This window comes from Lissotriton helveticus, chromosome 5_1 (assembly GCF_964261635.1).
Source record: "Lissotriton helveticus chromosome 5_1, aLisHel1.1, whole genome shotgun sequence".
NCBI lineage: Eukaryota > Metazoa > Chordata > Amphibia > Caudata > Salamandridae > Lissotriton > Lissotriton helveticus.
This window is the reverse complement of record NC_136065.1, coordinates 1,554,529,951-1,555,106,666: the sequence shown is the minus strand read 5'-3', so window position 1 is coordinate 1,555,106,666 and position 576,716 is coordinate 1,554,529,951. Positions and strand designations below refer to the sequence as shown.

Sequence of the window (576,716 nt, the reverse complement as noted above, 5' to 3'; positions counted from 1 at the left end):
TACATCTGCAAATCCAAATACCGGTCGGTAACGGCCGAAATAGGCCGTTACCGACCGGTATTTGGCCTCCTACATCTGGCCCTAGGAGTGTACCCAACTAAAGATTTAACCCCAAAATGGAAACACACCTGGCTTTCAACAGACTGCCGCCTTTGCGGACAAGGCGACGAATCAGTGCTCCACTTACTTTGTATTTGTCCGGCATTATCATCTAAACGGAAAAAACTGCTGCGGCCGTTAATGAAAAAAGAGCAGATAAGGACCTGCAGATCCGCAATAATAAAATGTTTAGGAGGGTCAACAGTGCAATTGGCATGTAAATCATTAAAGTTTTTAAGTCTAGCTGCAAAAGCGCTAGAAAAGAAAGACACGGAACTTGATCTTGAAAAAGCTTAGACAATCACCTCGAAGCAAATATAAGAATAAGAATCAGATACCTCAAGCTAGAATAACTTCTATAAGACTAAAGGCACCAATTGTACTGTTTGCTTTGTTTTATTGATCAAAATGTTTTAAATGGAAAGTTTATTAATTAATTTGTATTTATTCATGAATTTTAAGTCACAAGTGTTTACGTGTTTTAGCGGTTAACCGCTCTTTTTATGATTGAAACCAAATCAAATAAAGTAAATTTAAAATTGAAATTGATAAAGGTTTAAGGAAGGTAGAGCAAAAGTATGTGTTACAAAGGAATTTGACCTACCCCATTAGCCAAAAACTCATAGACTTTCAATGCCACTTTGGATGAAGTTCAGGTGTTTACTCCCAGAGAATATGTGGGACAATCAGTGGTAATCAGCGAATTTTAAAGTATGTTAGTGTATTTTAAAGACCACGTGAAGAGGGAATTCGAAGGTAATTTCCTGCAGAGTTTTCTATGAGTATAGCATTTAGCATTTAGCATTTTTCAGAATGTTAATTCGGCCACGTAAAAATGGTCAAAACCTGATATCTTTTAAAACGGAGTTAAAGCTCCCCTTTCTCGTTCTCTTAACTTATTTTTCTGTGCTCTCTCTTTCGCCATCGAATCCCTCTATCTTTTCCTCTAATGCAGCTATATCTCCTCTCTGCCTATCTCTTTTTCACCTCTTCCACACTCATGTTTCCCCTCAAATCTATTCCCTTTTGTGTCTTACCTTTTGTCTCTTACCCTCTCTTCTCCCCTCTCTCCTTCTCTCTGTCAGCCTTTCACTGTCTATTCTCTCCCACTAGTTTCAACACTTTAGGGCATATGTACAAGGGAAGTGGCGGAGAGAGGCATTAGCCTTCCTGGCTTAACGCCTCACTCCGCCACTTCAGAAATGCAGGGCTGCACCCTATTTACAAGAATGTGGTGCAGCCCTGCGTTTACCCCTGTGCTGGCGCTACACTTTACAGCCTAGGACCAACGCAGGCACCTTTCCACCGTAGTGAAAGGGTGCCTGTGTTGAGGGGAATATTGCTTATGTGCAGAAAGGTCCTCCTTCCTGCACATAAACAGTCTTTAAATACCGCTTTGTAACTTCTATGTGTGCTGTGTAAGGCAGCACACACAGAATTTGCAAAACAGCATTTTTTTAAATGATTGTTTATGTGCAGGAAGGGGAACCTTCCTGCACATAAACAATAATTGCCCTTTTGCTGTTTTCATGTGTGCTGCAAAATGCGCCAGAGTAAGACCAGGTTTTCCCTGGTCTTAATTCTGACTCCTATTTATGCCTCCCTTGTAAATAGGAGGCAGCATCCGAATCAATGGGTGATGCGGTGGAACGCCCACTGCAACATCCATTGCCTCCACTTTCACGCTAAGCATAGTGTGAAAGGGGGCCTTATTTAGAAGGCAGTGTTAAACCACGTTGAGTGGCTTAACCCTGCATTGTAAATAAGGCAAAGCCCCTATCGCCATAACAGTGACGTCGTGATGGTGATAGGGGCGTGTGCATATGCCCCTTTGTCTTTCTCCACTTTGTTATCTGCTCTCATCGCTTCCCTGCCTATACCTCCTTCCCTTTCTTCACCTCTTCTTCTTCCCTTTATTCACTTTCTCTGAAGCTCATTTCTTGATTCCTTTCATTCCTTTAGTTAGTCCCCCTTCCAGTTGTCAAAGTGGGGGTGAGAGGCTTATGAGAGGCACGAAGTGCCCATTCTTTTTTAATTTTAGAATTAAAAAGACAACTGTTCCAGGCCGGGTAAATCCGAGAGTTGAAATGTTTCAGCAGAAGAGTAAGGCAGGGAGCCTTCTATGCTGTTAAACCGAGGGAGGGGCAGACCGCTAAATAAGCCTTCTTGCAAGGATGCCTGCTTGCCTGAAAGAAATGTAAATGTACCCAACTGGTCAATCTGCAAATGTAAAGGGTGTTTGGAAGCCGGTATTGGCTCAAATTGATGGAATCACTTGAAGCTTCCTGATGTCACACATTTATTCTTTTTGAGAAGTATTGTAAGGGAGCTGCCGGCTAAGCTGTGAAGTGGGTGCTTTTAAAAGACAGGTATACAAAAATGTGCTTCCTGATGACACATTTATTCTTTTTGAAAGGTACTGTAAGAGAGCTATCAGCTAAGCTGCGAAGTGTGAGCTTTTAACGGACAGTTATAAAAAAAAGAATTGTACTAGGTACAGTCTGGTTACTATAAAAATATTTTTTGCACACTTTGTAGCAGCCTATTTTATACTGTGCGTGATGCTATTTCAAAATAATGACTTGCACAGTGCTTTCTCTCACTGACTGGAACGTTGTAGCATAAAAAAGTAACTATTCTTCACAGCACTAACAGGGATTCAATTCTGTGATTCTGTGGTGCAGTGCATTAACTAATAGAGGTTTCATTATGTACTATAGTGAATTTCCCACCGAGTGACATAACTTGCATTTCATTTTCATTTAAGCTGTCTGTGAAAGACCGAAAAAAGTTACAATATTTAGTTTTTAGGCAGCCTTTGACAATGCCCCACGCTCACTCACCTACCCCCATTGCACTCAGCATCACAGTACCCATACTTGTTTGTAATGCATTTCAACCCCTGCCCCCTTTTACCCTCCTTTCTTTCTCCGTCCTCTTTCTTCTCTTCCCACTTGTAACTAGACCTTGACGATATGCCACTGACAGGCGATCTCCCTATCTGACCTTTCGGTCTCATGGTCTCTCACACTTGCATCTCACTGTACAGCTCACCTCTCCTCCTCTCTCTTCCTGAAGTATTATCTTTTTAATGTTTTATGTTTAGCAAGCTTGAGTGATTTAGCAATATGAGGCAGAGCAAATGATGGGGAAAGAATCACAGGGTAATGTTTGGAAAGGGCATATAGTGTCGATTTATCCACAAGGGGTGCATTTTTTATCCTATAGGTAGTCTTAGCTCAGCGATGGGCCCAGGCGTGCAGCATACCTGTATCAGCACTCTGGCAGCCCTGCAGTGAGCTCCCCCTGCTGCCAGTGGAGAGGCACAGCAGCACCGCTGAGACACGTGCTTGAAGCCAGGGCGCCCCCTGCTGGAAAGAGGTTGTGGGATTCCATTTAGATGGCTCACCTATGAGATCTGCTTGTTTCATTACAAAAAAAAAACTAACAATAAGTGAATCAGTCCAGCTGGAAAGCGTCTCTACTTTCCCACTGAAAATCAATAGTGCAGTACAGCACCCGTGCAGTGAATTAATTGCCTATACCTCTCTAGTACAGCAGTCCTACCTAGAATTGTTCGTACTCTTCCAATAAAGGCATCGTAGCCATGCCGGCAAGTGTACAGTTTGATTAAGAAGTAGGTCAGCCCTGCTGTGAAATGCTGGTCCTCGTGTCTACTACAAACACGGGGGAGCTGCTTTTGTGTGCTTTCGCTCGCTTACTGAAATATATAAAGACATTGCTAGGGCGTGCTGTTGGTGCATGTGCATAATATGCATTGCAGCCCCGCTGAGAAAAGAGCGACACTGTTCCCATGCAAAGCAGCCCTGCTGAAAAGTGTGTGGCTGCGCCTTTAGCAGCTGAGAGTCCAATTAAAAGTACCTCAGCTCTGTTGAAAAGTGGAAGGGTAGGTCAGGTCACCTGCGATTCAAATTTGGAATATGCTGGTTTTATGCACATCTCTGGCGCAGACATATTGACCTTTCAAACTACCTCACCAGCATCGGAACATAGGTTTAAAGATGAATCCATAATCCTGCATCATACGCACAACCCTCACGAACCAGGATAGTTCATTCACAAGGAAATGGATGAATCTCCCCATTAGCCAATGGACTACAGCTCTCAATGCCACCAGAGCTCAAAGTGACTCCAACCCTGAGATGGCAAATAATAATTTCAATTTATTGATCCAAAGCTCACTGGACACTATACTTCCTAAAAACCCCTCTCATAAGAGATTCAAGCAAAATTCAGCACCTTGGTTTTCTCCTAAATCAAGGGCGCTTAAACAGACATGCATGTGGCTCGACACCTCTCTCTGCTTTAATCACCAAGCCACTAAGCTCTCGGCCACTTGTTTTGGCCTAATGAGAATGTTAATAAAGATCCTCCCCCTGCTTCCTTTCCAGGCGAGGAGGATTATGGTGCAAGCCCTCATACTATCTCGCTTGGACTACGGGAACGCATTGTATCACTGCCCTCCTCAGTCCACAATTCAGAGACTTCAAGTTATCCAGAATTGTGTGACTCGTCAACTGCTCCTGATTCCTCGAAGACAATCAGCAAAACCTGCCCTGAGGAACCTTCACTGGCTCCCAATTCGGTCCAGAATACACTTCAAGGCCATGTGCCTGGCCCACAGAGCCTTGTTCACCCCCTATCAACCTTCTAGGATAGTGTTTCCCGAACTGGGGTCCGTGACACATTCCCAGGGGGTCCGCAGGCAGCAGTTTTAAAAGCACTGCAAAGTTCCTTGTAGAATTAGCAGTTTTCGAGCAACAATAAACGTGTCAAGATAACGCCAGTTATTAATGGAGAGAGATTAGAGTTTTGTCCAGTGGCAGATTTGAATTATCTAATATAGCACTGAGGGTTAATATGCCTGCTGCAAAGAAGGTGTACCATGCATTTAAAAAAATAGTATTTTATGTGCATAGGTCAGTGGGTTACTGCTTTTGTTACACATATTCTTTTGTTACTCTGCAGCTCATAAGAGACAATCATAATCTAGCACAGTGACCTATAAACGGTCATCAAAGAGCTGCTTACACACTGCATGGTACAAGTTGGTAACTTATGTTTTTTCCCAGTCTTTCATTATCCTGTTGCTGTTAAAGGAGTTTATTTGGGTGGAAATACATTTTTATTGTTAGTCAATGATAACCACTGTTTTGTTCTGAATGCTGAGTTTGTGCTTTTCCAGACCATGCACTCTTTACAAAAGCCTACCAGTATGAATTACTTGAATCCTACATTTTGTAGTCTCCTTTACCTTATGTAACATTTTCTCTACGCTGATTTACAAGTATGATTCATTGTCTCTATATGTGTGTGATGTAAAGTGCTCTGAGATCCTACAATCGTATGAGAGATGCTATAAAACATATGAAATACATGAGACAGTTGTGCTATGGAGAAATGAGAGGCACTGTTGAAGGGTGATAATAAGGGAATCATTAAAGGACCCCAACAAACATTGTTGTATCCTGGTGCAAAGTAAGATCATCATTTACTATTCTTTAAAAGCTAATACAATTCAATATATATTGATAAATGTGTTGTAGAATGCACCATTGTATCGTAAATGTTCTTGTGGGGGGGAGGGAGCCTCCCAAAGCCCCCTTTGTAGTGGTCAAGCTCACTCACTGCACTTGGTGTGCAATTTATGGGGACTGGTCTGAAAACGTTTGCCAGGGCTGCTTTGGGTTTCCACTCTGGCCCTGGCAGGAGCCTTGTACTGCGAAATAAAACTAACCACTTAAAAGATAATCACGAAAATGCTGCACCAACCTTCCCAATAAAATGTTCTGTTTTTTGCAAACTCTTTCAATATAAAATACTAAAATCCTTAGTAATTCGGGTACTTGTTTTGTGTGCACGTGTGTTTATATTTTTTCGAATATTAAATCATACAAATTGCTGGGGGTCCCTGGCTTCAATGGTGAGTCAATGGGGGTCCTCAGGAGTCAAAGGTTTGGGAACCACTGTGCTAGATAACTAAACACTTATAAGGTCCCAAAGGCAAGACCTATTGGCTATGCCAATGCTTGTTATTTTTCTGGGTATTGATAGGCTGTGTAAGACCTTTCATTAATTCTTACTGTTTTGCTGTATTGATCACGTATACAATACTTTGTATGATAGCTTATTGTAATTGGATATTGTCACAGTTCCTGAGTTATTGTGGATATTGAGTGTTGGTATAAGATTTTCTATTATAGTTTGTATTTTCTGAATATTGGTTGGGTTTCTGAGACTGTTTATCAGTATGCTGTTTCTGGAAATAGATGAGGGCATGCTGTATTCATGTATTTTCTGTTTTTGCCATATTAGTAGAGTGCATGGCAGCTTCTGTTAATAGATTATTGGTCCTGAATATTGATAGAGTGCCTGTGAATTTTAATTTAGGGGTTACTGTTTCTGAGTATTGATTATGTACTGATAGTTTGTTTCTGTATGGGGAGACTGGGACATTGTACTAAAAGAATATTATTGCTTCGTTCCTTACAGGCCTGTTCCTTCATGGAATCCTTAGATCACGTGACACCAGACCAGATTGGGCCAGACCTGCCTTGGTATTCACTGGGAGGGAATCAATGTAAAAGGCCAGCTCAGGGCCATGTCATTTTTTAATTGTTACTGTTGTGGAATTTTGAATGCATAGAACCAACCACTCACGTACAAAAGTTTTCTCCTTAAGCCACTGACTGTAGTAAAACTGGGAGTGGGGAATCCGAGCAAGGGCATGTTCACCCACGTCTTCTAGGTGCTATATCTGATGCTGTTTCATACTGAAGTAATGGATTTTACCCAGGATTACTAGTAAGGCCCCCACAGTGTGGGTGGCCCCCTCGACACAGTACCCTAGCACTAAGTGCTCCAGAGTCCAGGGGGTGGGGGGGGTTATTGGGCGCTTCAAGTTTAGTGACGCCACTGCCCATGAATACTTCTGTAGCCTGCTCGTGCAATACCAGGAGACAGGGCCCCCTGCAAGAAGGAAGCGGGGGGAAAGTGGGGAAGGACGGGCTGTGTGTGTGGCCACCGAGCCCACAGTTGTGAGGCTCCCAAGAAGCAGAACTTTAGATCGTCGTTAAAACATAACAGGAAGACAGACTCACGAACATGTGCGACGCAGGTCTCGGAAGTGAAAGAGAGATTGCGGAACTGTGGTGATAAAATCCCCCTAACCAGGCCCAGGGTGTTTTGTTTTACAAAAGGATCAGTGTCAGTGGATATGGTTGCTCATGGCAACACAAGGGAGCTCCCCCTCCGGGGGTTGGGGGTGCCGCCGAGCTCTTTGCCAGGGCTGGTTTTCGACCGATTTTGTTACAGGGCCGATGCTGCAAAAACGGCCCTGCAACAAAATCGGCCCCCAGAGGCCCAAAACCGTCCCCCGCCCGTGCGGCGCACCGGGGGATTGCCCGGTGCCTGCTACGGCCAGTCCGGGCCTGCTAATCAATCAATCAGTCAGGGGCTTGTAAAGCTCTACTACTCACCTGTGATGGTTTCAAGGCGCAAGGGGTGGCAGTCTTTGCGATAAAGACTGCGGGAGGGGAGATATATAGGCTGTATGACACTCGCAGACTCAAAACAAACAGAGCAGAAACGGGGAGCTGAAGGTGGTAGTGCAAAATTTGGTTTTGCCTAGGGTGCTATTTACAAAAAGTCAACCTCATGTGTTAGTATGCTTGTCGGGGTAGTTGTAGGCTAGGCTTATTCTAGTATTGCAATGGTTGCGATTAGGAGCTGTTGTGGAGAAGCGTGGCTCAGTGGTTAGAAGCGGCAGACCCGGAAGCTGAGATCGGCCGTGGACCAGGGTTCGATTCCCCGCCTCGGCGGGTCTCGGGCTCAAAAATTCCACGGACTCGACAATTCTCGCTCCGGTGCCTACTCAACTCACGGGGTCACTCTGCGACTCTGGGCAATAGCTTGCTTAATCTCCACTACGGCCCCTCGCGGCGGGATGCCTGGCTTTCACCTTGTGGATGCCCTGCCGGGGTATCTCACAGGGGAATACCAGGACGGGTTCCCTAAGCAAGCGCTTAGATACCGGGTCGGTGATTTGCGCTATATAAATACATGTACATTTACATTTACATTTGTATTAAAGCAACCTTTCACACAGTTCTTAGTAGCGTAACTCGAAATAACTCACTTTCCCCACCACAGGATGTGATGGTAGGGGGCAGAGACTCCAACATCACAAATATTCATATGGCTGGGGCTGAAAGGGGCCCCTGGAGATTGGGGTGGGGGGCTGTCCCTCTGGAGCTGCGTTTCGCCCTGACACTCTGTGGCTCACTGTGCCGTTTCGCTTGGGCGCTGTGCGCACATGGGTGACAACCCTCGGATTCACATAAAGTTGACCAGCCCCCCTTCATAACAAGAGTGTGGCCTGGAGGGCCTGCGCCCTTCCCCGCCGGGCTGAGAGCCAAAACCCGGGGGTCAACACTGTGGAACAGCGAAGATATCAGCGATATTTCGAGAAGGGCCTGGGTCAAGGGGCTTGTTCAGGGAGGGGCGGGGCAAGGGACATGCAAGAGCACATAAGCTTCTCTAAAAAACACCCACTACTTAGAGACTCAGTCTCAAACTCAGTTTCAAACTCAGCAATTGCGCACACTGTAAGCAAAAAGGAAGACGGCCACCACTGAGACAGACACACAAACTACTGCAGAAACACCTACACAAACAGACACAGCACATGCACAGACACATTCCTGATCTCACCGCATGACTTGGCCCGAGATGACAGGGACACTCCCTTGGCTCGCAGCCGACACAGTGCCAGGCAGCGACAGATGCCACCGCGAAGCAGCGGTGCACAACTGGGGAGCGAACTGGTTCCGAGACAAGAGGCTAGAGAAGTCCAAAGAGAGCGCACTGAAAGGGGGACGACAGAGCGAGAAGGGAGCAAAAGAAGGGGAAAAGAGAAACGAGAGAGGGGAAACGCACGCGGGCAACTGAGTGTTATGGCTCAGGCGACCATGTTAATGTGGCAACCCAAGGGCACCACATGGTGCTCCATTTGCAAAAGCAGCAAATAAACACAACAACAAGCGCGGGAGCTCAGAGGGAGACAGGCGGGCAGGGAGGGGAGGGAGAAAGCTGAGTAGAGAGGGAGAAAAGCATAAGGTGCGCATGACGGCCACAAAAGTGTAAGTCCTCCAGCGCCCAGCACCAACCCCTCAGTCACAATGAGTCCTGCTTTAGGGGTCTCATATATGAAACAAGAAAGACAATTGCGGGAGCTCGGAGGCCCGCACAGAGGGAGACAGGCGGGTGGGGAGGGGAGGGAGTGAGCTGAGGGTCTGTTTCCCTTGTGTGAGCGACCAATGGCACCATCTGTTTGCAAATTAATTAAATTCAGATGGTTTCAAAGCTCGCTCCCTCAAGGGAATCGCCAAACGTGCATGCGTTGCCATTCAAAGCAATGCAATGTGTTCACGTTTTTGCCTGCAAAACTGAATCGATTTCTAAAGGTCTCCTCCTAGGCAGCGAATGCGCGCTGCATAGGCGAGACCTAAAAAAGACAAAAAAGTGAATTAATACTATCATAAAATATGACGCATTAGTCAGCATAAATTACCTTGTCATGACTCATAATTTGGTTAACACTACCACATAATGGTCCAGATGTACAACCCTTTATTGAGGCCGCAAACGGGAGATACTCCTGTTTGCGTCCGCAAAAAAGGGTAATGGCATGTAAAAATTCTATTTTACGAGGCACTGACTCGCAAAATAGCATTTGCGTCTCTCGCTATTAGGAAGGGTGTCCCTTCCTAATAGCGAAGCGGTACAAAAGGGGGTGGTGATGGATGGAGCATCTGAACCAATCAAACACTCACACCCAGTCAAAAGATCTGGGTTTAATCCATCACCATTCTTTAGCCCACTCTGCCACCCCAGTTCAGACAAGGCCATATGCAAATCAGTCTGACCCTGTGCCTCATGGGAACAGTCCAGCCCGAACTGCCAAGCCATGCCTTCGCCTGGACCGGAAAAAAGCTTCCTATGACCGGTTTCTGGCATTTCAGCCGTCTTCAGCCAGGCTTGCTTGAATCCAGTGGCAAAATGAAGCAAGGGACTCACGTCTGAGCATACCCTGCCAACTTATGGCAAACAAAGCAGTAAAAAAGGGGGTGGTGATGGATGGAGCATCTGAACCAATCAAACACTCACACCCAGTCAAAAGATCTGGGTTTAATCCATCACCGTTCTTTAGCCCACTCTGCCACCCCAGTTCAGACATGGCCATATGCAAATCAGTTTGACCCTGTTGTGGTAAATAAAATATTACCCTATCATAATTTCTAGGCATAAACATGCATCATGCATTAAATGAGAGGCAGAGTCCGTGGTGTCCGTTTCAAAAGGGCTTTATTCCAATAACTCGAGTTAAGGGAGAATCTGTTCCATCACCACTAAGGTTCAGGAAGGGTCTTCTAAACATTTATTTACAGAGTACATATTTATAGTACAATCTTGTACATAGGGAGGAGCGCTCGAGGCAGAGCAAGAGAGAAAAGAAAAGAGCATGTGGGCGTGCATGAGGGTGTACACTTGATGAGTCATAGGTGAGTCATAGGTGGGTGGATACATGGAGGGGGTTGCATGGCAGGCTGGAACTTTGCCCTACTTGTGCGCGCAACTTGATCATGACGTGCAACTGATGTGTAACTGGGGGGAGCTGACATTCAGTCTAGTAGGGAGGCCTTCAGTGTCAGGGCGACCAGCACGTCTGGTACTATCTGATATCTTGAGTCGGGAATGTATTATCTGAAGCAAAGGTTGCTCATCACTAAAAGACAGAAAGGGCATATATTTCTTCGTTCATTGCATGGGGGCTGTGAGCTTTCTACAGATGCAAGTACTGTAATTTCATTTAAACAGAGACAGAGAGGCTCGGCCCTATCTCTGCAGACGGGTTCTGTTTACCTTCTTCACCGGGCAGGAATGTGATTCTGTACAACAAGCAGATAACTATTTTGCAAAACACTGTCTTGGCACCCCTTGCTGGGCTTCTTTCAGCTGAGCCAGAAGTATGCAAGGTCAGGGATACGTAACAGTAGCTTTCAGAGTGTCTGAGCCATGAAAAACCCTTAATTCAGAGACGGGCTCAGGCTGAGCCACAAAATGGGTTCATCGTGATTTATTTAAAAGTGCACAATGCAAATACATGGGCCATAAATGCTAATTTAATATTTCTTACATGGGAGACTTGATGACTGGCATCCTAATGCAGGACGTAAATGCAGAGGCCTTGTGATTCAGGCCACCACGGGAGAATGCATGCATGACATGCACATACATGAAACATAGGGTACACGCAGGGGACATATTGGTCAGGCAAAATTTCATTTTCCTCATTCCCTCCTTGTCCCCTACTTTTACCCTCAGGACACATCTATATTCATGAGACCGTATAGTTGATCATACAGCATCATTTGTTCATCTTTAATCCTTTGTTCTGAAGAACAACAAGTCTCATGGCAGACTGCTCCTGGGTCAAATTCGCCAGGGCAGATGCAGTCACATTCACTACTGCTTCCAGAGTTCTTGTTAACCTGCGTATCAGTTTACTGTTTTGGACAGGACCTATGAAGAAAAAGAATCCTTTGTTGAAATCTGTATATTGCTCCCAAGCTGTTTCAGTCTGATCTATCCCTGAGGCATCGGTCTCTCTCCTTTGTCTAACATGTTCTAGTCGGGAATCTCGATGGTAATTGGATGGGGCCAGAAAGACGGGTGGCAGCAGGAACGCTATATAACATGTCCCACCCCAGTCTGAAGGCAGATGTACATAGGCTGTCTGACCGCAAATGAAATAGGTATGGCGTGATGCTCTGAAAGAAGACTGTCCTTTATCATTAAACTCTACTACGGCTTTACACTCACTGTGTCCCATATGTACTGAACCTTTCTTTCTAACACATAAATCTCCTTTTGCTGGTAGGACTGAAATAAACGGTGGACCTATATTTTGCATGGGCTGAGCGTTCAGCATTACAAAACTAACAGATTTATTTCCTTGCTCGTACTCTTCATTTTCTAACTCTGTTCCTTTCCTTTGGGGAAATCCGTCTTTATCTGGAAAACATGCTTCATTCATTACTTTATTCAGGTTTCCATATATCCAGCCATCTTGATAAACTATGGTCTTTTTATCTAGAGAGGTCATTAAGGCAAACCATGCTCCACACGAACCATTGTGGGAGAACGGTAAAGGAAAGAAGGGCAGAACTCCCTTCGTCTTTTGATAAGGTGGGAGTTGGCCACATACCCAGCAATCAGTCGCATTGCTGGTCTGATGAGAATGGTGTAACATTCGAATGAAAGTATTGTTACGCAGAGCAAGACGATATGACAGTTCATGAAGTGGCAGTTCACTGAATGTATGCTCTATGGTGTTATTACGGGATGAGTGCATATGTGAGGCAAAAGGAGGAAAGAAAACATGTAGTATTAAACTAACACAGATGATAACAATGCACAGAAAAAATAAAATAATCAAAGAAACTATACATCTACTGCGTAATAACTTGCAGTACTTTTCTCTCATCTTGCTTTTCTTACTATTCTCGTATGTGATCTTATACATGTCAGAAATCTAGTCTAACCGATTCACCACCGAGTGGACTTAGACAATTAAACTTCGTCTGACTTACTAGATCGTAACTTAGACCTATATTCTTGCTGTGGAGTCTTTTCTAGCAAAGGCGGCGCAAGCGGCGCAAAGTCTTTAATGTCTTTATTCTTTTTAAAAGTTCCAGATTGTCCAAAGTATCTTTTGCAGTGTTGAGCGTGAAGCCATCCCTTGCGTCCTTCCACTTTAATCGCGGTCCTTGTGGTCAGTAACACCAACTTCGGCGTCTTCCAACGTGGCTCAAGGGGGCTTGAACGATCAAAGTTCCTCACAAACACGAAATCTCCAGGGACTATGGCGTGTTCCTTGACCTGGGTGTTGTCAGGGAAGGCGGCAGCAACCTGTGAACGACAAGAGAGTAGTGCAGACATCAAGGAAGCCAGGTAATCTGTCAGCATGTTACTGTCAACATCAGTTATTTTTTTAGGCATAGGCGTACCCCACATATTTGGTGGTCTACCGAAGACTACTTCATACGGGGATAGGCCTGTTCTGGAATGAGCTACCATGCGCATGTAAAAGAGGGCAACCGGCAAGGCTACCATCCAATCCACGCCTTTGTCTGCACAAATCTTTGCAAGTTTCGTCTTGATTGTCTGATTATGTCTTTCTACAAGGCCTGCTGCTTCAGGGTGTGGTACACAATGGAACTTCCAATTATATCCTAACAGAAGAGACACTTGTTTCATTAATTCAGAGGAAAATGGCTGGCCATTGTCTGAGTAGATGACATGGGGCAATCCATATCTGGGGAAGAACTCACGCACCAATTGCCTGGCAGTTGTCACAGCAGTATAATCTGGAACTGGATACGCTTCTGTCCATCTAGATAGTGCACACACAACTACCAAGACATACTTGTAACCTCTACATCTGTTCATTTGGATATAATCCATCTGGAGGACCTCAAAAGGGTGGTCAGGAGGATGAAATCCGCCTTGTTCCACCGGAATGCCTTTACCTGGATTGAATTGGCAACAGATCATACATGTTCGTACTTTCTGTTTCGCTGCTGCACGCAGGTGCTTGTTAAACCAGATATGCTGTAAGCTGTCTATCATTGCCTTTTCTCCCAAGTGTGCTGGACTATGTGTTGTGTTTATAATTACTTGTACCATGGAATCTGGAAGAAACCATGTGCCTTTTCCCTTAGTCATCCAACCTTGGTCAGTCTGGACCCCTCCTTGTTCAGTCCATTTCTTTATTTCATCTGTAGTGGCATGTGTCTGTATGTCGAGTACATCTTGAGAAGGATCCCTGACTGTCATGCTTTTTGTCAGTAATGGTACCTCTGTCCTTGTCGTGTCTGTTGGTGTCTGGGCTGTAAGTTTAGCAGTTCGGTCTGCCAGGTCATTACCCTGGGAAATGATGTCTGTAACTTTGGTGTGTGCTTTGCATTTCAGGATAGCTATGGCTATAGGTAAATGTATTGCTTCCAACAGGGCTTGAATAAGCGGGCCGTGCTGAATCTTGGCTCCATGAGAGGTCAAGAAACCTCTCTCCCTCCATAGTACTCCGAAATCATGAACTACGCCAAAGGCATATTGTGAATCGGTATAAATGTTCACTCTTAAGTGCTTAGCTCTTATGCAGGCTTGTGTCAGAGCGATGAGCTCTGCTGCTTGTGCTGACAGTGTGTCTATTCTTTGTGTCTCTATGACTTCAGTAGCAGTGGTCACGGCATATGCTGCTACTAACTCTCCTGCACTCGTTCTCATGCATGATCCATCTACATAGAGTGTTAGGTCAGGGTCTGGAAGTGCAATGTCTGTCAGGTCTTGTCTTGGTTTCGTCACTATATTCATTACTTCCACACAGTCATGTGGTGGTGCATTTACTGTACTTGAGGGCAAAAGTGTAGCAGGGTTTAGAATATTACATCTTCTGATCTCTATGTGTGGTTGAAATAATGTCAGTTCATATCCTGTCAGTCTCGCTACAGTCAAATGTTGTGTCTGTGTCCTGTTTAAGAGAACTTCTACTGAATGTGGTACCTGTACTGTCAGAGGGTGCCCCAGCACTATCGAGTCACTTTGTCTTATGGCTAGGGCTGTTGCTGCAACCGATTTCAGGCACGCAGGCAGAGCCTGGGCCACTGGGTCTAGTGTACTAGAAAAATAAGCACAAGGCTTGTGTTTTCCTGCTTGATCTTGTGTGAGGACAGATAACGCTGTTCCATCCCGTTCAGTTACGAAAAGCATAAAAGGTTTCATGTAACATGGAGTGGCTAAAACTGGCGCTTGACATAATGCTCTTTTTAATTCCTCAAATGCCAAGGTATGTTCTTGTGTCCAAGGGAGGACAGTCGAAGTGGCTGCCTCCTGTGTAGTTAACTGTATGAGTGGTTTGGCTAGATAGGCATACTGGGGAATCCATTGCCTACAGTATGAAGTGAGGCCAATGAATGCACATACCTCCTTCTGTGTCTTGGGCTGTGAAAGACTAGCAATTAACTGAATACGTTCTTGTGTTAGCTGTCTACCATCCTTGGACAGCAAGTGTCCAAGGTACACCACTTGCTGTTCACAGAACTGTAACTTCGAAGGGGACACTTTGTGCCCCTTGTCAGCCAGAAAGTGTAAAACTATCAGTGATGCATTCGCGCATTCTGGTTCTGATCGTGCTGTAATTAGGATGTCATCTACGTACTGGAGTAGAGCAGTGTTGGGAGGCATGCTAATACTGTCCAGCTGTCTTTTTAGTGCTTGACTGTAAATGCTAGGGCTTTCTGTAAAACCTTGAGGAGCTCTTGTAAATACAAAGCTACGACCTTTTAAACTAAATCCGAACAGATATTGGCTGTCAGGATGAATGGGTACACTAAAGAAAGCGTTCTTTAAGTCTATGACAGTGAAGAACGTGGCCTCAGAATCAATGGCAGTCAGTAATGAAGAAATGTCTGGAACCACTGGATATTGTGGTACTACACATTTATTCAATTCTCGTAGGTCAACAACTAGTCGGTACACTGGCAGTACACTAGGATCAGATCGCTTAAGTACAGGAATGACAGGTGAGTTACATACATTCGAGTCGGTCTCTACAACTACCCCTCGTGAAATGAGCTCGTCAACTATCTTCAATAAGGCTACTTCGGCATCAGGTGGTAACTTGTATTGTCTAATACGTGGGAGTACTACTCCTTCCTTGATAGTGACATGGTGTGGGGTTATATTCATGTACCCCACATCAGTTGGTCCTTGTGCCCATAGGTGCTGTGGCACGTTCTGGAGTCTGTGGTCAAAATCAGTTAGCACATAATGTCCCTTAAAATCACGTAAGAACAGTCGCACTCCCTCTGGAGAACAACAGATAACTGCTCCTAGTTCTTTTAATGTCTTCATACCAAGTAAGTTTTCTGGACATGATTTAGTAAGTAGCAAGTCTGTAGTACGTGACAGTGGACCAACCCCTAGGGAGACTGGTTTCGATACTTCATTAACAATAGGCTTTCCTGAAAATCCCAGGGAAACATTCTGTGAGCCCGAGAGAGGTGCCCCTGGAACCTCGTCATGGCTGATGGTAGTTCTGCTCGCCCCTGTGTCAATCAGAAATTTTCGGTCTTGTCCTAATACACGACTATGTACATACGGACCCTCTTGATCTACAGGAACCTCAATAAGGGGCAAGCCAACTTCCCTCTCGAGGCTGTTTCATGAGAACTGTTGATATTCTGGATAGTCTGACTGTGTGTACTGATACATTTGTGGTGTTGCATGAACAGGCGGTGGTGGAGGTGGAAAAGTCGCTACTGTCTGTTGTGTGTTCTGTTGGGTGCTATTCTGTCTAGGAGTGTATTGTCGTTCCTTTGTCTTGCCTGTAGCTATATTGTGTTTCAGGACAGTACATTCATTTACATAGTGACCTGGTTGTTTGCAATAATTACAGTTCCCCTTAACATGTGTCGTGTTATTTCTGTTCTTATTTGCTGGTATCGTCTGGGCAACCAGCACCTTCATTTTTGTCTCTTTCATGCGTCTCTTTTCCTGATCCTGCTCTTCTCTAATTCTGTTCTGGTGATATTGTAGCATCTGTAACATTTGTGAAGGGCTGTTTGCTTGCCAAGTACTCTCAACCTTCAGTACTCTATTCTTGATCTGGGGTAAGGAATTCTCTACTAATTTGCTCACAAAAAGATGTGGATATGATTCGCTACCAGGCTTAAGGCCACTATTAATAGTAAAACACTTCTCAAACCTAGAATAGAAATCACTTGTGTCCTCTTCCTGTTTCTGTTTACAGGCCGAAATAGCATCCCAGTCTTCCTTTTTAGTAATCAATAGTCTTGGCAAAACCTGTATTAGGAGTTCAGGCAGTTCCTTAGCTTTTTCCCCTAGACCAACCCCCGGGGCCCTGCCTTTTTCTTCTGTTTCCAATGCATCCCAACTTAACTTTTTCTCGCCTACTTCCCAGTCTTTTTTCTTAAGCTTTTCATAAATCCCTGCAGGCAATAGTACTTTCAATAACTTCAGAATGTCAGCGTACGTATAATCTCCTATGCGGAGGATGTCCTTTAATTCTCGGTGAAACCCTCCCGGGTCTTTATCATGGCAAGGCAGCATCTTTTTCATTTCTAGTATTTCTAATTTCGTTAAGGGGGTGTAAACATACACCCGTTGCAACACATTGTCCGCATCTTTGACGGGATGTACCTCTCGTAAGGGGTTCTGTCTGTCTACGTGTAAGTTATTTCTGCCGTGGTGTGAGGTTGGAAGCATGCATGTGGTCAAAAAATTTATGTACTTATGTCGCTGATCCAGGATAACATTAACTAATTCAGTACCTAGGCCTGTCCATCTGTCTAGAAGCAAGTCGTCTAATAATTTATACAATTTACCGGGATCGGAATATTGACTCTCATACAACGTTATTAAATGTTGGACCATGTAAATACCAGCCAAACGCTGTTCGTTCGGTGGAAGGCTCAAGAAAGTCTGAGCCACTGTATCACTGCTATATATATTAGAATTAGACACCCACTGGGTGGCTGACCGGGCTAATTCAATTTCGTGTGAGGTGGGAGGCTCTCACTCCCTATCCGTTTTTTCAGGGCTTGTTCAGTAGCTTGGAACAGATTTTCAAGGGAATATCTTTCTTTTATAGCTGACCCCTGTTTACGGTAGTCGAGGCACTTGGGCCTGTCAAACCGTCGTGCATTACCTACATAATTCATTTTGTCTTCTACCTCTTCTGTTGATGACTCACCCTTCTCGTCAGACCCTGTTCTGTGTATGGCCAATATTTCCTTTTGTATTTTCTTGTACATGCTCTCTGTCTGTCCCTGTTTATCATGTCGACCGGCATCTATGTGGTCACTCCATTCTATCAAACCAGATCTTACATCTCCGTCACCTCCGTCTTGTTCCCTGATCAGGCAATTAATAATAAAACGTAGGATATAATTCTTAACCCCTACCTTTCTGTGTTGCATGGCTTGTACTATACAATCGGGTTCCTCCCCCGTTCTAATGAAACGGTACATTTTATCTAGGTGCTCTTTCATGTCTGGTAAGTTTTCCAAATATGCGACAGCTTGTCTCAGTCTTAGTGAAATCTCAAGCATTGGACCCTTTCCTGGTTCTGGATCATATATACAATGTGGAATTGCTACATCTACAGTAGGCACCCCTCCTCCTACTGCCCCTGGCACTACATCATCTTTCCCGAGTTGCTGGAGCTGCTCCGCTGGTGGAGGCGGAGGAAAATCTGCATTTGCATAGTCTGGTAGGGGCTCGTCTAGATACGAGGAAATGAACGCCTCAGATGCTGTTGGCTTTATTCTACGTACTCTATATTGTACAGGTGGTGGCGTTCGCGACCTACTGGGTGTTTCTGAGGTGGTCACTCTAGCTAGTTCTTCTGAGAGGACGGGATAAATACCAGTAACGACTGCATTTCTTTCTCTATCAGCCTGTTCTGTTTTGACCCGTTCCCCCTCCTCCCGCAGTTCTTTTTCTTTGGCTTTTTCCCCTGCTAGTTTAGTTCTCTCTGCCTTGTTCAATTCTTTCTCTGTTCTCCTATGTGACTCTTTGTGCCATAACTCAATGGCATCTTTCTGAGAGGGTCTTGACTTCTTTTTCCATAGCGCTTCCTCTACTCTCATAATGCATTCAGAATCCCATGTCCCCGAGACAGGCCATCTATATTTCTCCTCCAGATCTTTCGTGTAATCTACCCATAAGTCTAAAAACAAAATGGCGTCTAGCCCGTGCTTATTATACATAAAATGACCAGGTGTGTCTCTAGGCGGGATGCTAACTAACTCTTCTAGTATACCTTTCCTGGTCCCTATCTGACGTAATTTCGAAAACAGTGGCATGTTGAAACCAACACAATGGAAATACAATGCACACAGAATAGACTGAAACAATCAACAATCATTCACACTACAACATTAAAACACTGAAACAGATACAGTCTAACCTGATACATGGAATAAAACACATACTTGAAAACAGTTAACTTTATGCACTGGAATACAGTACAACCATACCGGTCCCAAAAATGAGACACGTCTTTACCGTGCCCACGTTTTACCGTGGACCCGTCTTTACCGTGCCCACGTTTTACCGTGGACCCGTCTTTACCGTGCCCACGTTTTACCGTGGACCCGTCTTTACCATGCCCACGTTTTACCGTGGACCCGTCTTTACCGTGCTCACGTATAACGTGAACCCGTCTTGAACTTTATGCATTCCCCATAGTGGTACTCACCGGGAAGCAGAACTTGAAGGCCTCGGAAACTTGATACTACGCATGCGCCTTGGAACAGGTGGGCCTTCAGAAACCTCGGACCTTGCTCTCTCACGGGTTGGGCTCTGGTTGGGATGATCCGCAATCCTCACCGCCTAGTGTGGACGCCTGGTCGCAGTCCGTCTCCTCCGTGGGCCTGAGGGAGTAAGCAGGAAGTCCCGCTGCGTGTACACTTCGAAGTCCGTCACGGCTGTAGAAGGGGGCAAAGGCTGGACCTACGTCGCCGGCGCGTGGGGAAAGGGATTGTCCCTATTTGGGCGCCAGATTATTGTGGTAAATAAAATATTACCCTATCATAATTTCTAGGCATAAACATGCATCATGCATTAAATGAGAGGCAGAGTCCGTGGTGTCCGTTTCAAAAGGGCTTTATTCCAATAACTCGAGTTAAGGGAGAATCTGTTCCATCACCACTAAGGTTCAGGAAGGGTCTTCTAAACATTTATTTACAGAGTACATATTTATAGTACAATCTTGTACATAGGGAGGAGCGCTCGAGGCAGAGCAAGAGAGAAAAGAAGATAAGAGCATGTGGGCGTGCATGAGGGTGTACACTTGATGAGTCATAGGTGAGTCATAGGTGGGTGGATACATGGAGGGGGTTGCATGGCAGGCTGGAACTTTGCCCTACTTGTGCGCGCAACTTGATCATGACGTGCAACTGACGTGTAACTGGGGGGAGCTGACATTCAGTCTAGTAGGGAGGCCTTCAGTGTCAGGGCGACCAGCACGTCTGGTACTATCTGATATCTTGAGTCGGGGATGTATTATTTGAAGCAAAGGTTGCTCATCACTAAAAGACAGAAAGGGCATATATTTCTTCGTTCATTGCATGGGGGCTGTGAGCTTTCTACAGATGCAAGTACTGTAATTTCATTTAAACAGAGACAGAGAGGCTCGGCCCTATCTCTGCAGACGGGTTCTGTTTACCTTCTTCACCGGGCAGGAATGTGATTCTGTACAACAAGCAGATAACTATTTTGCAAAACACTGTCTTGGCACCCCTTGCTGGGCTTCTTTCAGCTGAGCCAGAAGTATGCAAGGTCAGGGATACGTAACTGTAGCTTTCAGAGTGTCTGAGCCATGAAAAACCCTTAATTCAGAGACGGGCTCAGGCTGAGCCACAAAATGGGTTCATCGTGATTTATTTAAAAGTGCACAATGCAAATACATGGGCCATAAATGCTAACTTAATATTTCTTACATGGGAGACTTGATGACTGGCATCCTAATGCAGGACGTAAATGCAGAGGCCTTGTGATTCAGGCCACCACGGGAGAATGCATGCATGACATGCACATACATGAAACATAGGGTACACGCAGGGGACATATTGGTCAGGCAAAATTTCATTTTCCTCACTGTGCCTCATGGGAACAGTCCAGCCCGAACTGCCAAGCCATGCCTTCCCTGGACCGGAAACAAGCTTCCTAGGACCTGTTTCTGGCATTTCAGCCATCTTCAGCCAGGCTTGCTTGAATCCAGTGGCAATGTGAAGCAAGGGACTCACGTCTGAGCATACCCTGCCAACTTATGGCGAACAAAGCGGTACAAAAGGGGGTGGTGATGGATGGAGCATCTGAACCAATCAAACACTCACACCCAATCAAAAGATCTGGGTTTAATCCATCACCGTTCTTTAGCCCACTCTGCCACCCCAGTTCAGACATAGCCATATGCAAATCAGTCTGACCCTGTGCCTCATGGGAACAGTCCAGCCCGAACTACCAAGCCATGCCTTCCCTGGACCGGAAACAAGCGTCCTAGGACCGGTTTCTGGCATTTCAGCCGTCTTCAGCCAGGCTTGCTTGAATCCAGTGGCAAAGTGAAGCAAGGGACTCACGTCTGAGCATACCCTGCCAACTTATGGCGAACAAAGAGGTACAAAAGGGGGTGGTGATGGATGGAGCATTTGAATCAATCAAACACTCACACCCAGTCAAAAGATCTGGGTTTAATCCATCACCGTTCTTTAGCCCACTCTGCCAGTTTTTGTACAGTGCAAATCCTGAAGGCATGCATTTCAAGATCCTCCTATAAGTGATGTTGGAGAAAAAGGAGGGGTATTGAAATGAAACAATTTCTTAGGATCACACATTTTGGTCAAGTGGAGAAGCTGGGGTTGATCCCATGTCTTTTGGCTCCACTTTATGCAATTCAACTCAGCCACTATACGTAAATACTTTGCTTCCTATACACCAACTTTACATCTCCTTCCCAGCGCCTTGGCCCTTCCGAACCACCAGCCTTCTTGCATCGGAGAGGTACTCGTTCACATCACATACAAAACTTTTTGTCCCATGGAAAAATGTTTCGGGTAGCCATGCAATACAGAGTCATTGACCTCCTAGGCCCGGATGAGGTGGCGAGGGTCGGGAAAGTAGCAAGGACTGCAAGTCTCGAAGGACTGCAAGGACCCTTTGCAAGAGGTCAGCAGCTGCAGCGACTTAGACCGCCACGGGCCCTGGAGGTGAGCCAGGGGCATAGGGTGGATGCCGTCACCTGTCCCTGGACATGTTCCAAGTAGCACTGATTCTGGCTAAATAAAGCAAAAAACGGGCAGGGATCATTCGAGACCTTCAAATTCCTCACCCCTTCCCCTCATTCCCGTCAGTGGCCCCGCGAAAGACGCACACAGGTATTTGTGTGCCTTCTCTGTTCATTACAACGGGGCAGAATCCCTCTCGTCCAATTAAGGTCCTTTTTCTGGGGAGGCGTGGCAACGGGTTTGGGGCACTCGGACACCGCCCCAGAAACTACAAGGATGGAACATGGATGAGCTGCGCCAAACATGGTCACACAGGCACGTGGCAGCTGCAGGAGTGCACCTGTACGCTCCAATGCAGCCCTGCCCCAATATTACTTTTAATAATTTGTGCAGCAGTTGGGGCTAAGGCTACCTGTGACGTGGTGCCTTTAAAAAATACACACCCACATGGGCTGAGGTAGGCAGTTTGATCACAGAAATCACTGATGTGGGCAGTTTGGTCGATCATGCCATATCTCATGTGACACGCCGACTGCATGCTCATTGCGCGTGGTGTCCGTTTCACAAGGTGCAACCCTCGTAGGTGGGGGTGTACCCGTAGAAGTGCCTCATTCTACCTCATGTGGCTCTACTGAATTTGCTGAGGGTAATGAATTTGCGCCTGTGTGTGTGGATGGACTGGTCTGGTGTAACCTGTATCATTGTGCACCGGACATTGTGCTTTATTTCCAAGGAGGTGCGGAATTGCATCTCTTCGCTGTTCGTGATGAGAATTGCCTGGCAGAACCCATCTCAAGGTGCACTGGTCATTGTGCCTTCTTTCCAGGGATGTTCGGAATATGCACATCCTGTTTGAAAAATGAAGTGTCTGGTAAGACGCATACCAACGCGCCTCAAGTGCTGCCCCCAGATTGCCTGGGCATGACCCGAATCATTGTGTACCGAATTGGGCACTTCATCCTATCGAGAGGCTTTCCTGTGTTACTCCCCGTTCATTGGTTGTTTCCTTGTTGACCCTCATTGAGGCGGACCAACTGTCCTCAGCTCACTTGGCACCTCCCAAAGACTTCTTGGCACCAGGTAGAAGTGAGAGAGATTGATTAGGTTCAAGCAATGCTTCCGAGACAGTTCGGATGTAGGTCAAGAGACTGCATGACTCCTTTGTGTTATGAGACCTCTGTGGGTGAACTGTTCGAGTGGCTCCTAACTTTCCCTTGTTTACGTCTACCTTTTAATTAAAACTGCTGCATATTCCCACCTGCTTCCCGAGGACCCAGACTAAGTCTGACTTCGGGCCAGAGTCCAGGAGGTGGGGTTGGTTATCTTCGATATGTGGGTAGAGGATTATTGGGGTGAACTAGAGGGTGGAGGGAGGCTCGGGCCACGGAGTCTGCAGAAGGTGAACCATTGACCTGCTGAGTACCAGTGGTACCGCATTAGAGTGCTGAGTGCATATGTGTGTAAAAGCATTCCGTACGGACTGGCTGATACCTGTAGCACTGTGTAGCATTGCAGATTGAGTGTGTGTGAAGTGGAGTGATCATATGCAGACTGCCTGTGATTCATGACACTGGCTGACAGTACTGTGGTGCTGCTAAAAAGTTTTCTACTTTTGTGCATGTACATATTGTTAATGTCATGAACTGCATAAGGGTTCTCTATCTCTCGATTGGACTGGGATGGGTTAGATTAGGAATTGTCCACAGTGCGCGTACTATTGATATCATAGCAATACAAGTGGGCCTAGAACTGCTAGTAATATTTCCGATTATGTTTTATGCCTTAAAGTATATAATGTTATAAGGATTGAATAGGTGTGTTAAAGATAAAACATTTTTAAATACATTCTTTGTAACGCTCTGTATTTATTGTGTGTGGCTGCTGTAACACATTGCCTCTGATATAAGCCTGACTGCTCAGTGCCAAGCTACCCAAGGATGAGCACAGGTAGTACTGTCGTGTAATCACCTGCCTTTGATGGGAGCAGTAGGTTCTGCCTAGCTGGGGGCATCCCTTCAATCCAACCAAACACTGCCAGTTCCAACAGCAAGAGGCTCTCATCCTGACCGTCTGACCTGACTAAAGGCAAGAGTGAGCCTGGAGCTGGGCGTTGAGCTGTCCTCCAGGAGTGGAAAGAGGCCTCTAGCTGCCATTTGTCAGTAACACTTGGAAGCTTTTATTGACTGTCCATACAGAACCAATTGTGAGTGGAATAGTTACTTTGAAGCTCTATATCTTTGAAGTGACTGGTTTCGTGTTTATTGTTTTGGTCTTATTTAAATTATAAAATACTTTTTAATGTTACTAAATTGTTCTGGGAGCTTTACCAAGTGATTTTTTTAAATTTAGATTTGAGTGTTGTGTTGGTGCGACTGGTCCTTAATGCGCATCATCTGGATTAGTCTCCTGTTTCGGTTCTGCACTACAACAGGGTATATGAGGCTGGCCAGAAAAGCAATGTTTTCGTGACAAACAGTTCGTTTTGCAAGGTGGTTGGAGAATTTGACCAACCAAGCAACTGGGCTTCCCACACCAGCCAATGTCAATTACTTCTGTGAAGAGTACCGACATATTTCAGGGATGATATTGATGGAAGACCAATTGCAGCTTGATTGCAGTTAATAAGCAAAGATAGAGCTAATATGTAGTGCTTTAGTATAACTTGCATGACATAGAACCATGTTAGACAGTTTAATATTCTTTATAAGAGCATCATTAAAGTTCCACAGTAAATTGACCATTTTGGTTCAATGAAATGTTCAGAATCCTATCTTTACGTAGAGTAATAAAGCAAGCTCTTGCCACCTCAGTTTTCTTTACTATGGTTTCCTTGTGTGCCAATCTTTTTGTCAAGTTGATATCCAGTAGTGGTTTGTCATTACCAAAAAGCATGGTTTGAAGTTACATCATTATCTATTTTTTCATGACTTTATTTAAACTGTTCCATACAATTTTTTAATATGTAACCGCAAAGTACAGTTGTGGATTCTAACTAGGGTGCACCATCAACACAAGATAGGGAGGATCCTAGCACTGGTAAGTGCCATGAAATGTAACTATACCAAGGTGGTTTTATTTATTGGGAGTGGCCTGGGCTCTTAAATTAATTTCCCTAAATCTACCCTCAATTTAATGAAATTGTATCTATGGTCCTCTCTTCATCCCACTGGATGGTAACACCCGTATGTGTCGACAATTTACCCTTTGTTGATACCTGTACAGTAGAACTGCAACCTGACTACCAGAGTTAAATAAACGACCTACACAAATAAAGAATAAATTAGTATTTAGCATGAATAAGGAGACATCATTCACCAAGTCTCAAAATGCAATGATATGAATGAGATCTATTTGGTCCACTGCCATGTGTTTAATGTGCATCAGAAGCTTATAGTCTGGTGTGATCGGAGGCATTGGGCCATCCACAAACGCAAATTCCTCTTCCAAAAGTGGAATTTCTATTAAGGGTGGGTGGAATATTCCATTCCGCCTGTGGAATTGGGGGAATTTTGGCAACTCCGTGTTACTCTTGTAATGCAGAGTTTTGGCGAAATTTCACCTATTGCAGTGTGCTGGAATTTTTTCTCGCACATAACGGCAGAACAGTAAGTTAGCTAGCACAGGGGAGATTTGGCGTCCCCTAACACGATTAGGAGATACAACAAGATTTTTTTATTGTGGGTGGTCAGAATGCTGCCGCTCGAGTAGAAAACGTACTGGAGCTGTAGCAAAATCAATTCGAGTAGCTGCTCCCTCAAGCGGACCGCGTGATGCTCTTCACATTGATTTTTCATCCGGAAATGCGCTGCTGGCGTTAAATCACAGCACAATGTGCTTATTTCTGCCTGTTAGCGGAACTCTGTGGAATCTCATGGATTTTTTATGTAACTCTGTAGAGTCAAATTTCGTGAGTTCTGCCCACAGCTAATTTCTATTTACGTTTTTCAAAGAAGTTTTTTTTCCTAAATGAAAGAGCTTTGTTGATTGTGTTACAGCCATGTTTCCTCGAACTATTTTTCACATCTGAGTTTCATGAAGGACCTCGGTCCCATATTATGAAAGATCCCTCTCTTTTAATACTGGACCTGGATATCTTTTCAATATCTGGGCTGTTATATAGCCACCAGGAGGGAAAAGTAATTTGCAGTAGTCATTTGTGGTGAAATCTTAATATAATGTATACCAGCATTTCAATGTATACCATAGTTTTCAACACATTTCCATGCAGCCCAGCGTTTTACATCCATTATCCGGGCAGTCATACTGGAAGAACGAAAGGCGAGAAACTTTTAGTTGCAACACTCCCAGCTTGATTTTTTTATTTTGTCTCTAGAAGTTCCAGTTTGTTTACACCTGAAAGTTATAGATTCCTGAGAACAACCAAAATGCCAGCTCTTAGAGTGCTACCAAGCAGAATTCTGCACTCAACCTGGCAAGGAGCACTCTTTCATCCCTAGGGCATCTGGCTATGGAGTGACTGCCTGATTGGTGGTTACTTACATGGTCAGAAGATCTGAGTTTAAATGTACCCCTCAAAGAGAGGTCTCACCAACTGAGGTTATTAAAAGGTATATAGTCCCCCCATCCAGAGACGGGTTCTTCCTTTTCGCCGGAGTGCTGTAGTGCAGCAAGGTGTCACCTTGCTTTTTTCAAGTTCTATTGACCTCTTACTTTACCCACTGTGGTGGCTATTTGTGGCACACCAGCTGAATATTACCAGCAAGAGTGTTTCAAGCCACACCTTTGTATACACTCACCTCATCAATGCTCATCAAGTTTTGATCCCCTCCACTCAACCTCCTCCCCTCGGTTCTCTGTGATCGCATCCACAGCTTAAAGCTTTGGGATGCAAATTTAGAATTGAAATACAAACGAGGAAAGGAGAACCATAGCATGGCGCTGTTGTGAAGAGCTCCAAAGTTTAAACTGTTACCCCTAACAATGTTTATAACGCTTCCAAAATGCAAATTTAGGGGCCACTGTTTCAAATTTTTAACAAAGTATACATTATGTTGGAAGAGTTAAGCTTTAAATAGATTGAACCTCAAATTCCATTTAGTAAGAGCCAGCCAACATGAGAATCCCAATGAAGCCACTTCCTCTAGTCTGTAGGTGGATAGACATTAGAAAAAGATTTCTGATAAATACATCCACTTTAGTTATTGAAGATTATCATGCATTCAGAATCGCATATTAAACCAATTTGACTTATACTTGATTATTTCAGAAACTATTTCTTCATATCATGATTAATTCTCAGATAACAAACCTAATGTGTGTTACTTATGCTCATCACGCCTGCTTCTAATCATATTTTATCATTCAAACCACGTATGACATATGAGCTCTTATTGTTATAATTACTCTATTAAAATCATGAAATCATACTGGATAATTTCAAAATCAGTATTAATCACCATATTACCGACATTCAACACACATGGCCCCACTGCAAATTGATTTAAAGCCTGTGATAATGAGAGAAGTGTCTGTGCTAACTACATGCACAGAGCGAGGCTTCTCTTTTAACTAGGCCGCGCATCAGAAGTAACAAAGAGCGGTTTGTCTTTCCCTTATATATTTTGGTTGTTCAGGAAAAAAACCGTAAATGTTCAATAATTTACCCTCTGTTTTCAGACCCAGCTTCTACAAGAACGAGAATATCCAGTGGTATAGAATACAATGGGGCATATGCATCAACAATCGGTAATACATGTCGGTAATAGCGAAAAATAAGGAATCGCTATTAAGGACATGCAAACCGCGATGCATCAAACTAATCGGTTAAAAATTACCGAATCGGTAATAATCGCTATTAAATTGCGAAAGTACGACAGCGAGAGTAGCAAATACCGAGTTAGCTAATACCGATTCGGTATTAGTGAATCCGGTATTTGCGAATTCGGTAATAGCGAAAACGGGAAATTTACGCGACGCCTCGGAAGCAGGCCGATGTCATCACAACCAGGAAGTAGGACAGCCACGCTGCATTCAGTGTTCGGAGTAGCACAGAGGAGGAGGCAGAGCACAGGAGCTGAGGACCCTGACAGAACCAGTAGCAACCAGGACAAGGCAAGCAGGACAAGATGGAAAAGGAGGCCCCCCAGCAGGGAAAGGACACACCCCGAAAGCGAAAACGCAAGTTTTTTGATAAGGAGCTGGAAATCCTAATAGAGTGTGTGACCAGCAACAATGACCGACTGTTTGGGAAGTTGTCGCTGAAGGTGCCAGAGGCAGAAAAACGAAAGATGTGGCTGCGCATCAAGGACAAGGTAAATGCCTGTGGAGTCACCCACCGCAGCATCGACGACTTAAAAAAACGCTGGTATGACCTGCGTAAGAGGGCCAAGGAGAAGATAGCGCAGAGGGTCATGGATGCTGCTGGCACAGGAGGGGGCACATCCAATGTGACGCCTAACACAGCCCTGGAGGATCTAGTGGAGTCCACCATAGAACCGGAAGCTGTTGTGGGGGTCACACGTCTGGACACCTATGGTGCTGCGGAAGGAGGACAAGGTAAGAAGCATGGCAGTGTAACAATGCAGCGTGTACTAAGTCCCTGCCCAATCCCCCATGCCAGACCCAGTGCACATGTAGCGTTGCCCTAAACATATACCCTCACCACTGTTTGCACCATGGGAGTTGTAGGCAATACATGAATGGGTGCATGCCAGAGCCCAGAGATGAATACAGCAGCAAAGGGCCAAATGTCAGTCAGAAAAAGTAATTTATTGTGAGGTGGCACAGCTATTGTCACATACTATACCATGATAATAACTATGCACTGTTTCACACACAGATGCATCCCCCATCGATTCTGACGACAGTGCCCCCCTCGTCATCTCAGAGACGCTAGTGTTGTCAGATGCGGAGTGCTCACAGGGAGCTGAAGCCATGTCCTCCCCTTCACCACCACGGCGGACAACACCTCCACCATCCGTGCAGTCCAAGACACCACCACCACCACCACCATCCTCGCGGTCCAAGACACCACCACCACCACCACCATCCTCGCGGTCCAAGACACCACCACCACCACCACCATCCTCGCGGTCCAAGACACCACCACCACCACCACCAATGCGGGCCACTCCGCAGAGCCGCAGAGCAGATGTTCCTCCCTGCCCGTGATGGAGTCGGATCACAGTTCAGCACACCCAAATGTTCCACGCCAGGCTGTCGTCACTCCAACCAGCCAAACTGCAGCACGACAGCGCATCAGGCAGAGGGCTGTGCCCCCGGGTCGGGCTGCTGCAAGACCAGTCGATCTGTCCGAAGGGTACGGAGTTGTGGAGATCCGGATGCTGCGTGTCCAGCGCCTGCAGGGGAGACACATGGGTGCCATGAAACTCTCCATGACCAAACTTTGCAACAAACTAGGCAACATGATTGACGCTGTGCGTGAGCACATCACTGCCGTAGCTGCCGGCAACAATGAAATCAAGCTTTGCCTGCAAGAACTGACACGTGCCGTAGTCGCAGGCCAACAGAGTGAGCGCCGGCGTCACAGGCAGATCATGCTGGCAGTGAATACAACTAACAAGGCCATTAATAAGCTGTGCAACAGCACGGCTGTGCTGTCCCGCAGGTCTGTGTCCCTGCAAGTGGACCTAGGTCATTATTGTGGGGATGTGGCAAAGGCCCTTGAGAGGGTGACCACTGCAGTGGAGCAACTGCAGCCTGGGTCAGCCAGTGTCAGCAGTCTGGGAGCGGAAGAGGGGAGTGAGGCAGCCTCCAGTGTCAGCAGCGTCTCCCTGTCGGAGACCAGCGGGAGGAGGCGCAGTGGCCGCAATGCAACTGCCACTGACTCCCATCGTGTAGAAGCCGAGGAGTCACAGGACAAGAGACTGGGGGTACATGGCAAACGGAAGTGAACATGTGGCAAAGTCACACTGTCCTTGGTGACGTAACCATGGCCAGACTAAAGTGCCGCACGCATCACCCGTTCTGAGAAGGGACAATTTTAGTTTGACTTTAACTGCAGCAGCAGCATGTTTGTGTTACGTATTTCTGCACCAGTCAGGTGTCCATGCCCATTAAACCCTTGCAAATCTGATCCTGTTGTCAAGTCACTCTCTTACCTGTCTCAGAAATGATTCCGTGTGATGTATGTCCGCCTCCTTTGCCCTTCAGCTGTGTTGGGCACATGCGCCTGTCGGTGTTGGGGGGGGGGGGTTGCTGTGCACGTAGTTCATCCTCTCCGTCCACCTCTATGGGTATCCCCCTGCGTGTGGCGATGTTGTGCAGGATGGCACACACAGCAATGATCTGGCAGCAGGTCACTGGGTCGTACTGCAAGGCACCTACAGTCTTGTGCAGTATTCGGAAGCGGCTCTTGAGGATGCCGAATGTACGCTCAACCACATTCCTTGTGCTGATGTGTGCTCTGTTGTAGCGCTGCTCTTGCGGTGTAGCTAGGTTGAGATAGGGAGTGAGGAGATATTCACGCAATGCGTATGCGCTGTCACCTGCAGGATGGGGAGAGAATGGTAATCAGCATGAATGAAAATATACATGTGGGGATGGAGTGGATGGAGAGTACGATGATGCATCTATATGTACCTAGCAGGTGTCCCTCTCCGAATTCACCGTTGATCAGGTGCCTGTGGAGGCCACAGTGACGGAATATGTAGGCGTCGTGTGTGCTTCCGGGGAATTGGGCTACAAGGTCCGTAATGATGTACTTGGCATTGCACACCACCTGCACATTGATAGAATGATATGACTTCCGGTTGCGGAATATGTATTCGGTGGCTGATGGAGGACAGATGGGGACATGCGTGCAGTCAACACACCCTATGACATGGGGGAATTGTGCCACCTGGTAGAATTCCCGTTTGGTGCGGGTCAGCTGCAGGGGGGTTGTGGGGAAGGTGATGTGGCGATTTATTAATGTCAGCATGGCCTCTAGGAACCGGTGGAAGAAGCGTGATAAAGCACTTTGCGACACGCCTCCAGTCTAATCTATTACCCCCTGGAAGCTTCCAGACGCAAGCAGGTGCAGGCAGCATAGGACCTGCACATGGGCTGGTATGGCGTTGGTCCTACGGGTCTCGTGCTGCAGTAATGGTTCCAGGTCTGCTATTAGGCGCATTATCATGGCACGGTTGAGTCTATACTTGTCGAACACCTGTTCCTCTGTCTGCCCCAGCAAAGTGTTGCGCACCCTGAAGATCCTGTCCTGTATCATCCTCCTGCGCTGGGCCTGGGTGTTGATCCTCCTCCTCCTAGCAAGCACGTAGAGGGCAGCCATTTTGGTTGACATGTGGGGTTTCCCAGGGCATTTATGAAGGGTTACTGATTGTCAGCACCTGCTGATGGGGTTAGAATTTTTTTTTCTGTCCTTCAGTTAACTTTACCTCCTGATTGTGATTCCCCTTATTTTTCTCATGCTAAATAGCGATTTTAGGGATTTTCGGTATTAGCGACTTTTCATGCATACCATTGCGATTCGTTAATAGCGATTCGGTATTTCCGAAGTCAGCTTTGGGGTTCGGTAATTCCGATTGTCTGTTTAGCGATTCTGTAATTTACCGCGGGGGATTTCAGCGATTCTTTATTTTTTTCCGATTTATTGTTTGATGCATAGCATTTTCTGGTTTTGCGTTCGGTATCGGCCTGTTTTACCGATTCGGTGTTTTACCGGGAGGTATTTTCGTTGATGCATCTGCCAGTATATATATTAGTAGTAAGAACACAGTAAGTAGCACAATCATCAGTGAATATTACCTTTTAAAACGATTTTCCGCACTAAGGGCTAGATGTAGGTAATAGCAAATTACCGAATGGTAAATACCGAATTTTACCGATTCGGTATTTACTAATCGGTAATTGCTATGTAGGTAAAAAAATCGGTAAAAATACCGAATCGGTAAGATTCGGTAATTACCGATTCGGTAATTACCGAATCAGTATTTGCCATTGATTCCTATGGGCCTTGAAGCCCATAGGAATCAATAGCAAATACAGATTCGGTAATTACCGAATCGGTAAAAATACCGAATTTCCAAGGGGGACAGGGTGTCACTTTGACACCCTGTTGCACCCCTGTTTCTGGCTTGTGTGCCATGTGACACACATACATGCCCTTAGGGCATGTATGTGTGTCACATGGCATGTACACAGAAATTCGTAATTTACCACCCAATAGTTTTGGGTGGTAAATAACGAATTTCTAAGGGCCTGTGGCACTGTAAACTGTGCCACCTACATATTGAATTACAGAATCGGTAAATTTACTGATTCGGTATTTTACCGAATCGGTAAATTTACCGATTTGGTAAACATACCGATTCTGTAATTTTCTAGCCCCCTACATTACAAAACCCAAATACCGGTCGGTAACGGCCTAAATCGGCCGTTACCGACTGGTATTTGGGCTTCTACATCTGGCCCTAAAAGCTCTAAGGTTTCAAACTGCAGAACTTCCGTACGATCTCTATTTTCTTGGAAAGCTGCTATGATATCTTTGTGTTTGATGTACATAATGGTGCAATCATTACTCACTTAAAGCTTGCATAGTGCGTATAAAGGCTTTCAACTGTATTGCGATTGCCGTAAGTTAACTTTTTAGATTTTCATTGGAAAAATATTTGTAGTAATATTTTTACCATGTTGTTCTAAAGTGACTCCTGATGTTCTATTCTTATCGTGGTGGTCCACTCTGAACCGCCATTTTGGCTAGCGTAAACTTCCACCATGCAGTGATACCAGGAAGTGATTCATTTCTACCTTACTAATACTTCCTCGAAATGAAGTCACATGGTAAGAAGCATCAGTCTCAAGGGGGGTCTTATTTAACCTATGTCAGTTTAAAGTCTTTACTTTCTAAATGAATCAATGTTTACACTTCTTTTTTCCCTGTCTGTGCTTCCTATTTAGATTAAACTAATACTCAAGAAACATGAATCGAAATTCCCAATGGAGAGGGATATGGGGCAGGGACAGATCTCCTTTCAAATCAAAGGACAGTGTAATATGAGGACCATTGCAGCCACAGCTGTCTATTCTTAATAGTTAACTAAATATTTGCACAAAAAAAAGCATATTTAGTCGCCCAAAAGTCGACCACTCAAGGAAGCACTTTAGCCAGTATTTTAAATGAAAATACAGGTCTGCCGGTACTCACTATTCACAGAACTGATCTGCTCTTGTGAAGTGCCGGTACTCTCCCATTATATATATTGCTAAGAAGTGCATGTACTCTCAAATGAAAGAAGTGCCGGAGCTCGGTACCTGCCCATTTAAAGCACTGACTGTAGCCATAGCGTAGGAGAGATTTATACAAGGTTTTCCCATGAATTTAATTACTAATGCTACTCAGAAAAAATATATAACAGAAGTTGATGCTTGAAATTAAGTATATAATTTGACTCCAAGGGCCACATTTTTTAAACTAAAGAATTGAGGGGCATATTATCAAGGACCGGTGTTAAAATTATCGCCGTTTTTTCGGCAGGAAATGCCGATAAAACGGCGGTAATGGGCTTGATAATACTCCCTTGTTAATTCCCATAGAAGCCCATGTTAACACAAGAACATGGGCTTCTATGGGAATTAACAAGGGCGTATTATCAAGCCCATTATCGCCGTTTTATCGGCAGTTTCCTGCTGATAAAACAGGGATAATTTTAACACCGGTCCTTGATAATATGCCCCTAAGCGCCTTTTTATGAGCAGCTCCAGTCCTCAGCAGTAATAGAAAATATAACAGAACATACTAGGCAGATTTCGTATACTGAGAAATATCTCTAAAATTCTAACTGTGCCATTTGTTCGCAATCTCAGGATAGCTCTGCAGTTCAAAGCATGGCCAATTTTAATAATCCGAGAGAAAACTCTAATGAATTATGCAGAAACCTGGAAGGTGAGTGCACAAGCAACATCTACCCTGCTGTGTCAGCTATCTTCTAACCTAAGGATTATCCTTAGGGGAACTGTACAACCTGAGGGATAGCCCTGCTGTTTTAAGCAAGAATTGGGTAATACCTCTAATTTGTGAGGAACCTCTTCATTCTTAGGCTGTCAGATAATTGCAAGGCTACACATCCAAGACGTGAGTAACTAACCTGACAGATTGCAAAACTGAGTGAGGCCAGAGGTGGTGCACTTTGTAGAACCGGATGATGGTCCGGCTACCTGAGGTTGGAAAGGAGCAGGTCAGCGTAACCAGAGGGATAACCTTGCTAATGGTAAGCACTGAGAGATCTCTGTAGAATTGTGCACTGAAACAGGAGTCTGTGAGCTCTTTAAAGCCTGAGCAATTGCACTGCTGTGTGAGGCTGGAGTCCCTCAGTTATATGTAACATGAGGGATAGTCCTGATGCCTGAGAAAAGGCGATAGTAAACAAAAAATAGGATGACCCAGTATCCCTAGGAACCCGGGTAGATATATAACTCACAAGAACTGTATTTCCCTCAGAAGAAGCAAACTGCCTTTAATTTCTAGGTACAAAATAATATACACTTAAATGGAAAGGAAAAACACAATTTTCAAACTTCATTTCGTTTAGTAAATACCCATAGATTTTGAATGCAGAAGCCCATGGGCGTCCGCAGAAATGTTTCCAGGAGGGGCACATTTTTAACTTCATCACCATCCCCCTTGCACCCTCCTCGCCCTCCCCCTTGCACCCTTCTCGCCCTCCCCCTGGCACCCTTCTCTCCCTCCCACTTGTACCCTACTCCACCTCCGCCTTGCACCCTTTTCTACCTTGCACCATTCTCCCCCTTTTTTTTACCATTCTCCCCTCTGCCTTGCACCATTCTCCCCTCTGCCTTGCACCCTTCTCCCCGTCCGCCTTGCACCCTTCTCCCCCTCTGCCTTGCACCCTTCTCCCCTTCTACCCCTTCTACCTTGCCCCCTTCTCCGCCTTGCACCCTTCTCCCACACTGCCTTGCACCCTTCTCCCCCTCTGCCTTGCACCCTTCTCCCCCTCCGCCTTGCACCCTTCTCCCCCACTGCCTTGCACCCTTCTCCCCCACCGCCTTGCAGCCTTCTCACCTCCGCCTTGCACCCATCTTCCCCTCTGCCTTGCACCCTTCTCCCGCTCTGCCTTGCACCCTTCTCCCCTCTGCCTTACACCCTCCTCCCCTCTGCCTTGCACCCTTCTCCCCTCTGCCTTGCACCCTTCTCCCCTCTGCCTTGCACCCTTCTCCCCTCTGCCTTGCACCCTTCTCCCCCTCTGCCTTGCACCCTTCTCCCGCTCTGCCTTGCACCCTTCTCCCCTCTGCCTTACACCCTTCTCCCCTCTGCCTTGCACCCTTCTCCCCTCTGCCTTGCACCCCTCGCCCTCTGCCTTGCACCCTTCTCCCCTCTGTCTTGCACCCTTCGCCCCCTCTGCCTTGCACCCTTCTCCCCCTTCTACCTTGCCCCCTTCTCCGCCTTGCACCCTTCTCCCACGCTGCCTTGCACACTTCTCCCCCTCCGCCTTGCACCCTTCCCCCCCTCCGCTTTGCACCCTTCTCCCCCACTGCCTTGCACCCTTCTCCCCCACCGCCTTGCACCCTTCTCACCTCCGCCTTGCACCCTTCTCACCTCCGCCTTGCACCCTTCTCCCCCTCTGCCTTGCACCCTTATCCCCTCTGCCTTGCACCCTTCTCGCCCTCTGCCTTGCACCCTTCTCCCCTCTGCCTTGCACCCTTCGCCCCCTCCGCCTTGCACCCTTCTCCACCTTGAACCCATATCCCCCTTTGCCTTGCACCCTGCTCTGCCTTGCACCCTTCCCCCCTCGCCCCCTTCTCCCCTCTGCCTTACACCCTTCTCGCCCTCCCCTTGCACCATTCTCCCCCTTGCCCTTGCACCCTTCTCCCCCTGCTGCTTGTACCCTACTCCACCTCCGCCTTGCACCCTTTTCTACCTTGCACCATTATCCCCTCTGCCTTGCACTATTCTCCCCTTTGCCGTGCACCCTTCTTGCCCTCCCCTTCTCCCCTCCCCCTTCTCCCCCTCCCCTTTGTACCCTTCCCCACCTCCACCCTTTTCTACATTGCACCCTTCTCCCCTCTACCAAGCACCATTCTCCCCTCTGCCTTGCACCATTCTCCCCTCCGACTTGCTCCCTTCTCTACCTTACACACTTCTCCCCTCCGCCTTGCATCCTTCTCCCCTCTGCCTTACACCCTTCTCCCACTCCGACTTGCACCCTTTTTGCCCTCTCCCTAGCACTCTTTTCCCCTCTTCCTTGCACCCTTCTTACCCTCTGCCTTGCACCCTTCTCCCCTCTGCCTTGCACCCTTCTCCCCTCTGCCTTGCACCCTTCTCACCCTCCCTCTTGCACCCTTCTCACCCTCTGCCTTGCACCCTTCTCCCCTCTGCCTTGCACCCTTCTACCTCTGCCTTGCACCCTTCTTGCCCTCTGCCTTGCACCCTTCTCGCCCTCCACCTTGCACTCTTCTCCCCTCTGCCTTGAACCCTTCTCGCCCTCCACCTTGCACCCTTCTCCCCTGTGCCTTGCATCCTTCTCCCCTCCGCCTTGCACCCTTCTCCCCTGTCTTGCACCCTTCTCCCCTCTGCCTTGCACTCTTCTCCCCCTTGCACCTTCCCCCCACCGACTTGCATCCTTCTCTACCTTGCACCATTCTCCCCGCTGCCTTGCACCATTCTCCCCTCTGCCTTGCACCCTTCTCCCCTCTGCATTGCACCCTTCTCGCCCTCTGCCTTGCACCCTTCTCCCCTCTGCCTTGCACCCTCCTCACCCTCTGCCTTGCACCCTCCTCGCCCTCTGCCTTGCACCCTTCTCCCCCTCTGCTTTGCACCCTTCCCACCCAATGGTGGGGGCTGCCACCTGGAACAGTGGCACCATTTCAAAAGCATGATGCACTAGGGCCCTGACCGGGCCCACATGGGACGCCCTGGCGATCCAGGGGGGTCGGGGGGCAAGTGACCCCCCCTTGACCCCCCTGCGGACACCCATGGTGACAAGCCTGTGTAATATCAGGACATATACCTCTTATGCAGACAATGACAATATTTAAACAACAAAATTTGCACAGACATGTTTTGACAAAAACATAGTAGGTGCTCCTTGCGAACGGCACAGTGTTTAGTGAATGGTGCAAAATAGTGAGCACTGTTTCATAAACCAAAATATAGAGTTGACTTGAAAATGCTGAAATTTCACAAGGAGCATCTACTATGTTTTTTCCAAAATTTGTCCGTGCAGATTTTGTCGGTTAAATATTGCCATTATCTGTATTAAAAGGTATAACCCTAAAATATTACACAGGCTTTATTCAAAATACATGGGTGTTTACTATACAAATTGAAGTTTGAAATTTTTTATTTTTTTTCATTTAAGCGTATATTCTTTGTTACCTAGGAAGTAAAGACGATTTACTTCTCCTGGGGGAATCACTGTTCTCGTGAATTAATGAGACAAGGCGATGATTGACAAGTGTAGAATGAACCTGGAGCCTGTGTGATCTCTGTAACCAGTAGTAGTCCTGCTGCCTGAGGTCATAGGCTGACACGTGTGTAACCTGAGTGATACCCTTCCTACCTGATGTCAGCGACTCGAGTTATGTGTAATCTGACAGATACCATCAAAAGGCCGAGGCGTCCCAATTAAAAAATGGATATCTGAAAGTATATCCGAGTTCGGTATTGCTACTATGAATATGTAACTATGAACAGCATGCCCATAAACTAGGCGGGAAAGGCAAAGGTGTCACAGGACAAGGGGGATAAAAGTGACTTAGATGTATGTCGGGCTCACACAATAATATCTAGGGTAAATTGCAACACAGAATATTTCCAGCTATACACATATACAGGGCATATAGTAACACATCTATGGTAAAACTTTTGTATCAATAAGATGTTTATTTTTATAATTATAAAAAGACAATTCACAAAATCGGTATCATTCATGTATACAATTTTAAAAAAGTCAGTATGAAAGACAAGTTTAATATAAACAATTATTAATCATGTTAAAAACATTTGTGGCTTTTATCCATCATAAATTAAAAAATTTCTAAGAATCACAAAAGGTCGACGCGGCGTTTCGGTATTTTTCTTTGAACACCTTCTTCAGGACTGATTCTTATTCCAGAAAAGTAAAAGTGGCTCTGCTGGAGGGTGCTGACTATCCAAGTGAGAAAGAATCACCATCTGCCGTCATCAATTAACAGGTGTGATATCTCTTTTTAAGTTGGGTATTTAACCAATTTTCATTACTTCGCCATCTATATTGATGTGCGGACTTCAGGCCGTACGTCTGGACCTGGTGGTCTGTATTGTTCGTATTGGATATTGCTGCCAGGAGGAGCCACCGTAATGATTATAAATTCCACGGTTCTCTACCGAAAAATCAATAGAGAATCTCCCGCCGCTGTTCTCTTTATCTTCTTTTAGGCTGTTTGAAAAGCAGCGTGCAACAGAATCACTGGACTTAAGAATGGTCCTGTGACTTTTCAGTTGCCGCAACTGAACCGGAGGTGACGGGAGTGACGGGCTGCCAGGAGAAAGGAGCAGGGAGGCCGACTATAACCCAAAAGAGGACTACACAGTCACAGGACCATTCTTAAGTCCAGTGATTCTGTTGCACGCTGCTTTTCAAACAGCCTAAAAGAAGATAAAGAGAACAGCGGCGGGAGATTCTCTATTGATTTTTCGGTAGAGAACCGTGGAATTTATAATCATTACGGTGGCTCCTCCTGGCAGCAATATCCAATACGAACAATACAGACCACCAGGTCCAGACGTACGGCCTGAAGTCCGCACATCAATATAGATGGCGAAGTAATGAAAATTGGTTAAATACCCAACTTAAAAAGAGATATCACACCTGTTAATTGATGACGGCAGATGGTGATTCTTTCTCACTTGGATAGTCAGCACCCTCCAGCAGAGCCACTTTTACTTTTCTGGAATAAGAATCAGTCCTGAAGAAGGTGTTCAAAGAAAAATACCGAAACGCCGCGTCGACCTTTTGTGATTCTTAGAAATTTTTTAATTTATGATGGATAAAAGCCACAAATGTTTTTAACATGATTAATAATTGTTTATATTAAACTTGTCTTTCATACTGACTTTTTTAAAATTGTATACATGAATGATACCGATTTTGTGAATTGTCTTTTTATAATTATAAAAATAAACATCTTATTGATACAAAAGTTTTACCATAGATGTGTTACTATATGCCCTGTATATGTGTATAGCTGGAAATATTCTGTGTTGCAATTTACCCTAGATATTATTGTGTGAGCCCGACATACATCTAAGTCACTTTTATCCCCCTTGTCCTGTGACACCTTTGCCTTTCCCGCCTAGTTTATGGGCATGCTGTTCATAGTTACATATTCATAGTAGCAATACCGAACTCGGATATACTTTCAGATATCCATTTTTTAATTGGGACGCCTCGGCCTTTTGATGGTAACTTCTTCCCCCCAGTCCCTTACAAGTCTGTGTGGGGTCCTCCTATTTTTGTTTATAATCTGACAGATAGCCCTACTGTCTGTGACGTTAGGTTGCGAGATTTGTATAACTTGAGGGATAGCCCTGCTACCTGTGGCGTTAGGTTGCGAGATCTGCGATGTATGGGAGATAACCCTGCTGCCCGAGGCATCACTCAGCAAGGTTTGTATAATATGAGGGATAGCCCTGCTCTCTAAAGGCATTAGGCTTCGAGCTGTAAAGGCTGAGAGACGACCACTCTCGATGAAGGTTGCAGCACCATGGCTTCCGCTTGGATGGCCTCCATTCTTACCATGCACACGGCAGTACAGAGCTCCCTTTCTGTGTGAGCTAATTTCGAGAGCTGTCTGTAACTCCTCGGACTCGTGTTTACCAGCCAGGCCCGGCGCTGCTTCCTGCTCCCAGCCTGCAGCGGGTGTTTTGATCTCGGCCGCTGCGCGCGGCGTACGTCGGGGTGAAGCTCGGGCACGCTGCTGCGCATTTCACAGCGTGCGCTGTCCCCTCCACCGGGCGAAGACGAGGCTGGGGCGCGTCACGCGCCGGCTCCGCGCGGGAGAGGCGCGTGCCCCCTGACTGGAGAGCGCTCGCCCGTCCGCCCACGGCGCCAGCTGCGGAGCGCGAGATCGCCTTTATTTGGTAGCCTGGTGCCTTGAAAGTGGGCGTAATCTGTGATTTAACGCCCCTTTCGGCTCAGCCCAGTGGAACCTGCTGGGAACCTCAGACCAAAAGAAATATATCTTCACTTAAAATGTATTTATTATAATACTGGCGTTCAGAGCTGCCACTGCGTGCTGCACAGTTGCAGATTTGAGAAGGAAGGCAACATTTCAGCAGCCGCCTACACTGATTTCTCGGTCCCATTCTACAGTGACGACGGGTTGGCTCCTCTGCTTCTACTTCTCTGTGTCTAACGGCGGAGCAGGCTGGCACAAAGGCGCGGGCACAGCATGGTAACAGCTCAGATCCGGCTCAGGATAGCAGCCATCGACACTCTATGTCCTGGTCTCTGGCCAATCCGCAGTGGCTCCGTGGCCTTCTTCCAGTCCCCAGTAGACAGCTGTCCACTTCACTCGCCGCCCAGAGCCAACAATGCAGCTAATTTGAAGAAGTGGCGGGGGCATCCACTGAGGCCCATTCGATGGATACATTGGGGAACCACAGAAAGGCATATTTCAGCCTTCACAGGTAAGGGACATTTTACTTTTTGCTTTGTATAGAAACAATAAAATACATCTTGTTTTTCTGTTCCCTCCTTTAGCCCCTATCAGGCGGCTTTAGACCATCGCGAAAAGCTGACGGAAAGCACCTTGAACTCCCGTCCTTCAAAAGGGAACCACTGATGACACAATTCTTCTCATGAAGCGCAACCAGAATTTGGAATTCACTACCTCATAATTTGCGCAAAACTACCACGCTGACGACTTTTATAACAGACTAGAAAGCCCGTCTCTTCCAACTGTATATTAAGTAAAACACTGTAATCAACTCTTTGTACAGACCTCTATACTACCTCAACCTATATACAACTGTATAGTTTAGTTTAAAGCCTGAGCAATTGCACTGCTGTGTGAGGCTGGAGTCCCTCAGTTATATGTAACATGAGGGATAGTCCTGATGCCTGAGAAAAGGCGATAGTAAACAAAAAATAGGATGACCCAGTATCCCTAGGAACCCGGGTAGATATATAACTCACAAGAACTGTATTTCCCTCAGAAGAAGCAAACTGCCTTTAATTTCTAGGTACAAAATAATATACACTTAAATGGAAAGGAAAAACACAATTTTCAAACTTCATTTCGTTTAGTAAATACCCATAGATTTTGAATGCAGAAGCCCATGGGCGTCCGCAGAAATGTTTCCAGGAGGGGCACATTTTTAACTTCATCACCATCCCCCTTGCACCCTCCTCGCCCTCCCCCTTGCACCCTTCTCGCCCTCCCCCTGGCACCCTTCTCTCCCTCCCACTTGTACCCTTCTCCACCTCCGCCTTGCACCCTTTTCTACCTTGCACCATTCTCCCCCTTTTTTTTACCATTCTCCCCTCTGCCTTGCACCATTCTCCCCTCTGCCTTGCACCCTTCTCCCCGTCCGCCTTGCACCCTTCTCCCCCTCTGCCTTGCACCCTTCTCCCCTTCTACCCCTTCTACCTTGCCCCCTTCTCCGCCTTGCACCCTTCTCCCACACTGCCTTGCACCCTTCTCCCCCTCCGCCTTGCACCCTTCTCCCCCTCCGCCTTGCACCCTTCTCCCCCACTGCCTTGCTCCCTTCTCCCCCACCGCCTTGCACCCTTCTCACCTCCGCCTTGCACCCATCTTCCCCTCTGCCTTGCACCCTTCTCCCGCTCTGCCTTGCACCCTTCTCCCCTCTGCCTTACACCCTCCTCCCCTCTGCCTTGCACCCTTCTCCCCTCTGCCTTGCACCCTTCTCCCCTCTGCCTTGCACCCTTCTCCCCTCTGCCTTGCACCCTTCTCCCCCTCTGCCTTGCACCCTTCTCCCGCTCTGCCTTGCACCCTTCTCCCCTCTGCCTTACACCCTTCTCCCCTCTGCCTTGCACCCTTCTTCCCTCTGCCTTGCACCCCTCGCCCTCTGCCTTGCACCCTTCTCCCCTCTGTCTTGCACCCTTCGCCCCCTCTGCCTTGCACCCTTCTCCCCCTTCTACCTTGCCCCCTTCTCCGCCTTGCACCCTTCTCCCACGCTGCCTTGCACACTTCTCCCCCTCCGCCTTGCACCCTTCCCCCCCTCCGCTTTGCACCCTTCTCCCCCACTGCCTTGCACCCTTCTCCCCCACCGCCTTGCACCCTTCTCACCTCCGCCTTGCACCCTTCTCACCTCCGCCTTGCACCCTTCTCCCCCTCTGCCTTGCACCCTTATCCCCTCTGCCTTGCACCCTTCTCGCCCTCTGCCTTGCACCCTTCTCCCCTCTGCCTTGCACCCTTCGCCCCCTCCGCCTTGCACCCTTCTCCACCTTGAACCCATATCCCCCTTTGCCTTGCACCCTGCTCTGCCTTGCACCCTTCCCCCCTCGCCCCCTTCTCCCCTCTGCCTTACACCCTTCTCGCCCTCCCCTTGCACCATTCTCCCCCTTGCCCTTGCACCCTTCTCCCCCTGCTGCTTGTACCCTACTCCACCTCCGCCTTGCACCCTTTTCTACCTTGCACCATTATCCCCTCTGCCTTGCACTATTCTCCCCTTTGCCGTGCACCCTTCTTGCCCTCCCCTTCTCCCCTCCCCCTTCTCCCCCTCCCCTTTGTACCCTTCCCCACCTCCACCCTTTTCTACATTGCACCCTTCTCCCCTCTACCAAGCACCATTCTCCCCTCTGCCTTGCACCATTCTCCCCTCCGACTTGCTCCCTTCTCTACCTTACACACTTCTCCCCTCCGCCTTGCATCCTTCTCCCCTCTGCCTTACACCCTTCTCCCACTCCGACTTGCACCCTTTTTGCCCTCTCCCTAGCACTCTTTTCCCCTCTTCCTTGCACCCTTCTTACCCTCTGCCTTGCACCCTTCTCCCCTCTGCCTTGCACCCTTCTCCCCTCTGCCTTGCACCCTTCTCACCCTCCCTCTTGCACCCTTCTCACCCTCTGCCTTGCACCCTTCTCCCCTCTGCCTTGCACCCTTCTACCTCTGCCTTGCACCCTTCTTGCCCTCTGCCTTGCACCCTTCTCGCCCTCCACCTTGCACTCTTCTCCCCTCTGCCTTGAACCCTTCTCGCCCTCCACCTTGCACCCTTCTCTCCTGTGCCTTGCATCCTTCTCCCCTCCGCCTTGCACCCTTCTCCCCTGTCTTGCACCCTTCTCCCCTCTGCCTTGCACTCTTCTCCCCCTTGCACCTTCCCCCCACCGACTTGCATCCTTCTCTACCTTGCACCATTCTCCCCGCTGCCTTGCACCATTCTCCCCTCTGCCTTGCACCCTTCTCCCCTCTGCATTGCACCCTTCTCGCCCTCTGCCTTGCACCCTTCTCCCCTCTGCCTTGCACCCTCCTCACCCTCTGCCTTGCACCCTCCTCGCCCTCTGCCTTGCACCCTTCTCCCCCTCTGCTTTGCACCCTTCCCACCCAATGGTGGGGGCTGCCACCTGGAACAGTGGCACCATTTCAAAAGCATGATGCACTAGGGCCCTGACCGGGCCCACATGGGACGCCCTGGCGATCCAGGGGGGTCGGGGGGCAAGTGACCCCCCCTTGACCCCCCTGCGGACACCCATGGTGACAAGCCTGTGTAATATCAGGACATATACCTCTTATGCAGACAATGACAATATTTAAACAACAAAATTTGCACAGACATGTTTTGACAAAAACATAGTAGGTGCTCCTTGCGAACGGCACAGTGTTTAGTGAATGGTGCAAAATAGTGAGCACTGTTTCATAAACCAAAATATAGAGTTGACTTGAAAATGCTGAAATTTCACAAGGAGCATCTACTATGTTTTTTCCAAAATTTGTCCGTGCAGATTTTGTCGGTTAAATATTGCCATTATCTGTATTAAAAGGTATAACCCTAAAATATTACACAGGCTTTATTCAAAATACATGGGTGTTTACTATACAAATTGAAGTTTGAAATTTTTTTTTTTTGTTTTCATTTAAGCGTATATTCTTTGTTACCTAGGAAGTAAAGACGATTTACTTCTCCTGGGGGAATCACTGTTCTCGTGAATTAATGAGACAAGGCGATGATTGACAAGTGTAGAATGAACCTGGAGCCTGTGTGATCTCTGTAACCAGTAGTAGTCCTGCTGCCTGAGGTCATAGGCTGACACGTGTGTAACCTGAGTGATACCCTTCCTACCTGATGTCAGCGACTCGAGTTATGTGTAATCTGACAGATAGCCCTACTGTCTGTGACGTTAGGTTGCGAGATTTGTATAACTTGAGGGATAGCCCTGCTACCTGTGGCGTTAGGTTGCGAGATCTGCGATGTATGGGAGATAACCCTGCTGCCCGAGGCATCACTCAGCAAGGTTTGTATAATATGAGGGATAGCCCTGCTCTCTAAAGGCATTAGGCTTCGAGCTGTAAAGGCTGAGAGACGACCACTCTCGATGAAGGTTGCAGCACCATGGCTTCCGCTTGGATGGCCTCCATTCTTACCATGCACACGGCAGTACAGAGCTCCCTTTCTGTGTGAGCTAATTTCGAGAGCTGTCTGTAACTCCTCGGACTCGTGTTTACCAGCCAGGCCCGGCGCTGCTTCCTGCTCCCAGCCTGCAGCGGGTGTTTTGATCTCGGCCGCTGCGCGCGGCGTACGTCGGGGTGAAGCTCGGGCACGCTGCTGCGCATTTCACAGCGTGCGCTGTCCCCTCCACCGGGCGAAGACGAGGCTGGGGCGCGTCACGCGCCGGCTCCGCGCGGGAGAGGCGCGTGCCCCCTGACTGGAGAGCGCTCGCCCGTCCGCCCACGGCGCCAGCTGCGGAGCGCGAGATCGCCTTTAATTGGTAGCCTGGTGCCTTGAAAGTGGGCGTAATCTGTGATTTAACGCCCCTTTCGGCTCAGCCCAGTGGAACCTGCTGGGAACCTCAGACCAAAAGAAATATATCTTCACTTAAAATGTATTTATTATAATACTGGCGTTCAGAGCTGCCACTGCGTGCTGCACAGTTGCAGATTTGAGAAGGAAGGCAACATTTCAGCAGCCGCCTACACTGATTTCTCGGTCCCATTCTACAGTGACGACGGGTTGGCTCCTCTGCTTCTACTTCTCTGTGTCTAACGGCGGAGCAGGCTGGCACAAAGGCGCGGGCACAGCATGGTAACAGCTCAGATCCGGCTCAGGATAGCAGCCATCGACACTCTATGTCCTGGTCTCTGGCCAATCCGCAGTGGCTCCGTGGCCTTCTTCCAGTCCCCAGTAGACAGCTGTCCACTTCACTCGCCGCCCAGAGCCAACAATGCAGCTAATTTGAAGAAGTGGCGGGGGCATCCACTGAGGCCCATTCGATGGATACATTGGGGAACCACAGAAAGGCATATTTCAGCCTTCACAGGTAAGGGACATTTTACTTTTTGCTTTGTATAGAAACAATAAAATACATCTTGTTTTTCTGTTCCCTCCTTTAGCCCCTATCAGGCGGCTTTAGACCATCGCGAAAAGCTGACGGAAAGCACCTTGAACTCCCGTCCTTCAAAAGGGAACCACTGATGACACAATTCTTCTCATGAAGCGCAACCAGAATTTGGAATTCACTACCTCATAATTTGCGCAAAACTACCACGCTGACGACTTTTATAACAGACTAGAAAGCCCGTCTCTTCCAACTGTATATTAAGTAAAACACTGTAATCAACTCTTTGTACAGACCTCTATACTACCTCAACCTATATACAACTGTATAGTTTAGTTTAAAGCCTGAGCAATTGCACTGCTGTGTGAGGCTGGAGTCCCTCAGTTATATGTAACATGAGGGATAGTCCTGATGCCTGAGAAAAGGCGATAGTAAACAAAAAATAGGATGACCCAGTATCCCTAGGAACCCGGGTAGATATATAACTCACAAGAACTGTATTTCCCTCAGAAGAAGCAAACTGCCTTTAATTTCTAGGTACAAAATAATATACACTTAAATGGAAAGGAAAAACACAATTTTCAAACTTCATTTCGTTTAGTAAATACCCATAGATTTTGAATGCAGAAGCCCATGGGCGTCCGCAGAAATGTTTCCAGGAGGGGCACATTTTTAACTTCATCACCATCCCCCTTGCACCCTCCTCGCCCTCCCCCTTGCACCCTTCTCGCCCTCCCCCTGGCACCCTTCTCTCCCTCCCACTTGTACCCTACTCCACCTCCGCCTTGCACCCTTTTCTACCTTGCACCATTCTCCCCCTTTTTTTTACCATTCTCCCCTCTGCCTTGCACCATTCTCCCCTCTGCCTTGCACCCTTCTCCCCGTCCGCCTTGCACCCTTCTCCCCCTCTGCCTTGCACCCTTCTCCCCTTCTACCCCTTCTACCTTGCCCCCTTCTCCGCCTTGCACCCTTCTCCCACACTGCCTTGCACCCTTCTCCCCCTCCGCCTTGCACCCTTCTCCCCCTCCGCCTTGCACCCTTCTCCCCCACTGCCTTGCTCCCTTCTCCCCCACCGCCTTGCACCCTTCTCACCTCCGCCTTGCACCCATCTTCCCCTCTGCCTTGCACCCTTCTCCCGCTCTGCCTTGCACCCTTCTCCCCTCTGCCTTACACCCTCCTCCCCTCTGCCTTGCACCCTTCTCCCCTCTGCCTTGCACCCTTCTCCCCTCTGCCTTGCACCCTTCTCCCCTCTGCCTTGCACCCTTCTCCCCCTCTGCCTTGCACCCTTCTCCCGCTCTGCCTTGCACCCTTCTCCCCTCTGCCTTACACCCTTCTCCCCTCTGCCTTGCACCCTTCTTCCCTCTGCCTTGCACCCCTCGCCCTCTGCCTTGCACCCTTCTCCCCTCTGTCTTGCACCCTTCGCCCCCTCTGCCTTGCACCCTTCTCCCCCTTCTACCTTGCCCCCTTCTCCGCCTTGCACCCTTCTCCCACGCTGCCTTGCACACTTCTCCCCCTCCGCCTTGCACCCTTCCCCCCCTCCGCTTTGCACCCTTCTCCCCCACTGCCTTGCACCCTTCTCCCCCACCGCCTTGCACCCTTCTCACCTCCGCCTTGCACCCTTCTCACCTCCGCCTTGCACCCTTCTCCCCCTCTGCCTTGCACCCTTATCCCCTCTGCCTTGCACCCTTCTCGCCCTCTGCCTTGCACCCTTCTCCCCTCTGCCTTGCACCCTTCGCCCCCTCCGCCTTGCACCCTTCTCCACCTTGAACCCATATCCCCCTTTGCCTTGCACCCTGCTCTGCCTTGCACCCTTCCCCCCTCGCCCCCTTCTCCCCTCTGCCTTACACCCTTCTCGCCCTCCCCTTGCACCATTCTCCCCCTTGCCCTTGCACCCTTCTCCCCCTGCTGCTTGTACCCTACTCCACCTCCGCCTTGCACCCTTTTCTACCTTGCACCATTATCCCCTCTGCCTTGCACTATTCTCCCCTTTGCCGTGCACCCTTCTTGCCCTCCCCTTCTCCCCTCCCCCTTCTCCCCCTCCCCTTTGTACCCTTCCCCACCTCCACCCTTTTCTACATTGCACCCTTCTCCCCTCTACCAAGCACCATTCTCCCCTCTGCCTTGCACCATTCTCCCCTCCGACTTGCTCCCTTCTCTACCTTACACACTTCTCCCCTCCGCCTTGCATCCTTCTCCCCTCTGCCTTACACCCTTCTCCCACTCCGACTTGCACCCTTTTTGCCCTCTCCCTAGCACTCTTTTCCCCTCTTCCTTGCACCCTTCTTACCCTCTGCCTTGCACCCTTCTCCCCTCTGCCTTGCACCCTTCTCCCCTCTGCCTTGCACCCTTCTCACCCTCCCTCTTGCACCCTTCTCACCCTCTGCCTTGCACCCTTCTCCCCTCTGCCTTGCACCCTTCTACCTCTGCCTTGCACCCTTCTTGCCCTCTGCCTTGCACCCTTCTCGCCCTCCACCTTGCACTCTTCTCCCCTCTGCCTTGAACCCTTCTCGCCCTCCACCTTGCACCCTTCTCCCCTGTGCCTTGCATCCTTCTCCCCTCCGCCTTGCACCCTTCTCCCCTGTCTTGCACCCTTCTCCCCTCTGCCTTGCACTCTTCTCCCCCTTGCACCTTCCCCCCACCGACTTGCATCCTTCTCTACCTTGCACCATTCTCCCCGCTGCCTTGCACCATTCTCCCCTCTGCCTTGCACCCTTCTCCCCTCTGCATTGCACCCTTCTCGCCCTCTGCCTTGCACCCTTCTCCCCTCTGCCTTGCACCCTCCTCACCCTCTGCCTTGCACCCTCCTCGCCCTCTGCCTTGCACCCTTCTCCCCCTCTGCTTTGCACCCTTCCCACCCAATGGTGGGGGCTGCCACCTGGAACAGTGGCACCATTTCAAAAGCATGATGCACTAGGGCCCTGACCGGGCCCACATGGGACGCCCTGGCGATCCAGGGGGGTCGGGGGGCAAGTGACCCCCCCTTGACCCCCCTGCGGACACCCATGGTGACAAGCCTGTGTAATATCAGGACATATACCTCTTATGCAGACAATGACAATATTTAAACAACAAAATTTGCACAGACATGTTTTGACAAAAACATAGTAGGTGCTCCTTGCGAACGGCACAGTGTTTAGTGAATGGTGCAAAATAGTGAGCACTGTTTCATAAACCAAAATATAGAGTTGACTTGAAAATGCTGAAATTTCACAAGGAGCATCTACTATGTTTTTTCCAAAATTTGTCCGTGCAGATTTTGTCGGTTAAATATTGCCATTATCTGTATTAAAAGGTATAACCCTAAAATATTACACAGGCTTTATTCAAAATACATGGGTGTTTACTATACAAATTGAAGTTTGAAATTTTTTTTTTTTGTTTTCATTTAAGCGTATATTCTTTGTTACCTAGGAAGTAAAGACGATTTACTTCTCCTGGGGGAATCACTGTTCTCGTGAATTAATGAGACAAGGCGATGATTGACAAGTGTAGAATGAACCTGGAGCCTGTGTGATCTCTGTAACCAGTAGTAGTCCTGCTGCCTGAGGTCATAGGCTGACACGTGTGTAACCTGAGTGATACCCTTCCTACCTGATGTCAGCGACTCGAGTTATGTGTAATCTGACAGATAGCCCTACTGTCTGTGACGTTAGGTTGCGAGATTTGTATAACTTGAGGGATAGCCCTGCTACCTGTGGCGTTAGGTTGCGAGATCTGCGATGTATGGGAGATAACCCTGCTGCCCGAGGCATCACTCAGCAAGGTTTGTATAATATGAGGGATAGCCCTGCTCTCTAAAGGCATTAGGCTTCGAGCTGTAAAGGCTGAGAGACGACCACTCTCGATGAAGGTTGCAGCACCATGGCTTCCGCTTGGATGGCCTCCATTCTTACCATGCACACGGCAGTACAGAGCTCCCTTTCTGTGTGAGCTAATTTCGAGAGCTGTCTGTAACTCCTCGGACTCGTGTTTACCAGCCAGGCCCGGCGCTGCTTCCTGCTCCCAGCCTGCAGCGGGTGTTTTGATCTCGGCCGCTGCGCGCGGCGTACGTCGGGGTGAAGCTCGGGCACGCTGCTGCGCATTTCACAGCGTGCGCTGTCCCCTCCACCGGGCGAAGACGAGGCTGGGGCGCGTCACGCGCCGGCTCCGCGCGGGAGAGGCGCGTGCCCCCTGACTGGAGAGCGCTCGCCCGTCCGCCCACGGCGCCAGCTGCGGAGCGCGAGATCGCCTTTAATTGGTAGCCTGGTGCCTTGAAAGTGGGCGTAATCTGTGATTTAACGCCCCTTTCGGCTCAGCCCAGTGGAACCTGCTGGGAACCTCAGACCAAAAGAAATATATTGTTGTAAATATTACAGTACAGATGACAGGATACTTCTGGTTGGTTATAAGTAGATTTAATGTGAGACACAGCTGAGTACAATCCTCGCCAGCTGACCAGACCACACCAACTGACACTCATGGAATTCTCCAGGTAGAAGTCAGAACATACATAGGCATTGTGGTAGAGAGGGAACAAGAAAACACAAAGAAAGGACTAAGACAAAAGACAAGCATATTACATGAAGAATCAATGTACAACACATCTCCCTCCTTTATAGAAAAGAAAAGAAATAAAGGAAAACAAAGATTACAATACAAGAGACTGCAACGACAACCACAAAGACAACAGAGTATTCAGAGACACAGGATGAAAAGAGAAGAGTGAGATGAAACAAGACACTCTATCAAGACATGGGTACCACACTAGAAATCCGAAATATCATTACACTCCATCCCCCTCCCTTAGAGAAACCAAAACAAGGTTTAAAAGAGAGAAAATCTATCCAACAAGGAAGGAAGCTCACGCCCACAACCTCCCCAAACACCATAGGGTAAAGACCCTATTAACCAAAGGTAGGCATAAACATAGACCTTTGGGAGAGACACAACATACCTCAGGATAGATAACCTGGGAACTAATATAGGTATTTATCACTCACCAACACCACACCCTTCATTGTAGGCTACACCGCATGACAGCACAGGATGGTTAACCTGGAGATTGACTAACTTCCAATACTATCTCTCCAAAGAAGGGTACAACACAGAGTTCAAACCCTGAAACCAAACCTACAGCATGCCCTACAAAGGGTATACCATGGGTACCAACAGGCCCCACACCCTCCCCAAAGAAGGGTACACCAATGGGTAAAAACACCGCCATAGGAAAGTACAACAACAACAAAATTCAATACACTTTCCTCGCTAACCCCAATAACACAGGGTTCGCACCCTGGAACTTATACACCAACATCCAACATGACCTACATATGGTATACCATGGGTACTAACTGGCCCCACACCCTTCCAAAGAAGGGTACACCATTGGGTAAAATGCACCGCCATGTGAAAGTAGAGCCACAAAACACTTAGCACACTGACCCCCAAGACGCATGTTTTACATAGGGTATACCAAGGGAACCAACAGGCCCCACACCCTCCCCAAGGGAGGGTACACCATTGGGTAAAATGCACCGCCATAGGAAAGTAGAGCCACACCAGCTCTTAAAACACATTCCACACTGACCCCCAAAACACTCAAAAGGATTCTACATAGGGTATACCGTGGGTGCCAACAGGCCCCACACCCTCCCCAAAAGAGGGTACACTATTGGGTAAAAGACACCGCCATGGGAAAGTAGAAGTAGAGCCACACCAGCTCTCAAAACACATTCCACACTGACCCCCGAAACACTCACAAAAGACAAGCATATTACATGAAGAATCAATGTACAACATATATCTTCACTTAAAATGTATTTATTATAATACTGGCGTTCAGAGCTGCCACTGCGTGCTGCACAGTTGCAGATTTGAGAAGGAAGGCAACATTTCAGCAGCCGCCTACACTGATTTCTCGGTCCCATTCTACAGTGACGACGGGTTGGCTCCTCTGCTTCTACTTCTCTGTGTCTAACGGCGGAGCAGGCTGGCACAAAGGCGCGGGCACAGCATGGTAACAGCTCAGATCCGGCTCAGGATAGCAGCCATCGACACTCTATGTCCTGGTCTCTGGCCAATCCGCAGTGGCTCCGTGGCCTTCTTCCAGTCCCCAGTAGACAGCTGTCCACTTCACTCGCCGCCCAGAGCCAACAATGCAGCTAATTTGAAGAAGTGGCGGGGGCATCCACTGAGGCCCATTCGATGGATACATTGGGGAACCACAGAAAGGCATATTTCAGCCTTCACAGGTAAGGGACATTTTACTTTTTGCTTTGTATAGAAACAATAAAATACATCTTGTTTTTCTGTTCCCTCCTTTAGCCCCTATCAGGCGGCTTTAGACCATCGCGAAATGCTGACGGAAAGCACCTTGAACTCCCGTCCTTCAAAAGGGAACCACTGATGACACAATTCTTCTCATGAAGCGCAACCAGAATTTGGAATTCACTACCTCATAATTTGCGCAAAACTACCACGCTGACGACTTTTATAACAGACTAGAAAGCCCGTCTCTTCCAACTGTATATTAAGTAAAACACTGTAATCAACTCTTTGTACAGACCTCTATACTACCTCAACCTATATACAACTGTATAGTACTCCAACCTTTTTTACGGCCATATATGCCTTTTTTACACTCTGTATACTACCTCAACCTTCTTACGGCTTTCGTACATTCTGTTTTATGAAATGATCTACCTTGCTGTACTTTCAACCTTTGTTATTACTTATAGCTGTATTGTGTATCTTAAACCATCTGTAACTTCCATGTAACAGAATATTTCTCCTGTAAAGCACTCTAGCAGTTTTGGGTACTGTCTGCCCTATATAAATATGCATACATAAATAGCCTCTGCAGCCAGAAGTTCTTTGTGCCATCTGCAACCCCGGCAGTAGGCCCAGGTTAGCGGGACCCGTGCTGGATGAGTAGCTGTTTCTTGAAGCAAGGACTGCTGCAGAGTAGGGGGCCCTCCACTCTCTCTTCAGACAGCAGCCCTGTGACCAGGCCGGATATAGCTTTAGCGGGCCCATCTGGTCTTGGAGGCAGTGTCCATGATGTGCCTAAAATCAGTACCTATAGATATACCCTACCTACACAGTCTTTTGTCCTCTAAATTTCTACTGCAGCTCTAAAGCAAGACATTTGTAAATGTACTGAATCTGATGTGAAACTGTTTCCTTTGCCATCCTGTAGTGCTATGTAGGCAGTAGCGTAGCAACGGGGGGAGAGGGGGAGATGTGGCTGCCTTCCCCCTGTAACCTGCCGTATCAGGGTGGCAATCACCAGCACCCCCTGCAGACGTCACGCGGTGGCAATGATAATCAAAGGATTCCCCAGCGTCCCCACCCACTCTTCAATGCGGCCCGGGGCGGCAAACGAAGGCCCGCCACTGTGTGTGGGCTATCGACACAAACAACAATGTGCTGGAAGGGATGTCTCTGAGTCAATCATAGCCAATAGTGATTGTTTGGGGATGCATTCCAGACCATTATTTTCTTCCACTATATCACGCCTGGAAGAGACTTGCAATGTGGAAATGAGCCTTGGTCCTGCTCCAGGGCAAACACAGTTGACAAGAAAACTGACCTTTTCTGATCAGTTAATATAAGGGAGCTTTTACCCACATCTAAAGCAAGCATTTCAACTGCTTCAGTGTGAAAATGAACTTAGCATTTACCTATCAAAATACCTATGGTAGAATACAGTGAAAGAGTCTCCTATCACAGTAATAATCTAGCTCCTAATCTGGTGCACACACAGTCTCCGAGATAACTGGGTCTCCCTTTGGGAGCATTGGCCTGAGATAACAGGCTTCCCCCCCCAAAAACTAGCCCAGTGGGAATGCAAACGGCACCAACACCTCTTGAATCAAGAAACCACTCTGTAAAGATTCCATAGCAATTTATTTACAGTGAAAATATTTTATGATTATACTAAGGGCCTGATTTATATGTTGGCAGTAAGCATACTCCTTCGCAACAGTGATGGAGTATGCGCACAGCTAACATAGTAGTCAGCCCACTGCATTTAGAAGTGAGTGGACCATAGTTTTGCCACAGTGGAGACTTCTCCATCTCTTCCGTGGCCAGACTTCTCCGACAGCCTGATGCAGTTACAGCTGTTGGAGAATTGGGTATATGTTTGCATGCCCAATTTGGATGGGCTTGCATATAGCTGTTTTTTACTGCCCGTCACCACCAGGAAATCCCTGGTATGAGGGGGCAGGAGAAAACAAAAAATGCCCCCCTCACCATGGGCATTACTCCCAGGGCGAGAGGATCATGTTTTTTATTTTATTTTCAAAAACCCACTTCTGGATTTTGTTTTTCAAAGTTAAAAAGCTTTGGAAACCTTGCCGTATAGCAAATTTCCAATATATTCACAGGAACCGCCTTGACAGTGGTTCCTTTGAATGCTGGAAATGTCTGTCTAGCTGATGGACATTTTATAATTTGGCAGTCAGGACCTTTGCCTGGGCGAGTGAGTAAATTACTATTTCACCTTGGCGGAGGATGGCACGACTGGCCAAATTATAAATCTGACCCTAACACTAAAATGATGTTATTAATCTGTTACTTCCAAGGTATTGATTTAAAAAAAAAAGTTCCACTTTTCACTACTACTCCTACAGCATGAAAATGAAAATTCTCTGTGTGCCAACCACAATTAGCCTCTGGAGGACATTTATTTTCTAGGAGCAAAGTACAGTTTCAAAATCCAGTCTTTTGCTTGCAGCTTCAGGGGATCAGAAGGGGCTGGATGAGAGTCAGTTGACTTGCATTAGCAGTTGACAGTTTTTAAACCACACAGAGTTCTTTTGGGGTTTTCCTTGCTTGTGTCTCCAAAGCAGGCTGGGTCTTTGAGCTCTTGGTGTCTACCCAAAACCAGTGGATGCCATCCCCACTCTTCTAAGAAAAGGTTTGGTTATCTGACCACTTGTCAAGATGCAAGTTCAGTTCTTGGTGTTCACACTCCAAACCCTCCCTCAATCTTTCCACGTAGGAAGCTGGCTCTTTATATAGTGTACCAAAATGAGGTACACTGTGAAAAGAGTCCAGGCAAACCCAATTGGTTTACAGAGGCACAAATGATATCCCAAATGCTCTCTTTTGTGGTAGTGTGGTGAGCAGGTAGATGTATCAGAGGTCAGTGCTAAGCATTTGTTGTACTCACAGAGGCAATAAATGAGACACACTCTCAAGAATAAACCAGAGACCAATATATAAAAATAATTTGCATTTTTATATGAATTTTTATACCAAGAACTTCAATATCAAGTAAGCACTTTTTAAAATAGTGAATATTGCAGGTGAGTAAAACAGTTACTTAAGTGCACCTTTACGCACATTGCTTTCCTATGGAAGAAAAGGCATAGATAGCATACAGGTATTAACAGTCAACTTCTGGGGGTCTCCTTTGGGGTTTAGGTTAGTAGGGGACCAAGATGCAAAGTACTACCTGCAGTTACTCATTACCTGCCCTGGGGCGTCCGGATACAGATGTGCTGGTTGCGTTGGTAGCTGTGCGCATTACTCTGGTAGAGGAAAAAAGGGCCACCTAGAAACTTTGGGGGGACTTTGGGGACACGACTGGGGGATCCCAACAAGAGGCTTGGGTCATAAGGGTCCAGGGGATAAAGGAGCACAGTCGGTTTGCCGGTACCCAGGCTGGGGGACTCGGGCGCTGAGCAAAGAGGTCAGCTGGGCTCTGTGCATCCTGGAGCCTTGATGGTCATCGGTCTTGCTGGTTGAGGGAGAGAAATCAGGACAGCTGGGCCACTCTTGAAGTGGGTCTCTGCGATGCTGACGTCCCCCAACAGCTGCTTGGTGTCGTTGGAGTCCGGATTGGACTCTCAGTGTCTTTGTTTGCTGGAAGGGGTCTGATACCCCAGGTATTGGTATTCTGCGGACTTCCGGTTGCCCCTGGAGTCTTCTCACTTGGTAGGGGAGGCAGATCTGACCTCCAGGAGCACATGTCCCTCTTCCTCGGGCCTGCAGCATTGGGCTGACCAGTAAGCTGCAACTCATTGAACCGGACTCTGCTTGTCTGCAGACTGCAGCGGAGTAGCTCTTCTACTCCAAGGGTGACTGCTGGCAATTTGCAAAGCGTTGGCAGTGCCTCTTAGTTCTTGGAAGCTGGTCAGATGCAGGAAGAGTCCCTGGTCATGATTGTCGGGGCTTGGTACAGGCAGGCAGGCTTTGGCACCAAAGTCCACAGCCAGTCTCCTGTTCTTGCATATCTTGCGTCTCTTCACTGTCCTCTCTTCTTGATCCGTCACATCTGAGTTCCTGGCATCAGTGTTGTCACCTAAATACTCACATTAGGGGCATTAAAGGAAGTGACAGGTAGTAGCCAGTGGGCTACTTACCTTTACGGTGTGTACACCCTCTTTATAACCACTCCCTGTGGGAAGGAGGCATAACCCTGACCCAGGGAACCTAATTCCGGCAAAACTAAGATGGTGGAATTCTAAAAGTTGTGATCACTTCAGGTAGACCACCTTAGGGGTGGTACTAGCCGGAGAGAGGGACATGCATCCTGACTAGCTATTTGTGTCGCCAAATGTGCCTGGGTGGGGGGTGGCATTTCTCCTTTCTGGTGAAACCATGGGTCACATTTCAAAGGCGGCAGAGGCCTGTGAAGCCTCCTGCCTTGATAAACTGATCACTTAACTACCCTGCTTGGAGGAGCTGACAGCACCGCCAGCCGTAAAAAGGGACTGTTTCTGCTCTCAGAGAGCGCAGGCTCTCACCTGATGGGGTCAGAAACCTGTCTGTGGGGGTAGGTGGTCTACACTAGTCAGCCAGCAAGCTAGTAGTCAGTAGGTTTTCAGGGGCGTCTTTAAGCTGCCCTCTGGGTGCACGGATTAATAAATCTATCACTGGAATCAGTGTGGGTTTATTAATACGAGATGTTTGATACCAAACATCTCTGGTTTCAGTGAAGCGTTCATGTTGCTGAGTACTTGTAAAGACCAGTGTCCAGCAACTGTACTTAAACGGCTTCCCTGTTCATTTAAGAATCAACTTACCCATTACAGTGGCATTTCTTCCTATGCAGATATGTCCAAACATGTAGCATAGTGCACTATTCCTTAGAGCTGTAAGGCCTGTTGTCGGGGTGACTTACCTATACTGCATTTTGTGTCTTCAGGCATGGTACACTGGGTGTGCCATGTTGTATCTTCACTTTTCTCTGCACCATGGCACCCAGCCTGCAAGCAGTTTTCATTCTGGTCCTGAGGGGTCTCTTGGGGTGGCGCAATACCTGCTGCATCCCATAGGGCCCCTCTTTAGTACTGCATGCCCTAGGTACCAGGGGTACCATTGACGAGGGACTTATAGATAGTGCTAAAGGTATTGCCAATTAGGGAACAATTGTACAATCTTACGGAAGGAAATTTGGCATAGGGGCCCTGGATAACAGGAACCCAGGGCACTTCTGTCAAAATTGCATCAGATACTAGGCAAAAAGTTGGGGTGACCATGTCAAAAAGGGGCACTTTCCTACAGTCCACAGCAAGTGGAATCTAGCTTTGTCTTTCACGTCTAAGTTTTTTAAAGAATCTTCAGGAAGATTTGAAGAAACCTTCCTTCCTCATGCCTTTTCAGTCCCCTGAGGCAAAACAGTGGACCAGCTGCCTGATCCTCTTTGAGCTTCACATGCATGTCTTAGTTTGGGCTGCCAATAGCCCTCTCCCACACAATTTACAGGTTTCTTCTGGCTGGTCTGCGCCTATCATGTCCACAAGGACCTTATGTGCAAGCAATATTCATGACACATGTAGATTCCAGGTGTCTTCTGGACTGTTCAATGCCAGATACTGTTAGTTGTATTAATCTCAGCAGCATTGAAGGGATGTCCCCTCACTGCCTCTACACCCTGGCTCCTGCACCCACGTTACTGCAGTTTGCTTGTTTACAACCCACATGCTTCAAAGTGATTGAGTACTACTAAGCCCTTCAAAATGTCACATCCTTTTGCCCATCCTAACTGTTAGGAAAGAACACACCCACTAATGACTTCTTTTCATTCAACACATCCCCTATTAAAGCAGCGCTGGTCTCATCAAACTGGTTTGCTGATCTATGATCCCAGACCCCTGCCGGGAAGAATACCAGCTCGAGACCATAAGGTGAATTCAGGAGGATTTATTCAAGAAGCCAGGACTTGACCACCAACACCTCACTCAGGGCCACCCAACACTGTTAGAACTCCCAAGGGCAACCATTCTTCATTCCAAAGTCCACATAGAGAAAGTATTGAGAACAAGATCCCACTGACCCCTAGAGGATCGGACATGAAGGTTGTCCTGACGTCATCGATGCCACTTCAAGTCTTGCTGAAGTCACTGACTATTCACATTTTTAAAGGCAACACCTTGGAGCCCACAGGAGACAACCACTTCCACAGCTCCATCCTACAGGTCGCGCTGTCAGGTCTTTCTAGGGCAAGGCTGCCTCACAATAAGGAGCAGGCAAGCTGTGTCCATGAAAAACTAAATATAATGCACTTCCATTCAATCACCAGCATCTCGTAGGATGAGCTTTTCAGTCTTTCTTTGTGTTTTGGAACACATGCACTAAGAAACTGGTTGGTCATGCCCAATGAATAGAGCCAAAATACTACCAGTCCATGTCTAGAAGGTGGAATTTATTACAATCTATATGATAACAAATGTGAAATCCCTGCAAGAGCATTTAACACCTATTTAATGACTGAGTTCATTTATTATTCAAAACTGCAACACGTTTTTAGGGCCATATGCTCGAAGGCAGGACTGGAGATTGTTGTTATTCGGGATAATTAGGATGTTATTATATGCATGTATGCATACATTAATTAATGGAACCTATTTGTAAACATTAGTGTGCAATATATTGTTATTGTTAAATTCATGTCTGCATACCTTTGGTTCATGTTACTGTTGATCAGCCACTTTTCACTGTTGTTGTGTGGTGTTCAGGCTGATCTTCAGCATCAAGCCTCCATTCTCCAGCCCCGTCTTTTTTCCAATCTACTATAACTCAGCCTCTCTGCTGAGTAGCACCAATACAAAGCTCCCCACACAGACAACAATATCACTAGGAGCAGCAGGAGTGCGAGATTCACTTTCACACAGAACAGTTATACAAACAGCAGCAGTGCAAGCTTCGCACACATAAAATACATAAAATATAGGTACAACTTTAACAATAATAATGGAAGCTACACACTAAGAACAAGCACAGCTCGAACAGCAGACATGCAAGCTTCACTAACACACAGAAAAGGTAGAGCTTGATTACAACAATGCTAACTTCACATATATACACACACAAATACACAAAGACAGTTACAGCTTGAACAGCAGCAATGCAAGCTTCACTAACACATGGAACAGGTACAGCTTGAATACGACAATGCTAACTTCACATATACCCACACATGAATACACAAAGAACAGGTACAGCATTAACAGAAGCAATGCAAGCTTTGGGCAAACGGAACAGGTATAGCATGCACAGCAACAGAGGGGGGCTTCCTCACACAGAGCACAGTATAATTGTGCACAGGAGGAGTTCAATCTTCTCTCATAAAAGCACAGGTAAAGCTGGAGCAGCACAGGACATATTTCACTTACACACGAAACAGATACAGCATCAGAGGCAGCAGTGCAAGCTTCATTTATACACAGTAGGCACAGCACATACTTGTGACTGCTCACATTTACAGCAGCAACATCATAGGTAGCAGGGGTGCAAGCTTCACTCTCAAAGGGAAAAGGTACAGCTTGAACAGCTGGAGGGCTTGTTCACTGCTGAGTGGTTCAGTGCAGTTAAAAGCAACTGCACATGTTGTGTACGGTAAGGACAGTAACATACGTTTCAGGCATCGAGGATTGCAGTTTATGTGTACTGAACAGCTCGCCTCACTACTGCCCCCGCAAGAAATGCCTTTGTTAGGTCTTTTGCTAAATGTTGAATGGACGACGACTCTCAGTGCTGCAGATTTCTTATATCTGTGAGTGATGCCTCTCTGCATCAGAGCTCCTGGTGTCAGGTGTGCCACCTAAGTACTCAATTTAGGGGCGTTACAGAGAGTGCCACACCAATTGGGAGATCACACCCACCTACCTGTTCACACCAGCAGACAAACATGACACGGAAGGGGTGTACCTTTTCACCCTATAAGGGCATGCTATTTGGTATAGCTCCACTGAGACAAAGCACGCAGGATTGAACTGGGAGCGGAGAAGATAATTTCTCCTAGCCATCCCCCAGAACAAACTTAGGTTACTACTTTAATAAATTCACAAACTACTAAAAATACCAGATGAGACAATCTTTGTGCATATTGTCACAGACCCTTAGCAGTATTTTCCCAAATTATCTAACTTCCTGAATATTTATGTTGGGAGCATTTGGATACCACATTGCAGCCACTTTTATAGTTCTGCAGTGCTTTTGAAATCTGCGTGTCACTCATGGTTCTGGATTTGCGTTTACCTAAGGCAAGGAGGAGTGCTGTATTGGGTTTGGTGCCTTTTACAATGTTTGTAGGTGAATCATATGGGACAGGTGCTGCTCAGTCCTGTTGTGAATCTGTGTCATGCATTGTGTTATGCTATGTGTATTTGTAAATCACACAATTACCCGCAAGGATATTTTGGCGCTGCATAGCCCTGCCTATGTAAGGTTGGTTAATTCAAAAGCTATGTCTTGCGCTTTTGCAGAAATCAAGAAGAGGATGTGATGTGGAGTTGGAGGTCTTTTCACACCTTAGGAGCGATATAAGAGAACTTCCATCCTCCAGATCTGGTTCGTTGTATTCCTGGGATGTGTCCGAGTCCTGTGGAGCGGAGGTGTATGGGTGGTTGGTCGAAGGTGAGGCAACTGTTTAGTTAGGTGGGGCCTACATTTTGTAGTGCCCTCAATGTGTGTGTGAGGAGTTGGAATGCGCGTGTTTGTGAATCGTTAGCCAGAGGAGCTCACTGAGTTGTGGTGTGATGTGATAGATTGAGGATGAGTTTAGCTGCAGAGTTCTGGGTGGTTTGTAGTGTTCTGGAGTGTTGCTTGGTGGAGCGTGTTCCCATTGTCCACTTTGATGGTGACTAGGGTGTGAGTGATGGGTTTTCTGTTTTTGCTCTGGAGCCATTTAAAGATCTTTCTCAGCATCTCCAGGGTGTGGAAGAAGGATGCAGTGAAGGTGTTGACTTGTGCTGTCGTGTCCGGTTTGCTGTCTGTGATTATTCGAAGGTTCCAGGTGTGGGTGCTAGGTGTGGGTCTGAGTTCGACTGGCCACAAGTTGGAGTCCCATGGAGAGGTGTTCTTGCTGAAGATCACTACTTCTGTTGTGTCGGTGTTGAGCTTGAGAAAATTGGCTTCTATCCATTCAGTAAACTGGTCTTGCATGCAGGGAACTTATTTCTTCTTACTTTCTTTCCTAAACTTTATTTAATTATTTTCAAATAATCATAAAATCAAGAAACACAACACATCATGTGTAAAAAAAAGAATAAAACAATCATAAGTAAAATAGAACAGTTGCAGATATATTGTAAAAGTTAATTAGATTGCTTTAGCATATTGCATTTTTCAGGAACCACTCACATAATATCAAACAGTTGGATAAGATAACATTCCAAGGAAGTAAAGGGCTGGTTTACACTGATAAAACCATACATTTTGAGAATAGGTAATAAATATCAACATTTAAAATGTTATAAAGAATGTACAAACAAAGATAAAATGAGTCAGCATCTGGGGAAAGGTTTCATTGCATATATATATATTATTCTTGTTTTCTGCAGTATTAAAAAACGTGTTTCTGGTTAGCCAGTGAAACACCTGGCTTTTGAGTTTGGAGGCTGATTCCACAATGAATACAAGTAAGGGTGGAATGTTAGACGTAACTACCATTTATGGGCAGCATTCAGGGGGGGAGGGTGGAGGTTAAGGCATGACCGGGTAATTTTGTCTCCTTGTGGGGATGCCCCTGCATTCTCAATTTCAGTACTGTGTATTAATGGCTGTAGGGCCCTTGTCTGCATGGGTAGTGGGCCTGGATTTTGAACAGCACAAGTGTTCTCATTGCCAATGCCCTTCGACTGTCTTTTTCTTTTAGCTGAGGGACCCGCTTTATTATGTGTGATGAATCTGAATCAATTACATCCCCTCATCAGGGTGTACTGCACAAGGCGGCAACTTCCCCAGTTGGTACTTTACAAGTGGTCATGGATTGATCACTCAGGAAGGTCCAAGGATAGTCGTCTTTCAGCCAGGTCAATATCCCTAGAGATGACTCCGACTGCCCTGGCAAAAAAATGGTGTTCGTGGTTCCATTGGTCTTGTTAGAGATTTTAGCTTTTGCCCCAGCCCAGGCACTTTCCTTTTTCCCATTATCACTATGGGATGGTCTGGTGGACAGCAAACAGCCCACATAATATGCCCAGTGATACAGTTATGATATTAAACAGGGCAGAGCCACAAATAAACAATAACAGCACACAAGCATACACTAACCGAAAGCTAATACTTTTTTGGTAGGACCATAGTATGTCAACAATCCATCAGATTTGCTCTGACTTGAAGCCAAGAGAAGTGGCGCAGCCCAGCCTCTTTCAGACAATGATGGGTCAAGCCGGTCCTGTCTTGGCCCGGTCTTTTCCCAGGCACAGCCCAACCTGCCCACACTGCAGGCGATGATAGTGTGCTTAAAAGCACTGCAGGCCCAGCTTCCGAGGCAACAAACAGCAGCATCGTAAGTTGGGCCTTGATGTCCTGGCGACTCTCTTTCTTGATGTGCATCCTGCACTGCAGAAGATGATAGTGAGCTTAAAAGCACTGCTAGCCCCACCTCCTAGAAAGTAAACAGCATCAATGCAATCTGGGCTTTGAAGTCCCGGTTCCTTTCCTCCTCAATGTGGGTTCTGAACGTATTTCTTGTGTTGGGGGTTTTGTTCGAAAGGGCATGAGTTGCATGTCATTGACATAGGAGAGAATGTTGAAGTGATGTGCGCAGATGGCATTGGCCAGAGAGATGAAGTATGCATTGAAAAGGTGGTGCTGAGCGATGAACCTTGAGGCACTCTGCAGATGAGTTTGCAGGCTTCCGAGGAATAAGGTACCAGGCTGACATTTTGTGTTCTATCCAAAGAGAAGGGCGAGTCCTTGGATGGCAATCTCTTGCAGGCGCCGATGATGGGAAGTGACACCATGTCAAATGCTGCACAGAGGTCCAGGAGAATAAGGGCTGTCTTGTGTCCTTTGTTAAAGATCATGCAGATGTCATCTGTGGTGGTGATGAGTGCTGTTTCTGTACTGTGGTTGGGCCTGAACGCGGACGTTGTGGTGTCATGGAGCTGGTGGTTGCTTAAGTGGTCTTTGAGCATCACTCGGTTAGTGATTACTGGCCATATGTTCTAACACATTTTCCCATAAACTCAGAATGGGGAAAACCCTTTCGCATATAAGGCCCTATGTGTCTGGAAATGCATGCTAGTCCAACAGCACTCATTAGGTAGAGACTGTGAAATGTTTAGTTTCCCCTAGATGTATAGGAACGTCAACAGTTCCCACACCCCTTAGGGAAATCATCCCTGGAATGAAAGTGATCTTCCCACTGAAGGCATGTTATCATTTGTGGTGCGTGCAGATACATGTTTGCATTGGGAGTTGGTGACAAATGCTTATGAATTAGGTCTGACAGCACTCTATAGCACACACTGAGTGAACATTATGGCGCTGAATTAGGGTGCGTCAAACTGCTTGATTTTTTTGCCATGAACATCATATTTATCTTTCACTTAATTGGTGCTGCATCCACACAGTAAGATGACTCACAGATTTACTCATCGTCAGACCTTTCGTTCTATCGAGGTCATAGTAAGCAGGTGCAAATAGAGGCATTAATTGCTAACCCTGACTCAAAGTGCTAGGGATGCAAGGGTAAGATGTCTAACCCTGGCACAGGGTGCTAGGGATATAGGGGAAAATATCCATGCAGAGGTAAGACTGTTAGCCTTTACATAGGAGATACAGGGGAATGTATCCCTGATACAGGGTGCTGAGGAGATAGAGGCAAGACTTCTTCCCCTGACACAGGGTGATAGGGATTCAGGTGTAAGACTTCTATTCCTGACATAGGATGCCAGGGATTCACAGGTAAACAAAGACTTCATAGAAACCTTTGCTGACCTGTGTTCATACCAGTTACAGAACAAAACAGTCATCACAGAAGCCAGAACATAATTTCCAGAAGGAGGTAATTGCTTTGTAAAGGAAATTACCCGTTTAATCTTTGGGCAAACAATATACAGCAAAAACAAAAGTCTCTGTCGATAACGTGTTTGAGTTATGACCCCAAACAGGCAAGGTAACACTGCAGAAAAAGCATCCTGGGAAACAGCAGACTAAAGTTATCCCACAAGTGTCATGTTATTCAATGGACAGTCTTTGTTGCTAGCACAGTGTGCAGGCAAGCATACGTGAGGGCTGATCCGAATTCCGGGCAAAGGTGTACTGTGGTGTTTGAACACATCCTTCAGGAAAGGCGGGAACTGCGCTAGAATGGACTCCCACCAGGTGTTTCAGGCACATGCCAGGAGCGTGGGGGTGGAGGTGAGGCCATGATGTAGTCAACTAGACTGGATCCTCTTTCGTATCTGATTTAATTCTGTTTTTATGCGGTTGTCTCTGTGAAGCATGACGTGTTCACTTCCACAAGTTCTCCTCGGGTCCATCTTGAATTTAAATGTAGACCCACGAACAGGCAAGGAGCAGGCAGCAGGGCAGGAATGGTGGGCAGCTTCAGGGGACCTCTTCCGGACCAACAGAATACAAAGTAGGACTCTCAAGTTCTCCGGGACGAAGCTTTAGAGACCACACACAGAGCAGTCACTGACACTGCTATCCCGTAAACAGGACCCTTAAGAGGTGCAGACTGCAGGGCTCTGGGTACTGTTGCAGTACCAATGTCACTGAGCCCCATAATGAAAACCTCCGAGTAAGTCTATTTCTTGGCACACTTTGGGGCATAGGTACAAGCCCCTATCGCCATCACAACGTCAACGGACGCTGTGGTGGAGATAAAGGCTGCACCTGATGTACAAGGCAGCGTTAAGCCACTTAACGTGGATTAACGCTGCCTTGTACATAAGGCACCCTTTCACGCTATGGTTAGCGTGAAAGGGGCATGCAGTGGGTGTTGTGGTGGGCGTTCCACCGCAACGCCCATTTTGTTTGATGCTGCCCCCTATGTACAAGGGGGGCGTACATAGGAGGTAGTGCCAAAATTAAGACCAGGAAAACCCTGGTCTTATGTTGGCTAAACAAGTAGAAATGCATTACTTCTCCTCGTTTTTGCTTTTTCCATGTATGCCACACTTTGAAAAAGCAAAATGCCATGGTTTGTTTATGTACAGGAAGTTGTCCTTTCCTGTACATAAACAAACCTTTAAAAAATGCAATTCTGTCACTTTCATGTGTGATGCATGAAGCAGCACACATGAAAGTGACAGAATTGTATTTTAGGATTGTTTATGTGCAGGAAGGGACACCTTCCTACACATGAACAATCCTCCCCTGAACGTGACGCAAACTTAGGGCCATCGCTGGGGGAAACGCAAGGCTGCACCACGTTCTTGTAAATATGGTGCAGCCTTGCGTTTCAGAAGTGGTGGAGCGTGTCGTTAAGCCTAGGAGGCTAATGACACGCTCTGCCACATCCTTGTACATATCCCCATTTGTTTGCCAGGTTTTTTTTCTCTTTCTGCAGAATTTGGCTCCAGACAAGGCAACTCATTCTGTTAACTCACTCCCTCTGCAAAAGAAAAGATAACCATAATACTCTGGGGCTCGTGAGTGGCCTCTTAAGGATACAATTCGTAAGTGTATCAAAGAAATAGAACCCCTTTACAGGGCTAGCTGGCACTGTAAGGTTTGGTTGAGGTTGCTTAGCCATTCCACAATTCACAAGGTGTCCATCATGGCGACAAGGTCAGTTCGGTGCTCATATTCCTGGATGATCCGTGGGGTGCCCGATAGGCCTCGCTGTGACAGTAGTTAACATTGTCCCCAAATCCATTTTATATCATTTTGTGCCACAGACTAGACAGCTACTGCTGCATTGCAAGGTGATACACACCTGAGACAAGAGTACTGGATGCACCGAGGCCAAGCAAAAGCAGAAGGGTTCTGAGCCTCGTATTCAGAAATATTTTGTCCCCTGCCACAGGATTAGAGAGTAGTGGTTAGACCCATTTATAATGTCACCTGCCCAAGAAGGAGGCGTTTCCACCTGCAATGGTCTCTCCTTTGGGTCTGGACACTGTGAATAGAGCTGGCCAGAGTGTTATATCCACTTGACCCTGTCTTCAAAATGTAAAAGCCTGCCAGGATAGTACAAATCCGTTCCCATTATTTTCAAACTCGCTTTCATCCAGTTCGCCCTCCTAAGCCTTCTTTTTTCCTTCTGATGCTCCCTCTGGTCAGAAAGGTCAGATTGATGGATGCGACCTTTCCTTTGAAGGAACAAAACCCTGAGATGCTCTTGCTCTGCCACACTGTTTGTTGAGTGACCATTGGGCATTTATAAAAGCTCTCAAGACCTGGCTCTTCCCTGTGGATTACATTTTAGAACCACTGCAGTGACCCTATCCTATTGTGCTTAGGACTTACAGTTTGGTATTTTAGAAATCTTTCATTCATTCATTCATTCTTTTTTGGTAATTCTCTGCCCAGACAAAAATCTAAATGTAATAGAATCAAGATGCAGGACCAAGTGTCCCCTCACGATTAACTCCTACTATTGAACAATGGCACTTACTCTCTTTCTTATGACCCCTCAAAATTCACCCCCATACGTCCACATTCCTCTCTACAGTTGCCTCAGTCAGCTCGTTTTGTCTTTTCTGTCTGTTGTGAAAGGTAATGACTTATACTTACGCTTCCAAAGCACTCCAATGGCACCTGGGCTAGGTAGGGACTATGAAAGGGTTAAATAAATAAAGAGTTCCAAAAACAGGACATGTTGGTGTAATGCCTGATGTACAAATGTAGCACACTCCCTCCCGTTCCCTTTCCAAGTGCTGATCATGGCTCTGTGTTTCTCTGATGATCCCCTGGACCACCATTACAGCGTGGAGCACACTAGCACCACAGAACGACAGGACACACTGTGCTGTTACCAAAGGACTCCTACTGATCCGCAAAGCACTAACACCCTTCCTCAAAGCCTCCATCGACTCAGCCACATTACCAAACACTTGGAAACATGCCACCATCACGCCCCTGCTCAAGAAACCAGTTGCTGACCCAGCCACGCTTTACAACTGCAGACCCATCTCCCTCCTACCATACCCAGCAAAGTTCTTCGGTCAACTAATGAACAATGCCTCACCAATCACCTCAGCAACCACCAGCTCCTCGATGCTATGCAGTCCGGATTCAGGCCGGAACACAGTACAGAAACAGAGCTTATCGCCGACACAGATGACATCTGCATGATCCTTGACATAGGAGACATGGCAGCCCTCATTCTCCTGGACTGCTTTGCAGAATTTGACTCGGTCTCACACCCTATCCTCATCAGGGCGCCTGGATGAGGTGGGCATCCAAGGATCTGCTCTCTACTAGCTCTGCTCCTTCTTAATGGATAGAACACAAGCTGTCAGCCTCTCACCTTCCTTCTTGAAAGTCCACAAATTCATCTGCAGAGTGTCTCAAGGTTCATCGCTCATCCCCACCCTCTTCAACGCATATATGATCCCTCTTACCAACATCAATCGTGCACAAAATATCAACACCCTCGCCCACGCTGACAAAACACAACTCATACTCTTACTCTCAGACAAGATCCCCACCATAAGGAACAAGTTCACGACCTGCATTACCAAAGTCGCTAACTGGATGAAAGCCAACTGTCTCAGGCTCAACACCTAGAAGACCGAAGTAGTGAACTACGGCAAGAACACCTCACTATGGGACTCCAACTGGTGGCTAGCTGAACTCGACTGACCCCCATACCGAGCACTCACACCAGGAACCTCAGAATAATCAACAACAAACTGGACATGAATGCATAAGTCATTGCATCCTGCTTCCACACCCTCAAGATGCTGAGGTAGATCTTCAGATGGCTCCAAACTATCCAGAACTTGGCAGCCAGATTCATTTTCAACCTCCCACACAGAACTCACACCACACCTTAGGGAGCTCCCATGGCACCAATTACACAAATATGCTAATTTCAAACCTGTTACACACATTCAAGGCATAACACAACTTAGGCACCACCTAGTTGAACAGTTGCATCTCCGCCCACCAACCATCCACACACCTCCTCTCAACAGAACTCCTACTCGCACACACCCCACACATACACAGAACCAGATGAGGAGGACGGGCATTATTTTACATCGCTCCTAAAGTGTGGAACTGCATCCCAATCCACATCATAGCCTTCTCCTCTCTGCTTGAATTCCACAAGAGACTGAAGACCTGGCTTTTCAATTATCCAACCTACCATTGCCAGGACTAGGCTTACACACCTGCTCAGTGCCAGGATACCCTTGCGGGTGACAGTGTGGATTAAAAATACACATAACCTAACATAACAACCAAAGTGACTGCGTGATTATAGGTAGTTTTGCCCTATTGCATTTACCGCATATGTTCCATTATGATACTAAGTATTGTAGATCAGTGCATTATTAGTTTACTACTCCCAGTTCATGAAAGTGCTCAGCTCAGGCCTTCCATTGAAGTTGATATGCTGGTCTGCATTCCAGTTTCTTCCCTACTCTCCTTTTGCAACAACTCTAGTGTACGAGACCCAAAGAATGTAGGAACTGGCAACCTCGAAAAGCATTTTGACCTATCAGAAGGGTTACACTGATAAAGGCAGGAACATCTCTGAGTGGATCCTAGATTCTTGGCTACCTGCCACCACAACAGGCACTCAAAGTTAATGCTGACTTGGATAAAACACCTCTATGTTGAGAGAGTTCATTGACGTTGGGTGCATGCTGGAGATCACTGCATCTGTCTGGCCTCCTTCAAGAGCACAAAAAAGAGGATTTGTACCGAGTCAGTTATCTTGGTTTTAGTGTTTGTACCGTGCAGACTAAGACGGCTCATACAGAGATCTGCATCAGAGGAAAATGGGTACTTAGACAGGATGCTGGCTCTTCCTGCCTCCTTGAAGGCAAAAGGCCAGATGACATCATGGGTGGGTCCAAAGGTATGTGGAGACATTCAACACGTAAACGGAGTCTGTGAAACGAGAACAGCTCCTCATCTCTACTGCATGACACCAGAACATGTGCCACCTGCAGGCAGACATATTCTCTGCTCCCAAGGATGAGAAGGCCGCCTGCCTCCCAAGGATGGAGAAGGCGTGTCCGAGAGCAGCACCATGGTGATGGGCAGGATTCAGACTGTTGCCTCTCCTGCCTTTTGAGGTATCAACAACACCCCTCCTGCCCTAACACCCCAAGCTCCCCAGTGCTGCCTGATCTGGTTTCCATCCTTTCTGGCCCTCTGCCCACATCCAGAGAGGAAACACAAGATTTTACTCCAGAAAAGGGCTCCAACGCCAGTTTAGTGAAATGCACTGAGAACAGGTATGCGTGCAGTGGAAACTCATGACGGTAGATGCATTTTTCTCCTGTATTTATGTACTGAATGTGCCAATAAACAGCAAGAAAGAAGAAATATTCTGGTCTGTGAACGTAAATATGTGCAATTTGCATCACTAAACCCGTAAGGATCGCTTGCACAGGTGGTCCTGAATCACAAATTCGATCTAACCTCGTATTGGAGGAACCGGGCTGTCCATAGTGGAGTACAGGTTTCACACAAGAATCTCTTATATCTGATCACGTGGAGCAAAGACACAGAAGAATGCGGTAATGTCTAATTTGCAGCAAACTCATGTATGTAAATGTTTTTCAGGGAATGTTCCACTGCTCCCAAGGCAACTCACTCCTAGAAAAAAAGAATGCATGTATACATACCTACAGCACATGTCAACCCAAACGTGGGTACAAAAGCGCGCGCAGTTCGCATGAGCAGTAAATAACGAATTTTTTTTCCAATTGTGTTCAATTGTGTGCCAAGAGGAGACACCGCTTTGGCTGGGAGACTGACTGGGCCCCCAAGAAGGCTCCTGCGACTTCCGGAAATGGGACATTATTATGATATAGGCGGGATCCCACATGGATCTTTTGTCAACCTCAGAGGTGAATACGAGCTACGCATCTCCCAGTCCAACATGTTTTTGCAACTGTGGAGCATGCTAGCCTCATTAAGTGGTCGTGCAGCTGTGGAGGATGGGCTACATGTCCGGCCCGGGGTGCCCCTGCTGTTCTGCAGGCACAGGGACCTTCTTTCATATGATCTGGGAATGCTTTGAGGTCACACAATACTGGGAACGAATCAGCAGGGAGCTGAATCTGGCCCTGTTCAGGCAGGTGCTCCTCATCCCTAAACTGGCATTGCTGGGACTGGTCGAAGAGGAGGGCGGCCCCCAGGAAGAACGACTGCTGCTGGGAATTGAATGCATGGTGGCCAAGCACTTCATAGCCAACAGGTGGATCTCTAGGGAGGCCCCGTCCATTCAGGACCGGGTAAGGGGCATGCACCAATGTGCTCCATGGAACTAGAGGTGTACCAGGCAAGAGGCTGCCCATGCCCACACAAACATCATAAGAATTGCGCGGTGTGGCAGGCAACGGAGTCCAATCTAACTCAAACCTAGGGTCTTTTGAGGAAAACAGATCCATCAACGGAGGAGACCAGGGGTTGCAGCTGCAATTTATCCCTGGCCCTCACTTCATACAATTCAAGTGGTGCATGGGGGGAGAGGGGTGAGTGGGGCACACAGGGAAGTGCTACAAATGGGAGGAATAAAGTGTTTGGCTTTCTGCTCTGTAGGGGTGGGCTATATTGTGACTGGGATGATGTGGTCGCTCCATAGGCAAGTTTAGAATGGAGCCTCACCTATAGAGGAAGGAGGCAGATGTGAGCAGTGCTTAATTTGAGCCGGTGGTTTCCGGTGCACGGCACCAGCACTTAATTGTCAACACTGGTGCTTGTGACAGTCTGCCACAAGGTGGCGCTGACTGACTAATTTAGAGATGACCAAAACAGTCAATTCATTTAATATACATAAAAATGACCATTACCTGCCGCCCAAGCCATTTCTATAGCTTTGGGAGCCTGGAATAGTCCAAATTATCACACTTGTAGGATTGTGATGGTTAGTAGTTGTGTTGTTACTATCATTGGCAACATGGCAGGGCAATGCGTGATGCAAGCTGCAGTGGCGTCCCGATGAAAGCCCTGGCACTTATTTTATTTACAAATTAAGCAATGGATGTGAGACTTACCCATTGTCGAAAGCAGTAGTTTTGCAAGAGCTCAGGGACAAGAAAATGCCTTACCCTATGCTCTGAAAGAAGTGTAAAACTGCTCCCCTTCCCCTCCAAGACCAGATCTGTCCATCCCCACTCTGTCATTGGCAATGCTCTTGCAAGGCTCAGCCAGTGAGGAGAGTTAATGGGGACCTAAGTGGGAATGCGAGTGTTGCAGTAGTGCTGGATTGATTTTCAGAGTGGGTGTGCTGCTATCAATTTTACATCACTCAAGTCATAAGGACTGTGAAAAAATATAAGCGTCACACAAAGAACAAATGTAGCAAATGAGTCACACCTATTCAGCAGGAGAGTGATAAGGGTGGTATGTAATTGGTGCTGCATTTTGGAGCACACTGTCGCAAATACATTATTAAAGAATGGTGTGGAAGCACACTGTCAAATACAGTCAGTACATTTTACCAATGAAAATGTGTGAAAATTGGGTTTTAGCGAATATTCATTATTTGTGCATCTCAAAAGTGTCTCAATTTGTTTTGATCCTATTAAAAACTTTATTTCCATCATACATCAGCAATACAAAAAATGTGCTTCATTTGTGCTTGCCTAAATGCCAATATATGTTGGAATATTTGTACAGTTCATTCACAATGAATGAAAATTTTACTGTGTTAGAAAATGACAGCCTACCTTCTTTCTTTTCACACTCTCTGTACCCCAGCAAGATTGTCAGATTACAAAATCCTCTCACTTTCCTGTCAGAGAAAGTAAAGGAAACACTAATTCCCACGTTAAAATAGGCACAAATTTGTCACAAGACATTTGACATGTGTTTTTGAATGCACTGCCAATATAAAAAGATATATACAAAATGTAAAGGTGTCTTTATTGTTAATTCACGATCTGAAGTTCAGCAGGGTTAATTTGTGGGTGCTGCTGCACCCCCTGCACTCCTACTTCCAGAGGATATGGAGTGGTGGCCTTCTCCCCAACAGCAGCCTCCGGATAGTCCCCTCTCTCAGTCTGTATACTGGCATATGTGGTGTTGCACCACAGCAGACCACATGGCACTCGGACACTCTTGGTGCTGTTCCCTTGTGTTGTGGCCTCCCCAACCCCAGGTCCCAGGATTGCTTTTTATTCATCTTTATTCATTTCACCCAGACCCAACCAACTCTTTTTTAATAACGTGGAGCCCACGTTTCCCCCACTTAGAGTGGGATTGCGTATATACAACGCTACGTTCCTCCCAACATATAGAGATCCCAAAACTACTATAATAGACCAACAAATAATTACTAAGGCAGCCCACCATCACATCCTAATTCAAAGTATCAGTGTATGATAGAAGGCACAGGGTGAGCTCTAAGGCTATACCAAGAATGATTCACTTGAGACAGGACCCTCGGAGACCCCCACACTTCTTGGAGGAGACCCTGACCACACCGCCTCTTGCTGATGCAGGAAGGAAACTAGTCCAGGCTCATGGTCCTCTGCCTCCAGCACATCAAGGATCGGGCTGCCACCTTCGGGGCATGATGAATTTCTAGACTGGGTTGGTGAGCAGTAGTTACTTGGGGGGATATCTACAATAAAAGTCAGAGCGTAGTGTGACTCCAAATTTGGCAACGCCCACTCCAACATTTTCAAAACACAGGGATGCACTGTATTTATAAAAATATCCCTAAAAAAGCTGCCAGTGCAGGCACCCTTGTGCCCTGGTGCAAGGGTGCCTGTGCTGCATGGGCGATTGTTTCTGTACAGGAATGGCACCTTCCTGCACACAAACAATCTTTAAAGGTGATTTACTGTTTCTATGTGTGCTGCATAATCTAACACACATAGAAAGAGCAAAATACGAGAAGAAATGAATATTTTCTCCTTGTATAGCCATCCTAAGACCAGGTTTTACCTGCCCTTATTTTTTTGCTCTGCCTCATCCTTGTAAATATGGGGCAGCGTCAAAAAGCAATGAGTGTGGTGGTGCAACGCCCACTGCAACACCCATTGCCCAACCCTTTGCCGCAGGCGACTGCTGCTTAAAGGGGCATATTTACAAGGTGGCATTAGGCCCCCTTGTAAATATGGGGTATGGAGCAATGCCACTGGAGCATCAGAAAAAGTGATGCTCCAGTGGCGTTAGGTGCTTGTAAATTTGCCCTTAAGTGTCAATCCCACTCCAGTGGGGACCGATTGGTCCATCTCTCTGAACCTTTTGAAGAACAAGACAATTCTCATAACTTCTTCACTCCCTCGCCATGGTGGTACCATCATGCCATGAACTCCCAATACTTGTCACAGGGACAGCTCAAATGGAGGTCAAAATTTACTGCTGGGATGGCAATCCCACACCAACAACTTGTCATTTACTTTCATGTCAGCAACCTGCGATCTTCGACCCTGAGCGGCCATAGAGTTTCTATTGTTCCTCTTTTGCAAAACTTGCTGTGCATCCAGTGGGGCCGAGATCTAACTCGGATGATGCAGAATGACATCTGCAACAATTTGATCCATGCAGATTTGGTTCAGGTGTATTGGCAGGCCCTTTACCACATGAAGGGTCTGCCGATACACCAATACAGGAGTAAAGGGCTGGGTTAGGTACTGGTGTTTGGAATGGGCAAATCTCTATAACTTTAGAAAGAGTTCACATTAATATCCACCTTTACATTCGCTTGCGTCCTCCCGAGAGTTATCTTCCTTTGAGTGATATTAATTGACCAAAGGCCACCTCCTGCCCCTGGAATGGGGGTTAATTTTCAGTCTTGAGTTCCTGCAACAGATCATGTGTGCCTTGTATCTTCTCCATCTAGGAGACTACCTTGTCAGCAGACATGTTTCTCCGAGCCTCAACTTCCAGATACTTAGAATAGTCATCCACCACAACCAGCATGTACCGGCGATCAGGAAGGCTGCCAAAATCAGTTCCAGCTTGAACCCAGAGAGCACCAGCGACATTATATGTGATGACTGGTGCTGGTGGATGGTGGTTCCCTGCTGCCTGGCACAGTGCACATGTTTTGATCATCATCTCTACTAGCTCGTCCAGTTGAGGAAACCGGACTCCTAGTCTGGCATTTTGGCACTGTCACTGAAGGACTTCCATGACTACTGCCAGCTCCTGTCACAAGTTGGCTCACATTGCAGAGAGATGCTAATACTTGTTGTTCTAGAAACTGATGCAAGGCATGCATCTTCAGAACTGCTAAGTTTCCAGACCTGACAACCATCACAGCCATCTGCAGTCATCTTCCTCAGTTGCTTTCAGAATCTCTGTCAGTAATATTGGCAGCAGCCTGGATCTCTCAACCAATTTTGAACGTAATCCTCTATCTCTCGCACACTGGTTTCTTCCTCCTGGGCAGCAGTCCTCAGATGTCTGGACAAACAGTCTGCAGATTCTAAGATTTTGGCTTGAACTCCACTACAAATAAGTACTCCTGCAGCTGCAACACTCATGTCTCGATCTAGGGAGGGAGCTTTGATGATGTCCCTGGAAAAGTTGAATTAACCATTTGATGTCAGGGTGTTCCACAAACAAGTAGCCATATAGATATAGATTGAAGTGTCTGCACCCCCAATGTATTGATGGGATATAAATTCGATACGTGTATGATATTGGCCTAATATATACAATATAACCTTATAACCATACATCAGTATTACCTCATTTGTGTTGTACTCCCATAGATGAGAATGATATACTCTGATATCGCTTAAACCTATTGACATGACCGAAACCACGTTGTTTCGTTTCTCTGTCTCAAGTACGGCTTCCCCGAAACCACGTGATTAAGCTCTCTGCATGAAACCACAATGGCTGGCTTGGCCGTCTGCTTCATTTGCAAGTCTGTAGCTCAGGGATACCCAAGGTCACACCTGCCCTTCCTGTGGGATGCGCACATTCTAGCAGAGCCCGTTCCTGTACTCCCCGGGCTACAGATAGACAGGGAGGCACTTCACTGACATGCCCCCGGAATAGCTTAGGCCTAGGCTGCAAGCAAATCAATTGTGCCTTATATGGGTATTCCTCTTGGCTCACTGACAAGTTGTATCTTTCCTTGTATTGTGTCATTGTGGGATGTATGAAATGTACATACGCTTTATATCTTATGAATGTAGTCAGTCTCCTGTGCGCACCTCTGTGGGTCGAGTAGACCGAGGCTCCCCTGGCAGGGCTTGTATTTGTGGAATAAACGATTGAACCTTCTCCATTGCCGACTGAATTCTTGTTAATGCTATTGGTATATGGGCTATTGGTGAGTATGGTCCATTAGTATTTATTTTGAATCCTTCAGTTGGCGACTCCGCCGGGACTCCGCGTTGGGGTCGTCCCCTCCAGTAAACAGGAGTAAAGGGACAAGGAGGAGTTCTGGCCGAGTGGGTGGACGGAAAGAGGATGCTGATTTGAAACACCCGTTTGTGGTACGAAAACAAGCAACTCCACTCTCGAGCCCAGTATCCCTCCCAGCTGCTGAAGACCCCACGCTGGAGTCCTACGGGCTTAACCCGAGAGAAGAACAGACTGTGTCGGTCTGTCTAGGTGTCGGCAGTGGAGAAATTCGCAATCGACCTGAGTGCACCAGGTGAGTGATTTGTCTTGGTTGGATTGGATACGGAACACTTGGAGGAAGTGTTTCCTTTTGATGACGGTTAACTGTTTCTGTTGGTGGCCGGGGAAGCCGGATCACAAGGGAATTTGAGGGTCTGACGTTGCGGCACGGTGGCTGTTCAGACAGATACCTCACAGACTTGTTTTGGTGAAAACTTGAGATTATACTCGGTGCCTTAGCGGTGTACGGCGTTACTCGCTTGGCCGAATCCTCTTCGGGAAAGCCCTGGGAGCAACCGGGTAAGCCAGGGTTCTGGAGCTAAAAACCCAGATGCCCGGCCCAACCAGAACAGGACCATGGGATGGCCTGTAAGAGGGTTCGTGGTTCGCCTGCCAAGTGATCTCAGAGCATGGCGATCCAACTTATATCGCTGTGGGAACAGTGCTTTGAGGAAGGACTTCCTCATCAAATACTGCGCGATATATGAGATCGAGCTCATAAATTTCATTTGCAATCCGATGAAGTATATCAAAATGTGACGACACTTCTGCATTATCGAGGGCGGATGCTTCGAAAGAGTGCAGATTGGGGGGCGCAGCATCCCATGAGAGAAGTACATCCCCTCTTTTTCCCTGAAGTACCTGAATTGAAAGACGCTAATAATGTTGTAACTCGGGCTAGAGTAGATGCGAGGCTGCAGGAACAATGGGTTTATACCCCTTGGAAACGAAGCGAGGTACTCACCATAAAAGCCAACTCCCTGACCCTCGTAAAAATCCTACTGCCTACTATAAGGAATTAACCGAAGCAGCTAATTCCGCTATCATGACCATTGCTGATATCGAGTTGTTTTTTGGTCTCCTGATTCCGGTCGATATCTGGAGACAGATACATGATACGGATCACGTTCCCGAATTAGGGGGAACGTGGGACCAGTTAAAGAATTGGGACAAAGAACGGAAACCGGGGGAGAAACCCAGAGATGAAGTCTTAACGGTACCAGATAAAATTATTACACTTATGAAGACTCTTCTCCCACCTAGGAAAGTTGATTGGGACAAATTAACGGCTTGTAAACAAAAGAAAGATGAGAGTGTGTCAGATTTCTTCACTAGATTTGAGAAAGTTTTTATAGATTTTAGTGGGCAGGACTTGTCAACAGAAGGGGGAATACCGTTGTTTGTAAATAGGTTTGTTACTAATTTGCTCCCAGAAGTAATGTCCCGCCTACAGACGGCCGAGAGCACATGGACTACCGCCACCCCATCTGTAATTCTCAGCATGGCGCAGTGTTATGAGCATCGAGAGAATGAGAGTAAGGAAAAATCGGAGAGAAAAACTAAGGACTTGAAGACTAGGGTGTTATTACAGCAAGTTAGTAGAGGACAAAGTACGGAACGGGGATCATGTGGTTCGTTCCGTGCAGTGGCTGGACGAGGTCGAGGTGGCCCTCCGAACATTGGCATAAACCAATGTTCGTACTGTAAGCAGGAAGGACATTGGAGGGCGGATTGCCCTCTGTTGCTGGCACGGAACGGTCCTAGTAGAGGACGGGGAAGAGGTCGAGGAAATGTCGACCGAAATAGCATGAAAAGGGACGAAATGCAACATGATGGTTCTAGAAAAAATTATTTTGATGATCCCCAAAACAGGCAGTATTATAATGAGAATTACAGGGATGATGGATGCGAAGAACAGGATTATGCATGAGACAGTCAAGGACAGAGCGGGGGCCATATTACAGTACCAATTGACCAGGAGGGACCTTATGTAGATGGGGAACTGTTGGGCACATCGGGAAAGTTCTTAGTGGATACTGGGGCAATGAATAGTTCAGTTGCCCATACACTGGTCCCAGGGGCTGCTCTGTCTGGCCAACATAACGTATCAGTAGGATTCTCTGGAATACCAGTGGTGAGCCCCGTTTCAAAACCCTTGCCTTTCACTATAGGCCCTATTTCCGTGCATACACCTTTTCTTTTGACCTCTAATTGTGGGGAAAATCTTTTAGGTTTGGACATATTGAAGAAATTGCATGCCAGAATTTACTGTTCCCCGGATGATGTCTACTTAACCATGCAGAAACCATCCGCGGAAACCGCCCAATATTTTGTTCAGAATGAAGCTCTTCCTTCTGAGGTCTCTACCATCCCCCGGACACTGTGGGCTACAGGAGACACCGATGTTGGCCTGTTAAGAATAGCCCCGTGCCAATAACCATAAAACCTAATGCACAGCTGCCACGCATTCCTCAGTATAAGATTTCACCAGAAGGTGAGCAGGCCTTGTTACAGATCATTCGCGACCTCATCAAAAGAGGTGTGGTGGAAGAAACAGCTGCTAATGTTTGTAACAGCCCGATTTTGCCGATTTTGAAAAAGGCACCAGTTGATGGTACCCCTGATTATAAAAACACATATCGTTTTGTGATTGACCTCCGAGAGGTCAACAAGATAGTGGTCCCACAGTACCCAGTGGTGCCAGACATTACTGCTATTTTAACCATGATTCCCCCAACGACGAAATATTTTGCAGTCATAGACATCAAGAATGCTTTCTTTAGCATCCCAATACATCCTGATAGTAGGCATATTTTCGGATTCTCAGTCGCTGGCCGAAGCTTTAAGTTTACACGTGCACCCCAAGGCTATACAGAAAACCCTAGTATATATAGCCAAGCTTTAAAAGCAGTTCTTGATGAGTTAATTTTGCCTGCAGGGAATGCGATCAATCAGTACGTAGATGACATTCTGGTGGCCTCAGATATGGAAGATGGTTGTAAAGAGGCCACCGTTAAATTGTTAAAACATTTGGCTAAAAAAGGAAATAAAGTGGCCCTTTCCAAATTTCAATATTGTCGACAGGAACTGTCGAAAGCGGGGAGACGATTGACTCCAGAGCGAATATCTGTAATTACTAATATGTCTGTACCTCGTACTCAACGTGATGTTCGTGCTTTTCTTGGCATAACCTCTTACTGTCGCCAATGGATTCCTAACTATTCACTCCTCTCTAAACCCTTGTTTTATTTGACTACCAAAGAAGTGCATGAACCCCTACCCTGGACGGATGAATGTCAGGAAGCCTTTGACTCTTTGAAATCTGCTCTATGTTCTGCACCTGTCTTGGGTACCCCGGATTACCGGAAGCCTTTTTCACTTTATGTGCACGAGGTGGACGGTTGTTCGCTTTCAGTATTAAAACAGGATTTTGGCGGTAAACAAAGACCTTGTGCCTTCTTTTCATCAGACTTGGATATTGTAGCACGAGGCCTTCCCAGTTGTCTGTGGGCCACCGCTGCAGTGGTGATGGCCATCCGGCAATCGGAAGGTATAGTCCTGAATACGGATCTCACAGTCATGGTACCGCATGCTGTAGATATCCTTCTGAATAGAACCAAGACTCAGCACCTTACGAGTGCTCGATTGACAGGGTACGAGCTAACATTATTTGCACCCCATATCACGATAAAAAGGTGTGCTACTTTGAACCCAGCCACAATATTACCTCTCCCTTCAAAGGATAGCAGAGACGATGTTCATGATTGCATCTTTAGAACTGAAGAAGAAACAAAGGGACGTGCAGATCTCTCCGACACCCCTTTATTAGAACCCCACGGAGAACTGTATGTAGATGGTTCTTGCTTTAAATTATCTGATGGTACCACAACAGCTGCATATGCTATTACAACCTTAAGAACGGTGGTGGAAACTGCACGGATTTCCCATCACTCAGCTCAAGCAGCTGAACTAATAGCCTTGTTACGAGCGTGTGAGTTGAGTAAAGGGCTGAGGGTAAATATTTTTACAGACAGCCAGTACGCCTTCGGCGTTGCCCATAGCTTTGGGAGGCTGTGGAGGGAGAGGGGTTTCTTTACAACACATGGCCAGAAAATTCAGCATGGTCCCTTAGTTGATCGATTATTGTTTGCCTTGACATTACCAGAGAAATTAGCCATCATTAAATGTAGTGCTCACAAGAAGGTTGTGGATTCCACTGGAAATGGAAATGCCTTTGCCGACGCAGTGGCTAAGGAAACGGCCCAAACAAAAATGACTCCTATGTTTCCTAACACTTCCGCTCGTTGGGTGGCGGAAATGTCCTTGTTTGATAATACTATTGACAGTGTTAAAGAACTACAGAAAGAGGCCACTATAGACGAAGTAGAGAGATTGCAGCAGGAGGTAGGAAAACTAGATAAAAATTAATGTTGGATAGACCGATCTGAAAAACAGCGATGGTTACTTCCTAATGCATTGGTCTATGCTGTAGTGACTATGGCCCATGGAACCGCCCACATAGGTGCAAAAGGTATTTGTGCTGTTTTGGACCCAGTCTGGAATAACCCACTTATTCCCAAAACTGCGGCACATGTGGTTAAATACTGCCCTGTGTATCTACGGTACAACCCTGGGGAAGAGAGTCTGTTTTGAGTGGGAACTTTGCACCACCGACTCTGCCGTTTGAAGTAATACAAATTGATTACATTCAAATGGACAGAGTAAATAATCTAAAATATGTGTTGGTGATGGTTTGTGCTTTCAGTAAATGGGTTGAAGCCTACCCCACTAAAGAAGCCACTGCTGTAACAACAGCCAAAGCCCTGATTAAGGAATATTTCCCCAGATATTGTTGGCCCCGGATTATTTGGTCTGATAACGGGACACATTTTAATTCCTTGTTGGTTCATAGTGTCTGCGATGGGTTACAGATAAAACAAAAGTTTCATGCAGCCAGACATCCCCAGTCGGCTGATTTGGTTGAAAAATATAACGGCACGTTAAAGCCGAAAATGGCTAAGATCTGTGCCAGTACTGGATTGAAGTGGCCCGATGCACTTCCATTAGCATTATTGTCAATAAGAACAACTCCCCACACCAGAACCGGTCTATCACCTTATGAGGTTATTTTCGGCCGTCCTGCTAATGTGTGGGGAGTCCCGAGACCCCGATCCTTTAGGGATATTGATTACCCATTAATGACAGATTACTTGTATGCTTTGACTAAAGATATGCGTTCTATTCATCAACAGGTATCGAACACATTGCAGCCGCTACCAGAGGGTCCTGGACATCGACTGGAGCCAGGGCAGTGGGTCCTTGTGAAGAACTATCAGAAGAAATCAAGTTTGGAACCGGAGTGGTCCGAACCCTACCAGATTATCTTGGCCACGAGGACGGTGGTTAAGGTGCATGGAAGAAAGCATTGGATACATATTAGTCACCTGAAGTGCCTGCCGTTGCCTTTGCCCTTTGATTTACAAAACAGCATTGGAGTCTCGAGCCAAGAAGTAGAACGGCTGAGAGGTTTTGTGCCCTTTTCGGATGCCCATGAAAAGGGGCAACAAAAAGAGGTGTTGCCCCCAAGTGAAGGGGCAGCGGCTCAACCAGCAGAGGCTGCTGTCCCCAGGGCATCACCGGTTTCGAATGCATCAGATGCCCTTGCAGCGGAATTGTTTTCTGATCAGGAGCAACCTGGCCATTGTAAATACGACCTGCGGCCCCGAAAACAGCGCGGTACCCCAGCTTCAAATGGTAGGAGTTAGAAAAAGACTTGAGTTGAGGAATATCGAATAGAGTTACTGGGGTACTGAGCGAGACACTGGACTGAACCCGTTGGTTGAGAGCTTGGAACACTGTGATAAATAGCTCTGTTCAGAAAGAAAGACTAAGTTAAGGGCCGCAGTCGTTCCACTGGAGAATAAGTTGTTTTCCTTTTGATGGATGATACGAGTCTGCCTGTGAGGCTCTAAACGGACACAGGGAGAAGATCCCTTGGCGGGAAGAAGAACCCCTCTGGTGGTGTGTGTGCTTTGTGGATATAAGATTAGATTTTGGACTTTTAGAGAGAGACCGAGTTACATTTTGGACTTTTAGAAAGTATGTTTCCTTTTGCTCGATTTGCTATGGAAGACGAGAGACCACTTGCCCCTCAACGATATATTGATAATATGCAATTATTTTCCGGATGGCCCACCAGAGTGAAGGTGGCATTCGTTGCTTTTATTACAATAATCACTGTAATTATGATGTGTGTATTTGTGTATCTAGAATTTCAGCATCCTGTACAGAAATTGTTAGGAACTACCCCTGCCCTGGAGGAGCATCTCTTTTACTCTTTACCTCCGCATAAGGCCAGACATAGAGAAACTTATGCTAAAAACATTTTTATTGAAATGTTGCATCAAACTCACAGTACGACAAATAGAACCAATTGCTGGGTTTGTGGATTACTTCCCTCTGTAATGCACCAACATGAATTGTTTGTTTCCTTACCAATGTCCCATTTGGCTAGCTGCGAAGCCTGGTTCCAATTATTGTCATTAATGTATTCCCATTATGTAGCCAATCCTAAAATATATACGGAAAAGGATTATGAGGCCATTTTGAAGTATATAGAGCAGCACCAGGGATTTGATGCTGAAGGTAATGGAGGAGAAGGATCCTTAGATCCAAATGCATGTATGAATGTATACACTGAATATAAAAATATATCCTGGTTAGCAGATGAAATGCAGGATTTTGAACTCTTCAATTCCACCATATACTTTCAGCATTTGAAAGAGCGAAACGTCACCGATGACAAGGCCTTGCCTATTCCCATCATAAATACTACTTCCCCCTTTTGTCTATTCAAAGACGAGGCCATGTTAAGGTAGGAAGTAGTAAGTGTAATTATACTTATACCCTGCAAACTTACAGTACCCCCCCGTGATTACTCCTCCTAATGTGTATCTTGTATGCGGTGAAAATGCATATACTTGGCTTCCCAGGGGATGGGCTGGGCGATGTTACCTTTCATTTCTGTTCCTGCCGGTTTACATCGCCCCATCTGACTATCATAAAACCCACCAACTAGTTAAAAGGGAGATCGAATCTAATCGGACTATTAGAAGCTTTGATACTGATGGTACTGATCAAACAGATACCTCTTTGTAACAGTTTGAGGATTTCGCCAAAGGCCTCACTCCGTTTTGGGGGCCAATTTTTAATAGCCGTAGTATTAGACGCCTGTCCAGGATAGTGGAGAATGTAGTGAAGACCTCGACTGAGATTTTGACCAATCTTACTGTCGAGCTTCAGGCGACGAGACTTGTTTCGCTTCAGAACCGGATGGTTCTTGACGTCATCCTCACCGATAGGGGAGGAGCCTGCCGCGTGATTGGCAGCTCCTGCTGTGTATATATTCCAGACTCAGCCCCGACCATTCACCTGGCAATTCAGAAATTGCACCGGTTGGCTAGTGAAGCCCATGTCGATAATGGTACCTGGTCCCTTAGTGGGTGGTTCTGGGGTCTTCTGACTACCTGGGGTTGGAAAATATTCATGATACTGGCTGGAGTGTTTGGAATAATATTTACTTGTTGTCTATGCTTACAATGTAGCCCAGCTTGTTGCTCTTTCTGTGCAGCACGAATAACATCCGCTTTAAGCTTTTCTCGTCAGGCTAAAGTTGAAAAACAAATGATTCAGAAGGAGGTTTCGGATCTTATGCAGATTGATGAAGGAGTGTTTGTAGAATAAATCTAGTTATATTGACTATAGTAGGCCAAAAGGGCCGTCTGATGGGATATAAATTCGATACGTGTATGATATTGGCCTAATATATACAATATAACCTTATAACCATACATCAGTATTACCTCATTTGTGTTGTACTCCCATAGATGAGAATGATTTACTCTGATATCGCTTAAACCTATTGACATGACCGAAACCACATTGTTTCGTTTCGCTGTCTCAAGTACGGTTTCCCCGAAACCACGTGATTAAGCTCTCTGCATGAAACCACAATGTCTGGCTTGGCCGTCTGCTTCATTTGCAAGTCTGTAACTCAGGGATACCCAAGGTCACACCTGCCCTTCCTGTGGGATGCGCACATTCTAGCAGAGCCCGTTCCTGTACTCCCTGGGCTACAGATAGACAGGGAGGCACTTCACTGACCTGCCCCCGGAATAGCTTAGGCCTAGGCTGCAAGCAAATCAATTCTGCCTTATATGGGTATTCCTCTTGGCTCACTGACAAGTTGTATCTTTCCTTGTAAGGTGTCATTGTGGGATGCATGAAACGTATATATGCTTTGTATCTTATGCATGTAGTCAGTCTCCTCTGCGCACCTCTGTGGGTCGTGTAGACCAAGGCTCCCCTGGCAGGGCTTGTATTTGTGGAATAAACGATTGAACCTTTTCCATTGCCGACTGAATTCTTGTTAATGCTATTGGTATATGGGCTATTGGTGAGTATGGTCCATTAGTATTTATTTTGAATCCTTCAGTATGTTTATGGCCTCTCTCTCAATTTTGTGAATACCTTTGCTCGAGGGGGGTGAGTGCTATGCTGCCACATGCTACAGGGACCTCACTCTTTGCAGACTTGTCTTTGGGATAGTACTGACCCAACCCTATTGGGATAGTGTCCAATGAGACTTTTTTCTTCATGGACAAATCAAAATATAGCACGGTGGTTTCAGCAGATAGTTCTTCCTTAGTTTTCTGGAATGCCAAGTCATGGGCTTCACCTGAAGACCATAAGTTCGATGATTTTGTGGGCTCTCGGAGAGGTCTGTGTGATGTCAGGATTTTTATGAGTAGCCCGCAATAGTTGACAATCCCTAAAAAGGTCCTCACTTTGGTCACAGAGGATGGGGAAGGGGCCAACTTGATGCCAGTCACCATGACAGGTTGGGGCTCACCTGTTCTGCTGAGAAGTGATAGTCAAAAAGGCTAACATGCTATTTTCTAGTCTTTCGCTAGGGGCCTGGCTGCCCCCACCCAGCCTGATTTTCGTTCTGCTTTCCTCTGCTATCTGGTACCTTATTGTTTATTCTGATGTCAATTCTCCACTGATTTTACATTTCTCCATGAGCTTGAGCACTATCCCCGCCCCGGGCGGGTGCTGCTGTCTGTGGGAGAACAAGGAAGCCCCTCGACTGGATCAGCACTGGAGGCCTGTGTGCAATGGGGACTTGGGTGGGAGGGTGGGCTTAGCCCTACACCCCTGGGCTTTTTGGGCCGGTGGTGTGGTCTGGGAGCCGGAGTAGTAGTTATTGGTAGGCATGCATGAGCGCAAGGTTTTGCGGGATAATGGCTTATAGTGTGGGAAGTGTTTGCCTCCTTTACAGGATTACGGCTAGCAAGCTGAGTACGTGGGTTGTCGATGCCCTGCTTAGTCTTGAGGCAAAGAGGAGATCGGATCTACTGATGCTCAGTATCCTGGACCAGGCTTGGGTCACGCAGAGAGCGTGGCCACAGTACACATGCATGGGCAGAGGGGAGGTGGCAGGGGGTGGCTACGGAAGTTATTGCCGTCCCCCCCCCAAGAAGATGAAACAAGCATTTGTAATGCAATCGGTCTCGCATTTTTGAAAGTTAGAGCTAAGAGTGTTGTAAATGACAACGTTTTTAACTTTTGTTTTTTGTTTGCAAGCATTTAACACTGTTGTGCCATACCCTGATCAATGAAACTCATTTTGTAGAAGACGCATGTATGTGTGCTCTGATGACCTTCTTGCACAGATAAGCACTTTCTCTGACCACTTCTACAGACTAAGAAAAAAGCTTACATAAGCACTGCGTTTAATCAGAGAGTTGTATTTACTGATTTCATTTATGTTAGTTCTGGTGGGTAGTGTGCATTCCTATCTATATTAACTTAAATGCCGCTTAGCATAAAATGCATTTCTGTGCAAAGCGCATTTAAAGTGCAGTTCACCACCCCAAATATTTAATTGTGCTGACTGGGGAGGGAGTGGGCATACGGTTATGCAACTGTTTGAAATGCATATCGTGGGAGTAGGGGGTGAGTCACTTATGCAGCACAATTTATATCTCCATCAGCCTGGCAGCATTCTAGCTTCAGGGGGCAGGTGGTAAAGTATGCAGATCTGGAATGTATTAAGCAGCAGAGACTAAAGCGCTTTGTGTTTTGGAACTGCGAGTATGTTGGTCATGGCTTGTGTTAGTGCACACCACAAATCCCCTAAAAGCATGCATACTGTGCAGTACCAGAAACATTTGACACCAAATGCGGATGCCGTGTGTGGGTGTGTTAATAGTGTTAGAAAACCCTGACAAAGTTAGACAAATGCCATCAATGGGAGGACAAAAGAGATGTGAGGACCAGTCCTCAAAGAGTGTTAGGTATTTTTGAACAGGTGTATCAGAAATGAAAAGTGCAGACATATTTACTTTGCCCCACTGTAGAACCTATCCTGGTATCAAGGCACATGTGGAGCTAGAACAGTAGATACACACTGCATTACACTCAATGGCTTGTCCGCATGTATAGTGTGTGTTTATGTGCATGCATATTTTGAGTCTGGTTGGACCAAGCCAGCCCTCACTTCGCCTAGTACTTCTGCCAGCAGTATGTGCTCAGTGAGCTTTCTTCGCAGTGGATTTCACCAATATATACAAGCATCCAAAATCGACTAGAGACGCACCTGACTGAGCGAATATGACCCTGTTAACTAAACCTATATTGATTATGGATAGATAATATGGTGGTAGGGAAGCACTGGGTATTTTAAAACGATTGTAAATAACACAAAAAAATATGTTTTGTATTTCCTTTTTTTATATAGCGCTGACTTTCCCTGATGAGGTGCGGAAATCTACTGTTGGCACATAATCTCGGATGGCTTGATGAAGAATAAAGTCCATTTTGCAAAAAAACAGCGCAACAATAATCTAAGTGCAGGTACTCATTAAAATAGAGGCGTGGCAAGTGGGCGGGGCTAAGGGCATGATATGCCTACCTTTCATGAGTACCAGTACTCTCCTCACAGTAAAGAAATGCAGAACTTATAGTGATAAAAATAGGAAGTGCTGTTACTCAGTACCTGTGAGTGCTGGCCCATTTAAAGCACTGCCACTGCCCTTTTTCCCATGACCAGTCTCTTCCAGTCTCTTTCTGGTTCTGTGTTTTTACATCCACATGTCCTCTTCACTCGCGTTTCATCTTTACCCAGCCTCTAACCTTCTCTCGCTAGTTCTGCCCCTCCTACTCCCACTTCTCGCTTACTCTCTACACAAGTTTCTTACATTTTCTCACTACTTGCCTCCTGTTCTCCCCTCCATGCTGTACTAATCCCCAAAGTCTGCCACCTGTTCTGTTCTATTTCATTTTTTTTTGTGTTAGTATATATATATATATATATATATATATATATATATATATATATATAAACAAACAACCATTCCCGGCTGTTCCTCGTCTCTTGCCACGGCGAGCCTGTGTGGGTGCCGGACACCCTTAATATACACAAACCGTTTTCTCCCGTTATGAAGAAATTCACAGGCTGCTTTTGATGCTTTAAGTGAATTTATTTAGAGGCACGAAATCAGCAGCTCCCTACCGACGCGTTTCGCCACTGAAGCTTGGTCACGGTAAAAGTGATCAATGCAAAGTGCTATTTACATATCAAACTGGTATACATGGAAAGAGGACTTACATCAGTCATTACCGACCAGTTTATGGTCGCCATCTTGGAGTGGTGTCAAATCATAAATACAAGGAAGGTCACAATATACCTTTTCAAATAAATTTCAAACAAATAAATTCTAGCACTCAGTAGGCTGATACTTTGTATAAGTTCATAAATGAAATTAATTCAGTCTCGCCCAAGTGGGCTGCCATGTAGAAATAGTGCATAGTGTATAACAAAATTAATATGCATGTTAATACATTTTCAACATAAATCTTGCCCCTCTGGGCTAGCATTATGCACATGTCCATAAACAAACTTATTCATGTATTTCATGGGTCTTGCCCCAGTGGGCTATAAAGTTGTGACTGTCCTTGTTCAAAAAGATTTCTAAAGTCCTCCGGATAATTGTGGTCCAGTGTTCCTATGTAAGAAGAAAACGTGTGTTTTGAAATCCGATATGCCAACCTTATATACATATTAAAAAAATGATTAAATGAGATATCAAAACCAGTTACATTTACATGTCATCACAGATGGACTGCCAGTTCTTCACTGCAATTCATCCCAGTGGGATGTAGTGTCTCAAAGTCAATAATGAATTTAGATTCCAAAATTTTCAACTGGCGCAGTCTATCACCCCCTCTTACATTCTCTTTGACTGCATCGAGTACCACATATTTCAATAAGTTGTCATTTTGGTTGTGGTATGTCTTAAAATGACGAGCAACAGGGTACTGTTTGTTGTTATTCCTAATGGCTCGTTTGTGCTCCTATATGCTGATCTTAGCCCTGTGCTTGGTGCTCCCAATGTAGAATTTCCCACAGGGACAAATAAGACAATACACACAATATTCGGTATTACAGTCAAAGCGGCCCATGATGGTAAATAATCTCGAACTATTGGGTACTTGTACTTTTTTGCAATTGGAGCTACCTTTACAGGCTTTACATTTCATACAGCACTCAAAACCAGCCACTCTTTTGTTTTGTATTTCTTTTTTAGATGAAATCATATTTTTACTGAGCTCATCTTTCAAGGATTTCCCTTTGCGGAAAGTAATCTGTGGATGTTCCATTACATGTTTGCTCAGAAAAGTATCTGTGGTTAGAATTGGCCAGTTTTTCATCAATATTTTTCTCACCCTATATGCCTGACCTGAATATGTAGTGATGAACCTTACTGTCTCTTCTTCCTCATTCACTAATTTTTGTTTAGGAACTAGCAGGTCTGTTCTTACTACCTTGTCTACTCTAGCAACAGCTTGTTTGATAGTTTTTTCAGAGTATCCTCTTTCTTTAAACCTATCTATCATCAGATGTTTTTCAGTTTCAAAATCAGTACTGCTGCTGTTATTCCTTTTTGCTCTTAACAGTTCCCCATAGGGGATACTTTGGATGAGGCTATAAGGATGAGCACTGGTGGCAAATAGTAAACTATTTCCCGCAGTTTCTTTTCTGTGGAGGCTAGTAGTTAATTTGTTATTTTTAACCTCTACTTGAGTATCAAGAAAGATGACTTTCTCCTTGCTGATCTGGGATGTTAATTTGATATTTATTTCATTGTTATTGAGATTGGCGATATATCTCTTAGCACTTATTTCATCTCCTTTCCAGATGCAGAAGACATCATCTATAAAACGGGTCCAGAGTATCACCCTCTCCCCCTGGTCACCCTGGCTACTGGACACCTGCTCCTCCCACCAGCCCATGAATAAATTCGCGTAGCTGGGGGCGAAGCAGGTGCCCATAGCCGTCCCTTGTGTTTGCCTGTACAGTTGGTCATTGAAATAACCATGGATGTGACCAGCCTATATACATCTATTAGGCATGAAACTGGCATTCAAGCAATTAGGCATTTCCTGAGAGCTAGATCAATCAACACTTTAGCACATAGTGAAATGCTAGTCGATATGACACATTATTGCCTAACAAACAACTTTTTTTATTTCAATGACCAACTGTACAGGCAAACACAAGGGACGGCGATGGGCACCTGCTTCGCCCCCAGCTACGCGAATTTATTCATGGCTGGTGGGAGGAGCAGGTGTCCAGTAGCCAGGGTGACCGGGGGAGAGGGTGATACTCTGGACCCGTTTTATAGATGATGTCTTCTGCATCTGGAAAGGAGATGAAATAAGTGCTAAGAGATATATCGCCAATCTCAATAACAATGAAATAAATATCAAATTAACATCCCAGATCAACAAGGAGAAAGTCATTTTTCTTGATACTCAAGTAGAGGTTAAAAATAACAAATTAACTACTAGCCTCCACAGAAAAGAAACTGCGGGAAATAGTTTACTATTTGCCACCAGTGCTCATCCTTATAGCCTCATCCAAAGTATCCCCTATGGGGAACTGTTAAGAGCAAAAAGGAATAACAGCAGCAGTACTGATTTTGAAACTGAAAAACATCTGATGATAGATAGGTTTAAAGAAAGAGGATACTCTGAAAAAACTATCAAACAAGCTGTTGCTAGAGTAGACAAGGTAGTAAGAACAGACCTGCTGGTTCCTAAACAAAAAGTAGTGAATGAGGAAGAAGAGACAGTAAGGTTCATCACTACATATTCAGGTCAGGCATATAGGGTGAGAAAAATATTGATGAAAAACTGGCCAATTCTAACCACAGATACTTTTCTGAGCAAACATGTAATGGAACATCCACAGATTACTTTCCGCAAAGGGAAATCCTTGAAAGATGAGCTCAGTAAAAATATGATTTCATCTAAAAAAGAAATACAAAACAAAAGCGTGGCTGGTTTTGAGTGCTGTATGAAATGTAAAGCCTGTAAAGGTAGCTCCAATTGCAAAAAAGTACAAGTACCCAATAGTTCGAGATTATTTACCATCATGGGCCGCTTTGACTGTAATACCGAATATTGTGTGTATTGTCTTATTTGTCCCTGTGGGAAATTCTACATTGGGAGCACCAAGCACAGGGCTAAGATCCGGATATTGGAGCACAAACGAGCCATTAGGAATAACAACGAACAGTACCCTGTTGCTCGTCATTTTAAGACATACCACAACCAAAATGACAACTTATTGAAATATGTGGTACTCGATGCAGTCAAAGAGAATGTAAGAGGGGGTGATAGACTGCGCCAGTTGAGAATTTTGGAATCTAAATCCATTATTGACTTTGAGACACTACATCCCACTGGGATGAATTGCAGTGAAGAACTGGCAGTCCATCTGTGATGACATGTAAATGTAACTGGTTTTGATATCTCATTTCATCATTTTTTTAATATGTATATAAGTTTGGCATATCGGATTTTAAAACACACGTTTTCTTCTTACATAGGAACACTGGACCACAATTATCCGGAGGACTTTAGAAATCTTTTTGAACAAGGACAGTCACAACTTTATAGCCCACTGGGGCAAGACCCATGAAATACATGAATAAGTTTGTTTATGGACATGTACATAATGCTAGCCCAGAGGGGCAAGATTTATGTTGAAAATGTATTAACATGCATATTAATTTTGTTATACACTATGCACTATTTCCACATGGCAGCCCACTTGGGCGAGACTGAATTAATTTCATTTATGAACTTATACAAAGTATCAGCCTACTTAGTGCTAGAATTTATTTGTTCGACATTTATTTGAAAAGGTATATTGTGACCTTCCTTGTATTTATGATTTGACACCACTCCAAGATGGCGACCATAAACTGGTCGGTAATGACTGATGTAAGTCCTCTTTCCATGTATACCATTTTGATATGTAAATAGCACTTTGCATTGATCACTTTTACCGTGACCAAGCCTTAGTGGCGAAACGCGTCGGTAGGGAGCAGCTGATTTCGTGCCTCTAAATAAATTCACTTAAAGCATCAAAAGCAGCCTGTGAATTTCTTCATAACGGGAGAAAACGGTTTGTGTATATATATATATATATATATATATATATATATATATATATATATATATATATACACACACACACATATATATATACATACATATATAAAAATAATGAAATATAACTGAACAAAATATATATCTATATATATATATATATATATATATATAAGTTAACAAGAAATGTACCAGAGTATTGACTTTACACAAATGTGTGTTAAAATACAATTTCTAAGCCCATTTATGATTTCAGAACTCAACAAACATCTGCCATTTTTATCTGACAAAGTGGCAATCCTAACTTCACCTTTCACCTCGTTTCTTTACATTCCTCCCTCCCCTTCCTTCTATGTTCATCTTGTCTTTCCTCAAACCAAATACATCACCAATTGTCATGGGAGCTCATTCCTGGAGAGCTGCAGGTTCTCTGCTATTCATTGCCCCAAGGGCAGGGCTAACTTCACACCCATGAACCCATTACCCAGGGCAGTCGCTGTTAGCAGGTAAATGCAGCTATTAGTGTTGGAGGGGCACACAAAGGGAAGCAGCTCATGTGCTGAACAAACAAAATGAAAGGAAAACAGGCTTAGAGGAAGGTGGAGAACTGCCTTGATCTGCCATAGCCTCAATGAGACTGGATTACTGACTGGAGGCCCCAGCTCATTTCATGCACCTGATGGAGGGGTGGGCGAACTTTTACCCAAATGGTCGCTGCACACCTGATTGACAGCGCAGGATCTGTCTACAGACCCTGTCCTGTTAATCACAGCGTGACACAAGTACTCTGAAACCCCTGCAGTTTGGAGACATTCAAATGGGCGCTGCTGGATTCTTCAGCAGCATCTCTGCGAAAGGCTACTTCATGGCTCGGTTAATTACAAGCTCCATGGAAGCAGAGCAGCCTCTGCCCTGCACTGGAGGAGAAACCTAACCTGAGCCTGCTGTTGATCAGGGTACCGGTACTCTCCCTGGCTACAGAGAAGTGCCGGTACTGACGGCAAACAAACTCAGAAGTGCCGGTACTCAGTACCGGTGAGTACCGACCCATTTAAAGCACTGATATGTGGTAAAAATGGTCTAAGCAGGAAGGGGTTTCTTGTATTCCTTGGGGAACGTGACATTTTGAACCTGATTGATCCTGCTGGAACAGGACCAAGGCTGTGTCTGGTTTCAGCTGCAGTGATGTAGTGAGAAAGGAGGATGTTGCCAGCATGACACCACTTTGCAAGTGTATGCAATGCCGAGCAAGTCAGTGCCACGTGCTGTGGAGGTAATCAGCGCCCCAGTGTTATTTCTGGCTCACGACATGTAGGTGGAGGTGACTAGGGGTTGTGGAGAGAGCAGTGAAAAGAGAGTCGAACAGTAGGAGAGGATGGGGGTTCAGGCACAGTAGCTGAGAATTGGTGGCAGAGTCAGAGTAGGTGGGGCAAACACTTCAAATCCAGCCGCGGCCCGTGCAGGCAAGAGCGGTGGAACCCAGTGGGGGAGGTTTTCGACTGATGACAAAGGAAAATAAATTATTTAATTTTCCCTTGTTATTGTCCGTCAAAAATCCTCACACCCGGCCCACCGCTCTTACCTACACGGGCCGTAGCTGTTGAAAACCGCTGTGTAAAGCAAAATAACAATGGAGAATGGTGGGGAGAGGTAAGGGTCACACAGTGGTAGACAAAAGAATTACACGGAATGAGAGAGGGTAGAAAAACGAGCTGGCAAGTTCAGTTGAAAGGTAGAGAAAGGGCAGGTGAAGAAAATTGTGAGAGGGACAGGAGAAGAAAGATGCAAATGGAACCAGTACCAGTGCTACTATGGCAGAACCAGGGCTACCGGGTCCATTTCAGCCATGTATAGACTGTGCATCTGTGAACTACTTCCAGGCACCCTACCACCCTAGATCTGCATCTCCTGTGTTAAGGGATTGCCCTGTTCCTGTTACAAAATGATGAAGCATTCATTTGCATAAAGTGAAGGAATGCGCAACCAGTGCACACCATGGCCAGACCATCATGAACGCATTGCAGCAGAAGCACTCCCATGGCACAACAAGAAAATTAGATAGACTTCTTCAAACCTTTGAAACAACACTTCAGTTTTTCCCCTGCGCCAATTAAAAGTGGTGGATTTGAAAAAAGTAAATAAAAAGATAACCAATATCCAAGTTGACAAGGGCTTGAAAACTACTAATACATTAACTGAATGCTGTGAGAGAAGAAACAGCGAGAAACTTATAAAAAACAAGTGGGCAGGGGAGCTGTGGTGCACCAGGAGGCATATGGGAACTGGGGAGAGACGTGCAAGGAGGGTGAAGAGTATGAAGATGAAGCGCAGTGGGCGCAGTGTTGGTGAAAGCAAACACGACTCACTCCTCCTGCAGCGACCAGCATGCTGCACCCATGGCTGTATCAAAGAACAACACGTAATGAAATCCTTCCCCAAGGTCCTGATGACAACTGCAATAGTGAAGTCCTATTGTCGCATTGGATTACGAGGTGTTTGCTGGCAAAGCTGCCTGCTCTCCCCCACAGCCTCTTATGCCTGCTCAAATGCATTACGGTCTATGAAGTGGAAATAGAGTATGAACTGAAGCGCTTGTAAGAAATGTTATCTCCTATGCAGCGTCACGGTGAAGTCAGACCCAGGGCGGGTTGAGGAAGCGGCACAGCATGTTGTGCCTGCAACAGCAGCTACAATAAAGTCGTTAAGAAAATAATGCTCACAAACTGGAAATAAAACATACAGAGTAAAAACACTTCACTGGAGCAGTCCTCATAGAAGGTTACAACAGGAGAAAAGGAGGTACTAAGGAGGGACGACTAAACAAATTAACCAATGAAAAAAAAGCATTTCCAAAAGACACTCAAAGGAGCCAATAAAATACATGGGTGGAAAATGGGTGGAGCTTAAAACCCATATTCTGAATACACCACTTCTCAGAGAGTGCAGGCGCTGCCTAAGTGAGACCTAAAAATGTATGAGGGCCCAGGGAATACTGCTGAGGAGCAGGAAGCGTCCCTGCCAGGTCAGCCCTTCAAAGATGAAAAGCTGCACCGGACGGCGCTGCTTAGGTGAAATGCGAGGCGGCTGATGTTTCTGAGCGGGCACGAGTCTGGGGCTGCAAGGCAGCAGTGCTGAGTTACCTTCTTTGCAAGGGGACCGCACCCACAGTGATCGGGGAGCCTGTTCCTGCCGCCGCAGGGCACGCCGATGTAGCAAGGTCTTTCAAGGACTGGCAAGCATGCTGGCCAGTGGCGGCTCCTTCTCTAAGGTGGAGGAGCATCGCTCCACTGCTATTTAAGCAGTGCACAAAAGAAAAAGATAATAACAAAACGTTATTATCATGTTATTTTTCTATGCGTTGTCTATGGTGCCTAGCGGTGTGAGGGAGGGGAGGCTGAGCATGACGTGGGACTGCCATTCAATCGATAGGGAAGGAGCTTGTGCCTGCCTCAAGGGCCAGTCTGTTGATTTCACAGTGGAGTTATCTTGTGATGTTTGAAGTCGAGATGCTTCGCAAATTCCGCGAACTCATGGCCATTGAACGGGGGCCCGTTATCGGATTTGACCCTTGCGGGAACACCCCATGCTGCAAAGATGTCATCCAGTACGGGAATGACGGCTGTTGCTCTGGTGGACGCTATCATGTGTGCGAAGGGGAATCTTGAATATTCATCCATGACGACCATGATGTACTGTCCTGATTGGAGTGGTCCAAAGAAGTCAACCGCTACTTGCTTCCACACCTCATCTGGCAATTCAGACATTTGAAGAGGTGCTGGGGGTTCTTCACGGCTCACTAGTTGGCACGTCATACAGTCTTTTAGAGTTGTCTCCACCATGGAGTCAAGAGAGGGGAACCAGACTCGTTCTCTCAGAGTCTTCTTCGTGGCGTTCAGGCCCCTGTGGCCTTCATGGGCTAGATTGATGATGCCTTGGCGCAGGTCGTGAGGAATTACGATCCTTCCCCCTCGCAAAAGAAGTCCAGTGTCACTGATGGACAGTTCCTCATGAACACGATAAAACGCTGTGAGGTCGTGTAAGGGAGGATCCGATCCAGGCGCAGTGTTCATGGCGTGTCGCCAAGAGTTATTGCGAACGTGGGTCATGACCGTTTGAATCAGCGGGTCAGAGGCAGATGCATTCTGGATGGATTCCAGGGGAACTGCAGGGGGACACGCAGCATCAATGACGAAGTGGATGTAGTCGTCCGCTAGAGAGTCAGGTTTCGTGACAATCGGCAAGGGATGCCGGGACATATAGTCCGCAGGGTTTTCAGCTTTGCCTGGTTTGTGGACAATTGTGTACACATAGTCTTGGAGTCTCAGACCCCATCGTTCGATGCGAGGTGGCATCTTTGCATTGGGATTGCCAAAGATTGTGAGTAGGGCTTGATGATCAGTAATGATGGTAAAGTGTTTCCCATACACGAACAGGTGAAAGTGTTCGCACGCCCACACTACAGCTAGGCTTTCCTTCTCCGGCTGGGAGTACGCCCTCTCCGTGTCCGTGAGGCTACGGCTCGCGTAGGCAACGATGTGTCGCTGGTCAGAGTGTTCACGGTATTGGGCTAGAATGGCACCCAAACCCACCGGACTGGCGTCGACGGTGATTTCTGTTCTTTTATTTGTATCAAAATATGCCAGGTTGACGGCAGACCCAACAGCTTGTTTTATTTCCGTGAAGGCTTTGGTGCATGCTCGTGACCACTCGAAGGGTTGTCCTTGACGTGTCAGTTCTCGGAGCGGGTAGCTGATGGTAGCGTAGTCACGAATATATCGCGCGCAGTAGCTTGCCATCCCCAGGAAGGAGCGGAGGTCGCTTACGTCCTGGGGTGTCGGAGTGTCAGCAAGTGCGGCTACCTTGTCGGGGTCAGGCGTCATGCCTTCACTGGAGAAGGTATGTCCATAGAATTTGAGGGTGTTTTTGTGGAATTCGCACTTGTTCGCATTCAGTGTCAGGTTGGCCTGCAGCAGTGCATGGCACACTCTATCCAGCGCTGTATCATGTTCAACTTGGTCTTTTCCGAAGACTAGCAGGTCGTCGCTGTAGTTGAAGGAATTCGGGATCCCTTGTATGACCTTCCTGATGGCTTCTTGGAAGATTTTGGCGGCAGATGAAATGCCGAAATTCAGGCGCTTGTATCGGAATAGGCCTTGATGCGTGGTGAAAGTTGTGATATAACGTGACTGTTCATGGAGCTCTAGTTGGTGGTAACCTTTGTTCAGGTCGAGTTTGGAGAATATTGTGGCCCCGTTCAGTTTTGTGATCATATCACTGATGTGCGGCCCTGGGTGGCGCTCGCGTTCGATGGCGGTGTTGGGCGCTCTCATGTCCACACACAGCCGGACTTTGTTGTCTTGTCCTTTCTTCGGGACCACCACCACCGGTGATACCCATGGGGTGGGTCCGGACGTGCGCTCTATGATGTCGAATTGTAACAGGTCTTGTAGTTCATCATCAACGGCTTGTTGCAGGTGGAAGGGCACTTTCCGGTGATGCTGGGCAACAGGTGTGATGTTCTCATTGATGTGGAGCTTTACTTTGAAGTGGGTCAGCTTGCCCAGTCCTTTGAATAATTTCGGGAACTTTGCCACGATGTCAGGGGCATCTTCCGTCATGTACAACAGTTCCACCAGCTTCAGTCGTTCCGCCGTTGGCAGACTGAGCAAGCAGTCGGCGAAGTCGGGTCCTTCCACGACGTGAACATATGCTGGAATTTTTCTATTCTTGAAGGTCAGTGTGGTATGGAATCGCCCAAGGCAAGGCAGAGGTTTCCGGCACATCCACGTGAAGATGCGGACTGCCACTGGCTCTAGTTTGGGTCGGTTCTTCATTTTCTGGTACTCCAGTGCACATATGTAGTTCAACGAGGCACCTGAGTCCAGGACAAATTTCGCTGGATGCTTTCCTATCAGAATGTCTAGCTTCGGATATCGTTTGAGTCGGTCCGGGTCGGCCACCATGCATATATATTCGTCACTGTCCTGCATCGTTGTGGATGAGTCAAACACTCTGCAGACATATTCATCACTGTCTTGTGACACTGTGGTGAGTGCCGATGAGCTGTTGGATGAGGAACGGTGCGCCTGGCGTGATCTCGTTGAGTGATGACGAGAGCGAGGCGTGCTTGTGGATCGACTGTGCCGTTGGTAGGAGTATGTCGAGCGGGTGCTGGATCCTGAGGAGTCTGATGAGTGACTTTCTTTTCTCGTCACGGCTCGGGCATGGTGCCGGGTGCTAGCTCGTGGAGTGGGTGACCTTCGGGTAGATTGTCTGGCTTGGCAAGCTATCTCAAAATGATTGTCCTTACCGCACCGGTGACATCGTTGACCAATGGCCGGGCACTGCCCTGAGTGGGGGTAATCTTGGCCACATCGATAACAGGCAGGTGCAGGTTTAGTGTGTTTTGTCTGTCGCGAGTCTCGCCGGGGTGATGATCTCCGGGGGCTGCGGTGGTGCTTGCCTGTTCTATGTGCACTCGACCTTGGGCGGTTGCTTGTACGCGATTGTATTCGAAAAACCTGCTCTTTATGGTCTTTGTCTTTGTGTTCAGGCTTGTGTGTTTCCATCCTTTTGGCATGATCTTCTGCCTGGTCGTTAATCCTTGTAAGTTCTTCGATTTGCTCCAGTGTGTAGGATTTCTTTAGGAGGCGTCTGCGTAGTGATTCTGAACGGCAGCCGTCGATGATGCGGAGCCGTAGTGCATCTTCCGTCTTGAAATTTTCGAAGTCGCAGTGACGCGTCATCCTCTTGATGCGTGTGATGAAATCGCCCATGCACTCCCCTTTTTCTTGAGACGCTAGGTTGAACACATAGCGCTCGTAGTCGACATTGCGCTTGTGTAGGAATCGCCGATCAAGGGCAGCCTTCACTTCATCATACGTGGCCGTGGCGACATTGGGCATTTCTTTGATTATTTGTGCTATTTCTTGGCCAGCAAGATTTCGCAGCGCAACCAGTTTGCGCTTAGAGTCCTGTACAAGGGACCCTTCCATGTAGTCTTCAAAGTCCTCACTCCAGGTTTTCCAAGCAGGCCCCATGGTGTTGCCAGGCATCAGCACCAGTGGCTGCGGTTGTCGCATGAAGGGCGCTCCTATGGACGCAACTTGAGGCACCATCGTCGTGTTGGGTTGCGTGGGTGCGCCTCCAGTTGAGGACGTGCTTTGAGCATCAGTGTCCGACATGGTTAGCCTGTATTCTGTTACAGTAGCTTGTAATTCCTTTTTTGCTGAGTGTTGGCAGTCTTTGCTTGTTTCTGCACTCCTTGCGTTAACTTGTGGTTATTATTATCTTATTCTGCTGTTGGAGGCAGTCTTTGGGCTGGTTGCAGCTTTATTAGGCTTGAGTGTGAGGTTAGAGGCGAAGTTCCCGCTTATTTTCCCATTCACAGTCCTCGCCTGACTCTAAGATGGCCGCCGCGATGGAAGCGTGGGTTTACTGGGGGCTGGCGCCTGACTTCAAGATGGCCGCCATGTTCTCCGGCCCCGGCAGCCTCTGACACGTGCACAGGCCGCGCTTTCACTTCTTTAGCGGCCGCATACGCTGCGGGACTCACCCTCGTGGTCCTCCGGCCTCGGCGGTGATGGAGCACTCGCGCTCACCTTGCTGCCGCTCTGCAGGGCTCTTCGCGTCTTCGGCGGGGGTGGAGCACTCGCGCTCGCCTCACCGTCACTCTGCCGGGCTCCTCACTTCTTCTGCGGCTGGGCGCTGTCGCGCGAGCACTTTCTTGTGTGCTCTCTTTCACTCCGCTCCAGTGGTGAGCCAGGATGGCGCTGTAGGCGTCGGTCCGTTTCGCGCTCTTTTCTTGTGGAGCGGCGCTTCTGGAGCTGCTGGCTTGTCGTTTGGGGCCGTTCCTTGGCTGGGCTGCGCGACGTTGTGTGTGGGATCAACTCATCCCACCCTCGTCGCCATTGTCACGCCTGTGCCCGCCCAAATCAAACACAGCACACAGAGCTCGGCTGAGGGTAACCTTCTTTATTCCCTGCCAGGAAGCTACTGGCTTACAGGCTACTCGCTCCTCCTTTTCCTGTATGTCCATTTCCTGTTCCTCATTGCCTGACCTGTCTCTCTGGGAGGTCAGGCATAACGACGTGACAGCATGGTTGCTGGTCAGGCCCATGTGGGGAGGTGGCAAGGGGTGCTCTGGCGAGGGATACTTTTGGAGGAGGGAGGGGTTACGATGGGGAGGGCAATTGGGAGCCTGTTGGTAGTGGTGTGAGGAGGGGGGCACTCAACTTCTAGGGGGTAGGAGTGCAGTGCTACTGGGGGGAGTGAGAGTGTGCTCAGTGATGCTGGGTGGGGCATGGGCAGTGGCCCACGTCCTTCACGGATGAGGGAGCCCCCTTCTGGCCCCAGAGGCATTGGGGGGGAAGGCCGGTAGTTATGGGTGCCAGATGAGGAGGCAGGGTGCACTGGTAAGGCCACAGGGCAGGTTAGTTAGCTGACCAGATAGGCCAGGCAGGTGATTGTAGAAAGGGCATTGGTGTCGTGCTCTTACAGCCAGGAGAGTTTTGTATGACTCAAAAACTCCACTCTGAAGACAGTGCTCGTGCCAGTGCGGGCAACTCTGGGACAGCGAGGGACCTGACAAGAAGTGGAAGAAGAAAGCTTAACACGGCCCACCCCCTGCACACAAGGATTTCTTTGAGAAATGTTATGATGTTCAGTTTGGTGATGGTGGTGTGGATAGTGGCGTGGTGGCAGGTACAAATGTCAGTGGATGTGGTGCTTATGAGTGTTGCTGGGAAGAAACTGAGTTAGATTATGAGGAGAAAGACTTTGGGGAAGGGGAGCTGTGCTTCCGGAATCGGAGTGGTGGAGTGCATCTCATGACTCGTGTCATGGACGATGACTAGCTAATGGTGTGTTTCAGGCAAATAAGATGCCATGTGTTTCAGGCAAAGAAGAAGCTTGAGATGAAGAAAGAAGTGTCCTTACAAACTGATAAAGCCGTGGCATCAGGGCACCAGGTTTTGGAACAGCCCACTACTTTGAAGCCCTGTAAAGCAGGTGTGTCACAAAGGGTTTATCAGTCAGTGGGGGTGGGGACTGGGGGGGGGTGAGAATAATGGGGTGCGGCTTATGTAGGGTAAGTATGTGCAGGACCAGGGAACAGGTGTAGAGGATGGTGGCAAATGTGGGGCAAAATCTGAGAAAGGAGATAACTCTGATGATATGGTCAATTTAGTGAAATTACGAAAGGCCAACGGAAAGTAGGGATGCCAAACACAAGAAAATCTCTTACATGGGGATTACCAAGTGGCTTGGTGCACATTTTATGGCGGCCACGAAGTAACGGATATGGTATTGGCAATACATGGAGATGTTTAAGCTTTTTTGTAAGGAGGTCAGGGCTGAGGAGGCTTCCATGGAAGAAGAGTAGGAGCTGACTAGGTATCCAAGGGTACCAGTGAACACAGAGAACTGGACGGCAGCGTACTTGATATATGCTAACGTATGTTGCGAGAAATTCCCAGAGAGATACGTGCCACTAACTAAACACCTGGATGAAGTGAGAATGTCCCAGATAACCTTTAAGGGTTGGGTTTGGGCACAGTATGATGAGGAAGTTAGGGCACGAGTGGCATACGACGCTGATGGAGTGTGGGTCAATTGGACAATGAATTGTTCCTGTGGATAATAAATTGTTCCTGCAGACAATGATGCCAGCTTGACCAGCTCAGATGACCTATGCAGCTAGGGGCTGACTGGTGATATACAAGCCCTTTCAGTACATGCCCACCCCGGGAGTGGGCTCAGGGGGTTGAGGACAGGCATCCACCACAGGGCGTGCTGGCCCTATAACAAAGGCACATGTAATAGGGAATACTGCATTTTCGGCATAAATGCTCCAAGTGCAGCAGAAATGTAGCCCTCAAGGGGGTCCTGGGGCTTTGGGGGAAAAAGGAGGCAGTTGCATGCCAACAGTGAAAGCGGCAGAGGCTGGGAAGGGCAGATTATGTGGAAAGGTTCATACGCCAGCTAAGTGGGGAAGGTTTAGATACTGGCTGTTGATTTGATTTGATTTGATTTGATTTTGGGTTTTATAGAGCGCATAGCTACCCTAGGGCATCCCAGCGCTAGTGACCACTGTCCTGTGGGGTGAGGAGACAGGATGGAGGACTCAGGGGAAGAGTAGGGTCTTTAGTTGTTTCCTGAACCTGAGGTGATTGTGTTCTTGCCTCAGGGAGAGAGGAAGGGCATTCCATAGTCTGGGGGCATTGTACGAGAACAGGCGACCGCCTGTTCTGGACTTCCTGATTCTTGGAACGTTTGCAAGGGAAAGGGAGTTTGATCTTAATTGTCTACTCGACTGTTGTTTTGTTACAAGTGGCCTCAGGATGGAAGGGCCTTCGTTGTGCATAATTCTATGGGCTATGCACAGGGATTTAAAGTTGACCCGTTCCTTAACTGGAAGCCAGTGCAAGCTTCTAAGGGCTGGTTTGGCCGAGCTCCTTGCGGCGGTTCCTGTGAGGATTCTGGCGGCCGCATTTTGTGCACATTGAAGTCTGTGGACTACAGAGGCTGGGGCCCCCAGATAAAGGACATTACCGTAGTCCAATCTGGAGTTCACCAGCCCCTGCATTAGGAGCTTCCTGGAATGAAGGGGGAGTAGATGTAGAATTTTTCGAGCCATCTTTATAAGGCCGAAGCAGGTTCCCGCGGTTTTCCGAGCTTGAGTCCTAAAACTGAGCTCCTGGTCCAGCCATATCCCAAGGCTCTTTACTTCGGGCTTAGGGGATGGCGGGGTTCCCATGCATGGTGGCCAGGGGAGGGGAGTGGGGATTTTCTTAGGGTTTCCCAGGAGGAGTATTTCTGATTTCTCCCCATTCAGTTTTAATCGGGAATCGCACATCCATTGGTGAACCTTTTCCAGACAACTGGATAGATTGGGGAGAGCGTTGTCAGACTGGTTGAGGGAGACGACGAGCTGGGTGTCGTCAGCATACATTATTGATTTAATGCCAAAAGGCTTGACAACATCCTCGAGAGGTTCCATGTACACATTAAAAAGTGTGGGGCTCAGGGAGGATCCCTGGGGCACCCCACACTTGAGTGCTTGAGCCTTGGAGGTGGAATGCCCATCTGCTACTTGAAACGACCTGCCTTCAAGGAAGGATGAAATCCAGGCTAATGCGGAGTCCTCCACTCCTATCAGCCCAAGACGGTGAACAAGGGTTGCGTGGTCCACCGTGTCGAAGGCGGCACTCAGGTCGAGGAGGATCACTGCCACTGATCCTCCTACGTCCAGTATGCCCCTGGCTTCTTCGACTACGGCTAACAGTGCGGTGTCGGTCCCTTGTCCTGGTCTGAAACCTGTCTGGGACTGGCGGAGAAGGTGATTGGTTTCTAAGAACTCAGAGAGATGTTGGTTTGCAATGCGCTCGGCGATTTTACTAATAGCCGGAAGCAGTGAGATCGGTCTAAAATTAGATGGGTCTGTGGGGTCTAGATGCGGTTTCTTTATGAGAGCCTTGACTGTGTTTTTTTTCCAGTTTGCCGGGACTGAGCCGTTCTTGAAGGAGGCGTTGATCAGGTTGGTGAGAGGAGGGGCTATGGTGGAAGCAACTAGCTTTAGTTTACTAATCGGGGCTGGATCTGATGGAGCGCCGCTTTTGACTTTATGTAGGATGTTAAGAAATGTTTCGATGGTGATTTGAGGGAAGGAGGATAGCCTCGGGGTGTCTTGGCGGGGGAAAGGGTTGGGGCTTCCTAATGTGATCGTGGGAGGCGGGAGGGAAGTCAGGATTTTTTCGATTTTTTGAGAGAAAAATTCGGCCATCTGATTACATTTTGCGCCGTCCAGGTCTGGTGGTGATGGTGGGTCCTGAATTTTGGTGAGGAGTTTAACTATCCTGTAGGTCTCTTTTGCGGAATTTGCCGCTGAGGCTATTTGCTCTTCGAAATAGGAGGCCTGGGCTGATTTAAGAGCGTTTTTATAGAGCCTGATATGGATTTCAGCTTCAGACGGATCTGGGTCTACTGTAGGTAGAGTGGAGGACAGAGAACGTTCCCAAAGGATTATGTCTAGTTTTTTCCATGGGCGTGATGGGGCCTGTGGGCGAGGAATATCTACCATCTTCCCTGGAAGTTGGAGTTTAAAAGGAACCAAGAAGTGGTCTGACCAGAGAAGGGGCAGGGGAGTTTGAGCAGCAAGTTTGGAGAGATTAGAGAAAACGGGATCCAGTAAATGTCCTTTCGTATGAGTGGGATCGTTACTGAGAAGTTGTAGGTTAAGGGAAATTAGGTCGGTTTTTAAATCTGCGGCGGGTTTATTGTCTTGATCATCGAAGTGGAGATTTAAGTCGCCGAGGATTGTAAAGTTGGGAGTCACACAGGCGAGAGAGGAGATAGCATCCATAAGTGAGTTTATGAAGCGCCCTACCTGACCAGGGGGGCGGTAGATTAGGACCCCTGATAGTGTGGTAGATGGTGGCAGATGTAAAGAAAAGAGAACATTTTCGCAATCTAGGATGGGACTGTCTTTAAACTGACAAACAAGGCTATCTCGATAGATAATCGCAATTCCACCTCCGGTACCCGTCGGTCTGTTGAGGGTTTTAATGAGGTACCCGGGAGGTAGAGCTTGGACAATATCCGGGTTGGAACTCGTGGATAGCCAGGTTTCCGTTAAGAACAGAACGTCAATGTCCGACTCTGTTAATAATAGGTTAATTTCTGTCTGGTGCTTTGGGAGTGACCTGCAGTTCAGCAGGGCCATCTCCAAACAAGCTGGTTCGGGAGGGTGAGAGGGCGTAAACCTGAAGGCGCAGTTCGGACACCTAGGATGCTCGTTTTCCGGGCTGATAGGTCCGATGCATCTAGTGTTTAACGGTACTCTGAGTTGGTGCAGAGCTTCCCGTGAGTATTTAATACGGGGGGTTTCGGGGCCGGCCAGGAGTTTAGGCTCTGGGCTCGGTCTGGCACGGACGGGCGCAGACGGGCTTGCCTTAGGCGCGCCTTCGGCGCGCAACCGGCGCTCCCGCTGCGCTCGTCCGCTGCGCTTCCTGTGCATGCACATGTTTATAGGAAGTGGAAGTGGGCGTGGCCTAAATGGGCGTGCCGGCGCGCACGCCTCTACTGATGGCGGCCGCTGTTTGGCAAAGAGCGCGAACAGCCTTCAGATCGGCTGTGCGCTAAGGATTTGGTGTCAGGAGCGCGTCAACACAGGGAGGGGTGAGTGAGCAGTAAACAAGTAAAATGCAATTTTTTTTTTAGATCAAAAGTGCAAGTAATACAGTTTTTCAAAAGCAAGTTTTAAAATCAAAGTGCTAATTTCAGTTAGAAGAGTACCTCCAGCTCCCGGCTATTTTGCCTCAGGACTGGGTGAAGGGTCAGTCAAGCGCTGGATAAAGCGGTGTATTTATAGCGCTGTCAGGGGGCGTGGCTTGAGTTGGCGTGGCCTAAATGGGCGTGCCGGCGCGCACGCCTCTACTGATGGCGGCCGCTGTTTGGCAAAGAGCGCGAACAGCCTTCAGATCGGCTGTGCGCTAAGGATTTGGTGTCAGGAGCGCGTCAACACAGGGAGGGGTGAGTGAGCAGTAAACAAGTAAAATGCAATTTTTTTTTTAGATCAAAAGTGCAAGTAATACAGTTTTTCAAAAGCAAGTTTTAAAATCAAAGTGCTAATTTCAGTTAGAAGAGTACCTCCAGCTCCCGGCTATTTTGCCTCAGGACTGGGTGAAGGGTCAGTCAAGCGCTGGATAAAGCGGTGTATTTATAGCGCTGTCAGGGGGCGTGGCTTGATTGGGCGTGGCCTAAATGGGCGTGCCGACGCGCACGCCTCTACTGATGGCGGCCGCTGTTTGGCAAAGAGCGCGAACAGCCTTCAGATCGGCTGTGCGCTAAGGATTTGGTGTCAGGAGCGCGTCAACACAGGGAGGGGTGAGTGAGCAGTAAACAAGTAAAATGCAATTTTTTTTTTAGATCAAAAGTGCAAGTAATACAGTTTTTCAAAAGCAAGTTTTAAAATCAAAGTGCTAATTTCAGTTAGAAGAGTACCTCCAGCTCCCGGCTATTTTGCCTCAGGACTGGGTGAAGGGTCAGTCAAGCGCTGGATAAAGCGGTGTATTTATAGCGCTGTCAGGGGGCGTGGCTTGAGTGGGCGTGGCCTAAATGGGCGTGCCGGCGCGCACGCCTCTACTGATGGCGGCCGCTGTTTGGCAAAGAGCGCGAACAGCCTTCAGATCGGCTGTGCGCTAAGGATTTGGTGTCAGGAGCGCGTCAACACAGGGAGGGGTGAGTGAGCAGTAAACAAGTAAAATGCAATTTTTTTTTTAGATCAAAAGTGCAAGTAATACAGTTTTTCAAAAGCAAGTTTTAAAATCAAAGTGCTAATTTCAGTTAGAAGAGTACCTCCAGCTCCCGGCTATTTTGCCTCAGGACTGGGTGAAGGGTCAGTCAAGCGCTGGATAAAGCGGTGTATTTATAGCGCTGTCAGGGGGCGTGGCTTGAGTGGGCGTGGCCTAAATGGGCGTGCCGGCGCGCACGCCTCTACTGATGGCGGCCGCTGTTTGGCAAAGAGCGCGAACAGCCTTCAGATCGGCTGTGCGCTAAGGATTTGGTGTCAGGAGCGCGTCAACACAGGGAGGGGTGAGTGAGCAGTAAACAAGTAAAATGCAATTTTTTTTTAGATCAAAAGTGCAAGTAATACAGTTTTTCAAAAGCAAGTTTTAAAATCAAAGTGCTAATTTCAGTTAGAAGAGTACCTCCAGCTCCCGGCTATTTTGCCTCAGGACTGGGTGAAGGGTCAGTCAAGCGCTGGATAAAGCGGTGTATTTATAGCGCTGTCAGGGGGCGTGGCTTGAGTGGGCATGGCCTAAATGGGCGTGCCGGCGCGCACGCCTCTACTGATGGCGGCCGCTGTTTGGCAAAGAGCGCGAACAGCCTTCAGATCGGCTGTGTGCTAAGGATTTGGTGTCAGGAGCGCGTCAACACAGGGAGGGGTGAGTGAGCAGTAAACAAGTAAAATGCAATTTGTTTTTAGATCAAAAGTGCAAGTAATACAGTTTTTCAAAAGCAAGTTTTAAAATCAAAGTGCTAATTTCAGTTAGAAGAGTACCTCCAGCTCCCGGCTATTTTGCCTCAGGACTGGGTGAAGGGTCAGGAAGGGTCAGGAAGGGTCAGGTTGCAGGATGATACACTGTGAATGCAGAATTATTATTTGAAGGTTTTGGAAATGGTTTCAAGTTGGGCTATAAAGGCCCGTGTGTGCACCACTGGGCTGAGAATTTGCATTCTGTCTAGGGGCATGAGCACCTGGTGTGGTGAAAATTGATGAAAGAGGTGAGCGAAGGTCGAATGCCTGGCCCTGTTGTTAATTGCCCATTGACAGATTTGATAATATCCCCAACTGGAGTTGGGCCCAAAAAGAAGCCTGGGGAGTTTAGTGATCCAGCACCTTTCATGGCCCGAAGCGAGCTTGGTAAATGATTTCATACCAGAGGAAATTAGTAGAGTGCATTATGCATCAGTGGACTCTGCAATTGCTTTGATACGACGGTTCAGATCTCGTGCCATGATGGCTAAGTGCGATCTTAAATCTGCATTCCAGTTGTTGCCGGTTCATCTGGATAGCTTTGGGCTGCTTTCTGGATGTATGTTTGTTGACAAAGCTTTGCCAATGGTTGTTCTGTTTCCTGTTCATTTTTTAAAGCTTTTAATATGTTTTTGCACAATTTGTTTCATATGGTTACTAGTTCTTAATGAATGACTCATTACTTGGATGATTTTTTCATGAGGGTTCGCCCGATTCTAGGGAATGTGCTGATCTGTTGAGGTTTCAGGAGTTGATGCAAGTTTTGGGGGTTCCTATGGCCCTGGAGAAGACTTGCGGTGTGGAGTTGGATTAGGTGAGAATGGAAGTACGGCTACTTTTGGAGAAAAAGGAGAGACTGTTGTCCTTGATAAGTGAAATGTCAGCCAAAGAGAAAGCGCAGGTTAAGGTGATTCAGGTCTTGTTAGGGCATCTTAATTTTGCTTGCAGAGCAGTCAGTGCTGGTCGTACCTTTTCCAGAGGGATGGGTTTGAACTTGTCAAGGGATTCCCTCCAGTCACTACTGGATCCATATGTAAGCGGAGTGAAGGTGGATCACATGATTTGGCAGATATTTTTTAAGTATTTTGTTGGGGTCCCAATGGCTGGAATGCGGGAAGAAGCGTTTGTGCCTGAATGCCACCATTAGGGCACATCATATTGCTGGTGTGGTTGACCGCATTGCCCATGCCCTCTTTCGTTCCCAGAGGCAGAGATTCCGTGGGCTAGAGCCTTAGGAGGATGAGAGGAAGACGCCTATGCCGGGCCAACTGAGGAACGTTGGAGGGATCCGTGTCAGAATTGATGCGATGAGTTTATGGACAGGAATGGATGGAGTTCATGGTGCCTGGTGCTAAACAGAGGACCTTGGAGGATGGACAGGAGTTGCAATGGGCAGATGTGGTGAAGTTCATTATGCTCTTGATAGAGAGGAGTTTGTCAGCGGTGACACAAGCTGGCAGGTTTGTCCCTTTTTTTGGCAATTATGTTGTGGGGATGAACCATCGGCAGTTGAATTGGGGAGGACAATTTTGGAGGGCTGCGCTACTGAGAGGGGGCAGAGGGAACAGATACGGCGGCTGGTGACTCTAGATCTTGAAAAGGTTGGTGGCCGTTCTCCCACAGGTCTGTCAAGAGGAGCAGGAGTGTAGCCTGTTTTTGATGTTGATGATGTGACTGTTTTTTGGGCATTTTGAGTGGAGGAGTTGATGGGGTCCAAGAGCAAAAAGGGTGTCACATTGAAGCGAGTACGGGTTTTGCACGGGGAAGAGCGCATATGGCTACAACGATCCAATACAGATCAGAAAGTTTGGGGGAACAGTGTAACACTTAGGTGCTACCCAGACAAGTGGATCTGCCCACTCCACTGGTGGAAACATGCTTGGGAGCAGAGCCCCCAGAGAGTGACGTTTTCAGACATGCAACAGGGATTAGAGTGCTTCAGGCTCAGGGTTTTGGGTGTGTTGAGGGAAGAATTGAAAGTGTTGGGTTTGCCAGGGGAGGAATATGGTACTAATTCCTTTAGAGCAGGGATTCTAGTTGAGGCTGAGATGCTTTGCTGGCAAGAACAGAACATTGGAAGGGGAAGATGGTCATCTGAGTGCTACAAATGGTACGAGGGGAGGTCTGTCATGGTAGGATGGTTATTAATGGTTACTTTTCTGGTTGTCAAAGGGTGCATTGCAGGGCCGGGGAGAGCGCACATCGATGTATGAATTTGTAACCACTCCTTTGTGAAATGGGCCAAACGTAATGCTTCCAAGAAGTTTGGCAGCAATTGGGATTTGACAACTTGAAAATCCAGTTAAATGGTTTGGCAAGAGTGGAATGTGATGGGTGGAGCTTTTGCCTAAGTTGGAGCAGTTGCAAAATAATTTTCATTGCGCTGATGTTCTGGTACTTCACTTAGGGGAGAACGTTTTGGTGAGGATGATGTGTCTGACCCTGACTAAATATGTTAAGGACGATTTGCATGGGATTAATGAAATGAAATGAAATGAAATGAAAAGTAAATTTGTAGAGCGCGGTTGCTGCCCAGAGGCGTCCAAGCGCTAGAGAGCAGAATAGAAATTGCTTGACAGAGGTACCTTGCAGAAGTTAATGAGGGGCGTTAAACAAAAAGGTCTTCAGCTGTTTTTGCAAGGAGGAGAGGTTGGGGTTGGATCTGAGGTGAAGGGGCAGTGAGTTCCAGATCTTGGAAGCATTGTAGGTAAACGTCCTGCCGCCAGCTTTTGCCTTTTTTATTCTGGGAACTATAGCCATACAGGCCTGGCTAGAGCGGAGGTTTCTGCTGGGTAGATACTGTTTTACTAGGTCCCGGGCAATCATTGGTCCTGTGTCCCAAAAGGCCTGATGGGCAATACACATAGCCTTAAAGATGACTCTTTGTCGTACTGGTAGCCAGTGCAGGCTGTTCAGACCAGGTTTGGCTGATTGTCTGCGTGGTAGCTGTAACAGTGTGCGAGCCGCACAATTCTGCACTATCTGTAGTCTACGCAGGATGTATTCCGGGGCGCCAAGGTATAGGATATTATTGAAGTCTAAACAGGACTGTATCAGACCTTGGATGGCCACCTACTTTGCCTCCATAGGCAAAAGAGGAAGGACTTTCTTTAGCATCCTAAGAAGTCCGAAGCAGGTAGCCGAACGTTTTGTGGCCTGGGTGTTAAACGAGAGGGTCTTGTCCAGCCACACCCCAAGGCTCTTAATATTGTCCTTGGGTACTGGGGGGGCACCTAGGCAAGGAGGCCACAGGGAGTTGAAAAAGGTGGGGTTTGAGGGGCCCAGGGGCATCAGCTCCATTTTATCCCCATTGAGCTTAAGGGACGAGGAGGTCATCCAGCCCTTTACCTCCTCTAAGCACTTTATTAGCCCACCTGACGACGGCCGATCGGCCTCCTGTGCCAAGGAGACCACCAGCTGGGTGTCGTCCGCGTAAGAAATAATCTTAACCCCAAATGGGCGAACAACCTCAGCCAGTGGTCTCATATAGATGTTGAAAAGCGCAGTGCTTAAGGAGGAGCCTTGTGGGACTCCGCACCTCAAAGGCTTGCTCATGGACACTGTATCTCCATCAAAAACTTGGAAGGATCTGTCACTCAAGAAGGATTTGAGCCATAGCCAAGCTCCATCCACTATTCCGACACTCGAGAGGCGGCGCAGCAAGGTGTCATGGCTGACCGTATCGAATGCCGCACTAAGGTCAAGGAGGATCACTGCCACTGACCCTCCCTGATCTAGGATTTTTCTGGTTTCCTCCGTGACTGCTAGAAGGGCAGTCTCTGTACCGTGTCTGGGTCTAAAACCCGTCTGGGTGGCATCTAACAGCTGGTTGTTCTCGAGAAAATTCACCTGCTGGAGATTGATGTATCTCTCAAGGATTTTGCTCACCCAGGGGAGCAGAGAAATCGGCCGGTAGTTGCTAAAGTCAGAGGGGTCCAGATTGTTTTTTTTTAGCAGAGCTCGGACCATGGCCCGCTTCCAAGCGGTAGGGACAGTGCCAGAGATGATGGATGCGTTCAGGAGGTCCATGATAGTTGGTAGAGTGACCTGTGATGCCAACATCATGACTTCTGGAGGTGCTGGATTGCATGGAGACCCAGATTTTACCTTGCGAGCAATGGAAACCAGAGATTCAAGATCTAGTTGAGGGAAGTGGTCCAGTGTTAGCAAGGGTCCTGATGGAGTGTCCCCCAGATTTATTTGATCCTGAGCTATGGGAACACTTGCTATAGAGGGGAAAGATGAGTAGATGTTGTTAACTTTCTGATGGAAAAATTCTGCCAGGTCATTACAGTGGGCTGTTGTTTTGTCCTCATGCAAACTAGGAGAGGGGAGTTTTGTGAGTTTTTTCAGTATTCGAAAAATTTCCTTAGGCTTGGACTTGGCTTGTATAATTTTATCGGAGAAATAAACAGATTGGGCAGATTTAACCTCGGTTTTGTAAATTTTAATTGCCTCTCGGTATCAGGTTTTTTCCTCCAATGAGTAATCTAGACGCCATCGTCTTTCTATTTTCCTGCATTGGCGTTTCTTTTCCCTAAGAGCCTCTGAGTACCAGGGGGCAGTTTTTTGGGAACGTTTCAACGTTATTTTACTCAGGGGGAGAGTGGCTTCAAGGGATTGTGTGATCCAGTCTTCATATTCCTGGTTGGCCAAACATGGATCCTTATTATAGGAGGGTTGGTCATATTAAGAGGATGTGGGCAGGGAAAATGAATGTATGGGCATCATTAGTACCAAGCAGAGATTGAAGTGGTGCTTCAAGGCCTGATGCTGTTGACAGAGCAAGGATGAAGTGTGATCTGGACATGAGACGTTTGTGCAGGGGCTAATGTGCACGGATGATCGGCTATGAGGACATCAAGTACGAGGAGGTGCTAATCTTTAGGAACAACAGGGTCCATTTTGTGTAAGGATTTATATTTAGTTGCAGTTAAAATGGTTTTCGCTGACTTGTTGAGGGAGCCAGCCTGCGTTTCCAAGGGTGCGGGGGATAGAAAAACTCTCGGGAGGTTTTTCTGGTGGTGAGTAGTTGAACAGGGTTTAAAGTTATTTCAAGGAATATTGGGCAGGTTAAGACCCAGTTGAGCAATCCAGAAGGGAGGGGGCAGAGAGGGGCAATCGGAAAGGAAAGAGGAAGGAAATGTTTGGAGGACATGCAAGAGTTTGGGTTGGGTGAAATTTTGGAGTGAGGAGAGATTGGAGAGTTTGTGTTTGGCATTGGTGTGTGAGGGGTCCTTTAGGGGAGGTGGATGGCTAGTTGTCAAACTGTTTAGTGAGGCCGTGTTTAAATAGTTTGTATGGCCAGATGCAAGGGTTTTGCAAAAATAAATTTGCACTTGTCTCATTAAAGTGGCGTTTTCCACACAAAATGATGGCTCGTGTAGTTTGTCTGGATGCGCCGTCTAGCCCAATGAGCCTTGTGGCGGCCAAGAGCCCGCACTCCATGCAGAGTTGCCGCATGATGCCCTCGTTCTGCTGCACACCACTAAGCTCCCTAGCTTTGGGCATTGCAGCTGGGATCACTCTTCTCGTTCCTGGAAGCACCGGGCTCTCATGCCCCTACTCTGCTAATGCATGCCACCAGCATGTGGGCGGTTCCTTCTTGACTGTAGGGCTTCAGTGCGTATGGGGCATGGGCCAGGCACCTCAGCTGCTAATTCCGTGTTGGTGCAGTGCATGAGACAACATAATATTTGGCCACTTTTGGTGCCAATGCGTGGTGCACTCCCAGTCCACAGGCCCCAGGGCTTTTTATTACCTTTGATCCACGTCACATGGACCCAGCCAACTCCTTCTTAGTAACGGGGAGCCCATGTTTTCCCCCACTCCCGTTGGTACTTCCCCCTAGGTTGTGCATGCACACTACAGCATACAGGCCTCACCACGCGAGAGAGGGATTTACTAGTCTTGCCCTGGTGGAAGCCTAGTACATTATAGGGTGAGGAGGGCAGGCCACGAGTGGGTCTCCACCCCTACTGATACCAAAGGCTGTACATTGGTACAGTCTATTATTTTGCTGAATGAATACAGCGCCTCAAAGCCCTGATGAAATTATAAAGCACTCAGGGCCTTCTTTACACATTTTTCGGTATTGGGCAGCGCCACAAGCCTTCCTGCTGGGCTGCCCTACATCAAAACAAAATGGCAGGAATGTGTCCTACCTATGAGATACGGCACATTCCATCCCTTTTCTACTGCGCTGGTGCACAAATGGCTGTGTAGTGCCAATGCAGGCACCCTTGCACCGTGGTGCAAGGGTGCCTGCCTTAGAATCAGGTTGTTTTTGTGGGGGGAAAGGACAGGTTTCTTCACAAAAACAACCCGTACGCCACCCCTGGGGAAGAGTTGGCTTTTGATGCATTCCGGGTATTCCAGCATGTTGTAAATCTGGTAATGTGTCAAATGCCATGGGTGACAAGTGGAAACGCCCATTGTAACGCCCATGGCATGCCTCCCCATCGCAGTGTGAGGCAACGCAGCTACTTGCGCTGCATTGCCTCACACTATATCTACGAGGCCATGAAAAACCACAAGGGTGACTTTACTTGGCCTTATGGGTAAGCCCAGTGCGCTGCAGCAAGGTCATAAAAGCACTGGACTTGTAAAGAAGCACCTCAGTGTTTCCATGTTCGATGGTATAGAAGCGTTAACAAGGCACAAGTTGAAACCAATTCACTTGTAAGTGGGAAGGGGATTGTGGAATTAAGTATTTTTATGTGTGTGTCTTGAGATAAGGAACTGGCCTCTGTATGTGTATGAAAAGTCTGGTCTTTGAATTCATGTGTCTGCTTGTTTGGGTGAGAATGAGTGATATACATGTCTGCCTTTGAGGGAGTATCCCTGTCATAATTGTGGCATTTGCAGATGTGGTCCTCAGTCCATTAGTGAAAGTTTGTGCTCCAAAGTAAGGAGTATATTTTTGCAATGCTCATATATCGAAAGAGCAGTAATTTAAGTGAACTGACCTTCTCTCGTGCACACAGTCAGTAAGACGCTTGTGTTAGCCAAATACTGTTTTTTTCATTTGGTAATTCATTATTGAACTTTGCAATTCCTTCATATATTTTAGATAAGCGCTGCTTTCACATTATTCTCCCATAGTTTTGATCTTATTGATTGCCTTTATTTTATTTATATTAATTTCTTGGACATTTTCACTTTGGCTTACACGTTCCCAGGCTCCAAGTCCAATCTCTTTTTTTGCTCATTGTTGGAAAGTTCTCAGTTGAGCTTTCTCAAGGTCGGTCACCATTGTCTTTGCTTTCATTTCATAAATATGTGCTGTTAGACTCAGTCATCTTTGTCAATTTAATGTAGAAAAGAAACTAAGGGGGTTGTTTTGAGAGTGAGGTCCATGAGACCGCCAGGTCCGCGGCGTCCATCGTGTCTGCCTTCCAATAGAAGACCACTTGCCATTCCTAAACCTACTCACTAAGTCAGAATTTTGTTAAAAGTTTTGTCAAAGGGGCTTACACCAGTGCGCCCTAACAGGCCGGGTTGTATCTTCCAGCTTGTGGGGGTCATTTTTTTGTATGTTGTTTGGGGCAGCCTGGGCCACTAGGATTTCATTGACAGTCCTGAACGGGAATGACTGTTCTAAATAGGGTGGGCCTTCTGACATGCAGGAGGGGTATCTGCCAATTATTTTTGTGGTGGATGAGCAGCATCCACCTAACCGAATGAGGATATGAATTACTATCATGTTCACCATGGATCTGAAATTTCTACTTAGGATTTTTTACATCTGAATGGCCTTTATGACTTGTTATGCAATTGTACGGTTACTTGAAAAAATGTCTGGTCAGTAGACCATTTGTCAGCAGGAAAGTAGCTTCCAGCTATCCCTGTAGGGAGGAAGAACACACAATTACAAAATCAACAGGATTTAAACTCTGGGATAATAAGGTCTATCAAAATAATGTGAAGGAATTTGATTTAAAAAAAAATATAGAAACATAAAAAACAACTTCTGTATGCTGCTTCTGGCATAATGCTGGATCTTTTATATCATGGCCCTTGGCTCAATCCGGGCATCCTAGAAATATTTTGGGATTGCGCTGCCATTATAACAGCCCCTTGATGTACAGGAGGCACTAGGATATTTTGAGCATTAGTGCCATTATTTTGACTACCACATGGACAACTCAGGAATAGTGATGTTCCAGAAATGTTTAATTAATCCTTTGATTATTCTGGTGTTTCTTGACATGGTGGTGGTTCCATGTGGCATAAATATGATTCTAGCATAGTGTGGACATTCTAGCATAATGATAGCAGTTGTTGTCCCTGACATTATTTTGCCATCCATCTCATATTGTGGCCTTCCTTACTATTATGGGGGCAACTTCCAGCATACTGCAGGCATCCTTGCCACTATGGAGACCATTCCTGGCAGAATGCATGTTTTCTTGGGTGTAACTTTGGCTATCTCTGGTGTAATAATAGCTATCTTTTGTATAGTGGTGGTTATTCCTGGCATATGGTGACCGTGTCATATAGTAGCCTTCCTTGCTATCTAGCGGGCATCCCTAGGATAACGGTGGCGGTTTCAGGCATATTGGTTCCTATACTTGATATAAAGTTGGTCCTGTTGTAGTGCTTGGCAAGTACTGGTGCAAGGTGGCAATACTTGGCTCCTGGTGGAAATCCCTCGGATTAGGTAGGCATCCCTAACATCTGACATAAAAGAGCACAGCTAAAATATTTCCATGTAGGGAAATTGTGCAAGTGAGTATGTGATGAAAATGATATTCTGGTATTTGGGGATCAACATCATATATTTACTAAAAACAAAAGCTGGTATTTTCAAGCAAACTTGATTATTTACAGTCAACACCATACATTTTGAGGAGAAGGAGTGACTGAGTTAATTTACCCAAAAATAGAAGTGTGTATTTTGGAGCAAAATGTGTGAATCCCCGCAATGACAATTCTCATGGGCCTGATTCACAAAGGGCCTCGGCACACGTGGGGGAGTCTCCACACTAGGGCAGAAGAGGTTCCCCCCTGAGTGTTGAGACTCCCCCATGACTGTGGGGTCTCCACCACAAGTGCGAAGGCTCATGGTAAATCAGGTCCTGTGTATATCTGTATTTATAAAAGAGCAAACTGATGTTTGGGAACACTACGACTACCTTTATATATACTACATTTAAAGTTGACATCTGAGTGAACATTATTCATGCTGGGTTGTGTACAAATATCTTACTTCATGCCACAGGGCAGTTGGTGCTATTGCTATTATTTTGTAGCTCATGTGGCAGTACTTCACTATATATATATATTTATTCACTGTAAAAACCAAAGATTAAAGTGATGTGATAGGTGACAATGTCAGTTGGCACTCTACATTTTTAATTAAAAAAAATCTATTCATCAGTTGCAGTTAACTAAAGTAACTATAGCAGGAGCACTAAAGTAACTATAACTCACGTCCTGTCATGCACAGTGTTGTCATCAATTATGTCATTTCAGATGTCAGCAGTGATTTTATCAATGATGGCATAAAACATGTCATGAGTGATGTACTATGTCAGGGACTAGACAATGCATGGCGAGGGCACAATAAAAGTTTCTTCAGGGCTTGAGTTATTAGAATATACATAATTTTTTAACCTTAATTTCTCAAAAGCTAGGGAATGGATTTACACATCACAAAGAGCACGCTTTCTGGACCAAAATCTAGCTTTCTGCCAAATATGGTGTAATTCTGCTCAGCTATTTTTGCGGTATCACTGTTCGATTTTCCTATGGACAAATGCATGGAGAACACGTTTTGGGACCCAGCTATTCTCGGCCCCCGATTGACGTATCACCGCCAAACTCAGGAAGGAGCTGAGGTGGTTGAGACTTTTTTGGGAAAGTTTCATGAAGAGTCATCAAATGATGCCAAAGCTATAGGCATGCCAAAAAATACGGGTCATATTAGCATATTAGCAAGAACCTTGTTAAAATGATCGCCGTTTTAGCCGTTCTAGAACTCCAATAGAAGCCCAGGTTAGATGTGCAGGACATCTAACCTGGGCTTCTTTTGGAATTCTATAACGCATATTAGCAAGCCCATTATCGCCGTTTTAGTGGCAGTTTCCTGCCGCTAAAACGGCGATCATTTTAACGAGGTTCTTGCTAATATGCCCCTGAATTGCCTATGGAAAAATGATCGTAACTATAAGTACTCAGTGGTGACCGCCACTGGGTAATACTACTGCTCCTTATGCTATTCTTAATACTGCTGCAATCTGAGGCTGGCACTTTTAAGAGTGGTCGAATCCAAGGAGGTGTAAATCTACTGCCACAGCCTGTAAGTTATCTGGTACATAAGCGGTAGCTATATTGTCTGTGCTTGGGAGATAGGTTTAATCTAAGGGATAGCTCACCTAAACATAGCCAGAAATTGCAAGATCTTTGTACATTTCTTTTTTCTCAATCTGCTTTTTCCAAAAATGTTAATAACCATATTTGGAAAAGGAAGAGAATAAAATAAAGAATGTGAACAAGGGTAAGGTGACCGCTCAGCCCTCCACAGGGCTTGGTCGCCCCACTCACTGCTGCCGCTCCTGCCTGCCTTTGCCGCCTCCTGCCTGCAGATTCCTTCGCTCGCTGCCCGCTGCTCCTGGGAATTTCCCGCTGCTCCTGGGAATTTCCCGCTGCCCGCTGCTTCTTGGAATTTCCCGCCGCTGCCTCCCTGCGGCCCCGCCCCCCTGTGATTCCATTCGCCGCCCCGCTCCCGCCACCCAGCTGCTCCTCCCTCCCGGCTCCTTACTTAAGGGGACCACAGAGTGTGACCGCTCAGCCCTCCACAGGGCTTGGTCGCCCCACTCACTGCTGCCGCTCCTGCCTGCCTTTGCCGCCTCCTGCCTGCAGATTCCTTCGCTCGCTGCCCGCTGCTCCTGGGAATTTCCCGCTGCTCCTGTGAATTTCCCGCTGCCCGCTGCTTCTTGGAATTTCCCGCCGCTGCCTCCCTGCGGCCCCGCCCCCCTGTGATTCCATTCGCCGCCCGCTCCCGCCACCCAGCTGCTCCTCCCTCCCAGCTCCTTACTTATGACGCCCCCAGGGCGACCGCGCAGCGGACGCGCGCAGCGGGAGTGCCAATTGAGCGCCGAAGGTGCGCCAAAGGTAAGCCCGTCTGCGCCCGTCCGCACCTGGCCCGCGCCCAGCGCCAGGACCCCTGGCCCTCCCCGCCGAGGCAAGATGACCCGACTGACCTACGACGCCGCCACTCTCAACGCACTCAATGCCGGCCGGACCCACGCCTGCTGCCGAGCCACCCCGAGACGCACCCACGGACCCTTCACCTGCTGCACCTGCAAGTTCACCTGCCTGCGAACCTGCCCCGCACCCGCCAAGACAAACACCAGCAGCAACCACCTCAAGTGCATCCTGATCAACACCCGCTCCGTCCACAGACACGCCGTGGAACTCTGGAACCTCCTCGACGCTACATCACCTCACGGAAACCTGGATGAACGCCTCCTCTGCACCCGACATCGCCATCGCCATCCCGGACGGGTACAAGATCATCAGGAGGGACCGCATCAACCAGACCGGAGGTGGCATCGCCATGGTCCACAGGAACACCATCCGCATCACGACCGACGCCAACGACTCCTTCGCCGCAGCCGAACATCTCCACTTCCAGATTCACACCGACCCTAAGACGACCCTCAGAGGCACCCTCGTCTACAGACCCCCGGGACCACGCACACAATTCAGCGAAGACATCACAGACTTCATCAGCCCGCACGCCCTCCCCTCCACTGACTACATCCTCCTCGGGGACCTCAACTTCCACCTGGAGAACAACAAGGACCGCAACACCACTGCCCTGCTGGAAAACCTCGCCAACCTCGGACTCAAGCAACTGGTCAACACCCCCACCCACTACGCCGGCCACACGCTTGATCCCGTCTTCTCTTCCAGCAAGTACATCACCTTCAGCCACGCCACCGGACTCCACTGGACCGACCACAGCTGCGTCCACTTCAGCTTCAAAAGATCCACGACCCACCACCACCCGCAACAGGTACCTCACAGGAATTGGAACAAGATCACCGCAGACCAGCTCACCACCTCCCTCAGCCAGAGCCCACCCGCCAACACAACGGACCCCAACGAAGCAGCCCGCAACTTCACACAGTGGCTGACCGCCTGCGCCGACGACCTCGCGCCACTAAAGAACCCTCCCAGCAGACCCAGAAGCAAGAAGGCATCCTGGTTCACCGATGACCTCAAGGACTCCAAGAAGACCTGCCGCACCCTCGAGAAAGCCTGGCTCCTCGACCGGACCACCGACAACATGACCGCCCTCAAACACGCTACCAGCAAGCACCACCAGCTCATCCGCACCACCAAGAAGAAATCCCTGAAGGAACGACTGGACAACAACGCCCACGACAGCAAAGAGCTCTTCACTATCGTCAAGGAGTTCTCCAACCCCAGCACCGGCACCAACGACATCACTCCGTCACAAGACCTCTGCGACTCCCTCGCCTCGTTCTTCCACCGCAAGATCGCCGACATCCACAACAGCTTCGGCGCCCCACCCACGCACCCAACCGTCGAACTAACGCCCCCCCACCGCCACCCTTCGCACCTGGACCACGGTGACCACCAAAGACACAGCCCGCACGATGAATACCATCCACTCCGGATCACCGACCGACCCCTGCCCACACCATGTCTTCAACAAGGCCGACTCCACCATCGCACCCCAACTCCGGAACATCATCAACGCCTCCTTCAACACCGCCACCTTCCTGGAGAGCTGGAAGCACGCCGAGATCAGCGCCCTCCTGAAGAAACCTACAGCGGACCCCACCGATCTCAAAAACTTCCGCCCCATCTCGCTCCTCCCTTTTCCTGCTAAAGTCATCGAGAAGATCGTCAACAGACAGCTGACCGCCTTCCTCAAGACGAATGGATCCCTCGACCCCTCGCAGTCCGGCTTCAGAGCCAACCACAGCACCGAGACCGCCCTCATCGCAGCCACCGACGACATCCGGACCCTGCTCGACAAGGGGGAAACAGTGGCCCTCATCCTCCTGGACCTCTCCGCTGCGTTCGGCACGGTCTGCCCCGCACCCTAGTCCAGCGCCTCAGCAACATTGGTATCCCAGAGAAGGCACTGGAGTGGATCATCTCGTTCCTCGCCGGAAGAACAGAAAGAGTCCGCCTCCCCCCGTTTCGCTCCGAGGCCACCGAAGTCATCTGCGGCGTCCCGCAAGGATCTTCACTCAGCCCCACCCTCTTCAACATCTACATGAAACCTCTCGCAGCCATCGCACGCCAGCACAACCTCAACATCATCTCTTACGCCGACGACACCCAGCTGATCATCTCCCTCACCAGAGACCCCGACACCGCCAGAACCTGCCTACACGAAGGGATGAAAGACGTCGCCGAGTGGATGAAGGACAGCCGCCTGAAACTGAACTCGGACAAGACGGAAGTCCTCATCCTGGGATCTTCGCCCTCCGCCTGGGACGACTCCTGGTGGCCCCCAGCCCTGGGCACCGCACCCAAGCCAACCGACCACGCACGCAACCTGGGCTTCATCCTGGACCCCTCCCTCTCGATGACCAGACAAGTCAACGCCGTCTCCTCATCGTGCTTCAACACCCTGCGTATGCTTCGCAAGATCTTCCGCTGGATCCCGACCGAAACCAGGAAGAGTGTCACCCAGGCACTCGTCACCAGCCGACTGGACTACGGAAACGCCCTCTACGCCGGAACCACAGCCAAGCTACAGAAAAGACTCCAGCGCATCCAGAACGCCTCCGCCCGACTCATCCTGGATGTCCCCCAACGCAGCCACATCTCCAGCCACCTGAGGAACCAGCACTGGCTCCCTGTCGACAAGAGGATCACGTTCCGGCTCCTCACCCACGCACACAAGTCTCTCCACGACCTGGGCCCCAAGTACCTCAACGACCGCCTGACCTTCTACACGCCCACCCGCCAGCTACGGTCCACCAGCCTCGCCCTCGCAGCCGTACCACGCATCCGAAGAGCCACCGCCGGAGGAAGATCCTTCTCTTACCTGGCTGCCAAGACTTGGAACTCCCTCCCCATCCACCTTCGGCTGACCCAGGACCATCTCGCCTTCAGGAAACAACTCAAGACCTGGCTGTTCGAGCAGTAGCATACCCCTCCCCCCAAGCGCCTTGAGACCCTCCCGGGTGAGTAGTGCGCTATACAAATGGCATGATTGATTGATTGATTGATTAAGGTAGAAGTGAAAAACACACAGACATGAGGCCAGAAACACAGAGACACACACGTTTACAGACTAGTTGAAGGATATTGTTAAACCTTGTCACCAAGTTTTAGGGAAGTTGTTCTGAAATAAAATCCCTCTTTTGCCACATTGTATTCATCTACTGTTTGGGATGCTCCCCCGCAACACCCAGGTGGTGGGTTGAGCCTGCTTGCACACCATGAAAGTGTGCTTGTGCTACAGAACTGCGTGTAAACCCTGCAACCTTTTAGCAAATGTTTGAAAATATTGTTGTAAAATACACCATTTGGACTCATTGTGCACCCTTTGATTCACTGGGAAAAGTCATGCTTGCTTTGCTCTGTGCAAGGTGGGCTGACTGTTTGCTCTCCACCACTTTCATAGATCACCAGCAGTCACTGGATTTGTATATGCAGTGGCAACGGAGGTCTCATCACAGCACACTTTTTCCTGTCAGACTTAGGTGTTAGTTAGTTTAGCTCAGTCAGTACGGTGGCCAGGGTACAGAATTAGGCGTCTTATTCAAGGCTGGAGTTTTATACGGGTGGTAGGACACAGGTAGAGGAGATTTTGGGGTTGGCTTCAATAGATGTAAACCACTTCTGAAGGTCAGTCCCAATTTTGCAGGTGTGGACACTGATGTCCAGATTGGGTAAATTGGGAGGTGTGGTACCAGGTTATAGATGACAGAATATTCTGATAGAATTATTGCGTCTTAAATATTGACTATGTCCTGTTATAGTTAATATAAAAAAAATCTATACCCAGTGGGATGATATCTGTAGAAACGATATTCAGACAGTATTTCCATACATAATACACTGACATACAACCAAGCCAGGATAATAGTTCATATCTGTTCCAAGAGTTGAGCAGCAGACCACATGTTCTTACCAGTGGGACTTTGCTCTAGCGCTTGTGTATATCTGTGAGTGTACCAGCGAGAGACAACAGGCTCGAGAGTTTCAAAAAGGCTATTGACAAATTCTCAGAAAATAAATGCTTGCTGTTAAGGTTTTTTACACATACATTCACTGGCCAACAAAATTAGCATGTTGTTATCAGACAGCGGACAACCGAAGTTAAAATTGCAACTGCATTGATAGAAAGGATTTTATTTGGAAACTGTGAAATGTACATACCAGGGTGTAGTCCCTAACTGAGCATTTTCTTCCACCATTCTTCTTTCTCTTCACATGTGCAGTCTATACATTTTTAAAACAATGTTTTCCTTTTAAAAGAAAAGCATACTGTATGCATGTGTCCATGGAAATTGAGAAACTGAGCACAATACAAATAATAATAAAATACCACTTCAAATCATACTGTGTGCTAATGACTACATCTGGCCCGAGATTGGGAGGCTTCCAGTATAAGCGGCTCCCAATTCCTACCTGCCATTGACACTGCAGCACGCCAACAGATTCCTTCCGTTAATGATGCCAAATGGCCGAGTCTCATCCTGGTGGACTGAACGCCTTACCAGGTATATGTAGTTTTGTCTAAGTACTCTGAAGCTTTTGCCCAGAACATAGATGTTTACAATTTTCCCAGGATGCAGCCAGGACTCGTCCTTTGCAGGCCAGTTGGAGATTTAGAAATATCCTATATGTTTTTCTCTAAGTCTCCATATCACTCCTAAGTTTCTCCGGTGCTCCTACTTTATCTGGCCACACCTCGCTTTGCTGGCAAGAGAAACCATTGTCTTTTTCAGTTAGAGCTCTTTCTCCAGCTTGACTATGGGTCTTAGTTCAAACCTTAGAGTGTGTCCCAGTTATCACCATCACTGGGAATCCTAACTGTGTGAAGCTGGGAAAAATCGCCTAGCACACATCTATTGTTGCAGTTAAATAAATTTCTATGACTGTAGACTTATAGCGCTATTATAGTTCCCTAAAATGGCCAAGATCCTGATAAGCTTTCCTATGTCAGGATTCTCCAGTTCGTAGGAATCAGGTTTCACAGATTACCACTATTTCCTCTAGATGAAAGTTATAATTTCATACCTTTTCTCAATAATTGTAATTTTTATGGATCTCTAACTCAGTAAAGTCTTCAATTGATAAATTGTTAGCCTGTGTTATAGTCTAATCATTTCAAATATTGTACTATCCCTGAATATAATTAAAAAACGAATATAAAGCTGTGCAGATCAATTCTGACTCCTCATTTTCAATATTCTCTTAAGAGATCCACTGACCGCATTTCAGAAGGATTCAAGCTCCCTCATGTCTCTCATCCCCTGGTTTGAAATATAATTTTGTCTATTCCTTTGAAATTTTAAATACATGATTTCTAGAGTTCGATGGTACAAATATGTGGAGTTGGGTATATTTTACTGTCTATTTTTCCCCCAGATATTGTGTCCTATTGATATTCTGGTGCCAATAGTCAGGGTGCACCTCTCAGAAACTACTGAGACAAAATAATGTTTAATTACCACTTGTGGCTTTAGTACTGTGGAAATATGGAACAGAAGTAGCAAAATTAAAGGTGTCTGTGTGGACCCGGTGTATTTATTTAGTTCACTCACACATATTCACACAATCACCATCTGTTCTTTATTCCTAGATCTTCCTGGACCAGGTGAATTATTCACAATTCGGCAGCACTTATGCATACACATAATCTTTTAACTTTTTTCGCTGTACTTTCTGGTATCGATGTCTGTGGAATACTTCACTGGAAATTAAATGTTTTAGTTTAAAAAAATGGCATTGATTCTCAACCTGACAAACTATTCGCCTGAAAAACAGATCTTCTGACTGTTTGATCCAAATTAGTGTGACACCATGGATAGCATAAGCTGCAGAACTCCAGTAAAAGAGATGGCAGAGCTGAGACTGGTCCAACTCAGCACAGCTGGGGAGATGGCACTGTCTTAGTTTGGCTTGCTCATGGCACATTGTGCGATGTCATCATCTATGTTGATACAAACACCATGTCATATTACCTAACGCAACACAATTGCACAAGTGGACGAGGGACACAAAGGTATTCTTCTAGTGGGCAAGTCCAACATGAGGAGTAGTGACTAGAGAGTTTATGTCAGGGGCATCAAATCCGCACCCACTGTCACTGTAATGAAATTAAGAATTTGGTGGTTCCCATCCCAGGTGATGTGGCTTGCAGGAAAGTCTGACGGTTTGTGAATAGGTAGTGGCCGTGTAAATGCCTGCAGCTAAGAAGCAAGCTGAACTCTTGACTGAGCCTGCCCTAGGGTCCAATGGCCTTTCAGAGGTACTGGCTCATCAAAAAATCTCCACATTTTCATTTCATTTAGGCCTGCCCCCCTCTCCATGTCATCCTTCTTTGCAATTAGGAAAGTGAATATAGGAAAGTATAGATTAACTATTCCTAATTTTTCATCTACGTGTTTTAGAGATTGCCACGGTGTGTGTGTGTGCATATATATATATATATATATATATATATATATATATATATATATATATATATACACACACACTCAAACCTAGACTTACTTACCTGCCAATATTTTATTTTTTATATTTTGTCCCCGATAGAGTGTCCCATTCATGTTTTTTGATGGGACACGGTCCATCTTTGTAATTAGGGAGAAGGAATAATTGCTTATCATCTGACCAGTTTCTACTCCCAAATTGTATATGGGAAATCACTAACATAGAAACCAATTTGAAATTGCCACTGGGTCTGTACATATTATCAAAGCCGAGTCATATTAGGGAATTATCATTGTTGCTGGCTTGAAGGATCTCTTGTGGGATATTGGTGGTGCAATCTGTGGGCATGCCTGGAGTTTGAATATCCATGCTTACGGATAAATAATAACAAATTCTCCAGCATGGAATCTATTTAGACTGAGAAGACTGGGATTTTTCCGAGCTGTCGGACAGTACAAAATCTTTTATTGAAAATCTGAAACTGATGCTTAGCTCGGGGACAACTGATACAGATAAGGAACTCCCTCATTTCATGGTAATATCTAGTCACGTTTGCAAAGGATTCTAGCAGCACTAGCTTGCTTTTAAGAGTTCGGATTTAATAACACTGCAGCTCTAGTAAAAACTTGTGTTTTAACAGAAAGTATTTAGAAGGCTGAAACAAGTGTTCAGAGCACTTCCGGGAACTTCTACTTCCCTTAGAGGAACGTCCAATGGGTGTCCGCTGATGAGAGGGAGCCAGCCAGTTTCACCCTTCCATTCTAGGCTGCATCAACAGGAGTCTGATTTCTGCCACTAGGAGGCTTTTCATTGGCCAGGGCCCATGACGTCTTGTGTGAATGCAGCATGGGATTTGTGGTTCTGCCCTCCTTTGAAAACTACAGAGAACAAGGCTTTGCGACGAATTTCGAATTGGAGGAGTCAGTGATTGTTATCACAAATCAAGCTGTCGACTCTGAAAATCCAGCTTCCGGTCACTATCCTGTGTTCCTAATAAAGTTGTTACAGAATCCATTCTATCTTGTTCAGAGTTCGGCTGCGCTTGCCTTTCAAAGTCCTAAGAGCAATGCTGTTCCGAACACTCCAGGCTTTGATACCTTTTAGTTAACAAACTGGAAAATAAAACGCAGCAAGGGTACAAAGCATTATCGTTCACAGCCTCACACACTTCGGGTGGCAGCTGTGCAATGGTCATGGACCAACAGATATGCCTGGCGACAGTGAGATAAGCCTTTTAATCACAGGCCAAATGCTATTCATACTTCACCATGTCAGATGTGCATTGATTCAAAACCCAAAGAGCAACATGTGAGGTTTTCGCTGAGCTAAAAAGAAACTTTGAATCCTGACCGCAGCGCCATGGCCTTCTGGAGAAGGAGAGTCTGTGAATGGAAAGTTGGTGCATTTGAAAGGAAGGGGAAAGAAGCCAGAAGTGTTTGGATTTGTGGAATGGGCCGTCACAGCATTTCACTGTTCGATGCACATAAAGCAGCTGTGAGGATTTCTGAAAAAACACCTTCCTTTTGCAAAGGTGCACAGTAGATAAACCGGGCAAACCCTGAGCAGATCAATGCATGAGAACACGACCCAGGGACTCCCACTCCACCAGCACTCCCTGACTCCATGGGAAAGTAGAAACGACATAAGAACATGTTATGCCATTTGTTAGGCCTATACAAATCCAGCCACCCAAAATATATGCAGGCCCTGGAATCAAATTGCTGAAGGTAGGAACTGTTTGTGGAAATTTCGGGGGTTTGTTGGCCACACCAGCAGCTGCTCTGCCGAGGGTTGTCTCTGCATTTGTGTGGGTAGGTATTTGTGTGTAAGCCTTCCTCGAAGAGCAGTGACCACTGGAGGCCCGGATCTTGCTCTCTCTGCTGGTGTCTGTCCTCCTCCCCAGTGCCTTGTGCAGGGGCGTCAATTAGGCAGCTGTGACACTACCTTAGCTACCACTGGTGTCAGAGCCATGATAGCTAACAAAAGTAAACATTGCCCTGACAGGTGTGTTTTTCCAATATTTGCCCTATAGCTCCTCTAAAGGGACAAGGATCCCAATGAGGGACTAAGCATGGGGAAATCTTGCGATGTCATGAGTCATCAAAGGTAGTGTGATGTCACTTCCACTGTCCCTTGCAATTGATTAAACTGATGTCAATGGCACTGTGATCTTTGTTGCTGTGAAGAAGCCCTTTAATCTTTGGGAGTAAACATATCAATCAGCTGTATGAGGCCAGGAGTTATTTTCCATGTTCATCACCACTCCACTTACTTCAACCCCGTTCTTCAAGCATGGCACCAAGGCCTCGGCGGACTAGTCCTTCGTGAAGAGCTATGGTAGGCACTGCCCTGTTTTGAAAAGACAATCAAGTTTCCACCACTGTGCCCAGGTGAGAAGAAACCAAGGAGTCTGCGATTTTTACACCTAAAGAAAAACAGCTGATTGATTGGTTTAGATGAAGCTAAAGATGGCAATGATGTAGCGGCCAAAGGATGGTGTGGGTTTCCATGCACCTCTTTCTTTCTCTCTACCTCTTTTCCCTTACCTCTGGAAAGCTGCAGGTTGAATCAAGTTATTTTTCCTACAGTCCAGGACATGTGTCTCTGAACCATGACAGGATACTAGCCATACCTTTTCCACCTTTCACCAGACACACAACAACTGCATCTCACCTCCCTCCCATGTTGGGCAGGAGACCTGAGTGTCTGCGTTAAAGGCAAAATGATCTCGTCTGGTAGCTGTGGGTGATTGAATATTTCTACAACTCGCACAGAACCTAGCTGTTTCCATGATACCAGGGCAACATCATCTAATAAGCCCCTTTCTAAAACTGAGCTTGGCTGATTGTGCGTGGACGTGAGATTTTAATTTACTATTCAAAATTCAGGCTGGCAAGAACGTTGCATTATGAATTCATTGTTAGAAGAAAATCAAACAAAGAAACAAACTCAACTGTCCAATAACAGTGATTCGGGAACACAAGAGTCAAATTCACCAGGTCAGAGGAGGTGAAGGTAGAGCTAGCGCTGGCCCAGCAGGTTCCATTTCAGAATTGGACATCCATACCAGTTTGTGCATCAGAATTAGGATCTAATGTCCTCAATTTCCAGAGTAGCTCTGTTAGACTACCACCCTCTGTCCTACTGTAGTTTTTCTGTGGGTCCATGGGCGAAGAAAGTGTGGGACAACCAGGGCGGAGACAGACTGGTCCAGTTCTCCTGGCCTCCATAACTGTTTTTATTTTTCATATTTTATTTGGTAAAAAAATAAGCTTCTCTCATGGGCCACACTTTATCCTTCTCTGTCCCAGCACTATCCTTTAGTCTTGGTCTCACCCAGCTTCTACAATTCTCTCTCTTCCTTCAACTTTTCGCAAAGAGCTCACAAGTCCAGTAGTGTCTCTGGCCCCCGAGTGGTTACCATCTTAGCCCCGTTTGTGTCGGGTTCCCAGAGTTGTACAAATGGAGGATAAATCACACGGACGGATGTTGCTGGACCCCACGGCATATAGCTTGGAACACAATCTGCGATGTTTGACTGACAGCCTTTGGGGGAGCTGACGCAGCAGTACCCGCGGAGACCGACTGTTACCAGTAGTGTGCAGAGGACCAGGGTGGCCAAAGCCCACAGCTTGATCTCCAGAGACCCCATTTTACCTTCTGGATCTCTAGTTCTGGCACTCACGCATGCCACTTGAGTAGGGGCGCCAAGGAATGCCATGTGTAGGCAGGCCTGGTAGTTCATGCCTGCTTGCAGCCGGGTGATATTATGGGCATAGAGTCCAGCAGGTAGTCTGGCTGTTTCCATATTCGACCCTGTAGATAGGGCAGCCCAGGTAAGGTTGGATGATATGGCATTGATGTAAGGTCTCCAAGTGAGTAGAATGTGGTGCGCCTCGACCTCCCTTACTTGTAACTGGACACGCTCCCCACCTGCCGGAGACCAGCTATTAACGGAGATGTGCACGCTTTTGCTATCTGTGCCCAAGAGATTGTGTGCAAGGCAGGTGTATAGACCAGCTTCCCGCATGGTGGCATCTCGAATCTCTAGGGTGCCCTCAGGGTGCACTCGGCACCTCCCTTCCCCAGTACCAGCAAGCAGCTTCGTCCCTGTTGGAGTGACCCAGTAGATCTCTGGCTCCGGTTCGGCTAGGGCCCGGCAATGGAGTGAAACAGTCTCCCCACTGGTCACCATCAGATGGGAGGAGAAACTGGTGCTTGAAATAAGCGGGAGACATCGATCAGCCATGTCCCTAAATGGCACTTCCCTGATGTGCCTAGTCTTTAAGGCGGGAGGCTCGGTGCAGAGCGTGGATTGAGGCTCGATGAAGCGGATGCGGTTCTCTGTCGTGTTGATCCAGCGAATGACACAGTCACAGCGGATTGGATTTCCGTGCAGGCTGATTTCTTGCAGACTAGGCAAGGATTCCACTGTCTGCTTGTGCAGGGCACTCAATGCATTATTGTTCAACATGAGAGTCTCCATCTGGGGCAGATGGTGGAAGGCGCCGGGGTGGATAAAAGACAGCTTGGGGTTGTTTGTCACCTCAAGCTTTGTGAGCTCAGGGAGGTTGGTCAAGGCAAATCTGTCCAGAGAAACCAGCTCATCCATGTTGTTCAGGCCAAGTTCTTTCAAGTGCAGCATGTTGACAAAGTCACTCTGCTGTATTCGCTGCAGAGGATTCTTGTTCAGATCCAAGAACTTCAAGCCTGGCACCTGCTGCAGTGCTCGCTTAGGGACATTGGCAAGTTTGTTGTCATAGAAAGAGAGACTTTCTAAGCTCTTCAGACCCTCCAGGGCATAATCTGAGATGCCTCGCAGGTTCATTCCAGCCAGAACCAAGCTCTTCAAGTTGGACAGGGGTCTGAAATTCAAATCTAAAATGGCATCCACCTTGTTGCCCCCAATCATGAGGATCTCGAGGCTGGGCAGCTCCTGGAACCAGCGGCTGTCCACTGCTCTCAAGAGGTTGGAGTTCAGGTGAAGGCGCAGGAGGTTACTGAGGCCTGCGAAGGCCAAAGGCGAGATACGGCACAGCTGGTTGTGGTTCAGGTAGAGCTCTTGGAGGTTGCCCAGGCTGGAGAAGCTGTGGTCAGGGAGGTAGGAGAGCTGGTTCTCCTCCAGGTGCAGGCTGAGCAACTGAGGCAGACTCTTCACCTCAAAGTCCGTCAGGTCAGAGAAGCTGTTTTGGGAGAGGTCCAGCTCAGTCAGGTTCACCAAATAGCTCAGCTCGCTCTGCTCCACCCTGGCAATGTTGTTACTTTGCAGAAGCAGGGTCTGCGTCCCCCCTGGAAGGTCTGTAGGGATTGCAGAAATGAACAGGTCGTTGCAGTCAACAGTATTGGCCTCGCGGTAGACCGATCTTGGAGTATACCAGGGTCTTATTTGACAAACACATTGAGCTGGACACTTGACCTTCCAAGGAACCACTGGGAGGGCCATGGCAGTGGCCCCCCAGCTCAGGAGCGAAAGCACAGTAAGCAGTCTCATTTTTACACAAGGCAGCTGGCTTCTTGACATGACAGAAGCTCCAGAATCAGAGGTGGTGGCTCCAAGGGTTGGCATTGATGTCCATGTCAGTGAAGTCTGCGTTGAGTTGCTTGATGAGTTTCTTTCGGGGGGTTTTCACTGAGTAGTAGAGGTCATAGTCGTTGCAGACCCATCGTGTCATTGTTTCTCTCAGCACAGTGAGCTCCGTACCTCGACCAGTTCTTATGCCTCATCGCAGCTTCTCATCCCTCCATCATGACATTATCCTCTTGTTCTGCAGGCTGGTCCTGAAACAGAAAGAGAGTTGTTACTAATCTTCATATGAGATTCGGTAAAGCAAAGTAAAACTGTGTGAAATTATTTCTTTGTCTCATATGTTGCTACCAGAGCTCTCAATAGTCAAGTGCCTGGTAGAGCTTGTGGGACTCAAATTAAGGTTCTTGCTTTGCCTCTTAAGAAACCGTAATGCCATTTCGCACAGTGTAAATTTTTATATATTTATTGAGATTGATTTAATTTTTGTATATAGTGTGAACCTACCACAGATGGACATTTTAGCGCCTTACAAGGATGCAACTGAACATTATTTAAGCAAATGGACGGCTAAACAATGTACACAGATGAAGCGACTGCGTCTATTAAACGTCTGAGAATCATAGGCATGCTGAAGAAAGTTTTAATCCAAGAAAATGCTAAGGACAGCCTTCCAGAGATGAGGGTGGTAGTACATGCTTCAGCAAGACTAGGCATTAGATGTAAACTTTAGTTCCATGCAGGATGATGCAGTGCTGTATACGGCAGAGTCACAATGGCGTAGAAGAAGGTGGTAGATGACTACGAGTCATGGAGGATTGAGAGGAGGTAATCAAGAATTTGAGGTAAGGCAAGAAACGGTAAGCAAGGTAAGGGGAGATACCGAGAAAAGAGTGTCCAGAGGAAACAGACTTGGTAGTCCTATGTAGAGGTCTGAAAAGACACAGGGCCCTAATTATGGCCAAGTCACGTAATGCAGCACAGCAAATCACTTTGCTGAACTGCACGGCTGGGAAGGGGCAGGAATGTGCCATATTTAAGAAAAATCTGGCACATTCCTGACTTTTCCCCCGCGCTGGTGCCCTTTTGGCTGCCTAGCACCAATGCAGGCACCCGTGCACTATGCTGCAAGGGTGCCTGCGTTGTGAGGAGGCCTTGTTTTTATGCAGGATGGGGCACCTTCCCGCACAAAAACAAATCCCTGAGGGGTTTTATTTCTTCTATGCGTGCTGCAGAATACAGCACACATAGAAAGAGGAAAAAACAAGGAGAAATAATGATATTTCTCCTTGTTATGCCTCACCTTGGGAGGTATGGGTTTTTGATGAATTACCAGGTCTGCTGCTCTGGTAAATCTGGGAATGCATCAAAATCCATGCATGTTGCTTGGGAACATCCACTCAATGCCCATGTAAATGCCTCCCTGGCGCAGTGTAATGCAACTTAGCGATTAGTGCAGGTGTGCATTACTTGAAATTTATGAAGCCACTCCAGGCCACACATGACGGCCCTGCGTGGCATCATTAATCTCATTTTTAAGTTGCGTCACTCTTGCACCACGTTGCGTGGTGCAAGAGCTACGCAAAGGGCCTCTCAAATATGCCCCATAGTGCATATTCAAGGTACCAGAGACTTAATGAAGGTGATGTTTTCTGTTTTGTTTTAGGAGCAGGGGTTCTTCAAACTGTTTTTACAGAACGTGAGTAAGAGGTCCTGCATGATATATCTGGGAATGCTGTTCCATACTTTGGCTACTTATCCTAAGACTGACTGAGAAAAGGTTCAGGACATAACATAAAACCGGGTTTTAAGGCTGAGAGTGCATTAGCTAAAGACTCTTCTGCCACCCACTGAAAATGTAAGCTTTTTTCAGGCAGTTGAATGTGTTTATCAAAAATAACGAAGTTGAACCTGGCTTTGTAACCGATTCACGGATTGTTCTTTAAAGGCTTTTGCAAGCATAATTGCTATGATGGGCTTAATCGCCCTTTAGGTGCTCTGTCAACAGGTAAAACCACCTGTGTTCACAGTGCTCTGTGCAGAACCAAGCTTCAAGTTGAACAGGGATCTGATATTCAAATCTAAAATGGTGTCCACCTTGTTGCCCCCAATCATGAGGATCTCCAAGCAGGGCAGCCCCTGGAACCAGCGGCCGTTCACTGCTTTCAAGAGGATGGAGTTCTTAGAACAGGATGTCATTGTCTGCCATCCATCGCAGTGGCAGACGCTGCAGTGACTGATAGACATATATGCCCATATTTAAAAAAAAATCATGCAGCACAACGCAGCAAGCCACCTTGCTGTGCTAAGGGATAGGGCAAGAATGCATCATATTTAACATTATACCATGCATTCCTGTCCTTTCCTGGCACTGGTGCACCTCTGGCTGTTCAGCCCCATCGCAAGCAGCCTTGTGTCATGGTGCAAGGGTGCCTGTGTTGTAGGCAGGATTGTTTTTGTGTAGGAAGGGACACTTTCCCGCACCAAAACAATCCCGAGAGGCAGTTTTCTCATTAGAGAAAAAGACAAGGAGAAATAAAGATATTTCTCCTCGTTAAGCCTTACCTTGGGAGGCGTAGCATTTTTACACATTCCCAGGACAACAACTAATGGTAAATCTGTGAATGCTCCAAAATGTATGGGTGAATGTGTGGGAACACCCACGCTCCACCCACGGAATGCATCCCTGGGACAGAGTAACGCAAGGCAGCGATCTGCGCTGCTTGCGTTACTCTAGATATATCAAGCCATGCAGGGCCACGCAAGATGGCCTTGTGTGGTTGATAAATCTCGCTTAGGTTTTGCATTGTCCTTGCACCCACTTGCATGGGGCACGGGCGACGCAAAACCTTCATAGATCTGACCCATAATCTCAAAGCATTTTCCAAATCTACTCATGCCATACTGTGACTGGCCACTAAGTGACACTGTCACACCATGTCTGCTTAGTTCATCCAGGACCTCAGTCAATGCCATAGTTAATTCTTTAGCGTCTGGTGAGAGACCGCTCATTCTTTGTCTCGAGAGTGCTGATGACATCAATACAAGGCAGTGGTATGTTGAGGATGGTTACAGCGCACTACTAACTTTACATTATGTCGTTGGTGATGAGGGTGTACAATTAGTTACTATAGCCATTTTCTACTCCACAATTTCACACGCATGGAATAATGGCATATCCCTGTGCCTACTGTGTGTTTCAAAGACCAATCATTTTGAGCTCATGTACATCAATATAGTGCAATCCAAATGTGTTGTCAACACTTGTTTACATACTAATTAAACAAAATGTGTTTGACAACCCAGGGGCAGATTTATGATAACTGGCGCATCCCCAGGGATGCGCCAGTTATTTTGCGCCGCTGCTCCGCCACCCATGGTGCGCCGCATTTACAATGCGGCGCACCATGGGGCAAAAACGGCACAGATGCGTCACGCATCTGTGCCGTAAAGGTGGCGCATTGCTGGAGTTGTGTCGCAAGCGCGACGCAGCTCCAGCAAGGCTCGGGGGTGCCACATCTTTACAATGCTGCGTCCAGACCTACGCCTGCTTCAAGCAAGCGCAGGCTTTTGACGCAGCATTGGCCTGAAAGTGACTGAGTGAAATCTTATAGATTTCACTCAGCCACTTTTGCGAGGCGCACCTGCCCCGGAACGCCTACCCTGCGCCGGAACGCCCACAAGTGGCGCAGGGCTTTACAATGTGACGCATCTGCCTAGATGCGTCACGTTGTAAATGGGTCGTAGGGATGCGCCACGTTTTCGCCGCAGTTGCGTGACGCAAACGTGGTGCATTCCCAACATAAATCTGCCCCCCAGTTTTCGCGCACACTAAAGCTAAAATAAAGACAATTGAAAGTATTAAAACCTAGGTTTACGTGAACCTTTATTAATGAACAAATACATAAGAAAAATTCTCCTCTCCAGAGAAGCTGTTAAAGTGTGAAATCTCTCCAGGCATAGACAAGAAACCTACAACACCACCTCGAATTTATGAATGCAATGAAGACATGGCTGCTACCAAAGTGATTCTTCTGCGAGGGGACAGTACCACTTGCAATTACAAGGGGGTCGATGGCAGAACTCAGTCACAACTACATAAAAAATTGGAATGCATCGCACTAAGGATGGTAGGCACAGCCACAACAAGCACATCTAGCTCTCACTTTTCTTTACTCCACTTGGTGTAAAAGTGCAGCTTCTCATCTGGAGCAGCCCCTGCATACACAACACCAAAACGCATGGCACAAGCTCTCTCACACTTCCTTCACATCCATACCAGGCTGTATAACCCCCCGGGGGGCAAATTTGTGGGGTTAACCTGGCATTATGAGTAACCCTAAATTTGGAGTGGCGCGAAAAACCTATGTCCATAAACTCAGATTTGGGGCTATTTAAAAAATGGTCAGCTTTTCATCAAACTCATTTTTTTCATTAAATATTTCCTTTTGGGAGGAGCTACGTCAGCAAACGAGATGGCTGCTCAGACTCCCGGCTTCGCCGACCTCCGTATCCCGCCGCAATATCCTGTACATTATCCTGATTTTACGCCTAGCCTCTGTGTACATGAACTGTTCCGCACTTCGATAGTGAAATCCGGGAACTTTTATCGGCTGGTTTGACGAAGTTACATCGAGTTGAAGATTGTGGCCTACTCCAGCGGTGAAGCCAGGGCCTCGAGTACTTTTACAGCCGGGCTGCAGTGCAACAACATCGGCCGGGAGACCCAGGCTGGGTCCGGTCAATCGGAGTGGAGGCTTTGTTTAAGCCCGATTTTGGCGGCGATCGTTTCTATTGCTCAGTATCGATGGCTGAGGTCAATATTGGCAGAAATTAGGGCGTTTCATTCACATGTGGATGTCTTATTGTGCAAATTGGACGCGCGCCTATCTGAGATGCTCCTGGTGGAACCAGACCCAGCCTTACTGTTGGAACAGCAATCTGCAGCCGTTCAAACCGCAGCCATTTTGACTCCGTGCGAGAACCCCGTGAGGAAGCAAGTATTGAAACCATCGGATGGTGCTCTGGAGGAACGTGTTCCCGAGGTCGTCAGTGTATTGCCGAACCTTCCACCACTATCGACTTTGGAGGTATCGAAAGGCGTTCCCCTCCCGGAGACTTTTGTTCTTGACTTTCCATTTATTTTGTGGTCGTCTTCTCCTTTCTTGGTGACTTTACGACTCCTGAGCAAGATACATTGGGACTGTCCATCTAGGAGGGAGAGTTCTTCTGCGTCTGAAGTTCTTGTGGACTCATTGCCTACGAGTCGCCATAGATTGATTCTTGATGACTCCCTTCTCCTCTATTACTCCTTTGTGTGCCTTTGGGTTTCGCTGGGGGGGGGGGGTTCGTGTGCTGATTCGGAAGGGCCAAGGTTAAGATCAACTAGGTCGGGACGGGTTGGAGTGGCTTTTTTGGGTATTCGACCTGCAACTGTTTGACCTAAAAGGCTGGGCGGTGTATAACGGTGCCCCCTAATTTCTTCTATAAGTGTTGTCATACGTTGGTCTTTTAGTGATAGGGGGTGTCTGTTTCTGGCGGGGGGACTAAAGGGGCTGGGAGCCCAAACGGATAAGCCCTCCTCCATTATTTTTCCTACTTTTAGGGTTTTAGTTATTAGGGGCGACAGGCACGCTGCTAGTGGGGTTAGGCTGTAGCCATTTGCAGGGGTGCAGGGTGGGGGGTTGGAAAAGGGTTTTTTATTTTGCCTTTTTTTATTTCTATGGCCTTTTTCTTTCCTTCCCTTTCTCTTCCTTAAAGGATCAGTATAGCTTGTGAATCATTCGGATTCTTATCGTGTACTTGTATTTAGTGCTTATGCTCTTTATGATATCCTGATTCCCGGGTGGGCAGGCCCTGAGAACTGGCGCTCAACATTGAATGTATATTGTATTGTCTTTTGCATCGATCCATATGCTTTGGCGCCAATGTTCCATTATAGCGGTTCGTACGTGCATATCCTGTCTCTTGCCCTGTCCCCCGTATTCTTCTGTTTGATTGTATGGCACCTGATCCTTTCTTACATAATATAAAATGTAACCTCTGTCTCATCCTGAGATTCAGTTGTGCATTCTAATACAAGTTCTATCCTGAATCGCTGCCGGACCTCAGGGTTGTCGGTTGATGAGCTGTGTCGTACTGTGATATAGGGGGTCTTAATTTTGTTTAGCAGCCGGCCCCTGCGGTAGTAGGCCCATGCTTGTATTTTTATTGAATGCTACAATAAAGGTTTTTCAAAAAAATAAATAAATAAATAAAAAATATATATTTCCTTTTGTAGTAAAGTGAAGTCAGAAAAAAATGAAAAATCATTGTAAGCATTGTGTAGTTGATCGCTCTGGGTGTCGCCGACAAAAACTATATATGGATGTGATAGGATATTTTTTGTAGATTGGCTTTCAGTGCAAAAGTTTACAAAATCAAACTCTGTCACATATCTCCTGTTTACTACATATTAGGTCTGACGTTAGCTGTATATTTTAATTTTACTAAAATTATCGATATATTTATAATATACTTACATATGCAGGCTTTCAGCCAGCACTCTTCATCCATTGGTCTATCGTGTTTTTCAGATTTTCCTTCTGCCCACTACAGCTAACAGTGTGGGGCAAAGAGTCAGCCTGCTTTAGCCATTGGCAAAATTCACTATGAGTGACAGCATTATGCTCTTTCACAGGGAACACTTGATGTCATTTTTAGAAGAATAAAAACACGGTCTTGCATAGCACCTTTTTCCTATTTTCTTTAAAAAAAATTTTGCCACATTTTGGCTATTTTCCCAGGCTCCTATGGGGAAGCCAACAAACCCCCAGTACCTTAACAATCCCCAATATGTGGGGAAAGATTAAGCTAATTTGCCCTGGATACTGTTTGAGGGAAAGAATGTATGAAGGATTACGTACTAATTATGGCGAATATCAAAACAAGCATTGGCAAAGTCAATAAGTCTGTGCAGTTAAAACTATTGGCTTTTCCAATGCCTTTCTGGTTTAGATAGTTGACACAATTGTGCGTCCCTCTAAAATGGCCATCTTGAAACTTTGGACATCACTACACCAGAATGCCAGCTGTAGCGGAATTTGAATATTATTTTTATAGCAATCTTTCCTTAACATTATGTCCCATATTTATTGAGCCCTACCAAAGCAACTTGCTTGCCTCTGTTTGGCTTAGTAAATGCAGAATAAAGCAAGGTGGAGCAAATCACTGTCTTGTGGTACCCTGCATTGAGAAGGCATTTTCCCAGACTTACAGAGACTTGTAAACCTGGGAATGCAGCAAATTAGTACACCTTTCCAACAGAGGCATAAGGAGGAGAAACATTTGTATTTCTCCTCATTTTTCCCTCTTTCCACATGTTCCGCAATCTGTAGAACACGTAGAAAGAGGAAAACTCCTCAAAGGACTGTTTTTGTGCAGGAAAGTGTCCCTTCCTGCATAATACAATCCTGCTGGTAACGCAGGCACCCTTGCACCATGATGCAAGGGTGCCTGCGTTGGCACTAGGCAGCACTCAGTGCACCTGTGCAGGGAGAGAGCAGGAATGCATCCTGTCTTAGTAGCAGTGGCAGCTCCTCGAGTGAGTACTGCAGGGTGGCGGGCGGGGGAGGGGCAGGGTGGGGGGGTAGTAAACTCCGGCATATGGCCGGAGTCAAGTAAATAAATAATAAATAAACCGAATTACATTGCATGCGCCTCATCGCCATTCGCTCCGCCGCACCGCCTTGCAGCACTCCCTCGAGGAGCCGCCACAGCTTAGTAGATGTGGCAGATTTCTGCTCTCTCCCTGTCACGCAGCGCAGCAAGTTGTCTTGCTGTGTTGCATGACTTCTTCGTAAATCTGCCCTTCTGTCACATGATCTTTGACGCTGTTACCATCACAAATACTAAAAACGCCATATGAATATGTGATGTAACAATGCGATCAAAATGATCGTGGTATGTTACATCGCAGTTTTTACAACGCAAGTCGTTACAACGACTTGCGCTGGAGGGCGCTGGACTTAGGAATAGTAATATTTACTATTCCAACACCAGTCTACGTACAGTAGGGAAGGTGTTGGAATAGTAAATCTTACTATTCCTTAGGTTAGAGCGCCATCCAGCGCAAGTCGATGTAATGACTTGCATTGCAACAGCTGCATTGGAACTGCATCGAGGTGTACTCACCGCGAGGTAAAGGATGTTTTCCCTCCATATCAGGTGCATGACTAATATAGTAACAATAACTATTAACACAGATATGTGGTGTTTTAACTAGGCTCATTCCACAACATATGAGGGGCTCAGTCCTTATGCGTCCTCGCACAGTCGGCTGCCTAACAGAGTCATATGCAACTGCAGCATAAATTGATGCTCGAGCTCTCCTTGCCTCAACTTCCAGCAACACTGTACATGCCAGAACGCAACTGCATATTATGGAATTCTTAAGATAAACTCATACGAAACCATGCAAGCCTTGTTCTATCAACATAAAAAATTGTCAACTTTTGAAAGCCAAAAGTCGTACAGAATAGATAATTTAACAAAAGCACATATGTTATGCATTATGTTATACAGCACCACATTCTAAATAGGCTGCTCAGGGGTTCACTGCAAACCCCCAGCTCCAATGCCTCATCTACAGTGAGGGGCATATATGATGTCTTCATCACACTCGGCAATAGTATTAGCTTACCTACCTACTATCATTGTTAACTTGAATTTCTTTTTTAAGCCATACATTTGCAAAATGATGCTCAGGTCACATACAGGTATCCAATTGGTTGTTAACCAAATGGACAATGATAGGATGATTGCCGGTTTGGTGGGTGCAGTGGTGGCTGGTAAGTTTAGGGGGGGGTGGATGGGACACAGCTGCAGCCAGCTCTGCCACAGAGGTCCCAGGGTGGGATGGGGTCAGTGAGACTGCTGACCCCATCCCAATCTGTGATGAAGTGTCACTGATTCACACTCGACCCTAGGCGCTTCAGGGCTTAAAACTGAAGCGCCCAGGTGCGGGGCAATCAGTGACACTACCCCTCCTCACTGAGGGGAGGGCCTCAGGGACCTTTGCTGAGCTGAGAAGGCCACATCCACAGGAGCTGTAACTTCCTCAGCCCTGCCAAGTTCAGCTCCGGCAGCCAGGAGCCTCTGAATTTAGTGCATGTCTGGCTCCTGGTTGCCTGACTTGAAAATGAACAGTGTCTGTCAGGCTGACCTTTGTTCAGCATGATAGACACTGTTCGTGAGGGGCAAAAGGTGGAGGGGCATGGCCCCTCAACTCCAATGGACTTGCCACGTCTGGGTGGGTGTGTCTCTAGGTCTTGGTCACCCATGATGGGAATTAATTTATTTATTTTGCAGTTTTTTATACAGTGTGAACTTGACCCAAAGATATCAGAGCACTTTACATTAGCACCAGTTGCATTACAGATGGACACATTCATTTTTTTACGCACGGAGAGATTAAGTGATTTGCCCAGAACCACAGGATGCTTGAGCCTCCCGCCAGACTTGAACCTGGTTCCCCAGCTTCAAAGACGGGTGCTCTATCCGTTAAGCCACTACTGGAATGAGTGTAGGGGAATCATGAGCTACATTTTTGGCGCTGGACATCTGCAAAATAATGTGGGTGTCATCAGCATACATCACAGTTTCTGCCCCAGGAGAAGATATAAGAATTAACCACTATGGAGACCTTTCTCACACAAAACAGATACAATATGTACAGCATGCTGAGCATCCCGACCTCAGAAAATAGGTACCGTACAGGAACTAATCATGTCGGACCTCCCTCACGAACAATTAACAATTCAGGCAGTAGTGATGGGGTAAGGCATGGCAAATTGCTAGTAAGAAGCCTGTAATATGTCATACCTTCAAGCACTCTTTGCTTTGTATCAAGCGCTAGCTTGCATGCTATGACTTTTAACTGCATGCTTATTGCTATAAATTCAAAGCTACAAGTCCTGAAATACAAAGCACTTTTGGATAAAAGATCAGGACTGGCTGAAGTTGTCACACAGGACCTTGAAAAAGTCATTGAGTACAACGAAACACGTGTCGGCTGTTGTTTGAATTATATTGCACACAATATGGAATAAAAATAAATGGAATAATTGTTTCTTTGTACTAACTTAATGACTATTGTAGTTCATTTTATGGAAACTGAACTGTTACATTGACAAACCTCTTACAACCCAATTTGATGGTGCCCTGGATATTCTTTATGTACACATGACACATCACACTTCCACCAACCCTCCAGACACCTGCGCTCTGCCTCCCTCTACCTCGCGCACACACTCCGCATCCGCCAAAGCAACAGTGGAGGACGCTCCTTCTCCTATCTCGCCGCCAAGTCCTGGAACGACCTTCCCTTCCACCCCCGAACCTCCCCCTCCCTGCTGGAATTCACGAAAGGACTCAAGACCTGGATGCCCAAATGATCGCTTCCAAAGCAGCACAGCTCCCACCCACCCCTCCCGGGTGATTAGCCGTGCTTTATAAGTCTGGATTGATTGATTGATTTAACATGTTTGTAATGCGGCTGGCACCAACCTTGATATTTAAGAACTGAAGAACGCATCAAGAACAAGAACTTGTTCACGAAATGTAGTCATCTATCAAAGATACTCACTCCCAGCAGCACAGCTCAGAACGTTAATGTACACACTTCTTGAGATCTGTGGTAAATAATCCTTGAATTTCATTTATTTTATTATATTGACCTTAATACACCGGATGGACGAAAAGTTGTCTCGGGCCCAGGTAAGTTATTTGGTGAACAAATTATCTTCCTACAGTTGCCTCTAAGAGAGGTCTGTTCACAGGCACTGCTTGCAGCTCTATTTCCTGGGTCAGAGATGGGAAGTCAATAAGCAGCATGATGCTGCTTGGAGCTAAGACCTACAAAGCAGTCAGCACAAACACTACACCTTGGAGGTTAAATTATATACACACAGGGTGCTAAACTCTCCCCCCCCCCCCATTTAATGTCACTGTTGCACTATCCATGCCATGGACAATGCCTTTTTCTTACAACCCCAATGTCTGCTTCCTGTAGAACTTCAGCCAATACATTACACTCACTAGCCGGTAGAATAGGATAGGATAATAGGATAGGATAATATTTATAAAGCGCACTTATACCTGAGGGTGTCAAGGTGCTGAACGAATGGGGAGGAGAAAGAAATGCCTACATCCAGCTAAGAAGCAAATAGCCAGGTTTTCAGAAGTTTCCTAAAGACCGGACAAGAGTCCACCTTGAAGCTGGTGGGGGCAAGGAAATCCAGAGTTAGGTGGCTGCCACAGAAAATGAGCGACCGCCCCATCTTGACTTGTGAATTTTAGGAGAAAACAGTTTTTTCTGTGAGGAAGATCTCAAAGTTCTCCCCGGACTGTACCATTGAAACATGTTTTTAAAATGTGATGAGCCTTTGCTATGCATAGCCTTAAATACCATATTCAGGACCTTGAAGGAAATGCGCTTCCTGATGGGGAGCCAGTGCAAGGTTCGAATCCCTTCCCTGGCTGACTGATTCTTCAGGATGCTAAGAATCCGCTGCGTTCTATGCCACCTGAATCTTGTTCAGGGATACTGCGTTGATGTTAACCCGTTTACCACGGCCGTTATTTCGGCGCATTGCGGGCGTTCTAAGGAGTGGGCGGGGCCGCGTCAGCCGTTGGCCGTTCGCAGCGCCAGCCAGGTAGTGCTCGCGACAGCCAACGGCCGACGGGAGCACGGAAGGGGTTAAGGTACAGAGGTAGGTGTCAACGTTGGGTTTGTCTGCAGTCTTTCTTCCCAATGGTCCTTACGTCTCTGCTCATGTCCCAGTACAGGGCAGGCCCACCACACGAGTCTAGTTCTGGTTCAGTGTAGTTGCTGTTGGTTCCAACAGAGAGAAGGGTCTTGCTTCTATCCACTACTCCCTGCCTGTTCCACCCTTTAATGCTAGCAGGGCTGAGAGAGACCATCACACAGGCTCTTTAGGCTTGAGCTCGAGAGGGCTTTTATCAGCAACAGACACCTGCTCCTTCTTCTGGGGCTGGCTTGTGTATGCTTGATAACATGCAAACATGCAGTATTTACAGCCATAATCCGCAATAATGAAAAGCACACGTGCAAAACACAGAACCCCCACCCCGACACGGTGATAGGGAACAAACACTCACGCTCGGCCCCGCTCCGTATCTGACTCGCCATCACCGACAGCCAGAGGCCTGCTGAATTATTAAAAAAGGGCAGCGCAGGAACCTTTGAATTACACATTAGAAAAGGCCCAAGCTACGACAAATCTAATGAACACGTGGCGAGCCGTGGCCGAGGCTGAAAAGCAGGTGTTGTACAGGCCAGGAGAGAGGATTCAGGGCCAAACACGAATTGATAAAGTTAAAGGTCACCTCTGCATCCAAATCATCTCCAGTGGGTTCACCACCTTGCTTCCTTCGGTTGCTGTCTCCTTCGGTCCCACCTCCAGCTGGAAGATGTCCTCAGAGTTGGACTGGGACTAAATAAAAGTGCCCCTCCCAGCCCCATTAGCGACCCAGAAAGCCAAAACAAGTGGCCCACTTTTCAAATCGGGCCAGTTTTGAACTTGTAAAGACAGGCTTTATGGGTATGTTGCAACCTATGGGAGATTGGATGGGTGCGTGTTTGCTGCAGGCAATGCTTGTTCATGAATCGGGGAAATCAACAGGAAAACCCGGACCAGCCACAAACTGCTGAAAAACAGCCCACACACGGATCTGTCAGACCAGTTCATGGGACACTGCCTGACTGCCCTATAGGCCAGTCCGACCGTGGATGCCCTACAAGTGATTCATAAAACACTCCTATAACTTTAGTCATGTCAATCCTGTCAAAAAAAGCCTCCTGGCTTAGCCTAGAGCAGAGGTCTTCAAACTTTTGTAGGTTGAGCCCCCCCAGCTGAATTTTTTTAGATGTTGGGCCCCCCCACCACCTGACAGAAATTTCTGGACTCGACCGCCACGCGCACATTCCGGGCATATTCAGCGAATACCATTCAATACATAAAGAGTTTTTAGTAAACTGCAGGTTTGTGAGTGGGTGGGTGTGGTGAAATGACAGAGGCTTATTACACAGCTCAAAACACCACTTGTTTTCTAGGGCTGCCTGAATGATCAATGACTGATAATAAAAGGGAGCAAAGATAAAAAAGTCACATTACAAATGAATCGACAAAAAGAAGGGGGACCGGGAGCTCGTTAACATTACAAATGAATACATACTTATTTATAACTATATTTAGCAATTTGCAAGCTGTTTAAACACATGGCTGACTGGCATTTTGCGCACCTGCCTGTGTAATTTTAAAAGAAACTTTCAGCGACGTTTTAAGGATTTTGTGGCCTGTGGGCCAAATGTATTTTTGGGGCCCCTGTTCAGACCAGCTTTGATTTTATGATCCAATCTCAGCTCTTTCATGCCTTCTTTGGTCAAATACTAAATGTGTGTACATCGGATATTCAGGGATAGTGATGTGTGTTTTCAGTATGTAACAACAGCAATTCACTACTATTATTGCAAATAATCTGTCACACCCTTCTATTTTTCATATGTGAGGTCATGTATTGATCTAAAATAAACTTTTTATATGGATGTCGCATGATGCATAAACACATTTTGTCTGCAAAATGTATGTAATAGACTTATACACATTGAAATTGAATGATTGAAAAACGCTATTTACAACATTGTGTTTTAAAATGATTCAAGGTCCCCCGCATCCCTCCCCCACACACACACTCCCACCCCCTTTGAAAGGCTGGGGCCCTGGGCCAGAGCCTACTTTTTGGTTTTTTACTGAGTTTTATATAGCGCGAACTTGACCTGAATCAGGTATCAGAGCGCTTTACATAGCACCAGTTGCATTACATGAGGACATATTCATTTTCTTTGTTAGGCACAGGGAGAATAAGTGATTTGCCCAGAATCACAGGATTTTCAGCTTCAATGCCGAGACTCGAACTCTGGAAACTTTGTCTCCGTTCTGGGAAGAGCTAACTCTCCCAGGAGGGGGTTAATTCATAGAGCTGAAATGCTTCAGCTGCAGTGGGAGGCGAGGGGTCTCCTCTGCTAAAACCGAAAGCGTGTCTGTTTGTTTGCTTTCATTTTTAGCAGAGGAGACTCCTTGCCTCACACTTTAGCTGAAGCTAACAGCTCCGTAAATTAACCCCCTCCTGGGAGAGTTACCCAGACAAAAGGACGGGCACCTCCTGTCCCATCGATCTCCCCTCCCTCCCCCTTCCACATACCGGAGTCCTCTAAGAAGATTTGCTTGGAGGGAACAAAGGGCAGATTGCAGTGGAGGACGCGCCCCCCCTGGGAAGGTGTCGCGCCCCCAGATTGAAGAACACTGGCAGAGACTAAAGCTGCATTTGTCATCACTGCCTAAGGCCTCCACTCAGTGCTTTAAATGGACAAAAATAAGTGCAGGCACTCATCAAAAGGAGGGATAGACTGGGGTGGAGTTTGGGGCGGGCATAAGGGAGGTGCTAAAAGTGGAACAAGGGGCGGGGCTACATTTTTGACATTTTCAAGCTTTTTATGCAAGAAATCTGCATTGTTAGAATACCAGATGTATCTCTCCATTCGTTTTTAGGTCTCGCCTGTCGATGCGCATGCGCATCGAGCAAGCGAGACTATAGGGGCTCATCTACTCTTTATCTAACTTGCAAGGAATCGTGGCGATTCCTTGCAGTGCCCGTGACTTTTAAGCTCAATGCGCATGCGCATTGAGCTTAAAAGCGCGTGCACAGCCGCCCGCATTCCTCCGACACCTTTGAAGTGAAGCTTAGCTTCACTTCAAAGGCCCGGCTTCCACGGCCGCCAGGCCACATCAAAGGCTTCCCCAGCACTGCCCCGCCCATCAATCACCCTCCCACTGCCACCCCCCTCCCTCTCCATATGGTGCGCTCTGCCTCAGGCCTCTGAGCCGTCCCTACGCTCCCCGCCCACCCCCATCCTTTTCTCCCACCTCATGTAATAGATGCCATGCCGATGCTGGTGACGCCCCCTCACCGAGGCCTAAGATACAAATTGCACCGAGGCTTAAGATACAAATTGCACCACCATCCCTTCTAAGCGCGCACTAGGGCCACTTATTGCACTAAAAGTCTTCAGATGAATTTAACACCAACCACTTCGCCCCAATTGTTAGATTACAACTGATTGGCAATGGGAGTATCAGAGCACCAGCCTCCGTCACTTGCGTTATCGACCGACACAACAGTAGAGATAATCAAGTGCTTTGGCCCAAACCCAACATGCTGAACGACCCAGCCAAACTCGACCCCCAAAAACGGGTTTACCCCTATTTCATTGGTGTGCCAAACCTGATGGCTTCACTAGCAACGTCACCATGCAGGAATGAAGTGATTTCCCCAGATTTGCAAGATGTTGCGCGCCCCCGTCACAATATTACCACTAACCGGTTAGCCATGTGGTATCAGAGCCCCTCGCACGAGCTCCAGTACGTTACACAACGGCACACCAACATTGTGGAATTAAGTGATTTGCCCAGAGTCGCACAATGTCGAGCATTCCCGCCGAAATTCAAACCCTGCTCCTCAGCAACCCTGACGACCGCTACAGCTGAAGGCCCTACTGTCCGCCTTTCGGACCTTTGCAAACGACTACCTCTGTGCTCTGTCTACACCAATCTCGAACTGCCTAGTTCTTGCTGCCTGCAGTTGTTACCACCAATTAGCATAAACACCAGTTTTCAGCCTATCAATATTTTCGCTACGTCAGGGTTCCCTCCCCTTCCATTCACAGTCGCAAGATAGAGCTTCCTAAGCAATATTTAAGTAACGTGCAGCATTCTCAAGAAACGCAAGCAGCTGTGAGGAAATCTTGCCAATTTATGAAATAAAGTGCACCAGTGCCCCGGCTAGGTGGCTGCACTATGTGCAAGCCAGTCACCGTCTGCTGGAAACACAGACAGAACTGAAGTGTCCACCCCGATTCAGTAAGACATTCACTAAGACATCTGGTTCTCCCGGCACCCAACCTGCCTGTCACGTGGCTGCACTCTGGCCAGCCCCGTCCCTGCATTGCCTTGCCAGTTTAATATTGATGAACCACTCCCTAGTTCAATCTCTGCATACCTTGTAATCCTGGCACTGACCACAAAACGTAAGAACAGCTGGCCACCCCTGAACCACTCCTAGGAAAACCAATATGACATCGTAGTGAATTGTAAATGCGCTGCCCTAATCACACCGATCCCCGATCAACAAGACCCACATAGCTGCGTCTTCTCGGGGCCCCCCCGGTACAGTTAAAGGTGGATTCACAATACACGGTCAATGGGAAAAACGCCGCCATAATGACACGATCCACCGTTCGGTCTACCAGAACCTACATAGCTGCGTCCCCTCAAGAGTGCTAAGGCTTTCTTCGTGGTATTGGCGCAACGCAAACAACTCAGAAGGTGGAGTCATTATACTAAAAGGAAACCGCACAGGCTTTCTGTATACTGTGACTGTGGGAGAATTAGTTAATGTTCCTGCGTTTGAGTTAGAGCTTTTAGATTTGTTTATGGCTTTTTTTCTTTGTAATTCTTTAGCATTGCCTACAGGAAACAAAAATGCTAAAGATTTAAAAAAAAAAACCATAAACAATTCTAAAAGCACTAACTCTAATGCTGCGAGACCTATTGCATTTCCAATGCTTGTTTACACTAATAACTATTTATATAGCACTTACCAATCAGTGTTTATTACTACACAAAGTAATCCTTTTTCAGCAACCTCAAACAATTAAAAGATTTAGGAAAAACCAGTAAGATTCTATATATATATGCCTTGTTGTTCAATTAAGGTCCTTGCTGCAGCGGCACAATTAACTAAGATATATGCCGAGGATGTTAACTTGTGAGCTACAGGGAAGACAAGGATCTATGCAACAAAAGTAGCAACCCACTTAGCTATCTACATAAATAAAAAAATACAAAATCTCTGATCTACATGTTGCAAGCTATGCTTTCCAGCAGGCAAAATGACCCTCTATGCAATTTTATGGTGAGTGAATTACCCACCAGAGTTATTCATTTTATTGCTACTCATGGTGTCCCAATATTACTTACTCAAGAGAAAGACCCCAGCTTCCTGTTTCTTAGGCATATTGAAAATACCCACCGCAGGCAATAATATTTCTTTTAATGGAAAAATGCTTGTACGAGTTTTGCAGATGCACACTATCAAGTATTTTTCACTTTTACATAGTGCTCAACATCTTGTCTTGTGATAAATGTACTGGCGAATTTGTGTTAAAAAGTCTAATGGCAGCAGTTTATAGCAAATTCTGCTACAGGGGGCGTCATTGCAGCCCTGTGTTACCATGAACAATACCTTTCACACCTTCCCCCATTAGGTTTTACAGCCGCCTGTCTACGCCCGCTGTGTAAGAACAAAGGATAAACTAACCTCCGTGAAGCCACACCTCTGCTCTGATGACTTCCAGAGTAAAACATGCAGATCTGTGTACCGGTGACAAGAGCGGCTGTCTTTTGGCCCACCCCAGGCTTCCATCGTGACTAAAAGTTGAAAGTGCTGCCGATGTGATCGATGATCGAGTGACATCTGCTTCAAAGCCTCGTGAGTACTGGTACTCTCCTTGTTCAAGGAAAAGTGCCGGTACTCAATGGTGGAAAATGAAAAAGTGCCGGTACTGCCGGTGGAGTGGTGCGGCTCACTGGTTAGAGGCGGCAGACCTGAGAGCAGAGAACGTGCTGGGACCAGGGTTCGATTCCCGACGTGGCAGGGTCTTGGACCAGGATCAGCGGACTCGATAATTCTCGCCTCGGTGCCTACTCTATCCGGGGACCACACTCGGTAACTCTGGGCATTAAGCTTGCCTCATCTCCACAACGGCCCCCCACAAACGCCAGGGATGCCTGGTTTCACCTTGGAGACCCCCAGGAGGGACTATCTCACAGGGAAAGCCAGGATGGGTTCCCCAGCGGTCTATAGCGCTACGAGGCCTGCGGTGCGGGTAGCAGTGCGCTTTACAAGACACACTTTACCTTACTCAGTACCAGTGAGTACCGGCCCATTTAAAGCACTGTCTCCACTGACACCGGGTCCCCCCACAAAAAGCGAGTCTTGGTGACCCAAACACGGCCTATCCCCTCAGTCCTGACAAGTGGAGGTACTGTTCTCAGACCATGGGCAGCCCGGCTACTCCCAGGTCTCACCTGGCCCTGTTTGTGCACTATGGAGCACTCCAACACATCCCACATCTGCATATGTCTATAAGTGAGTATTTGATTCCTTAAAACACCAGAGTTGGTGGTCAAATGTAAACCGCAGATTCACTCCCATGGCTTGAAATTATTAAAATAAGGGTAAAAAACGAGAGTTACACATATTTTTGCCATTTTGTCACCCCCCTCAGTGATGACACTTGAGGCGACCCTCACCCACCGCACCCCTCTTCCTACGTCACTGAGGGCAGGCACATGCCATTCTGCAGATCTCCCAGGTTCCTCATAGGCCGCTCAACCCCTGCTGCTGGAGAAAAGTTACGGGTTGGCCCCGTGTGACTGCGCCTCTTAGCCTCCTCCAGCAGAGGCGCTTCCTGGGTTTCGAGGCAGAGCTTCCTGGTAAGATCTGCTTCAGTTTTTGCCCACCAAGGTCTCCTTCCCCCATGTGAATGAACCCAAAGTTCAGAAGTCTGCCTTCCTCCCACAGCGAGGCCAGGACGATCCCTCCTTTGAATATTCATTTCCTACAGGAGCCTCTCTTTCCACAGGCCTCAGATGATCATATGTCTAGGAAGCCTCCCACAGCGCTCTCGCGGATGCTATGAAGTTATGGCCGACAGCACATTCTTGGCTAGAGCGACGCTCCCAGGGAGCGGTCTGACTGTGAGCCCAGGAAGCAGAAACTTATCAAACCCCGGAGGTGGAATCACTGCACGTGCAAGAGGCAGTCAGACAGTGCTGGAGGCATTGCCAGTGGAGGAGGCAGTCAGTGCTGGAGGCAGTCTGTGCCGGTGGCAGTCAGTGCTGGAGCCAGTCAGTATTGGAGGCAGTCAGTGCTGGAGGCAGTCAGTGCTGGAGGCAGTCAGGGCTGAAGGCATTGCCAGTGGAGGAGGCAGTCAGTGCTGGAGGCAGTCAGTGCTGGAGGCAGTCAGTGGAGGAGGCAGTCAGTGCTGGAGGCAGTCAGTGCTGGAGGCAGTCAGTGCGTGCTGGAGGCAGTCAGTGCTGGAGGCAGTCAGTGCGTGCTGGAGGCAGTCAGTGCTGGAGGCAGTCAGTTCTGGAAGCAGTCAGTGCTGGAGGCAGTCAGTGGAGGAGGCAGTCAGTGCTGGAGGCAGTCAGTGCTGGAGGCAGTCGGTGCTGGAGTGAAGCCCGTCTCTACAGATGCAACAAACCTGTACCCCCCAAGCAAAAGGCAATATCCTTCGACCTCGACAACAGAAAATATGCAATTCAAATGGAAATCTGGAGATCCCCCAGGCTCCATCAGCTGAGAAACGAGGGATGTGACCTCTACATCAAGGCAGAATGGGGCTTTGCGGGGGGTGGCCGACCGGAGGGAGGCTCGCCCCCCCCGGGAGGTTTTGGGGCCCTGGGAGAGGGGAGGGTGGGATGACTGGGAGGAGACTGGGCCAGGCTGTTTTGGGCTGGTTGGGCTGGTTGGGCTGTCTTTGGGCGGTATTTGGGCTGGGTTTGGGCTCCTTGGGCTTGTGGGGGTACTTAACCGGCCATGTCAGGTCACTGTCCACCATTTTAGGGACAGTGACACGGCAGCCGGTGGTTAGGCAGGGGCAATTTTGGTTCGGCAGGTGTGCTTTGGCTGAGGAATGGCCTCTCTCGGTTTTATTGGACTTGCTTCGCGGGGTTGCTCGCTCCTCCCCCCCCCTCCTGCCCCCTCGCTCTTGTCACCCGGGTTTGAGCTGCTCCGGTATTTGGCATGGGGCCGGGCGCTCCTGCTCCGTCGGGAGCAGACTGCGGGGAGCGCGCGCCACGCTCCGGGCCACCCATCGGTGGGTCAATGGTCTATGGCCGAGCCTCCTGCGGGAGGCGGGAGCGGGGGGATATCCTCCGTGACTGACAGACGGGCCCCTGCGCGATCAATCACGTCCCCGGGTGAGTGTCGGAGATACCACACAGGGGAGGTGGGGAGGGGGGGACGGGGGGTCTGTTCAGGCGCGTAGCCTCCGGCTGGATGGACCTGGGGCATGAGGGTCCGGTTAAGGCCCCCTGCGGCGCGCTGCCAGTGGCGCCGCGGTGGTGGTGATCGCATGTGGCGAGCCTACACGGACACGCCCGATGGGGTGGGTGGTTGTTGGCGGCGAGGGGAAGAGGCGATGGGGGCAGGGGGGACAACATCAGGCAGAAGCGTAAGGGCGCGTATGAGGCGGTGTGGCGTTCATGGGGGGGGAGCGGGGGGCCAGAAGCGTGCATACAGTGGGGCGGAGGGGATGGGGGGACAGGGGGGGGGGAATTTGGAGCGCATACTGCAGAAGGGGCGGGGGAAGGGGGGGCTGCAAGGGGTACGTACTGGAAAGGAGGTGGGCGAAGGGGGGTTGGCTGGCGGGGTGGACAACGCGCTGGGGCTGGGGGTGGGAGAGACAGGGAGCTGGGGGGGGGTTTCCCAGGGGTTGGATCTGGAATGGGGGGAGCTGGGGGTGCGGGAGTGGGTGGGGGGGCGGTGGTTTCGGGTCGGGTGGGGCGCACTGCGGGGGTGTGGGGCTTGCAGGGGGGGTTGGGGAAGGTGGGGGGCGGGGAGGAGTGGGGGGTCCAAGGGTGGCTGGGGTGGGTTGCCAGCGAGGCGGGGGGGGTTTTCACGGCGTGGGGACGGGGCGCGCTGAGGGGGTAGAGGGTAGGGGTGGCGAGTAATCCCGGCATGCTGGACTTCCCCCCCACTTTTTTCTTAGCAGGAACGGTTGGCTGGGTGCTCGGGTGAGCAGCATGCGGCTCCGACCCACCGAGTGGATGGGCCGGCTCAGCCTTGTACGGGCAGTCGCGCTCCAACGTGGGACCACTAACGAATGAGTGTTAGATGGCGGGAGGATAGTTTCCCGCCAGCCCCACCCCGAAGGGTCTCGACGGCCGCCGGGAGATGGGGATGGAGTGTTGGTCGACATTAATCTGAGTGGGTGTTGTGGTTTTCCGTGTGCTGCATTGTTATCGGATGATAAACTGAGTTTTGTTTTAGGGAGGAGGTGGGGATTAGCGAGTGGATACTGTGGGAAGACGGTGGGGTAAGTGAGAGTTTGGAGTCGCAGAGGAGGGGGGATGCGGGTGGGGTTGGGGGTGAGGAGTAATGATGTTGGAAGTGTCTTACAGGTACGCCCCCGGCGGGCAGCGCCGAGAGTGACGGCCCCCCCAGCGAAACTGGTTGGGCGGCGGGTTCCCGTGCGGACGCCAGCCTTGACGCCAGGTAAGGATGGTGGTAGAGCGGGGAGTGGCTTGGGCACGCCTCATGGAGGCCAGGTGTTGGTGGTAGGGATGCACGGGGGAGGTTTGGTGCAGCTGGTAGAGGGCAGGTTGTGCAAGGTGTCGGGAGGTACAGTCAAGGAGGAGGGGGGGTGGTTACAGCATTGGCAACTGCCGGGACGGAGGGGGTTGGGGCAGGCGTGCCCGGGGGGCACCTGTCCGGTGGAATCCGTGTGAGGAGGCGGCCGATTATAGTCGGGGTGTTAGAGGTATTTTATTTATGCTGCTTAGTGCCTCGGGTGGTTTGCAAAGCTTGTGCGCTATATCGTTTCGGCCGCTCTACGCCCCTCGGCAATGGGAAATTGTAGCCCAACAGAAAGGTTATGCACTGTGGAGGTTTGTGGTTTTAAAAATGTGGACACCCTAGTGTTCTGGTACGCGGTGCGGGGCACCATAGTCTGGGATGTCAGGTGTTTGAGGCCCTGACGGTGTCCGATGTCTCTTGGTAACTTCTCTAATGATGACAGTGTGGCTTTGGACCTCTCTTGCTGCTTCAGGCTTAGCTTTGTGTGGTGGGAATGGCTGACGGACACTATCACGATCTCCCTCTGTTTACGGCCTCCTTCACAGTTAAGACTTCTGAAGCATTCCCGCTTAGTCAATAGGAAGCACGACCCGTGCGGGCACCCTGGGGCCGAAGGAGGGATAGACCACCTCTGCGGTACATTTTGGGTCCACATTAGCGCCCTGGTTCTACGAAGCTGTTTGTTTCTAAAAATAAATAAATAAATAAATAAATAATTGAATAAATAAAGAAACTGAGCGCTATACCGCGACACTATTGTCCCCCAGGAGAGTGACTTTACTAGTCGGTCTTTCCCGCTCAGCAGTGTCCAACCTGGTCAAGTGAATCACTTAATAGAATACACGTCATCTACAACTGCAGACTTATACCCGGCACTGAGGGTAATGTGAGCCTTGGGTTAAGGCCCTCAGCGTTTCTCTTTTAGGGGCTGCAGCATATGATTAATTTGATGCTGACCTGCAGCCTGTGAACGCGCGCAGAGGCAATTTTGTTTTCCTAACTGCTGGAAGTGTAAAGTTTAAATAGAGTTAATTACATTTTGTTGTGAATTGCAAAACATGACATATAATGCCTTTCCTTTCACAGTCTATGTCCCCAGCTAGATTGTCACATAATTCACGTTACTTTTCTTTCTCTGACTACAATTTGAGGGAAGTTTGGTTTGTAAACAACAATATCCATTCAAAATCAGCAATTTGGCAAAAGACCTAACCTGACACTGTACCAGTGCCTTTGAAGCTCTGTAAATGTGACAAGATAAATGCAGAATTTAAGGACATCTTTATATTATGCCGACCCAACAATAAACTCTCCTGACCCATCAGTGGGTCGCGAACCAAAGTTTGGGACTCACTGGCTTACACGAACTTCGAATGTAGATTGTAGTTATGTCTTTCACTGCCCTGTGTGCATAGGGTATATGTATTTATTTTGTGCTTAGACCAGTTTTCCCTAACGCGTGCTGTTTTTTGCAATATTTATTCCGCGTATGGGTTCCTGCCGGTACATCCGGTGGGGCGCCAGTGCTGGGGGGTTTCAGTTCGACGGTTTTGTCGTGTGGTCAACGCGCTTTTAATGGGGTGCTCAGTTTCATGTGCGTCGTGCGAACGGTTCAGTTCCGTCCTGAAGTGTTTTTTTTCCTGGCGCACAGGCTCAGAGGGAGTGACGCATTACCTGGATGATTTCTTCCTGGTGGGTTGGACCGGTTCGACGGACTGCCGGAGGCAGCTGGACGGTTACGGACCTCATGGGCTACCGGGGGGTCTCCTTGGTGCCGGAGAAGAATCATGACCCAGCACGGTGCGGTCCTTTCTTGATATAGAGCTCGACTCAGCGGACATGGAAGCACGCCTACCGGGCGGTGGTGGTGACACTGGCGGGAGACACGGGGCCAGGCGGACGGTGACGGGGGTGGTGCAGGGGCTAGTGGGGCCACTTGACTTTCGCGTGCCGCGGGGTGCGGGCGGAGCGGACGGTCGCCTGCGACTGGGGCTGGCGTTGTTGGGGTTTTGAGCTTTCGCCACGTTTAGGTACGCCGGACAGCTGGAATGAATGAACACTTGTTGCGCATGTGCTTGGTTTCCTGGGGGGCTTCAATGGGAGCAAACACAGAGGATACAGTGGTAGCTCACAGGGGCTACGAGTGCTTGGCAGGAAATGAGGGACGTCACGAGGTGCCCAGAGGCGGCGAGAGGCGGCGGTTTCGGCCTTTACTGGGCGGGGCAATGGTGCGCAGCGCGGGGGCCGGCTCACTGGCAGGCGGGGGGGGAGTAGTGCCTTTTCGGAGTGTGCCCTTTGGTAGGGGCGTTACGGTATGGGCGCAGGAAGTGGCGCACCCGCGGGTAGTGTTCCGGGTGTTCAAGGTGGTGGGGGTGCAGGTGGTGCACGGGCTGTCGACGGGGTTGTCGCAGGTGCAGTTGTTGCGCGTTTGCCTTTTGGCGTGCTGGAGACATGACATACGGTTTCGGGCCCGGCATGTACCGGGGGTGGACAATGAGGTTGCGGACGCTTGGTTGGGTGCATCGTGGTGGAGGTTCCGTGGGCTAGCCATGGCGGCGGACGAGGTCGGAACGCCGGTGCCAGATGGGGGAGTCAACTCGTGGGGGGGAGGGCACGGGGGATGTGGAAGTGCTGGACGGTGGAGGGACCGGTGAGAGGACGGCGGCTCAAGGTGGTGGGTCCTGCGGCACGCCCTACGTTGGAGGGGTGAGGACCCATAAGAGTCAGGACGCAATTATGTCAGGATGAGGGGGGTAGGCATGAAGTGACAAAAAAAAAAAAAAAAAAAAAATGTGTTGCCCGCTGCTTACATGTGTGTCTTTGCAGGTGCGGTGACGGGGGCCAAAAGATGCAGTGGCTATGAGCGCGTCCATGGTGGGCCGTTCTTGGTTCAGGAATCTCAATTTGGAGTTCATCAACCAGTTGTGTATTGGTTATTGGCGGGGTACGGGGGGTAGGTGCTGGAACCAGTTGGTGCCGGCATTGTGCAAGGTTGGGCGGGGCGAGTTGCCCTGCAGTGCTGGTCATCCTTTGTTAAAAGTGCACAGGGAGCTGAAGGGGGCAGGCACAGGACCCTCAATTTGGAGCAAATTGGCCAGTTGTTACGTGTCTGTGGCGGGGAACGGGGGGTAGGCGCTGGTACGAGTATTGCCGGCATGGAACAAAGTTGTGCGGGGGGGGGAATTTTGCCCAGCTGGTGGTCAACCTTTTTTAAGAAAGAATGGAGGGGGTGGTAGAGGACAGGGACAAGGACTGAAATTTGTAGCTGTTCGAGCAGTTGTGGGCGTCAATGGTAGGTACGGGGGTAGGCGCTGGCACGAGTGAGTACCAGCATTGAACGAGGTGTGCGGGGGGGAGTTTGCCCTGCTGTGCTGGTCATGCATCTGGGGGGGGGCGGATTTGGTACAGTGTCAGATGATAGCTCTGGTGAAACAGTTGGCATGGGACTGACGGGAGATGTGGGAGCAGGGGGCAGGGTGCTAGGTCCTTTGGCGGAGGTTGTCCCTAGGCATGGCTGGAGGGGGCAGAGGGGGCGGTGGCCCTTGACAGGACAAGAAGGACGATTGGTAGAGAAAGGGGGAGGTTCATGAGATGTAAATTTTTGGGGTAGGCTGGAACACCCGGAGTTGGGATATGGCGCAGTGGTTTTTCTTTAAGGAGGCCGGTGTCCAGTGGTCACGGTATGTGCTGAAGTTATATGGTGAGCTGACGAGGGCAGCGGACTTGGCTATGGGGTGCGTAGGTATCTGAGGGGGCGGGTCCTAAGGGGGGATCAAAAGCCATAGTGGGCTTTCGAGTGGCGCTTTTTCCTAGTCTAGGGGGGAAGGGGTCAGGATATGAGGACTGAGGTGTTCCTGGACTAAGGGGGGGGAGAGTTTACATATGACAAGTATATAACAGTTAGCCAGGCATGGTGCAGTTTGCAATTATGTGTATGTTGTTCTTCGGGGGGAACCATTTTAGGGGTGGGGGGTTGTCAGGTAATGCATATTTAGTTAGGCCTAGTTTTGTACGGCACAGGCCAAGGGCTTTTGGCATTGTTAGGGTGCACCTACTTCCAATACAGCGGCCTTTGTCACACCTTAAATTGGTCTCCGGTTGGTTTGTACCCCCCCCCCTCTCCTGATGGGCCCCAAACTCACACATACACACCCTTCAGCTTCAAAGCAAAGTAAAACACATTTAAATCTAAAAGCGCACAGGGATTCCACACAGAGGTGTCCGAGAGCCAGCGAGCACCGCACCCTGTGCGGGGCCTGCAGCTGGTATGATGCAGCTAATACACTTTGGGTGTGGCTAAGTTTAGGGGTAGTTGATATCAAACAACATTTGTGAAATAGTGAGAACCGGAGAGTTTCCTCACTAACTGTCGGTAGAGCACTTTTCACATTTTACTGCGGCCTTCTGCTAAGATTTGGGGTATTTTAAGCACACCACTTCCGGTGAAAGTTCCAGAATACACCAGAGGAAGAAAGGCACAAAATTCAACTTGGGGTGCTAACGGGCTTTAATCAATGAATGCACCACAGTTATCGCCGTGTAATGCAATTGGTGTGCAGGGTTCTCGTCCACCGACACATTTCACCCAACTTGTAATTTCTGCAAACCCTGTCAGGCTCCATATTTGGTAAATCATTCCTTAATGATTTTATTCTTAGAATCGTTCCTAAGTGTCCCAGGCCCTTCCTTCATACCTGCTCCCTTTGTGCTCCTTTGAAGCTCCTGATCCATTTGGGTTTGATCCTACAGTTCTATCCTCTCTTTAATCTTTGATATCCTTGCAGACTTTAAGCACCTTGATAAACCCTTCTTCACTAGGGAGACAATCTGATTCAAACGTGATCTCCTGCTACTAAACCACACCTGGTCAACTACACTTGTTCTACAATCATGCTAAGTTTTATAAAACTATTACGCCTTATTTCACTTGGGTGCGATTTCTCACTTGGCAGCTCTCACACACAAGACCTCTGATCCAAGCAGGAAGCAGCTTGGAACATGGGACCCTGTACTTCGACATTACAGCCAAAGACAATTAGGGAGGATGTGGCCTAGCGGCTAGAGCGGTTGACGTCGGACCCGGGTTCGAGTCTCGGTAAGTACGCTCAACATCCTGTGATGATTCTATCTCCCCGTTCCTAACAAAATGCCTCTGTCTGTCTGTAACGTAACTGGTGCACATGGTAAGCGCTCTGATGCCTTCGGATCGAGTTTGCGCTATATAAACCTCAAAAAGAGTTTCTTTCAATACTTAGATAAAGAGCTTTACCAGTCCAGGACACTGCTGGTAATACTGAAATGTTCTCCTGTGGTTTATCCCATAGCATCCGAGAAACTCATTCATCTTCTCTGAAATCCTATGTACCCCAATAGCTGGTATACCGCTGCAGGAAGCCTTCCATCATAGCTATCTCATACAAGAACTACTTAACACTATTTTTGTTTTTGTGCGGCACCCACATGGCCCCTGAGTAGGAATCAACCACAGGAGTACACTTCCTAGCCTACTCTATCGTTTTACCCTGCCTATAACCACTTACTACTAACTACTAAGATCATTGTAGATATTCAGGTGGTTTACCTAAGCCTTCTATCACTGGTTTCCTGTCTACTTACTAAAAGTTTTTGTAATCAAATTGGTGAGAGAGAAGCTAGGATCCATTGAGCTTCCATATTAGTTGTCAATTAATCAGGGGAGAATGGATCACTTGTCCTGTTTTTATCAGGGTCTGGGGTTCTTACCATCTAAAAAACCTTAATTCACGTATTACTCGTAGTAGCAGTATATCTTGGTTGTCAGCTTTGTTTCTTACGTGAAAAGCATCATCAGTGGGTCTTATCTGTGCATTCCTCCACCCTGAGGGAGACCAACTGGATATTTGCAGTAGTGATCAGGGATGGTGATCAGGAGTGGTGAGGGTGAGAGTGGAATGAATTTAAAATTGCCTCCTTGCCACTGGTTCAAATGTATTTAGTCAGGGGTGGGTAAAGATTAAAAAGGATTATGGTGTGTGAATAGAAGGGCTAATGATCTATAGCATCTGTGTCAAGAAATGGGTGGTCAAGCGGTTGACATGTTTCAGCCCTATAGGTGCCCGGTTGGTTGGGAGGGCTTTCTTCAGGACCAGATTGGCAAGTCACTATTGCGTGTCCTGCATAGGTAAGTAATTGCACTTACCCTTTCTTCTTAGGGCGTCAAGAAGTGCGCTGTTGTGTTATGGCTCAGTTGTACCTTAACTGAGGGTCCGATAGCTTCCTCTGAGGGCGTGCGGAGCGAGCGTACTGCTACAGTAAGAAGTCTTGCTTGCTGCTTGTGTCATCTCCGTCTGACGTGCTCTGGTGTTCATTCCACAATGTACTTTGTATGCAAATGCCAATGCTCTTGAGGAACCCATTTATCCTGCTTCGATGAAGCAGTGCAGGGGCTTGTGTCTATATCATGCTGTCCCGTTACGTGCTGAGGCGATGCTGCATAGAATAGTCTTGTGGGACTCTGCTGAGGCAGTGCAGGGGCTTGTGTCTATCTCATGCTGTCCCGGTACGTGCTAGGGGATGCTGCATAGACTTGTGTCTACATGCTGAGGGCGTTCTGTGTAGTTGGACTTGTTCTGCTCCGATGATGCAGTGTAGGGGATTGTGCCTATATGACAAACCTATAGGTACATGCCCTAAGAGTCTGATCTGGTAGGCGCCTGAGTGCAGGCTCCTCCAGACATGCCCTGGGGAGAAAGAGACAGGAGGGAGTGGGGAGAAGAAGTGGCAGACCGAGTGATCCTGTTGTTTACCTTACAAAGAGTAGCCCTAAAGGTAGGCGCACTGGGGTTTACCGCAACCATTCCTCCGGGCAGTCTCCTTCTGAAGTTCATGACCTTGTGATCCTCGTCCAGAGAAGCACAGTGAACCTCACCATGACTGTAAACGCAATAAACACAAGGGGTTCCGGCTAGCAGAGGCCACTGGATTTCATTTACACAGGGTGCATGTACGCTCCTGGGTACATGCTACAGACTTGTAAAGGCTGTGGTGATTACCCCTCAAGACAAGCACGTGAGCAGCTCAGTTGAGGTATTACCACGTGACAGGGTGCATCAAGGGTATCCACGAGCACCAAAGTGGACTTTGAGGAGCATTTCAGAGCATCTCCCAGACAAAGCCAACGTGGGAAATGCAGGGGAACTTGAGGGACGAAGGGAAACGAGGCAGGGATGGGTCAGCTGGTTATTCTTACTGTGCGGTTTCCTGCTCACACTCAGTAATTGTTTACTATGTCTCTTAAGGTCAAGAATGAAACGCATCCCGCTTTCTTGTGTCCACTTCATTTGCACTCAATCCGTATGCGCTAGCAACAGTTGCCATGGTGAAGTTATCCCTCAGTGAAATGTAGCCTGGCTCGTGCTTTTCAGATGTGTTCCTTGATTTGCGTAAATACTTTCTCGATCTCCACGTACAACAGTGCACCCGCTTAATTAACCGCATTAATCTCGTAGTAATATTTTGCTAAGCCTAGGATGAACTTTAGCTAGTCCCTGTTTTCTGGACGCAAGCAGCATGGACAGACTCCACCGACCTCCTATGATGGACTCTTGCTAGCAGCCTCAGCCATGAGCCTACATGTGTGCTGTTCTGAAAGCAGACGCTGTTCTTCAAACACTTGAACAGTGTACGCCCATGCACACGCACACACACACTGTTATTTCATGTTGAAAATAGACGTCTCACTCAGTGGCTTGACATAGTCTGCGATCAGTCTGTTGTGCTACAAAAGTGCCGGACAGAGCAGAATCCTTAGTAAGTGGTACCCAGCCTCAGGCTTTATCAAAGGCGTCACCTGATGGGATTGCTCCTGAGGGGCAATGCTATGATTACGTACGGTAATCCCCATTACTCTTAGTCCTACTCGTCCTCGACCCAGTCATCACTCAGGAGGTATTCCACACGACAGGAAACAAAACAGGAAACGCTTTCTGACTCCACCCACCCTCCTGTCAGGTGCTATAATACACCTCACCACCAGAAGCAAATCCTGATGTACCAAGCACCAAAGGCCTGGAAAGGGAGGGCGGGCGGGTCGTATGACTGGGTCGAGGACGAGTAGGACTAAGAGTAATGGGGATTACCGTACGTAATCATAGCATTACCTCTACGTCCTCGACCCAGTCATCACTCATGAGGCATACCAAAGCAACCCCACAAAGGCCTTTGGCACACCACAAACAGAAACAGAACAGACACCAAGGAGTGCAGCAAGACACAGTTTATTAACAAACAGAAATAAACAGAATCAAACAGATGGGGGGATCCCCACAGCTTGCAACACACCAGAACCAAAATTAGGGCGGCTAGACAGAGCACAATTCAAGCGATAATGTCGCACAAAAGTGGACTCGGACGCCCAGGTACCCGCCCTACAGATCTCCTCAAGGGGAACCCCATGGAAAGCAGCCCAGGAAGCAGACACACCCCTGGTAGATCTCGCCTGAACCCCAGACGGGCAAGGCAAACCAGAGCCCTGGTAAGCCAACAAGATCACACCCTTGATCCAGCGACCCAAAGTAAGACGAAGAGGGAGTCAGAAGACCGAAACCCAGCAGAACGATCAACATAAACAGACAACGCCCTCCTCACATTCAAAGAATGTAGCAAGACATCAGAAGGAGAGGAAGGAGAAGGACAGAGAGAAGGAAGAACCAACTCCTGGGAGGAATGGAAACGGGAACAAATCTTAGGCATAAAACCGGGGTCCAAGGAAAGGACCACAGCGTCGTCCAGAAACCTCAAAAAGGGGGGAGAACAACGCAAAGCCGTAAGCTCACCCAACCTCCGAGCAGATGTAACAGCCACCAAAAAAGCAACTTTGAAAGACAGGAATTTCAACTCCACGGAATCCAAAGGCTCAAAGGGAGGGGACTGCAAGGCACCCAGAACCAAAGAGAGATCCCAAGGAGGAACCGGAGAGCGGACAGAAGGAGCAGAAAGAGAGAAACTCCGAAACAGACGGGAAACCAACAACCTGTCCGAAGGAAGAAGAGAAGCCGGATCACGAAAGGCCCGAATAGCAGCCCACTGACCCTTCAAAGTGGACAAAGCATAGTGTTTTTGAAAACCATCCAAAAAAAATGCAGAATAGAAGAAACATCACAAGAGGTAGGAGACAGCTCCAGGGCAACACACCAAGAAGAAAAAGAAGCCCAGTGTTTCGAATAGGAGGACAGAGTGGACTTCCGACGAGACGCCTGCATCACAGTGATGAGGTGGTCGGGCAGACCCCGGACTCCAAGAGACAACCGTTCAACCTCCAGACCGCCAAGGTGAGAGGAACCAACAGGGAGGGAGACGGGGAACACAGTGGAGAGGGGTAGCGGGGCAGGATCCACGGAGGGCCCACCGCCAGACCCAGAAGCAGAGGAAACCAGGAGCGGCGAGGCCAATAAGGGAGAACAGCCACCACCTGAGCCACCACCCGTCGAACCTTCAGTAAGAAAGCAGGGATCAGAGGAAAGGGGGGAAACGCATAGAGGAACCAAGGAGGCCAAAGGACAGACAAGGCATCCACCCCCCAAGCCCCTGACTCCGGGGTCCTGGAACAGAAAGGGGAAGCAAGGCATCGGACCGGGAGGCAAACAGGTCCAGAACCGGAATCCCGAATCTCCGGCAGAGCAACCGGAAAATCCGAGGGGCCAGACACAGGGAGAGAGAGGACGGGAACTTCCGACTCAAGGAATCGGCAACCACGTTGTCCACACCCCGAATGTGTACAGCAGAGAGAGCCACCAGATGACACTCGGCCCAACTCGCAATCGCACACGCCACCAAGTTCAGGGAGAGGCAGCGGGTACTGCCCTGGTGGTTGATGTAGGCCACAGTCACAGTGTTGTCCGACCTCACCAACACGTTGCACCCCAGAAGATGATCCTTGAGAAGGCGAAGAGCCCTCTCCACCGCAGACAGCTCCCTCCAATTGGAAGAGCGGTGCGACTCCGAAGGAAGCCAACGTGCCTGCACCGACCAACGGCCCAGAGTCGCACCCCAACCGAAAGCGCTGGCATCCGTTGTTAACACCAAGGGGGTCGGAGGATGGAACCACATGCCCCGCGACAGATTCGAAGAGTCCAGCCACCACTGGAGAGCAGACACCAACTCTGGAGTCACAGGCACAGGAATCGAGAAGTCCTGGACAGGAAAGGGGACCCAACTCTGAACATGCCACAACAGAGGCCGAAGATGAGCCCTGGCCCAGGGCACCGTGAACACCGTGGCAGACATGTGGCCCTGAACCACCAGCCACTGCAGCAGAGGAGCCGAATCCCGGGAAAGCAACCTCCTCAACAGCAACTGAAGACGCAGAATCCTGGACTCCGGGAGAAAAACCATGCCCAGAACTGAGTCGAACACGGCCCCAATGAAAGTTCTCCGAGTGGCAGGCTCCAGGTGACTCTTTGGCAGATTGACCAGGAACCCATGATCCTCAAGCGTACGCATGGTCAAGGAAAGGTGGCGAGACATGACCTCTGGAGATGGAGCCTGCAGCAGCCAGTCGTCCAAGTAAGGAAAAACGGACACCCCCAGGAGATGGAGATGAGCCACCAAGGGAGCCGCCACCTTGGTGAACACCCTGGGGGCGGACCGGAGACCAAAGGGGAGGACGCAAAACTGCCAGTGACGACCCTCCAGGCAGAAGCGCAGGTACTGCTGATCCATCAACGCCATCGGAACATGAAGGTACGCATCTTGGAGATCCAGAGAGGTGAACACCCAGCCCTCCTGGATCAATGGGATCACCCTCTGCAAAGTATCCATTTTGAAAGTGATCTTCCGCACAAACAAGTTCAGGGCCCGAAGATTGATGACAACACGGAAACCCCCCGTGATCTTCGGGACCACAAAGACAACCGAATAAGTCCCCAGTCCACGTTCCAGGGGGGGGACCGGGACAATCGCCAGTTTGTCGAACAGAACCTGAACACCCTCCAACAACCCCAGACGGCGAGACGGGTCCGAAGGCAAGGGGGTCACCACAACACCCGAGGGAGGCGGAGGAGACAGGAACTCTATCCGGTAACCCCTGGACACAACATCCAGTACCCACTGGTCGGAGGTCGTCAACAACCAAGCAGGGAGGAACAGCCGCAGTCTCCCACCAACCGCGGGTCGACCACCAGCGAGATCGGGCACTGGAGCGGCGTAGTCAGGAACGAGGAGCGCCAGACCCACCATCCGGCTGGGGCTTCTTCTGGAACCTCCGAGGAAAGGACCCACGAGCACCACGCTGGCCCTTAAACGAGGACTGCTGAAACCTGGAAGGCTTGCGAAAGGACCTGGCATTCGAAAAGGAGGAACCCTTATGAGAAGGGGCAGGACGGAAGGACAAAGAATGCTTCCTCTCCTTGAAGACTTTATGGAGCTTGTCCTCCAGGGCTTCCCCAAAAAGAAGAGTACCTGAAAACGGCAACCGCAAGGCCATAGAACGCTGCGCCGCATCCGTCTTCCAACCCCGCAGCAGTAAGTTCCGACGGGCAGCCACAGAGGAACCACAAGACAGAGCAGAGGCCCGGACCGAGTCAAAGGCAATGTCCGAAAGGAACTCCGACTGACGTTCCATAGACTCCAGCAACTCCGGACAAGTGCCCCCCTCCTACATAGTAGAAAACAAAGTCTTGAAGTCAGCCAACAAAGACTGTGCCACATAAGCACCATAAACACCCGACCGAAGAGCCAGGTGAGAGCCAGCATAGGACTTCTTCAGAGCAGAGTCTATCTTCTTATCAACTCCATCCTTCAGGATATTATCATCAGCCATGGAAGGCCGACCCACCAGGGAAGCAACAATAGAGTCCACCTGCACCGAATCAGGCAGGGCAACCTCCAAATCCTGCAAAGGATACAGTTTAGACATGAACCTGGGCAAAGAAATATGGTCCGGGTCTTTCCACTCCTTAAGAAGGACATCCATAACAAAGGGGTGGACGGGCATGGAAGAAGACACAGGCCTCCGAAACTGCGGCAGAACAGCATCCTGGGAGGTACTGGGCACAGAGACCTCAGGGAAACCCATATTCTCCCGAACATGACCAAGAATATCAGGTAACAGTTCCCTTGAAATGTACTTTCCCTGCAGATCCACCGCACCCAAAGCGGACTCATCAGAGGCGCACGGCTAGGTGCAGGCCCCACCAATCACAACACTGCCTTTGCAGCGTTGTGATTGGCCTAGGGGAGGGTAGGGAGGCTGCCTGCTTCCTGTTCAGCAGGAGAGCAGGAAAATGGGACCTGGCCAGGAGCCGCGACGTTGCAGGACCCCGGGAAGGTATGTTTATTTATTTTTTTATTAAACACCCCCCGTCCACACCCCACTGCGTGACCCTATCACCCGCCCCCACCCACGAGTCATGTCAGCCACGACTGGATTCGAGTGGCTCAATTAACCTCTATTACGTAATCTGCTACACCACTACTCAACACTTCCATCAAGGTGACAAGCATGCAGTTTGCGTGGTTGCCTTTTGGCCGGGTATTCTCCTTTACTACAGTGCCTAGCAGTGGCGGCTGGTGACATTTGAAAGTGGTGAGATGTAAAAGTTGGGTAGAACTTTTATGTTGTGAGCAAAGCTAGGAAGCTTAATGAACAAAGGTGGGGTCCAGGATGGGTGCTCCTCCAGAGAAAAAAATGAAAAAAGATTGGTAAATAGTACATTTTAAAGCAAATTAATTTAGTGATAAAGCAAGCCTTATAAAGCAGTGAGAACATTCTGTCTTGAAATATTGAACACATTAAAAACTGCTTGCCCTTTATCTTGCTACATTAATTTGTTTAACATTTACTGTAATGAGCAAATTGTACAAGGCAACAACTTCAGCCTTTTATAGTGTGTGTTTGCCCAGTGTCTTGCACTGCATACAGCAACAACTTTGGATGAAAATGTTCTAACCAGGCTTCCGGAAGGACCCACAGCTGCTTACTACAATCAGTCATATAGAAATATGTGAAGACAGGTCTTTTTGTGGGATGAAAAATGTGAGGGCTATATAAAGAGACCAAGGAAAATACATTTCTGTGATTCCCATAGTGTGCCATCCAACCAGTATATTGGTTTCTCTCTGAGATGTAATTGCATTCAGATATATAACACAACAACTGACCTACACCTCAAACCTATCAGTAAAATTGAACTGTGCAGAGCAGGTGAAATGAAGGGCTGTAAGATGTCAGGCTTTTTTTCTTGCACAACACTGAAATAACTAATATGTAAATTGTGCAAACATTTCAAATATATTTAACTAGTTATGAAGAAACTTTTTTGTAATTCTATGTTGAAAAACATATTTTTATAGGATCAAAACAAATTAGAACACTTCACTTGGTAATGTGCAAATTTTAAATATTTTTGCTAAAACCCAATTTCCAATCGTTCTTTATTAGCTATTATCAGTAAAACTACATGTTATTGGGAAATACTTGGGGCCTTTTCAATGGAAAATATTCTATCTGTAAATAACAGTGCATTACCACATCAGGCTCTAGTAATATATTTATGAAAAGTGAGTTTTTAAACATGAACTGGGAATTATTACTGCTCCTGCCCAGATGACAAAGATATTAGTGAACTAAGAGGCAAGCTTCATTCTTAATATACATGGAACAAATGTTTAGTCTAATATATAAAAAAAAATTGTACAGCAGAAATAGTGAACTTGCATATTTGAAGGTGCTTTCTTTTTTTACAATGAAGAACTGAGATAACCCCCTGAGCACGTAGGCAATAAAACTGAAATGAGCCGATCGGTTCCTTTAAGTTTCGGTTTCAGTGAAACAATCCAAACAGCCTCAGGAGCTGGGGAAGCCCATCCCTAGCTGTTTTGGACTGAAAGAAATCCCTCTAGTGCCCACACCAGAGGAATTGAGATAATAAATAAAGAATAAAGAGGTCTAGAGAAGAGCAGCCAGCACGGAGCGTTTTAAATAGGAGGTTTTAGCTACTTGATACTTTTAACTATTTGCACTGTGCTTTGCTAATTGGAGGGGACACGGGTAGGTGTCTGACACAGGGCCACAGTTCTGGGGCATTGAAACTGTGTTATTGTACATCGAGCCTACCTGCCCTTCGCCGTATCCCGGTCACTTCTCCCCGGCCCACCGCAGCTTGAAGTGCTGTTTGTGTGGAGGGAGCGCAGGGTGACGGGTGCGGTTATGTCAACTTCCGGTGGCACAGGCCACGCCGCCATTTTGGTTGGCGCTCTAGTCTCTGCCGCGGCTGCCATAAAAACAGCAGATGGAGCCGACGCGCAGCCAGTCTGCACCCAACTGCTGAACTACTGAACCTATTATCCTACTTACCATCCTGTAACTAAGCTTAATAAACTTCTTATCTACAACCTACCTCATGGCTACCTCTTGACGACTTCTTTTGGATAACATTAATGGCGGTAATTTGGAGAAAATAACCTGCATGGTGTGAAAGATTGCCTGTACCTGAAACTACTTAAGAACCTGAGGTGAAGAAACTTGATATTTAAAAGAAGAACGCCCAGGTAGCCCCACCAGTGTCCTTCCCACCAGACAATCCACCACCAGGGTTTAATCTGTCAACCACAAAGGCTAGCAAACCTTCAAACATCTTTCTACCAGGGTGTGATTCTGGCTTCAACAAAGACTGGCACACCACCAAACAACCCACTGCCTGGGCACAAACTAATGTGACGTAGAGTGGGGCAGCAACTTCATCATCCAAGTACTATGAAATTCATGCTATTGATGGCACATTTGTGGAGTTGTTTGCAATATACAGTGGCAGCTGAGAATTGCTGTGCAAGATTGGATCCTTATGTCCTTCTACGTTGAAGTTGCATGAATCTGCTAGAGTAACTGGGAGCTCACAGTGGGTACTTTATCTGAACTTTATCTGAGCTTCTTGTAGAGCCACTGCTCCTGTACACGAAGGTGTGAGCTGGAAGTTATTGTGGCACGTATATTCTCAAATGCTGAGTGTCCTTGGAAATACGTTCTTTTTTTTCAAGCATAAGCCAGCACAAAGCCGGCGGGAGCTCTTACAAGCCAGTTATTACCATTTGAATTTTACCTGCTGTGCTGTGGAGCAGCGAGACGAAAAGAAGGCTGTGTGAAGCCCGCGTGTGGTTATCTGCTGGAGTGCGAGATGTCCTACGACACTGGGCTGCCCTGTGACGTTGTAGAAGCACGCACTTGCACTCAACGTACACCCCTGCATGCCGCAATCTTTGCTGCCCGAGGTTGCGCTTCAGCTAGAAGTACAGCAAGTACCAGAAGCGGCTGGGGAGAAGAATATTCCTTAGCAGTGTTGTCGCATTGAAGTCACGAATCGAACGTTGTTCAGTCACAGCTAAACAGAGTTTTCACATTGGGTGCGGCGTGCTTCTCCGTACACTATGCTACAACGTCAGAGGGACATTGGTGACCTACTCCTACACAAATTGGAGGAGTGAAGCTCTGTGACAATCGGGACCTGCTTAACTGCGAGTGGGTGTTGGAGTACTTCAGCAGTCATTGGCGGCAGATTATCCCACTTTGGGGACTGCCAACTGAAGCAGGGTTTATTTCTGTCTCCATTTTTGTTCCTGATAATGGAAAGAGTAAAGCTGATGTTGTTCCATTGCTATTTCTGTGGTGTGTCGGGTGAGATATCACTCACCAATGTTGCATCAAAGATAAGACGGAACAACTATATTGATAACTGTTTAATGTTTTTCACTTCCCTTGTGAGGTACGTAGCATGCATACAAGTTTTAATTTGCTGTGCTGAGTTGTTAGTTTTTTTCCTTTCTCATCTTTTCAAGTCACATGTTGTGCTGATTAACTATCAATATGCTAATGTGTGCCATGCATGCTACACGCTCGCTATTATGTAGTTATGCGCCTTGTTCAATTTTGCTGCTCTGGGTGATATACACCGTACTCAAATTTGCTGAGTTTGCTGCCATGTATGCCATGTTCTATCTTATGCCGTGTGCTATTGCGTGGAGTGCTTAGTTCTCTAACTTGTACGCCTTATTTCTACTGGGTGTGGTTCTGCCTATGTTGTGCTGATCTAGTGAGGCTATCATTAATCTCTAACCAATGTGTATTTTGCGATGTTTGGTTGTCTGGTTTTATAAAGTGTGGGGCTTTGCCTTTGTTGAATTCTGGTGTGTTGAGGGTTGTGTACCCTGTACTATGTTTTACCTAGGGGTGTGTTTAAGGTTTGTCTACCCTGTACGTTTGTTGTACCTAGGGGTATGTTGAGGGGGGTTGTGTACCCTGTACTTTTGTTTTACCTAGGGGTGCGTTGAAAGGTTGTGTACCTTGATCTTTTGTTTTACCTAGGGGTGTGTTGAGGGGTTGTGTACCCTGTACTTTTGTTTTATCTAAGGGCGCGTTGAAAGGTTGTGTACCTTGTGCTTTTGTTTTACCTAGGGTTGCGTTGAGGGGTCGTGTACCCTGTACTTTTGTTTTACCTTGGGGTGCATCAAAAGGTCGTGTACCTTTCGCCTGAGACTTCTGGTTCTGTCAGGTGTGCTATGTGTGATGTGCAGAAGGCGGGGAGTGATGAGCGATTACACCTCAGTTGTGTCCTCTATTCTCCCAGCCCTGCATAATATTACAGTGGTGTAATGTCAATGTATTTGGCATGCATAAGGGAAGGAGCTTTGTTGTAACTTGTACTATTGCTTTACATACTCTTCCTTAGCTATCTGTTCCCTGCTGCTCAGCCAGTATGAATGTGGTGTGTGTGTGGAATGTTGGAATGCCTGATGAGGTAGTGGAATGATGGAGTGCCCCGTAGAGCTGAGAGAGAGACAGTTGGAGTGTGTGGGCTGAGCAGCAAGGATGCTGCTCCTGGTGGGGCTCAACTGCTGAACTACTGAACCTATTACCCTACTTACCATCCTGTTACTCAGCTTAATAAACCTCTTATCTACAACCTACTTCATGGCTACCTTTGGACTTCTTTTGGACTACTTCATGTTACTTCCTCTCAGAATTAAAACAACATGGCAATACCAAAACAAGATTCCCTCTTTCACAGAAGGCAATCTTCAAATTCTTCAGAACAGATCCAAAATTGCAGAGTTGTAAAAGCTTGCATTGCTCAAAGGTCATGTAGTGTTAAGGTATGAGAATATATAGGTTACAGTCAGATGACAGGAACAGGCATTTAACTCACTAAAAGCATGCATAGGTGGATGAGTGAATGAATGTGCAAGTTCTGACACTCAGACAAGCCCGCTGCTGTCACTCCAACACTTGTTTTTATTGATTCTATGTTTACCATGTATTGAGAAATTGCAGTTAGCCACTGTTATTTGGAAAAGCCTCACCAGAGTCGAACTAACTATGTAATAGACAGGAACATAGGTGTCAACCTCTTTAAAAAGGTTCAAACAGCAAAAGGTTTTGGATGTGCTTGCATCAGCCAGTGTGTAATCTCAGCCTCAGTGCTGCACCTGTTCAAAATATTGAGGGCCACCAGTGGTTCACAGGCACTGAAACATTTCTTTACCCCCTAAAAGGACAATCCCTAAGTGGGGGCAAGAGAGGCGAAGGTCCCACAGATGACAGCTTTTTGGGAGCAAGAAATCCTTCATGCATCCCATGAATGCTCTACTCATAACATCAATGAGAAAATCTTGATGGTGAAAAGTGTGTAGGAGATGTTGGAGTTACTAGCAAGATGAATTTAAAGAGTGGTGCGGGTACTGGAATGGAGTAAAATGGCTGTAGTGCTGAGGTCTCGCACTGCTGAAATCGCTTTAGACATAAGAGAGGTGCAAACCTTTATGACTAAGTGGTAGATGCTATGCTAAAACTGTATTAGAAGCTAGAGATCCTGGCCAGACAGAGGAGGAGCACCTATACCGGTTGCTGGGTGCTCCAGCAGAGGTCTTGGCACAGTTGATGCAGGTCAGGGTGAAAGCAGTGACCCTAGAACTGTTGGCTGTTCTTCCTGGTGAGGTGGAGGGGCTTTTGAAACAGGTTTATAGACTTCTATCTCCAGCAAAGGAATAAAATAGGAGATTGTGCAGCACTGTGATGATGGTACTTTCCATGACAGAAGGGTAGGACGGATGCTCTGCAGAGCCAGCCAATGTAAAAAGGTGAACACGGGAGATAAAAGACTGTTGCTTTTCCACCCAGTGGTTTTTGGCTATAAAGAAGAAATGGACAAGAAGGAACTAGTGGCTTTGTGAGTCAGCCTACTATACTAAAGGTGGATTTTAATGCAAAGTGCTATGTGTGTTCACACATTGAGCCTATGAAGGCGTTCCTCTGTGGTCTGGATAATGGTTAAGGGCAGAGAATAGTTGACTGGTGCTGATACATGGGATCCTGGGGCGCGAGACAACTGGACACCTTTGAATGACAGGCCTGTATGTAGCTCCCTCAGAGATTCCTGTGGTCTCTCTGCTTTCCCTTAAGGACCATAGTGAATATTATCAGCAATTTTATACTGAGACATTTTGCTTATTTTAAATGGGTGTCATTTGGCTTTAGCTATCTGAGGTTCATAACACCGGACCTGCGGCAATGTATGTGTTTTCAATTTGTGTTCTGTGATTACCGAAGAAATACAGTTGAACCTAAAAAAGACTGCAGGATACACCTGACTTGCCATGAAGACATTAGATAAAACTGTTGTGTTACCTTTTCAGTGGGTAGAGTTGGGCTTCCCTTGATATATCAAGTACCTCAGGTATTGAGCACGTACTAGTTTGGTGCACCATGCTGAGAGAGCCTCAGATCCTTTAACCCTCAGGAGGATAACTCCCCAGTGATGGCTTGGTGGCAGGAAGTTTGTGTCTGCTCGGTGATCCCAAAACTTTCCCACAAAGAAATGTAAGAAAAATTAAAAAAATTTCAGCTAAATTTAAGGTTTGCAGGGAATTCTGGGTAGGAAAACGTTGGGGGATCCATGCAAGTCACCCCTCCCTATTCTCCCCCGGGTGTCTAGTTTTCAGAAATGTGTGAGATTGGTAGGTTTCCCTAGATGGCCGCCGAGCCTGGGACCAAAAACTAAGCCCGGGTGGGTAACTACACTCCGCCAGCATAGTTTACGCAGTTTTGCCTATTCTGCATTCTTTTACGAATGCGGAGTTCAGGCAAAACTACGACTCCGTGGCGGAACGTAGTTAGCCGGCCCCTCCACCCTCCCAAAGTAATTAAAAGTAATTAAAAAGGCACTTATGTGACGTGGCTGCATCCTCCTCGCCATGGCTGCTCTCCTGCCTCCTCCTTGCCGTACTTCTTCAGTGATAACCTCTACGTAGTACGTCTTGCAAAGGCGCATGCGCACATGCAAAACGTACAACGTAGGGATTATCAGAGAAGAGGGACGGTGAGGAGGAAGCAGGAGAGTGGCCATGGCAAGGAGGAAGCAGCCACGGGGCAGGTAAGTGTTTTTTAATTACTTTTAATTACCTTGGGAGGGTGGAGGGGCCGGCTAACTAAGTACCACTGAGTTGTTTTCCAACTCCCTGGAACTTTGTGTAGAGGCACTACGCCTGCTCTGCCCAGGGTTTCCAAAAACACATGTGTCCCTCCTTGCAAAACCAAGTTTTTTTGTGATAGATAATTTTGATGTCTTCACAATAGGCTTTGGGCCCTTTCCTGCTGTGGGTACTTGGTCCACCCACACAAGCGAGGAACTATTTTTATCAGGAGACCTGGTGGAACGCTGGGTGGTAGGAAATCTGTGTTAACCCGGTGATCCCAAAACTTTCCCACTCAGAAATGTGTGAAAAATTTGATTTATTTTAGCTAAATTTGAGGTTTGCAAAGGATTTTGGGTAGGAAAATGTTGGGGGATCCACGCAAGTAAAACCTCCCAGGACTCCCCCGGGTGTTGAGTTTTCAGAAAATATCTGGGATTGGTAGGTTTCCCTAGATGGCTGCCGAGCCTGGGATCAAAAACACAGGTGACTCCCTCGCAAAACAAGGTCTTTTTGTAATCGATAATTCTGAAGTCTCCACAGTATGTTTTGGGCCGTTTCCTGTCACGGGCACTATGCTGACCCACACAAGCGAGGTACCATTTTTATTGGGGAGACTTGAGGGACTGCGGGGTGGGTGGAAGTTTGTGGCTCCCCACAGATTCCAGAACTTTCCATCACAGAAATGTGAGGAAAATATGTTCTTTTAACAACGTTTGAGGTTTGCAAGGGATTCTGCGTAACATAACCTAGTGAGAGTCACACAGTCACCTCAACCTGGATTTCCCTGGGTGTCTAGTTAAAAAAAATATATAGGTTTACTAGGTTTCCCTAGGTGCACGCTGAACTCGGGTTCAAAATCTACAGCTAGATACATTGTGAAAAAAGTGTCAGTTTTCACTGGAAAAATGTGATGTGTTCACGTTGTCCAGTACACAATGAAAAACCATTGCAAGACGCAGCTCAGTTATTGGCTCTGAGAACCTAAGGTTCTTGGTGAACCTAAAAGTCCTATATATCCCCACAACCAGAAGGTATATTGCTTTTGAAAATCTGCCAAACTAGGAAGAAGTTACAAATGGAAATATTGTTTTTTTCAAACTCAATTTCAATATTTTTTTATTTCAATTGTTAGGGCCTTATTTATGAGGCCTTGCAACACGTTTGTGCCACGTTGCATCACTTTTTATGATTCACCGGCAGCATAAACAATGTGCCACGCTGTGCCCGATTTACAAGGTGACACATCTAGGCAGATGCGTTACTTTGGAAAGCCCTGTGCTACATTTTACCTACGTCAGGCATAACGTATGCAGGGTAGGCGTTACCCCCGCAAAAAGCCACATAGAAGTGGCTCTGTGGAATCTATCAGATTTCACTGCAGCACTTCTAGGACGCCACTGCGTCAAAATCTTACACCTGCCTCACAGCAGGTATAAGACTGATGCAGGCACATTTTACCATGAGACTTGCCCATGTTTTTTTTTTTTTTTTATATATATAAAATTCTTTATTCGGCTTATTCACAAAAGAAAAACCATAAAAGATACAGTTAAAAATACACATTACATTTTTACATGGATAAGAAAGTTTCAATAAAATTCATACAAAGAGCTAATAAAATAGAAGAGAATTAATTACAAAGAGGTTTCATCAAAAAATTAGCTCAGGATATCATTTGTGAGGGCTATTATAAGTTTTTCCTGTGCTTCATGATACATTTTAGAAAATTGCTCACAAAATAACAGACGTTTTCAGTTTCCATCATTTGGAGTCTAAGAAAGGCGGGCCTGCATTGTCTCAGTCCCCAGCTCCTCAGTATTGGTAATAACCAGATTTTTCTATGCGGTTGATGAAATTTGCAAAGCATAATCACATGTAGATTGGATTGTATTGACACGTCATCGCACGGACAAGGTGGGAGAGTAGTTTCCCAACAGTTTTTCAATGGAAACGTAACCAATCTAAAAAAAGTGTTTAGCCTAAATCTAGTTATTAGCATTCTCTCATATGTTGATAATTGAAGTGACAGATACGGATGAATGCCATGAGTTATTTGTATCATGTTTGCATGGACTACTGCCGTTTTTAGCGATTCAGATGCCAGTCTTAGAGACTCCAAGTGTCTTAGTGCGAATTGTTTGAGGTCTCTCTTCGAGATATCCATTATAGATTCTGGTTCTAGGAAGTAGTTCTCTAACCCTAGATATTTGAAGAAATCTCTTATATATGTAAGCCATTTTACTTTGGAGGATTTATCGAGGGCCATCGAATCTGCAATGATGGACCGGGTCAGCGCGTTTTTATCTGATGTCCAAATGCGCCGCCACAGCATCAGTGGTTCGGTTTTAATTAGATCCTCTATGTATGGTATTCCTAATTCCAGGTGCATAGCATAGGTAGAGGTACCTTTCTGGGTGGCCAGGAGAAATCTAAGGAAAACATTTTCAGCTTTCTGGATGGAGCTAGTGTCTGTGTGTCCCCAGACTCCCGCACCATATAGGGCGATAGCCTGGCATTTAGCATTATAAATTTTCAATAGCTCTATTTGGGGGCTTTTTTCCTTATCTCTGAGAAAAGCTCGTCAGAGCAGCTATTGATCTCTTAAGGAGATGACCCCTTGTAACTACTGCTGGCTTCCATGTCAGTTGATCATCTATCATGATGCCCAGGTAGGGGTATTGGGGGGTAACCTCCAGCTTTTGGTTTGTAGTGTAGCTCCTATTTTCCCAATAGGCTCTGCGCATTGGAATAGTACCTACAATAGTAAAGGCCTAGACCAGACGTTAACTAGGTCTACTACTGTCGATACTAGACTTAATTTTTGGGTTTGCCAGCTAAGCTCAGAGTTCGCTAGAAACTTTCTCGAATGTTCAAGGAAGGATTAACTCCCCTGATTAGACAAGAAGGGATTTAGTTTCTGACAACCATAGAACATGACAACTTTGCTCTCCCCTAATCAAGAGTCAATCTCAAGAGTCGTGTGAGCACAAGGCAATTATTTTACTCAGTCAGTACGTGCATTCTTAGTCTCATCAGAATGTAGAGAAAAGGAAGAGACGGGCGTGTTCAATAAAAAGGTGTTATTTATTGATCAGTCTCTTTTCTCATACATGAGAAATGGATCGATATTATTGCAATACTTATAGTTAAGTTAATGTTAATGTTAATGTGCTGGACTTGTAAAGCGCACAGCTGCCCGTAAGCGTCCCGGCGCTTGCTTAGGGAACCCGTCCTGGTATTCCCCTGTGAGAAACCCCGGCAGGGTGTCCACAAGGTGAAAGCCAGGCATCCTGCCGCGAGGGGCCGTAGTGGAGATTAAGCAAGCTATTGCCCAGAGTCGCAGAGTGTGACCCCGTGAGTTGAGTAGGCACCAGAGCGAGAATTGTCGAGTCCGTGGAATTTTGAGCCCGAGACCCACCGAGGTGGGGAATTGAACCCTGGTCCACGGTCGATCTCAGCTTCCGGGTCTGCCGCCTCTAACAACTGAGCCACGCTTCTCCAAGTGCATACATTAGAAGCAATAGTATAAAATAATACTGTAAAAACATTGATATGGTTTCTGAGCCATATGATGTTTTAAAATGATTAAAATATATTTACATACACATATACATTTGACTAAACGTACTCAACTGGTGTTTTTAAATACGCCTACCCCGTGTACCTGACCTAAGTCTAATGCGTGGGCGGGAATAGAAAGTTACAGTTTAAGTTAAGTTTGTTTTTGCCAAGTGAATAACTAAAGAATTCTCTAGGAGGGGTTATTCAGTTCTGTACCTGGAATTTAGGATGAATGAGGAATGGTATCTCTTTCTCTGCTCTCGATATTCCAGGCTGCCTGCGAGGGCTACCCAGAAGCGCCGGTGCTGGGTCTCTCGGCTTGAGATAGCAGCGCGTCTCTCAGCGCGTCAGGAAGGCGGGGCTGCTGCCTGCGGGGTCTGCTTCTGCTCTCGGCTTCGGCAAGTATGGCTGCTCCGTCTTGTCACCACGCGTGTGTTTGCATAGGGCAAGGTCGGCAATATTTATACCTTAAAGGTGCCGAGATTGACGTAAGGATGGACATAGATACGTCAATAAAGATTTCATACGACTTGCTCGTTAGCACATTCTTTACTAAAGTTCTCTGTGAAATCAAAACAATGGCCGCACGGATTTTCCAGGTTGTCATAGGTTTGATTTGTTATGAGAACGTCGTATGCCTTATCAGGGGCTGGAGGAATGTCGCTTGTCTAATTAGATCTCAAGCGTTATGACCTAATCAGATAACACGTTCCTGTGCCGTAGTGTGACTGCGTCAGATAACGGTATCTGCATCATGGGGGATTTCTTGCCTCATGGGCTGACTGTTAGTTAACTAGCTAGGTAGTTTAACCAGAATAGGGTCAGGAATAGGGGGATCGATTCAGAACCTATAGAAATACACGACACCCACTCCACGCTAACTATGGTCATATCTACTAATCTATGCATAGTATAACATAGTACAACATACTATAGAGTATAGTGTATACCTTACCACCCCAAAATACATAAATGCATTTTGAAATTTTCAAATATACTGAAAAATTGCAGTCATATATATTGTATGCACTTAAGCTATGAATTAAATGCAAAAGTAAACACGCATTGTTATGCATTATTGCTTTTTAGTATATGAGAAATACACATGAAATGGCTCTTAATATAGCTATACAGAAAGGAAGGTCGAGACCATTTCATCACATAATAAAATATTTGTGAACATACCAGCGGGCAGCTAAAGTCTATATAAAGTATCTAAAATAGAAATCTTAGTTCTCTAGGAATAGTTTCTTACTTTAAGCAGAAGATCAGTGTCCCGGGGAAAAAATATATAGAAAAATATTTTAAGGGCTTGCTGAAAAAAGTTGCTGTCCGTGAACTGGATTGTAATTGTTCATGTGACTTTATTTTTAAAGGTTGAAGGCCGAATTCAGGGAACGCCGTGTGCGAGTTTACTCAAAAGTCTCTATTTCTGTTCTGGAGAGAACATCATATCATTCAGGCTTTCGAAAAAACTGTCAACAGCTTCATGGGAAAGTTCCACTAAGTCGGAAATAGGGGTAACCATGCATTCGTGCGCATGATTGTCTGCATTGACATTCTGATTCGCATTGCTGACAGAAGGTCGTACCTGTTCGATGCTGCTTTCATCTCGAACTTCACTACCCTTCAATCGTAGTGGTGAAGATTCCAGGAATGCCGTCATCAGAATTGGCAGCCTTTGAGGGCAGCACAGTGCGTGAACCTTGGTAGGAACCAACAGTGTATCTGCATCCACCGGCGCATCCGATTGTAGCGTCAGACAGGTGTCTAACACGCATTCTTCTCCGCATAGCAGACACCTTAGTACAGGTAAAACACACCTTTGCCACATTGGTCGAAATGATAGAAACCAAGTCATGTTTAGGTCTCTAAGCCGGGAGAGTCCCAGGATTTTTGATATCCGGTCCCGGTATCCAATGGCTAGGATCGTATCTTCCATTGTCGCGAGAGTTTGATCTGTGACATGGGTTGCCATATCGAAAAATAAGGACTAGGAATAGGATTCCTGCAATTAGTCCCAGGATCAGGGGAAGTCCGCCAAAAATCGAATGGACGAAATCTGGAAAAATACCCAGTATGGCTTTGAATGGTGTTAATGCCATCGAAAATACTGTCTTAAATACCTTTGAGACCCCAGTGGTATCAGAAATATTTAAGATTTCGCTCAGGATTTCCGCGAAATGTACGGGGGAATTAGTTGATAATAATGTATGTATCTCTGCAGTCGTCCTTGCGACTTGTAGATCATACGTTTCTTTAGATGACGTGAGCCTTGTAGGCGTCTGAAGAAGCACTGTTTTCATTCTGCTTAAAGTGTCTATTCGAATAGAAGTAATTTTCAAACCGGGCCATGCCCTTGCCTCCCTGTCTGGTAAGGAGCTGGGGAACAAAGAACGTCCACAGCACTTGACCTTCGCCGTCGTAGTGACGAGATAAGGAGTCCCGGGCATAAGACTACAACATCTGCGGTCTACAATAAGAATGTAACTCCCATTATAGAGTCTTTGAAAGAATGGTTCTATTTCAGTTGCAGGTGCGCCTTGCTGGTGACATGAAAGGTTGTATGAATTCCCTTCACAGGCTCCGTGCAAACTAATACCGTTACACAGAAGCGTGCCGCTTAGTGACATAGCACAATTGTTGCCACTAAGAAACACTTTCTGTCCTTTGTTACTGACACATGCATGTGAATAGGGCAGGTTCCAAGTTGTTTTAAGGTACCCCTTTCCCAATTTCTCGTACATGCCAGCCTGTATATATTTTTGGCAGTATTGAAACCTGAAGGTTGAGATTGGAATATTTATGATTCCGTGGATTATCCATTCACTGACAGGTCGTTCTGACATTGTCATTGGTAATCTTTCTAGTTTTTCAATGCTCAAGATTGTATAATCAGCACCCTTTTGCGCCATACCGATTTGTCTATCAGTAAGGTTAAAGATTTGGAATAGTGACGTTGTGTTGATTAAACGCCAAGGCACATAGCCTGAACGCAGATTTTGTAACGTCCAGCCAAGCTGTACAATAGAACGCAATTGTGACTGACCATGTTGTAATAACAGTAAGTCTTGCGATAATATATCGATTGCTGAAGACACAATGCTGTCCAATGAAAATATTCTGGAGGACAGAGTCATTAACCCATTGTCCACTACAGAAAGTGATTTTTCCAAATTAATACGGTCAATTTCCCGTATTCTTTCTGCTGTCTCAATTTGAGTAACCTTCCAGGCCTCATTGTATGCTGCATATACAGAGGCTGCTATGAAACGCTTTTGACGCTGTTTGCGTGGTCCCATTATGAAATCACGCAAGTCAGCACCATCAGTAAGTAAAGTTATGTGTTGCTTAATTTCAGGCAGTGTGGAAGTCTGTAGCCATTGAAGGCATAATTTGCCCACACTGTAGGTTGTTATTATCCCTGGGTGATGTCTTTGGGGATATCTAGGGTCTGGCCTGGTCATTTTGAAACCCTGTGTTTTATTCAGGAATCTATCTTGACAGTTATTTGTATCTGTGGGCCAGATCAACCATTGTTTCCAATCAGGATGTGTTCTGTTTTGGTTAAGTATATGGCTTATGTCTATTTCTTCATCTGTATCAGAGTTATTGCTAAACATTGTTGGCTTTGGAATAGACGGGTTATTTAAATCTTTGATTTTGGCTAAGCCAAGACAGGTGGTTTGTTGAACAGTGTCATTTAAAAATATCATTTGTTCTGGGATCATGCAGGCTCTAAACAAAGCTTCTAAACCCTGTACTTGCCATTCTTTTGTACCCCAAACACTTTTCAAATCAACATTTTTGTCCCAATAATCAAATCCAAAAGTATTCATTTTTTCAAAGAATGAATCTGAATATATCAATTTTGTGTTGGTTATCATGGTTTTCATCCCTGTCTTGTTTGACAATTTATAATAAAATGTTTCAGCATTACTAGTGTTAAAACCTTGAAAGTATGAATATTTGTCATAAACGGTTCTAGAGCTCCCTTTTGGAGGTGTAGCACAATGTTCCCATTGATTATAATTTAAAACCTTTCTAGGTTGTGCAGATTTATGCAGGAAATGGTTACCATAATGGTTATAGCAATACATACTATGATAATTTGTAGAACCTTGCAAATAATCATGTTTTGTAAATTTAGCAGACATTACTAAGTCAGACATCATATTGTTTATACTTTCAAAGTCCCAATCATCAGCAAATGAGTTTGGTTTTGCAAAGTCACTCAAGGAGATCTTGATTTGGTGTGGATATTTCAGGATCTCGACCGGACCATAAATTTCATAGTCAGTGTTGTCCCAGGCTACCCCACCAGGTATTGGAATTGCTGTGAAGTTGGCTGAAGAAAGTTCTGAAGAAAGTTCTCGTTTCTCGACGTGTGAAGATGTGTGTGGTTTGAGGACCAAGTTGATGTTCTGACTTGCTGTGTCCATTTTAGCATATTTTCCCTCAATGAAGCGTCCCAAGGTAAATACCATGATGAGCCAAAGTATGAGGATAAATGCACCAAAACCCACCCAAAATTCAATCCATGGAGAAATCAGATATGTTTCTTTCAGTTGTTTTAAAAGTTCCTTAGCTTTGTCTTTAAAGGATTTTGATGATGGCTGTGTCTTTGATTCACTGAAGCCGTCAAAGGAATCATCGAAGTTGATGAAGTACCCGGATGCAGTTCTGTCAATTGTTCCAATTGCTTCAGGATTTTTGTTCCTTGCATTTTCACTTGGTACTTCAGTATAGATTGGTGTGTCTCTGCTAAATGTCTTTATTTGGGTTTTCAGAGGTCTGAGTTCTATTGCATTGTTGCATAGTCCTTGTTGTTCTTCTGTAGGCGTTTCGAATGTGATGAGCCTCTTTGTTAGGACCTCTGTACTGGTAGCAAACCTTGGTGTTCTGCTACTTATTGGGAGTCCACTTGGCCTACCGTTTGTTATCGGCCACATGTTGTGGTTTTACCAGGTCGATGGATACAACTCGGTTCTCCTTTTTTCCAGCAAGTGGCGGTAGTACAACTGATCTTGTCCCGTTGACAGACAAGACAGGAACTGCTTTTCTGTAAGAAGGCCCAAATTCCTTCTTTACCGCGATCTTCTCCCTGACTAGATCCCCGACTTTTGGAATCCAGACAGGTCTTGCTGGGACAGGTGGTGATTCTTCAGTGGTTGTTGGCTGTTGTTTCAACTGTATGTTGCTCAGGTCTTTTCTTGTTTTGTTTAAGTCCTGCAAAATAGCCAAACGGTCTTTGACATCAAAGCTTTTTTCTATTACCACTGAAGTCTGACTATCAAGGTCAGAGATCAACATCCTAGTTCCGAATAATAATTCGTACGGACTGAATCCCTTCAGAGAATTTCTTGGCAAGTTATTTAGACTACGTTGGACACTTATTAGATGTTTGACCCACCCAGCTCCCGAACCTAATATCCTTTCCATTATAGATTGCTTTCTGCCTTGGTTTTTTCTTTACACCATCCCATACCCTCAGGAAGGAAGTGAGAAGATTCCCGCTGGGCTGTGCTCATTTGGCCATGTTTCCCCCCCAGGCTGGATTGCCTGAGTGAAAACAATGGTCGAACGTAGCATGCTCTTAGCGTATATGCCATTTAGACTCGCAAATCTTGTGTAACAGTCCGGACGTCAGCCGAGTGCTGTGGATCTACATTATAAGTGGAACTAGCCTGTGTATGTTAATCGCAAGCCATTCTTTTTGTTGGTAATATTATCTGCCTTGATACGACGAGGTATTAAACTGCTTCTCTCCCCACTGCGATCTCTGTTGCAGTTTGGGCAGTTTTTTACAAACATGGTGTAGTGCAGGCTCATGCCTGGCCACCAGTACCGTGATTGTAATTCTTCCAGAGAATCTTTTAATTTAAGGTGTCTGTGACCCTCGCCCATGTGTGCGTCTGCGATTAACAAGTTTCTCCTGTCCATGTTTGGAATCACTCTATCCCCCACTCCAGGGATTCGAGCAAAAGGGACGGAGTTTGCATCGATTATGTATGTATAATTGAGTGGATAGTTGATCGGTAACGCTGAGCAGTCGCCTTTTGATGACGTTTTCACCGCCAGCAATGTTTCGCCGTCAATGTATTTTAATGTACGCTTTTTTCGATCTACGGGAGCCGGTTTACTGGCTGCCGCTGCGGCTGTTTCAGCCAATGAATTCCCTACAACGTGAACGCCATCACGCTGTTGACTCAGTGAGTGTGTCACGTGAGTCTTTGGTAGTTCTTTTTTCAAAAGAGCTACTTGTTCCCAGAGTAGTTTCTGCTTTATTGGTGCATCTGTGTCATCTTTGTAACCGTTCTGAATCCATGTCTGCAAATCCTTGTTATATGCTTTGACGCAGTAATATGAATCTGACACTATAAGTGTCGGGAATTCGCGATCCGCATTATCTAGCGCCATTTTCAAAGCTAATATTTCAGTTTGTTGTTCTGAATTTGTTTCTACTGAGTGTGTCTTTGTTAATAGAGGTCTTAGTTTACCTCCGCGCCACACTTCTTTTGTAATCTCACATGTGGGATTGTATGCATGTTCTCCCCAAACGGAGGGTTGCGCATGTCCGTCTGTATAGATTACACAGGCGTAATGTCGTAGAGGCAGAATGTCGATTGGCAGAGGATACGTCTTTTCATATTTTAGATTTTTTAATTCTTCTAGTTCTGGATCAAAGTAGTAGTATACTTTGTCCGTTGTGATTGAATTCACCCATTGTATCCATTCCGGATTCAATGTTGTTGTTGGTAAATTACACGGTGTTGTTAGTGCCTCAAAGGCTGATTCTGCTGTTCTGACTGTGATATGTCTACCGTCAGCTATGTCTTTTTCTCTAGCTATTGCGGTTTGAACTGCACGAATGATTTTCCCTGTATTACTGAATTTCTGTTCAGCTTCTGTGTACAAGTGTGATTTGAATGCAATTGGTACCTTTTCTCCCTCATTAGAGGTCAGGTATGTGAATCCGCATCTCCCTGGGATGACTCGGATCACAAGGTTGCGTGTATTATCACGGGTTTCTAATTTTGTCTTAATTAGCATGTCTGTTTGTAAGGATCTCAAAATTTCTGTGTGTGTTTGAGTCCAACTGGATCTTTCAAAGTCTGGTTTAATTAGATCGTAAAGGGGTTTCACCCTTTCTGCGTAATTTGCAATGTATGTTCTTCCGAAATTTAGGAAGCCTAAAATTGACTGTAGGTTTTTTAGTGTTTTAGGAGCTTGGATAACGGCACATTTCTCTAGGAAATTGTCTGCCAGGCTTTTACCTTCACTTGATAGCTCATATCCTAAGAATAGGACCGTCAGATGGGCAATTCTGGACTTTTTGAAGTTGAATTTGTAACCCTCTGCAGCGAAACCAAGTATTATGGTGTTCACCCTTTTCAAGTGAGTCTCCAAGTCATCATCTGTTAAGTAAATGTCATCAACATAAGATAATGCTTCATCATCATATAGTTGTAGTAATTCTGTTACTCTCGCTGAGAATACCCCCGGGCTGTTCTTGTACCCCTGGGCTAACCGACAGAATTGTTTTTGAGTGCCATTTACTGAGAATGCAGTTAAATATCTGCTCTCTGGTGCTATGTTTTGACAAAAGAATCCGTTGGAGATGTCCAAGGTAGTTTTGTATTTTTTGCGCACTATGTTATTCATTAGTGCAGCACTGTGTGAGTTTTGCACTGCAAAAGTTTTGCAACATGTGTTAAGGTGTCGGTAATCCAAAACTAGGCGATATGAATTGTCTGGTTTGGAGACCGGAAACAAAGGATTGTTCATTTGTGAGGTGCAAGTTTCAATCACCCCCTGGTATTCTAGCTGATCTAGTATTTCATTTACTTGTTTTTTAGCTTCTTGCTTAATTGGGTACTGCCTTTGTGCAGTTGGTTGTGATTTTAACTGGATTTTGTGAGGAGGAGAATCCTCATCCCATCCTACATGATTTTTATATAAAGCAGGTGCTAAGGCCACTGCCCACTTTCTAGCAAGTGTATATTTTTTATGAATCGGCATTTGATTCGAGAAGGCAGGCATAATTACTTCTTCGCCATGAGGGCACTCCCTGACAAACTCTGGTGGCCAGTCTTTTTCAGCTAGAAGGATGTCATAGCCCTTGGAGAGGTTATCCCAAAATAGTCCCCTTATTTTCCTAGTCTTATCTCCCTCTATACGTAATGTTATCTCGTATATTTTGTGGGGCTTGCTAACTCTGGTATCTGCAGTTTCCACTTGAAGGTATTCATTCGTGTCCACTGTCTCCAGATGATTCATAAGGACTTTGCGAGCTATGCTCACCTCTGCTGCGCTGTCTAGCATTGTCTGAGCCCACTCTCCGTTTTTCAGTTGTGTCCTCAGTATTCTCGGCATTGTTAACTACCTTGATACTGGCTACCTTCTTTTTTGGAAATTGTAATTTCTTTTTCAGTTGAGCAGGTTCCTTGTCTTTGGACTTGGCGTGCTCTTCTGATCGTTCTCTTCTTTCCGATTTCTGCGAGGAATTCTGAAAAGATTGAGAGGGACGTGTATCAATGTCTTGATATCTATCAGGTTTTTTAATATTATCCCTATTTCTAAGGTTATATCTATTCCCAGAGGGGTCACTCTGTGGTGACCTCTGTCTTTGGTTTGGAGATTTCTCTCTTCGCCTCGGAGACCTTCCTCTGGACTGGAATTTCTTTTCTTTAGGATTGGATTGTTTGTTTCCATCCCAGTTCTTTTTTGGTGAATTATTATTATTAAAAAATATTTTTTCTGGACTTGTAGTCAGTTGCGGTTTTACTGGTATTCCACCTAGACTATCTCTGCCTAGTTCTTCATAGGATTTTTCTATGATTCTGGCAATTTCAGCTGGTTGGTCTGCTATATCTGTCTCTTTTAACCTCTGGCGGATCGCCACGTTTGCTGCTTCACCTTTTATGTTGGCTAATAATATAGCCGAGACCTGCTTGAAGTCTTTTAGTAATTTCATACCAAGAGTTAAAGCAGGTTCTGGACCGTATTCATCTTGAATTTGTTTTAGCACATCTGGTATTACCGAAATGGATGGAACACCGTGCGTTTTTGTGTAGATGGAAGCAAAGACTGTACCCCAAGTGTCACAGTCCTCAATGTGTGGTGCGATTCCCATTGGGAGACATATAGTCAGAATCCTGTGTTTTTCCAGCGGGGTGGTGTCAGGAAACACCGCCTCTATTTGGGTGATTTTCTGTGCCAACCAGAATGGTATTTGTTCCCGTTTAGCTGGAACTTTACCTAGGCAGGATTGGATGTTCTGTGGTGTAATTTTATTTGTGTTCCCCTGGTGAGGGGTCAGCTGTGGAAGTTTAATCGCTGGCTGAATTGTTGAAGTCCGCATTACATACTGAACTAATTGTCTATGAATTTTTAGTAGTTGTTTTAGCTGTATTAACAGCTCTGCTGCAGGCATTTTTTCGATGTCTGGATGTGGTGTGTATCCGGCTAAGACCGGCCACGTTGCTCCTGGTCTTCCTAAAGGACCGAGCCTTGTAATGTGATTGTTATGTTTTAGGGCGCCATCAAATAAGAGCAAATGCTCTTGGAATTTGAGTGGTACTTCCACCTCCTCGAAAGGAGTGTAAATGTCAGGAGGTTCCTCTACTTTGTAATAGTGGAAGTACTTTGTTACAGCATTTGCTGCTGGAAAATGTATCCATGTATAGTATACCTCTGTCTGCCGATATTCGTGTGCCTCAATTACGAATATGACTGTGCCACCTCTAGGTGTCAGTCCATTTTCTATAAGTTTTAAGGTTATAGATCTCCTTTTGGCGACCTGGATGAGTATTATATCCGGGTCTGCTGTTTGCATGGTAGCATCAGCATCTGCTATTTCAGTAGCTAATCTAATTGCCTCTCTTTCATCATCACTCTCTGCCATTTTACAGACAGGATGGTATTATGTTTGTTTGCAGATCAGGTTTCTTATGGAAACAGAGATTAGATGCACAATATTCTGGAACTGTTTTATCCTTCAACGTTGACTAGACCAAGAACCATACATAGGAGTTCCCTCCTGCGAGGTTTTGGAGGATATAATAACCTTTCACCCACTCCAGACGTCTTTGGAGTATTTGGGAAAAGGGGTCTGAGTGAGAAAGCACGACTGAGTTACTCTAAATGTCTTACGTTAGTTTTATCGCCCTTTCCAAATGCGTTGGGCGCCATGTAGTGTAGCTCCTATTTTCCCAATAGGCTCTGCGCATTGGAATAGTACCTACAATAGTAAAGGCCTAGACCAGACGTTAACTAGGTCTACTACTGTCGATACTAGACTTAATTTTTGGGTTTGCCAGCTAAGCTCAGAGTTCGCTAGAAACTTTCTCGAATGTTCAAGGAAGGATTAACTCCCCTGATTAGACAAGAAGGGATTTAGTTTCTGACAACCATAGAACATGACAACTTTGCTCTCCCCTAATCAAGAGTCAATCTCAAGAGTCGTGTGAGCACAAGGCAATTATTTTACTCAGTCAGTACGTGCATTCTTAGTCTCATCAGAATGTAGAGAAAAGGAAGAGACGGGCGTGTTCAATAAAAAGGTGTTATTTATTGATCAGTCTCTTTTCTCATACATGAGAAATGGATCAATATTATTGCAATACTTATAGTTAAGTAAAGTGCATACATTAGAAGCAATAGTATAAAATAATACTGTAAAAACATTGATATGGTTTCTGAGCCATATGATGTTTTAAAATGATTAAAATATATTTACATACACATATACATTTGACTAAACGTACTCAACTGGTGTTTCTAAATACGCCTACCCCGTGTACCTGACCTAAGTCTAATGCGTGGGCGGGAATAGAAAGTTACAGTTTAAGTTAAGTTTGTTTTTGCCAAGTGAATAACTAAAGAATTCTCTAGGAGGGGTTATTCAGTTCTGTACCTGGAATTTAGGATGAATGAGGAATGGTATCTCTTTCTCTGCTCTCGATATTCCAGGCTGCCTGCGAGGGCTACCCAGAAGCGCCGGTGCTGGGTCTCTCGGCTTGAGATAGCAGCGCGTCTCTCAGCGCGTCAGGAAGGCGGGGCTGCTGCCTGCGGGGTCTGCTTCTGCTCTCGGCTTCGGCAAGTATGGCTGCTCCGTCTTGTCACCACGCGTGTGTTTGCATAGGGCAAGGTCGGCAATATTTATACCTTAAAGGTGCCGAGATTGACGTAAGGATGGACATAGATACGTCAATAAAGATGTCATACGACTTGCTCGTTAGCACATTCTTTACTAAAGTTCTCTGTGAAATCAAAACAATGGCCGCACGGATTTTCCAGGTTGTCATAGGTTTGATTTGTTATGAGAACGTCGTATGCCTTATCAGGGGCTGGAGGAATGTCGCTTGTCTATTAGATCTCAAGCGTTATGACCTAATCAGATAACACGTTCCTGTGCCGTAGTGTGACTGCGTCAGATAACGGTATCTGCATCATGGGGGATTTCTTGCCTCATGGGCTGACTGTTAGTTAACTAGCTAGGTAGTTTAACCAGAATAGGGTCAGGAATAGGGGGATCGATTCAGAACCTATAGAAATACACGACAGGTTCTCGAGGTAAATGGCCTTTGTTCTTTTTTTCCCCCTGCCTGCTGTCATGACAAAAGTTTTCTTCACATTCACCCGCAAATCCAGGTTGCCCATGAAGGTCGTATACCTATTCAATGAGAGCTGGAGCTCGCGTGGTGTGCGAGCCAGAATGACGGCGTCATCCGCGTAGAGCAGGGCGGGAATCAGGCGCTGATTTATACGTGGGAGATCCTGAGCCCCCCTCAACATCTCCCCCTCCAGGCAGTTAGTATAGAGTGAGAAGAGGAAGGGGGCCAGGACACATCCCTGCCTGACTCCACGCCCTACGCTAAACGGGGCCGTCAACTCGCCTCTCAGGCCAAAACGCACTCTGGCCGTTGCACCGGAATAAAGTTCCCTCAAAAAATCCAGAAGAGATGGTTCTATTCCCAATTGGCGTAGGACCGTCCACAGTTTTGCGTGCGACACGCAGTCAAACGCTGCAGACAGGTCGACAAAGACCATGTAGATCTTCGTTGCCTTGGCCTGTATGTATTTTCCCATTATTAGAGTGAGATTGAGGGCCTGCTCCACTGTTCCAAAACCTTCACGGAACCCAAACTGGATATCAGAAATAATGCCTCGCTCCTCGGTCCACTGCTGGAGACGCTCTAGGATAACTCTCCCCACTACCTTCCCGAGCGAGTCCAGCAGGGAGATGGGACGATAGCACTTCACATCTTGGCGGTCCCCTTTTTTAAAGATGGGGACCATGATTGACTTGGTCCAGGAACTTAAGAGTCCCTCATTCGTTGCCGCTATGCACACTCTTGTTATGATGGGGGCCCAGAGATATAAGTTATTTTTAAAGAAGTCCACTGGGACCCCGTCAGGGCCTGGACTTGCCCATGTGTAATGACCCATTGCTGGAGTTGCACCACTTTTGCGACACACTCCATCAATGCCTACAGAAATACTGACGTATCTGTAACTTCTTACGACATGGAGTGCCGCACATTAAATACGGCACATCCATCGTGTCACAAGGAGGGCGCAGTGAAAACTATTGCATTGCTGTTTTCACGTAGCGATGCACCAATTTTCAAAAATGAGGCCATTAGTTTCTATAGAAAAACCTTGAAGGATCTACGCAAATGGCCACTTGCTGAATTTACATTTTTTTCTACATCAGAAATGTATAGTTCTCTGGGATCCATTATTGCTTTTACACCCATTTCTACCACCAACTGGAAGGAGGTTGAAAGCACAAAAAAATAGGAAAAATAGGCTTGCCCCTGTAAAATTTCAAAACTGTCTAGAAATGTTTGGTTTTCTGAACAAAGTATGCCTGTTCCTGAAAGCTGGAAAATTATGCTTTCTTCTGCAGCAATTGTTTCCCATTTCCCCCCCCATAAAACATAGGTGCATTTTGACGAATTTCTTTGTCCCCTCCGGGGGAATCCACAAACCCTGGGTACCTTTAGAATCCTTGACATGTTGGAAGAAAAGGACACACATTTGGCATCTATACCTTATGTGGACAAAAAGTTACAGTGGCCTAAGTGCAAACTACCCCAAATAGCAAAAAAAAAGGCTTAGCACTAGGGGGAAAAGGCCTAACAGCGAAGGGGTTAAAGGACCATAATGTTGTTCCATGTATGACAACAATAAAGGCATGTATAGAAAGTATAAGATAAATGAGTTCCTCTTGGATCACTAATGAAATTGTAACAAGGGCAGAAGGGGGAAAGAATACGACATCTATCCAGGAGCTGAAATGCACAATGTCTAATCAAGAAACCAGGTTTTAATCCCCTCTTCCAAGCTTAGCCAACCATTGTGACCCTAGACAATTACTTTTCTCAACTTTTTCTCCTTTTCCATGATCACCACAGTTCAGAGCACCTTGAAATAGTTTAAGATGCATACTTTACAACAACATCTCTTGTGTATGGTTAAATAGACCAGAATATTGCTCCATCTGTAAATATAAAATATTTATATAGGAGGAAACAAGACAACGGACTTAAACTTGTCAAAGCAGAAAGGGTGTAGTTCACAAATTTTAATAGAGAACGTTCGGAGCAGATATCTAAGTGCTAAAGTAATTTAAGGAGCTAAAATTAAACAGTCCAAAATATATTTTTTAAGGGCAAGTTTGTAAAACAGCTAAAAATAATGTGCCTGCCATCAACATTTGCAGAAGAATGAGAGGTCTAGGCTGAGCCAAGAGGTGTTCGCTTAAGCCTCCGCAGCATTCCTTATCCAGGCTCGATGCAGCACAGATGGTGCTATGGAGAATTATGGGAGCCAGCAGGGAACCTCACTACCACTGCCCTACAGCTGCTTGTAGTGATGCAGGAGATGCTTTGGTGTTGGGTGCATAGTTTGTGATCTCCCGCCCTATGGACTCCCGCTGCCGACACCCAACGAGTTGCTAGCGTGGCTTGGCAGCATGGACATGGTATGCTTCATATTGCAGGTTGTGATTACTCGCCCTGGAACACTTGCTGCACACTGACAATCTCGCCAATAGCTCGTTATGGGGCCTGCCCCATTGCCCTTCCCCCTTCTGATGCTGGTGCTATGAAGACGTTTGATGTGAGATGCTTAATGCCTGGGGAAGACGCATGAGCTCAAAAGGGAGGTATACTAACACCTAAACATGTTGAGGGAAAAGAGAAGTAGGATCCGTTGATCGTCCCATCGGTTTTTAATCATGTGGTAGGGAGACACCAGTAAAAAACATTTCTAATTCACATACAGAACATGTTCATATAGATTTGACAGCAATAGGAGACTGTACAACCAGTGGACACCAGTGCTCTTAAATGCTTCCCAGTTCAAGATATAGCACCCACCCAAAAAGTATACCACATTAGATAGGTAAACATTTATCATCCTTTATGAGTACATGAAATTATTGGCATTTCTATATAACAGGTTTGGTTAGTTCTTGCAGGAGTCTTATATGTTCTTGTGTGTCAGTTTATTAAATTATACAAAATTAACGTCTCTCACTCACTCTCTAGTGTGTTGGCTACCTGTATTTTACCTTTCCTGTATGTGTGTCTTTGCATGCTGGGGTTTTGTTTCCCATGATGAGACTGTTAAAAACAAAACTACAAGCCCGACAATTCAAAATGCTGTTGTCAGGAAAAAAAAAAATGTAGCTATCCTATGTCATAGTGCCAATGCCCATGGTTGTGAAATGCAAATTACAATTTAGTTCCTGGCTTTCTGCCTCTTTTGCTTGTAGGTAAAGGGTTAAACAGCCCAATTGGTGAATGGGCTAATATTAACAATTGATGGAAAACTAAGTTGGCAAAAGGACCTATTTAACAACAACAATGCAAGCAGCAGCATGTTAAAGGTGTCTAGAGACACAGAGAAAAAAGAATAATAATGACCTTTCACACCCCTTTTCTCTAGCCCATCTTCAGGGTTTGTATTTGGGGGATTTATGTGGCCTGCACAAAACACCGCTGTAATGCACCCTGCCGCAAACAAGTGGTGCAAATGTTGTAGGTACCGCCCTGCGAGGGCCGCCAGAGCTACACTCTCTACAATCTTCGCATTGGCCATCTGTATGGATAACTGACTCATCAGGGACTGCCAAACATGACTCTTGTGTGGGACAAGGTTCCGCCCCCTGCACAGCATACTTATGGCAGGGCGGCCAGTACCGTGTGGATGAGGCAACTTGCTCCCATTGGCCTGAGTCCCTCTTGTTCTCCTACGCTCACCTCTTCCCGCCCACACCCAGAGGCGTTTTAAGGCATGGGCAAAGTGGGCTGTGGCCCAGGGCCCCATGCTCACAGGCGGCCCCCTGATAGAGCCAGCTCTGTTCTGCAGACAATCTTGCCCTGATGACCTTGAAAAATTCTTAAACAAATTGTATAAATACTGTTTCCTTTTAATTTATTTTTAATGTCAGTGATGTGTGAGAGTCTATTACTGACATTTTGCAACGAAATCTTGTTTATATTTCATGCTACATCCATAAAAAAGTTTCTTTTAGATTAAAACAGGACCTCACGTTTGAGAAATGGGAGTGAGTCACAGAGTTTATTTTCAGTAATATTTGTGATCTGCTGCTGTGTTACAACATTGAAAACACGTCACTATCCCCGAGTATAAGATGAAAAGACTTTAGAATTTGGACGAATGTGCACTGTCAATGACATGGTCAAAGAGGGTGTGAAAGAGTTGAAATGGGACAATAAATTAAAATCTGTTCATAACAGGGGCCCCCAAAATACGTTTGGCCCAGGGTCCCAAAAAACCTTAAGATGTCCCTGCCCACACCCACACCCACCTCTCGTGCCGCACTGATGGACTGCAACTCTAGATATGCTGCAGTCAACTCAGTCCTTCTTCACTCAAACACCTCTCCAGTTGTCCTCTGCCTCTCACTCAAGAGAGGGTCACAGGGAGATTCCCACCATCAGCTCAATCGGGTTCCGCACACATGTGCGCCAACTTTTGTAGCCCTGAGAAGGTTGAGGCTGCCACCACTCATCTGCTGCTGACGGACAACTAATAGCCGAGGTTCAGTAAATGTTCCTTCACCAGGACACACTGTATAGGCCACAACAGACATTCCAACACCTGCGGGGGCAAGATCTGGGGAAGACACCTGGTCAGGACAGACCCACAGCCATCTAGGATCGCAGCCAGCACCCCCTCCCCCAGCAGTATTATTTAACATTTACCATCATAATAGGTCAAAAATTTAGAACACAAGCTATTTAAGGCCTTCTTCCCGCAAGATGTCCTGCTAGATATCTTGCCTTCATAATTCAACTACATCAGGATGATTCTGTGGCAGAGAGCCACAGCCAGTGTTCTGCCTAGCTCTAATAAAGTAATTCCAGCTTCACAGCAAAAGAACCAGTCCTCCATAAACGTCATATTTTGACCAAGATCTGGCCCTGTTGCACAAGCTCGGAAAAGTAACACATCCTGCCTGAGTCTTACAGAATTCTGTCTTCTGTAGATCATCTGGCAGCCTCTCCTGCAGTGTAGGCACATCCCATAAGTCTCAACAATATGGTCACCTCGAAAAACACAGGTTTCTCCCTTGCAAAGGCATGCAGCGCTTTAGTTCTAAAATGACCCCCAAGTGGCATTTATCGCTCACTCTCATTTTGTTCAGTTCTAGGTTTTTCCACACCGAAAAGCTCCTGGGCCTCTGTCTGACACCATCCCTGCTTCAAATTGGTAATTATCAAGCAAGCATCTGACTGACTGACTAGATATTTATAAAGCGCACTAATGCCGAGGTGTCTTGGCACAGAGATAAAGTACAGGCTGGTGCAGCTTGACCGGTTAGCATTGAGAGTAAAGCCATGTTTCGATTTGCTTCCTGAAAAGTGTTCTGCTTGGTTGAAGTCGGAGTGGTATCGGAAGTGAATTCCACAATTTAAGTGTGAAAATTGCTTTCCCCCCACCTCACTCTATTTATCTTGGGGCATAGCACCAGTCCAGTGTTTGAGGATCTAAGACAGCATGATGGCTTGTAGCAGGGGAATAGAGCTTGTAGATCATAAGCCCCTCCTCCGTGAATGGCTTTGTGGACTATGTACAAAGCCTTAAAGTCCACCCGCCGTTTAACTGGAAGCCAGCGTAATTGCTTTACACCGGCAGATGTGGAGTGGTGCTTTGGAAGATTAAGTTAAACTTTTACGGCCGCGTTTTGTAAAGATTGGAGTTTTGGAAAGCTGGACTACACCAGCTCCTGGGTATAAAGCATTGCAATAGTCCAACCTTGACAGCACTAAAGCTCCGACCACCGTTTTCATCATTGAGAAAGGGATAAAGGGTAGAATTTTCCAGAGGACCTTCAAGGTGAAAAAACAGGCTGAAGACACCTGGTTTATCTGTGGGGCAAGAGTGATGTCTTTGTCTATCAAGACGCCCAGATTTCTGGCTTTGGGTGTCGGCACCGGGCAAGTCCCTGCTTCAGGGGGCCACCATAGTTGGCTCCAAACAGATGCTTTTGTGCCAAACTCTACAACCTCGGTTTTACCCAGGTTTAATTTTAGAAAGCTGCGGTTCATCCAGATCATCAATTCTGTGATGAAGGTTTGAAAACGTTCCGCCGTTGCGTCTACGCTGTGTGTCACAGACACCACTAACTGTGTGTCGTCAGTGTAGGACACAAGCGAGAAACCGTGATTCTTTATTAGTCTGGCTAAGGGAGTCACATAAATGTTGAACATGGTAGGGGACAGAGCCGAGCCCTGAGGGACTCCACCAGGAAGACTGAACAAGTGTGACTTAAGTCCATTCCAGTGGATTAACTGTTCCCTAGCTGACAGGAATGATGATAGTAGGGTTAGGGCCTTTCCGCTGATGCCGACCTCCTGCAGCCTTTGTATTAACACTTTGTGATTTACAGTATTGAAGGCTGCTGTGAGGTCAAGCAGGATAAGGACCGCCCACCCATCCCCATCCATCGATTTATGAACTTCCTCTGTCGCCCGTATCAGGGCAGACTCAGTGGAATACTGAGCTCTGAAGCTGTGTTGAGTGGAATCTAGTATGTTGTGATGATCTAGGTATGATGTTAGTTCAGCATTCATAGCTTTCTCCAGAACCTTGGACGGCAGAAGAAGACAGGAGATGGGGCGATAGTTTTTAGTCTCTACAGGATCAAGCGTGGGCTTTTTCAATATAGGTCTTCTACAAGCCCTTTTCCAGTCAGATGGAAAAATTCCGGAACTTGTGATGTGGTTTAGCAATGGCGTCAGAGAGACAGTAATCTCCTCTGCAGCCAGATGTAAAATACGAGGGGGGCAAGGGTCAAGTTGGGACCCGGATTTAGTTTGAAGCAGTAGGTCTTGAACCTTTACTTTCTCTAGCGCAGAAAACTGAGTGAAGCTTCCTTGTGGTGCCTTCTCTAAATGTTCCCCATGCAGGTGTGCAGGCTTTATCCATTGTTAGATCGATGTATGTTTCAGACAGGCTCATAGTAGAGAAGGAAGCATTAAAGTTGGAGTAGATTTGATCTACTTTTGCCTGAAAGCTAAGGGCTAAAGAGTCACAAAATGCTTGCGTCACTGTGTTTAAATGGTTTCCAGACGGAGCAGCAAGTTTGGACACCACCTGAAACAGTTGTTTGGTGGAGTCCTGTGCGGATTCTATTTCCTGTGTAAAATAGTTGCTTTTTTCCTTTATTAGGAGGCTTTTGTAGATGGCCAGCGCTCGTTTATAGCGTGTTTACCCTTGGCTGTCAAAATGCAGACGCCAGCATCTCTCTTGTCACCTACAATGCTGTTTCTCAAGCCCCAGAGCCTTGGAAAACCATGGTGCGGATGAAGTTTTCCTATTTTTTGAAACTGTCTTTTAAGGAACCAGTTTAGACAAAGTGTCTTGAAGCCAATCCGTATAACTCATGGCAGCCTTCTCTGAGTACTGAGAACATTCTGGTTGGGTATCAGTTAACTGCTGTATAAGGAAAGCACGGTCTAGGCTATTCCAGGATCTAAACTGTTTGGAAGGTCCAGGCCTTGTGTGAGAGGGTTGACATTTCAATAAATAAACATTGAATAAAATGGCGTGGTGATCAGACAGGGCCAGTGGAAGGGCCTCCTTTAAAATAATCTGCTCATTGTTAGTGAAAAGGCTGTATAAAATGAACGGCGCCACCCGAACCTAGAGGCGTGGCGCCCTTAGTGGCATCCGGGGGCAGAGCCAGCAGGGATGTCTTCAAGGCGGTAACCAACCAGGACAGGGAAGAGCTAGCACACGTCATCAGGGAGGCAGGGCCGACCTTCCCTCCCCCGAGGGTACAAAGCCCCGGGGGAGGCTGAACTAACCCTCTTTGTCCTCTCCCAACAGCTCCGGCGGCAGCAGACCAGCAAAAGAATTACCCACCCACCCATCCCTACAACAAGGAAGAGAACGGCGGGGTCCCAGGCAAGAAAAGGGTGTGGACTTCCCCTTTTGGTATGGACTGGCTGCCCATGGAAAAGGGCAAGCAGTCGTTGTGGGACTCTGGGCTGGTGGGAGAGGGGGGACTGACCTGCTGGTGGTCCTGACTACTCCTGCCCTACCCGTGATGACGGGGTGTCGGTTTATAAACATTGGAGGGGGTATACCCCGGTATGTTTGTCACAAGTAGTGGCAGATTATTTACCTGCGGCTCTGTTGACCGGAGGGCGGTCAACTTAAGGAGAGCAGGCTATCTTGGTTGTGGCCTGCTGGCACAGCCTGAAGGACAAGCAAAAAAGGCCCCTGGGAGAGCGGGGTGTAAATATAATGACAATCTATAACTTTGAGATTATTTAATAATGTTGTGTGGATAAGCAAGTAATTTTAAAGATTTACCTTAAACCCTAATCAAGATGAATAAAGGATTAATGACACTGCTTGAAGTTTAATAAATAAAAGACTACGCGGTGAACGACAACAACCTGTTTCATGTCTTTTATGGGAAGGGGGCGACTTGCACCCGGTAGGCACACTATGTGTCCGACAACATAAGTAGGTGAGTTGACTTTTTGAGAGAGCCCTAAAAATCCTAGTGCTTCAATAAGAAATGCTGAGTCCCTGCCATCCATACCACCTAAATGAAAGTTGAAGTCCCCCAATATAGTGAAACTTGTTTCACATGCGGAGGTGTCTATTATGTTTCCAACCATAGATAGAAAGCCTCCCCTGGGACAAGGAGGGCGATAAAGGAGTATGCCTTTAAGTGACTTATGCTCTGAGAGTGCTATGTTGAAGCTACGTGACTCACAAACAGTTGTAGGGAGCATCTCCCCTTTCACTGTTATGGTGTCCCAATAGATAAGTGCCAACCCTCCCCCTCTTTTCTTTGGTCTATGCAGCCTTAAAACTGAGAAACCGGTGGGGGTGGCTATACAGAAATCAGGGCCTGCCGAAGGGTCAGCCCACATCTCTGTTATAAATCGGAGATCAAGTTGTTGCTTGTCTAACAGCTCGGCTATTTCATATTTGTGCCTAGGAAGGGAGCGATCATTAATAAGGGCAGCCTGAACTCTATCGGATCCATTACTTTCATCAATAGGAATGCCACTAATTGTAGGATATGTACTATCAAGCAGAGCAGAGTCTAGTACTTCCAACGAGAAGCCACAGTTGGAGCATTCAGTTTGGCCCTCTTAGGGAGGTCCACTAGGTTGAAGCACGAACAAACATGCTGAGAGACCTTATTGAGCTGTTCGAGAGCAAGTAGTTCCTTACCAGTGTAGACCGACATATGCTGCTTCTTTTTGCTGGTAAACGGAGCAGATGTCCTGTCGCTAGGCGCGATCCGGCTGCGGATGGGTGCAGACGGGCTTGCCTTTGGTGCGACAGCGGCGCGCTATACTGCAATTTAAATACCCCTCCAGGGCAGGGGCGTGTGAGGACACTGAGCCAGACCGCACGGAAAAAGAGGGGCAACGAAAAAAGGAGGTTTAACTGGGGTCCAGAAACCTCTACAGGGTTCGCATCTCCCCTGCGAGCACTGTATACTGGTAAAGGAAAGAATAATTAAAATATTAGTGACAAATGGTTAAAACATAAAAGTTTTAAAACGGAAGCCTAGCTTCCTTTAAGATGGCGACTGCAGCGGGAGCCAGGCACCTCCCAAAATGGTCCAAAGAGCCTACAAGGAAAACAACAGCAGGGCTATCAGTCCGGACTCAGGAGGAGCTGTGCGGACGCGCTATACTGCAATTTAAATCGGCCTCCAGGTCAGGGGGCATGTCAGGACGCAGTGCCGGAGCGCGGGAATAATAAGAGGGGCAACGAAAAAAGGAGTGGTGGGTAGCTACCATATTACTTTTCTACCTAATTTTGTACAGTCTGTGGCGGGGTACTAGGTGTGTTTACAAAATGGATGTGCTCCTAATTCACCATAGGTTTGTAGAGGTGTGGAACACATTATAAATCTTTCTACTGAAAAGTAAATCTTTGTGCAGGTGAAAGCTGACAGGTTCTGTCCAGTATGTTCCACACACATTTTTTGGTACTGCAGAAAAGGTTTACAGTAGGACAAAGATTTTATGTACTACTTAGTAAGTATTGTAAGCAGCCTTGAGTTATTATACATAATCATCTCAGCATGACAATTTCTACTTAACATAGAGGACTGTGTGCACCAGGTACTAACCTAAGTGCATGGGCTTGTTTCACTTCAGAAGATGGGCTATCTGTAAAGTTTTCACCCCAGCATGAAGGCTGTATGTAACGATCTTTAGCACCTTCAGACCCTGGTTATTTTAAGTGAATAGTCACTCTTTGGACAAGTTTTGCACTCTTAGTAGATACTTTTTAATACTGTGTGGTGTAGTACTCATGAGTGTTTCAATGTCTACAAACAGTGTGGTGGTACAGAGTAAACTCTCTCCATAGAGTAAATAGTGTTAACAGTACACATTTTTCTACTTACATCTACTTCATTTCCCCATGGAGGTTCAGTGACTGTCAGGAATTTGATACAGGTAAGGACTGTCCATAGTAGGGTATTAGTTCTGTAACAGGGCTTTAGTATCAGGAGGAACTTGGTTTTTCCTGAACAGCTGTATACAGATTGAACACTTCGTACAGTATAGGTTACCCTTTCATTTGTGGTTCAAAGTCAACATTAACTCGGCTACCTATGACATATGTGATATAGGGTCAATGTTGCACATAACACAAGCTTGCTTTATCTATGGGTGTTATATGAATGATAGCAGTATTAATGCTTCATATTATTCATAGCTCTAATACTAAACCTGTTTATAGAGCAATGTATACAAAAAACGATGATGTCATCTGTGATGTCATAGAACATGTCATGAGTGATGTAATATATTAGGTCATAAGCAGTGCATGGAGAGGGCACAAGTTATAGTTAGCTACGCCAACTATAACGTGTGAATTTCTGTGTTGTGTTCTTCAGTTCAAAACGTTTTTGTTGTCCCTGACATATTCACCTAACTATAATGTTACTTTAACCTTCGTTTTTTTTCAGTAAATGTCTAGTTTTTTGTTACATAAAATAATATTTTATTAGCATACGTAAAGGCAACCTCTCGCAGTGCAAGGCCACAGGCCTTATGTTTTATAAAAGGGGAGGAATAACCTGTCAGAGCCTCATGAGACCTGGGGGCCCCATCCCCAGGTTTTTCTTTTTTTTTAAAGAAGAGGTTGGGCCACTTTCTTCCTCCTGAGCCTTATTAGGCCCTGAGGACCCCATTCCCCAGGGCCTTTTTTTGTATTAAGGGAAAGAGGGCCAAGTGGCCCCCTCCAGAGCCTAATTAAGCCCCAGAGACCCCACCCCCCAGGGCCTCTTTTTTTAAGATGAGGGGGATCATGTGGTCCTTGTTCATGGCCACATTATGCAATGGGGACCCCATGACCCAGGGCCTTATCTATTTCAATGGAAGGGGGATGAAGAAGCCCCCTTCGCCCAGCCGTTTAAGGGCCTTAGGGACCCCATCCCCTGGACTGTGGATTTTTTAAGGGGAGGGAGCCGCACAGTCCCCCTCCCCGAGATGTATTAGGCCCTGAGGACCCCATCCAACAAGGCCTTTTTTAAACTTAAGGTGAGGGGGGCCAAGTGTCCCCATACCAAGACTTATTAGGCCCTGGGGACACCATCCCCAGGGATGTTTTTTTTAATTAAAGGGGAGAGGGGCCGAATGGCCCCCTCCCTGTGTCTTATTAGGCCCTGGGACCCCATCCAACAAGGCCTTTTTTAAACTTAAGGTGAGGGGGGCCAAGTGGCCCCATACCAAGACTTATTAGGCCCTGGGCACACCATCCCCAGGGATGTTTTTTTTAATTAAAGGGGAGAGGGGCCGAATGGCCCCCTCCCTGTGTCTTATTAGGCCCTGGGACCCCATCCCGCAGGGCCTTCTTTTTTAAAATAAAAGGGTAGGTGGCCTTGAGGCCCCCCATCCCGAGCCTTATTGGGCCCTGGGGACCCCATCCCCTAGGGCCTTATTTTTTTTTATTAAAAGGTAGTGGAGCAGCATGACTTCCGCTCCCGAGTCTTGTTAGCAGAGCTAACTTTAGCCATAAAAAGCCCCGGAGAGCCCACCACTGGGGGAGAATTATTTGAATAAGAGGAAGGGGGGTGCATGAACACCCTCCTCGAGCCATGACAGGCCTACGGGGAACCCAACCTCGGGCTGAAAGATGTGAAGAAGGGGAGGGGTGCCATGCAGTCCCCCTTCATCAGCCTCTAAAGTTCCTGGGGACCCCATCCCCCGGGGCCGCTAAACTTTTGAAAAAAGAGGGGGCTGGCCGTTCCTCCCTCCCTAAGCCAATAATAGTCCTTGGGACCTCATCCCCGGTTGCCGACTCAAATGCTATGATCCAGGGAGCCCACCCCCGCACTTGGCGGTTTCCCAGCCTACCCACGGGGCAGGGAAACGTTTGCTCCTGCTTGGCGGGAACATTTTTAAATCTCCCACCAAGCATGAGCAAACACAAAGTCTGCTCCCAGCAGGTGGGAGCTTTAAAATTGCTCCCACCAGCTGGGAGCAAACTTTTGATCGGTATCCCTGCCAGCAGTGATGTGAGCAGGGAAACGGATCAAAGTATTGCTCCCGCCCGCCTGGAGCGTGTGGGGCAGCTGCAATGGGCTGCGATACAGGTTCTCTGAGGGGATTGGTCTAAGCAGATTCCTCTATTATTGCCAGTCAGCCATCTCTGTTGCTTCTGAAACTGAACCTCAATCAGGACAGCGCTGGTCAGGGAGCTTCCACGGTTAAGAACCTATGTTGAGACACCCTCCCGTACAATCACCAAACCAGTATTGCATACATCTCTCCCTGGTACGCATCCCATTGCAGACACCTTCTTTTAACTAAATATTTGAAGTATATAGTGAATCTTATTCCTTGTAACTGAGCTCCCAAACATCTCGTCCCATACTTACCATCAATGTCAAATTGCAGCAGCAAGTGGGCTGTATGTAACAGTCTCACAAGTGATAATGCATGTGCTTCCTTATAGCCTGTATGCTTCGTTCTATAAATGAAAGGGTGAGACCAGACTCCATAGAGTCCTTAACTCCCCAGTGGTGGCAGTGTTCAAGCACTCAAGACTTGGCCCTTGACTGCACCTACAGCAGCTCTTAGAGGATTGCTACCGATAGAGGATGCTATCCTAGTACCGAAATTTAACAAAGATGACTGTCCAGTTAGTTATAAACTTTTCTAAAGCAACATATTTTTGAATTTGCGAAAGAATTACAGTACGGTAAAGCTGGACACTGGATGAAAACTGGAAAGTTGTACAACTAACTGTTTAAAAATAGTTTATTAGTCAGTAAAGGCCACAAACATTGCCAAGACCTGCATTCACATATCACAGTACTTGTAATTAAAAAAAGGAAAATACAGGAAATATAAAAGTATAACGTCACATTAGAAAACGACCCCTAGTCATGAAACCGAAGGGCCTAGTGCAGTACACCCCCTCCCCCCAAATTTCCCCTCCCCTGGCTCCTATTGCCTCAGGGAATAATTAAAAAATAGATGACTGTCACATTATTAAAAAGCCATTCCTAATCATGTCAGGGGTTGCTGCCACGCATTAGGTGCTGAGGAGCAAGTTAAATCCTGAAGGTTAACCAATGCTCAAAAGGGCGGGATATGCTTTTGAAACATAAAAAAACTCAAAAGGTTTACTGCATCCCTAGCAGTCCACCTTGATTTAAGTACAGTCCCTGCCTATGGGTGCTGAGACATGTATAAAGTACAGAGGTGCATGTGTAGGACCTGCATATAAAGCGGGGGCTCAACAGTGCGGGTTGGGGCTTAAAGCATCAGCAGAACTTACTACACCCCTAGCAGCTCACTTTGCTCTAAGCAGAATTGACTAACCCCTACCCATGAGCACTGAGGCCCATGCTGTGATGCCTATAGTAGTGGGTCCTCAGCACTGGCTGGGAGGGGAATTGGGCCTCACTATCTTACCAACCCCCTGGCCGCGCACCTTTGGCGGGATAGGGGCTCTTACTCCTGCTACGCCCATTTTCAGGCCTTCTGTAAATCATCCCCCACCCCACCCCTCTCCAATTCCGGGGCATCTGCATTGTGCCACACAGTGCCATGAACAGGGTGTTTTGTCTCAGCCAGTTCCTCCAAACAAATACGGTTACAGACTGCACCTGTCTGTTTTTTAATAGTCAGTTTTGGGCCGTCTCTGTAGGGGGCTCTGGGCCTTTACAAAATGTTTAAAAATGTCCATGAACTGCACCTGCCGAGTATTAAGCATCATGTTCCGTGGACTCTGTGACTCCATTGCAGCCGATCTACACGTTCTAATTCCTAGTGCTTTAAACTCATTTCTCAGCAAGATCCTCCTTTGCGGGCCTTGGCGCGGGCAAACACAAAGGACAGGCAGCTGTGTCTCATTTGTCTGGTGACACAAGCAGCACTTCATGTCCCTCTGTTGCCCCTCTTCCTGCCATTTTTACTTGAAGTCTAGGGTGCGGAGCTCTCCCAATCTCATTATCAGTAACCTTCGCTTGACCTTGAATGAGTAGGTGGCCTCCAGAAGAGGCTGGTCCTTTTGATCATCCTAGAAGCACAACACCAGCCACTTGCATGCTCATTTAGCCACTATTCCTTTATCCGCTACCCAACTCGGCAATTTGACACTTTGATTTACCATTCTCTTGAACACTTGCTTGGTTGTGTCTAGCTTCCACGATTCACCCTGCCCACGTTTTCTATGGTGTTCTCAAGATACTTTTTGTAATCGCCTTTACCTCTCTGGAGGTTGACTTCAGACCAGCATAGTTGGCTAATGACCCCATTGCAGCAAATCTCAGCTTGTGTCAGCATTTTATGAATGCCCCAGGCCTTGCAAGAGGCTTCCTTACCAGCGAGAACTCAAGCAATATTTTTAGCCGACGATGCCGATCTTGATAGTTATTATTTTACCTCCATATGAGAGGGTTGGTATCAATTTTGACTTTATTACTGCGGCCAGAGAATGAAGGTCATGCCTCTTGCCTTTTGAGGTGCAAACGAGGCCCTGGAGTCTATCTTGACACATAGATAAACATAGCTCCGTGCCTCGTCTATTGTGGATCCATTAAGGTGCTATTTGCGCTAATTGGAGATACGCTGGTTTAGCGCAATTACCATCGTTTTGTTGAGGTTGATCGCTAGCTGTTGCCAATTGCATATGTAGCTAGCCAATTGATTAGTCTATGCAGCCTCATTTTGGTATTGCTAAGGAGCAGATCATCTGCATAGAGAATCTTCAACAGTGAGAGAACATCAAGACTTGGGCCACAGGATACCAGATCAGCAACTGCCCGGGAGAGGTCTGAGATGTATAACTTAAATAGGAGTGGTGCAAGGACACATCACCGAGGCCTATCGATGTCCCTCACCTCTCTCAACAGATGAGTTCCATCTCCAACCTTAATCTTGACCCAGGTGTTTGCATAGAGCAGCCTAATTGCCCTCAAAATGTTATGCATGATTCCCCAATGCTGAAGCTTTTCCTACAGCTTGTCACGAGGGACACAATCAAACGTTGCTTTAAAGTCAACAAAGCACAGATACAGTGATGTGCCAGTGTCGTTTGCTCTTCTCATAATTAATCCTATAACCATCAGTTTTTTTAGTGTCCATTGACGCTTCATAATCCCCGTTTGATTTAATGGTAGCCTGCCTGTTTCACGCACCCATGCCGCTAGGTCTTGAAGCAGCATTAGTGAAAAATACTTGCGATCTGCATCCAGCAGTGCTATTAAATTGGCATTGCTTGGGGACGAGGCGGTTCCCCCTTTAAAGACTGGGTGGATGATTGAGCCTCTCCAGCTGTCTGGAATTGTCCCTTCCTCAAGTATGGCCCTGAACATATCAGCCAGGAAGCTTGCCCATACAGAAGTATTTTGGTTGAAGAGAGCTTGGGAAATTCTATTTGGTCCGGGGGCACAGTCAGGAAGCAATTTCTCAATGAGCTTGATTACCGCTGAGGCTGTATACTCCAGTGAGTCAGACGCAGTGCTCACCGTAGGGTCGTCCAGGGGATGTTCCGAAGGCATGATCCCCAAACAACTTGAACGGAAATGTAGGTGCTAGTAAAATTATGAGAAAAATGAGGCCCATGTTATCTTATGACTTTCAGCACTGTGGATGGTGAATTCTCTGTCTTTGTTGCCAAATGTTTTACTGAATGATCCAATGTTATACCATAGAGGGGCTTTGCAGTACCTTGTGTTTGCAAAAACAACTGCCTGCATGATCATGAGGGCCAGGATCCCTCTGGTTGTAATTTGCTTGGACCTCTTCAACTTTTATGACTAACAGGAGTTGTGTTTTGCAGGAATGGGTCAAGGGAAGATTGAATAATACATAATCTTCTTTTTTATCGGCAAAGGAACCTAATGGTCCTGGGAGGATGACAGTTTAAGGGCCAGATTTAGATTTTGATAGACGGGTTATTCTATCACTACGAAGACGGATATCCTGTATGCTGAAATATAAATCCCATAGGATATACTGGCAATTATATTTCGGCGGATTGGATGTCCCTCACTGTTGTGACTGAGTAATCCATCAACCAAGATCTAAATCAGGCCATTAGCTCTCACATGCCTCAAGACAGAGGGCAGCGCCATAGGATACGTTAGCAGGCACATTAATGCTGGGAGAAGCAGTTCTTGTGAAGAATCAAGACCCATTCCTGGTAGGAAAATCCTAGATTTGTGTAAAAGCGAGTCGGAATGCTGAAAGAAGCTCCCCCCTACCACTAATGGGTAGAGCAGCTCTCTACAAGATTATCTACCTCCTGAAGTTTCTTTATGCTTTACAAAACACTTTGTTCCCAATCCCCGAAGAATTCTTCCGGTCAGCGGCAACGGTCACAAAGGACTTACTATGAAGGGCCAGGACCCCGAGAATAGCCTGGGAAGCCCTTAAGATTAAATTGCTGGACAGCTGCATAGCCCTCCCTGATCTACATCTATTACTGGGTGACTCAATTGCAGACAATCAATTATTAGGCTTTCTCCTCTCAGTAGGAACCCTCTGTGATTAATGCAGGGGGGCAGCAGTTCTTGTGAAGTGGGTAGTTTGGGGGATCAGGGTATCTAAATGGAACAGAGGTCACATGAGTGTGCAGGAAAACTTTGAAGTGACGAGACTCCATACTTTGCACACATGCTTGGCCACTGCTTCCTCATGCTTGAGCCCCACCTCGAGGGAGCAACCCTCAGACAGGGTGAGACTAGGAAGGCTTCAGCAGTTGAATTAGTTTAGCTGTCTTGTTGGCTCTTTGATCAGCTCTGGCGGGCACAGTAAGTCTGAGGTCACCACTCCAATCAGCAATGTGTGTCCGTTCAGACACAAAAGGCGTGGACACTGAAGGGCAAGGGCATCAAATTCAAACCTAGCACGCAAACCGGACAGTGGATTCTTGCAGACAGCCTGGAGTCTCCAAATGATGAAAAATAACACCTACTATGGGCATGCAGTGCTTACTGTTGATTTTGCACTGAAAGCATGCAAAAATGGTTCTGCGTCTATGTACCATATACAACAGGTCTGCTGTCACTAAGGGTGAGCCTGGCTACTGCACATACGACAGCTCTTTCTACAGGGATTAACAGACAAATTACAACCTTCCTCAAGGGGAACAGTGCTCATTTGCGGCACTTACTTGGGTTTTCAGATGGATGGTTGTAGACATCGCCTCCAGGATCAGTGTGCAGTCTTGAACCCAAAGACTGGAAAAAGTACCACCAACCAAACAACATTCTCACAACCAGGGGGTGAGCCAAGATGGCGTCCGAGATGGACGTAGTCTAAAGAGCTCCATCTTCGGCCTAGCCCAACATCCTGCTCCATTGGGCCCCCGCAGAGGGCTTGCTCCGTGAGGTAGTGGGAGCCACGGATTGGTGCCAGAGGCAGCAAAAGAGCTGGACTGGGCAATCCGCATCACCAAAGAGGAGCAGGTTGACTTATCCACTCATGAAGGGAGCCTAGCGGCTGCTGAATTCAGGGTGAGCAGGTTGCAGCTGTGAGTGGAGCCGAGGAGAGGCCACTGAGAGACACAGATTGGGCCATTCCCAACAAAGGTGAGTAGCAGGAGAAGCGGGGGTCCCGGACCACCCAGGCAGAGAGGACCCGGTGGTGCCCGAGGAGATACAGCGGCAGCTCGCAGCAGCCTTTAAATGCAGCAAGAAAGCCCCTGCCGAGGCCTCTTTTGGGACCGGAGGCCGCAGGCAGCCTGCTAAGATGTGAGAAGTGTGCGGGGCTGGTGCTCCTGACTGAGGCAACCGCCCGTGGCAGAGGACTCTGAATTGCGGCTTTTGGACCCGTGTGGCCCTGGACTTGGCCCGAGGGCCCACTGAGAGGGAGACTGAGGGGGTTGGTGGCACCCTCTGAGATGTGGGGGTGGCGCTGGGCCCCCATTGCGGACGCAGCCTAAGAAAGGCCTCACAGGAGTTTGGATGGGGCATGTAGCAAGTGTAGTAATGAGAAGACATGTGAAAGGTACAACTTCCTTTATTGAAAGCCCTCACACGAATGCCGTTAGCTAACATTGCAACAGTATTGCTTTACCATAGCTCCTTCTCTCTCTGGACGTTGAGAAGGCATTTGATTCATTGGAATGGCCGTATTTCATAGCTATCCTTCACAGGATGGGGACTGGTAAAAGGTTTATGACCTGGGTGGGGTTACTGTTCAAAGAACCGGTGGCTAGAGTCAAAGTGAATGGAGCCTTCTCCAGAGAGCTCCCCCTAGGCAGAAGCACCAGCCAGGGTGCCTGCTCTCCCCTCTACTGTTCGTGCTGGCGATCAAACCTCTGGCATGCTGTTTGGGGAACTGATGTACTACTGTGCTGGATGAAATGGGATCCTGACATGGAAGACCTTGTGTCTTTAAATGCAGATGACATACTGCTCTATCTCGGCGACCGGATCAATTGGTCCCTAGAGTACTAAAGATCCTGGAGTTGTATGGTTCCTTTTCAAGGCTACGAATCAACGGGAACAAATCTACTGTGTTCGCACTATCAGGCACATTGTCAGGTATGGCCTTGCAGCATTCCCTGGCGTGGCATCCCAGGGGGTTTATATACCTGGGGATATTCATAACGAAGAATCAAGACCCATTCCTGGTAGGAAAATCCTAGATTTGTATAAAAGCGAGGCGGAATGCAGAAAGAAGCTCCCCCCTCCCACTAATGGGTAGAGCAGCTCTCTACAAGATTATCTACCTCCTGAAGTTTCTTTATGCTTTACAAAACACTTTGTTCCCAATTCCCGAAGAATTCTTCCGGGCAGCGGCAACGGTCACAAAGGACTTGTTATGGAGGACCAGGACCCCGATAATAGCCTGGGAAGCCCTTAAGATTAAATTGCTGGACAGTTGCATAGCCCTCCCTGATCTACATCTATATTCCTGGGTGACTCAATTGAAGACAATCAATTATTGGGCTTTCTCCTCTCAGCAGGAACCCTCTGTGATGGCAGAAAGAAGAGCAATGGACCCAGAAGGATATGTCTGGCATCTGTATGATAATAGGGGCCTATCTCTTCAGCCGGCCTCAATGGCAGTAGTGGTTGAGTCCTGGCACAACGCTGCCTGAGCCCTGGGATGGAAGGGTAGATTGACATTAGAAACTCCCTATGGGCCTCCGACCAATTACGGGGGTTATGGGCTATAGATGGCCCTGCTAAATGGGACATGATAGTAATATCCAAGCTGGGGGACAGATGGAGGGGCAACACCAATTCAAATTATCATTGGGGCAATATCTACGGTATCAGCACCAGCGCCGCCTTCTTTCACTGCATATATAGGCCTTGAGGGAGACCCCAGATGACTCACCCTCAGAGTACAGAGTACTGGGGCCCCCTCACTGACCACGCAGTGTCGAGACCCTACTCGACTCTACCACAGAATAGCGTTTCCCCACCATATCATCTCTGGGAAAAGTGGGAGATGGAGTGTGGAAGACTGGAAGACGATGATTGGGGTGGGCTGGAAGTACCCTTGGCAGGCGGCAATGCAGGCCGGATTTCAATTGGCACAACTGAAACCCCTCCATAGGGCCTACTTTACACTAGCGAGACTTATTCCATATGGGTAGGGGACTGCGGACAGAGGGGAACACTACTCCACACTATATGGGAATACCCCTCCTTCTGAAGTATTGGGGGAATAGGAAAGAGATTCTCGGCAGTCCTGGACTGTACAACTGAACTGACCCACTCCAACTGATAGCCCTGGCCAAATGGGGTGACCAGTCCCTGGACAGATACTACCTACTATTCTGTAATACGGCATTAATGGTGGAAAAGTGTGATGTTAACAGACTGTGGGGGAGTGGCGAGGTCCTGAAAAAGAGAAACTTGGAGGCTAACGTAGACTGCTGCATGTTTCGAAAAAATTGTACACTGGGAGTGTGGCTTGTTTGCTGCAGGGTGGCCGCTTACCAACCGGTTGTATGAAAATTACCAGAGATCCTAAAAATAAAAAAATAAGAAACATTCTCACAACCAGCTTGGGGAAGCATTCCCCTAGGGGCAGATACCTGGGCTTTTGAGGTGCCATTAGGAGTATGCTTGGTGGTCTCTGGCGATGTGGGCCAGTGGGATGAGATTTAGACCAGGAGAATCAAGTAGTCAGAAATTGGAAACAAAGTGCAACGGATCTGCGATCTAACAGAAACCTGAACGTGCTCTGAAGCTGATTGAAAGAGGGCTTCAGGTTTGTGACGCATTATGGTAACACATGATTGCCTGTCTATATTTAGCAAATTCTCCCACTCAGAAAGAGAGGCCCCGCCCCAGCTCCATTCTGAGAGCTCCCCACAGGATGACGCGTTCACACCGTCGATCGCGAACCAGCCTCTCGCTTCATACTCCAGCTCTGGACACCCCCAACGTTCCCAGGGTTATCTACAACGTGGCATGCTGGCTCACAGATTTAATGATATCTATTCAGCAGTTTTACATAGTGCGAACCAGATCTGGCAAGGTAAATTGCCCTTAAATAAGGTTACACTATTACATACTTTGGAACAGAACAATAACCGACTGATTGCCACATTTTAGGCCAATATAATTTGAGTTGGCAAAGGCATTAGAGGGGAGAAGTAGGGGGGAACTGCCTAATTTCAAGGTTTAGGGTGATCCGATTATTGCAAGTCTTTTGGTAGTCCAGCAGTCAGAGGGACCTATAACATTGAAATGGGGCTCGAACCATAGGGTCTTAAGTTCCTTTTTGACAGAGTCATAGCTGGGAAGGAGAAGCATTCTCACTGGTAGAGGGGGGTTCAAATTCTTGGGTGCACTTCCACAAAAAGATTGTTTCATAGTTTTTTCTTTCTTTGAAGAAAAGGTGTGCAACAATATTACCCCTGTCCCCGGATTTGTCCTAAATGCCAACATTTAGAATTACCTTTTGAGGACGATCTTCCAGTAGCAAGATCGAGAGATGAAATACCCATTTTATCTTTACTGGACTAAGTCAGTAAGGAGCAGTTTAGGAAAGTAAAACATGTACGTATATGCAAAATATCCCTGCAAAAACTGGAGGAGTTGGTATCTGTGAACTTCTTTCTTCCTTTGTATTCTGTCCATATTCTGCAACCGTTATTCCTGAAAACTGTCAACATTCCCCCCTCTGATGTCCTCTGACCCGTCCACCTGAATAACTACCTTAACTCAATGTATTAAAGACACGTCCCAATTCCATTCACCAATTTTATGAAAATCAATAAATAATAGTTAAACAAACTGATTGATAAATAAAACACTCTTTAAGGCCATATAAAATAACAATTGTATTGTAATTGCATTTTAGCTAAATAAGGCTAAAACAAGTTCAATAGAGTATGACTCCATCTACAATGCAACGGTCTCGCCTTTGCAAAAGTTAGAGCTGTTGGCATTGTAAATGTCAAATTTTTTATTTATGTGTTGGTTTTGAAAAGAGATAAATAAATGGCATTGTCATTTACAATGCCAATAGCTTAATCTCTCGCAAATGCCACAAACAAACACACAGACCCACACACACACACACAGAGCCACACACACACACACACAGATCCCCCCACACACAAACACAGAGTCACACACACACACACACACACACACACACACACAGCCACACACACACACACACACAGAGCCACACACACACACAGACACACACACAGCCACACACACACACACACACAGTCACACACACACACACAAACCACCCCCCCACACACACACACAGACCCACACACACACACACCGATCCACACACACACAGACACACACACACAGAGCCACACACACACACACAGACCCACACACACACAGCCACACACACACACAGCCACACACACACACAGAGCCACACACACACACACACACAGAGCCACACACCCACACACGCACAGAGCCACACACACACACACACACACACACAGCCACACACACAGCCACACACACACACAGCCACACACACACAGCCTTTTGGGTAACATGTATACAGTACATACAAAGTGACTATCATGGAAATAGAAGTTGCGAGTATGGGTGACAGTGACAAATTACTGGGCACCAAAAAGAGACTTGCAGGAGCTGTGTAGTTACCAATTTCTAGGTCACAGGGTCATTGCCGTTCGGCAGTGGGGAACCCCAACACTGCGGTCAATGCAGAGCCCGAAAGACCATGCTCCCCACCCTGGTGGCCAGGACCGGACAAAGAAACAGAGAGGACGGCACTGGAACGGCACGCCGGCACACCGCCAGCAAGTAAACAACGAAGGCCACGGCACAGCCCATGGCAACCAGAGACCGCCCAACAGGTCCCCGAAAGGAGACCGCAACAGACACGCTGGGACCCGCCCATGGTGAAAGCCAGGAAACGCCCGCAGCTGCAGCGACCGACATGCACCAAGATGGCCAGAGACATGCCCCACAAAAAGCACCGAAAGCAACAAAGCCCCCAAAGGAGCCCACAGGGAGACAAGGGCCCCCCGACACGCCGCCAACAGACAACGGTGCACAACCCGACTCCAAAGAAATGGAAACACTCCCAGCGGAACGCGGCACAAAACACAAAAGGCACGTGCACCACTATCGCGAAACCAATGAGATGGCGGAAAAATGCAATCAAGCCCTAGAACACAACCGGGCTAGGGCAACGCCCTGAACCGGTAAGACAAACCGAGCAAGAAAGTTGAAACATACATGGCCACAAAACATGCCACCACAAGCAAAACCATGCAAACAGACAGACAAGCTCTGCAGTGCACCCTGCAAATACCCAGCACCCGACCCGCCATCCCTGACCGACACGCATACAATAGGATTTCCTTACAAGTCGTGCGCGCACACCGCTTGCCCCTCCCAGTAATAAGGCAGCATGGACATCATTCCCCAATGGTGGCTCCCTATCACCGGAGGCAGCAGCACAATCCATCGCTTGTGGGGCACTAGTCGCTGGCACCCACCTCGTTCAGCGACAGCCTAGGAAGAGGGAGAAACCTTGCGAGAGCGTGCTTGATCTCCCTGTCCCGCTAAGGGTAAAGGGAAGAAGGAGGGGCCCAGGCCGGCTTCTAAACTGGAAGTGGATGACACAAGACTTGGTTTTGCTGCAGAACTGGTATTGTGGCGTTTAACTCCGGCATGCATTTAACATGGTAGAAGCAGCAGTGCTTTTATATGATATTAGTTTTCATGCTGGAAAAAGCAAAGTGCCTCACACCGAATAGCTAGGTAATCACGGATCCCATTGCAACATGGCTGCCACTATCCACGTCCACTGAAAGAGCGAGCGACATGATAGGTGATCGCACCTTATCAAAATATTGCCCCCATGGTAAAGAGCCGTTAAAATAATACTGTTCACTACAATAGGCAGGCGTCTGTTACCATTATGCATTTAACTTGCTGCAACAGGCGAGTTCTCGACATCAAAGAATGTAAACAACAGTCAAAAACGCGCCCCCCAGTCTGAAAAGGACAGGGCTTAGATAGAAAGAAGAACGTCACTAGGACCTCTTCTCCAATGGCTGGCCACCGTTTAGGAGGCCAGCCAATGGAGAAGAGGGGCGGGCCTTAACCTCGCTAGTGATGTTCTCTCTATCCCATTTAGTCTCGCCAGCGAGACTGCACATGTGCGCATTCTTTCGCAGGCGGAGACCTAAAAAGGGCACAGAAGTGAATGAGTGTTTGGAACATGAGTGACAGGCAATCCAGCAAATCACATTGATTACTAAAAAGAATTAGGAAAGCCAGTAGGTCTCACCCTTTGACCCTACTGGCTTTGCCAATGCAGTTTGCCAATGCCGTGCAGCATCTCTGATGCTGCCCATTATCAACAACTAAAAATGTGCCATGACACAACCAACATCGACGGTCATGTCATTCTAGAAGTGCACATGCATCACCATGCATTCCCGTACCTACAAAATGATGCAGGTGCAAGGTTGCTTGTTATGTCTCGCCTACCAAACAGCCCAAGGTGTCTAGTTAAAAAAATACCTATTTTTATCTGACAATGGGCTTAGAGCCCACCAATTGCTTACCCTTTTTTTGTTTATTTTCACTCTCATTTGCTTGCTTCCTATCCGTTAACTTGAGTGGGCTTTACTTCCACTTCTTGTGTTTGTCCTTCTGCTGGAGCATTCCCATATTACTTGTGTCCTTTCACTGCTCATTTTTCAGGCACTATTTTTTTTGTTGGTTATACACTCCACAAGAGTGGTGCTTTCCATCTGTCTCCCTCACGTACTTGTCTTTAACCTCCACGAGCTTCATGTTGCTCTATCTTTTCAGTGTCCTTCTTCCCTGCCCCCTGTGTGATGTGCTCAACCTTGTGTGCTTTACCTCGCTTTGCTTTCTCACCAGTATGCTTCTTTCTACACAGCTCTATGTTGTTCTCGCTCTATTTCTCTCCTGTTTGTTTTTCTCCCCCACACATCCATTTGCTTTCTCTTTCTCACCTGCATTTTTTCTGACCCCCCCCAAGCTCACCATGTTGTTCCACCTCACTTTTGCCCTCCTTGTTCCATCTGCCCATCTCCTTTGTTTGCTCCACTCCCTGTGTTACTTCCACTCTCCTGCTTTAAAAAAACACTTACAATCCTTTGTGTCCTTGTATTTACTGATCCAACTCAGATCAGTAAAGGAAAAAAAACACCTGCATCATTTTGTAGGCACACCCATGCGTGGTGTGTGCACCTATGAAATGATCTGACCAGCTGGATCATAGGCTTTTTTTACATTATTCTTTAGCCATGCTGCCAAGCATCAGCAGTGCAGTACAACATTGCTAAAAACATTAACAAAGCTAATAGGTCCCAAAGGCAAGACATGTTGTCTTTGTCGGCGCTCGTTGTTTACTTACTGATCAAAGATAATGGATGTCACTTTGAGCAGTAAATAAACAAAAAAAATTCTATAGCCCAAATGTGAAAAATATAAATAAAATCGATCCACATGATTGGGGTCAACAGAGGGGCAGTTGGGGGAAGTGAATATGCAAAGTTGGAGAAAAGCAACACACAGGGTAGAGAGCAGCTCTCGGACTGAAGGGAGAAGCACTAGATGGAGATAACAACTGGAGAGCAGCTGGCAGCAGAGAAAGAACGAGCAGGACAATGGGGACAGAGCAACACAGAGGGACAAGAAGTGCGTGAGGAACAGCAACACCAAACACATGGGGTGAGTAAATGGGGGAAAAACACACAAGATAGTGCAAGTAGCACATGAGGAAACGAGCAACAAGGGGGACTAACATTTGGCAGGGTAGAAGTATTCAAAGAAGAGAACTGAAAAACACATTGACTATTATTGAGAGCTTAACTAACAAGCATTTACAATGCAATGGTCTCTGCATTATTAAAGGTAGAGCTATTGGCATTGCTCATGAATTGTTTTTTTTAAAATCATAAATAAATGGCATTGTCATTTACATTGCCAATAGCTTAACCTCATCCATGCTGGTGACTATCTCAGCTCGTCATGGAGTACAGTTGAGCTGTACTCATGACGAGCCGAGCTCGTCACGGCCGTTGGAACGTTCGCACGCGGCGGTAATTACCTCGCTGTGCTGCACATTCTAAAAACGGATGCGGCCGTGACGAGCTCAGCTCGTCATGAGGGCGGCTCCGCTGTGCCTCATGACGAGCTCAGCTCGTCACCAGCATGGGGGCGCTGTGTGCGCCCCCCCGCACAGCGGAGGGGAAACACCCCGCAGCGAAGGGGTTAATCGTTAAATAAATGGCATTGTCGTTTACAATGCCAATAGCTTAATCACTTGCAAATGCATGACCTATTGCATTTACACCCACACAGAGCCACACACACAAAGCCATCCACACACACATACAATGCCACCCACACAGAGCCACCTACACAGAGCCACCCTCACACAGACAGAGCCACTCACACAGACAGAGCCACCCACACATAGAGCCACCTACAAAAAAGCTATCCACACAGAGCCACACACACACAGAGCCACACACACAGCCACACACACACACACAGAGCCACACACACACAGAGCCACACACACACACAGACAGAGCCACACACACACACAGACAGAGCCACGCACACACACACAGACAGAGCCACGCACACACAGACAGAGCCACGCACACACACAGACAGACAGAGCCACGCACACACACACACAGACAGAGCCACGCACACACACACACACACACACACAGACAGAGCCACGCACACACACACACACAGACAGAGCCACGCACATACACACACATACACATACACACAAAGCCACGCACACACACACACACAGACAGAACAACACATAATCTGATATTTCCAGCATCAGCAGGGAGTTTTGCACCTTTATTGCACAACTCATGGACTCATTCTCCTTGTGGTGCCCCCACCACACTAGTCTGTTGTCAGACCTGTTGTCCTACAATGCACTAGGAACAAGGGTCTCCGAAGTGCATCACAGCCACCATCTTGCCCACACACTTGCGACACTCGCCCACACACTTGCGACACAAGGGACTCTCATGGTGTTCAATCTCAAAAACTTCACTGTCTGAGTGCCACCAAAATCTATCCCCTAGAGGGTAGAATTGCTTCCAGCAACCATGTGGCCTCACAGAGCACACAGCAGTCACCGCCATCCACTGTGCTGAAAGCCACGTCCCTCCCTCCCCTCAACTTCCACCTTTCTTTCCACCCGCATGGTGAAGAAGTAGGCATTTAACTTAACAGCCATGTAGACATCCTTCATGAAAACTTAACATGGATTGTATGCATTATTATTAGTCAGGATGGAGGCTCTGGGTCAATCCAAAAATATATTTAAGCTTTTGGTATTCTCTGAGGCAACGTCCCCATCTCAGCTAAATACAGAGCACTGCCCCATGCCACATCTTATGCTCTTAGCAAGAAAGAACTGCCTCAGGCCATGGTCTTTGCTGGACTTGTGTCTCAGTAAATTATTGTGGTTTTGTTGCCACATGTCATACACTCTGGGAAACGTTTGACCTTAGGGTTCTATCCCTTGTGCAACAGAGTTACTAGGTTTACTGGCTGTGTCAGATCCTCAGGTGTGAACAAACGCCTTATGATACACCAGGTTGCCGCATGCTTTGGGCCCTAGGGGTCACACGCTTCAAAAGTATGTGGTTCGGTTGACTCTGCATCTGGACTATTCAAAACTGAAAAGGTAATTTTAAAGTTGATTAGTTGCTTCAGGCCAATGTACCTCATGGTTAGTGCGCCCTAGCTGCAGAGGGACTTGAAGTGTCCAGCCATAACGATATGCCCTTGGTGCCTCGTGGCAGAAGCTGTATGCTAGCGCCGGCTTCATGCTCCAGGTTCTAAGGCGCTAGGGGCTAGGGCCTCTAACGTTAACACTTAGTTGCCTCAGCCACTAAGTGATAAGCACCTTGAAAGGTTAACACAGACTTGTGTGCCTCATGTCCTGGTTCTCCAGGAGACTCGTGCACGGTCTTAACAGCCCTGGAACCTCAGGCCTTGGCACCTCAAAGGGTTAAGTCTCTTTGCTTGCCTGCCCCCTGGATATGCAGGTACTCGCGCCTCGCAAGTGAATGTTTGTTGGCTTCCTCGTGCCCAGAATGTGCAGAACGTGCCAGGACAGGTTCTTCCAGTCCTAGAGGAAGAGCTGGGAAGTTTGCGGTGCCACTCCCAGGCCTGCCGCTGAACTAGGCCTCCCCTTTGTACGGGCCGAAAGACGTGCTCCGCTCCGCCCCGCGACCTAATCATGTGCACCTGGGAGGGCGCGGCTCCTTGCACTGGAGGTCTGCATGCGGGCGCCCCTGTCGTGCCACCCTAACACACACGGGCCTGGCCTGGTACAGCGGGGGTGGGCGACAGGCTGCCCCAGTCGCTTCAACGCAGAACAGGGTTGTGGCAATTGAGCGGGGGCACTGGGTTCAGTGGCCATTCCCATACACACCTGGTCCCGCGTTGCTCCTGCGCACCGTTTAATCCCATCCGACCGCACCAACCCAGTTCAGCGGCCACTCCCATACACACGAGCGGATAACGCACTCCCTCCCCCTTGGGTGAAAGTGGGACGGCGCTGCGGTTGGCTCTACCCAGGTGTCTGACAAGCCACACAACTTGGCATGCTGGTACTCCTATGCTACGGAATGTATAGTTCAAACAGAGCCTGGCCGGGAGAGATCCGAGGGCTGCTAAAGCCCGAACGAAACGTGTTTTTGTTTCGCAATTGCATTTATATAGCGCTACGACCCCGCACAAGGCGTTGAAGCGTTCTTGCTCGCTCACAGACTTCCGGGGCTGTCGAGCTCCACTTATTGAGAGGAAAGGAGGCACTGGTTGAGAAAAGCATCTGCTGCACCAATAGTAGCTATGCACCTGGTCCCGCGTTGCTCCTGCGCACCGTTTAATCCCATCCGACCGCACCAATCCAGGTTGTTGCTTGACACCCACTTTGTTGTTTTCGTCTTTCCACCATCTTGCATCGCTGCTTTCAACACGCATCCAGGACCAGATCACACCGATAACAAGAAAAACGGCAGAATCAGGGGCAGAAGAAAACTTCTACCCCGTTCCAGGCAACAGCAACAACAACAAAAAAAATGGCGGCCGCAAACGTCCGAGAATTTCGGAATCGGGGGCGTGTTTTTGGCATTCTGAGTGACAGATGACGTCACAGGGCGAAAGAACGCCAAAAACACGCCCCCGAATTCGAGACAGGCTTTAAAGGAGTGACGCCCCTTTCCTCCAATGGCTGGCCTCCATTTAGGAAGCCAGCCAATGGGGGAGAGAGGCGGGTTCAAGCCCCCCTAACTCAAAAACATAAAATCTTCGGACTCCGCCCACTGCTACGCAGTGCGACGGTCCGAGACCTAAAAAGAAGGAATTAGTTCCCTATAAGTTAGCATTGGGTGAATACAAGTCAGCCAATCAAAAGAATAGTAAAAAGCCTACGTTCCAAGGGAGGGTCAATAACAAGAAGAGGAAGGCAAGCCATTAAATAAGAAGAAAGCAAATGAGAGTGATAATAAAGCCAACCAATGGTAAGCAATGGGAGGAGCCAATGTAAGTTCACAATAGGTCTTTTGCTACCAGAGAGCGTGTGTTGTTTGGTAGGCAAGACCCATACATATATCTGTGTTGTTCCTATCGGTAGGAAGTTAAGAGTAAGATAAGCCGGGCAATCTATATGTTAATATCATTTGCGTCGGCTGATTCCACAAAGCAAACAAATTCAGGAGAATTCCACACCTCAATAAAGATAATAAAATATGTTGAAAAAACAATGAGGTCAAATGTCTACAAGGACATTGTTCTGAGATCAAGACTTTTGGAGTGACAGATGTGAAAACAGTTGCTCGGCTTCAGTCTATAAATTAAATACTGTACATTTTTTCTGCATTTTAACTGCAATTTCAGTGATAGGTGTTAAGTAGAGAAGCAGAAAGGATTTATGCCGAAGTACAACCTGCTTGCCAGCTGTTCAATGCTGGATGCTCTCTTTTCTTTCCAACATTACATTAGGGTGGAGAGAGAGGAAGAGGGACTGCTGTGCTCAGTTCTTAAATGATTAGACAAACCCTTGGGCCCAAGAGCAACGACAGAGCCAGACCTTTGACCTTGGCCTGCATTTCCCATGTTTCAATAGGTTGTAAAACGAAAGCAAAGGACTGGAACATGGTGTACTGGCGACAATTAACACCGATGGGTGAAATGACTGAGGTGTGTTTACAAGATAAGATGTGTTGCATCATGGGAAATGTGTGGCTGGTGGAGGGAAAACGAGCAATGAATGCGAGAGGCTTCTAATCTTCTGGCTCAAAGCTAGCATCAAAGAAGATAATGTACATCCTACTGAAACGAGGGGTAGTCCAGTTTTCCTGACTTGTAAACAATCTCCGTTATCCCGAACCTACTCTGTAGCCCAAAGTAAGTTGTTAATATGGTAATTAATTTTTTTTGTTGTAAATTTGTTTCTCATTGGGTAAGTCTTGTGCTCCTAGAAAATAGAAGATTTTCTTCAATTTACAAGTGGCGATGTATCAGGTTGATAGGAGTTAGGTGTATTAATTAGAGTGAGTTATTGTAAGAGGAAAAAGAGGGGTGAGGAAAAAGGATGGAGGAATTTGGATACTGTGAGGTAGCAAGCAGAGGTTCAACAGAATGAAAAATTGGGAGTTTTAGGAGCAGGATAAGCAGATAGGTTACAAAGGTTTTACTATTGTAGGAATGGATACTCAGAAGGAGAGTTTATGGTTTGTAAGAATGGGTGTGATTGTTTAACTGAAGTATAGTAAAGAGTACAAAACTCAGGGCCCAGACTCATTCCTATCCTCCGACCCTGCATTCACAACAACACCTCGAACCTCAAAGAGCTCCACTAGCTCCCAATCCACGTACAAGCACTCTTCAACTTCCACGGGGACACATACAAAGCCTTACAATACACAACATTGGCCCCATGTACCTCAACAACAACATAAACCTCTAGAAACCTACTAGACACCTGCTCTCAACCGGACTCCTACTACCACACACAGCCCACCTACGAAGAACCAAATCCGGTGGTTGTGCCTTTTCCTATCTAGCTCCTAAACCTTTAATGACCTGCCCCTGCCCATCATCGCCTCACCCTCCTCAGTTCTTAAATTTGGTTAGAAACTGAAGACCTGGCTCTTCACCTGCCCTCAGCTGTGGAGCGGCCCATACAGCTCCTGCTTTAGCGCCAGGATACCCTCCTGGGTGAGCTGTGCACTATACAAATACACATAACATGAGTAAGATGGCAGGCATGCGAAAAAGTATTTTCTTATTTATTTTATTTATGTAGCGCGGCTATCACCTTACAGGTATCCTGGCGCTGAGATTTCCCAAGGAGGAAGAAACACGGGAGCGAGGCAGAGCAGTGAGGTGGCCATCAATGAACCCTTCGGAAACAGCCAAGTTTTGACACGTTTCCTAAAAAGAAGAAGATCTTCCGTTTGGCGGATGTCCAGGGGCAGACTGTTCCAGAGTTTAGCAGCAGCAACTCCGAAAGATCTGCCCCCGGCCCTAGCTTTTTAAAATCTCGGCACTTTGACCAAACAGGCCGATGCAGATCGAAGAGCTCTAGTAGGGATATACCAGGCAAACATGGCTTGTAAAGAGCTGGGCCCAAGTCCATGCAGGGCTTTGAAAACGAGACAGAGGGATTTAAAGGACACTCGCTGCTTTAACGGGAGCCAGGGGAGTTCAGCCATCGCCGCTGTGGCCGAGGACCTTCTAGAACAGCCAAGGGCCAGTCTAGCTGCAGCAGACTGAACTCTTTGAAGACTGTCTAACAGCAGGCCTGGAGACTCAAGTAACAGCGCGTTACAATAGTCAAGGCGACTTAAAATAGTACACCTAACTATTAATGCCCGGGCCTGTAAAGGAAGCAATGGTAGGATCTTACGTAGGGACCGGATGAGGGCAGAACAGGTGGACACTGTTTTCGCAACCTGGGCTTCCATGCTCAGTTTGTTGTCCATCATAACACCCAGATTGCGAACAGTGGTGACCGGCTGGGATTTCCCCGCAGATTCTGGGGGCCAGAAATCCACCGGGAAGGGGCGAGGATGCAGTTTTTTTTTTATATTGAGGTAGGAAGCCATCTGAGGAGTAGAAAGCGAAGAAAGAAAGGCTGAATGTTTATTATTTGTGGGCATGTGATATAAGTTGTTCAGTCTTAGGCTGTTCTTTTTGGTTGTTGATGGTGTTGATACAGTCTGTTCTTTTTTACCTATGTATTGAAAGTGATTGAAACTATTTGCCATCTTGCTTGTTTTTTAATAAGGATATTGAGATATATTCTATTTCTGTATAGTGGTTTGTTTAGGTTTGTCTGTTGAGATTTTGAGGAATGTGCGATCATTAGGGTTTGCATTGATCATACCATCCTGTTATTGTTTTGGTTGAGAAAGATGCATGGATGTTTAGCTTCTAGGAGGATGTTGTTCTTTTTGATATTAGGGGTTGGTTGTCAAGGGATTCTGCTGATTTAGCACTTAAAGTAAACAAGTTCTTGCAATTAACTTCGTTGACTGTGGAACTGAGAGAGCTACATTCTAATACCAGCTCGCTATTTGACAAAACGTTGATCCTAAATTAATATCTACTCAATTATGTCCCCCAATCTGCCAAAACTGGTGTCACTTCAAGTAGTCTAACACGAGTACTAAGCAATATGTATTAAAAAAGCTAGGACATTTGCAGTTAGTATAAGACAAGGAAGTCAGATGCAACTCCAAAAATTGTGTTAAAAAAAAAGTGCCATGAATATCTAGGGCTGCCGCCCAGCAAATCTGATGCGAGTAAAAATCTTAAAGCATTTTTAGAGATTCCAATCACAAAAGGAGGAGGGACTACACTGCCTAGCATACCAGCACACAATTAGTCCAGATGCATTGTGGTAAATGTAGTGCATGGTAACACTCACTTCAGCTGAAAGACTTTAGTATTCACCATTGTTGGTGCAGTCAGCGCTGTGTATCTCTACACGTGTTTCAGGATAGTTGTCTATCTTCAGTAGAGAGTAACAAGAGCAATTTGGGGGTACTGGCAATGCAGCTCACAGTCTTCTCTGGTTCACTACCACTCGCAGAGCACAGCTGCATCCGAGAGCTTGTAAGCTCAAAAACTCAGTAAGGAGCCAATCACAAAAGGAGAAGGGAGCACTCTTCTTGGGCTGTGTGCTGGTATGCCACGTGTGCTCCCTCCTCTTTTTGTAATTCTAAGAGGTAACAGGGGGAAACAATGGGGGTCAATAGTAATAATTTTACCAATTTGATGGCAGTCTATGTCATGAGATGCACTCTCCAGTGTCAGCATGTGGGTAAGAAATGCATAAACCTGGAGCCCACACCGGTTCTGATTGCAATTTCGGATGTGAGAATCCATATACGGTGAACACCCTACACTAATTGTGAGAGGAAGTAAAACTACTGTGTACCACAACATTTGCTTGGCATTTCATATTTTTGCAAGCGTAAATAAGTCTGTGCTTGAAATGTATCAGTAAATGGTTCCCATGACAGGTAAATTGATGTAAATCATTAGATGAGATGCCAAGTGGAATACTCCCACCTTCTGCTATTCAAATCTCAGGCCAAAAGGGAAGGCAGAGCAGAGAGTTGGGAAATCTCTGGAGGAGACCATCAACCGAAACAAATAGCTGTCAGTCGGGGTAATTACTCATCTCAGACTCCACAGCTGGAAGTGATGTTCCAAGCACTCTGATATCTACAGAAGTGTACACATTCCTGGACCTACTATTTGGGTGTGTTTTGTCTTTTTGTTGACTTTAATAAGGGTCTATTTGCAAACATTGTGCAAACTGATTTATAAAAAATGTTGTCGACGTTTGATTGAATTTTGCCTCTGAAAATTGTTCCTACACACTCTGAACTTAGAAATCCAAATGCATTGTTTATTCCAAGTGTTTATAATGGTACTTAGGAAGATGTACTGTTCATAGATTTAAAACATTGATTTTTGCTTATCGGACATCCAGTAGCCCAGACTAGGCAAGGAATCAACAATGTGCATCATAATCACTTGGTCTGGTGGCTCAGTGGTCTAACACATGCACTGCAGAGATCTGCATATATTAAAGTCACAGATTCAAATCATGTCAGGTCCACGCAGCCTTTCATCCTTCCGAACTGAGTAAAACAACTACCTTTGAGTTGGGTACAATAAACGTGTTATTCAGTGGCAAGGTGCCTCCAGGTGTAAAAGTGCACTTTACAAATAGATCTTTGGAAATGACTTGCGGCTATGCTAAATGTCACCACCTCTGTATCCCCCCCCCCCAGGTCGCGGTGTTGGGGAGGGAAGAGCAAATGGAACATTGGTTGTTCTGTGCATTCTTGGTGGCGGCCATCTTGTTCTCCATTGCTAGCCTCAACCTCGATCTCGCCCAAGAGTCATCCATCTTGCTCTCTCTCTCTTCTCGCTCCCTCTTTCCGCGTCCCTGCCTCCCTCGCCGCCTCCTCCCCTTCTATGGCCCCTCATCTTTTATTATGAAAGACCAGCAGCATCATATCTGGTCTGGAAGGCGCGCCAGCAAAGAGCCGGCCTGGGCCTATCGATTTATTTATTTTCTCCCTTCTCTGAGTTTCTCACATCCATCTCCTTAATTCAGCTGGCCTTCTGTGGCTATAAATCTTTCAGGCTGTTTGAAAAATAACAAACGCATGGGGAACGAGTGAGGGAGATACTTATTTTAAACGGCCTTTTGTTCTTGAATCTATAGACTCTGGCTGCAGCCTTTCTTCCTCTGGCCCAGCGACCACGGTCCCCTTCTGAAGAGGGCCGCAGAGACAACCTCCGTGCCCTCAGACTTAAGTGAAAGAATTTAATATCATAAAGATTCGGCGTCCCTGCTATCGCTGATGCAGCAAGAATTGACTCAAAAGTCAATTCTTATCATTTATAAATTACCAGCTGAAAAATGAAAAGGGAGCTGAGGCCGCCTTCATCGACTACCTTCTCATGGCAGCAATATGCTTCACATTTTCAACCTGCAGAAAGCTAGCACCGTTCATAATTTTTCATTCCTTGCCGCTACCTTCTATCAACCATTTTGGGAAGGTCTTTTCTTCTAGAAGCCAAAACAGCCATGAAGGGGGCGGTGGAGGTCCTCAGATCCAAGGGACTGCTCTGCAGTATTGAAGCATGGAATCGCATCAGCTTTTTTAGGTCAAAGCCTAGGAATGCATTCCGCCCGTTGCTTACCATTGGCTTTGTGGATTGTTACACATTTATTTACTGGCTTTATCTGCTTTAGACTGTCCAACTTGAGCTCCTCCCTCTGTTGCATTTGTTTACTGTATTCTTCCACAAACTCGCTTTCTGAAAACAGGCATTTACATCTTGTTCTTATCTTGTCACATTTGCTGTGGTTCAAAGACAGAGGTCAAATGTCAAACTCTCTCTTCTGAGGGAGCTTGGTATTTACTTTTCTTTCCGACTTCAAAGTAAGAAAATGTATGTGACAATCCTGCTGAGTATCCATGTAAGAGGAGAGGGTGGGTGTAGGATGTTATTTTTTTCGGCCGGCACACATATTTTTCTTTTATACCTGTACTGATGTTTCAGAATATACCAGAATAAGTGCAAATGACGCATATTATTTTTGTAATTCTGACGTGAGGTGGAAACAAATATGTGAATGCGATCAAAGCACATCATTACACTAGGTGATAAAATTTGCACACACTATTGTTTGTGTGCAGTAAAACTGTTTTTCGATGCATATATAATGGTCATTTCAATTGAAAATGTGTTGTCTCCACACCACACCACACCACGCCACTCCACTCTATGCCACACCACTTCATTGTACGACACGACATGCCACTCCACTCTACGCCCCTCCACCTTAAAACACTCAACCCCACGCCATGTCACACAACACCAATCTATGCCACTCCACTGTACACCCCTCCACTCCACTTACCCAACTCCAATCTGCCCCACTCCACCCAATCTACCCCACTCCAATCTACTCCACTCCAATCTACCCCAATCCACTCCTCTATGATCCAATCTACCCCATTCCACTCTACCATAATCTACCCCACTTCCCTCCAACCTACCTCACTCCAATCGACCCGATCCCAATTTATCCACCCTAACCAACTCCAATCTACACCAATCCACTTCACTATGATCCAATATACCCCACTCCACTCTACCCCACTCCACTCCCAGCCAACTCTTTCCCAGTCTACCCTACTCCATTCCAATCTACCCAATCCACCCCACTCCACTGTACCCCACTCCAATTCCACTCCAATCTACCCACTCAATTCTGCTCCACTCCAATCTACCCCAGTCCAATTTACCCCACTCCATTCCAATTTACCCCACTCCACCACAATCTACCCACACCAGTCTACCACAATCTACGAAAACTTCTTTTCAATCTACCACACTCCAATACACTCAATCTCCCCCTCTCCTCTCTACTCTACTAAAATCTACTACACTCTACCTATATCACCCTACCCCACTTCTCTCCAATCTACCCTTCTCCAATCTACTCTTTCCCAATCTAGCCCACTCCACTTCAATCTATCTCACCTCACCCACTCTATCCCACTCTGACTCAAACCACTCCATTCCAATCTAGTCCAATCGTTCCTCTTCAATCTGCTCCACTCCAATCTCCTGCACTCCATTCCAATCTACCCTACTCTAATTGACTCAATCAACCCCATTACACTAAACTCCACCCTAATCTGCCCTATTCCACTCTAATCTACCTCACTCCACTTTTTCCAAATCGATTTCACTCCACTCCAATCTCAACGCCACTCCAACCTACTCCAATCTAATCTACTCACTCCAATCCACCCAATCTACCCAGTCCTCCCAGCCCCAATCTACCACACTCCATTCAACCCAAACTACCTCACTGCACTCCAATCTACCAAATGCCATCAAAATCTACCCTACCCCATTGCCCCCTAAACTACCCTACTCCAATCTACACCATCCAATCTGCCCCACTCCAATCTACCCAAATGTGCTCCGTTCCAATCTACCTACTCCAAGCCAATCTACTCCACACTAACCCAATTCCCCTCCACCAATCCACACCCCTCCAATCTACCCATTCCATCCCAATCTATCCCACTTCTACTATCTCACTCAAATCTACCCCACTCCACTCCAATCTACCCCACTCCACTTCACCCTACCATATTCCACCCAGTCTATCCCTCTCTGATCTATTCTACTTTATTCTACCCTACTACACCACAATCTACTCCACTCCAAGCTACTTCTTTCCACTTTAATCTACGCCACTCCACTCCAATTTACCCAAATCCACTGCATTCCACTATTCCCCAATGAACCCCACTGCACTCTACCCAAATATATCCTGCTCTACTTTACTCCAATCTACTCCACTCCGGTCTACCCGCACCAATCTAATCTACCCCTCTTCATCCCAATCTACCGCAATTCAATCTATCCAACTCCCCCACTCCAATCTATTCCACTCCAATCTACCCCACTTCATTCTACCGCACCCATCCCAATCTACCTCACTTCACCCCAATCTAACCCACTCCAAACCACCCCACTCTATCTCTCTCACTTCAGTCTACCCTACTCCACTCCAATCTACACCGCTTCACTCCAATCTACCCAACCATAATCCACTCAATTAATCCTACTACAATCTACCCCACTCCACCCTACCACACTCCACCCTAATCTATCCCACTCCATTCCAATCTACTCCTCTCCACTCCTATCTACACCACTCCCCTTCAATCTACCCCACTCCAATCTACCCCACTCTTCAACCCCAGTCCACTTCACTCCATTCTTCTCCGATCTACCCCACTCCACTCTACCTCAGTATATCCCTCTCCACTCTACCACAATCTATCCCACTCCAATCTACCCCATACTAATCTAAATCTCTTCACTCTAATCTACTCCACTTCAATCTACCCACTCTACCCCAGTCTACTACATTTCACCCCACTCAACCCCAAATCAATCTACCCAACTCCAATCTACCCCACTCCAATCTCCTCCAGTCTACACAAATCTACACCACCCTACCCAAATCTATCACGCTCTACCCCACTCCATCTACTCTAATCTACTCCACACTACTCCAATGTACCCAAATCTCTCAATATACACCACTTGACCCCAATATACTCCACTTCAAACTACCCAATCTACCTCAACTCCATTCCATTCTATCCTACTATAATCCACCCACTCTACCCCACTCCAGTCTACCCCAATCCACTCCAGACTACCAGACTCCATTTCAGTTTACCCCACTCCAATCTACCCCAATCCACCCCTCTCCACTCTTCCCCAATCTACCCCAATCCGCTGCTCTCTAACCCAATATATCCCACTCCACGCTACCCCAATCTATCCTACTCTTATCTACCTCTCTCCATTCTACCCCACTCAAATCTACCCCAATCTGCTCCACTCCAATCTACACTACTACACCCCAATCTATTGCAATCCAATCTACCCCACTCCAATCCACCATGCTAATCTATCCAACTCCCCCATTCCAATCTACCCCACTTTATACAAACCCACCACCCTCCATTCTACCCCACTCTACACCCACTCCATGCCAATCTAACCCACTCCACCTCAATTTACCCTACCCCAATTGACCCCACTACAATCTACCCCACAACACTAACTTTTAACCATGCTGAGCAGAAGCCACACCGGCGTACATAATGGCTAAAACACATTGCCAAAGCCAAGACCTATTGGTTTTGCCAGTGCTTGTTCTCTCAAGGAAGTTGACTGGGTGGTGCAGTCAAGGGCCTGCTGGGACTAGTTTAATCAACGTTGTTTTTATTGTTTTATCATCTAAAAGAACTGAAGTAAGCAGCAGAAATTACATATCAGTACTGTATATACAACTTATTATTGATGGAAGATGCCAGCCATTGATGCTTATAACAAACACAACTACAAAATATAAGCAGAAATGTAACATTAACTTTGGAGACAGATAAGAAACGCAGATCTTCTAATCCCAGCCCCCTGATATACCTCCGTAAAAAAATTGTTGTACAAAGATTTTCACTTTTGATTTGTGCTTTTAGATCATTGGAGAAGTAATTTAGCTTGGTTAGATATTGCTGATCAGGGCTGTATTTTTCTAGAAAACATTTTTTAAAAAGGCAGATGCGTTGCAGTGATTATGTAATAGTTCAGCAACCATGAGACCTATATACTTAATTTTTGTGATTAAACATAGGTTTTGGGGGTCAAGTAGTCTTATAGAGACAGAAAATAACTCCTCACAGCAACCCTTCTGACATTTTCCAAAATGGCGGCTATAAAAGAGGAAGAAGAGACATATATAGAAATTAAACAAATAATAATGTGCACAGATTCAATTTTTCAAATCGCTGGTGGTACATCTGCAGAATGTTGAACATTTGAGAAGAGAATACCATCAGGGAGAGCTTTTTGTAGCACAGGTTTTGCAAGTACATGTATGTGTAAGTTCTGTGGGTAGAGGCTCTTGAAATTTTATAGGTTTTAGCACCCCATCCGTATACCAACCAAAATTCACACTGATCTTTTTCTACATATGCATGATCCAATACATTTACACATCTTCTGATCAAGCAGACTGCTCTTTTAATGTGTTCCCACACAGAATATGACATCGGTGGAAGGTCACTTAGCAGGACTGATCTCTTGAACTCACAGTACCGAAGATCGTCAAATGTGTGACGGAACTCGTTTTCGACACATGCACAAGGTATTTTTCTACATCTTTAAAGTCACATTCTTCTTCTGTGTCAGCAAATCCTTTTAGAAACTTCACAGGTGCAGCAGTTAAAGCTCCAAGCTTTATTTCAATTTTGATTATAGTGTCATCACTCTTAGGAATATGTACCTTAACAAGAACACTGGGCATCACTGGGTCCAATTTCTTGTACAGAATATGAAGCGGGATTAAGTGTCTTTTCTCGCCTGTTTCATAACATATCCATAACTCTGACAATCCTTGACTTATGAACATTACAACAAATCTAAATAGCACAATGAGAACACTGGTGTCATTTGAAAGTACAATGACTGGATTGAACCACTTCAAACAGACTACTCAACATGTGGTACAACACAAAGGTCAGCTTCAATTTGCTGTTAACTTCTTGAACAATATGGATAATAACTTTTGCATGTATCTCTGCAGGCACCAACTCCTCATACACAATCATTCCACTTGCAATAGTTTATCTTGTTCGATGTTGATTACCAGAATGTATAAAGTTGCACAGGTTTGGGTGTTGAATTTTTGATGCAGGCAATGTCAATTGTTCCACTTGTAGACATTCGTCTGATTTTCTCACATTCTTTGACAGATAGTTCAAGATAACTGTCAAAGACAATCACTCAATCAATCAATCAATCAATCAATCAATCATAGCATTTGTAAAGCGCACTACATACCCGTGAGGGTCTCAAGCCGCTAGAGGGGGGAGGTGCTACTGTTCGAAGAGCCAGGTCTTGAGGAGTGTCCTGAAGGTTAGAAGGTCTTCGGTCTGCCGTAGGCGAATGGGTAGGGTGTTCCACGTCTTGGCGATGAGGTGGGAGAATGATCTGCCACTGGCGGTCACTCTTCGGATGCGGGGGACGGTGGCGAGGGCGTGGTCTGCGGAGCAGAGCTGGCGTGCTGGGGTATCGGTGCTGAGCCGGTTGTTGAGGTACGCTGGTCCGGTGTCGTGGAGTGCCTTGTGTGCATGGGTGAGGAGCTTGAAGGTTATCCTCTTGTTGATCGGGAGCCAGTGCAGGTCTTTCAGGTGGGGTGTGATGTGGCTGCAGAGGGGGATGACGAGGATCAGGCGTGCGCAGGTCTTTCAAGATGCACACTGACTTTGATATCTGTAGAACAGTCTGAACTACCGCTCCAAAGTTTTGCCTGGATTAAATCTTGACCATTCAAAATTGTGACATATAGTTCACAACAACAGCAGTTTTCAATAAGGACACCTTTTAGAATTTAAATTCTTCAGGTGAAAGTTTTTTTTCAAGGTCTATTACAAGTTTGTGCCTCACAGGTTTGGTTGCAGCATCTCCATCAAATAATGGGTTTGTTGGAAGACGATCATACGACCGAACGTCCTTGATAAATTCACCCCTTTCTTTTGCTACATCCATCTCTCTATGTGCTTATGTAAATTGTTTTTTTGTAACCTGTTTTGTAGTGGTTGATGGGACGGAACTCTTACTATGGCAATTAAAGTGTGGAGGTTTATCTTAAGTGATTATGTCAAACAGCTTTTTCTCTTTCAATACAAATCTCTCCTGTTTCAATTCTGCGTATAGTTTCGATCCATGTTCCAGGACATCTAGCAGACCTTTCTGTATATTGTTATCCACATATTGTTTGGTCACGAAGTTATGTAGTTGCACAGGCTCAGTCATTTCAAAAGGGTTTACTTGCTGCTACATGAAATGAAGAAGGCTGTCAACATGGTTATTAAAATGTTCCCCTCTCTTTCCCACAAGTTCGGGGTGAGGAACATTTTCACAATGGTCCATTAATTTTGAATTTGCCATCTCTCTGAAAACACTGCACATAGAAAGGACTTCATAGTAAACTAGCTGCCATTAAGCAACATATTCACTTTTCCATGTCTGTCCAACAATTCCCTTGGAGCTTTTCTGTGATCTCTGGATCGTCTGTTCCAGTTTCATATTTGGAGCCACATCATTGAACCTTCCCTCTCTGTCTTTCACCACAAAATGTCTTTGGATACATTTTCTGTAGAGGTATGGATTTCCACCTCAAGCTTCTTCACTCTTTCCAAATACCAATACCCATATCTCAGGTAGTTTATGCAATCGAGTTTGCGAAACACAGCAATCATTTACTCCACAGTCTTCACGTGCAGCTCTGACAGTCTTCAGGGTGCAGCTTTCAATCATCTTCCCGATCAGCATGTACCAAGTTTTTCACTAGATTTCATGAGTAACACATTTCCCCATCACTTGCAATGATCTGATTTGTCTTCACATTCTTTGACAAATTCTACAAACTTGTTTTTCAGGTTTTCTGATTTGGAATGGAGTGTCTTGAACATTGCTTGGTTTTGCATTATGTCTTTTGAATGAATTGCACCCTGTGCCTTGTTCACTCCTGAGTTAAGATTTACAAAACCTAATTTGTCATTCTTGTTCCAGAAATCATTCCAATGCAATGTTTCTATATCCTCAGATATGATAACCATACCTTGTAAGAAATGAACATAATGAGTTCCACTCAATACTGAATGGACAGTGTTGCTTCCAAATATGTTAGCCTCAATAAATGCATTGTCAATGCCACATCCACTGAGATAATTTCCTGCACATCGCAATGCAACGTTTTGTCATGTGGAAAATGCCCATCTTTGGATTAAGATCATCAAAATCTACTGGATTGCTCATAAAAATGTCAGCTACAATGGAGAAAACACCATGGCCGAAAATTGGCAGGATCTGCTGGTCTTCAAGAGGATCATGTACATTTTTAAACATTTTTAGAGCTGTGTATAATGTTGCGTAGGTTGTGACTGGAGATGGTATTACTGGTAAAAACCCAACCTTTTTCAGAGGAACGGTATTCTGGTAGATCAGAGCATGAATTTCAGCCCAAGGAAGAACTGGCATTTCTTCATCCTTCAGCCCGCACTAAAGCAGCGATACGATAAATTCAGTTAAATCAGCTTTGCGGACCGCAGCATCAGGTAGAAGAAGATCCATGTCCTCAGCCACTTTGGAAATTTCTGATAGACTGGGACATGTTGATGGCTAGCAGTGATTATGCACACGTTGGCAAGGTGGTCGGGTTATAAGTTTTTAGCTTTGTTTGTTTATGCCCGAAGATGACGCAGCTTGTTTTCCAGCAGCTAATTCATTGGTACAGTCTTGAAAAAGCACTGTGGCAATATCATGTGTGCTCAATATTCCAGACACAAAAGAACGGCCTTCAAAATCAAAATTATCAAGGGCAGCAATTGTAAATCCTTTCCTGGTAAAGTGACTTCGAAGTGGTGTGCTGTCGAATTCACAAGATTTACGGAATATCCTGCTAACATGTTCCTGCTCCGTTTTATGTCATGATAACTTGTTGATAGACCAATCCTATTCATTGAAGTGATTAGCTTTCTACTTTTGCACTAGTCATAGATTGCATCGGCAGTCATCATGTGATCATGTGTAGCGGAGTCTTCTTTTTGCAGTGATGTAATTCATAAAACATGATTTGGAAAAGACAGTACATTTGCAGAGAATGAGACTGTCAGTTCATGGGATTGTCTTCTACTTCTTCGCTTATATCTTCAAAGCCATCATCAATGTTGTCGGCTTCTGTTCTGAACTCAAGAAATTTAGTTTGTAACAGTTTTGCTTTGCTGATATTAAACAATTATGTAAAAAATGTTAAGACAACATCAGGCATTCTTGTTTACTTCCATGATTTGGGGAGCTCTGAGGTATCACAAAATGTGTCATTAAGTCAAAAATCTAAATATTTCAAGATATTTCTTAAAATGGTTACTTCTGATTTTACTGCATTCTGTGATATTATTTTGGCAGCAAGAACTTCAGAAGTCAAATCAGCTGAGAACACCATAAGTGGCTCATTCTTTTTTGTTAGACTGACAAAAATAATTTTGTCATTGTACATTCTCACCAGAAAAACCTTAATTTCATTATTATGGATCAATACAGTTTCATCAATGTTGACCATTATTTCACTGATCTCACTGAGTGTGAAGCCGTAGTCAGCACTCAAGAGTGGCTTTAAAACTTAATTTTCTTTTTCAAAGAGTGCAAACTGAACTGAAGGCTGGCCGTTACGTTGGTGCTGGGAGCTCAATGTGCATTCATATTTTGTAATGTGTGCACGCATACAGTTCAGGTGGGCATACAAATCCGCTGCAAATACATTAACCTCACTGTTTAGATCAACTACTTGGCTGAACACTTCATCTTGGAAGAAACTAGCTGCAGATAAAAACATGTCTGCCCTTTGAGACTCGCATACTCTGTACTTTGTTCTTTTGTCAATCCCTTTGGTACTTGTTCTGGGTAAACCACAGATAATGCATTGAAGATCCTCTACTTTCTGATCAGTGGATGAGGGGTAGACATCGATCTTGTACGAGGATGGGCATTGGGTTTGGTGGTCGATGCTTTCTCAGAAGACTCGGATTCTTATTGTGATTCGCTTTTCTCTACTTTATACGACTTGTTACAATGATAAAATATTTGATTCTCTTCCCCATCAGTTTCACTCTTTTGTGAGCGTTGTCTTCCGTATTTCTGCTGCATTTCAAACTCTCTTCTGTCCAGCCGCAGTTGTTATTAGCTTTTCTTTCAGATTAGTTTGTCATATGACCTCGGATTTTGTAGTTAGCAACACACTGTCAGGAGGTAAAGATCCTTTGCTACCACCTGCTTCACTCACGTTTACAAATTTGAATTAACGGAAAACCTGAAACAAAACAATATTAAAAAAATTACCAATATGATGGCTAAAACACATCACTTTAGAGCTGCCATTTTGCAAAATGGCGAAAGGGTTAATGAGGAGTTATTTTCTGTCTGTATAAGACTTCTTGACTCCCAAAACCTATGTTTTGCCAAAAAAATGAAGTATAAGGTGTCATCTCATCCGCCAGTTTAAAAAATGCCATACAGAAAAATTCTGCCCTGATTAGCAATGTCTACCTAAGCTAAATTACTACTCAAATAATACAAAAACACAACAAAAAAATGAAACTCTCTGGACAACAAGTTTTATACAACGGTATATCAAGGGGCCAGGACTATTCTGGTCGAGGCCTTTTAGAAATTGATCTTAATGTCCGAGTCCAGTGGCAACTCCACTCCAGAGCCCCAACCTACTATGCATACTGGTATACATGCTGTTTGGGATGGAGAAAGGTTCCTATGCTTCTTGTGGTCAGGAAGGGAGAGGAGGGCTCATCCCAAATGCAAGGTGAGTCAGCTTGAGTAGAGGAGGGTATTTAAGGGGGCACCATATCCGACGAGATCACTTTCATCTGGCACTTACGTATTTACCACATATCTTGTTCTACATGTGTACAAGAGTGAGTGGTACAGAGATTTACCATAGTTTTTGCGGGGTAGATTTAATAGTATGGTGTCCCAGGCAGTAATCTGACTATGATTGGTGTGCTGCCACTGCAGAATGCAGCACACATACAAAGAGGAAGTAACAAAGAAAAATAAAGATATTTCTCCTTGTTATGTCTCACCTGGGAAGGCATAGCATTTTGGCGCATTCCCAGGTCGACCAGTAATGGTAAATCTGGAAATGCACCACAATCTATGGGTGCTGCTTGGGAACAACCACAGAACACCCTGGGGCAAAGTAGAGCAATGCAGCGATTTGCGCTGTGTTGCGTAACTCCAGATTTATCAAGCCACTAACTGCCATGAAAGATGGCTTTGGTTGGCTTGATAAAACACATTTTAGGGTTACGTCACGCATGCACCCCGCTGAGTGGTACAAAAGTGAAGAAAACCCATACATAAATGAGCCCCTTGTCTTTTAGGTGATATAAGCACTAACAGCCTGATTCATGAAAACCGTAATCTGCGATTTCTAAATAGCGATTAATACCGAATCGCTATTTAGAAATCGCAGATTGGGATTCATCAAAAACAGCGAGAAAATAAAGCGAATCGCAACCGTCCGCAAAAGGCGATAGCGAATATTCAAATTCGCAGAAAATTCGCTAAATCCGTCCATTTCCGTGTAGGAATAGCGATCTCGCAATTAGCGAGATCGGAAATTGCGATCTCGCTAATAGCGAGATCGCAAAAACAGGAAGTCGCATATCGAGCACAGTGATGACATCACAACCAGGAAGCAGGCAGTTCCCTCCCCCATTGAGAACACTGAGGCAGAGATTGAAGCAGCACCACACAGAGCTCCTCTCAAAACACCTCCAGACTTGGATATTTTGGATATTGCAGACTGCAGCTATGCCACAGGATGCAGCAGCAGGGCCCAGTGACACCGGGCGCAAGTGCAAGATAACATTTTCTGAGCAGGAGCTGGAGCATCTAATCGATGGAGTCTGCCATGACCACAACAAACTATTTGGCAAGGACTCCAGGAGGGTGCCTGAGGCCGAGAAACGGCGACTGTGGCTGCGCATCCGCGCCAGAGTCAACGCAGTGGGAGTAACACAGAGGTCCATAGACGACCTCAAAAAGAGGTGGTACGACCTCCGAGGTCGTGCCAAGGAGAGGGTGGCTGAGAGGCTGGGTGAGAGCCTTGTCACTGGAGGGGGAGATCCAACAGTCCCTCCCAACACCCCCTTGGAGGATCGTGTGGAGGACACACTGCAGATTGAGGCATGTGTTGGGGTTATCCCTCTGGACTCATCCCGACCCACCCAAGACAGCCAAGGTAAGTGGCATGCGACTGCGACCCTGTCCCCTAACAATGGCCATGACCCTATAGCCTCCCATGATCAACCCCAATCATGCAGCCCATGCACATCAGAACATGCCCTATTGCATTGTGGGACATGTAGTCTGCCCACAACTTACAAAAACTCCAATGCAGCCAGACATGTCCCAATGTCCGCAATGCAACAGCCAGTCAGGGAATGGTAGCCAGCATGCATGTACCAACTGCACATGTCAAAGAGACATGCAATTAATCTACGTCCACTTTCCATCACAGGTGGCGCAGATAACACCAGCAGTGACAGCGAGAGGCTGCAGATAGATGAGGCACCAGAGGAGCCTGAGGGTGAGGAGGAGCAAACATCCACACAACCAGCTCCACCAGGCACAGCACCAGTGCCAGCTGCAAGACCACCACCAGCAACGCCAGCCCCATCAGGCACAGCACCAGTGCCAGCTGCAAGACCACCACCAGCAACACCAGCCCCATCAGGCACAGCACCAGTGCCAGCTGCAAGACCACCACCAGCAACGCCAGCCCCATCAGGCACAGCACCAGTGCCAGCTGCAAGACCCATCCCAGTGGCACCATCAACATCAGGTGCTGCTAGACCTGCGACACAGCGGACACCCACTGTGGGCAGCCAGCACAGCAGGCATGTCAGGGAGCCGCAGCAGAGTACAGCACGCACCGGCAGGAGGGCGATGGCTGTGCGTGTGCCAGGGCTCAGTATTGAGCGCCGCATGCTGCGCGTGCACCAATTGCAGGCACGACGCCAAGGTGCCATACAACTGCAGCTCCACAACATAGGCAGAAATGTTGCCAATGTGTCTGATCGAATTGACCGGATGACAACTGCCATGGAGGCAAACACTGCGGCCATCACAGCCAGCGCAACATCGCCCGCCGCTGACACCGCCAGCTACTCACGCGCCTCTTGGCCTACACGCGTTCCAACTACGTGATAGGAAATGCCACCTCCCAGCTGTCCCGTCGGTGTCTGGCAATGCAGCTGCAGATGGTACAATGCAGCGAGGACGTGGCACGTGTACTCGAGCATGTGACCAGTGCTGTCCTGGCTCTACAACCAACTGGCCCAGCCAATGCTGGTGGGGATGACACAAGCGAGGGGACATTGAGTGTCAGCAGCCTGTCTGCAACACAGGTCGGTGTCCTACGCCGCAGCAGCAGGCCCAGTGCGGGATCACGTGCCCTGCTGGAGGAGGAGCCTGAGAGGCAACTGGGTGCTGCGCGCCGGAGGCGCACATGACATTTCAATCCATGGGCAGGGACATGCTGCTGACATAAGCATGTCGTGTCTAAACCATTGAGCAGTATGGCGCAATACTCCTCACATGTAAATCATAACAATTTTTCCATATTATTGTGCTATCAACAATAATATTTATTCAAGCATTGAACATCAGACTCCTGTCATTATTTCCATTGTCATGCATTTGTGAAGTGTTGGGTGAGGGGAGTGGGTGCACTAGAAACAGTTAATTGTGATGTGGTTGCGCCGTCTGTGTCCTTCAGCTGGATGTTCCCCGCGTGCATGACGCGCATGTGCAGGTGGCCGGTCGTCCCCTTCTGACTCACTGCCAGATATCTCTACAGGAATCCTGCGCTTGGTAGCAATGTTGTGTAGTATTGCACACACAGCCACAATGCGGCAGCAGACATCAGGACTGTAGTACATGGCCCCACCAGTCTTGTGAAGTATGCGGAATCTGCTTTTCAGTAGCCCAAATGTCCTCTCAATGCAATTCCTCGTGCGTATGTGTGCTACATTGTAACGCCGTTGCTGTGGTGTAGCAGGGTTGAGGTATGGGGTGAGGAGGTATTCACGGAGAGCGTAGCCACTGTCACCTGAATGAGAGGAGCAGAGGGTGAGTGCCTGTGCAGCGCAGCTAGTTCATCACAGTGTAACATTGTGGGGCAAGTGTACTTACCAAGTAGGTGTCCTTCACCGAAGTCTCCCCTAGCCAGTCGTGTGTGGAGGCCGCAGTGCCGGAATATGAAGGAGTCATGTGTGCTCCTCGGGTACTGTGCCACTATGTCCGTGATGTATGTCTTGGCATTGCACACCATCTGGATGTTGAGGGAGTGGTAGGACTTGCGGTTGCGGTACATGTATTCCGTTTGTGCTGGTGGGCAGATGTGGATGTGGGTACAGTCAATGCATCCTATCACATGTGGAAATTCCGCTACATTGTAGAATTGATGCTTGGTCTCATCCAAGTCCTATTGGCTGGTGGGGAATTTTATGTGCTGGTGTAGCTGGGTCAGCATTGCATCTAGGAAACTCCTTAGGCAGCGGGACATGGTGGGCTAGGATATCCCCCCAGCAGCGGCAACTATCCCCTGGAAGCTTCCGGAGGCCAGAAGGTGCAGGCTGCACAATACCTGGACATGTGTGGGCACGGCATTGGTCCGCCTTGTTGGGTGCTGCATCAGGGGGTCCAGGTCCTGGAATAGCTGGATGATCATTGGCCCATTCAGGCGGTACTTAGCGTATATTTGCTCTCTGGTTTGGCCCAGCAGGGTGACCCGCTGGCGGAATATCCTCTCCTGGATCCTGCGTCTGTTCCGTGCAGCTCGCTGTAGCCTTCGCCGCCTGACCACCATGTACAGTCCTGGCATTGTGAGAGTCCTAATGCTGCAGCTGCATCTCCTTAAGTGTGTTTGGTCAGGCCAGCACCTGTTGCTGATTGGGTAACGGTTTTTCAAACTTTTTTTTTTTTTACTTTGATGGTTACCACCTGCTTTGGGTTGTCCTTAAATAGCGCCTCGCAAACAGCGATTTTAGGGTTTTTCGCTAAAAGCGATTTTTCTTGAATAGCGATAGCGATTGTTTTGCGAATTTGCATACTTATTCGCAGATTCCGTGGTTTCTCGCTTTTCCTGATTCGCTATTGGGCTACTACCGGGATTCTGCGAATTCTATTGCGAATTCGCTATTATGTCTTAACGAATTCGCTAATTTTTTTCTTGAATACCTTTTTTAAGAATTGCGCTCGCAATTGCTTTTTCGCAGCTATTGCAATCGCAATTTAGCTTCATGAATCTGGCTGTAAATCAATACATTTGGTTTCAAACTTGAGCTTTTTAGGACGTGGGAGTTTGCCTAACAGGTAAGCCTTTGGGGAGGTTCAGAGATAGGGGTCTAGAGTGGATACAAAACAGGGGTCTAACTGCATATTAGTGGCTATGCCCATGACCTGACCTGTGTGACATATTCTCAATAGGACTGTACTTCGGGGCAGGTCAAAAACACATGCAAGAGTCCCGTCTTGTCCGCTCCACATCTTGGGCATCTATCTGGAGATCTTCTACAGTCAACTAGGATTTAAATAATCCTGATACATTATGTTGTGTTGGATTATATGAAAATGTATGTTCCTTGAGACAGTATTTGGATATGCCATAATTCATTTTCATTCCCGGTGCAAGACGTCATTGTTTAAATCAGTGACTCACCCAGGTCTTTTTAAGTGAGGTAATGTCAGGCTGTGTCATAAGCTGGCGATCGCCTTTCTGGAGCAAATCTCCAGCATTGTTTCCAAACCTTCAAGAGTCGGGAGGGGGAGTCTGGTGGTGCCAGAGTTTCTTTATGGCACATGCACCTGCGTTAAATATCAGGTACTAAGTGTTCTGTCACAGAAGAAGCAAAGGACGAGTATTGCAGGCTTGCCCAGAACAACGCAGGGCAAGTCTTTGCTTGTCCACAGGAGGACCAATGGCCAAAACACTGCAGCAGGAACATAGAAGCCTTTTCCAGAACAACCCAGGGCAATTCTGGGCTTGTCCACTGGAGGACCAAAGGCCAAGACGCTGCAGCAGGAACACAGAACTTCTTGTGTTCCTGGTGCAGTGTCTTGGCCATTGGTCCTCCGGTGGACGAGCACAGAATTGCCCTAAGTTGTTCTGGGCAGGCCTGCAATACCCTTTCCTTTTTATTTACTCTTTCCATTATGATAGCAAAATGGCGACCTTTATTTTATTTATTTATTTATTTAGAAGTTTTCTATAGCGCTAACAAGACCCGAAGGTAGCAGAGCGCTTTACAGTAACAGGTGTGACAGGGTGAACAACAAGACATGTAACAAGTAGAGGCAGTCCAATATTGGGGGAGGGAAAGTGCGTAACAGTGGGACTTTTGGTATAAGGATACATAGCAACACATAGTTCAGTGGGAGATCCTGGTTATCTGGGACCTAGGGAGCGGATGAGGAACAAGGATTTGAGTTGGTTCTTGAATTCCGCATAGGACGGTAGAGTTCTGATATGTGGAGGGATAGAGTTCCATATTTTGGGGGCATTTCCAGTGAAGGAGCAGTCCGCAGTTTTCTTCTTTCTGGTTTTTGGAAGGATGAGCAGCAGGGAGTTGGAGCTTCTCAAATATCTGCTTTGGCCTGCTTTTTTGAGCTTGGTTGCCAGGTACTCCGGTTTACCGGTGTGGAGGGCTTTGTGGGTTAGGCAGGCCGTTCTGAAGGAGCTACGCATTTCCACCGGAAGCCATTCAAGTTCTTTGAGTGCTGGGGAGATGTGGTCGAATTTTTTGCATCCTGTGATCATTCTTGCTGCCGCATGTAGTGTTGTTTTTAGTGGCGCCAAGTGTGATTTGGGGATACCTGTAAGGATTGAATTCCCATAGTCCAGTCTAGATAGGACTAGAGATTGTGTAGCTAGTTTAAGATCCTTGTTGGGAATGAAAGGTTTGATTTTGTTCAGCAGTCTGAGGTTGAAGAAGGCACTTTTTGCCGAGTTCTTGATGTGGTTTGTCAAGGTGAGTTTGGGGTCTAGGGTGACACCCAGAGATTTGACGGAGTCCGTTGGCGTGAGAGAACCTTTAAGAGCATCGATCGACTTCAGCCACTCTGTGACTTGAGGGTTGTCTTCTTTGTTTGATATGAGAAGGGTTTCGGTCTTGTCGGGATTGAGTTTCATGTGGTTTTTTGTCAGCCAATCTTGAACATCTTTTAAGACAGCATTTAGTCTATGGATGTCGTTGGGTGAAGAGGTTTCCAGGTAGATCTGCGTGTCATCCGCGTAGAGGTGGAAGAGGATGTTGGCATTCCTGAGTAGTTTGGCGAGCGGTTCCATATAGATGTTGAAGAGCTGAGGAGAAAGTACTGATCCTTGGGGGACACCCTTGTTGACTTGCTGTGTTTCGGAGGTGAAGTTCTTCAGTTTTATTATTTGCGAGCGGTTGTGGAGAAAGGAAGAAAACCAGTCAAGAACTACCTCGCCGAGGCCGGCTCTTACTTGCAGAGTTTTGATGAGGAGCTTATGGTCTACCGTGTCGAACGCTGCGGATAGATCGAGGAGTATGAGAAGGCAGCACTTGTCAGCGTCAAGAGAACCGTGAATGTCGTCTATGATGTTCAGCATTGCGGTTTCTGTGCTACGACCTTGTCTGAAGCCAGATTGGAGGGGGTCCAGGAGATTGATGTTATCCAGGTGATGAGTTAGTTGCAGGAGCACGCAGCGTTCCATTGTTTTGGCGAGTAGAGGGAGGTTGGATATCGGTCTGAAATTGTTCAAGTCTGTAGAGTCAAGGCCGGGTTTTTTCAGCAAAGGAGTGACTTGTCCCATTTTTAGACAGTCGGGGACCACTCCGCTTTGTAGGGAGCTGTTTATGATTTTGCCCCATATTGGTGCTAAGGTGAGCTTCATTTTTTTGACAAGTGAGGGGGGAATGGGGTCTGAGATGTGAGCTGATGGTTTGGAGGTCGAGATTAGCGAGATTATCTCCGTTTCCTGCACGTGGCGAAAGCTTAGCCAAGGTAGGGGAGGGGGGCCGGAAGGGAGGGCCTGAGGGATGGTCGTGTTGCTGATGTCTAGAGATAGTTCGATTTTTAGGACCTTGTCGTTGAAGAAGCTTGCGAAGTTGTCGCATAGTTCTTTGGACGCCTGCAGGGGAGAGGGCAGAGGCTTGGATGTTTGGTGTCTGATTATGCTGTAGAGTTCCTTAGGTCTGTTTTTGGAGTTGGCAAGTGCCTCTCGGAAGAAGTTGGATTTCTTGTTTTTGATATGGTTGTTATACTTCTTTCGGGCTGTTTTTAATTGTAGGCGAAGGAAGGTTGTTGGGTTGTTTCTCCACTTTCTTTCTTTGGCTCTCAATGATCTTCTTTCTGCGTTGAGGTCCGAATTGAACCAGGTTCTGGACGGGGTGGTACGGCTTCTTTTGAGCTTTGGAGGAGCTAGATTATCGAGAATGGAGACTAGCTCAGAGTTGTACTGGTCAATGAGATAGTTGGTCGAAAGGTGTGGAGAGTTGTCTGGGAGAAGTGAGCTTAGCTGCCCTTCTAGAATGTCTAGGGGGACTTGAGAGAGGTTTCTTGACCATTTGGGTGGGTCTTGGGGAGGTTTGAACGGGATGATGGGGTGATTAATGTGAAATAGGATCATATGATGATCTGACCAGTCAACGGGGAGTATGTGGTTGATCGTGATTGAATTCTTTTGTGCAATGATGGCGTCCAGTGTGGCTCCTTTGTAGTGTGTCTCCTCGGTGCAATGTTGAGTGAGGTTGTTATCTGCGAGGAGGTTGGATAGCGATCTAATTAGAGGGTTGCGGGTTTCATTCCATCGGAGATTTAGGTCACCAAGAATTAGGTTTTTGGAATCACCGAGAGCGTCTTGAGCGATCAGGTTGGATAGTTGGTCTCCAAACTCATTGTTTCTGCCCGGGGGGTGATAGAGTAGATGGCAAAATAGAGAATCATTGTCTTTGGTTTTGATGGAAACGGATAGACATTCAAATGAGTTGTATTCAAAGGGGGAGGTTTCTGTGATGATCCAGCTGTCCTTGTGGATGATAGCAACTCCACCTCCTCGTTGTTCTATCCTGTCTTTGGAGATGAGGGAGAATCCCGGAGGAACCAGCATGTCTAGGCAGGGGGGAGATGACTTATTTAGCCAGGTCTCAGTGAGGAACGCAACATCTATGTCGTGTGTGAGGATGGCTTCAGCTATGTCCGTTGCATGTAATGAGGCCGATCTGCAGTTGATAAGGAGGCAGTTGGTGATTCTCTCCTGCATGCTGGTTGGTTTGTCTTTAGCTTCTCTGGGTATGGCGGTGAGGACAGGTAATCTTTGTCGTTTGAGGGTGAGTTGATCTTTCCGATAACCAGTGATTACTTGGATTTTAGATTTAGGTGAGACTGAGATGGGAGAGTCGTAGGACCTGGCTAGTAATGTTGCTTCTCTGTCTGACATAGGCGCTTCTGATCTGAGTGGTCTAGTGGTCAGGTGTTTAGAGCAAGGTGGGATGTGAGATGAGGTAGTGGTCGGGGGCCTAGTCCATGGGGCTCTGGAGAGTTCAGGTTTCTTGGTAAAGTGAACTGCAGTAAGGCAAGGGCGATAGCTGGCTTGTTTAGGTAGATAGGTAGGGTGACCACCTCAGTCTTTGACATTATGGACACTTTCTTCAGTCCTGTCTTTCGTTTCACCACTGCATGCATTCTGGGTATTGCAATCTTGGTTTGTATCCATTGATCTAATTAGACCACTACACCTTACAGTAATAATCTGCAGTGCAAAAAGTCCTAGATTGCAAACCATGTCCGTAATTACACGACGTGACGTAGTCACCCTAGACAGAGGTGGGCAATCATTGTGTTTTAAAAATGAAGTTGATCCCCAGCACTATATGCTATACCCAGCGCTATGTATGTTATTTGCTGTTTTCATTTATGTGGTGCTGAATACACTTGCTTACTATGCTAACAAGTCATGCAGTTCCAAGCTCTCTTCCTTTCATTGTTTCACAATACAATGATCTAATGTATGCATTCAGTTTTGCGTTTTTTAACTTTGGCTAGGTAGGGTTCCTGTGGGGCCCTCTGATTGTTAGGCTGGTCCAAAGCTTTGTTTTGGTAAGCCTCACAAAAACTGAGGCGAGGAAGAAGGCGGTGTGCAGGTAGCACTCAAACTCCTTACCCGTACTCTTTGTCACTTCTAGTGCTACTGTTTCTCATCATTGCCCATGCACTAATTTTACTCACATCCCCTAGAAGTTGGGGGTTCGACCCTCATTGGGGCTTTGGTATTACCAGGAAGATTGTAGGGAAGTGTATCATGCCTAAGGGGGCAGCAGGGTCAGCACTTTTTAGAAGTTTGCAACATGTTTTTTTTGTCTCTGTGACAAAGTAGAGTAGAACCAGAAGTCATGGAGGATGCTGACGGGTAATCTAGGCCCTACTGAGACTGTGCGTGGCCCGTTATGTCCTATAGCTAGCAACAGCTCACCAAGAGTGTTTCCCCCTGCCATTAGAGGGCCTGTAGTGAAGGACACCCCCATTATTGAGACCCCTGTTTTGTATCCACTCTAGACCCTTATCTCTGAACCTCCTGTTTAATCTTTCTAGCTGTCTCTCTTGCTTTTATGTATTCCTCCCTTCCTTCCTTCTACTCCACCCCACTGACGCTTCGCCCCTTTCTGCAGCCCTTTCCTCTGGATACTGCTTCCTCCTTTGTTCTCTCCCCTCCTGGCTCCATGTCATTGCCCTTTGTCGCCTCTTCTTAACTATCATCCTCCGCTGCCCTCAATCCCCCGCGTTTCCCTGCAGCAGCTGAAGAGGCGTGAAACGCTTTTCTGTAGCTTCTTAGGTCTTTGTGTGCCCAGCGTGTCTGCAAATGCAACCTCTGTCCTCGCAGTTGACTCTATCTCTGAGCACCACCTCGTTCTACCTTTCTTCTTTCCCCTGTCTTCGCCCACGTACTTCCTGTCCCTCTCCTCAGATACATACACCCACTCCCAGTCCGCTCCTTCTCTTCCACGCACTGCCATCTCCCTTTGAACAACAGGCCGCCTTTCACCTGGTCCCCACGTTCATATGCACCTGCCTCTTTCCCCTTCATGCTCCCTGCTGCCCCCTCTGTTCACCCACGTGCACCCACGTGCCCCCTCAGCCTTCTCCCCCGCGCGCCCAGCGTTCCCTCCCCGGAAGCGTCCAGCCCTCCTCTTCCTCTCTCCGCCCGCGCGGTGCGTGCCTCGCTCCCCAGTTTCCGCTCCCTCTCTCGTATCCCCAGTCCTCCAGGGAGCCGTCTAAATGTATGTGAAATTAGGCTTAATTTGGATTTCAGGAGGCCGCCGCAGATTTCTTAGTTAATCATTCTGCTATTGTGGGCAGCCACGTGGGAGCCGCAGGGAACCATGGGAGACAGCATTAAAATTGCAATCTGCCATCCTTTCCATGAGCGGGGAACATGGGATCCCCCAGCCCCCCTCATTCCGCCCCCGCCGACACGCCAAGCAGAAGCCATCCTTAATCATAATCCGCTATTAATGCACACAGATTAGTCAGATTTAAAATGAAACACAACATTAAATAAAAACGCGTTTGAGTAATAAGTAAGCGATTCTCGATGAAGAGCTGCCTAAAAGGAGGTGGGTTGTCTCTTATGCTGTCCATTCACCACATTCCTGGGTGGATGAATGGATGAGTGAATGAATGTGCTGTAAATTGTTCCCAGTGTTTGTAGCTACTACGCACAAAGCATTTTAGCTATGAGTACATTATTTGCACCACAAAGACGCCCCAGGTGGTCCTGAATAACTTGCATTACAAACATACAAAGCAAAACAATTTCTGGAAATGGCTATAGATCTGGCTTTTATAGGAAAGTACTTGGTAATAGTTGGGTACCGTGTGTGTGTGTGTGTTGCCCATGGCTTTCCAAGAAAGAAAATCCCATGACCAGGCAAAATTTTGGGCAGGGTCACTTGAATATTTTTCGGCAGGGGAGGGCCAAATTATGCAGCAGGGTGACTAAATTATGCAGCAATGCAGCACATTTTATGATAGTATAACTTCATTCTTAAACTTGTTAACAGTGTCTGGGCATTAGCTGCACCTCATTATTACTAGATTAACACCCAAATATAGCAATAAGAAACAGAAGGTTGGCCAGTTAAACATCCCACTGCACAGTAAGGTGTTGATGCGAGTTTAGTAACTTTTGAACCGTTTGAGCTAGAAACAAGTTTTTTTCTTAGAATCTGCTGATTATGCAGCAGATGATGGATTATGGGGCAAATCTATATTTAAACAAAAAACGCAGCCACAGCACAATTTCATATTTCCAGTGGCCCTGATCTTGGGCTACAACAATATGGAAGATGGGTGTTTGGCTCCCTTACTGAACAGAATATATTAGCAAACTTGAGCTGTCCCCTCAAATATAAGTATTATTAAGAAAAGGAATTATAAATCTTGAATTTAAATAAGCATATACAGAAAAATATTACATGCTGCTTTTGATAAAGGGACAGTATTTCCTTTGCATGTATATGTGTGCAAGCTCTACTTTGTGAACAAGGCCAACAGCAAAGAGAAACAAACATGCAAAGACAATTAGTGAAAAGCGGTGTGTCGTCGTAACTGGCTTCGGCAACGATATAGCAATAATTTTCTATACAAAACAATCAATTCATCAGTTTTCTTATCTTACTTTTCTGGTCTAATTTATTTTGATTGAATAAAGCTGCTACTGACTGACAGTAATTTAAATGGTATTGTGTCAGCAAATATATCAATGAAAATACACAGAGTCTTAATTAGAAGTTATATGTCACATCTGAAGTGTACCAAAAGGAGTACTTGTAATAATGTAATAATGTAACCAACATCAGAACACCATGACCTTGATGGACAGCCCATCAATGCAATGGAAATCACGCAACACACATAAATGTCAACAGCTGAAGGGCTGATCAAAATCCCACACTCTTTTAGAAGAACTGATAATATGAAGACAATCATGTCTGCATCGAGACCTATGAAATGACTGACGATTATTTCAACAGCAGGCCAGGTATGTGCAGAGATTAGACACATGTAATGGCACATACAAGAAAAGAATAATATAGGTGATGGTGTACCGAGACAGGAACACTAGCTGATGGAGCTGACACAGAAAGTGGTATACACCAAAGCAAAAAATACAGGAAGTGGCGTTCAAAGAAAAAAGAATGATACAGGAAGAGGTGAACAAAGAAGAGAAACATACAGGAACTGGTGAGAATAGGAATTGGTATCAACACATAGAGAAAAGGTAATTATATTTTTGAATGTTTGGTATAGCGTTGTCATGTCACCTGAAGCCACTTCATGGCACTAGCTGTTTGTGAGATCAGCACCTTACAGATGGTCTAGGTCCAGAAAAGAGGTGTAAAGCCATTAGGCAGGCAGGACAAACTTTCTTTAAAGCCACAGGATGCCATGGTTGCAGCTGCATGTTTTTTTCATTTGAACATTTTAAAGGTTCTTCCTTTTCCTCCTGAAAGCCCCCACTTCTCTGCTATTGCTGCCCTAGTTAGCTTTCATTTCGCTCACGGTAACGCCCTTTTATTGAGATCCGTCTTCATCCCCTACTCATTCATTGCAGCCGGTTCAAGATGCAGTTGCACGATTACTCCTCAGACTCCCTCATTCTGCTTCAATCACTTAAAGAAACCCCAATGGATAACCACACAATGTTTAAAAGTCTGTGTATTTCGTTCAAAGAGTTCCATTGTGATAGTCCTTCCTTCAGCATTGTGTACTCGTTATTCCCCCACACAGTTTCTCTGTCCATTGCTGATGCTTCTCTGTTGTGTGCTCCTAGAATCAAAACATCTCGCCAGGGTGGTCGAGGCTTTTCAAGGCGGCCTCTCTTCGGACCCCCTTGCCTCTACCTCCATGGCCCGGAAGATAGGCCTTGAAAACCTGGTTACTGCAGTTCTAATGAGCTCCCTTCCCAATTCTTCATCATTAGATTCAGCGCCAGCATGCCTTTGGGCATCAGCGTGCTCTATAAAACGAAAAAATAAATAAACAGAAATAAATAAATATGTAGCGAGACAACGCTGTATTACCCTTTGGGGCACTTTGATTCTATATGCAGCCTGGATAACTTGCTGGCTGCTTCTGTGTTCAGATGAGGCCAGCGCCATCTGCATCTTCAACTGGTTGAACATGGTGAACAGGGATTTCACCTGGTTGCCTCAGATGGCGGATCAATTTTTCCTATCTTTCGGTTGATGAAGCTTGGTATATTTTCGCAGTGTTGTGCTGTTGGGTAAGGAAAACTCTGGGGGCACTACAGTCCTTTCAATCTGTAATTCATTTCTGAGAAGCTCGTTTACTTGGATTGCTGCTCCAAGTTGTGCATTCAGAAGGGTATGGTACAGGAAGTGGTTTAAATAAAGTGGAAAGTGAAAGGAGAGAAGGATTTAGTACTAATGTACATGTACTAAGGTTATAGGAAGTAGTAGTACACACACATACAAATCCTCACGCTTACCACACACACAAACATCCACTCGCTGATCACACGCACACACATTAACACACTCGCTCACCACCCTCACACAGATTGGAAAGAGACATGACCCCTCTTTCCAATGGAGTCCTTAACTGAGATAATTCACCACCAGTAGGCGAGTTCAAAGGGTTACCGAGCCCCGGGATAGTGAGAGCGAGCCACATATACCCTAGGGGTTGAACAAAAACTGAGAAACACACCAACCACGAAAACCCCACAGACAGACTAATCACTCACTTGCCTCTCTGCCTCCTAGAGAAGTACCTCTATAGGTTAAACTTTATGTAGTCCTTGTTTCCCCACCTATGTGATATTTGGTCCATGGCACTGTCACTGTGGGACCGATTAGCACTAATCTGCACAGGAGAAGGGTACATACATCCTAGTCTGTATATAAAGTGTATTATAGAGGCATATCACTTGCAGGCCAAGATTTAAACACCTGTCACACAGCGCAGCACTCAAAGTTGCTGCACTGCGTTTTGTGACAAGGGGAGAGCAGGAAAGTGCTGTATCTAATATGATATGGCACTGTCCTGCTCTCTCCCTACTCTGGCACAGAATCATGCTGCCTAGTGCCACACCCACACCTTTGCAATAGTGCAAGGGTGTCTGCGTGAGTTTTGCATAGGTTTTGTACTGTAAGGGTGCCCTTCCATTTAAAAATAATATATACTTAGACTAACTTTAAAACGTTCCTACTTCTGATCTGTGACTGTACAGTGCAGTACACATGCGAGAAGAGAAAAGTTAGGAGAAATATAACAATTTCTCCTTTTTAATGCGTGCTTTCAAGTGGCGTTAGTTTTGGGTGCACAAATGCATGGTTTCGCGTAGAATATCATGCGTGGTTGCACAGGAATGCCCATGCACCACCCCTAGAACGCCCCCTTTTACAGAGCAATGCAAAGCAGCGCAAAGCACTGGTTTGAACTACTTTTTATTACAAACCAACACAAATACCAATTTGCATTAGTTTGTAAATCCCAAAAAGGACTTTGCATCAGGTCTGTGCGAAAAAAGTAATACAAACCCATCGCAAAACCTTTATAAATCTCGGACATAGTGCCTCCATTTTGGTCACAGACCCAGGAAACCCTCCATCATGTATACTCCAAATTAAAATCACAAACACAAGATGGCTTGGTGACCTGCTCTGAGAAATTAGTTTACAACCCCTCTTATACAGCAGAGTAGAAATACATGAAAAACACCTACATTCTCTGATTAGCAGGGCACAAACACTCATTCAGGGTACACATACAAATATAGTCTACACCTCACTCTCTCTACCCTGGTGACACACACTAGTGAGGTAATTTTCATTCTCAACGCTCCATCATGGGCAGTAACAACCCATCACTTACTGCCAGTACAGCGCACAAAGACCCCACACCAACTATAAGGTGGCAGTTCATTATGCAGTGAAATGGCAGATACATCATGCGAGCAGGTGTGTGGTCAGTCCCACATACGTCCTTGTCATGTTCACCTGTATGATGGGCTATGCCTCGTTCCCTGTCTGGAAGATATGAGATGCATGACAAGGGCAATGGGCTGCTGAACTATGACCCTACCCGGAAGTTGCTCATTTATTACCTGCACAAGAATCCTGCAGTACTCTGCTATCTGCGCCCCTTTCAGGGATGGGCTGATTAACAGGAGAACCTCAGGAATTGCCCTATCACTGACCCAGCGACGCATACTGCCTGCCCATACAGCCCTTCGGGCCCCTCAGTAGCGCTCCGTCCTCTTGGGTGAAGGCCCTCATCTAACGCCCGCCTCCCCCCTCCCGCCTCCCCCCCCCCCCCGGCAAGGGATGATGTCCGGTCCCTGCCACCAATGCTGGACTTGGTGACGTAGGGGCCAAGCGAGGCGCCATGCAACCAGGGCTCACGAGTCCCACTCCTCTGCCTTCAGGTATCTCTGGACTAGCTCCCTTCCTGGAAACTTTCATTCATTCATTCATACTACCGAGCAGCAATAGGAGCAGGCCGTCAGAACAGTGGCTGCTGACACTCATCTGAAATCGGTTGCATTGCCACAGCATCACCCTTCCATCCTGGAGGAGATACAAAGTCAGCTTCTGCAAGGGCCTCCAACCAACGTGACCTGCCATGAGCTCATCTGCACATGCGCCTGCGGCAGTGTAAACATTACATACATTCTGCTATACCATCTAACATACACCAGCACTTCACTCTCCATGAACATACTCACACACACTGCTCACTCAATGCTACCTGGGCCCTATTAGAACCATCAATATACACTGTCCCCCACTTTGTACTCTCAGACATACCCAAAGATACTGCACGAAGTCACAAATTCACCACACACCAAAACACATACACATCCTAGCCGCCAAACACATAGATTTTGTTATAATTCCCACCACATGCGCAAACACACATACAAACACACACACAAACCTAGTCAACCCCACATCCACACTCTCAGCACACTTCACATAACCAAATTCAGCTCTCGAGCTCACTATACAAAACCTTCAGCAAACCAAAACTCAAATGGCTCTGTTCTAACAAATGGCTAAAAGAGCTAGGGGGGTCCCTTTTCTTTCAACCTCTACTTTACTTTGTTTGAGTTCTCACCCGTAGGCCACACACCTTTAAAATGATTTCACTGTGGAGGAGGGCCTTGGAGAGGGCAGTCTGTAACACAACTGGTGCTCGGTTAAAGCGCTCTGATACCTTCGGGTCGAGTTTGCGCTATATAAAACTCCCCCCCCCCCAAAAAAACATAAGATGCTCTGGGCCTTCGAGGCCATTCTGCATCACCAGTCATGGAGTAACCTTAAAGAAGGTGGAGCCAAGGAGAGGCGACAAGGCTTAGATCCAGCACCACCCAAGCAGACACTCCTACCCTCCCCCAAAACACTGACAAAGACATCCAACGCTGCTACTCAAGTCCTGTGGAGGTTTACTGGCCGTAAGCTGGGCAGACACTCCATACACGAGCTGACTACTCGCCCTATGCAGGGGTTTCCAGTGCGTGTTGGCTTTCACTGTGTGATATTGGCTCTTCACCAGGAGCTCGTATGAAGACAGCTGATATCATCTAACACACGGTGGCACCATGTGTGTTGGCAGGTCTGCACCCTGGCAAATCCTCTTGAGTCCGACTCTTGCTCTACCCTGTGCACCTATGGCCAATAACCTCTCTTCCTCCACAGCAAAGTCGCATTCTTGACATCCCACCATATCGCGCGCAGCATCCACAAAAGTGAAGTATCTTGTACACTGACATTGCTACCCTTGGCCTCTGGGGGCATAAAGGGCACAGCACAAGGAAACAGGGCTCTTCCATCTGGTCTATTTCCTTTTGGTAGTTTCAGTATTTGTCTTCCCCTAGACATAAGCAGCAAATGGAAGGCCGTTGAAGGATTAAGCAAGGGGAAAGGGGTCAACCCTGTGTTGCTTTTTGAGGGTTGCTGAAGGGAAAGGGGATGTTTAAAGGATGTGTTATGCTGCTTCCTCTAGCCCTGGCTGTTCGTCTAATCGAATCAACGTCCATGCATAGCCACACAAAGCCCGGCCTGATCAATACTGGGATTATATGTTGCAGAAGACTATTGATCTAGGCCCATACTAATCTGGATGCGCGCTTGCTTGACTTCCAGATCAATATTTCTTCACATTGATTGTGCGCTGCATTGTGCTCATGATGCATGTTGTACCAGGCACCACACACACAATTTGTGTGCGGCTTCGTAGGAGGACACTCCGTTGAGACCTTTCAATCAGCAATGGGGACAACTGTCCAGGGCAGTTGATATAAGTCCCATCTAACATTTCCCTGAAATGGAGAGCTTCTGAAAGCATGCACACCATTGGCAGGATTAATTGGGTATTGAATCTCTCCCAGCCTCCTCCTCTAGAAACCAGGCCGGCTGGCTATTTACTATTCTAAAAGAAAATGACACAATCCACACAGTGGTCATCCACACCAGACGCCCCACCTACCTTACTGACATCCTTTTCAGGCTATAAACCATCCAGAAAACTGCATATTGTCGACCAACACCGCTTATTGCCTCAAAGCCACCACGTGCCACACCATGCCTCCTGTCTTTTCACACATCAAACCCAGAGCACTGGAACATAATTGCCACCTCTAGGGATGTCAATCAGGGGCGGCCAGGGATTGTAGCTGCTACCCACGATTGTCCTTTGTTCCCAACAGCACTTGCTGTTGCTACACCTGGTCAGAGCGAAAATCAAGGCTGTGGCAGGAACACAAACTATGCAAGAGTCCCACAAAACCTCTTTACTTTCTGTAGGTTTTCTGTTTGCTCTTTTCCAAGTCCTTTTGAGGCTTGTATGACGGAACAACGCAGGGAAATCCTCTGCATGCATTTACCACACATTTTTTACCCTGCATTTTTTAGATCGCATATGCTTTTACAACATGTGCTTTTACCATGCATTGTTGATATATGTATTTATATATAAACAATGTATTTGTGGGGAAGACCCCCACTCCCCCGAATTTACCTTCAATGCGTGGTAAAGGCATACATTGTAAAAGTATATGCGTTTTAAAAACATATGTGGTAAAAAATGCGTGGTAAAGGTACAATGTGGTAAAAACCTCGTTGTAAAGGCTGTTTCCCCAACAAATAGCAAGCTTTTAACCCCTTCTACGCTCATGACGAGCTCAGCTTGTCATGAGCATAACCTGCGCTACGCGGATGACGAGCTGAGCTCGTCATGTAACGCGGGATTTTTAAAATCGCAGCGCGCAGCGTGAAAACTGCTAGCGCGCATGCGGTTAAAGACCGAAGGATGAGTCCAAGGTCCACGCTCTGATGTTATCGGCAATCGATGAGAGCTTGATGTTTGCGACACCACCCTTTGCATTTTAGTGAGTTGATATTCACAACCACCTCCTCCCTCCTTGTTAAAAATGACCCTCGGAGTTCATCCCCTCCCTTTTGAGGGCCAGCGCTGAAGTTTGCCCGCCCGACCCCTTCCTCATTCCCAAGCATAACGATATAAATGTAGGTTATGTACAGTTGTATAAAGTGACGTGTTGTGCTATCTATCTCATGTCCCACCCCTAATCCTCCTACTTCCCCATCTCACCCTAATATTTCACCTCTGGCCCTGTGCCCGCCCCCCTAAGGACTGTTCTGTATGTCTTTCTCCTTGATATGCCCCTATTTCATCAATGAATAGACATTCAGCGCATACAGAACTAGGGCAGAGTAAGGGTGATTTGGTTTGAAGTGCTTTTTTGGGAGGGACAGAACCTCATTCCAGATCCCGCTATAAAGTGCTGTAAGTCCTTTCTCTTTTCTCATAGTGATCGAGGCAAAAGTGGCAATAAAGGATCTTTATGTGGACTAGTGTTCTGCTTCTCAGGACCCATGATAGGGTGAGTGCCGAGGCTGACATGTACACACAACATGACCACAGATCACAGATGCACCAGTGCTTAATTTGTACTGGTGTTTGCTAGTGCTGGGCACTGGCACTTATTTCAGAAAGTCCCCCAATGGTGGCCCTCTCTTTCTACTTTTGTGGAGAGCAGAGCAGCAGATTGTTTAAAAATTCCATACAATTAAAATAATAAGATCTCATCCAGGCCATTCTTAGAAATTTGGGTGACATAGAATATACCAAATTCACACATTAGTTGGAGAGGCAAAGTTAGTAGATAGCCGTGGTACTGGCATTTGGCAGCACTGGCAGGGCCAGTGGGTGGTTAAGTTAAAGTTGCCTCCATAACATTTATTTATTTATTTTACAAATCAAGCCCTGGCTGTTGCACTAATGATTTACTTTCCACCCTCACTTAAACAGCTGGTAAGACAGCGCAGCGTGTTAATTACTCGCTACTGATATCTAGGTGCCTCATGTTGGTCACAGGTATAAAGACCAACTCAGCATTTCTATTTCCTGATATTGCTAAATTGAGTAATATTCAGATGTGGAACAGTAACACCACGTATTTGCAGAGGAATGAAACACCAAAACTGCAGTAGTAAGCACTGTAAATAAATAAAATAAAAAAGCTCACTATTCCACATGGCCACCTGCTTTCCTTGGGCACAGTGTCACCTTGAAGGATTGCGCCTGGGCAAGCAGTAATTCATGCATGTGTCCTGAAATTAAATTTTGCGCCTGTAGATGTAGAAGTTTACTATTCTTGTATATGTGTGAGAGGTATCTTTATAGAATAGATCTACCCTTTTTTATCACTCTCCCTCACTTCTTCAAATCTCCTGTGTAGTGGAACAGTACCCAGGCATCCTGAGCTCCCATTTCCAGCAGTACACGCTTCCCTTTCAGTGGCAGCTTTGAGAATAGGCAGGAGAATGGCGTGGGCACCCCTCCTACACGCAGTTTGCATCCTTGTCAATATTGATCAAAGGATTATTTCTAATCAATGGCTTCCCATCCTTCCTTTCCTGAACAAGTCAGGTGTGTAATTGCACAGCACCTCCCCGGGGGGCAGGGAGAGCAAACATTCACACACAGAACACTGCTTTTCTATATCTGGTGCTACGCTTCGAAAGGCAGGGGCACGCAAGTCTGCTCCTTCAGGCCAAAGATTCTCTTGAGGTTTTGAGAATTATACTTGAGGAACCAAAGAACCCGGTTATAATGTCCCAAGCTCACCGCGTGTGACCGATCTAAGTCTTGTACCGCCTCAGGACGATGATAATCAGTCATTTGGTGGTTCCTTGCGAATGTGTCCTCCTCAGAGGTATAAATTACCTGAACAATAGTAATAGGACACTATTTCCATATGGTAAAAAATGACATAAACCAAGTTAGTCCAACCTCCATCCACATCACAATCAAAAACCTATCACACCACCCACACTGGGAGCAAAATCAAGCTGCAGCGGCTTCCACTGATGGAGCGGATCTGGGCATGACTAAGCCTCACCCTTGGCCGCACCTTCACCCCATTGATTTTGTTCACTTTCATTAGTAATTATATCCGAGGCTAAGTAGGCTGCAGGAGTCCTATGCCACACTTTAATCACGTTGTGAGCACATGGTGTGCACCATTCCTCTATCTACAAAACGATCAGCGCTCTTATACGGGGGGTAAAGTTCACCATCGCTTTTGGTGTCTGCTACAAACCTGTGCATCGAATGATTGGTAAATGCATTCACTGATCAATGGATCCGCTCATCTGCTTTTAGCATCTAATAGCACATGCGCAAAGCTGAGGGAATCATGCCAGGTCTTTCAAGAAAACACTGTAAAGTAAAAATACGACATTCTCACATTGAATATTGGGGGATATTGCACCTCAGTGGAAGTAAAGATCCTCCATTCCTTCTGTTATTAACAAAATGAACTCAGAAGCCACTGAAAAAGGAGGATTCTATTTACCAAGGTTGGACTGTGAAATCCAGGACTTCCACTGATGGGCTTGTTTCCTTTGTACATAGACTCCAGCCTCGTTGGACACAGTTGCAGCAAGAGCTGGTGATCATTCAGTTTTTGCTGATGCCATTTAGTGATCCAGACTTTGCAAAAGCCTCTGCAGAGATCATCCAATGGATCCACTGGTGACTCATCTCGTATACTGCAAATCGTTGTCCAGGAAGGAATACACTGGGAAGCATTTTGGATACAGGCAAAGACAAATTTATAACCAATGTGGTGATGCACCCTTTAATACCTTGTGGAGACCAGTGCAGATATGCTATCGGCCCGCAGTGGAACCTGTCGAGTGACTGCACAGGTGTTATATTTATATGTTATGTGGTTCATCACTTTATTATTACTCACATGTTTCACTCATTAGAATGTTGCATCCTTATGATGCCTTAGATGGTTCTAAGATGATGTCATGCCTGTAGCATCAGTGAGCAGTAGGTCCAGCTGTGTCTGGCATGAAGATGTTCAGGTCTTCCTTTGAAGAATAAATTCACTTTGAAATATTACCAGATCTTCTTGGTTTATTTACAGGGCACCCAATTCCTTAGCTCTTGTTGTCAGGAGCAATCTGCTCACCCCAGTGGGAGTTCTGCAATGTCTCATGGTCCCACTCAGATTGCTCAGATTTACCCAGACAATGATGACACTGAGCTGAAATATCCACGTGAGGCCTCTAGTAAACATAATCAAAAGGCAGAATCAAGGTTTTTGCCCATGTACGTATTTGACAGGCAAACCACTTTCTTTGAGAAATAACTGAAGGCTCAACTAACAAAATGTACTGCTTCTCCCAAACCCAAAATTTTATGTGACCACTGAGCCTGTTCAAACAGATATCTGACATCCAACTCACATGTCCTGCAATCACCATTGGCGACTCATTTCCCTGTCCTTCTGCTAAGTATGATTATACCTAAATCAGCACAACAGTCACCAACTGCGAAAAATCAAGAACCTCACACTACTTTACACAACATTGAACTAGTGCTAACACCAGTCCTATCTGACTTGACATAGGACTGGTGCCATCAACCCAGGGCCTGTACCACACTATACTACCCCGTCCGACCATCAGATGATTTTGCTCTGCGCTTACTAAAAAATGTATAAAAATGATGACCAGAAAGATGCATTTTGGACAGGCGAAAATACACTTGTGTATGTTTCACTAATAGCCAGTGTTGATTGTAACACTGTTGGATTTACTTTCGTTTAATTACTTTCCCTTTGAAGTCTCTTCTTCCCATCTACTTCACACTATTCCTCTGCACCCCTTTCCTTGAGCAACTTTCCATTTTGTTTATATTCGGTAATGTCTTTACCTCCTTTGTCTATTTGAGAATATATTAAACAAAGTTTCCTACTGAACAAGCAGTGGGTGTCTCTCCTTTTTCCCTGGTGCGTAATTTAAAATGTTTTTGTGGTTATGTATTAATGACCATATGGTGATTATTCATGCAACAAAGTGTATTTGACTTTTGAAAGTATCCTTCTTAGTGCTCTCGAATAAGGCTGGGATCATTTGTTATTTACACTATGTTATATCCAGGTCCTTTGACAGTGATTGGGTTACCCCATTAGTCTGTAATGGGTGTTATACGTTGACCCGCTGGGTATCATTAGCACCACATTAGGGTGCCGAGTGAGTAAGTGTGCAAGAGTGTTCCGTATGGGCCGGAGACAGTACCTGTCGCACCGTGTAGTGGTGCAGAGTCAGTGTATGAGCTAGTCAGCTGACCGCCTGTGATTCACGACACTGGCCGGCGATGCAGCTTTATACATTAATTTCATGCCAAAAGCACAATACATTTGACATTGGGTTTACCCGTGTGGCTCCAACTCGTGGGGCTGCTAAAAAGTGTTCTCAATTCGTGTATGCACATATTTTTGATATTGTGTTGAGCCGGGGTGTACCCTCTAGTGTGTGGGGCTGTATTATCAGGATTACTAGGGTGGGCCTGGGGCACCACATAAGGGTGCTCGCTCTCTCCATATGTGTGTGTGTGGGGGGGTTAGATTAGGAATTGATCACTGTGTGCATACTATTGATATCATAACCATTCGAGTGAGCCTAGTACTTCTAGTAATATTTCCAAATGTATTTTATGCTCAAAAGTATATGATGTTAATGCTATAATGATTGAATATGTGTGTTGAATATAAACATTATCTGTATACACCCTGTGTGAAGTCTCTTTTGTGACTCTCAGTATATTCGTCACAAGTGACTGCTGTACCTTTTCTGTACACACTTGCCTCTGGAGAAAGCCTGACTGCTAAGTACAAAGCTACCCAAGGGAGAGCACAGGTTATACGGCGAGTGTAAACACCCACTCTTGACAGGAGCGGTAGGCTTTGCCTGGCTAGGGGCATCCCTTCAACCAACGATAAAATGCGGGTTCCAAAAGCTGGTTACAAGTGAACATGTGAGCACATGCGCATGCACACATGTACAGCGGAACGTGTGAGACTATAGTCCAGCTCAGCCCAGTATCAGTGCACAGGTAGCCTGTCGCAGAAGAGACCCTTCAGAAATTCATGCTGACCTGGTGTAGGCCTTATAATATAAATAGACATTCATAGTGTAAGTCTGTAGTACTTACTGTAGGCTGTGTGCTCACTGCATTATACCTTATAGACAAAATCTGCTCCACAGCACAGTTTTGCCATAATTAAGCCAGGAGATCCTGGATAGATATTCATTTTAGGCGAAACATATACCCGAGTGCAGATTCACGGTCACTTTGTGATAACTGTATTCCTTATGGCACGTTGAGAAATATCCTATTTCCCTGGCTCATTCATAATCGGAATCCATGTCTTTCTCATACCCTACTGGGCCACATTAATTACTGCTGGCCAGCAGGAGGAGCAAAGGCCTGCCCATAAAATAGAGCCACTAACAAGGCTTGGCCCAATTCCAAGGAATAGAAGGGGAAGGAATCTGAATGTGGTTATTAGCTCTCCCTAATGCGCTTGGCCTGGCAAGTCCAAGCCCACAGAAACAATGGAGGTAGGCAAGATCTCTGAAAACGTAGGAGGGGTGTGCCATTGAAATTTTGGTGGGAAGGGGCTGGTCAGCGGTGTCACCACACCTGAAAAAAACATCTTCAAATCTCCCAGAATGCTATGCTGGAGGGCTGGGGCAGAAGTGGAGTGATGATGGGGCAATTTAGGATTGGGAAGAGGTACCTGCCTTTCAGAACTTTCCACTCCCACTTAAAAATCCCTGCTCAATAGAGAGACACTTGAGAAGGCACTGGACCGTGGAGCCACAATGGTGATGGAATGCCCAGCTGGAAGCAGAAGCCACCTGATGCCTCTGCAAGGATGGGCTTAAGAATGTTGACTCCAACTAGCACCCTGGGACTGGGAGTGTTTTTCAAGCGCTGCCACCCCTATGGACCCTGAGGAATAATAGGGGGAATGGACCTGCTGGGGGACCTGGTAGGGTTCCCCCTGGGACTTCTGTGGACTGGCCTGGAAGATGGCCAAAACCATGGGCCTGAAGAGTGTGGCAGGGAGGGTCTTCTACTTGTTGGCTGTGAATGGGCTGTAGAAGATGCCCCTGAAACAGGAGAGAACATTAGCAGCCCGGGTGAAGGACAGATCTGGTAAAGAGAGTAACAAGAATCAAGCTCCACAACAAAAGTGCCGTTTAGAGGCCAGGAGGCTTGAAATAAGTGCTCTTTGGGCCTAGAGCTAGTACCCAAGAGCAAAACACCACCAGAATCAGGAAAATCATCCCCTTGGGACAGAAAAATCAGCACGAGAAGTGTGGTTCCCAGGGTCAGACCCATACACGAGGCCCTTTGAAGCAAATTCTTTAAACAAACGTGGTTTTTCACCTAACCTCCATTAAAAATTATTTTAATGGGGACAGGGCATGCATAAGGCCCCTCCCCCAAGCAAACCTTGGCACCAAGGTATTTAGAGGGGCACGAAAGCAGTGCAACGCTCCCAGGGAGGACCAAAGTCCCAGGAGCTTCTCTGCGTACCCGCTCCTGCTCCCTGAGCCCCTGCCTGAATTAATGAAACAGGAGGCACCCAGCACATCATCCTCCTGCCTGCACTAAACACAGACAGGAGAGCAGAGAACACATGTTGTTCCTGGTCATGGGAGCCAGAGCGCGGGTGGGCAGGGAGTAGTAGTTGCTGGCTGGGCAGGGCAAGGTTGGATCCACGTGCGGCCCCACAAAAATGGCTTATGGGTGCCCCGGCTGGGACTGAGGCATCCATGACAAAACAGAAATGTGGCAGGAGACAGCATAGTACAATGAAAAACGTCTGTGGCGAAAACGCAAATTAAATATGCCCAGGCCGCTCAGCTGGCTGGAGTGCATCATATACCCGCCACCAGGGCTCCCTAAGTTGCATATTGCTCTTTGTGGTGCCCCAGGAAGGGCTTGGGCATCACCAATGAACAGGAACGTGGTTCTGGGGCTTCCAGCAGGATAGCAATTCCCACAGGAGCCCCCAAATGTTTTTGCCCATGTCACCCTAACTCCCCCAGAGGATAAAATCCCTGATCCCAGGAGAGGCTTTTCATGGTATTATGGCAAATGTTCTTGAGTGCAGGGAACTCTCTTGGGTAATTTTAAGGTTGCAGTGCCAGCAGTGTAAAGGTAGAAATAAGACTCTGGGACATGTTATTCAATAAAATACTTTAATGACAATGCTGATGATAGACAGCATAAGGTTTTACATTGCATTGAATAGTATTGAATGTTGCTGCTATCCCCATCAATTGCAATGGTGGACTAAAACAAGTTTCTGCTCATAATAATATAGTAACACTTTTACAAAGTCAGTGGGCCTGCCTTATTGATAACGACACCCCCTTTTGTTGTGATATTGTTTCTAGTACAGATAGGATTGTGATTATGGGTTCAGGGCTTGCTGAAGGTGTGAACCATTTTATGGGTTTCGCCAAAGGTATTTACTTCTAGCTGATTGTGTATCTTTATAATTCATGAGTAGTATTTAGTAGTGTGTGTGTAATAAAGCACTAACTGGGTAATAATTTATTGAGCAGTGCTGTTACGTACCAGCCCACGCCAGCTTACCTAAATAGAGAGACTCAAGTGCTACAATCAGATAATTGCTTCCCAGTAAAGACAACGTTCCAGACTTATTACTTGTGAGGGACTCACATTCTTTCCATCTAATAACCTAGGGGCAGATGTATCAAGGGTTTTTTTGTCGCAAACTCTGCGATTCGCAAAATATCAGCATTTGCGACAAAAAAAACGGGAATTGGAATGTATCATTGAAAAAGCCTCGCAATATTAAGGAATCGCACATTTTGCGATTCCTTAATATTGCGTAAGCATTTAAGAAATCGCAAATTGCGATTTCTTAAATGCAATGTATTAAGCATTTCTGAATTGCGAATTTAGGTTAAGAAATCGCAAATTACCACCAACTTGTAGTTGGTGGTAATTTGCGAATTCTTTTACAAATGCACATTTTGCAATTTGTAAAGGTGCCATGTGACGCTCATACATGCCCTTAGGGCATGTATGTGCGCCATATGCGCAAACATGTCGATTTCAGGATTGCAGGGTTGTCCTTGAGACACCCCTGCACCCTTGAAATTATTCTCAATTTGCGATTAGCAAATCGCGAATCGCTAATTGAGAATAATTTCACATTCATTCCTATGGGCCTCCTGGCCCATAGACATGAATGGGAAATTATTCCTTAATTGCGATTAGCAATTTGCTAATCGCAATTAAGGAATTTTAAGAAATTGCTAAATAATAGCGAATTTCTACATACATACCATTTTGCAATTCTCAAATAGCGATTCCTTAAAAATCGCTATTAGAGAATCGCAAAAGTGTATCTTGATACATCTGGCCCCTAATTTCTTACAACACAGAGAGAAGCAGGTGGAGAGCCGAGACCACAACAAATATACTTAGATGTTTATATCACCTATAAGTCCATTAAGTGACTTTGCAGCGATTGGTAAATCTAGATGACGGAACATACAAGAATTCCCCTGCTCCTTCAAGGTTATGGATTGACATGTTAAGACACCTGGGTAATAAGTGACATCATTTTGGGGTATTGGGCTTATTAAGCAAAGCGGGAGGATGAGGACTTCTCCGCTCTATGGAAGGAGGTGGGTGGTACTTGTAGGTTGTAAATTGATGTCTTTCGAGTCTTGAGAGGCTGGGTCGGCTTTTGGACAGAACCACACTTGAGGAACCTACTCATTGATGTGTCTCGGTTTGACCCAACTGAGGAGCCTTGAGATACTGAATCCGGCAGCATAAAAGAGCTGCACAAGAATAAAAGCCACCCAATAAGGAACTTTAAAGCAATCTGCATAAACAAAAGGTGCTTGAAATGGTAATGCCTATAGAGAGAAACCAATCGCTTCTAGATTTCAGCACCCTACGGATAGTCCTCCGAGGATATGAGGTGGTAGGACGTGGGTGTATTAAGTACCATATCCTACGCAAGTGGCCTCCTCATCCTGTCCTTGCCGCAGATGCTCGGTCTTGGCAGAGCGCGCTGTTCCAAGCCGCCTGTCCTCAGTGTTGAGTGGGAGAGCGGTGATTGATTACATGGGAAAATGCTGACTTGGGTTACTGGCATCAGCAATGTTGGAGTCCGGACCAGGCGATTTGTCGGCAGAGAGCGCAAGGCTCCCTTGGCAGGGGGACGAATGGATGCACAAAGAAAATAGAAAGGCCAAATGAACAGATAGTCTGGGTAAAGAAGCAGGAGCTAGGCAGATAATGAAGAAAGAGATTGATGTGGACCAAGTGGAAGAAAAGCAGGAGACAATGTTAGAACTAAGAAGAGGGGAGCCAAGGGTGGGATGGGTGGGGACCAAGCAAGCTATAGTCAGGGGACAAAGTGAGAAACAGCGTGTGAACCAATTATATCACTTTTAGCACATAAGCCAAAAAAGTTTGTGTGAGTTTAGAGAGTGAGAGACCAAGAAATATGACAGAACTGAAGTGGAATACGGTTGGGTAATAAAGAGTCGAGGAGCCAGGGAAAGAGGAGAGATTTTCTGGAAAATGGGGAGAAAGGAGCATAGTTGGGAGTCTTGTGTAAAGTTATCGTGTGGGGGAAAGGAGAGTCAAGAGACAGTAATGTGACAGGATAACCAGGGAATTGGATGAGAGATGGAAGAAAACAGGATAATGCAGGATCCGTGAGTCCCCCCTGGATCACTGTGTCCCACCACAAACTGTGGTAAGCCAATCACAGCTGTATGACTCTATCATAACCCCCTTCACTGTGTCCAAACCCCTGGTTTGGCTGCATAACAATTCCTGGACTGGTACAGAAATGATAGCTGCACTACTATGCCATGAGTACCCGTGCATCACTGGGCCTAAAGCCCTGATCTATGGCATACATCCTTGCTGAACTGCTGGATCACAACCCCTGGTCTATGCAGAACTCATTACGCACCAGGTACACGGACTTATGGATGCAAATGAACACACCTTAGAGGGGGCCATTTAGAACTTGGCAGCCTGGAAGAACCTCCACTAATCCTCTGTTCTACCCCAGCAAAAAAACTCATGGCTTCCACTTCTCACTTAGAATCAGAGGCGCCGCCATGTTTCTCACAGCGGAGCCTTGGTTGACTCTGCCATTGGAAACCATCCACTGGCAACCAGTGCGTTAACGGGCTGCCAGCTGCTGAGCGTCAGAAAGCCCTCTTGCTTCAGGACGAGGCTTCCTAGGCTCGTTTTTCACTTGTCTGCGATCGCCGCACTTGTCACAGTGGTTGTGCACAGCAAATTAAAGCAACGCACTGCATTGCAAGGCTATTGATTTTTTTTATTTTCCCTAAACAAACGCTCACATTGGGAGTTAGATGCAAAAAAGTTAAAACAAATGTCACATGAGACCAAACGTGGCACCCGTTCACAATGTTATTCTTCCTTCTGGGCAAGGAGGGGGCTTTTTTTTATTTAATGCGATTTTATGTAGCGCAAACTTTACCCGAAGGTGTCAGAGCGCTCTACATAAGATGCAAAACATAAGGACTAAGGATTACATGCGTTACATAAAAGATACAAACAGAAAAAGAATTGCAAATGTACAAGATGTAAAGACACACAAGAAAGAGAGACATACAGAAAGAAAAATTGCAAATGTACAAGTAGTAAAGTCACTCAAGGAAGAGATACGAATGGATATACTCTAAGAGTCACATAGGAATGGTAGATAGTACAAAGGTCTACTGCATATACTAGTGATTAGAGTTATCTCTATATACATAGGGAAGAGATACGAGTGGATATGCTCTAAGAGTCACATAGGAATGGTAGAGTACAAAGGTCTACTGCATATACTAGTGATTAGAGTTATCTCTACATACATAGGGAAGGGATACGAGTGGATATGCTCTAAGAGTCACATAGGAATGGTAGAGAGTACAAAGGTCTACTGCATATACTAGTGATTAGAGTTATCTCTATATACATAGGGAAGGGATGCAAATGGATATACTCTAAGAGTCTCACTGTACCTAATTATGACAGTTTTATTTACTCTTCAACTAGGATTTAGAGGGCCTATTTCTTTGCTTATGTTAGAAGTCATCTCACTCATGCAACACCATAGCTTCAGCACATCCGACTCACCAGCAGGTGCACAGAAGTCATAGAAATTCCTGTCAGGCAGGTAGGGATCTCTAAATATAGGTTTGAGCCTTTACCAGGGGAGTAGAGACTTCCACTGATCTTGGGCAGCCTGCCAAACTGTTAGAAATTGGGTCTCTAGTTGTCAGTGGTTTGCATCCTATCCAAGTAGGGACCCTCACTCTAGTCAGATTAAGGGAGTCACACTGCTAAAATAAACCCTGGGCATCCCTCTGGTAGCTTGGCACAAGCAGTCAGGCTTATCTCAGAGGCAATGTGTAAAACTTATCTCAAAGGCAATGTGTAAAGCATTTGTACACACACACACACACACACATACTGTAACACAGTGAAAACACTACAAATGGAGTCCACACCAGTTAAAAAAATTAGCTAATATTTACCTGAATAAAACAAAATCACACATGCACAAGTCAAGATATCACTTTTCAAAGAATAAGCAAGATTAGTCCATAGAAATCAATGGATGAGTTTCTTTACAAAGTAACTTGGATGCGTAAAAAAATCAAAGACAAAGCAGGTGGAGGTGAGGTGCCGGAAAAGCAAAGTGAGACATCGATTCCTTACTCCAAAGGGGAGGTTATGCGTTGGTTCCTTATTTCTAGGGGAGGTGATGTGTTGGTTCCTTACTGCAAGCAGGGGAGGTGATCCGTCGGTTCCTTACTGGAAGGGGAGGTGTCGATGAATCGGTGTTCAGGGACGATGCGTCATAAATCCAGATGCGCAGCGGAGGTGCTGCATCAATTTTGTAGCCACAAGGCAGCCGCAAGCAGGTGCAGTGTCAGAGCGGGTACAATGGACGTCGGGAACATGGTGCCCGGGACTCATGCTGAAGCAATTTTTCTGATGCTCTGTGATGGAGAGCTGGGGCCTGCAGTGAAAGCCATGGTCAATGCATCAGAATGAACCATGCTTAGGTGAAGGCAGCAGCAATGTGTTGATCTTTTGCAGCGATGCATAGAGAAAATAGGCGCTAGGAGTCGATGCATGGATTTTCTATTGAAGATCACACTTTCAATGGCCCAGGAACTGGATTTGGCACCACTTGGCAAGTCAGGACTCTCAGCAGAAGTGCAGAGGCACCAGTAGATGAAGCCTTTGATTGCTCAGGGACTTCTTGTCAGGAGGCAAACATGCACAAGTCCTTGGGGAACCTTGAATGCAGGATGTAGAAAGCCAAGTCCAATCCAATCACTCCCAGGACATAAGCAACAAGCAGCAGGTCAGCACACCAAAGTAACAGGCAGGGTTGCAGTCCCCCCTACAGCATCCAGCTCTTCTTCCTGGCTGAATGTCCACACTCCAGTATTGTTCTGGTTTTGGGGTGTCAGAGGACCAGTACTTATACCCTTTTCTGTCTTTGAAGTAGGCAAACTTCAAAGGAAAGTCTTTGTAGTGCACAGGATCATGCCTTTTTCTGACCTGGCTTCAGAGACACTACAGGGGGGTGGAGACTGTTTTGTGTGAGAACAGGCACATCCCTATTCAGGTGTCAGTGACAACTCCTCCCACCACTCTAGCTCAGGAAGGCCCATCAGCTTAGTGATGGGCCATCAGGATATGCAGGGCATACCTCAGCTCCCTTTGTGTGACCGTCTAAAGTGAATGCACAAGAGCCCAACTGTCAGCAAACCCAGATGTGTATTCTACAGACAGGCAGAGGCACAGAGTGGTTAAGCAAGAAAATACCCACTTTCTAAAAGTGGCATTTTCAAACATGCAATTTAAAAACCAACGTCGCCAAAAGATGTATTTTTAAATTGTAAGTTCAGAGACCTCAAACTACAAATCTCTACCTGCTTCCAACAGGAAATGACCCTTAAAAGATATTTCAAGGCAATCCCCATGTTATCCTATGGAAGAAATAGGCCTTGCAACAGTGAACACGTAATTAGAAGAATTCCACTACCAAGACATGTAAAGCACAACAGTACATGTTCTACTTTTTAAATACATTGCAGCCTGCCCATGGGGCTACCTTGGGGCTACCTTAGGGGTCACTTACATGTAGTAAAAAGGAAGGTTTGGGCCTGGTCAGGTCGACATAGCAGTTTAAAACTGCGCACACAGGCCCTGCTGTGGCAGGTCAGTGACAAGTTTATAGGCTACCCATGTGGGTGGCACATTCAGTGCTGCAGGCCCACTAGCAGCATGTGACTTACAGGCCCTGGGCACACCTGGTGCACTTTACTAGTGACCTACTAGTAAATCAAATATGACAGTCATGGATAAACCAATCATCAATTTACTTTACACGGGGAACACTTACACCATAGCACTGGTCAGCAGTGGTAAAAGTGCCCAGAGTCCTAAAACCAGTAACAATGAGGCCAGAAAAATACAGGAGCAAGGAAAAAAGGTTGGAGACAACCCTGCAAAAAGAGCCGGGTCCAACACAAGCCATTAATGAAGTTCTCTCTCTGAGTGGGAGACTTTTCTATAAAAACAGAAAATCAATCGCTTTTCCTTTCTTGGAGGGGGGCATTCATTTGTATTTCTCTGCATGACTGTTGTGCCTGTGCTTGTCATGGTGGTCGTGGACAAGAAAAAAAGAGAGCATCAAAAGCTCAGCCCTAATGAGGACCGGCCTTTTGATGTTTAGTGGGTGGCACCCCTATGGAAAGTAAGCTGCCATTGGATGGTTTCTCACTGCAGAGCCACCTGCGGCTCTGTCATTGGAAACATGCCAGTTCCCTCGATTGTAGGTGTACCAGATGAGCCGAGGGTTAGATTGTCAGAACCACCCATTTACAGCAGTTCCCCTGTTCCACCAAACCTTGAATGACCCCCAAAGTCTTCTGATTTGTATTGTGAGAGTGTTTTTAATTAATAAAACATAATGCTTGATTTAAATGCATTTTAGTTAGAGTAACTATGCTACAATTGACATGACTGGACCAAAGTCAGCCTGCAATGGCATGTATTGTACAGTGCAGAAATAATGATGCTTTTAATCTACATGAGCAAGTTTTCTACATGCATGTTTCCCTTCTGTCTTTCCGTTTCAGAAAATAAGCAAAATAGAATTGAATTCATAGATATGTCTTCTTGCTGTGCTGAAATGTACTAATTTGTGTTCCTCAAAAAGGAAGCCTTGTGAATAATGTTTTTGTATTTGTAACACGTTCAAGACCCTTTACCTGAGTCTGCTATAAGAATTACTCATCAATTGTACTGTCTATTGTTTTAATTTGTTGAATAGATGTAATGTTATTCCCTTTATTTCCTATTTACACCTTATTATAATTATGCATAAAAGTAGGTGTTCCTAAATGTTCTTCTTTGTTGTATCATATTTTCTTGAAAAGCTTACGTCTATGTAACTTTATTAGTACAGCCCTATCATGTAAGATCTCATCATGTATAGCGTGAGGTTTTCATTGCCTGAAACCTATAAAATGTGCCTTTTTGGGGGGATGTGCTAGATTTTTTGCTATAAATACCTCAACAAAGGCAGACTCCATGTCATTCTGTCTGTACTTAGATTCTATAGTCTTTCAAAATGAGCAGTCTCTGTGTCGTGTTGCATTTTTATGCTTAGAGTATTTGCTTACTTCTAAGCAAACTCAACGTTGGTCTCTATGTTGATATATATTCAGATCTATTTTGCCTTTCTAAGTGAGCAGTCTCTGCTCTAATATTGCTACTGACTTAATACTTGAACTATTGGAGCAGATCCCATATCAGTCCTCTGCTGAATTATACTGTAGTACAAAAGGCAAAATATAAGATTGGATAATGAAGATTTTTATTGGAAAATTTGAAGTAGATTAAATCAATGGCAAGGTATACAATGCTTACTTTTGAAGAAAAGTATTTGGTGCTTTGAAAAATGTGGCTTCTTCTTCCATTGAGCAGTTGTCTTGCTAATAGGGCAATGGATTTTTCTTTAATCTGGTAGTTCATAAGCCAATCGGTCCCTGGCACACGAGTGTCTCAGAGTACATCAAAAGTGTACGTACATTGTTCTCTCACTCTCTTCCACATTTTTCATACCCCTCTCAACTGCTTGTCTTACTACCAAGCTATTCATCATTATTGAGCTATAGCTGCCTCTCTATATGGATATACACTCACGCATGCACAGAACACGCAGATGCTACATGCAGAAGAAAGACTCACCGGCTTAATAGACGCCTGCCCCACCCTGTGGCTGCCTTTGTCTGTTGGTCCCCAGCAGGTTCTAGGTCCTGGTTCTCCGTAGTCCCAGGGGTCCTGTGTGTAATTACTTCACATACCCGAGCCTCTGGGTATTTCAAGGAACATCTCTTTAAGGCTCGAGGTTAGAACCTACAGGGAAGGAAATTAATTAATGTTTAGTGAAGGATTATAAATATTATATATATTTAACATGTCGTTATTTCTCCCATCTCTCTGAAGGTTACAGTGGCAAATCAAACAGCAGTAGCAACAAAAGATTCCTAGATGTACAACAATTGGAAGAACTAACGTTTTCGTTCATGTGTCACGTAAGTTACTGCATCACGTCTGTCCAAACCCCTGTTTTGCAGGTGAACGTTACAGTTTGTGACTGTGCTTTCCTGCTGTTAGAAGAGCACGTTCATAAACGCAGCATCTTTTGCCTGCAGATGTATATATTCATTATTAATATTCCTTCCTCTTTTTCTTCATGACCATAATTCTATGAGCAAGACCATGATTGTATTTTATCATGTTGCCCACATTATATAACCTGCTAACCAATTGCATTATTCTTTTTAAAATATGTCTTTATTAGCAGTATACAAATAATATATTTCCAGTATTAGAATATTTCTTATTCGATTATAGTCTCTTACGCCTTCAATTAAGCCAGGATGTACTCTTATTTAGCAGATATATAACTGTGACATTGTCCTTTTCCACTTCCCCCACACCTTGCATCCCTATTGACCTTGCTCTCCATCCCCATCTTTGATTTGAAAATAGAAGTAATCAGGTTCCCTAAGTTCATTGTTTTACCTCGCACTCCAGACTTGTCTATCCTGTTGTATTATCATTCAGTATAATTGGTCCTTAGTTCTTTGACATTGGAGATTTGACCGTTTAGCCTATGGCTCTATTTCATGTACTTGTCCGTCTCCAATATATATTTCAACCATGTTTCATGAAGTGGTATCTTTGGGATCTTCTACAGTCTCAGAATACACATCTTCGCTTCTGGTAGATGTATTGAGAAGCAGGAATATGTGTACATTAGTGATGCATCTATCCCTAATTCCCGTTTGATATCTTCCTATACATCATTCCAGTAGCATTCTAGCACATATGAGCAGCATAGCTACATTTACTGACTTCTTTATGCATCATACCACACAGCTCACTGTAATATGGAGTGTATAACCCTCTGGGCTCATCTTCACCCTTCAAAAAATATCAAACTACAAAGAAACATTCGAAAAAAGCTTTATCTCCATTAATTTCAGCAGATCACCTACCAAAACTATCAATTTCACTCTCTGTGGAAGCTCATAAGGCTGAGTGGTATGGCGAGGTACAGGAAGTAGTACTTGGTGTCAGCATAGCAAATGCCCAGTCTTATACCCAGGCCATCTCTAAAGCCATAAGATGTGGCATATCTCCAACCACTGGTATAGATATATTGTTTTGCAGATTTATATAGCGCGAACTAGACCCAAAGGTATCAGAGCGCTTTACGTGAGCACTAGTTACGTTACACAAAGACACATTCATTATTTGGTAAGCATGGGGCAGGGGCGTAACACAGGCCCCTGCAGCCCACGCAGTGCGGGGGCCCCTAGCTCCAAGGGGCCCCCTCAGCACTGAACTCTGGCCGGGAGAGCTCCTGATTGAGCCCGGAGGGGGCCCCCCTAAGCACCGTGCAGGGAGGCCCCCTCACTTTTCGTTACGCCAGTGGCACAGGGAGATTAAGGGATTTGCCCAGAATCACAGGATGTTGAGCCGACGCCAAGGCTCGAACCTGCTTCCCCAGCTCCACAGTCGGCAGCTCTAGCCGCGGGACCACATCGTTGTAAGAGGCGTTTCAAAATGGACTCCTCCGGCAAGCATTATCGCGTGCAGCCCTCGGTGGGATATCGGAGTGGTGCACAATCTTGGAGGCCAGCTTGGCCCTTCCACCCTTGGAGAAGGATCATTTATAAAACCGAACTGCTAATCCGGCTTGGGGTAGCACCCCCAGATAGAGAAGAGCCTGCTGAAGCCGCCCCCACCCCTGTGGTCTCTGCCGCTCTTCCGCTCCCGCCGACAGCTTCCGCCGGTGGAAGGCAGAGATACGGGGCTCCCCTGGCTGCCCCGGCCTCTGATTCATTTTCCTGTTCTGGAGACAGATTGGATTTCAGCGGCTCAATTGGATTTGCCAGACGTTGCCGCTGCACAGTCACTTATCAACCTTGACACTCGGTTGCTTGGAAATCTGTTATTGTGAGACAGATTTTAATTTCCTGAATTTTGGTATTTGTGTCTTCCAGGATGTGCCCTTTTCCTTCTTTTTCAGGAACAGCGTATTTCCATACATTTGTAACTGAGGCTGGCTGTGGACCTGCCTTGCCATAGCAACGCTTTCCAAGTGAGCAAATGGTGAGGAAGGTGTATGTATGGCTGCAAAAAAGAACGCGCGCGCACCTGCTGGTTTCTCCTGCACCCTTCTCCCTTTAACATTGGTTTTTGTGCTTACAATAATGTGTTTCATCGATGTCCAACATAGGTCCAGCCTTGTGGAATTTATGCTGGATTTTCATTTTAACCAATGATCAGGTAAATTAATTTTATTTAGGTTCACTTACATAACTTTATGTCGATATCCTGAAAATCTGGCATTGACAGTTACCATAGTTACCTTCTGAAGCTACCCTGCACATCACTAATGTAGCTCACAACCAACAATTTTTTCTAATCTTTCATCTTTGTCTACTTTTGACATTGGAAGTACCTACATGTAGGATTCGTTCTGTGTATTTATTTCTCTCCAATTATTTTTAGTTTTGTGGTTTATGACCACAGCACCACAAGATCTAATGGTATGCCTGTAGTTCTCAGCACTTATATTCATTTTGGGAGAGAGGGGTGCGGCACATATAACAGACCACTTTGTTGTGAGAGAAAAGTCCACTTTATTGAAACAGGTGCACATCACAAACCTTCCTGGCAAATCACCTTACAAAACTAAACCCTGGAAGACATAAAATGTAACTAACCAATGCACCCCACCCCTACGGCTCCCGCAAGCCCACCATGGAGCTATATCCTTTAACTGTAGTGCTTTTTAACATTTTAAACTTTAGATTTTCCCTACAGCCTATGACTGCATGTATGAACCCTTAAGCAACCAAATGTCCTAAAATTATCCCTGAACTACCTGCCTACCCTCCCTTTGAACATGGTTCCCCAACTGGCAACGCCAAACAAACTTGTGACAAGTCCTGCAAAACTTTTGAGACCCCCCACACCCAGAAAAAGAAAGCCCGCTAACTTTTCTGCACCCTACCTCCCTGTAAACCCTTGTTTAGAATGTCTCATTACCTGATGTTCAGAGTCCTAGACAAAACCTCTCTCAATTCCAATAAGTATAGCTCCATGCAGCCGTGTGACAGATGCAGCCCGTCCCTGTGCAAAAAAACCCCTTCTCTCAAATGTTATACCAAAATCAGCCTCCCTGCAAAAACGGGCCATCCCATGATTGACCTTTCTGTGCGCTCTGTCAATGGTGGCGGGCTTGGTTGCACCGTTCCAAGACATCCTTGGCAGAAGCAGCCCGTACAGGTAAGAGTGGTGGGGCCAGGTGGGGGGGATTTCGACGGATGATGACAAGGGAAAATTAATTATTTATTCAATTTCCTCTTGTCGTCGTTTGTCGAAATCCCCCGTCACCTGGCCCCACAGCGCTTACCTGTACGTGCCGCGGCTGCTCCTCGATATAAACTGTCCATAAGACAAAGCAAGCAATTCTCCTTGATTTCTAACAAATCCTTTTTCATGGCCCTCATTAGTACCACCGCCTAAACGTTTATTCAGACCCAAATTTGCAACAAAATCCCTCCGATGAGCTTGCACCTCAGCCCACTTGATGAACAAATGGCCCACCACCGTTATGGCTACATGTTCCGCTGCTAGACCTGCCACAGAACCTGGAAGGAAACAAAACAGCAGTGAGGGCTACAAAAGAAGTTGGCTTCTCCCCCTTTGCTTCTACAATACCTGCATATGGCGCCGATAGCAATCAGAAGACCAAAGCCCTAAGCGCATAATGTCCTTGCGCATCCAACCCAGTTTCCCTGCTTCTGTCGCCGCTCCAATGCAGAAAGAATGTGTTCCAAAATTAGCTAGGGGAAACCCTAATCTGACCAGAGCTTTTCGCAATACCGCTAGCAATTGAAAAGCGGTCATCTGCTTCCCAGATCCATGCCTAAAATCCAAACCCATGCTAGATCCACAGCATAGCGCCCAATGCGCCCCCTTATGTCACTGGGCATTGTTCCATGTAACCTACCACATGCAGAACTACCCTCTTACCCTGAGCTTCTTGGTCAGTTTTGGAGCTACAGAGAAAACCTCCCATTGATCCTGCTGCTAAGAAACATCCTTCACAGCAACCCCTCCTGGCCCTATGCCTCCCAACAATTCTGACACTCGGAAAGCACCAAAGAACATCCAAGTCATAAGTTCGATCTCTTGCTACACATCCGCGGTAACTGCCCTCGGCACAATAACTGCCAAGTTATCAGTCTTTTTGTCCACCCCGACTCCCCTTTTCTCGTGCCCACCCTTCCAGCATTCTGCTTCCCAACTCACCTGCGGAAGGCACATATCCTTATAACAATTTTCCCATAAATGTCATGCCTGCCAGTTTGCCGTTGATTGTGACCCGAGTCAGGCCTTTTTCGATCAAATCCAGTAATAACTAGATCCCATCCTCCACCCACAGCCAACACTTCACCCTGCTCTGTACCCCGAGGCCAAGAACTACCGCCATGCCTGACCATAAACTCTCCAAGTGGACTCCGTGAGGGATGCTACCACCAGTTTTACCATCCTGTGTTGCCTACTAACCATAACTGCTCTGGCATGGGTGTTGGGTCTCTGTCTGCGTCCTTGGCCAACCCACGGAATCTCTACCACTGTGAACAAGACAAAGCAACCACAATGTCATTGTCCACACCTGGCACATGCTGAACTCTAAAAGAAATATGGTGACACAAACAATCCAAAACAAATACCAGCAGCAATTTTAGAACCTGCGCATCTTTGGCTGACTGCCTGTTCACCACCTCGACTACAGACCTGTTATCCACTCTGAACAGCACCATCCTGTGTGCCAGCTCTGCACCTAACTAGGTGAAGGCTACAACTAAGGGGAACAACTCCAGAAAGGCAATGCACCTGCCCCCATTAGCCCATTGCTCCGCACCACCTGCCTTGCCAAAAAAAGACCAAAACCCCTGTCCTTGTTAGTCCACTGCTCTGACCATCGCTCCGAGCACCACCTGCCTTGCCAAAAAAGACCAAACCCACTCCCCAGACTGCGTCTGAGAATATCTGTACATCTCAAACCTTCTCATCCTGCTGCACTAGTGGAATCCTGTTGAAAGAGAGCAAGAAAAAAACGCTACATCCGCAGATTCTCCTTGACCACTACCGTGAGCCTTACATGATGATGAGGTAATGATAGACCCATTGGGCGAGCCCCACTCTTCTGCAAAAAGCCTACAAGCGAAGTTCAGGTGACCTAACAGTACTTGGACGTCTCTCGCTTTCACATTCTCTCGTGCAAGTATACATTCCAACAGACTTAACATCTTCTCTTCTTCTCCTGTGGCAACCGTGCTTCCATGTAACCAGAGTCGATTTTAATTCCCAAAAAGCATAGTGCTGTTTGTGAGCCCTCTGTTTTTTCCGGTGCTAAAGGCACCCCCCAAGTCACCCATGAGCTCAAGGAATCTTGGCAACATTAACTGGCAGTCTGCCCACCCAAGTGCTTCCACAAAAAAAAAATCTTTAAGTAGTGGGTTAACCAACTGATGGCCTGTCTGCCATGTAAACCAACACTGCAAGAAGAAGTAGAAATATTCAAAAAGTGTGCACAATATGGAGCAACCCACGGATAAAGCCTTATCTATGTACCAGAATCCTTCACATTGTACACACAAGAGCTGTAAGTCTTCAGGATGCACCAGAAGCAGCCAAAAGGCTTACTACACCACATTTTGCGATTAGTGCCCCTGCAGCGTTGTCACGACCAGTGACATGGCCATATCCATGGAAGAATATGCCACTTCCTCTTCAATAAAATCATTCACTGCCCCATTTTCTGGCAATAACAAGTGCTGAATCAGGCAAAACTGCCCCTTTTGGTTTCTGGGCACCACCCATATTGGAGGCACAATCATATCTTCCATTGGCCAATCTTGGAATGGGCTCCCCAACCTGACATCAAAATTTCTTTTTCCAACTTGTCTTGGACAACCCGCTTGTGCTCTTTTGCTGACCTCAAGTTATCTGCCCACCGTCACACCTGTGGGCCATCCTAACCCAAATGAAAACCCCATCTGAACCCCTCTCCCAGAATCTGTGCCTCCTCCCGACACCCATAGAACCCCAGCCAGTACTCCAATCTGCCAAGTTAACCCAAGTACAAGCCTTTTGGACCAGATCCATGGCTGCTGCTGGTGTGCTCCCTGCTGCTAGTGACTGTAGTCCTGCCCCTGCCGGCCCCCTCCCACCCCAAAACAGTTAATGACAGGATGCCTCCCCATGCACTGGAGCACTTGTGGCAAAATTGACAGTTTTCCGTAGTGCATACCCTCTTATTGAAGTCCCAGCATGTACCCTCCAACCCCGTCTGGGTTTTTGCTGCAAAACCCACCCAGCCCCGGGTGCAGCACCCCTTAAAGGGGCAATATGCAATAGGCAAACCACTTGCCATAATTTTCCCAGTTTTGCTGGCCCCATGGTGTGCTGCCACAGATCTGAATCTAACTCTGCCCCACTTTGCATTAGGGTTCCATGCCAATTGCACCCAAAATTCCATGTCGTATTAGTCCCAAGCATACCCTCCCCCGAAGAGTTCAGCATTTTGAAATATATACATGTACTTGAACATGGCAACACAGCGCTTCGGATATTTCACAGTAAATGCTGGCTTCAATTCAGAATGCAAAAACAACAATTGATGGACAGAATGCAGAACAATGTCATACATTCCCCCCAGGACAGAGATCCGGGCCTAAATCCATCGTTTATTTTTCTCCCCTTGCCATTCCAGTTTGAACCCAGCCATCTGCAAATCAGTCTTGACCCTGCGCCAAAATGGAAACAGTCCAGCTCGAACTGCCAGGCCAGGTCCTCCCTGGACTGGAAACAAGCATCCTATGACCCGTTTAGGGTTTCACCCCTCATCAGGCAGGATAGCTTGACTCCAGTGGCATGGAGAGCACAGGACCCACGCCTGGACATACCCGTCCCACTCGGGGTAACACATGCAAAAACAATAATTGAAGGACAGAATGCAGAACAATGTCATACATTCAGAACGCAACAGTCCAATTTTCGATTGTCAGGGGTATTTTAGGGCATTTTGCTAGCTCGTATTCCTTCTCCTTCGAACTCTTTTTAGACCGCACCTCTGTATGCAAGAGCTTTATCATTTCCACGTACTCCCCTTTTCTTATTTGCTTGTGTGTGGGTAGAATTAAATGATCGCTCAGCGGCTTGTTGACTTCCATGTAGGGTAACTTCTTTATTTTCAGTTCCTTACTCTCCAGCCCATTCTTTCTCTCTCTTCGCCTGTGCCCCCCTACTGCCTGATCCTTTGCTGCTACCTGTTACTTCCCCCATCCCTTGCTTATCTCTGCCTGTATGCCGCCCTTTCTTTCTTCCTTTCCCACACTAACATCACTGTTATACCTTCCCTTTCGCAGCCGCAGCACTGCCCCATCCTGTATCAGCCCTGCAGTCCACTCCTGTGCATCCCATCACCGGACCCACTGCAATGGCCCTGGCCTTACTTGGCTCTGATGTCGGTGGCGTTCTGCTGCTTACTGCCTCGCCAGGGCCCTTGTGCCTCCACTGACCTACTAGGTTGCTCTGTGCTTGCCTGTAACACACTGGAAATGGCATTAGTTGCAACCCCCACCTCGCATTGCTTCTTATCTCTTCATCCGTCACTTCCCCTTCCTCCAGGCTGTCAGCGTCATAGTCCAACACTGGGATCCCTAGCAGATCCCCTACACCGCCCAACTGGGGCCCTCACCCACATCATGCCTGTAAACCTCCACTGGTCTGGAGTTATAGGTCAACGTGTGACATCCAAGGGGGCCAAAATAACCCAACTCTGTAGCTCCGCCTACACTACTCGCCTATCCATCAAGCTGTGATCACTGGAGGCTGTTCACGACCATATAACTGATGGGGCCTATGAGGTCACTCCGGACCTTCTTGGGTCTACCTCGCAGAGGTCCATCGCCAATGTCAGGTGAACTGCGTGGGACATAAAAGTCTCTTCCCCTCGGTGCATGCGAGCTGCACTCAGCTCTACTGAGTCCATATATTTGCTCCACTCCTGTACATGCAACACGGATGACAGGTCTGGTGTGCTGTGCCACTGCTGCCCCGCTGACCCCCGAGGCTCCCATATCGCCCAGCATAAACTACCGGTGGTAAAATTTCCTGTCCCCCCTCGCAAACCCCCTCACATCTCCCTCACTGTGCCGCTCATCAAACGCCAAAACCCTCTTTTCTAGGCCACAGCCATGCCCTTATCCTCCTCCCCACTCCATTCCAGCATGGCAGCCACTATGGCAGATGCAGAGCCCCTGGTTGCCCCTGTACCACCCGCACCGTCCTTGTAGCCCAGATGGGCATCGCAAATCATCACAGGGGTACCTCTCCCCCAAAACCTCATGTCCCCTTCCTGCTGCAACCCTTGAGATGCCTGTAAGCTCCCCCTTCACAGGTAGTCATCCAACTTTGCCACCATGTCTCTGTCCACACCCCTACTTCACTCCATGGGAGCCACTCCCTTTCTTTGACCTCTCTATATGGCCTTTTCTTGCTGCCCCCCCACACTTTCCCGACCAGGCACTGGGACCCAAACCTCCCCACTCCTCCATCCCAATAATCCCCCTTTGTGGACCTACCCTGATTCAACCCCCCCTTCCCCAATAACCTCTCGTAATTTCTCTCTGCTCCCCCCTCCCTCCCCAGGCCAATGTCACGCTGCCTTCCCCAGCTGGGAGCAGCGCTGAGGCTTCCTCTTGCTTCCCGGCTGGGCGTTGCCTTGCCATGCCTTGCCTCTCAACCGGCGTGGGCAGCTACAGTGACGGACCAGCCTGTTAAATTATGACCTCCCTGCTGCCCTGTACATACGAGGGGGTGTGCAGAGGCCGCGTTCTCTATTTGCTAAGCTGTGCGGGCTGCGCTGGTCGCACACGAGCCCGCATCACCAGCATCACCAGCCCGGTCTCCCTGCCTCGAAGTGCCTCTCCCCCGCCCATGTCTTGCCCCAGAAACCTCCTACGTGGGCTCAAGCATAGCAGCCCGACCCGCCCTGGCTGCATTACCTCCCATTCTTCCTGCGCTACCAGGGGCTGCTCTCCTGGACATGGAGCAGCCCCTCACACTCACCTTGTCGAGGATGATGCTGCAGCCACCTTGCATTTTCATGGCGGCGAGCAAGCGACCACTGCGGCGGCTACAGGCGCAGACACTTTTTGGGCTGGGCTGGGCAAGCGTCTGGCCCTCCTACAGCACCACCAACCATGAGGTCTAGGCGCCCTGCCTCTTTCAATAGCCACTTCGCCTCCACAACTTTCAAATCAACTGCTAACATCCTGACAAACTGGTAAATCCTCAACCTACATGCCTACACCTTCTACGTTAACGCCTGAGTATAAAAGCGAAAAACTCCTAACTGCTCCTGGTCACCGGCCACCAGGTCACCTGAACCTAAAATGGTGAGAAGGAGCTCCGTGTGACACAACTTATACTTTGGGCTGCATTGGGCTACGAAAATTGCCCAACACAAAATGGCAGCTCATGGGTTTCACTACACTCCCATCCTGCCAGGTGGGCAGACCTCCAGGTGGTCATCTGCCCCAAATACCGCTTCTAGATTATCTGCTTCTAGATCATACATGAAAATGACATGATCAGTACAAAGATTTCTGGTGTACATTCCCAAGGACATTCAAGATGTCAGGACTCTGAGAAAACAGTGCTGATACTCCATCTTGTTCCTCACTCCTGTGACAAACCGTACGACAAACCGAAGTCCAAGGGTCACTTTCTTTTACCGCTGGAATAGATTTGAGCCTGTAAGAATATTGTCCTCTGATACAATGACAAAAAATGTGAACTTGAAATATTAGTAAACTGTCAAAATGAATGAATTGTGAGTGAAGTGAACTTTATCCTGGGTGCATTGTGGGAGCCACATCTAAGACACCTGGATAAAACATCTTGCATTATTGATGTGAAGTGTGGATAGGAAGTGTTTCAGCGCATCATAAGCTGTGAGGCCACCGATCGAATGCGAGATGCCATCACCCAGAGGACGTTCAAGCCTTCTGTCATTGGTTGTAGATGGCTCAGTTTTTAGAGCACATATTTGGTAATGACAAATCCTCCTAGAGCCCCAGATTTCGACTCAATACATCTTAGGTTCAAGGTGAAAGTATTGCTTATTTTTCCCACAAACTGTTCTGCCTTTTATACCTAACTGGCCCTTCGCTTTACAACATGCTCTACCCCAGCTAAGCCGGAGAAACCTATCCAACCGTCCGACTGCCCCTCATTCTTGCTTATTGGCAAAACTTTCTTCACCACCGGCATCTACTTGATATACAATGGCGGGTTTTGAAAAGACAATGGAAGACGGAAAGAGATGTTTTTGCTTTTAGCTGGACTCATTTCATGAGAGTGAGTTTCAGCCATTCCTGGTTTTTCAGATATCAGAAGATATCAGAAGAAATATTTTACTAATGTAGATGGATGGACAGACAGAGCCTGATTTAAGGTGACTAGCAGATGGAACAGTCTATAGGATATCTAGAAGACGGCAGAGTTGCACCCTCACCCGCGTGAAACGCACTCAAGACCATTGTACCATCATGACCCTTAGCAAGGTACGAAAAGTAGTCTCTTATGCATTGAATCTGGACTCTCACAGTCTGTACTGAGGGTTTTCACAACTAGTTGGTATCACAAACCCTTACAAAATAAATCAACGAATAGTCTTTTGTGACCGTGGACACGGCGTGTACCTGGATGCAGCTGGGACTAGATGAAACCTCACCTGTTTACCATTGTGCCTTTCAGTGGGGGAAGCACCCATGTTGTCATTGTGTGACAATCCAGGAAGTGACCGTGAGCGGGTGTCTACCATTCACTGTCTACCTCCGCTGCATTCTTCCATGGAGTTCAAGGGCTTTTGTGGTGAGAGGCTAAGATTCAAGTTTTGTACAAAGGAGTACTCCAGATAACTTGGGCCTGCATGGTTTGGAAGGTCCTTGTCGCTCATGGATGATTCTTCAAAACTGGCCTAATGAACCATAAAATGGGAAGTTGACAAGATCTTTTTATGTATCGCCAATTGGGCCTGTATTGATATAGCACATCAGTATTGTTTACGCCACTTTTTCCACAAGCTTGTATTAAAGACTTGAGGGAGGCTGCAGCGTGAGACCGAAGGGAGCATTCGTTCATCACTTCATTTACAGAACATATAAATCCCAGAATGCACCTGAGCAGGTAGTACATTTAGGTGAAACGAGCAAGGCTTTCTTATTCACATTTTCCCTATAATATGGTGTCAGGAAGGCTAATGGGAAAATCAGGTAGACCAACTCCAATGTAGAGGAGACTGGCCTGGCAACACAGTGCTGTGTTAGCTGCCTTGAAGAGGAGATCTTCCTCAGTCTTCCTTGTCAGAGGCTAAAACCACAAAAGCCCACAGCAGACCGAGGTGTGTAATTTTTGCCATTGCGCTTCGCTTCGCTGTGCCCCAGGAACTGTAGCTCAGGAACCAGCGGAGCTTTGCCGCATTCAGTGCTCTATAATAGACCTGTAAGTGCGATATAAAAAGCAGACTTACATATTAACGGTATATGTCATCTCACGTTCCGGGCAGTGGTGTTAAACCACAAAAGGTGATTGGAGGATTGCTTGCAATAAGTCTACCTACTGGCAATCGCTCGGGTAGCATTCCAACCCATCGTTGTTTTGCCCACTTTGCCACCTCAGTTTGCCCCTAGCCATAAGCAAACCAGGGGTAGAATTGTAAGGCATTTAATAGCGTATTTAATATCATTAATGTCACCCTCAGCATTGTCCTTCTGTACATTCTGTCTTCCAATCTTAGCCAGCCTATCTACCATTGACTGTACAAACGTATCACTGAATTCTCACAAAGGTCCAGAACTTCTGCTGACTTGCGATATTTGAACGTACTGTAATGCACATAAAAAGGATCCTTCACTCTTATCCATTACCTACAGACACCTCCTTCACTCTCATACTCACCCTAAAGAGATCACAGTTTTCTTCATTGTCTATTGTTTCTTTTCCAAATTACTTCTTGCCTTATACCATCCATCCCACAAATGTCCACCCTTTTCTCTAAGATTGATCTCCCTCTAATCGATGCATGGCACAAATCAGTAATAGCTTTTCCTGCGATCAAGGGGAGAAACACCCGTAGCGGTATGTAGTGCAGGTTGGTGTAGCTCAACCATATTTTGAAGCACTTTAGTGACATCCTGTTCGCATCTCACTGCCCACTGTATACACTCCACGATCACCTTCTTGCATCACTGCATCAAGCCATAGTTTGTGGATGATATAACACTGTTTTTGCATTCTTTATGCCAGTCTTTATTAACTATTTCTCCATCGCGGTTGATATTCATTGGACACCATTATCCACCAGGACTTTCCTAAGTTAACCTTTTTCTGACCACCCAACACCACCCATGTCTTACTGTCCCCAATAAATTTGACTTCTATCCATCTTGTAAAATAATCCACCACCACGTAGCTACGTTTTTCAAGCAATAGAATGAAAAGACCAAGAAATCAACTCCACATCTCCCTTGCTTTCTCAGCACAATCCATAGTTTGAATGGGACAATCAGTGGACAGATATTTATCCTTCATTGCATGAATGGCACATCTGCCCACAGAATCCTTGACTTTCCAATCCATTCTCGGCCACCAGATTACCTCTCTCAATATTCTCTTCATTAAAGTCATACCTTTTAATGCCTCCTCCAACAATTTTCCCTGCAATCCCAATTGTGGGGCTAGCTAGGTTCTTCTCTTTCATTAAAAGACCACATTTTTTGCAAAGTTTCATCTGCTACCTTCCACTAACACTGTAACTCCGAGTCCAAACTCAGTTCATTGGGCCACGCTTTCATGACAATGTTCTTCACACTTTACGGAACATTTCCCACAGCTTTAGTCCACTCCATTATACCCCCACACACAATACAGTCATCTACACACTCTATCCCGCATGGTTCTAATGCATCTTCTCCACCTGGATCTTTTTTGCTGCTAATCTCTCATCCGATTCTTCTCACCAGGAACACATTTTACGGTGTAATGAAACTTTAACAATTTGCTGCATGCCAATCTCGCTAGTTATTGCGAGGATCTATTAATTTTCTTTCCACCAAAAATCTCAGCAAGCGATTCACACTTAGTCCTTGCTACCAAGCTATGGAACACCCTCACCCCGAAGATTCGTTCCGCTACCACTCTTCTCCAGTTTAGGCAGCAACTTAAGACATGGCTCTTTTTGCATACGCTGGCGTAACCCCCCTCTCTTCCCCATGGGTTTAGTTCCTAGAACTGTTGGTTAGCGCCATGAAACCCTCGGGTGTACGTGTGCTGTACAAATTCTGGATAAGATAAGATAAGATAAGTCCTCAATGTAATTGACTCTCCCCAGAATTATGCTTGGAACTTTGTTATCCCCACTACATATGCTAACATTGTAATAGTCACAGTGATTACAGCCTAACATAAACAGGTGCCGCTCAGCACACATTGCCATAATAGTTCCGCACCATGCATCATCCTTGACACCACCCTCCCCATGACTAAGCAGATCAACGATGTCTCTTCCTCCTGCTTCAACACCCTCCACATGCTCTGCAAGATCTACAAGTGGATCCCCACCGAAACAAGAAGAACTGTCACCCAGGTCCTCATCAGCAGCAGGTTGGACTACGGAAACACCCTCTACACAGGAGCCTTGACCAAACTCCTGAAACGGCTTCTACGCATCCAGAACGATTCTGCGCGCCTGATCCTCGGCATCCCTCGCCGCAGCCACATCACCCCCCACCTGAGAGACCTGCACTGGCTCCCATCAACAAGAGGATCACCTTCAAGCTCCTCACCCATGCACACAAAGCACTCCACAACACCGGACCAGTGTACATCAACAGAAGACTCAGCTTCTACACCCCCACCCGCCAGCTCCACTCTGCCGATCTCGCCCTCGCCACAGTCCTCCGCATCCGAACAGCGACCTTCTGCGGCAGATCGTTCTCCCACCTCGCCGCAAAGACCTGGAACACCCTCCCCATCCACCTACGGCAGAGACAAGACCTGCTGTCTTTCAGAAGACTCTTTGAGACCTGGCTTTTCGAGCAGTAGCAGCACCCCCTACCCCCAGCGCCTTGAGAACCTCACGGGTAAGTATTGCGCTTTACAAATGACTGATTGATTGATTGATGCATCAATACCATCCGCTGACCACTTGTTAACTGCACGTACCGTGTGCTTGAACACACATGGATTTTCCACTCGATTGGTGTGCCTCTCAGCTGCCGCAGAAAAACCACATGCCAACATCATTGGAAGCTTTGTAAAAATAAACACCATGTAGTGAACTTAAGAATGGTGGTTTATTGAAGAGACTACAGCAATGCAGCGGCTGCTCATAAATGCCTTACCCAATTGTACCTCACAGGACCCATAGAGCTCAAGATTCCAGCATCTATTCAAAACCTGCTGCAAAGCAGGACTCTACATAGTGGCTGTCATTAGGTCTCGCCTATCCAACTGAACAACCTGTCAGTTTGCAAAAGTCCTAATGGAAACTGACAGTGGCTTACAGCTGCGCCTAATGCTTATGATTGGTTGGCTTTATTTCCCTTCTCATTTGTTTGCTTCTTATTCAAGGGCCTTGCCTCCTCTTTTTGTGTTTGTCTCTCTCCTGGAGCACAGCCTCTTTACGATCCTTTTAACTGGCTGGCTTATGTCCATCCACTGCTCACATTTAGCAAAATGCTTTTTAACTTTTTATCAGCCTTCCATGAGCAAGCATGTGTTTTCTGTCTCTCTCCTCTGCTGCTTCACCCTTCAATTAACTGCACTGTGTTGCTACCCACTCCTCCCAGCCTGTCTGTGAAAGCACAGCAACAGAGGTATTTTGGCTTGGGTATGGCTGAAGAGCAGACAATAAGAGTTGCTTTATTTCCTGCATTGCACATATTGCATGACAGCATAAGCTTTGGCACTCAAAGTATTTATGGCGCTGCAGGACGGGCCATCTGCTGCACTCACTCAGCTGGCGTTTAATGCAGAAGGTGTAGTTAACATGACAGGTATCCTGCAGACCCATTCTGCCTGGGCCACCGCAGAGGACCAAAGGTGGAATCCTGTGGAGTGTATATACGGCCTTGGCACGAGCTTCAGTTACATTCTGACACTTCCTTATAGTTTCCTTAGTGAAAGGTATTTTTCAAAAAGCCATGCCATTTAAAAAGATTGAAAACATTGAAATCAATGTACGGTTTTGAGATACAATAAAATATGTTTGCTTTTCTTCCAGTATTCTGAAATGTTTTTTCTTTTACTTTTTTTAAACAAACATTGGTAAAGCCAACAGCTTGGCATTCACATTATTTAGGTGAGACCTATTGACTTTGCCTGTCGTTGTTTGTACATCTCAGGATCTTGACTTTACAATTTTCTTCTGCATAGCCTACGACAAATTTTCAACCACTACAGATTCAGAAAAGAATTGAAAACACTACTTTTTGGCCTTTCTTTTCATCTGCCTCTCTGTGATTAGGTGACTTTTTTTGCAATTCTTCTCTAGCACCAAGAGACCCTATACGTGGTACTGTGCTCTCAAATGAACAACATGGCATTCATAGATATTATGTGCAATATAAGAAACGAAATCACTGCCCAGACCAGGGTGTACAATAACTTTTAAACAACTGTCCCAAATGTGGCTTTTAAGTGGACCTGGAGAGAGTGGCTTCACAAACACCACTGTCTTCTGTAATACCCCCGATTCCACCCTCACCTGTAACTGGGACAGTCAGTACTGCCACTCTCACAGCAGGTATTGTCAGGCCACTGATGGGGAGAAACACTTGCTAAAGGGCTGGGAAGTAGCAAGATAATAGTCAGCAGGGCTTTAAGTGGAATAAAAAGGTAGTGAGCTCTAAAAGGGGTTTGACTTATTAGTGTAACTAAAATTCCTCTATAAGGTGCATGGCATAGGTCACTAAGGGTGTGACCTGCTACATGTGAAATAGAATCTTATGCTTGAAAAATTAATTAATTGTCTTACTGGACAAAAAAAACTAAAATCAGAAGGCAGACCAAACCTATTTACCGGTTTATTTAGGACCATATGCAATAAAACACTTGACATGGTGAATTTAAAGGCGGTGCCTTGACTCTCGAGAGTTAAGTGCACAAACGTAAAAACATGATTATTGTTTTGGAATGTTACAGTATCTGGAGTCCTGCGACACCAATAGTAAATAATGCGAGCCACCTCGGACACTGTCTAGTATCAACCTATGGCAAGAGAAAAACCCTCACAATCTCCACACTGGTTGTGTCTTGTTGCCAGGGGTGTAGATTCGAGAGGGGGGGTGTGCTTACGGTGTTACAGTGCCCTAATCAATGTATGTTCTGATAAATGGTTGGGTACAGGTGCTTGTTGCCAAGGGCATAGCTCCAGCGGAAGGGTGGAGCTTGGGTTTTTACAGCCCCCTAATACATGTATTTTATGACAAATGGTTGGTTAAAGGTGCTTTGAGTCGGTATGGGGATTTGTGTCAGTCGAATTTCACCAGGATGTTTTACAAACACAGAGAAAAAAACGCACACACCCTCTCTCTGTTTTGAAAGTCATCGAAAATGTATTTTTTACAAAATATTTTCTTTACTCTCACTTAGTATTCCTACCAATTGGCATCATCTCCCTTTCCACTGTCCCTTAGGCCCCCCCCCCCCCATCATGCACCCTGCTTGTTTTATAATCTGTTTTACCATTTTTGCCAGCGTGCTTGTTGGAAAATCTGAAGCCTCCCCCACCCCTCACCCCTTTTCATATAGTACTTATAACGCTGGTCTTTAAACGCAGGCATTTTGCGTCCGCGAGTTAAGCGTTCACTGCAGGGTAGAGGAGTTATCTGGACAGGACCAAGTTAGCCTTTAATCCTTTTGAAGTTGGTATATTGAGTACCATTAAATAGGTTATAAAACACAATAATTTGAAAGCTACACAATGGGAAATCAGTTGTCGCAAGTGCTGATATAACCTTAATCAGGTGGCTCATTCCCCAGGCATAATAACAGTCCTTTAAGGGCTTAGCATGTTAACTGTCCCCTGTACCCTGTACTGTTCTTGATCCCTCTATATCAATTAGATCTTTATTGCGTATACTTAGAATATACAACATACAACATACCGTAAAGTACATGCAAAGTTAAAACACAAAAACAGCAAATACCGCTAAAAACTTCACAGCCTAAAGTCAAGCTAAAAGTAGCAGCCCTTCAATCGACAATACAGAATCTGCTATGTGCAGTGATACCCAAAATACGGCCCGGTGGCCACATGCTGCCCTCTTGACCTTCACATGCTGCCCCTGAGCAACAGCAGGACTGGCAGCTGTTCAGTCCACTCTGCACTAGCATTAAAACAAAAATAATAAATACACAGGCAACTATTTAGTTAAAGGTTAACTGCAGTTAAAGAAAGGAAGTAACTAGGTTGTCCTCCACTACTTAACTTTAGGAACACCTTCATTTTCAAAGCCATCTTGAACTAAAAGTGTTAAAATATGCTACAGACTTTTCAAAATTCAAAATGGGTATTTCGTTAACATGCAAAACCATTTCAACTTAGTACATCAGATGATATTAGTGCATTGAGAAGTATTTTTTAAGTGATATGTTTCAAACATGAATTTAAAAAACATTCAATCTTCTCCACACACTGAAAACATTGCCAATAGTGAACTAAGAGGCAAGTCCGTTGTTATGTGCAATCTTAAAGTGGCCTGGGTTTTCTATCATACATGAACTACATTGTAGTTTATTAACTCAAACTCAGGAGAAGGTTGTTTTGTACAGTGCACATCCTGAGGTCATGTATTTCCGAGGTCCTCTTTTTTGTGATAATGAAACAAAAGGAGGGAAACTGAAATAAAACTATTGCCTAGGACCGCACAATTTGGTAAAGTGGGAAGCTGGGATTAATCCCAGCTTTTCTGGCTTCACATTGTGCAATTCAGCCACTAGATGTACATGCTTTGCTTCCTCTAAAACTTCCTTATCGAGGCTGCCCCCACTCCCTCCCAAAATCACCACCCTGCTAGCATCAATGCAGCCCTCGGTCATATCACAGACCAAACGTTGTGGCCACTGGGAAAATGTTTGTGAGTACTCCTGTATTAGAGGATACAGTGAACACTAGGGATCGGCCGCCAGCAAACACCTCTTGGGTTGCTGCCAGTATCCAGAGTGAAATTAATTAGACAACAAAAACTATCACAGGGTCAGATTTGGAATTAAGGAACTGCATAACTTCCTAACAGACTATGCTGCTTGCGCTCAGGAAGGGCCCCTTTACGCCCCCACTTAAGAGCGGCATAATCATTCTGGGCCTATGGAAATACAATCACATTACTTTCATCCTGATGGAACTTCATTGGCTCCCCATGCCAGCTCGCACCAGAAGTCTGTAGCAGACAAGCTCAATAACTATGGTGGGTCTCGGCACACCCACAGTCAGGACATCTTCAGACTGGAGAATAAATGTAAAAAAGAAAAAACAAGGCAGCTGCCTTTTCCAACTAAGCACCCATGATTAAGAACAACATCCCCATAACCGTGAGGACTGCGCCAACGCTGCACCAATTTAGGAAAGACTTTGAAGAAGCATTCAAGAACACTACATTAAAATTCAGTAATAGTACACTCCTGCTAGTAAAATCCAGCTGCTATCTTGGATGCGATTTAGAGGTTGCCAAGGGTCGCAACTTCGACCACTGGCTTGCCTCTTGCTACCTCTGGCACTGCCTTTGCGACCCCTGGCCTGAGGGGTGGCAAAGGCAATGCCAAGACCAAAAGGTAAACCGAGCCCTGATGAGCAGTTTACTAACTACAGCTCTTGCTTTGACTTTGGGCATTCACCTTTTAATTCAGTTAAACAAACAAAATCAGCAGTGCAATGTACACTTTACTGAATGTATTCAAAATAAAATATGATTTAAAACAATATGTTTCCCAGTTCCGTTCTCGTAAAAACATGTTAAATGATGTGTTTGAATAAAAAAACTTCACCTCTGTGATTTGACAGGGTGAATAATGCCTTACAAGGGATCATAATGAAAATGTAGTAACTGTGATAATAAATAAGTTAATATAGAGCTCACTGTCAAAATAGGGTCTACATTAATTAATTAAGGTGGATGAAATCACTATTCCTTTCATGTATTTTTATGTCATTTAGGAGTTTTTTTTATTCTTGGGGTATTCACTAGGGGAATCAATAAATCATGACAGTTTGTGATTTAATCAATCAATCAGTAAATTTGTAGAGAGCTTCTTGTCACCCATGAGGGTATCTAGGCGCTGGCAGAACCCAGGTGATTAACCGAAAAGCCAGGTCCATAGGGACGTCCGGAACTCTATAAGAGATGGGGAGGTCTGTAGAAAAAAAGGGTAGCTCGTTCCCAAAATAATTTGGGTTACCAGTGTTTGTGTTTTGAGCAAACTCATATCTTTTCATCCAGTAAAAAATAAGAAATGTGTAATGTTCCTATCATGTGAGCACCCCAATTAAAACAGGTGGTATATGCTATAGACATTGATCTGTGTTAGTACCTGTTGTGTTATTATATAATTGTACACATATGGGGCTGTTAATTTCAACAGTGTCAATAACTGTGATGTCATCACAGTCATGTGACATCACTTCCAGGTAAAATTAAGTGATAAAAACCCTATGATGTCACTTCCAGTGATGGCATTCAGGCAAAGGGAGGGTATGTGATGTCATTTCCACTACCCCAGGCATTTTCGTGAATCAACATGTATGACTACTTCTTCTAGCACTGTTTGAATGTACGCTTGCCTTCAACACTGTACAGCACTCCACTGCCATTTGAATAAGTTTGCGCTATGCAAATACCACCTTCATACACACATAAATACATTTATTTAAGCAAACCTTTCCGGAGCAGGACTACCAGTGGACAGGAGTATTAGCAAGGCATAACAGCCTTAAAGTTGTCTGAAGGACACACATATCTACACGTTTCCATAGGTGTCCCCTCCCCAACCCAAATCAAGGCTTCTAACATAAGTCATGGGGAATAGAGGTAGAAAACTATCGGAGCCACGATGTGGCTACCCCTCAAAGAAGGCTAGGGGTTGGACACGGGTGACCTGTCCTTTTCCTTCCGTGACTCATCTCTTAAGGGGCTCCTTGTTAATAATGAGGGATCCGGGATGACAGTGTTTTGGCCTTTGTTGGAAGTTTGAACAGGAGGTGCTACTGTGAACGCTATAAAAAATGCCCTCTGGTCTTTCCTTTACTCCCTCATTTAGGCCGATGTGTTACTTGCAAATTTGTGCTGTAATTCAATTACGCTGTAATTAATACAGAGTTTGTGCAGTGGTGTAGCAGTGGTACCGAGGGCATTACGTCTTGTGAAATGGCCCAGTGCAACACAGGATTGATATGAAAAGAATGCTATAATTAAGGATAGAAGGACCTCTCACACCCTGGGCCCCAGTATCACTGCACCTGCTGCACTGTTGATAGCAACGCCCACGCTTTTCAGTTGGGAGGTGACAGTTCTGTAATAGCCCACATACAACAACTGAGTGTGGAAAGCAACAACAGTACAAACAAGTGCATGATTTGTGATGCTTTTACATTTTATTAATGTTTCTGTTATGAAAAAGCATCAGGACATAAAAACATAATTTTCACAAATGCACATTCTTGTGGCTCTAAAAAAATCACCAATTAATTCACTGAGTTCTTTCACATCAACATCATGATTCATAACAAATGAAAAAATGCATCATGCACTACGTATTTCAAAGCTGTTATCCTTCCAATGTCCTTCAAGGGGTACAGCCAACATTTGTTTCTGGGTATGAGCACCGCTTCTTCAGAGGTATAATTAATATGCAATTTTCTTAGCTCTTATTAAGTGGTGTCAAATCGTTGGCGTGCTGCTCGAAAGCAACATCACTTGGATCACAGCATATGAATGGTTACTGGAGTAATCAAGGGATAGTTTTAGAACAAAATCCTGGATTATGCTATCCAAACTCTACTAATCCACATTCAGGAAGTAGTTAATTGTGCCACTTAGGAAAATAGGCTCCAAATAAGAGTCATAGTACATCTTACAAAGACTCCTGAAACTGCACAATAACTTCCATCTCAGTGGACCACTTGATCTATATGCCGTGCTGTATCCATCATGGCAGGTAAGTGTCATTGAAATGGGCTTGCTCTCTTCTGCCTTTTGGTGCTTCAGAGGGGCTTGGAGTGTGATTCTCTGCTCAAATGTTGACTTCCTTTAGCCTAGCAGGAGTAGGTGAAAACCAAGTATTTGAAAGACAGTGTAGTTTCTACTCAAGTTGCAATGCTTGATTGCCCTTCCTCTTCCTCCCTCATTTATGGGGTGCATTTGTTCAGCAGTTGGCAGCATCCTTATGTTTAACAAGCACTGGCGTTGCCAATAGGTCTCGTAGTAGGAAAGTTGGAGCTATTGGTTTTGTAAATGACAAAGCCCTTTATGTTTTAAAAATAAAAGGCATTGTTATTTGCAGTGGTGGTGGTGGATGGGGTGGTGGTGGTGGATGGGGTGGTGGTGGTGGATGGGGTGGTGGTGGTGGTGGTGGATGGGGTGATGGATGTAGTGGTGGTGGGTGTGGTCACACACACACACACACACACACACATATAGATGTGGTGGTGGTGGATCTGGGGGATATGGTGGTGGTGGATGTGGTGGTGGTGGTGATGGTGGATGTGGTGGTGATGGTGGTGGATGTGGTGGTGGTGGGTGTGGTGGATGTGGTGGTGGTGGGTGTGGTGGATGTGGTGGTGGTGGATGGGGTGATGGATGTAGTGGTGGTGGGTGTGGTCACACACACACACACACACACATATAGATGTGGTGGTGGTGGATCTGGGGGATATGGTGGTGGTGGATGTGGTGGTGGATGTGGTGGTGGTGGTGATGGTGGATGTGGTGGTGATGGTGGTGGATGTGGTGGTGGTGGGTGTGGTGGATGTGGTGGTGGATGTGGTGGTGGTGGGTGTGGTGGGTGTGGTCTCTGTACTGGGGTGAATGTATGACATTTTTCTGCATTCTGTCCATCAACTGTTGTTTTTGCATTTGTGACCCACATCCAGCCACAATGGGTCGGAATGGGGGATCCACAGGGTCCTTATGCATCGTGGGTAACATGTAAATGTGTGGTCTTTTAGGGTATTCAGATGTCAAAAATGTATATGTGTTTTCATCAATCCAACTGAAATCTTTAGCTTTGGTAAGAATTTGTGATAATGTCAACTAGAAGGCACAGGTGAGATCAGATTAAACAATCCGGTAGTAATGCAAACCTTATATCTGCCCAATTTTGATTCTCAGTGCAAGTTTACCCATTCTAGAAAAAACAAATACATTAAAGCCAGCTTATCCAAAAGAAGCGCAAAAGACACACAGGATACAATCCATTGCGGGGGCGGGGTGCTCTTTGGCGAGGGAGGAGGAGGGAGTTAAGCACTGCAGGACTGTCGAGTCACGGCCTGCGGCCGTGAATAAGTCAGATGGCTGTGAAGCAGGGGGCGGGGCAGCGCTGGGGGAGGGTGATTGATGCCGGGGCAGCGGAAGCCTTTGATGTGGCTTGGCGGCCGTGGAGAATGACTCTTACCCCAGAATGCGGGTTTTAGATTTAACAGTCTTCAACCTCCTAGCTGATAATTGTACATGTTCTCTGAACATTTAAATGATTGTTGCAACCCAGCTCAGGGTATCTGCGACAATACAGTTGTAAGAACTGAAATACTGTAAATGCAAGCCCCAGTTGATGGAAATACTGACAGTCAAGAAGCGATTAAAATCTCCGACTAGGTGATTCAGTTAGATGGCACGGTGGCTAAATGTTGCACATCATTCCCCATAGTAGCTCACTAAGTTGGTAAAGGTGGTTGCTTAAGTTATTCTGTCAATGTAAATGTGTAGCCTTACTTATATACTTGCAGAATGTCCCGATATCGTTTTTAAATTCTGGTCAACGTACATAAGAAGTAGTTTAATTAGCCAGAGACACCAAGAGTGTCTTCCGTCGACGAGCTAGGCATGTTCCCGACTCTCGGCAGTTCATTCCAAGTGAGAGAATCACATGAGTCCTCGAAAAACAAAAACATTCACATAATAAATCCGGATTCAAATCAAGTCCTGCAGCTCTGAATAGTGCAAATACATTATTATTTTATTGTTTTGAACGTTTGTGCATGGCGTTTCAGCATGCTTGCTGCAGTGTTATGTGTACACGCTGTATCCTCTTCACGGTCCTAAGATAGCCTGTACTTTGAAAAGTAAATCCCCAGGAATGTTGTGTAACAAAAAAAACAAGCAGGGCTAAACGAGAAACAGGCCAAAAGGAGGCAAGGGGCCAGAAGAGTGAAAGAGCTGCAAGGAGGTATAATAAAATAAAAAGAGAGCCAAAATGGATCAAGGGAGCAGAAGAGGGAGGGGAATGTGAGCAGCAGGGCAGGGGGAGAAAGGAGGGGTGATTTTGCGAGGCTTCTGGCGGGGGGAGAAAGGAGGGGCAGCGGAATGCGTGCGAGGGAGCTAAATGTTTTGACTAGAAAATATAGCATCAAGATTTAGAATATGTCACTATGAAGCCCATCCATCACTCAATTAAAAAATCTACATACACTAGATGACGTTTCAGTTTACATATGATTCCACGAGCTGAATAAGCCATCCTTATTGTTGTAAACATAATTTTAAAACTTTAAACAGTTTCTTTTCAGGCACAACTGTTAGTGGTTGACCCAGCTGAAAAGATCAAAGAACTTGAGTAAGTGCTGCCTTCGCATCATCTCTACACGCCATCTAGTTTTACACGCTCTATTTTTTTATACTGAGAACATACTACTACAAAATGAAGACGCGTTCAAAAAAAGTACAGTCTTGTACCCTTGAAAAGTAACTCAGTATCAGCTACATTTGCCAGTATTGAAAAAAATGAGTGGGTCTGTGTTTTGCAGGTTTCTTTGTTTCAAGCTGAAAGTTGATGGTTTTGGTTAAACACAAAGACATTCATTTTAGAGATAGTGCTCGGAAGGATGTCTAAAAGAGCTCCAACTTCCCCACACTAATGCCCACAGATCCGCTGCAACTGATCCAAGCCTGCAAGTGCAATCCGCGTGCCTGCGCAGTGCCTAACACACTGCGTTCAGAAAAGTAACTGTAAACGAGGGTTCTCAGTGTTCGGAAGATGTGTACTTGGTCCGTGGCACACCCGCAGACGGGTATGAAAAGCGCCGGCGTGGCTGGCAGGGCACAAATTGTACTGTTTACAACTAAACCATGCAAAGCAGTTCCGAAGTACGACAGCGGTATCCTGTAGGCTGCACATTTGACACCAGACCAGGGGATGAGGTGCAAGCTGTGAAACTACACACGCCCCTCCCTGCTACCTGGGGTGCGAAATCGAGACCCGTCTGTCTCCGAAGGAAACGCTTTGGGAGTGAGCCTGGGCTGCGCCAGCTTCTGTCTCTGTTGTGATCTTGGGCAAATCTGCATAACACTGGCTGCAAGTTGAATCACAGACGGGCCACTTGCTTCTTTTCTCCAAGAAAGTCTGTGTTGTGGAAACAAGCGAATGCACACCCGCAGACGGGTATGAAAAGCGCCGGCGTGGCTGGCAGGGCACGAATTGTACTGTTTACAACTAAACCATGCAAAGCAGTTCCGAAGTACGACAGCGGTATCCTGTTGGCTGCATTAATGTTACATCCTACAATGATGTAGGAAGCACGTGCTATTCTTCACACACTGCTGTAGAGAAGAGTAATTGTGGTTCTAGGAAAAATAACACGGAGAACGCGTGGCAGTAGCACAAGCGAAACGGCCAGAGCTGCCGACTTTAGACGTGGGGAACCAAGTTCGTGTCTCGGCGTCATTTCAAAGCCCTGGGATTCCAGGCACATCACTTAATCTCCATGTACCTTCAAAAGAGTAAGTAAAGCGCTCCGATACCGTCGGGTCGGGTTTGTGCTCTGTAAATCTGGGAAAAAGAGCACTTCTTTAAAGAAAGGAGTGAAAGGCGGAATGCTGCCTCAGGCAAGGGCCAGCCTGTCCCTGTGTTTGCAGACGGTGGGCACAGCCATGCATTATTTTGAAAGAGAAAGTGCATCATCCATTTCGGGAGCGCAGTGGCTTAAATCTAGTGATTAAATAGTATAACGCAGGACGGCCCACACTGAAGTAGCATAGCGCATGCAGGAGTGCTGCGCAGTGCTGAAGTAAAGAAAGACGTGGTTGCTTCAAGAACAACAAGCAATAGACTAAAATATGTGTATCATCACAAGCCGACGCAGACTCTGGTCTGCTGTTTTCCACATGAAACCGAGTTTGGAAGGCTTGTGGATGATGTTTAGCCTTGCCAGGACAAAGCAATGGAAAGAAGACGGAGGGAAGGCAGAGAAGGGGAGGGGGAGGAGAAATGCGACAGCAGGGGCCTTTGAAGTGAAGCTAAGCTTCACTTCAAAGGTGTGGGAGGAGTGCTGATACGGCCTGGGGGAAGCTGGCCTGTGGCCGGCCATGAATAATTAGGGGAGGAGAAGCCCTGGCCGTGAATGCACGTGCTTGTTTGCTCACGTGATTCACGTGAACTTCAAGAAAACCGCGGCTGCTGAAAGCCCTTGGTTTGACGAGGATTTTGCCGACTTGAATTCTCGCTCCCTCAATGCGCTTGCGCGCATTGAGGGTCACAAGACCTAAAAAGAAAAAAGGTGGTGTCTACTGTGTATGTCGCTAACTACAGTTCTTGCCCTTTTGGTATCCTTATACTCATTCAACAGCATCTCTGGCTGGTGCGCGTTGCTTTACGGATCAGAATAACCCTCCGCCACTTGTGTTCTGTGGTGTACATGCACACAGTATCCTGATATCCCTATGAGTAGGCTGCTGTTGAGTAGCTGCGTATGTTTTTGAATGCTTATTATAATCATAATTTGAGTATCTGTCTCATCCTCATCTTCGTCCATTACATGGCCTTGCGCTGCATTTCATAGCACGATAACTTCACTTCTGAGGTCCTCACACACGACATCTAAATTCCTCCCATATAGGTTCAAACCAAATAAAACAACCTTACAATCACAATCCCTACACACTGTAGATTGTTATGTGTGTGGGTAAGCTTTTCAGCACAACACAGATGGTTAGTAAGCGCTATACAATGCAATTAGGTTACCACCTTGGTCCTGGAAAAATACCGTCCACGCAACATTTTCACTGCAAAGTCCGAAATTTCTGCTAACCTAACTATAGCAGGAGCAACAACAAATTTTTTTCAATCCAGTGGAAACAGATCTTAAAGGTATTTATCTTAGTTGGAGTGAGAGTGGTCTTCTTAATGTTTATCTACACACTCCTTGAATGACACTCACATAGTTAAGCCCCTCCCAGGCGATGCCTCTAAAAGTACCCTCAATTCTAAATCAACTAATGACAGGATGCTGGGGAATCCCAGAACTAGGCACCTATCATGTTGTATTGTTTTATGCTCTCGCAACAGCTTACGGCCAAATTGTGGATGAGGAGCTACAACATGTTAAGAAAGTGTCCAGAAATCCCCTATTTTGATTCGCACAATTTATTAACACACACCACACTTATCTCATTCCCCATCGCATCAAATGCATGTTTCCCGATTCTGTGCCGGATTACCCACAATGGAAACTGACAGATGCCGGATCCTATCATATGGTGTGGGAGTACCCGTCACTGCAGGTGACATGGCTCGAGATCCTCCCAACTATAGCTCAACTCGCAGGTCACACATTGCAGTCTACTCTGGAATCCTGCCTACTCGGCCTCCGCCCTATAACCAAAGGGAACTAACATCTAGACCGGTTCATAAACCTTGCATCTGTACTCTTCAAGTGACAAATAGCCATGACTTGGAAGGCGGCCTCTTCACTGGACACATGGAAATAGCTACGTACACTCCTGCACTGAGAACCTAACACACTGAAAAGGTTACGCTCCAGAGGAGTGGGCAGGGTAGGTAAGGGGGAACTGGGACACCCACATCCTCAATATAGAGGCCAACAATTACACCCGTATGCTGTTAAGGGACCATCTCAGAGACTCCATGTACGCTCAGTTTTATGCACCAAGACCCATGTCTGCTGTATATTCTCAGTAGGATGCGATTTCTATGTTTTCTGCCGGTGGCCAGACCAAGAAATGTGCTAGCCTGTGACATGGACTGATCATTGTGTTGTTTTACTCATCTGTGCCCCCTGCTCTCTCTCCCTTACCCCTATGTATTTACTGTTCCATGAGCACATTGTATGCTATTTGGGAACTACATGTGACCATGTTCTCGTTGCTCTGTCCACCTACTGCCCTCCAATTTGCCTTCGCAGGGCTTGCGTAGGCTCCGCTGTAAGTGGTTTTGTTATCCCCCCATGTTGTGATATACATTTGTATCATCCATTATGTCTTTGGCGCTTCATGTCTTATGTATGCCCTAAAGAGGTTCCTTTTGTTGGTGCTTTAACAGAATAAAAATGAATTAAAAAAAATACAAATAACAGGTAGTCCCACTTTCTGACGGTAGGCTTAGATACGAGCCCTCGACAGAGTCTGCCATTAAAGAGACTAATAACAAGCGGGCCCACAAAATGCCTGTGAGCCTCTTAATATTGTAACTTTATCTCTACCCCAAATGTATTTTTATGCACTGACTTGACAACCAGGGACTTTGACTTAGGGTGACCAGGCAACCCGGATTTTCCCAGACAGTCCTGTTTTCTTGCCAGCTGTCTCTGCAGATTTCAGGAAATTAAGCTCATGTCCTAGTTTTTTTTAGAGGCTCGGCTGAAAAGGGTGGCAGGTATCTTTTTATGTTTTGCAAAGCTGGGATAGTTAGCACCTGTTATAAGAAAGCAATTTAATTAACAGGCATGCAACTGGCTTTAAAAATGGCATTTTATGTTTGTTCTTACTGCCTTTCCTGTAATTCTCTGCTAAGGAGCCCTGTCCTTCTGTGCACTGGGTTGAAGTAAAATTGTAGTCCTTCTTCTATTTTTGGGAAATGTCCCGCTTTTTGGCTTTAAAATTCTGGTCACCTTACTTTGACCACAATGATTCCACTGTTTGTTTGAAAGTATTTATTCGTTCGAGTTATTCCTTTTGATGATATTAGTATTCATATCAATAATCTTGAAATTCTGATGAACATGTCGTTTCACGCATATAGCTCCGATGCATTTCGGGCTAAAAACGCCCTTTTTCAAGGAGCGCTGAAAGAAGAAGAGATTAACGCTGGTTAGGAACGTGGAAACGGGTCACGTAGTGAAAAGCAGTAAAAAAAGTAAAGAAAATCACCGGTGTATGGGTATGTGAAGTTTAAGTGACTAAAGGGTGAAAAACGGTAACAACAGAAACTCATATATCGCGTTGATAAAGTGGACGTGGAGCGTTAATCTCTTCTTCTTTCAGCGCTCCTTGAAAAAGGGCGTTTTTAGCCCGAAATGCATCGGAGCTATATGCGTGAAACGACATGTTCATCAGAATTTCAAGATTATTGATATGAATACTAATATCATCAAAAGGAATAACTCAAACGAATAAATACTTTAAAACAAACAGTGGAATCATTGTGTTTTGAGCCACCCAGGAGTGCCTCCCTGGGATGTACTCGCATGTTCCATGCGTACACGACTTTTCAGTAATTAACCGGGCGTTTTGTGACGGAAACGCTACCAAGGAGTGCACCCTTCCGAGATAATCATCTCCCCACCAAACCACTTGCTGTGCATCCTCTGTACACATTTTAGTCAATTCTCCTACCCGCCAAACCTGAGGATAGCACGCTTTAAACATGCAGTTTGATGAAATCAGCAAATCTACTGATGCGAAAGCTCATACCCTCGCATTCGATGATGAAGAATGCCGTCGAATCTACTCCCTGATTGAAGAAGACATCAACCCTAGCACAACCTCACGAACCAAAGAACAATGCCTGAAACAACTTATATACCTTTCAAAGAGACACATCAACCAGAAGCTCCATGCGAGCACATTATTGCGATACCACAGAGCCCACAGAATCCCACGAGGACTTAGAATCTCTCTTAAGCCTTCTTTGTGTAAAAACTCTAAGACATTTAAAGACAAATGGGAAGGTATACTCAACAAATGTATATACTCTATACCACAGTTACTTTCAGCATGACAAAAAATGGTACTTACAACGCTCAGGAATGGCGATGGGAAATTGTGCGGCTCCCACGTACGCTAACATATATATGCACAACTACGAACAGCAATACATCTATGATAACCCTGACTTTCATGATAAAATCAAAATGTACGTCAGGTACATCGACGACCTGTTCTTTGTATGGACAGACACCAAGGAATCTCTCAATGCAGCTCTGAACACTCTTAACACCAAGGATGAACGAATTAAACTCACATGGCTTATGAGCGAGAACGAAATCTCATTTTTGGATGTCAACATAAAAATCATCAACAAGAAAATCATTACAGACTTATACCGAAAAAGCACCGACCGCAACAACACCCTACACTATTCAAGCTTCCATCAAGAATCATTAAAAAAACACCTCCCCTTTTCCCAAATGCTACGTATCAAACGCATAGTCTCAGAAGAATCTACATGCATAACCAGATTGACAGAAATGCAAAACCGATTCACTGAAAGGGGTTACCCTCCTTCAATCCTCAATGATGCCTTAACACGCGTAGCAACCATCAGCAGACAGGACAGCCTGCAAAAAAAACAATCAACCGACACGACTAAACGGATGGTCCTTGTATCTAAATACTCTACCACCAGTCACACTTTCAAAAAAATCATACTCAAATTCTGGCCCATTCTTCAAATGGAACCTGATTTCAGGGAATGCTTTCATGATTTACCCCTGTTTGCATACTCACGCAGTAAGAATCTGAAAGAAATTCTTTCAAAAGTACCCGAAGACCACGTTGACTACAAAGGAACTATCCCATGCAAAAATTGCAGCAATTGCAACTGTATCATCAAAGGCAACATCATACAACATCCGATGAAAGGTAACCCCATCAAACTTCATGTCAATGCTACCTGTGACTCAATGAACTTGGTTTATGCAATAAAATGTCCATGCGGACAATTATACGTTGGCAAAACAGAAAGAAAAGTGAAAACACGCATGACTGAACATAAGTCAAATATTCGCACAAAAAATGAGAAGTCACATCTAGCTGTACATTTTAATGAATTTCGCCATACCATCGCCCAACTACAGTTCATCGTGTTAGAGACACTTCCCAAAAAAGAGGGCATTGACATTCGCAAATTTCTCTTACAAAGAGAATTAGAATGGATTTATAGATTACAAACCTTGAAACCTAATGGACTCAATGATCGGGCAGAATATAGTTGCTACCTGTAATACATTTGTTATATAATGTTGTCACCTCATGCATTGTTCGTTTACATTTTTTAACCATCACTACACCTTTATGTTTCCTGTTCTAAGATGGCCGCCATCATCCGTGTCCTAACCCCTTGTTTATGTCGATCACACTCCCTACTTTGTCTAACCCTTCACTCTTCGCCAGTCCTAACACACCGAGCACGCTGACAGCGAGACGCATGCTTTCCTCCGCATGAAGTAAGTACCTAACCCGCTTGCCTGCACCCTTGATTAATCTCCGATTTTTTTACAAGCAGCCCGTTTTGGAAGCATGTTTTGATCCGCTTTTCAATCCGCTACACGTACCATTTAAACTATTTAACACAACGTGTATGATACCCTCACCTTTAACATTCACTTGGCCAATGCGATACGTAGCGCATGATAGTTTTATTTTCCACGTCCACTTTATCAACGCGATATATGAGTTTCTGTTGTTACCGTTTTTCACCCTTTAGTCACTTAAACTTCACATACCCATACACCGGTGATTTTCTTTACTTTTTTTACTGCTTTTCACTACGTGACCCGTTTCCACGTTCCTAACCAGCGTTAATCTCTTCTTCTTTCAGCGCTCCTTGAAAAAGGGCGTTTTTAGCCCGAAATGCATCGGAGCTATATGCGTGAAACGACATGTTCATCAGAATTTCAAGATTATTGATATGAATACTAATATCATCAAAAGGAATAACTCGAACGAATAAATACTTTCAAATAAACAGTGGAATCATTGTGTTTTGAGCCACCCAGGAGTGCCTCCCTGGGATGTACTCGCATGTTCCATGCGTACACGACTTTTCAGTAATTAACCGGGCGTTTTGTGACGGAAACGCTACCAAGGAGTGCACCCTTCCGAGATAATCATCTCCCCACCAAACCACTTGCTGTGCATCCTCTGTACACATTTTAGTCAATTCTCCTACCCGCCAAACCTGAGGATAGCACGCTTTAAACATGCAGTTTGATGAAATCAGCAAATCTACTGATGCGAAAGCTCATACCCTCGCATTCGATGATGAAGAATGCCGTCGAATCTACTCCCTGATTGAAGAAGACATCAACCCTAGCACAACCTCACGAACCAAAGAACAATGCCTGAAACAACTTATATACCTTTCAAAGAGACACATCAACCAGAAGCTCCATGCGAGCACATTATCGCGATACCACAGAGCCCACAGAATCCCACGAGGACTTAGAATCTCTCTTAAGCCTTCTTTGTGTAAAAACTCTAAGACATTTAAAGACAAATGGGAAGGTATACTCAACAAATGTATATACTCTATACCACAGTTACTTTCAGCATGACAAAAAATGGTACTTACAACGCTCAGGAATGGCGATGGGAAATTGTGCGGCTCCCACGTACGCTAACATATATATGCACAACTACGAACAGCAATACATCTATGATAACCCTGACTTTCATGATAAAATCAAAATGTACGTCAGGTACATCGACGACCTGTTCTTTGTATGGACAGACACCAAGGAATCTCTCAATGCAGCTCTGAACACTCTTAACACCAAGGATGAACGAATTAAACTCACATGGCTTATGAGCGAGAACGAAATCTCATTTTTGGATGTCAACATAAAAATCATCAACAAGAAAATCATTACAGACTTATACCGAAAAAGCACCGACCGCAACAACACCCTACACTATTCAAGCTTCCATCAAGAATCATTAAAAAAACACCTCCCCTTTTCCCAAATGCTACGTATCAAACGCATAGTCTCAGAAGAATCTACATGCATAACCAGATTGACAGAAATGCAAAACCGATTCACTGAAAGGGGTTACCCTCCTTCAATCCTCAATGATGCCTTAACACGCGTAGCAACCATCAGCAGACAGGACAGCCTGCAAAAAAAACAATCAACCGACACGACAAAACGGATGGTCTTTGTATCTAAATACTCTACCACCAGTCACACTTTCAAAAAAATCATACTCAAATTCTGGCCCATTCTTCAAATGGAACCTGATTTCAGGGAATGCTTTCATGATTTACCCCTGTTTGCATACTCACGCAGTAAGAATCTGAAAGAAATTCTTTCAAAAGTACCCGAAGACCACGTTGACTACAAAGGAACTATCCCATGCAAAAATTGCAGCAATTGCAACTGTATCATCAAAGGCAACATCATACAACATCCGATGAAAGGTAACCCCATCAAACTTCATGTCAATGCTACCTGTGACTCAATGAACTTGGTTTATGCAATAAAATGTCCATGCGGACAATTATACGTTGGCAAAACAGAAAGAAAAGTGAAAACACGCATGACTGAACATAAGTCAAATATTCGCACAAAAAATGAGAAGTCACATCTAGCTGTACATTTTAATGAATTTCGCCATACCATCGCCCAACTACAGTTCATCGTGTTAGAGACACTTCCCAAAAAAGAGGGCATTGACATTCGCAAATTTCTCTTACAAAGAGAATTAGAATGGATTTATAGATTACAAACCTTGAAACCTAATGGACTCAATGATCGGGCAGAATATAGTTGCTACCTGTAATACATTTGTTATATAATGTTGTCACCTCATGCATTGTTCGTTTACATTTTTTAACCATCACTACACCTTTATGTTTCCTGTTCTAAGATGGCCGCCATCATCCGTGTCCTAACCCCTTGTTTATGTCGATCACACTCCCTACTTTGTCTAACCCTTCACTCTTCGCCAGTCCTAACACACCGAGCACGCTGACAGCGAGACGCATGCTTTCCTCCGCATGAAGTAAGTACCTAACCCGCTTGCCTGCACCCTTGATTAATCTCCGATTTTTTTACAAGCAGCCCGTTTTGGAAGCATGTTTTGATCCGCTTTTCAATCCGCTACACGTACCATTTAAACTATTTAACACAACGTGTATGATACCCTCACCTTTAACATTCACTTGGCCAATGCGATACGTAGCGCATGATAGTTTTATTTTCCACGTCCACTTTATCAACGCGATATATGAGTTTCTGTTGTTACCGTTTTTCACCCTTTAGTCACTTAAACTTCACATACCCATACACCGGTGATTTTCTTGACTTTTTTTACTGCTTTTCACTACGTGACCCGTTTCCACGTTCCTAACCAGCGTTAATCTCTTCTTCTTTCAGCGCTCCTTGAAAAAGGGCGTTTTTAGCCCGAAATGCATCGGAGCTATATGCGTGAAACGACATGTTCATCAGAATTTCAAGATTATTGATATGAATACTAATATCATCAAAAGGAATAACTCGAACGAATAAATACTTTCAAACAAACAGTGGAATCATTGTGTTTTGAGCCACCCAGGAGTGCCTCCCTGGGATGTACTCGCATGTTCCATGCGTACACGACTTTTCAGTAATTAACCGGGCGTTTTGTGACGGAAACGCTACCAAGGAGTGCACCCTTCCGAGATAATCATCTCCCCACCAAACCACTTGCTGTGCATCCTCTGTACACATTTAGTCAATTCTCCTACCCGCCAAACCTGAGGATAACACGCTTTAAACATGCAGTTTGATGAAATCAGCAAATCTACTGATGCGAAAGCTCATACCCTCGCATTCGATGATGAAGAATGCCGTCGAATCTACTCCCTGATTGAAGAAGACATCAACCCTAGCACAACCTCACGAACCAAAGAACAATGCCTGAAACAACTTATATACCTTTCAAAGAGACACATCAACCAGAAGCTCCATGCGAGCACATTATCGCGATACCACAGAGCCCACAGAATCCCACGAGGACTTAGAATCTCTCTTAAGCCTTCTTTGTGTAAAAACTCTAAGACATTTAAAGACAAATGGGGAGGTATACTCAACAAATGTATATACTCTATACCACAGTTACTTTCAGCATGACAAAAAATGGTACTTACAACGCTCAGGAATGGCGATGGGAAATTGTGCGGCTCCCACGTACGCAAACATATATATGCACAACTACGAACAGCAATACATCTATGATAACCCTGACTTTCATGATAAAATCAAAATGTACGTCAGGTACATCGACGACCTGTTCTTTGTATGGACAGACACCAAGGAATCTCTCAATGCAGCTCTGAACACTCTTAACACCAAGGATGAACGAATTAAACTCACATGGCTTATGAGCGAGAACGAAATCTCATTTTTGGATGTCAACATAAAAATCATCAACAAGAAAATCATTACAGACTTATACCGAAAAAGCACCGACCGCAACAACACCCTACACTATTCAAGCTTCCATCAAGAATCATTAAAAAAACACCTCCCCTTTTCCCAAATGCTACGTATCAAACGCATAGTCTCAGAAGAATCTACATGCATAACCAGATTGACAGAAATGCAAAACCGATTCACTGAAAGGGGTTACCCTCCTTCAATCCTCAATGATGCCTTAACACGCGTAGCAACCATCAGCAGACAGGACAGCCTGCAAAAAAAACAATCAACCGACACGACTAAACGGATGGTCTTTGTATCTAAATACTCTACCACCAGTCACACTTTCAAAAAAATCATACTCAAATTCTGGCCCATTCTTCAAATGGAACCTGATTTCAGGGAATGCTTTCATGATTTACCCCTGTTTGCATACTCACGCAGTAAGAATCTGAAAGAAATTCTTTCAAAAGTACCCGAAGACCACGTTGACTACAAAGGAACTATCCCATGCAAAAATTGCAGCAATTGCAACTGTATCATCAAAGGCAACATCATACAACATCCGATGAAAGGTAACCCCATCAAACTTCATGTCAATGCTACCTGTGACTCAATGAACTTGGTTTATGCAATAAAATGTCCATGCGGACAATTATACGTTGGCAAAACAGAAAGAAAAGTGAAAACACGCATGACTGAACATAAGTCAAATATTCGCACAAAAAATGAGAAGTCACATCTAGCTGTACATTTTAATGAATTTCGCCATACCATCGCCCAACTACAGTTCATCGTGTTAGAGACACTTCCCAAAAAAGAGGGCATTGACATTCGCAAATTTCTCTTACAAAGAGAATTAGAATGGATTTATAGATTACAAACCTTGAAACCTAATGGACTCAATGATCGGGCAGAATATAGTTGCTACCTGTAATACATTTGTTATATAATGTTGTATGTATGTATGTATGTATAGGCATTTATATAGCGCACTACTTACCCGTAGGGTCCCAAGGCGCTTCGACCGCTGCGAAACCCTTCCTGGCTTCCCTGAGAGATGGTCCCTTAATGGGTAACTCCAGGGTGAGACCAGGCATCCCCGGCGGTCTGGTGGGGCCGTTAGTGAAGATGAGGCAAGCTAATGCCCAGAGTTGCCGAGTGTGATCGCTGATCAGAGTGGGCACCGAGGCGAGAGAATTATCGAGTCCGCTGACCCTGGTCACCTCATGCATTGTTCGTTTACATTTTTTAACCATCACTACACCTTTATGTTTCCTGTTCTAAGATGGCCGCCATCATCCGTGTCCTAACCCCTTGTTTATGTCGATCACACTCCCTACTTTGTCTAACCCTTCACTCTTCGCCAGTCCTAACACACCGAGCACGCTGACAGCGAGACGCATGCTTTCCTCCGCATGAAGTAAGTACCTAACCCGCTTGCCTGCACCCTTGATTAATCTCCGATTTTTTTACAAGCAGCCCGTTTTGGAAGCATGTTTTGATCCGCTTTTCAATCCGCTACACGTACCATTTAAACTATTTAACACAACGTGTATGATACCCTCACCTTTAACATTCACTTGGCCAATGCGATACGTAGCGCATGATAGTTTTATTTTCCACGTCCACTTTATCAACGCGATATATGAGTTTCTGTTGTTACCGTTTTTCACCCTTTAGTCACTTAAACTTCACATACCCATACACCGGTGATTTTCTTGACTTTTTTTACTGCTTTTCACTACGTGACCCGTTTCCACGTTCCTAACCAGCGTTAATCTCTTCTTCTTTCAGCGCTCCTTGAAAAAGGGCGTTTTTAGCCCGAAATGCATCGGAGCTATATGCGTGAAACGACATGTTCATCAGAATTTCAAGATTATTGATATGAATACTAATATCATCAAAAGGAATAACTCGAACGAATAAATACTTTCAAACAAACAGTGGAATCATTGTGTTTTGAGCCACCCAGGAGTGCCTCCCTGGGATGTACTCGCATGTTCCATGCGTACACGACTTTTCAGTAATTAACCGGGCGTTTTGTGACGGAAACGCTACCAAGGAGTGCACCCTTCCGAGATAATCATCTCCCCACCAAACCACTTGCTGTGCATCCTCTGTACACATTTAGTCAATTCTCCTACCCGCCAAACCTGAGGATAACACGCTTTAAACATGCAGTTTGATGAAATCAGCAAATCTACTGATGCGAAAGCTCATACCCTCGCATTCGATGATGAAGAATGCCGTCGAATCTACTCCCTGATTGAAGAAGACATCAACCCTAGCACAACCTCACGAACCAAAGAACAATGCCTGAAACAACTTATATACCTTTCAAAGAGACACATCAACCAGAAGCTCCATGCGAGCACATTATCGCGATACCACAGAGCCCACAGAATCCCACGAGGACTTAGAATCTCTCTTAAGCCTTCTTTGTGTAAAAACTCTAAGACATTTAAAGACAAATGGGGAGGTATACTCAACAAATGTATATACTCTATACCACAGTTACTTTCAGCATGACAAAAAATGGTACTTACAACGCTCAGGAATGGCGATGGGAAATTGTGCGGCTCCCACGTACGCAAACATATATATGCACAACTACGAACAGCAATACATCTATGATAACCCTGACTTTCATGATAAAATCAAAATGTACGTCAGGTACATCGACGACCTGTTCTTTGTATGGACAGACACCAAGGAATCTCTCAATGCAGCTCTGAACACTCTTAACACCAAGGATGAACGAATTAAACTCACATGGCTTATGAGCGAGAACGAAATCTCATTTTTGGATGTCAACATAAAAATCATCAACAAGAAAATCATTACAGACTTATACCGAAAAAGCACCGACCGCAACAACACCCTACACTATTCAAGCTTCCATCAAGAATCATTAAAAAAACACCTCCCCTTTTCCCAAATGCTACGTATCAAACACATAGTCTCAGAAGAATCTACATGCATAACCAGATTGACAGAAATGCAAAACCGATTCACTGAAAGGGGTTACCCTCCTTCAATCCTCAATGATGCCTTAACACGCGTAGCAACCATCAGCAGACAGGACAGCCTGCAAAAAAAACAATCAACCGACACGACTAAACGGATGGTCCTTGTATCTAAATACTCTACCACCAGTCACACTTTCAAAAAAATCATACTCAAATTCTGGCCCATTCTTCAAATGGAACCTGATTTCAGGGAATGCTTTCATGATTTACCCCTGTTTGCATACTCACGCAGTAAGAATCTGAAAGAAATTCTTTCAAAAGTACCCGAAGACCACGTTGACTACAAAGGAACTATCCCATGCAAAAATTGCAGCAATTGCAACTGTATCATCAAAGGCAACATCATACAACATCCGATGAAAGGTAACCCCATCAAACTTCATGTCAATGCTACCTGTGACTCAATGAACTTGGTTTATGCAATAAAATGTCCATGCGGACAATTATACGTTGGCAAAACAGAAAGAAAAGTGAAAACACGCATGACTGAACATAAGTCAAATATTCGCACAAAAAATGAGAAGTCACATCTAGCTGTACATTTTAATGAATTTCGCCATACCATCGCCCAACTACAGTTCATCGTGTTAGAGACACTTCCCAAAAAAGAGGGCATTGACATTCGCAAATTTCTCTTACAAAGAGAATTAGAATGGATTTATAGATTACAAACCTTGAAACCTAATGGACTCAATGATCGGGCAGAATATAGTTGCTACCTGTAATACATTTGTTATATAATGTTGTCACCTCATGCATTGTTCGTTTACATTTTTTAACCATCACTACACCTTTATGTTTCCTGTTCTAAGATGGCCGCCATCATCCGTGTCCTAACCCCTTGTTTATATCGATCACACTCCCTACTTTGTCTAACCCTTCACTCTTCGCCAGTCCTAACACACCGAGCACGCTGACAGCGAGACGCATGCTTTCCTCCGCATGAAGTAAGTACCTAACCCGCTTGCCTGCACCCTTGATTAATCTCCGATTTTTTTACAAGCAGCCCGTTTTGGAAGCATGTTTTGATCCGCTTTTCAATCCGCTACACGTACCATTTAAACTATTTAACACAACGTGTATGATACCCTCACCTTTAACATTCACTTGGCCAATGCGATACGTAGCGCATGATAGTTTTATTTTCCACGTCCACTTTATCAACGCGATATATGAGTTTCTGTTGTTACCGTTTTTCACCCTTTAGTCACTTAAACTTCACATACCCATACACCGGTGATTTTCTTGACTTTTTTTACTGCTTTTCACTACGTGACCCGTTTCCACGTTCCTAACCAGCGTTAATCTCTTCTTCTTTCAGCGCTCCTTGAAAAAGGGCGTTTTTAGCCCGAAATGCATCGGAGCTATATGCGTGAAACGACATGTTCATCAGAATTTCAAGATTATTGATATGAATACTAATATCATCAAAAGGAATAACTCGAACGAATAAATACTTTCAAACAAACAGTGGAATCATTGTGTTTTGAGCCACCCAGGAGTGCCTCCCTGGGATGTACTCGCATGTTCCATGCGTACACGACTTTTCAGTAATTAACCGGGCGTTTTGTGACGGAAACGCTACCAAGGAGTGCACCCTTCCGAGATAATCATCTCCCCACCAAACCACTTGCTGTGCATCCTCTGTACACATTTAGTCAATTCTCCTACCCGCCAAACCTGAGGATAGCACGCTTTAAACATGCAGTTTGATGAAATCAGCAAATCTACTGATGCGAAAGCTCATACCCTCGCATTCGATGATGAAGAATGCCGTCGAATCTACTCCCTGATTGAAGAAGACATCAACCCTAGCACAACCTCACGAACCAAAGAACAATGCCTGAAACAACTTATATACCTTTCAAAGAGACACATCAACCAGAAGCTCCATGCGAGCACAATATCGCGATACCACAGAGCCCACAGAATCCCACGAGGACTTAGAATCTCTCTTAAGCCTTCTTTGTGTAAAAACTCTAAGACATTTAAAGACAAATGGGAAGGTATACTCAACAAATGTATATACTCTATACCACAGTTACTTTCAGCATGACAAAAAATGGTACTTACAACGCTCAGGAATGGCGATGGGAAATTGTGCGGCTCCCACGTACGCTAACATATATATGCACAACTACGAACAGCAATACATCTATGATAACCCTGACTTTCATGATAAAATCAAAATGTACGTCAGGTACATCGACGACCTGTTCTTTGTATGGACAGACACCAAGGAATCTCTCAATGCAGCTCTGAACACTCTTAACACCAAGGATGAACGAATTAAACTCACATGGCTTATGAGCGAGAACGAAATCTCATTTTTGGATGTCAACATAAAAATCATCAACAAGAAAATCATTACAGACTTATACCGAAAAAGCACCGACCGCAACAACACCCTACACTATTCAAGCTTCCATCAAGAAATCATTAAAAAAACACCTCTCCTTTTCCCAAATGCTACGTATCAAACGCATAGTCTCAGAAGAATCTACATGCATAACCAGATTGACAGAAATGCAAAACCGATTCACTGAAAGGGGTTACCCTCCTTCAATCCTCAATGATGCCTTAACACGCGTAGCAACCATCAGCAGACAGGACAGCCTGCAAAAAAACAATCAACCGACACGACTAAATGGATGGTCCTTGTATCTAAATACTCTACCACCAGTCACACTTTCAAAAAAATCATACTCAAATTCTGGCCCATTCTTCAAATGGAACCTGATTTCAGGGAATGCTTTCATGATTTACCCCTGTTTGCATACTCACGCAGTAAGAATCTGAAAGAAATTCTTTCAAAAGTACCCGAAGACCACGTTGACTACAAAGGAACTATCCCATGCAAAAATTGCAGCAATTGCAACTGTATCATCAAAGGCAACATCATACAACATCCGATGAAAGGTAACCCCATCAAACTTCATGTCAATGCTACCTGTGACTCAATGAACTTGGTTTATGCAATAAAATGTCCATGCGGACAATTATACGTTGGCAAAACAGAAAGAAAAGTGAAAACACGCATGACTGAACATAAGTCAAATATTCGCACAAAAAATGAGAAGTCACATCTAGCTGTACATTTTAATGAATTTCGCCATACCATCGCCCAACTACAGTTCATCGTGTTAGAGACACTTCCCAAAAAAGAGGGCATTGACATTCGCAAATTTCTCTTACAAAGAGAATTAGAATGGATTTATAGATTACAAACCTTGAAACCTAATGGACTCAATGATCGGGCAGAATATAGTTGCTACCTGTAATACATTTGTTATATAATGTTGTCACCTCATGCATTGTTCGTTTACATTTTTTAACCATCACTACACTTTTATGTTTCCTGTTCTAAGATGGCCGCCATCATCCGTGTCCTAACCCCTTGTTTATGTCGATCACACTCCCTACTTTGTCTAACCCTTCACTCTTCGCCAGTCCTAACACACCGAGCACGCTGACAGCGAGACGCATGCTTTCCTCCGCATGAAGTAAGTACCTAACCCGCTTGCCTGCACCCTTGATTAATCTCCGATTTTTTTACAAGCAGCCCGTTTTGGAAGCATGTTTTGATCCGCTTTTCAATCCGCTACACGTACCATTTAAACTATTTAACACAACGTGTATGATACCCTCACCTTTAACATTCACTTGGCCAATGCGATACGTAGCGCATGATAGTTTTTTTTTCCACGTCCACTTTATCAACGCGATATATGAATTTCTGTTGTTACCGTTTTTCACCCTTTAGTCACTTAAACTTCACATACCCATACACCGGTGATTTTCTTTACTTTTTTTACTGCTTTTCACTACGTGACCCGTTTCCACGTTCCTAACCAGCGTTAATCTCTTCTTCTTTCAGCGCTCCTTGAAAAAGGGCGTTTTAGCCCGAAATGCATCGGAGCTATATGCGTGAAACGACATGTTCATCAGAATTTCAAGATTATTGATATGAATACTAATATCACCAAAAGGAATAACTCGAACGAATAAATACTTTCAAACAAACAGTGGAATCATTGTGTTTTGAGCCACCCAGGAGTGCCTCCCTGGGATGTACTCGCATGTTCCATGCGTACACGACTTTTCAGTAATTAACCGGGCGTTTTGTGACGGAAACGCTACCAAAGAGTGCACCCTTCCGAGATAATCATCTCCCCACCAAACCACTTGCTGTGCATCCTCTGTACACATTTTAGTCAATTCACCTTACTTTGACTCCACCCACATGTTGAGAATTAGGAGTACACGTTTAATTGGGCAGACGTTGTGTGCTTCTACACAAAAGTACTTGCCCTCCACCAGCTGTGATTATTTGGTTCATTTATCCAGCTGATTAAGCTTGAACTTTCAGGGGCACACACACAGTGTTGTAATACTATTACAGTACCTTGGATAACTTTGTAATATGTGGTGTTTTCCTCTGGCTTCAGCAAAAACGGGAGTAGTGCAGTCATTTCCCATAATGCCCCACAGCATTTCATGATGGCGCTGAACACGTACTTCGTGATTGGGAAGGTGCAGCAAAGTGAAGACGCTGAAGAGTTTATTAGAAGATAAATGGAGCGGCTCCCATCAGAGTTACTTCAGGGGAGAGAGAGAGAGAGAGACTTCTGCAGACGTGTCGTTTTTCCGCCAAGAGATAACGGCTGAAGAAGTAGAGAGCAAGAGTGAAGAGGAGAGAATAGAAAGAGATATGGAAAGAATAGCTGAGCCGCACAAAGGAGAGCAGGCGAGAGGCCTGCATTGAAAGAGCCTGCAGTGGAAATGGATGCTGCGCCTGGCAGTCGGCGCGGGGAGATAAATGGCCCAGAAAGGACTGGAGTCTCAGTGGGCGAGGCCGCTGACGGCCCCCTCCCCCTCGGTGCCGCCTGTCTGCCAGCCATGCGCCAGGAGATGAATGGGAATGGCTGAGTCCACAGGCTCCTCTCCGCTGCGGCGCCCACCCCATTACCGAGGCGGGCCCGGGGGGCGCTGGCACACTCTCTGCGGGCATCGACCAACGTGACGTCGAAGGCGGCATCAAAGCCGCGCGCGCTGGCGCCGTTCGGCTCGCACTGCACCAAGGGGGGCCCCTGAAGGCTTCCTCGCCACTGACTAGCACAACTGTAGGTCCCAGATATTTGACTTCAAACAAATCAAACCAGCCGCTGCATATTCCATGTTTCTTTGTTCTGTTGCTAATCGGTTCAGCAGATGTGTTCTCTTAACTTGGAGCACCCCACTTGTAATGTTCACAACTTTCCACCAGGGCTCAAGTCCTAACAAAATAAAGAAGTGGGGGGATTCATCATAATATGCGGAATGGGTGTGATATCACTGTGGGTGAAATCACAAGGAGTTACATCATGGCTTGTGACATTGCATGTGGCATCACAACCCATGACATCACAGGAAATGACATCAGATCTTAAGGCCTCACATATGTTGAGCAGGTCTATGATGCGTACATTTGAGCGCAGTACAATATTTAGCAAATTAGATTTGACATTGGGGTTGTGCCAAAATATTGACACAACCCAGACTGCAAAATCTAGGTCTAAACTTATGCATTTTTTTAAACCTTGCCACAAAAGAAATTGGCAACAAGAAGAAACACACCTGTAAATCTGTTCTGCTTAATTGGTTGCAATGTCTGCATTCTAAAATATCTTATGGGATTAAGGCACCTGCTGCCATATCTTTGTGTGCCAGCTAAAAATCTCAGGGAATAATAATGTTGGTTAGTTAACTCTGGAGGGTAACGTATTTGCAGGATTTGTATTTTGCCTCTTCCTAGTTTTTAATCAAAGTAGCATAGAGGGTTAATATGTGTCCTGCAAGGACATTATGTAACACGCAGATGACAGATTTTTATTTTATGTAAACGGGTAAGTGGGTTACTGCTTTTAAGACAGAGATCCTTTTGTTACTGGAAGTTCATCATTTTAAATAGCAGTGATGCATGAAGGATGTGGGGCTCCCACACCTTGTAACCCTCTCACATCCCTTATATTATTGTACACACATGCATTGGGATGAATAGTAGTAGCACTACTCATCCCAATGCAGGGTGTCAGAGCGCTTTACATCACACATACACACATATCAATTTAAATGCTACCATTTTGTTTTATTTATTTGTGTAAATACTGGGGTGACCAACACATCTAACATTCTTATAGTGCATGCATATATCACATATATACAGGGAATTAACACATTTAAAAGCATTCCTCTCATTTACCTGTGAAGTGATAAGATGTGAGCCTTTGTTTCCCCTGCATTGCAAACAGGGTAAGGCGCCCAATAGCTCCCAGCCAGGATACTCCAACAAAAAGAGGTCTGATGGCCCCTTAACCCCTTAAGTGGTCCCGTCGGCCATTGGCCGTCGCGAGCACTACCTGGCTGGTGCTGCGAACGGCCAATGGCCGACGCGGCCCCGCCTGTTTCTTAGAACGTTCCGCACTGGCGCGGAACGTTCGAAGCAGCTATGAGGCTAACTTCCCCCTATGTTATGGGCCTGGCTGGAATCTGATAAGCCCTTTCCTCGCCTGCACGTTGCTGCTAGGAACAAAAGCAGGCAATGTGCAGGCGCTGCTGAAAGTGTCCCAGTGTCTGAAAATCACACCGGGGCAAACTCAGCATATTTCTGTGAATTTCGGCTGAAGGCAGGCAGGTTTGCAGCAGGGTTGAAGGCGTCTACCCTCTGAAAATAATAGGTAGACAGCGTCTACCTGCGTCTACCCATGACTCGAGCCCTGCTTTCCACTCTTAACTTTCTTTATGCCAATTATGATTAGGCTTTGGATATCAGTTGTCCATTTGTGACACATTCACCACGGAGATTTACTAACACCTGCCATGGTTCACCAACACTTTCTTTGTTGAGCCTCCAGGCGCCAGCTTTAGATAAGATAAGATAAGATAAGTTTATCACACAGTTAATTAAAACTCACAATTTAAAGTACACAGCTTTAAAAAGGCGCCGGCTTTAGGGTGGTGCGAAAAGTGCAGCTGCACTGGACGCTGACCTGGGGAGGGGGGTACTGACCCCAGGGGGGTTGTGTTTCCATCTTTTAGCTGGCAATACAAATGTCAAAGTAATAATTGTGATTAATTTTCCTGCTAGAGAGAAAGAGTGGAGTTTTGTCTTGTGGCAGTTTTGACTCGCCATAAAGTAGCACATAGGGTTAATATGCCTGCTGCAAAGAACGCGTACCATGCAGATCACAGATCTGTATTATCCCCTTCGCTGCTGGCTTCGGCCAACGGCCATTGAGCGCACTACCTTCGTAGTGCTGCGCAAGGCCATTGGCCGACGCGGACCCGCCCACTGCGCTAAACCGCCGCACCGCGGCGGTATTGCAGCCACGGTTAAGTGGTTAAATGTGGATAGCTGAGTGGATTGCTGCTTTTGTCACAGGGATCCTTTTGTCCTGCACTTCATAAGATACAACCATAATATAGAAGAGTTACTGTTATGAACCGTCATCAAAGAGCTGCATGCAAACTGCATTAAATAGGTTAGGACGTTATGTCCCCCCCCAGTCTTTCGTTATCTATTCCTAATGATGCTAAAAAGGGGTTCATTTGAGTAGATATACATTGTTATTAGTAAGCCTTTAAAACAAATGAAATGTATGTGACAGAGCGGGTATGGTGAGATGAGGGGCACATTTGTTCGGTGGTAGTGAGGGAATCAGAGGACAAGGTTGAAGGGGGCACCACCAGTGCTAAAGCCGGCCCTGTTAACCTCACCACGTGGGTACACTGCTTCTTACTCACCTGCCCATGCTAGTTCTACTGAAGCATGGCGCCTGAAGGGGGCCATCCAGTGAAGAGAAATAACAAGATCTCTATACCCAGTGCAGCACCTCTAACAATAATAAAAAAAGAGGTAATCTAGAATATTGATTTCTTTGATAACATCAATGTGGGTTTTGAGACACATTTGACATACATCACTCACTGGATTGCCCCTTTAACCCGTACACCGTGGCGCAAATTCTGCAGCGGTATGGGTGATTTATGACTGGCCGTGGTTCGGATGGCCCCCGGCCGTCCTCCTCACATGCCCACGGTGATGTTGGACGGCACACATGCAAAGGGTTAAGCAGTAAATATGTGACTATGAGCTGATGTTTGTGGTATGCAGGAGTGCAAAAAAGTGAAGATTTTGGAATTAGCAGGAAGCCACTTGTTTTTCAATGACTAAGTTAGAGGTACAATTAGCTTGTTTTGTGTCAAATTGAGGGCTACTGCATTCCCTGCTTTTTAATGTGATTTAGGGCCATATGTATCAAGCTAAATTGCGTTCACAAATGCTGAAATTTGCAGAATTTCAGCATTTGCGATTGCAATTTAGCTTTGTGCTATGCAGGTAAGTTTAAACCTACTCGCAAAATAAGGAATCGCAATAATTGCAATTCCTTATTTTGCGGAAGGATTTCGAGAATCGCAATTTGTGATTCTCTAAATGCTATGCTAGAAGGCATCGCAAATTGCGATATTGCCTTAAGGAATCGCAACTTACCACCAACTTCAAGTTGGTGGTAATATGCGATTTCCTTTAAAAAAGCACATGTTTGATTTTTTCCAAGGCGCCATGTAGCACACATACATGCCCTTAGGGTATGTATATGCGCCACATGTGCACACATGCACATTACAGGGGTGCGACAGGGTGTCCTTTAGGCACCCTTGCAACTTTGAAATTGCATTCTCTAATTGGTAATCACAAATTGAGAATATCTTCCCGGCCCATAGGAATGAATGGGAAGGTATTCCTTATTTGCAAATCTCAATTTGCGATTCGCAAATAAGGAATATTTAGGATTCGCAAATTTTTTAGCAAATCCTACATACATTGCATTTTACAATTCTCAAATAGCTATTCTCTAAAATTCGCTATTTGAGAATCACAAATGTATCCTTTGATGATATGATATGACCCATAGTCAATATCGAGGTAAGCCCTGCATGCATGCCAGTGCAGTGTTCCATAGTTGAATAATAATGCCATGCCAGTGGCCTTGGGATTCCCCATTCACTATTGACGTCATTCAGGTTAAGCCTCACTAATAGTTTGAATCTCAGGAGTCTAAATCCGAATCTTTATTAAAGTCAACAGTGTTCCAAAGTCAAAGCACTACATAGCAGGCAAGTTCCCTGGAGTCACCTGGCCCAAAAATCAGTCTTAAGTAGGTACATTTGTTTGCAAACTTTTATATGGAATTATTTGTTAAATTGACCTTTGTCTATCAAAAACAAATGAAGAATCAAGAAAGCACGACAGATGGGTAATGGTGGTACTACACCATGTAGTAAACGCCCCAGGGGCCATTGCAAAACCTGAAACAGCAACCATAATCAGCAGGATAGTCTCCAAGGGAAAAACCAGATGCCAGGCCTTCTCCTGCTGTGTTCCTAGGGTGCGGAATCCAGTGTCGTTTTAAGGATTTTTGGGTCCCTCCTGAAGCAAGAATGTTTAGAGGCCCCCTGTTTGTAATTTTACTGCCAAGTTTCTGCTAATTAAAGCCCAACTGATGCCAAACAAACTTTTAGAAATGGGGATCACATGAAAACAGTTGAAATATGGCTTTCCTGGACCCTCAAATATCCTTAAGAGGCCACTGAGCTAAGTTAGAGAGAATCAGAGGTAGAAGTCGGCAGAAAGGAGTCAGGTGACAGGCTGAGATATGGAAATAGACAGCGATAAGCTAGAAAAAAGGAAGTTTACTTTCCCTGGGGGACCCTTGGAAGGTAGGGACGAGGGCAACTGCCCGCTTTGTCCATGCCTTAAAACGTCTCTAGCTTGAATCTGCTTTGGTCTATCCGTGCCTCGCTTAGAAGGAACTCAAATCCATCTCTTGAAAGAAGACCTGATTTGCAAGGCCCAGACAAGTAGCTGACTATCAGCTCTGGCCTGGTTCCCCCTTACCCACTGTCTTAACCCCTCCCGCCCTTCTCTGATGTACCCACTCCTCTACTGTGGAATGCTCCAATGCTTTGTAATCTGGTTTCACAAGATGGGCCCATATACACAGAGGGTTGAAGCTTTCCAGAAAATACACCGGTAACGGCTGTGCACGAGAGGGTGGAATGTCAGTTATTTGGACTCAAGGTTTAGCATGAGACCACAGGTCAGTAAAGGCCCATTTGTGAGCTGTCTAGCCGCTCCCGTACACAAACTGATTGGTGGATGACATTGAGCTGGTCCCTTTCTGTCGAGGGGGTCCCTGAGAGCTTTAAGATAAGCCGCATATCATCAGCGCCGTTGTGACACTTTACAGACAGTCTCATGCAGGCGTTTAACATATATATTGAAACGTGGTGGAGACGATGAGCAGTCCACCGGGACTCGACGCGTTACAGAGCCGACTGGGGTTGCAGCCGATGGAAGCCAAATGATGAGGGCCTTTAACTTTTGGTGAAGCAGTGGTCTGAAAACCCTTCACTCCCACTCACACAAGACGGCCTACTCCAATGGTGCCCAAAAATAGAGAGGTAAAGCATGACTGGTACTCTCTACTCATCTGACGCGTTCAGTTCTCTTGCGCATACCGTTAGTCGCAACTTGACGGTTGGTTGGGCGCCGGCTGTGACCCCTCAAATCATAACACATCAGGGCTTGTGGATGGAAGGTTACAGTTAAGTTATTGGATCTTACTTGGCACAGGTAAACGCAAGACTAAAGTTCATTAAATTAAAACCTTATACGAAAAAAACTGCAGTATCTGATTAAAACCAATTATTGCTGCAGGCATAACTTTTTGTTTCAAAGCTAAAATGTTTTTATTTTCTGTAATTCACGTAGTTTTTTCCATGGACTACCGAAAAAGCTCTTGTATTAATGGATGCTCTGTGTGACCTTGTTCTTGTTCTCGGAGGACTGAAAAGATAGTGCGAGGGCCCAGGTGAGATTAATGGCCTGCCATGTATACTCTATTCATTCATCGTTCTCTACATATTAGGTCTCTAGATGCACTCTGACACTCTTTAACCCTAAATTCCCCCAGCAATAATGTTACTTCATCCCTCCCTGTGCAGACCTCACCTACCAACTGCATGTGGTGGGAATCATTGGTCTGGCCTCGCCGTCCCTTCTGAAGAGAAGGTGAGACAGAAACTCAGTGGTGGCTCCTCCGCTAAGGCGGAGGAGCGTCGCCCCACTGCTTTTAGCAGTGCAAAGAAGGACAAATAAAATGATAATAACTTGATGTTATTGTCATTTTATTTGTTCTTGCTGTTCGGCAGCTTTGCGGGCGGAGTGGGCTTCTCTGATCTCAGAGCAGGGGGGCCAGCCAAACAATCATGCACACTTTGCATGTTTCCCACCCTGGCTGCATTACAGTCTGGGTGGAGAACAAGCCCAGGCCCCCATTCCCTGGGTGAGCGCCGAACCGCAGCGCTCAGGCCAATCCCAATGCTGCACTGATTGGCTATGGAGAGCTTGGAAGCCCGGCAGTTTCCTGCTTGCACTGAACCCTGGAAGAGGAAGGAGGAGAGGTGGTGGTGGATGGCCAGATGGCCGGCAGGTAAGTAAAACATTTTTTAACCCCTTCTACCCTCTTCCCCCTCCCCACACCCTGCTGCTTCTCAAGAGCAGCCGCCCCTGCAGAAATTGACGTCAATGCGTTAACCATCCTCTACCCAGTGCCATCTCCTCTAAACTCCATACACTCATTGACTTTATGCTTGTGTTTGACCATGTACAATGCTCCTCTGCCTTTTGGCTAAATTTCCACTGAGGAAATATCGATCTCACAATCAAACAGAATTTCTAAAGTGCAATACTGTCACCCCTGGGTATATCTGGGCGCTTTGTCTCCCTTGAAGAGTCAGGTCTTGAGTCACTTTCTGAAGTCTCTCAGCGAGGAGGCAGTACGGAGCTGGAGGGGAAGGTCGTTCCAGGTCTTGGCAGCGATGAAGGAGAAGGAGCGACTACCACTGCGGCTGTGAAGGATGCAGAGGGGTGTGAGGGCAAGTGAAGAGGAGTGCAGGGGTCTAGAGGGTTAGTGGAAGTTTAGTCAATGGTTGATTTAGGCAGGCCCTAGGTCATGGAGGGCTTTGGAGGCGTGCTTGAGGATCTTGAACGGGTATCTCTTCTGAATGGGGGAGGGCAGAGGAGGTCTCTCAGGTGGAGGGCGATGTGGCTTCATTTAGGGAGGCCCAGGATGAGTCTGGCTGCAGCGTTTTGTATGGTCTGGAGTCCTCTGATGAGCTGGTATACGCGGCATTGCCGTAGTTGAGGCAGCTGGTGATGAGGGCCTGAGGGACAGTCTTTCTGGTGTTGGTTGGGATTCATCTGAAGATTCTGCAGAGCATGCAAAATGTGTGGAAGCAGGAGGAGGCGACTGCGTTGACTTGTCCGTTGGCAGTCGAGGATGATACCGAGGTTGCGTGCATCGTCAGTCAGTGTGGGTGTAGGTCCGAGCTCTGCCAGCCACTAGCTGTGGTCCATGTGTACATACATTCATACAAAGGCTTTGGGAAGAATTGCTAAACATGCAAATGAATGAATGACCATTGACTAATAGAAGGGACTGTTTGTGGTATGATGGACCCCACTTTCTGCAAAATGTTTGCAGATGTGAAAATGATTGCATACATGTCAGGTTTGGCAAACAACTGAAAGTACACAGTCTTAGAGCCTGTGGCCCAGTACCAATGGAGAAGAAATGGATCGTGGCTTGTGGGGGAGAGTCGAGCCTTGACTGTACTGTCTTACAAGGACTGACATTTTACCTGTGCAGGTTTGGACAATGTCCATCAGACACAACAGGAGGGCAGGGGACAGGGACTCCTACTCCTCTTGTATCTTCAACCCATGTCCTAGGTATCGGGACACACTGGGGTCAAAAGGCAGCCTCTCGTAAAATGTTTCGGGTCAGCCCCACATCGCACCGAGGGAGTGTGTTTAGCGAGTGAACCTGATTATCTCCACTGCGAGTTGGAGGGGTTCGACCCCCAAGAAAGTTTTGCAATATGAAGGTGAAAACATATTTTAAAATACTACTTTAAAAATATGCTGCTAAAAAGCCATTTGCTCCACAGGCAGCTCGGCACAGGGATTAATGACATTTTCCAGTACTACAGTCTCTCACCGCATCACTATTCCTATGTAGCAGCGAAGCATGCATGCACCAGTAAAGGAGCCGTGGCCTCAGAGAAAAGACTTAACACGCAGCGCGGGTACATACGTGTGCCACAGGAGAACCAGTGCCTATATGACACAGTGTACCACACTGGAAACATGTGCACGGAAATCATAAGGAACATGGAATAATACCAGTTGCCAATATGTGTGGAATATGTATTATTTGCGTTACGGTAACTGAAACTTGCTCCAGCCATGTTTTCCTGCTCATGATAAAATTACCAAGGGTGTGCCAGTCTCTGATATTGAGCTGTTCCCACCTCTCGGCTCCTGAGATGTGAAAACAGAGACTAGCTTGTTCAGACGAAATGCGTGAATTTTATTGTTCCTATCTGAAGGTGGCTTTGTTTGCTCTGATAAGCTCAGGCTAGACGCCTGCTCGTTTTGTTTTTAAAGAGTTAATCACATGACCCTTTTCGACACTTACGAACATAGGGGCATATTAGCAAACCCCTTATCGCCACGTTATCGGCACAATTTCTGTCGATAACGCGGCGATATCTGCATCGCCCTATTATCAAGGCAGCGTTAAGTCAATTAATGTTAATTGACTTAACGCTGCCTTGGTAATAGGGCCCCCTTCATCGTGAAAGGGAGCGTGCAGTGGGTGTTACGGTGGGGGTTCCACCGCAACACCCATTCACTTCGACGCTGCCACCTATTATCAAGAGAGGCGATAATAGGTGGCAGCGCCGAATTTAAGAACAGGTCAGACCTGTTCTAAAGGTGGCGAAACAAGAAGAAATGGTTTTTGCTTTTTCCATGTGTGCTGTGAGCAGCACACATGGAAAAAGCAAAATGACAAGGTTTGTTTATGTACAGGAAGGTGTCCATTCCTGTACATAAACAAACCTCTTTTTAAAAATTCCAATTTGTAACTTACATGTGTGCTGCCTAAAGCAGCACACATGTAAGTTTCAAAATGGCATTTAAGCTTTGTTTATGTGCAGGAAGGAACTCCTTCCTGTACATAAACAAACCTTCCCTGCCTGCGCTGGCTTTAAGTTGTAAAACTTATCACCAACGCACGGGGAAACGCTAGGCTGCACCATATCCTTGGTAATATGGTGCAGCCTAGCGTTTCCGAAGTGGCGGCTAACACCTCTCTTCGCCACTTTGTTGCTAAAATGCCCCATAGTGTATAACTGTAAACGCTGCCATCACTCGAGGAGCTCGCTACATTTCCCCATGCTAGGGGACACGTTGGCTGGTTGACTCCCTGTTTCTCAGATGATCAAGTTTTATTTTGTTATTAAACCCTTTCAGACATGGATTGGCATGTGAGATTTTCTTTAACCTTCTGCACCAGACATAAATGCACCGTTATGGTTCCTATGCTTAAGAAGCTCATTAAAATTACTACATAGAAAATAAAATATGTACAGAACTGATTACATTATATAGTAGAATGCTGGCATCTAAGCTGGGGATTTCTAGAATATACAGTAGTCATGCTGAAATATGTTATGGTGTTGAGAATTATAGTTTAGGGTTTTACTAAAGAATTCCAGAGCGCTGCTGATAATTGTTTATCATGTCAGCACAAATAAGGGAGCAGTAATATGCGATGCTCGACTAGACCAGGGCTGCTCAGGGTGCTGGCTCTGGTCTGGGTTGAAGGCTCTTCCTCAGGCGCCATTACAGATGCAGGTTACAGATTGTTGATGTGACAGAGGTCATCCTCCATGCAGCAAAGCTATGCCTCGGAGCAAACGGGACACCAATGCTAATTGTCACATTGGCCGAGTATTTAATGGCAATCGAGTTTTCACTTTGCTGCAGGGCCATGTTGTGAAGCACATATCAGCATGCAGCTTTTCACATTTCAATAGTATATATAGCACATAAAAACTTGCATGTTTCTACATTTTCCTGTGTGCTCTGCTTTACATAGAGCACATACTTTGATCACGTTTTCTTTGAACTCACTGGTATGGGTGCTTCCACGTTGTCCTGTATGTACAGCACCATGGATATTGGTAATGCCCTTTACACAGAATACAAGAATGAAACCTAGAGATGTGTATGTCATGTGCCTTCCACACTGCCCAATAACTTATACGCATGTCCTCACTACCTTGCCCACTTCTGTATTTTCTCCATCCTCCACACTCACGGCTTCGATGATCCGGACGGACGGACGGATGAGCGGACGTGCGCAGACCACGGATAATGACGGTGTGAGATCTTAAAAACTAATTGGCACTTAAGACTGGGAGCTACTCGGATCCTTGGCCCAGCCGTGCACTGTTTGTTTTAACTGTGTGCTTTCTTTTAATCTTTCACTTCGCGTGGTGCGTAAGTCTGGGTTTTTGCAGCTTTACTCAGCCGCCCGGCCTGTTTATTCTTACTCGACGGGCATCTGTCTGAGGATCCCTTGCCATCAGACTCAGCAGCCCCGGTATTTCTCATCTGTTGACTCACCTTTTGGTGTCGCCGAGCAGAGCTCTCTCCCCGCCGCCGATGCCTCATTGTCACAGCCCGATCCGACGCCGGGTTTCCCGTTGGAGCGGAGGGCTTGTGATGAAATGAGCCACCTGACCACCCTACACCTGGACGAGGGGGGCGGAGATCGGCCTGAGGCGGTACTTCAGTGGACTACAAAGCCCACATGTCATTTTGGTCGCGCAGCGGACGCGCGCCAAAGGCAAGCCCGTCTGCGCCCATCCGCGGCCGCCCGGGGTAAGGGGCATGTCAGTATGCCCGCCTGCTAACTTATTCCTCAATGCAATTGCGCTCCTATCAAAGCCCCTGGCCACAAGGTCCCCCCACCCTTGTGCACACTGCTAACCTTGGTTTGTCCCTGCCCTGCCTTCCTAGGAGTTCCCCTCAGGCTATGCAACTCCCTGCCCCCTCTCCCACTACCGTAGTGTTTAGTCCCCCTTCACCCTCCTGCTCCACCGCCGCCATTTCTGTTTTCCTCCTTAATACTAGGTCAGCAGTCAAATATCACTTGGAACTTTTTATTTTTTTAGATTCCCATCAACCAGATCTTTTGTTCCTTACTGAAACCTGGTTTTGCCCTGACTCTCTGACGGACGTTCTGGCTGCCCTACCCCCTCCCTACTATGTCCTCCGGGCCGACCGACCCGCAGGTAAGGCTGGAGGTGGTGTCGCCATGATAGTCCGCTCTAACTTTCATTTCCAAGTTCTATCATTCCCCTCTATTGCATCTGTCGACTTTCTGGTCGCCCGATCTGTTTCCTTTCTGGTCCCTCTTACTTGTGTGCTTATTTATCGCCCCCCGCAACCCATGCCACTTTTCATCTCTACAGTCCAGGAATTGCTCGCGACCTTGGTCGTGAACAATTCCTCTGTGCTGGTTCTGGGCGATCTTAATTTTTGGCCTACCGATGCTCATGAGGATCTGTCGTCCAAAAACTTCACTGAGTTACTTCTTAATTTCAACTTCACTCCACATATCCACATCCCCACCCACACCCATGGCCAAAGTTTGGTCTATTAATGTCCCCATTTCTTCTCCATTAGTCACCACCTGCCCCTGGTCTGATCACTCGCTTATTTCCTTTTTTTTTGACCAAAGCCTTGTCAGGAAACCCTATCTTCTGAGCAACATTTGGGCACAGAACTGGAATCACACAGACATACCGGCGCTCTGCTCTTCGCTTTCAGCTTCAGCCCCCAACCTCGAAGGGGTATCCCCTCCTGCACAATCGGACGCCATTAGTAAATGGCTATCTGCCGAATGCGATCGAGTGGCTCCCCTGAAGCGCGTCAGAATTAGGCGCGCTCATGACGCCAACAGATTTCCTCACGACTACTTCATCGAGAAAATCATCCTGATCAAGTCTAACATCTCACCTCCCCCCTTTCTTTTTTTTGCCCTTCACCCCCACCCAACCCAGTCTGTTTTGATCAATTCCCTTAGATCACTAGAGACGCCTTGTTAAAATTACTTGCAAAAGTTAAGTCAGGATCTCCCTTCGACATCTGTCCGGCTCATATTTTGCGAAAAATCTTTTCTGCCTGTCCTCTCCCTCCCTTAAACTTCCTAAATGACTCCCTCAGACAGGGCATTGTCCCTGATTCGCACAAATCTGCTAAAATAATCTCCATCCTCAAGAAACCCGGTGCTGACCCATCCTCCCTCCCCAACTTTCGTCCCATCTCCCTCCTCCCTTTCCTAGGCAAGATCCTTGAGTGTCATGTCACCAAAGCCCTCAGCTCATTTATTGAAGTAAGCCGATTCTTAGCTCCTTGCCAGGCTGGTTTTACCCCCTCCCACTCTACAGAGTCGGTGGTCCTCTCCGTTTTAGACGAACTTAGAGGGGGTGCAGACGCAAATACTCCCCAAGCCCTGGTCCTTCTGGACCTATCTGCTGCCTTCGACACGGTTGACCATTCCATCCTTCTCGACTGTGTCGGGGGCGCCGGCATTGGGGGACTGGCCTTGACCTGGCATACTTCCTTTTTGCAGAACCGCACCCAGGCCGTTCAGCTGGAGGGTTTCTCCGCACCCCTGCGGGTCGTCACCTGCGGGGTGCCTCAAGGCTCTTCCCTTTCCCCCTCCTCTTTAATCTTCACATCTTTCCTCTTATCTTCGCCTTACAGCAAATGGAGGTCACGGTATTTAACTATGCCGATGACCTCCAACTGATCTTTAAACTTTCCTCTTCCTTTGACTCTATTCTCAACTTCCAGACGGTTATGATCTTTATCAGGGACTGGATGGACTGCAATCACCTTAAGTTAAACCCTGATAAGACCGAGCTGGTACTTACAGGTGGCAGCTCCAGCCCCTGGTCACCCTTGTTCTGGCCCTCAACTCTTGGTACCCCCCCTCACCGTCTTCCTCTGTCAAAACACTAGGAATTAAACTCAATAGTAACCTTACCCTGCATTCCCAAGTCAGCACTGTGGTCTCTTTCTGCTTCCTAACACTTCGCACTATCCGCAAAATTTCCCGTTTCTTTTCTTTCTCAGCCCTCAAGCTTATCTTGTTGGCCATGGTCATGTCCCGACTTGACTATGGCAACGTTCTTTACTCTAGCATCCCAGCCTATGACCTCCATCGCTTGCAACTCATCCAAAATCACGCAGCCTGATTACTCTACAAACTACCCAAATCTTGCCATGTCACTCCCCTTCTAAAACCTCTGCACTGGCTTCCCATCCGACAACGCACTCTCTTTAAGATGGGCTGCATGACCTTTCAGGCCCTGGCTGGCACCGCTCCTGCCTTCATCAATTCCCAAATTTATGCCTACATTCCCAATCGAGTGTTGTGCTCGTCCACTCAGTCTTTGCTTTCTGTCCCTCACTTAAAAAAAAGAGATCTGGTGGCCTGAAGTTTTCTATCTTGGCCCCGCTCTTCTGGAATTCTCTTCCCCTTTCTATCAGGGCTTCTCCTATCCCTAAAGACTTTTCTTTTCTCTCAAGCTTTCTCTCCTTAGCTGTCCTCCACCCCCTTTCCCTGGCTCCTCGTCTCCAGCACCATGAAACCGCACGGTGACCGAGCGCTATATAAATTCTTTTACTTCAACTTCAACTTCATCCCTTGTGAGCCTTTATGTCCTGGTTCCGCTACTGCTAGGGCTTATGCTTATTGGCAACAGGTCGTGGTATTGTAGCGTTGAGTCCGCACATGCGCGGTAAATGCAGACTTTCTTCGCCATCTGCCTACTCACAGTCAGCACAGTTTGGCAGCGTTTCTCAAGTCTATTTTGCACCGGGGCTCCTGTAAACAGCAATTGCTGGGGAAATTGGAGAGATAGGTAGCGGGGGCCTTCCCTAAAGCACATCATCCCATTCAGTCCTGTAGATGTTGGCCCACTTGCCTAATTGGTCACGCTGACACTTCCAGCCCAATGGCCATAGATGGCTTTCCAGTTCTAATACACTCTTGCTACCCTTGTATCGACAAACCAGGAAAAGGAAGTGTCTACAGGAGCCTTCAAAGCCCAGAGAGTTGAGATACACCAGTGACCCCATTCAGCTGAGAGATGCCGCAGAAGTAAAGCATCTCCCTGGGAAGGGTTAAAGTTCTCGCAATGGTACAGGGAAGGGCAAGCCCACCAGGTAGGGCCACCTGTACTTCTTGATCGTTGTTGTGGCTCTCTCCTAGACCACTGTATAAAGCCCCCAGGTCTAGCTTATCCATCCTCTCCAGGGCAGACTCCACGTCCGGAAATCTTGGTCCTGAGGCTGCTTGTGAGGCAGGTAGCAGGCAGTACCAGTCCACTGGGCAGATCATCACCACAGCTTGATCCTACATAAGAGCAGAATGTCCACATTCTCACTCAGGACTGGCGCACTAGGACACACGTGACACAAGTCCACCATGGCGACTAGATGTTACCAGCACACCACTGTACCAGGCCAATGATGGGTCGTGCATATATTTAGTTTCTGAAAGCTGGGCAAAGCCCAAGCTTCCAATGTGTGGCTTCCTTCAGAAACAGTTTTCTCGACCAATCAGTGGCATAGCCAGATTTTCAGGCTTTCCCTTGAGCTTGCAAATCTCGAACCCAGTCATAACTCGCCCAGGATGGCTTGGGGCCGAGCCTAAGACTGAAATAATAGCTCCTGTTTGCACCTGGTTGTGAGGGATGGGTACATCCCCCCAGAACTATCAGGACCTTCCTTCGGCTAAGACAAATATGGTCACGCGTCCATTACAAAGGGAGAAGGGCCGGCCACACATCAAATGCACAGCCTTAGCCTTTCATTCCAATACTTGGAGTAAATGCTTGGAATGCAGAATGTATGTGGATGCACAGACGTGTGCTTTCACACTTGTGCCATGTATGTTGGGTGATGGTGTCACTTCTGGGGATTTACGAAAAGATCAGGGTATTAGCGGACCTCTTGCACAAGGGTACCGGGTATAGGATAAAGTTTGCACCTTGGAGAGGACCTGCTCAGTCCTAATAAAATTGTAGTTTCAGAGTGGGCTTGCAGCATCTTGGACCTGACCTATAAGGACCAGCCTTGCCAGAGGGGTCTTCTGACGTGGAACTGGTTGTCCGACTCAGTAGCAAATCTCCACCATTCACCTTCTGACTGGTGATGGGTAAGATCATCCCTGTTAGTCAAGCTCTTGAATTAAATGCTGGTTTAGCAGACAAGAGTCCTCTGTCCAAAGTCTTGTAAACCCTTCATCGATCATCAATGTGGGCATTTCAGCTTTTTCAATGAGAACAACCAGCAGAAACAGAGAGCCAGGCTCTGTTTTGTTGGGGGAGGGTGGTACTGGTCTGTCAGCAGCCTTTGCAGTTCTTTTGAGAAGGAGCGGGTTTTGTTCTAATAGCCCAGTGATCCAGCAAAGCATGGAGGACAATAAAGTGCACGGGGGAGGAGACCTCTGTGCTGAAGTGAGACCTAGTGGCCAGTAGTACCTCATTAACACCAAAGGGCAAGTCGTAGGTATTGACTGAAGCAGACATGTTGCAGCACTCATAGGCAGAAGCTTGGCAGTGGCTAAACCAGGCTTCTCCGATGAGTATAGTAACTTTGCAGCTACTAGTAAGTATCTCTCCAGTGTACAGCCCAGCCTACTAAATTAGAATCTTTTCCTTGGTTATATTATTACATGTATCCCAAATAGAAAAGCTTGCATTTGAGATGAAAATGAGTGTATTTTCAGAACTCATAAACTGATGCTTAGATACAAAGGGTTGCATTTCCAAAATATATTTACAGCTGATATTTGAATGATAAATCCTGAGGCATTGGAGAGACTACTACTGATACAATGACCCTGAACCCTGGGGCAGTGCAGATATGGCTGTCACTCATTAACCCTGTAGATGCATTCCGATAAAGCCTTTTTTCGTATTACTGCTGGCAACCCTGCCGGATGATCTGAAGTGGCCACTGCCAGTAAGCTGGCACGGGTGAGGTGGCCACTGCCGGTAAGCTGGCACGGGTGAGGTGGCCACTGCCGGTAAGCTGGCACGGGTGAGGTGGCCCCTGCCAGTAAGCTCGCACGGGTGGTCACTGCTACCACACCAATAATAACAGCATCTCGGTATGATTTTCCCTGAACATAAGTAGCTCATACTACACAAAAGGATTGGAGACCACTGGGCTAGACACTGACAGTCCTTGAAGGAAAAAGACACTTGTGCAGCATGGACATCTACTAGTCCTTCACACAACTGCACTGACTGATGCCCTGGTGGCTACAGCAATTTCTCAGACTATGGCTGACTGGTGTTAGCCTGGAGGGATAACAGAGCCGCGCCAGCCCAGGTGCAACACCCAGCGTACTCTCAAAGTAAGGCATGATGACTCTGGTCTTGGCTGGAGTAAACGGATGAAGTAGCGACACTCAGCGGTGATAAATCAAACAAACGGCAGTGGAGCAGTGACACCTAGTGGGCATGTTTAGTATTTCCCCGGTGCTCTACAAAATGTATCGTATTAAGTGCTCACCCCCTGAGTAAAACAATTTTATGGGAAGGTGCGAGAGGTGAAAAAGGAAACCAAGTTAGAGCATTGTAGTGGGACCAGGCCCGGTTCTAGCGGGTGGGCCAGGCCCACCCAAACATGAGCCTGGCCCACCCAAACGGGATCCTAGGCCCTCATCAGTAAGGGCTGAAAGGCAGGCGTGCAACGCACCGGCCGTGTGTGTATGTGCGCCGGGCCGAGACAGCTTCCAGGGCGCACACACAGAGGCAGTTTTAGAGATTATCACAGCCGCACCCGAGTACTTAACAGGTCTTTAAAGACCATTAACATGTTAACAAGGCTTTGTTTATTTTGTCACCCCTTCATCTCTGCATGGCGAAAGGTGACAAATCCTTTCTTTGACACTGGTAACCTGTGATAACCTTTGCCTACTGTCCTGCTGCTTTGATATTCCTTTTTCTAAGCAGCGCAGGAGAAAAGAAGTTTGTTTATTCATAGTCACCTTTTCTGCCCCCTGCAGCGGCTTATCACACAAAGTTTGACGAATGAAGTAGGTAAGAGAATGTGTTACTACACTTTTTAAAATCTGCACAGGCCCAGCAGGACACATACTTCCTGTGTACTTCATTTAAACAGTTTTTATCATTATTATAGCCAATGCAGGACAACAATAAGACAATACAAAATGCCAAGATAATGCTGGTGATTAATGATCCTGCTGGAGAGCAATCATTTGTCTGTAAGTAGTTTTTAAATGCAGATGAACTGTATTTTATGTGGATAGCTCAGTGGGTTACTGCCTTTGTCACAGAGATCCTTGTGTTACTTGCAGTTCAGAAGTTACAATCCTTACATAGGGCAGTGACCAATGAACTGTCGTCGAAGAGCTGCATACAAACATGAATGGTACAGTTAGAACTTTTTGTTTTGTGATATAGTTAGAACTTCCCCAGTCTTCCATTATTCTAATATTGCTAAAATGAGTATGCTTGGGCAGATATACATTTTTATCAGTAAAGCTGACCCCCATGGAATACTCTTTAAATTCTAAGGTTGTGTTTCCCCATACCAAACCCTTTTAAAATATACTGCCCACCAGTATGGATGGCTTGTGATTCATACACCTTGTAATCCTCATTGGCTTATGTGACATTCCCTGTAGACTGATTTACATACGTGTATGATTCATTGTGTCTGTATAATGTGTGCCTGGTGTAAAGTACTGACACACACTACACTGATAGGAGTAGCGCTATACAACAAATGAAATGCATATGAGAGAGGGGGTACGTAAAGATGAGGGGCACTGTTGGAGGGTGGCAGTGAGAGAATCCGAGGAGGAGGTCCATGGGGGGCGACGGAGAGATGAGGAGCACTGGTGGAGGGTGGTAGTGAGGGAGTCAGATAAAGAGGTCATGAGGGAGAGGGGCTACAGAGAGATAAGGGGTACTGGTCTCCGAGAAGGAGGTCATGAGGAGGAGGGGCTACAGAGAGATAAGGGGTACTGGTCTCCCAGGCGGTCATGAGGGGGAGGGGCTATGGGGATATGAGGGGCACTTGTGGCGTGAGGCAGTGAGGAAATCCGAGGAGAAGGTCAATAGGGGGGGTCATGGAGGGATGAGGGGCACTGTTGGAAGGTGGTAGTAAAGGTATTTATGTAGAAAGAGGTTATTGGTGTGGCGCCAACAAAGACTTTCACATTAGCGCTAAAGCCGGCCCTGTCATGGCGTTTTTGTTTATTTAATTAGCAGTCGGGTCATAAGGGCTACTGTGGAACATACTTTAAAGTGCGTGCTAATTATGTTTACTGCTATATTCAATGTTTTGAGTTTGAAGGTGTTTTTTCTAATGTTTTACCTGGAAAAATTAAAGTGGAGCCCGATGGTGCCTGATATGGGGCTGGGGCCCAAGGTCAGCTGTGAGATAAGGTGCACTGGAGAGGAGTAGTGGATATTCAAGCCTGTAAGGGAGTGCGTTGCAGAGTCTGAGGTCAGGTGGAGGTAGTAATAAAGAGAGATTCTTCCTGAAGGCTCGCACAGAGGGAGCCCGAGAAGTATCACTTGCCTGATACTCCCACCTCAGAAACCTCCTCTTCCCATCAAAGGAACATTACATGGAAAAAACACTTTTTGAGAGTGATAACATTTAAGAAAGAGATTTGGAAAATAATGACTTTTACTGGGCCTTGTAAGACTAAGAAGATATAAAGGAGGGCTCTGAAGCAGGCCTGCCCAGAAATATATGCGACAAATCGAGCCCCAGTGGCCCACCCAAATGCACCCTTGGCCCACCCAAATAGAAATTCCTGGAGCCGGGCCTGAGTGGGACTGGGGGCTATTTCCTCTAAAAAGTATTCAGTGATGCCTTTCAGTTTATCACGATACATATACGACACAAAATATCGAGAGAGCAGAAGTCCAACAAAGCCTTATTTAGAGGTGGGTGGATGAGGGACATGTGCCAAAAAGTGGCAAATGACCCACCCACAATATTAATGGTGCATTGATGTCAATGGCAATCTAAAGACCCCAGATAGGACATCCCACACTTTTAGGACATTTTCACAGGACACCCCACTCCTCCAAACTCTGAATAAGGCCTGATGGCCTTTCCTGTTTTTTTAATTACAATTCACTCAGGATGTGGAATGAAAAATAAACTTTGAAGAAAGTAATGCTCATTTTTTACTTTTCATCTTCTCAAATTAAAATATTTAATGTTTCAGACATCGGAACGCTGTTCAATAATTCCTTGTAAAATTATATTTTGACAATTGCATTGGCCTCGGAGACACTTGGAGTGACTGAGTGAGAAAGCTTAATATATCTTTCTTACCATAGTCATACTTCCGGGGACACCCTGTGTACCCCAGGGGGCTTCACAATTTGTAGACCACTGACATCTTTCTACACAACTAGAAAAAGTGCTGAGAGAGTCCTCTATTTGAACCGACTCATCCTGTCTCTAAGCAATGGGAAGTATCTCCGAGGTGCAGAACTGGAGCATGGGGTTTATATATGGAAAGTTACTTGCCTGGAACAATAGTTCCCCATCATCTGTATCTTCTTCGTGTTCAGAAGCACGCGCCTTACGCCCGTCCCACGGAGGGGCCCTTTGGTTGCAGCACGCACATGTCGTCCCTACACAAGGCCCAGGACCCGCCGACTATGGGGTCCCGCTCAGTGTGGGGGGTGATCCGGCCCAGCGCCGCCGCTGCCACGTCCAACTCATCTGTATGCCAGGCGGCATCCCCGCTCGGTGCCAGCGCCATGGCAACGCCATGCTCCCTAAACAGCGCGGTTTGTGCTGTGAGTGCAAACAGCATTAGGCAATTTAATTAAGGAGCTGGCCATAGAGACAGGGTGTCAGTAGGAGGCGTTTTTATGAAATTCCTGCGCATGGAGCGGCGTCCTCCTGTCCGGGCAGGTCAGATGGATGAGCAGAGAAGTGAAGGGGAGGAGTAGCCGACACGGAGGGACTAAATAGAGAGAGGTGTGAGGGAAGGGAGGCCGAGCCCGGAGCCCAGGAGCGTCTCTTTTAATAGCACCTTGTATCTGTGATAGATCGGCGTTCGATGCCGTGTTTTCTGTCCAGTTCAGTTCTCTTCCTGCTGCACAGAAGGCCACCTAAATGTTTATAGGTGATTGTGTGAATTAGTTGCTCGTAAACAAGGAGGCTTGATGAACAGTTACAGGGGCACACATTACCATTGTGCATCATGTACAGCAGACAGTACCAGTGCCAGAGTCTAAGGTAATGAAGAGGTACAGCACAGGCAGCATCAGTGCCTGCTTCCTTCACTCCTCAGATACAGCACAGGCAGCATCATTGCCTGCTTCCTTCACTCCTCAGATACAGCACAGGCAGCATCATTGCCTGCTTCCTTCACTCCTCAGATACAGCACAGGCAGCATCATTGCCTGCTTCCTTCACTCATCGGATACAGCACAGGCAGCATCATTGCCTGCTTCCTTCACTCATCGGATACAGCACAGGCAGCATCTGTGCCTGCTTCCTTCACTCATCGGATACAGCACAGGCAGCATCCGTGCCTGCTTCCTTCACTCATCGGATACAGCACAGGCAGCATCTGTGCCTGCTTCCTTCACTCATCGGATACAGCACAGGCAACATCAGTGCCTGCTTCCTTCACTCCTCAGATACAGCACAGGCAGCATCATTGCCTGCTTCCTTCACTCATCGGATACAGCACAGGCAGCATCATTGCCTGCTTCCTTCACTCATCGGATACAGCACAGGCAGCATCTGTGCCTGCTTCCTTCACTCATCGGATACAGCACAGGCAGCATCCGTGCCTGCTTCCTTCACTCATCGGATACAGCACAGGCAGCATCTGTGCCTGCTTCCTTCACTCATCGGATACAGCACAGGCAGCATCCGTGCCTGCTTCCTTCACTCATCGGATACAGCACAGGCAGCATCTGTGCCTGCTTCCTTCACTCATCGGATACAGCACAGGCAACATCAGTGCCTGCTTCCTTCACTCATCGAATACAGCACAGGCAGCATCCGTGCCTGCTTCCTTCACTCATCGAATACAGCACAGGCAGCATCCGTGCCTGCTTCCTTCACTCCTCAGATACAGCACAGGCAGCATCATTGCCTGCTTCCTTCACTCCTCAGATACAGCACAGGCAGCATCATTGCCTGCTTCCTTCACTCATCGGATACAGCACAGGCAGCATCATTGCCTGCTTCCTTCACTCATCGGATACAGCACAGGCAGCATCTGTGCCTGCTTCCTTCACTCATCGGATACAGCACAGGCAGCATCCGTGCCTGCTTCCTTCACTCATCGGATACAGCACAGGCAGCATCTGTGCCTGCTTCCTTCACTCATCGGATACAGCACAGGCAGCATCCGTGCCTGCTTCCTTCACTCATCGGATACAGCACAGGCAGCATCTGTGCCTGCTTCCTTCACTCATCGGATACAGCACAGGCAACATCAGTGCCTGCTTCCTTCACTCCTCAGATACAGCACAGGCAGCATCATTGCCTGCTTCCTTCACTCATCGGATACAGCACAGGCAGCATCATTGCCTGCTTCCTTCACTCATCGGATACAGCACAGGCAGCATCTGTGCCTGCTTCCTTCACTCATCGGATACAGCACAGGCAGCATCCGTGCCTGCTTCCTTCACTCATCGGATACAGCACAGGCAGCATCTGTGCCTGCTTCCTTCACTCATCGGATACAGCACAGGCAGCATCCGTGCCTGCTTCCTTCACTCATCGGATACAGCACAGGCAGCATCTGTGCCTGCTTCCTTCACTCATCGGATACAGCACAGGCAACATCAGTGCCTGCTTCCTTCACTCCTCAGATACAGCACAGGCAGCATCATTGCCTGCTTCCTTCACTCCTCAGATACAGCACAGGCAGCATCATTGCCTGCTTCCTTCACTCATCGGATACATATTTCACAGGCTGCATCAGTGCACGCTTCCTTCACTGATCGGATACAGCACAGGCAGCATCAGTGCACGCTTCCTTCACTCATCAGAAACATACAGCACAGGCAGCATCATTGCCTGCTTCCTTCACTCATCGGATACATATTTCACAGGCTGCATCATTGCCTGCTTCCTTCACTCATCGGATACAGCACAGGCAGCATCCGTGCCTGCTTCCTTCACTCATCGGATACAGCACAGGCAGCATCTGTGCCTGCTTCCTTCACTCATCGGATACAGCACAGGCAGCATCCGTGCCTGCTTCCTTCACTCATCGGATACAGCACAGGCAGCATCATTGCCTGCTTCCTTCACTCATCGGATACAGCACAGGCAGCATCTGTGTCTGCTTCCTTCACTCATCGGATACAGCACAGGCAGCATCATTGCCTGCTTCCTTCACTCATCGGATACAGCACAGGCAACATCAGTGCCTGCTTCCTTCACTCCTCAGATAAAGCACAGGCAGCATCATTGCCTGCTTCCTTCACTCCTCAGATACAGCACAGGCAGCATCATTGCCTGCTTCCTTCACTCCTCAGATACAGCACAGGCAGCATCATTGCCTGCTTCCTTCACTCATCGGATACAGCACAGGCAGCATCATTGCCTGCTTCCTTCTCTCATCGGATACATATTTCACAGGCTGCATCCGTGCACGCTTCCTTCACTGATCGGATACAGCACAGGTAGCATCAGTGCCTGCTTCCTTCTCTCAAGTGAAACAGCACAGGCAGCATCAGTGCCTGCTTCTTTCACTCATCAGATACAGCACAGGCAGCATCAGTGCACGCTTCCTTTCCTCAGATACAGCACAAGGAGCATCTCTGCATGCTGCCTTCATTGAAGTGATACAGTACAGGCAGCATCAGTGCATGGTCCCTCAGAACATCAGGTACAGCACAGGCCGCATCAGTGCACGCTTTGTTCACTCAAGTGATAGAGCACAGGCAGCACCACCGCACACTTACTTAGAAGGTCAGCGACAGCACAGGCAGCACCAGTGCATGATTCCTTAACAAATCTGATGCATGCAGCAGATTAGACACCAGGGAACGCTAGCTTAACACATCAGATACATACAGCACAGGCAGCCTCAGTGCGCGCTTCGTTCACTCAAGCTGTACAGCACAGGCAGCACATGCTTCCTTCACACGTCAGATACAGCACAGGCAGCATCAGTGAAAGTTTCACAGGCTCATTTATCAGGGACAGTACAGGGAGCAGGAACACATTTTCCTTGCCATCTTTCCTCACCAAATGAACAGGCACCATGCAGGCAGGTGCTGTGCAGGCTCCTCTTACACACTGAGAAGATGTGGCAAAGCACAGAGAGGAAGCAGGTGAGATGGCCATAGGTATATATTCAGACAGATTAAAAAACAATTGTTATAATGTTTAAGTAGCTTTTTATACACTTTTGTGTGGCACAGGCCAGGCTTTATGGGTGTCGGAAAGCTAAGCTGCCCAGTGATAAGTAGAGGTTGGATTTGTGATCCCTGTTCTCGACTCAATATACCATTCAAACCGGCTGAATACCATAGAGTTATCTCTGCACTTAATGGCCCTTCACTTACCCCTAATTGTCCAGCAGTCCTCAATCCTTTCTGCCAGCTCTTTCACCTTCTCTGCTAAATTTCTCATGGTTACAGACTGTAATCCTCTGCTCTTTCTTTCAGGTACCTTTCTCCCTGGTCCTAGCATGTCACTGATCCTTAATCTGCCTCATGACTGTGTTTTATTGCTTTTGTTTTTTTGTTTCTGACATTATATGTGTGAATGCCTATCTGTAAAGACGTTTTGCACTGCACCTTCTTCCTGTGTATGACAACTGCATCTGTACAGCACTCTTACACCCCCGAGGCCTATAAAAAAAAGCATAAAGATAAAAAATGTTTTTAAAAAATTCAAGGCTTCGATGTGCCCAGTGCCACAAGGGAGCAAGACTACGGCAATAAGCAGGGTAGAATTGAGCTGAACGTCACGGGAAAGCAATGAACCTTCTCTTGCGGCGCAGGGTAAAGGGAACCGAGTGAAATTATGACAGCAACAATTTTGTAGTTTATCAGTAGGGGAAGCGCTAACACATTTAAACTGACAGCATGCTGGGATCTTCGATAACAGAGTAATACGTCTAAATACAAATATGAGGCATGGATGGAACTGAAAGCAGATGAAGTATTTGGGGCTCTGGGCACAGCTATCAATAGTGCAAAAGGTGCAGTGGCACCGAGGCCCAGGAGTGTGCACACCAATGGCACCTTTTATCTGCTATGCAATCACATGACCCATTGTACTTGTTTGTATGGGGGCATTGACCCAGTTACTATATAACTGCTGAGACCCTTATGGACAAATGAATAAAACGACCTGGCATTTGCCTGATTGTTATTCGTTCGGGCGCTATTGTGCAAAGACAGTCGGAGGGACGGGGAGGGGTCAAGATGAGAGGCTGTGAGTTACCTGGGAAGTGTACTCTTTACTTCTCTGGCTCTCTTACGGAAGAAGGGCTTGAGTCCGGCCTTGAAGACGTTAAGAGTAGGTGCCTTCACAATGAGAGCGAGAAAATGCATCTATTCCTGATGCCTTAATTCCAGTACTTATTTACACCTCTAAACTTTATTGTGCACGATCATATTACATGACGGAGTTTTAATGTCATCCTTGTATTAATCTGAAGTGTTCATTAGGCTTAGTATGCATGCTAAGATTAATTATTCTCTGAGGCAGAGGAGCCATTTTATTTACTGATGTACATTTGCACATTTCCTGCATCATACAGTAGAGTGTAGCCTGGATTTCAATGTTGGAAAAGAGAAGTGTGATTTTAGGAGAACAGTTAATTCAGTTTTATGTTTATGTACCTTTATCTTCTTTTCAAGAACTTCTCACATTCTCTCCAAGAGAATATCCTGCCTCCTTCTTGTTAAATAGTTGTGTTGAAGTAACAGTTACTGTTCAACAAACAAAGAGCACGAGCTCAAAGCTAAGCTTCAATTAACCTAGTCATCAGGGTCATCAGGAAAAGCCTCCCTTGCAGGGAACCCATTTCCTTTATAGAGGAACCCTCACCCACCAACCTAGTTGGTGGCTTCATCACAGGGTTCCCACCCAGGGGGCTGAGTGCCTCCTAGGTGTGCTTCGACGCCTGATTACAGCAAAGCTGTTTTTTTGTTGTGTTTTTTTTGGTGAGGAGTGAATACCGCAAGAGTGAAAATTAAAGTTAAAACTTCCTCCAGTGTACCAAATTCTTTATTATGTGGTCTCTGGGGTAGGGTTAAAAGCAAGTTATTTGGACATGAAAGAGAAAGTGTGATCTCGCACGTCTCTTAAAGGATGTGAAAAAAAATAACAAATGAAATAGTCTACATGTTTCAGCCAATGAGTTTCCAATTGATTGGCAAGTAGGTAACTGAGCAGGAGGCTAACCTTGATGCAAGTGTGACAATAGGCACCGCCTCCCACCGGGATCTATGCTACGAAAAATGCTTGTGCATTAAAAATAATCAAATCTGATGGTGAAATCCTTAAGCTACGCACCTTACACACCTATGCCAACCTTAGCAAGTGTGCATAATTCACATAGGTTCAGGGCTATTCTACTCTTAACCACAGATCCTGAAGAAAGCCAATCAAGTGGAAACTCGTTGGCTGAAACATGTAGAGCATTTCACTGGAGTTATTTTATCACATCCTTTAAAAGACGTGCAAGATCACACTCTCTCATTCAATTCCAAATAACTTGCTTTTAACCCTACCCCAGGGACCACATAATAAAGAATTTGGTACCCCAGAACTAGTTTCAACTTTAATTTTCACTCAGTATTCACTCCTGGAGCTGGAAGAAATGACAAACATTGCCTTATTATTGCAGTGCATTTTGCTGGTTTTACTTTAAATGAATGTTAGACTTTTAGGATTCCAGATGTGTTGTGTTTTACTGTAACAGCGAGTGACAGGGAATTATGTCCAGCAAAAGGAATCTATGAAAAAACGTAAAAGCCACTTTTACACTGGTAGAGAAATACATAAAACACAGGTAATATCAAAACATAGTTCAAACAGTGAAAACCTGACAATAACTCGAGCAGTGGCGTAGCTAGCCATTTGGTTGCCCATGGCGGTCTCTGCATTTGCCGCCCAGTGGCAGCTGCAGTGAAGAGCGGGGGGAGGGGTGCTGGCGAATATTTTCTCCAATTGCCACCCCCTCGCGGCAAATGCATTGAGGAGCGGGGGGTGGGGCTGTTGCTGCCCGAAACGGCCGCCACCCGCAAACCTCGCGCCGCCTGAGGTGGACAGCCCCCACACCTCCCTTTCTACGCCACTGAACTCGAGGGTAGCACAGCCACTCTAGGGTAGCTCTTGTTGTAATATTTCGGCCAATAGCAACCAACCCTAGGCTGTATTATCAACCTAGATATGAAACTAGTTAACTTCTAGATGTTTGAAGCCACTTAGCTTCAGATAAAATTTCGAACTGTAAGCATAAACGCCCTTAACCCTTGTGATTTTCTGTGAAATTCTTAACCTTAAAGAAAGGCTTTAAAAATATCAAATGAAGTATGATGTCTGCCTTTGAATCTTATAAAAAGATTCTTAAACATTATCATAAGCAATAAAGTCCACCCAATGCGCCTTCTTTGCTGATCAAATTGCAGCTGCTGAGAATTCCTCTTGTGGAATGTTTAAAGTCACTGAATCCTTCCTAAATTTGTGAGCTTGCAACCATGCAATTCCTGCCTCAGCGTATGTGTGTGAAAAACTCTCGTTTTTTTAGGACAAGATTTTAAAGATCCAATTTAACGTCCCTGTTCCTCCATTGCCTTCTGGCAAGATGGACGCTGGGTCTGGTTCCCACTTTACCTTCTCACCAGTCTGTTCCCCTGAAGGACATGATTTTAGTCTGTTGAAATAATCCACAGCGATTTTGTTTATGTACATCGATCATCAGTCCACCAGCGCATCTACATGCATTTTAGATAAATTTGGTCCTTTCTCTTTAGACCAGAGGTCTTCAAACTTTTTTGCTTTGAGCCCCCTAAGCAAAATGTTTTGAGGTCGCCCCCCCCCCTCCAAAACGTTATGGCAAGGATTGGGAGAGTAGGATGGACATGGCTAAGTTCAGGAGGCGAGGCTTATGAGATGATTTCAGGAGTACTTTTTCTATAGTTCATAAACCACGCTAAATATGAAACTTATAAAACAGCAAATGCATCAAACAAAACCATGCATTGTCCCACAAATACTTCTCCCCAGAATTGGGTTTGTTTGTGAGCCTGTCACAGCCTTGGACCCCAATGCAACTACACCTACTGTACCAATGATAACTGCAGTCTTGAGTAGCAGGCTATCTCCTCTGCATCTTTCACCTCTTCCCCATCATGCCTGACCATCACTCCAATCTTGAAACAGGCTCTCTGTCCCATTCGAAAAAAAGAGCTCCCATGTTAAATCCCTTTTTTCTGTAAGGGCGCCTCGGTCATAATGCCTTACAGGAAAATAATCTCCCATGCCCCTTTTTAAAAGGTAGATAGTCATAATTGTGAAGCAGTGGACCCCTTCAGTCCCTGGGCTCCAGCCCTGCTGCATCTGCTCCATTAATGATAACCAACAGTGGCCACTTACACACCTGGCAGCAGTACCTGCTGCACTGATGAATGGCCCTTTTGAAAAAAAAAGGCCACTTATATTGTCCCCTTCTTTGGGGTATCGCTCTGAAGAAGCTGTCTCTGGCCATTGGTAAACAAAAACATTAGTCCCATACAGTGCTCTCTATTCTGGGCCATCTATTTGACAACATCCATGAATCTCGCTCCTTTCCTCGTTCTCCTGGACCATTACTCTGAGGCCCCAGGGGTCGAGAGGATTAGGGGCCTGCATCTGAATGCAACCCAGCTTATCTACCTGCCTCCCCATTGATGTAGCTATCACAATAACAACTGTCCCTGAACAGTTAATGCTGACTTTGAGGTGCCTCTGCCTGAAAGTGAAGTGTGAGGTGGTAGTGCAGAAAGTTAAAGAAGAAACCAGCCTTAATTGAATGAGTCACTTAAAGCCAGGGTCACCAGAATTATGAGTTTATGCAGCAGCAGCGTTTTCCACATAATTATGAGTTTACCGCATTTGGTACATAATCCATCATCTGCTGCACAATTTGCAAAATTTAGCCAAAATAAAATTGATTCCAGCTCAAATGGAACAAAAGTTACTTAAAACGTGACAAAGTGTTCAGGAGCAGTGGAAGGCCTTTTGCAAAGATTGACTGATAATTTTGTAGCTGCTTATTGCTGTATTTGGGTGTTAAATTGGTAATCATGAGGTGAAATATTGCCCCTGACAGCCTAACCATGATTTAAAATGTCAAAATAATGAAGTAATGCTAACCACAAAAAGAGCTGCGTTGTGCCGCATAATTTATCTTTTCTTGCTGCGTGATTTATTCAACCCTGCCGCATGATGTGGTCCTCTCCTGCTGAATAATTCCAGTAGCTCTGCTTAAAACTTTATGGTGGCAAATATATATTCTGTTTGAGGTGTAATGTTGGGGCGTTATCAGCTGAGATCTGGAATAATGGAGACAGATAAAAATGTCTGCTTTAGATACATTCTGATTACTTATTATTAAAAACTATATTTTGTAAAAACTTGTTTTATCTCAAACACTGCATCAATTTGTAGCAGCCTAGCTTAGACTTTGTGAAATACTATTTTAAATTAATGACTTACATATTTATAGTGCTTTCTGCCGTAGGCTGAGACCTCATAGCACTATAAACAAGGCCACTGGAATTATGTGGCAGGAGAAGGCCAAATTATGCAGGAGGGTCAACATTTTATCATTGTAGCTTTTGCGCAGGTCGCGCTGCTAGCGTTTAGCGCTATTCACATTTTTAATCTCACCTTTTGTGGATTTTGGTTATTTTATGTTCGATTATCCCCTGCTTTTAAATCGCTATCTGTCTCTGGGCTGCCCCCTTACTCCCATTTAATTTCTGGAAGTCGCACTGCCATTTGGCGGGTCCGGGTCCCTGGGGTTGGAAGCGTGGGCGCCATCTTGGCTTGGGGTAAGTTTTTCAAGCGCGGGCGCCATTTTGGAGCGTCCTGACGCTCGAGGTGTCTAGGGAGGCGCCTATTTAAGGCGTTACTCAGGCGCTCTCTGCCCTGATCATTGTAGCTTTTGCGCAGGTCGCGCTGCTAGCGTTTTGCGCTATTCACATTTTTAATCTCACCTTTTGTGGATTTTGGTTATTTTATGTTCGATTATCCCCTGCTTTTAAATCGCTATCTGTCTCTGGGCTGCCCCCTTACTCCCATTTAATTTCTGGAAGTCGCACTGCCATTTGGCGGGTCCGGGTCCCTGGGGTTGGAAGCGTGGGCGCCATCTTGGCTTGGGGTAAGTTTTTCAAGCGCGGGCGCCATTTTGGAGCGTCCTGACGCTCGAGGTGTCTAGGGAGGCGCCTATTTAAGGCGTTACTCAGGCGCTCTCTGCCCTGATCATTGTAGCTTTTGCGCAGGTCGCGCTGCTAGCGTTTTGCGCTATTCACATTTTTAATCTCACCTTTTGTGGATTTTGGTTATTTTATGTTCGATTATCCCCTGCTTTTAAATCGCTATCTGTCTCTGGGCTGCCCCCTTACTCCCATTTAATTTCTGGAAGTCGCACTGCCATTTGGCGGGTCCGGGTCCCTGGGGTTGGAAGCGTGGGCGCCATCTTGGCTTGGGGTAAGTTTTTCAAGCGCGGGCGCCATTTTGGAGCGTCCTGACGCTCGAGGTGTCTAGGGAGGCGCCTATTTAAGGCGTTACTCAGGCGCTCTCTGCCCTGATCATTGTAGCTTTTGCGCAGGTCGCGCTGCTAGCGTTTTGCGCTATTCACATTTTTAATCTCACCTTTTGTGGATTTTGGTTATTTTATGTTCGATTATCCCCTGCTTTTAAATCGCTATCTGTCTCTGGGCTGCCCCCTTACTCCCATTTAATTTCTGGAAGTCGCACTGCCATTTGGCGGGTCCGGGTCCCTGGGGTTGGAAGCGTGGGCGCCATCTTGGCTTGGGGTAAGTTTTTCAAGCGCGGGCGCCATTTTGGAGCGTCCTGACGCTCGAGGTGTCTAGGGAGGCGCCTATTTAAGGCGTTACTCAGGCGCTCTCTGCCCTGATCATTGTAGCTTTTGCGCAGGTCGCGCTGCTAGCGTTTTGCGCTATTCACATTTTTAATCTCACCTTTTGTGGATTTTGGTTATTTTATGTTCGATTATCCCCTGCTTTTAAATCGCTATCTGTCTCTGGGCTGCCCCCTTACTCCCATTTAATTTCTGGAAGTCGCACTGCCATTTGGCGGGTCCGGGTCCCTGGGGTTGGAAGCGTGGGCGCCATCTTGGCTTGGGGTAAGTTTTTCAAGCGCGGGCGCCATTTTGGAGCGTCCTGACGCTCGAGGTGTCTAGGGAGGCGCCTATTTAAGGCGTTACTCAGGCGCTCTCTGCCCTGATCATTGTAGCTTTTGCGCAGGTCGCGCTGCTAGCGTTTTGCGCTATTCACATTTTTAATCTCACCTTTTGTGGATTTTGGTTATTTTATGTTCGATTATCCCCTGCTTTTAAATCGCTATCTGTCTCTGGGCTGCCCCCTTACTCCCATTTAATTTCTGGAAGTCGCACTGCCATTTGGCGGGTCCGGGTCCCTGGGGTTGGAAGCGTGGGCGCCATCTTGGCTTGGGGTAAGTTTTTCAAGCGCGGGCGCCATTTTGGAGCGTCCTGACGCTCGAGGTGTCTAGGGAGGCGCCTATTTAAAGCTGCCCTCTCCCGCGCAGCGGGAACGCGCAGTGGGACGCCGTCGCTTAGCCGGAGTCGTGCCAGAGTCCTGCCCGTCTGCGCTCGTCCGCGTCGAGGTAGCGGGTGCGGGCTATGGACTCTGGATCCCTCTCTTATTAGCAGCTAGTGTACCATGGCGGCGCTCAGGTACGAGCGTGCGGCTCTCATATCTATTAGAGATAATTTTCGGGTGTGTTATCATGACCCTCTTCCCCCTCTCTCAGGACCTTATGAGTGTACCTGCGGTTATTTCTCTTTGACCTCTCCCATTGGAGTCCGTCCAGTCAGTAGGACTGTTCGTGGCACCCATACGGAATGGTCCGGACAAGCCCTTAACATATGGAGTCTGAATGTTAGATCTTTGGTTAAACACCATCAGTCACTACGCGATATGATCGACGCGGACCTTCCCGATATCATCTTCCTGACCGAAACTTGGTTACAGGACGCGGACACTGCCATCATTAACTTGGCTTTCCCCTCTACCTATACAGTGTCTATCTTAAACCGCTCGACGAGGGGAGGTGGTATAGCCATGGCGACGAAATCGTGTTTCCCGGTGGAGTGGAAGGCCTTGGACCTCCCTATGTGCGAAAGCGCTTCGTTTAAGGTGAAGGTTACTCATCAATTCACCTTTAGCGGTGTGCTTATATATCGTCCTCCTGGGAATGACACCGCCTTCAAGGCTGCTCTTGTGGACGTAGTCAGTTCCTTGACTGCAACTTGCTCTAATTTCAATATAGTTGGTGACCTGAATATACATCTGGATCAGTCGTCATCCCCTTCCATCAGCTCTTTGCTGGCGGACTTAGAAGCGTTGCAACTTGACCAACTGGTCACCTCCCCCACCCACACAGGAGGACATATATTGGATCCTTTCTTTACCACCTTAGCTCGGGCTAGATCAGCTGACCCGATGGTGGTGGGTTGGACTGACCACCTACTGGTCAAAGTGTCATGTCCCCTGGACACCCCACAACTGAAACCTGCAGGTAAACAGAGTTTAAAGCGAGACTGGCGTAAACTTAAGCTGGAGGAGTTTGTCAGGTTATTGGAGGCTCAACCCCTGGACAAACTGCAGAATGCAGAACAGGGTTATGAACAATTCTGCAACTGGGTTCTTACTGCCCTCGATTCTCTTATACCGATGCGTTGGGCAAAATGCCATGCGAAAAATCGTAGCCCTTGGTATAATGAGGCGCTTGCCGAGCTTAAGAGAACTTGCCGGCAAGCTGAGAGGGCGTGGAGAAAAGCTTTCGATCCCACGTTAAAATCACTTTATTTTGCCCAGCTTAAGTCCTACCACAGAGCTATTTGCCAAACCCGGGCCGCCTATTACGCTGCTGAGTTTTCCAACAGCCCCAACCCCTCTAAGTTGATCTTCAAGGTACTCAAAGACCTGATGGGGAAACGGGCCACCTCGCAAGAAATCTGTACGGACTCGCACTGCGAAAGCTTGGCATCCTTTTTCGTGGAGAAAGTACAGAAAATCTATCGAGGATTCGTACCAGCTGCCCCCGGGGATGCTCCTAGCGAAGTAGAGGTCTTGGTGCCTGAAACTCTGTCAATCCTGCCGAGTATGTCCAATGAGTTATTCGATACTCTGAGCCTTAAAATTAAATCTGGCTCTCCCTCAGATCCTCTAAAACCGGAGTTTTTCGCCTCTCTCCCGCCTCTCTGTCGTGAGCCTATTATGGAACTAATCAATCTTTCCCTCAGTGAGGGCGTGGTGCCATTACCCTGGAAGCAGGCTGTGGTCAAACCCATCTTGAAGAAACCGAATTCTGACCCCCTGCTCCCGGAGAATTACCGGCCCATCTCCCTCCTGCCTTGGACCGCCAAGGTTACGGAGGCACACGTGAATACCATTCTGTCTGCCCACCTCTCGCGTAACAACATCCTTGACGAGACTCAAAATGGGTTTCGTGCTCAACATAGCACTGAAACGGCTTTGCTCTTTATGATTGAGCACTTGCGATCAGTGCTAGACGCGGGGCAGACCGCGGCGCTCCTATTGTTAGACCTGAGCGCCGCGTTCGACACGGTGTCTCATGACATTTTGCTGCGGCGTCTGGAGGAAGTGGGGATTGTCGGGAAGGCTCTTAAGTGGTTCCGCTCATTCCTCTCGGACCGGTCTTTTAAAGTAGCCATTCCACCTGGCCAGTCCTCGTGCCATTCTCTGGAACTGGGAGTCCCTCAGGGCTCTGCCCTCAGCCCCACATTATTCAACTTGTATGTGAAACCGCTGGCTGCTGTCGTCAGGCAATATGGTCTTACGATGACATCGTATGCCGACGACACGCAGCTGGCGGTGACACTCAGTGGGGACCCTGAGGTGACTGCGCCCAGATTCCGGGCAGGACTGATAGCTGTGGCTAGCTGGATGCGTAACAACTGCTTACAGCTTAATGCAAAAAAGACCGAGGTCCTGATTGTGGGGAAGCAGGCGGAACTCTGGGGAGACCAGTGGTGGCCTCTCGAACTGGGGGCGATGCCTATCCCAGTGGAAGAAGTAAAAAATCTGGGGGTATGGCTGGATTCTAACCTCTCCTTTGCCAGCCATACAAAGAAGACAGCAGCCACCTGCTATGGCATTCTGCGAGGACTTAGACCAGTTCTCAAATTTTTCGACCCTCCCACACGTCAACTGGTGGTTCAGGCCTCTATCCTCTCACGGATAGACTACGGGAGTGCCTTGCTCCTTGGAGTCAATCAGGCTGAGGCGACGAGGCTCCAGAGGGTGCAGAATGCTGCTGCACGGGCCATTGTAGGTCTTCCGAGACGATGTACTGTCTCTCCTGTCTTGGCCTCTCTGCACTGGCTTCCGGTCAGACAGAGAATCAAATTCAAGGTTCTCTGTCTGGCATTTAAGATCTTAAAGCTTTCTTCTCCTCCGGCCTTGACAGGCCTTATTTCTTCTTATGTCCCCACGCGATCCCTCAGATCCGAAGCCCAGTATCTGGCGAACAAGCCTAGGTTCAGGCTTAGCAGGATGGGAGGACGTTTCTTCCGCGTGCTGGCGGCAGACTTATGGAATTCCCTTCCTGTTCATATTCGGGCCCTCAACAGCTTGACCCTTTTTAGAAGGGCCATCAAAACCCACTTGTTCATCTCTGTAGGCTAATATCCCCCTCTGTCAGCTCTGATCTGTTGTGTTGTTGCATATGATCAGGCGCCAGGACGCCCCTTCGCTGGGGCAGCTGTTGCGCCTAATAAATGTTATTAACATAACATAACATAACATTTTGCAGAAAGCAAAGGCGAATTGTGCTAAATAATGCTGAACATTTTGTGATAGCATTACTGAATTATTTTTCCATTTTTACACTTGTCCTGGCATATTTCCTTTCTTAAGTGCCAGTTTAATACCCACATATAGCAATAATGCACTTAAATTACTGTGAATAAACAAAAGGAAGACTTTATTTTTTAGCAACATTTTTGATCCTGCCAGCATATTTAGTGACCTCTGACCCCAAGGCACTCTGATCACAGTTTTGACTTCAAGGGCACTGAGTAAATGAAGACAGCCTGGAAATGCAGCAAATACACACAGTACTTCCAGGCCATCTTCAGTTACATGTGTTTGCAGAGGCATTTGCGCCCCGCTGGGAACCCATCCACACACCCCCTGGGGGGCGCCCCCACAGTTTTAAGACCTCTGCTTTAGAGCAAACCAAACACACTCTTCTTCAATGCCAATCAGGATCACAACCTGACCCAGGTCCTCCATCTGTTCTGCACCAGGTGGCTGAAACCCCTGCCCCAGTGTACCATCAACATGGGACACATCCTGATGGCCCTCAGAACTCGGACCTACTCCTATCTCCAGTGACCACACGAGGAACCTAGGCATCATTCTGGACAAGAAGCTAACCATGATTACTCAGGTCAACTCTGTCTCCTCCTCCTGCTTCTTCACCCTCCGCATGTTACGTATGAATTCAAATGGCTACCCCAAATCTCAAGACACATTCTTCACTCAGGCCCTCATCTCAAGCCGACTGGACTACAGCAACGCTCTCTATGCAGATATCCCAGCTCACCTCCTCCAACGACTACAGACCATACAGAACGCTGTAGCCAGACTTGTCCTGGATCTCCCTAGACAAACCCACATCACCCCCTACCTTAGGGAACTCCATTGGCTCCCTGTCTGGAAAAGATGCCAGTTCCAGCTCCTAACCCATGCATACAAGGCCCTACACTACTGCGGATTCGCCTACTTGAACCACCCCATGAACTTCCATCAGCCAACCAGACATCTCCGCTCCCTTTCTCTAACCCTTACCCCCGCATTCGACATAGCAGATGCAGAGGTCACTCCTTCTTGTACCTAGCAGGGAAGACATGGGACGAGTTACTCTTTCATCTTCGGACCTCCCCATTTCTTCCAGAGTTCCGAACTTCCCTGAAGACCTGGCTATTCAGCTAATGAATTGGACCTTGCCAGTGCCTTGAACCCCCCATGGGCGACAAGAAAAGCTCTGATTGATTGATTGAACTCTTTGGAGGTGGCAGTGATTCTGTTTGAAAGGAAAACGGCCTAAGTAGTTCAACTTCTAAAGAAGGCTACTGCCAACCCATTTGCCCTGTCTATTTTCTGGCGGATTCGCTGCTTCTCTCTGTCGCTGCTTCTCTCTGCCTCCAAAATGCTTGAAAAACTGCCCAGGTCTCTGCCTATCTAGAAGATAAAAAACGTTCACATTACACACCATCACGTTTCCTTCCCTGCCATAGCATGGAAATTGCCCTCTTGGAGGTCAATGAGTTGATGAAGACTGCTCAGGATACAGGAATAAGTGCTGCCTTAATCTATAAGTGCTGCTTAGATCTATCTGTGGCCTTTGAATTGACACTGCCTTTGATCATATTCTGCCGTGGCATTTGATAGAGATCGGAATAGGTGACTCTGCCTGGTGCTGGCTAAAGTCCTTTCAGGAACATTGACAGCAAGAAATGTGATTGTTTCCATGTGTGTCATCTTGTAAAACGCTAGCCTGCAGGCTGCATTCATTCACTTAGGTAGCATACCATGAGGTTAGAAGAGGTTGACAATGCACAACCATCATGTACAGTGCAGCAAAGACTTACTCAAACTCATGTTTTAAATCATGGGCACTGTTAGAAATGGGGTTTCTGGTGGGCTAGGGTATGCACCTCAGCCAGGCAGAACCCACCACTCGAGTCAGGGTAAGGGTGTTACCCATGCAAGATAACCCCTGCTCACCCCCTTGGTAGCTTGGCAGAGCAGTCAGGCTTATTCCAGAGGTACGGTGTAAAGTGTTTGCCCTTGCACACACACACCAGTGACACGCTAGGCACACCACAAAAGAGACTCCACACAGTGGTATATAAAAATATCACCTTATATTATACTTTAAAATATTAGACCACCATCAAATAAATCACACACAGTTTGCTAACGAGGCAATTGTCATTAACATAACATTTAGGTCAAGACAGTAACAACGTACTAGGTTGCATGAATACTCATAGGATATATGTCATCAAACGTTAGGAAGTATGCAGACCTTCAAATGCAGACATCGACGGTAACCAAGTCAAGTTTGTAAAGTAGCCCAGGCCGCAAGGACTCCCGCACGCTACCACCAATAGTGTGGTAGCACTTCCAGGAATGCCTCCCCACAGTAGGTAAAATTGCAGCAGCCCACACTCGGGCGATGTAGTGGCTCATGGCTCCAACAAAGAGGTGGGGGGAGGCACTCATCCAGTCACTGGTAGGGACTAGCTGATAACTTGCAGCAAGGCCTCTCTGGCTGCACAGAACAAAAGGCGTGAGGGCTTTCCCTGGTGCTGGCTGCAGCACGCCATCCCAGAGTGGCTGTGAGGCTCCAGCTCCCTTTCCTTCTGAGAGCGTCTCCACTCTCCTCGGCAGTCGCCCCTCGCTGAGGGGGCACTGGGGCACTCGGCACAGCATCCTGCTTGGGGCGGGGCTACAACAAGCCACGGTACTCCTTCCGGTCGCTGCTACCACGTCGGCGGCTTCTGGAGGTTGCTGTGCAACACCTGGCACTCCTGCAGCGCTCGCTCAGCTGACGAGCAGGCGCACTCAAATTCTTTGCGATCTCTCGAACTACTGCAAAGCAGGTGGGGCTCAACCCAAAACTCGGGCCCATGGAGGTGTGCTTGATTTTGTAATGTGCAAAATACACGCTGCTTTCAGCGATTGAGGCCCCAAGTAATTCTTTTAGCCCAGTAAATGCACGCTGGAGACTTCCACTCAGGGAATCGCACAGGAGCTTCTCCAACAATAAAGCAGAGGGAGGCTTTCAACAAATAAAGCCTCAGGTAGTTCTTCAGAAGAAGAATAGCACAATGGAAACTTTGATATGCCTTAGTTTCCCAGAACAGGAGGCCAGCACACATAGGCCCTTGGAGATTTCTTCACAAGCAGGATAGCACAGCAGGGCAAAAAGAGTCAGTATTTTTCCTCCACCACAGACAGAAGCGGCAATTGCAGATCTACCCACCCCTCACACAGAAAAGGCAGCGCTCCTCACACAGTTCCTCCACTTGTCTTCTTTTTGTCAGGGTCCTCTTGTTTCCAGAAGTGAATCTAAAGTGTTGGGTTTAAGGTGCAATAGTTATATCCCATTTTCTCATTATTCTCTTTGTGGCAAGGGTCTCTGAACCCAGTCCAAACCAATCCTGTCTTCTTTGGCCCAGCATGACTACAGGAGGTGGAGACAGCATTGTGAAAAGGAGACACTGCCTACTTAGGTGCTAGTGAAATCCCTCCCACCACGCTAAATGCAGATCAGGTCTATTCAGCCTAGCGATGAGTCACCCAGGCAAGGCAGGGCACACCTCAACGCCCCCCCCTCCCTCCCTTGTGACTGTCTAGAGTGAATGCACATCTCCAGCTCCCATCATTTTAAAACTTGACAGTGAATACACAAACAGGCAGAGGCACATAGAATGGTAAAGCAAGAAAATGGCCACTTTCGAAATGTGGCATTTTCAAACGCACAATCTAAAAACACTCTCACTAAAAGTTGTGCTGTTAAATTCTGAGTTCAGAGAGTCTAAACTCTACTCTATTTTGTCCCCATTGAAAGTTACACATGTAAAATATTATAGTGCAGCTCCAAATATAGCATATGTGACAGACAGCCTTTCAATAGTGAAAGTGAAAAACGAAATAAACAGTATTTCACTATCAGGACATGTAATACCCACCAGTACATACCCTACCTTTCACAAACACTATCCATGCGGGGACCTTGAGCCTACCTGAGGGGTTCCTTACATGTAAGAAAAGGGAAGGATTTGGCCTGACAAGTGGGTGCACTTGCCAGGCCAACATGGCAATTTAATACTGCGTTTCCAGACTCTACAGTGGCATGCCTGAGACACATTTACGGGGCTACTCATGTGGGTGGGACAACCAGTGCTGCAGGCCCATTAGTAGCATTTGCTTTACAGGCCCTGGGCACACACTGTGCACTTTACTAGGGACTTACCAGTAAATTAAATATGCTAATCATGGATAACCAATCATAATCAGAATTTACACAGAGCGCATGTACACTTTAGCACTGATCAGCAGTGGTAAAGTGCCCAGAATCCTATAGTTAACAAAAACAGGGTCAGAAAAATAGGAGGCATAAGGTTTGGGGATAGACCTGCAAAAGGTGCCAAGTTTAACAGGTACTCAGAAACATTTTCTTGGGGGACAAAAATACAGTTTAGGTTCGGCCCGAGGGCCGCATCAATGCATTGAAATGCCCCATCTCAGTCACCATATATTTTTTTTAATGGTGCATTAGCTCTGTATCAAAGAAGCGCATTAGGGCTAAATTTAAAATAGTGCATTTTTCACTCAACTTTTATTTACTATTCTATCTGGGATTGGTTAATAAAAAGAAAAAGAATAGTTCATCTCAGTCTGCAAGCGCAAGCATCCATGTTAGCGTGTGCCCACCAAATAATGCAAATGCCACATCATAGTACCTTTTTTTCCCCCCAGCCATGCTGCATAGCAGTTGCGCTGCTATACACATAGCTAAAAATGATTGCAAGTGCCAATACATGTCTTATATGAGACCTATTGGCTTTGTCAATGCTTGTTCAGACAAAGTGTCCATATTACATTTAAAATACAATTACATGTAGGTTAAATATCACGTTGAAGTTACAGAATGCTTTGTTCTTTTTAGCTAAACTGCCTGGCCCCTCCCCACACTCACTGACCCTGCCCCATCATACTATTAATCACAATTCCCATACTTTTTTTTTGCATTTTTCAGGAATGGGCAGGGCAGACTTGAAAAAAGTACACGCTAGACTGACTGTAGAAACAAAGCCAATTAGCCCACAAACATAGCCTAACAACATTGATGTTTTGTTTCTAGACTTTGTTTTTACAGTCATTTTAGTTTAGTCCATGAGCAGGCCAGCCCTTCTCATAAAACAAGCTACACTGAATACAGAAAGCAAGTTCAGACTCACAAAACGTTGTTGCTTGGCTAACACGCGCAGCAAAAAACGACACTCGAGCAGCTTGAAATCATAGGGTGAAAGCAGGTATACATGAAATCTGCCAGAGCTCTGCTGTCCGGCTGAAAACATGAACTTAAGAGATTTTGCATGCACTTTAGAGCTCATGCCTGCGGTGCACTTCTCAAAAACATGCACTTTACAGCACATACCTGTAATGCTGTCCTTAAAATATTCACTGTTGAGATTATTTCTGCAGTGCATTTGAGAAGCATGAACTTTAGTGCTTATGACTACCATGCACTTCTAAAACACGCACCTTAAAGCAGCTCTTAATTTGTAAAAGAATACGTGCGGGGGCCCACAATTCTTCTCAGATGCACCCGGCCAGCACTGTTGAATATCAGTGTGCGGAATACCGAGGCTTAGTAATCCTTATTTCAAATCATTCTTTAGTCTTCCACCAGACATTTCCTGCCTCTTTATATCTCTTTTAAGGCACCTTTTTATCGCTGTGCCTCCCTTTGTCACGTTTACCCCCTGTTTTTTAGGTCGAGGACTGTCGCACTGCATAGCAGTGGGCGGAGCTGAAGATTTTATGTTTCTTAGAGGGGGCTGGAACCCGCCCCTCTTCTCCATTGGCTGGCTTCCTAAACGGAGGCCAGCCATTGGAGGAGAGGGGCATCACTCCTTTTAAGCCCCGTCTTTTTCGGGTTCGGGGGCGTGTTTTTTGCGTTCTTTCTATCTGTGATGTCATCCGTCACTCAGCAAAAAACACGCCCCGAATCGCGAAAATAACAGGAGTGGGAAATTGCCAGTGCCTACCACCGCCACGAGGTTGCGTACCCCGCCGGTGCCTTGACCCGAGCAGCCCCGCTGTGCTGAGGGCTGCTCCTACATTGATGTTGGTACCTCGAGCGGCCCCATTTGGCAGTGGGCTGCTCCACTGTGATTTGGTAGCATTTTTCACTTCAGAGTCCCCCGAGAGGGACTCCCACGATTGCGGGCAATATTGAGGGCAGAGCGGCCCCAGTGGGCAGCGGGCCGCTCCCCCAGCTGGCAGTGTTGTTTCTCTAGCCCACGAGGCTCAGAGGGGGCATTTGGTTTCTTGAGGACGCCCACATTATCTTTATGCCTTAAAATATAAACATTTTTTTTTTTACTTAAAAAAAAGGGGCTTGAGGGTAGAGCGGCCCCAGTGGGCAGCGGGCTGCTCCCCCAGCTGGCACTGTTGTTTCTCAGGCCCACGAGGCTCAGAGGTGGCATTTGATTTCTTAAGGACGCTCACATTATCTTTATGCCTTAAAATATAAACGTAATTTTTTTTTTACTTAAAAAAAAAGGGGCTTGAGGGTAGAGCGGTCCCAGTGGGCAGCAGACCTCTCCCCCCAGCTGGCAGTGTTGTTTCTCGAGCCCACGAGGCTCAGAGGGGGCATTTGGTTTCTTGAGGACGCTCACATTATCTTTATGCCTTAAAATATAATCATAATTTTTTTTTTTACTTAAAAAAAAAGGGGCTCTGCTGAAGCCAGGTAAGTCTGGACAGAACGCGAAGGGTACTAGTTTGAGAAGTGTTATGGGCAATATCTATAAAAAATAAGATTTGGGGTGTTTTCGTAACAGACGGGTGCCAGCTTTCTCCTCCGTGTCTGCTAGCTGGGCCTTCCCAGGGAGGGACAGGTGCTGAGGTAATTCACACTGCACGCGACTGGGTTCTTTCACAGTTACAGCACACTTGGCACCTGGGCGACAGTCCCGACCTGCCTGTGTTGCAGTATGGGCGACACCTTTGAGTGATGCTGTTCGGGATAACCGCTTTCCCACAGGAGACCCCTCAAACCCCTTTCCCACCCCCTCTTCCCACGGTGAGAGGATTATAAGGAGGAAACAATCACGTGTTAATTAACCTGGCAAGTACCACCAACCCTAGCAGCACACACCACGAATGCGTAATAACAGGAGTGGGAAACGAATACTTGTATGTTTTTAGGGGGAAAAAATGTTTGAAATGCTGTGACAATTTGAGGTGATTAACGTTTGCATTCCACAACCCACTGGAGCTGCATTATTTATTTGGAGGGATACATGGGCCCAACACTGCAAATTAAAAGGCCTTTTGGCATTTTTTATGCTTATCTATGCTCAAACCGTTTGCTACAAGTAGGTTGTTTTAAGGCTTTGTCATGAGGAAGCCCCATACCCCCATTTTTGCCGCACCCCCACACCACCCAAACTAGGCACCAATAGCACTTAAAAAGAAAAACTTGGTTTATAATGGAGCAGCTTTATTAAAAATTGGCAAACCACACTCGTGAAAAAACAGTCATAAAAATTCAAAGTGATAAAAGGCATGTGAGTAATGAAAGTGATCCGGTTTGTGTGCCTCTGTGCCCTGCTTGTGATCCGGTTTGTGTGCCTCTGTGCCCCCCTGCCCCCTCGTTGCTTGTGCTTGCTCTCCTGCCCCCTCGTTGGTTGTGCTTGCTCTCCTGCCCCCTCGTTGTGCTTGCTTTACTGCCCCCTGTTCCCTCGTTGTGAGCGTTTGTTCTGGCCTCGTGGCTCTGTGTGTGTGGGGCTCTGTGTGTGTGGGGCTCTGTGTGTGTGAGGCTCTGTGTGGGTGGGGCTCTGTGTGGGAGGCTCTGTGTGTGTGTGTGTGGGGCTCTGTGTGTGTGTGTGTGGGGCTCTGTGTGTGTGTGTGTGGGGCTCTGTGTGTGTGTGTGGGGCTCTGTGTGTGTGTGTGTGTGTGTTGGGCTCTGTGTGTGTGTGGCTCTGTGTCCGCGAATACTCTCTACTACTCTCTAATGCTCAACTATTGCCATTGTAAATGACAATACCATTTATTTATGTTTAAAAAAAAAATGTCATGAGCAATGCCAATAACCGTTTGTATTTTTCTCTCTCTTGCTCGAGGTCTGATGAAGAAAAAAAACTGCTTGCTCTCAAAAATGAGTACCAGTGGGGAGCCAGTTGTATTTGCCACCCTTAATCTACTGTTTCGCCGCCACGCTGCCTATTACCTTTGGGGGACTTGCTTGACCACCGGACCCTGCCAGACGCTGCCGGGAGCCGCCATTGCCCCCACCGACATCGGGGGACTACAATTCCCAACAGCCTTTGCGGCGGAGACGCTGGGAGTACGCTGTTGGCGCCAGGAGGCACATAAGAGGGGGCGCGGGCTACCGCTGCGCGGGAGCCTGTTGTATTTGCCACCCTTAATCTACTGTTTCGCCACCACGCTGCCTGTTACCTTTGGGGGACTTGCTTGACCACCAGACCCTGCCAGACGCTGCCAGGAGCCGCCAGTGTCCCCACCGACATCGGGGGACTACAATTCCCAGCAGCCTTTGCGGCTGAGATGCCGGGAGTACGCTTTTGGCGCCAGGAGGCGCATAAGAGGGGGTGCGGGCTACCGCTGCGCGGGACGCGTGCGCTCGTGCCCGGGCGAATCCCGGGCCAAGGGCGGGCCCATCCGCGCCCGGCGTAGCCAGGAGGAGACTGGGCAGGGCTACGTCCCTTTCATTTTTTCCCTGCCCCTCACGGAGAACTTATTGGCGGACTTAGTTAGTGACTTTGGTTTGGTTGTGTACATTTTTATTTGTGGGGGCCAAGCCACTGGGTTTTGTCTATATAAGCATTCTATACCCAGGGGGCCCAGAGCTTCTCACTTCATATTAAGTCCGACTTAAGTGGTCTGAGTAATTCGGCACTATGGTCACAAAAAGAAATCTTGTGGGTCAAAGGGAAGGAGGGGGGTGGTGGGCACACTGGACGCCTTTCTAATCAGGGCTGAATCCGTCCTTCAGCACGAGATTCAGCTCACTGAGCAAGGATTGTCTTTGGGAACTTACGTAAATCAGAAAAGAGCATCCTTGGGGGCAATAAGAACGGCTAAATCTCCGATGGTAGTGATTCAATCTACAAATAATCGAAGTACAGATGTCATAGAAATCCCGCAAGGAAGTCTGATTGATATGTCCCAGAGCTTGGACTTAGAACAGGGAAATGTGTCTGATCCTTGTGTTACGGAGGGCATTAGTTCCCCGAGAGTGATCACACATGGTGTCATTCATGATCCCATAGATGCCATTACCAACTCGCAAAACCCCGATTCCCTTTTGGATCAAGCCCCACCCCACCCTACCCAATCCCACGTCCAATCCCACCCTTCTATTAATACCAGGGCTGCTCAAAATGACCGAGAGACTAGGCCCAAGAGACTTGCAAGGGACAGTGACGGAGAGGTGGTGGGTGGTCCAGGGGAACCTTTGGCGAAGCGTACTAGGGGCGGCTTAGCCATGAGGGACAAAAATAAAGATAAAGGGAAATTAAAGCATCAAAAAGGGAAGTTGCCCCAAGGAGCTGAGTTGGGTGTGCCTCCTTAGCTAAGCCCCAATGTGACTGAGCTGGCGGATATAGGGGCTAACACGGCTTACTGGAAACGTATGGAGACACTCATTTCAACCATCCTTGCTCCCTTTTGGTCCAAGTTAGGGTAAATTGAAGGAAAAGCTGCCCTCTTGGTAAAAGGTGTTGAATCAAGGGCAAATACGGATGTTTTAAATGATGTTGGGGAGGGCTATGCACCCGTAACGGGCATGAGGAATAACGGCCCAATTGGGATTCAAGATAAGGTTGTGACCCATGGTGTAGTTGCTAGGCCTAATGGAATGACGTCCTCTGCATCTTTATTAGCCCAGGCTACTAGTTCATCTTCAGGGGGGCAGCCCTTACAACCTAGTGTCATACCGCAGGGCACGGTTAGGCAGTCTATTTCGCCTCGCGCTGGTGTCCAGAACTTGCAAATGCTAAGAGAACCATCCGGGACATTGATCACCAATTCGGTGTGTCCTGTTGGTGGACCTATTACATCAAATAATGCATTGCTCAAACCGGCAAGAGACATCATAGACTTACCGCCAGCGGCCTGTCCCCTTGTTGTAGTCTTGGCCGGTGTCCACCCGTGGAGATCGGACAAGCCCGAATCTTGGATTCAGCTAAGAAATAAAACCGTGGACTGGTTAACCAGACACAAAGGTTTTCGGTTCTCTCTTAGCAGTAACATTCTGATGGTGTGCAGAGTCGCTTGGGTTGGACATTCGCAGAGTACCAGTGGGCCCCACCGACAACCACCGGCTCAAATTGAGCACCGTTTTAGAGTTTTTGCTTGCAGTGCACTGGGAAAACATGCACTGTGGAGCTCATGCCTGCGGTGCACTTCTGAAAGCATGCACTTGAGAGGTCATGCCTGCAGCACGCTTTACAGCTCATGCCTGCTAATCTCTCCTTCAAATATGCACTTTAGAGATCATGACTGCAGTGCACTTCAGAAAACATGCACCTGCCGTGTACTCCTGAAAACATGAATTTTAGGGCTTTTGCCTGCTGTACACCTATGAAAACATGCACTTTAGAGATCATCACTACACTGCACTGCGAACGAGAGAAAGTGCGAAGGGAGAGCTGCAAGACTGTGTCAAAGAGAACCGGGGCAGCAAGGTGAAGCCGAAGAAAAGGGAGACTTGCTGTGATGTGTACAACAGCAGCAATCCGAGGAGCTGGGCCCTCCTGCTGGCAACGGTGCACATCAGAAGCATGCAGACCCACAACGCATGTTCATCATCCAGCTTTATGTGGTAACCGTAAGACATTCCATGGAACTATTGAATGGGCTGCATTTGTATCCAGGAGTGGTTCCTGTGGGCAATGCCCCTCTGTCATTTATCCAGGTTCTATACTTTGAGTTGTTTACACTGTCACCCAATTTCTTTGGATACAATCTCAGTGAGGTGAATGTCTGTAAGCACCAACCGCAGAAACATAGACACTGACAGTAAGAGAGACACCGCTCACTGACCAGTGAAACACACACACTGACAGCAGGAGAGGTGACTCTCAGTGACCACAGAAACACACACTGGCAGCAGGAGAGAAGGCTATCGCTGACCACAGAAACACACACTGGCAGCAGGAGAGGTGACTCTCAGTGACCACAGAAACACACACTGGCAGCAGGAGAGGCGGCTCTCAGTGACCACAGAAACACACACTGGCAGCAGGAGAGGTGACTCTCAGTGACCACAGAAACACACACTGAGAGCAGGAGAGAAGGCCATCGCTGTCCACTGATACACACTAATGACCACAGAAACACACACTGACAGCAGGAGAGGTGACTCTCAGTGACCACAGAAACACACACTGGCAGCAGGAGAGAAGGCTATCGCTGACCACAGAAACACACACTGGCAGCAGGAGAGGTGACTCTCAGTGACCACAGAAACACACACTGGCAGCAGGAGAGGCGGCTCTCAGTGACCACAGAAACACACACTGGCAGCAGGAGAGGTGACTCTCAGTGACCACAGAAACACACACTGAGAGCAGGAGAGAAGGCCATCGCTGTCCACTGAAACACACACTGGCAGCAAGAGAGGTGACTCTCAATGACCACAGAAACACACACTGACAGCAGGAGAGGTGACTCTCAGTGACCACAGAAACACACACTGGCAGCAGGAGAAGTGACTCTCAGTGACCACAGAAACACATGCTGGAAGCAGGAGAGGTGACTCTCAGTGACCACAGAAACACACACTGGCAGCAGAGAGGTGATTCTCAGTGACCACAGAAACACACACTGGCAGCAGGAGAGGTGTCACACTGGCAGCAAGAGAGGTGGCTCTCAGTGACCACAGAAACACACACTGGCAGCAGGAGAGGTCTCTCTCCGTGACCACAGAAACACACACTGGCAGCAGGAGAGGCGGCTCTCCGTGACCACAGAAACACACACTGGCAGCAGGAGAGGTCTCTCTCAGTGACCACAGAAACACACACTGGCAGCAGGAGAGGTGACTCTCAGTGACCACAGAAACACACACTGGCAGCAGGAGAGGTGACTCTCAGTGACCACAGAAACACACACTGGCAGCAGGAGAGGTGGCTCTCAGTGACCACAGAAACACACACTGAGAGCAGGAGAGGTGGCTCTCAGTGACCACAGAAACACACACAGTGACAACAGGAGAGGTGAGTTTCGCAGACCACAGAAACACACACTGGCAGTAGGAGAGGTGACTCTCAGTGACCACAGAAACACACACTGGCAGCAGGAGAGGTGACTCTCAGTGACCACAGAAACACACACTGGCAGCAGGAGAGGCGGCTCTCAGTGACCACAGAAACACACACTGGCAGCAGGAGAGGTGACTCTCAGTGACCACAGAAACACACACTGGCAGCAGGAGAGGTGTCACACTGGCAGCAAGAGAGGTGGCTCTCAGTGACCACAGAAACACACACTGGCAGCAGGAGAGGTCTCTCTCCGTGACCACAGAAACACACACTGGCAGCAGGAGAGGCGGCTCTCCGTGACCACAGAAACACACACTGGCAGCAGGAGAGGTCTCTCTCAGTGACCACAGAAACACACACTGGCAGCAGGAGAGGTGACTCTCAGTGACCACAGAAACACACACTGGCAGCAGGAGAGGTGACTCTCAGTGACCACAGAAACACACACTGGCAGCAGGAGAGGTCTCTCTCAGTGACCACAGAAACACACACTGAGAGCAGGAGAGGTGGCTCTCAGTGACCACAGAAACACACACTGGCAGCAGGAGAGGTGACTCTCAGTGACCACAGAAACACACACTGGCAGCAGGAGAGGTGGCTCTCAGTGACCACAGAAACACACACTGAGAGCAGGAGAGGTGGCTCTCAGTGACCACAGAAACACACACTGGCAGTAGGAGAGGTGACTCTCAGTGACCACAGAAACACACACTGGCAGCAGGAGAGGTGACTCTCAGTGACCACAGAAACACACACTGGCAGCAGGAGAGGCGGCTCTCAGTGACCACAGAAACACACACTGGCAGCAGGAGAGGCGGCTCTCAGTGACCACAGAAACACACACTGGCAGCAGGAGAGGTGACTCTCAGTGACCACAGAAACACACACTGGCAGCAGGAGAGGTGGCTCTCAGTGACCACAGAAACACACACAGTGACAACAGGAGAGGTGAGTTTCGCAGACCACAGAAACACACACTGGCAGCAGGAGAGGTGACTCTCAGTGACCACAGAAACACACACTGGCAGCAGGAGAGGTGGCTCTCAGTGACCACAGAAACACACACAGTGACAACAGGAGAGGTGAGTTTCGCAGACCACAGAAACACACACTGGCAGCAGGAGAGGTGACTCTCAGTGACCACAGAAACACACACTGGAAGCAGGAGAGGTGGCTTTCTCCTATGTGCCTGTCAATTCTACCATGCTCAACAGGGAAGCACACATGTGTGGGGTACTATTCTCTCCCATGTGCCTGTCAACGCCTCTCCAAAGTGGGAGTCTTGAGCCTGCATGAATCATTCTATATTCATGTGCACGCTCTGCCTTTCAACAAGTAGCTCACTATCATTTCAGAAATCCCAGGGTGCTCTGAGAGGGGAACAGAAAAGCGTAACACCATAGGACACATAGATCTGCTTCCATCTGCAAAGCCAGACAGAGATGGACTAGGCTGCTTCTACCTCTGAAGAATACCTGGACAGCTGAAACCTCTGAAAGGCTGGTGGAGCTAGGAAAGTAAATATTATGCCGCGTTTCACCACTGACAAGGCAATAGGACCTGAGAGCCGTTCACTGGTGAGCTTTTTCCAGTCCATCAGCAGCCCCAGAGTTTCAGTCTACCATGCCAGACCGTCTCCTATTCCAGGACTGACTTGGTCATAAAGTTGGGTACCACATGTCTAACATTGGCTGCCTCTATTTTACTCTTACTCCTCTCTCTGTCATTTCCAAAGTGATGTTTTCTTGTCCTTCGTTGTTAACAATGGATCCCCTGTGGTTGTTCGGACATGTCAGCCTTTTATTCCTGACAGCAACAACCCATTGAAATTGGTCCTAACATCGCTGGGAAGGTCCAGACGCTACTTATGCTTGTTCATTTGACACAAATGCTAAACAAAATTAGGTAGCACTGACGTGAATAAGTCCAAAAACAAGTTATTACATCTTCATACTTTTAAAAGTGTATCACCTCTCTTCATTCTCATCCCAAGTTGGGTGCAGACTCCATAAAAAATCTACTCTCTTTAGCTGTTTCCACACACCTGACACATGCAGTCTATGTTTCAAATCTGTAATGGTTCTACCTCTCCCAAAAACCTTTTCCTGATCTCTTGCCTCTTTCCAACTACTATTCAGTATATCAACCACCCCTTTTCTCTCAGATGCCGAACCAATTACTGTTCAATGTCTTCAAACTCTGCCTTTCATTGAACAATCAAAACCCTCTCCAACCAGGATCAATCACTTTTCTTTCCTGAAGCAGTATTCTCACGTGTATATCATTTCGTCCATTCTGTTCATTCCAATCAACTTTCTTCCATCATACTTTGCGACCTATCAAGCAGGGGTCTCCAACCAGTAGCTCGTGACCTACTGTAGCTCTTGAGCTAACTCTGAGTAGCTCACCTGTGTGAGCTCACCTCACCCAGCTTATTAAATTAGAAAGATTTTGCTTGGTTGAATTAATATACATATAAAGAAAATGAAATTATACTGCACCAATAATATTAGTAGCTGTTATTGTGTTTTATTGAACATAAGTAGCTCTCAATACAGAAAAGGTTGGGATCAACTGTGTCAGAAGCAGCTTCTGACACAGTTGATCCTCCTACTCAACTCAATTTCTCCAGACACAGGAAGCATCACAGGCCTAGCACAGATCTGGTTTGTCTGTCTTTCGTCCTGTCACCTGGGCCTCAAGGACATCAACACCAACTCCTCTGCAAGTGTGGCTGCCGGGACGTTTTGAAGCTGAGGTCCTACACATTCCCTCTTCATCAACACCACTTCTGGACTTTCCACCTTTCTCCAGATTCTCTGTAATTCACCCCTTTGGCAGAAGCGATGAGGTTCTCTTCAGCCCATCTATGGAAATTGAAACCTTTATTACTAACTCAGCCACCGCATCATGTTTTCAACTCCTGAATATGCACACCAGATAATCTCACAGCTACCATTGAACACAGCCAAATCAATCATCAGCTCATCAATCGGACTACTGCAATTGTCTGCTAATGGGCATGCTCGACTACTCTTTCGAATTACTTGACAGGTTCTTAAGATTTACTTGCCGAACGCTGTATGGTTTCCCAGTCATACCTGCCATAATATACCACCAAGCTGACCAGCCGAATGCCAAGACAAGCTACTGACCCTTGTATTCAAAACAGTAGACGGTCTGCCTCCTACCCACCTGTTGGACACCATGTCATGTTACACTCCTACCAAGACTCTAAATTCCACCAATAACAACCTTTAGTCACACACCACTTTATGCCACCTCAGTCCTGGGCATTCAACCTCTTACTGCTTCTACCTCTCCCAAAAACCTATACTGGAACTCCCTATCATCCGCATCGGACATTTGTGCAACCCTCTCCTGCAAGAGTTCAAAGTACATTGAAACAACATCTAATGCAGTTCGACGGATGAGAGTAATTACGGCACTTTTCTTTCCGAAATAAGTGCATTTCATGTTTTTGTTCCACTGGGGAAATGTAATTGCCTTATATATTTTTTTCTTTGCAAATCCATGTCTTGTAAACCCTCATCTCAACTGTTATTCCTCCAAAACATGTTAACCACTTCACCTTCATTCATCAAAGTACAATCATGTTGTTCCAATCAAAATGCTGTTGTCACTAAATAAATAAAATAATATAAAAAGATCACTTGTTGTAGAAGCAAACATATGCATTTTAAACAATAAAAGACTAATGCTCCGATTACCAGTTCTCGGGAGAGAAGATGCTATTTATCACAGCCGATAAATATATATATATGACACTCGCTCAGCTGGTTTTGATCTGGAACACTCTATTGTCCCTGTGAGCCACATGTATATATTTCTGTACATAACACCCTATGTACTTTCTGCACTGAAAGTCACTTTTACTGCGCCGTCACCCCTTTTTTGGAGCACCTTATGTTTTTTATAAAAAATATGGGTTACTTCACATTGTAATGAACTTAAACAAAAGTTCCTCAAACCCGAGAAGTAGCAAACGAGATAAATATATAACTTTCAGTTATTTGTCTTGACACTTTGCCGTGGAAGTCGGGGGCTACACTTCCCCCATAGGGACACCACCTTTTTGCTATTAATTATCCTGTTCTGGTCCCTGGGTTGCTCCTTTTGTTTCAAAACTCAAAACCAGGCCTTTCATTCAATAAAGAAAAGCTCAGTTTCAAATCAGAAGGTGAGACGGAGTGCCTGGAAAGATGCCCTTCTGTCAGTGTCCTCACGGCTAAGACAATCTGAAGGCATCTTTTCAAGAGGACCAAGTCATCTGCCTATAAAATGGCCTGGCTGCCAGATTTCATTTTGTCGTTTTTCTCAGCTGAACAAAAACAGTTGATGACTTGCCCAATTTTCGAGACTTTCTGAACTGACCTTGAATGCCACGCGTTGCTGTCAATTGCATTTTGCTAGTCTGCTGTCTGAACAGAAGTGCGGCTGTGGGCTGCCCCAGTACCAGCGATGGAGAGAGCGTCCCGTGGGTCCTGTGTCCTTGGATGAGCTGTCAGTGTTGCATTCCATCCCACCCAGGGCACGGGTTTCTTTTCAGCAACCACCCGGATTAAAAAAAAAATTGTCTGAGCTGTGGGTAATAGCAAGAACTTTGGTAGGATAGGTCGAATGTCCACAACCGTCTCCTATCACTATGAAAACACTGATAATAATAATAATAATCCACATTTGTAAAGCGCACAATCACCCGTAAGGGTCTCTAGGCGCTGGGGGCCGTCGGGAAGATTAAGCAAGCTATTGCCCAGAGTCGCATGGTGCTGGGCTAACCTGCCGCCGGAGCCGGGGATACCAAGGGCGAGGCTAGACGAGCCCGCCTTTAGGGCCCGGCCCCCCGGCCCACACCACGCCGCTATTGGCCTTAGGTCCCAGGAGGCTGCCCTATGGGCAGCCAGCCTGGGGAGTACTTCCGGGTCAGGGGGGGGGTGATGCACGTCCGGTGGGGGCGTGGGGCAGAGGCCATGACCTATTTAGGTCTGGGTCACGGTCAACTCGGCCTCTTTCCCCGCCTGCGCCGGACCTGCTCGCCCACTCCCTGTCCGTTAGTCAACTAGTTTTAATCTTCGAAAACTTAGGTGGCCCAGTAGCTTCCCCGCCCCATAGTCTGACCCCCCGAAGAAGGACAAAGACGGAGTGCTGACGAATCTCGACGGGCGGCGGAGGAGAGAGCGCCGACCGGGTCGCCAGGTGAGGTGCCGGGGTTAGCCGAGGCTGGGGGCGGGCGCGGGTCCGGGACTGGTTTGTCGCTTCCTCCTGCTGCATCCTTTGTGAGGTGTTGGGAGCAGAGAGCGTGGTGCGGGCCCGTGCTCGCCTGCAGCTGCCTTAGAGAAGGGCAGCAGAGCTCCGGCGCCGTCGCCTGGCGGCAGGGTAGGCGAGGGGCGAGGGAGAGGGGTTAGCATGTTGGCAATTTAACAGGAAGGTGTGCACCTGGCCGCCGGACAAGTGCAAGTTCAAGCACGCATGCTCCTTTTGCGGGCACCCCTCACATCCCGAATTCAAGTGCATTAAAAAATCCAAGGAACGGGGAGGGGGGGGCAAAGAGGTTAAGCCCTCCCAGCCATAAGCTGCCCACCCCGGTGGACATTGGGAAACTGGTTTTTTGGCTGAATCAGTATCCAGACCGGTCAGCAGCCAAACTCTTGTACTCAGGGTTCTCAGAGGGGTTTCGCATTCCAGCACTTGGGGTCCCCCCGGTTAAGTTTTGCAATAACCTTTTATCTGCAAGGGCGATGCCTGCGGTGGTTGAGTTGAAGGTAAGGAAGGAGCTTAGTGTGGGGCGTGTAGCGGGCCCGTTCGGGGCCCCCCCGCTCCCAGGCTTTGTCTGCTCACCTCTGGGGGTAGTACCGAAGAAGGAACCGGGGCAATTCAGGATGATCCATAACTTATCTGCCCCCAAGGGAGAGTCTGTGAACGATGCTATCGACCCAGCTTTGTGTTCAGTGTCTTACTCGTCCTTCGACGTAGCTTTGAATAAAGTGAGGTCACTAGGGCCTGGCGCCATCATGGCCAAGACAGACATAGAATCCGCTTTTCGCCTGTTGCCTGTTCACCCGGAGGATTATCACCTGTTGGGATTCCAACTGAACCAACAGTTTTACTATGATAAGTGTATGCCCATGGGTTGTGCTGTCTCCTGCAAGTATTTTGAGACCTTTAGTTGCATGCTCCAATGGTTGTTTTCGCATAAGACAGGGTGCAGGGAGGTTGTGCATTATTTGGATGACTTCATGGTCATGGGACCAGCCGCCTCAACAGCTTGTAATCAGGCGTTGGACCAACTGGTGGCCTTGTTCAGGGAATTTAATATTCCGTTGGCCCCGGGCAAGACAGTGGGCCCCGATACATGCATGACTTTTCTGGGAATTGAAATTGACACGGTGGCGGGGGAATGCAGGTTACCACACGACAAAGTGAAGGCTTTTTCCCAGGCCATTGATGCGGTCTTGGCTTGTACAAAGGTGACTTTACACCAGCTTCAGGTCGTGGTTGGACAGCTAAACTTCGCCCTCAGGATCCTCCCCATGGGTCGCCCCTTTTCTAGATCTATTGCCAGGGCGATGGTGGGCCTAACTCAGAAGCACCACAGAGTGCGCCTACGGGCTGAGGTGAAGGGAGATTTGAGAGTGTGGCAAGATTTCTTAGCGAATTTCAATGGCACAGTTGTCTGGCCGTCCGTCCCGGTGTCCAACTCAGAGTTGGGATTATTCACGGATGCGGCAGGCAGCGTCGGCTTTGGGGCTATCCTCGGGCCTAAGTGGTGCGGGGCGGAGTGGCCGGAAGAGTGGCACAAAACAGGTTTGACAAGAAATGTAGCCTTTTTGGAGTTGTTCCCCATACTGGTGGCGGTGTCCGTCTGGGCAGAGCACTTCAGGAACAGATCAGTGATATTTTGGTCAGACAACATGTCTGTGGTTGAAGCCATTAACCGACAGGGGGCCACGTGTAAGAATGTGCTGAGATTGTTGAAACAGTTGGTGTTGGCATGTTTGAGGTTGAATTTAACGTTTAAGACAGCACACATTCCAGGGGTCGACAATCATGCTGCTGATGCTTTGTCTCGTTCCAAGCTGCAGGAATTTCGGAGGTTCCATCCTGGAGCGGAGGATCAGAGGACGGTGTTCCCACCATCACTGTGGAGGATTGGAGCCCCGCTGGGCTAACCTGCCGCCGGAGCCGGGGATAGAACCGTGGTCTCCAGATTCCAGCGTCAGTCGCCCTGGCCGCGGCGCCACACCTCTCCCTCCGACCTGATCTGACGGTCGCTTCTTTAAAGCCACAAAGATGACTGCTGCTTCTTTCCAAATGTTTTGGCCAAACAGCTCTATCCACCCTAAGCCCACGAGGGACTCTTGTTTCACAGTCTGCCTATAAATAACATTGTATAGATTCAAAAATACACCCTTTTGTATCGGAGTATTCCCGTGGGGTATCATCTTGCGGCCAGACCGCCATTTCCTGCCATGTATATTTCTTTAATGCCTCTGGTATTTTCACACCCTCTTTTGTCTCCTCTGGCTCTCCCTGGTCTTACTGCCTTTTCTCCTATTATTTCTTTCACTCCACAGCTCTTTCCATCCAACCTCTTTTTTTATTTAACTTTCATCCCTCTGCCTTGGTTTGGATAATGCCGTCACCGCCTTTTGCTCAATCGCCTCTCTCCTCGGCTTGCTCCTCTCTTCTCTCTTACAGCATTTTTCATCATAGAACATCAATTCCTCCATTTCTGTGTGGCGTTAGGTCAGGAATTCCTTTATTTGCTTTCTGTGATCCGTCATCTTTTTCCTGTACTTTACATCCACCCACTCACCACCCCCCCTTCCTATTTATCACTCTTTAGTTGTCTCTTCGTATCCACATCTCTTCCTCAATTCCTCACTCTTGCCACTGTCCTCTTTTGCCTATATTATTCTCTTTTTGCTTTCTCTTGCGTGGCCTCTCATCAGTCTCTGATATTTGTTGCTTTAGCCCTCTCCCCTCTCTACCTTTCCTTCCCCTCCTCGCTGTGTCAGTTCAGCACTACCCTCTTCAGTCCCTCCCATTCATCTCCGCTGTCATTACTGCCGGTTGCTCTCGCTTTCATCCCCACACTTTCCCTCACGTCCTCCTCCAATTTAAAGTCCTTCACACCCCCTGCTCTTCATTATGGTTCTGCTACACCTCTTCAGATACTCTTACACAGCTGTCGCCATGGATACCGACCTGCCTCCTAGTATTGTTGATGTCCAGCAAGATCCTTAGCAGAAACTTCTAAGGAGCTTGGGTGTACTGAGGGGGCGAGGGTTGGGGAGGGTGCAAGAAGGGGCGTAACACAAGATCCTACAGCTGCTGAGGCGCGCGACGAGGGCCCTAACCCTCCTGAGGGCCCATTCAGGCCAAGGTCCAATAGAGGAGACTCAAGAGCCCCTCAGCAGTCTGCAGAGGACCCCATCATTTTGCATTACACCACTGGGTGCAAGATGCGTGCCAGCTCTTTCAAAGGCGTTCTTTGGGTGACCTGAATGGATCCGGGCTGGGGAGGGTCCCAAATGCTTCAAACCACAGTAGTACAGGGCTTTGAAGGTCCGGAAGTGATGCTTGCTGGAAGCTGGGGTAAGATGCTTTCCAGCATCTTAGAAAAGGATTTGGCGTGCGCTGAAGGAATTTAAATCAGGGGAGGGTGCAAGATGCATAGCAGCACCTTTGAAAAATGCTTCTGGGTTCCCTGAAGGGAGAGTGCAAGCTGTTTGTCAGGGCCTTACACAAAGGGCACTGGCCTCCCTGCAGGGATACTCGTTGAGGGAGAATGCAAGATGTTTGCAAGGACCTTAGACAAATGGCTTTGAGCACACCAAAGGGGTACACATTGATGGAGACTGGGGCATTTTGGAGCCAGGAACATTTAACTATGGTCCTACACCACTCTTCTCATTTAAATGCACACAGAACTTCAAAGACCTCCTTGTCCATACACGACCCAAACAATCCATCCATATTCAACCCACCCTGTTGGCTCCCCCACCAGTTGAGGGTCACTATCGATGTAGGGCATGCTCCATATGTCAACTTACTGAAGCATTCAAGCAAATTGACCTAGTTTCGGCCAGACCTGGGTACAAAAACGGCATACTAATTGCAATACTAAGAATTGCATATACTTGATTACATGCCCATGCCGTAAACAATACATTGGTATGACAACCAGACCCATTAAGCTACGCATAGGGAAATACAAAAGCAAGAAGACAAACACCAAGTTACAAAATCATTACCTAGAGATGAACCATGCCCCCAATGACCTGAAATGGACCATCATCGAAGCCAACCCCAATTGGACACCTACTACATTGTTCAGGCAAGAACAACGCTGGGTGTTCCAATTGCTATGTAATACCCGGGATTAAACGACAACATACAATGGGTGGAACTTGGTACTTGAACACACAATAGTGAATTAGTCGATACACATTCAGATGGATCAACCCTAGACCGTCCGGTCAGGGTTACCTTTCCATCTGACAAAAAACACCCCCCTTTTCTATCACAGTATGGGCTAAGAAGTTAAATAATATGGGGTTACAAGCAGTCAATGTATACTGGTGTCACCTAAATAGATGGGGCACCCGCACTAGATCAACAAAGGTAGGAGAATGTCAAACAACGTCCCAGTATGACTTATTGTGTACCATAATATAGCTGCAGAACCCAGATAGCATCTATAACTCCATACCAGCTTTCACCTGGAAGGGCCACCGCCCAAATACGCTAAAATATGCAGAATACTGATCTTTTAACCATAGAAAGTTGCATACATCATGCACGCATCAGTAAAAGTAAGTAGGGCGAAGATAATCAATTATCATCTGAGTAACCAAGAAACACATGGTAAAATAGATATGCCCACCACCAACATTAACAACTCATTCATTTACCCCCCTCGCAAGTATACGCAGTGCGAATGACAACATTCCAGTGGTTTATCTGATGGTAAGAGAACTTTTCCAATATGGGCACAGTTCTCATCTCTGCCCACCTACCACCTTCGGAACGAGCTGGTTTCTGTAGCACACGCCCCGCCCTACTGTCACTTCTGCCCTCCAGCACTCATTACCGGGTGGAACCTGCCTTGTATTCCTCCTGCATCCATCCAGCGGCAGGGCGGGTAATGCCCCGGTTACTTACCGGTAATCTTCATTACTCCGAGTATAGTCTTCCTCGCCACATGACTAACAACGTGAGCTTCAGCTCCAGACCAGACCCTCCAAATGAAAACCAAGTCAGCCTCCCATCCCTTCCCAATATGGCCGACCCAATACACCCTTGACCTCTATAAGAAGCGGGCCGGCCCACCCCTTCAGCCTGAAATACCAAGCAGAAAAACATGAATCCGATATCCAGACAGGGAGGGAGGGATGGGAACTCATGTGGCGAGGAAGAATATACCCGGAGTAATGAAGATTACAGGTAAGTAATACCGGGGCATTACCTCCTCGTTAGTCTTCCTCGCCACATGACTAACAACGTGAGCACATACAAAGCCAAGCGGCTTCATGGAAACTCACAAGAAAACCAACGGACCAGAATGGGACCCCCACGGAAGAGGGCAAGCCCAACAGACCTGACGAGTGGAAGGACCACCCAAGAGAGGCAACCACGAGCAGGAAGAAAACAGCCCGGGACAGAAAGACACCGGGAGGGCCGAAAAACACAGACCCCTGAGAAACGAAGTGCCGACAGAAAACGTGCCCAACCAAAGATTGAAGGAGGGTAGAGAAGGCATGGCACCAGACCGCACAGAGCCAAAGCAACCGCAAACAGCCCCTCGAACACAAAGCAGCAAGCCGGTCCAAACACACCAAGACCGCCCAAAGGACAGCCCAAAGAGAGAGGGGAGCAAAAACCTAAACAGCACAAGAGTCACTGGGGCTCTATAGGAACTGAAGAAAAAAAGGGCAAACCCACCACAGTGACCATACAAAAAAGCCACAGCAGCAAGAGACAGCCCGACCAAAGCCAACAGCGAGAGAGTCGAACCCCCCCTAAAACAAAAAAAACGGAGTGGAGAAGAAAACAAAATCCACCAGGCCCGGCAGAAATCAAGGGCAGAAGCAAAGGAACCAGACGGAGACAACCCAGACCTGCAGGAGCTGCAAGAACGGACAGCAGAAAAAGAAACCAACACTCCACCGAACAACAAAAATGAAGGTCACCCACACCCCACCAGCAAGGAGAAGCAGGCGGGACACGGACCACAGCCGCCCAAAGGATCACCGGACGGGAGCACGACAGCAACAATAGACCCCAGGTAGGTGCAAGGCAAAACAGACCCAGGGAGCCGCAGGAAACCACAACAAAGCAACCCCACCAGCACGGGCACCAAAGAGGACCAGATCCAAGGCCAAGCTCCAAACAGGAAGGCGAACACCCACCTGGGGACCTCATGCACAAACCCGGAAGGAAAGGGAATGCAGAAGGAACAAACGAGACAGCCCAGCACAGGGGACAAGCAAACCACCCCGCAATGTTCCACAAGCAATAAATGAGCCTCCGAGGCAAGCACCCAGGAGTCCAAATGCACAACCAACACCCTGGACCGACCCAGCCGAATAACGGAGAGCGGACAGGAACCAGAGTGAACACAGGGGCAAGGCCACAAGCAGCAACCCACCCAAGGCGAGAAAGACAGAAGAGCCGGGCAGAATGAGCCCGAGAAACGTCAACGTCCCAAGGGATCAAACCCGGAACCAAGAAGAAGAGGCTCCAACCCGCACAGGTTGCGTCAAGCCCTGACCGGGGAAAAGAATCAGGACAACCAGCAAACCCGGACAAGCACAAGCACTGTGTGAACAAAAATCCCCAAGGGATAAATAAAAAAGCCGTGGCAGGAAACTAAACCCCAGACCCGAGTGAGTCAGCATCCACAGAGGCACAACACGGACCACCGAGCAAAGTCACCCAGAGCCACCATCGGGAAGCACCCCGGCGAGCCCCACTAACAGGACAAACATCCCTGCCAGGCCAACAACCCCAGGCGCAAAGCCATGAGCCCGGAGAAGAAGGCAGGAAAAAAACAGCACCGGACACACAAACCAGAAGAAATAGAACGAGGCAAGCCCGAAAACCCCCTGGAGAACGAGGCAGTGTACAAACTGCCCAGGAGAGCAACAAGAAGCCCCCACGGGGCATGGGCAAAAACAAGCCAAGAAACGTTTGACAGAAAGGCAGACGAAAAACCCGCTAAAAGGCGTACCAACCGACACAGCATAGAGTGGCAACCCACGCACGCCCCACAGACCAAAAAGGCCGTCAACACCCGGGAAGTGGAGACCAGGACACAAAGACCACCGGCCGAACTGGCAGACAGGGTGGGAAGGGAGCAACCAGGAAAAGAGAAGGGACACCCACAGGAGCAGGAGAAGTCGGGAAAACCCACAGAGCACCGGGACCAACCAGACAGGGAGGACCCCCAATAGACAGAAGGGCAAGCACTGCCAGCCACCCAGGCACAAGGAGCCCAAAACCCACCCTAGGAAGGACCACAACAGGGAGACAACCCAGACATGAACAGCCAGGGGGCCACACAAAACCAGACGAAGGGGGGCAGCCACCCAAGGGAGGAGATCAACCACAGAGCCAGAGCCCATGGGACCGGAACCATTCAGCCAGGATTGCTCGAAACCAGTGGCATGGAGAGCACGGGACCCACGAGTGGGCAACCTGTCCCACTTGTGGAGACAAAGCAAAAAAACAAATGATGGACAGAAAGCAGAACAATGTCACGCATTCACCCCAGTACGGAGATCTGGGCCCAAATCCATCGCATACTTCTGCACACAATGCCATTCCAGTCTTGACCCAGCAAAAATACCACCAGGTAATACCTGTCACAACTAGTGCGCGGGAGCGTGAGGGGAATACAACAGTGTACACTACGAGCAAACAGGCACCACCAGGGCCCTCAGAATGAGGTAGTAGAAGCGAGCACGCACCACATGCACCAGCAGAGAGATGTGACAACACGACGAGGAGGAGGGCGCAAGGAACGCCCGCCGCGACATGGAGGAGGAGGGGATACCTCCGCCACGACCCAAGGCAAGAAAAGCCAGACCTCAGGAACAGGAGCAGAAGCAAAAGCCTACCCGGAGACTATAGAAGCAGCCCAAGAAGGAAGAACGGGAACAGAGGACTGCCCCCATGCAGGCAACAAAACCCGGAAGTGAAGCCTGGGAAGGGGAAACACACACCCCTCCAGGCCAAAGGCCCAGGAATGCATGAACAGAAAACAGCCCGGGTACACAGAGGAAAGATAGAATGAGAAAAAAAACCAGAAAGGCCCAACACCGTGTCAAGCGGAGCACGTCATAGGGTACCTAACCTGGGAACCTGACAGCACGGACACCCAGAATGCGGCTGCCCGAGGCCACGCAGTGGCCATCAGGAGGGCGGCCCCTTAGATACAGAGGGCTTCCCCACGCCCCTCTTTAGCCTCCCTCGGGCAGGCGGAGTCCCGAGGGGAGTTAGGAGCAGCTGGGTGGGCATGTCCGGTGCGGCAGGCGGGGCGAGGGGTACTTAAACCCCCTCGCCATTTTCTCTGCCTCTTTGCCGCACCGGACGCGCCGTAGTGTCCTCGTGTGGGGACACACATTTTCTGATCACATCCTCGACTTTGCTGGGAGTGAGGATCATCGGGCCTTTTCTCCTCCACCCCCTCTGCCTACTCCCTCCGCTCGGGAGGTCGAGCAGGGCGCGGCGGCCTGCTTAGCTGCGGGCCGCTGAGGGGGCAGGGGTCCGGCGAGATCGGCGGTCGGAGTGGCGGGAGATCGCCGGGGGCTGCGGGGAGGGCCCCAACCAAGGTAAGCGTGGTGGCTCTCCACCCCCCCACCCATATCCTGTCGGCCAGCTCTAGAGCAGCTGTGGCACGGTGAGTGCATTTGTGCCGGACTGGCATCGCCCCCACCCCATGCCCAGCCTTCCCGGTGGATTTGCAACTAGTGCAGGGCGGCCCGGCCATGCTGGTGAACCGCCTAAAAAGGGGTCGAGTTTGGTCAGACCTCGCCTGGTCCACGGGGTTCCCTTCCCCACCCCACCTGGCCCCCGAGTCCATTTGGGGGAGCGATTGCGGAACTAGCAACCCGGTTTCTCGCTCACTAGGGGGGAAGCTTGGCCGTTACCCCCTCCGCTCTAGGAGCCAGGATACTAGTAACTGGGCTGCAGTCATTTCAAGGGGGGTGGTAAGGAGAGCAGCGGTACTGCCAGCAGCGGCAGCTTCTGTTAGCCTCTGTGCCATCCACGGGCAGCCCGGAGAGAGAACCATCGCCCATGCACGAGGCACTGCCAAGGGATACATCGCTCCGTACCCAACACTGCGGGCGCCATCCGACTACCATATGATCACCGCCTCCCGCCCCCCCGGGGGCGTGTTGAAGCGGTTGGGCATATGCCCCCCCCCCCCTGTGTGTGAGTTACGGCCAGTCCTTGCTCATGCTCAGAGGATCGCGCTGCAGTCCCTGTTATAGTGGCTTAAGTGGGAGCTTTGCGAGAATACATGCAGACCACAGTCTGCAAAGCCAGAAAGTGCGCATGAGCTCGCAGAAATGTCATTGGTGGTCCACGTTACCTTGTGGACAAGCTGCTCTTGCGGTAATGCTTTGCACGCGGCTAGCTATTATTCAGCCATGTCATTTATTAGTAGCACCGGGTGTCTGGTAGGGTAGCCATGTCTACATAGTTGGACGGGAGGCGTGCGGGTGCCGGGTCCTGCGTTGTCCGTAAGGTTCATCAGGACACGCAAGATGCGCTGCTTCCAGGCTGGATTGGCGCTCATCCTTAGTGGGTCAGTGTAAATCGTATGTGCGACCAATTACCAAACTGTTCGACATGCGGTTCCTGGCCTGCCAATTTGAAAGTAGGTCGGGCCTAGAGTAGGTTTGGAGCCGTTGTGGCGGAGCGCGCCACTAGCCTTCCACTTAAGGTGACCGGGCGTCCCCGTTTTGCAAGGACGGTCCCCGTTTTAGCCAGCCGTCCCAGCAAATAGCAAGACATTCTCTCATGTCCCGGTTTTAGTGGGGGTCCTGCTATTCTGTAAATGTCCCGGTTTTGGCTTTAAAATTTTGTTCACCCTACTTCCACCGCTTTTCGGGGCCTCGTCCCGCTGGGTGCGACAAGCGTCGGAATGCAGGCGAAGGGTTTGAAGCACATTCCCTGCCACATACCCCGGGACCGTTTTGGCTTAGGAGACGGGGGCAGGAGGCGTAGCCCAGTCCACCTTGGCTCGTCTGTCCTGATAAGTTACCAGGTTACACTCCAGGGGCCAGTGTGCCACAGTGCTGTCCCCGTTGTTTACTAGAAAATCCCGGCCCTATTGCGCAGCGCGGTGACTCCATCGGGTAGAGTCTGGGCTAGAAAACCCATTAATAAATCAAAAATAAATACTTAGCGAACGCGCCAAAAGACATGACGAAGGCAAAAGCCAGCCTGGTACAAAGGGTGGGCTACCGACCCTTTAACAAAATGGTCACCAGGGAGGGGGGGGCGGACAAGGCCGACGGGCATTCGCGCCAATCCCCCCACCGCCAAAGATACCGCACAGATATTACCCGGAGGGTGAAGGCGCTTGAACCGTAAAACAGTCACACGAATTTCAAGGGGTGAGGAAAGCTCCGTGTCAATACCGAAACAACCTACGCTGCGCCCCATCGCGATGCGATGATTTCACGTAGTCTTGTGTTGCCCCCCTTTTTAAAACGGGTTGCGGGCGGATTAAGTTTATACTAATTCACCATGTATGCCTCCTGGGCTTATTTGGGGGATGTGAAAGGATGGTATATTCTCAGTCTGCTGGTAACATGATCCGTTTGTGGCCACTTTCTAGGGGCAGTAGGTCCCATTAGGTCCGGCGCACGTGGGTAATGGCGTCCGGATCTGGCTTTTCCCAGGGGCAATATCCGGCGAGAGGTTCCGCCCATGTGGGTATAGCGCCAGGGGCGGCCATTTTGATTTTGCGTATGCAAGTGGTTTGTTGGATTGTGTAAAGGAGGAGGAGTTAGTGTGTTTGAATGGCTCGGGGGAAGAGGTGCACCTTAGCAGGGTGCTGGTTCTTCCGGGCACCGAAGAACAGAAGACAACTGCTACCCAAAGGCCCACAATCAACAAAAGAAAAGCAGAGTGGCGCCAAGAGAAGAGCCTGAGACACATGAACACAGGCCTCCACAGCGGAAAACAGAGAGAGGATACCCCACCCCACTGAGAGATCAAGTGAAGGGCACAGAGACATACAACGCCGAGCACTGGTACCGAGACTGGAACCCCGTCCCCCAGCATCAAAGATGTCCAATGCTGTCTACTCACAACAAATATGCGATGCTCCATTCCTGTAAAGGTGGACAGACAACCACCGCATTCCCAGTGTAACATACAGCGCGAACCTGACCCAAAGGAATCAGATCGCTCTACACGAGCACCAGGGAGAGCCAGTGAATTGCTCAGAAACACAAGATGTCGAGCGCCCACGTCGAGACACGAACTCGGATCCCCAGCAAAGGGGGTGACCGCTCTAGCTGTAAGGACAAAAGTCCCGCCACAATGAACGAAAATCAGGGAGGGAATGGAGACCCAGTGCATCCACAAGCGGCAGAGACCCCATACAAGTAAAAAAAATAGATGTCGACGACTCACCAACAGTAGGTGCACCCGCAAAACCTGGGACACCAGGACCGATCCGAGGCAATCTGGAACATGAACCTGTGAATATGAGGTCGAACATAGGCCCCTGTAGCGGATGCATCAGTCCACTGAGCCACCTGCGCTGGGAGAGACCAACGAGGCGCGCATGCGAGGGAGCAAGGGGCCGTCAACAAACAGAAGAACGGAAGCAAGGCACAACACAGTACCAGTAATCACAGAAGAAAAACAGCTGAAACACAGCCCAAATCCCAGAGGCAGTGAATATCCAATGCTGGAAAATAATACGAGAGTAATGCGCGTTATGGGGAGGCAGAAAAACACCATAGCAGCGAAGACGAGGCAACTCTGCAGTGTAGTTATGTTTCCGTGGGACAACAGTAGTAAGCGCCACTCGGGAAAAACAGATTCCAACCCCAGGCAGACGAAATACCATTGCCTACACTCCTGCCGCCGTGAAACAACTCCACCAGGTGAGCGCCAGCGGTCCCGCTACCAATACAAAAGGTCACGAGTACAACAGAAGATAAACAGTCATCCAACTGAATCAATCTATCTACCTGTAAAGGATGAATGGCCTAGTGGACACGACAACCCCATGACCCAGCGCCCGCTCGAGCCGGGCAGAAACGGCACCAGAAGTGGGGGGGGGGGAGGGGGAAGCGGAAACCACAGGATGCCCATCCCGACAAAGGGAAAAACAGACGCGATCCATGAGCTGCGGGAGCCTGCAAGACGGGAAAGGCAACCGCAGGCTGAGTCGGACCCTAGGCTAGAGGCCGGAACCGTCCCGTCCCTAAATATTTCATTTGAGAATGACCGGCAGGCGACCTAACACAATTATATGCGTTTTCACATCAGACAAGCATGGCCGATAGCCAACCGAGTCTCGAAGCCCCAACTGAACATATCTACATCAGAGGGGGCTGGGGACCCTCGCGCTTTCAGCTACAACAGTGACAAGCTCGCAGCCGCCCCGGGAGCAGGGCTGGAACCACGCCCCGCCACAGCCCACAGAGACGGGCCACCAAATGGCATAGCCCAAACCCCAGAGCCCGCTATAACAGGGCAACAAGTCACAAGGAGGAGGGGGCGCAGGGCAGATCACAATAGCGAGGGTCAAAAGGTGGGGGAACCAGTGAGTGAGCCCGCTAGAGCAGGGCCTCGCCCCACTTACCTGTACTCTGGAGGAACTGCATTGCAGAACAAAAAACACCATGCTGAACGATTGGGCCGGCCCGCCTCTTATAGAGGTCATATTGGGAAGGGATGGGAGGCATGGGAGGCTCACTTGTTTTTGCTTTGGGGGGTTTTGGACTGGAGCTGAAACTCATGTTGTTAGTCATGTGGCGAGGAAGACTAACAAGGAGGTAATGGGCAGAAACGATGGGGCTTTAATGTGAGTATTACTCAGCTGCTGGAACTCCTCAAAGACAGGTATGTTACCCGCGCACTGGGATTAATTTTGGCATTCCTAACCCACAGATATTCCTCCTCGAGACCGCTGGGACTTGCCGAAGAGGCACTTCATTTTCTTTTGAAGGGGTAATGAGTATGAAAATCTGGAATGTAAGGATACTTTGCCTCATGTTATATCAATGAATGCCTCACTACCAGATACCGGTAATGAATAGCAGGGTACATTGCGAAATTACACCGCATTATTTTATACTCACTAATGGAGCGCACTTTTGTATGAATAAGCACTGGTGGCCACCATGAAACAAACACGTGTTTATGATATTCTACACTTATTCCAAATACAACATGCACAGCCATCACGAGGCGAGTGCATGATACCTCATTACTAATCACAGCATCTGTCAGCTAACGCCGTGAAGCACATGCGGCAGTAATATTATGTCTAGGGAACTTTTTGCATAGACAGTTACAACGAGATGCATGGCAAGAATCAAACGCTACTACAACAATTGAATTTATTGTGGACTCCTATTTACTTTGATTTATATGTGTCTCTATATGTGTGTCTTTTTGTTCCCTTTTTGTCACCAGGTACTAACAGGAACACACAAGAGATGTTCCTTTGAGCGCATAGTATGCACTTACATCTGACAAGAGGTACCATAGGAATACAGGGTCTCTTTTCCCTATTCCTATTTTTATTCACGATTTCACACTAGGCGGTCGTGACGAAGGGCATAGGGATCCACTAGGAACTGATTCTAAGCGTGAAACATGTTGACCAATACACTCATTCACAAACACACATGGGCACTGAGAACAGCAGAGTAATACCCTGACCTCTATGTTATTTGTTGATAGAGGTGCTCCATCTCCTTGTATAATTCTTTTAATCTTACCTCCTGGACCTACAAATAAATTGACCCTTAGGAACCAGAGGGGTAATTTTAACACACTTCCACCTAGCCTTTCAGGCCCACACACCTGCATGCACAACTGTGGGAAATCCTAAAAGATCTCCAACAAAGACCATCTCACGGGGCCCGTGGGGGACAGCAGTGCCACCCCCACGAGGAGCAACGCCCGATGATGAAGCATGACACTCACAAGAGTGTGTGAGGGCACTCATTTCTAAAGGTGAAATTCCCCCACCTTCATCTACTGGGAACCACGTATAGCGACCACCTTACCTTCTTTTTTCTAATGTCCCTGTCATACGTAACCAAGTTAGTTATGGGTCCTTGTTTTAGGAACAGTTACCACACAGTGATTACATGTTAGTCCTTGGGAGCAACGGTACTGGACCTAGCTTTTCTGAATACACTCTCTGTCCCCCATTCTTAAGTGTTGTGTGTACAAATTGATGGAGACTGCAACATTCTTGCCAGAGTCTTATAAGAAAGACTTTGACATCCCGGAAGGGCTGTGTGATGAGTGAGGATGCTAGATGCTCAGCTGCACCTTAGCTGGATTCAGAACAAACTATTCTTATTTGGTCAAGTAGAATTTATATCTAATAGGGTTCCAGCTTGGTGAATACTTTTGAACATGTACTTCTTTTTGCTGCTCCCTGAGTTCTCCTTGCTTACTGGAAATAAAATGCGCTCTTCGTCCAGGAAGCAGAATTTATTGCTTGGATGAATGCCTTTAATGTGGTCCACCAGAAAGAAAGTGTGTGCACTTCAGACCTGGGCCACAAGGGTTTTCCAGATAATTAGGGCGGCATTATAGACAAACCTGGCTTTTATGAAGGTCTCACAAGGCCACCAGATCAGATGCTGACAGGGAAGCTAATTTGTTCCAGCTGCTGATGTATTGTATCCCTTTTAGGTTGAAGCCTTCCAGACAGCGCAGTCTGGTTTTCTAAAGACATCTTGGGGACTTTCAGAAAGCTTCCCTGGGAATGCAATCCACCCGCTGCTTACCATTGGCTCTGTGGTTTATAACTCACATTTTATGCTTTCAATTTGCTGACTTTATTTGTTTTTGGCTGTCCAGGGTGATTTTGTCCCTTCCAAGGAGCAAAGCCTTTCCACATCCACTCCTTTTGTATTCTTCCATGGGTGCTCCTATCAGTAAACAGGCCTGTAAGTCTTGTCATATTTGCTGTGCATTCAAAAACTGAGGTCAAATATCAGGGTCTGTCTCTGAGGGAGGTTAGTGTTTACTTTTCTTTCTCTGACGTCACAGTGAGAGGATTTTTGTGGAAATCTTGCTGGATGCTGGGTGTAAGAAACTTTTTTTTTCTAGAGCACAAAAGTATTTAAATGAACTGTGCAGGTATTTCAGAATATATCAGACTTAGGAACACAAATGAAGCAATTTTTTTGTTAATTCTGAAGTATGCTAGAAACAAATACTTTAATATGATCAAAACAAATCAATAAACTAGGTGATCCCATTTCTGCCCATTATGGTTTGTGAGCCGTATAGTTTTATTAGTAAAACTGTCTGTCTGCACAAATGTAATGGTCATTTCGATTGGAAATATGTTGTCTGTAAAGTCAGTGTGCTGCTACACCATGCATACGCAACTCTATGCTACTTCACTCTACTCGGCACCACTCCACGCCACTGCACTACACTCTGCACCACTCCACTTCACACCACTCCCCGCCATTGCATTCTGCACCACTGCACTCTATTTTGCACCACTCTACGCCACTGCACTCTACCCCACTTCATTCTATGCCTCTCTACTCTACTCTGTAACATTCTACTCTATGCCAGTGCACCCTACCCCACTGCACTCTTCACCACTGCACTCTAAACCATTCCATTCTAGGCCACTCTAATCTACTCTGCACAACTCCACTCTATGCCACTCTACTCTACGCCATTCTGTAACACTGCACTCTACGCCACAGCACTCTATGCCAATATACTCTAAGACAATGCCCTTTACTCTGTAACACTCAACTCTATGCCCTTGCACTCTACGCCAATCCACTGTGTGCCACTCTAATCTACTCTACACTATGACACTCTATGCCACTGCGCTCAACACCCCTTTACTCTATGCCATTACCTTCTACACCACTCTACGTCACTGCAATCTACAGTGCACCACTCCACTCATTCTACTCTAAAACAATCTACCCTATGCCACTGCACTCCACTCTATGCCCTTGCGCTCTATGCCACTCTACTCTAAACCATTGCACTCTATGCCAGTGTACTCTACATAACTGCACTCTATGCCACTGCACTCTAAGCCACTGCACTCTGCACCACTCTGCACCACTCTACCAACACTGCCCTCTATGCCACTGAACTCCACGCCACTCTACTCTGTACTAATGCATTCTATGTCAATGCACTCTATGCCACTTTACTCTATGCTACTGCACTCTATAGCACTATATTGTACTGTGGACTACTCTACGCTATTCTACTCTTCACCACTCTACAACTTTTCACTCTTTGCCACTAGCCACTGTACTCCACCCCGCTCCACTCTGCATCGCTCTACTCTGCACTACTGCAGTCTACTATGCAACACTCTAATCTACACCACTGCATTTCCATTGTACGATGCTGAATTCTATATCACTGCACTTTAGGCCACTATACTCTGTAAAACTCTATGCCAATGCACTGTACACCAGTGCACTCTACTCTATGCCACTACAGTGTACGTCACTGTACATGACCCCACTCTAAGCCACTCAAATACACAACACTCTCTGCCACTCCACTCTACAACACTCTTCTCAACTCTTCGCCATTCTACTCTGACACTCTACATCACTCCCCTTTATGCCACTAACTTTTAAAAATGCTGAACAGCAGCCACACTTGATTACAACATGGCTAAAACACATTGTCAAAGCCAATAACTTTTGCATGGGTTTAATCTATTGGCTTTGCCAATCCTTATTTGCCTTGTGTTCTCTCGTTTGTTCTTACTGGTTGCATATTATTTTGCCCAACCATCTTTGAAAGTCCATTTCTTGCCCACTTAGTATAACTGGAAGATGAAGGGCCAACGGGGGAAATCTGAACCTATGAGGATTTCTGTATGTGGGACAACGTGTGACATTGAATACAACCTCATCAGCTATTCAGAAGCACCAACATCTCATTAGATCTTAGCATAGGCACATCTCTGTCTTCCTCTAAATGCATGTTGCAGTTGGTTAGGAGAATGAATTCTGTTTTTCTGAGTATTAACATTCAAGTAGGCCTTTCATATCCATTCTTGAATGATGGTGGAGTAGAGTTTTAGTTATCTGAAGTCACCATCAATTATGAGCTTCAACAGCTGTGTATCATCTGCATTCTGGTGCATCTTGAAGCTCGCCTTGGCCAGAGCACCGAGCGCTTCCACGCGGGGGAGGGGCGGAAACCTCTGATCAGCATTTGGATTTGCAGGGTTGCTCATGAACAAGCTGGTGTCTGTTGTTGAAGTTGAAGATGGGCCATTGCAAGATGGTGAGATCAAAGACCATTATTGTTAAGAGAGGGATGAGCATTGCTTAATGATTAACTATGCAGAAAACTGGAGAAATGGTGTGAGCAAGTATGAGTCACCATTGGCAATGATGCAGAGGATGTCATCCACCACCTGGATGGTTGCTGTTGTTGTACTGTATTGAGGCCCATCTCTTAACTGGTAATTCTATATTAGGCCAATGTTCTTTTTTTACTCATACAATGGATAGTGAACCTCTTTTGAAGACATGGTAGAGGCTTATAAGGTGGTCAATGAGACAATCGTTGTCGAGTTATTCAAGGTGAGGGTTTGTGAATCTAACAGGTCTTGAGGGTATCAGAAAAAATGCCTCATGTGAGGATCCGTCGACTAAGTTCAGCAGAGGCTTCAGCACTTATTTAGAGATGGGCTTCACATTTAAGGATGAGACAATGTTTTTGAAAGAAGAGGCTTCTATGGAGTCGAGGAGAATTGATAAACCATTGAGGTTGGAATGAGTAATGTGCAACCATTTGGATGCATTAAGAGATGAAATTAACAAGATGGGAGTCACTGATGTCCACCCCAGTCCTGTCTATCTTGTCTCTGAAAACATTTTGATGGATCTGTTAATGGTAGACCTTGTGTTTGGTTGCTGTAATCCTTAATGGTTTTGAAAAGCACTCTGCTGCTGTTGGTGCCTGCATCAATAGTGGTTGTGTATTGGGATGCTGTCCCTGCAGAGTAATTAGTTAATATTTATATAAAAAAAACTACCCAACAAATAACATGATTTTACTTCCACTAACATCTTTTGGCAACAACGGGGAGTTTAATAAATAACCAAGAGTATGGATATGTTCATGGTCTCCATTAAATTGTTGACAAGGCAGTCACATAAGATTTAACAAATGGTAGACGTGTAAAGAAAACATATGGATGGATCACAATCCAGAGATAGGATAACAGCTATTTCAGAATGTGTCCTTGTTCGAAATTCCCTCTATGTACAGGATGGGAAAGCACGGCTGTGTGATGTGTTCAATGCTGTTAGAACAGTGTCCTGCGATTCGTACATATTTGCTGTACTCACACTACCAATGCACTGTAAGAGACCACCCTCAGGAAAGAGTCAGCGTTTTATGAGGGCAGGCCAAGGGGGAAACGGCCACTACAACGCGGCCTTTTCCACGGATACCTTAACCACGCATGCAGTACAACGCATGCGTGGTTACCACGATAGCCTTTACCACGCATACCTTTACTACGAGGTATGTAGTAAAGGCATATGTGGTAGAGGTTAAAAGTAAAAAAAGGGAGCTTGGGGGGGGGTCTCCCCCCCCAAATAAAAACTCACCAGAAGTCACGTCGGGAAATGCAGGCAAACAGCGTTGTTTAGGAGAAAACGGAAAAAAACTTCAGTTTTCTCTTAACGACGTATGACGTCACCACGCAAGATTTCGAGGAAAAGCTAGTGCGTAGAAATACCATTCCGTTGTAACGCATGCGTGGTAAAGGCATGCGTTGCAACAGAATGCGAAGTAAGAACATACAACCAGGCCAAGGAAGTCATTTTACTCCCAGCCATTGGCATCTCTATAATGGTGTGCAGAAAAGCCCGCAACGCATTTCAGCCCCCTGCCTCAGTGACTGGGTCTTCACAAGGATAGTGTTGGGTAGAGCCAATGGAATGGATTCATTTGAGTGGTGCTTTATATACACTGCAGGGTAAGTGCACAGACATAAGAGGGTACGCACTATGGTGTAAGAAAGAAGAAGAATCTTACACAGGAATTGGAGGAGGCAGTACAAGTATGCAAGGGGGCACACTAATTTACTCAAGACCATCAGGTCCTGTCCTCAACTTAGAGGTGAAAGAAATCCCCCCAATAAAATGACATGATATTTCCAGAAGTATGACAGAAAACATTAGCCATGCCTGGCGAAGCCTTCCAGGTGTACTTCTGGGAATGTTAGTGAATTCTAAAAAAGACAAAAGCATATGCAGGTGGAGATTTAAATACCTGTCCATACTTTTACGTTCTTATTTGTGAGCAGGGCGCTTGATAAACTACTGTGCTTAAGAATGAGAATCCTTTGAGTCTTTTGATAGTTTTGCATTTTCTCTACCAGTTTTCAGTATGATCATATTAACTGTCGGTGTTGTGATGGAGGGTATGTTTGCTTCTGAGTTATATGATATTTCTTGAATGAATTGGAAATCACTTGCATGACAGACAAGGCTTCAAAGAAATAAAAAGATGAATATGACAATGAAGGTGAGCAGCCTTGCTATACATACCTTCAAACCAAAAGAACCATAAAATCCTCAATTTCTATTTCCTACATCAGGTTTACTGCTCTCCTGTTTTGCATGTGATCTTTATTAATGTAGCAAATAGGTGTTATATCTGCAAACTGACAGACGCCGGACTCAGACACTTCACTACACTTCACAGGGGAAGGTAAACTAGTAAACAAACACCTACTGAACTTAACCCTTGCATGCTCGTGACGGAACCATCCCGTCACGAGCCACGGTGGGGCTGTGCTGGTGACAGAATGGTTCTGTCACGGCCCAGCCGCTGCGCCTGCGCGGCGCTGATTCCGCGCCTGCGCTGAGCATTCCATTGAGCGGGCGGGGCCGTGACGGAACCATTCCGTCACAAGCACAGCGCCACCGCGGCTCGTGAAGGAGTGGTTCCGTCACGAGCATGGCGGCGCCGCGCGCCCCCCCTGCCCCCTAGCGCCGTGGCAGAATTACCGCCGCGGCCAAGGGGTTAAATATTTGCCGACCCTAATAAAACGGCAGAGGCTTTGATTTGCCCATTCCAAATGTAAAGAACTTTGAATCTAACAAAAGTCAGGGAATTCACAGGACAGGCCCTTCTGTCAATTAAGGGAAAATTGCCATTGCATGACTGCAGTAACCTAATAGTGTCCTCTTTACATGCCCAGAATACACAGTTAATCTGGAAACAGCCAAGAAAACAAAAACAAGAGAAGATACACAAGGAGAGGAAAAAGATACCCATCAGCCCACTCATAAGTGGAATCTCGTCATCTGGGTATATGTTGGTAAATGGTGTCCTCTAGGGTGTGCCTTGGAAATAATCCATAGGACTGCCTAGTGATGGACCCAGAACATTTCACCAACAGATGACAGTATATGAGCGGGAGGGGTTGAGGTTGCAGTGCTCAAAGAAAAGGAAGAAGAAAAGGAAAATAATCCAAGTGATTCTAAAAATACCTACGATGATGTCATGAAATACTTTATTAGGGCTGACCATCAAAGTGGTATGGTTAAAAACAGTATGCTGATAGCATGTAAGGAATTGCTACCCACCAATGTTGTTATTCGGTCAACATGTTTCAGCCTCAAGGGCTTTCGTCAGGACCTATGGTGCTACTGCAACACTTACTTAAGTGATGTGAAAGTGGGATCTACATCTGCTTTCCAAACTGAAAAGAGTGTATCTTCTCCTGCATAGACACAATACAAAAGACAGAAACAGAGACATGGACAAATTATGTCAACAAAAAGAAGTGCACAGACTGCAAACTCTCGTTTCTATGGTCTTTATAATATGGCTATGAACACTTGAAAGACACTCACCCTTATTGTGGGGAGAGAAAACCTCACCTCACCTGGCCACTGCTCAGGAAGAAAGGGAGGCCACGCACTGGAAATAAACAGAACACTTAGAAAGTTATAACCAGTGGTAGTAGAAACACAATATACAGACAAGAAAAACTGGATTCAAAACACATAAATCAGAGACACACATGGTGACACAATGGCCAGACTGGTTTCCTCTTGCATCAGGAAAGTATACCACAAAGCCTCACTGACTGCACTGCTTGCACAAACCTGTAGACCTATAAAGTACAAAGGCCCAGGTAGCCAGCCGCAGTCACTGGGAATAGAGGCGCCTACTCCTGTGCTTTCCACCTAGTACTCAAAGACCAAAGACCAAAGCAATAATGCTATTGACTGTCCCACCACCACTGACCTCTCCGTCGTTGCCTCGGAGTGAAAACTGAGCCGAGGGGGAGGCGACGACTGATGGTCACACGCGATGTTAAATACACTGCAGTGGACCTGAAAGGAAACTCCTTTGTTTCAAAATTTGATTGGCTCATGTGTAGGCCAATGGGAATCGGCTCACAGGCAGCCAACCGTGACCTACACTGATAAGCCTGCAGTGGACCTGAAAGGAAACTCCTTTGTTTCAAAATTTGATTGGCTCATGTGTGGGCCAATGGGAATCGGCTCACAGGCAGCCAACCGTGACCGACACTGATAAGCCTGCAGTGGACCTGAAAGGAAACTCCTTTGTTTCAAAATTTGATTGGCTCATGTGTAGGCCAATGGGAATCGGCTCACAGGCAGCCAACCGTGACCTACACTGATAAGCCTGCAGTGGACCCAGTGAGGGTGTTAGAGCTCAATGGAGGTAACCCTTATGCCAAAGGCTGTTAGCACAAGGACTCTGTGTTCGGAAAAACAATCATGCGCAATCACAGCTGCATCCAAGGAATGTCATCATTCAATCCTTCTGTGTCACTATGAAGTTTGAAAACCCACTTCTGTTCTTTCCTCAATAGGAAAAGTGAAACATCCGTGACGTGACTAGGTATGTAAGGTTGTTCTAGAACCAGCCATCTCAGTTCATCTGGACTATGTCTCTTGTCAAGGAAGTGAGTGGTGAGCCGTGTTGCCTGTTTTCTGCGTCTCATGGTGCTCATATGTTCCTGCACGCGCAATTTGATTTTTCTTGCGGTCATGCCGATATACCTTAGTCCACAGGGGCAGGTAATCTGGTATATCACTTTCTCACTGTTGCAATTAGTGTGGTGTTTCAATTGCCATGGTCGCGAGGTCCCAATGTCCACTTCAAGTGTTTTGCTGGTCAGTGGGCATACTGAGCAATTCCCGCAGGGATGATGTCCTCGTACCGGGGGCAGACCCCATAGAGTTTGCGGGGGTTCACATACTTCTTGCCGAGGTCCTGATAGGAAAAGGTGGCGCATTCTGAACAGCTCCGGTGAGACCATTCCCCTTCCACTCTTTTCTTTTAAAAGAGGGAACAACTTGAGAGACTCTCTTGTGCATACACGACCTCGGCAAGAAGTATGTGAACTATTTCAAAGTTGGGAGCAGTTCCTTCAAACCTACCACGATGTGTGGTTGAAAACATCCAGAAACATGGCATTTTTAAGTGCCACTGCCTCTACCTGCAGGGTCAGCAAAAGTCAATGTTTTTTGTCTAATAAGCACAGGGCGTTTCTGTGCACTGATGGTGGGTGAGCCACTGAAAGCTTGAGCCAGGTTCGAACATGATGCCTGGCTCTGGGTCAGCTCGAGGTCCTCTCAACCCATCAAGCTCAAAATGAACAGAGCTGCCATGTGGCTGCTCCCTGCCACTGAGATTGTCAGATAATGCGTCAAAAATTAAAGACAAAGGGCCTCATTTGTGAAGCCGTGCGTCACTTTTACGCCGCCGCGTCACTTTTTGTGACGCACCACCAGCGTAAAAAATGTGTCTTGTTGCACCATATTTACAAAGTGACGCATCTAGGTAGATGCGTCAATTTGTAAACCCCTGCGCAACAATATACCTAGGTCAGGTATAATGTATTCGGGGGGGACGTTCTGATGCAAGAAAGGGTCATAGAAGTGACGCAGTGAAATTTATAAGATTTCACTGGGCCACCTCTAGGACACAAATGCGTCGTTTTCTTATGCCTGCCTCACAGCAGGCGTAAGACTGACGCAGGCCCTTTCACATGGGGCTTGCCCCATGTGAAAGGACACATTGCTGGAGTTGCGTCACTTTTGTGACACACTCCAGCAATGCGTCACTTTTGCACCATACAGATACGTCGGAAATACTGACGTATCTGTAACTCCTTGCGACATGATGCGTCATACTGTAAATATGACACATGATGCGTCATACTGTAAATATGACGCATCATTGGTGTCGCAAGGAGGGCGCAGTGAAAAGTGACGCATCGCTGTTTTCACGCAGAGATGCATCACTTTTCGTAAATGAGGGCCAAACCTTTGATGAAAAGTCTTTGTTGTAAAACGGACACGAGAGGAACAGACACAGTATAGTGGCTGAATTGCACAGTGTAAAAACAGGAAATCCAGCCTTTCCTGCTTGACGACAATGAGTGATCTTAGACAAATATTTAATTTTACCAAGACACCTTTTCTTCATTAACACATTTGAAAGAGCTTTCAAATATGAGCATTCAGGGTGTGCGCTATATAAAAACCTCTTATTTTTTGTTTAATAAATTATAATGTTGCTCTGCCTGCAATAAAAATCATCACCACATAAATAGGGTACACATGACAGCTTAGTTCACTAATGGCATTGTCAGGACTGTGGGATGGCAGAAATTCTTTTAAGTTAATGCTTAAAAAGATCACTTTTATTAAATACTTCTCAATGCAGTGATATAATAGGAACTGAAACACATCCGTGTGTTACAGAATACACATTTATACTTTTTTAAAATTTTGAAGTGACTTCATCATATTTCAACATGATTTTTGTTGCATGATTTACTTGTGAAATATTTTTAGGGTATTGCCCATCCACGGGCTCTTAGAGCCAAGCCAGACCAGTGGAATGGTTCTGGCTCGCCTCTCCCTGTTAATTTGTTGGCTCGGCCACCTATAAGTTTTGGTGAAATTTTTTTCAACTTTTAATGAAAAAAATATTTGTCAGTTTTCTTCTCTATATCTATGTCTAAAGGCTGAACAATAAATGTATTCTCTTGTTAGTACGTGCCCCTGTCATTATTATGTGAGAAGAAAAAGGTGCTCCTCTCTCCAAGTCACTCCTTGTTACAGACTGATCAAGCATTGAAGTGTATCCACACAGTCCATCTCTAAGAGGACTGTGCTTGTGTGTGGGGTTCTTTTATCCAGAGTGATTCATTACCTCTTCTGGCCTTACTCCATGACGTTGAAACATGCAAAAGCAACACTCTTGGAAAATGTCTTACATGTGGAAATTCGTGAGACTGCCCCATGGAAGTCTGTTTGTGTTGTATTAAGAATTATTATTTGAGCTCTGATGTCTGTGCTATCTCAGGTGGGACAGATTACCTCTGGAATATTTAAGCATTTGAATTCCTTTAACAAAGCCTTTGTAACCAGTTTGCCTTTTTGTGCTTGCAATGAAATAAGACACCATGACAGTGGAGGGAATGTAAGTGATTTCTTGGAAAAACAATTTAATTGAATATCATTACTGAGAAACCATTTCATCTAAACTGTTTAATGGAAAGTTTCAGAGTGAGTGGCATATATCTTTTCATAGAAACCAATTCATAAACTGTCTTTTTGGTCGAAATTTGCTTTTGAATGCTTATTTTTTAAATGTATATGCAATGCAATGGTTGTAGGTCTTACTTTCAGAAAGTTAAGTCGGAGATTTTTATTTCAGTGCTTTACTTCAGGGGACATTAGTTCCTATTTATATCTTTTACATTGTTCAAGTTCAAGTTCAAGAATTTATATAGCGCACTACTCACCCAGAGGGTCTCAAGGCGCTTGAGGAGGGGGAACTATTATTTATCGAATAGCCAGGTTTTAAGTTCTTTTCTGAAGGAGATATGGTTCTGTGTAAGGCGGAGGTGGGTGGGGAGTGAGTTCCAGGTCTTGGCCGCCAAGTAGGAGAAGGATCTACCTCCCATCGTGGATCTTTGGATGCGCGGAACTGCGGCGAGGCCTTGATTGGAGGATCTTTGTTGGCGGGTGGGTGTGTAGAAGGATAGCCGAGTGTTGAGGCATTCGGGCCCTAGTTTGTAGAGGGCCTTGTGTGCGTGGGTGAGGAGACGGAATGTTATTCTCTTGTTGACGGGAAGCCAGTGGAGGTCTTTCAGGTGGCCGGTAATGTGATCTTGGCGAGGGATGTCCAAAATGAGTCTTGCTGATGCGTTTTGGATGCGTTGAAGTTTTTTCTGTAATTTGGCTGTAATTCCGGCGTAGAGGGTGTTTCCGTAGTCTAGTCGACTCGTAACCAGTGCGTGGGTGACAGTCTTTCTTGTTTCGGCGGGGATCCAATGGAAGATTTTTTTGAGCATACGAAGTACGTTGAAGCAGGAGGATGAGACGGCGTTGACTTGTTTGGTCATCGAGAGTGAGGGGTCTAGGATGAAGCCAAGGTTACGTGCGTGGTCGGTGGGTATGGGTGCTGAGCCCAGATTCGAAGGCCACCATGAGTCGTCCCAGGCAGAGGGGGATGATCCTAGGATGAGCACTTCCGTTTTGTCTGAGTTAAGTTTTAGGCGGCTGTTTTTCATCCATACGGCTACTTCTTTCATGCCATCGTGAAGATTGGTTTTGGCGGTGTTGGGGTCTTTGGTGAGGGAAAGGATCAGTTGGGTGTTGTCAGCGTAGGAGATGATTTTAAGGTTGTGTTGACTCGCGATGGAAGCGAGTGGACTCATGTAAACGTTGAAGAGGGTGGGACTGAGTGATGACCCTTGTGGTACACCGCAGATGACTTCGGTGGCCTCTGATTTGAATGGGGGGAGTCGAACTCTCTGAGTTCTCCCAGCTAGGAACGAGATGATCCAGTCCAAGGTTTTTCCTTTTATGCCGATGTTGCTGAAGCGTTGTATGAGGGTGCTGTGGCAGACAGTGTCGAAGGCGGCGGAGAGGTCGAGTAGAATGAGGGCCACTGTTTCTCCGTTGTCCAGTAGTGTTCAGATGTCGTCTGTTGCTGCGATGAGGGCGGTTTCGGTGCTGTGTTTGGCTCGAAAGCCGGACTGTGAGGGATCGAGGGAGTTGTTGGATTCGAGGAAGGCGGTGAGTTGGTTATTGACGGCTTTCTCAATGACTTTGGCCGGGAATGGGAGGAGGGATATGGGGCGGTAGTTTTTAAGTTCAGAGGGGTCTGCAGTGGGTTTCTTCAGGAGGGCGCTGACTTCGGCATGTTTCCAGCTTTCTGGGAAGGTAGTAGAGTTGAAAGAGCAGTTGATGACATCACGGAGATGGGGTGCGATGATGGAGTCAGCTTTGTTGAAGATGTGGTGGGGGCATGGGTCGGTTGGCGAGCCAGAATGGATGGAGTTCATTAGGTGGATGGTGTCTTCAGTGGTGATTGGGTTCCAGGCGCTGAGGTTGTTAGAGGGCGGTTTAGGTTCTGAGGGGGGTGGAGAGGATTGTTCGTTGGAGCTGTTTTCGAAACTGTTATGTATGTCTGCAATTTTGTTGTGGAAGAAGGAAGATAACGAATCGCAGAGGTCTTGGGAGGGAGTGATGTTGTTTGAGGCTGCGGTGGGTTTGGTGAATTCTTTGACGATGTTGAACAGTTCCTTGCTGTTATGGGCTTTAGTTGTCGAGTCGATTCTTGAATGCTGATTTCTTGGTGGATCGAATCAGCTGGTGGTGTTTGCGGGTGGCTGCTTTGAAGGTGGTCATGTTGTCGGTGGTTGGGTTTTTTCTCCATGTTTTCTCGAGAGTACGGCATAGCTTCTTGGATTTCTTAAGGTCATCGTTGAACCAGGGGGCCTTTTTGCTGTCTTGTTTGTTCTTTGTCAGTTACTTCAGAAGCTTTAAATCCGCCGACTCATCACCACCCGTAAACTGAATCCATCACAGACCCCTCATAATCCCTAACCACCAAACCCTGCTCCTAAAGCCTCTCAACACACCTAAACTACATTCATCCCCGAAGCCTAAAAGCCCTTTCTACACCAAAAATTCACCATCCCTGAGCGTTAAATCACTCAGTACATCTAACTCCACCTATTTCTGAACTCTAAAACCCCCTTTCTATGCATAATCCCCACCCCTCCCATAACCCTTAAAACACCTCAGCACACCCAAATTCCACCTATCCTTGTACCCTAAAAAAACCCTCACCTTCCTTAAACACCAGAGATTCATGACCCATAAGAACTTGCCTCATCCTAAACTACTCATCCCTGAACCATAAAAACCCCTTTCTACATCTAACCTCCACCCATCCCTGAATCCTTAAAAACCCTCACCACCCCAATCTCCACCCCCTCCTGAACCCTAAAAGCTCTTCACCAACCCCACCCACTACCCATAGTTGAAACTTAAAAACCCTCACCAACCCTAAACTCCACCCATCCCTGAAACCTAAAAAGCACCTCACACACCTAAACACCACTCATCCGTGAACACTAAAACCCCCTCAACACCGCTACACTCTGCCCATTTCTGAAATCTAAAAACCCTTTTCTATGCCTGAACACCAATTATTCCTGACCCTTAAAAGCCCCTCATCACCCTAATCATTAGCAATCCCTGATCCAAAAAAATGCCCAGTAGTTCTAAACTCCACCCACGTTTAACATAATTTTGGAATTTTCCTTAAAGTTATCTTTCCTTTAAAATGTTTCCTTAAATTTTTGCTTTTTTTGTAGTTTTTTAAAATCGGTTTTGCATGATTTGGTTTCCTCCAATGTGTTCTTAGATTTATTTTCCTTTAATTCGCATACATCAGGAGAAAACGCTACGTACCTGTTATAATAGGTGTCTATTATATGTATTTTCCTCAGATTTCTTACAAACCCTGTCCATTCTCACATACATCACGAGTCCTGCTCAATTAAAATTGCTAACCAAGAATACAGCATTGCCGAAGTAACGCTCTAGTTCAAAACTGCCACGTTAAAGGTACTCCAAAGAGAAGTTTTTGTGTTGCATTTCAAACAGAATGATTTAAATGCTTCTTTGAAAGTTCCTGGTTCTTTTCTAACTGTAGTCAAGCATTTTGAAAGTTATGAATGTAAGCAAAATTCCAGAGAAATAAAAGTAATGTTAAAGATAGGTAACTTTTTTTTACATATGACTGTCTTAAAATATTCTGTAGTACTTTCAGTTTTTGGGAGCCCCATATCAAATATGTTGAAAGTGTGTATACAGGTTTCCGAGTTGTTGGAGGAGGCTGCAAAGTGACCAGACCTGACTCACGCATCTACACCTCGGAGTATGTCAAGGGGGACAGAAACACGCCCTGGAGGCGCGATAATTTTTCTGTGCTGAATCCTAGGCCGGCCCACACCCCAGACGATGGATAAGATAAGGTAGCCAAAAGAAATGAAGAACGCACTGATTTTAGAATTTCCCCTTAAGGTAGAGCAAACCCCTCACGAGGCCGCTCATGCAGGACACGTCTTTACGCGTGAACAGGTTTTAATCTTCAGCCTTTTTGTAAGCCAGAAGCCACCGGGAGCAGCGGGTCTGCCCATTACTAAGGCCCAGCTCTTTCTACCCATTAGCTGATTTGATTAGCGGGTCTCCGAGGCCTAATATATCGATCGCCGCTGCATTCATAATGGATTTCCATTGCTGGAGACAATGAAGCATTTCCTCTGGTTTTGTGTTTACGTTAGTCTTCTCTGGAAAGTACTTTTTGTGAAGAATTACAAGAGAAGCAAATTAGCCTCCAAGAGGCATCCATAGATGGAGATTCGAGCATGAGGGCAGGAGCCACATTTATTTTCCTTTGCTTTTTTATGCGACTGTTGACTGAAAGAAATTCATTTTTGTTCAACTGCTGGCTGAAAGAAATTAGCCAGCCTCCCCAATTAATTTAGAAAAAGCATTGCAAAGCCAATAAGAGATGTGTATGGGAATAGTTGGGCGACTTTGTGTGTGTTGACTTTATCTGTCCATGAAAAAAGGTCCTGCGCTCAAGCAACTTCTTGGGCCACAGCGATATGGAAGCAGTGTTTGGGTCCCCTTTGCCGAAAAGACTGCATCAGCAGAGTTAAATTGTACCCTCAAAAAAGCGTGTTATGAAAAGAAGTCAGAAAATGAAGTCTGTGTTGTGAATGGTGAACTTAAAAGGCATAGAACGCAAAATATTGCAGAGCAGGTGCTTTTGGCAAATGGACAGTATTTTCTTAACTCCTTTAAAACAAGCATTTACAATGCAACGGTTTCGCCTTTGCAACAGTTAGAGCTATTGGCATTGTTGAAAATTAGTACGTTTTGGTGAACATTATCTGCGCCATCTTGCCTCTTCCCCTGATGCCACACTTTTGTCGTGCGCGCCCGCCATTTTTTAAGATGCCCCGATCAGAACGAACCCTTTTGCATGCCGCTGGCCCCTGACATAGCCCTTCGCCTTCACTAAGCCTGCACGCTGACCACCCCCCTGCTTGCACCTGCCTTGAGTCATAAACCCCTCTTCGGCGCTGCTCTGCCCCAGGCCCTCATCCTGTTCCCAGCGCGACACCCCCCTGCTTCCCTTTCATGATCTCCGGCCCTTAGATGCAAACCCCCTTCTTCCCCGTGTGCCCGTTTTGTCTTCCCCGTTCCCAGGCCGACACCCAGCTCTGCCGATACCATTCCTTGCCCCTCCCCGTACAATAGAAAGTTTCCCCCATCAAAGGATCCCCGGGTTGATCAAAGCCCCCACTCCATGAGATCCGATCAAACCCCCCACATTCCGTGGATCGGCGGAATATCCCGCTGCGTGATACTCATCACCTGATGTGACTAGGGTGGGGACTTCAACTGTAAATGTGTGTGGGAACGGGCCCAAAGGGGAGTTCCGGGAATGTCTTTTCCATACATCAAAGCTTTAACATGAATGTGTAATCTACAATAAAGTCATAAAACAGTGTATAAGAGGCCAGGCCTCAGAAATGTATCCAGAGCACCTCAGAACGATACCTTCTGTCCGTTTCGTTGTGTTCTCCTCCGGAGAGAATAAAAACCTTGTTTCCTGCTTTCCAGTCTCCAGCGCCTGCCTCTTCATTGATTAAATAACTAGAGGGTCACAGAGGCAATACCGCCGGGCAAATATCGATTGTCCCCGACCCGACTCAGGTTTTTACAATTGGCGTCCCAAGCGTGGGGCCCATCAGCGACTCGTGGATCCAGTGGGAGAGGTCCCGACGACAGAGTGAACGACTGCAACGATCGGGAGAGCTCTTGCCCAATAGACCCTCGTCTGGCAGCCGATCATCCGAACTTCACTAGTTCCGAACAGACCTCTCTCGAGTGATCTACGGTCCTGACTGGGGACCATCAGGAGTGCCGTGAGAAATACGAGAAAAAGAGGACGATCGGGCGCTGGATTCGGAAGACAAGAAACTGTCCACATGGTCCGGGTAAGGTTGTGTAATCACGACAAGTTGCGAAATGATTGCTTGACTGTTTGATTGTTTAAAAATACTAGTATTGCTCTTTATTTATTTGGAGATTCACTGTCTACAAACGGAGAAACAACGGGCTCTCTCTTTGCAAGCAGTGGAGGATAGGTAGGGCAGCAGCCGTGCTTATTTTTTCTCCCCCACTCAATAATTACTTGAAACTGAACTGTTGTTCGCAAAACTATTGTTTCCTGGAGATTCCCCGTCTGCAAACAGGGAAGAGACCACCCTTTTTGCAGATAGTGAAAAGGGTAGGTAACGCAGATCTTTGCGGACCTACTCATTCTCCCCATTGTTATTTATTGGTCTTTTTGTTATTTTTGATCCATGAGGTATTCACTGCCTGCAAACAACGTTGAATAGAAATATTCTGTCCAGTCTTTGCACCTAGTGATAAGATAGGCAGTGCTGACTTTTTAGTCCCTCGTTACGAGCCGTCATGTCTGTCTTCTCCCCACTGATTAATAGCCTGTTTAGCCCGGACCGTGTATTAGAGGTGGACCATATAGCTCCACTAGAAGGCACCCCTAATAAGGACATGTTCATAAACTATGGATTAGTCACCATAGCCTATAATAAATTGTGGCACAGGTATACCGAAGAGAGTCAAGACAAACAGTGGCCACTGGCAGGATCCTTTGACCTTGATAAAATAGAAACGTTAGAAATAGCCCTTCGAAATAATAAGACAACGCCAATTATGCTCGACAGTCTCGGTATGTGGCGCAGAGAGGCTATGCAACGACAGAGAAAAGACGAGGACAAACCAAGTAGAGAAATATACCGACAGGACAACCCCAGGACACCGCTACCCACAACTTATCCCCCGACACTATGCAAAAGACGACCAGACTTAGGGCCAGACCAATGCGCTTTTTGTAGGTATGTCGGACACTGGAAAGCCCAATGCCCGACTCTACTGAGCGTGAGTAAAGGCAAAGGGCCGACAGGAACGACAGACCGGCAGTACGAGAAAAAGCGCGAGACAAAGAAGAACCCGACTTACATAGACAGATTAGACAGAACCACCACGTTTGATTATGCCCGATGGCACAGATTTCGCCAGGACAATTTCAGCGGCATGCTCAAATTCTCCTAGGTCGGGCAACGTCAAGACGGGAACCCAGCCTCGTTTCAAATTCGCAGACGGAAAGAGATAATTATGACCAATAACTGTTTTATATTCGTCTTGGGTCTTTGTATGTCGTACTTGTACAGTCCCCCGTCTGAGTTTGTGTGTATGTAATGTACAAATCTGCGTCATCCCTCTACACGTGTTTCCGTGTTACTCAACCTCTGTTAGCAGAAACTTAGCATAAAAGCAACCTGGAAAGAAAGAAATGGTAAAACAAAATCCGTAGACCATTAATGAACTTGAACTTTTAATTTAGCACAACAAACAAGGAATAATAACGGTAAACTGTAGAAAATGAAAGTCAAAACAGAACATTCGCCCCCCCCCATTCTGGAACCTTCCAAAGTAGGGCAGGGTTACGGCTACGCCCAACCAACGGCAAGCCATATAAGGCGGGCCCGGCCGCCAACTCTTGGTCAGGAAATCTTAACGTATGGGGGAGCCGGAGGAGAGGCAGGAGCCAGCAGCCCGGGCAGTTGTAGGTAGTCCCGCCACATGTCTCCTCGGCCAGCCGCAACGGGCCTGGATAGACTTAAGTAGTCCCGCCACATGTCCAGAGAAGAACGAGGCACCTCTTCCTTTTCCCTTCCGTGACAGCCGCAGCAGCTCTGGACGGCGGGATGTCCTGCACGTACCTCCACAACAATTTGTCCAAGTTGGGCTGGGAGGGAGAGGCGACGCGGACGAGCCTCTCCCACCTCCACCGATAGGAGGTCTCCCAGCCCCCGGCCCGACGCCGAACACCCCCAGTCAGGCGATGGTGCCAATACTTCCACAGCACCGAACACACCATGGTGGCACCCCAGTACTTGCGCAGCACCGAACGTGCAATGGTGGCCATATTTTCGGAACACCGAACCTGCAATGACTGCACTGATACTCGTGCCGCGCCGAATGCGCGCCACAGGTGGCCATACTCCCACAGCACTGAGCACAGGACTTGGGGAACACCGGATGTGGAGAGACCTTCATGCGGGGCGATGAAAAGGAGCGGCATGGAGTGCACCGGGAGAAGGAGACGATGCGGACGAGTCTCCCTCGCCCCCCCCCCCCCAGGTGGGGGCATCACAGCTGCACCCCAGCTGAACGTCCCGCTTTCACACAACAGGGACCTCTTCCTTTCACTCCGAAGGATCTCTCCCACTCTTGCAAACTCGACGAGAGTGGCCCCTGTAGGGCCTCAAAATGGCGTCTGGGTCCGCTGGAAGGCGGGCCCCGGCCACTAGAGTACTTTTGACCAGCAATATAACTCGAACATTTGCCCCCTGGAGCACGAGCCCCCATCTCCGACAGCATCTCCGCAGCCTTGAAGATCCTACAAAGGTCCCCGGCGGAACCTTCGGCCTTTGCAGGCTTCCGGTAAGGGACGGCTGCCTTGATCGCCAACGAAACAAACATGACATTGCCACTCCTTCTGTTAGCATGAATTCTAGAACTGCCGAAAAGGACTCTGGTCCAAACTGCCAGTAATGGGAAACATTTCCCCCTGATGCTGCTTCCGGACTGAGCCGGCCCCGCCCAAAATGGCGCTGGTATCAATCGGAACTTACGAACACCTCGTGGTGTTCCTTCGCACTAATATAAACTTGATGTTCTGAGATTTTATATGATCCTTTGTACACTTGGCTAGAAAAGACAAGGAGAACTCACTCGACGAACAGTATGAAAGGATCCCCGTTACAAATGTTGATTACAAATGTACAATGTATTATATTTTTATAACTGATGTAAACCTCATTTACGACGCACACGTACGGTATGCATATAGGAAATCTGATTACAACTATTATGATTATGCTTCTAAATTATGAAAATAAATGCCCCCGAACCCCCAGCCAATTAATAGACGTTTTAGTTTCTTACAAATGAATGAGTAAAACTTTCCGATGTTTTTATTGCTGCAAACGACACCCCCCACTGTACGCACTTTAGCCATTGCCACGACCGGCCAAATACGACCGCACCCTCATAATCCACATGCTGAAATGATTTTGCAAAATAAAGTTTTTGAAACTATGGACGGGTATTGCATGCTTTATTTTAAAAATGTGGGATCGGTGGGAAAGTTCTTTTCTGTGCACCCTACTCTGCTCTCTCTTTAAGGTTAAAAGAAGATGGTTGCCCAGCCCTGGAGGACGGATCGGATCGACAACACGACACTCCGCCTTCAAAGTACGCGACTGACCCATGAACTCTCGCGCAGAGGAAGACCTTGACTTCCAAGGATGGGTAAAACGAACGGTGTAAATGAGGGAATGTAAAAGGAGGGTGAAATGAAATAATGTAAATGTTATAAAGTACAACGTTCCAAAGTATCAGGGAACGGAGCTGACCCAAGAACCGAAGAACCTTAGAACGCCACAGCGTGGAAAGAGGTTTAAGGATCCCGATAGTGAGATACATCCTTTGACTAGATACCTCGCACTAAGCACCTCTGGTTTCCTTTTTACGTTTCCCCGCACACGACCTATATGGACACACTACCCCCCCTCGACTCCAGAAGCCATATCCCCGGGGACCCTGCCCCGAGGAGGAAAGACGAGTAAGAGGTAGGTAAAGAACTTATGAATCCATGTATTTGAATATGCGCGAATGCTGTCTCCCCCACCCCCTTTTTTTTCTCCTCCCTCTGCAGGTTACATCAGAGATTACAGCCGAGGTGTGGCGAAGATCTGAAGCCTTGCCATGTCTAATACACGAAGCGGACTAGCGCCGCAAGGTGGTGTCTAAGCACGCCTGCAAACTACTCACGTATCGAACAAACCCGAAAAATTAGCACAACCTGATAAAAAGTGATCACCCTTAAACCAGACCGGACGAATGAACCCATGTCACGTATGATGCGAAACTATGAGGAAATGTGTGTGTGTGACTGAGACGTTGACCCAACTGGTCGAAGGACCGAGAATGCGAGAAAGTGCGACAAAATGGTACCTCCTTTCTTCTTTCCTTTTTCTCAAGGCACGTCCCCTCTACCCTGTCTAATGCTCAAACTGCATGATTACAAGATTCTAACGCCGACCCGTGAATGCCCTTTACTGTGTAATGCACTAAATAGCCTTTCTTGAATACACTGCCACCCTCTCTGTTGCACGTGTACTATTTAGCCTGCCATTGCGCTCTCTCTCTCTCTCTCTCTCTCTCTCTCTCTCTCTCTCTCTCTCTCTCTCTCTCCCTCTCTCTCTCTCTCTCTCTCTCTCCCTCTATTTTTGCACTCCCACTCTTCCGAGTGATTAGCCCCGAAATTGGCAGACTGCCACCCCTAGCACACCACCTAATTGGCTTCAAATACCGTCAGTATTTGCACAAAAAACTTGTCTTTAATACAATCACCCTGAGGCCGCGTCATTACCTCTCCTTTTCCGCTAGAAGTCAATGAACCGAGGTTGGGCCGTAAGGGAAAGGACAGGTAAGACGACAGAGGTTCCCTAATCTGACCCGAAATAAGGGAACTACATGTCAACGGCTCCTATGGTATAAAACAAGGACCTCAGAATACGCGACCCTCCCCTCCCCGAATTGTCGCAATACCCAAACCGGAAAAATGATCACCCCTGTTACCTCCCCTGTATCAGCCGCCCAAAAACTGGAATTATGAAACTACCCCTCATTTCCGGTTGTGAGAGATGGGTCGATTTATGCCCTTACCACAAGTTTCCTATGTCCCTGGTTGTTTCCCATAAAACCCCTGTCCTCCCTAATTAAGTAATCGGGCTGTAAAAGGTTACGTAGGATCCAGAATGATGTTTTACAAGGTTAACAGACTAGTCCAAGGTAAAGAAATCATCGAGATAAACCCCGTAGTAGTTGAAAAGCAGGATGCATCGATAGAAAGGAAATGTTTAGCCATGATCGTCTCTCAGCAAAATACCTGTGTAGTACCATGTTGACGACTCACAGTACCCTTTGTAAATGTAAAACTCTAGAGAACGGCATATCTTTGCCAGGTTCGTCTCACGAAGGTGGGTCACCATCAGATGAACTGTCGTGACTGTAATAAATAATTGTAAAGGAAAGTCATAGTAAATCCAACAGGCCCGTCACCGGTCATTCATATGCCAGTTGTGAACACTAATATAACGGGCATTTTCATTCTTTGCCTGGAGCTGGGAGAGAAATAGACTTTTTGATTATCTTCATCTGCAAATTCTCTAAAGACTGTCTTTTCGAACTTGTTTAAGGGTACTGCTGTTGGAGGAGAGAAGGACCGGATGTGGGAGCACGAGGCCTGACTGCAGACTAAGGAACACCTGCGACATTAGCCAAGGCGAGACCACGGCAGAAAAGAGCTGCAGGACGAGGCACTGTTTTCGACAACATGAGAAGAAAGGGTCGACCTGATGCCCCTGCTCGATGTCCAGTGTATGTCGACAAGTCCCCGCTCTCTGAATTCGGTCACTCGCCCGCCTATTTGAAGTCTCTCGTTCCCCTAGTTTGTTCCTAATTTGGCCTTGCTCCATCCCCCTTTTCCTCTGACCTACCCTATGGACTGTTTTTGTACGCTCTTCTTCCATCTGAACTTTCTGACAATCACCTCAAAGGACACAGGGCGAAAAGGACCTTACCGACCAGAAACGCGAGGAAAGGGTCGTGCCCTGCAACGCAGAACTTAGAACAGAGCTGGACTTGTAGCTCCACCGCCGGTGCTCAACAGCGCCAACGAAAGGCAACAAAGAATGATGAGAACTCGTTAAACTTCGAACATTTGACATCCCCAATCGCCGTTTCTGCTAGACCTCATTTCTCTCCCAGCCGCCATTGTATTGATCATGCTCCAATCCGAACCTGATATATAATGTAAAAACCTGCCAGTACGAAATATACTTGCTGCTCTCGCTGTATTGCATTCCTATGACTTTCCTGCTAAACAAATTGATCAAAGTTTATCAAATAGGCTCACCTCCTAAAAACTAGAAATGTTAAAATGTATTGTTTGCAACTCTTTTTCATCTAGGGTCCCTACCGTTTTCTTTCTCATGCCCACCACAATAGAACCGAGTAGAAAATGAGCCAGCAAGATGTCTTGAATATGTTAAAGGGAGGACTGTTGAAAATTAGTACGTTTTGGTGAACATTATCTGCGCCATCTTGCCTCTTCCCCTGATGCCACACTTTTGTCGTGCGCGCCCGCCATTTTTTAAGATGCCCCGATCAGAACGAACCCTTTTGGATGCCGCTGGCCCCTGACATAGCCCTTCGCCTTCACTAAGCCTGCACGCTGACCACCCCCCTGCTTGCACCTGCCTTGAGTCATAAACCCCTCTTCGGCGCTGCTCTGCCCCAGGCCCTCATCCTGTTCCCAGCGCGACACCCCCCTGCTTCCCTTTCATGATCTCCGGCCCTTAGATGCAAACCCCCTTCTTCCCCGTGTGCCCGTTTTGTCTTCCCCGTTCCCAGGCCGACACCCAGCTCTGCCGATACCATTCCTTGCCCCTCCCCGTACAATAGAAAGTTTCCCCCATCAAAGGATCCCCGGGTTGATCAAAGCCCCCACTCCATGAGATCCGATCAAACCCCCCACATTCCGTGGATCGGCGGAATATCCCGCTGCGTGATACTCATCACCTGATGTGACTAGGGTGGGGACTTCAACTGTAAATGTGTGTGGGAACGGGCCCAAAGGGGAGTTCCGGGAATGTCTTTTCCATACATCAAAGCTTTAACATGAATGTGTAATCTACAATAAAGTCATAAAACAGTGTATAAGAGGCCAGGCCTCAGAAATGTATCCAGAGCACCTCAGAACGATACCTTCTGTCCGTTTCGTTGTGTTCTCCTCCGGAGAGAATAAAAACCTTGTTTCCTGCTTTCCAGTCTCCAGCGCCTGCCTCTTCATTGATTAAATAACTAGAGGGTCACAGAGGCAATACCGCCGGGCAAATATCGATTGTCCCCGACCCGACTCAGGTTTTTACAGCATTGTAAATGACAAATTTGTCATTTATGTGTTGGTGATGAAAACGGATAAATAAATGGCATTGTCATTTACAATGCCAATAGCTTAATCTCTCGCAAATGCCACACACAGACCCACACCTACACACACACAGAGCCCCCCACACACACAGAGCCACACACAGAGCCACACTTATGTCTACTATAGTCAACAAAAACGTGTCCCATCAAAACAAAGATAGAAGGGCTCATGTCAAAATAGAGGATGCTCTTCCAAAACAACTACTCGGTTTTACGTATTATTATTTTAAAACTTCTATCACCTAATGTACATCTCAGCAACAAAAAAAGTTCACAATTATGTACCAAATGTATATATTTGCCAAGGCTTTGCCAAGGCTAGACCCAATGGCTTTGCCAATACTGCTTTTATTAACATTTCAAGACACGGACATGGAGTAAAGTCCAACAGCAGAGTTTACACCTAAAAGAATCCGCTTAAATACTCCAACTTCCACAGAAGCCTGTGGTGACGTACTATTATTAGGAGGTTTACAAGTTTGCGTTTATTGAATGAGACAGAACAACGTCCCACAAAAGCCGGATATGCCAGTCAGTGTAAAAAGTGTAACCTGTCTGCTTCAAAAGAGACCAAACTTCCGTGAATTTAATCTGGTAATATTGTCGTCAAAAGTACTGTAAAACGTGGAGATTTTAATAAATGATAAATACACAGCATCGTGGAACAGGCTGCTGAAAGTGTAGCGTGCACATTGTATGCCTGCAGCTCGATGGTGGACCTAGCTAAATGCAGAAACACATGGGGAAATGCCCACTGTCCACGTCCATCGTTTGAGGTGACCTGCACTGTCGCCGCTGCCCCCCCCCATAGGGTGGCGGCGTCACAGATCTGTGCTGTGTGCTGAGCCGTGCAACCACCTGTAGCTGCCAACTCTCCGAGTGCCAGCAGGAAGCACGCGCTCCAGGCCCGACGAGAAGTGTGTGATTCACGGGGCCAAGGCCCCCTGGGCTGGTTTATCAAATAAACATTTCAGTTTTAACTCCTAGAGACCAATCACACAATCCCACGCCTTAACTTAGCGTTAATGTAACGCTAATAAACTGCTGCAGACATCACGTTATTACAAGAAGAATTTGGTTCATATCAAAAACATTTTTAACCTGGAAGCGGGTGCTTGTCCAGTCAAAATCTGAAAACTCAATCAATCAAGACTCGCAGTTTCTGTTTGTGCCTTGATTTGGAGGTGAATGAAAACTCTTAACTGGCTGCGAGAGGGAGGCTGATGGTGGCTGTGAGGGGTCAAAAGTGCCACCGAGGTGAGCTGCTCCACTGCACGTTACATTGGAGTGTTTAGGGTCGTTTATTCTTGACTGGTGTAACAATAAAGTTGGTTACAACCGACGAGGAGCAAATTAAACAAAATTACATGGAATTCCTAAACCTCTGTCCCACGTGCCTTCCCTTTAGGGCTAAGCTTATACAACGAAAAACAATGCTAATTGTCTAAGTACATATTGCTGCGGACCTCGGGTTGTCTGATGGAATTTTTAAGCTGAACATAAGCTCCCAAACAGAAGAGACGTGCACACAGCAACACTTCCCTGCGACCCTGTGAAATCACGGCCAAGAAGACGAGCCAGCGATGCACAGAGCCCCCTCCCTGGGGCCCGCTCCGGTTTTATATCAGCCCACCTCTAGCACCCACAACATGGCGCCCTCTACAAGGGCGCATAAATGTTGCCAGTCCCATGTGTACCTGGTGCCGGGCTCGCTCCCAGCCAGCCGCCGCCTCCTTCGCTACTACAGCTGCCGGGAAGCCCAGCCCTAGCAGCGGGGCACACGTCACTGGGCCCGCCTCCTGCCGCCGATGTAACCAATGGGGGACGCCAAGGGGTAGAGACAGATTACAATTGGCCAATAAGGAGCCTTGTAGTATGGCAGAGGCAAGAAAAACGTATAACGTTATTTGGCTCAGTCTAGGTTTTAATAATCCCTCAAGTAAAATAAACACATATATAAGCACACATTATCAGTAAAGTCAGCATTAAACACACATTAACATTAGCAGTTACTAAAAATAAATAATAAAAAGGTCTTACCTCTCATACTCGTAATGAACACAAAAACAAAAAGCCGTGACGAAAAAAGGGGCGGGTGATGAAAAAAGGGGGCGGGACTTAAAAAAAGGCACGGGAACGCCCCCGATTCACGTCCGGACGGGGGAAAGAGTGACGGACAACAATGTCTGCCAATGGCTAGTCTCCATTTATGGAGCTAGCCAATGGTAGACTAAGGCGGGACATTGCCACATAGTGTAGATCAACAGATTTCGCCTGCACGAACGCTGCTGCGCAGCGGACGCCAGGCGAAACCTAAAAAAGAGTGCACATCTTTACTTTCTGTACTAAGGGCCAGATGTAGGTAATCCTAATTTACAGATTCAAAAATACAGAATTTTACCGGTTCGGTATTTTAGAATCGGTAAATGCTATGTAGGAAATAATTTGGTAAGTAATACCAAATCGGCATGATTCGGTATTTACCGAATCGGTATTTATCGATTCGGTAATTCCCATTCATTCTTATGGGCCTGGAGGCCCAAAGGAATGAATGGGATTTACCGAATCGGTAAATACTGATTCGGTAATGGGGGAACACATTCAAGGGTGGCAGGGTGTCACATTGACACACTGTTGCACCCCTGAATTGTGCATGTGTGCACATGTGGCACACATACTTGCCCTAAGGGCATGTATGTCTGCCACATGGCACTTTTGGAAATGCACAAAAATGCTTTTTCAAAGGTTTTCGATATTTACCACCAACTTAATACTTAACTATGCAATTCACTCATTTGAGTGCCCCCTACATTGCAGATTTGGTAATTGACCGATTCGGTATTTTAAGGAATCGGTAATTTACTGATTCCTTAAAATACCGATTCGGTAAATTACCGAATCTGTAAATTGGCCACCTACATCTCAAAAGCCTAATATCGGTCGGTAACGGCCGAAATTCGGTAATTTGGGCCGTTACCGACCGGTATTAGGCTACCTACATCTGGCCCTAAAAGAGAAAACCTAAATCCACCAACTTGTTATCATGAGAGCAAAGGAAGTCAAATGAGCGTGCAAGGGCAGTTAGTGAATTGAATTGTACTGACAGGCTAGGGTGTTTAATTAGCAAACACTTCCTAAACAAGTAAGCCATAAATCAGCAATTAAAATGTGGTTATGTCAGCAAAGATAATACACCAAACAACACACACATAGCTTAAATTGCAACTTATATATTTCATCTGCATTTTAACAGTGGGATTACTTCGAAGTTCCATTACTCAAACCTAATGGGAATACAAATGGAACAATGAAGCCATTCTTGAAATGGTAAGCACCCACTAGAAAGTGGAATGCCATGAAAAATACAGCAAAATCAATGGCTGAAAGGGTTGACCCAAGCCCCTCTCTCGTTTTCTCTCGGTACATCATATTGTTCTTTTTAAATGAATCGATAACATAAAATCCAACACACAACTAAAACTCTCCAAAGCCAAAACTAAGAAGGGATTTCTTAAAATAAAATGATGAGGTTTAAATAGGGAGAGGTTATTTTGCCAAACAGGAGTAGCAGCAGTGGACACGAGGCAGCCATTTTGATGAAAAAAGATTAACACCAGCCATCGTTATCATAATAGTCATCATGTAAGTCTTAGAAAATCTATAAACCATAAAAGGGCACCTCAGCACTTTAGGCTGATTGTAACATAAATCTGGAGAGCCACATTAACAGACTCTCTGTGACACTGTAGGTGGGGGCGGCCCTACCTGTAACATTGGTGGTAGGAACCTTATCCAAAATATCTGAGGGTACTATGCTTAGCAATGTAGGAGGATTTCTCCATCTGCGACAGTGCAGCACATGGCATATCCTATATATAATACAACAAGAGAGAGATCTTCCTGAAACACTAAGGGTCCTATTTTTCAACTGAAAGATATGGACCTTCCTCCAGAGGGGTCTGTATCTAAACAAAGAAAGGGCGTCATTAGTGTTGATTTTAGGGGGAACCTATCTTTAACCCTACAGGAGAGGCCGTTTCTTTAACACTGCAGGAGAGCTGCTGTCTGTAAAGCACCTTGGAAGGGCAATTTCCTTTGCACTGCAGAGCGGATGCCTATCTGTTACACTGAATGAAGATCTATTGGTTCTGTTGTAAGGGTTCAGTCAGTAAAATATCGGGAGATGGACTTATCTGTTTCTTCAGAAGAGGCATATGTCTAAAACTGCAGGAGGGACTCTGTCTGTGAAACTGATAAAAAAAGGCACTATCTGTGGTATTTGCCTACCTGTCACATTGTGGATATTTTAATAGTGTTTCTATCTCTAGAATTTAAGGACAGGGACCTACCTTTTACTCGAACGGTGGCAGCTTCAAGACGCCTTATCCCTTTCTGAAGAAATATGATCACATCAACCCCATCCTGATGGAACTCCATTGGCTCCCCTTGTCAGCCTGCACCATCTTCAAAACTAATTGCATAATTTACAAAGTCATCATGACCAGCTCCCCCGTTTATCTTGTAGATAAGCTCGCCACGCGGAACAACCACAGCCAGGACATCTTCAAACTGCAGACTATAATGTGTTAAACACGAAAAAAACATGGCAGCAGGGCTTTTCCATCTATGCACCCAGGAACTGAAACAACATCCCTGTATCCATCAGAGCTGCCCTAACACTGCTCCAACATAGGAAAGAGTTGAAGGTCCACCTCTTTAAAGGGAACTACATCACAATGCATTAAATGTTCACAACCCAGCTTACTCTCCAATTACTCATCAACTTTACGATAGTCTTTGACCAGGCACAGCACTCTACTGCCTTTTGGCTAGGTGCATTATAGGAACACATACGCATACATACAATTGAAATGGGCCCCCTGCTTACAGCCCGCCACCACCCCCACAGAAGTGAAAGGGATGACATGATGGTGCATATTTCTTCTGCTGCTGCAGAGACATTTTAAGGCGTGTGCAAAGTGGGCCACAGCCTAGAGCCGCCACCTTCAAAGGTCTGCATGGGACAATCACTGGGTCGCTGGTATAGCAGTGTGCAGAAACAAACTATTTTTTCAGAATCTGACCGCTGGACTTGTAACCTTCATAAAATAGTCTGCCTTCATTAACCCATACGCTCACAGCCAATTGTTATTCATTTAATATAAAATAACTAATTCTGTCACCTGTCTCTCTTTACTTCTCCTCAAACCTCTTCTACCTCATCCCTTAATCTTTATCTCTCTGTCTACCTCTGTCTACTTCTACATGTACCCCCTTCTGTGTCATCTTTTCCTCCTCAATGTCCATTGCACCTCTCTCAATATACCTGTCTGTGCTGCTCCTTTAGCTACCTTTCTCTCTTACAACCAGATATCCTTCCACCTTTCTCTGGGCCTCCCTTTATATCTCTACCTCTCCATCTCCCCAGGCTATGCCAGCTCTGCTTCTACATCAGCTCTTTTTCTACACCTTATTAACTGTTTACATCTAACCCCTTCATCTCTCCTCCCTCTCTTTCTCTGCCTGTCCCCTGTACCACATGTTTTAGTGTACCTTAATCCTCTTGGACCACCTCTCTTTTGTTTCTCTTCCTTTTTTGTCTGGCTTGGCAGAGCAGAGGTCACCTGACCTTACGCAATGACCAGGAAAAAAGTTTTAAGAAGCATTACTGAGAGAGGGGCCTAATATCCCACGAGTTGATCTTTTCTACAGGCTTTCGGATGGTCAGAAGGTGTTTGATCCTGATAAAAACAGTGCTTGTGCTGCACCTTGTGCCTTGTTGGAAAGCCAGTGATGAAGGCTACATGCTTGATTGCTTCACTGGAAAAGGGTATGTCAGGTGCCATGCGACTGATACATTTATTCTGAAAAGCATATGTTAACAAAACTCTTTCTACCTCTCTGTTTTAACCTCACATCTCATTTTGTACTTCAATGCTTTTTTCTCTGCACCATAGGTATCCTTCTGCTCTCTCTCTAGTTTTCTTTCTACCTCTATTTACCTCACTCTAACTCACCTCTCTTTCTTCTACCTTGCCTCTTCAACTCTCCGTGTCTAACACCTCCCCCCTACATTTCCTTCTATCTCTAGTCCTTTCTACCTCCCTCTTTCTACCAACCCCTTCCTCTTTCCATCTCTATGCACCCTTACTGCTGACTAAGGGTCTTTCTCTCACTACCTTACGCCTCTCCCTCCCTCACCTTTCTCTCTCCTTTACCTCATCTCTCTTGTTGTACCGTTTTCTTTACCTCTCTGCTCTCCTCCTTGTCTCATGCCCTCACCATGTCTCCTACTCAGCAGACGTAGAGGCCTCTGCGCAGCCAGAGAGGTGTACACCCTAAAGCAGGGCCGGACTGGCCATAGCGGGCACCGGGCAATCCCCCGGTGACGCGCACGAGTGGGGGCGGTTTTGGGGCCCTGCAAAATCGGCCCTGTAATAAAATTGGCCGAAAACCGGCCCTGGCAAAGAGCTCGGCGGCACCCCCCCGCCCCCAGGGGGGCTGAGCACTTTGCCAGGGCCGGCTTTGGTTCCCAGTCCGGCCCTGCCCTAAAGGGGGAGAGAAGGAACAAGGCAGAGCAGGAACTATAGACAATTATCACACATCTCCTGATAGAATGTTGAAAACTATCTAAGCTGTGCTTTTTATGGTTATAGCAAGAAAGACAGTTGTGAAAAGATAGGTATTTGCCATTATGGATATCCAGCAGTTAAACGCAATGCACTAAACAGCCACCAACTCACATTCACTTGCTGCAAAACAAAGAAATCATCTAGATTCAAATGCAAAAAAGACATTATTAATGCTTCTTGAAGCTTCCCCTCGAAATCGGACTCAAGTTTGCCAGCATTAAGTGACAGCAGTGCTGCTTAGTGGCATTCCTCTCTGCCAGCCACTGTTCACACGCCTCACCATTCGCATACATTTACACAAAAAAACAAGAGCGACCCTTATGTCCATGTGAACAGGGGTATCAAGGGCATGGTAGACAGGGTCTGTGTTTCAATTTGGCAGGCAATTAGCTCAGAACTCTACAAAGAATGCTACCGAAGAGTGAATTTAGTGCCTGTCCAATACATGGTCCTGAGGACTCAATGTTTGCCAGAATTACAGGTCAAATATTGCTTATATAAAGGAGTGTCATTTTAGATCAATTGAACGTACTTTTATCTTATGTGGTTATCTTGAATATAACCCATAGATCTAGCTATCTTGGCCATATTGGTTGATACCCTTGAAATACCGATGAACTAAAACTGTACATTGAGGGCACATGGATAAGGGGCTGAGATGTGTAAAAAGATAGAGAAAACTAGAAGGAAGGAATTTTTTTAACATTGGTGGGGACTGTCTTTAGTACTACATGCAGCATGTGTGGTTAAGTATGTCTATAGCACGGGGATGTCGAGCATAGGTCTAAGACAGGCTTCTCCATGGAGCAGTGCTTTAAATGGGCTGGTACTGTCCGGTACTGAGTACCAGCACATTTTTATTTTGGGAGGCAGAGTAATGGCACTTCTCAAGCGAAATGTAATACTTTTAATTGGAGAGTACCGCACTTCTCAGAAACAAACAGGTACTCTGGCACAGATTACCCGCACTTCTATTTTCCCATTTCAAGCACTGCCAAGGAGAAGCTCGTGAGCTACTGGTAGCTCTCCAGCTGCTTTGTGTGGCCCAGTCCACTAAATTAGAAGCTTTGTTTGACAGAATTAATGTATTTATACCAAATTTGAAAAGTATGTTTTCAAGATGAAAGTGTGTTTATTTTCAGAATTCACAAGATGATGTCTGAAGAAAAATAGTTGAATTTACAATATACATTTTAGAGCTGATATTTGAGTGATAAATCATGTGGTATTGGGGAGATTTATTACTAATACTACCTTGGTCCATGAACATTGCATCTATGCCTGTTAAGTATTAACTATGTAAAGACATTCCAAATTACCAGCACCTTTTTTACATTGCTGATGGTAACTCTTCCTCTCGCACTCAGGTGATCAATGCTGGTAATCCTGCATAGGAGGGTCACTAATATAATCTTGTTTGATGGTGTCACTATTGCAACACTAATAATTCTTAGTAGCTTGGAATACTTTTCATTGAAGATTAGTAGCTCTTGATACAGAAAAGCATGGAGACATCTGGTCTAGGACGACCAGATTCACACCAGAATTTCAAGATGGTCGCATTAGCTTAATTGACTCTTTAACAGTGGTTGACCTGAAATAAACATTTCCCATAGATCCAGCACTTCTGGACCTACAAAGGATACGCCTAGCAGAGCAGTAGATTACGGTCTAGACACTCAAAGAGGGCAGGCCAAGATGTTCCCCTAAGTGTGGAAAAGAAAAGCTGCTTGATGACCATCTGCTAATTTTATCCCCGGGCTTCCAGATATTTCTGAAAGAAATTACTTTACTTCAAACCTGACGTACAGGATTACCGTTTAATTGTAATGAAAGCATCTGGGCAGGCAATGATTTACTTTGGATTTTACAAAAGGGTGGTGGGTATTTTCCTTGCTGAAATTGAATCCATCAAACCCCACCCGGCCTTGAATCCAGGAGGCCTCACTCTAACACTGCAGGATTGCTCCACCTGTAACATTTCTGCACAGGGACCACTTTGTAAGCCAGGATGCCTCGCTCGTACATGTGTACAGCTTCAGGACAGACCTACCTGTAACGCAAGAGGCCTTGATATAACATTGTAGGATGGTCCCACCTGCAAAGTTTCAGTACAGGGAGCTACCTACCTGTAGCATGATAGGCCCTGCTATATCACAGCGGGTGGTCGCGTCTGAAAGTTTCAGGACTGGAACTTATTTCTAAGTCCATATGCCTTCCTCTTAAAAGGGGTGGTCCCGTCTGTAGAGGTTCACGGCAGAGACCTACCTGTAAACCTCGAGGCCTTGCTCTACCACGGTACGGTGGCCCCATCTGTACAGTTTTAGAACAGGGACCTACCTGTAACTCTTCAGGAGGTGGTACACTCTGTAATATTCCAGGAATATGTAATAGTTGTAAGGCTACAGGGGCTGTTGTACCACTGTAGGGGTAGGTGGGGGGTATCTGTAACATTGCATTCGAAATCGTGTTTGTAAAGCTGCAGAGCAGGGTTTTATCTTACTGGAGTACTTATGTAGTGGACATCTAGCTGTGAGAGCAGCTGAGCGCCGTACAGTGGGAGTAGGAAGGGAGAAGGGGCGGCATCTTCGTGTGTACAAAGCTTTGGGCAACGCCTGGGGTATGGCCACCAAGAGGGGGCGCTATGAACCTGATGTGGTTCTGCCAGTGGGTAGATGCTGATGCTGTTCCTCAAAGAGATGGATTTTATGTTCTTTGCAAGATGCAAGGTGCCTGTCTGGTGTAAGGCGGGATGTTGTGTTATGCACTTGATGCAGAAATGGAGAAAGAATGTTCGAGGCTCTTTTCATTTTAGAGCTCAAGCCTGGGAAGGCTTTGACTTCTAGGGTTAAACTGATTGCCAGAGACTGACAGTTTTTTTCTGCCAGGGACACTGGGGAGGCTGTCATTACAGCAGGACCCGAAGATAACACAGGCTTGTAGTCGCAGATAAAGCAGGCTCATCAGGGAAGGTTTGATTACAACTGAATTTCTGTTTCTTCTCGGTCAGTCATGCTGCTACACACAGATCACTCTCAAAGGGTACCGCGGTGGTGCCTGGGAGAGGCCCAGAGCTTGGATGGTGGCTCAGTGGTGCATAGCACTCCGAGCGAAAGTCCAGTCTTTAACAAGGTTCACAGCATAGCGCACTGTTTGACACAGCTTCATGCGTAGCACTGCAGGAGGAAATGTAACCTTTAGCATAACTCCATGCATAGCATGGCAAGCGCAGGCCCACTCTTTAACACATCAATGCATAGCACTGCAGGCGCAGGCCTGCTTTAACACAGCTCAGTGCATAGCACTGCAGGAGGAGGTATAACATTTAACACTGCTCCATGCATAGCACACACTGCAGGCGCAGGCGTGCTCTTTAACACAGCTCCATGCATAGCACGGCAGGCGGAGGCCCACTCTTTGACACAGCGCCATGCATAGCACTTCAGGGGGAGGTGTAATCTTTAACACAGCTTCATGCATAGCACTGCAGGCGCAGGCCCGCTCTTTAACACAGAGTAATACGTTTTAACGGGGTAAACCCTAAAAACTATCTGGCCTGGGTCAGTTAGACAGGTACAAAAGCAGTGGTCAGAGTCTATTGCTTTTAGAAAACATCAAATGTCCCAAATATACATTTTTTAGCCCAAATTATAATCAGTCCGTGGTTACAGTGCGTATTTTATTTCGGCACGTAGTTCAATAGGGTACTTTATATCCCCATTATTCCATGGCCATCGTGCATTTCTATTTAAAAACGGAAAACTGAGGATAGAAGTCTGCATCAAATAGTAACCGACATAGATGCAGACTTCTATCCTCAGTTTTCCGTTTTTAAATAGAAATGCACGATGGCCATGGAATAATGGGGATATAAAAGTCTGGATGCCAAAAATCTACTTCCAGGTCAACCCCGGAAGAGCGAGTACTTAACCCAGTCCGGCATCCGGTAAATTATTTACCCTGATGAGTCAGGAGGACAAAAAGCAAAAAAAGTTTTGGGGAAATCACCCTAAGAAAGACCATGTCCAACACTCTTCCAACATCTTTGATCCTGTGCAGAGCTCTGCCGCCTTTTGGTGCTAGGGAAACACCACACAGATGCATGGTTAGACTTGAGGACGGTGTGCTGTGTCTAATAAAAACGATTTAAAGCAAAAAATAAGTTATGAATCAGATAAAATGGTCCGATCAGGCAAGTAGGGTAAATCTACAGACGTTGACTCTCTCAAGTCGGTGTGGTCGAGGTCAAGGGGGGTGGATAATGGTCTAGGCTGACAGGGTTGTCTTGCAATTGTGGTGCATTTCCCTTAAACTTGTAGACAAACTAAACCATGAAAACATTTAAAATCAGGCATAGGATTTAAAATTCCATTTATTTTTTAATGGCTGCAAGGTAACGATCTGATGAACTCGCACATCGGATCTTGCTTTCTAAGCCCTGCAATCAGGCGCAGGGTGGATTTCGGACCAATGGCGGCTGACTGGTTTGACAGGCCGGGCGCGCGGCATTGATCGAATCTACATGATGTCTCCTGGCATTTATCAGCGCTCCAATCACAGTGGACGAGGCCTGCAGGGGATGAAAAAAGCATGGTTTGACGCAGGATCGGAGCCAATGTTGTGCCGTGACAAGAATGAACCGCTGTGGTCGGAAAACGTTAGGAAAAACAACAGTACAAAATAAGGCGAAGAAGAGAGGCTGGTGAATTCCTCCCAAACTATTATGATTCGTGAAAATGAGTTCTCTCTATTTTTTGTGCTGTAGGCTTTTGGAAAAGGTGATTCTTTTTAATGAGGTTAGCCTCTCTTTGAACATAAATATAATTTGCCCACACATAAAAAAATAAAATATAAATTAAAATGTCTCGCCGAAATTAGAGGATGTTGTGTAGTGGCATAATCCAGGTAATTCTGTGTACATTTTATAACACAGAATGACTGTATGTATTGGGCTTTTTCTTGGCTACAGACCTGTATAATTATTGGTGTCTCCAGAAGGGGGCCGTGCCCTACCTTCATTTGTCCTATCCCCACACCCGGCCCTCGGGCCCCACCGACAAAGCCACTGAATATCACCTGGAAGACAAAACAGAAAAAACAAACACCGCACCTGGCCATTCCCTTTCACTGCAAAACACTAATTGTTTGTGGAAATATAGAGTCAACATTTACTTAAAACATTTAAATATAGCTTCCTATGTATGTGTCTATATTACATATATGTGGGTATAATATTAACTTTTTTCACAGTGCCCTTGGGTCACAATATAGAATACCTGTACAATCGAAAAGGAGTTCCCCGCCTGCCTGCCGTCTATACAGAGCCTCTCTCTTTTTTCCAGGAAAGCTAAGAATTGCCTGCAGGTAGCCAAAAGCTTTCCTTGAAATGGTAGCGGCCCCCTCCTAATACTTTCCCTCCATCTCCAACAATTCCTGGATGTACCACTGAATGCTATTGGTCAAGCAAGCAACCGGGGACATTGTACTGTTGTGGGAAGAATGTGCCCTATTATTACTTCTTTCATACCTGGTTGTATTAATGAATAATTGAATGGTGCGCAGTTATGTTTTGAAAGGCACATGCCATTTGGCGTGGCAACAAAGTCAAATTTTTTTTTTGTAACTTCTGGTTCGTTTGGGTTTGTCATGGACAGCTTCCACTCTGCTAATCAGTACAAACTGCTTTGATAGGTCGCTAGCCTGTTAATAGCAGTGGTGGCTAGCTTAATTAAAAAATGGTGAGCCGCGAAGGCACTCAAATGTGGAGCCAGAGCGCAACGGCATGTCTCTTTTCCACGAGCAGGAAAAGGAAGGACTTCCTTTCTGCTTGTGGAACAGAACTTCAACCAATCCTGGAGCTGCTCTCATGCTGTGAAAGCAGCTCCAGGATTGGTGGGAGCAGGCTCCCTCAGCGGTTATTTTGAGGCTGGGGGCCTGTGCCAGCAATCCCCTGGCTGTTTCACAGCCTTTGGATTGCTGGGTCTACAGTGCGCATGTCGGGCTGGCCGTTGCAAGACCGCCGGCCAATCCGACATGCGAACTGTAGATCACTATTGACATCCTACATTTCCAGGATTCAGCCCCACCCTCACTCTCGTGCTGTAGACAGTGCAAGCCAGTGCAATAGCTAATAAATAAAATGCCATTGAAATGCCATTTTGTTTATTTGTGTTTGTCTGCTGCGCTCGCAGCAGGCGAGGCAACGCTCCTCCACACCTGAGGAGCCGCCGCCCCTGCATAGTTTGCAATGATACATTGCATTTTGAAAGGGGAAAGAGGCCCCTTTCGCTTCCTATTGCACCCAGTCCTATAGTTTACTCTGTGAGTCAGAAACACATTTTAGACTACTGAATTCACTTTTATACATTGAGACTAGCTGATTTACCACCGCAAAGTCACTGATTTTGCAAATCGCTGGCTTTGTGACCACATAACCGTTCTGTACAAAAGGGCCGTAGATTCCTCCTCTGTTCAAATAAGCCAATAAAGTCTAATCCTAGCATATTTTACACGTTACTTTTTGTAATACGTTTGAAAATGCCGAATACAAAAGCCATAGATTGTAAAGTCCAAAGGGAGCGCTTTACTTTAAAGTATATGTCCTTATTTGATGCATTACTGGTTTCACTAAGAAGCAAAAACAAATCATATCCACCTGCTCTGCACTAATTCAGACATTTCTTAAACATTTAGCAAGTTTACTGCGCTCCTAAATCCCTGTGATGGTCCCCAGTCCTGCCATCACGCTCTGGCATGATATGGATTTTCCAAGTTGGGATATATGAGTTTTCTTACAAAATGTGCTCCTCGCGGCCCGCCATATTGACTGGTATGGGCTTGACACAAGAGAAGAAATAGCTGCAAAATACCTTTGGGAAGTAATCATAAACGTAACATGGACTATCATCATTAATCTAAACGAAAACAGAGATGGCCCTCGAGGCGCCAGCAGCAACACAGAACCAGGGTTCACTCAGTCCATTTCTAATGAAAGAAGAGCTGGGTGTATACAGAGAACAGCCAGACGCGCCAATGAGGGCTGTGTTAAAATTGCAGCAGAGCGGTGCTTGTGGCTAGGGTGAAATAGCCCTGGGGTCAGAGGTTGATGTGTAAAGCTACGCCCACGGAGGATGGCTCTCACCTCGAGGGGAGTGTACTAAAGGTGAAGGTAGAATCTCCCACTTCCTCGTGTAAGGATACTACCCTACATGTCTTGATCGGGGAGGCCAGTCGCTCTGTCTTCTGGCCAAGTGCTTACCCTCTGTTCTGCTCTACATCTCTGCCTCCAGGAACTGTGACTTTCTCCCTGCCTTTCCTTACTCTTCTCCTTCTCTTCCTCTTGATTTCAACCCCTCACTGAGACCTACCTCCACCCTACTCCATGGAGAGCACTGTTTCTGCATCGATTTACTCTTTTGGAACAAGTCAGCTTTTACAAGGTTTCAACTAACCTGTCCTCTTATCTCATGGAATGTTCTGCTCCTAATGTCATATCCTGTGACGTTGACTTCAGCCACCAACCAAAAACGTATCTGTATCTGGTCTCTTGCTCACATTAGTTGGCGGCCACGAACAAGCCAGGGTCTGTTTCCATTTCAAATCATACATGCCAGTGTCACCCTGTGCCAAAGTCTTCCGGAATCCACAAGGCTTGTTGCGGGCTGTCGCTCACGCCATGTCAGTTAAGCCAATGCAGCATATTGTTCCTAGTGTCTATTGTACCTTGTCGCAATTATCAGAGGCCACAAATGGCCTACGAGGACCTGTTTGTGTTCTGCTGCCCTGACACCATCAACAAAGTGTCCGATAGGGTTTTGGGCAGTAGAAGGCCTTCAAGGCATGTATGTCCAAGTATGTCAGAAGAGCACACCTTGACTATGTAAATGATTTCGGCTGAAGTTGACTATATGTAAATAAATGTACCTCTTGTGAGTAGCATAAACATCTGGAATGATTCAGAGCCCCCTACAACTATGCTGGACGTCTCTGCTTAAATGCAACACCTATCGCAATGAGGGCCTCCTCACCTGACTGCGGTAAATGTCCACTGAGAGTGTTTGACAGAGGTGTGTGTGTGGTGCTGGTGTGTAGGTTCTCTATGCACCTGAATGCCGCTGCACTGCCAGGACTTGGAATGCCTTGTCAGATGACCTCACACCAGTCTGGCATCTCCTAGATGGTTCTCTCACTTCCTTCTCAAAGCTAAATGAAGCACAGAGCATGATGCATCGTCTAGGGATTATGCTGGCCAATTCAATGGGCCATAATCTCTGTTTCTAGAATTTGAATGGCCAGTCACAAAATGTTCTGTGTAAAATTACTGGTTACCATTGCCAGCACTGACAGATAATAAAAGGCTGCTGCCTTCTTCCAGAGCTTGGATCCATCTATTTTTGGGCCATTGTGTGCAGAGGATTAGAAATAGGAGCATAGCCCAGATGAGGAGAGCAGGCACCGACAGGCCGCGGAGGCTTCTTTTCCCTTCATGTACATCAAAGCCATTAGAATCCTTTCTGGCGCCACTGGGAGCCCCGAGCTCATCCACCCTGCCCCGCAAACACAGATGGGACAACAGGGCTCTGGATAGAGGTTTAAGCATCGTAAAGGAATGTGGCCAGAAGGCTATTGAGCCTGGTGGGTGTTGTGATCTTATCGTTTTATGCTTATTGTTCCTTTTAGGACACCGAGCATTAATGATGTTCTAGTGAAGGTTTGTAGAACACGGTTGAATTTTGGGGATCTAGAATGGGACAGACGAGCAGGGCACTGAATGAAGGAGGGCGTTGGTTACAGTTATCTCCTGGTGATGCGCCAGGCGTTTCTCCACCATATACCTTACGATTAAACATGTCCAACCTACACGCTCATGGGGAAATCTTTACAGCGGGGCTTATGAGGAGCGCCTGCCAAGCTGTGTGTTGGGGAAAGAGCCAGGGGAGGTAGTGGCCGGGGCTCAAGCGTTCTTGTGTGATCAGGGGGCCTGCCTTCCGTGACTGGTAGTGCACGGGGAATATGACGTAGGCCGAAAAGGCATGAGAAAACAACATCATGGGAAGGAGGAACTGTGTGGAAACTGGTTACAGCTAAATGTACACATGTAAACGGTCACACAGAGCAGCTTTTTATGTGGTACGAAATACACGAGTAACAGACGATACCTTTAATCTACTGTATTGTATGGTATCAATTTTATCTAATCGAACTTGAAAAGTTAACATTCTAGCCTGGCAACTAAATTTGGCTGCAATGGTATGTTATTATTATGCATTTTGTTTGCCTCAAATAATAATAAATATCCCAGGTTTTATATATATATATATATATATATATATATATATATATATATATATATATATATATATATATATATATATATATTAAGCAGTTTCCCATGGATGGCATTCCTCTGTAGCTTTGTCCAAATTAAAATTAACCATTACTAGATAATCAAAGTCTGAGGTCCTTATGTACTTTAAGTTGAGTAAACAAACATGATAGTTTAGAGTTCTATATTTTTACAAACGTTGGCAGTTTTATGTGTGTGAATTATTTCAGCTTAATTAAAAAAAAAAAATTAAGTTTCAGTTTACTAAAGAATAACAAGAAAAGAAATAGCAATAAAATAAAATATAACAAATCCTATTTAACATAACGATGTAAAATAAGAATACATAAGGAAGAAACTATCAAATTGAATACAAAAAGAAATATACACAATATAAATAATGAGGGGAGAGGGCAAGGTAAGGGAAGCAATATGTAATTAATATATAACAATTGAGAGTAAAAAACATAATGAATAAAGGATTTAACATTGTAAGCATGACCATAACTGAGTTTGAATACTGTGATATAAACATAGGAGTGTAAAGCACCTTCTAATCATCTAGGAGTAGAGAGGCAAAGAGAGAAATTAAGGTGATTTGCATACATCATCTGATACATTCACAGATTTAACATTAGAAGAGGCAGATAGAGATTAAAAAAAAGACAGCCTTAATGGAGGACATTCCGCTTTCTCCCTAAAACAGCTGCTTGTTGGATCTCTTTGGAACTTTCTGTATATCCTCCTCTAGGGATAAAAATGTCTTATTGCCTCTTTCAAATTTCAAGAGGTCCTCGATTTGACCACCAATATTACATCTTTACATTCCCATGTCATTTCCCACTCCCGTAAACTCTTGTTTCCTCTCTTATCATCATTGTATCTCTCAACTAACTCCTATCATCAACAACCCATTTGGCATAATAAATCATTATGTATTCATAATGGTTCTATGTACTGGAAAACTTGGCATTCTAAAGGCTTACGTTGGATATCTCAGCTTTTACTTGATGATCATCCCCTCTCTTTTTCTGATCTCCAAACTAAATTTTCTTTACCAACGTCCTCTAGAACGCAATATAATCTTCTATGTTCATCCTTCAATCAATATCTACGTACTTTACCAAAAACTACTAATTTCCCTGCAAATTACAAAAACCTATCTTCAATACTGGACACTTCCCCCCTGCATCCAAAATATACAATTCTTTACAACTTCCCACTGACAGACACAAATCTAAGATTGAAGTGGCTTGGGAAAAGGATTTAGCACAGGACTGGCCAATCGCTATTTGGGAAAAATTATGGTCTAAGCTTCTCAAAACTTCTAGTGCTGCAAATACCACACAAACCCTTTTATTTCATTTATCAATGAGTGCTATTTTCACAAGTTACCTTAGCATCTTTTTCATCAGATGTGTCCTACTTGTTGGATTTGCCCTTATCCTTCTGCCGATTTAAATCCATTGTTGTTTGAATGTCCCCCTATCCACCAATTTTGGCAATTGGTTTGGTCCCAAATTAAGATAATTTTTAAAGTTTAGATCTCTTTTTCCTACAGAAATATATTCCTAGGGACTCTATCACCCCAATGGCCACAATCTCCACTGCGTTTTAAACTGTTAGATTTATTGCCAGCTATTGCCTTAAATTAATAACCTCAAACTGGAAGCATGCTGATAAAGTCACTTTCAGATCCTGGTGGAACACTGTCTGTTTTCATCATCGACTAGACACTAATTATGTTTCCCCTATATCTATTAAAAGAGATGTATTATGGCTTTCATTAACAACATATTTATCTCTATCTGTCTCTTCTAATGTTTTGTTTTTTTGAAAGTATAATTTGATTTGAAACACTTCATCGCGTCTCGTTATCACTAAACCGGAGTACATGCAATGGAACAACACATTTTAGTTCAGTGGCAAACATATCCAGACATTCTGAATAATCTATTTATTAATGTAGGTTTATTAACGCCTTGTGGCATTGGTAAGAAATTTACCAACAGGATCATAAATTACGATTAATTTTGCAACTCGACCGTTTTTAGATGCCTTTGCTAACTCATATTATAATAAGAATTTCAAAAATCTTAAAACTTTCAGTAATGTCTATGTTAGCCCTACTCACTACTGCATTCAGTGTAAACGTTATGGAAACATCTAAAAGATTCCACAAAATAACGAACAAAATGTCAATATTTTCTGACTTTCATCTAAATTTCAACCCACTAAAAAATTCAGATGTGCAAAACAACTCAACAGCACAAGTGAGTTGTAAATGCAGCTACAGCAAAACATGAAGGAGGCCTCAAGTATCCAATTTAATAAAGAAAACAAGCATTTACAATGCAACGGTCTCGCCTTTACAAAAGTTAGAGCTATTGGCATTGTAAATGAGTCATTTTTTATTTATGTGTTGGTTTTGAAAACAGATAAATAAATGGCATTGTCATTTACAATGCCAATAGCTTAATCTCTTGCAAATGCGAGACCTATTGCATTTGTACCCACACACACACACACACACACACACTCAGAGTCGGCCACACACACACACAGATGTGGTGGATGTGCTGTTGGTGGATGTGGTGGATGTGGTGGTGGTGGATGTGGTGGTGGAGGATGTGGTGGATGTGATGGTGGTGGATGTGGTGGTGGTGGATATGGTGGTGGTGAATGTGGTGGTGGTGGATGCAGTGGTGGATGTGGTGGTGGTGGATGTGGTGGTGGATGTGGTGGGGGTGGATTTGGTGGTGGTGGATGTGCTGGTGGTGGATGTGGAGGTGGTGGATGTGGTGGTGGTGAATGTGGTAGTGGGTGTGGTGGTGGATGTGGTGGTGGATGTGGCGGTGGTGAATGTGGTGGTGGATGTGGTGGTGGTGGTTGATGAGGTGGTGGAGGTGGTGTTGCATGTGGTGGTTGTGGATGTGGTGGTGGTAGATGTGGTGGTGGTGGTAGATGTGGTGGTGGTGGATTTGGTGGTGGTACATATGGTGGATGTGGTGGTGGTGGATGTGGTGGATGTGGTGGTGGTGGATGTGGTGGATGTGGTGGTGGTGGATGTGGTGGTGGATGTGGTGGTGATGGTGGATGTGGTGGTGGTGGATGTGGTGGTGGATGTGGTGGTGGTGGATGTGGTGGTGGATGTGGTGGTGATGGTGGATGTGGTGGTGATGGTGGATGTGGTGGTGGTGGTGGTGGTGGATGTGGTGGGCTGATCCTCGTTTGTATAAAAAGCACAATTTGTTTTGTTGTAGAACCCTCGCCCACTTGGGTTATCCCTATAAAGAAAAGAACTAAATAAGAAAGGATTTTGTGGAATATGTGTGTGGAAAAAGAGAGGGGCTGAGCAGCCGTCTGGCTTCCATCGGGTACACGTTCGCCACGCTCTGGAATGTGGAATTCCCGGGTGGAATGTCATCATTTGAATGCTGGATTGTGACGATCTCTCAGGAGCAGCGTTGATCGGAGGGGGGCTCAGTGATGTAAGTCATTACCCTATAAACTTTGAGGGCGCGGGAGTGAGGAGGGGGCCAAGAATTGATTGCAGTATCTTAGCTAAAATATTGTTGGAGGAGGAGAGCTTTCAGGTCAGTTTTGAGAGTAGGTGGTTGTGCGAAGATTTGGAGCGAGGTGAGTTCCAATTTCTGGTTGCGCTACCAGAGAAGGATTGTACCATGAGTGGTTCTATTTTAACGGAAGGGGGTTCAAGCAGCATTGCTGTGTCTCGACATGTACTATTGTACGGTATTGTGGAAAGGTAGTGTGTGAAATACAGTGATACAAGGTATCTACAGAGTCTGCACGCTGAAAGGGCCGCACGGCGCAAGGCATGTAGCAAAGGAGTTCTGGGAAATGTAAGAGCTGCACACACTGAAGAGCTGCAATCGGGAAGGTATGTAGTGAACGGGCGAAGCAGGGCATGTCGTGGAATGCACACAGGGGACGCAGGATGCACGCCTTGGTCTGCACATTGTGAGGGCGTAGGAAAGGAACATGCTTGTACTAAACGGTTCATGGAATATGCAAGGTGGCGCTGCAAGCTGAAGAGGCTGCATGGGGAAGTTAGGGTATGTTGTGAAGAGGTGTAGATGACTTTGCATGCACTAATGGAGTTGCAGAGAAAAGGTCTATGCAAGATTTAGATGGGTGCGCAGAGTTTGCCATAAATTGCAAATTGAGGGCGCTGCTCGTTTCAATAACCGTAGTTAAAGGGTTGCAGCAAGGCATGCCATGAGCCGGATGTACACTAAAGGGGCGCACACACTGCACAGCAGGGCGCCGGCTAGGTCATTGACGGCATCGCGGATCCAGGCAGGGCAGGAGGAGGGAGGAGAAGGCTGCACACATTCCCAGCCAGCCTGCGCTGGCGCTGCTGTCTGGTCTATAGCACACTCCCAGGGCCGTGGCTCGCGAGCACAAGACATAGAGGGCGCGCGGCACTTGCAGCGGGTGGCACGCGCCTGTGGAACACTGGGGAGATGGGAGCGCGAGCGAGAGGGCAAACGAGCACAGTTACATTGTCCGGCCGAGCTCAAGGCAAGCAGCCCCGGGACTCAGACGGCGAGCGCGGGGACAGGAACGGCTGAAGGAGGGCTGGCGTGAGCACAACGCAAGGGGAGCTTCACGTCCGAGCACCACGGATAGGAAACCCTGTTGCGCGCGGGGTGCAGACTGCTGTCTGTGGTTGTTGTGACTTTGCCTGTACGTGCCTGTGTGAGTTTATTAAGTCATGTTCAACTCTAAACGCTGTAAGTTATTTAGATTTTTTCAGTGTTACGGAACCAGAGAATGCGTCATATACAACAGAGACGGGGTTGATAATAGTCTAGTGATATATTAAAAACAAGCGCTCAAGCGCTCGCCATTTGTCTCTAAGCCCTTTTCAGATTGGGGGTGGCGTGTTTTCTAGGATGTAAAAAACAATCAAAAACATGCCCCCTAGTCTGAAAAGGACGGGGCTTACAGACAAATGGTTCTTCTTTCTATCTAAGCCCCATCCTTTTCAGACTGGGGGGAGTGTTTTTGACTGAGAACATCACTAGGCAGAAAGAATATCAAAAGCACGCCTCCCAATCCGAAAAGGACGGGGCTTAGATCCAAAGAATGACGTCACTGGGACCTCATCTCCAATGGCTGGCCACCGTTTAGGAGGCCAGCCATTGGAGAAGAGGGGCTGGGCTTAACCTTGCTACTCAGAGTCATTAAATCTCGCCAGTGAGACTGCGCATGTGCGCAGGCTACGCTAGCCGAGACCTAAAAATGGTGGCTATTTGCCCACTTCCCTGAAGACTGTGGAATGAAAACAGGAGCTGCTTTCGTGCGAGTGAGCCAGCTGGATGGAAGTAGTGCCTTTTTGAAGTGATCCCCTGCGTGCTCTCTACATCCTTCTGGGTGCCAATCACACTGCTGCAGTGCAGCCTGGCAATGCATTTTGAGTGTTGGGTTCAATCTACAAACTGCTTTTAACTTGCTGACAATATCCAGAGTGAATGTAGCAACGCTGTCAGTTATAAGGATGTTGCGTTATTTTAATAATTCTTATTAAACACACTTGTTTATCAAAAAGAGAATCCAGGCCCAGGCTAAAAAGCATCATTGCACACACTGCATCTTTCTTTCAGAGAGGCTCTAATTTATGAACCCTGAGCAAATGTTGTGAGTTTTCCTATATACTCCGGGTGAAGAGTTCCATATTGTGGCTGCTGAAAAAGCTGAAAGGTCGAACTCCCACATGAAAGTTTTTTAACCTTCAGGAGCACCGGATTATGCGCACTGCTCGAGCAGAGTAGGTGGACGGGCTGACACCGGTGAAATGTATTCTGTAGTGAGTGTTCCATTTCCATGGACTGCAAGAGGAACCAGGCGCAAAGACTTCCGTACGATCCTGTCAGGCATCCAGCGCAATCTATGTCTGAAGGCGGACACCTACCCCTGTAGCCTCAATCCGAATATCAGCCGAAGCTGAATTCTGTACTCCCTGTAGCCCAGTAAATGCCAAGACACAGACTACTGCACAATACATTCTAAACACCACGAGTGCTCGTGCGGCTACGTTTAGGCGCTCTAGATCCAAGAATGGGGAAAGACGTGCCAAGAATTGAAGATGGAGGAACCCTGGCTTGATTTATATGGGAATCAAAAGCTAACTCTTTTTCTCAATAAATCCCCAAAGTTATTTTCCACAGATTCCAGTGTCAGAGGGGCTCCCAACCCTGGGCACCACCAACAATCTGACCACATGGCCTTATATTCTGACCAAAGGATAAGAACTCCGTCTTGTCTGAGTTAAGTTTCAAACCATTGCTATTCATCTAGTCAGGTGTAGCAGCAAGACAGTTTTTAGCACAGGGAGGAGGCAGGTTCCATTAGTTATTATGAAGCATGGGGCCAAAGCAATGCAGAGCCCACTGGACTTCTGGCACGTCCCATACATACCTGGTTCTAGATATTAATACAGAGAAAACATGGCATATGGCACCATCTAGTGGTATGGCCATATAAGCTGCCTCAATATTACTGAAGACAGAAGGCAGACTTACAATTAAAAAGCTATGAATAAATGTGTAGAGGGGCCGCAGGCCCTGTAAAGGATGTGGCCTGGGGCATAATGCCTCCTATAACCTCCTTGTGACAACCCTGGGTGAAGGTGTCCTGGTTTAGAAAGAAGACACCCTCCTATATCACAATATTGAGATTAAGGAGACTGTTAGTGAGAGAGAAAGATGTAGCAAAATATAAATGAGAAGAGAGCTAAGAGACAAGGAGAGAGATGGGGGAAAAGGAAAGGTTGAAAGATTGTTGGTAAAAGCATGGCTTTAATGCAATATAAAATAATCAGGCATGTATAACTGAAACTTTTGTAAGTAATAACAAATAATCTTAGTAAAATATTAATACTGAAAACTCCTGACATGAAAACTCCTGACTCGGAGACCTGCAGAGGAAGGGTCCCCCAACAGAACTGCCAAACCAAGTTTATAATGGCCAGGATGCTAAGTCCATTGTTTGCTGTTGAGACTGTATAAGTTGCAGGCAGAATGCTCAGTGAGTTAGACTCACATCCCTGGCACCAGTGGTGCGTTGCAGACCACATGTAGGAACGCTGGCAGCCTCCAATCCTTCCAAAGTCAGAAAATTGAGTACCATTAAATTGGCTGATAGAACTTGCAGTACTTAAATGATGGAAGTGTAGTGTGAAGTGCCACATAAAAAGCATTATTAAAAATCAATGTGATTAAAGAACGGTGTTTAATTTATACATGTAACCGGCACTCACTGGGGGCAATAACACTGTGTTTAATCATCAGTGACCCAGTACAAGAGACAGGAAGGCAAACAAGGGGGAAATGCAAAAGGAAAAGAAAGGCAGACATTTGTGACAAAGGGAGATAGAAGGGATGGAAAAGAACTTCCATGAGTGAAACAGAGACAGAAAGTGTTGAGTGGTGGATGTAGTAAGCAGAAGCAATACTAGGAAGTTTTAGTATTTGGATACCCAGGCATTCAGCAGCTCTGGCAGCACGCTCCTAAGAAAAAAATGGTCCTCTCCATTTACTCTTCTACAAATTAAGCACTACTAAACTATACCCTCAATGCGACCAAAACCATGACAGAATGTGTTGCTCCACCAGCAGTGTGTATTATAAACCTATTAGAAACAACCACTTCGGGCTCACCAGATGACCCATGCCCGCCAAATAGAATTAAACTAGCAGCAGAAGTCATTGTGTCTAAATTAACACCTATTTACCACATACAGTGTGAAACAGGCGTTTTGCCAAATATTTGGAAAAAGACGGCATTGATTCCCCTGCTAAAAAAAGCCTCTCTTGACCAGAAAAACCCCTGCAATTATCTTCCAATCTCCCGTCTTCCATTACCAGCCAAAATAGCGGAAACATTTCTGAATGATCAACTGGTATCTTTTATCAAGACAAACAAACTCCTTGATAGTACACAATTTGGCTTCTGGAGGGGCCATAGTATGGAGACCGCACTGCTCAAGGCAACCAAAGAGATCAGGCAGACTTTAGACCAAGAAAAAGGGGCAGCCCTTACCCTCCTAGATCTCTCGGCGGCTTTTGACACTGTCAGTCATAAATCATCACTAAGTCGTTTAACTACCTGCTTAGTCACTGGTCAAGCATGGAACCCATTAAATTCCTTCTTAGCGGATCGGGAGCAAGTAGTGTAGCTGGAGAATTTTACCTCCTACTCCTTTTCCCTGGCATGTGGAGTCCGACAGGGATTCTGATTGAGCCCTACTCTTTTTAACAAGTATGTTTCCCCATTAACAGACCTGATAAGAAGTTTCGGATTTTCACTTACATCTAATGCTGACGACGCTCAAATTGTCGTCTCCATTGGGAAAAATGAGGATAGCATTGGAAACAGATTTCACAACTGCATGAGAGCTATCCACGAATGGATGGACAGCAACTGCCTTAAGCTGAATGCAGAACAAACAGAGGTTCTACTTTTTGGACCAACATTATCCTTTTGGGGTCAGTCAGCCTGGCCAACTATTATGGGGCCAACCCCCATCTAGTGGAAAAGGCTTGAAACTTGGGAGTAGTCATTGACACTAAACTTGAATTTACGGATCATGTAAATAGACTTACTTCTTCCACATTGAACACCCTTAGAATAATATTTAAAGTTCTGACTTTCATACTAGCTAATCTGCAAAAGACATTAGGTACCTCGCTAATCTTCTTCAAATTAGATTATTGCAACAGTCTGCTTTTGATCACCCATAAGCATAACATAAATAAACTTCAGATCTTGCAAAACGCAGCGGCTAGACTTTTGTTGAAAATTCCCAAATTCTGTTCAGTATCAGAAGATTTGAAAGAACTGCACTGGCTTCCTGTTAACCCCTTCGACGCTCAAGACGAGCTCAGCTCGTCATGACGTACACCTCTCGTACACCTTAGCGTACAGCGGGAAAATGCGCCGCACGCATGGCGTTAAAGAAAGATTCACCTTCAAGGTGCTGTGCTTAACCTATAAGGCAGTCCATAATCTTGGGCCTGACTTTCTGAATCAAAGTTTTAAACAGTATGTCCCTGTTAGAAAGCTTAGCTCAGCCACTGCAAATCTATTGGTACAGCCTAGATTTAAAAAAGTATGATGGGACGGAAAAAGCATTGTGCTGAAGCGTCCAAAGTATGGAACACACTTCCTCTCTGTATAAAAAAAGCATCCAGTCTCCTTGCTTTTAGGAAGGCTGTAAAGACTTGGCTATTCAGGTCTTAGTAACTCTAATGATAGTCCCAGTTTTGACACTTGCAGCCGATAAGGTACAGTGCTTAGACGGCTCCGGGCAGTAACACGCTTTATAAATCCAGTGAATATAACATAACATGCATTTTCTGTGAATTGCTTCCAAGCACTGAAGTATACAAAAAAGTAATGGATGAAATGCTTGAATTAATCGCCTCCAAGCCCTTCATTATTTTCTACACCATGCCACCTCAGTATGGACTCAGCCATATGCAAATCAGTCTTGACCCTGCTCTAATGCAAGTAGTTCAGCCCAAATAACGATGGACTGGGATGCAGCCAGAGTATTTACTAGTGGCTGGGGTTAAATCAAGTATTCCATCCATCACTTTTTTGTATACTTTAGTGCCCAGACCAGGGGCCCATGCACACTGTATCACTGGAACTAAGCTATACCTGGCTACTGAACCCTAGTTGTGGAGCGAATCCTGTCCTGGGTTCATTGTGTTCTGGTTCAGGGAGAATCTGGCTTGGCAGTTCAGGCTGGACTGTTCCTATTGGAGCAGGATCAAGACGGATTTGCATATGGGTGGGTCTAAACTGAGTTGGCAAGGTGTGCAAAATAATGATGGACTCGGATGCGGCTTTGAGTAGGTACCAGTGGCTGAAATAAATCCAAGTATTCCATCCATCCCTTTTGTGCAAACACGTCAGTCCCAATATGAACATCCAGCTACTACTTACACTAGGTTATGCAGGGCTAATATTTTTGTTGAATTACTTACACTAGGTTATGCAGTGCTAATATGTTGGTTGAGTTACACTAGGTTATGCAGTGCTAATATTTTGGTTGAGTTACTTACACTAGGTTATGCAGTGCTAATATTTTCGTTGAATTACTTACACTAGGTTATGCAGTGCTAATATTTTTGTTGAATTACTTACACTAGGTTATGCAGTGATAATATGTTCGTTGAGTTACTTACACTAGGTTATGCAGTGCTAATATTTTGGTTGAGTTACTTACACTAGGTTATGCAGTGCTAATATTTTGGTTGAGTTACTTACACTAGGTTATGCAGTGCTAATATGTTGGTTGAGTCACACTAGGTTATGCAGTGCTAATATTTTGGTTGAGTTACTTACACTAGGTTATGCAGTGCTAATATTTTTGTTGAAATACACTAGGTTATGCAGTGCTAATATTTTGGTTGAGTTACTTACACTAGGTTATGCAGTGCTAATACTTTGGTTGAGTTACTCACACTAGGTTATGCAGTGCTAATATTTTGGTTGAATTACTTACACTAGGTTATGTAGTGATAATATTTTGGTTGAGTTGATGACATGTTCAACAACATCATGGCGTTTGAAGGCCACGCACAACAGAAGGCTCAAACTACTAAACAGCAGCATATCTCTATTATTTGCTCTGTAAACACAAAGGCATATTACTGCAAGACTATTTCTGGGCTTTGGAATGTTGATGCATTCTCTGATAATCCCATATTTGCACACAGTTCCTTTCCAAGTCTAATTTTACTTTTTAGAGAAAGCTGCCTTACATTACCTGGGGGACCGGGTAAATGTTAAAGAAATGGCAACTGTTTACAAATACACAATCTTTAACTAAATTAACCCATTAAATCCGGTGCTTTAAATTGGCAGGTAGTCACACGTACTGAGCACCTGCGCTTCTATTCATTTCAAAGGGAGAGTATCTGCAATTCTGAGTAGCACATAGGTTCTCTGGCGCAATGAGTACGTACACTTTAATTCCATTTCAACCAACCCTACATAAACCAGGTGTGCAACACCCACTGGGCTCACGGGGCTTCAGCGTTCCCCCCCCCCTCGTGTGGGTCAGCCCGGGCTGACACAGCTTTGCGGGCTGGCGACCATCTAAGTTGCAGCTGCACCAGAGTACTTAACAGGTCTTTAAAAGGCCATTTACTTGTAAATTAGGCTTTTGTTCTGTTTTAACCCCTTCTTTCAGCCACTCTGTCTATGGTTGGAAGAATTAGCCCCCCCCCCCTTAAATATTTTTCAGCCTCCCCTGAAATTTGGCTCTAGTTGCCCCCTGACATAAACCTATCATAGATAGGGGCGACACAGCCTGAATCCTCAGCACACACTTTGCAAAAGGGCAGTGGCGCACGTTTCGCAGTTGCGTGGGCTCAGATCTGGCTCGGTGCCCAGGGCTTGGGTGGTTTTGGTCAGGGCACAAGTCCTAAAAAAAGAAGTGGGGGGACTCTCCAAGTTAGGCGTGGTCACAGGAAGTGACATCACGACAGGAAGTGACATCACAACAGGAAGTGACATCACAACAGGAAGTGACATCACGACAGGAAGTGACATCACGACAGGAAGTGACATCATGACAGGTATGAGCAGGACAAATGCAAGGCAGGGAGATCTGTTGAATAGGATGGCTCCCATCTCTCCCTCCGCCTGCACCATCTCTCCCTCCGCCTGCACCATCTCTCCCTCCGCCTGCACCATCTCTCCCTCTGCCTGCACCATCTCCCCCTCCCACTCCGCCTGCACCAGCTCTCCCTCTGCATGCACCAGCTCTCCCTCTGCCTGCACCAGCTCTCCCTCTGCCTGCACCATTTCCACTCTACCTGCACCATTTCCACTCTGCCTGCACCATCTCTCCCTCTGGCTGCACCATCTCTCCCTCTGTCTGCACCATCTCTCCCTCTGCCTGCACCATCTCCCCTCTGCCTGCAACATCTGCCCTCTGCCTGCTCCGTCTCCCCTCCGCCTGCACCATCTCATCCCCTGCCTGCACCATCTCTCCCTCTGTCTGCACCATCTCTCCCTCTGTCCACACCATCTCCCCTCTGCCTGCACCATCTCCCCTCTGCCTGCACCATCTCCCCTCTGCCTGCAACATCTGCCCTCTGCCTACTCCGTCTCCCCTCTGCCTGCACCATCTCACCCCCTGCCTGCACCATCTCACCCCCTGCCTGCACCATCTCATCCCCTGCCTGCACCATCTCATCCCCTGCCTGCACCATCTGATCCCCTTGCACCATCTCTCCCTCTGGCTGCACCGTCTCCCTCTCAGCCTGCATCATCTCCTTCTCTGCTTGCACCATCCACCCCCTCCGCCTGCACCTCCCTCCCCTGCCTGCTGCTCTTTTAACCCTTTCCTCGTCGCCTTCTCCCCCCCCATGGTTTCTCCCACAGTTTTTGGCTCTTCTCAAAGTGACTGAAATAAACTCATGAAATGCGCTTTGAATTTGTGCACGCAAATTTGCGCCTACCCCGCTCCTACCCCGCTTCGATGTGCTGAGTATCGGAGCCTTTTTTTAATACTTTTGTATGATTCAACTGAACATCCATTGTCTAGGGCAGGCGTGGCAAACAGGGTGAGGCCTTTTTTCGTTCCTCCTGCCATCCTGCACACTCTGTGACCTACCTGCGTTTGGCCCATCATAGCGCTGTCCAAAGAAATCAAATGGTCTTTTCAGTGCTTCTCATATTAACATCTGCAGTAATGCAGGACAAGCCTCGCAACATATATACACGGATGATTCAAAAGGTTCCAAAAATTAACTGCAAATGTGACTTTTTACGAAACTCTGAAAGTTCTTACCATTAGAGATTGGGCCAATCTTGACTTTGTGTTCACTGAATGTGGTGTTCCCCAAACGCCCACATGCACTCGGAACATGAACACGACCAAGATCGCATCTCCGAGCAAAAAGAATAGCGAGCAGAAGGTCAAGGGCGGAGCTCATTTTATACTCAAGCCCCTCCTGACAAAGCCGCTGCGCTCGCAGAACTGGGAAAAGGAAGATTCTGGCATCTGTCCATTTCCCTGCACTATAAACAGCATGGGACAATACGGACGGTGTTACATGAACAGTAAATAAATAGCGAGGAGTTCATTTTGGTGTCAGCCCTCTGCTGGTGACACCCGGTGCGGCCCGCACCTCCCGCACCCCCCGTGTGACGCCACTGATCACAACCATCCCCAGAAGAGCTCTCTTGTCCAATGATCTAACCATTCATCCTTCCATCAAACCCCTGATATCCACCATTCCAAATGTACATTGTCATCTATTAATTCTTTTATCCATCATGCAGTCTTTCACCATTCATTCTGTCCTTCCAACTGTGTGCCCATCCATATCCAAACCTTTTCAACTATTTGAAAACCTATCCATCGTCTATCTTTCCATCCATCCTTTCAGTCATCCATCCCTTCATCCATCCATTCACTCATCCATCCAACCGTGTACCATTTCACCCAAGCATCCTTTCACTCATCCATCCACTCTTCCACCCACCCATCCATTCACTCATCCATCCAACCATTTACCCTTTCACCCATCCAGCCTGTAAGACAATAAGAAATGTACATTTGTCAGGTGTCATACCTGATATGTATTGTTAGACAAATTAATTATCATAATGTTATCGATCTAGTGAAGATGGAAGGCTGATACAGCAGCATGAGATTAGGGTACCCAACACTTTTACACTTGTTCACTGAAAAACGATTGCATCATATTATGGTGAATATTGTGTTGAATATACCGAAGTGCACAAACATGTTTAAAAAAGCAGTCACAAAAGAAACATTTCCGGGGTGTCTGTGGATTCTTGTGCAAGGGCTATGAATCCCAAAAGTTACAGTGGAGTGGTGCATGCTTCCTCACCTTTCCAGTAATTAAGCGGGTGGTTCTTGCCTTTTATGCACAGCCAGTTGCGGGGTGTTCGCCTCTGATTTGAGCAAGCAGGCTGGAGAGAAGGGACTAACATACCTCTTGGGAACTCGACTCACCGATTAACAGCCCTGCAAGAGCCTTCACTGCTCAGATTTTTTTTTATTTTAGACAAAAATGTGCGAAAAAACAGTCTTAAAATAATCGAACTTTTATTTGAAACACATTACACCCTCCGTTCATTTTCAAATGTTGCACATCGTGTTAGCTTTCAACATATGCCAAAAGAAGAGAGAGAGAGACTCCTGACCCTGTGGCAAGCAGCATACTTCTGGTGAGATTTTTGGGAATGCCCTTGACCAGCTGTTAATGTTGCCGGCGGCGCTACCCGCAGGAAGCGGCTCACCACATGCCGTAACACCCCAAACTGGCCCATTGACATTCTGTATGTGGCAATCAGCCCCATACAAAGTGACAATGGGCGGGGTGGGGCTGCTCTTGCGCTTCTAGCAGCCTGTGATTGCAGGAATGGGGGCGGGCAGGTGGAGAGAGTGCCAATGTTTTGAAGCATGTGCGATGCAACAGAAGGTGGCATTTCTTTCAAGCTCCCCCACATCCTGCTCGGCGCCGCGGCACCCCTGGCTTCTCATCACGGCGCACCGGGGTGCCGCGGCGCACACTTTGGGAACCACAGCATTAGGGGATGATGGGCTAATAAAGCTGGCAGTGAGGTGCAATATTGGGAGAGTCTGTTTTCGTACATATCCGGCTGAGGCGGGCAGGCGAGGCCGGGGACGAAGGAAAGTCTGGATCGGGACGGCGTTTTGATTGAGGAGGGTGGACGGCGTCCACCCTGGAAAACCCTGGAAAATAAGTGGGGGGATGCCGTCCACCCGCGTGGTACCCCGACTCGTGCCCTGGTTTTGGTGCCAATGACCGTCGGAATCCGGGCCCTGTGCCACCACGGAGGATGCCGGCAACGACAGGCGGAGAGACGGGAGCTCCGCGCCATACCGCAGGCGCTGTCAGCTGCGACACCACGCACAAGATGGAGGCCTCACTTCCGCAACGGAGAATGGGTTTACAGAGCGCCCCCTCCGAGCGCGCATCCTGAGGCGGTGCACCTGAAACGCAGCCTGAGCGGACGCTTCCCACGGAATTGAACGGTTTAGGAGTTGAGCACAGGGGCGCCTGCACCCCCTCAACGCTTACTAAAGCACAGCGGTTTTACAGTAAAGGAAGTGGGATCATTGCTCCTGACGTTTTTCCATCAGGGAAACCGGTGTCTCGTCAGCTGCTACAGCTGGCAGGACGACTGGCTCTCGCAGGTACCAGTGCAGTCTCACCACAGACACCAGACACTCGAAATTCCCCCTAGATATCCAGTCTTTATAAAGTTAGCAGATAACACTCATTGGCATCAAGGGCACCATTATCAAGTCACAAGTTTTGATGCGCCGTCTAATGCTGCATTGTGGGAGTTGTAGTCATGGTTCATTTCAGTTGGACTCACATTACAGAAATCAGTAATTTGTAAATGGCGAGTCCAGCACTGGGACCTGGTGTCTCGGATGGCACAGAGCCATCCAGCATTCTGCCACCAAATATAATGTATTACTGAGCTTTGCTACAACACATACCACACAATTAAATTACAAAACAGTGTTACACGTTCTGGGGCTTGCATTGCAAGATGCCCACTTAAAAACGGAAGCCTAGAAGTTCATATTTGCTTAGACCTGTCCTGGAGCTCTGCGAGAAGCTGCAGGTCACCTGATGACGTGGCATAAGTGACTGCTTTGTTGCATGGCAAAGGTAATGGGTGGCTCATCCTTAAATGTTATTTTCATATTAACAGGGATTTTTAGGTCGAGGACCTAAAGGCTGCGCTTGCGCAGTCTGTGGTGGGAGATTTAATGACTCTCAGTAGCGCTGTGTGTCCCGCCTCCCTGCCCTGTCTCTCCTTCATTGGCTGGCTTCCTAAACGGAGGCCAGCCATTGGAGGAGAGATGCATCACTCCGATTTAGCCCCGTCTTTTTCGGATTTGGGGGCGTAAGTTTTGCTGTTCTTTAGACAGTGACGTTGTCTGTCACTCAAAACAGCAAAACCACGCCCCCGAATCCAAAAAATCCGGAAGCTTCTGTCCGCCATTTTGTATCCTTCGCAGTGAAGGTAAGCCCGTGTCTGTGCCTTCTTCCCCCTGTCTGTTTCCTGCCCCCCTCCCGCTCTCCGTGTATTTTCGCTGTCCGTTTCCCTCCGTGCCTTCTTCCCCCTGTCTGTTTCCCGCCGGAGGCTCATCTCCGTGTCCTTCCCTCTGCATTTGCCCTCCGTCTTGATCTCTCCGCCTCTCAATAATTCTCACGCCTCTTTGTTTCCCTTCCATCTGCACTTTATCCCTCTTTCCTTTCACTTGCCCCAAGTTCCTGCACTCCAATCTCATCTCTCTCCCCTTGCATCTCTCACTTTCTCCTACACTCACTCTTAAACGCTCCCATCTCTAACCCCACCTACCACCCTCCATCGCTCGCTTTTCGCTCTCTAGCTTCCTAACCTCCAGTCGTCTCTCTCATCCTGCCATATCCCTCTCCCTTGCTTCGCTCCCTCTCCCTCCACCACCGCCGCTGAGAGGGGGTTGGCTGGCTTGCCTCGCTTCCCACCCCCTCCTCATCCTCGTCGGCGGGGGTGGCTGTAGGCCCGTCTGCTCCACAGAGGGGCTCCTGCTCTGTGCATCGCTTGCCCGGATTTGGGGGCTTCCACTGCCTGCCTCCAGCTTGGTACCGCTCGGGGGTGTGAACGGCTGAGCCGCTCTCCCAGGTCCGGGACCTCGGCCCTGCACAGAGGGGCTCGGGGGCCGCGACAGGTGCACCCGTCAGTGCACGAGGCCGCCTCGGGGGCTCCGGACTGTGACAGGAGAGAGGGGAGAGGGGCCGCGGACCGGATCGGAGCTGCGTGCCCAGGATCCCAGCGCACCCGGTGCTGCAGAGCCGGGACTGGGGGGCAGCGGAGCAGAGGGCGCTGACGGCAGCAGGAGCAGCAGCGCAGCCGGGAGCTGGCAGAGGAGATTTTGGCTGAAGTCTAGATGGACGGACACTGAGGAGCGGGGAGTCTTGGGCTGAGGATCGTAGGGCACCGGAGCTGGCGAGGAGCCGGGGCTAAGAAGGACGTGACTCACGCCCGGGCTCCAGGAAGTCTAGATGGACGGACACTGAGGAGCGGGGAGTCTTGGGCTGAGGATCGTAGGGCACCGGAGCTGGCGAGGAGCCGGGGCCAAGAAGGACGTGACTCGCGCCCGGGCTCCAGGAGTGGCAGCCTCGATGGGGAGAGCGGCTCTGCTTGAGGTACGGCTGCAAGAGCAGCAGGGCTCCGGGAAGAAGGTAACCGACCCCTCACCCCTGTCCCTCCTGCATGACCCTCTTTGTCTGGGGGCTCCTCCCCAAATAACACTCAGTGTGTATGTACCCTTGTTAATGAGTCGACCTCCTCGTCCTCACTCTTGTGTGTGCGCCCTTTAACCTCCCACTCTTTCCTGCATTCTCATGGATGTCCGACCATGTCGCGCTCTTTGAATACTCTCTCCTCCCATGTCTCATCCATGTGCCCTTCTCTCACAGCTGATTACTGCGTGGCATACCCGCCTCCCAAGGGTCTCTGGGCGTTTCTCTTTCCAGCACCCTTCATTACCCACCAACACCCCTCCGAGTGGGCACCGAGGTCTGTATTGGTGGGTCGCTGCTATATCTCACCCTGTTATTCTTTCCACTGCCTGCACGCCTCAATGGGGAGTGACCCCTGTCAACACTGTCTGCGCCCTCTCTCTCGTGGGCGTCTGACCCCGCACCACTCTGTACATGCCCTCTCCCCGTGGGCGTCTGACCCCGCACCACTCTGTACATGCCCTCTCCCCGTAAGTGTCTGACCCCGCACCACTCAGTACATGTCCTCTCCCAGTGGGTGTCTGACCCCGCACCACTCTGTGCATGCCCTCTCCCCGTGGGCGTCTGACCCCGCACCACTCTGTACATGCCCTCTCCCCGTGGGTGTCTGACCCCGCATCACTCTGTACATGTCCTCTCCCAGTGGGTGTCTGACCCCGCATCACTCTGTACATGCCCTCTCCCCGTGGGTGTCTGACCCCGCACCACTCTGTACATGTCCTCTCCCAGTGGGTGTCTGACCCCGCACCACTCTGTACATGCCCTCTCCCCGTGGGTGTCTGACCCCGCACCACTCTGTACATGCCCTCTCCCCGTGGGTGTCTGACCCGCACCACTCTGTACATGCCCTCTCCCCGTGGGCGTCTGACCCCGCACCACTCTGTACATGCCCTCTCCCCGTGGGTGTCTGACCCCGCACCACTCTGTACATGTCCTCTCCCAGTGGGTGTCTGACCCCGCACCACTCTGTACATGCCCTCTCCCCGTGGGCGTCTGACCCCGCACCACTCTGTGCATGCTCTCTCCCCGTGGGTGTCTGACCCCTCATCTTCGTCTTCCTCGTGTGGACGTTGTCACACGCTACCTATTTGTATTGCCTTCTTCCCGTGGATGTCTAACCCTTCACCACGGCCTGTGTGCCCTAATGTCGTGGAAGTCTGACCTCTCACTACTGTCTGCATGCCCCCTATCTGTGGATGTCTGACATAGGTATCTACCCCTGCCTCTCTGGATAACTTCTCCTCGAGGTTCTCCGACGCCCTGCACCCTTCATTCACTTCACCGGTCACTGCTTGTGCTCTCGCCGTCAGTCACTCTCTGCCGGCCTGTGTATGTCATTCTTGTTGGCATGTCTCTGCTCTTTGGTAGCCTCACTGGACCCCTCTATGCCCGAGCTTCTAGTCCTATAAACGTCAGGGTTTCTCGCTCTCCCTTTCTGCCACTTCCTACCCCTCTGCTCTGTCTTTGCTAGTCTCTCCTTCGCACCCCTTAGCCCGGTACGTTTCCTCTTTTATTCCAGCATTTGACTCAGTAGCCCCTTCTTACGGCCTCGTTTCTTTTCCCCCACAGTGTCTCTGCCTCCTCATCTTAAATGCTCTTTCTCTCTCTCTCACTTTCCACCTGGTGCACGTTTGTTTCGTTCTCTCCTTCACGCCATTCTTAACCCACGCACCCACCCTTCTTGGTTCCCATTTCTCCTCCCCGCTCAATATCTCCCTTCACCCACATCCTCGCTGTAGCCACCTTTCCTGCTGTTTCGTATCCAGAGTGCTATGGGCCATAATGTAGTCCTGGATTATTTGCCCCTCCCCCCAGCCCCAAGTGACATAGTAATAATAGCTGTAATCCGAGTGTCACTGCATCAGCTGTGCACCGAAAGCTAGCCCTCTGCTCACCTCTTCCTGCCTCAGCCCTCTCTTTTTCTCACACTTTTTCCACCTCTTGAAGTCGTTGGTCTCTTCCACCCCCTCCATTCGATCCTTTATTGGCCTAAAAAATCCCACTGTCCGTTTTATTGCTCTCATCTGATCGGCTCCTGTTCATCTCTCCTTCTCCTTCCTTCCTCTCTACCAGGACCATCTTTCTCCCTCTACCAGACCCTTTCTACAATATGTCGTCCATTTTATCACGTTGGCCCGTCTCTTCCTTTCTGAAACTCCCTTCCTGATCCTTGACCCTGCATTTTTTTTGCTCCCTTTCCTGTGTCATTCCGCCCCCCTCACCCCCTCACTCTGCCCTCTCACCTGCTGCCCCCTCCCCTCGGTGTCTCATACTCTGACACGCTTCGCCTCTCCCTGCCTCCCCCTCTGCACGATCCCTACTTTCCTGTCTCTCACTCTTCCTCTTCCATGCCCATCATTCGTCATGTGTTCTCCCTTTTCTTACTTGCTCGCCGTCGTTCCACGCATCCGAAGAGCCACCGCCGGAGGCAGATCCTTCTCCTTCTTGGCAGCCAAGACATGGAACTCCCTCCCCATCCACCTTCGGCTGACCCAGGACCACCTCGCCTTCAGGAGACAACTCAAGACCTGGCTGTTCGAGCAGTAGCGGCGCCTTCCCCCAAGCGCCTTGAGACCCTTCCGGGTGAGTAGCGCGCTATACAAGTGTTATGATTGATTGATTGATTGGTGTGTGCGTGTGGCTGTAATGCTCGGAGTCTGTGGTGTGTGCGTGTGCTGTAATGCTTGCTCAAAGTAATGGTGTTTGCACAATTGCATGCGTTCATGCTCCTCCATCGGCACCGAGTGAAACCCGCCTCTGTGTGGGCTGTGAGAGCTGTGAGAGCTGTGTGGGCTGTGAGAGCTGTGTGGGCTGTGAGAGCTGTGTGGGCTGTGTGGGCTGTGAGAGCTGTGTGGGCTGTGAGAGCTGTGTGGGCTGTGAAAGCTGTGTGGGCTGTGAGAGCTGTGTGGGCTGTGAGAGCTGTGAGAGCTGTGTGGGCTGTGAGAGCTGTGAGAGCTGTGTGGGCTGTGAGAGCTGTGTGGGCTGTGAGAGCTGTGTGGGCTGTGAGAGCTGTTAGGGCTGTGTGGGCTGTGAGGGCTGTGTGGGCTGTGAGGGTTGCGTGGGCTGTGAGAGCTGCGTGGGCTGCGAGAGCTGCGTGGGCTGCGAGAGCTGCGTGGGCTGCGAGAGCTGTGAGGGCACACCAGACTTTTGTCCAGATCCTGTTTCCTGTGCTCTGCAAGACATGGTGGAGTTGGTAAACGACCTCCTGCAGCTGCAGCTCGTGGGTGCGTGGAGGGACCTGACGACCAGCAACCAGATGCGGGCCGCCACCATGCTGCTCGACACCGTGGAGGTAGGGGCCTTTGTGCTGGCGAAAATAGTCCCGGAGAACACCCGACAACCACCGTGAGTACCAATTACGTCCCCTTTTAGAGTCACACAGCACGACGGAGGGCACAAGCACACTCCTGCCTGTCAAAACTTAAACTGGACATTTACTGACAAACTAAAAAGCACCAGCTTTATAGTTTTTGTGAAAAATCTATATTGTGTAGGTAGCAATAGTGTTTATTGGTCCCACAAATGAAGCAAAACGTTTCTTTTGGAGGTCTAAAGAACGGTATCAAACCTCTTCCAAGTAGAATTCGTCCCTAAAGCACTACAGCTGAATGAGTTAAGTGAAACCCTCAACACATTCTTTAACTCACTTATGCAGTAATCAGCTAACACATACACACTGCATTTATGTTGTGCGTGGCTCTGTGCGTGGCTGCTCTGTCTGTGCGTGGCTGCTCTGTCTGTGCATGGCTGCTCTGTCTGTGCGTGGCTCTGTCTGTACGTGTGTGCACGTGGCTCTGTCTGTGTGTGTGTGTGTGTGTGCATGTGGCTCTGTGTGGATAGCTTTTGGGGTAGGTGGCTCTAGGTGTGGGTGGCTCTGTCTGTGTGAGGGTGGCTTTGTGTGTGTGGCTCTGTGTGGGTGTAAATGCAATAGGTCATGCATTGTAAATGACAATGCCATTTATTTAACGATTAAGCTATTGGCAATGTAAATGACAATACCATTTATTTATGATTAAAAAAAAATTCTCTGTTTATATCTCACTACCTCACAACATCCCTCTCCCTCATTACCTCACTCTTTCACTACCTCACTCTCTCTATCTCACTACCTCACTCTCTATCTACCTCACTCTCTCTCTCTCACTACCTCACTCTCTCTCAATTTCAATACCTCTATCTCACTACCTCACTCTCTCTCTGCTAATGCAATAGGTCTCACATATGCAAACAATTTAGCTATTGCCAATAGAAATGACAATGCCATTTATTTAGGGATAAAATAAAAATACAAAAATTATGAGCAATGCCAATAGCTCTACGTATAATATTGCCGAGACCATTGCATTGTAAATGCTTGTTTTCTATGGGCCCCAAACCACCCCAATGAGTTGCCTGCGAGTGCTTAGTTGGGGAGCAGTGGGAGGTTGGGGAGAACTGTATAGCAGTGGGTTTGGCACAGAGTTCTAGTCCTCCTAATGCCTGGTCCCACTAGAGAGGAATCATGGATGACAAAGCCTAGCTGGGACAACGAGATCTACCCATGGCCATGGTTAAAAGGCATGTCCGCAAGGATGTCTTGAATTTGGTCTAGTCATTCTCAAATTTCAGGTGGGTGAAGAGTTGCAGCGACCTTGTTAACACCACATCAGCTGAGGATGTACACACACTGATCTAGCACAAGAAGGCCACCTCCCTCCATGTAATCAAGGGCAGGTTATCTACAGTCCTAGCTTTCTATTTACAAACCATTGATATCAGACATATTAGTCTGAATCATGAAAATATGTTAATGATAACATTAGTTATTTACTGCACTTAGAAATAGAAGACGAGCAGTATGCAGCGCTTCATAAAACACAAGTTATTAGTACAGTTTCTTCCTTGGATGTAAACAAAGACTTCAACACGCAAAATTAATTCTGGGTGTTGTCGCACAAAAGCCCTGACTAGCAATACATGTCCATAATGACATAAAATCGACTGAGCATCGAGCAGTTACAAAGGCCACCCGGTACGTGGCGAGAGAGGAGTTATAGTGTGACGCAACTGCGTATCAGTGGGGACCTCACATTACTCTTTTTTTCCTCCTTTACTATTCTATTCACTCTGCAGTGTTGGATGGTATATTTTACCTTGCGTTGGATTTGTTTGCAGCAACATTGTAGTGAGGTCAATCCAAAGTATAAATTTGACCCCCGAGGGTCCTGAAGACCCGTGAGAAACACCAGTATCTACAGGTAATGCTGTGGCTGGCTCCGCCACCAGAGCCCGTTTGCTTTTATCCTAGAGTTTCATTTAAGGGCGTAATGCATTCTGGGAAGTATAGTCTTGTTCCCGTCAACTAAAGTAAGGTACTCGAAAATATCTGCAATTTATGGAAGAAGTGTTTACAGTAACTCGTAGCCAGTAGGGACCAAGTGCGATAACTTCTCCTGCAGCATCTATGTATCAATGCATCATAGGTTTATGAACATGATACTGTTGAAAATCTTATTAAAGCTATAATTATTAATGTACTTCCTCGTCTAAAGAGCAAGGCCTCTGGACTGGCTCACAAGCCGCACCATGATATGTGCCACACACCCAGGCTCTTAAACCGAAGGAGGGGAACACACCACGCTACTCTGTTGCCCAAGGGGTCTCCACTGGAGTCTGTGAGGGCACAGATGGAGTCTAGCCCAACTCTGCACTCAGGATATCCAATTACATCTAAGGAGAGACCTGAAAACCTCTCTCCCTTCTGGTAGGAGCTGAAGACTGTGCTCCTCAAGAGACATCTGGCCAGTACCCTCACAGGTCTGCTGCACCCCAACTTCCGACGTCACAAGAAGATACTTCCCAAGTCCCCAAAAGTAAGTGTGGCCTTTTCTCCATCTTCAAGGTCACCTCTCCCTATCCCTATATCCTGTTCAGACTGGAGGGCGCTTCCTGATCCCCCGATGCTTCTGCAGACGCTGATGCATCTCGAGTGGAGAGGTGCCTGCTCCCAGTGCAAGGCTTGTTGCAGCCAGGAACAGCAGGCTGCTGCCTGTCCATCCGCCCAAGGGCCCAAGGCGAGGTGTAACTTTGACATTTGGAAGCCAGAAATGACAGTCGGGCCATTTTATCATTCATTTATTCAGTCACTTTTGAAAGTTTACAGAATGCTAGGCATTGCTTTTCACTTATTTCAGAGCGCGAGTAGAGAAAACAAAATGCAGAAAGGGAAGGCCGGGGCTTTGTACAGCAGTGGACTGCCTCCATGTTTCCGCCTCTTTAAAGATTGGTGGTTAATCAGATTGGTGGACACTGATCAGACGTTTCTGGTTGGGTTAAAGTGGTGTTTTCGTTTCTGTAGGTAGTCTGGGCCTTTGCCCCAGTGCCTTAGGGTGAGTCTGACGCGGCTCCTCTTCGGAGGGTATGCCCATTCTACCCGCCTCTTTCTATAAGTCTTTGAAAGCGGTCGACACATTTTGGTGGAATACCAGGGGAAATGGTATTCAGCAGTCGAGGTGTACTATGGCAAGGTCTTTCATCAGCTTAACTAGGTGATCGCTGTGGAGAAGTGGCAGCATTTATATCCTTCTCATTCTCTTTCTGGCCTCTTCCTCCACACTTTCTTTTTCACCCTCATTCTCTTTCTCCCACTTCCCTAGCCTCTTGTTCTCTCATACTCGCAATACGGATTTTTCTTTTTCCTTGCAGCTTTTTCTTTTGCTCTCACCTCTCATTCTCTCCTCCCTCCTCTTGCCTTCTGTCTTCCACTCATTTTCTCTATTGCTTACTAATTAATTCTCCTACCCCCTCATTCTGTCCTTCTTTGTATCCCTGTAGCTCCGCCTTCTCTTGCTTCCAGTTGCACACACATTCTCTTCTCTCTGCCCCTCATCCTCTTCACCGCACTCACCTCCTCATCCTCTCTTGATCCTCCTTTGCCTCCAGCTCCTTTTGTCTCATCCCCTCATTTGCGTTCTTTCACCTGCCTCTCACACTCTCTCCCTCTTTCCCTCACCCCTCTCCCTCTTTCCCTCACCCCTCTCTTTCGCCCACTCATCCTGTCTTGCACTCTCTCAAAACACCTCTCTTCCTCATCTACTCTTTCCATCTACCACTCTCTCGCTTTTTTTCTCACCCGCCCTACCACTCAGGTCCCCTTAACTCATTGTGTCTCTCTCCATCTTTTTTCTCACGTCATTATCCTCACTCACTACTCCATCTCTGTCTCTCCTTCATCCTCTACTCCTCTCTCTCCCTTCAGTCTCTCCCGCCCCTCACCCCGGTATTCATCCTCTCCTCCTCTCCCGTGCATACAATACTCAGCTCATCACCGACCTCTGACTTCATTTGAAATCAAAAGAAACAAATCAGGAGTTTCCATTTTTCTCACAAAAACAGAAAGCACAGCACTTTGACAATCAACGCCGCTTTAGTATTAGGAAACGTGGGTGCATCCTGGTGGGCCCAGGTGAGGATTAGTGTCTGCCCAGCAGAGAATCCGTGGAAATAGCGAAGCATCACAAATGTCAAGTTTAACGTGGCAACTGATGGAGCCAGAGGGTCTGGGCAATTAAACGTGACTTTTTTTTACTGTCTTATCTTGAATGATATTTTTAATCTACTACTGTTTTTATCATGGCTTTTTAGATTGTAATCTGTTTTGTATAGTTTGTATATATCTGTGTATGTTCTTTTATGCTTTAACAACCGAAAAAAAGAATGAATGAATGAAAAACGTGAATTTTGGATTAGTTATTTAATGAACACCCAGAGGGTGCGATATCAAGATGATGAAAAGGCGAGTGTCTTTATTCTCCAATTTGCCTATTGCACATTGATTACAAACTGAAGCAAGACAAGCACAAGTAGTGCTGGTAAAGGTACTCTTTACTTTTCCTGAGGATGTTAAAACAGAGTATGTGTACTTTAGAATTTGAAACTATTGTGCATAGTTCTTGTTTTATCTCTGTCCCTGTCAAAGGACAGGATGAAGCGTTATAAAAACCCATTCAGATTGCAAGAATAACAGCTTATGTTTCGTATTATTAGTATTAATATTGTACAGCTTTTCACTGCTCATTTCACTGCCTCATGCTTCTTTTAGTGCTCTGAATTCACACATTCAGATATTTTTGAGGAATGTAAATACAAGATTTCAGGACTAGTGTGTCCTGTGGGGAGATTTCACAAGAAACTCGTGTCTCTGTAAAGAAGGTAGAGCTCGGCAGTGTCAGTTCGGCCGGATGTGTTACTGACACTGACCCCTCCCCAGCCCTCCCTGCCTTTGACTCGGCCTCTGCAAGATTACACTTTGACTTTATTGCTATGTTTTAATTATGGGGAAACCGCACCAACTGATGGTTCCTGTTTTAGTGGAAGCAGTAATTCAGCTGCTTGTGACTGCGCCATGCACTTGTAGTGTCCTGCCGGACACGTTCTGGTGTTCCACCCACCCATCACAGGCGTCACCAGTCAGGTGACCCTGCTAAATAAATTGGGCCGGGCACATGTGCCCTGGACCTGTTCCTGTATAGAGGGAGACAGAGGGAGACAGAGAGAGAGATAGAGGGAGGGAGACAGAGGGACGGAGACAGAGGGTGACAGACTGAGGGAGGGGGCGACAGAGGGAGGGGGCGACAGAGGGAGGGAGGCAGACAGTGAGGGAGACAGATAGAGGGAAACAGAGAGAGAGAGGGAGACAGAGAGAGGGAGACAGAGGGAGAGGGAGACAGAGAGAGGGAGACAGACAGAGAGGGAGACAGAGGGAGGGAGTCTGGGGGAGACAGAGGGAGGAAGAGAGAGACAGAGAGAGGGAGACAGAGGGTGGGAGACAGAGAGAGGGGGAAACAGAGAGAGAGGGAGACAGAGGGGAGACAGAAGAAGGGAGACAGAGGGACGGAGACATAGGGAGACCTAGAGAGGGAGACAGAGGGCGACAGACAGAGGGCGACAGACAGAGGGAGACAGACAAAGGGAGACAGACAGAGGGAGACAGACAGAGGGAGGCAGACAGAGGGAGGCAGACAGAGGGAGGAGGGCGACAGAGAGAGGGAGACAGAGGGAGGGAGACAGACAGAGGGAGAAAGACAGAGGGAGACAGAGGGAGGGAGACAGAGAGAGAGAGAGGGAGGGAAACAGAGAGAGGGAGGGAGACAGAGAGAGAGAGGGGGAGACAGACAGAATGTGTGAGACAGAGGGAGACAGAGAGAGAGAGAGAGAGAGAGAGAGAGAGAGGGAGGGAGGCAGAGAGGGAGGGAGGCAGACAGAGAGAGAGAGAGAGGGAAACAGAGAGAGGGAGGAAGAGAGAGAGAGACAGAGAGAGAAAGAAAGAAAAAGATGTGTGTATGCCGGGTCTGGTGGCTCAGTGGACGAGAGAGAGAGGGAGGCAGACAGAGACGGACAGTGATAGAGACAGATAGAGGCAGAGACAGGGACAGGGACTGACAGAGGCAGGGGCAGGCAGAGACAGACAGAGACTGAGAGACGGAAAGGGGAACAGAGGGAGGGAGACAGGGACAGACAGAGACAGGGACAGACAGACAGATAGAGGCTAGAGATAGAGGCAGAGACAGACAGATAGACAGATAGAGGCAGAGACTGGGACAGACAGACAGGGAGAGGGAGACGGAGGGAGACAGAGGGAGAGAAAGAGAGGGAGGGAGAGGGAGGGAGACAGAGGGTGACAGAGGAAGTGGGAGGGAGACAGAGAGAGAGGGAGACAGGGAGAAGGAGACATAGGAAGACAGAGGGAGGGAGACAGGGGGAGGGAGTCCTGGGGAGACAGAGACAGACAGAGGGAGACAGACAGAGGGAGACAGACAGAGAGAGCGGGAGACAGAGAGAGCGGGAGACAGAGAGAGGGGGAGACAGAGAGAGGGGGAGACAGAGAGAGAGGGAGGCAGAGAGAGAGGGAGGCAGAGAGAGAGGGAGACAGACAGAGGGAGAGAGAGAGGGACACAGAGGGAGGGACACAGAGGGAGGGAGACAGTGAGAGGAAGACGGAGGGAGACGGAGGGAGACAGAGGGCGACAGACAGAGGGCGACAGACAGAGGGAGACAGACAGAGGGAGACAGACAGAGGGAGATAGACAGACAAGGGGAGACAGAGGGAGGAAGGCGACAAAGGGAGGGAGACAGATGGAAGGAGACAGAGGGAGGTAGACAGACAGAGGGAGGGAGGCAGATAGAGGGAGACAGACAGAGGGAGACAGACAGAGGGAGAAAGAGGGAGGGAGACAGAGAGAGAGAGAGGGAGGGAAACAGAGAGAGGGAGGGAGACAGAGAGAGAGAGGGGGAGACAGACAGAATGTGTGAGACAGAGGGAGACAGAGAGAGAGAGAGAGAGAGAGAGAGAGATAGAGGGAGGGAGACAGACAGAGAGGGAGGGAGGCAGACAGAGAGAGAGAGAGAGAGGGGGAAACAGAGAGAGGGAGGAAGAGAGAGAGAGACAGAGAGAGAAAGAAAGAAAAAGATGTGTGTATGCCGGGTCTGGTGGCTCAGTGGACGAGAGAGAGAGGGAGGCAGACAGAGACGGACAGTGATAGAGACAGATAGAGGCAGAGACAGGGACAGGGACTGACAGAGGCAGGGGCAGGCAGAGACAGACAGAGACTGAGAGACGGAAAGGGGAACAGAGGGAGGGAGACAGGGACAGACAGAGAGAGGGACAGACAGACAGATAGAGGCTAGAGATAGAGGCAGAGACAGACAGATAGACAGATAGAGGCAGAGACTGGGACAGACAGACAGAGAGAGGGAGACGGAGGGAGACAGAGGGAGAGAAAGAGAGGGAGGGAGAGGGAGGGAGACAGAGGGTGACAGAGGGAGCGGGAGGTAGACAGAGAGAGAGGGAGACAGGGAAAAGGAGACATAGGAAGACAGAGGGAGGGAGACAGGGGGAGGGAGTCCTGGGGAGACAGAGACAGACAGAGGGAGACAGACAGAGAGAGCGGGAGACAGAGAGAGGGGGAGACAGAGAGAGGGGGAGACAGAGAGAGAGGGAGGCAGAGAGAGAGGGAGACAGACAGAGGGAGAGAGAGAGGGACACAGAGGGAGGGACACAGAGGGAGGGAGACAGTGAGAGGAAGACAGAGGGAGACGGAGGGAGACAGAGGGCGACAGACAGAGGGCGACAGACAGAGGGCGACAGACAGAGGGCGACAGACAGAGGGAGACAGACAGAGGGAGACAGACAGAGGGAGACAGACAGACAAGGGGAGACAGAGGGAGGAAGGCGACAAAGGGAGGGAGACAGATGGAAGGAGACAGAGGGAGGTAGACAGACAGAGGGAGGGAGACAGAGGGAGAGAGAGGGAGACAGAGAGAGAGAGAGGGAGGGAGACAGAGAGAGGGAGACAAGGAAAGAGAGACGGACAGAGTGAGACAGAGGGAGACAGAGAGAGACAGAGAGGGAGAGAGAGAGATAGAGAGAGTAAGGGAGACAGAGAGTGGGATGGAGAGATAGAGAGAGGGAAGGAGACAGAGAGCGAGAGAGAGAGAGATGTGTGTATGCCGGGTCTGGTGGCTCAGTGGACAAAAGCGTCCGCTGCAGGGGCCTGTGTTCAACCTCATGGTCACAGTTTTTTTTGTTGCTCTAGCCCCTCCCCCTCCCCCACTGACCCCGCCCCCACCGGTGCGGCCCGCGGCCACAAACCACACTGTAAATTTGGCCCCATGAGAAAGTTTCTGAGTAGCTATGCTCTAGCGCCTTCAAAACCAAGCAACCTGCCTCAGCTTGCCCCGCCAGGAAAAGAAGGGGAAAACACCCTCCCCAACGAAGCAGAGCTGCAGCACCGTATCTGTGGCAGCCACACCCGCATTCTGCCTGCCCGCAGCTGTTGGCATTAATGAGGAAGGAAGAGGTACTGTGCAGTATTCTCATGTCATGGTATTTCTCCTATGTTACCCTTTCCCTAGCTGCTCAGCCTTAGTGTGTGTTCTGAGTGGAATGTTGGTGTGTGGGCTATGTGTAGAATGCCTATGTGACTGGATGAGGAGTGACAGTTGGTGAGAGGGGCTTAGCAACTAGCAGGCTGCTCCTGGTGGGGCTGTTGATAATCACCTACTACAGGACTTATACTGCTGTCTATGATGATTTACATGTTACCTGTCAACCTGTGAATAAACCTACTTGGTTTACATCATACCAGTGTGGCGTGATTACTACATACATTTTGGCGACGAGGATGGGATACAAACCCAGGCGTTCAACCAGTTGGAAACCTCTCCACGTGCTACAGTTGGTACAAGTAGCAAGGATGCCTTCTACAACATGTTGGGAAGGAGCTTCAACAAGAAAAAGATGACAGGTGCAGACTACAGCAACAAGATGTAAAAAGGAGGTGCTACAAGATGAAAGAAAGATACTGAAGCAGCCACAAAGAGAACAAATGAAACAGAAACAAGATGAAAGAAAGAAACTTATGGAACCACAAAAGGAACAAAAGAAACTGGTACAGCACACTCTGCAGCCCCACCAGTGTCCATCAGTTCGGACGGCCCCAACCCAAGTGTGCTGTACCCTTTGGCAACATCAACAAGATCTGAGTTTACAAGTAAAGTATATAGCAAAAATGGAGAGCGGTTGCGCTGGAGGTTCACCATGGAAAAAGAGTGTTCATTACATGGACTTTGGAGTGAGACTTAACTATAGGAACATGAATGTTACGCATTCTGTGCTTTCCATGTACATTTTTCCTCTGGACCTAAAGACACGAGGTCTCTATTGACTGATTGCAGTCTACGCTGGAGCGATGGTCCCTTGCACATTCAAGACTTGTACAAAAAATTTATTGAAAAAAAAACAATGGACTTCTGGCATCCCTGTTTACACTAGTTACAGGGTGTGTTTTCCAGCTGTGCCTGGCTCTATCCACATTGGTCTTAAGAGGTGTTAGGGGAAACGCATGTGTTTTGTGCTTGGCGGGGCTTTGAGATACAAGCCTCAAGTGCTCTTTAAAATGCTCTCTGGTCTGTGCAAATTGAATACGGAGCAGGACATTCAAGGTGAGACATTTTTTGTCTCTTGTTGTCGTTTCATTCGAGGCCCCCTTCTCGACAATGGCAGTTAAACCGCTGTCGGGTGCGGTTAAAAAAAGGCAAGCACGAGTCGCGCGTGCACACCTACGTCATTTTTCAGGTGTGCGGAGAAGTCATCGTCACTGTGGTTCCCGGTGAGCTGCTGGGGGATGCTGTGCAACATGGACGTGGTGTGAGCCACCAGGTGCAGAATGGAATAACGTATTGACGTCACGCGTAAATAGCTGCACTTTTAGTTGTGAATATCGACATATATACAAAACGCATCAAAGAGACTAGAGAGCGTTACACAGAGCGTTGTAGCACATCGGTGATGTGCACACCAGAACATCGTAATTTGAAGAAGTTTGAAGTGAATACCGATTTTGAAGGTTATATTATTGAAGTGCGTACATTTACAGTGATGAGCACACCTGTGGAAATGTTGAACGAGTGAATTGAAAGTCAAGAGGAATCGCGTGTGAATTCATTATGGTAATGTGCATGCTGGTGACATTTTAAGTGAGAAATATCGAACGAAAAGGTGGTGACTGTTAAGAAAATTTAACAGTAAATTAACCAGAGAAAAGTAAAGAGCATGACAGTTGAAGCCATTTATCCTCCTTATTTGGATACCAGATTCCATGTTTACAAAGGAGCTGTCCGGTGACTATGATCAGTATTTTCACAATTTACACTTTTGATGAACGTTTATGGCTTTATTCCTCATAGTTTATTCAGACCCTTTTCAGGTCCTTCTGACGTTGTGCCAGATTCGGGTGAGAGATCCCTCACCGGCGGGTCACAGTTTATTAATGCACTACTATTGGAATTTTTTTTGCCTATTTATTGCCTACATTGGGTGGCTCATATGTTTTCTAGATGGTAGTCACAGTTTTTCTTGAGGGATGGGTTTCGGTTACATTCCCATTTAGTTTTTCACATTCTTTGACCTCTACATGGGGTGGGTTTATGGTTGAACTACTGTACCCATACATGAGGGTTTTAATACAGGATTGTTGATGCATAAGACACATTGTCCCGCATGTTTTTTTTGTTTGTTGCATGGATGGGTTATCTGTGTGCGTAAGTCACCTTGTGCCGCATGTTATTTATTTGTTGCAGGAGTGGGTGTCCTGTGTGCGTAAGACACATTGTGCCGCACGTTCTTTTCCCTGTGTGCGCAATATTACTTTTGTTGCACGTTTTGTTTGTGCAAGGTGTAGAACTTGTATGCCTCTTCACATGGAGCGCATATACTTTTTACGGTTGTCCCTTGTTAATGGTGGGGGCAGGACATTGGGTTTATAGTCCCTCTAGTCCACATGACTTGATTCTCCTCACGGAGAGCACATACGGTTGTCCCTTGTTAATGGTGGGAGCAGGACATTGGGTTTCAGTCTCTTTATTCCATATGACATTTTGATCTTTTTTATTTTTTGTATTTGAGGAGGGGGATGGGTATATTGTATTGAGTATCCATCTTTCCTTCTTGTCTTTGGTTCCTTTCCCTCTTGTGGTGCGGTGTTCCCGTTATCCCTGGGGGCTCTGGGCCTATGACTCTATTTAAATAGTTAATTTCCTCTTCATGATGAGGGTGGTGTTACCTTCATCTTTGGGTTATGGACTATTTACTTTTGATGTACTTTTATGTTTATAGTTTAATGCATGTTTATAGTTTTTGCATTTGTTTCGTTCATTCTTCTGTTCATTAGGGAAACGGTATGTAATATTCTCATGTCATGGCATTTCTCCTATGTTACCCTTTCCCTAGCTGCTCAGTCTGTGTGTGTGTTCTGAGTGGAATGTTGGTGGGTGGGCTATATGTAGAATGCCTGGATGACTGGATGAGGAGTGACAGTTGGTGAGAGGGGCCGAGCAGCTAGCAGGCTGCTCCTGGGGGGCTGTTGATAATCACAAACTACAGGACTTATACTGCTATTTATGATGATCTACATGTTACCTGTCAACCTGTAAATAAACCTACTTGGTTTACATCATACCAGCGTGGCGTGATTACTACATACTGCCTTCCCGACGTTGTACCTGTTTTGCCACTAAAAGAAGCCCGCACCCACAGTGACTACCTGGCGACACCCACATTGCCCTAATGAGGAGTCGGGTGCCCTTCGGTTCTCAAAGGCAAAAGAATGGGAATCAAAGCATACTTCGCCTGCACTAGTCTTAAAGTCCCTGTCAGTATTCAGAAAAGGTGCAAACAACGGGCTGGAAGCACAATTCCCTATACTTCCGTTCATTTAGAAGCCGATTCAAAAGAACCTAGCATTCATCAACCTACAAACACATAATAGCCCGGCACACTTTAAACACAAAATGTCGTAAATCACACAGTTCAAAAAGAATCTGGTTCCATAGGTGAGTCGATGTTCGTTTTCAATTTATTCTTTATTTTTCATTCTTTTAAAAGACTTTTGGACGCAACACTTTTCTGCTGCACCGTGGGTCTGCACCGGCATATGAGGCCTTCCTCCCTAGCTCCGTTCATGTTGCCAGTTTATGAATGCAGAGACTGCCGTGCCACCTAGCTGCTGATCCACCGCACCATTCCACCAACATGGGACAGAAAAATAAAATGTAAGTACTCAGAACACTTGAAACCCTACCGCAAAGTGCTTTCCTGGCCCTTCACCACCTTCCTGCGCCGCATGCGTGCCCTAGCCGCAAGGACCTACAGCGTGAGGGATAGCTGTTGTGGCCCGAGAGAACCGAGCAGGCCTGCAGCACCAGGAATGTTGCCGGGCCTCCGAGAAACTGTGGCAACTTGAGACACTGCAGCCACCAAAGACCACATAATGAAAGCAGTCCTGGAAAGTACAAAGGTTCTGCAAGCAACATACCATCCATAGGAGGGAGAACCAGCAGAGCCCCACTCACTCTGGTCTTGTATCCCTGGGTGCAGGGGGTCCAGGGGGTAGCATTCCCACCTAGTAAGTGAAAGGTGCACAACAGGGAACATGCTAAAGTCTGCGGAAATGTGGCTGTGGTGCCACCTGGAGAACATGTGCTGCCAAGACATATGAGAAAGGAGTAAATGTGGCACTGCCAGCTGCACACTGACCTGCCCGACAAAGATGTCAGCTACATGAGCCACACAGCTACACTGAGTCTGAGATATACAAAAAAGGAACAACTTGGGGCAAGTCCACACACAACGTGCCACCCCAGCGGTTCATGAGTATCTGAGGGCCACATACTCACCCTTTGCAAGTGAAGATGGAAGGAAAAGCCCTGCGGCACTGAGTGTCTCCCAGCCTCAACTCTGCCTCCATGTCAGTGGGGAGACCAAGAAGGTGAGGTACAGCCAGATGGGTGCAGGAAACACAAAACCTGTATCTCCAGCACCACTGCATCAAGGGAGCTGCCGTCAACGCATTCAAACAATAAATACAAATAAATTCTGTCCTGATCTTCCATGCGTCCTGCTACTTTCTTGAGCAGGCACAATGTTGCAGTTCATGGAAAAAGATCACGAGGTTTTTCTTTTTGCGTTTCCACTTATTTTTGAGCAGATGAAATGGACAAACAAAACTCTTCTATGCCAGCGGAAGGAAGTAGTTCAGCAAGCACTCACCGATGGGTCTTGGACTAAACTATTCGGAGCCAAGGTAGGTTTCAGGCGCACTGGCCCCCCAAAGCCGTGTTAGTCTGGAGTCCTGTGTCTAGCGGTTTCCAGAATACTAGTTAGCAGGAATCATGACTGGCTGAATCCAGACTCCTAGCTGAATTTAGCGTTTAGCCAGGTTTTGCATCCACACCGGGTCCTGGTTCCTGTAATCTTTGTAAGTGATGACAGAGCCACTATAGTTCTTCAAGGCAGGACTGATGCCCCGTTTCCTCTCAACGTAACGAAAGCAGAGGCTTCATTTCATCCACATGTACTATTGTTTAATATGGCGGATAGTTAATGAGCATGTAAAATTATTCCAAGGTTGCCTACTTGCAGCGCTTGTTGCCAGGCCTTGAGGCTGTTTGTTCTACTGATGGGAAGAAATTCACTCGCAGTGACATGGAAGCATAACAAGTGTCCCTCCACCAATTACAGCTTTGACTTGAGCCTTCTGTGATGTTAGTTTGGTTTGCGGCATCCTTTTCAAAACAAGGAAGGATCTGAGTGCCGTTCACATCCATCCGGAGCTGGAGGTGGCTGTACTGAGCCAGCTGGCAGGTTTATATTTTGAAGACTAGTAAGAACCATGGGCAAAACTTGCAAAATCTTACAACTGGGTGGTCAGACGAACATTTCTGATGAACCGGTTCCGATTGTAGAACAGTTGGATGCAGTTTGGGGCAGTCCCCAGGACTGCAGTCCACTCTGTTAGGCTTTGGCCTACCACGTCATCTGGTGTAGCTGGGTGGAGAAGAATCGATGCTGGCCAGCTACAGCAATGAGGAGGGCCTTTCAGTATTAATTAATGGTGCTTACATCACCCTCATGGGGAAGAATTCTCATTGGGAGCTCTCTAGTTGATTGTTGTTTTCCGTATTCTGTCGCTGTCTTGTGACATCTCCTCCCAGGATTTCAGGTAAGATTGGAAAATGTCTTGCGTCAGTGTTTCGGGCACTGCCCTCGGCTGAGTAACCCTTGTTGATAGCGGAGATCTCCATGTCACGTATTTGAAGAACTTCTTGGAACAGCATGGCAACCTGGAATGCATCACTACCCTAGAGACTTTAGTTTTGTTTGTCATCTTCCATCTTACCTTTATTTGCAAAGTTATGGAGGAGAAAGGGAACACTCTGGTGAGGGTCAAGTAACTGGTGAGCAGGAAGATTTCCCTGGATTGTCTGCATTAATCTAAAGAACTCTGCAGCAGCAGGGAGCACTCTGCATCCTTGTCTGGCCCAGGGTCTGCGGTCCCGGCGATCCTTTAGGGGTCTTGCTGCTTAGCTCCTGGTCATCCCGTCATCCTTACTCGATCTGGGCAGGAGTTATGGTTTAAAGAAATTGTATTGTAACTCAGTCACTGGCTCCTACTAGGGCGAGTTCTGTATCTATGGGAGCTGCTCATAGATCTGCGACCAATATATTTTTTTTCTACACGTGTTAAGCTTTGGGCCTTTTTTCAAACCCCCCAAAACCCCATCATTGAAGAAATGATGAATGTGCAGGCTGGAAGTCCTAAACACGCATGCATCACTTGCTTCCCTAAATGTGAGTATCCAAAGCCAGGGTGCTGGTGGCATTTGAAATGGTGACCCCACAATGAAATATTACACTGTGTTCTGTGTGACTTTCACTTTCCATTAAGCCTCATCTGGTGCGGGTGGCTTTCCATCCGCATTGTGCTAATGCTGATTTATGGCAGGCTTGACCAAGAGGGAACAGGAGGTCCAGGCGAGTGACCTTGCAATTTACTTTTTATTTCTGGCTTGAATGTTCAGCTGTAATCTGGGAGGGGATTCGGTGGCTATCCTGCCTCCCCCCTCGCCTATTAGCCAGCCCGTGCTTCTGCTATTATCATATAGATGAAGACATTCTCTTCCCACAAAGGAAAGATGACATCTGGCAACCTCAGGTCGGAGGCAGGCAGCCCACGTTTCACAGCGCCAGGCAGGGCGACGGGATGCTCTCTGGGAGAGACCAAGTGCGGGAAGAGTTGGGGAGGGGAGCACTTTGGGAATTCCTTCGAAGTCTCCTCTCCTTTTCCTCCACATTGTTTTGCCTGTTTCAGAAGGAGTTAGGATGGCTGCACGTTATGTCTTGAACTATGATCCTTGTCCTCCAGACAGGGATAACAATACAGAATCTTGATTCTTCAGAATAACGCTTGCGGGGTCATTTGAACATGATCAGGTATATTGGGAGCTAAACACACCAACGCAAATTACTCTTGTGCAACGTGTTTTTGCACTTGAATTCCAGATTGCAGCAAATAATGGTGGTTTACAGGGATGAACAGTATCTGTGCCTGTTTTGCATTCATTATCACCAGCTACTATGGAGGCTCTTGGCATGGCTTGGGAAAAGAAGTTGCACAATTTGTTTTCCACTCCTGATAGGAGCAAAGCTTGGAACGACGTTCCCCTGCGACTCCGGACTGCCTCATCACTCTAGGAATCGGGAGCCAGGGCCGGACTGGCCATAGCGGGCACCAGGCAATCCCCCGGAGCGCCGCACGGGTGGGGGCCGGTTTGGGGCCCCTGGGGCCGCTTTTGTTACAGGGCCGTTTTTGAAGCATAGCCGCAGCATAGGAGGGCCGGCCGAGCACTTTGCCAGGAACGGTTGTGGTTCCCAGTCCGGCCCTGTCGGGAGCGGCCGGTCCATTGGGGCTGAGGAGCCATGGCCCTCCACCTTTCGCCCCACATGAACAGGGTCTGTCAGGCTGAACAAAGGTCAGCCTGACAGACACTGTTCACTTTCAGGTCAGGCGGCCAGGATCCAGACATGCACATTTAGCGTAGGCTCCTGGCTGCCTAAGCTGAACTTTGCTGGGCAGAAGAAATCACAGCTCTTATGGGTGTGACGTCCTCAGTTCAGCAAAGGTCCCTGAAGCCCTCCCCTCAATGATGAGGGGTAGCTTCACTTATTGCCTCGCACCTGGGTGCTTCAGTTTTAAGCCCTGAGGCACCCAGGGTCGAGTGTCAATCAGTGATACTTCATCACACACAGTCTCACTGACCCCATCCCACTCTGTGATGACGTTGGGACTGCTGCCTCACCTTCAGTCAATGGTTCCAAGCCTCCTGAAACCTCTGAGGGAGAGCTGATTGCAGGTAAGTAGTTGCTTTTCTTTTTTTTTTGAGTTCAGAAATTTTTTATTGAAAGAATATGACATAAGCTTACACAGTAAGTCAAAGAAAATAACAAGCAAAAGTATACATCAAGATAATTAAAGGTATTAATATAAGCTACAAAAAGAAACATCAACAATTGAGAATAAATATAAGCAAAATTGGCAACTGGTATGATATAAGGTAAGAAAAGATATACTAAATATACATTGTAATTACAAGAAAAGCGAAAATAATATTAATATGTTTAACAAAATACAGGAATTCATGGAGGTTTAGGAACTTCTTGTTGTAACGGGGACAAAGGCAGAGAACTCTGAGCACTTAAATTAAAAAATAGTGTAACTGGACTCCACAATTCTTTTCGCTTGGCAGCTAAAGCCAAGGGGTAGACAAAATTCGTATCTAACCTGTGATTATAGCAAACAGCATACCACCAAGCCTGATAAGATATTTTGGTAAAATCCTTCCAATTTTTAGTTATTTGCTGGAAAGCTACTGCCAACAATAAGTCAATTATTCTAACCCTGAAAGTGCAATGATCCCAGATGGGGGAAACACTCCCTAAGAAAATGTGAGATAAAGAGAAGGAGTGATTAGAGGAAAAAATCTTGTTAATTTGAGACCAAACTTGCCGCCAAAAATTATGAACATGGGAACAACTGAAAAGCATGTGGAAAAGATATGCACATGGTAAGGAGCAGGACCAACACTTATCTGAAGCATCTGGGTATTGTTTACTAAGAACTAGTGGTGAAAATAATAAACGATTATAAATAAAAAATAGTGTTTGAGTAGTATTAGCAGCTCTGGAAGATCTACGAATCTTAAGCCATAATTTGTCCCATAGCTCAATAGGCCAAGAGACTTCTAGGTCTTTTTCCCAGGTTTCTTCAGTTGTGGTTTTCGTGCGAGATGAAGAGTGAGTTTGAAGCAAAGCGTAGATTGTTGAAGCTTTAGGTTGTTTAAGAAGTAAAGAACTCAGTGAAGACATATCGGAGGATACGTGGTTTGATGGAGGAGGTGCAGCAAGGGAAGCATCGTAGGCAAGTTGTAATGCGTGTGACAATAATGAATATTTAACTCGAAAAGCGGGAGGTAGATTGAAAGAAGTAGCAGCTAATGCAAATGGGATGATCTGATTTTGGTGAAACAATTGATGCACCCAGATAAGGCCACGTGATCTCCAGGATTTCCAAAAAATCGGCTTATTGTTAATTAATATAGATGTATTGTGCCAAATAGGTTGATCAAAAAAGGATGAAACGGGAAAGGTAGGAAGGATTTTGGAGGTATACTTAAGAATAGGAGTAGATAAAGATTGAGGTTTACGAGAAAACATAAGATATTCTTTGAAAGAAAAGGGGGATATAAACGACTTTTCTAAGGCCAACCAGAGAGGAGAGGATGATGCGGAATCCGTAATCCAGTTCGACACTTGAGTCAATAAAAAAGATTTATGATATAAGGCAAAATTCGGAAAGTTTACCCCACCCTCTCTTTTAGAACGCATTAATTTGGACAAAGACATACGAGACTTTTTATGTCCCCACAAAAAGGAAGATAAAATAGAGTTAATTTTCTTGAAACATTTCAAAGGGATAGAAAACGGTATGTTAGATAATGTAAATAGCACAATTGGAGAGAGCATCATCTTGATTGTATCTAATCTCCCCCACCACGATAGATATAGAGGATGCCATTTGCTAGTGAGAGTAGTCAATTTTTGTAAACAGTCATCCATACACTTAGTAACTGTGCCCGAAAGAGAAGAAGTAAAATGGAGACCCAAATATTTAATAGAGTTAGGGCTCCAAGTAAAGCCCGAAGCAGAGAAATCGTCCTTGAGAGTGAGTTTGGTAAGTGGCAAAATTTCACATTTATCCTTATTTAATTTGTAGCCAGATACTTGTGCAAATGAGTTAACTTCATCCAAAAAAGCAGGGAGGGATGTGTCTGGTTGGGAGAGAAATAATAATACATCGTCAGCGTATGCTGCCATCTTAATATCAGAGTCGTGGAAATTAAAACCATGTGTATTAGCATTCTGACGAATTCTCAAAAGGAAAGGTTCTAAAGCAAGATTAAATAAAAAAGGTGAAAGTGGGCATCCCTGTCTAACCCCTCTATTAAGAGAAAAGTAAGAAGATAAGGTACCGTTTGCCGAAATTGCTGCTCAGTTGCTTTTCTTTTAAACTGTTAGGGGCGTGCATGCGTGTATGTATGAATGTTTGGTGAAGAGTGTTGTGAATGGATGTGTTTGTGTACATGCGTGTATGTATGGTGAAGGATGTTGTGAATGGATGTGTTTGTGTGCATGCGTGTGTGTGAATACATTGCTTTGAGTGCGGTCAAAGTTAAACCATAGATGTCAGTCGGAAGCTTTCTGACTGACATCCAAATGAGGCCCTAAATATCTGGGAATTTGGTTTGCTAACTCTATTGAAGAATCAGTAGCAGTAAATCATAAGGATGGTTTTAACAAAGTGGAGCATCTTCTTTCCTCTTGGAACCCCCTATGTCTCTCCTGGTCGTGATTCTGTCCTTTCTAAATTTCTCTAAAGTGAGGAAAAAATCTAGAATTTCTTTATCACAACTCAAGAAACTTAAACAGGAGGGTTGTACCAATTTTCCGCATTTGTATCTTTATCATAAAGCCTTATGTATGAAACAAGCCCGGTTGTGGTTGTCCAAATACCCTTCGCCATTTACACCAATATGGCTCGATATTAAACTATCCATCCTTGCTCCCTGTTCTCCCAGGGAAGTAATTTCCTTTTCCTCAAAGACATATTTTACATCTTCACTAATGTTTAAATTTACCTGCAGTTTGAGGAAGCCCTGTTATCAACGAGCACTATATCCCATAACATCATCTCGCATTCTCCATTGTGGTATAATAATCTCATTACAATTAACAATAGGCCAGTGTTTTGGAAGTCTTAGAGGCAGAAACGTTTTATAAATGTTGCTGATTAATTCTACAATAATGCCCCAATGTCCTTCCCTCAATTTCAGGACTTCTTTAACTGTCCCTGCTCATTTCAGGCCAAATTTTCTCTCCTAATAAATATTATCTTGGATGGTCTTCATTCGCTACCAAATGTCTGACTCCTTCTTCACCCAAATCAGACATCTGTACTGTTTTGGATTTTACTCCGAAGGCCTCGCATTTTTTATCTATGAATCCATCTAGATCTAAAACTAAACTGGATCTTCACTGGGAATTCAATTTAAGATGTACCTGTTCTATTTCATCCTGGAATAATATGTGTTATAAAATACATAAGGCTTCCAGGACCGCTACTACCATTCAAACAGTATTCTTTTTATTTCGCAGACTTTATCTCTCTCACACTTGAATACCTACATTCTCTAAAGACACAATTCTCTGTTGTTGGTCCAGTAGTCAGCCCAGAGGTGATCTTCTGCACCAGTAGCGGCCCGTGGTGGGAGTGCTGCTGGGCGCTGATGTGGGGTGGGGGAGGGGCAGGGTGGGGGGTAGTAAACTACAGATTACGGCCGATTACAGGTAACTAAACATATAAATAAATAAAACGAATGTTGTTGTGCACGATGCATCGCCAAATGCGATGCAGCACGTGCAACGAAATTCCTTTTATTTATTTATATGTTTACTTACCTCTAATCGGCTGTAATCCGTAGTTTACAACGCCCCACCCTGCCCCACATCAGCACCCAGCAGCATTCCCACCACGGGCAGCTACTGTTCTGCACATGTTATTTAATTGTCCGCCCACACTATCTTTTTGGCATAGGGATCGATACCAACTCAAAATAATTTTTACCCTCAGTGGTCCTTTTTCTCCCACAATATTTTTTCTGTGAAGTTTGTTCGATGATGACAACCCACATATTCTTAATAAATTGCGGATCTGTTGGTGGCTTCAGCTTTTCAACAAATAACGGTTAGCTGGAAATGTCCCTCTAATATTTCTTACAAAGCTTGGTGGTATAATGTTTGGCATTATCATAGATTAGATACAGCTATCACATCTTTGTCTCTTCTGTATGTAAATAGAGAGTTATTTTGGTTGCTGCTGTCAAATTTTCTAAACATGGCTGTTACGAAGCATACTAATTGTGTTTCTTCAGAGAAGTATAAACTGCCATATTTTGTTGAATTTTCTGCATTTGCCCTAGTTTCTCTTTAATAGAGTGCCGTATTTGATAATTTATTGCCTTTTTAATTATGTTATTCAGTCTTTGTTATTTATGTGTAATATGTTTGGTTATTTACTTCTTTTCCTCTTTTTCCCTGCCGCCCCCACTTCTTGGTCAATTGAAAATGTAACAAGCTTCTTCCTATTTGTCAACTGTGTTCATTACTCTGTTTACTGTATATATTTTTCTTGTTTTCGTTGTTATTCTCTATTGTATTTGATGTTTCTCATTAAAGCTTTTCAAACAAGAAAAAAGGTCCATGAAGGGTAGTGAAGGGGACAATGGAAAAGTAGGTGGGGGGAGCAACAGGTAATGGGTGGGAACAATGGAGCAGAGTAGGCCTTTGAGGCTGGTCCACGGGAGCCCAAGTAAAATCATTGAGGTGAGAGAAAAGCAATGGACAAGGTTTGGGTCAAAGATGAGATAGCAGCACATATCATGCTGGGGACAAGAAAACACATGCCCTCTCCTGGAGTGATAATGAAAAAGAGGATAGTGGTTTCCTAAATATGAGCAGTGGCAGGATACAAGTCATCCAATCAAAAAGATGGAAAAGAACCTACGCTCCAGGGGAGGGACAAACACGAGAAGGGAAGGTTCATACAAAGGGTGACCAGGAAAACCATCAAATAATATTCGAGCAAATAAGAGTGACGAAAAAGGCAATTGTAAGCAACCGGTTTGGCTACAACTATCTACAAGTTTTGGATGGAGTCCACAATAATCTTTCCCTGTCTGACAGCTAATATCTGCCTAAAAAGTACTGTGGCAGACATAGCATCCTGCTTAGTCTATGTATACTTATAAAGTGGGAGCAAGAAACAAGGATGTTGTCAGCAACAAGGAGATGGGCAGCAGAAATCAGTCACAATTGTATTTCTGTTTTGCGATCTGTCACTATTTAGACTTTTTGCAGTGCTGTAACCTGTTACCCTAAATAACAAAAGAGCTCCGTGGAATGGCGGCACAGGAAAAATGTGCATACGGTGTTGCGAGCCTTTTAAATAATTTGAAAAAAATGGTAGGCTGGAATTTCACTGTACAAAGATCATTGGCATATTATACCCATGATGAGCGCTAGTAGAAGTTTGCCTATCAATGCTGATTCAAGGTCATTCTATGTACTGCATACCTTACACGAATAATGTGAATTGTGCGAATTCAAAGTCATTCTGGGTGCTTCCTGCCTCACATTAACAGCGTGAGATGTGCAAGTTCAACTTTGTTCTGTGTTGTACGTCCATGCCTCACGCTGGTCGGGCGAGGATGCAGGTTCGAGGTCATTCAGCACGCAGCATGCGTCACACGATATCCTCAGAGTTACCCCAGTGTCCCATGAGAAGAGGGAGTGCACATACCGTTTCACGAGTGCTATACCTCAGGCTGATGTTGCTGCAGGCCTGTTCGCTTGTCCTCTCTAGTAAGAAGAACCCAGGCCATGTCACCCTGTAAGACTTGTCCCATACAAATACAGTGGCAGGTGGAATATGGTACTTGATAGAAACTGCCCGGGCACAAATGTGTCTATAAAGCACCCCATACAATAAGCAGGCAGGCTGCAGTGTCTAATCGGAAGCCATGCCTAGGCCATTCTGTATGGCGTCCTGATAAAGAAGTCGGTGCTGTGAGGGCTCAATAGAAAGAGGACAAACTCAAAACATTCTGTAGTAGACATCATTCTGCTAACTAATACAGTGGGAGCTCGTGCCTCGTTAGAAAATCAGGCCATTCGGTGTGTAGCACACCCCATACAAATATGGCGGAGCTGAAGAATCCAGTGCTCAGGAAGATAGAGGCAGCCAGACACTGGTCCTTATGTACATGGCCTTTCCTAGGCTAAAATGGCGGCAGGCGCACGCTCGTAGCCCTGACAAGTGGCAAGGCTCAGATATCCGCATAACCCATGTTAATATGGGGGTATTTAGTGTCTCGTGCTTGAAAGAAGAGGTAGATTGGGGAGCACGGAAAATGGAAGAGGGGTGAAAATGGAAAGAATTATATACCGGGGAAATGGGCAGTGATGGAAAGAGACAAAAGGCGTTGAAAACTAGGCAGACAGCACATCTTCTGGTAGGGGACGGACCTCCGCAGCCCCGCACTGCCAGATTAATTAGTGTGTCGAATATTAAAGGGGGAGAGCTGCGCCGGTACTGCCGCCAAAAGCTGTAAATTACTTGAAACGCCAATAAGTCATTAGGCACCGTAATAAAAAATGTTGGGTTGCCATGGAAACCGGCGTTGGCAGTGATGGGCTAAGTTGGCTGGGCACAGTTGCTCAGGTGCGGGATGCGTACAGAAGCCAGGCGACAAAGATTGGTTTAAGCAATACTAGTGTCGCGTCAGGGGAAAAGGACTGACCGAAGGCATGTCAGAACAGACCTAGTTTCATTTGAGGGCCCGGTAGCCACTTCACCCGGGCGAGGAATTCGGAGTCATAGTATGGCTTAAATCAGACTAGAGAAGAGTTCTGGGGTGTGAATGTCCCAGCAGCACTTAGCACCCACTTTCATCTTTAGTATTTTTTGGGGGAGAGGGCAAAACATATTTTTGGACCCCCCTGCTCTTTTGCTATTTGAATTTTACTACACATTTTCTATTAAGTCAAGCCAGCCTGGTGCAGAATAATACTGACATATACAAATCTGTAAGGTGGGGATGCTTATGGAAATTCCCAAGACACACCAGGGGCATTCTGTATGAAAAGAACAGCATTTTATAAATGTCTAGGAGTAAATATTGTTTCTTTTGACTCCCCTCCAACGGTACCTCTCTTTTGGGGTGTTACAGTGGAAATAAATAATAAATTACACTTTAAAAATCAGAAATATTGGTCGCACAAACACAGCTGCAGTATGTCTTGCCCAGTCCACCAGAAATCCTTAAGATGAAGGCAGAGCGAGATGTAGTAAGGGGTAGAGGGCTGCTGACGGGATGGATGCTAAGCTAGAAAAACAGACAATGGTGAGATAGAAAGATCTCTTTTCTAGAGGCGCCCTTAGGAAGTGGGGCGATTGCCAACTTCGCCCAAGCCATAAAATGTCTCTGCTATCTGTGAAAAAGGGGTGCTCTGTTTCTTCCATCTGTTGGTAGCCTACCCTAGGGGATTGTAGGGTGGCACCTGTGAACTTTAGGCCACACAAGTAATCCCACCTTGGTGCTGGGACAGAGGCTGGCCTCAGTGATTTTATTGTAGAGTTGAACATTGACCTTTTAAGTTTTCATAGTGTAGTCTGGAGACAGGGCTTCCCCGAGTTACCTCAGTGGTGAGTCGGGGCAGGCTGCCCATCTTAATTCATTTTACTATGCCATCCAACCTCAGACATATAAAGTGTGAGGACAGGGAACCTTACATAGTCTCAGTGTAGTCTGGAAACAGTGCCACTCTTTTACCTCAGTGGGGAACTTAGGGGCACAAGCCCCTTCACCACAGTGTCGTCACCAGAGGTGGGCCAAAGGAGGCCTAAGCCCCAGCTCTACTTTTCTGGGCTCTCCACCCCACTGGTGTCTCACCACCGACGCAGTACAATGTGCCAGAGGCAACACAGAACACGCATTGGCCAAGCCTACAGGTCTTCCCTTTGTGACCTATTGGCTTTGCCATTGCTTTTTTAGCCATGTTGCACAGCATCCTTGATGCTTTGCAGAAAGGCTAAAGTGTGAACCAAAGCAAAAAGAGCTTTTGATGCGCCTTTCTGCATCATTTCGTAAGAGCATGCACCACACATGCATGCATGCGTCTACCAAATTAGAGGGGTGCTTTCTTCCTTTACAGTTACCAATCCCAAAAAGAAAGAAAAAATGTTTTTATGTTTTTTATTTGTAAAAGAACCAGGCAGGCGGGGGAGCAGAAGCAACACACGGGAGGGTGGGAGGAACAGCAAAGCAACACATGAGAAGGTGGGAGGAGCGGAAAAGCTACACAGGGGAGAGTGGGAGAAGCCCCAAAGCAACACAGAAGTGGGTGGGAGGAACGACAAAACATCACAGGAGAGGGTGGGAGGAGCGGCAAAGCAACACAGGAGAGGGTGGGAGGAGCGGCAAAGCAACACAGGAGAGGGTGGGAGGAGCGGCAAAGCAACACAGAAGAGGGTGGGAGAAACGACAAAGCATCACAGGAGAGGGTGGCAGGAGTGGCAAAGCAACACAAGCAACACAGGAGAGGGTGTGAGGAACAGCAAAGCAATACAGGGGAGGGTGGGAGGAGCGGAAAAGAACACAAGGCAGGGTGGGAGGAATGGCAAAGCAACACAGTAGAGGGTGGATGGAGCGGCAAAGCAACACAGTAGACGGTGGATGGAGCGGCAAAGCAACACAGGAGAGGGTTGGAGGAGTGGAAAAGCAACACAGGGGAGGGTGGGAGGAGCGGCAAAGCAACACAGGAGGGTGGAAGGAGCGGAAAAGAACACAAGGGAGGGTGGGAGGAATGGCAAAGCAATACAGTAGAGGGTGGATGGAGCGGCAAAGCAACACAGGAGAGGGTGGGAGGATTGGAAAAGCAACACAGGGGAGGGTGGGAGGAGCGGCAAAGCAACACGGGAGAGGGTGAGAGGAGCGGCAAAGCAACAAGGTAAAGAGTGGGAGGAGAGGCAAAGCAACACAGGAAGGTGAGAGGAGTGGCAAAGCAACACAGTAGGGTGGGAGCAGCGGCAAAGCAACTCAGGGGAGGGTGGGAGGAGCGGAGAAGTAACACAGGAGAGGGTGGGGGAGCGGCAAAGCAACACAGGAGAGGGTGGGAGGAGCGGCAAAGCAACACAGGAGAGGGTGGGTGAGCGGCAAAGCAACACAGGAGAGGGTGGGAGGAACAGTAAAGCTACACGGGAGAGGGTGGGAGGAGCAGCAATTCAATACAGGAGAGGGTGGAAGGAACGGCAAAGCAACACAGGAGAGGGTAGGAGGAGCGGCAAAGCAACACAACAGAGGGTGAGAGGAGCGGCAAAGCAACACAGGAGAGAGTGGGAGGAGAGGCAAAGCAACACAGGGGAGGGTGGGAGGAGTGGCAAAGCAACACGGTAGGGTGAGAGGAGCAGCAAAGCAACACAGGGGATGGTGGGAGGAACGGCAAATCAACACAGGGGAGGGTGGGAGGAGTGACAAAGCAACACAGGAGAGGTGCGAGGAGCGGCAAAGCAACACAGGAGAGGTTGGGAGGAGCGGCAAAGCAACACAGGGCAGGGAGGTAGGAATGGCAAAGCAACACAGGGGAGGGTGGGAGGAACGGCGAAACAACACAGGGGAGGGTGGGAGCTATGGTAAAGGAACACAGGAGAGGGTGGGAGGAGTGTCAAAGCAACACAGGAGAGGGTGGGAGGAGCTCCAAAGCAACACAGGAGAGGTTGGGAGGAGCGGCAAAGCAACACAGGGCAGGGAGGTAGGAATGGCAAAGCAACACAGGGGAGGGTGGGAGGAACGGTAAAGCAACACAGGAGAGGGTGGGAGGAACAGCAAAGCAAACTTAGGGAGGGTGGGAGGAGCGGCAAAGCAACACTGGGGAGGTTGGGAGGAACTGCAAAACAACACAGGAGGGGGAGGGAGGAACGGCAAAGCAACACAGGAGAGGCTGGGAGGAGTGGCAAAGCAACACAGGGGAGGTTGGGAGGAACGGCAAAGCAACACAGGGGTGGGTGGGAGCAATGACAAAGCAACACAGAAGGGTGGGAGGAGCGGCAAATCAACACAGGGGAGGATGGGAAGAGTGGAAAAGCAACGCAGGATAGGGTGGGAGAAGCGGCATGGCAGCACAGGAGAGGGTGAGTGTAGCGGCAAAGCAACACAGGGGAGGGTGGGATGAGCGGCAAAGGAACTTTGGTTGAACTGCCGAGAAACATGGGGGAAGGTGAGAGCGGTAGCCACACAGGTGAGCACAAGAGAGATAGGAGCAGGGAAAAACAGTTGGGCAACAGACAAACATGGAGTGAAGGGAAAGATAAGTACACCAGGAATGCAGTTTGAAAAGGCATGCGCTCAAATGTTTCCTTAAAATGCTCGAAACTGACTGTCGATGTATGTGTGTATATATGTGTAAGTCTGTGTATCTATATACAAATAAATAAAGCTATGTACACACACCCTTTCAAATGCCGATTTCAACATTTTAAGCAAATGTGGGCGCACCAGTTCTATCCGTGGCCCAGAGTGGGTGCTCCCCCCTCAGCCCCACCCCAAAAAAATCTCTTCTGGAGACACACTGCTGGGCTTTCCTAGTTCAGAGAGTCCGGGGACGAGTGCAAACCCGTGTTCAGTTATTCTAGTATATGTTCGGCTGAGCGACATGCTCCTGTGTACTCCAAAGCGGACTGGCTGCAGAAAAAAATCTTTCTCTGGGCTGCTGCGGCACAATTCATTATCTCACATATTTCCAAAGACTCCGCCGTGTAATGCTTGCAGCAAAACAAGTGGATGATTTATTGCAGCAAAGACTCGTTTTTTTCTCCCCCCCCCCCCTCCAACTAAGCCCTAGACACTAATGTGAATCGGGCCCTGGCTTCCACACGGCCCTGAGGCATGCACGGATGGCAACCAGGGAGGTCACTGAAGGCTATCAGGGAGCATCCACCCTATGGGGTCGGCCAGAACATGTGGGTAATGCCCAGGTCACATAAGTAAATAAATGGTACTCCCTTGTGAATTAATATAATCTACATTAATCCATATATATATTAAAACAATTCTTCATTTCCTTATTTTCCAGCCATCCATGTCCTTTACAGAGGATTCATTTGTATTCCTGTACCCTTTGAAGCCTACAGCATTCACTTCTGGTCTAATGGAAATCTCTTTTGACTGCTAAGAGGTCTTAACCTCTGTCCCTACACCCTAGGAGTAAGACCAATGATTTCTAATATTTGGAGTTTTTAAGATTATGATTCACAACTACTGAAACAATTAGCATTTTTTGTGACCCAACGATAATAGTGTTATTTTATTCTACAGACATCTCTTGACTCATGGGTTTGTGATGATGGAGTTTCTTTCAATATAAAGTGGGATGTCTGATCCGAAGTGATGCATCCGTGCAAAAGAGCAGAGCATGTTGGTTTTCTCTTTTGCTGTTTCCTGACTCATTGCATCGCCCTACTGAGGCAGCTCCCCCCTTCATAAGAAAGCACACTCCGACACCGGGACATAATGTGTGTTAAATGTTGTGGAAAGAAAGGGCAACAAAACACTCTAACACAGTGACAGACTTCTTTAATAAATTCGGACGTCTCGCAAGCTGCTCCATTCTGAGCACTGCAGTTGGGTGCAGTTCATAACAATTACCTGCAAGAACAGATGAGGAGAATTTAGATTAACCTCCTGCAAACACACTTGCATTCTGTCTTCCTGCTGTTAGTTCTTTTTGTGGCGTTCAGGGAATTGAAATGGACATCCTTGTTCAGCATTCAGAGGCTGGGATTTGTGGGCGATGGGGTGTTCCTGCTATGAAGGTACTGTCCATCAGAAGGAGGGTGGCCCTGGCCTCCCTGCCTTCTCCATCTGGCTGCAGCTCTGTCACTGCCGCCATGTTTCTCAGCAGGATTCTGGCTCGGGTGGTCCCTATGTTGGTCATGCATTCAGGCCAGGGTGATGTCCCGACCCCGTGTCTTAACTCCTCAGTGTTAACGGCAAGAGCCTGAAGGATACAATTACCCTGCTCACCTAGAGAAGGCAGCCTGAGCCTGGGCCAGTGTAACCTGCCACCCACTGCCTGCCAGCTCCATGAGCAAGCAGAAATTCGTTCTTGGAGATGTAGTCTCCGAGAGACCCAAATCCATGGTAGGCCTAACCAAAGAATAAATATGGACAGAGAAAAGAGCGTGGCAGTCAGATGAGATTAGCTTCTGAAGCTAGCGCCTCTCCCCGAACACCCCCACACATCATTACCATACTTCAGAGCACCCCAACCAGGGTGTAGCAGCTCCAAATATAAATCCAGTAACAAGAGAATACCATGCAAGAATTGCACATTGCCCAAATAAGATATCGATACCTCCCTTCCGTGGGGGTTGGTTGACCAGAGTGTGTCACGTTGTAGAAGATAACATACAGGACCAGGAGGCAGGGGTATTCCATCTCTCTCTACCTCTCTCTATGGGAAGCTGAGCCACTTCCTGCAGCTCGAGGTCTACACTGTTAAGGGGGCGGGCTTTACATGTGGTATGACGACCACTCACCTGGGAAACGTAGAGTAAGCCAGTTTCCCTCGTCCAGCGTCTGCTTCTGTGCACACATACCGTGCTGTTAATGAGCATTGATCCTCTGCAGATCTTCACTATTTCCCTCACCAATGAGGGCTCACTGAAACCCCCTTACCCACCTCACCAACTGCAGGCGAGGTTAGACTGGATTGAGCATCCACCATGGAAGGAGTTTCTGTGCGCCAGTGGCTGCCAACTGCTGTATCCACCCAGAAAATCATTTTTTTTGGGGGGGTGACTATCTAGGCTAGTGCTGCGTCTTCTTGTTCCTTGGATGTCTGCCTACTGATGGAATTCCTCTTCAGCCTCGTTGCCAGCGATGCAGCGTAAAAGCTGATCACACTTTACACTACACATATCACAATCTTGACAACAAAAATACAAATGTGCAGTTTGCACATATCTAGAAAAACTACACTGAAACTGAGAAAAGTTGAAGTACCAGTATTGTAAAAGTATGCTTGACTAGATAGAAACAGTATTATCAATCAAATAGTGAAATTAAGATGTTTAGTACCTGTTTACCAGATATTTGTAACAAATCATGTTTGGACATTTCAGTGTAAGTGCCTAACATTATGAAGATCTTTTTATTCATGGAAATGATTTTTTTTTAATGACTTTTAGAAACTGTTTACACGTTCCTACTTTTGAAAACCTGTTAGTAGGCCTTAGTGAGGGTTGAACATTTCTGTGTAATAACCACTAACAACATTACAAAATGCTTACATATGATAAGTGTGATTTATTTCTTTATGTTTGTACTTAATTAGGAATAAGAATAGGAAATGTTAACTTTAAAAAGCATTTGAGTTGATTTTCTCCTTAGGCGTCATTATTTCATAGGCTTGTGCAATGGAGTTTGATAAGTTTTTCAAATATTGCTTTATTTGTTCTTGTCCATGTGACATTCTTTAAGTGACAAGAGATTTTTTTACTGCCTTTCTTTGTGTATGAATAGTGGGAAATTGACCTTTGGACTATACCCGTGGAGAGCAGCAAAGTAAATAAGCTCTTTGTCAACTAACCTGTGAGGATGGAGTGGACAGTCGTTTTTGTTGATGTGCATGAGAAGATGTGTTAGCGGATCAGTTTGTACCTGGAGAACAGAAGAATGATCACATGTTGATTAGACCATTGTGGAATGGCCATAGATGTCACCATGGTAAAGGTGTACTATAAAAAGTGACTTTCCTAGGAGGAGGGAGGCCTGGCTACCCCATTTCACTTTCCCTGCCTACACCTGCCTGCCGGACTTACAATTATGCCCCTTGCCTTTTTTCCCTGCTAATGAACTTGCCTAAGGGACAATTTGGAGCAGTTTGGTGAGATACCAGACTAGAACTTTCCTGATAAAAGCTCCATTTTCCTTGCCCATGGACTTTTCCCTAGAAGACTCTAACGTGATTCCTTTGCCCATGCTAAGAGAACTCTTTTGAACCAATCTGCTGGGCTTTGTTTGTGAAAGGTAATATAACCCTAAACCATCCTCTTATGGATTCCCTTATTTAGCAATAGATTTACTTCGACTAAATGTGTTTTTATACTATGTGCTTTGAGACTCATGACTGAGCTTCTTAAAATGTTACTTATATCCATTGATTTTGGATCATTAATACAATAACCAAATTATTTATGAAGTGTCTGAGCTCTTTATTATAGCCTTATAGCCCGCCGTAGAGGGCCTTTAACAAGGGAGAGGGTCTTTAATAGCCGGTATAGCCCAACTACGAAGGGCTATAAGGCTATTAAAAAGAACAAAGCCTTATGGGAGCGAGAAGGGATTGGAATCCCCTCAGGCTCCTTGAAGCCTTTGTTCACAGCCAGAGCAGTGAACAAAGAAACATTGGAATGTTAGAGCTCCAGGCTTATACCAGCCATTATAAGCCCAGAGCACCCCATTGTTTTCAATGGAGCGCCCAACATTCCAATGTTCTAATGTGTCTTAATGTTCTTTCTACAGAACTGTGCCCAAAATTATCTGATTTTTAAATGCATAATAGAGAAAGTAATAGATTGTTTTCAGAACATCATGTTCTTTTGCTCTTGATCTGTATAGCCACAGTGGAGCTCTTGGTTTGTATGATTTTTGACAGACTAAATTTCTTTAGGCAGTTGTATTTCCCATTAGCAATACTCTATTTTTACAGTATGGTTCTGAGAGTTATATATTTGAACATAACACCGATTTGTGAGTTGGCTACTAATTAATGCTCCTCATTGAGTGGCTGACAGTTGAACATCCTGATTCTCACCCATCACTATGATGAAGAACGGTCAATTGGAGGACCATTGTCTCTGAGGGTGAAGAATAGAATTAAATGTGAAAAAAATTACTTATATGGGCCCAGTGATAGAAAACTTCTAAAACGTGCTTCCACTGCAGCACCAGCCCACCTGTCCTTTCCATCTATGGTCCTTTGACCCATACTCCCCTCCCCCAACCCCTGCTTCACTAGCACCAGAAACCTCTTTGCCTTTGATTTCGAGTCTCTATTTTTGTTATGAGGTTCTGCTTCCAGGGCACCGTCTCTTTCACCAGGGTCCTTGTGCACCAGATTTGTGTGCCAACAGGCTCTGGTTATGGGTAGGGGTCTGGGTCACCTAGTTACGGTGTAGTAAACTACTTGCATTAAGCATTGCTGCTTTTATTCCCAGGTTGTGACTTGTTATTATTATACTGTTTTATTCACCATAACTAATACTTGTGATGTACATTTTGCCCAGCTCTCGGTTTCAGGTGACCTGCCAGGTTACTTTACCGTCTGACTGCCTCTGCAGGAGGCCTGGGACAGCACGCGCTTTCCAACCGGTGCCCAAAACACTGCTACATGGGTAGAAACGTTTCAGTACACCTTATGCTGCAATGGGTAGAACCATTAGTCTGATGTAGGGCAATCTAAAAAAACCTTTATCTCTTTCAACCACGCAGCGTCCCCAAATGCCTGCACCCCTTTAAGTCCTTGGGCCCACAGTCCCTCCATTTTCTCCTTCCCTGTTGGGGTTGCCACTTCTAGTTCAGCCTTGCATGCCCATAAAAACACATTTCTTACAAAACAACAGTTAGGACTAGAATCATTTCTATGCAGGGAACGAATTAAAGTTAAGATAACATGCAAAGAATAGTTGTGGCGCATGTTCAAACATTTTTTTTTAGACATTCATTTCTAATTTTAGGTTTTGTTTCATGTTGAAAAAGAAGGGGTTCTAAAGAAGTAAACTGTCCAGCAGCTATTTATTATATTACCTGCATTAGACTAGTGTGTTTCACTATTTATATGACCCGAGGTTCTGGGTTCCTATGGTTCTGCGATCTGCGTTGACCCGAGCCATGGTGGTCTGTTGCTTTAATGGTGCAAATAGGAATATGAATTGCTTTTGTTTGTCTGTTTTTTATTTGCAAAATGTTCGTCATCACGCAGTTTTTCCCTTTGTTTGTTATCAAATGAACCTCCATCACTGGGCCTCCAGGAAAATGACTGTTGAGAGGCGAAGTAATGGGCCTTTTGTACGCTGGTCGAGTGTTTTCCGACGTCATGCGTCTAGGTTCGCCACTCAGGATGTTGACACGGTCCTGGAACAAGTACTAATGAGTGCGTGGGTGAATTGTTATGATAGACATTTTTTCATTGGTTAAAAGACCGGCATGGAATTTGCAGTAAACCCTCCCCGTCGGGATTCCTAGAAATCTCGGGCAGGAACAACATCTGGGGGTGGCAGGTGACAACGGGGAGAGCAGGCGCATTGCCCTGTTATTTGTTTTCCAAGGAGGAAGGGGTGGGTGTGCATGTCACCGCTTCTTAGTATTTGTGTAGCACGCAGGCTGCTGTTAGTATATCTTCACTTCTCTAGATTTGGTTGAAATTTGAATATTTTCTTCTGCCCTCAACGTAAATGTTAACATATGCAAAGAGCCAGGGTTATCCAGAGAGTTCACAACCTTGCCTAGGCCAGGAGCTCTCCGGAGTGCTGAAAAGTCTAAGCCAGAAAGTCTGTGTGGCGACCTTCGGTCTCCCAGTTAAAAGTCGCAGTCAGAAGCCAGCGAGGTCTGAAAGTGCTCTTACCCACTACTAGATTTGTCCAAAACTTCAAACTTCATGTTTTCAAGAAACAAAACAAACTCAAGAAGTCCCTTTGTTTTGCATGTGCTCTCTATTAACTATATTTCCCAGCGTTGGTAAACATGTTCCACCCTGTAACATGCTCTACTCATTGTTTTCTGGGCTTAGTGTGATCATTATAAAACTCTAAAAATAAAGAAGTTTCAGGGAAGAAAAAAAGTTCATTTGTCTCAGTTTCTACAGTTTGTAATGAAACACTTGTAGTCAATCAGTGTTACTAGGGATTTTGATTAACTCCGGGTTAGAGTACGCGATCATTATGAACTACTGGGCGCAATATCTGTGCCATTTAGAAAGTTACAGTGCAACTTCGTTACCGGGCAAGTATCTCATTATAGGAAAGATGACAATGAAAATATAAAATGGGTAAAATGTTTTGGATCCTTGGCTGCAGTCAGAAAATTTCAGTAGAAAATATCTGGCTCGCTGTTGGGAGATTCTCTAATTCGGAGGTTTATATTTCTCTGGCAACATGAGCTTCAACATCAAGAAACCAAGAGCCTTGTGGCTCCTGGGAACCCCCCCCCCCACCTCCCCCACCACCACCACCTCCCCACGTTACCAGAGGGCTTTGGTATGGTCCCAGCTCATTGGAGATATTTGTAATCCAAGCCTTGCTGGACTGAAAGTCAGCAGTGGGCCCTGTGGTCTGGTCCAAAGTGCCTGATGCCTCAGATGCGCTGGACTGTTGCACCACATTGAAATGTCACATGGATATACCCAATGTTATTCAGGGTTACTTTTCTGGAACACAGTTTCAAGCCTGTTAGTGAATCCACGAACGCACTAGACCAAACACGTCAGCGGGCTGGATGAACATGTGGCGCCTAATGTAAGACCTGTTCACTTCCTAGTGTAGTGGAACACGCTAATTAGACTGTTTCATAGCACTTGGTGAGTGTGCTGACCTGCACTTTGGTGTTTGTAGCAGCAGCTTTCCATTGACTGGAAATGAATTCTAGAGGCCTCCTGGGAGGCTCTCCTCATTATGACTGGCGACTCCTCTCACGCACCATTTCATGCACACAAGCATTATGGTCCCGGGGAAATCTTCAGGCTTGGTCCTAACTTTCGGGAGACTGGCAAGATTTAGCTGCTGGCATCTAGGAAACACCAGCAGGTCCATGACAGCCTTGTAGATGTATATTTCTTTGAATTATTGGCATCAAGTCACAGCTTCTATGCTCAGCTTCAGGGAGCTCTTAAAGGGCCCACTACCAATAATAGCAACTTGATTCACATGTTGAATGTCCACCAATTAGTTTAAAGTGCATCTTCGTTGGCTTTGCTCTGCTTTTGAATTGCCAAAAATATGCTTGATCTGTGGTCCAATTACACACCAGATAGAAGAAAAGGAGATCCTTCCTGCTGAAGGAGGACAACTTTTAACTTCTCAAAAAGAGACCGTTTGCAAGTACACCAAGGAGGTGGAGGGCGTGCTCTTATAGGCTACTCATCACATTCTTGGGTGTGGGGGCAGAGGGGTACGGAGCATCATTCTCCATTACACATCTGTCAACCACTTGGTGGAACTCCCTAAATTCCGTGTCATAGTATCCACCCTAAAATCATATGGACAGATTAGAATTACTCTACTCCCTGCTGTCCCCCAGCACGTGCAGCTCTGAACCATGCTCCACCCTTCTGGAGAGCAGAGCCAAACTCCTCCCATACAAACTCTTGAACACTGGCCTGGTCCATCTAACTCTGTTGCCATAAGAGTTTCTGGGGAACATCCTGGAGGTTCGAAAGGGGTATCTTTTTCTCAGATACTATTGATGGGTATCCAGGCTATTGTGTTTGACGCCCACCTTGGTAGTATCTAATTATAAGTGTATTTGGCCACACTTTACTACCTATAGCCATTGAGCCACAATTTAATATTTGTAATGCAGCACCAGGGTGTAAGTCGGGGGTACACGCGGGTACACAGCATCTGCCCACTATTTCACAGGATAGACGCTGTCCACCCTGCCAAGAAGTTGGACACCACTGAAAGATATGCTGAATATGTCCTGGTGTAATATGCAAACATCTGGACACATTCAGCAGTGTCTGCACGTTATTGTCTGCTTTCGATCCGCAACAACGTGCAGGAGGGGAGGGGGCTTTCCTAGTTCAGACTCCTGCTGGACCCATAACAAAAGCCGAATCTGAGGGGTTATCAGGCCTTTTTTTGTTCCAGTCTCCTTGCTGGCAGCAGTCAGGAGCCTCACACCTGAGGTAAATGAAGCGGAGGGGAAACAAACGCTCACACCTTGTTAGCACTTCACACATACTTCAGAGAGGCAGCTTTTCACTTTGTTCAGGCTCTGTTTAGGAGATATGTATGCACTGTATGAATGTCAGATGTATTGGACTTTCCCAGTATTTACACAAAATAAATAGCATTTATATAGTGCTTACTACCCCTGAGGAGGCGTTGCAATAATTTAAATATCATTATTTTTTCTTGTAAAGCACTGTGGGTAAAGGAAGTTTACGCTGACAAATGGCAACATTGTTTTATGCGTAGCTTACAAAAGTGTGAATTTCCTGCCTAAATCAGGAGGGTGTCCCTGTATACTCGAAATGTGCTCCAATGTACTCATGATAGACATGTTAAAGATTTATGTGAAGATCTGATGCCACTTCCTGTGATACCACATCCTGTTATGTCATGTGCCGTGATGTCAGGTGCAGTGATTTCACGCGCTGTGATAGCACTTACATACTGATTAACTGGATTAGTCCCCCCACTTCTTTTTTAGGACTTGTGCCCTGCGCAGCACCAATCTGCGAGTGCAAGAATTCATGTGCGCATTGTATAAAACATAATAAACCATACCTGCAAAATGGCGTACCTGAGCAGGGACAGTTCTCATTGCATGCCTTACCCTTCTATTCAGGTGTTTCTGAGAGATGTCCCTCCATTCCTTTTTCTCCTGCCCAACTGGAGCTCTTTAACTTTCCTTTCCACCCTCCCCCGCCATCTTTCCCCGGGGTCAAATGTTTAAAATACATAGCTTGAAAAACATTAGATTCGTAAATGGAAACTTCAATATTTTTTAGTTTCAAAACATACAAAAAAACCTTGACTTTAGGAAGAGCTAAAAAATATGAAATGCCATTAATAATCTGACATTACATTTTAAGAGCTGGAACAAAGTACAATTAAAAGGATGAAATGCTCGGAAATTGAAAAAGGTCATTTAGGAGTGGGGCTGCTTTACTTTTCAAAAGTCCTCTTGCTGAGTATCATTCGAAAGTGAACTTGGCTTCCCATCCTCTCATGCCTAAGAGACTCTTGGGAATCACTAGAAGTAAGTATTAAAATCAGAAAAATGCCTAGTAAAGAATGAAAAAAAACAAGTGCCTTGAAAGGGGCTGCATTACTTTTCGAATCATTTCATGTCAGAGTTGGGTACTTAAAAGATGAAAGAGTGGAATGTGCCAGTATTGAGGAGTAAAAAGGATGAGCAAAAAGGGGTCAGATTGGGAGCTAACTGCATGATCTCTAGGAGGGGCGTGCTCCACAGTGGCGGCTGGTAGGAGACTGGGGTGGCAGAGGGGAGGGGTTGAAAAATATTTTTGAAAACGCTTCCCTCTTCCGCCGTCCCTGCTTCTCTCTCTGACACTGGGTCCAGAACAAGCAGGAAGCACACAGGCTCCCTTAAGCCAATCACAAGGATTGGTCTGAGCGCCGTTGTTCAGCGCTCCGACAGGGAAAGGGGGCCTATGCATGTTCTTCACCCAGCCTGTGTATAGACAGCCCTTTGGAGAACATGCAAAGTGTGCATGACTGCGTGGCATTACCAAGACAACCGGCCAAACCGTCATGCACACTTAAGTCCATGAACCACTCCTCATCCCTGTGCCACCAGCACGGCTCCGCCTAACACAGCCCGCAACGAAAACTAAAATGATAACGTAATTATCATTTTAATTTTCCCTTTTTACCTACTCTGAGAGCAGGGGGCGACTCTCCTCGCCTTAAGAGGAGCCTCCCCACTGCAGACAGGGGCGGCACCGCCGTAATGGCGGAGGAGCGCCGCCCCCTACTAAAAGAGGACAAATAAAATGATGATAAAAGCATTTTATTATCATATTATTTTTGCAAAAAAGCTAACCAGCGAGTCTTCTGTGGGATGGGGCGGGCCAGGTAATCTTGTTGGAGGCATGGCGGCTGGAGGAGTGGTGAGCATTTTTAAGTTCGAATATGTTTGGCCGGCCGTCTGAGGCTGGCCAAAAACACGTGCACTTAAATTTCTCCACGACGGCTGTGTTGCAGAGCCAGGTTAGAAAAACACCCTAGTCTCCAATGCACTGTCTAAGCGGCAAACGAAGCCGCTCAGACTACTACTAGCACTTTTCTTGTGCTGCGAGTAGCATTCCCCAATGGTTCTGTTGGGTAAAAAATATTTCTTTTATTTGTCCTTATGACAAAAAAGTATTTTACACTGTTACCTCAAAGATACAAATATAAAATTATAAACTAAACGAACACACCATTTTTGGAATTAATCCTTTGTATATTTCGTTATTTTAGAGGACATTGATTGTACAGATATCTCTATTATACATGCATTTGGACGGTTGTCCTAAACATAATTTCCTTAGAACATAGCAAACACAAGCAGTGAGCTTATACGTGATTAAAGTGCATTAAAGTGAAAACAGACATGGAGTGACATTCACTACAATTCACAACTATATATACATTACAAAAATTAAAAGTCAGTCCGAAGAATGCTGTACATTGGTTACAACCCTGTTATACTTTTCTATTTACGGGTGGAACTAAGTAGGGACTGATAAATGTTAATACGTCGACGTTTCGACCCTGTTTCACGGTGCTTGTTTTTCGCAACCAGATCGGGTCTTCATCAGGACTACAATACGACTGGACAACCTGTCGCAATCAAAAACCTGCGTCTCTTTGTATGACGAGGAATGGAAAAAAACTGTCTCTCTCTCCTTCGGCGTTTCGATCAAGAATAATCGAAACGCCGAAGGAGAGAGAGACTGTTGCTCGACCTCTAAGCAAGTGACCGATAAGTGGCACTTATACGAAAAATTACCCAGATTCCCCACCGGCTGGTGGAAGAATCAGACGCATAAACTGCAGAGGATGCGATGAAGAAAAAGACTTCGTAAGAGTGATTACTTCGTAGCTAGAAACTTTGTCGGCTGACAATTTTTCCGTTCCTCGTCATACAAAGAGACGCAGGTTTTTGATTGCGACAGGTTGTCCAGTCGTATTGTAGTCCTGATGAAGACCCGATCTGGTTGCGAAAAACAAGCACCGTGAAACAGGGTCGAAACGTCGACGTATTAACATTTATCCGTCCCTACTTAGTTCCACCCGCAAATAGAAAAGTATAACAGGGTTGTAACCAATGTACAGCATTCTTCGGACTGACTTTTAATTTTTGTAATGTATATATAGTTGTGAATTGTAGTGAATGTCACTCCATGTCTGTTTTCACTTTAATGCACTTTAATCACGTATAAGCTCACTGCTTGTGTTTGCTATGTTCTTAGGAAATTATGTTTAGGACAACCGTCCAAATGCATGTATAATAGAGATATCTGTACAATCAATGTCCTCTAAAATAACGAAATATACAAAGGATTAATTCCAAAAATGGTGTGTTCGTTTAGTTTATAATTTTATATTTGTATCTTTGAGGTAACAGTGTAAAATACTTTTTTGTCATGAGGACAAATAAAAGAAATATTTTTTACCCAACAGAACCATTGTTGCATACACATACTTGGAACCCAGGTTCTGAGGGTCACAGGGCCACCCCATTATAACTAATGGCGAGTAGCATTCCCAGCATGAGAGAAGCACTTGGATTTTGCATCTAGGAGCATGCGCAGTCGGAGCCCAAGATCGGCAGAGAGAAGGAAGTCAGTGGCCGTAGGGAGAACAAGGTAAGTGCTTTTAATTAATTTTTGTTGTGCATTTGTTTTTTTATTGTATTCCCCCCGCCTCACCACTAATCACTAATAGCAGCCACCACTGACTGGACAAAGTGGTGATGGAACACTTTCTGAGTGGGTGTGCTAGATTTTGCCGACCTCACACAAATATCGAAGGAGTTAGCAATGCCATTGTTACAAAGCAACTAGGTGAAGTGGGCTACCCAAGGTTTTCCACGGGGGATTCGGTGGAGAAAGCTTGGAAAAGGGGGCTCAAATCCTAGAACATTTTTCCACATGGTTTAAAATGTTGTAGCTTTTAAGGGAAGTTCTGGAAAAAAAGCACATACTTGTACCCAAAACATCCACATTTTCAGTGACCCTAATGCAGCCGCGGCCCGTGGAGGGAGTTGCGGTGGGGCAGGCAGGCGGGGCGGGGCGGGGGAGGGGAGGGGCAGGGTGGGAGGAAATAAACACCGGAATATGGATGTTTACAGGTAAGTAAACAATCACATTAATAAAACGAATTTCGTTCCGTGTCCTGCATCGCAAAATGCAATGCAGGGCGAGCTACGAAATTCGTTTTATTAATTTAATTGTTTACTTACCTGTATTCATCCATATTCCGGTGTTTATCACCCCCCAGACTGCCCCTCCCCCGCCCCGCCTGCCTGGCCCACCGCAACTCCCTCCACGGGCCGCGGCTGCCCTAATGTAATTGCATTCTATAGCTTGAAAAATATTAATATACCCAGTAGACATATTATGTGACATTTGGAGGCCCTAGAAACAAAACCCCAGTCATCTAGTTCAGGATGTAACAGACCTCAATACTTTAAAGAAATGTCTTCTTAATACTTCGCCCTTAGTTGATAGAGGAAAACTATTAAGTAGTAACACAATTTGTGTTCTTGTGTCTATGTAATAATTCCAGCCCATGACTTTTTAAGTAATTATTTTGATGTCATGTTTGTTCCCCATCCTCCTTTTCTAGCAGATGGGATGAGGATATGATTGAAACGTTCTTTCAGTTAATAGAAAGAGCAAAAGGCTCCTGATGGCGCGCAAGGGCGCAAATGCATTGAGCTTGTGACTACTGAAATGACATTGTGTGGTCTGCTATGCAACTCAGTGCCAGGATTGTTTAACCTAATATACTTTCAAAAAAGTTCTGGTTTTACCGACTGCTTTAGTCCAGAACAGTACCATCAGGCTAGGGTGCCACCAGGCTGGTGTTTTAGAACCATAGCCTAAATTAATATGTCAAACCCAGTCAAAAAAAATGGGGAAATCTGCAAAAGTTGGCCTTTGTTTCTCTTTAAAATTAACATTTTTTATATATCAAATAGACGAGTGAAATGAAAGCTGAAAAATGTGTTCACACAGTCTGATCCTAAAAACAAAACCAGGGACATTAAAAAAAAGTATAGGGTATTGTACACAAATATGTTACTTCAATATCAGCCACAAACCATTACAGAACTCCCAAAAATTAATAAATGCCCCATTTTATCTCTAAGATGAATGTGACAACTCAGCCTCTGACTAGGCTGGGTAACATTTGAGCTATGTCACTGTAATTAGCATAATTTCAGGGATTTTGAGTTATGCTTGTTACCTAAAGTTCCTGAAATTATGCTACTGTGCATAATTATGCTGCATTTCCATTAAAAATGTATTGCAAACTCATGCCAACAACTGAAAGCGTACCGCTGTTGTTTGTGGTTTGTTGAATGCATCCGTGTGCCAAAAATAGGCATTTGGCTCACATTTTTGCGCAAAAATGACAGTTATGAATTTGCATAAATATGCACAATTTTGAGCCATGTTGTCGAATTTTCCCATAATTATGTGAAAGCAAATTTCGCGCGCCCCCACCTCTGCCCTGATGCTCAGAAACATAGTGCCAGGCCTTTCAGCTTCAATTTTGAATGATGATCTGCAACGAAATTGGGCAGGGATTTTTGTTCTAACCAGTTGTATCGGACTAAACCAATATATTTTCATGAAAGACATTTATAGTTTGAAGGAGTGTTAGGAACAAATTAAATAAAAAGGAAACGTGGTCCCGAAGCTATTTAGCATTTCTACTATTCCATGCAATGCTTTTGTTCAATGATGCTGGTACTTGCTGGACTGGAAGAATTCAGCTGACAAAAATCAGATGACATTGTGGGTTTTTTCTTTGCACTGTTGCATCGCCCTCATTTCAGAGCTGCGGAGAGGCACACTGGCCCTTCACTGGCAGCAGCGATATTGGCTTGACCTGCACAGCTGCTGTATCATGTACTAATTGCGAGATAAGTGATAATTATTTTCTTCTTTAAAAATGTGTAACGAAATCGAGGGTGGGCACAGCTGTGGTCACGCGGGGCCATTTGCCCCCAATCGCACTAATAATTAGACAGATTTTGATCTTAGAACGTCATGCTTTTCAGCTTTTCATTTCTACCCTTCAACCAGCGTTCGTCTCTGGCAGCCTTTTCTGGTCCATTGCTGCTCTCTTCGGATGCAAACCCCCGCCCCCCCACCGTCCCCCCCTACCCTCCCCCCTCTAATCGGGCGCCGCATGGTTCCGTCCTGTGCAATCTTCGGTACTTCCGCATGACCTGTCCTATCACCGACCTGCTTTATTGGCCCTTGAACCTCGAAAATGGAAGCCATGCAGCTCAGCATGGGGTCTGATTCAGAACAGAGTAAGGAAAAAAAACCTTAACCCTCTCCCACCACATACACACACGGACACGCGCTCTCTCTCTCTTCCTCCACACCCCCTAACCCCCGCAACTATGGGCTCGGGCAAAGGAAGAAATAGGGAGCCCATTCGGAAAGACAGTCTGTGGTTGTGCGTCTGGTGCAGCGATGTGCCTGTTTCCCCAGGGTCAAGGTCGCATTTACGACAGCACCAGTCCAGCCTTTCATCCTTCGAGGTTGCAAACATGAGTTCCGCTGAGTTTGGATGATTGAGTATTAGTACTAGACCTGTTGTCATCTGAAAAGCCAATTTATCAGTAACACAAGAATAGATCAACTGCGACCTGTACATCAACCCGCCTAACTTGTTGTACCATAAACCTTGCATGGCCTACCTGATTATCCTTGATTTAGCGGAATTATTAATGTGTAGGATTTTTCTTTACCATCTGGTACCGGGACATGATCGGTAACACCACATTCTACAATCCGGAGTTACTTATGCAGAGAGACTCAGAGTCCGCTCTCTTCATTATTACTCCATTCACATGTTACTTCCACCCACCATAGTATCGTCCGTTTGTGTTTAAACTATTTCTTAAAGTTACAATAATAACTGGGGTGTCAAAGCGATTTCATACGCCGATGACACACAGCTGGTCTTCTCATACCAAGAACAGACAGTCTTTGGCAATTTTAAGGGTTGTCTCCGTGACATTGCTATTTGGATGAACACGAAAAAATTAAAACTAAATTCAGGGGAAACGGAGGTGATCTTCTTTGGAAAGGGTCCTGTGCCCTCGCGGATCTCTGGTGGCCTACCGAAATGGGGCCCCCGCCTCTCCCCAACACTAGCGCCAAAAATCTGGGGGTGAGATGGGATGACAACCTCTCCTTTTCTGCTCATATCCAACAGGTATCGGCGGGGTGCCTGAATAAACTAAGAAATCTTCAAAATTTGCTGGACCTACTGCCAGAAGATTGCTGTAAATTAGTAGTCCATACCACCGTAACATCTAGGCAGGACTACGCTAATGGCCTTTATCTTTGTCTGCCTAAGTATGCGATCCAGCGACTACAGATTGTGCAGAATGCGGCTGCGAGGCTGATCAAACATATTCCGTTCAGACATCATGTCTCTCGACATATGCGCAATCTGCACTGGTTACCAGTGACAAGCAGGATTGAATTCAAGGCCTTGAACTTGGCCTATCGGGCACTGCAGGGTAAGTGCACTAACTACCTTAAATTAAGATTCCCCCGATATAGGCAGGCACGGTCACTGCGCTCGAATACTCTGAATTTGCTCTCTGTCCCCCGATTCACAAAGTCTCGTCTTGGGGGTAGAGCTTTTTCGGCAAGAACTGCTAAATTGTGGAACGCCCTCCCACTCTTCATTTGTAATGCAAACTCAGAGCCCTGCTTTAGGAAACAACTAAAGACATGGCTTTGCAATCAGTAATCTGTTTTTATGCTGTATTTTACTACTCAGTTTATCTTGCTGCTTACAAAGCGCCCGGACACCTCCTTGTGAGGTAGCTGTTTGCGCTATATAAACGTCAGTATTATTATTATTGTTATTATTATTACAGTAGTTCAAAGGCAATGGTAAGCCAATAGTACCTTTTTCTTTATGCCTATAACAATCATTGATATTATTTATAGAGCTCATGAATGCCCAAGGGCGTCTTGGCGCTAGCATCTGCAAGGTTCGCGCCAAAGGAAGAAAATAAAGGGAAAATAGAACCAGAAATTAAAGTGGATCCTAAAACTAATACTGAAGTGCAAAGAGCCACGATTTCAATTGTTTCCTAAAACAAGTCAGACAGGACTGCTCTTTTTTAAGCGAATAGGCATTTTTTTTTCTATATTTTTCAATAAATTCAATAATTCAATGAATTCCTGTGATGTCCAATAAAGCTAAAAAGGCTTTCAATGCCTGCTGTAAGAACCCCTGCCTGCTAGAGAACCCCTGTCCTGTTCTTGGTATTTCTGTTCTTGGTAATATTTGCTGCTCGGACTGTACTATGAGTTTGTGTGTGACTGCTGTCATGGTGTCGCCAGGTCCATATCTGCTACCACCTCCTGGAGTGACCCTCTTCTGCTGGCATGGGAGGCTGGAGCCCCAGGAGGCCAGTTGTGACCCTTGGAGACCGGTTTCGGTGCTGCACGTTAAGCGATTTCAGTGGCAACTTTAAAAGGTTGCTCTGGTTCTAGTGCACAATAGCACATCTGCAAACAGGGGCTGATGTTAGAATTCTTGCCAGGGCTGTTTTAAGTTCCCAGTCTGGCCCTGGCTGCTGGCCTACACCCGTTGGAGAGGAGTGTGCAAGTAACTTGGTTATCCAGTTTGAGTGCCTCTAGATGGGCAAAGAGCCCTTTGCCGAGATATGAGCCTTGGGTACATTCACCGCTCATCACCTCCACAACCAGGGGGTGGAATCAACATCCCTAAGCTGTGAGTGGCCTACAATGCCACTGCATCCCTTCTTCATTTTGCTCTGCCCGAGTGACTTGCCTTCAGACCTCTGCCCTCCTGCAAGCTCGGATCCTCAGAGGCCCTACTAGCTAGCCATTGTAGAAGTGTGTGTCAGACTGTACATCCAGTGCTTCTGGCGGGGGAGAACGGTAAAAAAGAAAGACTTACCTCGCTGCGCCAGTCCCGCATCTCAGCTCCTGCTCTCTGAGGCACAGCCAGCACTGAAAAGGCTCCCATGACCAATCACAATGCTGCAATGTACCGTTGTATTTGATTAGCACCGAGGCTCCTCGGACCAAACAGTGTTGTGATTGGTTTTGAGCATCCTGGTTTGCTGCTCAACCAGGGAATGGGGGCCTGGGCTTGTTCTCCACGCAGACTGTGAGGAAAGTGCACATGACTGGTTTGGTCGGCCCAAGATGGCCGACCATACAGTCATTGCAAACTTAGGAGAGGGCAAACCACTCTTCCCCTACCTTGCTCCAAGAGCAGAGCAGCCCCGTCCACCCGCCCACAAAGCAACTGGAAACATGAAATGTTAACTCAACGTTATTATCATTTTATGTTTCCTTTGCAGTGCACTGCTTAAAAGTAGTGAGGCAACGCTTCTCTGCCATAGCAGAGGAGCTGCCCCTGCCACAAATGCCAAGATTAGTAATAGGTGAGATGTGCTGAGCTTGGCTTTCCACAGTCTTTCAAGACCTTGCACCTTCCTGTCTTCTTGTTTCTATCCGAGCAATATTTCCAAATGTCCTGCATCCTGTCCCAAACATGGTTTACTGGGGTGTTGAGAAAACAACTCCGCGCATACCCTGAGGAGGACATCAGTGCCATCGGAAGGATTGTATGTGCCTTGTGCAAGAAATATTTTAAAGACCCTAATTTGAAACAACTAAGAATTGTATTGCACCTTTCCTGGCTATTGAAGCCCTATGTTGCCTAACAGTATTGAATTACACCTAGAACCGTGGAAGAGAGCAAGAAAGGCAATGGGATAGGATCGTAAACCTACTAAGCAGACACCTCTTTGGCACTGCCCCTGGCTAAAAGAGATCCAAAAACTGAGGGGCTTCAAGGGATGGGACGCCATAGGCATCTCTACCATAGGCGACAATGTAGCCAAGGGTAAACTCAAAAGCTTCCGCTCTCTGCAGACAGATTTTGAACGGCATACCTCCCAGTTTTTCAAGTACGCGCAACTCTGACATGCTTGGCAGGCAGAGGCCCTACTCTCTTCCTCACTACCGGACTGTGCACCACTGGACGGGCACCTGCTACAGGACCACATGCTTGCCAAGGCGATATCACTTACATGTCGAACCCTAAATAATAATGCACCAGACCGGTTGGGCAGGCTGAGGGAGACCTGGGAACAGAACTTAGGCGCACTTGAGAATATAGATTAGGAAGCAGCACGGATGCATCACAGGGATGTGGCTATTAAATCCCGTCTCCGCCTCATCCAATACAAAATACTTCATAGAGTCTATTATGACAAGGCCAGACTTCACCGAATGGGCTGAGCCAGAGACCCTAGTTGTCAGAGATTGGGCTTTGAACAGGGAGATTTCTACCATACCATCTGGGACTGCACAGAGATACAGGCCTACTGGAAGAAGGTAGTGGGGGAATTGTGCAAGGTTCTAGAAAGAACTATCCTCTTGGACCCTAAATTTACACTGTTGGGTATATCCGGAGACGTAGATCGGGGATGACTGCACCTCATTTTTACTATGTTAGCCCTGGTGGTGGCATAAGAGACGTAGCACAAACTTGGGGGGCCATAACTGCTCCGTGAGTGGAAAACAGGGATGGATATGTACATGGCGGCAGAGAGGGTCACCTATAAGGTGAGGGGGTGCCCGAGGAAATTTTGCAGGGTGTGTGGCAAATGGAGGGTGTATTATGGTCTAGATGGGGGCCCGGGCCTTTGAGGGGCCCATCCTTTAACATTATAAATAAGGGTTGGCCCCCTAGCTTTCAAACATCCAAGAAGAGGAGTAGCCCTGAGCACCGCACGGTGCCTGCCGCTTTGTTCACGCAAATGCAGGGGGGTACCATAGGTACCCCGCATGTGCATCCCCCCCACCCCCCCCTTCACCCCGGGGGCCCGCAACGGCCCCCGAAGTGAAGGTCGTATGCTTTTCCATGGCAGAAAAGCCGCAGTGGAAAAGCATACTTTCTACTCCATCCTAATATGGCTGGCGGTGTCTGATAGACACCGCCAGCCATGTTAATGCTTTTACGCCGCGGTCGGAAGGCGACCGCGGCGGAAAAGCAGAGGACAGATAGCAAGACCCAACAGCCATTCTAATTTGGCGGTGGGTCTTTCACGCCTCCGCGGCGGTTTTCCCGCATCCTCCGGGCCGGCAGTGGCTTCCGCCGGCCCGGAGGATGCGGGAAATCCGCAATTGTAATAGGCCCCTTAGTCCTGGCCTGAAGCCTGCTCGAAAGGGTTCCAATAGATTGCTTTCTTTCACAATTTGTCGAAGATATTGGTAGACTAGTTTTTCCAATATCTTACTCAAACACGTCAAGAGGGTTATTAGCCAGGAGTATTTGAAATCCTTAGGGTCAGGTTCATTATGGCAGTTTTCCAGATGTTGGGGAAATGTCAATTCTTAACGAGCAGCTGACCAGATCTAGAATTTAGACTTTGAGGATGGGTATAACAACTTTACGAATGTTGCAGGACAGTTATCAGGCTATTGATGCTCATGATACCTTGGTCAGACCTTATTGACCTTGGGGTATATGTCTGTCATCATTGGGTGGGGTCGTGCACAACCACTTTTATAATAACGAGGTTATGAGAGTCCAAGAAGATGTGGTAGGGGTGGCACTTGGGGTCTTTAATAATGAGTATGTGTTGGGGAGATGGGGGGTCTGTACCTGAAAAACTAATGCAACCTAGCAGAGTCTGGGCGGGGTAAGGCATCTTTGAAGAGATATCAGGGGGGCGAGGTGGAGGGGGGCCTCGGGTTGCAGGTCTTGTCATGTCCGCTGGCTTCCCTTACAAGCCAGAGCATCCTTTATGTCCCCTGTTAGGCCATCGCTCGAACTATGGTCATTCACCTGATTTTCTTCAATTTAAGCTGGTCAGTAACAGTCCCATCTGTAACTCACTCTTGCTGAAAAAGCAGGTCATATACAGGCCCAGTGATACCCAATATACAGACCAGATACTGGACCAACAGGTCCAGTGGTGGACTCGTCTGGCGGGCAGTCTGGTGCTGCCAAATGGGTCAGCGTGTGGTGGTTTTTTTGCCCCATGGGCAGTGGGGGAACCAAAGAAAAAAAAACACAGTGAATATGAAAGGTCAGATACAGGATCAACATATTTCAATTTGGTTACATAGGGTATACAGGTTATATACAAGCTGCACAGATCACCACTCGGTTACACTGAATATACAGGTCACACACTAGCTCACTCCATTCTGTTACACTGGTCCCATACCATGTGGAACGTGCTTCAAAAAACCTAAAAAGGACGATTTTTTGCCTTTTAGGAAAAAGCCCTCTTGATTTTCCTCTTTGCCCAAGAGTAGATTTAATCAGCATGGATTCATTTCCATTGCTAAACGCATTATGACTTTTCTTTTAGCATCACTTCATAATGCCAGCACACCACATGTACACTCTGTAAGAAGGGTTCTGGAATTATGCAGTAGGGGAGGACAAAAGCAGCATGGTTGACGAAGTTATGCAGCAAGAAAATGCGAATTATGCAGCGTAATGCGGTGCATTTGTGTTAGTATTACCTCACTATTTTGACATTTTTACACACACAATCTAGGCAAAGATTTAACCTCAAGTACAACTTTGACAGCCAAATACACACATTATCAACTGAAAGGTCACCAGACAACCTTGTGAGGGCCCTTCCACTGCCGCCGACACTTGCTGCTTTGTTTTTAGTAACTTTTGAGACGTTTCTGATAGAGACTTTTTTTCCTGAAACCTGCAGATTATGCGGCAGACGATGGACTATGTGTCAAATGCGGTAAATCCATAATTATGCAAAAAATTCCACAGCCACACAATTGAACACCTCTAATGGCCCTGACTAATAACATAATAGGCGATAACAATAGAGTACCCGCATCTTCCATATAAATAACACTTTCAGACCCACCCACGGGTGGAAGAGAAATGTCGACAGGGGCGTAACACAAGGGTTGTATGTTTTTTCAACGAACTCCGTTGTAACGCATGCCTTTACCACGCATGCGTTACTACGGAATACTATTTACACGCCTATCTTTCTCCACGTATTTTTGCGTGGTGACGTCATACAAAACAAGCATTGGAAATGCAATAGGTCTCGCAGCATTAGAGTTAGTGCTTTTAGAATTGTTTATGGTTTTTTTTGTAAATGTTAAGCATTTTTGTTTCCTGTAGCCAATGCTAAAGAATTAAAAAAAAAAAGCCATAAACATTTCTAAAAGCTCTAACTCAAATGCTCCGAGACCTATTGCACTGTGTGAGGGTGAGGGGTTGAGGGTGAGTGAGGGTGAGTGAGGGTGAGTGAGGGTGAGTGAGGGTGAGTGTGAGTGAGGGTGAGTGTGAGTGAGGGTGAGAGTGGGTGAGGGTGAGTGAGGGTGAGTGAGGGTGAGTGAGGGTGAGTGAGGGTGAGTGAGGGTGAGTGAGTGAGGGTGAGTGAGGGTGAGTGAGTGAGGGTGAGTGAGGGTGAGGGTGAGGGGTTGAGGGTGAGGGGTTGAGGGTGGGTGAGGGTGAGTGAGGGTGAGTGAGGGTGAGGGGTTGAGGGTGAGTGAGGTATTTTTTTTTTTTTTAAAGGCACAAGCAGGCTCTTTGGAGCAAGTATACTGCATTCCTCTTTCCTATAAACGCTGACACTTTGAAGTTAGCCTAGAGCAAAATAAAAAGCTTCCCATGTAAACACAGCTTGACATTTTATTTGGGTGAGTAGTTTATGTATGTCCTGGAAAATACCTTAAGAAATGGGTCGAAAACAGAGTTGCCTCTTAAGTATCATCAACACATTTATTTCAACAAACCAGTTTTAACAGGCTGGGTTGCGTATTAATATTTTTTGGAGTCAAAGGATGTACAGTCTGTGCCAAGTTTTGCTGTTTACAATACATGGTGAAGTCGGGGAGCTGGTAAACTGTGCACGAGGGGCATGCGTGATTCGTAAATGCTACAGCAGTGAGAGTGAAGACAACCAATGAGAGACGACTAGGTCCGTGCACTGGGAGACGGTGTGAGTATCGCAGCCAATGGGAAGCCAAAAAGGCCCTTCTGGCTCACGAGAAGCAGGCGTGAACTGCTGTGCGATTGGCTGAAAGGCTCATGAAGATCGCCGACAACAGCAACCGATACACGAGGAGTAGGCGTGCAGGGCTTGTGACTGGGGCAGGGGAGGGGCTTGCGGGCGGCTTCCCTAGGAAATTGACGTAGCTGTAGATTCAAAATGGCCGCCGGGTTTACGTGCGGTCATTCACGTCCTTGCAGTATTACAGCTCCACAATGTATCTCATGTTCGCTCTTTATTATTTCTAGCGGCTGAGTCGGGTCGGGTTGGGCCCTTTTTACTCTGCCATTGTAGATTCCTTGCTAGCTCTATGTTTGCGGGAGGGGTTAGGGTTGCAAGGCTACTGCTGGCATTTAGAATGTATTTCGAGTTAAGTTTTCATACTGCTCCAAAAGCACGCGGAGTTAACGTGTTTTCACTGCTCGCTTTTCAGGTAGTTGTACAAGTGCGCCCCCAAAAATCCCAGTGCATGAATTCTTTCTCTTTGCTAAGTAAAAAAACAAGCCTTTCACCGTAACACGGCTGGCAGGGGAGGGGGCGGAGAGGGGAGAGGTGCGACACGGCAGTAGGAGGAGGAGGGGGGAGGAGAGTAGGGGAGGCACGGCCTAGCGGCAGGCAGGCAGGGGAGGAGAGGAGGAGGGGGGAGGAGAGTAGGGGAGGCACGGCCTAGCGGCCGTGCAATCAAGTAGTGAGGGGGCGGAGCTGGGGGAGGCTGTGAGAGAGAGTAGGCAAGGCAGGCGGCTGGGGGCATGTGCACGCGCTTTTAAGCTCAATGCACATGCGCATTGAGCTTAAAAGTCACGGGCACTGCAAGGAATCGCCACGATTCCTTGCAAGTTAGATAAAGTCTGGATGAGCCCCTATAGTCTCGCTTGCTCGATGCGCATGCGCATCGACAGGCGAGACCTAAAAAACGGCCGTTTCCTTCCTCTGCGATGCCGATTGCCTTACATCTCGTCTAAAGGTTAGTGTTTTTTTTGGGGGGGGGAACCCCCTCCCAACCCCCCTTTTTATATGTACCCTTTACCACACATGCCTTTACTACGTACCTCGTAGTAAAAGTATGCGAGGTAAAGTCTGTCGTCGTAACCACGCATGCGTTGTAAAGCATGCGTGGTTACGGTTTTCGTTGAAACGGCCTCGTTGTAGTGGCCGTTTCCCGAGATGGTTGAGACTCGGGTGCCCCTGTTTACATTGTGCACGGAGCGGCCATCATTTCGCGTCACGCCCCCCGGACAGTGGGAGAAGATTGTGACGAGGGGCACGTGGAAGGAATCGATGCACGAGGGGTCGCAGGGTGGGGGTTCTGCGACAGGACGAGGGACGTGGAGAATACAGATACGTACACGAAGGAGGGCGACTCGAGGAATAAGATGAAAACCGCGGGGACAACAGAAACGGGAGAGAATGAGCGAGTTCTGACAGTAGGCAGAAATTCGGAGGGGGCAGGATGAAAAGGAGGGAGAAAAGACGAATACGCCTGAATAGAGACTCCCGCATGGGGGAGGGACACATTCGGAGTACACCTGGGTACACGGGGGACTGAGCGTGCGGCGGGTTTTCACACAGAGATGGATACACAGAACGAACGACGCGTGGGAATGGATCAGAAATGCATTATGCACAATACTGAGCTATGCAGAACACATAGAAACATGAGGCGCTAGGGTGAATACGCGGGAGCGTGGGGCCTGAGCAGATAATATACCCCGGGGCAGGGTGGGGGATGACACTAAGCCACACTGTGCAAGTGAGACTCTGGGAGTACGTATCTGCCTGTCAATCGTACTCTCCTGCACTGACGAAGTTACTTCCTTTTCCCGTAGGGAGCAGCATCCCTGTCCCACTGCCCCACTACTGCCCCTTTCCAGCCGGCTCTGGCGCCTGAGCCTCAGATGCGGCCTCAGATGCTCCTGGTGGGCTGTGAGGATGCTTGAAGACACCTTCGGCCCTTGAACTGCCTCCTCCTGGTGAAGCGCACAAGACCCAACGCCTGTGGCTGGACAGTACCTTAGGCAAGAGTATTCCATGGCCTTTTGAGGTCTCCCGGTCATTGTCCCTTCCTGCCCTATGTCTGGATGGACCCACCAGCGAAATAAAATTGGACTGCAACAACTGATTCCCCAAATAATGGTCCTTGAAATTATGCTGACTTGCCTCTATCCAACCAGGTTCTGTCTAGCCTAAAAATCTCACCCACTAGAGGTCTACTGACAAAAGCAGCTGCAGCACCTCTGGGCCAACTGCAAGCTGGACCATGACCAGCCGGGTCTCTTCCCTGGGACCACTCCTTAAAGAAAACACGCTGAACCTTTGTTAACATTTGCAAGCAACACAATCCAGAGCCCTGGACAGGGAGGAGGGAGGGGGAGGCACAGTTATGTTATTAAAGTCGTGTATTAGGCTGTTTTACCATTAGTGTAACCTCGCAGCGCTATATCAACCCTGGTACTGCCCAGCATTCCTACCCCTCACTCACCTCTAGAAATGCGCCGACTGGGAGCGTGAGGCAAAGGGGGGGCACACACAGGATTACCGATGGGCACAGAGAGGGGCAGAAGCAGCTGAAGACCTGAAGAGGAGCACACCCACCGAGAAGGAGGGAGAGAGGAGTACTGAGTGGGGAATGGAGAGGAGACACCTGGAGTGAAAGAGAGGGGCCTATGAGGTTCTGTTAGGGTAAAGACGGAGCCATGTACAGGTAGCTGCGCAGGTTGGAGACACGAAGAGTACAGATAAAAAGACAAAGCTAGAGACAAGCAGAGACGGACGGAGATCAGAAAATACAGGTAGGAAGGAGGAGACTGGAGCGAGGGGTACTGAGTAGAAACAGAGAGGATGAGCGAGACATTCACAACCACAGTAAGGAGAAATGCACAGCGGGCGGGAGAGACATTCAGAACTTAAATACAACTGGGAGAGGAGGCGAGAGCGTGTGAAATATAGACAAACACACGAAGAGGGAGACGTGCAGAAAACACACATGGAGAGAGCATGGGGGAAGAAGGAAGGCATGCAGGACACACAGCGAGACAGGAGTAGGGAGGTACAAGAGGTGTGTACACACGAGGAGGGCCAGGAGGACAGGCGTGTGTACACAGGGAGGGCCGGCAGGAGAGGCGTCTACACACAGGGAGGGCCAGGAGGAGAGGCGTGTACACAGGGAGGGCCAGGAGGAGAGGCGTGTACACAGGGAGGGCCAGGGGGAGAGGCGTGTACATACGGGGAAGGTCAGGAGGAGAGGCTTGCACACAGGGAGGGCCAGGAGGAGAGGCGTGTACACAGGGAGAGCCAGGAGGAGCACCCTGTACACACGGGGACGGTAAGAAGGAGAGGCGTGTACACACAGGGAGGTCAGGAAGTGTATACATGGGGAAGGACAGGAGGAGAGGCGTGTACGCACGGGAAGAGCAAGGACAGGCATGTACGCAGAGGGAGGGCCTGGAAGAGCGGTATATACACAGGGAGGGCCAGGAGGAGAGGCGTGTGCACTCGGGGAGGGCCAGGAGGAGCACCCTGTACACACGGGGACGGTAAGAAGGAGAGGCGTGTACACACAGGGAGGTCAGGAAGGAGAGGCGTGTACACAGGGAGGGCTTGGAGGAGAGGTGTGCACACACACGGAGGGCGAGAAGGAGAGGCGTGTACACACAGGGAGGGCCAGGAGAAGCAGTGTGTATACACGGGGAGGTCCGAGAGGATAGGTGTGTACACACGGTGAGGGACTTGAGAAGAGGAGTGTACACACGGGGAGGGCCAGGAGGAGAGGCATATATAGACAGGGAGGGCCGAGAGGATAGGTGTTTACACATGGGGAGGGCCGGGAGGAGAGGATTGTACACACGGGAAGGGCTAGGAGGAGAGGAGTGTACACACAGGGAGGCCTGTAGGTCCGTAGGACATGCGTGTACACACAGGGAGGGCCAGGAGAAGAGGCGTGTACACAGGGAGGGCCAGGAGTGTATACATGGGGAAGGACAGGAGGAGATGTGTGTACGCTTGTGAAGAGCTAGGAGGAGCGCCGTGTACACACAAGGAAGGCCAGCAGGAGAGGTGTGCACACACAGGGAGGGCCAGGAGGAGAGGAGTGCACACAGGGAGGGCCGGAAGGAGAGGCGTGTACACAGGGAGGGCCAGACGGAGAGGCGTGCACACAGGGAGGGCCAGACGGAGAGGCGTGTACAAACAGGGAGGGCCAAGAGAGGAGGCATGTACACACGGGGGGGGGCAGGAGGTGAGGCATGTACACACAGGGAGGGCCAGGTGGAGAGGTGTGCACACACAGGGTGGGCCAGTAGGAGAGGTGTGTACACACATGGAGTGCCAAGAGGAGAGGTGTGTACATACAGTCAGAGCCAGGAGGAAAGGTGTCCACACACAGGGAGAGCCAGGAGGACAGGAGTGTACACATGGGGAAGGCCAGGAGGAGAGGTGTCCACACACAGGGAGGGCTAGGAGGAGAGGCGTGTACACACAGGGAGGGCCAGGAGGAGAGGTGTGCACACACACGGAGGGCCAGGAGGAGGGCCGGAAGGACAGGAGTGTACACACTGGGAGGGCCAGGAGGAGAGGCGTGTATACACACCGAGGGCCGAGAGGATAGGCGTGTACACATGGGGAGGGCCAGGATGAGAGGAGTGTACACACGGGGAGGGCTAAGAAGGGAGGAGTGTACACACAGGAAGGGACAGGAGGAGAGCAGTGTACACACAGGGAGGGCCGGGAGTAGAGGCGTGTACACTGGGGGCCATGAGGAGAGGAGTGGACACACATGTGGGGCAGAGGGAGAGGTGTGTTCATATGGGGAGGGTCAGGAGGAGAGGCGTGTACACACAGGGAGGGCCAGGACGAGAGGCATGGACAGAGGAAGGGCCAGGAGGAGAGGAGTGTACACATGGGAGAAGGACAGGAGGAGAGTTGTGTACTCATGGGAAGAGCTAGGGGCCAGTCATGTACACACAGGGAGGGCCGGGAGGAGATGCATGTACACAGAGAGGGCCAGGAGGAGAGGCGTGCACACAGGGAGAGCAGGGAGGAGAGGCGTGCACAGGGAGAGCAGGGAGGAGAGGCGTGTACACATGGAGGACCGGGAGGAGAGTCATGTAGATACAGGGAAGGCCAGGAGGAGAGGCATGTATACAAACGGGGAGGGCCAGGAGGAGAGGCGTGTACACACACGAGTAGGGCCAAGAGGAGAGGCGTGTGCACACAGGGAGGGGCAGGAGGCGAGGCGTGTACACAGGGAGGGCCAGGAGTGTACACATGGGGAAAGGACAAGAGGAGAGGCTTGTACGCACAGGAAGAGATAGGACAGGCATGTACACAAAGGGAGGGCCAGGAGGAGAGGCATGTACATAGGGAGGGCCAGGAGGAGAGGCGTATACACACGTGCAAAGCCAGAAGGAGAGGCGTTCATATACAGGGAAGGCCAGGAGGAGAGCTGTGCACACAGGGAGGGCTGGAAGGAGAGGCATGTACACAGGGAGGGCCAGGAGGAGAGGCGTGTACATACGTGAAAGGAAAGGAGGAGAGGCGTGTAGACATGGGGAGGGCCAGGAGGAGAGCCGTGTACACATGGGGAAGGCCAGGAGGAGAGGCGTGTACACACAGGAAGGGCCAGGAGGAGAGGCGTGTACACACAGGGAGGACAGGGAGGAGAGGCGTGTACATACGGGAAGGCCAGGAAGAGAGGCGTGTACACTCACGGTTAGCCAGGAGGAGGGGTGTGTGCACACACACGGAGGGCCAGTAGGAGAGGTGTGTACACACATGGAGTGCCAAGAGGAGAGGTGTCCACACACAGGCAGGGCCAGGATGAGAGGAGTGTACATACAGGGAGAGCCAGGAGGACAGGAGTGTACACATGGGGAAGGCCAGGAGGAGAGGTTTCCACACACAGGGAGGGCCAGGAGGAGAGGAGTGCACACAGGGAGGGCCGGAAGGAGAGGCGTGTACACAGGGAGGGCCAAGAGGAGAGGCATGCACACAGGGAGGGCCGAAAGGAGATGAGTGTACACACGGGGAGGGCTAGGAGGAGAGGCATGTACACACAGGGAGGGCCAGGAGGAGAGGTGTGCACACACACGGAGGGCCAGGAGGAGGGCCGGAAGGACAGGAGTGTGCACACTGGGAGGGCCAGGAGGAGAGGCGTGTATACACACCGAGGGACGAGAGGACAGGCGTGTACACATGGGGAGGGCCAGGATGAGAGGAGTGTACACACGGGGAGGGCTAAGAGGGGAGGAGTGTACACACAGGAAGGGACAGGAGGAGAGCACTGTACACACAGGGAGGGCCGGGAGTAGAGGCGTGTACACTGGGGGCCATGAGGAGAGGAGTGGACACACATGTGGGGCAGAGGGAGAGGTGTGTTCATATGGGGAGGGTCAGGAGGAGAGGCGTGTACACACAGGGAGGGCCAGATGAGAGGCATGGACAGAGGAAGGGCCAGGAGGAGAGGAGTGTACACATGGGAGAAGGACAGGAGGAGAGTTGTGTACACATGGGAAGAGCTAGGGGCCAGCCATGTACACACAGGGAGGGCCGGGAGGAGATGCATGTACACAGAGAGGGCCAGTAGGAGAGGCGTGCACACAGGGAGAGCAGGGAAGAGAGGCGTGCACAGGGAGAGAAGGGAGGAGAGGCGTGTACACATGGAGGACCGGGAGGAGAGTCATGTAGATACGGGGAAGGCCAGGAGGAGAAGCGTGTACACACAGGGAGGGCCAGGAGGAGAGGCATGTATACAAACGGGGAGGACCAGGAGGAGAGGCGTGTACACACACGAGTAGGGCCAAGAGGAGAGGCGTGTGCACACAGGGAGGGGCAGGAGGCGAGGCGTGTACACAGGGAGGGCCAGGAGTGTACACATGGGGAAAGGACAGGAGGAGAGGCTTGTACGCACAGGATGAGATAGGACAGGCATGTACACAAAGGGAGGGCCAGGAGGAGAGGCATGTACATAGGGAGGGCCAGGAGGAGAGGCGTATACACACGTGCAAAGCCAGAAGGAGAGGCGTTCATATACAGGGAAGGCCAGGAGGAGAGCTGTGCACACAGGGAGGGCTGGAAGGAGAGGCATGTACACAGGGAGGGCCAGGAGGAGAGGCGTGTACATACGTGAAAGGAAAGGAGGAGAGGCGTGTAGACATGGGGAGGGCCAGGAGGAGAGCCGTGTACACATGGGGAAGGCCAGGAGGAGAGGCGTGTACACACAGGAAGGGCCAGGAGGAGAGGCGTGTACACACAGGGAGGACAGGGAGGAGAGGCGTGTACATACGGGAAGGCCAGGAAGAGAGGCGTGTACACTCACGGTTGGCCAGGAGGAGAGGTGTGTACACAGGGAGGGCCAGGAGGAGTGGCATGTGCACACAGGGAGGGCCAAGAGGAGAGGCGTGTACACACAGGGCCGCAAAGGAGATGTGCTAACTCTAAGCATACACAGGGCATGGCCAGAAGCATATATGCAGGAGAGGAGGGAAATTCTTAATGCAGTTAAAAAAGAAGCAGTGGGAAGGAGTGAGCCCTGCAGGTTTTTTGAACACGCACAGGTGCAGAGAAGGATGGATACCTGCTGGGCAGAGGGGTGTACACAGAGTTAAGAAAGAACGAGAGGCTTGTGCAGCATAGATTAACAGAAGGAGAGAGGCGGAAACATTCAAAACACACGCCGAGGGAGAGAATGAGAAAATGCATGCACGCAGGACACATAAACACTGAGTGAGACAGTAGAAATAGGGGGGAATGACACATAGAGGTGCGTACACACAGGGAGAGCCCGAAGGAGGGAGACGTGCAGAATACAGATATACATGGGAGGTGTGGAGAAGCAAGCAGAATACAGATGCATGTACATGGGGGGGGGGCAGAAATGATAAAAACCGTTAAAATAGAAGCTGCTTGCAGGAGGGAGACTAGCACCATATGAACATATACAAGAGACGAGGCGTAGGGAGGCTAGCAGAACAGAGGGATGAATGTACAAAGAGGGGAAACACTGGGAAAAAAAGAGTAAGACCTGTAGGGTAGTAACATAGACGGAGGACAGGAGGGAGACGTGCAGTTTATCAGCCAGTTGACAGGGGCAGTGAATGGAATTCTGCAAAATATAGGCATATGCACAGAGAGGGGGACCCGGGAGAGGACCTAGCCAGATACTGATACACACAGGAAGAACCAGAGGGAGACATACAGAATACTAAAACACCGAGGGGAGGAGAGGGCGGGAGACAAGAAGAATGTGGATAAACACACACGAGGAGAGGCTTGGAGAGAAAGGAAACCATTCTGAATCTAGATGGAAACACTGCGTAAGAGAGACGGGTTGATGGAGCGGTGCGGACACACAGAGGGAAACAAACGATCAACAAGACTGACACATCCGAGAGAGATCCAGTTACCAGCGATAATCTGATATTTGGCATGTTAATGCAACTCTGGACGACATAACACACGGTATAACATACTGAAAACACATTTGAAGGCGAAGGGTAGATTAGAAGCATAACGGACAGAAGCCTGGCAGCACTGCAGCAACAGTTGTCCAAACAACCAAAGGCGTCGGAGTAAATAACAACCCCTTCATCTCCTAGGCCCCCCACCCGCACCCTGCCCGGCCGGAAGGAGGCGCTCACTTACCGCGCGCTGCTGACCTGGCTCGTGGCAGGTGCTGCTCACTCGGCTCGAGACGGCTCGGGCTCCAGAGCGCTCGGCGCGCGCCGCTAGCGGCAACTCTGCCACAGCCGATGACACGGGCACCTCCGGCGCCGCTAGAGCCCGCCCCGGGCCCCACACCACGATGAGGTCATATGTACGGCTCCGTGAGCGGTGGTGGGCTCGGCAGCACCACTGACCAGCCGGGTGCTGGCCGTGTGCGCGCGTGGAGAAGGCTCTAGAGCGCACGGGCTCAGACTGCAGACGAGCCTGGGAAAGGTTCTAGATGCAGGATTCAGTAAAAGTCCACTCGGGTCTGGACTGTGCGTGGCGAGGGTTCTAGGCTGCAGGGTTCCCGGCTTGTACGCGCCCTTGCGCGCTGTAGACCGTGCGCGGGTGCTGAAGATTCTGCATTAAAGAGTTCTGCGCCGCGTGCATGCTGAAAGCTCCACATCACAATCTTCCATGAGCGAGATGAATGTGTACACAGCAGGTTTCCAGAACAATCGTGCGCGCGTGGTCTCTAGGACCCCAGTGTGGCTGTGCAGGTATCACGGAATCCTGATACTGAGCCCCGATCCCGAGCCTCTGGGACACCTGACTGGAGGCGGCTGCGCGCGGACGGCTCCTCGCGACCACCGAGGGCTTCTGGGCGAAGTCGCGCAGGTGTCGACTGCTCCAGTGCAGACCGTCTGGATCCCGATGCGTCTAGCTGCGACGGACGGCGAACGCTTGGGTCTACCTAACTTGAAAGCAATATTCTAATGTGCGTGCAACGATGTCCCATTCCTGCCCACGTGTACTGCCTCCGATGACCGTTCCCTCCTTCTGTCGTTCCCCTTTAGCGCTTGAAGCGAGTTCCCCTTGCGCGTAGCACCTTCCAGTGTTGGTGCGCCTCAGTCTCCGAGTGCCTGTGGGTGCGCTCCCTGCCTTGTCCTTGTGCCGGGGGAGGGAGGGAGCGAGGGGCGGGGGCTGGGGTACTGCCATTCATCCCCACTCACTTCTCATTTGTAAATGCATGCACTGGGCTTCCGAGCCCCGCAGCTCGGCGCTGCTTGAAATGTACATGCTGCTGAGCTGACTGACGCACAGGGCTGGTGGCTGCTGCCCAGAGGTGGACCGGCCTATGAAGAAGACGGGGTTTTGCAAGCAAACCGGCCACTGCAAGGCCGGCGAGTTCTGGGGCCTCATATACATTGGTCTTAAAACTATTACTGCTCTTAAAATAGGATTGATTGGAATTGAGGAACCTTCCATCTAAGGCCTTGAAAAAAATCCATTCCTGTCAGAAAGTATACATCCATCCACGATTAGCATATCCCCCATTTGAACATTTCCACAATTATTTTTTTACTGAAGCAACATTGTAGACATGCTGTAGGCAGCAATGAAAGTAGGATGATTGCTGCTAGGTTTTCAGATTCCATAGTTTTTCATTAAGTCACCTTTCTGCTGTGGGTGGCAGTAATTACCAGGGCTATTGGAATTATCCAATTGTTCAGTTGTGGCGTTTTCTTCATAATTGTGGATTTGCGTATTTGCCACATATTTTACACATTTTAATACAAAAAAACGATCTCTAGTTGAAACTGATCAAAAGTTACTGAAAATGAAGCAACATGTGTTGCCACTCAGTGGCAGGCCTTTTGAAAAGGTTGACTGGTCCCTTTTCTGTTGCTTACTTCTGTATTTGGTTGTGAAAGTGGTACTAATGAGGTTAAATGACGTGAAACCTTTGCCCAGACAGTGTTAATATGTGTAAAAATGACAAATAAGGAAGTAATACTATCACAGCATGTGCTGCATCGTCGCGTAATTTGCCTTTTCTTGCTGTGTAATTTAGTCAAGCCTATGGCATAATTTGGTCCACTAGACCAGATAACTCTCACTTCAACCCTCCTTTCTGCATTTTACTACCCACATATCACATCTTGTGATAGATTCCTGTGCCGAGTTAGTCAAGCACACAGCACACAGCAGACAGGCTTAATTTCGAGGAAATGTGTAAATTATTTATGTAGTACTATAATAGTAATAAAGTTGAAATTTAAAACAAAAAAAATACCACCAAAAATTAGAAAAATATAGTAAATTAATGATACTAAAATTCCAAAAATCCAATAAGAGGAACCGGAGTTATGAATTTTTACATTTTAAGTAGGAACAATGCCAACAAGCACAAAGTGCCAGGGATAGTTATTGGTCACAGTAGAACACAACCCATGCGTAATTTGACGTGATGGCGCTAGGTCAGAGACACCAAACAGGTTTGTCCTGTGCAACAGATTTCTCCTTCTGACTTTAGTCCTCTAAACCTCAATCCACCACAGGAGTACAGTTCTAAAGCCCCATGGAGCTCACAGAAGGCACTCAGAGTCTCACGGGGTGCCCGATAGAATACAGTTCAGGTCCAGTTGCCACTGATCAGCTGGGCAGTTGTAGGAAAGGCCTCTTTTAGCTTGTCGGCCCTCTTGGGCCGCCCAAACCAGTCATGCGCACTCTGCCCTTCTCCATGCAGGCATCGAGAATATAGCCACCCCATCAGCCCCTGGCTGGTCGCCCTCCCAGCCAATTGTGACTGGCTTAGGGGTGGGAGCCTGGCTGCCTGATTCCTGTTCCTGTCAGAGGAGGAGAGCAGGAGAGCAGGAGCAGTGAAGATGCGGGACCCGGTGGGAAGGTAGGTTTCAAAATTATTTTTTGTAATTGTGATTCCCGCCTCCCTGCGTGACCCCCCATCCCCATGCCCTCCCCCCACCGGTGAGCCATGCCAGCCGCTACTGCAGGATACGAACGGTCTTTGCGCAGTCAGGAGTGGGCAAAGCACTCCTCCCCTGCTCAAAGAGCAGGACAGACCCGCCCACCTGCAATGAGCAAAGCAGATTAGCCTTATGACCTTTGGAGTCCATCTCTCTGCCCTGGGAGCAAGAGGGAGAGCAGGTCTAGTCTTCTAGGCCAGTGGTTCCCAAACTTTTGACTCCTGAGGACCCCCATTGAGTCACCGCTGGAAGCCGGGGACCCCCAAGCAATTTGTAGGATTTAAATTTCTAACATTAAAACAGTAATTCGAAAAAAATTAACACACGTGTTCACACAAAACAAATACTCGAATTACTAATGATTTTAGGGACATATTTACAAGCCCCTATCACCATGGGAACATCACTTTTTGAGATGTTCCCGTGGCGATACGGCTTCGCCTTATTTACAAGGCAAAGTTAAGCCACTTAACGTGGGTTAACGGTGCCTTGTAAATAAGACCTTATATCAAAAAGGAGGGAAGAGGATTCACAGTCCATTCGGTTCCCCTGGTTCAATGCTAGGTTAATCAAAAAGGGAATGGACACTGGTATCTACTTAACCGTCGGTCAAGTATTGACAACCCTCATAGAACACCTGGTCTAGATCGTTGCGGTATATCTTTTTTCCGCCCCGCCAGGGATCTTGGCATAGTCATAGGGTTGTCAAATAACGTGCGGTATGCCTGCCTCACCCGAGGCTACCTCTGGTTCAGGTAGAAGTGTCCAGAAAACAAAAGGAAAAGGGGGAATTTTACACTAAAAACAGTGTGTCACCTTAAAAGTTTTTAATGAAAAATAGGTTGACACTGTGTTAAAAGTTTGCGATATATAAGGTTTAATCGAGTTACTTGATTACCATATATCAATCAGTATATGGAGGTGTCGACATGTTTCAGCTCTTGTGGCCCACATCAGGAGCGGAGTCAGCACAAGGACTGAAAGCCGGTCCATGCGGCAATGACCGTGTACAGCGACTCTGCATACCTGCTGATGCTGACAAACTAAACCTATTAAGGTAAAATTTCAGCTCAATAAGCTAAATAGGACCCAACACTAGTTGTGTGAGTACCTTTATATGTTGTTTGTTTGTTTATTGTCCTGACGAAAGCACGCTAGACCCGGCTGGGCCACAAGAGCTGAAACATGTCGACACCTCCATATACTGATTGATATATGGTAATCAAGTAACTCGATTAAACCTTATATATCGCAAACTTTTAACACAGTGTCAACCTATTTTTCATTAAAAACTTTTAAGGTGACACACTGTTTTTAGTGTAAAATTCCCCCTTTTCCTTTTGTTTTCTGGACACTTCTACCTGAACCAGAGGTAGCCTCGGGTGAGGCAGGCATACCGCACGTTATTTGACAACCCTATGACTATGCCAAGATCCCTGGCGGGGCGGAAAAAAGATATACCGCAACGATCTAGACCAGGTGTTCTATGAGGGTTGTCAATACTTGACCGACGGTTAAGTAGATACCAGTGTCCATTCCCTTTTTGATTAACCTTGTAAATAAGACCCCCTTTCTCCCAATGCTTAGCGTGAATGGGGTGGGCAGAGGGTGTTGCGGTGGGCGTTTCCACCGCAACATCCATTGATTTTGACACTGCCCCCTATTTACAAGGGAAGCGTAAATGGGAGGCAGTGCCAAAATTAAGGCCAGGGAAAACCGGGTCTTAACTTGGCAAAACAAGGTGAAATTCTTCATTTCTCCTCGTTTTTGCAAAACGCCTTGGATTGATTATGCTTAGGAATGTGATCCTTCCTGCACATCAACAATCTTAAAAAAAAAAAATGACATTTTGTAACTTTCATGTGTGCTGCATTAAGCAGCACACATAGAAGTGACAAACCGACATTTCAAAATTGTTTATGTGCAGGAAGGGGGACCTTCCTGTACATAAACAATCTTCCCCGGTTAAGTGCAGCACCAGCGCAGGGGAAACGCAGTTTTGCACCATATTCTTGTACATATGGTGCAGCCCTGCGTTTCTGAAGTGTCGGAGTGTGTTTTTAAGCCAAGGAGGCTAATGACACTCTCCGCTACTTCTGTTGTATTTTATATGAATTTGCAAGAAAACGAAAAAAGGTTAACGCGAAGGTTGGTGCTGCGTCTCCGTGACTAACTGTTCAATGGTTGGTTTTATTTCGCAGTACGATGCTCCTGCTCCTGCCAGGGCCAGACTGGAAACCCAAAGCAGCCCTGGCAAATGATTTCAGACCAGTTCCCATACGGTGCACACCAAGTGCAGTGAGTGAGCCTAACCAGTAAAAAGTGGGATTTGGTAGCCTCTCCCCCTAAGAAATTTAGGAAAGAATCGTGCAGTCTACAACACATATATCATTATATATAAAATTGTATTAGCTTTTAAAGAATAGTAAATGAAGACCTGACTATGTATCAGAAAACGAAAATCTTTCTGGGGGTTCTTCAATGATTCCCCCACTATCACCTTCCAACAGTGCTTCTCATCTCTCCATAGCCCCTCTGTCACGTGTATTTCATTTTTTATAGCATCTCTCATACCATTGTAGGATGTCAGAGCAATTTACATCACACACATATAGAGAGAGTGAATCATACGTGTAAATAAGTGTATAGAAAATGTTACATAAGTCAAAGGGGACTACAATGTGTAGAATTCACGTCATTCATACTGGTAGGCATTTTTAAAGAGTGCTTGGTCTTTAGAAGCACAAACTCAGGATTCAGAACATAACACAGTGGTTAGCATTGACTTTACCAATAAAAATGCATTTCCACCCAAATACACCTTTTTAACAGCATCAGGATAATGAAAGACTGGGAAAAATATAAGTCATGAACTTGCACCTTGCAGTTTGCAACAGCTCTTTGATGACAGTCTATAGGTCACTGTGCTAGATTATGACTGTCACTTATGAACTGCACTTTAACAAAAGAAACTCTCTCTGACAAAAGCAGTAACCCACTGACCTATGCTTATAAAATACAGTTTTTTAAAATGCATGGTACACGTTCTTTGCAGTATGCATATTAACCCTCTGTGCTACATCAGATAAGTCAAAGCTGCTACTGGACTAAACTCATCTCCCTCCAGCAGGGACATTAATCACTGGTGTTATCTTGACACTTTTATTGTTCTTTGAAACTGCTAATTAAACACAATACTTTGCATTTCTTTTAAAACTGCTGCCTGCGGACCCCCTGGGAATGTGTCAGGGATCCCTGGGGGTCCGCGGACCACAGTTTGGGAAACACTGTTCTAGGCTGTTCTCAGGTCTCATGCAGTAGGTTCAGTCCTTTTCTGATCTTCCACAGGTCCTGGAGTGTTTGGAAGTAGTTGCTCGGAGATGCTACCTTTATGAGTGGCACTAGCCAGTGGGTGTGAATGACTCCTGGGGATGTCATAACCAAAATTGTAAAGTTTTCTGGGGTTAACCCTACCCACTTTGGACATTTTCAAGTTAGCTGAAGTCTTCAGCCATACTAAACTTAGGCTCTGAGGACGGGATGTGTGTGGGAAATGTACTAGCGTCCTCCAACATCTAACACCAAAATCCAGTTTGAGGCAGTCTCTGTATGCACAGCAATATCAGCAATATCAGAGACAGACGTCTGGTAGAAAAAAGCAGAGTTTTTAGCAACCAGACAATGGATACACCAGAATTGTTTTGGTAGCCTGCCGTTGCCCTTTGAAGTAAACCTCAAATGTTATATATTGACCCAGCAGATCCATTAAACAGACTTTGACACAGTAATGTCAAAAAAAGATACCCACTGTAATTGGGACCTGTCTGGATGGGGGAATAAAAAAAGAGCACTATCCAAGTGTTGGGTAACATTTGCCTGTTACAGTTAAGGCCTCTTTGAAATGCATCCCAAGTGTCATATGAAATTGTAGCTACTGGAGCCCGAAATGCATTGGGCAAAACATGATAAAACTGCCAAGGATGAACTATGTATTTCCGCATGCCCTAGAGAAAGGCCTGGATAGGCATATCTGTTGCACGAGAAGATATGGGAAAACATATAACCTTACATGTGAATGAAGTGAGCAATGAATGAAAAAACACTGGATCAAATGGAATAAAACTGTTAAAAAGGAAAAAGAAAAAAGAGATTCCCGCCATTGTGCACTCGCAACCTCAGATCCGGCCACTGCCGCCCGTACTTCTGGTACTGCCAAACGGAACAACTTTTTCGGCAGAACTTGGTTATTAAACCGGCCGCGAGCAACATTGTCACACACAGCTTGCCTCACCCGACAGCAGCAATCTGACGCTGCATTGCTATTTCATTTAGCGGCTCCTCGTTGAGCTTAGCAGGCACCCCTGTCCCGGACTTGAAACATTAGAGACCACGCTGCTCTAAGGCAGTGTCTTCATACTCAGGCATGTAATTGAACTGTCCTGATGATGATCCCATTATCCTTTTGAAAGGGATCGAAACGTAGTCGACCTATGAAATAGTTCCACACGTTAAACCATTGTGTGATGTTATTGTGGATACTATTATGGATAGCTTGTCAATTTTTCTAATCGAATCAAAGCTTCCGTTTTTTTTGCCTGAAATTCTTACTGTTCGCATATATTTGTCCTTTGTTTTCTATATTGGATGCAGGACTGCGTTGATGAACGAAGCAGATTTTCCCCAGATATCCTCAAGCACTGCTTGGCGTTAATCACCTCTAGTTCAATCGTAGTTTATCAAATAAAGAGGCGGGCGCTGGAAAATTGGAAAGCAGGAAACTGATTTATTCTTCGAAGGAAAGCACATCAGGTCAGACAAACAGGGTGTCATTTTGAGGTGCTCTAACTGCATCTCTGTGGCCTGGCCTTTTATACAGTTTTGTAATGTTTTATTGCAGTGTAACACATTCCTGGCATTACTTTGATGCATTGTAAACCATCTTTGGAATCCCCGCTTCAGGCCCGTTCCCACACATATCAACAGTACTGTACCCCACCCCCGGTCTCAGTAGGTGATTGCTATTGCGCAGCTGGGCATTCCGGCACGAGCCGAAATACGCGCAATCGGTTGGATCCCATGGGGTTGGGGCATTGATTAATTCCGGCTCCTTTGATGAGAGGCGGAATCCTACTGTACGGGGCAATAAACTGTATCCGCAGGGGTTGGTTATGGCCTGGGATTGGATCCAGCAGCCAGGTGCAGAGGAGGAGATTGTCAAAGGGCCTGTTTGTGCGCAAGGGATGAAAGGGTATGTGGGCACGGCACGGGAAGTGGCTCCGGGGCAGGGTCGCGCTGAGGATGTTTTATGATTCTAGCATGTGTGCTTGGGGGCTGCCAGCGCGTGGGGGATGTGTCGGGGAGACATGCAGGCGATCGGCAATGTTACAAACTGGCCACAGTGTCTAAAATGGCTTCCGCTTACGCGCTCGCAAAGGCCTAAGTGGGACAAGATGGCGCCGGTAATGTTCACATCGTAATCTAATATTTAACAGTCCTTCCTTTGAACATGCCACGGCATCTTGTCAATCTATGTCAATGTTCATGATACTGTGTATTTCTTTGTCGTACAATGCTTTCATATTTTCAAATTTAGTGTCCAAAGTCCTAGGGCATATCAAATTCATAAAAAGAGAGCACAAGGGCGGTATGCATTGTATCCCCAGGCAGCACCCACATATTACAAAAACTGGCACCAATATTTTTATCAACAGTTTCCAGCCCCAGTCTTTCAAAATGTTCCAAAACCAGCCTCCCAGTGTCCAGCCTTCTTGTTCCTGGTGGATCTCCGATGATAGTTTATGAAGGTGTTCTATTGCTTTGTAGACGGAAGGTGAATAGTCTGGGACGAAAATGCAACAGCTGGCACCGATGATGCGGCATGCTCCTCCACGATCCGCCAGTACCACGTCAAGTACAAGGCGTTTTTGCAAAGCCACAAGGCGGACCGTCTGCAGCTCAGCTGTGTTGTTAGTGAGGATGCCAGCCGTGATATTCAAAGCTGTTTCGACTGCTTGGGTCAGATGTCGGATGGCTCGACTGTTTGACATCGGAACCCAGAAAGGGATGAGTCCTTTTGCGGCATCGAGGAACTGTGATGAGGTGGAGTCTGCTTGCTCTGTGTCCTTCGAGCGTTTCTGTCTGTGATAGGCTGCTGGTGCCACGTATGTTGGAGGAAGGACAAAAGCGATGTAGCATGTGCCCCCTCCAGCCTTTTGGGAGCCAGGTGTAGGCCTTTGTGCCGCAGACAAAATACATATTTGGTGAGGCAACAAATGAAGGGGGATCGGCAGTGTTCTTTTGATGGGGCAGGAGCTGTGGCCTATGTTTTTCGTCCCACGGCCCTCAATGCAAATAAGGCCTGAGACGTTCACCACAGATAGGGCCACAGTCAGAGTTGCAGAAGTCCGTTTTCGTAGATATGAGAAGGTGGGTCTGGCTGGGTTGTTGAACACTTGCATTTCGATTCGTTCATTTTCCGGAATGTTCATTTGGAAGGTAGTGTTTGAGGTCAGAGGGCAAAAGGGAGCAGAGGTTCGTCCAGTTCTGTTCAGCCAGAACTTGTTGTAGAACTGAGTGATTGTTCCGTCGAATGTAGCATTGTCCTTGTAGCTCTCTTGCAGGAGCATTAGCCAGGCAAGGCAGGACCGATGAACAGAGAAAGGTGAAGGGATGAAGGGAATGGAATGTTCGGTGGCATGTGGTAGCAGCCCACAGATCCAACAGTTCGTGGTGTTAGCAGCAAAGTTGTGTTGATGCAGCAGTTGTACAAAGGAGTTGTTCCAAAATTCTTTGCGTCTTTCTCGGAGATGGGGTGATAGTGAGACCAGATAATGTTCTTTCTTGGTGGTAGGCTACAAAGTGGGTAAAATTGTCTGGTGAGCAGGAGTGCTCTCTTCTATGATCCAGACTGTGACCATTAGCAAGAGGCAGATGAGGAATTTGATGAAAAGTACAATTGTCTTTGTGCTATGCAGTTTGGCAGTCTTGGGGTCTTTGCGGTGGGTCTTCGGTTGTCCGGGATCTTCCATCACCTTCAAGAGGCTCGGTGACTGGCAGGACCACATACTGTCTGGCGTCTCTCCTGGTAGCCTTTGTAGTGTTAGCTACCGCTCTGAGATTTTTGACTCAGTTAGTGGTCTGCTTTGTCGAGGCACTCTCCTTTCGTCGCAAGTTGTACCCTTTTCTGGATGGCACAGTGGGATTGGGAAATCCTGCCAATTCAAGTGTCTCTGATTCTGGGTAACAACTCAGGGCTGGTCTTTCTTTTTTCAGGAGCTCTTCTTGGTTGTCCACGTTTTCGTTCGTCGCCAGGGTCGGTGATATTCTTTTACAATGGTGAGCGTGTAGCCAATTCTTCTTCCCTTCCACTCGAAGTCCAGTTCGGGTGGTGATCAGGACTTGCCAGGGGCCCGTCCACCTGGGTTCCAGACTCTTTGATCTTTGAAAGTTCTTTATCAGGATGCAGTCACCAGGTTTGATGTCGTGTCCAGGGCCCCTGGATGCGTCTGGTATGGCTTGCTGCACCTGTTGGTGGATAACAGTTAGTTCTTTGGTAAGGTTATGCAAATAATCAGACATTAGGATGTCCAGGACATCGTGGATGGAGGTAGGCTTCGGCGCGGCCCAAATGTTCATTGGCCGGCCAAAGACAACCTTGTACGGAGTCAAGTGGTGTCTGGTTGGGGTGGAGCGCATTGATAGCAATGCCAGTGGGAGGGCGTCAGGCCATTTCAGTCCTGTGGTGGCAACTATCTTTGCTAGCTTTAGCTTTAGTGTGGCGTTGTGCCTTTCTACCAGGCCTGCAGATTGGGGGTGGAAAACTGCGTGGAATTTTTGTCTTACTCCCAACCCTTTCAAGATGAGTTGGATAACTTCGGCTATGAAGTGGGGGCCATTGTCGCTCCATAAAATTCGACAAAGGCCGTAGCGTGGGAAAAACTCTTTTAACAACACCTTTGCAGTAGTGGTGGCGGTGTTGTCGCGGGTGGGGTAAGCTTCTACCAATTTGCTAAATGCGCATACAATAACTAGGACGTATTTCAGCCCATGGCATCTTTCTAGTTGTATGTAATCCATTTGGAGGACTTCAAACGGATGGTCGGGGACTCCAAACCCTCCCCGTGGTACTACTGTCCCTTTCCCTGGATTGTGTTGCAGGCATATCATGCATTGCTGAACTAGGCGTTTCGCGGAGTCTGCTATCCTGTCATTATGCCTTACTCTAGTGATCAGTTCGGTCATGGGAGCGGAACCTATGTGTGCTGGTAAGTGTGCCATGGTCAATATGGGTATCAGATATGCATTGGGTAACAGCCATTTGTCTTTGTCCTTTGCCCTCCAGCAGCCTTCATCGTCTTTCAGTCCCACCCGAGCCCATTCAGTCAGTTCATGTGGTGTACTCGTCAGTTGGATATCTCTTATATTGTCCTAGCGTCTGTCCATTTCTCTGCTTGTGACCTGGTCACATACATCCGTGTCGTCATTATGTTTTCAGCTGTGGCTCGGACAGTAACGTCAGCTAGTGCATTTCCCTGTCCTATAATGTCCGTTACCTTCTTGTGTGCTTGGTATTTGATTACTGCTAGCTGTTGGGGAGGAGGACTGCTTCGGTCAGGGCGGAGACTAGATCTCCATGTAAGATCGGTGTGCCGTGCGAGATCAGGAATCCCCTTTCTCGCCATAGGATCCCAAAATGGTGAACTACCCCGAAGGCATACTGGCTGTCCGTGTAAATGTTTACTGTCATCCCTGCTGCTAAGATACATGCTCGTGTGAGGGCAATCAGTTCTGCCGCCTGTGCGGATCGCTGCTGCCAGACGAGGGTCGATCGGGCAGGAGCTCTTTCCCGATCGTTGCAGGTGTTCACTCCGTCGTTAGGACCTCTCTCACTGAACCCACGTGTCGCTGATGGGCCCCACGATGGGACGCCAATTGATGAACGAAACAGATTTTCCCCAGATATCCTCAAGCACTGCTTGGCGTTAGTCGCCTCTAGTTCAATCGTAGTTTATCAAATAAAGAGGCGGGCGCTGGAAATTGGAAAGCAGGAAACTGATTTATTCTTCGAAGGAAAGCACATCAGGTCAGACAAACAGGGTGTTGTTTCGAGGTGCTTTAACTGCATCTCTGTGGCCTGGCCTTTTATACAGTTTTGTAATGTTTTATTGCAGTGTAACACATTCCTGGCATTACTTTGATGCATTGTAAACCATCTTTGGAATCCGCGCTTCAGGCCCGTTCCCACACATATCAACAGTACTGTACCCCACCCCCGGTCTCAGTAAGTGATTGCTATCACGCAGCTGGGCATTCCGGTAGGAGCTGAAATACGCGCAATCAGTCGGATCCTATTGGGTTGGGGCATTGATTAATTCCAGCTCCTTTGATGAGAGGCGGAATCCTACTGTACCGGGCAATAAACTGTATCCACAGGGCTTGGTTATGGCCTGGGATCGGATCGAGAAGCCAGGTGCAGGGGAGGAGATTGTCGAAGGGCCTGTTCATGCGCAAGGGATGAAAGGGTATGTGGGCACGGCACGCGAAGTGGCTCTGGGGCAGGGTCACGCTGAGGATGTTTTATGATTCTAGCATGTGTGCTTGGGGGCTGCCAGCGTGTGGGGGATGATTGCGGGGTCGGGGAGACGTGCAGGCGATCGGCAATGTTACAAACTGGCCACAGTGTCTAAAATGGCTGCCGCTTACTTGCTCGCAAAGGCCTAAGTGGGACAAGATGGCGCCGGTAATGTTCACATCGTAATCTAATATTTAACAGCGTCCCACTCTATTGTTTGTTGCTCTTGCAAAATGATGAAAATGTATTTATCTGATTAAATTTTGTGTGCGGCTGGGCACTGCGGAACATAGCACCTATCTTGGTCTATATTTAATTTCCTGTTATGCATGTGTTTTTCTAAGGACCATTGTTAAAATACAGAATTGACACCCAGGGTCCTTAGCTACCTATTCGGTTCCCTTGTTCTTTTTCCATCCAGGGACTTTAGGCAAGACAGAAATAACTTTTGAAAAAACAACTTTACAAAATATTTATTATAAATCTGATTTCACCAGTAAGTTGGGCTTGTGAGAGCCAGGTTAAAGGGGCGCTGGCTTTAACCTCTGAATAGACAAACATAGAACAGACTAGTTCAAAGGTGGTCGTTCATCTTGTTCCAGTCGACTTCACATATTTAATTTCCTCTCTGTCACTAAAATCTGGCTACTCATTGCACCTAATTTTTTCACTTAGACTGAAAATGTTAGAAATGTCAGCCTTATCTTCATCCTGGTCACTTTTTGATCAAACCATGTGCAGCGAAAATCCCGACATCACTACTCCTTATCAAGCTGGATCCTTTGAAATCAGAAGGTTTTTATAACCAGATTTAGAGAAGGGTTCAGCTTGTCTTTGAGACCATTCACCGGAATAGCACCAGAACTCTTGATTTGATTGCCCTATAAAGCTGACACAACTGAAACCAGGTGACAGACAGTAGTTCCACCAAGATTAGGCAAATATATGTAGAGATTGGGGCAACCAAAATCACTGCTGGAGGAATACTCTATTATCCACTGAGAAGGCCCTGTGCAAGATCCATATGAAAGATTTACACAATATGTCCCAGAAAACCCAAAAGACCTGCTTTGCAGATCGAATTATTGAGTCTACTAACCAGGCCAGCAAACGGTTAAGCACCAACCTAAACCACAACAGATGCCACACATGAGTACCGGCACACCTACAAATATTTTTTTCTGGCACAATTGTGGAGATCAGAGTAGGTGTCCATACAAACTGAAACATACTCGTACATCCTCAAAGTACTGCGAATTATCTAAATGTCCTGCCTCACATTCACCACGAAATGTGCAGAGGTTTTAATAAAGGTTAAGAAAATCAAGGCTTCAAACCTCCTGACTGAGCCATTCACAGAAGCATAAAATACAAATTAGACCAAATGCTTTTTTTTTGCTGGTGAAGTTCCCTGATATCTGACTTCCCAGTCTACATTTTCCTAAACTAAGACTTTTTCCACTGTACAAGATACTTTTCTCCTCAGGGCAAGAGCATTTTAACTCTAACCGAAACCTGCCTATCTGGAAATGTATGCAGAATTTTACTCTGTAAGTGCACTTTTGCTGGACGTTTCTATGCACAGTCACAGTGACATTGCACTGCAGTACGAAGTATATCTGATGTAGAACTCTTTGGTTACTGTTCAATGAGGATATTAACAACGTATTTTCTTGCAAAATGTATGACTTTCATGGGAAAGTGGTAAAGTGAAAACATATATTCCAATCTTTCTAAAGTTGCAAAGATTTTCATACGCCTTTATGATGATGACGACCCCCTCCCCTGAACCCTGGAAAACTCAATTGGGCATAACAACTATGCTTTAAAGCATGCCATTATTACTTCTATGGAACAGACCGACCTCCGACGCTAAGGATTATGCAAAATACTGCCCATTGCCCACCTTAGCCTTGCCCTTCCCAACCAAGATCATGGATATTGACGCAAGGCTCCAATTCAGGGACACCAGGAGGCAAATGACGTTCCCCACGACTGACAATCTGTTTTCCTGCCGTATATGGCACTGATGCAGCCATTGCTTACATTTGAGAGGACCGGCTCAAATACCTTGAACAGGAGCAGCAGGTAATCATTATTCTTCTAAATCCCTCAGTGTGATATTGATGGGTTTGATATTGATATGTGATATACTGCTAGAACATCTATAAAACTTTGCAGGGGTCTCTGGTTACAGATCTGTGGTGTTTTTATTGATCCCCCGCCAGTTGCAGACAACAAACCAGAACAGGCACTTCTTCCTCTTCACTGAAGCATCCCTTGTATGGTGTTCCTTAGATCCTTCACCATCACTGCTATATTTCAACTTCAACATGCAGAGACTAGCACAGGTGGTTATATCAATGCCTCTTCTAAATGTATTGAGACCATACCTAACTGCACGTCTATCTGGGAGACAAGGATGGCAAGCTGTTATAGTTCACCAGCTGTTTGAGCCATATTTATATGTGGATGAAGGGAGCAACCTACTTCAGATTGGCACAAAACTGAAATTCTTCTGCTGAACTGGGATGTTACCAGAAATACCATTCTTTAAATTTGACACAAAGAGATGGAAGAACCTTTTCAGTAGCTCTAAAAGTCGAACATTTTGGGGTCTGATTTGGTAGAGAGGTTTTATTCAAACACAAAACTGCAGAAACGTGAGCCATCAAAACATGATATTAAGAAGGGTAGTTCGGCTGCTCCCTCTGAAGCTCTGTATGGGGCTGACCAGAGCTCTTGTTTTTTCTCGGTTCCATTATTGCAGTACATAATTAACAGCTACAAAATCAAAGCAGCCAGGGACCTTAAGAGATCGGACCACATAACACTGACTCCTTGTGTACCAGAAGATTACGGAAAAGGTGTTAAATACCATTTTGAAAGCCCACAGAGGTACTTTGTTGGAATGTGTACATGGTTTGCCCTTTATCAATTAATACAGGGTCGTGATCTCATATCTGGGAAGGTAAACCTGTTCACGTGTCCCACACTCAGGTCCTGTAGTATGAGAAGAAGACACTAGAGTGCAGGGCTCGCATCTCTGGAACAATTTCAGCTGTCATTTGAGAAGCCAGCCCCACTAAAGCCTTGAAAAGAGATTTAAAAGCCAACATTTTTTAAGCAGTCCCTTAACCTTTCTCGGTTCATTGTGTCCACCCCACCCCGTGCAATGAGGGACTGAGCTGACATCATCAGCAGGGTTGATCATAGACACCCCCATGTACACCACTCTAAACCGGGGACTCCACAGAGAGCTTTTTTGACTGAAATGTCCAAGTACTGCAAGATGGCCATAAAGCAACTTTGCAGCGCTTAACAAAACTCCCGAATAAAGAAATAAACCTCAGAGTCCTGGGTTGGTATGGATACCATGCAATCACACCATTTGTTATTTCATGACACTTTAAATGGTCACCCGTACCTGGAGGAACGACTTGGTACACGATGTAGAGATGCAGTTCCAGAGCTAATTATTACAGATGTCCCATTTTACAACTTTTTTAAGTTCCCCGAAAAGTTTACCCGTTTGCATTGTTTTTTCCACCCATGTGCCAACTCTTGTATGCCACCAGGCAGGAAACTCCGCCTCTTATCCCAAGGAGTGCCCATCTGATTGGGGTCCGCAGATTTGCCATTCTCTTTTGTAATCCTCAAATGAGGACAACGGACCCTGCTACAACATAGGACAGTGAGAAGAAACAACCGTATCAAACACAGAGCGTGCTGCCCAGCCCTGACCATTTGCCTAAAACTCCTCACTCTCTCTTAAGTTCAGGGCCTGACTGCGAACCAAAAGCAGATCAGGCAAAAATGTTCATACTGGCCTTACGCCTCGCTCTCTTTCCTGATTCCAACTCCCCAAAACCCAGGCTCTAGCAGTGACCCCCTTCTCTGAAAACTGGCCTCCAAAGGCTGCAGCCCACTGCGGAACTGTCCAGTGGGAAAAACGTACAGTCCGGGCCTGTCCATATGACACAAGCTCCTCTGGGTGTTTGTGGACCAAACATCTTTAGAGGGACAGTGGGTAGAGCAGCGGTCGCCTTCCTAATCTCCTGCTTAGTCGAAAGCAGTGGGTTCCATCTTACTCTCTCCGTACCCTTTAATTCCCAATAACACCCATGGTCTACATGAACCCACCTTTGAGGTACTTGGGACACTCACATGAGGATAGATCTCAGTGTAAGTGTCCAGAAGAGGCACACTGACCTCGGGCAGTCGTAAGTCCTTCTTTAGACCTGAAGGGTGGGTTACTGCTCTGTAGTAGCCCCCTCCTAGGTGAAATCTATTTAAAGGTGTATTATGACTTTTGGTCCTCCAACCTCAGGCAGAATGTGTATCTAACAACTGGCCCAGATGCAGGTGTGAAAAGCAAGCCATCTTAGCTGGACCTGCAGAGCTTTTCCCTCCTAGAGCAGAGCTACGAGGACTGTATTCCACTGGTGTCTATAAAAGACACACCATGTAGGCCTGTGACGTGGAGAGACTATTATTCTAAAGGTTTGAAGCTGCATGGGCATTTCTGATCCTTTGAGTGACAGGGGAATGATCAGATCAAGGTTCCAGCGCCGGGACGCCTCATTGCCGGGGCAGCTGTAGCGCTTTACCAAAACAATAAGATAAGATAAGATAAGATGTAGCGCCTAACGGGCCACTCTTAGATCTGGCTACAGAGAGCGCTCTTTTAGGCTGCGGGATGTCAGGATAACCGATTCATTAAATGCTCAATTGGAGAGTGATGGATCAGTTCCTTTAATCTGGGAAGCTGTATCTCAGGCCAAATGTGTGCATCGTGCAGCTGAGCTATATGCAGGCTTGTAAATAAAGCCCTGTCAGGTCACACACTCTACCCCAAGCATGGCACTGCTAAAGAGCAGTGTGCAAAAAATGTGTTTTATCATCTGACGTCCATTAAATAGCAGGTCAGGGTGACAGTGCACCTTAATTAAACGTTCCTTCAGTGGCTCCAAGTGTCATTTGTGTCAAATAAATAGCGACCATGTAGATGAATCTGTCTAAAGCTTGTCCCACTTTCGCCTTGATGCAAAATGAGTAACCTAATATACAGCTAACTCTGATTAGAACTGTTAGAATCATAAACTAAACAATTACCAGAATGATCATTAGAGCAGTATCTATTTAACTACAACCACATATAGCACTGTGACTGAGGGGAAGAGTGTAATCAAAGCACTGGCGTAATACATCAAGCTTACCACCCGGAGCTCATGATGCAGTCTGTATTTTAAACACAGAACCAAATGATTTAATGTGATGATGAGAACACGACATATCAGCTATATTATTTTCGAAATGTAAGGGATACTGTGGACTTTGCATTGGTATGTAGCAAGGGATTGGAGCCAGCTCCTAAACTGATGTAGTGCGTAAGAAACGGTAGCCCTGGGGTAAATGTACTTGTGGTGAAGGATTTGGTATTCAGCCCACAACGTTTATCTGGGAGGAGAGCTGCTTAAGAAATTACCCAGCCGTCCCTAGAACAAAGCTTCATCATAGCCCAGAGCTCTTCACCCTAGAATATCACTACACCATAACCCTTCACCATAGAGGATAGCTTTACCATAGCCCATAGCTCTTCACCCTAGAACATAGCTACACTATAGCACATAACCCTTCACCCTAGAACATAGTAATACCATAGCCCATAGCTCTTCACCTTAGAACATCACTACACCTTAGCTCTTCACCCTAGAACATTGCTACACCATAGCTGATCACCCTAGAACATAGCTTCACCAAAGCCTATAACCCTTTTGCCTAGAACATAGCTTCATCATAGCCATTCACCCCAGAACATAGCCATTTACCCTTGAACATAGCCACAGTACAGCTGAGAGCCATTCAACATAGAACATAGCTATATCATAGCCCTTTCCCCAGAACACAACTACACCATAGCCCTTCACCCTGGAAAATAGTTACACCATAGCCCTTCACCCCAGAACATAGCTTGATCATAGCCATTCACCGCAGAACATAGCTTCACCATAGCCATTTTCCCTTGAACATAGCCACACTACGGCTGAGAGCCATTCCATCTAGAAGAATAGCTATATCATATCCCTTCCCCCAGAACACAATTACACCATAGCCCTTCACCCTGGAAAATAGTTACACCATAGCCCTTCACCCTGGAAAATAGCTACAACATAGCCCTTCACCCTAGAAAATAGCTACACTTTGGCCCTTCACCCCAGAACATAGCTACTCCATAGCCCTTCACCCAGAACATAGCTACTCCATAGCCCTTCACCCCAGAACATAGCTACACCATTGCCCTTCACCGCGAACATAGCTACACCATAGCTCTTCACCCTGGAAAATAGCTACAACATAACCCTTCACCCTAGAAAATAGCGACACCATAGCCCTTCCCCAGAACACAACTACACCATAGCCCTTCACCCTGGAAAATAGCTACACCATAGCCCTTCACCCTGGAAAATAGCTACAACATAGCCCTTCACCCTAGAAAATAGCGACACCATAGCCCTTCCCCCAGAACACAACTACACCATAGCCCTTCACCCTGGAAAACAGCTACAACATAGCCCTTCACCCTAGAAAATGGCTACACCATAGCCCTTCACCCCAGAACATAGCTACACCATAGCACTTCACCCCGAACATAGCTGTACCATAGTCCTTCACCCTAGAAAATAGCTACACCATAGCCCTTTCCCCAGAACACAACTACACCATAGCCATTCGCACTGGAAAATAGCTACACCATAGCCCTTCACCCTGGAAAATAGCTACAACATAGCCCTTCGCCCTAGAAAATAGCTACACCATAGCCCTTCACCCCAGAACATAGCTACTCCATAGCCCTTCACCCCAAACATAGCTACACCATATCCCTTCACCCTAGAAAATTGCTACACCATAGCCATTCACCCTAGAACACAGCTACACCATAGCTGAGAGCCATTCACCCTAGAACATAGCTTTATCATAGCCCTTCCCTCACTTCACCTCACCTCGTATGAAACTGATGCCTACCGAACACGGATCACACATTCATCACCATTAACAACTACCCCATGCCTCTTACACAGACATCGAGACAGAGACAGAGAACCGTGATCGCTGACCCAATTGGACAATTGGTTACCCTTACTTTAAGGACACTTCTTCTTATTATTCCTACGTCCTTACACGGACCAGAAACACATGTGGATCACACTATATGACCTTGGCGAGAGTCCAGCACCCTGCAACCACCCTGAAGAAGCCCATGTTTGGGCGAAACGCGTTGGCTGTGCGTTTATGAAAACTCAACATTTGTGCAATAAAGACACATCAAGCCTACAACCAGCAACGTGGACTGAGTTTTTTTCCAAAACTTAGTACTTGTTATTTACTGTATTTACATATTGCCTCTCATACCCCTTGTATGAACGCTTCCCCCAGAACACAACTACACCATAGCCCTTCACCTTGGAAGATAGCTACACCATAGCCCTTCGCCCTAGAAAATAGATACACCATAGCCTCTCCACCCAGAACATAGCTACACCATAGCCCTTCACCCTAGAACATAGCTACACCATAGCCCTTCACCCCAGAACATAGCTACACCATATCCAAGAACCCTAGAACACAGCTACAGCATAGGTGAGAGTCATTCACCCTAGAATATAGCTTTATCATAGCCATTCACCCTAGAATATAGCTTCATCCTAGCCATTCACCCTAGAAAATTGCTACACCATAGTCCTTCACCCCAGAACATAGCTACGCCATAGCCCTTCACCCTAGAAAATAGCTACACCGTAGCCCTTCACCCCAGAAAATAGCTATGCTATAGCCCTTCACTCTAGAAAATAGCTACACCGTAGCCAAGAACCCTAGAACACAGCTACACCATAGCTGAGGGCCATTCACCCCAGAACATAGCTTCATCATAGCCATTTACCCTTGAACATAGCCATCACTTCACCAAAGCCCATAGCCCTTCACCCTAGAAAATAGCTATACCATAGCCGAGAGCCCTTTGTAGGATCCTTCTTCACAGGAACTCAAGAAGCAGGTGTTAGAGACAGAAAGATCTTTATTAGGTCAAAAGGATCAGAGACCCCATCCAACACTGAAGACTGGTAACTGTCAACTGACCATTTGCTCATCTTACCGTAGCAACCCAGGAATTCCACATTCCATACAGAGTCAATGAACAATTTATTCTTAAAGTAAGGCACTATATCACCTCCCCCCTAATATAAACAATATGAACCCCAAAACTGCAATCAACTGTCCAAGTGGAATACTTGTATCCAAACACAGGTAAAATTATCACAAAAGGTACTTGCACAGAAAATGAACAAATTGAAGCAACCAGGTGCATGACGTTTTACACAAAATCATGCAACCTGTCTGACTGCCCTGTGAGGTCTTAATCTCCCTTCCACAGGAGACATGGATGAACTTGGATCAGTAGAATCAGACACATCCGTGGGATGACATTTTGATACTCTATTGAGATTCCACACTCTATAATCACTGGGTTTAATGGCATTTGTAAAAATGGTTTACTAAATTTGGAACTATCAGGAGTCAGGCGTGGTGACTTAATTTTGATCCAGTCTCCCGCAGAAAAAACTTTCTTTTACAGCTCTGCGATAATGATACCAAACGTTACGTTTACTAACAGCCGCCTCTCCTTCTCTTTCCAACCTTCAACACTTCTAACATTCTCATCAACAACAGATGTCTTAGCCAAACCCCAAGATGGATAAACTTCTACGTTAGGCACTCTTCCCTTGAACAGCCGGAAAGGCAAAACCCCGTGGAAGAATGTGGAGTAAACTTATATTCTCTTACTTTCTTTCTCAAAGCAAGTTCTCAGTTTACACCTGACACATTCGCCTGCTGTAAGAATTCCTTCAGGACCTTCAGAAACCTCTCAACCAAACCATTACTTTCAGGATGGTAGAGAGCTGCTCTTTTGTGCTTAATGCCTCTTGAAGCCAAGAAATATCAACATGTTTAGAAGTAAATTGAACGCCGTTGTCAGACAGTAAAGAAGACGGAAAGCCTTCCCTCTCAAACAACTCATCTAAAAACTCAATTACAATATTTGACTCCACAGAATTTACAATCTTAATTTCGGGCCAACATGAGTACATATCCATGCACACCAATACATACCGATTATGTGTATTCCTTCTTACTGGGCCCAAAATATCTATGGAAATGTCACACTAGGTCCATCAAACCGCTCCCTTTTTACCATAGGTTGCGTCCTGCACTTTAAGATCTTATCACTGCAAGAACACTCAAAACAATTTCTTACAACCCTCTCTAGCTGTGCATCAATTCCAGGCAACCAATAGGCTTCTCTTATTCTCTCCTTGGTCTTGACGATTCCCATGTGGCTGGCATGAGCACTCACCAGCAAGCGATCCCTGAGGTCACAAGGAGGAACTAATTTACTACCTCTCAAGGGAATCCCATCAACCATAGACAACTCCTCCTTGACCTGCCAGAAACCTTTATGTTCTTCATCACAGTCTTTTTTATCACACCAGTGACTCAAAACCATCGAAACAACTTTCCGCAACAATTCATCTTTGGTTAACGACTCCTTCCATTCCTTTTCAGAAATTATGCTCTCCCTGATGAGACAAACATCAACCTCTACATCGAGTTCCTCACCACCAAACCATTCACCTTCACCCTGAACAGCAACTTCTTCACACGTTACCTAATCTAGATAAACAATCAGCTAAGATGTTGCTAGTACCCGTAAGATGAGAAAACATAAAGTTAAATTCCTGTAGTGCTACAACCCATTTTCTGATACGGTGAGACACTAAATCTATACCTTTCTTTGAAAACACCTCCTTCAAAGGATTGTGATCAGTTAAAACCGAAAACTGACAGCCCCACAGAAACGTACGCAACATATTACTATTGTGCACTATATCGATGTGAAGAATATCGACCTACCAAAAATCGACGTAAAAATATCGAGGATCAGAATTTCGACTTCCTATCTACAAAGAGGTAAGTGCAAAAATATCGAATCCAAAATATCAATTTTAAAGATATAGCTCGCAAAAATATCGAATTTTTTAAATGTCTTAAAAGTAATATAACATTTATTAAATAATAAATATAATTAAGTAAAACATACTTAAAATTAATTATAAAATGTTAAAATTAATAAATAATAAATGAAATGTAAAAAAATAAACATACATTTTTAAATATATATTAACTTAATATTATCAAAAATAATTATTACTTTTAATTATGAAATGTTAAAAACATACCTTAAAATACAATTACACATATATATATATACTCCTTAAAACAGATGGCTGGCTTCTTTCCTTGCGGTCACTGCAAGGCTTGCAGTGGTAGCAAACGTGTACTATCATATACTATCCCAGATACTGGTAAGAAAGTGCAAATCAAGCACTTCATTACATGCAGCACACAGTTTGTAGTTTACTGCCTAGTCTGCCCGTGTGGCCTTAGCTACATTGGCAGTACTATAAAGGAACTCAAACTGAGAATTCTTGAACACCAATGAGCAATCGAGAAAGTAGATATAACATACCCGGTTGCTCGGCACTTTGCTGAGGAGCATGACAAAGATCGCACGAAATTGCGATTCTTTGGATTGGACATTGTCCCACCAAATGCAAGAGGAGGTGACCGCTTAAGGAGACTCCGTAGACTCGAGTCCAGATATATCGTAGACCTCTCAGCTAAACATCCGGGAGGGATGAATAGCGGCGAGGAGCTTTCATGTCATTTGGGGAAATAGCACTAGGGCCTGTAATAGGACCAATGACAAGTACCCCCTGTCTATTACCAGTCGGAAGACCATCTGTACATTTTGTAAAATCTGTAAAATGTATACTTTGTATATTTTGTGGATAGTGTAAATATAGAATCTAAACAACATCATACGAAATCCCAAAATATCAACTCTCCTTGTTGAAATGATGTAGATATGAAACTAACTGTATCAACTGTATTCCTTGTAGAAGACCACTTGACTGCGCTTTACCCGTTCCGCTGGAACTTTAATTTAAAGTAGGAACGTGATTATGTAGATATGTATATAATTAATGTATGGAAATATGTTTGTACGGAGTGTGATTGGTTCAAATTGAAACCTGATAGGACAGAGAAGTAGGTTTCCTTCTTACTTTGTTCCTTTTGCTGCCCCCCACTATGGGTTTTGAATAACTAGAGTAATGAGTAATGAATAGCAGCACTAAGTTGTTTGAAACACACTGGATACATCGTACTTACATATGTAATTTTCTCCTTTACGTCCTTACATTTTTGAATGATTTTTCTGTTTTTCTGTTTTTCTGTGCAATTATCATTTTTTGCACTATCTTATTGCACTATCTTTTGCACTGTTCTTTCTGTAAATATGACATTTACTTTCCAACATAAGACAATAGCCGATCCACGGCTTTATTTTCAATTTACCGTAGCACTTAGGGATGAATTGTATTAGATCCAACATTTGGATATACACCCTTACAATATGGCGCCCATAGAGGCACAGAGGGTTACAGTCCTATGTTCATGTCAACTTTTGCAGATTTTGTATTTGTATGAGATGTTTTGAGAGTAACAATTGACACACTGATGAAGGCTAACGCCGAAACGCGTCTGTGCTTTTTCTGTTCCTGAATTAAAAACTTGGACACCTCCTGGCTTGTGAGTGCTGCCTCTGCCTCTTTGAAGCAACGTACGAAGAGTTGAGCGTCATATATATATATATATAAATAAATAAACCTATACTATACATGTAATAATAAATTATATATAATAAGTTAAAACATTAAAATAAATAATATAAAAAAAATAATATTTAATACTACATTATATATAATAATACTGAAAATGTTGCATAGCGTAGAGCATAACATTACTATTCCCACTTCAGCGAGTGCAGCAGTAGGGAAAATGTTGGATAGTGGGTATATAAAAATTACTATTCCCACTCCAGTGAGTGCAACAGTGGGGAAAGTGTTGGATAGCGGGTGGGTAAAAATTACTATTCCCACTCCACTGAGTGCAGCAGTAGGAAAAGTGTTGGATTGCCGGTGGGTAAAAATTACTATTTCCACTCCAGCGAGTGCAACAGTAGGGAAAGTGTTGGATAGCGGGAGTGTAAAAATTACTTTTCCCACTCCAGTGAGTGCAACACTAGGGATAGTGTTGGATAGCGGGTGGGTAAAAATTACTATTCCCACTCCACTGAGTGCAACAGCGAGGAAAGTGTTGGATAGCGGGTGGGTAAAAATTACTATTCCCACTCCAGCGAGTGCAACAGTAGGGAAAATGTTGGACAGCGGGTATATCAAAATTACTATTCCCACTCCAGTGAGTGCAACAGGAGGGAACGTGATGGACAGTGGGAGTGTAAAAAATATTATTCCCACTCCAGTGAGTGCAACAGTAGGGAAAGTGTTGGATAGCGGGTGCGTAAAATGTACTATTCCCTCTCCAGTGAGTGGAACAGTAGGGAAAGTGTTGAATAGCGGGTGGGTAAAATTTACTATTCCCACTCCAGTGAGTGGAACAGTAGGGAAAGTGTTGGATAGCGGGAGGGTAAAAATTACTATTCTCACTCCAGCAAGTGCAACAGTAGGGAAGGTGTTGGATAGCGTAGGGGAATAATTTATAATACCCAATCCTACAATATATTTTACATAATTAACTAATAATAATTAATTACCTAAATAAAAATTTATTTATCTCCCACCATATTCCTCTAGAAACATAACCACCAATATTATAATAATAAAGTAACATAATTAAATATCAATTAATTTATTAACTAATAACAACAATGAAATTAATAACTATCAAATATAAATGAATACACACAATTAGCACTATAAAATATCTTTAAATAAATAATATATAAAAAAAATTGTTGTAAAAATTAAATTAATTCCCGCCCTACTTCCCTATTAAACCTCAACACACTCTTAAAAAATTACACAAAAATCATATTAACAAATTAATTATTAACAATTAATATCAATTGAATAACGAATTAATATTTTTAACACAATTAACAACATTACCAATAAATTATTAATCATTAATTAATTTACGATTAATTATTAAAAAGGTAATTAACAAAAATAACTATATAAATTATTAAAGACAAAAATATGAATTAATTAAAATATATTACTTCCCACCCTATTCCCCTATCAACTCTCGACACACTCCTAAAAAAGAACACAATTAACATATTAACTATTTAATTATTGATAATTAACATCCAATTAATAACTAATCAATAACTTTTTAACACAATTAACACACTTACCAATTATTTGTTATTATAATTAATACATGTATAATTAATTACCAATTAAATAATTACCACAATTAACAATACACATTATTAAATACTAAAATATGAATTAATTAATTAATTACTTGATTAAAATAAATTACTTCCCACCCCATTCCCCTATAAACCCACAACCCACTACAGAACAAAAACCCCAAAACACAAAAATTAATTTAAAACTTTTAATAATTTACAAAAAAGTATTATTTAATTTCCTATAAATAAATTACTTCCCACTCTATTCCCCTATAAACCCACAACCCGCTACGGAACTAAAACACAAATTGCAACTTAAAATATTTAATAATTTACAAAAAAATATTATTTAATTTACTATAATTAAATCACTTCCCACCTTATTCCCCTATAAACCCACAACCCGCTACAATACCAAAACATAAAATTACCTTTATAAATAATTAATAACTTCTGAACATTTAATGCATATATTTAAAAATAAATAAAAAACATAACAAAAGCTGTTAACACCTTCGCTGCGGCGGCAATTCCGCCGCAGCGCTAGGGGTGAGGGGGCCCGCGCAGCGCTCCCATGCTTGTGACGGAACCGCTCCGTCACGAGCCTCCGGCACGCTGTGCTTGTGACGGAGCAGTTCCGTCACGGCCCCACCCGCTCAATAGAACGCGCCGCGCAGGCGCGAAATCAGCACCGCGCAGGCGTGCCGAGCGGGCCGTGATGGAACCGCTCCGTCACCAGCACAGCGCGACCTAGGCTGGTGACGGAGCGGGTCCGTCACCAGCATGGAAGGTGTTAAACACATACATATAAAGTACATACTAAAATACATTACATTGCTATAAATTTCGATATTATTAACATCTATATTATTCCAAACGATATTACTTACTTCGATATTACTAACTTCAATATTAAGGAATTCGATATTACTTACCTTACAGTTGATATTACTCGATGTTCTGTACAACTATATTCTGACAGTCGATATTCTGTCCATTCGATATCTGCAACTCGATAATAAGGTAAGTTGCGCACTATGGGGGGTCATTAGGATCGCGGATTTCCCGCATCCTCCGAGCCGGCGGAAGCCACCGCCGGCCCGGAGGTTGCGGGAAATCCGCCGCGGATGAATGAAAGACCCACCGCCAAATTAGGATGGCTGGTGGGTCTTTGAATCTGTCCGCCGCTTTTCCGCCGCGGTCGCCTTCCGACCGCGGCGGAAAAGCATTAACATGGCTGGCGGTGTCTATCAGACACCGCCAGCCATATTATGATGGAGTAGGAAGTATGCTTTTCCACGGCGGCTTTTCCCCGCCGTGGAAAAGCATACGGACCTTCACTGCGGGGGCCCGTTGCGGGCCCCCTGGATGAAGGGGGGGTGGGGGTGCACATGGGGGGTACCTATGGTACCCCCCTGCATTTGCGTTGACAAAGCAGCAGGCACAGCGCGGTGCCTGCTGCTTTGTGCACGCAAATGCCGTGCATGCATTTTTAACATTGCGGCGGGTTCAGCTTGAAGCTGCACCCGCCGCAATGTTAAAAATAGAGGACGTGACCGCCACCCTGGCGGTCACATCCTAATCTGCATTTCTGCATACTTGAAACCAAATAAAAATGGTACCTTTTACAAATATAATATTAAGATGTCAAACACATACAAACTTCTACACATGTAAATATAAATAAGCTTGCACTATAAGAAGAACCAGAAATAGCAATAGTGATTGTACCATATACAGAACTTGTACTAGTAATTGTGCTTACAGAGTGTAACAAATACCTCCTTTCTCTTAGTACAGATGAGCTGTGCGTGTTAGCGGAAGACTGTCTAGCAGACAAAGAAGAGGGCTGTGCGCGTCAGCGCTTGAAGTTGGATAGGAACTGCTGTGCGTCTCAGCGTTTGATTACTTTGACACGCAAAATGATCCTCAATAATAAATAAAAATCAGCTGTGCGTGTCAGCACTTGCTTTATCCACACATGAAACCAAACCAAGATGATGTGATAACGCAAAGACACGCCACATAGAAACGTCGTGCGTGTTAGCGCCAAGACAGGCTTGAGGTTCGCAGGCGGTCGTCAGGTACTATGCGGATGACACAGAAGGACGCCACCACATTAAACAATGCCGGATGCGTGAGAGGATTCAGTTGAGCACGGGGCGTGTATGAGAGGAGGTTGCTGCGGGGCGGGTGGCATCAGGTGAGGTTGCTTAGCAACTAGTTGCTCTCACCACAACATAACAGTTTATCACTCACACCAAAAGAGGTTCGCCTCGCACAAAATGTCCCAAAATGTCTCAATAAACCTCATCTGGGTGTATCTGCTTATTACCCATTAGATAGCAGCACGAGTCAATTAAACATAGGCGCGCAGTGAGGTCTCACATCCATGTAAATTCACAAGCATACGCCTCACCAGCTGTTAAGTTGACAAATATTCACATTTCACTCTGAACAGGAACCACAATCGCAGGTAATCTGATATCAGGTTTGGACCACTTAACTTTCTTTGCTAAATGTTGTTAAAAAAATGACTTCGGAATCAAAGTCGCCTTGGCTCCTGAGTCAAACAACATTTTTACTAGTGCATCATTGATCAGGACAACTTCCATCGGGCCATTACCACCAGAACCTTTGACATGAGAAATGTTTATAACCTCTGAATCAGAATCATTCTCATACAGATCTACTTCCCTGATTTTCTTTAGGTCTTTACCGGATATGCAATATTTTGTAAAATGACCTTTGCGTCCACACCTAGTACATGTAGCTTTCAAACCAGGACAACCTTTAAAATTGGCCATGTGCCCAGGACTGCCACACCTGAAACACTTGCCAGAAAATATCTTGGATATGGCAGATTTGTTCTCTACCTTCACAGGTATTTTGGGTTTAGTTGCTTTTTCTTTTTCAATGACTAACACCCCATTATCATTACTTTTTTGTACAGGATCATTTTTACGAATAGTATCAACACACGCTTTTGAGTGCTCATGAGTTTTAGCAATAGCAATAAATTGCTCAGCTTACTTTATAACCCAGGAATCCCACATTCCATACAGTCAATGAACAATCTATTCTTAAAGTAAGACACTATGGGCTAGATGTAGGTAATTGCAATTTACCGACTCTAAAATACAGAATTTTACCGATTCGGTATTTCAGGTAAAAATCGGATTCTGCCTTTTGGCCTATGGGCCAAAAGGCCCATAGGAATGAATGGGAAATACAGATTCGGTAAATACCGAATCGGAAAGCAAATAAAAGTGAAAATTAAGTAGACAGCCAATAAGGTGCTTCCACTCTCCCCCTCCCTACCAGGAAGTGGCTACACAGGCAGCTGCAAGTAATTAGAAGCTTCTGGAGAGGCTGTGAAAGCTTAGCTGAGTCCCTGAGCCACGGGAAAACGTTTGTGCTTTAAAACTTTGAAAATGGCAAGCAGCAGTGAAAAGGAACCTCAGGTCCTCGTGGAGGAGGTGGTGAAGGAACACCAGAAATTGTTTGGCAAGCTGTCCCTGACTGTTGCTGAATCTGCCAAAAGGAAGATTTGGCTGGAAATACAAGCAAAGGGGAATGCTGTAAGAGTGACTCCAAGGGACATAGATGACCTGAAAAAGAGGTGGTATGACCTGAGGAGCCTGACTAAGAAAACAATTGCAGAGCTCCACAAAGAGGCAAACAAAACTGGAGGAGGGAAGAACCGTGCACCCCCCTGATGGAGCTGGAGGAGCTGGTGGGGTCCACCATTGAACCAGAGAGTGTCTGTGGGCTGGGAGATGCAGACAGCTCAGCCAGAGCTGCCACCAGAAAAGGTAAGACGCATGCACAGCAATCCCCCTCACCCCATCACCTTCCCTTTTACCTATGTGGCAAAGTTAACCCCAGTCCAGTAGAGGTAGCACTATACAGGAGCCATGCATTATGGGACATGTAGTCATTAAATGAAACACCATGTCATACAGCAGAGCAAGCAACAAGTTAGGCTAATCATATCAGACATAATCAAGCGCAGGCAACATGTACAGTGTTTCAGTAAGAATCATTTAATTGTAGATGCTGTGAGGCAGGAGCACAGAGCTAATGTACGCTTATATGTCCACAGGTGAGACATCTCGCAGGTATACCAGGGAGAAGGAAGGCACGGCACCAGAGAGGGATGACAGCCAGGAGGCAGCCACAAGTGCAGAGAATGTCACAGAGGACACAGGTGCACCAACAACATATCCACCATCCCAAGACCTTGAAATGTCTCCACATCTGTAGGCGTACCCAGAACGTTCAGGATCCCCTCTGACACTGTCCTCACCTGAACTGCCTGCGTCACTGCCTCTGACAACACCTGCATCACAAAAGAGCAAGAGGCATGTAGTTGCCCCACTAGTCCAAATGGAGTCATCAGAAGGTGACATGGAGGGGGATGACACTCAAACATTGGCTGGGGAAGGAAGCACTCCCACACAGCAGTCCAGTGCAGAGGGTGCCAAACGCCGCAGGCCCAGAGATAGCAGTGTTGCAACACATGTGGAGGGTCCCAATGTCTTCCGTGGGCTGGAGGGTAACATGGCCAAGATTCAAAAGATGCAGGGGAAGGCCATCCAGTCTGTGCAACGCCAGATGAGGAACCTGAACACAAATGTGGAAGACATAGGGAAGGGCATCAGAGAACTGGATGATGTGAACAAGGAGGTGGCTGCAGGGATGCGGGACATGACACAATCAGTGTAGCTTCTGTGCAGTAAACTGGACCAGGACATGTCAGCAAGGTGCAAGGAGAGGCAGCTTGCGCAGCAACAAAGTAAGGCAATGAACCGCCTGGCCACAGCCACTTCCCTGCTATGCAGACGACACATCAACATGCAAGAGGGACTCACACACAACAGCAATGAGGTGTCTAGGGGCATTGCTAGGGTGACCAGTGCTGTAGAGGTGCTGATTAATGCACAGACAGCACAAACTGCAGCTCTGGATGTACCGGAAAGTGAGGAAAGCACCAGTAGGAGCAGCATGACAAGCCCCCTTGTTGTTGAGACACGGAGGAGCAGCAGGCGCCATTGTGAGCCAATAGCCCAAACAACCGGTGAAGAGAGCCAGCCACTTACATCTGGCACTGGTAGGCGTGGGCGGAAATGACTTGTACAGTAAATGGGGAAGTGACCCAGGACTACCATTATTAAATGGATTACATTTGTGTTGCACATTTGTGCTTTTGAGTACCTGCGTAGTGCCAAATATTAAACTACGTTGGGTGCATACTCCACCTTTCGGTGTCTCTTTACTTACTTAAAAGTAGTTGCGTGTGATCTCTGCCCGTCTGTGTCTGCCATCTGTTGGTGTCGCAACTCCTTCTGTGTTGGGTTCAGGCAGTACATGTTCATCATCATGGTCCTCATGGTCGCTCAATTCCACCTCGGTGCCCTTCTTAGTAGCAAGGTTGTGCAACATCCCACAAGTTGCAATCATCTTACAGCAGATGATTGGTGAATACTGCCGTGCCCCTCCACTTTTGTGGAGGCAGCGGAACCTGCTTTTTAACAGCCCAAAGTTACGCTCCACAATGTTCCTAGTAGATTTGTGTGCCACGTTGTATCGTCTCTGGCTGGGGGTTGAAGGGTTGAGGTAGGGTGTCAGGATGAATGAGCAGAGGGCATATGCACTATCCCCTATTTGTAAATGAGAAAGCCATTACTCACATGCACACATACACATACATCTGCAATATCTATCAAGGGAGTGTCATACAGTGTTTTACCTAACAGGTATCCTTCGCCAAATTCCCCCGCTGTCAGGCGTGTGTAGATCCCACTGTTCTGAAAGAATTAGGAGTCGTGGGTACTTCCTGGGAACTTGGCCACTATGTCCGTGATAATTATACTTGGCATCACAGATTACCTGTACATTGATTGTGTGGGTTGACTTCCTGTTTCTGTAAATGTACTCTGTGGCAGCAGGTGGGCATATTGGGATGTGGGTGCCATCAATACAGCAGATGACGTGTGGGAAATGTGCAATTCGATAAAAGTCAGTCTTCGTCTTCAGCAGGTCCGCGTGAGTTTCAGGGAAGCTGATGTAATGATGCATTCTCTGCATCATGGCCTCTAGGAACTTCCTGAAGAAACGGGACAGGCAGCTCTGAGACACCCCACCTACTGCAGCAGTCACACTCTGGTAACTCCCAGATGCAAGCAGGTGTAGGCTACAGAGCACCTGCACATGGGGTGGGATGGCGTGCGCCCTTGGGGTTGGGTGCTCAAACAGTGGGTGCAGGTCCCTGATCAAGTCCAGGATGGTGTGGGGGTGTAGCCTGTACCTTTGCAATATCTCTGGCTCAGTTAGTTGAAATAGCGTTATCCTCTGCCTGTAGACTTGCTCCTCCCTGCTCCAGACCCTCTCTCCTGCTGCCTGTAGCCGTAGCCGCCTTGCTATCACGTACAATGCCGCTATGCTGGTCACACTGTTGCATTTTGGGCCCTTTTTTATAGCCTGCACCTGGTTACCACCTGCTTCCAATCCATGGTAAATACCGACTCTTAAATGCCGGATTTCATGAAATTCGGTATTTTAGAAGTTACCTACATCTCAAAACTAATTTTTTAGCATTTCTTCTTTACCGATTCGGTAAAATTACCGAATCGGTAAAACAACCGACTCGTATTTACCGAATCTGTATTTTTTGTGACCCTACATCTCAATATCCAAATACCGGTCGGTAACGGCCGAAATTCGGTATTTTCGGCCGTTACCGACCGGTATTTGGCTACCTAGATCTGGCCCTATATCACCTCCCCCCTAATATAAACAATATGAACCCCAAAACTGCAATCAACTGTACAAAGTGGAATACTTGTATCCAAACACAGGTAAAATGATCACAAAAGGTAATAGCAAAGAAAATTAACAAATTGAAGCAACCAGGTACATGAAGTTTTACACAAAATCATGCAACCTGGTGGGACGTCTGACTGCCCTGGGAGGTCTCAATCTCCCTTCTACAGGAGACATGGATGAACTTGGATCAGTAGAATCAGACACATTCATGGGATGACATTTTAATACTCTATTGAGATTCCACTACACCCTTCACCATTAAAAATATTTTCACCATGACCCTTCACACTAGAATGTAATGTCAGAGTAACTGCATCTACCACTGTTGAATGATACCTCTCCTAACCTCTTGCAGCAAAGTAAGAAACAAACGGCTGTGCTGTAAGGAAGGTAACTAAGTCCAAACGCACTTGAGAAAAACGAATTTGATATCTAAACACTGTTCCAGCTGTGTTGACAATAATCAATACAAGGAGGAACGAGTGTCAGATGAGTTTCAAGTCGCTGTGTTTGCTTTGAAGAGCACACCTGTGACTTCGTCACATGGGTGCGTGCCGTACACCGGTGCTGCTCGAGCTGCGCTGTCCAAACCTTGAGGCTGGAAACTCAGTCTCTTTCTGCATCTAAATTGGGTACTTGGGGAACTTATAGGAAGGCTGATGCTTTCCCTGGTTGTGCAAGGTAATGAATGCATGTTTGTTGTGGGAAGGCCTCTTAAGAACTTCAATATTGGGATAAAGCAAGGTGCTCATTTGGGTTAATGAAAATGTCTTCGGCCAGCCAGGAACCGAGAAAGCATCACAGAATGGACTCTCCCTCCCTAGACCCAACCAGCTGGAATCTGCACTGCTTGAGCTGAGCTTCTTGCAAGACCAGTGGCAAAGGGCTGAAAATTCATATCTTTTGGGTGCACATTCCTAAACCCTCTCGGAGCTACCCTTGTTCAAAGACAATAGCTGGCCTGTGCCCTTTGGCCATAGTAAGCTGCAGGCTACAATTGGTGCAATTCAGAATTCTCAACTTCTCGTTAATGTTTAGCCCTTTTGCAAGTCCTATTTTCCCATTACCAGTGTTTGCAATGCAAATCTATGAATCCAGTCACTGGATGCAACCAGAGCCAACGTCATACCTTCTACTCAGACCTCCATGTAATCTTCAGATATAATCAATTTATAGATATGTGTATATGTGTGTATATGTGTGTGTATATATATATATATATATGTGTATATATTACCTACTGGCGATAGCCAGTAGGTATATATAGTAAGGATTGACTACCATAGGAAATCCGCAAAATTCTATTGGGAATAACTTTGGCGCCGGTTGAGGAATTTGTGTGTAATTTTCCAAAAGTTTGGCCAGCTCCGTAACGCTCCTTCCCTGAAAGTTTCGGGGGGATTCGTGAAGTGGGGGCCGAGAAAAAAGGGGGGTCCCAAAACGTGTTTTCCCCATGTTAATTTCCATAGGACGGTCTGACAAGTCTATAGCCCGAACCGCTGAACGGAATTACGCCAAACTTGGCAAAATTGTAGGGACTGGTACGCAGATGTGCCTTTGCTATGTTTGGTGAAAATTGCTACAGTGGTTTTTTTGAAAATTAACTTCAAAAACACATATATATCTATAGCAGCTCACCCTAAGCTTACCGGTACGCGTACCGTACGCGTACATACGCGTACATGCGCCTACCCCTACGTGCACGAGCTGCATGCTGATTGTCTGCCACTGTCTGTCAACACTCTAAAACAGAAATTGTGGGCAGCCATCTTGTGCCTCGATAGAGTGAGGTACAGGAAAGCAGAAAAACAAATGTGTAGAACTCAAAAAGGGGGCAGGGTAGAAGCACCCTGACCCCCTAGGCCTGCTCAGGGGTCCCACAGGGACTCACAAGGCAAAAAAATAAAAATAAAAATTTTTAAGTCGCGGGGTACGCGTAACGTACGCGTACCATACGCGTACCCCGGGACTTTTTTAAACAATTAATATTTTTTTTTTGCCTTGGGGGTCCTTGTGGGACCCCCTGAGCAGGCCTAGTGGGTCAGGGTGCTTCTACTCTGGTCCCTTTGTGAGTTTCACACCTTTGTTTCACTGCTTTCTTGTGCCTTGGTTCTAACAAGGCACAAGATGGCTGCCAACACTTCCTGGTTTGGAGTGTTGACAGACAGTGGCAGCCAATCAGCATGCCTTCCCGAGAAAGCTGCATGGTCATTGGCTGTCAACACTTCTAACCAGGAGGTGTTGGCATCCATCTTGTGCTAGTGTTGACAGACAGTGACAGCCAATCAGCATGCCTTCCCGAGAAAGCTGCATGCTCATTGGCTGTCAACACTTCTAACCAGGAAGTGTTGGCATCCATCTTGGGTCTTAGTAGACTGAGGCACAAGAAAGCAGAAAAACAAACGTGTAGAACATAAAAAGGGGGCAGGGTAGAAACACCCTGAACCCCTAGGGCTGCTCAGGTGGTCCCACTAGGATATTAATATATTTAAACGTTATCCGCTAATAGAATTAGCATTTAAAAACTTTTGAAATTCACTGAAAAAACCATAGGTTTCAGGCCTTATATAGTTAGGAATTAGCATTAAAAAAAACATTTGAATATATAAAAACGTTATCCGCTATTGGAATTAGAATTTAAAAAACCATGCGAATTCACTGAAAAAACCATAGGTTTCAGGCCTTATATAGTTAGGAATTAGCATTTAAAAAACCTTTGAAATTCACTGAAAAAACCATAGGTTTCAGGCCTTATATAGTTAGGAATTAGCATTTAAAAAACCTTGCGAATTCACTGAAAAAACCATAGGTTTCAGGCCTTATATAGTTAGGAATTAGCATTTAAAAAACCTTTGAAATTCACTGAAAAAACCATAGGTTTCAGGCCTTATATAGTTAGGAATTAGCATTTAAAAAACCTTGCAAATTCACTGAAAAAACCATAGGTTTCCGACCTTATATAGTTAGGAATTAGCATTTAAAAAACCTTTGAAATTCACTGAAAAAACCATAGGTTTCAGGCGTTATATAGTTAGGAATTAGCTTTTAAAAAACCCTTTAAATTCACTTAAAAAACTATAAGTTTTAGGGGTGTTATAGTTAGCTGGACATTTCACTCATACAAAACCATTGAAATTGCTCCTATATAGTTAGTTGTACTAACTATATTTCGCGCACCCTCAATCCACTGCTGATGATGTCACATATTAGGTCATTCATGACATGGTCAGTGACATCACTGATGACATCTCAAATGACATCACTGATGACATCATTGATGACATCATCCACGTGACAATCACGTACACCTTTTCATACACTATTACAATTTTTCATCACTCTTTGTAAAATACAGGGTATCATATTTGAATCCATTGTCACAGCAATACAAATATCTAAAAATCCACTCAGTGATTCATAGATGTATACACACATCTAATCACTTACCTATGGATTCACTCATACATGCTGTCAATGAACAATAGAACACTATCAAAAATACTTATACACCTATATCGACATTAAACAACAGCACACATCCTATTCACATATGAAGTCATCCTACTCACTTATGCAAACAATGGATCATACTTACATATTTACTTAGCAAAACACTTATACAAACACCACTTCTTCTATTCATTTAGATAGTAAGTCATACTTGGTGAATTATAAAATCATTATTACAAGTATACAGTTATCCATACAGTCACTCAAACAATCATTGAGTCTCATGTATACTTATTTATATACAACAACTGCACATACACTGCCTTTTATTTTTCTAGTTTGTTGGAAGTGTACCATTGAGAAATATATTTGCTCATCACCAGCCAAACTGTTAGAACATGTAGTTTTAACTTCTTATATCTACTGAATCAACTATTCACACATCTTTGGACAGTCACACACACCCCACCGAACCACACACACTTTCACACTCCCATACAAATACTCAGTTAACTAATCAATAATTAATATAGACTTTTAAATAGCTAGTAACCAACTGTAGAATCAGTTTACACAACAACTGACAAAGTGACACAGATATTCACACAGTTTAGTCACTATCCACTATATTTAGTGAGACGTTATAAATTTGTCAAGTAAACAGTCAATTACACTGCTACTAAATCCTCCATCCCAATATTACTCAGGTGATAGTCAAGTTTGTGACACAATACCAAGAGTATGGGTGATACACAAAAAGTCAAAATAGTACACAAATTTAAACTCTACCGCTGGCCGCTACACCATATACGGTAATCTCAGCTAATGTTCCAATTCCTTTTTCAGGGGAAAAAAATTAAAAGTTTAGGTCACCTTTAGCAAGAGCCACAACCCAAAACAGAATATTCAGGCCTGCTTAATTTGTCAGGCTTAAAATCCTCACCCTCCTTTTGACAGCAGATCACCAGTTAGTGGAGATTTGGCTGTCAAACACAACTAACTGTGTCGCTGCTGACACACATGACCAGCAGGAACAATTCATAAAAGGATAAAATGCAAAAATATGTAAAACACTGCACATAACACACAAAATATCAACTGTTACCAACCATCTTTTGAAAACATGCTAAACCACCCCAATTTCGACGTCCCAAAAACTCTTTCACAGACACTCTGCGTGTCCCGTGCGCCAACACCCTTTGAGGCCCTGCTTTTCCAAGCAATCATTTCTCCATCTGTTTACACTTACTCCTAACTCCCACCTTACTGACCTTAAGGTCAAAATCTGCCTTGCGGGCTTCTCAGCCCTCTATCTCTTCCTCACTCTAAGGCTGAAAAAGACAAAAAACCTTCCCAACTCTTTCCAACCTGCAATAACCAACCCTATTTAAAAACACATGATATAGATATTACTCCTGTTAGGGGCTACAATTTATTTCCATACTTAGATTATTAAAACAGTTACTGTGACTAATTCGCAAAACATAATAACACACATACCAGTTTTTAGAACAAATGCTTGTTTGCAATGGTACTCATTTCATCAACCTTAAATGGATGAAGGTCTCAGTTAGGTCCAGCAAAAGTTAAAACCTTCCACCCTGATATTAAACTCAAACCTCTGCACCAGGCACATTGGCTCACTGAGCCATTTAAAGGCAAACCCAAATGGGAACAACTTGCAAATTTGTATTATACCTAAATGTATGCATTTACTGAAGCCCAAAGCACTTTAAAGCTATTGTAAATGGCAAAAATGCCCAAATTTTACCCAAATTCGACTTTGATATTTGGGGCACTTAAAAATAAAGATCCTACAATTGCATTACTTATTAATCATCCTCAGAATGTTCTTTACAAATTGCAGAGATTGGACATTAGACATATCTCATGCAAATCCTGAGAAAAATGAGTTTTTCACCCCTGCGTCAAGTGAAATTCTATATGCTAATGTCCTCATTATGCAGTATACCATAACGTAAATTAAATTATAATGCTAGGAGGTCACAGTATAAGTATTAAGCTTCATGAATAGTAAAAAACGAATTTTGTAGCACTTATTTTTATAACCCAATCATTTTTGATAATTCCACATATTAAGGCTCTGTAATTCCTCGAATTTGACTTCATTTTTTTTTTAAAATTTTTTTTTTGCTCTGTGCCACGTAGGCCTGCAAAGAACAAGGTGGCCTGGCCTCCCCAGGTCATGTACACATTAACCAGTTTCAAACTGTAAGAAACTAACTTCTTCACCCGAAACTGACCTCGCAAAACCAATTTCCCTGATGATCTTTATCTGAGAATGTCAATCAATGTTCAAGACATCGTTAACTTTTTAGTTTCCTTGGACTTGCCCTATCTTGTTTCAGCATCTGTTACTGTTTCCTTCTTTTTAAATGTTTCTTCATTACATGGGTTAATTATTATTTAGCAACTGAGCCAAGAATATGCTTACAGAAATGCTTAAAGAGAGGAAAACCCTTAATTGAAATGTCTTCCTATAATACAAAATAATGAAACTTAGTTTTGAAACCTTTTTAAAACAACATTCTGAAATGCAAAGTTTCACCCGTGCAACTGAGGGCAAAGTCCTGGCTGAATAAATATACTTGTTTATGTAGCTTGTCTCTAAGTGTTTGTAACATGAGCAGCTGGCAGTCTTTTTCAAACTAAAACATATCAATGCGTGTTCTATAATATTTTGAGTTCAGCAGGAATTTACTTCAGCTGATCTGTTTGCCTGTTAATATCTAACACAATGTATGTAAGTAAAAAATACTATAAGTTTATTTTTCTACAAAGCACACAATTTCGATTTTGAGACTTTTTTATTCCTAGTGAATGTGAATTTAAATGTTAGTTTTTAAACATTTAGACATCTTGTTTAATAGACTGAAAACATCAAAAAGAAACACAAACACACATTTGAGCTCATTTCAGACATAAACAGAAAGGGGGTCAAACACTCAGGACACACAATACGGCGCGCTTTAGCCATGCATTTCATAAATAGCGCCAACGCTATTCACTTACAGAAATTGCACTAATGGGAAAACCACATAAACATTTAAACACACATTTAACCCACAAACCAATACTCAGAACAGAATCAAAGGACAACCCACAGACTGTACTTAAACCAAACCATTTGTAAATACTAGTTATAAGTCATATTTACAAGAAACGCTTCTCATTTGTGTTCCAAAAGACTGCAAAAACAGCACAACAGACTGATGTATGTCCAAGAAGCGAAAATACACTCAATTCACTAGCTTTGACTAGCAGAACACCAAAAATCGCTCTGCATATCTTCATTTATAAAATTGCACAGAACAAAGGATCCTTGTATGTATTATGTCCATATTTTAATTCCCTGGGGATACAGAATCACCAAGGAAGAAATATGTTTGTATACCTACCTATTTAGGTATTCCTTCTAGGAGAGCCGGCTAATTAATTTCACATCACAATATGGTACCTTCCAAATAAAGCAACACATTCTTCTTATGTGAGCTTTGAAACAGGCATGCCAAAAATATTGCAAAATATACAATATTATAATCAAAGTAGTGCTTAATGTACTTTTCGTACGTGCACCGTTCAACGAAACCAAATAGAGAAAATTCTCCTCATTACCTGTTCTACACAAATTGCAATTCGCATATACAAACCTATACAAATCCAAAGTTGGCCAACACAAATTCCAAAGTTCCAGAGCTACAGTAAGCATTACTAAACTACCAATCAAAAGGTTATCCAAATTCTAACTGTCAAGTTCTAAATGACCTAACGGTCTCTTAGTTTTTTTTTTAATACTCACGCCAAAAAGGTTCTCAGTCAGGAGTGACATCATGTGGAGGATCCAAATCAGGAAGAGCAGAAATATACTGGGCTGCAGAGACGAAGAATCTCCAGAATCCCTGTGCACAGAGTACCTTCTTAGTAGAATCCTGTTCTGTCCTCCTCAGTAGATTTCAGTCTTCTGACAAGATCACTCCCACAGAAAGTCACTTCTCTGATGAAGCCCCACGTGGGTGCCATCTGAAGAACTGTAATCTTCATTCTCAGGGGTCTCACAATACAAAGAACTTGGCACATAAGCGGAAATATGAAAAGACATCTTTATTAAACTTAATTAAGTGAGACTACGTCACACAGAAGCCTTTAGCAACTGAATGAGGCAGTCTAAAGATTACAAAACACAGAGGCCTTTTATATGCTTAGGGTGACAAACTCAGCATAAAAGAAAGGGGCAGTCCTAGCTTCTGCACGCATGCAAAATACCTAATATGGACATATAAGATCTGCAAAATATTAGCCAATAGAAAAATATCATGTAACCAGAATGTCCCCCTTATGTCGTGTTTCTGCCCGAACCGATAAGTCAATCAATTACAGCACTTATAGGTCAATCAGTAAGGCAGAACATGTCTGTATGCAGTTAGGCCAGCTGGTGTCTGAGATTGATTTCAAAGCAAGGACAGAGGGGGGTTTTCAACACGTTGCAGTCCAAAGGGCAGAGATACTTCATGAATAGAGCAGCCTGTGTAAAGGCAACGCAAATTGATGACAAATGTAAGATGGAGTCAAAATTAAAGAACCTCAGCATAAAGCCACACTGCTCTTCATGGGTGAGTTTCTGAAGGACATGTTTGAGTTGCGTGGCTAGGAGAGCCGCCAGGATTTTAACTTCTCCATTAAGAAGTGAATGGGATTATACTCTGCACAAGCGACAGAAGGAGGTTGGGTCTTAGATATAACTACTATTGTAGCCCAATCAAAATCTTCAGGGATGGCGCCATCCTTCATTGCTTCTTTGTGCAATTTGAATGAGTGTGGACCAATGAGTTCATTATAATTAGCGTCAAACTTTGTGGTGTAGCTGTCCTGATCAGGTGTCTTTCCGGAAGCCATAATTGTAATAGCCTGTTTTATTTCCTCATTTGTGACAGGCACGTCCAAATCCCGCCTTTCAGCAAGTGAGAGTTGGGGAAGGTGCACCTCATCCAGCACAGGGAAGGCCCTCTCAACTGGTGAACAAGGGACTGCAATGTATAATTGAGTGTAATAGGTTGCAAATGCCTGGGTTATAGCCAGTGCGGTATTGTGTATCTTGCCATGGTGATCAATGTTTACCGAGTTGACCCTGCCTACTAATGGACATGAGGCAAGCCAATACAGCAATTTGCCCCAACCGTATATTTGTGCAGTAGTTGCTCACCAAAGCTGCTTCGTTGACTTAAGAAAAACAATACGTACCTCCTCATGAATCAGCACCAAATGCCTCCTTAAATCCCCCTGGGGATTGGAGGGTAGACGTACCTCCAATCTGAAAACTTTGGCTTCCAACTGACTGATATGCTGATTCGTGGCATGTTCCTGTCATCTGACTAGAGGTTGCCATGGCCTCTGATAGTGGCCTTACAGGGTACCCTCAGATTGCACCAACCTTTTGTTAGCTTGAAAGTGCGCTTTTATTTTGGCTCCCACTGCTTGAGAGCACATATCGTCCTGGACATATCACGTGTTCAGTTTCCACACAGAGCGGGGGCAGCATTTGCCACCCTTGCCCGGAGGAGTACTGGGGCATGGTCAGATATCCCATGTGCCAGGGTTTGCACCTGAGAAATGGCTAGGAAATCTGCAGCAGGCATAAGTATCATGTCAATATGGGCATGTGTTTGGTGGGCAGCTGACGTATGCATGTACAGTTGTCCTAAAGGATTTCAGAAGTCCCCAAACCTCACAGAGGCCTAGCGCATTGACAGACCACCACTGGAATCGGCAACAGGGTCCAAGACTGCGCTTAAGTTGCATCCTACATATGTGGGTCCATTTGGGAAGTCTGGCAAGTGTCTGTGTGAGAACACCTACGAAGGAGTCTAACGCTGTAGAAGGAGCATAAAGATACAGGAGGTTCATTCTCCATCCTTCCAGTGTCCTGGTTAAGACAATTCCCTGGGGATCCAGCAACGTCTGGGTGACCACCATGGGAAACCCACACTGCAGCAGAATTGCCACTCCCGGCCGCCCCATCTGTAGTCCATGTGGTAAACTCTATCAAATCCCTGGTGAGTCAGGAACAGGCAATGTCGCTGCATTAAATGTGTTTCTTGCAGCATTAGAAATGAGGGGAGGAACCGATGGGCATAACACAATACTGCAGAGTGTTTTATAGGTCTGGGAGACCATTGACATTCCTTGTCATATTATAGAGAGACTCTGAACATAAAGAAGATGCATTTGAGGAGTTAGGAGATGTGCTGGAACACCTGCAAAGGTACCTGATGGGGTTCAGCAGCTCTCACTGGATTGTTGTGGCAGTAGTTCCAAAAGAGTAACTGCGACATTGCAATGATATGTACTAAGTGTGTGCAATGATAGAAAACAGAGAATATTCAAGTAAAACCATTAACAGAATCCCCAACCAACAATCCCCTACCATATACTTCTCCTCTAGTAGTATCTGTTGCCCCAAAACTGCTAACAAAACTTAGAACCATGGTGTTCTTGGACGTGGAGTGCTGAACTCCTCCATAGTATAGGATTGTTAGTTTCCGTGTGTGGGCAACTTGACTTGTTGCCTTTGGGTTATCTCACCCAGTGTCGGACTTTCAGCGTGTTCCGCCGGGCATCAGACACTTTTAGGGTTGACAGTAGTGTGGAATGAGACGGTGCTCTTTGACGGACTGCCATCCCTGTGGGGCAGATGTTGAGTTTCTCCCCAGCAGGTTCAAGTCGTGACAGCTGCTAAGGTGATGGCGCAAACGAGCCAGAATCATGGGAGGGCGAGGAAACCCACACTGGCCTCCTACCTCGGTGGGAGTGGGTGAGAATTCTCCTCCTGCGGCAGCCAGCCTCAGCATCCATAGTTTCCGATTTCCCAGCAAGAGAGGGGGGCGCAGTGCGGAGCGGTCTGGGTTGCTTAGTCACTTCTCCTCGGTGTGCCACTCCCAGGCTGTCTCTGGGGTCTCAAATAAGTGTGTTTTGTTTTCGTGGATGACTTTGAGCCAAACCAAGAACATGAGCATGTAAGAATCTAACTTTCTCCTTCACCGTTTGTTATGATTGTTGTCTCAATGGCACTTCCCTGGAATCATTCAGAAAGAGGGGGATTTTGATTTTCGTGTGTTGGCAAATGAGTTCCAAGTGCACTTGTACTTCCCTTAGAATATTGTCTCTGCCTTTGAAATTGAGGAATCTGGCAATCACGGGTCTGGGCAATGCTCTAGGAGGGGGCGAGCGCAAACCACAGTGACAGTTTATCAGCTGGCCTCCTGAAGAACCTGACCTTATGGGCCAGGTGACGCAGGGCACGCCTAGGATCTCCGGGTTCACCTGCCTCGACAGCCAGAGACACGAGACACTCTGTTAGGCATCGAAAAGTAGATTTATTAGCTGCAGCTAAGTACAGTTATCTAAGAAGTACCACACAGGTAGGTTCTCAAGAGACTGCCACTTCAATCCGTGGCGCACAGTCTATTATACACAAGAAGTTTACAATGACAACTCCCAATATACACAGAACTGACAAATAGGAATAGTTCAAAAACAAGCTATCGGATGTCTAAAACACACCCTCCTTTCAGACCCCGTGTGCTCTCCTCCCCTCAGGTTAATCAACACTAGTGCCCGTAATTCAATTTGCAGGTGGCAAAACATGTGTAGAATGCTTCAAAAGAAGGGCTATGTAACAAGAGAACACACGAAGAGAATAATGAAGGCCAGTTACACAAGATAAAGCAGAGAAGAATGGTGGGACCCAAACAGTGGAGTAAGACATGGATTAATCAGTCTAGACACGGCTTTGCGAACTCGGCCAGACCCTGACATCAGTGCCGTACACAAGGACAAGGGTTGTTCTTTAACAGGAAAGACACGGAGCGACTAAAAGGCAGAAGGACCATATTTACCGCATTAACCGTGCTGCCTGAGTGAGGCAACATAAAATGGCGGCTAAACACAAAATGGCGGCTGTATGCGAAGTGGAGGCAGAAACTACGTAACCTCAGTCCCTCCTTTTGCCATACTCAGGCAATGCACGAAGGGACCCATGTTAGTCTGAGTCGATATCAATGGTCATAAGGTCACTGAGGTGTTGTTGCACCATCATCTTGATGTTTTCTGTCTGCTGTGCTACTGGTTTGGAGACACAGATCGTGGCACAAAGTCCACAAATGGCTGGGTCACACTGTAGACAGAGACAACAGGAAAAGATGATTGCTAAAATCATTCCAAGGAAAGTTAACACTTTCCATCCCCAAGTGGACAGTAGTCCCCAAAACCATCCCATCACAGACCAATCTCCAGTATCTTGGTGAATAGACTCAGAGATGACATGTAGCTTAGAGATGGCTTGGTATACTGTAGGGGCGTTGTCAGGAATATAAATGCAACAACTAGATCCAATCAATTTACAGACTCCTCCTTTATCTGCAAGAACTATGTCTAAAACCATTCTATTCTGTAAAGTCATAAGTCGATCCGCCTGAAGTTCGGCGGTCAAATTCTTCAATGCTCCGGAAGTTACATTGATTGTGGCATCAACCACGCGAACTAACTGTCTGATATTTCTGCTATTGGCCATCGGACCCCAAAAGGGAAGCAACCCTTTCAGAAAATCCCCTCCTTCTTGTCCTGCTGTATCTTCTGAATCTACAACTCCTCTACCAACTCTCTTTCTGTGATAATCAGCAGGAGCAGTGTATGTAGGGGGAAGGAGAAAAGCGATATAACACGTTCCCGAGAAGTATGTGGGAAGCCATGTATAAACTTTGTCATGGCAGATAAAATATGTACCTTGAGATGCCACCAATGGTGTGGGAGTAGAAGGAGTATAAAGATACGTATGGGAGCAATTACTCCTCTCCTGCTTAGTTTTGGTATTCTGGCCATTTATTTGTAAGCACAAATGACCTCTTTGGGGTAAAACCCAAATTGGTGTAAAACTCTGTTGCTTAACCTTGTCAGTGAGGCTGAGAGTATAGCGAGTTATATTCCACCTATCGTATGCTCTCTTCTCATCTTTTGGAATCTTGCTAATGTCAGCGATCTTTGCCATCGTTACAATACCCTTTATCAAAGGACTGTGACTGAAATCCACTCCACCATTATAGGATCCACCAGGAGGATATCGAAGTTGATTCTGGTATGCATTGGAAAACATAGCCAGATAGGCCCAAGCAGAACCTTCATATGAAAATGGGAGGACTAGATACAGCATTCCTCTCTGTGTATTATGTGGTATGAGACCACAAACCCAACAATCAGTAACATTTACTATCAATTAATGCTGGTGTAGCAATTGAATGAACGAGTTGTTAAGATAATCCATTCTTCTCATTTGCTCGTGGTCTGGGAGTGAGTAGAATTTATGCGGAGAAACAGTAGTAGAGGGAGTTAGAGGGACAGAAGTGGGAACAGGTACCAACTGTAGGACATGTATAAGCCATCCTATGGATGCTAATAAACTACATAAACATACTAAAACACACAATGCTACGCCACAACGACCGAATAATAATTTTTTATAATGAGCTCTTTTCAGCATTTTAATATTGCTCCCTTTTCCTGTTCTATCCATTACTCTAAAGGCGTTGCTCACGATAATCTTCCTTAATCACTTGGCTGTGATTGTTAGCCGTCCTATGACACTGCAAGTCCTGTTGACCTAGTCACTATTCAGGTCACAGCTCAAGACTCCTACCATGACCCTGCAACTTGATGGATAAAGAAAAAAGGACGTTATCTTTTTTTAAACAAAATCAAAGAAAATAAACCAAAATTAATTGTCTTTAGTCAACCTCCTTCTCAGATTTTATCGTCTCTTTCCGGGTATCGTTTGGTCCTTAAATACATTTTCAGGATTTGTTGTATTGAGTCTTAAATGTACAGGTACAGCTTCCTGTAAGACTTCATCGTCTTCTTTCTCTGAGCTAGTCCAATCCAGGTGTGCACTGCTGAACGGTACGAATCTGGGTACCTTCTCACTTTCACTATCACCAACACCTTCTCGGACCCACTGGTCAAAAGGTAAAGGCAATGGTACCCTTTTGCAATGCACACCGTGCATCCAGTTTTTCTTTCCCAGGACCTTGACAGCTGTACGAGTTGTGAGTAACACTTGTCTCGGCGGCCCCCAACGAGGTTCCAAGTTCATTTTCCTCTGGAAGTTCTTCAGACACACCCAGTCCCCAGGCTGGATGGAGTGTCCAGGATCTGAGGAGGCCTCCGGCAAAGCGTTTTGGACCTGTTGACGAATAACATGCAATTTAGTGGTGAGATCATGCAAGTAGTCAACCAACAACGGATACGGAATGTCTGAGTACTTTTTGGGTCTGGGGACTCCCCAAACATTAGCTGGGCGTCCAAAAACAATCTTGTATGGGCTAAGCCCCAAACGAGAATGAACAGTCGTTCTAGTTGAAAGAAGTGCCAAAGGCAAGGCATCAGGCCAGGAAAGACCTGTGCTGGCCTGAATCTTTGCTAATTTAAGTTTGAGAGTGCCATTATAGCACTCTACCAGACCCGCTGACTGAGGATGGTTTGCCGCATGGAATTTCTTTCTAATGCCTAGACCCACACACACCTTTTGCATAATTTGACCTACAAATTCACTTCCATTGTCACTCCAGACAATGCGCGGCAAACCAAACCTCGGGAAAAATTCCTTCAAAAGTATTTTTGCAGTGGACAAGGCAGTGTTGCCCTTTAGGGGATAGGCATCTATCCATCTGGAAAAGACGCAAACCACCACCAGGACTTACTTGGGATTGTTAAAGTGTTCCATATGGATATAGTCTATTTGCAGTACCTCGAATGGGTACGTAGGGGGTGCAAAGTGACCTGCTGGAGTTCCCTTTCCTGGATTGTGCATCAAACAAACAATGCAATGTTTCACCACATTTTCTGCACATCTAGGAATACCTTCATTTTGCCATACTGGAGCTAAAAGCTTGCATATACTCCTTGCATTAATATGGGCTGGTCCATGAGCCATAGTAACTACAGGCAGTACATACCCATCTGGTAACAACCATCGTTGATGCTCTGACAATTCCGTCCAACATCCCATACTATCCAACATTCCCGTACTTTCTCTCCACGTACTCAATTCTTTCTCGGTGGCCTCCTTCGGAATCGCTTTCACGCTTTCCACTGTGTCTTCACACATACCACCTTCTGCGACCCATCTTGCAGGGCCCGCAACGTACATGCGACTTTCAACATTTCTCGCTGTCTCCCTTGCTATTTCATCCGCAAATGCATTTCCTTGACCCACATCGTCAGTAATCCTTTTATGTGCACTGCACTTCACAATCGCTATTTGAGTAGGCAAAGCAAATGATTCAAGAAGGTCAGTTACTAACTGACCATGCTGTATCTTGGTGCCGTGGGAGGTAAAGAATCCTCTTTCCCTCCACAAACGACCAAAACTATGGGCAACGCCAAACGCATACTGACTGTCAGTATAAATAGTCACTCTTTTCCCTTTCACCAACACACATGCTCTTGTCAACGCAATCAACTCTGCAGCTTGCGCTGAATTTTGCGAAATGCGTGCAGTTTCTACCACTGTGTGCAAAGTTGTTACTGCATAAGCAGCTGTCGTTTCGCCATTAGGAAGCTTGAAACAAGACCCATCTACCCATAGGATCCCATCCGGATCCACAAGTGGTGTATCCTTCAGGTCTATTCGACCCTTCGTTTCTTCTTCAGTGCGAAGAAAACAATCATGCTGATCTTGTACATGTTTCGCATCCAAAATAGGCAACAATGTTGCTGGATTCAGAACATTACATCTTTTTATGTGTATATGACTGGCTAAAAGTGTTAACTCATATCCAGACAAACGGGCACTTGTTAAGTGCTGAGTTTTCGTCCTCTTAAGAAGAGTATCTACTGCATGTGGCACCATAACATTAAGAGTATGATCTAGCACTAGTCCAGTAGATTGACGAATAGAAATAGCCGCTGCTGCTGTTGCTCTGAGGCAACTAGGTAATGCTTTAGCTACTGGATCTAATTTTGCCCGAAAAATAGGCACACGGCCTTTGTTTGTCGCCGAATTGTTGTGTTAGAACTGATAATGCGCAACCTTCCCTTTCATGGACATAGAGCGTGAAAGGTTTACTGTAATTCGGAGTACCCAACACAGGAGCAGAACACAAAGCAGTACTTAAATCAGAAAAACTCTTTTGCCATTCATCGGTCCAAGGAAGAGGCTGGGGCGTATCTTTGAGTGTAAGTGCCAACAGAGGTTTAGCAAGTAGGGAAAGATTCGGAATCCACTGTCTACAGTAAGAGGTAATGCCTAAGAAAGCACGCACTTCTCTTTGTGTGGACGGTACAGGCATCCGTGCGATTGCATGAATACGTTCTGGGGTCAATCGCCTTCCCTCCTTCGACAAGAGATGACCTAAATAGGTAACCTCTTGTCGGCAATATTGCAATTTAGAAGATGATACTTTATGATGTAAATCAGACAAATGTTGTAAGAGCGACACAGTTGCAGTTTTACAGATATTTTCTGAATCAGCAGCCACTAATAAATCATCCACGTATTGGATAAGAGTAGCACCCGAGGGCAAAGAAAAGATGTCAAGCTGAGACTTCAAAGCTTGGCTGTATATTGAAGGACTTTCACAATAGCCTTGAGGTGCACGCTTAAACCGGAAGCTTCGGCCTCCGAGAGAGAAGCCAAAGAGATCCCTACTTTCTTCAGCAATAGGAATGCTAAAGAAAGCATTCTTAAGATCAATAACCGAGAATCAGACCGCTGAAGCAGGAATCATAGTAAGCAAAGCAGTTATATCCGGCACAACAGGAAACTGAGGGACAACACTTTTGTTGACCTCTCGAAGATCAATTACAAAACGGTACACAGGTGGCTGAGAGGGATCAGTACGTTTAAGAATAGGTAAAACAGGGCTATTGCAAACATTACCTTTAGTCTCTTCGACCACACCTTTCTGAACCAGATCATGAACAATGGCCAACAAGGCTCTTTCACCATCATTAGATATTTTATATTGAGGAACACGTGGCAATTTAACATCGGGCTTAACGGTAATCACATATGGTGGAATTTGCAATAAACCAACATCATTCGGACCCGTAGCCCAAAGTGTAGCAGGAAGTGAACGTAGTTCAGGTGGTAACTGTTCTTTAGATACATACATTGGAGAAGTCAATTTATCACCCAAAGTGAGGTGCACACCAGAGGGTGAACAATACTGCGTAGCATGTAAACTTTTCAATAAGTCCAAACCCAATAAATTCTCTCCGCAACCTGTTGTTAAAAGAAACGGAGCTTCCAAATCATATGGACCAATAGAAATGGGTAAAGGACAAGAAACCGGATTTGAAACTGGGGCGCCAGAGAATCCTACAGAAACATTTGTTGAGCCAGACAAAGGTGCCCCAGGGAGTTTAGAATGCATTATGGAACTTCTCATTGCACCAGTATCCAAGAGAAATGGTTCTGTAACACCTAATGCCATAACATTAACATAAGGTCCTTCCTGGTCTACTGGAACTGATACGACTCCCTTACTTTGCCTATGGCTGTCGTAGCTAGTATGAAAATCAACGTCCTCATTATCGAGACAATAGTCATCATTGTAATATTGTGCAGATTGAGAAGTCTGCTGATCAAAGTAATTTGTAGAATCCTGAGGGGGAGAGGGACATCGTTCCTGAGTCGACGCACCACGTCCCCTACCTCTGGATATGGACCGAGAATCACCACGACCCCGTGGTGCTAAGGGTCCACTATACCTCTGCAATAAAATCGGACAAGCATTCTTGAAATGACCATCTTCCTTACAGTAGGCACACTGATTAGGACCCAAGGGTACTCGTGGAACTGAGGGTACCGGTTTCTGCAACAACCTCTGAAACTGCGGGGGCTGTTGAAATTGGGGCTGAGCAGAACGAGCGGGATAAGCCTGTTGCAGAAGAACCTTAGTTTTTAATTCTTTAGTCTTTTCTCCACTTTCTCCTTATCTTCCTTATCCCTATTCTCATAATATTGAGCAGTAGCCAATATCTGAGCAGTGGAAGAAACAGCCCACAAACTCTCTGATTGTTTTAATTTATGTGATAATTCTGGAAGTAAATTAAAAACAAATTTATCTACGAACAATCGCTGTCCTCCTTCAGTACTCATGTCTTGACCGCTATGGTCGATGAAAGTCTCTTCGAAACGAGTAAAGAAGTCGGAGACACTTTCATCCATCTTTTGCTTACACGCCGCTAACTTATCCCAGTTAACGTGCACCGCAGGCATCATAGTTTTCATCAAATCTATTATTTTTCCAGGTAATTCCGTAATTAAGTCATCCGGCTTGGCACCACCTATTTGTCCAGCATCTGCAGCTGTAATAGCAGCCCAATTACCGCCTAAAGCTGCATCATGATCCTGTTTACGAATCTTGGTCCATATTGCTTGTGGGACTACATTTCCCATAAGTAAATCAATATCCGCCAAATTCATAATACAAGCGTCAACAGTCTGGGACAACTCTTTATAATACCCGGCAGGATTCTTACGAGGGTCCGATAAAGACTGTTTAAGTGCCAACACTTCTGACCTTTTCCAAGGGTCATGTACCCATATACGCTGAAAATGAGCGGGGACACCAGGAACATTACCTGCTTGTGGAACCGCGTCTCTCCATATTGGAGGAACTTCTCGCATCGGATATTATGCCATCTTACGACGAACCGCGGGATCAGGCTCAAGAGAATTTTAAGAGAAAAATGCGGATCGAAAAAAACAAGCTTTTGAATAGCATGTTCTACAGCAGGACCCACAATAAGTCGCTTATCAAATTGATCCTGTATTTCAAATAAATCCTGAGGAGGTGAATCCAGATCCACATCTCCCCATCCTTTAATCAGAGTGTTGCACATAGCATTGAACACGTATCTCTGTGTAGGCGCGTTCCATTGAAGGAAAGTATCTAAAATATCACGTACACTGTACTGTACACTACTCATAATCCAATTACGAGCAAGAGAATCTAATTTAGTCCGTTCTTCCAAATCCGGAAACTGACTACGGGATTGTCTCCTAGACGATGCAGGAGAAAAGTAGAGAGGCCCAAGAAAAGGTGACAAAAGACCTGAAACAGTGTCGACTAGACGTCGTCGAGCTGTAGGGGAATCTGACACTAAAACAGGAGACAACGTATTCTGTAAAACAGAAGAAGAATTCGTAACAAAAGAAACGACAGATGGAGGGGGCTGAGGCACAGAAGATTGGGGTACAGAAGTCGCTGGCAAAGGGGGCGGAGCTGGAATCACAGGAATAGGCAATTGTGCAGGAACCAAAACAGCTGGATTAACAGCAGGTTGTAATGGCGGTGCATTAGCACCTAACACATAAGGTGGAGGTAATGTCAACAAATGGGACATAAAAGAATCGTCATCAGGTGTTTTACTCTTCGACACAGTAGGTAACACAGGATAACACCTATCTATTGCCATACGATGTTGTCTTTCCGACACCTCAATCACCTGATCAGCTTCGTCATTTTTAAACTGTTGGGCAGCCTGTAAAATCGACATACTCTGCTCTTTCTTATCTTTTTTCATTTGCTTAATTTCTTTCTGTTTGGCTTCCTTACGCCAGAGGCGAAAAGAGTCAAACATTGCCGGCCGGGCTTTTCTCTTGAATAGAATTGTTTCCAAATTATCTAATATATCGGGCTCAAAAGAACCATTTTGTGGCCACTGTAAAACACCATCCTTTTTAGTATATCGGATCCATGTTTCATTAAAAACAATAGGACCCAGACCATGTTTTGAATAAAGCTCGTAAGTAGGAGTTCCAACTGGAGGAATCGGACAAGAATCCTCTAGCCGGGAATCCCTAGAACAACCAAAACAACAAAATTTCTTAAACTTACTAAATCCAGGCATTTCGTAACAAACTGGATTTCCTTACAAACGTCTAGGGATTTTTAGACAATAGAGTCACAGCACAAGCGTACTTACCCCTTGGCTTCAGTTAGCGTGCTAATCGAATAACAAAAACAAAAACAAAAGGTGGGCGCTACCCACAAATACTTAACTAAATGTTTTTCTCACGCCAACAGATGTCCGTCTAACGTCTCGCGATACCAATCATCACCAAAGGGCCAAGGCAGGGCGACAGTCAGGGCAGCAGTCGTCAGCAGCCGTCGGGAAGGAGTAGCCACGCTTCAAAAGACCTTCGGTCCACTTCGACATGCAGGGGTCGCTCACGTGGTTCGCGAAATCCTCCGGAATTTTCTTGCGAAGCTCCTCACGACTCTCGGGCAAAAACTACTACCGCTGAAGTCGCCCACACGTTGGGCCGCCAATTGGAGAACCTGACCTTATGGGCCAGGTGGCGCAGGGCACGCCTAGGATCTCCCGGTTCACCTGCCTCGACAGACAGAGACACGAGACACTCTGTTAGGCGTAGAAAAGTAGATTTATTAGCTGCAGCTAAGTACAGTTATCTAAGAAGTACCACACAGGTAGGTTCTCAAGAGACTGCCACTTCAATCCGTGGCGCACAGTCTATTATACACAACAAGTTTACAATGACAACTCCCAATATACACAGAACTGACAAATAGGAATAGTTCGAAAACAAGCTATCGGATGTCTAAAACACACCCTCCTTTCAGACCCCGTGTGCTCTCCTCCCCTCAGGTTAATCAACACTAGTGCCCGTAATTCAATTTGCAGGTGGCAAAACATGTGTAGAATGCTTCAATAGAAGGGCTATGTAACAAGAGAACACACAAAGAGAATAGTGAAGGCCAGTTAAACAAGATAAAGCAGAGAAGAATGGTGGGACCCAAACAGTGGAGTAAGACATGGATTAATCAGTCTAGACATGGCTTTGCGAACTCGGCCAGACCCTGACATCAGTGCCGTACACAAGGACAAGGGTTGTTCTTTAACAGGAAAGACACGGAGCGACTAAAAGGCAGAAGGACCATATTTACCGCGTTAGCCGTGCTGCCTGAGTGAGGCAACATAAAATGGCGGCTAAACACAAAATGGTGGCTGTATGCGAAGCGGAGGCAGAAACTACGTAACCTCACTCCACGATTTGATCCACGTCTTCAGGAATTCAGCTGGTTGAGTGCATTCTACTCTCTCAGGAAGCCCCATGAACCTGCAATTATTACGCCAAAAGCAATTTCCCACGTCTTCTGTGAGAAGTTAGCCTGGCATAGGATGTCCACTATTCTAGTGGGCCCCTTGCACCAATCTAAATGACCCTTATTGATGGTGGTTGTAAAGTCAACCTTATAGACAAGCTATCCTAATGGTAGCATGGACCAGCATTCATAGGCTTAGACTGCAGAGAGCATGTAAAGCAAGCTGTTTTACCAATTATAATCCCTTGAATACCAAATGAAAGGACACCACACAAGGTATATATCAAATATATATGTATTTATTTCTGACACAACCCCTCTGCACTCTTTATGAGGTCAGAGATCGAAGTACATCACAAGTTACTCAATTAGCATACGCTAAGTTGCACAAATACAGTTTTGCCCTAGGGGCCTCACAAACCATATACTAAGTAAGTGGTATAAGAACCACTTCAGAAATAGTGAATAGGCCTTGGTCCTAGGGAATCGCTGAGGCTACTCTACACAACCAAAGGTTAGGGAGTAGGAGACCCACGGGAGACACGTGCAGTGTCTAAACACAGTCGCGAGTTACCTTTGACTTATAATGGAGAACGAAGAAGTTACAAAGTTACTGTGTTAGGGCTCTTCTGGATGGACTACGACAAAACCCCCTTAAACTACAACACTTGGATAGTCAATACCCGCGGATGCACCGGAGTACTCGAGTTACCTCATCCAGGGAAGCCAGACGCATAGGTGTCTTTTCTTGTCGGGTTTCGTCTATACTTTCAATGGAAATCTGCAAAAGAAGTGCTGCAGGCGGCCAAAGGAAGAGTGTCCGGGTGGATCCAAGGGTGGATCGAAGAACTGAAGAACCTGAAAGCAGAGGGGACAGAGTCTGGGTCACTAGCCAGTGACCAGGAAGGAACCAGGAAGGAACCAGGTGATGTCACGATGAAATCAGGTGAAGAGGTGAAGCTTGTCTCTGCAGCCACGAGGACCAGGAGGTGTCGACAACAACCAGGAGCTGGATTCCAGCTGTCCCACAAAGATCTAGTTGACTGAGGTGTCAGTATCCGGATTGGACTCAGCAAGCCTTGGCAAACGCAATCCACGCAGGAAGTGAAGATTGGCTTCAAGTCAGACTAGCAAAGTCTGGGGAGCTTCTCCTTTGTAGGGAAGCTGGAGCAATCCTGGAGCAACCAGGTATGCAGTTTAGTTTCAAAGGTTCATCTTCAGAGGGCTCACTAGCCAGCGGACTAGACACGTTGAGCTGAAATGAAAGAGCTAGCCCCATGCGGCACTCTTGGAGTATGGAGGGCTGAGCTTCAGTACAAATGGCACTCGGGTCTGGGGCTTCTCGTACCCCAATGCACAACTGCAAGGCTGCCTCAGTAGTTGCACTGTTATCAAAATGCAGGATGTCCAGGGTGTCTGGTCCCACGTCTCTCGTGTCTGCCACAGATCTCAGCTTTGCTGTGGATGTGGGTCGGAGTCAGAGGAGTCTGAGAGTCCAGTTGCTGAGTCGCTGAGTCTTCGGGATCCATCGGGAGCATCGACAAAGCAGACCAGCAAGTTACTTGTGGTGCCTGTGTGCACAGGGTGGTCACTCCTTGACCACAAGGGAGATGTCTTCAATCTTCTAGTCGGTATAGAATGTCGAAGGTCCAAGAGTTTCATTTCAGAGTTTCATTCCAGGATAATCTAAAGTCCTGGGGTCACAGCACCTATCTTTATATTAAGAAAATGGGCTGGGCTACCTACTAGGTCCCTCCTATGGGTGTACCTGAGAAGGGGGTGGTTACACCGATTTTCCTTTGTCCAGTTTCATGCCAGAGCGGGGCTGGAGTGCCCCAGCAACTGGTTTGAACCGGGCTATGCATGGAGCACCTTGTGTGCCCCAGGCAGTGTCTGGAAAAGCATCTTTCCATTCAACCCACCCTGCCCCAATACACTACCGGATGTCTGGGGAGGTGCTAGCACCTCCCTCCACAGGAAACCTATTGTCCAGGCCTCCCTTGCTGGAGTTTACCCCAGCTGCAGGAGGTCAGACTCGTGTCTGTGGCAGCAGCATCCATTTTGTGATGCTGAGGCTCTGTTTAACTTTAACCGGGTAAAGCAGTAACATACATGTCTTTTCCCTCTAGAAGGGTGAAATGCTACCCCCGCCATCAGAATTGGCGAGGGGGGGGGTAGTATTCCAAAGTGTTTGACACTTTACACGACATGTTTTGATAAAGCCAAACCAAAGTTAGCATTAACCGCGAGGATTATAATACACTTAAAAGTATATAGTATGGCTATATCATAGAACAGCTATAAGGAGATGGTTCCGAAAGCTGCAGAGGGGCTCAGCTCATGCTAGGGCACCCTCTCACATAAAACCAAGCACTCTGCCTCCATGATTGTTAAGGCCTGCCATATGAGTGACTTATAGGTTACTATGTGTCTATATATAAGGTAGATATAGATATACTATATCTAAAGTAAGGGGTGATTACACCACCTTACCCAAGCTGAGTGATCAGCCTGTGGTGTCAGTTTGGATGGCCAGCCAGGGGTGCATAATACATGCTGCAGCCCCTGGTAGGCCTTGGATGCACCTATGCCCTGTGTACCTATGGTACACTATGGTGCACAGACATAATATCGACTCCAAAATATCGTTTGGACAGAATATCGAGTTTTAAATATCGTTTGGACAAAATATCGACAGGACAGAATATCGACAGTCAAAATATCGTTTTTAAGGTAAGTGAAGTAATATCGACTGTAAATAATATAGAAAGTGAAAATATCCAAGTATATAATCTAGATAGTAAAAAATATCGTTTTTTAAATAATATTTAATTATTTATAGTGTTTTTATGTTATAATATGTGTGAAAAGTGTCATTTTATGTTATAATTATTTTTAATTAATGATTTTTTTTATTATTGTGTTATTGTATTCTGTAGCAGGTTGTGGGTTTATAGGGGAATAGGGTGGGAAGTAATTTAATTATAATTAATTAAATATGTAAATTTATTAATTGGTAGTAATAATTAATTAATTGGTAATTAAATAATATTTGTTAATTATTTAAAATTTAATTGGTAATTAATTTAATTTAATTGATTAATTGCTAATTATGTAAATTAAAATAATTTATTTCCTGTAGCGGGTTGTGGGTTTATAGGGGAATAGGGTGGGAAGTAATTTAATTATAATTAATTAAATATGTAAATGTATTAATTGGTAGTAATATTTAATTAATTGGTAATTAAATAATATTTGTTAATTATTTAAAATGTAATTGGTAATTAATTTAATTTACTTGATTAATTGCTAATTATGTTAAATTAAAGGGGTATTTTTAGGGTTCAGGGTCAGTTTTTGGTTTTTGGGTAAAGGGGTATTTTTAGGGTTCAGTGTCAGTTTTTAGTTTTTGGGTAAAGGGGTATTTTTTGGGTTCAGGGTCAGTTTTTAGTTTTTGGGTAAAGGGGTATTTTTAGGGTTCAGGGTCAGTTTTTAGTTTTTGGGTAAAGGGGTATTTTTAGGGTTCAGGGTCAGTTTTTAGTTTTTGGGTAAAGGGGTATTTTTAGGGTTCAGGGTCAGTTTTTAGTTTTTGGGTAAAGGGGTATTTTTAGGGTTCAGGGTCAGTTTTTAGTTTTTGGGTTAAGGGGTATTTTTTTGGGTTCAGGGTCAGTTTTGGGTTTTTGGGTAAAGGGGTATTTTTAGGGTTCAGGGTCAGTTTTTAGTTTTTGGGTAAAGGGGTATTTTTAGGGTTCAGGGTCAGTTTGGGGGTTTTGGGTAAAGGTTTTTTTTTTAGGGTTCAGGGTCATTTTGGGGATTTTGGGGTACAGGGGTACAGTGTAAAAATAAAGTAAAATTAAATTTACATTAATTTAATTTAATGAAATGAAATTAAATTAAATTATATTAAATTAATTTTAAATAATTTAAATTATAAAAATTATTATATACTTACCAATACTTACGTTGTAATGGTAGTGCGTTGTAAAAGTTGCGTTGTAACGTCATATATCCACTGTTGCACTCCTTGGAGTGGGAATAGTAATTTTAACCCCTACGCTATCCAACGCTTTCCCTACTGTTGCACCCACTGGAGTGGGAATAGTAATTTTTACTCTTTTGTATTTGTACGTTAATAATATTGGCTATTATTTAATTAAATTTTGTTACTATATATATACATGTTTTAAGAAATATGATTAAAAAAATATTATTTTTTTACTTTCATTAATTATTTAATTATTAAAAGTTATTTTAAGTATTGTTAAGTATATTTTAGTAATTAATTTTTTATATTAATGTAATTAAACATTGTTTTTATTAAAGTCGATATTTTTTACAACTATATTTTTGTAAACGATATTTTTAACTCGATATTTTTGTACTTACCTGTTTGTAGATAGAAACTCGATATTTTGTCTCTCGATATTTTGTCAACGATATTTTTGTTGGTCGATATTCTGTCCCTCGATATTATTTCAGTGATCCGTACACTATACAGGGGCTCACAGAGGTGACCCAATACCCAATCAGGTATGTACCTAAAGTACATAGTATCAATTTAGAAAGAGAACAGCTGGGCTGTGGGTCTGATTAGCAGGCGCACAGCCACACTAAAGTCGAAAAACCAGAGAATCACAGCAAAAAGCGGGGGTGACCATAGGAAGCAGACCCTACTCTCCTACATCTTCTGCTTGGCAAAGCATTCCAGCCATTTGAGAAAGCAGGTGTGTGACTTTAACCTTAAGGTCCGACATATCATTGACCCGCATCTCCCCTAATTTGGATTCAACTGCGGCCTGTGATGATTGTATTACCTGTGGAATCATGGCCACGTCACCTTTGGCAGGGCCTCTTTACCCATTGCCCCAGATACACTCGCCCCAGAGCCAATGGTGTATTGGTTATTATGGGTCTGAAAAGTATGAGGTTTCTGGATTTGGTCCTTCCCCATGATCACAGGAGGAGTGCACTGCAGAAATATGCCAGGCCCTGGCCTGCTTGCTGCACACAAGTGGCAAGACTTGCAGGAGAGCACCTAGACCCTCAGGAGATATTCAAAGATCCGGAGATGTGAGCCAGCAGACCAAAGGAGAGAGGGCACAACTAGGCCTCCCCCACAGCTCCAGCACCCCTGCGATCCTCTGGGCCATTATCAGGGCACCACCAAAGTCACTGCACCTCCCTAGTAGCCAGTCATGGCGGATCCTTTTTCCCCCTGCGATCAAACATGGCACTCTAATGCCCAGACCGCTCAGACAAGCAGGTCAGCACCGGTACCAGGATGCAGAACTCACTTGTGGCAGGGCAAGGACCCAAGGGTTCACTTGTCAGTGCATCCGGCAGCCCGTCCCTCAGTGCAGGTCTGCTATGTCAGGAGGAGAGGAGCGCATGGCCGTGGTGCAGCCCAGAGGCCTGCAGCTCTGCAGTGCGCCCCAGAGGGAGAAAGCATGTACTCCACTTCAGCAGCTTGTACCACTACAAGTCTATGCAGGCGGGGGCATCTGCCAGGTACATCCCAAACTGGGAGGGGAGGATGAATCGGGCATAATCGTGCTGCATGCTGTAAACCGCAGCGCCCAGCCATAAGCCTCATCCCCATAGTCAGCCCACCAATAGGTTACTGTTACAAATAGGGGTCTCTAGTTGGCAATGGTTTGCACCTTTGTCCAAATAGGGACCCTTGCTTCTAGTCAGGGAAAGGGGGATACACTCCAAAAATGACCTCTGCTCACCCCCTTGGTAGCTTGGGATGAGCAGACAGGCTTATCTCAGAGGCAGTGTGTAAAGGATTCGTGAACACATAAAGTAACACAGTGAAACACTACAAATTGACACCACACCAGTTTAGAAAATTAAGTAATCTTCATCGAAACAAGAACAAACAACAAAAATCCACAATACAGTACTAAAATAGGCTCTTCAATGCTATAAATTGTTCACTTCAATACAAGTTGTAAATGCGACACTTTTCCAACAAAGTACCTTAGATGCGTCACGCAAAACAAACAAATGGGTCGTAGGGAAGGTGATGCGTCAGTTCCTTGCTTCGGGGGAGGTGATGCGTTGGTTCCTTACTGCAGCGCAGGGGAGGTGATGCATCTGTTACTTACCAGAGAGAAGGCGATACGTCTGTTTCTTACTGTGTTCCGGTTACGATGCGACAAGATGGTGCCTCGATGCGATGAGACGATCTGTTGTAATGCGACAAATGGCAGCTCCTTGCGATGCGACGATCCGGTCCGATGTGTGTACTTTTGCAGCCGCACAGCAGGCGCTGCGATGATGTTCTCGGTGATGCGTCGGGACTCTGTGTAGATGCGGCACTCTTCTTCCCGTGGCTCCGCAATGCATCAGCTCTCTGTGCGGATGCAACGCGCTTCTTTGTCGTTGCGTCCAGCTTCCAGCTCCCAGTGAAAAACAGTCTCTAGAGGTCCTAAACAGCATCAGGCACCTCTCTGTAGGTTAGAATTCCCAGCAAGGAAATTCAGGGGGAGCTGGTGGTGAAGTCTTTGAAATTGAGGCAAGCTCAATTTCAAGCCCGTGGAGATCTTCCACAAGATGACAAAGCAAACAGCAAAGTAATTTTCTCCTTTCCTCAGCAACAAGTAACCACTGCAGGCCAACCCTAAACAGCAAACAGCACAGGGGCAGTAATCCTCCTTCAGCTTCTCCGGTTCTTCTCCTTGGCAAAGGTTCCTCTTGATTTCCCAGAAGTGATCTAAAGTTCTAGGGTCTGGGTCTCTCTTTTTATACACACAAATCCTTTGTCTCTGATGCCAGAGAGAGTCTGTACCCAGCCAAAACCAGTTATGTTCTCTCTGGTGCAGCTTTCTGGCAGGAGGTGGAGACAGCATTGTTGAAAGCAGACCTGGCCCAGGTAGCTGAAAGAAAATCTCCTCCCCCTACTCTCTATTCTATGAAGGCTCAGGCAAGTGAAAGGAAATCTCCTCCCCCCCTACTCTCTATTAAATTCAGGTCATATTGGGCCCAGCCCTGACTCATCAGACTGCTGGAGCCAAAGCCCTCTCCAGCCCCCTGGCACTCACAAGCCAGACATGCAATAAACTACCCTAAAGGATGCACTTTAACATTCTGAGTTCAGGCATAGTAAACTTTACTTTCCTTTCTTGTTCGCTGGATTATATTTATAAGATGTTGTAAACTAACTGCCCATTCTGGCCTATGAGAACAGATAGCCTTGCAATAGTGAAAAAATTGAATTGGCAGTACTTCACTATCAGGACATACTACACACATCAGAGCATGTCCTACCTTTCACCTACAATGCACCCTGCCCTCAGCTGTACCTTGGACCTACCTTAGGGGTGACTAACATGTAGAAAAGGGAAAGTTTAGGGACTGGCAAGTGTGTGCACTTGCCAAGACGAGATGGCAATCCCAGACTGCACACAGGCTCTGCGATGGCAGGCCTGAGTCACATCTTACAAGCTGCTTCTGTGGGCGGTACAATCAGTGCTGCAAGCCCACCAGCAGCATTTGATTTACAGGCCCTGGGCAAACATGGTGCACTGTACTAGGATCTGACAAGTAAATCAAATAACCAGTCATGGAATCACTAATCCATTACATCACTTTACAATTGGGAGCACTTGCACTTTGGCACTGAACAGCAGTGGCAAAGTAGCCAAGGCATCTACACCAACAAAAACAGATGAGGCAACAGCAAAAAGTGGAAGGGAGGGTCACACCAATGGTGCCAAGCCTAACAGTTACCAGGCCGTGTGACACCATGCAGCCATGACACCGACTGGCCCGATTTCCCCCTCCCAACATTGCTCTCCTTACCGGCAGCCGCTGCGCTTATCAAGCAGTCCTCACCTTTAGACTCCCGATCTGCTCCACTCGCTCCGCTGGGCTTCGGTGGTTCAGGGCAGACCTTGAGGAAGCTGTTCACCTGGGGCTGCCATTTTAAATCTGGGTGCGGTAGTCTAATTGAAATGGTGCTCCCAGGAGCGTCCAACAGACTCCCGGCACACCAATAGAGAGAATGGTTGTGGGTGCCTAGCTAGCCGGTGGTTGCAGCAGGGAGTTCCCCACATGACAGGAGGATGGTGGCAGATGACGGATGGGTCGGGAGCACTCTTAAAGTGCGATCCCTATCTTGACACCCCAAGCTATGTCCCTCTGAAATTAGCAATTTATTGTTAGTACTGCAATCCATAAGTTGTACAAAAGACATGCAAACCATAGCTCTCACACTAGTGGATTCGATGCTCTTGACCTCACCCTTGATGTGACAGATGATATTACAAATGTTAATAATGGTACAGATGTCAACCCCAATATTTGAACATCCCAAATTTTACTTATTCAGTTTCAGCTCCAAATCTCCAGTTGATCTTGCGGTAAGAGATTACACTCCTCATTAGGAAACTCACAATTTAGCAGAGTTAAAACAGGATAAATATGGAAGCATTAACAACTGAGTTCTAGAACAGAAATAAGGCAAAATTTGTTTATTACAGAATTAATAATAAGTGTGGTAGAGTGACAAATGCACAAATCGCCATGAAGGCCCTAAATACAGAGATACAAAGTCATAACATTTTGTAGAAATCCCTCATTAAGTAAATTATTGGAAAACCCCAAGAGTCGAACTCATAAAGAGTACCTACAGCATCTCAGTAGAAAATGCCAAAAGCAAAAAGTCCAACGTAAAAAGTCCAAAGTCCAACAGATTTCTCAAGACTCAAGAGATTTTATAAGCAATTCATGCAAGCTGTTAATAGATTCTGCAAATTCAGCATGATGAGGTCATGGTTATGGTCGCATTGGCAAATCAGAAACAAAAACATCATACTTTACATCTTCAGCACTAACCCATTTCTTAAGGTAAAGGAAATCTTTCAGATTTTTCCTCAGTAACTGCCCTCCAGAGATATTCATTGCAAACAGAAACATTTCTTCAACATTGGCAGTAAGAATAAGTGTGCCCATAATAGAACTTCTAAAGGAAATCCTTGAAAACAATGCTTTGAGTACACAATGGAAGCTTCATTCACAATACATACTTCCTAGCGTAATTGTCCATCCTCTCATCTTTGAAGTCATTAACTTGATATTCTGTGGAAACAAAGGGAGATGTGACTTGCAGCGGGACACTAATTGGGAGGAGGAATAAGCAGGAGCAAGATGAACACCAGAAACTGCATTCATTTTAAAATAATGATGTCTCACACAGAAATGTGGCATGACTTTTGTACAGTATTAATTATTCTTATAAATTATATAGCGATTCCATTTTAGGTGATATTTCATTAGTTCATTGGTTATGACTCTATGCATCACTAAAACTATTAACATTCATAAATAATTTTCACACATTTTCACATTTTCCTTAGAAAGCTACTCCAAAATTCCCCTCTGATTATTTCTAAATAACCACTCACTAATAACTTTATTAATCAACCATGACTTTGATGTCTTCATATTCTTGGCTAATCAAACATTTTCCTCCATATGTTTCATCTATTGGAACCATCTACCCCAGCAATCATCTAACTCAAAATCCATCAATCTTTTTCATATCCTTGAAGAGGTATTCATGTTACACTTACCCCTACTGTTAGATTGTTATGTTATGTTATGTTAAAGACATTTTTATAGCGCAGCTAACACCTGAAGGTTTCTTGGCGCTGGTACTGAGAAAACAGAGAGAAGAAAGAAAAAAGTGGAAATCAGGACTAATTGTAGGCATCAGTGAACAAAAAAGTTTTAAGAAGGGATCTAAACCTGGTGTAGGGAAGGGACAGCCTTAGAAGGGGGGGGGGGCATTCCAAAAGGAAGGGGCTAAGAAAGAAAACCTAAGGCCACCGTGTTTCTTCCTCTTAAATCTGGGGACTGATAACAGAGCCAGTTGGGACGAACGAAGGTTACGTGAGGGGAGGTAAGGGTGGAGGAGGGAGGAAATAAAAGAAGGGCCTCCACCAGCAAGGGATTTAATGATTATGCAGCCCAGTTTGAACTTGCAACGAGCGATAACCGGGAGCCAGTGGAGGCTTTTCAAGAGGGGACGAACATGTTGGTACCTGGGTTGGCGAAAAATGAGAAGAGCGGCCTGATTTTGAATCTGCTGAAGCCTCTTGGCTTGGTAGTCAGGGATGCCTACATAAAGCGCGTTTGCATAATCAAGTCTCGAGATGACTAGCGCTAACAGCACCAGGGTAAGGGCCTCTGTGGTGAGGAGGCGGGAGATCTTTCGTATCTTCCTAAGCTGGAAGTGACTAGAAGACACTACCGCACTGATCTGAAGTTTCATAGACAGGTCGGCACTAATGATCACCCCCAGACTTCTAGCCGAGTTTGCTGGGCAAGGGGAACTGCCCAGGTTAGTCGGCCAGAAGGATGGTTGCCAAGGGTTGGAGGGACCCCCGACAAGAACCAACTCGGTCTTGTCGGGGTAGAGCTTGAGATGGTTAGAGCTCATCCACTCACTTATAAAACAGAGGGTGGTTTGAAAAGTGGAAATAGATTCCTCCGATGTGTCGATGGTGAAGACCAGTTGAATGTCATCCGCGTAATTAAACGCGGTGACATTCAACCTTCGGAGGGATCGGATCAAAGGGGCCAGGTATAAATTAAAAAGGAGTGGAGACAGAGAGGATCCCTGCGGGACCCCGCAAGTCAGCCCGACCTGCCTCGCTGAGAACTGGGACAGCCTAACCGCCTGTTGGCGGTCGGTCAGGAAAGAACGGACCCAGTCCAGGGCGGTGCCCTGGATACCGGCCTCTCCGACACGGTCGACCAAAATATTATGGTCGACCGTGTCAAAGGCGGCCGATAAGTCCAGAAGCACCAGGGCCTGACAGATGTTAGCGTCGGCTCCTCTGCGCAACTCCTCCATGACAGAAAGTATAACTGCCTCTGTGGAGTGCGCAGGTCTGAATCCGGCCTGCTGGGGGTCCAGAAAGCAAGATTCTTCAATAAATGAACCAAGGGTGCGAGTGACATGTGACTCCAAAACCTTGCTGAGGAAAGGGAGGAGGGATATGTGGCGAAAGTTGATCATAACGGAGGGGTCTGCCGAGGGTTTTTTTAAGATGGCCACTACCTCTGCCTGCTTAAAAGAGCGAGGAACCTCGCCCGTGGCAAGAGAGTTGTTCAAAAGGGCCAGGGGGGGTTCAGGGCAGGCAGTGAAGGCTTCGCGGAGAACAGTGGGAGGACAACAGTCGCTTGGGGAGCCAGATGAAACTTTGTGTAGGAGGGCAAGAAAGCCTTCCAACGAAATGAAGGGAATCTGAGTTAGGATGTGAGGGTCTGATAGGGGACAAAAAGCAGCAGATTGAAGAGGGGTGGGCATAACTTGGGTAGGGATACTGTTTTTGATCTTAACTATTTTGTCAACGAAGAATTGGTTGAGGGAGTCACAAAGCAACTGGGAAGGGAGGGGTGTGATAGTAACTCTTTCCGGGTTGGACAGCTCCTCAACTATTGAGAAGATGTCCTTGGATTTGTTACCAGAATTCAGGATTTTTTGGGAAAAATATAAGGACTTAGCTAGAGATATAGCTGACTTATACTCTTTAAGTCGGATGGAAAATATCAATTTAGTTTCAGGGGAATAGCCCCGGCGCCAACGCCGTTCGGCCTGACGGAGCCCAAGTTTCAGGGCTCTCAGATCGTCCGTGAACCATCTTTGGGCGTCATGGCGGCGCCTAGCTCTAACCATTTTTAAAGGAGCCACTGAGTCAGATGCCGTAGTGAGCCAGCCGGTCAGAGCCTGGGCTTGTAAGTCAATAGGCCCAGTAGTGGAGGGAACGGATGTACTAAGTAAAGTGGTGAAATTATTCAGATCAGCCCTGATCCAATTGCGAGCAGAAAAGTTGGTTTCTATTGGGTGTATAACAGGGCGGGGCATAGCCAAGGAGAAGGTGATCATGGAGTGATCTGACCAGAGACATGGAAGGACAAGAGGGGTAGAGATGTCCAGGCAGGAGGTCCATACCTGGTCTAGAATGTGGCCCTTAGTGTGGGTAGGTGAAAGAATGTGCTGAGTACAGTTCACGCCTGACATGAGATCCGAGAAGGCGTGTGAACAGGGGGTTTCATGGGCGTCAAAGGGCCAATAATTAAAATCGCCGAGGACCAAAATGTTACTATTGTTAATGGCGAGTTGGGAAATTAGGGGGCCAAACTGGGTCACAAAGCAGCGCATGGGTTGGGGAGGGCGATAGACCAAAACACATATAAGGGACGAGCCTGGCTGCTCCAGTCTAAGCACCATGCAGTCGGTCAAAGGGATGCTAGTAGTAGCCAATGAAGAGAAACTAATCGGGTGCCTAATGATGGCTGCAACACCGCCGCCCATTTTGCCCGGAGGGCGATTTACATGGAGAATATAATAACCCGGCGGGATTGCAGCCAGGATATCGGGGGAAGAGTCTTCAGTGAGCCAGGTCTCGGTGAGGAGTAAAATATCAGGTTGCACAGACTCTAGAAGGTGGAAGATGTCCAGCTGATGGCTAACCAAAGAGCGAGTGTTTAGATAAATCACTGAGTATTTAGAGTTGCAAGCCCTGATAGATGGAAGGGAGCTAGACCTGGAAGTCAGAGCGGCCGGTTCAGTGGCGCCCAAGACAGAAGTGATTTCTGGAAAAACCGTTCTAGTCGTGAGCAGACCCAGTGATACAAGCCTGGAAGAAGACTCAGGGATGGGGAGCATGGGGTCATGGAAATGAATAAGATTTTCTAAGCATACTCTCTATTTATTTCAATATTAAAAATAGGGAAATTGCACAAATCTAAATTATTTTTGTGTTAAAAGTTCACCACCAAAACTAGTTAGCTACTCACTTATCCTTCCAAAAACTACTCCATATCTGTTTTACCACAAATCCTACAGTTTCACATAAGCCTTCCACTTCTAATGATTAATCTCATGTGTCAAATTAGTTTTGTTAGTAATGTAAGAATCAATCACTCCACTACAGTCTGGTATGTATGTCCAGCAATTCTTTGCTTTAATTACCTTACATACAATGTCCTCTTTTGCTAAGAGAATGTCGAATGTGAGACAATTTTGAGTTATCATTGCTCTAATTGCTAGTATTTTTATATTCAATAATTTAGATGATGCGGCTGTATCCTCAGCAAGTCCAACTACAACCCTAGATGATCGCATAATAAGTTCACACCATTCATACCCCGGAAAATATCTTAGAACACCTGTCCAAAATTAATTTTCATTCTATGTTCCTCTTCCAGCGTGTCCACATGATCTATTCTAGGGAAAACTAAAGCTAAGTAGCACAAGCCCACCTGAGACCTTAGCAGAATGAAATAAGCAGTTTTCCCACAGTTGTAATAAACACTTCTCATTATAGGTTCTCCCATCAAAAGATCTTTAGTAACCTCATACGTTTTGACACATACACTTTCACCAACAAATTCTGCTCTCTCTACTTTTGTGGAACTATGGCTTGCCAGGCATAGCTCACTTTTCCTCGCTTCTTTAACTTCAACCTTGAACGTAAACTTTAGAACCTAAATTCTTCTTCCTCTTCAATTTCTTCTAAAGCAATTCTCTGCTCTTCCGTATTTCTCACCACCTTTACACCACTTTCAATATATTCTCTAATAAAATCATGTTCTTCACTACCTAGTAAACATGAATAAACTTCACTAATTTTAATATTGGCTTTGTTTTCTTCAATAACTCTCAAATACTTATATTTCATTTCCTTATCATTCTCCTTAATGCATAAATTATTGAGAGCCACATTTAACTCAGTCAAATAAGGAGAAAGAAACTCCTCATACCTATAGAAAGCTACAAGAACATCACAGGAAAACGAATACGATAATTGTAGCTTAGTATTGGTAGCTACTTCACCTGCTGATGTAGGAAGAAAAGTCCATATAGATTATCTATTAATCTTCGTAATTTCAACATATGTTTTAGCTGTAACTTCACTAGTTATATGATTTGAAATAAGCACACCAAGAGGCCAACTAATACTAATAACATCGAAGATAATAGCAACATTCCTTCAATTTTACAGCATCTGTAATTTACCATCTTCATTATAGAGACAAAAAAATGAAGAAAATAAAAATCCTGTGGCAAAATTATTTTCTTCACTGACTCAGTATTTAAAAAAAGAAGACATAAAAAAGGAAAATAACTACTAAAATACAAAAAATCTGATTATTCATCAAAATCGATCAGTCAGTGTATTTTCTTTCTTTCAGTTATTTTAATCAACGTCTCTGAATAAATTCCCCTGTTTTAATATTATGTTTTCGTCAAAACTTAGTATTTCGAAGTCTGCATTTCACCCTCAAGGTGGTTATTATGACACTTTAAATATGAAAATAATCATCTTCTTTTGTGTCTTCCTCCTATACTGTAGCACGATATATCCATTCTGGTGAAGCATGCTTCCAGTTTGGAACTCATTTTTAGCTGGTCTTTTGGCAACTGGCAATTCACTGTTATCTGTTTCCCAGTTCAAATGTCTCTTTAGATCTTCCTCAGGTTCACAATATTTTCGCCTTGCAAGTTCTCTGTCTGGGAATCTCCTCAATGTCAGTCTTTTGGTGTTTTTCTCATTTCTCAGGACTTTGACTCAAATTTGAAGTTGCACTTGCCTCTGGTTCTCCTTGATCTGCTCTTTTCACTGATAATTTTCTTTTTTTAAGAGGGGTCTTTTCAATTCAGATTTCTGATTGTAACTTGTCACTGTCTTGATCAGAGACTTCTTTTTGCTGCCATTCATGCTTTGCTCTTTTGAATTGCAATAACTCTACACTCTGACCATACTGTAACTGGACTTTAGGAGTTTCCGGCTCTTCATCTGAACTTTCGCTCACTTGAAACTCTCGCCTACGACTTTCTACTTGATCTCCGCAAGTTACAGAAACTTTTTTATCCCCTTTGGATTCACCCTACAAGCTTGCATCTGGCTGTGATCTTGTTCAGCAGACTGTGGACTTTGAACATCTGCTTTCGCTCATCCATTGTTTCAGCTACTCTCAGTTTCTTTGTGTGAGCAGCATGGATCACTCCTACACATTTGACTGTACTGTTAGTTGTCAGTATTACCTGGTATGGCCCCTCCCAGCGTTCATCGAGACAGTTTTTGTGAACATATTTCTGAACAAACACACAGTCACCTGCGTTCAGACCACGGCAGGGTGTTACTTTGATGTCTTCAGTGACTGCTTTCATCTGGTAAGAAACAGATTTTACCACATGACCTAGACCTTCACAGTATTCCAGAATGATATCACCAGTTATTTAAACTAATGCAGCTGTAGGTACATGTACAAGTCTCATTGTTCCTCCCATGATCACCACATGGGGGGATAGTCCTGTCTTTCTGTTTGGAATACTTCTCATATGCATTAACACCAAGGGAAGTACATCAGGCCATTACAGTCCTGTTGAAGCACATATTTTTGCCAGTTTATTCTTGAGAGTGATATTAGTTTGCTGCACCACACCCGAAGATTGTGGGCAAAAGCTGCAATACAATCTTTGCTTGAGTTTACAGTTTACAGTTTTACAGATTATTTGTAACACCTCATTTCTGAAATGCGTGCCACAATCAGTCTCAACAGAAGTCAAGAGTCCGAATCATGGAATGAACTCCCTCAACATCAGTTTATCCTGGTGGGAAATATCTCGACCCATTTTGAGAACAAGCAGGATACCACCAAAAATATACTTCAAAGCTTTGTATTGTGGCATCTCAATGAAGTCTTCTTGTAGTATTGTAAATGGACCTTCTGATTTGTCAATGTGATTCATAATGTCAACCGTTTTTGCCCCCTGATTATTTAAATACCAAACTAAACAGCAATTACATACATCTTCAGCAACAAGTTGCAATCCTGTGTTTTCCTAATATTTTTAAACAGTCTAACCAGACTATCTCTTCCTGCATGAGTTTGATTATGTAAATATTTGCACATGGATTGCAACATTGAGACTTAAAAAATATATTTCAGCTCCGAATTAACATACAAATCTTGAGCATTCTTTTGATTGGCCAACTTTTCCTACTTCATCTTCTCTTTTTTACAAAGATCTTCTTCCAAATCCCTCAGCTCACTCCCTGAGACCTGCATGGAAATCCATAAAGAAACAGTTTACAATGTTTGAGCTTTGCACATCTATTGTGACCTTCTCATCCTCATTTCCTTGAATAGATGACTCTTCCCGCAAGCCGCAGTACCTCGCCATTTGGTCAGCAAATCTATTTCCTAACGCGACCAAGTCCTTACCAGCCTTATGGGCTTGGGATTTCACAACTGCCACTTCCTTTAGTTTTGAATTGCCTCTAATGAATCCAATATGTACATACTATTTTTAATTGGAGCACCTGAAGATGTCATGAACCCTCTCTGTGACCATAGTTCCCAATAATCATGAACAACAGCAAAACCATACTGGCTATCAGTATAGATTGTCACACTTACACTTTTTGACAAGCAACATGCTTTTGTTAAAGCATTAAATTCTGTAACATGTGCTAATGACACATTTTGTAAGGAGGATGCCTTAAGTGTTTCTGTAATAGAGCACACTGCGTAAACATCTCTCAATCCCCCATATTGTTCTCTCAAAATAGAACCATCCACAATGTGAAATCTGAATGTTATGCTAGAATTTTTTAAGGACTGGTCTTGGTTTTGTGCATAATTCAGTCACAACAATGCAATCATGCTCCAATTCATCATTAATTAATCTTTCCCTGTCTTCATATTTGTCTAAAATTGGAAGCGGCTTTGCTGAGTTCAGGCCATTTCAACTTAGAATGAAAGCATTCTGTGCTCTGAGAATTACCTGCACATATCGTGTCGACCTGCTAATTGTTAAATGTTGTGTTCTTGTTAAAAGAATTTCAACTGAACTTGGTACATAAACAATTAAACTATGACCCATCACAATTCCTTCACTTTTTTTAATTGCAAAACAAATAGCTGCATCTGATTTTGAACATCCTGGAAGACTTACAGCAGCTGGATACAATACTCCTGAAAGATATGCCACTGAATGCATAAGCCCTCCATGTTTCTGTGTAAGAATTGAAAGACAAAACAAGTAGAACATCATATTGTAATCAAGCATCCTGAGTGCAGGCATGTGATAAAAACGTGTAAACATTTTTCAATGTATTAAGACACTAGTCATCAAATGGTACCGGATCTTGTGCATCATTACATGTTGGCCTTACTAAAGGCTTTGCAGTCTGGGAAAAGTTTGAGATTCATTGACAACAATATCCACCTATTTCAAGAAACATTTGACCCTCCCTGTAGGTGGTCGGGAGATTTAATTTCAAAATTGCAGAATGCTTTCTTTTGAGACTTTTCGTTCAACCTTTTCAATAAGGTGGCTGAGATAAATAACTTCCTTCTCACAGTACTGCATCTTAGTTAGGAAGATTTTATATTTATTCTCAGCCAAATGATTTAACAATGCAATGGTATCAGCTCTGCAATCCTCTCTCATCTTGATTGCTATCAAAAGGCTGTTTATATATTGGACTAGGATTGCAATACATGGCAATTTTAACCTTTACAGATCTTTGTTTAGAATTTGGGAGAAAATTGAAAGTCTCTTTGCATGTCATTCTGGGATCATACATCACACGAGAACTTTAATAAAAACTGAAATGCAAAAAAAGCCTGGGAATCTACATGGAATTGTATTGAAAAGAACACTTAGCACAAGTCGATGACTGTGTACCATTCTGCCTTTGATGGAATCTGGAACTCGAGCACCTGCTTTTTTTTTATCTATTAGAGCTTCCTGTTGAAGCTAATTTAGTAACTATATTAGGATGGCGCTGGCAGCTTGCCGGCGCCATCGTAAAATAGTTACAACAGGCCAGCAAGGCTTGAACTTTTGCCCCCGGAATCCGCCGCTCGCGGATTTGCGAATTCGCGGTAAATTCGCGGGAGTCCGCGGATCGCAAATTTACCGAAAATTCGCAAAATCCGCGAGCGTAACGGATTTTGCGCTCATACTTATATGTGAGTAATCTGTTCAAATACACAATTCCCTGAAGCATCTCCCCAAATGTTATCTTCAGAATTCCCATACAAATTCCTTAAGAGATGGCTCTACCACCACTATCCTTTCAGGGATTACCTGCATCTGACTCTTCGGTGCCCTGCTCTCACTTGTACTAGACATTATCATTGTAACTAAAACATCCGATGGTGCACTTGGTAAAACACTAGTAAGCTTGCACCTCTGCAGTGTCTCCCCCTCCATCTCTACCAACCTCAACAGTAAGCTGGGTTTGTTCCTTCCATCCATCTATCTGTACATAGAGGAGGTCTTGAAATCAACATCTCATTAATGATTTTATCATCATGATCTAATTCCCCATTCTCTCTCTTCTCTTTTGATTTATCTTTGTCTTTACCTTGCTTTGTTTCCCTAACTATAGCAAGATTTCTTTTTACACATTGCATCAAATCTTCCCTCCAACCTTTCTCTTGACAATCTAGTTTGTGTTCCAGCCAGCTCCTGCAACATTTCTGTATAGTTCTATTTTTCTTTTCCCTCCCCTTCTCTGTTGCCCTGCGATTCCATTTATTAAGCATCTCAAACTGTGTAGTTATCGGCATTGGGTTGATATCATTCGTAGTTTGTCTCAACAAATCCACTTTTCTGAAATCAAACGTACCCTCCATTGGAAACTGTAAAACCTCATCAGGCACTGTATATTTATTCCATTCAGAGATCCAACCAGAAACTGCATTAATTTTCAAATAATGGCGTCTCCCACAAAAAGGTGATATAACTTCTTCACAATAATAACTACACTCTCAAATAATGTAAAAATTTCGTTTTGAGTGTAATTTCATGAGTTCATTGGTTATAACTATATCCTTCATTAAAACCATTTACATTCAAAAATAATGTTCACACAATATTTGTAAATGTGCACATGTTCTAAAAAAAAAGCTACTACAGTGTTGGTACTTATTGGTATAACTATTGTGAGGTCATAGGCATTGAATTCGGTGTCTGAGTTATGGTTTGTATAAGTTATGGATTGGGGTCCTAATCATTAGTTGTGAATTGGGGTGGTTTTTCAGCTTTAACTCGCGACCGTAACTCCTCTTTAATAGTGTTTTTTTCAAGGAATTTCTAAATTGATTTTTTCAATGATTTTTTTGTATCATATACAGCATGTAACAGTTCCCTCCCACCAACCAACCATGTGCAGCAGCATCGAAAATCAAAATGCTATAAGCTGATGCTGTGAAGCATCTGCAAAAAATAGGAGAAAAAGGCTTGCTGACACAGACTGCGTCACTTCCATATGTGATAAAGTATGTGCAGACATACTTCACCACCCATCACTGCGGAGAAGCCAAGCGGCAAATTGTAGCTACTGGACCCTCCCCAAAAATAACTAAATAAAAAAAATTAAAAGCATGTGGGGGAGAACTGGAGAGTGGACAGGGGTGAGGGAGCAAAGAATGTGGTTGAGACTGGGTCCAGGAAAGCCTTAAAATAAATAAATAATAAACACCATTTAGAAGTGGGAAAAACAATGGATGAGGTTGGGGTGAGGGCTGGGGAGCAACACTGGATGGATGAAGCAGTGTCTGAAGGGGGACAGCACATGAGGGGTAGAGTTAGAAAACATATTACTCTCATGAATTGCTGAAAGAAAATGTAAAAAGAAGTTCCCTGAATGCATGCAGTTGAACAATATAAGTCATCCAATCAAAATGATGGTAAATGGCTATGCTCCAGAAAAGGAACAAACACAAGAAGAGGAAGAAAAGCCAATCAACAAGAAGCAAGCAAATGAGTGATTCGAAACCCAACCAATGAAATGCAGTGGGTGAGCGTTAAGCTCATTGTATGCTTTTGGTTTGTTCCAACAATCAGCTTTAGCCTACAGACAACTAAAAACTGCATGGTAGGCAAGACCTAAAAACGAAGGTGCTTTCGAACTCTTCTGTGAGACCAACAGTTGAGAGCTTTTGTGCACATAAAATGTTTGACTGTTTTTATCCTGTCAATCAACTAATCTGTATAGTTATTGGCCCCTAGCATAGTTCATTTTGGACAGTAGCAGCTCATTGGAAGGCCATTGTAAGGTCCAGATTTCTTTATACTAAAGCAAATACATCTTGTTGGTTTATACATTGGGAAGACGTGGAACTCACCTCGTTTAAGATTCCCCGTCTCTTCATTTTTTCTAATATCCAAGCCACTACCTGAATCCAAAAGAGCTGTAGATTCGGCCACTGCCAGACTATATGGTAAAACCAAACTCCTTGGTTTTACAGCCAGAGCACTCCTTGGATATTTCCTATGTAGTTGGCAAGGGGATAAATAGTGCAATGAAGATAAAGTGTATAAAATTAAATCCCGCCTTGTGGAATACTTAGGACGGATGGGCCGCTAATATGTCCCATTCCTTATCCGTGACGTCCACATTGATGTCCTCTGACCACAGTGCGCAGACACAGTCCAGTACCGACTGCTACATCACACGCATGGACTGACAGTGTTGGGCCTTTTCCCATCCACCAGGGTCAGTCAGGAAGTCAAATTATGTTTATTAAGGCCTTGGTCTTTAAAAGAGTCCTAACAAATACACGCAACAAATAAAAACATACAGAGTCCCAAAAAACATTTCCCTCTAAAATAGGCCTCCAACATGGGTTGCATATTTAAGCTAATAAACATTACCCTAACGTGTTAAAACAGCACCACAACATTATTCTAAAATAAAATCCTTACATTTTCAATTGGATAAAACGTCTTTGATTTTTTCTTTACCGCTAATAAGAACCTTCCAATTGCACAAGTCATATCCCGAAATGTAATTTCCATTAAGAAATCAGCTGCTTACTTACGTTCAAAAACTCCATATTTCAGCAGATCGGTTTTAAAAGCATTTTACGCGCCACTAAAAACATTTGCCAATCCAATGAACATGTAAGTGATCACACTTTATGTTCAGTCCACATGTACACGTACCCTTCTCATCTGTGGCTACTAGCTTTACGGCCTTATTTTCGAAGCGGGATTTAGTCGAGATCTGAATTCCTATTTGGCTATTCTAAGAGAGGGGCTGGTAGTGAATCAACACATGTGAACACATCATCTCTTTCCCATGATGTCCTCATAGACTTTACAGACGCGCTCTCACTTAGGTGCTGCACATCCTGTTCCCTGGCACAGTTTTTGAACCGAGCTCGCAGCTCGGCCCTGGAGATATTGATTTCTAGGTTCCGGAGATCTAGGTCTATTGTTAATCTTCTGTACATCTCACCCCGCACCCTCCTAACCTCTGCTGCCCATCACGATTCACTGTGAGCAAAATACTCTTCACAAAGGGAGACGGTTTTATGACATCCTTCCCCCCCAGACCGGACCAGATTCTTCCCACCCCCCAGCATAGGCTCAACAGCTTCAGGCAGAGAGCTGTGCTTCCGTTCTTATGGCCTGTAGCATGGTTGACGGGGAAAGATAAGAATCTCTTTTCACATTTCCCTTCCTCATAGTTTCAGTGTCCAGGTCTAGTGACTTCGATGCGACTCTGAATGGTGGGCTCCACAGCACTTCAATTTCATGTCCAGGTGTCTGCACGGACAAGGAATCTATAAATTAGGAAGTGACCAACAGAAACTTCACAGTCTCTTCTAATGTTGGCGATCGTATGGAGAATCAAACAAATCTTTGACCATATGGGTGTCTGTATGTCAAACACTCTCATGTATCACACTCATTCTGGGGACTAGGGTTCACGAGTAACTGGGAGTTCCATGTATTTGTTCCCCAGTATGTTTTCCACACATGGTCTGCCACTGCAAAGGGCTCTGCTGCATAGCACCCCATTGAAGTCGGAATTTTGCAGTTTTTTATTATTTTACTCTTCATTGCTAGACCCATGACTTTGAATACACATTCTATCTTTAACATTAATACCTTTGTATACATTTTTTAAGAAACACAATTATAGTGTTTTCTTCTGGGACAGTAAGTGCAATCTCACATTCTGTATGCCTTAATGAAAGTCACTACAGACCCGTGGCGGCTCCTTCATTAGGGCAGAGGAGCGTCGCCCCACTGCTTTCTCGCAATGCGAGAAGCAGAAACATAAAATGGTATTTTAAATACCATTTTATGTTTCTGCTTCTCACACTGCAAGAAAGCAGAAGGGTATGCCTGTTTGGGGGCGGATGGGTGGGCGTGTTGGGGAGCAGTGGCTTGCCCAATGCTGTGGGCTCTGACTCTTTGGTCAGCCCTCTGGGGCCAACCAAACCAGTCATGCGCACTCTGACATTTCGCTATGTAGGCTGCTGCCTACATAGAGAAAATGGCCTCCCCATAGGCGCCCGGCTGAGCGCCGTCCTCACCAATCACAATGCTGCCATTACAGCATTGTGATTGGCTTTGGGGGGGAGGCTGCCTGTGGCTGCTTCCTGTTGGTAAAACGCTGGACCTGGCCAGGAGCTAAGTCGGCGCGGGGCCCGGAAGGTATGTTTTTTAACATTTTAATTAAACCCCCTGCCTCCTCCCCCCGTGAACCCGCACGACCCCCCCCACCCACGAGTTATGCCTTCTGCGACTGCTACAGACACTTTTCACCCAGCCCCATTCTAGCTTAACAGACCACAAAACCACATGTCCACTTGTTACTAAGGCTGTTAGAAGTTCTCATCTCAGATGGGATCTTGGAAGACAGACGTTTTTTGGCGAGGAGCATTCACGACCCCCACTGCCAAGCTGAATGTCACCCCTTGTGTGTGCAGAGGCAGATAACATCAAAGCCATTCATGGACTCCACTGTGGCTGGCCTACATGCTAGTTCAACTCGAATCCCTTTTCATTGTTAAGCCATTACCGTTTCTCCAAGATAACCTACATATGGGGTGTAAACAAACGTCTTTTAAGGTGCATATATGGGTAGATGTGGAGCAGGTCTATCAGTAAGTTCTACAATGCAGGAATGGCCACGTGGACTACCTTTGTGTTTCATAGAAAATGGAATCAGCCACCTCCATTTCTAGGGCTTTTGGAGCTATTAATACACTGAGATTCTGACATTTCTCTCTGTCTGTACAGATGTGTTAAATTGGCATGCAGATTTTATTTCCTTTATGATGGAGAATGACTCAACAAAATCGTGCCCAGGATCAAATAATTGCATGCAGCCAGGAAGAATTGACCAAGGTGAATCCCTCCTCCTGATTCATATTTTATCCTTTTACAATACTTCATAGGAATTTTGATTGCAAACAGATGTCTCTTTTTACAAGTGAAAAGGATATGACTGTGAACTTTCAAGTCAAAACCAATTTTTATATGCACAATACCTTGGATCCAGTGAGCAACCATAGCCGTCACTGTATCATCAGTCACCACTCCTTAGACCTGGCAAGGGGACACCCAAGACCCTCCGCGAATGATGGCACCATCAATACGCAAACCAGTGGCTATTCTGGAACACTCCAGTTGAACGTCAGTATCAGCAGTGCTGCTGAAAAAAAAAACCTACAGCAAACTCTCAGAACCTCCAAGCACACTGCCACAGGTCCAGCTCATTGAAACAGAAAGAAACAAAAATAAATAAAAGCAAATGTTCAGTCAGAACCACCTAACCTTCACCTGGGCTGGCTCTTGCTCCCAAATCTCCTCAGCAAACCATTCTTCAGGAAAGCAAAGCTCATGTGATATCGACTGGAGATTGAGAGCCTTCCTATCCAATCATCTTCATAATTGAATTATCAATACTATGTTGCTGCCAACACCACTTCCTTGAAGCACAGAACATAAAAAAACAAGATTTCAATCTACTTGCCTTATCTAATCATGGGGACAAGGGTCTCCTACAGCAACCTGTGACTAGATGCTGCTCCCTTTATTCAATAGCAGCAAGGAAGAGAGGCAGGTTGCAGGTGTTCACTGCAAAACCTTCACATGCATTGAGATTCCTACCATCACAAGCACAGCCTTCATCATACGCTGTTCCGTCTATACCAACAACACCTACATCTTGGCACTGGTCTATAAAACACCAGGCTATACCTGGCAGATGTTCTCAACTTTTTCATATGCCTCCAAATGTTATCCGGTAAGGTCATCATCATGGCCGACTTAACCTTGCCAGTTGACAAAAGTAGTAAGTATATCTGTAATACACATGGATCTCTGAAACTGTTTGCCTGGACATACATTTTCCTTATGATTCTCTTGGAATGTGTTCCTGGTCAACCCAGAGTTCTTTCCCCTCTCATGGTCTGACTCTGGACTAATCTGTGCTTATACACATATACCTAAGGGCACTCCTAAAAGGAAGATCCATCAGTTAGATCACTAACAAGAAGTACCTATGGGCCTTGAAGGAGGGACTACACCCGATCATCTGTTAAACAACTCATAAGATAATATCATTATAATTAAGGCTCCCTGCTTTCTGTTTTTACTGATTTTTACAGATAAATACAGACAGAAAATGATATATTTTCTTATCTGTATTTATTTTTAAATGTGGATAAAAACATAAATTGGGCGCTTTTTGAGCTATTCTAGATAAACTTTGTCATGACTGCCAGGCCAGTAACTGTGTGGATTGGTAGATAAGGGGGTTAAAAAAAGGAATTTTTAGTAAAGAGGCATAAACAGCAGTAGATATGCACAAGCCTCATACTGAAATGTGCCTATTTTGATATAAGTGCATTGATTTATCTTCTGTGGGTGTTCATATCACTCCAACCTGGCAGGCATTCAAACATAACTGCATATTTATTGGTTGAATAAATGTGGAAATATACCCATTTCAGTATTCTTTTTTTCACAAAATCCATAATAAATATGGATAAATACAGATAAAGCTGACAAAAAATAAATGTGGATAAATACAGACGGAAATGTAAAAAAAAAAAAACAACATAAAACCAGGATCCCTAATTATAATGCTTCACTGTGATTGCTCCGTTCTAATTGGAGAATTTCAAATCAACTTCAAGATAGCCAAGAAATCATTTAGCTATAACTTTCCGTAACTGATGAAGATGAGCTGCAAATCAGAAACAGGTGCAGCCAGGTGCAACATTTATACACAGATCTCCTGTGGTGCCATCACACAAGCAATAAAAGACACAGAACATGGTGTCATCCTTGAGAGCTGAACTCTGTGCTCCACCATAATGTGGTATATAAATAAATAATACCGGATCTAGGTTTGACTGGACATAGCAATAACAGATAGCTCAATAAATAAGAGTCAAGATTCGAGGTAGTAGGAGTTTGCAGGTTTAATACAGCATAAAGGACAGGAACAGGACAACCTGCACGGGAACAGGATGGCAGGGCCCTGCAGGGGGGACAGGGAATGAGCGCGCTAACTTTAATAACAGTACACAAGCATATATACTAAAACAGTTGCATTACAATACATACGATAGGCGGAGCAGTGGGTGTGGTCAATAGCAGTCGCGAAAGATAAGGGTGAAAGTAGGTGTAACAGGAGGCGTATACATAGACATGTGATGTAAACGTAACAGAATATGTCATAAAGGGGCGGAAACATGGAGGGGGCTACCTAAGGAGCCGGGACTTCTGACCTAGAGGTGCGCGTAAACTGACAATGACGTGTTACTAGGAGAAGCTGGGGGCTATGAACTCTGTGCTAGGAGCAGAGACTGAAGTCTGGAGAGTCAGGGCAACATGTACCTACCACTATCTAGTATCTGATGTTTAGAGAACATGTTGATAGAATCCAAAAGTTATCGGGGTAAAGGCTAACAGACTCTAAGACTGGTGCATACATTATTCTACATGTAGTGCGTGTTGAGGAATATTAAATGACCATTAATACAGTATTTCCCTTACATGGAGACGTAAAGGCTAGACAATGACGGAAACTATTGATGCGATTCAGTAGCTTAGGAATGCAGAGAAGGAGGGCTGGACTGATAACTAGAATCATAACATACTCTTGGCAGACTAGCAGGCAGAGCCAGGCCGAGCCGGGCACTGTGAGGCAGGAAGTAAGTGAAGGGTCGAGGATACAGGTGGGGGCTGTATCGCTCCTCAGCGAGGGCTCAGGAGACAGGAGCTGAATCTGGTGTCCAGGCCCTTTTGAGGCCTAGAAACGGGGACTTTTCAATGAAATAACGTGCACACTGGGAAACGTGGCAACGTAACTTTACATAGGCCTGATATTCGTAGTATTCACGAGAACTGGGAACTGGCATACTAGAGATGGACACAACTGTAATTGCGTCTTTAATCAAACAAGGGGAATGCATATGCATATTAATCATGCACCCATAACATAAGATGGGGAACACGTAGGGACACAGAACATGGCAAAATTTACTTTTCCACAATAATACTGAATGTTTGGACTCCACATGATCACCTACCAATTCATCGTCGAAATAAGTTGATGTCAAGTTAATAATATTACGCCACTATTTCCCCAGGTAGGTTTATTTTGACAATATGTGAAAAGCAGATACTTTGGAGTCGATTCATGTCAGGTCGATATTTGAACCTCGATATTGTGACAAACAACTGGGAAACTCTTCAATAATTCAGAAAAATGTCCTCCCCAGGGAGGCTTCAAAATGCACATATCACATAACAATAGCACCAATATGACTGAGTTATTTCTTGTGTTAAGGATCAAAAAGATCCCGGAGATACTCCTCAAAGACACACAGCATTTTCCTTTCTCTCGTCTGTGTCCTGTACTCCCTGTCAAGCTCCTTCAAGAACTTCCACACAGACACGTTACACAACAGACTGGCAACTTCTGCGTGCACTGGCATCAGATTCTACTAGTTTATTTCTTTATTTCATTTTGAGAATGCCTTACTACCTGAGGTTTGCAAGGGGCTACAGCCGCACTGTGAACTCAGAACATACCAGGCCAAACTTAGGCATGTTTTTAATTTCTTCTAGGTCGCAAGATGGTTGGTCTGCAAGCAGAAGCCAATGCATAGGATGTTCCAGAATTTAGCAGACTGCATTCAGAATGCCCTGTCATCTATCGAATGTGTACATTTTTAAAAGAGCCACCTGAAAAAGAGAAGTTCTGAAATGGAATCCAGTGATGAAATTTAGAAGTCAAGAAAGTGATCCCAAGTCCCACATATGTCGGCAGTCAGAACTTTGGATTTAACCTCTCGAGCCTCCAGGACCGGAGATGTATGAACACCAATGCGTTTTCGTGATTCCTCCAGCTGAAATTCCTGAAGGCTGATGATGCTGTAGGGTTTTCAAAAATCCAGATTGTACACACTCCACTGAAGCCCTTCCCTCGACACCGTGCTACAGTCACGAATCAGTCCACACCAAGTGAGACGTCAGTCTTCCAGAGAAGTGGTGGCAGACACATATGCATGGAGACCTGATGGCCTTCCAAACTGCCCAGGAGCAGCCCGTCGCAGATATCATGGCAGCCGCCTGCAAGGCCCCTAGGCGTGAGGCCTCCAGTAGAACATTTATTTTATTTTATTAGGGATTTGTAATGCGCATGGCTGCCTCAGCAACGAGGCATCACAGCGCAACCAGAGACAAAAGCAGAGACCACCTAGCACCTAAACATCAGATAATGGGAACAGCCAGATTTTTATGGTTTTTCAAAACATAAAGAGATTAGAAATACCTCTAATGTGCACTGGGAGGGCGTTCCAAAGTTTAGCCGCTAGAAGGCCGAACGAACGGCCTCCTGCACTCGCTCTCCAAACTCGAGGGACACAGACAAGCGCACGATCGGCGGATCTCAATGCGCACCTGGGCACTGGTTTCGATGGACAACCAGTGAAGTTTGGGAAGCACATGCGCCACCGAGCAGGATCTAGGTAGAGCCACTAAAAGACGTGCCGCCGCATTTTGAACCCTCTGTAGGCGTTTAATGCAGGCTTTGTTAGTGCCTAAATATGAAGAGTTACCATAATCGAGCCTAGCAAGAATGGAGGCCTGCACAATAGTCTGACGCACTCTGGGAGGAAAAAAAACAAGCAAGGGTCTCAGCCCTCTCAAAAGCCCAAAACAGACAGTGGCAACCGCTGTTGTCTGTTTCTCAAATGTTAATCCATTGTTGAACCAAAAACCCAGGTTCTTAACGGCCTCCCTGGGTGACGACGCAGGTTTAAGATGGTCAGGCCACCACTGCTCAGACCAGAGTTCCTGATTCTTCCCAAACAATAAAATCTCAGATTTGCTGGCGTTTAATTGAGGACAGTTTGCCCTCATCCAATCTGAGATGACCGACAGATCCTCCTTAAACTTCTCCAAGTTGGCACGGCAGTTTTTAGAAAAGGCAATTACCAACTGGGTGTCGTCGGCATACGACACCAAGGACAACCCCCTGCCTTTAGCCGCTTCCGCCAAGGGTCTCACATAGAGGTTGAACAAGAGCGGGCTTAAAATAGAGCCCTGTGGTACCCCCTGCCTCAGGGCATAATCCTTGGAATGAAAAGGTGGTACTGAGACCTGGAAGGACTGTCCTTCTAAAAAGGACCGAATCCAATGTAGGGCACCGCCCCTGATCCCAACTTCTCAGAGGCGTTCGAGAAGGATCATATGAGACACCATATCGAAAGCGACGCTAAGGTCTAGCAGGACCAAGGCCGCAGAGTCTCCCACATCCAGCCTACTCCGGATGGATTCCGTTACTGCCATAAGCGCTGACTCAGTGCTATGGTGAGGGCGAAACCCATGTTGAGATGAATCAAAGATGTTATACTGTTCAATAAATGTGGATAAGATGGAGTTCACGTGTGCTTCAACCAGCTTAGCTAAAAAAGGCAGCTGGGAAATAGGGCGGTAGTTGCCAGGATCTTCCGGGTCGAGAGAAGGCTTTTTTATCAATGGGATGACTTTAGCGTGCTTCCACGCCCTAGCGACAGAGGCTAGCCTCAAAGACAAATTAGCCAGTTCCAGACCCACGGGGCAATAGATGAATGGAACTGGCGAAAGTGGGCAGATGACATTGGATCAGCTGGGGAGCCAAACTTAATTTTAAAACACAGGGCCTCAAATTCCTGGGGCGTCAACATACTTCTCTTCAAGGAGATCACGTGCTGCGAAAATCTTCTAACGGGAAATGACGGGCTAAACAGGGATGGCTTGGAAAGATGAGGATGCATTGATTCATGGTAGGGGGTATGTAGCTCTGTAACCAATTATCATTGTACAGATCAATGTAATTGTGTGAGATTTGGGTTGGGGGATGTACATGTGCATATCTATACTACTATAATAAAGCAGAAACTTTCAGGCTTTGAGGTGGGTAAACTCGGGAACCACTGCGCCAATCTACACACCCGATACACTGTTGAAATCGGCAGGGTGTGTAGATGGTTATAGGCCACATAAATAAAAAAAATAAACGTTATTTAAAATTTTAGATTTAAAAAAAAAGTAGTCCCTCAAAAGTAGCGCCGGCCGCGACGTGCGTGGTCACGTTAGGAGCACGGGGAGGAGCGGCGTCCGAGGAGTGGCGGACATGGCATGGAGGAGGAGCGGTGACGTCAGGAGCAGAGGACCGGCGGCGGAGGAGGAGCGGCAGACATGGCGCAGGGGAGGAGCGGTGGTGCGAGCAGACAGGCGGGAGCAGAGCCGGCGGAGGTAGGGGCACTCATGTAGGGGCAGGCGGGGGTCGGGGCAGGCGGGGGTCGGGACGGGCGAGGCGGGGGACAGGACGTGACGGGCAGGCGGCGGTCGGGGAAGCCTGAGGACAAGAAAGAGGAGGCAAACGGTGCACTACAAATGTCAGACAAACGGTGCATTACAGGAGGAAAAAGTGACGTGTAGCCAGAGGGGTTTTAGATGCTGTAAACGTTTGAGCCACCCATGCTCTTCTCAATGGGACTCTGTGCTCCGCCGTTAATAAAGTGCGCCACAAAGGCCTACACATGGTCAGGAGAAAAACGGTACCCCCTCGAACGAGGCCACCTTCTGTCAAAAAGGGGAGGGTTTGCTCACATAACTGTCAGCGGTGAATATGTTATTGTTTAGATGCGTTTGCTTCACTATATGAGATTATATTTATATAGGAATATTTCCTTCACGAATACCTGCGTCCCTTGGGTGGAGTGGAGGGAAGGGGGTGGATGACGTGTGCACGAGGAAAAAGTGACGTGTGCAGGTTACAAAAGTGGGGCGGGCGGGGGCCCTGAAGCAAAGTAAATTACAGGAGGAAAAAGTGACGTCTGCAGGTTACAAAAGCGGGATGGGAGGGGGCCCTGAAGCCTAATTGCTCCCGGGCAACGTCGGGACGGGCTGCTAGTAGGTAAATAAATGTAGAGCTACCAATGGTGTAGTAGATAAACAACAATGCAGTCTGTAGTAGTCAGTATCCCAGTATGGACAAGAAGCACTGGAGGAAGAGATCCATGCATTAGTGTGTCGATGGCTTTGTCTCTAGGACTGGTGTCTGAAATGTATTAATGTGCCTAGACAAATAGCTCGGGATGGACAAATACATACATTAATTTTGATGCGTAGCTAGGAATGTATACATGAATGTGGAAACGTTGACAGAGGGGAGTGTTGCTCGAAAGGCGATCTCCACTGGGTGGTTCATTAAATAGGTGACTGCATTGACGGATGTATAGATCAGTTCATGTCAGGAATCCGTGAATGGGTTAATTGTTTGACACAGTTCACGGTTCATAGAGGATACAATGCCCCAAGCGTTTTGTGGACATTGTAAAACATCTTCTGGAAGAAAGAGGTTAAAAAGGACACAGAGGTTTAGATTGTGAGGGAAATAATAATGTATCTAAAATGGAAACTGGGTAATATTTTATTTGGAGGCAGAATATGACATTTTGTGAGAAATGTATACCTACGGACAACGAAGGGTGGCATGACTTTAAGGACAGTGACTTATTTTATGGAAGGTCCAGTGGTATATTTCAAGGAAGCTGCAAAGGGATTTATCTGATGGAAGACCAGTAACCATTTTTATAGAGAAGTTAATGCATCTTATTGACCAAGTAGAGAGGTTTATAGGACAGAGAGACAACAAAAGGACGTAGAGAGACGTACTACAGCGGCTAGAGGATGGGGAGGAGAGGGTCAGCAGAATGGTTTATTTTCTAGCAGAGACTTAGGACGCCATATAGAGAACATACATATTCGTTCTTTTTTTATTTTATTTTATTTCCACATTTTCAGAGACATCATCTAAGACTGTAAATATAATACACAATGAATCAATGGAATACAAGAATTAATTACTAATTACAAAAGAAAGTTAATACAACCAATCAAAATACACAGAGTGTTTACCGATCATGCTATACATCAGCAAATAAATACTGTTTAGCCAGGTTGATACCCAGAAATTAAAAAATATAAATCAGAACAAATGATCATACCACTCAAGAGTTCATATGAGTTACAAACAGATCCCATATCTTCAGCCCTAATTTCCGTTTCCTTGCCCCCTTAACTGAATATAAGCTGGATTCCAAACTAGCTAATCTATACATTTTTGCTCTCCAAACTTCAAACCTTTGTGGCTCAGGGCATAACCAATCCCCCGCAATACACAAACGGGCCACAGTCATTGCGACAAATAAAAACAATCGGTGTTAATACATTTTACACCCTTTTGAGACTATCCGCCCCATCCCAAGTAATAACAGGGCTGAAGAGATTTGAAGTGAATCCCCTAAAATAATGGATAAAAAGCGTTCGATGTCACGTAAAAATAAATTCAATTTTATACAACTGAAAAAAATATGTTCTATATCAGCATTTTCCGCCCCACAGTGGAAACATTTACCATTATACTGATTACCCCACTTTTTCATCCATACTGGTGTATAATACAATCTGAATAAGGTTTTGAAGAGTTGTACTTTTAAATTCGCGGCCATGAGAGCTTCTTTAGATCTGTTAATTGCATCTTCAAGTGATATATCTAATTCGGTCTCTCCCAGTATCAATGCCCATTGTGAGGTATGTTTTTCCAGATCATCCTTTTTACCTGAATTTAGGATTTTACACAGCATTCCAATTTTGCTCTGTGCCCTTATAGCTTCCATTAACGGGTTAGAAATCAATTTTAATTTACGTTTTAACAGAAAATCACGAATTTGTAAAAACTTAAAAAACTGTGAATGTGATAGGTTATAAACCCTTACTAGGTCCTCAAACTGCTTGATATTTCCCGTCTTATCATACAAGTCTCCTAATAACCCTATTCCTTTCTCTCGCCAGACCCTCACAGTCCTATCCCTAAATATGAGTGGGGGTAGCTTAATCATATTCAGAGGAGTATAATAAGTGAGATCTCCTAAATTTATTAATTTGCAAACTTTCTTCCAGGTTTTAATTGCTGCATCTACAATCTTAAACTTGGTTCTCTTGAAATAGCTCCATTCTACTTCCCGAAATAAACTTCGATTAGCTTCAATTCCTAAAGCCAGGTGAAAAATGGAGCTAGTGGATATAGTAGTTGTTAGATTACCTTCATCCCCTCCACAGAGTAAGAAGGCCATTTTTTGTAAAAAACAAACATAATAATACAATACAAAATCGGGTACTGCTAAACCTCCCCTAGGACTTGGTAATGTCATACATTTCATAGCTCTTTGAGGTTTCCCCGGAGCCCATAGAAATTTAGAACATAAAGCCTGAAGCTTCTGTAGTTGGAATAGCAAAATTTCTAACGGCATTGCTCTAAAGAGATATAATACTCGCGGCAATATATTCATTTTTAAGATATTTGCTCAGCCAATCAGAGTGAAATGCAATCTCCCCCACCTCTCCAGAGAATCTGCGATATTACTATAAAGAGACCCCCAGTATGACTCCGCCACAGCAGCCATAGATGCCCGAATCTTAACTCCTAAGTATGTAGCTTCCACCACTACTCTTGAATCATTTATTGCTACTGTGTCAGTGCACACCATCTGCGTTTTCATGGGGTTAAGCTTATATCCGGACATCCGTCCGAATTCAACAGCTAACCGTTCGATCTCCGGCATCGCGGCGGCCGGGTCCTCCGATGTTATCGCAATATGGTACGCATATGCGAATACTATATGGGGGATACTGCGGATCACAAAATGCTTGATAAGCCGA

At 46.3% G+C, this 576,716-nt stretch overlaps 1 protein-coding gene across 1 annotated transcript; it reads right to left on the bottom strand.

Annotated features, from left to right (window-relative positions):
• Positions 1-123,363: 123,363 nt before the first annotated feature.
• LRRN2 (leucine rich repeat neuronal 2) lies at positions 123,364-491,434 on the bottom strand. The gene is made up of 3 exons (XM_078644634.1): positions 490,541-491,434; positions 263,798-263,965; positions 123,364-129,098 (listed from the first exon to the last, which is right to left on the bottom strand). The coding sequence occupies exon 3, from the start codon at positions 128,884-128,886 to the stop codon at positions 126,703-126,705; it is 2,184 nt and encodes a 727-aa protein (XP_078500760.1). The 5' UTR covers positions 128,887-129,098; positions 263,798-263,965; positions 490,541-491,434; the 3' UTR covers positions 123,364-126,702.
• Positions 491,435-576,716: the final 85,282 nt, after the last annotated feature.

Excerpts from the sequence above, each read along its gene's own strand:
- LRRN2 (XM_078644634.1), bottom strand. The coding sequence starts at position 128,886 with ATGCCAACCCTTGGAGCCACCACCTCTGATTCTGGAGCTTCTGTCATG.